This window comes from Doryrhamphus excisus, linkage group LG8 (assembly GCF_037039965.1).
Source record: "Doryrhamphus excisus strain RoL-2023G ecotype Guam linkage group LG8, RoL_Dexc_Guam_v1.1, whole genome shotgun sequence".
Lineage (NCBI taxonomy): Eukaryota > Metazoa > Chordata > Actinopteri > Syngnathiformes > Syngnathidae > Doryrhamphus > Doryrhamphus excisus.
Genome location: NC_136364.1, coordinates 13,629,854 through 14,202,284, shown reverse-complemented (window position 1 = coordinate 14,202,284; position 572,431 = coordinate 13,629,854). Strand labels below are relative to the sequence as shown.

The 572,431-nt window shown below is 44.6% G+C and overlaps 13 protein-coding genes and 1 long non-coding RNA gene across 27 annotated transcripts; 6 read left to right on the top strand and 8 right to left on the bottom strand.

The window, feature by feature from the left end:
* The first annotated feature begins 378 nt into the window (after window positions 1–378).
* paf1 (PAF1 homolog, Paf1/RNA polymerase II complex component) lies at window positions 379–5,442 on the top strand. The gene is made up of 14 exons (XM_058079218.2): window positions 379–617; window positions 1,075–1,104; window positions 1,171–1,263; window positions 1,362–1,483; window positions 1,923–1,989; window positions 2,079–2,180; window positions 2,273–2,378; window positions 2,485–2,553; window positions 3,529–3,632; window positions 3,722–3,838; window positions 3,897–4,025; window positions 4,512–4,617; window positions 4,691–4,769; window positions 4,840–5,442. Exons 1-14 carry the CDS (start codon window positions 571–573, stop codon window positions 5,244–5,246), a joined length of 1,578 nt encoding a protein of 525 aa, XP_057935201.2. The 5' UTR covers window positions 379–570; the 3' UTR covers window positions 5,247–5,442.
* A 1,367-nt stretch (window positions 5,443–6,809) lies between these two features.
* On the bottom strand, window positions 6,810–11,383 carry LOC131134205 (glia maturation factor beta-like). Its single transcript, XM_078792582.1, has 8 exons — window positions 11,364–11,383; window positions 9,609–9,637; window positions 8,543–8,633; window positions 8,424–8,473; window positions 8,309–8,358; window positions 7,233–7,306; window positions 7,071–7,144; window positions 6,810–6,946 (listed from the first exon to the last, which is right to left on the bottom strand). Exons 2-8 carry the CDS (start codon window positions 9,609–9,611, stop codon window positions 6,884–6,886), a joined length of 405 nt encoding a protein of 134 aa, XP_078648708.1. The 5' UTR covers window positions 9,612–9,637; window positions 11,364–11,383; the 3' UTR covers window positions 6,810–6,883.
* A 194,217-nt stretch (window positions 11,384–205,600) lies between these two features.
* Window positions 205,601–207,887, bottom strand: LOC144899630 (glia maturation factor gamma-like). Its single transcript, XM_078792581.1, has 8 exons — window positions 207,873–207,887; window positions 207,014–207,041; window positions 206,721–206,811; window positions 206,589–206,638; window positions 206,471–206,520; window positions 206,315–206,394; window positions 205,812–205,885; window positions 205,601–205,734 (listed from the first exon to the last, which is right to left on the bottom strand). Exons 2-8 carry the CDS (start codon window positions 207,014–207,016, stop codon window positions 205,666–205,668), a joined length of 417 nt encoding a protein of 138 aa, XP_078648707.1. The 5' UTR covers window positions 207,017–207,041; window positions 207,873–207,887; the 3' UTR covers window positions 205,601–205,665.
* A 1,980-nt stretch (window positions 207,888–209,867) lies between these two features.
* Window positions 209,868–212,752, bottom strand: LOC144899659 (glia maturation factor gamma-like). The gene is made up of 8 exons (XM_078792875.1): window positions 212,736–212,752; window positions 212,004–212,031; window positions 211,739–211,829; window positions 211,607–211,656; window positions 210,596–210,645; window positions 210,423–210,502; window positions 210,060–210,133; window positions 209,868–209,982 (listed from the first exon to the last, which is right to left on the bottom strand). The coding sequence occupies exons 2-8, from the start codon at window positions 212,004–212,006 to the stop codon at window positions 209,908–209,910; spliced, it is 423 nt and encodes a 140-aa protein (XP_078649001.1). The 5' UTR covers window positions 212,007–212,031; window positions 212,736–212,752; the 3' UTR covers window positions 209,868–209,907.
* Window positions 212,753–214,987: 2,235 nt separating this feature from the next.
* On the top strand, window positions 214,988–230,280 carry samd4b (sterile alpha motif domain containing 4B). Of its 2 annotated transcripts, none has more exons than XM_058079216.2 (13): window positions 214,988–215,284; window positions 216,352–216,859; window positions 216,966–217,442; window positions 218,795–219,037; window positions 219,106–219,215; window positions 221,161–221,247; window positions 222,336–222,612; window positions 223,032–223,117; window positions 223,197–223,312; window positions 223,422–223,620; window positions 223,756–223,882; window positions 226,670–226,753; window positions 228,292–230,280. In XM_058079216.2, exons 2-13 carry the CDS (start codon window positions 216,664–216,666, stop codon window positions 228,318–228,320), a joined length of 2,031 nt encoding a protein of 676 aa, XP_057935199.2. In that variant the 5' UTR covers window positions 214,988–215,284; window positions 216,352–216,663; the 3' UTR covers window positions 228,321–230,280. The 2 variants fall into 2 exon arrangements, with proteins under 2 accessions (XP_057935199.2, XP_057935196.2); XM_058079213.2 differs by having other exon boundaries at window positions 218,777–219,037.
* A 919-nt stretch (window positions 230,281–231,199) lies between these two features.
* On the top strand, window positions 231,200–233,821 carry socs9 (suppressor of cytokine signaling 9). The gene is made up of 2 exons (XM_058079884.2): window positions 231,200–231,381; window positions 232,027–233,821. The coding sequence occupies exon 2, from the start codon at window positions 232,056–232,058 to the stop codon at window positions 233,652–233,654; it is 1,599 nt and encodes a 532-aa protein (XP_057935867.2). The 5' UTR covers window positions 231,200–231,381; window positions 232,027–232,055; the 3' UTR covers window positions 233,655–233,821.
* A 15,671-nt stretch (window positions 233,822–249,492) lies between these two features.
* On the top strand, window positions 249,493–430,004 carry lrfn1 (leucine rich repeat and fibronectin type III domain containing 1). 3 transcript variants are annotated; one of them, XM_058079188.2, is made up of 8 exons: window positions 249,493–249,657; window positions 257,695–257,791; window positions 298,432–298,595; window positions 298,702–299,171; window positions 371,212–371,274; window positions 401,479–401,589; window positions 423,132–424,527; window positions 427,969–430,004. In XM_058079188.2, exons 7-8 carry the CDS (start codon window positions 423,152–423,154, stop codon window positions 428,870–428,872), a joined length of 2,280 nt encoding a protein of 759 aa, XP_057935171.2. In that variant the 5' UTR covers window positions 249,493–249,657; window positions 257,695–257,791; window positions 298,432–298,595; window positions 298,702–299,171; window positions 371,212–371,274; window positions 401,479–401,589; window positions 423,132–423,151; the 3' UTR covers window positions 428,873–430,004. The 3 variants fall into 3 exon arrangements, with proteins under 3 accessions (XP_057935171.2, XP_057935172.2, XP_078648997.1); XM_058079189.2 differs by having other exon boundaries at window positions 298,432–299,171; XM_078792871.1 differs by lacking the exons at window positions 249,493–249,657; window positions 257,695–257,791; window positions 298,432–298,595; window positions 298,702–299,171; window positions 371,212–371,274 and adding an exon at window positions 396,016–396,035.
* Window positions 430,005–435,531: 5,527 nt separating this feature from the next.
* On the bottom strand, window positions 435,532–439,552 carry nkapd1 (NKAP domain containing 1). Its single transcript, XM_058080158.2, has 6 exons — window positions 439,395–439,552; window positions 439,151–439,224; window positions 437,836–437,909; window positions 437,638–437,757; window positions 437,514–437,567; window positions 435,532–436,047 (listed from the first exon to the last, which is right to left on the bottom strand). Exons 2-6 carry the CDS (start codon window positions 439,217–439,219, stop codon window positions 435,642–435,644), a joined length of 723 nt encoding a protein of 240 aa, XP_057936141.2. The 5' UTR covers window positions 439,220–439,224; window positions 439,395–439,552; the 3' UTR covers window positions 435,532–435,641.
* On the top strand, window positions 439,136–451,608 carry dixdc1a (DIX domain containing 1a). 2 transcript variants are annotated; one of them, XM_058080153.2, is made up of 16 exons: window positions 439,136–439,241; window positions 442,955–443,250; window positions 446,345–446,511; window positions 446,585–446,730; window positions 447,304–447,393; window positions 447,692–447,745; window positions 447,837–447,887; window positions 448,255–448,359; window positions 448,468–448,521; window positions 448,599–448,685; window positions 448,882–448,944; window positions 449,706–449,867; window positions 449,952–450,018; window positions 450,113–450,221; window positions 450,869–450,977; window positions 451,241–451,608. In XM_058080153.2, exons 2-16 carry the CDS (start codon window positions 443,228–443,230, stop codon window positions 451,322–451,324), a joined length of 1,371 nt encoding a protein of 456 aa, XP_057936136.2. In that variant the 5' UTR covers window positions 439,136–439,241; window positions 442,955–443,227; the 3' UTR covers window positions 451,325–451,608. The 2 variants fall into 2 exon arrangements, with proteins under 2 accessions (XP_057936136.2, XP_078648999.1); XM_078792873.1 differs by lacking the exon at window positions 439,136–439,241 and having other exon boundaries at window positions 442,836–443,250; window positions 448,602–448,685.
* Window positions 450,710–454,689, bottom strand: pih1d2 (PIH1 domain containing 2). Its single transcript, XM_078792874.1, has 5 exons — window positions 454,144–454,689; window positions 452,877–452,994; window positions 452,493–452,735; window positions 452,123–452,379; window positions 450,710–451,940 (listed from the first exon to the last, which is right to left on the bottom strand). Exons 1-5 carry the CDS (start codon window positions 454,318–454,320, stop codon window positions 451,806–451,808), a joined length of 930 nt encoding a protein of 309 aa, XP_078649000.1. The 5' UTR covers window positions 454,321–454,689; the 3' UTR covers window positions 450,710–451,805.
* Window positions 454,092–476,888, top strand: LOC131134656 (uncharacterized). 4 transcript variants are annotated; one of them, XR_013627987.1, is made up of 4 exons: window positions 454,092–454,230; window positions 455,007–455,222; window positions 455,374–455,529; window positions 476,370–476,888. It is a non-coding gene; the product is annotated as an uncharacterized LOC131134656 (long non-coding RNA). The 4 variants fall into 4 exon arrangements; XR_013627988.1 differs by lacking the exon at window positions 476,370–476,888 and adding an exon at window positions 457,505–458,555; XR_013627986.1 differs by lacking the exon at window positions 476,370–476,888 and adding an exon at window positions 456,891–458,555.
* tmprss5 (transmembrane serine protease 5) lies at window positions 454,743–462,349 on the bottom strand. Its single transcript, XM_078792872.1, has 13 exons — window positions 461,762–462,349; window positions 461,206–461,344; window positions 460,908–460,988; window positions 459,583–459,696; window positions 459,090–459,225; window positions 457,482–457,595; window positions 457,357–457,400; window positions 457,125–457,287; window positions 456,811–456,995; window positions 455,476–455,574; window positions 455,248–455,390; window positions 454,991–455,140; window positions 454,743–454,885 (listed from the first exon to the last, which is right to left on the bottom strand). The coding sequence occupies exons 1-13, from the start codon at window positions 461,762–461,764 to the stop codon at window positions 454,877–454,879; spliced, it is 1,380 nt and encodes a 459-aa protein (XP_078648998.1). The 5' UTR covers window positions 461,765–462,349; the 3' UTR covers window positions 454,743–454,876.
* Window positions 469,482–492,517, bottom strand: zbtb16b (zinc finger and BTB domain containing 16b). Its single transcript, XM_058080150.2, has 7 exons — window positions 491,882–492,517; window positions 489,915–491,135; window positions 487,064–487,161; window positions 485,031–485,117; window positions 475,398–475,568; window positions 472,735–472,902; window positions 469,482–471,799 (listed from the first exon to the last, which is right to left on the bottom strand). Exons 2-7 carry the CDS (start codon window positions 491,051–491,053, stop codon window positions 471,570–471,572), a joined length of 1,893 nt encoding a protein of 630 aa, XP_057936133.2. The 5' UTR covers window positions 491,054–491,135; window positions 491,882–492,517; the 3' UTR covers window positions 469,482–471,569.
* Window positions 492,518–493,951: 1,434 nt separating this feature from the next.
* On the bottom strand, window positions 493,952–557,692 carry ncam1b (neural cell adhesion molecule 1b). 7 transcript variants are annotated; one of them, XM_058080146.2, is made up of 21 exons: window positions 557,420–557,692; window positions 534,478–534,552; window positions 533,494–533,703; window positions 532,186–532,329; window positions 530,865–531,002; window positions 530,470–530,587; window positions 528,708–528,868; window positions 527,187–527,329; window positions 525,004–525,027; window positions 518,049–518,078; window positions 513,835–513,985; window positions 511,988–512,175; window positions 511,713–511,809; window positions 511,462–511,632; window positions 510,266–510,394; window positions 505,174–505,298; window positions 504,723–504,903; window positions 502,990–503,188; window positions 502,166–502,282; window positions 500,513–501,481; window positions 493,952–497,952 (listed from the first exon to the last, which is right to left on the bottom strand). In XM_058080146.2, exons 1-20 carry the CDS (start codon window positions 557,469–557,471, stop codon window positions 500,515–500,517), a joined length of 3,420 nt encoding a protein of 1,139 aa, XP_057936129.2. In that variant the 5' UTR covers window positions 557,472–557,692; the 3' UTR covers window positions 493,952–497,952; window positions 500,513–500,514. The 7 variants fall into 7 exon arrangements, with proteins under 7 accessions (XP_057936129.2, XP_057936126.2, XP_057936127.2 ...); XM_058080143.2 differs by having other exon boundaries at window positions 500,531–501,481; XM_058080144.2 differs by lacking the exon at window positions 525,004–525,027 and having other exon boundaries at window positions 500,531–501,481.
* Between the last annotated feature and the right edge of the window lie 14,739 nt (window positions 557,693–572,431).

The following is a 572,431-nucleotide window of genomic DNA, read 5'->3' as shown; positions in this document are numbered from 1 at the left end:
TGTATCTTTCTGTACTGTATAAAACAGTCAAAATGTATGTTTCACATCGTTTCATGCGTGTATTAGCCACTTCATCCTCCCGAGGCTCGCGGGTTGTACTGGAGCCTATCCCGGATGAGTATGGGCGAGAGGTGGGGTCCACCCTGGACCGGTAGCCAGCCAATCGCAGGGCACATATAGACAAATGATCATTCACACCCATACAATCGTGATCAATTCATTTATAAAGATACATTTTCATCATTTGACAGCCTTAATTTAAATGATTAATTCCTGAAAGTAAAGGACAATTCGATGCAAATTTGAAGCCTTGCGTTGCACATGCCGAGACACCAGGGGGCGCTCACATAAATAGTAAATACAGTTTTAGTCTGTTCAAAATGCAGGCCACCGCTTTGCAGTCAAGTTCTTCCGGGTCTCAAAGCTAATGTTCCGCGATTGGAGAATCTACTTGAGCACTGTGTGCATGGATACTTTTTATTTGTAGGTGTCCATCATTATTGACTGTTTCATTGGAACCGATAAGCTCACTCGTTGTGAGTTGACTTGAGTGTTCTGTGACAAGGAAAAATGGCGCCGACGGTCCAGTCGCAAGCACAACGGGAGGACGGCCACAGGTAAACGAGTGTTCATTTTGTCTGTCCACTGGCGCTCTAGTTGATATATAATTCCAATTACACATTTGCCAATATACTATTAGTTAGCTAAAATGTGCGGGGTGCATAACTACGTCAGTGTTAGAACTGCGTTCTTCTGCCCTACGAGGTCGAATCGGCACACAACTTAATACCGAACATTTTCACGTCACTGCCGTTCAGTTTCAGTTTTTACGTTTTCAACCCAATTTTATTTTGAACTATTTAGGTTTTAACTATATAGTTCACCCTTTACGAATGCATACATCTTCATTTGTTTACCCTGTAAGCTACATGCCAGGGTCAAACTATTGCAAACAGCAAAACTACAAACACATTGTTGTACAAAAATGTATATTTCCCCTGCATTGTTTGACCTCTACAAATTTACCCGAGTATCTAATTTTGATCAACTGACATGACTTCTCCCCTGTTCCAGGCCGTCCTCTCACAGAACTGTTCCTGAGAGGTAAGACCTTAAATAAGATATCATCTTGTAAGTGGTGAGGAAAATAACCATGTCTGTGCCCAACAGGTCTGGGGTAGTCTGCCGAGTCAAGTACTGCAACAGCCTGCCTGATATTCCCTTTGACCCCAAATTCATCACATATCCATTTGATCAGCACAGGTACTGAATATGCCCTCTTCTACATGACAAGCTGCTTTCCGCCGAAGAGAACCTAAAGCACACTTAAGACACTTTGCTTCTTGTTGCCGCGGCGACAGGTTTGTGCAGTACAAAGCTACGTCTCTGGAGAAGCAGCACAAGCACGAACTACTGACCGAGCCAGACCTCGGCGTCACCATTGATCTCATCAACCCGGACACGTACCGCATCGACCCCAACAGTAAACGCTTCATTTGTGGACACACGATTACAGTGAAATGCACCTACAATTGAGCGGAATGTTCAGGGAACATATGCATGTCATGTAAAACCGAGGACGCAGACCAGAGTTCAGTGCAAAACGGATGTTTTTTTGTTTGCTAGTGTTGTCTCCTAAAACGGGGGAGAACACACCTTCACTTCTTCCCAGTAAACACTTGTAGTGTTTTGACAAAGTGGCACGAGTTCATCTGGTAGGACATCCAAGCAACGTGGGATGCAAGCGTCGCTAATGCGAGGCCAGTTTTTAATCCTAATAGGACCGTTTCTCCTGGAGACCGCCCCTCTTACATCTATATATAGCATCTCATACTGTACCTGCTAGTCTTCATTGTGGGTGAAAGTTGCCCATACAACACAGAGTGAGCATTTGTTTAATAGCGTGTTTTCTTTTCCTTCAGTATACTTGGATCCCGCCGATGAAAAACTGTTGGAAGAGGACATCCAGGCGCCATCCAGTTCAAAGAGGTCAAACTCCAAGATGTCCCATCCACCTCATCCGCTGATGCCTTTGGATGGTTTGAATTCAGGCTTTTTTTCTGACCCCACCTTCGTAGATCCCAGCAGCACGCCAAGGTGGTGCCGTGGATGAGAAAGACAGAATATATTTCCACCGAGTTTAACAGATACGGTGTCTCCAATGAGAAAGTGGAAGTCAAGTGAGTTGTTTTCTCGGTCTTCTTTTCCTTTGACCATCAAGTGGAGATGGTATAGTGAGTGCACTCTTCTGAACCTGCTTCACCCGCCACAGGATCGGAGTGTCTGTCAAACAGCAGTTTACAGAAGAGGAAATCTACAAGGATAGAGACAGCCAAATCTCCGCCATTGAGAAAACATTTGAGGATGCACAGAAGCCGGTGAGGGATTACCATTACCAACAATAGTGAACACACGGCCTTGTTAAATGAGCGACATCCTCCTCATTGGATCAGACACGCTTACACTTAATTGTCTCCTCCTTAGATTGCTCAGCATTACAGCAAACCCAGAGTGACTCCTGTGGAGGTTTTGCCTGTGTTCCCAGACTTCAAGGTGAGCTAACCTATGAAGCGGTTCATTGGCTCCAGACTTGCAATGAGTAGGAGTCACTATTAATAAATTCAATTATTTCTCATAATTATGACATAGAAAACCGGTTTAGGACTTTCTGAATACGTTTAACATTATTCGAGCCCTCTAGACATAAAGTAACACCCCTAGAGTCACATTTGCTCTCCTATTACCAATATAGTCGGAGGAAATAAGACGGCGACATAAGATGGCATACTGTAGACTTACATGAGGTGGCTATTGTCTCATCAGGGTGTTGCAATAAGACTAAAACCCCCCTAGTGGTGGGTGGTCAAATGGTCAAATGTGTGGAAGACAGACAGGAAGTGACATGGGAGGTTCAGAGTTGAGTTTTAGCTTTTTGCTGGTTATGGCTCCAACAGTAGCTCTTATAATTCTGATGATTCTGTTATTGCGCTTGTTGATTATCATTTAAACTGGCCCTTTCTAACAATGGCACCGACTTACTTTGAAGTGTGGAAGCTACAATGCAACCTACTGAGGTGGCGGGGGGACCAGATATCACCGTGGAGGAAAAATGAACAACAATGGAAATGTTGATTTGCCTCCAATAGGGCTGTTACATTACAATAAATCAATATCTGTCGCGATAGCGTGCAGTGTTGCCCCCCTCTAAACTGAATTAATAACAGCAAACCCTCCCTCGAACTTCCCACACGTCAACAAAAGTAAACAAGTGGAACTGCTCGATCCCTCATGACACCAAAGACCCACAGTTTTCCACCCAATGTCCCCAGAATCCACACAAGCACTGTAAGGCCATGCCGTATATAGTTATACATAACATAACACTTCCACGGGGGAAATGGCATCCAGTCAGAAACAAACGTTAGCTCCTAGAAGGTTGGACCCGCTGGCGAGATCCCAGGTCGGCGTGTAATGTCACCCGGCACCTTGCCTTGCATCCCATAATAATGTCTGTCCTCTTTTGCCTAGATGTGGATCAACCCGTGCGCTCAGGTCATTTTTGACTCTGATCCGGCCCCCAAAGACATGTCGGGACCAGCAGGAGTGGAAATGATGTCACAGGCCATGATCAGGTCATCCTCACGTCGCGCCGACTTTGTCTGGGGCTGAAAAACGCAAGCGTTCAGGCATGAACACTTCCTTTCTCTTTTATGCACGCCAGAGGTATGATGGACGAGGAAGGAAACCAGTTTGTGGCCTACTTCCTGCCCAACGAGGAAACGCTTCGCAAGCGTAAGAGGGACTTTGAAGAGGGGCTGGATTACATGCCAGAAGATCTGTAAGGACGCTTGGTCATGCATGAGGCAGGACTCTGGTCTAATCCCTCTCCCCTGCAGGTACGACTACAAGATCGCCAGGGAGTACAACTGGAACGTGAAGAACAAAGCCAGCAAAGGTTACGAAGAGAACTACTTCTTCATCTTCAGAGACGGGGATGGGGTTTATTACAATGAGCTGGAAACAAGGTAACGAAACAAGGCGCTTCTCTGCAGGTCATGAACTTGCACAGAGCCACGAAGGACTGGGGCGGGGTGGGCAGGGCTTCAGCACAGGGTGCCATTTTATTGGCTCTTGCCGCACTGTAAAAAGTGAATGAGGTTTATTATTAGATATTGCTTCGTCACCTATAACACAAAGCTAAGATGTTGATGCTTTGGCGGACGCTTAGCATGGGGTTGTCCCCATTGAGGCTTGGTTACCATTTTGGGGGGGTTAAGCTTGGTGTTTACCTATTTTGGGGGGGTTAAGCTTGGTGTTTACCTCTTGGAGTGGGGTTAAGCTTGGTGTTTACCATTTTGGGGGGGGTTAAGCTTGGTGTTTACCTTTTTGGGGGATTAAGATTGGTGTTTACCATTTTTGGGGGGGTTAAGATTGGTGTTTACCATTTTGGGGGGGTTAAGATTGGTGTTTACCATTTTGGGGGTTGCTAAGCTTACCATTGTGGCCTGCAGGGTGCGTCTGAGCAAGAGGAGAGCCAAGGCCGGGGCGCAGTCCACCACCAACGCTGTGCTGGTGTGCAAGCACAGAGACATGAATGAGAAGGAGCTCGAAGCACAGGTGACTCTTGAACCTTTCCCTTCCCTCTTCTTGTCCAAGAGCCCTGATGGCTAATCGCTACATTTACTTGCAGGAAGCCCGTAAAGCTCAGCTTGAGAACCACGAGCCAGAGGATGAAGAGGAAGACCTGGATAAAGACATGCAGGACTCCGGTCGGTGTTCTTTCATTCCCAACAAGACCCACCCACCCCCACCCCCTCTGATTTCTGTCGTCCCTTTCAGGTGACGAGAAAGAGAAAGGCAGCGGCAGCGAGGCTGAAAACTCTGGGAGCGAATCCGACAGGGAGGACCACGTGGGAGAGGATGAAGAGGAGGATGAGGATCATGCAAAGAGGAGGAGGAGATCGAGCGGCAGCGGAAGCGAGAGCGGTGAGGACAGGGCGAGGGAGATGCGAGACGAGGAGGAGATCTTCGGTAGCGACGACGACAGCGATGACAACGAAGCCAAGAACGCGGCCAGGAGCAGCGGTGATGAGGGCAGCGAGGACGAGGACGGAGGAGGCCGCAGGAGTCGCAGCGCCTCTCCAGCCCACAGCGACCACAGCAGCGAACACTCGGAATCTCGGCCTCACAGCGGAAGTGGGAGCGACAGGGCTTCTGACTCCAGCGATGCCAGCGACAGTGAATGACCGCCCCGATGGTCGTTCGCTACTGGCTGGCGGTCTCCTCATCGCCACCAATAAAAACCTGCTTGTTGTTACTTTTGGACTGGCTCCTCCTCACCTTCATCAGTCATTTCATTTGTTGACGCGCCTGTTGCTATGCCAACACATCAGTAGCTGCTTATTATCTATTGTTACCAATAAAATGGAGGCTCATTTTTAACTGCAGGACTTCATTACTAGCTAACCTAGCCCAAATCTACACTAAGATGAAGATTGGTTCCATCGTAGGAGGTTGGTTCCATCGTAGGAGATACCGTAGGAGATTGGTTCCATCGTAGGAGATACCGTAGGAGGTTGGTTCCATCGTAGGAGATACCGTAGGAGGTTGGTTCCATCGTAGGAGATACCTTAGGAGATTGGTTCCATTGTAGGAGATACCGTAGGTGGTTGGTTCCGTCGTAGGAGCTACCATATGAGATTGAACTAGACTATTATCTATAATCTATAAAACTTTTGACATTTTCAAAAAATGAAAAGTATGAATTTACCTGAGCATAATTGTGGTGATGTTTGCAATATTTCTAAAGTATCAACAACAAAATCGAGGCTACCCTCGGTACGGAGGGTGGAATCAAACTCAGGTCTCCTAGCTGTGAGGCCTGCGTGCTAACCACTTGAAACCACTGAAATATGAAATAAAGATATTAATTCCAGTTGTAGTAATATGAAGGGAAACTGAAGGAAATGTACGTTGAGGCCACGCACAGGGAGAACATGCAAACTCCACACGGAGATGGCCGAGCCGTGGTCCTCCCCATCTCCAGAATGTGTGGCCAACACACTACCCGCTCGTCCACCGTGCAGACCTCTCTAAATAATTCAAGTTGTGATGACTGTGGCTGAAGTCCAGTGTTTTGCTAGCATTAGCCATTTAGCATGGAGCTAGCTAGGGAAGATTTCCAACATCTGGTCAAACATCGGCATATTGTCGTCACGTGATCGATTCCATTTATGATCTATTGGACAAAATAGTTCTCACTCACATTTTTGTATTTGCTGAACGTTTGTGGACGAGCGTATGAGCTAACATGCTAATAATAAAGACAATAATAAAGTCATACAACTGACTGTATGGTTTTCAATAATGGCCCATAGTTCCCAAATTGACAACCTTTTCCATAACATTTGATGTCATTATTGTTGAAGTTGCACAGGCAACCGTTTCCCACAAAGAGATGTCTCCTACTTCTTATAGATAAAAACTTATTTCTATCTGCGATGAAATGTGATTAATTCCGAGTTAACCATTGATGAGATGTGATGAATCACGATCAAATATTCATGGCTTGACAGCCCTAGCTTAACATTGGAACGGATCAATTGGATTTATATTATTTTCTATCATAGTTTTGGTTAGAGTGGAACCTTCTGGAATGGATTAATGACGTCCGGCAAGTTCATATTGAATCCTACTTTGCTGAACTCCACTTGTTACAGTTGGGGGTGGAGCCAATCCAGCACGATGGCCGACTGTAGGAATATTGCCCATGAGCATCTCGACTTTACACAAACATGAAGGACAACTTGGGGAGATGGAGACGCCTTTATTAGGTCTCTTAGGTCCAACCGCTGGATAGAACCACAAATGGAGAGAAAGAGCACTAAATGTACTGCTCTTTCAGCCACTCTTCAGATAACTCATCTATGTTTTCGGCCAAGATTGCCTGTGAGAAGCAGAAAAAGAATTGCTCATGATTCATGATTCACAATTCATGATTCACGATTCATGAGTCATGATTCAAGTTTCATGGTTGTTGCTGCTGGCATTTGAGACCATTTCCAAGTTACCTCGAAGGCCCTGGTGGCTTGCCCAAGAGAATGCAGGCAGCTAATGTATCTCATCATCGTCATGACGTTGTATCCTAGCAAAGAAAGTTTCACTGTCATAGTACTGTCCGTGGGAAGATATCACTTTGGTGAGTACTGCACGTGTGACTGAGAAATACTCACCAGCGCGAGGCTTACAGCAAATCAACCACACAGGGCAGGTCGAGTTTAGCTGAGAGGAGTAGTAGAGGATGAACGTGCGGGACAGTCAAGGAATGGTCCGGGGGTTTAGAGAGAGAGAACTATCAACCAGAGCAAACATATCCAAAGTCTAAATATGAAGATGAAAGATGTCATCCAACGGGAAAAAGAATCAACAAAAAACATCTAAAAACATATCATCGTAAAATGATGGGAATTGAACTAGCATTCACAGTAACTGGCTTGGAGTTGACACAGTAAAGACAAAATACTTTTAAAAAGTATTTTTTAAAGTAATATAGTTGTAATATTCGGAAAATTAGGAAAGAAAAAAGAAAAAGGGGAAAAAAGAGAAAAACGTTCTAATATTATGGAAAAATATGTCAACTTAAAGTCATAATTACGAGAAGTATATTTACAAGACGAAAAGCAGAAATAGTACTTTTTTTGGAAATAAAGCATTAAGAGAACAAATTGATATTCTAACAAACAAAATGTCGCAATTTTACAAGAATAAACTCTGGAGTGAAGATATAAAAATAAACATATCATAACATCTGGAGGATAAATATAAATATATAATAACATTTGGAGAATAAATATAAATATATAATATATAACAACATCTGGAGGATAAATATAAATATATAATGTATAATAACATCTGGAGGATAAATATAAATATATAATGTATAGTAACATCTGGAGGATAAATATAAATTTGTAATATATCATAACATCTGGAGGATAAATATATAATATATAATAACATCTGGAGGATAAATATAAATATATAATATATAATAGCATCTGGAGGATAAATATATAATATATAATAACATTTGGATGATAAATATAAATATAAAATATATAATAACATCTGGAGGATAAATATAAATATATAATATATCATAACATCTGGAGGATAAATATAACTATATAATGTATAATAACATCTGGAGGATAAATATAAATATATAATATATCATAACATCTGGAGGATAAATATAACTATATAATGTATAATAACATCTGGAGGATAAACATAAAGAGGATATCTGGGCTCCTTCGCTGGTACATGGTCTTTGATGTCCTTCAAGGATTTGTTCTGGAGACAAAGAAGAGGCTGTGAAGGGGACGTTCCAACAACATCATGTCTTCATTTCCACTTGCCTCAAAGGTCCGATCCAGGACCGCCAGGTTTTTGAAACGGTCCAGCTTCACTGTGGGAGATATTTTTCAGGCTTTTGCTTTCCTGATGGATATCGATAACGGTCAGATGTCATACTCACTCATTATCCCACCATCGATGCCTTCTTGGTAGAACTCATGGACCTTACCCTCGAGGGCTTTATCCATCTCAGTGGCTGTGGCGGAGATTGACTGCAATGTGATACACAAACAGCTGACCTTGACCGTGGCGCACCCATCGCGTTATGCCGACACCTATTTCTCACCTATTGGTGTTGTATTTTTGTGTTAAACGATGGAGCTTTAAGTTCTAACACTGAGATTCCTTCTACGGACATGCCCTGTAGGCCAGATACGCTCTACAAGACACAGCCCTGCTTCGCTGTCCACGGCTGTTAGCTAACGCTCCGGGGAAATCTTTCACCAGGCAAGCTCAGGCAGACGTGGTTGGAGTTGGTGGACTCACGGCAGGAGACAACTATCTCCAACGGCATTCCACGCCAGACCTTTTTTGGGAACATGAACAGCAAATACACGCAAACTGTTGCTGAAGCCAGAAGCAGCGCTCTCTCGCTGCCAAAGGTTTGTTCCTGTGGGACACACAATGGCGGCCTGCGTCCACAGAGAACCACCGTGTTGGTAGGAGAAGCTGTGGGTCTACCTAAGTTATTCTGCCGGAGTTATTCTGCCGGAGTTATTCTGCCTGAGTCATCCACATTTTCCCCGCCGATGTCAAGATTGTCTGCACTTAGTCAACACGGACCTACTTTAGCCCTCTTTTGACTTCATACACGCTAAGTCGGGGGTCTCCAACCAGTAGATCCTGAGCTCCCAGTTGCTCCTCAGCACTTTTCAAGTCGTTCTCCAAAGGCTTCATTCATTCATTTATGATCAACTCCTATTCCCACAAAATGAGAAAGTGGGGTTCGGCAGTAGCCTGCAAGTCATCGGTAAAGCTTGGGAGTGTGACCAATCACAGCAGAGTGGGCATGCCTGGAGGCGGGCCGTGGGTGATATAAATTCAAACAGATCGTTTTGGAAATCCAAGGAAATACAGCTGGAAGAATGTTATGGAGTTATGGAGAATGGAGTTATGGAATTATGGAGTTGTTGAGAATGGAGTTATAGAATTATGGAGAATGGAGTTATGGAGTTTCCTCTACCTACCATTTTGCAGATATTTGTCCTTGGGCTTCCTGAAAGTAAAAATGCAAGCTGTCATTGAAGTCATTCGGTCCAGTTGTGTTAGTGTGCATGGTGTGTTGCCTCCAGATATGAAATAATTGAACAGGAGTCATGTTCCGACACGTCGATTGGCGTTCTTACACCAAATCAGTCTGCATCAGTTTAGCTGCATTGTTTGGCGTGTGAGCGCCAAAGCCACGCCCCTGTGTTTCTTAGCCAGATTTGTGTTTTCTACTATTCCGGGGGGGGGGGGGGGGGAAATCACAGAATCTAATTTTCTCCTCCACCAGTTTCAGCATCCTCTGGCTCAGGGGTGGGCAAACTACGGCCCGGGGGCCACATCCGGCCCGCCAAGTGTTTGAATACGGCCCGCCCAATCGTTCCAAAGTATTTCATTTAAACTCAACATACAACCTGGCATCATGGCCTGAGCCAACCTTTTGATGGTTTTATCAATTTCGTTTTTTGACATGGTCTGTTGTTTACAAAGTGCTCCTGAAAAAAGGGACACAAGCACATAATAATAATAATAATAACAATTATTATTATTATATTATAATATTATTATAATTATTAGAACTATTATGATTATTATAATTATTATATTAATGCTAATTATTATATTAATTATATATAATATTATTGTTATATTTGCATATTCTACATAATAATAATATAATAATTATTATTTTAATTTTATTGTAATTATAATATTTTATTATTTTTCAAATATTTAAATATAAATATAAAATAATAAATAATAATAGCAGATTGCATGACAATTTTACAGATACAATAATACCAGGTGGACTGTTACGTGTAAAATATATAGTCTGCCCCCCCCCCCCCCCCCGTAAATTTTGTCATATCAATGCGGCCCGCGAGTCAAAAAGTTTGCCCACCCCTGCTCTGGCTGGTTCGGTGACGACACATCCGTTGTCACTGAAACCTAGGAAATAGTCTACACTGGTGATGTATGGATCCAACGTCAAATATCCATTTTATAGTAATACTTCATCAGTCATCATTTATTTCAATATTGCATTAAATATCTGTGTTGGATTGCTATAATCGAAACCGGCCTGAATTATGCTCATTGCTATATTGCTATATTACTTGCTTCGTTTTTTATTATTATTACTTATTGCTATTATATTACTATACACTATATACACTATATACACAATATATATATATATATATATATATATATATATATATATATATATATATATATATATATATATATATATATATTACACGTACTCTACACTATATTTATTAAGACCACACCCACACAAGCCGAGCCTTTGTTACGAAATGTAAAGTAAAACCGGCCAGGGCGGTCTACCCGGTCGCAGCCTGCAGCCCTTGCAGATCAGGTTGAGCAGGAAAAAGAAGACAAAGAAGTTCAGTGTTTGAAAACGGAAAAAAAAACACTTATTTTGGGTTCTGTTCGCACCTTTTTCGCATTCCATTCCATCTATTATATATTTTAATTTTTTTGTCTTCTTCTGCACACTTAAAACAAATTGATGATGTTCAAGTTTTCCTCTGCAAAAAAACGGATGCAAAAGTGTGAAGTTCCAAAGCACGAGAGTTAAACAGCACATAAAGTATCTGTTTGCTGGAAATCTTTTAAAACGTAGAAAAATATCCCCGGTTTTGCAAGGTCTACATTCATAGAATCAAATCTTACATTCATCGTTCAACATTCAGAATTGCTAGTTGCTTTACCTGTCAACGAGGCAGACCAGTGTCGGATCAGGTAACCAAACCTGCGTTACGGGCGGTTTTATACCGAGGTGTAGCGATGGATGAGTCATCAACAACCGCTTCCAAGTTTTGACTTCAGGTTTTTTAATTGGAATCGGGACTCACAAAACAGGAACCCTGATGCGAACTTTGTGGCCAGCGTACGCACTTTTTGGAGACGTGGCAAAAAGGCGGAAGCCCTTCAATGTTTACCAGTCATTGCATTTAGCCGTTTTCCACCAAACGTAGTCAACCACATCCCGGGTGCTCGTCAAAGGTTTGAGTGTCACAGACTCCCAGGTGCTTCACTTGACAAAGACTCAAAGAGGACCAATTATGCTCACTTTGGACCCTTTGTATTGAGCCGTGGACTCGTATAGAGCAGCTACATGCAATAACCAGCACAGAAAGCTTTCTAGATCTTCCAGAATCTGCACCTATTCCAACTGTATTTCCTTGGATTTCCAAAACGGTCTGTTTTTCCTAACAGTGGTACTTGCACCACAGTTTGAGAATCAGTGGTGTGCAGTGAATAGGTGGGGCTATTAAGTACTTCCCCCATACCCATAGAATATCAATTACTTGACCTCTCCAATCTGATGCTCCCGTTCTCACCGCTGTACCCGGAATACCCAGAATAGCAGCCAATGATGAATGCACACCACAGTCAAGGACGGCAACAGATGCCATTTGGAGAAGAACTGATCTGGTTGAGGATATCTCGGCTCTTGCGTTGGTAGTCTGTACCTTCAACAAGCCAATATGGCGTCAATGTCGTTCTTCATCCAATACGTCAGTACTCATTCAGCTACTTGTATCTACAAGTATTTACTGGAATACAAAATATTGGGTTTTGTGTGTAAAAAGTACAAGTCATAAAGATACTGTAGGGGTTGATGTTCTAGCGTTTGGGCCCCCATTCAATTATTTTTGATATGGTGTATGATATGATGTATATGGTGTATGATATCATGTATATACTGTGATATGGTGTATGATATCATGTATATGGTGTATGATATCATGTATATGGTGTATGATATGGTGTATGATGTGGTGTATATCATAAATGATATGGTGTATGATGTGGTGTATGATATCATGTATATGCTGTGTGATATGGTGTATGATATCATGTATATGGTGTATGATGTGGTGTATGGTATCATGTATATTGTTTATGATATTGAGTTGTTTAAATGACACCTTCCTGGTCCGGGAAGTGGACAAAACCCACCACACATTAATCAGGGGTCCCGGTAGGACCTAAAGAGGGCAAAAAATCCCACTTTTCTGACGCTTCGTTTTTTGCCCGTTTTTCAGGTCCGCGGCTGTCGAATTTTTGCCTTTGTTTGAGTTGTTCAAATGACACCTTCCTGGTCCGGGAAGTGGACAAAACCCACCACACATTAATCAGGGGTCCTGGTAGGACCTAAAGAAGGCAAAAAATCCCACTTTTCTGACGCTTCGTTTTTTTCCCATTTTTCAGGTCCGCGGCTGTCGATTTTTCGCCTTTGTTTGAGTTGTTTAAATGACACCTTCCTGGTCCGGGAAGTGGACAAAACCCACCACACATTAATCAGGGGTCCCGGCAGGACCTAAAGAAGGCAAAAAATCCCACTTTTCTGACGCTTCGTTTTTTGCCCGTTTTTCAGGTCCGCGGCTGTCGATTTTTCTTCATTTTTAAAAGTTGTTTAAATGACACCTTCCTGGTTCGGGAAGTGGACAAGACTCACCACACATTAATCAGGGGTCCCGGCAGGACCTAAACAAGGCAAAAAATCCCACTTTTCTGACGCTTCGTTTTTTGCCCGTTTTTTAGGTCCGCAGCTGTTGATTTTTTGCCTTTTTTTAAAGTTGTTTAAATGACACCTTCCTGGTTCGGGAAGTGGACAAAACCCACCACACATTAATCAGGGGTCCCGGCAGGACCTAAACAAGGCAAAAAATCCCACTTTTCTGACGCTTCGTTTTTTGCCCGTTTTTCAGGTCCGCGGCTGTCCATTTTTCGCCTTTTTTTTAAGTTGTTTAAATGACACCTTCCTGGTCTGGGAAGTGGACAAAACCCACCACACATTAATCAAGGGTCCCGGCATGACCTAAAGAAGGTAAAAAATCCCACTTTTCTGACGCTTCGTTTTTTGCCCGTTTTTCAGGTCCGCGGCTGTCGATTTTTTGCCTTTTTTAAAAGTTGTTTAAATGACACCTTCCTGGTCCGGGAAGTGGACAAAACCCACCACACATTAATCAGGGGTCCCGGCAGGACCTAAACAAGGCAAAAAATCCCACTTTTCTGACGCTTCGTTTTTTGCCCGTTTTTCAGGTCCGCGGCTGTCGATTTTTCGCCTTTTTTTAAAGTTGTTTAAATGACACCTTCCTGGTCCGGGAAGTGGACAAAATCCACCACACATTAATCAGGGGTCCCAGCATGACCTAAAGAAGGTAAAAAATCCCACTTTTCTGACGCTTTGTTTTTTGCCCATTTTTCAGGTCCGCGGCTGTCGATTTTTTGCCTTTTTTTAAAAGTTGTTTAAATGACACCTTCCTGGTCCGGGAAGTGGACAAAAGCCACCACACATTAATCAGGGGTCCCGGCAGGACCTAAAGAAGGCAAAAAATCCCACTTTTCTGACGCTTCGTTTTTTGCCCGTTTTTCAGGTCCGCGGCTGTCGATTTTTCGCCTTTTTTTAAAGTTGTTTAAATGACACCTTCCTGGTCCGGGAAGTGGACAAAACCCACCACACATTAATCAGGGGTCCCGGCAGGACCTAAAGAAGGTAAAAAATCCCACTTTTCTGACGCTTTGTTTTTTGCCCGTTTTTCAGGTCCGCGGCTGTCGATTTTTTGCCTTTTTTTTTAAGTTGTTTAAATGACACCTTCCTGGTCCGGGAAGTGGACAAAAGCCACCACACATTAATCAGGGGTCCCGGCAGGACCTAAAGAAGGCAAAAAATCCCACTTTTCTGACTCTTCGTTTTTTGCCCGTTTTTCAGGTCCGCGGCTGTCGATATTTCGCCTTTGTTTGAGTTGTTTAAATGACACCTTCCTGGTCCGGGAAGTGGACAAAACCCACCACACATTAATCAGGGGGCCCGGCAGGACCTAAAGAAGGCAAAAAAATCCCACTTTTCTGACGCTTCGTTTTTTGCCTGTTTTTCAGGTCCGCGGCTGTCGATTTTTTGCCTTTTTTTAAAGTTGTTTAAATGACACCTTCCTGGTCCGGGAAGTGGACAAAACCCACCACACATTAATCAGGGGTCCCAGCATGACCTAAAGAAGGTAAAAAATCCCACTTTTCTGACGCTTTGTTTTTTGCCCGTTTTTCAGGTCCGCGGCTGTCGATTTTTTGCCTTTTTTTTAAAGTTGTTTAAATGACACCTTCCTGGTCCGGGAAGTGGACAAAAGCCACCACACATTAATCAGGGGTCCCGGCAGGACCTAAAGAAGGCAAAAAATCCCACTTTTTTGACTCTTCGTTTTTTGCCCGTTTTTCAGGTCCGCGGCTGTCGATTTTTCGCCTTTGTTTGAGTTGTTTAAATGACACCTTCCTGGTTCGGGAAGTGGACAAAACCCACCACACATTAATCAGGGGTCCCGGCAGGACCTAAACAAGGCAAAAAATCCCACTTTTCTGACGCTTCGTTTTTTGCCCGTTTTTCAGGTCCGCGGCTGTCGATTTTTCACCTTTTTTAAAAGTTGTTTAAATGACACCTTCCAGGTCCGGGAAGTGGACAAAACCCACCACACATTAATCAGGGGTCCCAGCAGGACCTAAACAAGGCAAAAAATCCCACTTTTCTGATGCTTCGTTTTTTGCCCGTTTTTCAGGTCCGCGGCTGTCGATTTTTCGCCTTTTTTAAAAGTTGTTTAAATGACACCTTCCTGGTCCGGGAAGTGGACAAAACCCACCACACATTAATCAGGGGTCCCGGCAGGACCTAAAGAAGGCAAAAAATCCCACTTTTCTGACGCTTCGTTTTTTGCCCGTTTTTCAGGTCCGCGGCTGTCGATTTTCACCTTTTTTTTAAGTTGTTTAAATGACACCTTCCTGGTCCGGGAAGTGGACAAAACCCACCACACATTAATCAGGGGTCCCGGCAGGACCTAAAGAAAGCAAAAAATCCCACTTTTCTGACGCTTCGTTTTTTGCCCGATTTTCAGGTCCGCGGCTGTCGATTTTTTCGCCTTTTTTTAAAGTTGTTTAAATGACACCTTCCTGGTTCGGGAAGTGGACAAAACCCACCAGACATTAATCAGGGGTCCCGGCAGGACCTAAACAAGGCAAAAAATCCCGCTTTTCTGACGCTTCGTTTTTTGCCCGTTTTTCAGGTCCACGGTTGTCGATTTTTCGCCTTTTTTTAAAGTTGTTTAAATGACACCTTCCTGGTCCGGGAAGTGGACAAAACCCACCACACATTAATCAGGGGTCCCGGCAGGACCTAAAGAAGGCAAAAAATCCCACTTTTCTGACGCTTCGTTTTTTGCCCGTTTTTCAGGTCCACGGCTGTCGATTTTCGCCTTTTTTAAAAGTTGTTTAAATGACACCTTCCAGGTCCAGGAAGTGGACAAAACCCACCACACATTAATCAGGGGTCCCGGCAGGACCTAAACAAGGCAAAAAATCCCACTTTTCTGATGCTTCGTTTTTTGCCCGTTTTTCAGGTCCGCGGCTGTCGATTTTTCGCCTTTTTTAAAAGTTGTTTAAATGACACCTTCCTGGTCCGGGAAGTGGACAAAACCCACAACACATTAATCAGGGGTCCCGGCAGGACCTAAAGAAGGCAAAAAATCCCACTTTTCTGACGCTTCGTTTTTTGCCCGTTTTTCAGGTCCGCGGCTGTCGATTTTTTGCCTTTGTTTGAGTTGTTTAAATGACACCTTCCTGGTTCGGGAAGTGGACAAAACCCACCACACATTAATCAGGGGTCCCGGCAGGACCTAAACAAGGCAAAAAATCCCACTTTTCTGACGCTTCGTTTTTTGCCCGTTTTTCAGGTCCGCGGCTGTCGATTTTTCACCTTTTTTAAAAGTTGTTTAAATGACACCTTCCTGGTCCGGGAAGTGGACAAAACCCACCACACATTAATCAGGGGTCCCGGCAGGACCTAAAGAAGGCAAAAAATCCCACTTTTCTGACGCTTCGTTTTTTGCCCGTTTTTCAGGTCCGCGGCTGTCGATTTTTTGCCTTTTTTTAAAGTTGTTTAAATGACACCTTCCTGGTCCGGGAAGTGGACAAAACCCACCACACATTAATCAGGGGTCCCAGCATGACCTAAAGAAGGTAAAAAATCCCACTTTTCTGACGCTTTGTTTTTTGCCCGTTTTTCAGGTCCGCGGCTGTCGATTTTTTGCCTTTTTTTTAAAGTTGTTTAAATGACACCTTCCTGGTCCGGGAAGTGGACAAAAGCCACCACACATTAATCAGGGGTCCCGGCAGGACCTAAAGAAGGCAAAAAATCCCACTTTTCTGACTCTTCGTTTTTTGCCCGTTTTTCAGGTCTGCGGCTGTCGATTTTTTGCCTTTGTTTGAGTTGTTTAAATGACACCTTCCTGGTTCGGGAAGTGGACAAAACCCACCACACATTAATCAGGGGTCCCGGCAGGACCTAAACAAGGCAAAAAATCCCACTTTTCTGACGCTTCGTTTTTTGCCCGTTTTTCAGGTCCGCGGCTGTCGATTTTTCACCTTTTTTAAAAGTTGTTTAAATGACACCTTCCTGGTCCGGGAAGTGGACAAAACCCACCACACATTAATCAGGGGTCCCGGCAGGACCTAAAGAAGGCAAAAAATCCCACTTTTCTGACGCTTCGTTTTTTGCCCGTTTTTCAGGTCCGCGGCTGTCGATTTTTCGCCTTTTTTTAAAGTTGTTTAAATGACACCTTCCTGGTCCGGGAAGTGGACAAAACCCACCACACATTAATCAGGGGTCCCAGCATGACCTAAAGAAGGTAAAAAATCCCACTTTTCTGACGCTTTGTTTTTTGCCCGTTTTTCAGGTCCGCGGCTGTCGATTTTTTGCCTTTTTTTTAAAGTTGTTTAAATGACACCTTCCTGGTCCGGGAAGTGGACAAAAGCCACCACACATTAATCAGGGGTCCCGGCAGGACCTAAAGAAGGCAAAAAATCCCACTTTTCTGACTCTTCGTTTTTTGCCCGTTTTTCAGGTCTGCGGCTGTCGATATTTCGCCTTTGTTTGAGTTGTTTAAATGACACCTTCCTGGTCCGGGAAGTGGACAAAACCCACCACACATTAATCAGGGGGCCCGGCAGGACCTAAAGAAGGCAAAAAATCCCACTTTTCTGACGCTTCATTTTTTGCCCTTTTTTCAGGTCCGCGGCTTTCGATTTTTTGCCTTTTTTAAAGTTGTTTAAATGACACCTTCCTGGTCCGGTAAGTGGACAAAACCCACCACACATTAATCAGGGGTCCCGGCAGGACCTAAAGAAGGAAAAAAATCCCACTTTTCTGACTCTTCGTTTTTTGCCCGTTTTTCAGGTCCGCGGCTGTCGATTTTTCGCCTTTTTAAAAGTTGTTTAAATGACACCTTCCTGGTTCGGGAAGTGGACAAAACCCACCACACATTAATCAGGGGTCCCGGCAGGACCTAAAGAAGGCAAAAAATCCCACTTTTCTGACGCTTCGTTTTTTGCCTGTTTTTCAGGTCCGCGGCTGTCGATTTTTTGCCTTTTTTTAAAGTTGTTTAAAAGACACCTTCCTGGTTCGGGAAGTGGACAAAACCCACCACACATTAATCAGGGGTCCCGGCAGGACCTAAACAAGGCAAAAAATCCCACTTTTCTGACGCTTCGTTTTTTGCCCGTTTTTCAGGTCCGCGGCTGTCGATTTTTTGCCTTTTTTTTAAGTTGTTTAAATGACACCTTCCTGGTCCGGGAAGTGGACAAAACCCACCACACATTAATCAGGGGTCCCGGCAGGACCTAAAGAAGGCAAAAAATCCCACTTTTCTGACGCTTCGTTTTTTGCCCGTTTTTCAGGTCCGCGGCTGTCGATTTTTTGCCTTTGTTTGAGTTGTTTAAATGACACCTTCCTGGTTCGGGAAGTGGACAAAACCCACCACACATTAATCAGGGGTCCCGGCAGGACCTAAACAAGGCAAAAAATCCCACTTTTCTGACGCTTCGTTTTTTGCCCGTTTTTCAGGTCCGCGGCTGTCGATTTTTTGCCTTTTTTAAAAGTTGTTTAAATGACACCTTCCTGGTCCGGGAAGTGGACAAAACCCACCACACATTAATCAGGGGTCCCGGCAGGACCTAAAGAAGGCAAAAAATCCCACTTTTCTGACGCTTCGTTTTTTGCCCGTTTTTCAGGTCCGCGGCTGTCGATTTTTCGCCTTTTTTTAAGTTGTTTAAATGACACCTTCCTGGTCCGGGAAGTGGACAAAACCCACCACACATTAATCAGGGGTCCCGGCAGGACCTAAAGAAGGCAAAAAATCCCACTTTTCTGACGCTTCGTTTTTTGCCCGTTTTTCAGATCCGCGGCTGTCGATTTTTGCCTTTGTTTGAGTTGTTTAAATGACACCTTCCTGGTTCGGGAAGTGGACAAAACCCACCACACATTAATCAGGGGTCCCGGCAGGACCTAAACAAGGCAAAAAATCCCACTTTTCTGACGCTTCGTTTTTTGCCCGTTTTTCAGGTCCGCGGCTGTCGATTTTTCGCCTTTTTTAAAAGTTGTTTAAATGACACCTTCCTGGTCCGGGAAGTGGACAAAACCCACCACACATTAATCAGGGGTCCCGGCAGGACCTAAAGAAGGCAAAAAATCCCACTTTTCTGACGCTTCGTTTTTTTCCCGTTTTTCAGGTCCGCGGCTGTCGATTTTTTGCCTTTTTTTAAAGTTGTTTAAATGACACCTTCCTGGCCCGGGAAGTGGACAAAACCCACCACACATTAATCAGGGGTCCCGGCAGAACCTAAAGAAGGCAAAAAATCCCACTTTTCTGACGCTTCGTTTTTTGCCCATTTTTCAGGTCCGCGGCTGTCGATTTTTCGCCATTTTTTAAAGTTGTTTAAATGACACCTTCCTGGTCCGGGAAGTGGACAAAACCCACCACACATTAATCAGGGGTCCCGGCAGGACCTAAAGAAGGCAAAAAATCCCACTTTTCTGACGCTTTGTTTTTTGCCCGTTTTTCAGGTCCGCGGCTGTCGATTTTTCGCCTTTTTTTTAAGTTGTTTAAATGACACCTTCCTGGTTCGGGAAGTGGACAAAACCCACCACACATTAATCAGGGGTCCCGGCAGGACCTAAAGAAGGCAAAAAATCCCACTTTTCTGACGCTTCGTTTTTTGCCCGTTTTTCAGGTCCGCGGCTGTCGATTTTTTTGCCTTTTTTCAAAGTTGTTTAAATGACACCTTCCTTGTTCGGGAAGTGGACAAAACCCACCACACATTAATCAGGGGTCCCGGCAGGACCTAAAGAAGGAAAAAAATCCCACTTTTCTGACGCTTTGTTTTTTGCCCGTTTTTCAGGTCCGCGGCTGTCGATTTTTCGCCTTTTTTTTAAGTTGTTTAAATGACACCTTCCTGGTTCGGGAAGTGGACAAAACCCACCACACATTAATCAGGGGTCCCGGCAGGACCTAAACAAGGCAAAAAATCCCACTTTTCTGACGCTTCGTTTTTTGCCCATTTTTCAGGTCCGCGGCTGTTGATTTTTCGCCATTTATTTAAGTTGTTTAAATGACACCTTCCTGGTCCGGGAAGTGGACAAAACCCACCACACATTAATCAGGGGTCCCGGCAGGACCTAAAGAAGGCAAAAAAATCCCACTTTTCTGACGCTTCGTTTTTTGCCCGTTTTTCAGGTCCGCGGCTGTCGATTTTTTTGCCTTTTTTCAAAGTTGTTTAAATGACACCTTCCTTGTTCGGGAAGTGGACAAAACCCACCACACATTAATCAGGGGTCCCGGCAGGACCTAAAGAAGGCAAAAAATCCCACTTTTCTGACGCTTCGTTTTTTGCCCGTTTTTCAGGTCCGCGGCTGTCGATTTTTTTGCCTTTGTTTAAGTTGTTTAAATGACACCTTCCTGGTCCGGGAAGTGGACAAAACCCACCACACATTAATCAGGGGTCCCGGCAGGACCTAAAGAAGGCAAAAAATCCCACTTTTCTGACGCTTCGTTTTTTGCCCGTTTTTCAGGTCCGCGGCTGTCGATTTTTTTGCCTTTTTTCAAAGTTGTTTAAATGACACCTTCCTGGTCCGGGAAGTGGACAAAACCCACCACACATTAATCAGGGGTCCCGGCAGGACCTAAAGAAGGCAAAAAATCCCACTTTTCTGACGCTTCGTTTTTTGCCCGTTTTTCAGGTCCGCGGCTGTCGATTTTTTTGCCTTTTTTCAAAGTTGTTTAAATGACACCTTCCTTGTTCGGGAAGTGGACAAAACCCACCACACATTAATCAGGGGTCCCGGCAGGAACTAAAGAAGGCAAAAAATCCCACTTTTCTGACGCTTTGTTTTTTGCCCGTTTTTCAGGTCCGCGGCTGTCGATTTTTTGCCTTTTTTTAAAGTTGTTTAAATGACACCTTCCTGGCCCGGGAAGTGGACAAAACCCACCACACATTAATCAGGGGTCCCGGCAGGACCTAAAGAAGGCAAAAAATCCCACTTTTCTGACGCTTCGTTTTTTGCCCATTTTTCAGGTCCGCGGCTGTCGATTTTTCGCCATTTTTTTAAGTTGTTTAAATGACACCTTCCTGGTCCGGGAAGTGGACAAAACCCACCACACATTAATCAGGGGTCCCGGCAGGACCTAAAGAAGGCAAAAAATCCCACTTTTCTGACGCTTCGTTTTTTGCCCGTTTTTCAGGTCCGCGGCTGTCGATTTTTTTGCCTTTTTTCAAAGTTGTTTAAATGACACCTTCCTGGTCCGGGAAGTGGACAAAACCCACCACACATTAATCAGGGGTCCCGGCAGGACCTAAAGAAGGCAAAAAATCCCACTTTTCTGACGCTTCGTTTTTTGCCCGTTTTTCAGGTCCGCGGCTGTCGATTTTTTTGCCTTTTTTCAAAGTTGTTTAAATGACACCTTCCTTGTTCGGGAAGTGGACAAAACCCACCACACATTAATCAGGGGTCCCGGCAGGAACTAAAGAAGGCAAAAAATCCCACTTTTCTGACGCTTTGTTTTTTGCCCGTTTTTCAGGTCCGCGGCTGTCGATTTTTTGCCTTTTTTAAAAGTTGTTTAAATGACACCTTCCTGGCCCGGGAAGTGGACAAAACCCACCACACATTAATCAGGGGTCCCGGCAGGACCTAAAGAAGGCAAAAAATCCCACTTTTCTGACGCTTCGTTTTTTGCCCATTTTTCAGGTCCGCGGCTGTCGATTTTTCGCCATTTTTTTAAGTTGTTTAGATGACACCTTCCTGGTCCGGGAAGTGGACAAAACCCACCACACATTAATCAGGGGTCCCGGCAGGACCTAAAGAAGGCAAAAAATCCCACTTTTCTGACGCTTCGTTTTTTGCCCGTTTTTCAGGTCCGCGGCTGTCGATTTTTCGCCTTTTTTTAAAGTTGTTTAAATGACACCTTCCTGGTCCGGGAAGTGGACAAAACCCACCACACATTAATCAGGGGTCCCGGCAGGACCTAAAGAAGGCAAAAAATCCCACTTTTCTGACGCTTCGTTTTTTGCCCGTTTTTCAGGTCCGCGGCTGTCGATTTTTCGCCATTTTTTAAAGTTGTTTAAATGACACCTTCCTGGTCCGGGAAGTGGACAAAACCCACCACACATTAATCAGGGGTCCCGGCAGGACCTAAAGAAGGCAAAAAATCCCACTTTTCTGACGCTTTGTTTTTTGCCCGTTTTTCAGGTCTGCGGCTGTCGATTTTTCGCCTTTTTTTTAAGTTGTTTAAATGACACCTTCCTGGTTCGGGAAGTGGACAAAACCCACCACACATTAATCAGGGGTCCCGGCAGGACCTAAAGAAGGCAAAAAATCCCACTTTTCTGACGCTTCGTTTTTTGCCCTTTTTTCAGGTCCGCGGCTTTCGATTTTTTGCCTTTTTTAAAGTTGTTTAAATGACACCTTCCTGGTCCGGTAAGTGGACAAAACCCACCACACATTAATCAGGGGTCCCGGCAGGACCTAAAGAAGGCAAAAAATCCCACTTTTCTGACTCTTCGTTTTTTGCCCGTTTTTCAGGTCCGCGGCTGTCGATTTTTCGCCTTTTTTAAAGTTGTTTAAATGACACCTTCCTGGTTCGGGAAGTGGACAAAACCCACCACACATTAATCAGGGGTCCCGGCAGGACCTAAACAAGGCAAAAAATCCCACTTTTCTGACGCTTCGTTTTTTGCCCATTTTTCAGGTCCGCGGCTGTCGATTTTTTGCCTTTTTTTTAAGTTGTTTAAATGACACCTTCCTGGTCCGGGAAGTGGACAAAACCCACCACACATTAATCAGGGGTCCCGGCAGGACCTAAAGAAGGCAAAAAATCCCACTTTTCTGACGCTTCGTTTTTTGCCCGTTTTTCAGGTCCGCGGCTGTCGATTTTTTGCCTTTGTTTGAGTTGTTTAAATGACACCTTCCTGGTTCGGGAAGTGGACAAAACCCACCACACATTAATCAGGGGTCCCGGCAGGACCTAAAGAAGGCAAAAAATCCCACTTTTCTGACGCTTTGTTTTTTGCCCGTTTTTCAGGTCCGCGGCTGTCGATTTTTCGCCTTTTTTTAAAGTTGTTTAAATGACACCTTCCTGGTTCGGGAAGTGGACAAAACCCACCACACATTAATCAGGGGTCCCGGCAGGACCTAAACAAGGCAAAAAATCCCACTTTTCTGACGCTTCGTTTTTTGCCCGTTTTTCAGGTCCGCGGCTGTCGATTTTTCGCCTTTTTTTAAAGTTGTTTAAATGACACCTTCCTGGTCCGGGAAGTGGACAAAACCCACCACACATTAATCAGGGGTCCCAGCATGACCTAAAGAAGGTAAAAAATCCCACTTTTCTGACGCTTTGTTTTTTGCCCGTTTTTCAGGTCCGCGGCTGTCGATTTTTTGCCTTTTTTTAAGTTGTTTAAATGACACCTTCCTGGTCCGGGAAGTGGACAAAAGCCACCACACATTAATCAGGGGTCCCGGCAGGACCTAAAGAAGGCAAAAAATCCCACTTTTCTGACTCTTCGTTTTTTGCCCGTTTTTCAGGTCCGCGGCTGTCGATTTTTCGCCTTTTTTTTAAGTTGTTTAAATGACACCTTCCTGGTTCGGGAAGTGGACAAAACCCACCACACATTAATCAGGGGTCCCGGCAGGACCTAAACAAGGCAAAAAATCCCACTTTTCTGACGCTTCGTTTTTTGCCCATTTTTCAGGTCCGCGGCTGTTGATTTTTCGCCATTTTTTTAAGTTGTTTAAATGACACCTTCCTGGTCCGGGAAGTGGACAAAACCCACCACACATTAATCAGGGGTCCCGGCAGGACCTAAAGAAGGCAAAAAATCCCACTTGTCTGACGCTTCGTTTTTTGCCCGTTTTTCAGGTCCGCGGCTGTCGATTTTTTTGCCTTTTTTCAAAGTTGTTTAAATGACACCTTCCTTGTTCGGGAAGTGGACAAAACCCACCACACATTAATCAGGGGTCCCGGCAGGACCTAAAGAAGGCAAAAAATCCCACTTTTCTGACGCTTCGTTTTTTGCCCGTTTTTCAGGTCCGCGGCTGTCGATTTTTTGCCTTTTTTTTAAAGTTGTTTAAATGACACCTTCCTGGTCCGGGAAGTGGACAAAACCCACCACACATTAAATAGGGGTCCCGGCAGGACCTAAACAAGGCAAAAAATCCCACTTTTCTGACGCTTCGTTTTTTGCCCGTTTTTCAGGTCCGCGGCTGTCGATTTTTTTGCCTTTGTTTAAGTTGTTTAAATGACACCTTCCTGGTCCGGGAAGTGGACAAAACCCACCACACATTAATCAGGGGTCCCGGCAGGACCTAAAGAAGGCAAAAAATCCCACTTTTCTGACGCTTTGTTTTTTGCCCGTTTTTCAGGTCCGCGGCTGTCGATTTTTTGCCTTTTTTTAAAGTTGTTTAAATGACACCTTCCTGGTCCGGGAAGTGGACAAAACCCACCACACATTAATCAGGGCCCGGCAGGACCTAAAGAAGGCAAAAAATCCCACTTTTCTGACGCTTTGTTTTTTGCCCGTTTTTCAGGTCCGCGGCTGTCGATTTTTCGCCTTTTTTTTAAGTTGTTTAAATGACACCTTCCTTGTTCGGGAAGTGGACAAAACCCACCACACATTAATCAGGGGTCCCGGCAGGACCTAAAGAAGGCAAAAAATCCCACTTTTCTGACGCTTCGTTTTTTGCCCGTTTTTCAGGTCCGCGGCTGTCGATTTTTTTGCCTTTTTTCAAAGTTGTTTAAATGACACCTTCCTTGTTCGGGAAGTGGACAAAACCCACCACACATTAATCAGGGGTCCCGGCAGGACCTAAAGAAGGCAAAAAATCCCACTTTTCTGACGCTTCGTTTTTTGCCCGTTTTTCAGGTCCGCGGCTGTCGATTTTTCGCCTTTTTTTTAAGTTGTTTAAATGACACCTTCCTGGTTCGGGAAGTGGACAAAACCCACCACACATTAATCAGGGGTCCCGGCAGGACCTAAACAAGGCAAAAAATCCCACTTTTCTGACGCTTCGTTTTTTGCCCATTTTTCAGGTCCGCGGCTGTTGATTTTTCGCCATTTTTTTAAGTTGTTTAAATGACACCTTCCTGGTCCGGGAAGTGGACAAAACCCACCACACATTAATCAGGGGTCCCGGCAGGACCTAAAGAAGGCAAAAAATCCCACTTGTCTGACGCTTCGTTTTTTGCCCGTTTTTCAGGTCCGCGGCTGTCGATTTTTTGCCTTTGTTTGAGTTGTTTAAATGACACCTTCCTGGTTCGGGAAGTGGACAAAACCCACCACACATTAATCAGGGGTCCCGGCAGGACCTAAAGAAGGCAAAAAATCCCACTTTTCTGACGCTTTGTTTTTTGCCCGTTTTTCAGGTCCGCGGCTGTCGATTTTTCGCCTTTTTTTAAAGTTGTTTAAATGACACCTTCCTGGTTCGGGAAGTGGACAAAACCCACCACACATTAATCAGGGGTCCCGGCAGGACCTAAACAAGGCAAAAAATCCCAATTTTCTGACGCTTCGTTTTTTGCCCATTTTTCAGGTCCGCGGCTGTTGATTTTTCGCCATTTATTTAAGTTGTTTAAATGACACCTTCCTGGTCCGGGAAGTGGACAAAACCCACCACACATTAATCAGGGGTCCCGGCAGGACCTAAAGAAGGCAAAAAATCCCACTTTTCTGACGCTTCGTTTTTTGCCCGTTTTTCAGGTCCGCGGCTGTCGATTTTTTTGCCTTTTTTCAAAGTTGTTTAAATGACACCTTCCTTGTTCGGGAAGTGGACAAAACCCACCACACATTAATCAGGGGTCCCGGCAGGACCTAAAGAAGGCAAAAAATCCCACTTTTCTGACGCTTCGTTTTTTGCCCGTTTTTCAGGTCCGCGGCTGTCGATTTTTTTGCCTTTGTTTAAGTTGTTTAAATGACACCTTCCTGGTCCGGGAAGTGGACAAAACCCACCACACATTAATCAGGGGTCCCGGCAGGACCTAAAGAAGGCAAAAAATCCCACTTTTCTGACGCTTTGTTTTTTGCCCGTTTTTCAGGTCCGCGGCTGTCGATTTTTTGCCTTTTTTTAAAGTTGTTTAAATGACACCTTCCTGGTTCGGGAAGTGGACAAAACCCACCACACATTAATCAGGGGTCCCGGCAGGACCTAAAGAAGGCAAAAAATCCCACTTTTCTGACGCTTCGTTTTTTGCCCGTTTTTCAGGTCCGCGGCTGTCGATTTTTTTGCCTTTTTTCAAAGTTGTTTAAATGACACCTTCCTTGTTCGGGAAGTGGACAAAACCCACCACACATTAATCAGGGGTCCCGGCAGGAACTAAAGAAGGCAAAAAATCCCACTTTTCTGACGCTTTGTTTTTTGCCCGTTTTTCAGGTCCGCGGCTGTCGATTTTTTGCCTTTTTTTAAAGTTGTTTAAATGACACCTTCCTGGCCCGGGAAGTGGACAAAACCCACCACACATTAATCAGGGGTCCCGGCAGGACCTAAAGAAGGCAAAAAATCCCACTTTTCTGACGCTTCGTTTTTTGCCCATTTTTCAGGTCCGCGGCTGTCGATTTTTCGCCATTTTTTTAAGTTGTTTAAATGACACCTTCCTGGTCCGGGAAGTGGACAAAACCCACCACACATTAATCAGGGGTCCCGGCAGGACCTAAAGAAGGCAAAAAATCCCACTTTTCTGACGCTTCGTTTTTTGCCCGTTTTTCAGGTCCGCGGCTGTCGATTTTTCGCCTTTTTTTAAAGTTGTTTAAATGACACCTTCCTGGTCCGGGAAGTGGACAAAACCCACCACACATTAATCAGGGGTCCCGGCAGGACCTAAAGAAGGCAAAAAATCCCACTTTTCTGACGCTTCGTTTTTTGCCCGTTTTTCAGGTCCGCGGCTGTCGATTTTTCGCCATTTTTTAAAGTTGTTTAAATGACACCTTCGTGGTCCGGGAAGTGGACAAAACCCACCACACATTAATCAGGGGTCCCGGCAGGACCTAAAGAAGGCAAAAAATCCCACTTTTCTGACGCTTTGTTTTTTGCCCGTTTTTCAGGTCCGCGGCTGTCGATTTTTCGCCTTTTTTTTAAGTTGTTTAAATGACACCTTCCTGGTTCGGGAAGTGGACAAAACCCACCACACATTAATCAGGGGTCCCGGCAGGACCTAAAGAAGGCAAAAAATCCCACTTTTCTGACGCTTCGTTTTTTGCCCTTTTTTCAGGTCCGCGGCTTTCGATTTTTTGCCTTTTTTAAAGTTGTTTAAATGACACCTTCCTGGTCCGGTAAGTGGACAAAACCCACCACACATTAATCAGGGGTCCCGGCAGGACCTAAAGAAGGCAAAAAATCCCACTTTTCTGACTCTTCGTTTTTTGCCCGTTTTTCAGGTCCGCGGCTGTCGATTTTTCGCCTTTTTTAAAGTTGTTTAAATGACACCTTCCTGGTTCGGGAAGTGGACAAAACCCACCACACATTAATCAGGGGTCCCGGCAGGACCTAAACAAGGCAAAAAATCCCACTTTTCTGACGCTTCGTTTTTTGCCCGTTTTTCAGGTCCGCGGCTGTCGATTTTTTGCCTTTTTTTTAAGTTGTTTAAATGACACCTTCCTGGTCCGGGAAGTGGACAAAACCCACCACACATTAATCAGGGGTCCCGGCAGGACCTAAAGAAGGCAAAAAATCCCACTTTTCTGACGCTTCGTTTTTTGCCCGTTTTTCAGGTCCGCGGCTGTCGATTTTTTGCCTTTGTTTGAGTTGTTTAAATGACACCTTCCTGGTTCGGGAAGTGGACAAAACCCACCACACATTAATCAGGGGTCCCGGCAGGACCTAAAGAAGGCAAAAAATCCCACTTTTCTGACGCTTCGTTTTTTGCCCGTTTTTCAGGTCCGCGGCTGTCGATTTTTCGCCTTTTTTTAAAGTTGTTTAAATGACACCTTCCTGGTCCGGGAAGTGGACAAAACCCACCACACATTAATCAGGGGTCCCAGCATGACCTAAAGAAGGTAAAAAATCCCACTTTTCTGACGCTTTGTTTTTTGCCCGTTTTTCAGGTCCGCGGCTGTCGATTTTTTGCCTTTTTTTAAGTTGTTTAAATGACACCTTCCTGGTCCGGGAAGTGGACAAAAGCCACCACACATTAATCAGGGGTCCCGGCAGGACCTAAAGAAGGCAAAAAATCCCACTTTTCTGACTCTTCGTTTTTTGCCCGTTTTTCAGGTCCGCGGCTGTCGATTTTTCGCCTTTTTTTTAAGTTGTTTAAATGACACCTTCCTGGTTCGGGAAGTGGACAAAACCCACCACACATTAATCAGGGGTCCCGGCAGGACCTAAACAAGGCAAAAAATCCCACTTTTCTGACGCTTCGTTTTTTGCCCATTTTTCAGGTCCGCGGCTGTTGATTTTTCGCCATTTTTTTAAGTTGTTTAAATGACACCTTCCTGGTCCGGGAAGTGGACAAAACCCACCACACATTAATCAGGGGTCCCGGCAGGACCTAAAGAAGGCAAAAAATCCCACTTGTCTGACGCTTCGTTTTTTGCCCGTTTTTCAGGTCCGCGGCTGTCGATTTTTTTGCCTTTTTTCAAAGTTGTTTAAATGACACCTTCCTTGTTCGGGAAGTGGACAAAACCCACCACACATTAATCAGGGGTCCCGGCAGGACCTAAAGAAGGCAAAAAATCCCACTTTTCTGACGCTTCGTTTTTTGCCTGTTTTTCAGGTCCGCGGCTGTCGATTTTTTGCCTTTTTTTTAAAGTTGTTTAAATGACACCTTCCTGGTCCGGGAAGTGGACAAAACCCACCACACATTAAATAGGGGTCCCGGCAGGACCTAAACAAGGCAAAAAATCCCACTTTTCTGACGCTTCGTTTTTTGCCCGTTTTTCAGGTCCGCGGCTGTCGATTTTTTTGCCTTTGTTTAAGTTGTTTAAATGACACCTTCCTGGTCCGGGAAGTGGACAAAACCCACCACACATTAATCAGGGGTCCCGGCAGGACCTAAAGAAGGCAAAAAATCCCACTTTTCTGACGCTTTGTTTTTTGCCCGTTTTTCAGGTCCGCGGCTGTCGATTTTTTGCCTTTTTTTAAAGTTGTTTAAATGACACCTTCCTGGTCCGGGAAGTGGACAAAACCCACCACACATTAATCAGGGCCCGGCAGGACCTAAAGAAGGCAAAAAATCCCACTTTTCTGACGCTTTGTTTTTTGCCCGTTTTTCAGGTCCGCGGCTGTCGATTTTTCGCCTTTTTTTTAAGTTGTTTAAATGACACCTTCCTTGTTCGGGAAGTGGACAAAACCCACCACACATTAATCAGGGGTCCCGGCAGGACCTAAAGAAGGCAAAAAATCCCACTTTTCTGACGCTTCGTTTTTTGCCCGTTTTTCAGGTCCGCGGCTGTCGATTTTTTTGCCTTTTTTCAAAGTTGTTTAAATGACACCTTCCTTGTTCGGGAAGTGGACAAAACCCACCACACATTAATCAGGGGTCCCGGCAGGACCTAAAGAAGGCAAAAAATCCCACTTTTCTGACGCTTCGTTTTTTGCCCGTTTTTCAGGTCCGCGGCTGTCGATTTTTCGCCTTTTTTTTAAGTTGTTTAAATGACACCTTCCTGGTTCGGGAAGTGGACAAAACCCACCACACATTAATCAGGGGTCCCGGCAGGACCTAAACAAGGCAAAAAATCCCACTTTTCTGACGCTTCGTTTTTTGCCCATTTTTCAGGTCCGCGGCTGTTGATTTTTCGCCATTTTTTTAAGTTGTTTAAATGACACCTTCCTGGTCCGGGAAGTGGACAAAACCCACCACACATTAATCAGGGGTCCCGGCAGGACCTAAAGAAGGCAAAAAATCCCACTTGTCTGACGCTTCGTTTTTTGCCCGTTTTTCAGGTCCGCGGCTGTCGATTTTTTTGCCTTTTTTCAAAGTTGTTTAAATGACACCTTCCTTGTTCGGGAAGTGGACAAAACCCACCACACATTAATCAGGGGTCCCGGCAGGACCTAAAGAAGGCAAAAAATCCCACTTTTCTGATGCTTCGTTTTTTGCCCGTTTTTCAGGTCCGCGGCTGTCGATTTTTTGCCTTTTTTTTAAAGTTGTTTAAATGACACCTTCCTGGTCCGGGAAGTGGACAAAACCCACCACACATTAAATAGGGGTCCCGGCAGGACCTAAACAAGGCAAAAAATCCCACTTTTCTGACGCTTCGTTTTTTGCCCGTTTTTCAGGTCCGCGGCTGTCGATTTTTTTGCCTTTGTTTAAGTTGTTTAAATGACACCTTCCTGGTCCGGGAAGTGGACAAAACCCACCACACATTAATCAGGGGTCCCGGCAGGACCTAAAGAAGGCAAAAAATCCCACTTTTCTGACGCTTTGTTTTTTGCCCGTTTTTCAGGTCCGCGGCTGTCGATTTTTTGCCTTTTTTTAAAGTTGTTTAAATGACACCTTCCTGGTTCGGGAAGTGGACAAAACCCACCACACATTAATCAGGGGTCCCGGCAGGACCTAAAGAAGGCAAAAAATCCCACTTTTCTGACGCTTCGTTTTTTGCCCGTTTTTCAGGTCCGCGGCTGTCGATTTTTCGCCTTTTTTTTAAGTTGTTTAAATGACACCTTCCTGGTTCGGGAAGTGGACAAAACCCACCACACATTAATCAGGGGTCCCGGCAGGACCTAAAGAAGGCAAAAAATCCCACTTTTCTGACGCTTCGTTTTTTGCCCGTTTTTCAGGTCCGCGGCTGTCGATTTTTTTGCCTTTTTTCAAAGTTGTTTAAATGACACCTTCCTTGTTCGGGAAGTGGACAAAACCCACCACACATTAATCAGGGGTCCCGGCAGGACCTAAAGAAGGCAAAAAATCCCACTTTTCTGACGCTTCGTTTTTTGCCCGTTTTTCAGGTCCGCGGCTGTCGATTTTTCGCCTTTTTTTTAAGTTGTTTAAATGACACCTTCCTGGTTCGGGAAGTGGACAAAACCCACCACACATTAATCAGGGGTCCCGGCAGGACCTAAACAAGGCAAAAAATCCCACTTTTCTGACGCTTCGTTTTTTGCCCATTTTTCAGGTCCGCGGCTGTTGATTTTTCTCCATTTTTTTAAGTTGTTTAAATGACACCTTCCTGGTCCGGGAAGTGGACAAAACCCACCACACATTAATCAGGGGTCCTGGCAGGACCTAAAGAAGGCAAAAAATCCCACTTTTCTGACGCTTCGTTTTTTGCCCGTTTTTCAGGTCCGCGGCTGTCGATTTTTTTGCCTTTTTTCAAAGTTGTTTAAATGACACCTTCCTTGTTCGGGAAGTGGACAAAACCCACCACACATTAATCAGGGGTCCCGGCAGGACCTAAAGAAGGCAAAAAATCCCACTTTTCTGACGCTTCGTTTTTTGCCCGTTTTTCAGGTCCGCGGCTGTCGATTTTTTGCCTTTTTTTAAAGTTGTTTAAATGACACCTTCCTGGTCCGGGAAGTGGACAAAACCCACCACACATTAAATAGGGGTCCCGGCAGGACCTAAACAAGGCAAAAAATCCCACTTTTCTGACGCTTCGTTTTTTGCCCGTTTTTCAGGTCCGCGGCTGTCGATTTTTTTGCCTTTGTTTAAGTTGTTTAAATGACACCTTCCTGGTCCGGGAAGTGGACAAAACCCACCACACATTAATCAGGGGTCCCGGCAGGACCTAAAGAAGGCAAAAAATCCCACTTTTCTGACGCTTTGTTTTTTGCCCGTTTTTCAGGTCCGCGGCTGTCGATTTTTTGCCTTTTTTTAAAGTTGTTTAAATGACACCTTCCTGGTTCGGGAAGTGGACAAAACCCACCACACATTAATCAGGGGTCCCGGCAGGACCTAAAGAAGGCAAAAAATCCCACTTTTCTGACGCTTCGTTTTTTGCCCGTTTTTCAGGTCCGCGGCTGTCGATTTTCCGCCTTTTTTTTAAGTTGTTTAAATGACACCTTCCTGGTCCGGGAAGTGGACAAAACCCACCACACATTAATCAGGGGTCCCGGCAGGACCTAAAGAAGGCAAAAAATCCCACTTTTCTGACGCTTCGTTTTTTGCCCGTTTTTCAGGTCCGCGGCTGTCGATTTTTTTGCCTTTTTTCAAAGTTGTTTAAATGACACCTTCCTGGTCCGGGAAGTGGACAAAACCCACCACACATTAATCAGGGGTCCCGGCAGGACCTAAAGAAGGCAAAAAATCCCACTTTTCTGACGCTTCGTTTTTTGCCCGTTTTTCAGGTCCGCGGCTGTCGATTTTTTTGCCTTTTTTCAAAGTTGTTTAAATGACACCTTCCTTGTTCGGGAAGTGGACAAAACCCACCACACATTAATCAGGGGTCCCGGCAGGACCTAAAGAAGGCAAAAAATCCCACTTTTCTGACGCTTCGTTTTTTGCCCATTTTTCAGGTCCGCGGCTGTCGATTTTTCGCCATTTTTTAAAGTTGTTTAAATGACACCTTTCTGGTCCGGGAAGTGGACAAAACCCACCACACATTAATCAGGGGTCCCGGCAGGACCTAAAGAAGGCAAGAAATCCCACTTTTCTGACGCTTCGTTTTTTGCCCGTTTTTCAGGTCCGCGGCTGTCGATTTTTTGCCTTTTTTCAAAGTTGTTTAAATGACACCTTCCTGGTTCGGGAAGTGGACAAAACCCACCACACATTAATCAGGGGTCCCGGCAGGACCTAAACAAGGCAAAAAATCCCACTTTTCTGACGCTTCGTTTTTTGCCCGTTTTTCAGGTCCGCGGCTGTCGATTTTTTTGCCTTTTTTCAAAGTTGTTTAAATGACACCTTCCTTGTTCGGGAAGTGGACAAAACCCACCACACATTAATCAGGGGTCCCGGCAGGACCTAAAGAAGGCAAAAAATCCCACTTTTCTGACGCTTCGTTTTTTGCCCGTTTTTCAGGTCCGCGGCTGTCGATTTTTTTGCCTTTGTTTAAGTTGTTTAAATGACACCTTCCTGGTCCGGGAAGTGGACAAAACCCACCACACATTAATCAGGGGTCCCGGCAGGACCTAAAGAAGGCAAAAAATCCCACTTTTCTGACGCTTTGTTTTTTGCCCGTTTTTCAGGTCCGCGGCTGTCGATTTTTTGCCTTTTTTTAAAGTTGTTTAAATGACACCTTCCTGGTTCGGGAAGTGGACAAAACCCACCACACATTAATCAGGGGTCCCGGCAGGACCTAAAGAAGGCAAAAAATCCCACTTTTCTGACGCTTCGTTTTTTGCCCGTTTTTCAGGTCCGCGGCTGTCGATTTTCCGCCTTTTTTTTAAGTTGTTTAAATGACACCTTCCTGGTCCGGGAAGTGGACAAAACCCACCACACATTAATCAGGGGTCCCGGCAGGACCTAAAGAAGGCAAAAAATCCCACTTTTCTGACGCTTCGTTTTTTGCCCGTTTTTCAGGTCCGCGGCTGTCGATTTTTTTGCCTTTTTTCAAAGTTGTTTAAATGACACCTTCCTGGTCCGGGAAGTGGACAAAACCCACCACACATTAATCAGGGGTCCCGGCAGGACCTAAAGAAGGCAAAAAATCCCACTTTTCTGACGCTTCGTTTTTTGCCCGTTTTTCAGGTCCGCGGCTGTCGATTTTTTTGCCTTTTTTCAAAGTTGTTTAAATGACACCTTCCTTGTTCGGGAAGTGGACAAAACCCACCACACATTAATCAGGGGTCCCGGCAGGACCTAAAGAAGGCAAAAAATCCCACTTTTCTGACGCTTCGTTTTTTGCCCATTTTTCAGGTCCGCGGCTGTCGATTTTTCGCCATTTTTTAAAGTTGTTTAAATGACACCTTTCTGGTCCGGGAAGTGGACAAAACCCACCACACATTAATCAGGGGTCCCGGCAGGACCTAAAGAAGGCAAGAAATCCCACTTTTCTGACGCTTCGTTTTTTGCCCGTTTTTCAGGTCCGCGGCTGTCGATTTTTTGCCTTTTTTCAAAGTTGTTTAAATGACACCTTCCTGGTTCGGGAAGTGGACAAAACCCACCACACATTAATCAGGGGTCCCGGCAGGACCTAAACAAGGCAAAAAATCCCACTTTTCTGACGCTTCGTTTTTTGCCCGTTTTTCAGGTCCGCGGCTGTCGATTTTTTTGCCTTTTTTCAAAGTTGTTTAAATGACACCTTCCTTGTTCGGGAAGTGGACAAAACCCACCACACATTAATCAGGGGTCCCGGCAGGACCTAAAGAAGGCAAAAAATCCCACTTTTCTGACGCTTCGTTTTTTGCCCGTTTTTCAGGTCCGCGGCTGTCGATTTTTTGCCTTTTTTTAAAGTTGTTTAAATGACACCTTCCTGGCCCGGGAAGTGGACAAAACCCACCACACATTAATCAGGGGTCCCGGCAGGACCTAAAGAAGGCAAAAAATCCCACTTTTCTGACGCTTCGTTTTTTGCCCATTTTTCAGGTCCGCGGCTGTCGATTTTTCGCCATTTTTTAAAGTTGTTTAAATGACACCTTCCTGGTCCGGGAAGTGGACAAAACCCACCACACATTAATCAGGGGTCCCGGCAGGACCTAAAGAAGGCAAAAAATCCCACTTTTCTGACGCTTCGTTTTTTGCCCGTTTTTCAGGTCCGCGGCTGTCGATTTTTCGCCTTTTTTTAAAGTTGTTTAAATGACACCTTCCTGGTCCGGGAAGTGGACAAAACCCACCACACATTAATCAGGGGTCCCGGCAGGACCTAAAGAAGGCAAAAAATCCCACTTTTCTGACGCTTCGTTTTTTTCCCGTTTTTCAGGTCCGCGGCTGTCGATTTTTTGCCTTTTTTAAAGTTGTTTAAATGACACCTTCCTGGCCCGGGAAGTGGACAAAACCCACCACACATTAATCAGGGGTCCCGGCAGGACCTAAAGAAGGCAAAAAATCCCACTTTTCTGACGCTTCGTTTTTTGCCCGTTTTTCAGGTCCGCGGCTGTCGATTTTTTTGCCTTTTTTCAAAGTTGTTTAAATGACACCTTCCTTGTTCGGGAAGTGGACAAAACCCACCACACATTAATCAGGGGTCCCGGCAGGACCTAAAGAAGGCAAAAAATCCCACTTTTCTGACGCTTTGTTTTTTGCCCGTTTTTCAGGTCCGCGGCTGTCGATTTTTTTGCCTTTTTTCAAAGTTGTTTAAATGACACCTTCCTTGTTCGGGAAGTGGACAAAACCCACCACACATTAATCAGGGGTCCCGGCAGGACCTAAAGAAGGCAAAAAATCCCACTTTTCTGACGCTTCGTTTTTTGCCCGTTTTTCAGGTCCGCGGCTGTCGATTTTTCGCCTTTTTTTTAAGTTGTTTAAATGACACCTTCCTGGTTCGGGAAGTGGACAAAACCCACCACACATTAATCAGGGGTCCCGGCAGGACCTAAACAAGGCAAAAAATCCCACTTTTCTGACGCTTCGTTTTTTGCCCGTTTTTCAGGTCCGCGGCTGTCGATTTTTCGCCTTTTTTTAAAGTTGTTTAAATGACACCTTCCTGGTCCGGGAAGTGGACAAAACCCACCACACATTAATCAGGGGTCCCGGCAGGACCTAAAGAAGGCAAAAAATCCCACTTTTCTGACGCTTCGTTTTTTGCCCGTTTTTCAGGTCCGCGGCTGTCGATTTTTTTGCCTTTTTTCAAAGTTGTTTAAATGACACCTTCCTGGTCCGGGAAGTGGACAAAACCCACCACACATTAATCAGGGGTCCGGGCAGGACCTAAAGAAGGCAAAAAATCCCACTTTTCTGACGCTTCGTTTTTTGCCCGTTTTTCAGGTCCGCGGCTGTCGATTTTTTTGCCTTTTTTCAAAGTTGTTTAAATGACACCTTCCTTGTTCGGGAAGTGGACAAAACCCACCACACATTAATCAGGGGTCCCGGCAGGACCTAAAGAAGGCAAAAAATCCCACTTTTCTGACGCTTCGTTTTTTGCCCGTTTTTCAGGTCCGCGGCTGTCGATATTTTGCCTTTTTTCAAAGTTGTTTAAATGACACCTTCCTGGTTCGGGAAGTGGACAAAACCCACCACACATTAATCAGGGGTCCCGGCAGGACCTAAACAAGGCAAAAAATCCCACTTTTCTGACGCTTCGTTTTTTGCCCGTTTTTCAGGTCCGCGGCTGTCGATTTTTTGCCTTTTTTTAAAGTTGTTTAAATGACACGTTCCTGGCCCGGGAAGTGGACAAAACCCACCACACATTAATCAGGGGTCCCGGCAGGACCTAAAGAAGGCAAAAAATCCCACTTTTCTGACGCTTCGGTTTTTGCCCATTTTTCAGGTCCGGCTGTCGATTTTTCGCCATTTTTTAAAGTTGTTTAAATGACACCTTCCTGGTCCGGGAAGTGGACAAAACCCACCACACATTAATCAGGGGTCTCGGCAGGACCTAAAGAAGGCAAAAAATCCCACTTTTCTGACGCTTCGTTTTTTGCCCGTTTTTCAGGTCCGCGGCTGTCGATTTTTTTGCCTTTTTTCAAAGTTGTTTAAATGACACCTTCCTTGTTCGGGAAGTGGACAAAACCCACCACACATTAATCAGGGGTCCCGGCAGGACCTAAAGAAGGCAAAAAATCCCACTTTTCTGACGCTTCGTTTTTTGCCCGTTTTTCAGGTCCGCGGCTGTCGATATTTTGCCTTTTTTCAAAGTTGTTTAAATGACACCTTCCTGGTTCGGGAAGTGGACAAAACCCACCACACATTAATCAGGGGTCCCGGCAGGACCTAAACAAGGCAAAAAATCCCACTTTTCTGACGCTTCGTTTTTTGCCCGTTTTTCAGGTCCGCGGCTGTCGATTTTTTGCCTTTTTTTAAAGTTGTTTAAATGACACCTTCCTGGCCCGGGAAGTGGACAAAACCCACCACACATTAATCAGGGGTCCCGGCAGGACCTAAAGAAGGCAAAAAATCCCACTTTTCTGACGCTTCGTTTTTTGCCCATTTTTCAGGTCCGGCTGTCGATTTTTCGCCATTTTTTAAAGTTGTTTAAATGACACCTTCCTGGTCCGGGAAGTGGACAAAACCCACCACACATTAATCAGGGGTCTCGGCAGGACCTAAAGAAGGCAAAAAATCCCACTTTTCTGACGCTTCGTTTTTTGCCCGTTATTCAGGTCCGCGGCTGTCGATTTTTTGCCTTTTTTCAAAGTTGTTTAAATGACACCTTCCTGGTTCGGGAAGTGGACAAAACCCACCACACATTAATCAGGGGTCCCGGCAGGACCTAAAGAAGGCAAAAAATCCCACTTTTCTGACGCTTCGTTTTTTGCCCGTTTTTCAGGTCCGCGGCTGTCGATTTTTTGCCTTTTTTTAAAGTTGTTTAAATGACACCTTCCTGGCCCGGGAAGTGGACAAAACCCACCACACATTAATCAGGGGTCCCGGCAGGACCTAAAGAAGGCAAAAAATCCCACTTTTCTGACGCTTCGTTTTTTGCCCATTTTTCAGGTCCGCGGCTGTCGATTTTTCGCCATTTTTTAAAGTTGTTTAAATGACACCTTCCTGGTCCGGGAAGTGGACAAAACCCACCACACATTAATCAGGGGTCCCGGCAGGACCTAAAGAAGGCAAAAAATCCCACTTTTCTGACGCTTCGTTTTTTGCCCGTTTTTCAGGTCCGCGGCTGTCGATTTTTCGCCTTTTTTTAAAGTTGTTTAAATGACACCTTCCTGGTCCGGGAAGTGGACAAAACCCACCACACATTAATCAGGGGTCCCGGCAGGACCTAAAGAAGGCAAAAAATCCCACTTTTCTGACGCTTCGTTTTTTTCCCGTTTTTCAGGTCCGCGGCTGTCGATTTTTTGCCTTTTTTTAAAGTTGTTTAAATGACACCTTCCTGGCCCGGGAAGTGGACAAAACCCACCACACATTAATCAGGGGTCCCGGCAGGACCTAAAGAAGGCAAAAAATCCCACTTTTCTGACGCTTTGTTTTTTGCCCGTTTTTCAGGTCCGCGGCTGTCGATTTTTTGCCTTTTTTTAAAATTGTTTAAATGACACCTTCCTGGTTCGGGAAGTGGACAAAACCCACCACACATTAATCAGGGGTCCCGGCAGGACCTAAAGAAGGCAAAAAATCCCACTTTTCTGACGCTTCGTTTTTTGCCCGTTTTTCAGGTCCGCGGCTGTCGATTTTTCGCCTTTTTTTTAAGTTGTTTAAATGACACCTTCCTGGTCCGGGAAGTGGACAAAACCCACCACACATTAATCAGGGGTCCCGGCAGGACCTAAAGAAGGCAAAAAATCCCACTTTTCTGACGCTTCGTTTTTTGCCCGTTTTTCAGGTCCGCGGCTGTCGATTTTTTTGCCTTTTTTCAAAGTTGTTTAAATGACACCTTCCTGGTCCGGGAAGTGGACAAAACCCACCACACATTAATCAGGGGTCCCGGCAGGACCTAAAGAAGGCAAAAAATCCCACTTTTCTGACGCTTCGTTTTTTGCCCGTTTTTCAGGTCCGCGGCTGTCGATTTTTTTGCCTTTTTTCAAAGTTGTTTAAATGACACCTTCCTTGTTCGGGAAGTGGACAAAACCCACCACACATTAATCAGGGGTCCCGGCAGGACCTAAAGAAGGCAAAAAATCCCACTTTTCTGACGCTTAGTTTTTTGCCCGTTTTTCAGGTCCGCGGCTGTCGATTTTTTGCCTTTTTTTAAAGTTGTTTAAATGACACCTTCCTGGCCCGGGAAGTGGACAAAACCCACCACACATTAATCAGGGGTCCCGGCAGGACCTAAAGAAGGCAAAAAATCCCACTTTTCTGACGCTTCGTTTTTTGCCCATTTTTCAGGTCCGCGGCTGTCGATTTTTCGCCATTTTTTAAAGTTGTTTAAATGACACCTTCCTGGTCCGGGAAGTGGACAAAACCCACCACACATTAATCAGGGGTCCCGGCAGGACCTAAAGAAGGCAAAAAATCCCACTTTTCTGACGCTTCGTTTTTTGCCCGTTTTTCAGGTCCGCGGCTGTCGATTTTTCGCCTTTTTTTAAAGTTGTTTAAATGACACCTTCCTGGTCCGGGAAGTGGACAAAACCCACCACACATTAATCAGGGGTCCCGGCAGGACCTAAAGAAGGCAAAAAATCCCACTTTTCTGACGCTTCGTTTTTTGCCCGTTTTTCAGGTCCGCGGCTGTCAATTTTTTGCCTTTTTTTAAAGTTGTTTAAATGACACCTTCCTGGCCCGGGAAGTGGACAAAACCCACCACACATTAATCAGGGGTCCCGGCAGGACCTAAAGAAGGCAAAAAATCCCACTTTTCTGACGCTTCGTTTTTTGCCCATTTTTCAGGTCCGCGGCTGTCGATTTTTCGCCTTTTTTTTAAGTTGTTTAAATGACACCTTCCTGGTTCGGGAAGTGGACAAAACCCACCACACATTAATCAGGGGTCCCGGCAGGACCTAAAGAAGGCAAAAAATCCCACTTTTCTGACGCTTCGTTTTTTGCCCGTTTTTCAGGTCCGCGGCTGTCGATTTTTTTGCCTTTTTTCAAAGTTGTTTAAATGACACCTTCCTTGTTCGGGAAGTGGACAAAACCCACCACACATTAATCAGGGGTCCCGGCAGGACCTAAAGAAGGCAAAAAATCCCACTTTTCTGACGCTTCGTTTTTTGCCCGTTTTTCAGGTCCGCGGCTGTCGATTTTTTTGCCTTTTTTCAAAGTTGTTTAAATGACACCTTCCTTGTTCGGGAAGTGGACAAAACCCACCACACATTAATCAGGGGTCCCGGCAGGACCTAAAGAAGGCAAAAAATCCCACTTTTCTGACGCTTCGTTTTTTGCCCGTTTTTCAGGTCCGCGGCTGTCGATTTTTTTGCCTTTTTTCAAAGTTGTTTAAATGACACCTTCCTGGTCCGGGAAGTGGACAAAACCCACCACACATTAATCAGGGGTCCGGGCAGGACCTAAAGAAGGCAAAAAATCCCACTTTTCTGACGCTTCGTTTTTTGCCCGTTTTTCAGGTCCGCGGCTGTCGATTTTTTTGCCTTTTTTCAAAGTTGTTTAAATGACACCTTCCTTGTTCGGGAAGTGGACAAAACCCACCACACATTAATCAGGGGTCCCGGCAGGACCTAAAGAAGGCAAAAAATCCCACTTTTCTGACGCTTCGTTTTTTGCCCGTTTTTCAGGTCCGCGGCTGTCGATTTTTTGCCTTTTTTCAAAGTTGTTTAAATGACACCTTCCTGGTTCGGGAAGTGGACAAAACCCACCACACATTAATCAGGGGTCCCGGCAGGACCTAAAGAAGGCAAAAAATCCCACTTTTCTGACGCTTCGTTTTTTGCCCGTTTTTCAGGTCCGCGGCTGTCGATTTTTTGCCTTTTTTAAAAGTTGTTTAAATGACACCTTCCTGGCCCGGGAAGTGGACAAAACCCACCACACATTAATCAGGGGTCCCGGCAGGACCTAAAGAAGGCAAAAAATCCCACTTTTCTGACGCTTCGTTTTTTGCCCATTTTTCAGGTCCGCGGCTGTCGATTTTTCGCAATTTTTTAAAGTTGTTTAAATGACACCTTCCTGGTCCGGGAAGTGGACAAAACCCACCACACATTAATCAGGGGTCCCGGCAGGACCTAAAGAAGGCAAAAAATCCCACTTTTCTGACGCTTCGTTTTTTGCCCGTTTTTCAGGTCCGCGGCTGTCGATTTTTTGCCTTTTTTCAAAGTTGTTTAAATGACACCTTCCTGGTTCGGGAAGTGGACAAAACCCATCACACATTAATCAGGGGTCCCGGCAGGACCTAAACAAGGCAAAAAATCCCACTTTTCTGACGCTTCGTTTTTTGCCCGTTTTTCAGGTCCGCGGCTGTCGATTTTTTTGCCTTTTTTCAAAGTTGTTTAAATGACACCTTCCTTGTTCGGGAAGTGGACAAAACCCACCACACATTAATCAGGGGTCCCGGCAGGACCTAAAGAAGGCAAAAAATCCCACTTTTCTGACGCTTCGTTTTTTGCCCGTTTTTCAGGTCCGCGGCTGTCGATTTTTTGCCTTTTTTTAAAGTTGTTTAAATGACACCTTCCTGGCCCGGGAAGTGGACAAAACCCACCACACATTAATCAGGGGTCCCGGCAGGACCTAAAGAAGGCAAAAAATCCCACTTTTCTGACGCTTCGTTTTTTGCCCATTTTTCAGGTCCGCGGCTGTCGATTTTTCGCCATTTTTTAAAGTTGTTTAAATGACACCTTCCTGGTCCGGGAAGTGGACAAAACCCACCACACATTAATCAGGGGTCCCGGCAGGACCTAAAGAAGGCAAAAAATCCCACTTTTCTGACACTTCGTTTTTTGCCCGTTTTTCAGGTCCGCGGCTGTCGATTTTTCGCCTTTTTTTAAAGTTGTTTAAATGACACCTTCCTGGTCCGGGAAGTGGACAAAACCCACCACACATTAATCAGGGGTCCCGGCAGGACCTAAAGAAGGCAAAAAATCCCACTTTTCTGACGCTTCGTTTTTTTCCCGTTTTTCAGGTCCCGCGGCTGTCGATTTTTTGCCTTTTTTTAAAGTTGTTTAAATGACACCTTCCTGGCCCGGGAAGTGGACAAAACCCACCACACATTAATCAGGGGTCCCGGCAGGACCTAAAGAAGGCAAAAAATCCCACTTTTCTGACGCTTCGTTTTTTGCCCATTTTTCAGGTCCGCGGCTGTCGATTTTTCGCCTTTTTTTTAAGTTGTTTAAATGACACCTTCCTGGTTCGGGAAGTGGACAAAACCCACCACACATTAATCAGGGGTCCCGGCAGGACCTAAAGAAGGCAAAAAATCCCACTTTTCTGACGCTTCGTTTTTTGCCCGTTTTTCAGGTCCGCGGCTGTCGATTTTTTTGCCTTTTTTCAAAGTTGTTTAAATGACACCTTCCTTGTTCGGGAAGTGGACAAAACCCACCACACATTAATCAGGGGTCCCGGCAGGACCTAAAGAAGGCAAAAAATCCCACTTTTCTGACGCTTCGTTTTTTGCCCGTTTTTCAGGTCCGCGGCTGTCGATTTTTTTGCCTTTTTTCAAAGTTGTTTAAATGACACCTTCCTTGTTCGGGAAGTGGACAAAACCCACCACACATTAATCAGGGGTCCCGGCAGGACCTAAAGAAGGCAAAAAATCCCACTTTTCTGACGCTTCGTTTTTTGCCCGTTTTTCAGGTCCGCGGCTGTCGATTTTTTTGCCTTTTTTCAAAGTTGTTTAAATGACACCTTCCTGGTCCGGGAAGTGGACAAAACCCACCACACATTAATCAGGGGTCCGGGCAGGACCTAAAGAAGGCAAAAAATCCCACTTTTCTGACGCTTCGTTTTTTGCCCGTTTTTCAGGTCCGCGGCTGTCGATTTTTTTGCCTTTTTTCAAAGTTGTTTAAATGACACCTTCCTTGTTCGGGAAGTGGACAAAACCCACCACACATTAATCAGGGGTCCCGGCAGGACCTAAAGAAGGCAAAAAATCCCACTTTTCTGACGCTTCGTTTTTTGCCCGTTTTTCAGGTCCGCGGCTGTCGATTTTTTGCCTTTTTTCAAAGTTGTTTAAATGACACCTTCCTGGTTCGGGAAGTGGACAAAACCCACCACACATTAATCAGGGGTCCCGGCAGGACCTAAAGAAGGCAAAAAATCCCACTTTTCTGACGCTTCGTTTTTTGCCCGTTTTTCAGGTCCGCGGCTGTCGATTTTTTGCCTTTTTTTAAAGTTGTTTAAATGACACCTTCCTGGCCCGGGAAGTGGACAAAACCCACCACACATTAATCAGGGGTCCCGGCAGGACCTAAAGAAGGCAAAAAATCCCACTTTTCTGACGCTTCGTTTTTTGCCCATTTTTCAGGTCCGCGGCTGTCGATTTTTTGCCTTTTTTCAAAGTTGTTTAAATGACACCTTCCTGGTTCGGGAAGTGGACAAAACCCATCACACATTAATCAGGGGTCCCGGCAGGACCTAAACAAGGCAAAAAATCCCACTTTTCTGACGCTTCGTTTTTTGCCCGTTTTTCAGGTCCGCGGCTGTCGATTTTTTTGCCTTTTTTCAAAGTTGTTTAAATGACACCTTCCTTGTTCGGGAAGTGGACAAAACCCACCACACATTAATCAGGGGTCCCGGCAGGACCTAAAGAAGGCAAAAAATCCCACTTTTCTGACGCTTCGTTTTTTGCCCGTTTTTCAGGTCCGCGGCTGTCGATTTTTTGCCTTTTTTTAAAGTTGTTTAAATGACACCTTCCTGGCCCGGGAAGTGGACAAAACCCACCACACATTAATCAGGGGTCCCGGCAGGACCTAAAGAAGGCAAAAAATCCCACTTTTCTGACGCTTCGTTTTTTGCCCATTTTTCAGGTCCGCGGCTGTCGATTTTTCGCCATTTTTTAAAGTTGTTTAAATGACACCTTCCTGGTCCGGGAAGTGGACAAAACCCACCACACATTAATCAGGGGTCCCGGCAGGACCTAAAGAAGGCAAAAAATCCCACTTTTCTGACGCTTCGTTTTTTGCCCGTTTTTCAGGTCCGCGGCTGTCGATTTTTCGCCTTTTTTTAAAGTTGTTTAAATGACACCTTCCTGGTCCGGGAAGTGGACAAAACCCACCACACATTAATCAGGGGTCCCGGCAGGACCTAAAGAAGGCAAAAAATCCCACTTTTCTGACGCTTCGTTTTTTTCCCGTTTTTCAGGTCCCGCGGCTGTCGATTTTTTGCCTTTTTTTAAAGTTGTTTAAATGACACCTTCCTGGCCCGGGAAGTGGACAAAACCCACCACACATTAATCAGGGGTCCCGGCAGGACCTAAAGAAGGCAAAAAATCCCACTTTTCTGACGCTTCGTTTTTTGCCCGTTTTTCAGGTCCGCGGCTGTCGATTTTTTTGCCTTTTTTCAAAGTTGTTTAAATGACACCTTCCTTGTTCGGGAAGTGGACAAAACCCACCACACATTAATCAGGGGTCCCGGCAGGACCTAAAGAAGGCAAAAAATCCCACTTTTCTGACGCTTTGTTTTTTGCCCGTTTTTCAGGTCCGCGGCTGTCGATTTTTTTGCCTTTTTTCAAAGTTGTTTAAATGACACCTTCCTTGTTCGGGAAGTGGACAAAACCCACCACACATTAATCAGGGGTCCCGGCAGGACCTAAAGAAGGCAAAAAATCCCACTTTTCTGACGCTTCGTTTTTTGCCCGTTTTTCAGGTCCGCGGCTGTCGATTTTTCGCCTTTTTTTTAAGTTGTTTAAATGACACCTTCCTGGTTCGGGAAGTGGACAAAACCCACCACACATTAATCAGGGGTCCCGGCAGCACCTAAAGAAGGCAAAAAATCCCACTTTTCTGACGCTTCGTTTTTTTCCAGTTTTTCAGGTCCGCGGCTGTCGATTTTTTGCCTTTTTTTAAAGTTGTTTAAATGACACCTTCCTGGCCCGGGAAGTGGACAAAACCCACCACACATTAATCAGGGGTCCCGGCAGGACCTAAAGAAGGCAAAAAATCCCACTTTTCTGACGCTTCGTTTTTTGCCCGTTTTTCAGGTCCGCGGCTGTCGATTTTTTTGCCTTTTTTCAAAGTTGTTTAAATGACACCTTCCTTGTTCGGGAAGTGGACAAAACCCACCACACATTAATCAGGGGTCCCGGCAGGACCTAAAGAAGGCAAAAAATCCCACTTTTCTGACGCTTCGTTTTTTGCCCGTTTTTCAGGTCCGCGGCTGTCGATTTTTTGCCTTTTTTTAAAGTCGTTTAAATGACACCTTCCTGGCCCGGGAAGTGGACAAAACCCACCACACATTAATCAGGGGTCCCGGCAGGACCTAAAGAAGGCAAAAAATCCCACTTTTCTGACGCTTCGTTTTTTGCCCGTTTTTCAGGTCCGCGGCTGTCGATTTTTTGCCTTTTTTTAAAGTTGTTTAAATGACACCTTCCTGGCCCGGGAAGTGGACAAAACCCACCACACATTAATCAGGGGTCCCGGCAGGACCTAAAGAAGGCAAAAAATCCCACTTTTCTGACGCTTCGTTTTTTGCCCGTTTTTCAGGTCCGCGGCTGTCGATTTTTTTGCCTTTTTTCAAAGTTGTTTAAATGACACCTTCCTTGTTCGGGAAGTGGACAAAACCCACCACACATTAATCAGGGGTCCCGGCAGGACCTAAAGAAGGCAAAAAATCCCACTTTTCTGACGCTTTGTTTTTTGCCCGTTTTTCAGGTCCGCGGCTGTCGATTTTTTTGCCTTTTTTCAAAGTTGTTTAAATGACACCTTCCTTGTTCGGGAAGTGGACAAAACCCACCACACATTAATCAGGGGTCCCGGCAGGACCTAAAGAAGGCAAAAAATCCCACTTTTCTGACGCTTCGTTTTTTGCCCGTTTTTCAGGTCCGCGGCTGTCGATTTTTCGCCTTTTTTTTAAGTTGTTTAAATGACACCTTCCTGGTTCGGGAAGTGGACAAAACCCACCACACATTAATCAGGGGTCCCGGCAGGACCTAAACAAGGCAAAAAATCCCACTTTTCTGACGCTTCGTTTTTTGCCCGTTTTTCAGGTCCGCGGCTGTCGATTTTTCGCCTTTTTTTAAAGTTGTTTAAATGACACCTTCCTGGTCCGGGAAGTGGACAAAACCCACCACACATTAATCAGGGGTCCCGGCAGGACCTAAAGAAGGCAAAAAATCCCACTTTTCTGACGCTTCGTTTTTTGCCCGTTTTTCAGGTCCGCGGCTGTCGATTTTTTTGCCTTTTTTCAAAGTTGTTTAAATGACACCTTCCTGGTCCGGGAAGTGGACAAAACCCACCACACATTAATCAGGGGTCCGGGCAGGACCTAAAGAAGGCAAAAAATCCCACTTTTCTGACGCTTCGTTTTTTGCCCGTTTTTCAGGTCCGCGGCTGTCGATTTTTTTGCCTTTTTTCAAAGTTGTTTAAATGACACCTTCCTTGTTCGGGAAGTGGACAAAACCCACCACACATTAATCAGGGGTCCCGGCAGGACCTAAAGAAGGCAAAAAATCCTACTTTTCTGATGCTTCGTTTTTTGCCCGTTTTTCAGGTCCGCGGCTGTCGATTTTTTGCCTTTTTTTTAAAGTTGTTTAAATGACACCTTCCTGGCCCGGGAAGTGGACAAAACCCACCACACATTAATCAGGGGTCCCGGCAGGACCTAAAGAAGGCAAAAAATCCCACTTTTCTGACGCTTCGTTTTTTGCCCATTTTTCAGGTCCGGCTGTCGATTTTTCGCCATTTTTTAAAGTTGTTTAAATGACACCTTCCTGGTCCGGGAAGTGGACAAAACCCACCACACATTAATCAGGGGTCTCGGCAGGACCTAAAGAAGGCAAAAAATCCCACTTTTCTGACGCTTCGTTTTTTGCCCGTTTTTCAGGTCCGCGGCTGTCGATTTTTTGCCTTTTTTCAAAGTTGTTTAAATGACACCTTCCTGGTTCGGGAAGTGGACAAAACCCACCACACATTAATCAGGGGTCCCGGCAGGACCTAAACAAGGCAAAAAATCCCACTTTTCTGACGCTTCGTTTTTTGCCCGTTTTTCAGGTCCGCGGCTGTCGATTTTTTTGCCTTTTTTCAAAGTTGTTTAAATGACACTTTCCTTGTTCGGGAAGTGGACAAAACCCACCACACATTAATCAGGGGTCCCGGCAGGACCTAAAGAAGGCAAAAAATCCCACTTTTCTGACGCTTCGTTTTTTGCCCGTTTTTCAGGTCCGCGGCTGTCGATTTTTCGCCTTTTTTTAAAGTTGTTTAAATGACACCTTCCTGGTCCGGGAAGTGGACAAAACCCACCACACATTAATCAGGGGTCCCGGCAGGACCTAAAGAAGGCAAAAAATCCCACTTTTCTGACGCTTCGTTTTTTTCCCGTTTTTCAGGTCCGCGGCTGTCGATTTTTTGCCTTTTTTTAAAGTTGTTTAAATGACACCTTCCTGGTCCGGGAAGTGGACAAAACCCACCACACATTAATCAGGGGTCCCGGCAGGACCTAAAGAAGGCAAAAAATCCCACTTTTCTGACGCTTCGTTTTTTGCCCGTTTTTCAGGTCCGCGGCTGTCAATTTTTTGCCTTTTTTTAAAGTTGTTTAAATGACACCTTCCTGGCCCGGGAAGTGGACAAAACCCACCACACATTAATCAGGGGTCCCGGCAGGACCTAAAGAAGGCAAAAAATCCCACTTTTCTGACGCTTCGTTTTTTGCCCATTTTTCAGGTCCGCGGCTGTCGATTTTTCGCCTTTTTTTTAAGTTGTTTAAATGACACCTTCCTGGTTCGGGAAGTGGACAAAACCCACCACACATTAATCAGGGGTCCCGGCAGGACCTAAAGAAGGCAAAAAATCCCACTTTTCTGACGCTTCGTTTTTTGCCCGTTTTTCAGGTCCGCGGCTGTCGATTTTTTTGCCTTTTTTCAAAGTTGTTTAAATGACACCTTCCTTGTTCGGGAAGTGGACAAAACCCACCACACATTAATCAGGGGTCCCGGCAGGACCTAAAGAAGGCAAAAAATCCCACTTTTCTGACGCTTCGTTTTTTGCCCGTTTTTCAGGTCCGCGGCTGTCGATTTTTTGCCTTTTTTCAAAGTTGTTTAAATGACACCTTCCTGGTTCGGGAAGTGGACAAAACCCACCACACATTAATCAGGGGTCCCGGCAGGACCTAAACAAGGCAAAAAATCCCACTTTTCTGACGCTTCGTTTTTTGCCCGTTTTTCAGGTCCGCGGCTGTCGATTTTTTTGCCTTTTTTCAAAGTTGTTTAAATGACACCTTCCTTGTTCGGGAAGTGGACAAAACCCACCACACATTAATCAGGGGTCCCGGCAGGACCTAAAGAAGGCAAAAAATCCCACTTTTCTGACGCTTCGTTTTTTGCCCGTTTTTCAGGTCCGCGGCTGTCGATTTTTTGCCTTTTTTTAAAGTTGTTTAAATGACACCTTCCTGGCCCGGGAAGTGGACAAAACCCACCACACATTAATCAGGGGTCCCGGCAGGACCTAAAGAAGGCAAAAAATCCCACTTTTCTGACGCTTCGTTTTTTGCCCATTTTTCAGGTCCGCGGCTGTCGATTTTTTGCCATTTTTTAAAGTTGTTTAAATGACACCTTCCTGGTCCGGGAAGTGGACAAAACCCACCACACATTAATCAGGGGTCCCGGCAGGACCTAAAGAAGGCAAAAAATCCCACTTTTCTGACGCTTCGTTTTTTTCCCGTTTTTCAGGTCCGCGGCTGTCGATTTTTTGCCTTTTTTTAAAGTTGTTTAAATGACACCTTCCTGGCCCGGGAAGTGGACAAAACCCACCACACATTAATCAGGGGTCCCGGCAGGACCTAAAGAAGGCAAAAAATCCCACTTTTCTGACGCTTCGTTTTTTGCCCGTTTTTCAGGTCCGCGGCTGTCGATTTTTTTGCCTTTTTTCAAAGTTGTTTAAATGACACCTTCCTTGTTCGGGAAGTGGACAAAACCCACCACACATTAATCAGGGGTCCCGGCAGGACCTAAAGAAGGCAAAAAATCCCACTTTTCTGACGCTTTGTTTTTTGCCCGTTTTTCAGGTCCGCGGCTGTCGATTTTTTTGCCTTTTTTCAAAGTTGTTTAAATGACACCTTCCTTGTTCGGGAAGTGGACAAAACCCACCACACATTAATCAGGGGTCCCGGCAGGACCTAAAGAAGGCAAAAAATCCCACTTTTCTGACGCTTCGTTTTTTGCCCGTTTTTCAGGTCCGCGGCTGTCGATTTTTTGCCTTTTTTTAAAGTTGTTTAAATGACACCTTCCTGGTCCGGGAAGTGGACAAAACCCACCACACATTAATCAGGGGTCCCGGCAGGACCTAAAGAAGGCAAAAAATCCCACTTTTCTGACGCTTCGTTTTTTGCCCGTTTTTCAGGTCCGCGGCTGTCAATTTTTTGCCTTTTTTTAAAGTTGTTTAAATGACACCTTCCTGGCCCGGGAAGTGGACAAAACCCACCACACATTAATCAGGGGTCCCGGCAGGACCTAAAGAAGGCAAAAAATCCCACTTTTCTGACGCTTCGTTTTTTGCCCATTTTTCAGGTCCGCGGCTGTCGATTTTTCGCCTTTTTTTTAAGTTGTTTAAATGACACCTTCCTGGTTCGGGAAGTGGACAAAACCCACCACACATTAATCAGGGGTCCCGGCAGGACCTAAAGAAGGCAAAAAATCCCACTTTTCTGACGCTTCGTTTTTTGCCCGTTTTTCAGGTCCGCGGCTGTCGATTTTTTTGCCTTTTTTCAAAGTTGTTTAAATGACACCTTCCTTGTTCGGGAAGTGGACAAAACCCACCACACATTAATCAGGGGTCCCGGCAGGACCTAAAGAAGGCAAAAAATCCCACTTTTCTGACGCTTCGTTTTTTGCCCGTTTTTCAGGTCCGCGGCTGTCGATTTTTTGCCTTTTTTCAAAGTTGTTTAAATGACACCTTCCTGGTTCGGGAAGTGGACAAAACCCACCACACATTAATCAGGGGTCCCGGCAGGACCTAAACAAGGCAAAAAATCCCACTTTTCTGACGCTTCGTTTTTTGCCCGTTTTTCAGGTCCGCGGCTGTCGATTTTTTTGCCTTTTTTCAAAGTTGTTTAAATGACACCTTCCTTGTTCGGGAAGTGGACAAAACCCACCACACATTAATCAGGGGTCCCGGCAGGACCTAAAGAAGGCAAAAAATCCCACTTTTCTGACGCTTCGTTTTTTGCCCGTTTTTCAGGTCCGCGGCTGTCGATTTTTTGCCTTTTTTTAAAGTTGTTTAAATGACACCTTCCTGGCCCGGGAAGTGGACAAAACCCACCACACATTAATCAGGGGTCCCGGCAGGACCTAAAGAAGGCAAAAAATCCCACTTTTCTGACGCTTCGTTTTTTGCCCATTTTTCAGGTCCGCGGCTGTCGATTTTTTGCCATTTTTTAAAGTTGTTTAAATGACACCTTCCTGGTCCGGGAAGTGGACAAAACCCACCACACATTAATCAGGGGTCCCGGCAGGACCTAAAGAAGGCAAAAAATCCCACTTTTCTGACGCTTCGTTTTTTTCCCGTTTTTCAGGTCCGCGGCTGTCGATTTTTTGCCTTTTTTTAAAGTTGTTTAAATGACACCTTCCTGGCCCGGGAAGTGGACAAAACCCACCACACATTAATCAGGGGTCCCGGCAGGACCTAAAGAAGGCAAAAAATCCCACTTTTCTGACGCTTCGTTTTTTGCCCGTTTTTCAGGTCCGCGGCTGTCGATTTTTTTGCCTTTTTTCAAAGTTGTTTAAATGACACCTTCCTTGTTCGGGAAGTGGACAAAACCCACCACACATTAATCAGGGGTCCCGGCAGGACCTAAAGAAGGCAAAAAATCCCACTTTTCTGACGCTTTGTTTTTTGCCCGTTTTTCAGGTCCGCGGCTGTCGATTTTTTTGCCTTTTTTCAAAGTTGTTTAAATGACACCTTCCTTGTTCGGGAAGTGGACAAAACCCACCACACATTAATCAGGGGTCCCGGCAGGACCTAAAGAAGGCAAAAAATCCCACTTTTCTGACGCTTCGTTTTTTGCCCGTTTTTCAGGTCCGCGGCTGTCGATTTTTCGCCTTTTTTTAAGTTGTTTAAATGACACCTTCCTGGTTCGGGAAGTGGACAAAACCCACCACACATTAATCAGGGGTCCCGGCAGGACCTAAACAAGGCAAAAAATCCCACTTTTCTGACGCTTCGTTTTTTGCCCGTTTTTCAGGTCCGCGGCTGTCGATTTTTCGCCTTTTTTAAAAGTTGTTTAAATGACACCTTCCTGGTCCGGGAAGTGGACAAAACCCACCACACATTAATCAGGGGTCCCGGCAGGACCTAAAGAAGGCAAAAAATCCCACTTTTCTGACGCTTCGTTTTTTGCCCGTTTTTCAGGTCCGCGGCTGTCGATTTTTTTGCCTTTTTTCAAAGTTGTTTAAATGACACCTTCCTGGTCCGGGAAGTGGACAAAACCCACCACACATTAATCAGGGGTCCCGGCAGGACCTAAAGAAGGCAAAAAATCCCACTTTTCTGACGCTTCGTTTTTTGCCCGTTTTTCAGGTCCGCGGCTGTCGATTTTTTGCCTTTTTTCAAAGTTGTTTAAATGACACCTTCCTGGTTCGGGAAGTGGACAAAACCCACCACACATTAATCAGGGGTCCCGGCAGGACCTAAACAAGGCAAAAAATCCCACTTTTCTGACGCTTCGTTTTTTGCCCGTTTTTCAGGTCCGCGGCTGTCGATTTTTTTGCCTTTTTTCAAAGTTGTTTAAATGACACCTTCCTTGTTCGGGAAGTGGACAAAACCCACCACACATTAATCAGGGGTCCCGGCAGGACCTAAAGAAGGCAAAAAATCCCACTTTTCTGACGCTTCGTTTTTTGCCCGTTTTTCAGGTCCGCGGCTGTCGATTTTTTGCCTTTTTTTAAAGTTGTTTAAATGACACCTTCCTGGCCCGGGAAGTGGACAAAACCCACCACACATTAATCAGGGGTCCCGGCAGGACCTAAAGAAGGCAAAAAATCCCACTTTTCTGACGCTTCGTTTTTTGCCCATTTTTCAGGTCCGCGGCTGTCGATTTTTCGCCATTTTTTAAAGTTGTTTAAATGACACCTTCCTGGTCCGGGAAGTGGACAAAACCCACCACACATTAATCAGGGGTCTCGGCAGAACCTAAAGAAGGCAAAAAATCCCACTTTTCTGACGCTTCGTTTTTTGCCCGTTTTTCAGGTCCGCGGCTGTCGATTTTTTGCCTTTTTTCAAAGTTGTTTAAATGACACCTTCCTGGTTCGGGAAGTGGACAAAACCCACCACACATTAATCAGGGGTCCCGGCAGGACCTAAACAAGGCAAAAAATCCCACTTTTCTGACGCTTCGTTTTTTGCCCGTTTTTCAGGTCCACGGCTGTCGATTTTTTTGCCTTTTTTCAAAGTTGTTTAAATGACACCTTCCTTGTTCGGGAAGTGGACAAAACCCACCACACATTAATCAGGGGTCCCGGCAGGACCTAAAGAAGGCAAAAAATCCCACTTTTCTGACGCTTCGTTTTTTGCCCGTTTTTCAGGTCCGCGGCTGTCGATTTTTCGCCTTTTTTTTAAGTTGTTTAAATGACACCTTCCTGGTTCGGGAAGTGGACAAAACCCACCACACATTAATCAGGGGTCCCGGCAGGACCTAAACAAGGCAAAAAATCCCACTTTTCTGACGCTTCGTTTTTTGCCCGTTTTTCAGGTCCGCGGCTGTCGATTTTTCGCCTTTTTTTAAAGTTGTTTAAATGACACCTTCCTGGTCCGGGAAGTGGACAAAACCCACCACACATTAATCAGGGGTCCCGGCAGGACCTAAAGAAGGCAAAAAATCCCACTTTTCTGACGCTTCGTTTTTTGCCCGTTTTTCAGGTCCGCGGCTGTCGATTTTTTTGCCTTTTTTCAAAGTTGTTTAAATGACACCTTCCTGGTCCGGGAAGTGGACAAAACCCACCACACATTAATCAGGGGTCCCGGCAGGACCTAAAGAAGGCAAAAAATCCCACTTTTCTGACGCTTCGTTTTTTGCCCGTTTTTCAGGTCCGCGGCTGTCGATTTTTTGCCTTTTTTCAAAGTTGTTTAAATGACACCTTCCTGGTTCGGGAAGTGGACAAAACCCACCACACATTAATCAGGGGTCCCGGCAGGACCTAAACAAGGCAAAAAATCCCACTTTTCTGACGCTTCGTTTTTTGCCCGTTTTTCAGGTCCGCGGCTGTCGATTTTTTTGCCTTTTTTCAAAGTTGTTTAAATGACACCTTCCTTGTTCGGGAAGTGGACAAAACCCACCACACATTAATCAGGGGTCCCGGCAGGACCTAAAGAAGGCAAAAAATCCCACTTTTCTGACGCTTCGTTTTTTGCCCGTTTTTCAGGTCCGCGGCTGTCGATTTTTTGCCTTTTTTTAAAGTTGTTTAAATGACACCTTCCTGGCCCGGGAAGTGGACAAAACCCACCACACATTAATCAGGGGTCCCGGCAGGACCTAAAGAAGGCAAAAAATCCCACTTTTCTGACGCTTCGTTTTTTGCCCATTTTTCAGGTCCGCGGCTGTCGATTTTTCGCCATTTTTTAAAGTTGTTTAAATGACACCTTCCTGGTCCGGGAAGTGGACAAAACCCACCACACATTAATCAGGGGTCTCGGCAGGACCTAAAGAAGGCAAAAAATCCCACTTTTCTGACGCTTCGTTTTTTGCCCGTTTTTCAGGTCCGCGGCTGTCGATTTTTTGCCTTTTTTCAAAGTTGTTTAAATGACACCTTCCTGGTTCGGGAAGTGGACAAAACCCACCACACATTAATCAGGGGTCCCGGCAGGACCTAAACAAGGCAAAAAATCCCACTTTTCTGACGCTTCGTTTTTTGCCCGTTTTTCAGGTCCACGGCTGTCGATTTTTTTGCCTTTTTTCAAAGTTGTTTAAATGACACCTTCCTTGTTCGGGAAGTGGACAAAACCCACCACACATTAATCAGGGGTCCCGGCAGGACCTAAAGAAGGCAAAAAATCCCACTTTTCTGACGCTTCGTTTTTTGCCCGTTTTTCAGGTCCGCGGCTGTCGATTTTTTGCCTTTTTTTAAAGTTGTTTAAATGACACCTTCCTGGCCCGGGAAGTGGACAAAAGCCACCACACATTAATCAGGGGTCCCGGCAGGACCTAAAGAAGGCAAAAAATCCCACTTTTCTGACGCTTCGTTTTTTGCCCATTTTTCAGGTCCGCGGCTGTCGATTTTTCGCCATTTTTTAAAGTTGTTTAAATGACACCTTCCTGGTCCGGGAAGTGGACAAAACCCACCACACATTAATCAGGGGTCCCGGCAGGACCTAAAGAAGGCAAAAAATCCCACTTTTCTGACGCTTCGTTTTTTGCCCGTTTTTCAGGTCCGCGGCTGTCGATTTTTCGCCTTTTTTTAAAGTTGTTTAAATGACACCTTCCTGGTCCGGGAAGTGGACAAAACCCACCACACATTAATCAGGGGTCCCGGCAGGACCTAAAGAAGGCAAAAAATCCCACTTTTCTGACGCTTCGTTTTTTGCCCGTTTTTCAGGTCCGCGGCTGTCGATTTTTTGCCTTTTTTAAAGTTGTTTAAATGACACCTTCCTGGCCCGGGAAGTGGACAAAACCCACCACACATTAATCAGGGGTCCCGGCAGGACCTAAAGAAGGCAAAAAATCCCACTTTTCTGACGCTTCGTTTTTTGCCCGTTTTTCAGGTCCGCGGCTGTCGATTTTTTGCCTTTTTTCAAAGTTGTTTAAATGACACCTTCCTGGTTCGGGAAGTGAACAAAACCCACCACACATTAATCAGGGGTCCCGGCAGGACCTAAACAAGGCAAAAAATCCCACTTTTCTGACGCTTCGTTTTTTGCCCGTTTTTCAGGTCCGCGGCTGTCGATTTTTTTGCCTTTTTTCAAAGTTGTTTAAATGACACCTTCCTTGTTCGGGAAGTGGACAAAACCCACCACACATTAATCAGGGGTCCCGGCAGGACCTAAAGAAGGCAAAAAATCCCACTTTTCTGACGCTTCGTTTTTTGCCCGTTTTTCAGGTCCGCGGCTGTCGATTTTTTGCCTTTTTTTAAAGTTGTTTAAATGACACCTTCCTGGCCCGGGAAGTGGACAAAACCCACCACACATTAATCAGGGGTCCCGGCAGGACCTAAAGAAGGCAAAAAATCCCACTTTTCTGACGCTTCGTTTTTTGCCCATTTTTCAGGTCCGCGGCTGTCGATTTTTCGCCATTTTTTAAAGTTGTTTAAATGACACCTTCCTGGTCCGGGAAGTGGACAAAACCCACCACACATTAATCAGGGGTCCCGGCAGGACCTAAAGAAGGCAAAAAATCCCACTTTTCTGACGCTTCGTTTTTTGCCCGTTTTTCAGGTCCGCGGCTGTCGATTTTTCGCCTTTTTTTAAAGTTGTTTAAATGACACCTTCCTGGTCCGGGAAGTGGACAAAACCCACCACACATTAATCAGGGGTCCCGGCAGGACCTAAAGAAGGCAAAAAATCCCACTTTTCTGACGCTTCGTTTTTTTCCCGTTTTTCAGGTCCGCGGCTGTCGATTTTTTGCCTTTTTTTAAAGTTGTTTAAATGACACCTTCCTGGCCCGGGAAGTGGACAAAACCCACCACACATTAATCAGGGGTCCCGGCAGGACCTAAAGAAGGCAAAAAATCCCACTTTTCTGACGCTTCGTTTTTTGCCCGTTTTTCAGGTCCGCGGCTGTCGATTTTTTTGCCTTTTTTCAAAGTTGTTTAAATGACACCTTCCTTGTTCGGGAAGTGGACAAAACCCACCACACATTAATCAGGGGTCCCGGCAGGACCTAAAGAAGGCAAAAAATCCCACTTTTCTGACGCTTTGTTTTTTGCCCGTTTTTCAGGTCCGCGGCTGTCGATTTTTTTGCCTTTTTTCAAAGTTGTTTAAATGACACCTTCCTTGTTCGGGAAGTGGACAAAACCCACCACACATTAATCAGGGGTCCCGGCAGGACCTAAAGAAGGCAAAAAATCCCACTTTTCTGACGCTTCGTTTTTTGCCCGTTTTTCAGGTCCGCGGCTGTCGATTTTTCGCCTTTTTTTTAAGTTGTTTAAATGACACCTTCCTGGTTCGGGAAGTGGACAAAACCCACCACACATTAATCAGGGGTCCCGGCAGGACCTAAACAAGGCAAAAAATCCCACTTTTCTGACGCTTCGTTTTTTGCCCGTTTTTCAGGTCCGCGGCTGTCGAATTTTCGCCTTTTTTTAAAGTTGTTTAAATGACACCTTCCTGGTCCGGGAAGTGGACAAAACCCACCACACATTAATCAGGGGTCCCGGCAGGACCTAAAGAAGGCAAAAAATCCCACTTTTCTGACGCTTCGTTTTTTGCCCGTTTTTCAGGTCCGCGGCTGTCGATTTTTTTGCCTTTTTTCAAAGTTGTTTAAATGACACCTTCCTGGTCCGGGAAGTGGACAAAACCCACCACACATTAATCAGGGGTCCGGGCAGGACCTAAAGAAGGCAAAAAATCCCACTTTTCTGACGCTTCGTTTTTTGCCCGTTTTTCAGGTCCGCGGCTGTCGATTTTTTTGCCTTTTTTCAAAGTTGTTTAAATGACACCTTCCTTGTTCGGGAAGTGGACAAAACCCACCACACATTAATCAGGGGTCCCGGCAGGACCTAAAGAAGGCAAAAAATCCCACTTTTCTGACGCTTCGTTTTTTGCCCGTTTTTCAGGTCCGCGGCTGTCGATTTTTTGCCTTTTTTTAAAGTTGTTTAAATGACACCTTCCTGGCCCGGGAAGTGGACAAAACCCACCACACATTAATCAGGGGTCCCGGCAGGACCTAAAGAAGGCAAAAAATCCCACTTTTCTGACGCTTCGTTTTTTGCCCATTTTTCAGGTCCGCGGCTGTCGATTTTTCGCCATTTTTTAAAGTTGTTTAAATGACACCTTCCTGGTCCGGGAAGTGGACAAAACCCACCACACATTAATCAGGGGTCCCGGCAGGACCTAAAGAAGGCAAAAAATCCCACTTTTCTGACGCTTCGTTTTTTGCCCGTTTTTCAGGTCCGCGGCTGTCGATTTTTCGCCTTTTTTTAAAGTTGTTTAAATGACACCTTCCTGGTCCGGGAAGTGGACAAAACCCACCACACATTAATCAGGGGTCCCGGCAGGACCTAAAGAAGGCAAAAAATCCCACTTTTCTGACGCTTCGTTTTTTTCCCGTTTTTCAGGTCCGCGGCTGTCGATTTTTTGCCTTTTTTAAAAGTTGTTTAAATGACACCTTCCTGGCCCGGGAAGTGGACAAAACCCACCACACATTAATCAGGGGTCCCGGCAGGACCTAAAGAAGGCAAAAAATCCCACTTTTCTGACGCTTCGTTTTTTGCCCGTTTTTCAGGTCCGCGGCTGTCGATTTTTTTGCCTTTTTTCAAAGTTGTTTAAATGACACCTTCCTTGTTCGGGAAGTGGACAAAACCCACCACACATTAATCAGGGGTCCCGGCAGGACCTAAAGAAGGCAAAAAATCCCACTTTTCTGACGCTTCGTTTTTTGCCCGTTTTTCAGGTCTGCGGCTGTCGATTTTTCGCCTTTTTTTTAAGTTGTTTAAATGACACCTTCCTGGTTCGGGAAGTGGACAAAACCCACCACACATTAATCAGGGGTCTCGGCAGGACCTAAAGAAGGCAAAAAATCCCACTTTTCTGACGCTTCGTTTTTTGCCCGTTTTTCAGGTCCGCGGCTGTCGATTTTTTGCCTTTTTTCAAAGTTGTTTAAATGACACCTTCCTGGTTCGGGAAGTGGACAAAACCCACCACACATTAATCAGGGGTCCCGGCAGGACCTAAACAAGGCAAAAAATCCCACTTTTCTGACGCTTCGTTTTTTGCCCGTTTTTCAGGTCCACGGCTGTCGATTTTTTTGCCTTTTTTCAAAGTTGTTTAAATGACACCTTCCTTGTTCGGGAAGTGGACAAAACCCACCACACATTAATCAGGGGTCCCGGCAGGACCTAAAGAAGGCAAAAAATCCCACTTTTCTGACGCTTCGTTTTTTGCCCGTTTTTCAGGTCCGCGGCTGTCGATTTTTTGCCTTTTTTTAAAGTTGTTTAAATGACACCTTCCTGGCCCGGGAAGTGGACAAAACCCACCACACATTAATCAGGGGTCCCGGCAGGACCTAAAGAAGGCAAAAAATCCCACTTTTCTGACGCTTCGTTTTTTGCCCATTTTTCAGGTCCGCGGCTGTCGATTTTTCGCCATTTTTTAAAGTTGTTTAAATGACACCTTCCTGGTCCGGGAAGTGGACAAAACCCACCACACATTAATCAGGGGTCCCGGCAGGACCTAAAGAAGGCAAAAAATCCCACTTTTCTGACGCTTCGTTTTTTGCCCGTTTTTCAGGTCCGCGGCTGTCGATTTTTCGCCTTTTTTTAAAGTTGTTTAAATGACACCTTCCTGGTCCGGGAAGTGGACAAAACCCACCACACATTAATCAGGGGTCCCGGCAGGACCTAAAGAAGGCAAAAAATCCCACTTTTCTGACGCTTCGTTTTTTTCCCGTTTTTCAGGTCCGCGGCTGTCGATTTTTTGCCTTTTTTAAAAGTTGTTTAAATGACACCTTCCTGGCCCGGGAAGTGGACAAAACCCACCACACATTAATCAGGGGTCCCGGCAGGACCTAAAGAAGGCAAAAAATCCCACTTTTCTGACGCTTCGTTTTTTGCCCGTTTTTCAGGTCCGCGGCTGTCGATTTTTTTGCCTTTTTTCAAAGTTGTTTAAATGACACCTTCCTTGTTCGGGAAGTGGACAAAACCCACCACACATTAATCAGGGGTCCCGGCAGGACCTAAAGAAGGCAAAAAATCCCACTTTTCTGACGCTTTGTTTTTTGCCCGTTTTTCAGGTCCGCGGCTGTCGATTTTTTTGCCTTTTTTCAAAGTTGTTTAAATGACACCTTCCTTGTTCGGGAAGTGGACAAAACCCACCACACATTAATCAGGGGTCCCGGCAGGACCTAAAGAAGGCAAAAAATCCCACTTTTCTGACGCTTGGTTTTTTGCCCGTTTTTCAGGTCCGCGGCTGTCGATTTTTCGCCTTTTTTTAAAGTTGTTTAAATGACACCTTCCTGGTTCGGGAAGTGGACAAAACCCACCACACATTAATCAGGGGTCCCGGCAGGACCTAAACAAGGCAAAAAATCCCACTTTTCTGACGCTTCGTTTTTTGCCCGTTTTTCAGGTCCGCGGCTGTCGATTTTTTGCCTTTTTTCAAAGTTGTTTAAATGACACCTTCCTGGTTCGGGAAGTGGACAAAACCCACCACACATTAATCAGGGGTCCCGGCAGGACCTAAACAAGGCAAAAAATCCCACTTTTCTGACGCTTCGTTTTTTGCCCGTTTTTCAGGTCCACGGCTGTCGATTTTTTTGCCTTTTTTCAAAGTTGTTTAAATGACACCTTCCTTGTTCGGGAAGTGGACAAAACCCACCACACATTAATCAGGGGTCCCGGCAGGACCTAAAGAAGGCAAAAAATCCCACTTTTCTGACGCTTCGTTTTTTGCCCGTTTTTCAGGTCCGCGGCTGTCGATTTTTTGCCTTTTTTTAAAGTTGTTTAAATGACACCTTCCTGGCCCGGGAAGTGGACAAAAGCCACCACACATTAATCAGGGGTCCCGGCAGGACCTAAAGAAGGCAAAAAATCCCACTTTTCTGACGCTTCGTTTTTTGCCCATTTTTCAGGTCCGCGGCTGTCGATTTTTCGCCATTTTTTAAAGTTGTTTAAATGACACCTTCCTGGTCCGGGAAGTGGACAAAACCCACCACACATTAATCAGGGGTCCCGGCAGGACCTAAAGAAGGCAAAAAATCCCACTTTTCTGACGCTTCGTTTTTTGCCCGTTTTTCAGGTCCGCGGCTGTCGATTTTTCGCCTTTTTTTAAAGTTGTTTAAATGACACCTTCCTGGTCCGGGAAGTGGACAAAACCCACCACACATTAATCAGGGGTCCCGGCAGGACCTAAAGAAGGCAAAAAATCCCACTTTTCTGACGCTTCGTTTTTTGCCCGTTTTTCAGGTCCGCGGCTGTCGATTTTTTGCCTTTTTTTAAAGTTGTTTAAATGACACCTTCCTGGCCCGGGAAGTGGACAAAACCCACCACACATTAATCAGGGGTCCCGGCAGGACCTAAAGAAGGCAAAAAATCCCACTTTTCTGACGCTTCGTTTTTTGCCCATTTTTCAGGTCCGCGGCTGTCGATTTTTCGCCTTTTTTTTAAGTTGTTTAAATGACACCTTCCTGGTTCGGGAAGTGGACAAAACCCACCACACATTAATCAGGGGTCCCGGCAGGACCTAAAGAAGGCAAAAAATCCCACTTTTCTGACGCTTCGTTTTTTGCCCGTTTTTCAGGTCCGCGGCTGTCGATTTTTTTGCCTTTTTTCAAAGTTGTTTAAATGACACCTTCCTTGTTCGGGAAGTGGACAAAACCCACCACACATTAATCAGGGGTCCCGGCAGGACCTAAACAAGGCAAAAAATCCCACTTTTCTGACGCTTCGTTTTTTGCCCGTTTTTCAGGTCCGCGGCTGTCGATTTTTCGCCTTTTTTTAAAGTTGTTTAAATGACACCTTCCTGGTCCGGGAAGTGGACAAAACCCACCACACATTAATCAGGGGTCCCGGCAGGACCTAAAGAAGGCAAAAAATCCCACTTTTCTGACGCTTCGTTTTTTGCCCGTTTTTCAGGTCCGCGGCTGTCGATTTTTTTGCCTTTTTTCAAAGTTGTTTAAATGACACCTTCCTGGTCCGGGAAGTGGACAAAACCCACCACACATTAATCAGGGGTCCGGGCAGGACCTAAAGAAGGCAAAAAATCCCACTTTTCTGACGCTTCGTTTTTTGCCCGTTTTTCAGGTCCGCGGCTGTCGATTTTTTTGCCTTTTTTCAAAGTTGTTTAAATGACACCTTCCTTGTTCGGGAAGTGGACAAAACCCACCACACATTAATCAGGGGTCCCGGCAGGACCTAAAGAAGGCAAAAAATCCCACTTTTCTGACGCTTCGTTTTTTGCCCGTTTTTCAGGTCCGCGGCTGTCGATTTTTTGCCTTTTTTCAAAGTTGTTTAAATGACACCTTCCTGGTTCGGGAAGTGGACAAAACCCACCACACATTAATCAGGGGTCCCGGCAGGACCTAAACAAGGCAAAAAATCCCACTTTTCTGACGCTTCGTTTTTTGCCCGTTTTTCAGGTCCGCGGCTGTCGATTTTTTTGCCTTTTTTCAAAGTTGTTTAAATGACACCTTCCTTGTTCGGGAAGTGGACAAAACCCACCACACATTAATCAGGGGTCCCGGCAGGACCTAAAGAAGGCAAAAAATCCCACTTTTCTGACGCTTCGTTTTTTGCCCGTTTTTCAGGTCCGCGGCTGTCGATTTTTTGCCTTTTTTTAAAGTTGTTTAAATGACACCTTCCTGGCCCGGGAAGTGGACAAAACCCACCACACATTAATCAGGGGTCCCGGCAGGACCTAAAGAAGGCAAAAAATCCCACTTTTCTGACGCTTCGTTTTTTGCCCATTTTTCAGGTCCGCGGCTGTCGATTTTTCGCCATTTTTTAAAGTTGTTTAAATGACACCTTCCTGGTCCGGGAAGTGGACAAAACCCACCACACATTAATCAGGGGTCTCGGCAGGACCTAAAGAAGGCAAAAAATCCCACTTTTCTGACGCTTCGTTTTTTGCCCGTTTTTCAGGTCCGCGGCTGTCGATTTTTTGCCTTTTTTCAAAGTTGTTTAAATGACACCTTCCTGGTTCGGGAAGTGGACAAAACCCACCACACATTAATCAGGGGTCCCGGCAGGACCTAAACAAGGCAAAAAATCCCACTTTTCTGACGCTTCGTTTTTTGCCCGTTTTTCAGGTCCACGGCTGTCGATTTTTTTGCCTTTTTTCAAAGTTGTTTAAATGACACCTTCCTTGTTCGGGAAGTGGACAAAACCCACCACACATTAATCAGGGGTCCCGGCAGGACCTAAAGAAGGCAAAAAATCCCACTTTTCTGACGCTTCGTTTTTTGCCCGTTTTTCAGGTCCGCGGCTGTCGATTTTTTGCCTTTTTTTAAAGTTGTTTAAATGACACCTTCCTGGCCCGGGAAGTGGACAAAACCCACCACACATTAATCAGGGGTCCCGGCAGGACCTAAAGAAGGCAAAAAATCCCACTTTTCTGACGCTTCGTTTTTTGCCCATTTTTCAGGTCCGCGGCTGTCGATTTTTCGCCATTTTTTAAAGTTGTTTAAATGACACCTTCCTGGTCCGGGAAGTGGACAAAACCCACCACACATTAATCAGGGGTCCCGGCAGGACCTAAAGAAGGCAAAAAATCCCACTTTTCTGACGCTTCGTTTTTTGCCCGTTTTTCAGGTCCGCGGCTGTCGATTTTTTGCCTTTTTTTAAAGTTGTTTAAATGACACCTTCCTGGTCCGGGAAGTGGACAAAACCCACCACACATTAAATAGGGGTCCCGGCAGGACCTAAACAAGGCAAAAAATCCCACTTTTCTGACGCTTCGTTTTTTGCCCGTTTTTCAGGTCCGCGGCTGTCGATTTTTTCGCCTTTGTTTAAGTTGTTTAAATGACACCTTCCTGGTCCGGGAAGTGGACAAAACCCACCACACATTAATCAGGGGTCCCGGCAGGACCTAAAGAAGGCAAAAAATCCCACTTTTCTGACGCTTCGTTTTTTGCCCGTTTTTCAGGTCCGCGGCTGTCGATTTTTCGCCTTTTTTTTAAGTTGTTTAAATGACACCTTCCTGGTCCGGGAAGTGGACAAAACCCACCACACATTAATCAGGGGTCCCGGCAGGACCTAAAGAAGGCAAAAAATCCCACTTTTCTGACGCTTCGTTTTTTGCCCGTTTTTCAGGTCCGCGGCTGTCGATTTTTTCGCCTTTGTTTAAGTTGTTTAAATGACACCTTCCTGGTCCGGGAAGTGGACAAAACCCACCACACATTAATCAGGGGTCCCGGCAGGACCTAAAGAAGGCAAAAAATCCCACTTTTCTGACGCTTTGTTTTTTGCCCGTTTTTCAGGTCCGCGGCTGTCGATTTTTTGCCTTTTTTTAAAGTTGTTTAAATGACACCTTCCTGGTTCGGGAAGTGGACAAAACCCACCACACATTAATCAGGGGTCCCGGCAGGACCTAAAGAAGGCAAAAAATCCCACTTTTCTGACGCTTCGTTTTTTGCCCGTTTTTCAGGTCCGCGGCTGTCGATTTTTCGCCTTTTTTTTAAGTTGTTTAAATGACACCTTCCTGGTCCGGGAAGTGGACAAAACCCACCACACATTAATCAGGGGTCCCGGCAGGACCTAAAGAAGGCAAAAAATCCCACTTTTCTGACGCTTCGTTTTTTGCCCGTTTTTCAGGTCCGCGGCTGTCGATTTTTTTGCCTTTTTTCAAAGTTGTTTAAATGACACCTTCCTTGTTCGGGAAGTGGACAAAACCCACCACACATTAAATAGGGGTCCCGGCAGGACCTAAACAAGGCAAAAAATCCCACTTTTCTGACGCTTCGTTTTTTGCCCGTTTTTCAGGTCCGCGGCTGTCGATTTTTTCGCCTTTGTTTAAGTTGTTTAAATGACACCTTCCTGGTCCGGGAAGTGGACAAAACCCACCACACATTAATCAGGGGTCCCGGCAGGACCTAAAGAAGGCAAAAAATCCCACTTTTCTGACGCTTCGTTTTTTGCCCGTTTTTCAGGTCCGCGGCTGTTGATTTTTTGCCTTTTTTTAAAGTTGTTTAAATGACACCTTCCTGGCCCGGGAAGTGGACAAAACCCACCACACATTAATCAGGGGTCCCGGCAGGACCTAAAGAAGGCAAAAAATCCCACTTTTCTGACGCTTCGTTTTTTGCCCGTTTTTCAGGTCCGCGGCTGTCGATTTTTCGCCTTTTTTTAAGTTGTTTAAATGACACCTTCCTGGTCCGGGAAGTGGACAAAACCCACCACACATTAATCAGGGGTCCCGGCAGGACCTAAAGAAGGCAAAAAATCCCACTTTTCTGACGCTTCGTTTTTTGCCCGTTTTTCAGGTCCGCGGCTGTCGATTTTTTCGCCTTTGTTTAAGTTGTTTAAATGACACCTTCCTGGTCCGGGAAGTGGACAAAACCCACCACACATTAATCAGGGGTCCCGGCAGGACCTAAAGAAGGCAAAAAATCCCACTTTTCTGACGCTTCGTTTTTTGCCCGTTTTTCAGGTCCGCGGCTGTCGATTTTTTGCCTTTTTTTAAAGTTGTTTAAATGACACCTTCCTGGTTCGGGAAGTGGACAAAACCTACCACACATTAATCAGGGGTCCCGGCAGGACCTAAAGAAGGCAAAAAATCCCACTTTTCTGACGCTTCGTTTTTTGCCCGTTTTTCAGGTCCGCGGCTGTCGATTTTTCGCCTTTTTTTAAGTTGTTTAAATGACACCTTCCTGGTCCGGGAAGTGGACAAAACCCACCACACATTAATCAGGGGTCCCGGCAGGACCTAAAGAAGGCAAAAAATCCCACTTTTCTGACGCTTCGTTTTTTGCCCGTTTTTCAGGTCCGCGGCTGGTCGATTTTTTTGCCTTTTTTCAAAGTTGTTTAAATGACACCTTCCTTGTTCGGGAAGTGGACAAAACCCACCACACATTAATCAGGGGTCCCGGCAGGACCTAAAGAAGGCAAAAAATCCCACTTTTCTGACGCTTCGTTTTTTGCCCGTTTTTCAGGTCCGCGGTTGTCGATTTTTTGCCTTTTTTTAAAGTTGTTTAAATGACACCTTCCTGGTCCGGGAAGTGGACAAAACCCACCACACATTAATCAGGGGTCCCGGCAGGACCTAAAGAAGGCAAAAAATCCCACTTTTCTGACGCTTCGTTTTTTTCCCGTTTTTCAGGTCCGCGGCTGTCGATTTTTTGCCTTTTTTTAAAGTTGTTTAAATGACACCTTCCTGGCCCGGGAAGTGGACAAAACCCACCACACATTAATCAGGGGTCCCGGCAGGACCTAAAGAAGGCAAAAAATCCCACTTTTCTGACGCTTCGTTTTTTGCCCGTTTTTCAGGTCCGCGGCTGTCGATTTTTTTGCCTTTTTTCAAAGTTGTTTAAATGACACCTTCCTTGTTCGGGAAGTGGACAAAACCCACCACACATTAATCAGGGGTCCCGGCAGGACCTAAAGAAGGCAAAAAATCCCACTTTTCTGACGCTTCGTTTTTTGCCCGTTTTTCAGGTCCGCGGCTGTCGATTTTTTGCCTTTTTTTAAAGTTGTTTAAATGACACCTTCCTGGTCCGGGAAGTGGACAAAACCCACCACACATTAAATAGGGGTCCCGGCAGGACCTAAACAAGGCAAAAAATCCCACTTTTCTGACGCTTCGTTTTTTGCCCGTTTTTCAGGTCCGCGGCTGTCGATTTTTTCGCCTTTGTTTAAGTTGTTTAAATGACACCTTCCTGGTCCGGGAAGTGGACAAAACCCACCACACATTAATCAGGGGTCCCGGCAGGACCTAAAGAAGGCAAAAAATCCCACTTTTCTGACGCTTCGTTTTTTGCCCGTTTTTCAGGTCCGCGGCTGTCGATTTTTCGCCTTTTTTTTAAGTTGTTTAAATGACACCTTCCTGGTCCGGGAAGTGGACAAAACCCACCACACATTAATCAGGGGTCCCGGCAGGACCTAAAGAAGGCAAAAAATCCCACTTTTCTGACGCTTCGTTTTTTGCCCGTTTTTCAGGTCCGCGGCTGTCGATTTTTTCGCCTTTGTTTAAGTTGTTTAAATGACACCTTCCTGGTCCGGGAAGTGGACAAAACCCACCACACATTAATCAGGGGTCCCGGCAGGACCTAAAGAAGGCAAAAAATCCCACTTTTCTGACGCTTTGTTTTTTGCCCGTTTTTCAGGTCCGCGGCTGTCGATTTTTTGCCTTTTTTTAAAGTTGTTTAAATGACACCTTCCTGGTTCGGGAAGTGGACAAAACCCACCACACATTAATCAGGGGTCCCGGCAGGACCTAAAGAAGGCAAAAAATCCCACTTTTCTGACGCTTCGTTTTTTGCCCGTTTTTCAGGTCCGCGGCTGTCGATTTTTCGCCTTTTTTTTAAGTTGTTTAAATGACACCTTCCTGGTCCGGGAAGTGGACAAAACCCACCACACATTAATCAGGGGTCCCGGCAGGACCTAAAGAAGGCAAAAAATCCCACTTTTCTGACGCTTCGTTTTTTGCCCGTTTTTCAGGTCCGCGGCTGTCGATTTTTTTGCCTTTTTTCAAAGTTGTTTAAATGACACCTTCCTTGTTCGGGAAGTGGACAAAACCCACCACACATTAAATAGGGGTCCCGGCAGGACCTAAACAAGGCAAAAAATCCCACTTTTCTGACGCTTCGTTTTTTGCCCGTTTTTCAGGTCCGCGGCTGTCGATTTTTTCGCCTTTGTTTAAGTTGTTTAAATGACACCTTCCTGGTCCGGGAAGTGGACAAAACCCACCACACATTAATCAGGGGTCCCGGCAGGACCTAAAGAAGGCAAAAAATCCCACTTTTCTGACGCTTCGTTTTTTGCCCGTTTTTCAGGTCCGCGGCTGTCGATTTTTTGCCTTTTTTTAAAGTTGTTTAAATGACACCTTCCTGGTTCGGGAAGTGGACAAAACCTACCACACATTAATCAGGGGTCCCGGCAGGACCTAAAGAAGGCAAAAAATCCCACTTTTCTGACGCTTCGTTTTTTGCCCGTTTTTCAGGTCCGCGGCTGTCGATTTTTCGCCTTTTTTTAAGTTGTTTAAATGACACCTTCCTGGTCCGGGAAGTGGACAAAACCCACCACACATTAATCAGGGGTCCCGGCAGGACCTAAAGAAGGCAAAAAATCCCACTTTTCTGACGCTTCGTTTTTTGCCCGTTTTTCAGGTCCGCGGCTGTCGATTTTTTGCCTTTTTTTAAAGTTGTTTAAATGACACCTTCCTGGTTCGGGAAGTGGACAAAACCCACCACACATTAATCAGGGGTCCCGGCAGGACCTAAACAAGGCAAAAAATCCCACTTTTCTGACGCTTCGTTTTTTGCCCGTTTTTCAGGTCCGCGGCTGTCGATTTTTTGCCTTTTTTTAAAGTTGTTTAAATGACACCTTCCTGGTTCGGGAAGTGGACAAAACCCACCACACATTAATCAGGGGTCCCGGCAGGACCTAAAGAAGGCAAAAAATCCCACTTTTCTGACGCTTCGTTCTTTGCCCGTTTTTCAGGTCCGCGGCTGTCGATTTTTCGCCTTTTTTTTAAGTTGTTTAAATGACACCTTCCTGGTCCGGGAAGTGGACAAAACCCACCACACATTAATCAGGGGTCCCGGCAGGACCTAAAGAAGGCAAAAAATCCCACTTTTCTGACGCTTCGTTTTTTGCCCGTTTTTCAGGTCCGCGGCTGTCGATTTTTCGCCTTTTTTTTAAGTTGTTTAAATGACACCTTCCTGGTCCGGGAAGTGGACAAAACCCACCACACATTAATCAGGGGTCCCGGCAGGACCTAAAGAAGGCAAAAAATCCCACTTTTCTGACGCTTCGTTTTTGCCCGTTTTTCAGGTCCGCGGCTGTCGATTTTTTGCCTTTTTTTAAAGTTGTTTAAATGACACCTTCCTGGTCCGGGAAGTGGACAAAACCCACCACACATTAAATAGGGGTCCCGGCAGGACCTAAACAAGGCAAAAAATCCCACTTTTCTGACGCTTCGTTTTTTGCCCGTTTTTCAGGTCCGCGGCTGTCGATTTTTTCACCTTTGTTTAAGTTGTTTAAATGACACCTTCCTGGTCCGGGAAGTGGACAAAACCCACCACACATTAATCAGGGGTCCCGGCAGGACCTAAAGAAGGCAAAAAATCCCACTTTTCTGACGCTTCGTTTTTTGCCCGTTTTTCAGGTCCGCGGCTGTCGATTTTTTGCCTTTTTTTAAAGTTGTTTAAATGACACCTTCCTGGTTCGGGAAGTGGACAAAACCCACCACACATTAATCAGGGGTCCCGGCAGGACCTAAAGAAGGCAAAAAATCCCACTTTTCTGACGCTTCGTTTTTTGCCCGTTTTTCAGGTCCGCGGCTGTCGATTTTTCGCCTTTTTTTAAGTTGTTTAAATGACACCTTCCTGGTCCGGGAAGTGGACAAAACCCACCACACATTAATCAGGGGTCCCGGCAGGACCTAAAGAAGGCAAAAAATCCCACTTTTCTGACGCTTCGTTTTTTGCCCGTTTTTCAGGTCCGCGGCTGTCGATTTTTTGCCTTTTTTTTAAAGTTGTTTAAATGACACCTTCCTGGTCCGGGAAGTGGACAAAACCCACCACACATTAATCAGGGGTCCCGGCAGGACCTAAAGAAGGCAAAAAATCCCACTTTTCTGACGTTTCGTTTTTTGCCCGTTTTTCAGGTCCGCGGCTGTCGATTTTTCGCCTTTTTTTAAGTTGTTTAAATGACACCTTCCTGGTCCGGGAAGTGGACAAAACCCACCACACATTAATCAGGGGTCCCGGCAGGACCTAAAGAAGGCAAAAAATCCCACTTTTCTGACGCTTCGTTTTTTGCCCGTTTTTCAGGTCTTTAGGTCCTGCCGGGACCCTGTCGAATTTTTGCCTTTTTTTAAAGTTGTTTAAATGACACCTTCCTGGTCCGGGAAGTGGACAAAACCCACCACACATTATCAGGGGTCCCGGCAGGACCTAAAGAAGGCAAAAAATCCTACTTTTCTGACGCTTCGTTTTTTGCCCGTTTTTCAGGTCCGCGGCTGTCGATTTTTTGCCTTTTTTTTAAAGTTGTTTAAATGACACCTTCCTGGTCCGGGAAGTGGACAAAACCCACCACACATTAATCAGGGGTCCCGGCAGGACCTAAACAAGGCAAAAAATCCCACTTTTCTGACGCTTCGTTTTTTGCCCGTTTTTCAGGTCCGCGGCTGTCGATTTTTCGCCTTTTTTTTAAGTTGTTTAAATGACACCTTCCTGGTCCGGGAAGTGGACAAAACCCACCACACATTAATCAGGGGTCCCGGCAGGACCTAAAGAAGGCAAAAAATCCCACTTTTCTGACGCTTCGTTTTTTGCCCGTTTTTCAGGTCCGCGGCTGTCGATTTTTCACCTTTTTTTTAAGTTGTTTAAATGACACCTTCCTGGTCCGGGAAGTGGACAAAACCCACCACACATTAATCAGGGGTCCCGGCAGGACCTAAAGAAGGCAAAAAATCCCACTTTTCTGACGCTTCGTTTTTTGCCCGTTTTTCAGGTCCGCGGCTGTCGATTTTTTTGCCTTTTTTCAAAGTTGTTTAAATGACACCTTCCTTGTTCGGGAAGTGGACAAAACCCACCACACATTAATCAGGGGTCCCGGCAGGACCTAAAGAAGGCAAAAAATCCCACTTTTCTGACGCTTCGTTTTTTGCCCGTTTTTCAGGTCCGCGGCTGTCGATTTTTTGCCTTTTTTAAAAGTTGTTTAAATGACACCTTCCTGGTCCGGGAAGTGGACAAAACCCACCACACATTAAATAGGGGTCCCGGCAGGACCTAAACAAGGCAAAAAATCCCACTTTTCTGACGCTTCGTTTTTTGCCCGTTTTTCAGGTCCGCGGCTGTCGATTTTTTCGCCTTTGTTTAAGTTGTTTAAATGACACCTTCCTGGTTCGGGAAGTGGACAAAACTCACCACACATTAATCAGGGGTCCCGGCAGGACCTAAAGAAGGCAAAAAATCCCACTTTTCTGACGCTTCGTTTTTTGCCCGTTTTTCAGGTCCGCGGCTGTCGATTTTTTGCCTTTTTTAAAAGTTGTTTAAATGACACCTTCCTGGTCCGGGAAGTGGACAAAACCCACCACACATTAAATAGGGGTCCCGGCAGGACCTAAACAAGGCAAAAAATCCCACTTTTCTGACGCTTCGTTTTTTGCCCGTTTTTCAGGTCCGCGGCTGTCGATTTTTTCACCTTTGTTTAAGTTGTTTAAATGACACCTTCCTGGTCCGGGAAGTGGACAAAACCCACCACACATTAATCAGGGGTCCCGGCAGGACCTAAAGAAGGCAAAAAATCCCACTTTTCTGACGCTTCGTTTTTTGCCCGTTTTTCAGGTCCGCGGCTGTCGATTTTTTGCCTTTTTTTAAAGTTGTTTAAATGACACCTTCCTGGTTCGGGAAGTGGACAAAACTCACCACACATTAATCAGGGGTCCCGGCAGGACCTAAACAAGGCAAAAAATCCCACTTTTCTGACGCTTCGTTTTTTGCCCGTTTTTCAGGTCCGCGGCTGTCGATTTTTTTGCCTTTTTTCAAAGTTGTTTAAATGACACCTTCCTTGTTCGGGAAGTGGACAAAACCCACCACACATTAATCAGGGGTCCCGGCAGGACCTAAAGAAGGCAAAAAATCCCACTTTTCTGACGCTTCGTTTTTTGCCCGTTTTTCAGGTCCGCGGCTGTCGATTTTTTGCCTTTTTTTAAAGTTGTTTAAATGACACCTTCCTGGTCCGGGAAGTGGACAAAACCCACCACACATTAAATAGGGGCCCCGGCAGGATCTAAACAAGGCAAAAAATCCCACTTTTCTGACGCTTCGTTTTTTGCCCGTTTTTCAGGTCCGCGGCTGTCGATTTTTTCGCCTTTGTTTAAGTTGTTTAAATGACACCTTCCTGGTCCGGGAAGTGGACAAAACCCACCACACATTAATCAGGGGTCCCGGCAGGACCTAAAGAAGGCAAAAAATCCCACTTTTCTGACGCTTCGTTTTTTGCCCGTTTTTCAGGTCCGCGGCTGTCGATTTTTTGCCTTTTTTTAAAGTTGTTTAAATGACACCTTCCTGGTTCGGGAAGTGGACAAAACTCACCACACATTAATCAGGGGTCCCGGCAGGACCTAAAGAAGGCAAAAAATCCCACTTTTCTGACGCTTCGTTTTTTGCCCGTTTTTCAGGTCCGCGGCTGTCGATTTTTCGCCTTTTTTTAAGTTGTTTAAATGACACCTTCCTGGTCCGGGAAGTGGACAAAACCCACCACACATTAATCAGGGGTCCCGGCAGGACCTAAAGAAGGCAAAAAATCCCACTTTTCTGACGCTTCGTTTTTTGCCCGTTTTTCAGGTCCGCGGCTGTCGATTTTTTGCCTTTTTTTTAAGTTGTTTAAATGACACCTTCCTGGTCCGGGAAGTGGACAAAACCCACCACACATTAATCAGGGGTCCCGGCAGGACCTAAACAAGGCAAAAAATCCCACTTTTCTGACGCTTCGTTTTTTGCCCGTTTTTCAGGTCCGCGGCTGTCGATTTTTTGCCTTTTTTTAAAGTTGTTTAAATGACACCTTCCTGGTCCGGGAAGTGGACAAAACCCACCACACATTAATCAGGGGTCCCGGCAGGACCTAAAGAAGGCGAAAATCCCACTTTTCTGACGCTTCGTTTTTTGCCCGTTTTTCAGGTCCGCGGCTGTCGATTTTTTCGCCTTTGTTTAAGTTGTTTAAATGACACCTTCCTGGTCCGGGAAGTGGACAAAACCCACCACACATTAAATAGGGGTCCCGGCAGGACCTAAACAAGGCAAAAAATCCCACTTTTCTGACGCTTCGTTTTTTGCCCGTTTTTCAGGTCCGCGGCTGTCGATTTTTTCGCCTTTGTTTAAGTTGTTTAAATGACACCTTCCTGGTCCGGGAAGTGGACAAAACCCACCACACATTAATCAGGGGTCCCGGCAGGACCTAAAGAAGGCAAAAAATCCCACTTTTCTGACGCTTCGTTTTTTGCCCGTTTTTCAGGTCCGCGGCTGTCGATTTTTTGCCTTTTTTTAAAGTTGTTTAAATGACACCTTCCTGGTTCGGGAAGTGGACAAAACCCACCACACATTAATCAGGGGTCCCGGCAGGACCTAAAGAAGGCAAAAAATCCCACTTTTCTGACGCTTCGTTTTTTGCCCGTTTTTCAGGTCCGCGGCTGTCGATTTTTCGCCTTTTTTTAAGTTGTTTAAATGACACCTTCCTGGTCCGGGAAGTGGACAAAACCCACCACACATTAATCAGGGGTCCCGGCAGGACCTAAAGAAGGCAAAAAATCCTACTTTTCTGACGCTTCGTTTTTTGCCCGTTTTTCAGGTCCGCGGCTGTCGATTTTTTGCCTTTTTTTTAAAGTTGTTTAAATGACACCTTCCTGGTCCGGGAAGTGGACAAAACCCACCACACATTAATCAGGGGTCCCGGCAGGACCTAAACAAGGCAAAAAATCCCACTTTTCTGACGCTTCGTTTTTTGCCCGTTTTTCAGGTCCGCGGCTGTCGATTTTTCGCCTTTTTTTTAAGTTGTTTAAATGACACCTTCCTGGTCCGGGAAGTGGACAAAACCCACCACACATTAATCAGGGGTCCCGGCAGGACCTAAAGAAGGCAAAAAATCCCACTTTTCTGACGCTTCGTTTTTTGCCCGTTTTTCAGGTCCGCGGCTGTCGATTTTTCACCTTTTTTTTAAGTTGTTTAAATGACACCTTCCTGGTCCGGGAAGTGGACAAAACCCACCACACATTAATCAGGGGTCCCGGCAGGACCTAAAGAAGGCAAAAAATCCCACTTTTCTGACGCTTCGTTTTTTGCCCGTTTTTCAGGTCCGCGGCTGTCGATTTTTTTGCCTTTTTTCAAAGTTGTTTAAATGACACCTTCCTTGTTCGGGAAGTGGACAAAACCCACCACACATTAATCAGGGGTCCCGGCAGGACCTAAAGAAGGCAAAAAATCCCACTTTTCTGACGCTTCGTTTTTTGCCCGTTTTTCAGGTCCGCGGCTGTCGATTTTTTGCCTTTTTTAAAAGTTGTTTAAATGACACCTTCCTGGTCCGGGAAGTGGACAAAACCCACCACACATTAAATAGGGGTCCCGGCAGGACCTAAACAAGGCAAAAAATCCCACTTTTCTGACGCTTCGTTTTTTGCCCGTTTTTCAGGTCCGCGGCTGTCGATTTTTTCGCCTTTGTTTAAGTTGTTTAAATGACACCTTCCTGGTTCGGGAAGTGGACAAAACTCACCACACATTAATCAGGGGTCCCGGCAGGACCTAAAGAAGGCAAAAAATCCCACTTTTCTGACGCTTCGTTTTTTGCCCGTTTTTCAGGTCCGCGGCTGTCGATTTTTTGCCTTTTTTAAAAGTTGTTTAAATGACACCTTCCTGGTCCGGGAAGTGGACAAAACCCACCACACATTAAATAGGGGTCCCGGCAGGACCTAAACAAGGCAAAAAATCCCACTTTTCTGACGCTTCGTTTTTTGCCCGTTTTTCAGGTCCGCGGCTGTCGATTTTTTCACCTTTGTTTAAGTTGTTTAAATGACACCTTCCTGGTCCGGGAAGTGGACAAAACCCACCACACATTAATCAGGGGTCCCGGCAGGACCTAAAGAAGGCAAAAAATCCCACTTTTCTGACGCTTCGTTTTTTGCCCGTTTTTCAGGTCCGCGGCTGTCGATTTTTTGCCTTTTTTTAAAGTTGTTTAAATGACACCTTCCTGGTTCGGGAAGTGGACAAAACTCACCACACATTAATCAGGGGTCCCGGCAGGACCTAAACAAGGCAAAAAATCCCACTTTTCTGACGCTTCGTTTTTTGCCCGTTTTTCAGGTCCGCGGCTGTCGATTTTTTTGCCTTTTTTCAAAGTTGTTTAAATGACACCTTCCTTGTTCGGGAAGTGGACAAAACCCACCACACATTAATCAGGGGTCCCGGCAGGACCTAAAGAAGGCAAAAAATCCCACTTTTCTGACGCTTCGTTTTTTGCCCGTTTTTCAGGTCCGCGGCTGTCGATTTTTTGCCTTTTTTTAAAGTTGTTTAAATGACACCTTCCTGGTCCGGGAAGTGGACAAAACCCACCACACATTAAATAGGGGCCCCGGCAGGATCTAAACAAGGCAAAAAATCCCACTTTTCTGACGCTTCGTTTTTTGCCCGTTTTTCAGGTCCGCGGCTGTCGATTTTTTCGCCTTTGTTTAAGTTGTTTAAATGACACCTTCCTGGTCCGGGAAGTGGACAAAACCCACCACACATTAATCAGGGGTCCCGGCAGGACCTAAAGAAGGCAAAAAATCCCACTTTTCTGACGCTTCGTTTTTTGCCCGTTTTTCAGGTCCGCGGCTGTCGATTTTTTGCCTTTTTTTAAAGTTGTTTAAATGACACCTTCCTGGTTCGGGAAGTGGACAAAACTCACCACACATTAATCAGGGGTCCCGGCAGGACCTAAAGAAGGCAAAAAATCCCACTTTTCTGACGCTTCGTTTTTTGCCCGTTTTTCAGGTCCGCGGCTGTCGATTTTTCGCCTTTTTTTAAGTTGTTTAAATGACACCTTCCTGGTCCGGGAAGTGGACAAAACCCACCACACATTAATCAGGGGTCCCGGCAGGACCTAAAGAAGGCAAAAAATCCCACTTTTCTGACGCTTCGTTTTTTGCCCGTTTTTCAGGTCCGCGGCTGTCGATTTTTTTGCCTTTTTTCAAAGTTGTTTAAATGACACCTTCCTTGTTCGGGAAGTGGACAAAACCCACCACACATTAATCAGGGGTCCCGGCAGGACCTAAAGAAGGCAAAAAATCCCACTTTTCTGACGCTTCGTTTTTTGCCCGTTTTTCAGGTCCGCGGCTGTCGATTTTTTGCCTTTTTTTAAAGTTGTTTAAATGACACCTTCCTGGTTCGGGAAGTGGACAAAACTCACCACACATTAATCAGGGGTCCCGGCAGGACCTAAAGAAAGCAAAAAATCCCACTTTTCTGACGCTTCGTTTTTTGCCCGTTTTTCAGGTCCGCGGCTGTCGATTTTTTGCTTTTTTGTAAAGTTGTTTAAATGACACCTTCCTGGTCCGGGAAGTGGACAAAACCCACCACACATTAATCAGGGGTCCCGGCAGGACCTAAAGAAGGCAAAAAATCCCACTTTTCTGACGCTTCGTTTTTTGCCCGTTTTTCAGGTCCGCGGCTGTCGATTTTTCACCTTTTTTTAAAGTTGTTTAAATGACACCTTCCTGGTTCGGGAAGTGGACAAAACCCACCACACATTAATCAGGGGTCCCGGCAGGACCTAAAGAAGGCAAAAAATCCCACTTTTCTGACGCTTCGTTTTTTGCCCGTTTTTCAGGTCCGCGGCTGTCGATTTTTTCGCCTTTGTTTAAGTTGTTTAAATGACACCTTGCTGGTCCGGGAAGTGGACAAAACCAACCACACATTAATCAGGGGTCCCGGCAGGACCTAAAGAAGGCAAAAAATCCCACTTTTCTGACGCTTCGTTTTTTGCCCGTTTTTCAGGTCCGCGGCTGTCGATTTTTCGCCTTTTTTAAGTTGTTTAAATGACACCTTCCTGGTCCGGGAAGTGGACAAAACCCACCACACATTAATCAGGGGTCCCGGCAGGACCTAAAGAAGGCAAAAAATCCCACTTTTCTGACGCTTCGTTTTTTGCCCGTTTTTCAGGTCCGCGGCTGTCGATTTTTTGCCTTTTTTTTAAGTTATTTAAATGACACATTCCTGGTCCGGGAAGTGGACAAAACCCACCACACATTAATCAAGGGTCCCGGCAGGACCTAAAGAAGGCAAAAAATCCCACTTTTCTGACGCTTCGTTTTTTGCCCGTTTTTCAGGTCCGCGGCTGACGATTTTTCGCCTTTTTTTTAAGTGTTTTAAATGACACCTTCCTGGTCCGGGAAGTGGACAAAACCCACCACACATTAATCAGGGGTCCCGGCAGGACCTAAAGAAGGCAAAAAATCCCACTTTTCTGACGCTTCGTTTTTTGCCCGTCTTTCAGGTCCGCGGCTGTCGATTTTTTTGCCTTTTTTCAAAGTTGTTTAAATGACACCTTCCTGGTCCGGGAAGTGGACAAAACCCACCACACATTAATCAGGGGTCCCGGCAGGACCTAAAGAAGGCAAAAAATCCCACTTTTCTGACGCTTCGTTTTTTGCCCGTTTTTCAGGTCCGCGGCTGTCGATTTTTTTGCCTTTTTTTAAAGTTGTTTAAATGACACCTTCCTGGTCCGGGAAGTGGACAAAACCCACCATACATTAAATAGGGGTCCCGGCAGGACCTAAACAAGGCAAAAAATCCCACTTTTCTGACGCTTCGTTTTTTGCCCGTTTTTCAGGTCCGCGGCTGTCGATTTTTTCGCCTTTGTTTAAGTTGTTTAAATGACACCTTCCTGGTCCGGGAAGTGGACAAAACCCACCACACATTAATCAGGGGTCCCGGCAGGACCTAAAGAAGGCAAAAAATCCCACTTTTCTGACGCTTCGTTTTTTGCCCGTTTTTCAGGTCCGCGGCTGTCGATTTTTTGCCTTTTTTTTAAAGTTGTTTAAATGACACCTTCCTGGTTCGGGAAGTGGACAAAACCCACCACACATTAATCAGGGGTCCCGGCAGGACCTAAAGAAGGCAAAAAATCCCACTTTTCTGACGCTTCGTTTTTTGCCCGTTTTTCAGGTCCGCGGCTGTCTATTTTTCGCCTTTTTTTAAGTTGTTTAAATGACACCTTCCTGGTCCGGGAAGTGGACAAAACCCACCACACATTAATCAGGGGTCCCGGCAGGACCTAAAGAAGGCAAAAAATCCCACTTTTCTGACGCTTTGTTTTTTGCCCGTTTTTCAGGTCCGCGGCTGTCGATTTTTTGCCTTTTTTTTTAAGTTGTTTAAATGACACCTTCCTGGTCCGGGAAGTGGACAAAACCCACCACACATTAATCAGGGGTCCCGGCAGGACCTAAACAAGGCAAAAAATCCCACTTTTCTGACGCTTCGTTTTTTGCCCGTTTTTCAGGTCCGCGGCTGTCGATTTTTCGCCTTTTTTTTAAGTTGTTTAAATGACACCTTCCTGGTCCGGGAAGTGGACAAAACCCACCACACATTAATCAGGGGTCCCGGCAGGACCTAAAGAAGGCAAAAAATCCCACTTTTCTGACGCTTCGTTTTTTGCCCGTTTTTCAGGTCCGCGGCTGTCGATTTTTCGCCTTTTTTTAAAGTTGTTTAAATGACACCTTCCTGGTCCGGGAAGTGGACAAAACCCACCACACATTAATCAGGGGTCCCGGCAGGACCTAAAGAAGGCAAAAAATCCCACTTTTCTGACGCTTCGTTTTTTGCCCGTTTTTCAGGTCCGCGGCTGTCGATTTTTTTGCCTTTTTTAAAGTTGTTTAAATGACACCTTCCTTGTTCGGGAAGTGGACAAAACCCACCACACATTAATCAGGGGTCCCGGCAGGACCTAAAGAAGGCAAAAAATCCCACTTTTCTGACGCTTCGTTTTTTGCCCGTTTTTCAGGTCCGCGGCTGTCGATTTTTTGCCTTTTTTTAAAGTTGCTTAAATGACACCTTTCCTGGTCCGTGAAGTGGACAAAACCCACCACACATTAAATAGGGGTCCCGGCAGGACCTAAACAAGGCAAAAAATCCCACTTTTCTGACGCTTCGTTTTTTGCCCGTTTTTCAGGTCCGCGGCTGTCGATTTTTTCGCCTTTGTTTAAGTTGTTTAAATGACACCTTCCTGGTCCGGGAAGTGGACAAAACCCACCACACATTAATCAGGGGTCCCGGCAGGACCTAAAGAAGGCAAAAAATCCCACTTTTCTGACGCTTCGTTTTTTGCCCGTTTTTCAGGTCCGCGGCTGTCGATTTTTTGCCTTTTTTTAAAGTTGTTTAAATGACACCTTCCTGGTTCGGGAAGTGGACAAAACCCACCACACATTAATCAGGGGTCCCGGCAGGACCTAAAGAAGGCAAAAAATCCCACTTTTCTGACGCTTCGTTTTTTGCCCGTTTTTCAGGTCCGCGGCTGTCGATTTTTTTGCCTTTTTTCAAAGTTGTTTAAATGACACCTTCCTTGTTCGGGAAGTGGACAAAACCCACCACACATTAATCAGGGGTCCCGGCAGGACCTAAAGAAGGCAAAAAATCCCACTTTTCTGACGCTTCGTTTTTTGCCCGTTTTTCAGGTCCGCGGCTGTCGATTTTTTGCCTTTTTTAAAAGTTGTTTAAATGACACCTTCCTGGTCCGGGAAGTGGACAAAACCCACCACACATTAAATAGGGGTCCCGGCAGGACCTAAACAAGGCAAAATATCCCACTTTTCTGACGCTTCGTTTTTTGCCCGTTTTTCAGGTCCGCGGCTGTCGATTTTTTCGCCTTTGTTTAAGTTGTTTAAATGACACCTTCCTGGTTCGGGAAGTGGACAAAACTCACCACACATTAATCAGGGGTCCCGGCAGGACCTAAAGAAGGCAAAAAATCCCACTTTTCTGACGCTTCGTTTTTTGCCCATTTTTCAGGTCCGCGGCTGTCGATTTTTCACCTTTTTTTGAAGTTGTTTAAATGACACCTTCCTGGTCCGGGAAGTGGACAAAACCCACCACACATTAATCAGGGGTCCCGGCAGGACCTAAAGAAGGCAAAAAATCCCACTTTTCTGACGCTTCGTTTTTTGCCCGTTTTTCAGGTCCGCGGCTGTCGATTTTTCGCCTTTTTTTTAAGTTGTTTAAATGACACATTCCTGGTCCGGGAAGTGGACAAAACCCACCACACATTAATCAGGGGTCCCGGCAGGACCTAAAGAAGGCAAAAAATCCCACTTTTCTGACGCTTCGTTTTTTGCCCGTTTTTCAGGTCCGCGGCTGTCGATTTTTTTGCCTTTTTTCAAAGTTGTTTAAATGACACCTTCCTTGTTCGGGAAGTGGACAAAACCCACCACACATTAATCAGGGGTCCCGGCAGGACCTAAAGAAGGCAAAAAATCCCACTTTTCTGACGCTTCGTTTTTTGCCCGTTTTTCAGGTCCGCGGCTGTCGATTTTTTGCCTTTTTTAAAAGTTGTTTAAATGACACCTTCCTGGTCCGGGAAGTGGACAAAACCCACCACACATTAAATAGGGGTCCCGGCAGGACCTAAACAAGGCAAAAAATTCCACTTTTCTGACGCTTCGTTTTTTGCCCGTTTTTCAGGTCCGCGGCTGTCGATTTTTTCGCCTTTGTTTAAGTTGTTTAAATGACACCTTCCTGGTTCGGGAAGTGGACAAAACTCACCACACATTAATCAGGGGTCCCGGCAGGACGGGTCCCGGCAGGACCTAAACAAGGCAAAAAATCCCACTTTTCTGACGCTTCGTTTTTTGCCCGTTTTTCAGGTCCGCGGCTGTCGATTTTTCGCCTTTTTTTTTAAGTTGTTTAAATGACACCTTCCTGGTCCGGGAAGTGGACAAAACCCACCACACATTAATCAGGGGTCCCGGCAGGACCTAAAGAAGGCAAAAAATCCCACTTTTCTGACGCTTCGTTTTTTTGCCCGTTTTTCAGGTCCGCGGCTGTCGATTTTTCGCCTTTTTTTTAAGTTGTTTAAATGACACATTCCTGGTCCGGGAAGTGGACAAAACCCACCACACATTAATCAGGGGTCCCGGCAGGACCTAAAGAAGGCAAAAAATCCCACTTTTCTGACGCTTCGTTTTTTGCCCGTTTTTCAGGTCCGCGGCTGTCGATTTTTTGCCTTTTTTTTAAAGTTGTTTAAATGACACCTTCCTGGTCCGGGAAGTGGACAAAACCCACCACACATTAATCAGGGGTCCCGGCAGGACCTAAAGAAGGCAAAAAATCCCACTTTTCTGACGCTTCGTTTTTTTCCCGTTTTTCAGGTCCGCGGCTGTCGATTTTTTTGCCTTTTTTAAAAGTTGTTTAAATGACACCTTCCTGGTCCGGGAAGTGGACAAAACCCACCACACATTAAATAGGGGTCCCGGCAGGACCTAAACAAGGCAAAAAATCCCACTTTTCTGACGCTTCGTTTTTTGCCCGTTTTTCAGGTCCGCGGCTGTCGATTTTTTTGCCTTTTTTCAAAGTTGTTTAAATGACACCTTCCTGGTCCGGGAAGTGGACAAAACCCACCACACATTAATCAGGGGTCCCGGCAGGACCTAAAGAAGGCAAAAAATCCCACTTTTCTGACGCTTCGTTTTTTGCCCGTTTTTCAGGTCCGCGGCTGTCGATTTTTTTGCCTTTTTTCAAAGTTGTTTAAATGACACCTTCCTTGTTCGGGAAGTGGACAAAACCCACCACACATTAATCAGGGGTCCCGGCAGGACCTAAAGAAGGCAAAAAATCCCACTTTTCTGACGCTTCGTTTTTTGCCCGTTTTTCAGGTCCGCGGCTGTCGATTTTTTGCCTTTTTTTAAAGTTGTTTAAATGACACCTTCCTGGTCCGGGAAGTGGACAAAACCCACCACACATTAAATAGGGGTCCCGGCAGGACCTAAACAAGGCAAAAAATCCCACTTTTCTGACGCTTCGTTTTTTGCCCGTTTTTCAGGTCCGCGGCTGTTGATTTTTTCGACTTTGTTTAAGTTGTTTAAATGACACCTTCCTGGTCCGGGAAGTGGACAAAACCCACCACACATTAATCAGGGGTCCCGGCAGGACCTAAAGAAGGCAAAAAATCCCACTTTTCTGACGCTTCGTTTTTTGCCCGTTTTTCAGGTCCGCGGCTGTCGATTTTTTGCCTTTTTTTTAAAGTTGTTTAAATGACACCTTCCTGGTTCGGGAAGTGGACAAAACCCACCACACATTAATCAGGGGTCCCGGCAGGACCTAAAGAAGGCAAAAAATCCCACTTTTCTGACGCTTCGTTTTTTGCCCGTTTTTCAGGTCCGCGGCTGTCGATTTTTTGCCTTTTTTAAAAGTTGTTTAAATGACACCTTCCTGGTCCGGGAAGTGGACAAAACCCACCACACATTAAATAGGGGTCCCGGCAGGACCTAAACAAGGCAAAAAATTCCACTTTTCTGACGCTTCGTTTTTTGCCCATTTTTCAGGTCCGCGGCTGTCGATTTTTTCGCCTTTGTTTAAGTTGTTTAAATGACACCTTCCTGGTTCGGGAAGTGGACAAAACTCACCACACATTAATCAGGGGTCCCGGCAGGACGGGTCCCGGCAGGACCTAAACAAGGCAAAAAATCCCACTTTTCTGACGCTTCGTTTTTTGCCCGTTTTTCAGGTCCGCGGCTGTCGATTTTTCGCCTTTTTTTTTAAGTTGTTTAAATGACACCTTCCTGGTCCGGGAAGTGGACAAAACCCACCACACATTAATCAGGGGTCCCGGCAGGACCTAAAGAAGGCAAAAAATCCCACTTTTCTGACGCTTCGTTTTTTTGCCCGTTTTTCAGGTCCGCGGCTGTCGATTTTTCGCCTTTTTTTAAAGTTGTTTAAATGACACATTCCTGGTCCGGGAAGTGGACAAAACCCACCACACATTAATCAGGGGTCCCGGCAGGACCTAAAGAAGGCAAAAAATCCCACTTTTCTGACGCTTCGTTTTTTGCCCGTTTTTCAGGTCCGCGGCTGTCGATTTTTTGCCTTTTTTTTAAAGTTGTTTAAATGACACCTTCCTGGTCCGGGAAGTGGACAAAACCCACCACACATTAATCAGGGGTCCCGGCAGGACCTAAAGAAGGCAAAAAATCCCACTTTTCTGACGCTTCGTTTTTTTCCCGTTTTTCAGGTCCGCGGCTGTCGATTTTTTTGCCTTTTTTCAAAGTTGTTTAAATGACACCTTCCTTGTTCGGGAAGTGGACAAAACCCACCACACATTAATCAGGGGTCCCGGCAGGACCTAAAGAAGGCAAAAAATCCCACTTTTCTGACGCTTCGTTTTTTGCCCATTTTTCAGGTCCGCGGCTGTCGATTTTTTTGCCTTTTTTCAAAGTTGTTTAAATGACACCTTCCTTGTTCGGGAAGTGGACAAAACCCACCACACATTAATCAGGGGTCCCGGCAGGACCTAAAGAAGGCAAAAAATCCCACTTTTCTGACGCTTCGTTTTTTGCCCGTTTTTCAGGTCCGCGGCTGTCGATTTTTTGCCTTTTTTTAAAGTTGTTTAAATGACACCTTCCTGGTCCGGGAAGTGGACAAAACCCACCACACATTAAATAGGGGTCCCGGCAGGACCTAAACAAGGCAAAAAATTCCACTTTTCTGACGCTTCGTTTTTTGCCCGTTTTTCAGGTCCGCGGCTGTCGATTTTTTCGCCTTTGTTTAAGTTGTTTAAATGACACCTTCCTGGTCCGGGAAGTGGACAAAACCCACCACACATTAATCAGGGGTCCCGGCAGGACCTAAACAAGGCAAAAAATCCCACTTTTCTGACGCTTCGTTTTTTGCCCGTTTTTCAGGTCCGCGGCTGTCGATTTTTTGCCTTTTTTTAAAAGTTGTTTAAATGACACCTTCCTGGTTCGGGAAGTGGACAAAACCCACCACACATTAATCAGGGGTCCCGGCAGGACCTAAAGAAGGCAAAAAATCCCACTTTTCTGACGCTTCGTTTTTTGCCCGTTTTTCAGGTCCGCGGCTGTCGATTTTTTGCCTTTTTTTAAGTTGTTTAAATGACACCTTCCTGGTCCGGGAAGTGGACAAAACCCACCACACATTAATCAGGGGTCCCGGCAGGACCTAAAGAAGGCAAAAAATCCCACTTTTCTGACGCTTTGTTTTTTGCCCGTTTTTCAGGTCCGCGGCTGTCGATTTTTTGCCTTTTTTTTAAAGTTGTTTAAATGACACCTTCCTGGTCCGGGAAGTGGACAAAACCCACCACACATTAATCAGGGGTCCCGGCAGGACCTAAAGAAGGCAAAAAATCCCACTTTTCTGACGCTTCGTTTTTTGCCCGTTTTTCAGGTCCGCGGCTGTCGATTTTTCGCCTTTTTTTTTAAGTTGTTTAAATGACACCTTCCTGGTCCGGGAAGTGGACAAAACCCACCACACATTAATCAGGGGTCCCGGCAGGACCTAAAGAAGGCAAAAAATCCCACTTTTCTGACGCTTCGTTTTTTGCCCGTTTTTCAGGTCCGCGGCTGTCGATTTTTTTGCCTTTTTTAAAGTTGTTTAAATGACACCTTCCTTGTTCGGGAAGTGGACAAAACCCACCACACATTAATCAGGGGTCCCGGCAGGACCTAAAGAAGGCAAAAAATCCCACTTTTCTGACGCTTCGTTTTTTGCCCGTTTTTCAGGTCCGCGGCTGTCGATTTTTTGCCTTTTTTTAAAGTTGTTTAAATGACACCTTCCTGGTCCGGGAAGTGGACAAAACCCACCACACATTAAATAGGGGTCCCGGCAGGACCTAAACAAGGCAAAAAATCCCACTTTTCTGACGCTTCGTTTTTTGCCCGTTTTTCAGGTCCGCGGCTGTCGATTTTTTCGCCTTTGTTTAAGTTGTTTAAATGACACCTTCCTGGTCCGGGAAGTGGACAAAACCCACCACACATTAATCAGGGGTCCCGGCAGGACCTAAAGAAGGCAAAAAATCCCACTTTTCTGACGCTTCGTTTTTTGCCCGTTTTTCAGGTCCGCGGCTGTTGATTTTTCGCCTTTTTTTAAGTTGTTTAAATGACACCTTCCTGGTCCGGGAAGTGGACAAAACCCACCACACATTAATCAGGGGTCCCGGCAGGACCTAAAGAAGGCAAAAAAATCCCACTTTTCTGACGCTTCGTTTTTTGCCCGTTTTTCAGGTCCGCGGCTGTCGATTTTTTTGCCTTTTTTCAAAGTTGTTTAAATGACACCTTCCTTGTTCGGGAAGTGGACAAAACCCACCACACATTAATCAGGGGTCCCGGCAGGACCTAAAGAAGGCAAAAAATCCCACTTTTCTGACGCTTCGATTTTTTGCTCGTTTTTCAGGTCCGCGGCTGTCGATTTTTTGCCTTTTTTAAAAGTTGTTTAAATGACACCTTCCTGGTCCGGGAAGTGGACAAAACCCACCACACATTAAATAGGGGTCCCGGCAGGACCTAAACAAGGCAAAAAATCCCACTTTTCTGACGCTTCGTTTTTTGCCCGTTTTTCAGGTCCGCGGCTGTCGATTTTTTCGCCTTTGTTTAAGTTGTTTAAATGACACCTTCCTGGTTCGGGAAGTGGACAAAACTCACCACACATTAATGAGGGGTCCCGGCAGGACCTAAAGAAGGCAAAAAATCCCACTTTTCTGACGCTTCGTTTTTTTCCCGTTTTTCAGGTCCGCGGCTGTCAATTTTTTTGCCTTTTTTCAAAGTTGTTTAAATGACACCTTCCTTGTTCGGGAAGTGGACAAAACTCACCACACATTAATCAGGGGTCCCGGCAGGACCTAAAGAAGGCAAAAAATCCCACTTTTCTGACGCTTCGTTTTTTGCCCGTTTTTCAGGTCCGCGGCTGTCGATTTTTTGCCTTTTTTTAAAGTTGTTTAAATGACACCTTCCTGGTCCGGGAAGTGGACAAAACCCACCACACATTAAATAGGGGTCCCGGCAGGACCTAAACAAGGCAAAAAATCCCACTTTTCTGACGCTTCGTTTTTTGCCCGTTTTTCAGGTCCGCGGCTGTCGATTTTTTCGCCTTTGTTTAAGTTGTTTAAATGACACCTTCCTGGTCCGGGAAGTGGACAAAACCCACCACACATTAATCAGGGGTCCCGGCAGGACCTAAACAAGGCAAAAAATCCCACTTTTCTGACGCTTCGTTTTTTGCCCGTTTTTCAGGTCCGCGGCTGTCGATTTTTTGCCTTTTTTTTAAAGTTGTTTAAATGACACCTTCCTGGTTCGGGAAGTGGACAAAACCCACCACACATTAATCAGGGGTCCCGGCAGGACCTAAAGAAGGCAAAAAATCCCACTTTTCTGACGCTTCGTTTTTTGCCCGTTTTTCAGGTCCGCGGCTGTCGATTTTTCGCCTTTTTTTAAGTTGTTTAAATGACACCTTCCTGGTCCGGGAAGTGGACAAAACCCACCACACATTAATCAGGGGTCCCGGCAGGACCTAAAGAAGGCAAAAAATCCCACTTTTCTGACGCTTTGTTTTTTGCCCGTTTTTCAGGTCCGCGGCTGTCGATTTTTTGCCTTTTTTTTAAAGTTGTTTAAATGACACCTTCCTGGTCCGGGAAGTGGACAAAACCCACCACACATTAATCAGGGGTCCCGGCAGGACCTAAAGAAGGCAAAAAATCCCACTTTTCTGACGCTTCGTTTTTTGCCCGTTTTTCAGGTCCGCGGCTGTCGATTTTTCGCCTTTTTTTTAAGTTGTTTAAATGACACCTTCCTGGTCCGGGAAGTGGACAAAACCCACCACACATTAATCAGGGGTCCCGGCAGGACCTAAAGAAGGCAAAAAATCCCACTTTTCTGACGCTTCGTTTTTTGCCCGTTTTTCAGGTCCGCGGCTGTCGATTTTTTTGCCTTTTTTAAAGTTGTTTAAATGACACCTTCCTTGTTCGGGAAGTGGACAAAACCCACCACACATTAATCAGGGGTCCCGGCAGGACCTAAAGAAGGCAAAAAATCCCACTTTTCTGACGCTTCGTTTTTTGCCCGTTTTTCAGGTCCGCGGCTGTCGATTTTTTGCCTTTTTTTAAAGTTGTTTAAATGACACCTTCCTGGTCCGGGAAGTGGACAAAACCCACCACACATTAAATAGGGGTCCCGGCAGGACCTAAACAAGGCAAAAAATCCCACTTTTCTGACGCTTCGTTTTTTGCCCGTTTTTCAGGTCCGCGGCTGTCGATTTTTTCGCCTTTGTTTAAGTTGTTTAAATGACACCTTCCTGGTCCGGGAAGTGGACAAAACCCACCACACATTAATCAGGGGTCCCGGCAGGACCTAAAGAAGGCAAAAAATCCCACTTTTCTGACGCTTCGTTTTTTGCCCGTTTTTCAGGTCCGCGGCTGTCGATTTTTCGCCTTTTTTAAAGTTGTTTAAATGACACCTTCCTGGTCCGGGAAGTGGACAAAACCCACCACACATTAATCAGGGGTCCCGGCAGGACCTAAAGAAGGCAAAAAAATCCCACTTTTCTGACGCTTCGTTTTTTGCCCGTTTTTCAGGTCCGCGGCTGTCGATTTTTTTGCCTTTTTTCAAAGTTGTTTAAATGACACCTTCCTTGTTCGGGAAGTGGACAAAACCCACCACACATTAATCAGGGGTCCCGGCAGGACCTAAAGAAGGCAAAAAATCCCACTTTTCTGACGCTTCGATTTTTTGCCCGTTTTTCAGGTCCGCGGCTGTCGATTTTTTGCCTTTTTTAAAAGTTGTTTAAATGACACCTTCCTGGTCCGGGAAGTGGACAAAACCCACCACACATTAAATAGGGGTCCCGGCAGGACCTAAACAAGGCAAAAAATCCCACTTTTCTGACGCTTCGTTTTTTGCCCGTTTTTCAGGTCCGCGGCTGTCGATTTTTTCGCCTTTGTTTAAGTTGTTTAAATGACACCTTCCTGGTTCGGGAAGTGGACAAAACTCACCACACATTAATCAGGGGTCCCGGCAGGACCTAAAGAAGGCAAAAAATCCCACTTTTCTGACGCTTCGTTTTTTGCCCATTTTTCAGGTCCGCGGCTGTCGATTTTTCGCCTTTTTTTTAAAGTTGTTTAAATGACACCTTCCTGGTCCGGGAAGTGGACAAAACCCACCACACATTAATCAGGGGTCCCGGCAGGACCTAAACAAGGAAAAAAATCCCACTTTTCTGACGCTTCGTTTTTTGCCCGTTTTTCAGGTCCGCGGCTGTCGATTTTTTGCCTTTTTTTTAAGTTGTTTAAATGACACCTTCCTGGTCCGGGAAGTGGACAAAACCCACCACACATTAATCAGGGGTTCCGGCAGGACCTAAAGAAGGCAAAAAATCCCACTTTTCTGACGCTTCGTTTTTTGCCCGTTTTTCAGGTCCGCGGCTGTCGATTTTTCACCTTTTTTTTAAGTTGTTTAAATGACACATTCCTGGTCCGGGAAGTGGACAAAACCCACCACACATTAATCAGGGGTCCCGGCAGGACCTAAAGAAGGCAAAAAATCCCACTTTTCTGACGCTTCGTTTTTTGCCCGTTTTTCAGGTCCGCGGCTGTCGATTTTTTGCCTTTTTTTTAAAGTTGTTTAAATGACACCTTCCTGGTCCGGGAAGTGGACAAAACCCACCACACATTAATCAGGGGTCCCGGCAGGACCTAAACAAAGCAAAAAATCCCACTTTTCTGACGCTTCGTTTTTTGCCCGTTTTTCAGGTCCGCGGCTGTCGATTTTTCACCTTTTTTTTAAGTTGTTTAAATGACACCTTCCTGGTCCGGGAAGTGGACAAAACCCACCACACATTAATCAGGGGTCCCGGCAGGACCTAAAGAAGGCAAAAAATCCCACTTTTCTGACGCTTCGTTTTTTTCCCGTTTTTCAGGTCCGCGGCTGTCAATTTTTTTGCCTTTTTTCAAAGTTGTTTAAATGACACCTTCCTGGTCCGGGAAGTGGACAAAACCCACCACACATTAATCAGGGGTCCCGGCAGGACCTAAACAAGGAAAAAAATCCCACTTTTCTGACGCTTCGTTTTTTGCCCGTTTTTCAGGTCCGCGGCTGTCGATTTTTCGCCTTTTTTTTAAGTTGTTTAAATGACACCTTCCTGGTCCGGGAAGTGGACAAAACCCACCACACATTAATCAGGGGTCCCGGCAGGACCTAAAGAAGGCAAAAAATCCCACTTTTCTGACGCTTCGTTTTTTGCTCGTTTTTCAGGTCCGCGGCTGTCGATTTTTCGCCTTTTTTTAAGTTGTTTAAATGACACATTCCTGGTCCGGGAAGTGGACAAAACCCACCACACATTAATCAGGGGTCCCAGCAGGACCTAAAGAAGGCAAAAAATCCCACTTTTCTGACGCTTCGTTTTTTGCCCGTTTTTCAGGTCCGCGGCTGTCGATTTTTTGCCTTTTTTTTAAAGTTGTTTAAATGACACCTTCCTGGTCCGGGAAGTGGACAAAACCCACCACACATTAATCAGGGGTCCCGGCAGGACCTAAACAAAGCAAAAAATCCCACTTTTCTGACGCTTCGTTTTTTGCCCGTTTTTCAGGTCCGCGGCTGTCGATTTTTCACCTTTTTTTTAAGTTGTTTAAATGACACCTTCCTGGTCCGGGAAGTGGACAAAACCCACCACACATTAATCAGGGGTCCCGGCAGGACCTAAAGAAGGCAAAAAATCCCACTTTTCTGACGCTTCGTTTTTTTCCCGTTTTTCAGGTCCGCGGCTGTCAATTTTTTTGCCTTTTTTCAAAGTTGTTTAAATGACACCTTCCTTGTTCGGGAAGTGGACAAAACTCACCACACATTAATCAGGGGTCCCGGCAGGACCTAAAGAAGGCAAAAAATCCCACTTTTCTGACGCTTCGTTTTTTGCCCGTTTTTCAGGTCCGCGGCTGTCGATTTTTCACCTTTTTTTAAGTTGTTTAAATGACACCTTCCTGGTCCGGGAAGTGGACAAAACCCACCACACATTAATCAGGGGTCCCGGCAGGACCTAAACAAGGCAAAAAATCCCACTTTTCTGACGCTTCGTTTTTTGCCCGTTTTTCAGGTCCGCGGCTGTCGATTTTTCGCCTTTTTTTTAAGTTGTTTAAATGACACCTTCCTGGTCCGGGAAGTGGACAAAACCCACCACACATTAATCAGGGGTCCCGGCAGGACCTAAAGAAGGCAAAAAATCCCACTTTTCTGACGCTTCATTTTTTGCCCGTTTTTCAGGTCCGCGGCTGTCGATTTTTTGCCTTTTTTTTTAAAGTTGTTTAAATGACACCTTCCTGGTCCGGGAAGTGGACAAAACCCACCACACATTAATCAGGGGTCCCGGCAGGACCTAAACAAGGCAAAAAATCCCACTTTTCTGACGCTTCGTTTTTTGCCCGTTTTTCAGGTCCGCGGCTGTCGATTTTTCGCCTTTTTTTAAAGTTGTTTAAATGACACCTTGCTGGTCCGGGAAGTGGACAAAACCCACCACACATTAATCAGGGGTCCCGGCAGGACCTAAACAAGGCAAAAAATCCCACTTTTCTGACGCTTCGTTTTTTGCCCGTTTTTCAGGTCCGCGGCTGTCGATTTTTCGTTTTTTTTTTAAGTTGTTTAAATGACACCTTCCTGGTCCGGGAAGTGGACAAAACCCACCACACATTAATCAGGGGTCCCGGCAGGACCTAAAGAAGGCAAAAAATCCCACTTTTCTGACGCTTCGTTTTTTGCCCGTTTTTCAGGTCCGCGGCTGTCATTTTTTCGCCTTTTTTAAAGTTGTTTAAATGACACCTTCCTGGTCCGGGAAGTGGACAAAACCCACCACACATTAATCAGGGGTCCCGGCAGGACCTAAACAAGGCAAAAAATCCCACTTTTCTGACGCTTCGTTTTTTGCCCGTTTTTCAGGTCCGTGGCTGTCGATTTTTCGCCTTTTTTTAAGTTGTTTAAATGACACCTTCCTGGTCCGGGAAGTGGACAAAACCCACCACACATTAATCAGGGGTCCCGGCAGGACCTAAAGAAGGCAAAAAATCCCACTTTTGTGATGCTTCGTTTTTTTCCCGTTTTTCAGGTCCGCGGCTGTCGATTTTTTGCCTTTTTTTAAAGTTGTTTAAATGACACCTTCCTGGTCCGGGAAGTGGACAAAACCCACCACACATTAATCAGGGGTCCCGGCAGGACCTAAAGAAGGCAAAAAATCCCACTTTTCTGACGCCTCGTTTTTTGCCCGTTTTTCAGGTCCGCGGCTGTCGATTTTTTGCCTTTTTTTAAAGTTGTTTAAATGACACCTTCCTGGTCCGGGAAGTGGACAAAACCCACCACACATTAATCAGGGGTCCCGGCAGGACCTAAAGAAGGCAAAAAATCCCACTTTTCTGACGCTTCGTTTTTTGCCCGTTTTTCAGGTCCGCGGCTGTCGATTTTTCGCCTTTTTTTTAAGTTGTTTAAATGACACCTTCCTGGTCCGGGAAGTGGACAAAACCCACCACACATTAATCAGGGGTCCCGGCAGGACCTAAAGAAGGCAAAAAATCCCACTTTTCTGACGCTTTGTTTTTTGCCCGTTTTTCAGGTCCGCGGCTGTCGATTTTTCGCCTTTTTTTTAAGTTGTTTAAATGACACATTCCTGGTCCGGGAAGTGGACAAAACTCACCACACATTAATCAAGGGTCCCGGCAGGACCTAAAGAAGGCAAAAATTCCCACTTTTCTGACGCTTCGTTTTTTGCCCGTTTTTCAGGTCCGCGGCTGTCGATTTTTTGCCTTTTTTTTAAAGTTGTTTAAATGACACCTTCCTGGTCCGGGAAGTGGACAAAACCCACCACACATTAATCAGGGGTCCCGGCAGGACCTAAACAAGGCAAAAAATCCCACTTTTCTGACGCTTCGTTTTTTGCCCGTTTTTCAGGTCCGCGGCTGTCGATTTTTCGCCTTTTTTTAAGTTGTTTAAATGACACCTTCCTGGCCCGGGAAGTGGACAAAACCCACCACACATTAATCAGGGGTCCCGGCAGGACCTAAAGAAGGCAAAAAATCCCACTTTTCGGACGCTTCGTTTTTTGCCCATTTTTCAGGTCCGCGGCTGTCGATTTTTCGCCATTTTTTTAAGTTGTTTAAATGACACCTTCCTGGTCCGGGAAGTGGACAAAACCCACCACACATTAATCAGGGGTCCCGGCAGGACCTAAAGAAGGCAAAAAATCCCACTTTTCTGACGCTTCGTTTTTTGCCCGTTTTTCAGGTCCGCGGCTGTCGATTTTTTGCCTTTTTTTTTAAAGTTGTTTAAATGACACCTTCCTGGTCCGGGAAGTGGACAAAACCCACCACACATTAATCAGGGGTCCCGGCAGGACCTAAACAAGGCAAAAAATCCCACTTTTCTGACGCTTCGTTTTTTGCCCGTTTTTCAGGTCCGCGGCTGTCGATTTTTCGCCTTTTTTTAAAGTTGTTTAAATGACACCTTGCTGGTCCGGGAAGTGGACAAAACCCACCACACATTAATCAGGGGTCCCGGCAGGACCTAAACAAGGCAAAAAATCCCACTTTTCTGACGCTTCGTTTTTTGCCCGTTTTTCAGGTCCGCGGCTGTCGATTTTTCGTTTTTTTTTTAAGTTGTTTAAATGACACCTTCCTGGTCCGGGAAGTGGACAAAACCCACCACACATTAATCAGGGGTCCCGGCAGGACCTAAACAAGGCAAAAAATCCCACTTTTCTGACGCTTCGTTTTTTGCCCGTTTTTCAGGTCCGCGGCTGTCATTTTTTCGCCTTTTTTAAAGTTGTTTAAATGACACCTTCCTGGTCCGGGAAGTGGACAAAACCCACCACACATTAATCAGGGGTCCCGGCAGGACCTAAAGAAGGCAAAAAATCCCACTTTTCTGACGCTTCGTTTTTTGCCCGTTTTTCAGGTCCGCGGCTGTCGATTTTTTGCCTTTTTTTTTAAAGTTGTTTAAATGACACCTTCCTGGTCCGGGAAGTGGACAAAACCCACCACACATTAATCAGGGGTCCCGGCAGGACCTAAACAAGGCAAAAAATCCCACTTTTCTGACGCTTCGTTTTTTGCCCGTTTTTCAGGTCCGCGGCTGTCGATTTTTCGCCTTTTTTTAAAGTTGTTTAAATGACACCTTGCTGGTCCGGGAAGTGGACAAAACCCACCACACATTAATCAGGGGTCCCGGCAGGACCTAAACAAGGCAAAAAATCCCACTTTTCTGACGCTTCGTTTTTTGCCCGTTTTTCAGGTCCGCGGCTGTCGATTTTTCGTTTTTTTTTTAAGTTGTTTAAATGACACCTTCCTGGTCCGGGAAGTGGACAAAACCCACCACACATTAATCAGGGGTCCCGGCAGGACCTAAAGAAGGCAAAAAATCCCACTTTTCTGACGCTTCGTTTTTTGCCCGTTTTTCAGGTCCGCGGCTGTCATTTTTTCGCCTTTTTTAAAGTTGTTTAAATGACACCTTCCTGGTCCGGGAAGTGGACAAAACCCACCACACATTAATCAAGGGTCCCGGCAGGACCTAAAGAAGGCAAAAAATCCCACTTTTCTGACGCTTCGTTTTTTGCCCGTTTTTCAGGTCCGTGGCTGTCGATTTTTCGCCTTTTTTTTAAGTTGTTTAAATGACACCTTCCTGGTCCGGGAAGTGGACAAAACCCACCACACATTAATCAGGGGTCCCGGCAGGACCTAAAGAAGGCAAAAAATCCCACTTTTGTGATGCTTCGTTTTTTGCCCGTTTTTCAGGTCCGCGGCTGTCGATTTTTTGCCTTTTTTTAAAGTTGTTTAAATGACACCTTCCTGGTCCGGGAAGTGGACAAAACCCACCACACATTAATCAGGGGTCCCGGCAGGACCTAAAGAAGGCAAAAAATCCCACTTTTCTGACGCTTTGTTTTTTGCCCGTTTTTCAGGTCCGCGGCTGTCGATTTTTCGCCTTTTTTTTAAGTTGTTTAAATGACACATTCCTGGTCCGGGAAGTGGACAAAACTCACCACACATTAATCAAGGGTCCCGGCAGGACCTAAAGAAGGCAAAAATTCCCACTTTTCTGACGCTTCGTTTTTTGCCCGTTTTTCAGGTCCGCGGCTGTCGATTTTTTGCCTTTTTTTTAAAGTTGTTTAAATGACACCTTCCTGGTCCGGGAAGTGGACAAAACCCACCACACATTAATCAGGGGTCCCGGCAGGACCTAAACAAGGCAAAAAATCCCACTTTTCTGACGCTTCGTTTTTTGCCCGTTTTTCAGGTCCGCGGCTGTCGATTTTTCGCCTTTTTTTAAGTTGTTTAAATGACACCTTCCTGGCCCGGGAAGTGGACAAAACCCACCACACATTAATCAGGGGTCCCGGCAGGACCTAAAGAAGGCAAAAAATCCCACTTTTCGGACGCTTCGTTTTTTGCCCATTTTTCAGGTCCGCGGCTGTCGATTTTTCGCCATTTTTTTAAGTTGTTTAAATGACACCTTCCTGGTCCGGGAAGTGGACAAAACCCACCACACATTAATCAGGGGTCCCGGCAGGACCTAAAGAAGGCAAAAAATCCCACTTTTCTGACGCTTCGTTTTTTGCCCGTTTTTCAGGTCCGCGGCTGTCGATTTTTCGCCTTTTTTTAAAGTTGTTTAAATGACACCTTCCTGGTCCGGGAAGTGGACAAAACCCACCACACATTAATCAGGGGTCCCGGCAGGACCTAAAGAAGGCAAAAAATCCCACTTTTCTGACGCTTCGTTTTTTGCCCGTTTTTCAGGTCCGCGGCTGTCGATTTTTTGCCTTTTTTTTTAAAGTTGTTTAAATGACACCTTCCTGGTCCGGGAAGTGGACAAAACCCACCACACATTAATCAGGGGTCCCGGCAGGACCTAAACAAGGCAAAAAATCCCACTTTTCTGACGCTTCGTTTTTTGCCCGTTTTTCAGGTCCGCGGCTGTCGATTTTTCGCCTTTTTTTAAAGTTGTTTAAATGACACCTTGCTGGTCCGGGAAGTGGACAAAACCCACCACACATTAATCAGGGGTCCCGGCAGGACCTAAACAAGGCAAAAAATCCCACTTTTCTGACGCTTCGTTTTTTGCCCGTTTTTCAGGTCCGCGGCTGTCGATTTTTCGTTTTTTTTTTAAGTTGTTTAAATGACACCTTCCTGGTCCGGGAAGTGGACAAAACCCACCACACATTAATCAGGGGTCCCGGCAGGACCTAAAGAAGGCAAAAAATCCCACTTTTCTGACGCTTCGTTTTTTGCCCGTTTTTCAGGTCCGCGGCTGTCATTTTTTCGCCTTTTTTAAAGTTGTTTAAATGACACCTTCCTGGTCCGGGAAGTGGACAAAACCCACCACACATTAATCAAGGGTCCCGGCAGGACCTAAAGAAGGCAAAAAATCCCACTTTTCTGACGCTTCGTTTTTTGCCCGTTTTTCAGGTCCGCGGCTGTCGATTTTTTGCCTTTTTTTTAAAGTTGTTTAAATGACACCTTCCTGGTCCGGGAAGTGGACAAAACCCACCACACATTAATCAGGGGTCCCGGCAGGACCTAAACAAGGCAAAAAATCCCACTTTTCTGACGCTTCGTTTTTTGCCCGTTTTTCAGGTCCGTGGCTGTCGATTTTTCGCCTTTTTTTAAGTTGTTTAAATGACACCTTCCTGGTCCGGGAAGTGGACAAAACCCACCACACATTAATCAGGGGTCCCGGCAGGACCTAAAGAAGGCAAAAAATCCCACTTTTGTGATGCTTCGTTTTTTGCCCGTTTTTCAGGTCCGCGGCTGTCGATTTTTTGCCTTTTTTTAAAGTTGTTTAAATGACACCTTCCTGGTCCGGGAAGTGGACAAAACCCACCACACATTAATCAGGGGTCCCGGCAGGACCTAAAGAAGGCAAAAAATCCCACTTTTCTGACGCTTCGTTTTTTGCCCGTTTTTCAGGTCCGCGGCTGTCGATTTTTTGCCTTTTTTTAAAGTTGTTTAAATGACACCTTCCTGGTCCGGGAAGTGGACAAAACCCACCACACATTAATCAGGGGTCCCGGCAGGACCTAAAGAAGGCAAAAAATCCCACTTTTCTGACGCTTCGTTTTTTGCCCGTTTTTCAGGTCCGCGGCTGTCGATTTTTCGCCTTTTTTTTAAGTTGTTTAAATGACACCTTCCTGGTCCGGGAAGTGGACAAAACCCACCACACATTAATCAGGGGTCCCGGCAGGACCTAAAGAAGGCAAAAAATCCCACTTTTCTGACGCTTTGTTTTTTGCCCGTTTTTCAGGTCCGCGGCTGTCGATTTTTCGCCTTTTTTTAAAGTTGTTTAAATGACACATTCCTGGTCCGGGAAGTGGACAAAACTCACCACACATTAATCAAGGGTCCCGGCAGGACCTAAAGAAGGCAAAAATTCCCACTTTTCTGACGCTTCGTTTTTTGCCCGTTTTTCAGGTCCGCGGCTGTCGATTTTTTGCCTTTTTTTTAAAGTTGTTTAAATGACACCTTCCTGGTCCGGGAAGTGGACAAAACCCACCACACATTAATCAGGGGTCCCGGCAGGACCTAAACAAGGCAAAAAATCCCACTTTTCTGACGCTTCGTTTTTTGCCCGTTTTTCAGGTCCGCGGCTGTCGATTTTTCGCCTTTTTTTAAGTTGTTTAAATGACACCTTCCTGGCCCGGGAAGTGGACAAAACCCACCACACATTAATCAGGGGTCCCGGCAGGACCTAAAGAAGGCAAAAAATCCCACTTTTCGGACGCTTCGTTTTTTGCCCATTTTTCAGGTCCGCGGCTGTCGATTTTTCGCCATTTTTTTAAGTTGTTTAAATGACACCTTCCTGGTCCGGGAAGTGGACAAAACCCACCACACATTAATCAGGGGTCCCGGCAGGACCTAAAGAAGGCAAAAAATCCCACTTTTCTGACGCTTCGTTTTTTGCCCGTTTTTCAGGTCCGCGGCTGTCGATTTTTCGCCTTTTTTTAAAGTTGTTTAAATGACACCTTCCTGGTCCGGGAAGTGGACAAAACCCACCACACATTAATCAGGGGTCCCGGCAGGACCTAAAGAAGGCAAAAAATCCCACTTTTCTGACGCTTCGTTTTTTGCCCGTTTTTCAGGTCCGCGGCTGTCGATTTTTTGCCTTTTTTTAAAGTTGTTTAAATGACACCTTCCTGGTCCGGGAAGTGGACAAAACCCACCACACATTAATCAGGGGTCCCGGCAGGACCTAAACAAGGCAAAAAATCCCACTTTTCTGACGCTTCGTTTTTTGCCCGTTTTTCAGGTCCGCGGCTGTCGATTTTTTGCCTTTTTTTAAAGTTGTTTAAATGACACCTTCCTGGTCCGGGAAGTGGACAAAACCCACCACACATTAATCAGGGGTCCCGGCAGGACCTAAACAAGGCAAAAAATCCCACTTTTCTGACGCTTCGTTTTTTGCCCGTTTTTCAGGTCCGCGGCTGTCGATTTTTTGCCTTTTTTTAAAGTTGTTTAAATGACACCTTCCTGGTTCGGGAAGTGGACAAAACTCACCACACATTAATCAGGGGTCCCGGCAGGACCTAAAGAAGGCAAAAAATCCCACTTTTCTGACGCTTCGTTTTTTGCCCGTTTTTCAGGTCCGCGGCTGTCGATTTTTCGCCTTTTTTTAAGTTGTTTAAATGACACCTTCCTGGTCCGGGAAGTGGACAAAACCCACCACACATTAATCAGGGGTCCCGGCAGGACCTAAAGAAGGCAAAAAATCCCACTTTTCTGACGCTTTGTTTTTTGCCCGTTTTTCAGGTCCGCGGCTGTCGATTTTTTGCCTTTTTTTTAAAGTTGTTTAAATGACACCTTCCTGGTCCGGGAAGTGGACAAAACCCACCACACATTAATCAGGGGTCCCGGCAGGACCTAAACAAGGCAAAAAATCCCACTTTTCTGACGCTTCGTTTTTTGCCCGTTTTTCAGGTCCGCGGCTGTCGATTTTTTTGCCTTTTTTAAAGTTGTTTAAATGACACCTTCCTTGTTCGGGAAGTGGACAAAACCCACCACACATTAATCAGGGGTCCCGGCAGGACCTAAAGAAGGCAAAAAATCCCACTTTTCTGACGCTTCGTTTTTTGCCCGTTTTTCAGGTCCGCGGCTGTCGATTTTTTGCCTTTTTTTAAAGTTGTTTAAATGACACCTTCCTGGTCCGGGAAGTGGACAAAACCCACCACACATTAAATAGGGGTCCCGGCAGGACCTAAACAAGGCAAAAAATCCCACTTTTCTGACGCTTCGTTTTTTGCCCGTTTTTCAGGTCCGCGGCTGTCGATTTTTTCGCCTTTGTTTAAGTTGTTTAAATGACACCTTCCTGGTCCGGGAAGTGGACAAAACCCACCACACATTAATCAGGGGTCCCGGCAGGACCTAAAGAAGGCAAAAAATCCCACTTTTCTGACGCTTCGTTTTTTGCCCGTTTTTCAGGTCCGCGGCTGTCGATTTTTTGCCTTTTTTTAAAGTTGTTTAAATGACACCTTCCTGGTTCGGGAAGTGGGCAAAACCCACCACACATTAATCAGGGGTCCCGGCAGGACCTAAAGAAGGCAAAAAATCCCACTTTTCTGACGCTTCGTTTTTTGCCCGTTTTTCAGGTCCGCGGCTGTCGATTTTTTGCCTTTTTTTAAGTTGTTTAAATGACACCTTCCTGGTCCGGGAAGTGGACAAAACCCACCACACATTAATCAGGGGTCCCGGCAGGACCTAAAGAAGGCAAAAAAATCCCACTTTTCTGACGCTTCGTTTTTTGCCCGTTTTTCAGGTCCGCGGCTGTCGATTTTTTTGCCTTTTTTCAAAGTTGTTTAAATGACACCTTCCTTGTTCGGGAAGTGGACAAAACCCACCACACATTAAATAGGGGTCCCGGCAGGACCTAAACAAGGCAAAAAATCCCACTTTTCTGACGCTTCGTTTTTTGCCCGTTTTTCAGGTCCGCGGCTGTCGATTTTTTCGCCTTTGTTTAAGTTGTTTAAATGACACCTTCCTGGTTCGGGAAGTGGACAAAACTCACCACACATTAATCAGGGGTCCCGGCAGGACCTAAAGAAGGCAAAAAATCCCACTTTTCTGACGCTTCGTTTTTTGCCCATTTTTCAGGTCCGCGGCTGTCGATTTTTCGCCTTTTTTTAAGTTGTTTAAATGACACCTTCCTGGTCCAGGAAGTGGACAAAACCCACCACACATTAATCAGGGGTCCCGGCAGGACCTAAAGAAGGCAAAAAATCCCACTTTTCTGACGCTTCGTTTTTTGCCCGTTTTTCAGGTCCGCGGCTGTCGATTTTTTGCCTTTTTTTTAAAGTTGTTTAAATGACACCTTCCTGGTCCGGGAAGTGGACAAAACCCACCACACATTAATCAGGGGTCCCGGCAGGACCTAAACAAGGAAAAAAATCCCACTTTTCTGACGCTTCGTTTTTTGCCCGTTTTTCAGGTCCGCGGCTGTCGATTTTTCGCCTTTTTTTTAAGTTGTTTAAATGACACCTTCCTGGTCCGGGAAGTGGACAAAACCCACCACACATTAATCAGGGGTCCCGGCAGGACCTAAACAAAGCAAAAAATCCCACTTTTCTGACGCTTCGTTTTTTGCCCGTTTTTCAGGTCCGCGGCTGTCGATTTTTCACCTTTTTTTAAGTTGTTTAAATGACACCTTCCTGGTCCGGGAAGTGGACAAAACCCACCACACATTAATCAGGGGTCCCGGCAGGACCTAAAGAAGGCAAAAAATCCCACTTTTCTGACGCTTCGTTTTTTTCCCGTTTTTCAGGTCCGCGGCTGTCAATTTTTTTGCCTTTTTTCAAAGTTGTTTAAATGACACCTTCCTTGTTCGGGAAGTGGACAAAACTCACCACACATTAATCAGGGGTCCCGGCAGGACCTAAAGAAGGCAAAAAATCCCACTTTTCTGACGCTTCGTTTTTTGCCCGTTTTTCAGGTCCGCGGCTGTCGATTTTTCGCCTTTTTTTTAAGTTGTTTAAATGACACATTCCTGGTCCGGGAAGTGGACAAAACTCACCACACATTAATCAAGGGTCCCGGCAGGACCTAAAGAAGGCAAAAATTCCCACTTTTCTGACGCTTCGTTTTTTGCCCGTTTTTCAGGTCCGCGGCTGTCGATTTTTTGCCTTTTTTTTAAAGTTGTTTAAATGACACCTTCCTGGTCCGGGAAGTGGACAAAACCCACCACACATTAATCAGGGGTCCCGGCAGGACCTAAACAAGGCAAAAAATCCCACTTTTCTGACGCTTCGTTTTTTGCCCGTTTTTCAGGTCCGCGGCTGTCGATTTTTCGCCTTTTTTTAAGTTGTTTAAATGACACCTTCCTGGCCCGGGAAGTGGACAAAACCCACCACACATTAATCAGGGGTCCCGGCAGGACCTAAAGAAGGCAAAAAATCCCACTTTTCGGACGCTTCGTTTTTTGCCCATTTTTCAGGTCCGCGGCTGTCGATTTTTCGCCATTTTTTTAAGTTGTTTAAATGACACCTTCCTGGTCCGGGAAGTGGACAAAACCCACCACACATTAATCAGGGGTCCCGGCAGGACCTAAAGAAGGCAAAAAATCCCACTTTTCTGACGCTTCGTTTTTTGCCCGTTTTTCAGGTCCGCGGCTGTCGATTTTTCGCCTTTTTTTAAAGTTGTTTAAATGACACCTTCCTGGTCCGGGAAGTGGACAAAACCCACCACACATTAATCAGGGGTCCCGGCAGGACCTAAACAAGGCAAAAAATCCCACTTTTCTGACGCTTCGTTTTTTGCCCGTTTTTCAGGTCCGCGGCTGTCGATTTTTTGCCTTTTTTTTTAAAGTTGTTTAAATGACACCTTCCTGGTCCGGGAAGTGGACAAAACCCACCACACATTAATCAGGGGTCCCGGCAGGACCTAAACAAGGCAAAAAATCCCACTTTTCTGACGCTTCGTTTTTTGCCCGTTTTTCAGGTCCGCGGCTGTCGATTTTTCGCCTTTTTTTAAAGTTGTTTAAATGACACCTTGCTGGTCCGGGAAGTGGACAAAACCCACCACACATTAATCAGGGGTCCCGGCAGGACCTAAACAAGGCAAAAAATCCCACTTTTCTGACGCTTCGTTTTTTGCCCGTTTTTCAGGTCCGCGGCTGTCGATTTTTCGTTTTTTTAAGTTGTTTAAATGACACCTTCCTGGTCCGGGAAGTGGACAAAACCCACCACACATTAATCAGGGGTCCCGGCAGGACCTAAAGAAGGCAAAAAATCCCACTTTTCTGACGCTTCGTTTTTTGCCCGTTTTTCAGGTCCGCGGCTGTCATTTTTTCGCCTTTTTTAAAGTTGTTTAAATGACACCTTCCTGGTCCGGGAAGTGGACAAAACCCACCACACATTAATCAAGGGTCCCGGCAGGACCTAAAGAAGGCAAAAAATCCCACTTTTCTGACGCTTCGTTTTTTGCCCGTTTTTCAGGTCCGCGGCTGTCGATTTTTTGCCTTTTTTTTAAAGTTGTTTAAATGACACCTTCCTGGTCCGGGAAGTGGACAAAACCCACCACACATTAATCAGGGGTCCCGGCAGGACCTAAACAAGGCAAAAAATCCCACTTTTCTGACGCTTCGTTTTTTGCCCGTTTTTCAGGTCCGCGGCTGTCAATTTTTTTGCCTTTTTTCAAAGTTGTTTAAATGACACCTTCCTTGTTCGGGAAGTGGACAAAACTCACCACACATTAATCAGGGGTCCCGGCAGGACCTAAAGAAGGCAAAAAATCCCACTTTTCTGACGCTTCGTTTTTTGCCCGTTTTTCAGGTCCGCGGCTGTCGATTTTTCGCCTTTTTTTTAAGTTGTTTAAATGACACATTCCTGGTCCGGGAAGTGGACAAAACTCACCACACATTAATCAAGGGTCCCGGCAGGACCTAAAGAAGGCAAAAATTCCCACTTTTCTGACGCTTCGTTTTTTGCCCGTTTTTCAGGTCCGCGGCTGTCGATTTTTTGCCTTTTTTTTAAAGTTGTTTAAATGACACCTTCCTGGTCCGGGAAGTGGACAAAACCCACCACACATTAATCAGGGGTCCCGGCAGGACCTAAACAAGGCAAAAAATCCCACTTTTCTGACGCTTCGTTTTTTGCCCGTTTTTCAGGTCCGCGGCTGTCGATTTTTCGCCTTTTTTTAAGTTGTTTAAATGACACCTTCCTGGCCCGGGAAGTGGACAAAACCCACCACACATTAATCAGGGGTCCCGGCAGGACCTAAAGAAGGCAAAAAATCCCACTTTTCGGACGCTTCGTTTTTTGCCCATTTTTCAGGTCCGCGGCTGTCGATTTTTCGCCATTTTTTTAAGTTGTTTAAATGACACCTTCCTGGTCCGGGAAGTGGACAAAACCCACCACACATTAATCAGGGGTCCCGGCAGGACCTAAAGAAGGCAAAAAATCCCACTTTTCTGACGCTTCGTTTTTTGCCCGTTTTTCAGGTCCGCGGCTGTCGATTTTTCGCCTTTTTTTAAAGTTGTTTAAATGACACCTTCCTGGTCCGGGAAGTGGACAAAACCCACCACACATTAATCAGGGGTCCCGGCAGGACCTAAACAAGGCAAAAAATCCCACTTTTCTGACGCTTCGTTTTTTGCCCGTTTTTCAGGTCCGCGGCTGTCGATTTTTTGCCTTTTTTTTTAAAGTTGTTTAAATGACACCTTCCTGGTCCGGGAAGTGGACAAAACCCACCACACATTAATCAGGGGTCCCGGCAGGACCTAAACAAGGCAAAAAATCCCACTTTTCTGACGCTTCGTTTTTTGCCCGTTTTTCAGGTCCGCGGCTGTCGATTTTTCGCCTTTTTTTAAAGTTGTTTAAATGACACCTTGCTGGTCCGGGAAGTGGACAAAACCCACCACACATTAATCAGGGGTCCCGGCAGGACCTAAACAAGGCAAAAAATCCCACTTTTCTGACGCTTCGTTTTTTGCCCGTTTTTCAGGTCCGCGGCTGTCGATTTTTCGTTTTTTTAAGTTGTTTAAATGACACCTTCCTGGTCCGGGAAGTGGACAAAACCCACCACACATTAATCAGGGGTCCCGGCAGGACCTAAAGAAGGCAAAAAATCCCACTTTTCTGACGCTTCGTTTTTTGCCCGTTTTTCAGGTCCGCGGCTGTCATTTTTTCGCCTTTTTTAAAGTTGTTTAAATGACACCTTCCTGGTCCGGGAAGTGGACAAAACCCACCACACATTAATCAAGGGTCCCGGCAGGACCTAAAGAAGGCAAAAAATCCCACTTTTCTGACGCTTCGTTTTTTGCCCGTTTTTCAGGTCCGCGGCTGTCGATTTTTTGCCTTTTTTTTAAAGTTGTTTAAATGACACCTTCCTGGTCCGGGAAGTGGACAAAACCCACCACACATTAATCAGGGGTCCCGGCAGGACCTAAACAAGGCAAAAAATCCCACTTTTCTGACGCTTCGTTTTTTGCCCGTTTTTCAGGTCCATGGCTGTCGATTTTTCGCCTTTTTTTTAAGTTGTTTAAATGACACCTTCCTGGTCCGGGAAGTGGACAAAACCCACCACACATTAATCAGGGGTCCCGGCAGGACCTAAAGAAGGCAAAAAATCCCACTTTTGTGATGCTTCGTTTTTTTCCCGTTTTTCAGGTCCGCGGCTGTCGATTTTTTGCCTTTTTTTAAAGTTGTTTAAATGACACCTTCCTGGTCCGGGAAGTGGACAAAACCCACCACACATTAATCAGGGGTCCCGGCAGGACCTAAAGAAGGCAAAAAATCCCACTTTTCTGACGCTTCGTTTTTTGCCCGTTTTTCAGGTCCGCGGCTGTCGATTTTTTGCCTTTTTTTAAAGTTGTTTAAATGACACCTTCCTGGTCCGGGAAGTGGACAAAACCCACCACACATTAATCAGGGGTCCCGGCAGGACCTAAAGAAGGCAAAAAATCCCACTTTTCTGACGCTTCGTTTTTTGCCCGTTTTTCAGGTCCGCGGCTGTCGATTTTTTGCCTTTTTTTTAAGTTGTTTAAATGACACCTTCCTGGTCCGGGAAGTGGACAAAACCCACCACACATTAATCAGGGGTCCCGGCAGGACCTAAAGAAGGCAAAAAATCCCACTTTTCTGACGCTTTGTTTTTTGCCCGTTTTTCAGGTCCGCGGCTGTCGATTTTTCGCCTTTTTTTTAAGTTGTTTAAATGACACATTCCTGGTCCGGGAAGTGGACAAAACTCACCACACATTAATCAAGGGTCCCGGCAGGACCTAAAGAAGGCAAAAATTCCCACTTTTCTGACGCTTCGTTTTTTGCCCGTTTTTCAGGTCCGCGGCTGTCGATTTTTTGCCTTTTTTTTTAAGTTGTTTAAATGACACCTTCCTGGTCCGGGAAGTGGACAAAACCCACCACACATTAATCAGGGGTCCCGGCAGGACCTAAACAAGGCAAAAAATCCCACTTTTCTGACGCTTCGTTTTTTGCCCGTTTTTCAGGTCCGCGGCTGTCGATTTTTCGCCTTTTTTTAAGTTGTTTAAATGACACCTTCCTGGCCCGGGAAGTGGACAAAACCCACCACACATTAATCAGGGGTCCCGGCAGGACCTAAAGAAGGCAAAAAATCCCACTTTTCGGACGCTTCGTTTTTTGCCCATTTTTCAGGTCCGCGGCTGTCGATTTTTCGCCATTTTTTTAAGTTGTTTAAATGACACCTTCCTGGTCCGGGAAGTGGACAAAACCCACCACACATTAATCAGGGGTCCCGGCAGGACCTAAAGAAGGCAAAAAATCCCACTTTTCTGACGCTTCGTTTTTTGCCCGTTTTTCAGGTCCGCGGCTGTCATTTTTTCGCCTTTTTTAAAGTTGTTTAAATGACACCTTCCTGGTCCGGGAAGTGGACAAAACCCACCACACATTAATCAAGGGTCCCGGCAGGACCTAAAGAAGGCAAAAAATCCCACTTTTCTGACGCTTTGTTTTTTGCCCGTTTTTCAGGTCCGCGGCTGTCGATTTTTTGCCTTTTTTTTAAAGTTGTTTAAATGACACCTTCCTGGTCCGGGAAGTGGACAAAACCCACCACACATTAATCAGGGGTCCCGGCAGGACCTAAAGAAGGCAAAAAATCCCACTTTTCTGACGCTTCGTTTTTTGCCCGTTTTTCAGGTCCGCGGCTGTCGATTTTTCGCCTTTTTTTAAAGTTGTTTAAATGACACCTTCCTGGTCCGGGAAGTGGACAAAACCCACCACACATTAATCAGGGGTCCCGGCAGGACCTAAAGAAGGCAAAAAATCCCACTTTTCTGACGCTTTGTTTTTTGCCCATTTTCAGGTCCGCGGCTGTCGATTTTTCGCCTTTTTTTTAAGTTGTTTAAATGACACATTCCTGGTCCGGGAAGTGGACAAAACTCACCACACATTAATCAAGGGTCCCGGCAGGACCTAAAGAAGGCAAAAATTCCCACTTTTCTGACGCTTCGTTTTTTGCCCGTTTTTCAGGTCCGCGGCTGTCGATTTTTTGCCTTTTTTTTAAAGTTGTTTAAATGACACCTTCCTGGTCCGGGAAGTGGACAAAACCCACCACACATTAATCAGGGGTCCCGGCAGGACCTAAACAAGGCAAAAAATCCCACTTTTCTGACGCTTCGTTTTTTGCCCGTTTTTCAGGTCCGCGGCTGTCGATTTTTCGCCTTTTTTTAAGTTGTTTAAATGACACCTTCCTGGCCCGGGAAGTGGACAAAACCCACCACACATTAATCAGGGGTCCCGGCAGGACCTAAAGAAGGCAAAAAATCCCACTTTTCGGACGCTTCGTTTTTTGCCCATTTTTCAGGTCCGCGGCTGTCGATTTTTCGCCATTTTTTTAAGTTGTTTAAATGACACCTTCCTGGTCCGGGAAGTGGACAAAACCCACCACACATTAATCAGGGGTCCCGGCAGGACCTAAAGAAGGCAAAAAATCCCACTTTTCTGACGCTTCGTTTTTTGCCCGTTTTTCAGGTCCGCGGCTGTCGATTTTTCGCCTTTTTTTAAAGTTGTTTAAATGACACCTTCCTGGTCCGGGAAGTGGACAAAACCCACCACACATTAATCAGGGGTCCCGGCAGGACCTAAAGAAGGCAAAAAATCCCACTTTTCTGACGCTTCGTTTTTTGCCCGTTTTTCAGGTCCGCGGCTGTCGATTTTTTGCCTTTTTTTAAAGTTGTTTAAATGACACCTTCCTGGTCCGGGAAGTGGACAAAACCCACCACACATTAAATAGGGGTCCCGGCAGGACCTAAACAAGGCAAAAAATCCCACTTTTCTGACGCTTCGTTTTTTGCCCGTTTTTCAGGTCCGCGGCTGTCGATTTTTTCGCCTTTGTTTAAGTTGTTTAAATGACACCTTCCTGGTCCGGGAAGTGGACAAAACCCACCACACATTAATCAGGGGTCCCGGCAGGACCTAAAGAAGGCAAAAAATCCCACTTTTCTGACGCTTCGTTTTTTGCCCGTTTTTCAGGTCCGCGGCTGTCGATTTTTTGCCTTTTTTTAAAGTTGTTTAAATGACACCTTCCTGGTTCGGGAAGTGGACAAAACTCACCACACATTAATCAGGGGTCCCGGCAGGACCTAAAGAAGGCAAAAAATCCCACTTTTCTGACGCTTCGTTTTTTGCCCGTTTTTCAGGTCCGCGGCTGTCGATTTTTCGCCTTTTTTTAAGTTGTTTAAATGACACCTTCCTGGTCCGGGAAGTGGACAAAACCCACCACACATTAATCAGGGGTCCCGGCAGGACCTAAAGAAGGCAAAAAATCCCACTTTTCTGACGCTTTGTTTTTTGCCCGTTTTTCAGGTCCGCGGATTTCGATTTTTTGCCTTTTTTTTAAAGTTGTTTAAATGACACCTTCCTGGTCCGGGAAGTGGACAAAACCCACCACACATTAATCAGGGGTCCCGGCAGGACCTAAACAAGGCAAAAAATCCCACTTTTCTGACGCTTCGTTTTTTGCCCGTTTTTCAGGTCCGCGGCTGTCGATTTTTCGCCTTTTTTTTAAGTTGTTTAAATGACACCTTCCTGGTCCGGGAAGTGGACAAAACCCACCACACATTAATCAGGGGTCCCGGCAGGACCTAAAGAAGGCAAAAAATCCCACTTTTCTGACGCTTCGTTTTTTGCCCGTTTTTCAGGTCCGCGGCTGTCGATTTTTTTGCCTTTTTTAAAGTTGTTTAAATGACACCTTCCTTGTTCGGGAAGTGGACAAAACCCACCACACATTAATCAGGGGTCCCGGCAGGACCTAAAGAAGGCAAAAAATCCCACTTTTCTGACGCTTCGTTTTTTGCCCGTTTTTCAGGTCCGCGGCTGTCGATTTTTTGCCTTTTTTTAAAGTTGTTTAAATGACACCTTCCTGGTCCGGGAAGTGGACAAAACCCACCACACATTAAATAGGGGTCCCGGCAGGACCTAAACAAGGCAAAAAATCCCACTTTTCTGACGCTTCGTTTTTTGCCCGTTTTTCAGGTCCGCGGCTGTCGATTTTTTCGCCTTTGTTTAAGTTGTTTAAATGACACCTTCCTGGTCCGGGAAGTGGACAAAACCCACCACACATTAATCAGGGGTCCCGGCAGGACCTAAAGAAGGCAAAAAATCCCACTTTTCTGACGCTTCGTTTTTTGCCCGTTTTTCAGGTCCGCGGCTGTCGATTTTTTGCCTTTTTTTAAGTTGTTTAAATGACACCTTCCTGGTCCGGGAAGTGGACAAAACCCACCACACATTAATCAGGGGTCCCGGCAGGACCTAAAGAAGGCAAAAAAATCCCACTTTTCTGACGCTTCGTTTTTTGCCCGTTTTTCAGGTCCGCGGCTGTCGATTTTTTTGCCTTTTTTCAAAGTTGTTTAAATGACACCTTCCTTGTTCGGGAAGTGGACAAAACCCACCACACATTAAATAGGGGTCCCGGCAGGACCTAAACAAGGCAAAAAATCCCACTTTTCTGACGCTTCGTTTTTTGCCCGTTTTTCAGGTCCGCGGCTGTCGATTTTTTCGCCTTTGTTTAAGTTGTTTAAATGACACCTTCCTGGTCCGGGAAGTGGACAAAACCCACCACACATTAATCAGGGGTCCCGGCAGGACCTAAAGAAGGCAAAAAATCCCACTTTTCTGACGCTTCGTTTTTTTCCCGTTTTTCAGGTCCGCGGCTGTCGATTTTTTTGCCTTTTTTCAAAGTTGTTTAAATGACACCTTCCTTGTTCGGGAAGTGGACAAAACCCACCACACATTAATCAGGGGTCCCGGCAGGACCTAAAGAAGGCAAAAAATCCCACTTTTCTGACGCTTCGTTTTTTGCCCGTTTTTCAGGTCCGCGGCTGTCGATTTTTTGCCTTTTTTTAAAGTTGTTTAAATGACACCTTCCTGGTCCGGGAAGTGGACAAAACCCACCACACATTAATCAGGGGTCCCGGCAGGACCTAAAGAAGGCAAAAAATCCCACTTTTCTGACGCTTCGTTTTTTGCCCGTTTTTCAGGTCCGCGGCTGTCGATTTTTCGCCTTTTTTTTAAGTTGTTTAAATGACACCTTCCTGGTCCGGGAAGTGGACAAAACCCACCACACATTAATCAGGGGTCCCGGCAGGACCTAAAGAAGGCAAAAAATCCCACTTTTCTGACGCTTTGTTTTTTGCCCGTTTTTCAGGTCCGCGGCTGTCGATTTTTCGCCTTTTTTTTAAGTTGTTTAAATGACACATTCCTGGTCCGGGAAGTGGACAAAACTCACCACACATTAATCAAGGGTCCCGGCAGGACCTAAAGAAGGCAAAAATTCCCACTTTTCTGACGCTTCGTTTTTTGCCCGTTTTTCAGGTCCGCGGCTGTCGATTTTTTGCCTTTTTTTTAAAGTTGTTTAAATGACACCTTCCTGGTCCGGGAAGTGGACAAAACCCACCACACTATAATCAGGGGTCCCGGCAGGACCTAAACAAGGCAAAAAATCCCACTTTTCTGACGCTTCGTTTTTTGCCCGTTTTTCAGGTCCGCGGCTGTCGATTTTTCGCCTTTTTTTAAGTTGTTTAAATGACACCTTCCTGGCCCGGGAAGTGGACAAAACCCACCACACATTAATCAGGGGTCCCGGCAGGACCTAAAGAAGGCAAAAAATCCCACTTTTCGGACGCTTCGTTTTTTGCCCATTTTTCAGGTCCGCGGCTGTCGATTTTTCGCCATTTTTTTAAGTTGTTTAAATGACACCTTCCTGGTCCGGGAAGTGGACAAAACCCACCACACATTAATCAGGGGTCCCGGCAGGACCTAAAGAAGGCAAAAAATCCCACTTTTCTGACGCTTCGTTTTTTGCCCGTTTTTCAGGTCCGCGGCTGTCGATTTTTCGCCTTTTTTTAAAGTTGTTTAAATGACACCTTCCTGGTCCGGGAAGTGGACAAAACCCACCACACATTAATCAGGGGTCCCGGCAGGACCTAAAGAAGGCAAAAAATCCCACTTTTCTGACGCTTCGTTTTTTGCCCGTTTTTCAGGTCCGCGGCTGTCGATTTTTTGCCTTTTTTTTTAAAGTTGTTTAAATGACACCTTCCTGGTCCGGGAAGTGGACAAAACCCACCACACATTAATCAGGGGTCCCGGCAGGACCTAAACAAGGCAAAAAATCCCACTTTTCTGACGCTTCGTTTTTTGCCCGTTTTTCAGGTCCGCGGCTGTCGATTTTTCGCCTTTTTTTAAAGTTGTTTAAATGACACCTTGCTGGTCCGGGAAGTGGACAAAACCCACCACACATTAATCAGGGGTCCCGGCAGGACCTAAACAAGGCAAAAAATCCCACTTTTCTGACGCTTCGTTTTTTGCCCGTTTTTCAGGTCCGCGGCTGTCGATTTTTCGTTTTTTTTTTAAGTTGTTTAAATGACACCTTCCTGGTCTGGGAAGTGGACAAAACCCACCACACATTAATCAGGGGTCCCGGCAGGACCTAAAGAAGGCAAAAAATCCCACTTTTTTGACGCTTCGTTTTTTGCCCGTTTTTCAGGTCCGCGGCTGTCATTTTTTCGCCTTTTTTAAAGTTGTTTAAATGACACCTTCCTGGTCCGGGAAGTGGACAAAACCCACCACACATTAATCAGGGGTCCCGGCAGGACCTAAAGAAGGCAAAAAATCCCACTTTTCTGACGCTTCGTTTTTTGCCCGTTTTTCAGGTCCGCGGCTGTCGATTTTTCGCCTTTTTTTAAAGTTGTTTAAATGACACCTTGCTGGTCCGGGAAGTGGACAAAACCCACCACACATTAATCAGGGGTCCCGGCAGGACCTAAAGAAGGCAAAAAATCCCACTTTTCTGACGCTTCGTTTTTTGCCCGTTTTTCAGGTCCGCGGCTGTCGATTTTTCGTTTTTTTTTTAAGTTGTTTAAATGACACCTTCCTGGTCCGGGAAGTGGACAAAACCCACCACACATTAAATAGGGGTCCCGGCAGGACCTAAACAAGGCAAAAAATCCCACTTTTCTGACGCTTCGTTTTTTGCCCGTTTTTCAGGTCCGTGGCTGTCGATTTTTCGCCTTTTTTTTAAGTTGTTTAAATGACACCTTCCTGGTCCGGGAAGTGGACAAAACCCACCACACATTAATCAGGGGTCCCGGCAGGACCTAAAGAAGGCAAAAAATCCCACTTTTGTGATGCTTCGTTTTTTGCCCGTTTTTCAGGTCCGCGGCTGTCGATTTTTTGCCTTTTTTTAAAGTTGTTTAAATGACACCTTCCTGGTCCGGGAAGTGGACAAAACCCACCACACATTAATCAGGGGTCCCGGCAGGACCTAAAGAAGGCAAAAAATCCCACTTTTCTGACGCTTCGTTTTTTGCCCGTTTTTCAGGTCCGCGGCTGTCGATTTTTTGCCTTTTTTTAAAGTTGTTTAAATGACACCTTCCTGGTTCGGGAAGTGGACAAAACTCACCACACATTAATCAGGGGTCCCGGCAGGACCTAAAGAAGGCAAAAAATCCCACTTTTCTGACGCTTCGTTTTTTGCCCGTTTTTCAGGTCCGCGGCTGTCGATTTTTCACCTTTTTTTAAGTTGTTTAAATGACACCTTCCTGGTCCGGGAAGTGGACAAAACCCACCACACATTAATCAGGGGTCCCGGCAGGACCTAAACAAGGCAAAAAATCCCACTTTTCTGACGCTTCGTTTTTTGCCCGTTTTTCAGGTCCGCGGCTGTCGATTTTTCACCTTTTTTTTAAGTTGTTTAAATGACACCTTCCTGGCCCGGGAAGTGGACAAAACCCACCACACATTAATCAGGGGTCCCGGCAGGACCTAAAGAAGGCAAAAAATCCCACTTTTCGGACGCTTCGTTTTTTGCCCATTTTTCAGGTCCGCGGCTGTCGATTTTTCGCCATTTTTTTAAGTTGTTTAAATGACACCTTCCTGGTCCGGGAAGTGGACAAAACCCACCACACATTAATCAGGGGTCCCGGCAGGACCTAAAGAAGGCAAAAAATCCCACTTTTCTGACGCTTCGTTTTTTGCCCGTTTTTCAGGTCCGCGGCTGTCGATTTTTCGCCTTTTTTTAAAGTTGTTTAAATGACACCTTCCTGGTCCGGGAAGTGGACAAAACCCACCACACATTAATCAGGGGTCCCGGCAGGACCTAAAGAAGGCAAAAAATCCCACTTTTCTGACGCTTCGTTTTTTTCCCGTTTTTCAGGTCCGCGGCTGTCGATTTTTTGCCTTTTTTTAAAGTTGTTTAAATGACACCTTCCTGGCCCGGGAAGTGGACAAAACCCACCACACATTAATCAGGGGTCCCGGCAGGACCTAAAGAAGGCAAAAAATCCCACTTTTCTGACGCTTCGTTTTTTGCCCATTTTTCAGGTCCGCGGCTGTCGATTTTTCGCCATTTTTTAAAGTTGTTTAAATGACACCTTCCTGGTCCGGGAAGTGGACAAAACCCACCACACATTAATCAGGGGTCCCGGCAGGACCTAAACAAGGCAAAAAATCCCACTTTTCTGACGCTTCGTTTTTTGCCCGTTTTTCAGGTCCGCGGCTGTCGATTTTTTGCCTTTTTTTAAAGTTGTTTAAATGACACCTTCCTGGTCCGGGAAGTGGACAAAACCCACCACACATTAATCAGGGGTCCCGGCAGGACCTAAAGAAGGCAAAAAATCCCACTTTTCTGACGCTTCGTTTTTTGCCCGTTTTTCAGGTCCGCGGCTGTCGATTTTTTGCCTTTTTTTAAAGTTGTTTAAATGACACCTTCCTGGTTCGGGAAGTGGACAAAACTCACCACACATTAATCAGGGGTCCCGGCAGGACCTAAAGAAGGCAAAAAATCCCACTTTTCTGACGCTTCGTTTTTTGCCCGTTTTTCAGGTCCGCGGCTGTCGATTTTTTGCCTTTTTTTTAAAGTTGTTTAAATGACACCTTCCTGGTCCGGGAAGAGGACAAAACCCACCACACATTAATCAGGGGTCCCGGCAGGACCTAAACAAGGCAAAAAATCCCACTTTTCTGACGCTTCGTTTTTTGCCCGTTTTTCAGGTCCGCGGCTGTCGATTTTTTGCCTTTTTTTTAAGTTGTTTAAATGACACCTTCCTGGTCCGGGAAGTGGACAAAACCCACCACACATTAATCAGGGGTCCCGGCAGGACCTAAAGAAGGCAAAAAATCCCACTTTTCTGACGCTTCGTTTTTTGCCCGTTTTTCAGGTCCGCGGCTGTCGATTTTTTGCCTTTTTTTTTAAAGTTGTTTAAATGACACCTTGCTGGTCCGGGAAGTGGACAAAACCCACCACACATTAATCAGGGGTCCCGGCAGGACCTAAACAAGGCAAAAAATCCCACTTTTCTGACGCTTCGTTTTTTGCCCGTTTTTCAGGTCCGCGGCTGTCGATTTTTTTGCCTTTTTGCAAAGTTGTTTAAATGACACCTTCCTTGTTCGGGAAGTGGACAAAACCCACCACACATTAATCAGGGGTCCCGGCAGGACCTAAAGAAGGCAAAAAATCCCACTTTTCTGACGCTTCGTTTTTTGCCCGTTTTTCAGGTCCGCGGCTGTCGATTTTTTGCCTTTTTTTAAAGTTGTTTAAATGACACCTTCCTGGTCCGGGAAGTGGACAAAACCCACCACACATTAAATAGGGGTCCCGGCAGGACCTAAACAAGGCAAAAAATCCCACTTTTCTGACGCTTCGTTTTTTGCCCGTTTTTCAGGTCCGCGGCTGTCGATTTTTTCGCCTTTGTTTAAGTTGTTTAAATGACACCTTCCTGGTCCGGGAAGTGGACAAAACCCACCACACATTAATCAGGGGTCCCGGCAGGACCTAAAGAAGGCAAAAAATCCCACTTTTCTGACGCTTCGTTTTTTGCCCGTTTTTCAGGTCCGCGGCTGTCGATTTTTTGCCTTTTTTTAAAGTTGTTTAAATGACACCTTCCTGGTTCGGGAAGTGGGCAAAACCCACCACACATTAATCAGGGGTCCCGGCAGGACCTAAAGAAGGCAAAAAATCCCACTTTTCTGACGCTTCGTTTTTTGCCCGTTTTTCAGGTCCGCGGCTGTCGATTTTTTGCCTTTTTTTAAGTTGTTTAAATGACACCTTCCTGGTCCGGGAAGTGGACAAAACCCACCACACATTAATCAGGGGTCCCGGCAGGACCTAAAGAAGGCAAAAAAATCCCACTTTTCTGACGCTTCGTTTTTTGCCCGTTTTTCAGGTCCGCGGCTGTCGATTTTTTTGCCTTTTTTCAAAGTTGTTTAAATGACACCTTCCTTGTTCGGGAAGTGGACAAAACCCACCACACATTAAATAGGGGTCCCGGCAGGACCTAAACAAGGCAAAAAATCCCACTTTTCTGACGCTTCGTTTTTTGCCCGTTTTTCAGGTCCGCGGCTGTCGATTTTTTCGCCTTTGTTTAAGTTGTTTAAATGACACCTTCCTGGTTCGGGAAGTGGACAAAACTCACCACACATTAATCAGGGGTCCCGGCAGGACCTAAAGAAGGCAAAAAATCCCACTTTTCTGACGCTTCGTTTTTTGCCCGTTTTTCAGGTCCGCGGCTGTCGATTTTTCGCCTTTTTTTAAGTTGTTTAAATGACACCTTCCTGGTCCGGGAAGTGGACATAACCCACCACACATTAATCAGGGGTCCCGGCAGGACCTAAAGAAGGCAAAAAATCCCACTTTTCTGACGCTTCGTTTTTTGCCCGTTTTTCAGGTCCGCGGCTGTCGATTTTTTGCCTTTTTTTTAAAGTTGTTTAAATGACACCTTCCTGGTCCGGGAAGTGGACAAAACCCACCACACATTAATCAGGGGTCCCGGCAGGACCTAAACAAGGAAAAAAAATCCCACTTTTCTGACGCTTCGTTTTTTGCCCGTTTTTCAGGTCCGCGGCTGTCGATTTTTCGCCTTTTTTTTAAGTTGTTTAAATGACACCTTCCTGGTCCGGGAAGTGGACAAAACCCACCACACATTAATCAGGGGTCCCGGCAGGACCTAAACAAAGCAAAAAATCCCACTTTTCTGACGCTTCGTTTTTTTCCCGTTTTTCAGGTCCGCGGCTGTCGATTTTTTTGCCTTTTTTCAAAGTTGTTTAAATGACACCTTCCTTGTTCGGGAAGTGGACAAAACCCACCACACATTAATCAGGGGTCCCGGCAGGACCTAAAGAAGGCAAAAAATCCCACTTTTCTGACGCTTCGTTTTTTGCCCGTTTTTCAGGTCCGCGGCTGTCGATTTTTTGCCTTTTTTTAAAGTTGTTTAAATGACACCTTCCTGGTCCGGGAAGTGGACAAAACCCACCACACATTAAATAGGGGTCCCGGCAGGACCTAAACAAGGCAAAAAATCCCACTTTTCTGACGCTTCGTTTTTTGCCCGTTTTTCAGGTCCGTGGCTGTCGATTTTTCGCCTTTTTTTTAAGTTGTTTAAATGACACCTTCCTGGTCCGGGAAGTGGACAAAACCCACCACACATTAATCAGGGGTCCCGGCAGGACCTAAAGAAGGCAAAAAATCCCACTTTTGTGATGCTTCGTTTTTTGCCCGTTTTTCAGGTCCGCGGCTGTCGATTTTTTGCCTTTTTTTAAAGTTGTTTAAATGACACCTTCCTGGTCCGGGAAGTGGACAAAACCCACCACACATTAATCAGGGGTCCCGGCAGGACCTAAAGAAGGCAAAAAATCCCACTTTTCTGACGCTTCGTTTTTTGCCCGTTTTTCAGGTCCGCGGCTGTCGATTTTTTGCCTTTTTTTTAAAGTTGTTTAAATGACACCTTCCTGGTCCGGGAAGTGGACAAAACCCACCACACATTAATCAGGGGTCCCGGCAGGACCTAAACAAGGAAAAAAAATCCCACTTTTCTGACGCTTCGTTTTTTGCCCGTTTTTCAGGTCCGCGGCTGTCGATTTTTCGCCTTTTTTTTAAAGTTGTTTAAATGACACCTTCCTGGTCCGGGAAGTGGACAAAACCCACCACACATTAATCAGGGGTCCCGGCAGGACCTAAACAAAGCAAAAAATCCCACTTTTCTGACGCTTCGTTTTTTGCCCGTTTTTCAGGTCCGCGGCTGTCGATTTTTCACCTTTTTTTAAGTTGTTTAAATGACACCTTCCTGGTCCGGGAAGTGGACAAAACCCACCACACATTAATCAGGGGTCCCGGCAGGACCTAAAGAAGGCAAAAAATCCCACTTTTCTGACGCTTCGTTTTTTTCCCGTTTTTCAGGTCCGCGGCTGTCGATTTTTTTGCCTTTTTTCAAAGTTGTTTAAATGACACCTTCCTTGTTCGGGAAGTGGACAAAACCCACCACACATTAATCAGGGGTCCCGGCAGGACCTAAAGAAGGCAAAAAATCCCACTTTTCTGACGCTTCGTTTTTTGCCCGTTTTTCAGGTCCGCGGCTGTCGATTTTTTGCCTTTTTTTAAAGTTGTTTAAATGACACCTTCCTGGTCCGGGAAGTGGACAAAACCCACCACACATTAAATAGGGGTCCCGGCAGGACCTAAACAAGGCAAAAAATCCCACTTTTCTGACGCTTCGTTTTTTGCCCGTTTTTCAGGTCCGTGGCTGTCGATTTTTCGCCTTTTTTTTAAGTTGTTTAAATGACACCTTCCTGGTCCGGGAAGTGGACAAAACCCACCACACATTAATCAGGGGTCCCGGCAGGACCTAAAGAAGGCAAAAAATCCCACTTTTGTGATGCTTCGTTTTTTGCCCGTTTTTCAGGTCCGCGGCTGTCGATTTTTTGCCTTTTTTTAAAGTTGTTTAAATGACACCTTCCTGGTCCGGGAAGTGGACAAAACCCACCACACATTAATCAGGGGTCCCGGCAGGACCTAAAGAAGGCAAAAAATCCCACTTTTCTGACGCTTCGTTTTTTGCCCGTTTTTCAGGTCCGCGGCTGTCGATTTTTTGCCTTTTTTTAAAGTTGTTTAAATGACACCTTCCTGGTTCGGGAAGTGGACAAAACTCACCACACATTAATCAGGGGTCCCGGCAGGACCTAAAGAAGGCAAAAAATCCCACTTTTCTGACGCTTCGTTTTTTGCCCGTTTTTCAGGTCCGCGGCTGTCGATTTTTCACCTTTTTTTAAGTTGTTTAAATGACACCTTCCTGGTCCGGGAAGTGGACAAAACCCACCACACATTAATCAGGGGTCCCGGCAGGACCTAAAGAAGGCAAAAAATCCCACTTTTCGGACGCTTCGTTTTTTGCCCATTTTTCAGGTCCGCGGCTGTCGATTTTTCGCCATTTTTTTAAGTTGTTTAAATGACACCTTCCTGGTCCGGGAAGTGGACAAAACCCACCACACATTAATCAGGGGTCCCGGCAGGACCTAAAGAAGGCAAAAAATCCCACTTTTCTGACGCTTCGTTTTTTGCCCGTTTTTCAGGTCCGCGGCTGTCGATTTTTCGCCTTTTTTTAAAGTTGTTTAAATGACACCTTCCTGGTCCGGGAAGTGGACAAAACCCACCACACATTAATCAGGGGTCCCGGCAGGACCTAAAGAAGGCAAAAAATCCCACTTTTCTGACGCTTCGTTTTTTTCCCGTTTTTCAGGTCCGCGGCTGTCGATTTTTTGCCTTTTTTTAAAGTTGTTTAAATGACACCTTCCTGGCCCGGGAAGTGGACAAAACCCACCACACATTAATCAGGGGTCCCGGCAGGACCTAAAGAAGGCAAAAAATCCCACTTTTCTGACGCTTCGTTTTTTGCCCATTTTTCAGGTCCGCGGCTGTCGATTTTTCGCCATTTTTTAAAGTTGTTTAAATGACACCTTCCTGGTCCGGGAAGTGGACAAAACCCACCACACATTAATCAGGGGTCCCGGCAGGACCTAAAGAAGGCAAAAAATCCCACTTTTCTGACGCTTCGTTTTTTGCCCGTTTTTCAGGTCCGCGGCTGTCGATTTTTTGCCTTTTTTTAAAGTTGTTTAAATGACACCTTCCTGGTTCGGGAAGTGGACAAAACTCACCACACATTAATCAGGGGTCCCGGCAGGACCTAAAGAAGGCAAAAAATCCCACTTTTCTGACGCTTCGTTTTTTGCCCGTTTTTCAGGTCCGCGGCTGTCGATTTTTCACCTTTTTTTAAGTTGTTTAAATGACACCTTCCTGGTCCGGGAAGTGGACAAAACCCACCACACATTAATCAGGGGTCCCGGCAGGACCTAAAGAAGGCAAAAAATCCCACTTTTCTGACGCTTCGTTTTTTGCCCGTTTTTCAGGTCCGCGGCTGTCGATTTTTTGCCTTTTTTTTAAAGTTGTTTAAATGACACCTTCCTGGTCCGGGAAGTGGACAAAACCCACCACACATTAATCAGGGGTCCCGGCAGGACCTAAACAAGGCAAAAAATCCCACTTTTCTGACGCTTCGTTTTTTGCCCGTTTTTCAGGTCCGCGGCTGTCGATTTTTCGCCTTTTTTTTAAGTTGTTTAAATGACACCTTCCTGGTCCGGGAAGTGGACAAAACCCACCACACATTAATCAGGGGTCCCGGCAGGACCTAAAGAAGGCAAAAAATCCCACTTTTCTGACGCTTCGTTTTTTGCCCGTTTTTCAGGTCCGCGGCTGTCGATTTTTTGCCTTTTTTTTTAAAGTTGTTTAAATGACACCTTGCTGGTCCGGGAAGTGGACAAAACCCACCACACATTAATCAGGGGTCCCGGCAGGACCTAAACAAGGCAAAAAATCCCACTTTTCTGACGCTTCGTTTTTTGCCCGTTTTTCAGGTCCGCGGCTGTCGATTTTTCGTTTTTTTTTTAAGTTGTTTAAATGACACCTTCCTGGTCCGGGAAGTGGACAAAACCCACCACATATTAATCAGGGGTCCCGGCAGGACCTAAAGAAGGCAAAAAATCCCACTTTTCTGACGCTTCGTTTTTTGCCCGTTTTTCAGGTCCGCGGCTGTCATTTTTTCGCCTTTTTTTAAGTTGTTTAAATGACACCTTCCTGGTCCGGGAAGTGGACAAAACCCACCACACATTAATCAAGGGTCCCGGCAGGACCTAAAGAAGGCAAAAAATCCCACTTTTCTGACGCTTCGTTTTTTGCCCGTTTTTCAGGTCCGCGGCTGTCGATTTTTTGCCTTTTTTTAAAGTTGTTTAAATGACACCTTCCTGGTCCGGGAAGTGGACAAAACCCACCACACATTAAATAGGGGTCCCGGCAGGACCTAAACAAGGCAAAAAATCCCACTTTTCTGACGCTTCGTTTTTTGCCCGTTTTTCAGGTCCGCGGCTGTCGATTTTTTCGCCTTTGTTTAAGTTGTTTAAATGACACCTTCCTGGTCCGGGAAGTGGACAAAACCCACCACACATTAATCAGGGGTCCCGGCAGGACCTAAAGAAGGCAAAAAATCCCACTTTTCTGACGCTTCGTTTTTTGCCCGTTTTTCAGGTCCGCGGCTGTCGATTTTTTGCCTTTTTTTAAAGTTGTTTAAATGACACCTTCCTGGTTCGGGAAGTGGACAAAACTCACCACACATTAATCAGGGGTCCCGGCAGGACCTAAAGAAGGCAAAAAATCCCACTTTTCTGACGCTTCGTTTTTTTGCCCGTTTTTCAGGTCCGCGGCTGTCGATTTTTCACCTTTTTTTAAGTTGTTTAAATGACACCTTCCTGGTCCGGGAAGTGGACAAAACCCACCACACATTAATCAGGGGTCCCGGCAGGACCTAAAGAAGGCAAAAAATCCCACTTTTCTGACGCTTCGTTTTTTGCCCGTTTTTCAGGTCCGCGGCTGTCGATTTTTTGCCTTTTTTTTAAAGTTGTTTAAATGACACCTTCCTGGTCCGGGAAGTGGACAAAACCCACCACACATTAATCAGGGGTCCCGGCAGGACCTAAACAAGGCAAAAAATCCCACTTTTCTGACGCTTCGTTTTTTGCCCGTTTTTCAGGTCCGCGGCTGTCGATTTTTTGCCTTTTTTTTAAGTTGTTTAAATGACACCTTCCTGGTCCGGGAAGTGGACAAAACCCACCACACATTAATCAGGGGTCCCGGCAGGACCTAAAGAAGGCAAAAAATCCCACTTTTCTGACGCTTCGTTTTTTTGCCCGTTTTTCAGGTCCGCGGCTGTCGATTTTTTGCCTTTTTTTTTAAAGTTGTTTAAATGACACCTTGCTGGTCCGGGAAGTGGACAAAACCCACCACACATTAATCAGGGGTCCCGGCAGGACCTAAACAAGGCAAAAAATCCCACTTTTCTGACGCTTCGTTTTTTGCCCGTTTTTCAGGTCCGCGGCTGTCGATTTTTCGTTTTTTTTTTAAGTTGTTTAAATGACACCTTCCTGGTCCGGGAAGTGGACAAAACCCACCACACATTAATCAGGGGTCCCGGCAGGACCTAAAGAAGGCAAAAAATCCCACTTTTCTGACGCTTCGTTTTTTGCCCGTTTTTCAGGTCCGCGGCTGTCATTTTTTCGCCTTTTTTTAAGTTGTTTAAATGACACCTTCCTGGTCCGGGAAGTGGACAAAACCCACCACACATTAATCAAGGGTCCCGGCAGGACCTAAAGAAGGCAAAAAATCCCACTTTTCTGACGCTTCGTTTTTTGCCCGTTTTTCAGGTCCGCGGCTGTCGATTTTTTGCCTTTTTTTTAAAGTTGTTTAAATGACACCTTCCTGGTCCGGGAAGTGGACAAAACTCACCACACATTAATCAAGGGTCCCGGCAGGACCTAAAGAAGGCAAAAATTCCCACTTTTCTGACGCTTCGTTTTTTGCCCGTTTTTCAGGTCCGCGGCTGTCGATTTTTTGCCTTTTTTTTAAAGTTGTTTAAATGACACCTTCCTGGTCCGGGAAGTGGACAAAACCCACCACACATTAATCAGGGGTCCCGGCAGGACCTAAACAAGGCAAAAAATCCCACTTTTCTGACGCTTCGTTTTTTGCCCGTTTTTCAGGTCCGCGGCTGTCGATTTTTTCGCCTTTGTTTAAGTTGTTTAAATGACACCTTCCTGGTCCGGGAAGTGGACAAAACCCACCACACATTAATCAAGGGTCCCGGCAGGACCTAAAGAAGGCAAAAAATCCCACTTTTCTGACGCTTCGTTTTTTGCCCGTTTTTCAGGTCCGCGGCTGTCGATTTTTTGCCTTTTTTTAAAGTTGTTTAAATGACACCTTCCTGGTTCGGGAAGTGGACAAAACTCACCACACATTAATCAGGGGTCCCGGCAGGACCTAAAGAAGGCAAAAAATCCCACTTTTCTGACGCTTCGTTTTTTGCCCGTTTTTCAGGTCCGCGGCTGTCGATTTTTCACCTTTTTTTAAGTTGTTTAAATGACACCTTCCTGGTCCGGGAAGTGGACAAAACCCACCACACATTAATCAGGGGTCCCGGCAGGACCTAAACAAGGCAAAAAATCCCACTTTTCTGACGCTTCGTTTTTTGCCCGTTTTTCAGGTCCGCGGCTGTCGATTTTTCACCTTTTTTTTAAGTTGTTTAAATGACACCTTCCTGGCCCGGGAAGTGGACAAAACCCACCACACATTAATCAGGGGTCCCGGCAGGACCTAAAGAAGGCAAAAAATCCCACTTTTCGGACGCTTCGTTTTTTGCCCATTTTTCAGGTCCGCGGCTGTCGATTTTTCGCCATTTTTTTAAGTTGTTTAAATGACACCTTCCTGGTCCGGGAAGTGGACAAAACCCACCACACATTAATCAGGGGTCCCGGCAGGACCTAAAGAAGGCAAAAAATCCCACTTTTCTGACGCTTCGTTTTTTGCCCGTTTTTCAGGTCCGCGGCTGTCGATTTTTCGCCTTTTTTTAAAGTTGTTTAAATGACACCTTCCTGGTCCGGGAAGTGGACAAAACCCACCACACATTAATCAGGGGTCCCGGCAGGACCTAAAGAAGGCAAAAAATCCCACTTTTCTGACGCTTCGTTTTTTTCCCGTTTTTCAGGTCCGCGGCTGTCGATTTTTTGCCTTTTTTAAAAGTTGTTTAAATGACACCTTCCTGGCCCGGGAAGTGGACAAAACCCACCACACATTAATCAGGGGTCCCGGCAGGACCTAAAGAAGGCAAAAAATCCCACTTTTCTGACGCTTCGTTTTTTGCCCATTTTTCAGGTCCGCGGCTGTCGATTTTTCGCCATTTTTTAAAGTTGTTTAAATGACACCTTCCTGGTCCGGGAAGTGGACAAAACCCACCACACATTAATCAGGGGTCCCGGCAGGACCTAAACAAGGCAAAAAATCCCACTTTTCTGACGCTTCGTTTTTTGCCCGTTTTTCAGGTCCGCGGCTGTCGATTTTTCGCCATTTTTTTAAGTTGTTTAAATGACACCTTCCTGGTCCGGGAAGTGGACAAAACCCACCATACATTAATCAGGGGTCCCGGCAGGACCTAACGAAGGCAAAAAATCCCACTTTTCTGATGCTTCGTTTTTTGCCCGTTTTTCAGGTCCGCGGCTGTCGATTTTTTGCCTTTTTTTTAAAGTTGTTTAAATGACACCTTCCTGGTCCGGGAAGTGGACAAAACCCACCACACATTAATCAGGGGTCCCGGCAGGACCTAAAGAAGGCAAAAAATCCCACTTTTCTGACGCTTCGTTTTTTGCCCGTTTTTCAGGTCCGCGGCTGTCGATTTTTCGCCATTTTTTTAAGTTGTTTAAATGACACCTTCCTGGTTCGGGAAGTGGACAAAACCAACCACACATTAATCAGGGGTCCCGGCAGGACCTAAACAAGGCAAAAAATCCCACTTTTCTGACGCTTCGTTTTTTGCCCGTTTTTCAGGTCCGCGGCTGTCGATTTTTCGCCTTTTTTTTAAGTTGTTTAAATGACACCTTCCTGGTCCGGGAAGTGGACAAAACCCACCACACATTAATCAGGGGTCCCGGCAGGACCTAAACAAGGCAAAAAATCCCACTTTTCTGATGCTTCGTTTTTTGCCCGTTTTTCAGGTCCGCGGCTGTCGATTTTTTGCCTTTTTTAAAGTTGTTTAAATGACACCTTCCTGGTCCGGGAAGTGGACAAAACCCACCACACATTAATCAGGGGTCCCGGCAGGACCTAAAGAAGGCAAAAAATCCCACTTTTCTGACGCTTCGTTTTTTGCCCGTTTTTCAGGTCCGCGGCTGTCGATTTTTTGCCTTTTTTTAAAGTTGTTTAAATGACACCTTCCTGGTCCGGGAAGTGGACAAAACCCACCACACATTAATCAGGGGTCCCGGCAGGACCTAAACAAGGCAAAAAATCCCACTTTTCTGACACTTCGTTTTTTGCCCGTTTTTCAGGTCCGCGGCTGTCGATTTTTTGCCTTTTTTTAAAGTTGTTTAAATGACACCTTCCTGGCCCGGGAAGTGGACAAAACCCACCACACATTAATCAGGGGTCCCGGCAGGACCTAAAGAAGGCAAAAAATCCCACTTTTCTGACGCTTCGTTTTTTGCCCATTTTTCAGGTCCGCGGCTGTCGATTTTTCGCCATTTTTTTAAGTTGTTTAAATGACACCTTCCTGGTCCGGGAAGTGGACAAAACCCACCACACATTAATCAGGGGTCCCGGCAGGACCTAAAGAAGGCAAAAAATCCCACTTTTCTGACGCTTCGTTTTTTGCCCGTTTTTCAGGTCCGCGGCTGTCGATTTTTCGCCTTTTTTAAAAGTTGTTTAAATGACACCTTCCTGGTCCGGGAAGTGGACAAAACCCACCACACATTAATCAGGGGTCCCGGCAGGACCTAAAGAAGGCAAAAAATCCCACTTTTCTGACGCTTCGTTTTTTTCCCGTTTTTCAGGTCCGCGGCTGTCGATTTTTTGCCTTTTTTTAAAGTTGTTTAAATGACACCTTCCTGGCCCGGGAAGTGGACAAAACCCACCACACATTAATCAGGGGTCCCGGCAGGACCTAAAGAAGGCAAAAAATCCCACTTTTCTGACGCTTCGTTTTTTGCCCGTTTTTCAGGTCCGCGGCTGTCGATTTTTTGCCTTTTTTTAAAGTTGTTTAAATGACACCTTCCTGGCCCGGGAAGTGGACAAAACCCACCACACATTAATCAGGGGTCCCGGCAGGACCTAAAGAAGGCAAAAAATCCCACTTTTCTGACGCTTCGTTTTTTGCCCATTTTTCAGGTCCGCGGCTGTCGATTTTTCACCATTTTTTAAAGTTGTTTAAATGACACCTTCCTGGTCCGGGAAGTGGACAAAACCCACCACACATTAATCAGGGGTCCCGGCAGGACCTAAAGAAGGCAAAAAATCCCACTTTTCTGACGCTTCGTTTTTTGCCCGTTTTTCAGGTCCGCGGCTGTCGATTTTTTGCCTTTTTTTAAAGTTGTTTAAATGACACCTTCCTGGTCCGGGAAGTGGACAAAACCCACCACACATTAATCAGGGGTCCCGGCAGGACCTAAAGAAGGCAAAAAATCCCACTTTTCTGACGCTTCGTTTTTTTCCCGTTTTTCAGGTCGGCGGCTGTCGATTTTTTGCCTTTTTTTAAAGTTGTTTAAATGACACCTTCCTGGCCCGGGAAGTGGACAAAACCCACCACACATTAATCAGGGGTCCCGGCAGGACCTAAAGAAGGCAAAAAATCCCACTTTTCTGACGCTTCGTTTTTTTCCCGTTTTTCAGGTCGGCGGCTGTCGATTTTTTGCCTTTTTTCAAAGTTGTTTAAATGACACCTTCCTTGTTCGGGAAGTGGACAAAACCCACCACACATTAATCAGGGGTCCCGGCAGGACCTAAAGAAGGCAAAAAATCCCACTTTTCTGACGCTTTGTTTTTTGCCCGTTTTTCAGGTCCGCGGCTGTCGATTTTTTGCCTTTTTTTAAAGTTGTTTAAATGACACCTTCCTGGTTCGGGAAGTGGACAAAACCCACCACACATTAATCAGGGGTCCCGGCAGGACCTAAAGAAGGCAAAAAATCCCACTTTTCTGACGCTTCGTTTTTTGCCCGTTTTTCAGGTCCGCGGCTGTCGATTTTTTTGCCTTTTTTCAAAGTTGTTTAAATGACACCTTCCTGGTCCGGGAAGTGGACAAAACCCACCACACATTAATCAGGGGTCCCGGCAGGACCTAAAGAAGGCAAAAAATCCCACTTTTCTGACGCTTCGTTTTTTGCCCGTTTTTCAGGTCCGCGGCTGTCGATTTTTTGCCTTTTTTTTAAAGTTGTTTAAATGACACCTTCCTGGTCCGGGAAGTGGACAAAACCCACCACACATTAATCAGGGGTCCCGGCAGGACCTAAAAAAGGCAAAAAATCCCACTTTTCTGACGCTTCGTTTTTTGCCCGTTTTTCAGGTCCGCGGCTGTCGATTTTTCGCCTTTTTTTTAAGTTGTTTAAATGACACCTTCCTGGCCCGGGAAGTGGACAAAACCCACCACACATTAATCAGGGGTCCCGGCAGGACCTAAAGAAGGCAAAAAATCCCACTTTTCTGACGCTTCGTTTTTTGCCCATTTTTCAGGTCCGCGGCTGTCGATTTTTCGCCATTTTTTAAAGTTGTTTAAATGACACCTTCCTGGTCCGGGAAGTGGACAAAACCCACCACACATTAATCAGGGGTCCCGGCAGGACCTAAAGAAGGCAAAAAATCCCACTTTTCTGACGCTTCGTTTTTTGCCCGTTTTTCAGGTCCGCGGCTGTCGATTTTTTTGCCTTTTTTTAAAGTTGTTTAAATGACACCTTCCTGGTTCGGGAAGTGGACAAAACCCACCACACATTAATCAGGGGTCCCGGCAGGACCTAAAGAAGGCAAAAAATCCCACTTTTCTGACGCTTCGTTTTTTGCCCGTTTTTCAGGTCCGCGGCTGTCGATTTTTCGCATTTTTTTTAAAGTTGTTTAAATGACACCTTCCTGGTCCGGGAAGTGGACAAAACCCACCATACATTAATCAGGGGTCCCGGCAGGACCTAACGAAGGCAAAAAATCCCACTTTTCTGACGCTTCGTTTTTTGCCCGTTTTTCAGGTCCGCGGCTGTCGATTTTTTGCCTTTTTTTTTCAAGTTGTTTAAATGACACCTTCCTGGTCCGGGAAGTGGACAAAACCCACCACACATTAATCAGGGGTCCCGGCAGGACCTAAACAAGGCAAAAAATCCCACTTTTCTGACGCTTCGTTTTTTTCCCGTTTTTCAGGTCCGCGGCTGTCGATTTTTTGCCTTTTTTTAAAGTTGTTTAAATGACACCTTCCTGGCCCGTGAAGTGGACAAAACCCACCACACATTAATCAGGGGTCCCGGCAGGACCTAAAGAAGGCAAAAAATCCCACTTTTCTGACGCTTTGTTTTTTGCCCATTTTTCAGGTCCGCGGCTGTCGATTTTTCACCATTTTTTAAAGTTGTTTAAATGACACCTTCCTGGTCCGGGAAGTGGACAAAACCCACCACACATTAATCAGGGGTCCCGGCAGGACCTAAAGAAGGCAAAAAATCCCACTTTTCTGACGCTTCGTTTTTTGCCCGTTTTTCAGGTCCGCGGCTGTCGATTTTTTTGCCTTTTTTCAAAGTTGTTTAAATGACACCTTCCTTGTTCGGGAAGTGGACAAAACCCACCACACATTAATCAGGGGTCCCGGCAGGACCTAAAGAAGGCAAAAAATCCCACTTTTCTGACGCTTCGTTTTTTGCCCGTTTTTCAGGTCCGCGGCTGTCGATTTTTCGCCTTTTTTTAAGTTGTTTAAATGACACCTTCCTGGTTCGGGAAGTGGACAAAACCCACCACACATTAATCAGGGGTCCCGGCAGGACCTAAAGAAGGCAAAAAATCCCACTTTTCTGACGCTTCGTTTTTTGCCCGTTTTTCAGGTCCGCGGCTGTCGATTTTTTTGCCTTTTTTCAAAGTTGTTTAAATGACACCTTCCTTGTTCGGGAAGTGGACAAAACCCACCACACATTAATCAGGGGTCCCGGCAGGACCTAAAGAAGGCAAAAAATCCCACTTTTCTGACGCTTCGTTTTTTGCCCGTTTTTCAGGTCCGCGGCTGTCGATTTTTCGCCTTTTTTTTAAGTTGTTTAAATGACACTTTCCTGGTTCGGGAAGTGGACAAAACCCACCACACATTAATCAGGGGTCCCGGCAGGACCTAAACAAGGCAAAAAATCCCACTTTTCTGACGCTTCGTTTTTTGCCCATTTTTCAGGTCCGCGGCTGTCGATTTTTCGCCATTTTTTTAAGTTGTTTAAATGACACCTTCCTGGTCCGGGAAGTGGACAAAACCCACCACACATTAATCAGGGGTCCCGGCAGGACCTAAAGAAGGCAAAAAATCCCACTTTTCTGACGCTTCGTTTTTTGCCCGTTTTTCAGGTCCGCGGCTGTCGATTTTTTTGCCTTTTTTCAAAGTTGTTTAAATGACACCTTCCTGGTCCGGGAAGTGGACAAAACCCACCATACATTAATCAGGGGTCCCGGCAGGACCTAACGAAGGCAAAAAATCCCACTTTTCTGATGCTTTGTTTTTTGCCCGTTTTTCAGGTCCGCGGCTGTCGATTTTTTGCCTTTTTTTTAAAGTTGTTTAAATGACACCTTCCTGGTCCGGGAAGTGGACAAAACCCACCACACATTAATCAGGGGTCCCGGCAGGACCTAAACAAGGCAAAAAATCCCACTTTTCTGACGCTTCGTTTTTTTCCTGTTTTTCAGGTCCGCGGCTGTCGATTTTTTGCCTTTTTTTAAAGTTGTTTAAATGACACCTTCCTGGCCCGTGAAGTGGACAAAACCCACCACACATTAATCAGGGGTCCCGGTAGGACCTAAAGAAGGCAAAAAATCCCACTTTTCTGACGCTTCGTTTTTTGCCCATTTTTCAGGTCCGCGGCTGTCGATTTTTCACCATTTTTTAAAGTTGTTTAAATGACACCTTCCTGGTCCGGGAAGTGGACAAAACCCACCACACATTAATCAGGGGTCCCGGCAGGACCTAAAGAAGGCAAAAAATCCCACTTTTCTGACGCTTCGTTTTTTGCCCGTTTTTCAGGTCCGCGGCTGTCGATTTTTCGCCTTTTTTAAAGTTGTTTAAATGACACCTTCCTGGTTCGGGAAGTGGACAAAACCCACCACACATTAATCAGGGGTCCCGGCAGGACCTAAACAAGGCAAAAAATCCCACTTTTCTGACGCTTCGTTTTTTGCCCGTTTTTCAGGTCCGCGGCTGTCGATTTTTTTGCCTTTTTTCAAAGTTGTTTAAATGACACCTTCCTTGTTCGGGAAGTGGACAAAACCCACCACACATTAATCAGGGGTCCCGGCAGGACCTAAAGAAGGCAAAAAATCCCACTTTTCTGACGCTTCGTTTTTTGCCCGTTTTTCAGGTCCGCGGCTGTCGATTTTTTGCCTTTTTTTTAAGTTGTTTAAATGACACCTTCCTGGTTCGGGAAGTGGACAAAACCCACCACACATTAATCAGGGGTCCCGGCAGGACCTAAACAAGGCAAAAAATCCCACTTTTCTGACGCTTCGTTTTTTGCCCATTTTTCAGGTCCGCGGCTGTCGATTTTTCGCCATTTTTTTAAGTTGTTTAAATGACACCTTCCTGGTCCGGGAAGTGGACAAAACCCACCACACATTAATCAGGGGTCCCGGCAGGACCTAAAGAAGGCAAAAAATCCCACTTTTCTGACGCTTTGTTTTTTGCCCGTTTTTCAGGTCCGCGGCTGTCGATTTTTTGCCTTTTTTTAAAGTTGTTTAAATGACACCTTCCTGGTTCGGGAAGTGGACAAAACCCACCACACATTAATCAGGGGTCCCGGCAGGACCTAAAGAAGGCAAAAAATCCCACTTTTCTGACGCTTCGTTTTTTGCCCGTTTTTCAGGTCCGCGGCTGTCGATTTTTTTGCCTTTTTTCAAAGTTGTTTAAATGACACCTTCCTGGTCCGGGAAGTGGACAAAACCCACCACACATTAATCAGGGGTCCCGGCAGGACCTAAAGAAGGCAAAAAATCCCACTTTTCTGACGCTTCGTTTTTTGCCCGTTTTTCAGGTCCGCGGCTGTCGATTTTTTGCCTTTTTTTTAAAGTTGTTTAAATGACACCTTCCTGGTCCGGGAAGTGGACAAAACCCACCACACATTAATCAGGGGTCCCGGCAGGACCTAAAAAAGGCAAAAAATCCCACTTTTCTGACGCTTCGTTTTTTGCCCGTTTTTCAGGTCCGCGGCTGTCGATTTTTCGCCTTTTTTTTAAGTTGTTTAAATGACACCTTCCTGGTCCGGGAAGTGGACAAAACCCACCACACATTAATCAGGGGTCCCGGCAGGACCTAAACAAGGCAAAAAATCCCACTTTTCTGATGCTTCGTTTTTTGCCCGTTTTTCAGGTCCGCGGCTGTCGATTTTTTGCCTTTTTTTAAAGTTGTTTAAATGACACCTTCCTGGCCCGGGAAGTGGACAAAACCCACCACACATTAATCAGGGGTCCCGGCAGGACCTAAATAACGCAAAAAATCCCACTTTTCTGACGCTTCGTTTTTTTCCCGTTTTTCAGGTCCGCGGCTGTCGATTTTTTGCCTTTTTTTTAAGTTGTTTAAATGACACCTTCCTGGTTCGGGAAGTGGACAAAACCCACCACACATTAATCAGGGGTCCCGGCAGGACCTAAACAAGGCAAAAAATCCCACTTTTCTGACGCTTCGTTTTTTGCCCATTTTTCAGGTCCGCGGCTGTCGATTTTTCGCCATTTTTTTAAGTTGTTTAAATGACACCTTCCTGGTCCGGGAAGTGGACAAAACCCACCACACATTAATCAGGGGTCCCGGCAGGACCTAAAGAAGGCAAAAAATCCCACTTTTCTGACGCTTTGTTTTTTGCCCGTTTTTCAGGTCCGCGGCTGTCGATTTTTTGCCTTTTTTTAAAGTTGTTTAAATGACACCTTCCTGGTTCGGGAAGTGGACAAAACCCACCACACATTAATCAGGGGTCCCGGCAGGACCTAAAGAAGGCAAAAAATCCCACTTTTCTGACGCTTCGTTTTTTGCCCGTTTTTCAGGTCCGCGGCTGTCGATTTTTTTGCCTTTTTTCAAAGTTGTTTAAATGACACCTTCCTGGTCCGGGAAGTGGACAAAACCCACCACACATTAATCAGGGGTCCCGGCAGGACCTAAAGAAGGCAAAAAATCCCACTTTTCTGACGCTTCGTTTTTTGCCCGTTTTTCAGGTCCGCGGCTGTCGATTTTTTGCCTTTTTTTTAAAGTTGTTTAAATGACACCTTCCTGGTCCGGGAAGTGGACAAAACCCACCACACATTAATCAGGGGTCCCGGCAGGACCTAAAAAAGGCAAAAAATCCCACTTTTCTGACGCTTCGTTTTTTGCCCGTTTTTCAGGTCCGCGGCTGTCGATTTTTCGCCTTTTTTTTAAGTTGTTTAAATGACACCTTCCTGGTCCGGGAAGTGGACAAAACCCACCACACATTAATCAGGGGTCCCGGCAGGACCTAAACAAGGCAAAAAATCCCACTTTTCTGATGCTTCGTTTTTTGCCCGTTTTTCAGGTCCGCGGCTGTCGATTTTTTGCCTTTTTTTAAAGTTGTTTAAATGACACCTTCCTGGCCCGGGAAGTGGACAAAACCCACCACACATTAATCAGGGGTCCCGGCAGGACCTAAATAACGCAAAAAATCCCACTTTTCTGACGCTTCGTTTTTTTCCCGTTTTTCAGGTCCGCGGCTGTCGATTTTTTGCCTTTTTTTTAAGTTGTTTAAATGACACCTTCCTGGCCCGGGAAGTGGACAAAACCCACCACACATTAATCAGGGGTCCCGGCAGGACCTAAAGAAGGCAAAAAATCCCACTTTTCTGACGCTTCGTTTTTTGCCCATTTTTCAGGTCCGCGGCTGTCGATTTTTCGCCATTTTTTAAAGTTGTTTAAATGACACCTTCCTGGTCCGGGAAGTGGACAAAACCCACCACACATTAATCAGGGGTCCCGGCAGGACCTAAAGAAGGCAAAAAATCCCACTTTTCTGACGCTTTGTTTTTTGCCCGTTTTTCAGGTCCGCGGCTGTCGATTTTTCGCCTTCTTTTTTAAGTTGTTTAAATGACACCTTCCTGGTTTGGGAAGTGGACAAAACCCACCACACATTAATCAGGGGTCCCGGCAGGACCTAAACAAGGCAAAAAATCCCACTTTTCTGACGCTTCGTTTTTTGCCCGTTTTTCAGGTCCGCGGCTGTCGATTTTTTTGCCTTTTTTCAAAGTTGTTTAAATGACACCTTCCTTGTTCGGGAAGTGGACAAAACCCACCACACATTAATCAGGGGTCCCGGCAGGACCTAAAGAAGGCAAAAAATCCCACTTTTCTGACGCTTCGTTTTTTGCCCGTTTTTCAGGTCCGCGGCTGTCGATTTTTCGCCATTTTTTTAAGTTGTTTAAATGACACCTTCCTGGTTCGGGAAGTGGACAAAACCCACCACACATTAATCAGGGGTCCCGGCAGGACCTAAACAAGGCAAAAAATCCCACTTTTCTGACGCTTCGTTTTTTGCCCATTTTTCAGGTCCGCGGCTGTTGATTTTTCGCCATTTTTTTAAGTTGTTTAAATGACACCTTCCTGGTCCGGGAAGTGGACAAAACCCACCACACATTAATCAGGGGTCCCGGCAGGACCTAAAGAAGGCAAAAAATCCCACTTTTCTGACGCTTCGTTTTTTGCCCGTTTTTCAGGTCCGCGGCTGTCGATTTTTTTGCCTTTGTTTAAGTTGTTTAAATGACACCTTCCTGGTCCGGGAAGTGGACAAAACCCACCACACATTAATCAGGGGTCCCAGCAGGACCTAAAGAAGGCAAAAAATCCCACTTTTCTGACGCTTCGTTTTTTGCCCGTTTTTCAGGTCCGCGGCTGTCGATTTTTCGCCTTTTTTTTAAGTTGTTTAAATGACACCTTCCTGGTTCGGGAAGTGGACAAAACCCACCACACATTAATCAGGGGTCCCGGCAGGACCTAAACAAGGCAAAAAATCCCACTTTTCTGACGCTTCGTTTTTTGCCCATTTTTCAGGTCCGCGGCTGTCGATTTTTCGCCATTTTTTTAAGTTGTTTAAATGACACCTTCCTGGTCCGGGAAGTGGACAAAACCCACCACACATTAATCAGGGGTCCCGGCAGGACCTAAAGAAGGCAAAAAATCCCACTTTTCTGACGCTTCGTTTTTTGCCCGTTTTTCAGGTCCGCGGCTGTCGATTTTTTTGCCTTTTTTCAAAGTTGTTTAAATGACACCTTCCTGGTCCGGGAAGTGGACAAAACCCACCATACATTAATCAGGGGTCCCGGCAGGACCTAACGAAGGCAAAAAATCCCACTTTTCTGACGCTTCGTTTTTTGCCCGTTTTTCAGGTCCGCGGCTGTCGATTTTTTGCCTTTTTTTTAAAGTTGTTTAAATGACACCTTCCTGGTCCGGGAAGTGGACAAAACCCACCACACATTAATCAGGGGTCCCGGCAGGACCTAAACAAGGCAAAAAATCCCACTTTTCTGACGCTTCCTTTTTTTCCCGTTTTTCAGGTCCGCGGCTGTCGATTTTTCGCCTTTTTTTTAAGTTGTTTAAATGACACCTTCCTGGTCCGGGAAGTGGACAAAACCCACCACACATTAATCAGGGGTCCCGGCAGGACCTAAAGAAGGCAAAAAATCCCACTTTTCTGACGCTTCGTTTTTTGCCCGTTTTTCAGGTCCGCGGCTGTCGATTTTTTTGCCTTTTTTCAAAGTTGTTTAAATGACACCTTCCTGGTCCGGGAAGTGGACAAAACCCACCATACATTAATCAGGGGTCCCGGCAGGACCTAACGAAGGCAAAAATTCCCACTTTTCTGACGCTTCGTTTTTTGCCCGTTTTTCAGGTCCGCGGCTGTCGATTTTTTGCCTTTTTTTTAAAGTTGTTTAAATGACACCTTCCTGGTCCGGGAAGTGGACAAAACCCACCACACATTAATCAGGGGTCCCGGCAGGACCTAAACAAGGCAAAAAATCCCACTTTTCTGACGCTTCCTTTTTTTCCCGTTTTTCAGGTCCGCGGCTGTCGATTTTTTGCCTTTTTTTAAAGTTGTTTAAATGACACCTTCCTGGCCCGTGAAGTGGACAAAACCCACCACACATTAATCAGGGGTCCCGGCAGGACCTAAAGAAGGCAAAAAATCCCACTTTTCTGACGCGTCGTTTTTTGCCCATTTTTCAGGTCCGCGGCTGTCGATTTTTCACCATTTTTTAAAGTTGTTTAAATGACACCTTCCTGGTCCGGGAAGTGGACAAAACCCACCACACATTAATCAGGGGTCCCGGCAGGACCTAAAGAAGGCAAAAAATCCCACTTTTCTGACGCTTTGTTTTTTGCCCGTTTTTCAGGTCCGCGGCTGTCGATTTTTTGCCTTTTTTTAAAGTTGTTTAAATGACACCTTCCTGGTTCGGGAAGTGGACAAAACCCACCACACATTAATCAGGGGTCCCGGCAGGAACTAAAGAAGGCAAAAAATCCCACTTTTCTGACGCTTCGTTTTTTGCCCGTTTTTCAGGTCCGCGGCTGTCGATTTTTTTGCCTTTTTTCAAAGTTGTTTAAATGACACCTTCCTGGTCCGGGAAGTGGACAAAACCCACCACACATTAATCAGGGGTCCCGGCAGGACCTAACGAAGGCAAAAAATCCCACTTTTCTGACGCTTCGTTTTTTGCCCGTTTTTCAGGTCCGCGGCTGTCGCTTTTTTGCCTTTTTTTTAAAGTTGTTTAAATGACACCTTCCTGGTCCGGGAAGTGGACAAAACCCACCACACATTAATCAGGGGTCCCGGCAGGACCTAAACAAGGCAAAAAATCCCACTTTTCTGACGCTTCCTTTTTTTCCCGTTTTTCAGGTCCGCGGCTGTCGATTTTTTGCCTTTTTTTAAAGTTGTTTAAATGACACCTTCCTGGCCCGTGAAGTGGACAAAACCCACCACACATTAATCAGGGGTCCCGGCAGGACCTAAAGAAGGCAAAAAATCCCACTTTTCTGACGCTTCGTTTTTTGCCCATTTTTCAGGTCCGCGGCTGTCGATTTTTCACCATTTTTTAAAGTTGTTTAAATGACACCTTCCTGGTCCGGGAAGTGGACAAAACCCACCACACATTAATCAGGGGTCCCGGCAGGACCTAAAGAAGGCAAAAAATCCCACTTTTCTGACGCTTCGTTTTTTGCCCGTTTTTCAGGTCCGCGGCTGTCGATTTTTTTGCCTTTTTTCAAAGTTGTTTAAATGACACCTTCCTTGTTCGGGAAGTGGACAAAACCCACCACACATTAATCAGGGGTCCCGGCAGGACCTAAAGAAGGCAAAAAATCCCACTTTTCTGACGCTTCGTTTTTTGCCCGTTTTTCAGGTCCGCGGCTGTCGATTTTTCGCCTTTTTTTAAGTTGTTTAAATGACACCTTCCTGGTTCGGGAAGTGGACAAAACCCACCACACATTAATCAGGGGTCCCGGCAGGACCTAAAGAAGGCAAAAAATCCCACTTTTCTGACGCTTCGTTTTTTGCCCGTTTTTCAGGTCCGCGGCTGTCGATTTTTTTGCCTTTTTTCAAAGTTGTTTAAATGACACCTTCCTTGTTCGGGAAGTGGACAAAACCCACCACACATTAATCAGGGGTCCCGGCAGGACCTAAACAAGGCAAAAAATCCCACTTTTCTGACGCTTCGTTTTTTGCCCATTTTTCAGGTCCGCGGCTGTCGATTTTTCGCCATTTTTTTAAGTTGTTTAAATGACACCTTCCTGGTCCGGGAAGTGGACAAAACCCACCACACATTAATCAGGGGTCCCGGCAGGACCTAAAGAAGGCAAAAAATCCCACTTTTCTGACGCTTCGTTTTTTGCCCGTTTTTCAGGTCCGCGGCTGTCGATTTTTTGCCTTTTTTTTTAAAGTTGTTTAAATGACACCTTCCTGGTCCGGGAAGTGGACAAAACCCACCACACATTAATCAGGGGTCCCGGCAGGACCTAAACAAGGCAAAAAATCCCACTTTTCTGACGCTTCGTTTTTTGCCCATTTTTCAGGTCCGCGGCTGTTGATTTTTCGCCATTTTTTTAAGTTGTTTAAATGACACCTTCCTGGTCCGGGAAGTGGACAAAACCCACCACACATTAATCAGGGGTCCCGGCAGGACCTAAAGAAGGCAAAAAATCCCACTTTTCTGACGCTTCGTTTTTTGCCCGTTTTTCAGGTCCGCGGCTGTCGATTTTTTTGCCTTTTTTCAAAGTTGTTTAAATGACACCTTCCTTGTTCGGGAAGTGGACAAAACCCACCACACATTAATCAGGGGTCCCGGCAGGACCTAAAGAAGGCAAAAAATCCCACTTTTCTGACGCTTCGTTTTTTGCCCGTTTTTCAGGTCCGCGGCTGTCGATTTTTTGCCTTTTTTTAAAGTTGTTTAAATGACACCTTCCTGGTCCGGGAAGTGGACAAAACCCACCACACATTAAATAGGGGTCCCGGCAGGACCTAAACAAGGCAAAAAATCCCACTTTTCTGACGCTTCGTTTTTTGCCCGTTTTTCAGGTCCGCGGCTGTCGATTTTTCGCCTTTTTTTAAGTTGTTTAAATGACACCTTCCTGGTCCGGGAAGTGGACAAAACCCACCACACATTAATCAGGGGTCCCGGCAGGACCTAAAGAAGGCAAAAAATCCCACTTTTCTGACGCTTTGTTTTTTGCCCGTTTTTCAGGTCCGCGGCTGTCGATTTTTTTGCCTTTTTTCAAAGTTGTTTAAATGACACCTTCCTTGTTCGGGAAGTGGACAAAACCCACCACACATTAATCAGGGGTCCCGGCAGGACCTAAAGAAGGCAAAAAATCCCACTTTTCTGACGCTTCGTTTTTTGCCCGTTTTTCAGGTCCGCGGCTGTCGATTTTTCGCCTTTTTTTAAAGTTGTTTAAATGACACCTTCCTGGTTCGGGAAGTGGACAAAACCCACCACACATTAATCAGGGGTCCCGGCAGGACCTAAACAAGGCAAAAAATCCCACTTTTCTGACGCTTCGTTTTTTGCCCATTTTTCAGGTCCGCGGCTGCTGATTTTTCGCCATTTTTTAAAGTTGTTTAAATGACACCTTCCTGGTCCGGGAAGTGGACAAAACCCACCACACATTAATCAGGGGTCCCGGCAGGACCTAAAGAAGGCAAAAAATCCCACTTTTCTGACGCTTCGTTTTTTGCCCGTTTTTCAGGTCCGCGGCTGTCGATTTTTTTGCCTTTTTTCAAAGTTGTTTAAATGACACCTTCCTTGTTCGGGAAGTGGACAAAACCCACCACACATTAATCAGGGGTCCCGGCAGGACCTAAAGAAGGCAAAAAATCCCACTTTTCTGACGCTTCGTTTTTTGCCCGTTTTTCAGGTCCGCGGCTGTCGATTTTTCGCCTTTTTTTTAAGTTGTTTAAATGACACCTTCCTGGTTCGGGAAGTGGACAAAACCCACCACACATTAATCAGGGGTCCCGGCAGGACCTAAACAAGGCAAAAAATCCCACTTTTCTGACACTTCGTTTTTTACCCGTTTTTCAGGTCCGCGGCTGTCGATTTTTTGCCTTTTTTTAAAGTTGTTTAAATGACACCTTCCTGGCCCGGGAAGTGGACAAAACCCACCACACATTAATCAGGGGTCCCGGCAGGACCTAAAGAAGGCAAAAAATCCCACTTTTCTGACGCTTCGTTTTTTGCCCATTTTTCAGGTCCGCGGCTGTCGATTTTTCGCCATTTTTTTAAGTTGTTTAAATGACACCTTCCTGGTCCGGGAAGTGGACAAAACCCACCACACATTAATCAGGGGTCCCGGCAGGACCTAAAGAAGGCAAAAAATCCCACTTTTCTGACGCTTCGTTTTTTGCCCATTTTTCAGGTCCGCGGCTGTCGATTTTTCGCCATTTTTTAAAGTTGTTTAAATGACACCTTCCTGGTCCGGGAAGTGGACAAAACCCACCACACATTAATCAGGGGTCCCGGCAGGACCTAAAGAAGGCAAAAAATCCCACTTTTCTGACGCTTTGTTTTTTGCCCGTTTTTCAGGTCCGCGGCTGTCGATTTTTCGCCTTTTTTTTAAGTTGTTTAAATGACACCTTCCTGGTTCGGGAAGTGGACAAAACCCACCACACATTAATCAGGGGTCTCGGCAGGACCTAAAGAAGGCAAAAAATCCCACTTTTCTGACGCTTCGTTTTTTGCCCGTTTTTCAGGTCCGCGGCTGTCGATTTTTTTGCCTTTTTTCAAAGTTGTTTAAATGACACCTTCCTTGTTTGGGAAGTGGACAAAACCCACCACACATTAATCAGGGGTCCCGGCAGGACCTAAAGAAGGCAAAAAATCCCACTTTTCTGACGCTTCGTTTTTTGCCCGTTTTTCAGGTCCGCGGCTGTCGATTTTTCGCCTTTTTTTTAAGTTGTTTAAATGACACCTTCCTGGTTCGGGAAGTGGACAAAACCCACCACACATTAATCAGGGGTCCCGGCAGGACCTAAACAAGGCAAAAAATCCCACTTTTCTGACGCTTCGTTTTTTGCCCGTTTTTCAGGTCCGCGGCTGTCGATTTTTTCGCCTTTGTTTAAGTTGTTTAAATGACCCCTTCCTGGTCCGGGAAGTGGACAAAACCCACCACACATTAATCAGGGGTCCCGGCAGGACCTAAAGAAGGCAAAAAATCCCACTTTTCTGACGCTTTGTTTTTTGCCTGTTTTTCAGGTCCGCGGCTGTCGATTTTTTGCCTTTTTTTAAAGTTGTTTAAATGACACCTTCCTGGTTCGGGAAGTGGACAAAACCCACCACACATTAATCAGGGGTCCCGGCAGGACCTAAAGAAGGCAAAAAATCCCACTTTTCTGACGCTTCGTTTTTTGCCCGTTTTTCAGGTCCGCGGCTGTCGATTTTTTCGCCTTTGTTTAAGTTGTTTAAATGACACCTTCCTGGTCCGGGAAGTGGACAAAACCCACCATACATTAATCAGGGGTCCCGGCAGGACCTAAAGAAGGCAAAAAATCCCACTTTTCTGACGCTTCGTTTTTTGCCCGTTTTTCAGGTCCGCGGCTGTCGATTTTTTGCCTTTTTTAAAGTTGTTTAAATGACACCTTCCTGGCCCGGGAAGTGGACAAAACCCACCACACATTAATCAGGGGTCCCGGCAGGACCTAAAGAAGGCAAAAAATCCCACTTTTCTGACGCTTCGTTTTTTGCCCATTTTTCAGGTCCGCGGCTGTCGATTTTTCGCCATTTTTTAAAGTTGTTTAAATGACACCTTCCTGGTCCGGGAAGTGGACAAAACCCACCACACATTAATCAGGGGTCCCGGCAGGACCTAAAGAAGGCAAAAAATCCCACTTTTCTGACGCTTCGTTTTTTGCCCGTTTTTCAGGTCCGCGGCTGTCGATTTTTTGCCTTTTTTTAAAGTTGTTTAAATGACACCTTCCTGGTCCGGGAAGTGGACAAAATCCACCACACATTAAATAGGGGTCCCGGCAGGACCTAAAGAAGGCAAAAAATCCCACTTTTCTGACGCTTCGTTTTTTACCCGTTTTTCAGGTCCGCGGGTGTCGATTTTTTCGCCTTTGTTTAAGTTGTTTAAATGACACCTTCCTGGTCCGGGAAGTGGACAAAACCCACCACACATTAATCAGGGGTCCCGGCAGGACCTAAAGAAGGCAAAAAATCCCACTTTTCTGACGCTTCGTTTTTTGCCCGTTTTTCAGGTCCGCGGCTGTCGATTTTTTGCCTTTTTTTTAAAGTTGTTTAAATGACACCTTCCTGGTCCGGGAAGTGGACAAAACCCACCACACATTAATCAGGGGTCCCGGCAGGACCTAAAGAAGGCAAAAAATCCCACTTTTCTGGCGCTTCGTTTTTTGCCCGTTTTTCAGGTCCGCGGCTGTCGATTTTTTGCCTTTTTTTAAAGTTGTTTAAATGACACCTTCCTGGTCCGGGAAGTGGACAAAACCCACCACACATTAAATAGGGGTCCCGGCAGGACCTAAACAAGGCAAAAAATCCCACTTTTCTGACGCTTCGTTTTTTGCCCGTTTTTCAGGTCCGCGGCTGTCGATTTTTTCGCCTTTGTTTAAGTTGTTTAAACTACACCTTCCTGGTCCGGGAAGTGGACAAAACCCACCACACATTAATCAGGGGTCCCGGCAGGACCTAAAGAAGGCAAAAAATCCCACTTTTCTGACGCTTCGTTTTTTGCCCGTTTTTCAGGTCCGCGGCTGTCGATTTTTCGCCTTTTTTTAAGTTGTTTAAATGACACCTTCCTGGTTCGGGAAGTGGACAAAACCCACCACACATTAATCAGGGGTCCCGGCAGGACCTAAACAAGGCAAAAAATCCCACTTTTCTGACGCTTCGTTTTTTGCCCATTTTTCAGGTCCGCGGCTGTTGATTTTTCGCCATTTTTTTAAGTTGTTTAAATGACACCTTCCTGGTCCGGGAAGTGGACAAAACCCACCACACATTAATCAGGGGTCCCGGCAGGACCTAAAGAAGGCAAAAAATCCCACTTTTCTGACGCTTCGTTTTTTGCCCGTTTTTCAGGTCCGCGGCTGTCGATTTTTTTGCCTTTTTTCAAAGTTGTTTAAATGACACCTTCCTTGTTCGGGAAGTGGACAAAACCCACCACACATTAATCAGGGGTCCCGGCAGGACCTAAAGAAGGCAAAAAATCCCACTTTTCTGACGCTTCGTTTTTTGCCCGTTTTTCAGGTCCGCGGCTGTCGATTTTTTGCCTTTTTTTAAAGTTGTTTAAATGACACCTTCCTGGTCCGGGAAGTGGACAAAACCCACCACACATTAAATAGGGGTCCCGGCAGGACCTAAACAAGGCAAAAAATCCCACTTTTCTGACGCTTCGTTTTTTGCCCGTTTTTCAGGTCCGCGGCTGTCGATTTTTTCGCCTTTGTTTAAGTTGTTTAAATGACACCTTCCTGGTCCGGGAAGTGGACAAAACCCACCACACATTAATCAGGGGTCCCAGCAGGACCTAAAGAAGGCAAAAAATCCCACTTTTCTGACGCTTTGTTTTTTGCCCGTTTTTCAGGTCCGCGGCTGTCGATTTTTTGCCTTTTTTTAAAGTTGTTTAAATGACACCTTCCTGGTTCGGGAAGTGGACAAAACCCACCACACATTAATCAGGGGTCCCGGCAGGACCTAAAGAAGGCAAAAAATCCCACTTTTCTGACGCTTCGTTTTTTGCCCGTTTTTCAGGTCCGCGGCTGTCGATTTTTCGCCTTTTTTAAAAGTTGTTTAAATGACACCTTCCTGGTCCGGGAAGTGGACAAAACCCACCACACATTAATCAGGGGTCCCGGCAGGACCTAAAGAAGGCAAAAAATCCCACTTTTCTGACGCTTCGTTTTTTGCCCGTTTTTCAGGTCCGCGGCTGTCGATTTTTTTGCCTTTTTTCAAAGTTGTTTAAATGACACCTTCCTGGTCCGGGAAGTGGACAAAACCCACCACACATTAATCAGGGGTCCCGGCAGGACCTAAAGAAGGCAAAAAATCCCACTTTTCTGACGCTTCGTTTTTTGCCCGTTTTTCAGGTCCGCGGCTGTCGATTTTTTGCTTTTTTTTTAAGTTGTTTAAATGACACCTTCCTGGTCCGGGAAGTGGACAAAACCCACCACACATTAATCAGGGGTCCCGGCAGGACCTAAAGAAGGCAAAAAATCCCACTTTTCTGACGCTTCGTTTTTTGCCCGTTTTTCAGGTCCGCGGCTGTCGATTTTTTGCCTTTTTTTTAAAGTTGTTTAAATGACACCTTCCTGGTCCGGGAAGTGGACAAAACCCACCACACATTAATCAGGGGTCCCGGCAGGACCTAAACAAGGCAAAAAATCCCACTTTTCTGACGCTTCGTTTTTTTCCCGTTTTTCAGGGCCGCGGCTGTCGATTTTTTGCCTTTTTTTTAAAGTTGTTTAAATGACACCTTCCTGGTCCGGGAAGTGGACAAAACCCACCACACATTAATCAGGGGTCCCGGCAGGACCTAAAGAAGGCAAAAAATCCCACTTTTCTGGCGCTTCGTTTTTTGCCCGTTTTTCAGGTCCGCGGCTGTCGATTTTTTGCCTTTTTTTAAAGTTGTTTAAATGACACCTTCCTGGTCCGGGAAGTGGACAAAACCCACCACACATTAAATAGGGGTCCCGGCAGGACCTAAACAAGGCAAAAAATCCCACTTTTCTGACGCTTCGTTTTTTGCCCGTTTTTCAGGTCCGCGGCTGTCGATTTTTTCGCCTTTGTTTAAGTTGTTTAAATGACACCTTCCTGGTCCGGGAAGTGGACAAAACCCACCACACATTAATCAGGGGTCCCAGCAGGACCTAAAGAAGGCAAAAAATCCCACTTTTCTGACGCTTTGTTTTTTGCCCGTTTTTCAGGTCCGCGGCTGTCGATTTTTTGCCTTTTTTTAAAGTTGTTTAAATGACACCTTCCTGGTTCGGGAAGTGGACAAAACCCACCACACATTAATCAGGGGTCCCGGCAGGACCTAAAGAAGGCAAAAAATCCCACTTTTCTGACGCTTCGTTTTTTGCCCGTTTTTCAGGTCCGCGGCTGTCGATTTTTCGCCTTTTTTAAAAGTTGTTTAAATGACACCTTCCTGGTCCGGGAAGTGGACAAAACCCACCACACATTAATCAGGGGTCCCGGCAGGACCTAAAGAAGGCAAAAAATCCCACTTTTCTGACGCTTCGTTTTTTGCCCGTTTTTCAGGTCCGCGGCTGTCGATTTTTTTGCCTTTTTTCAAAGTTGTTTAAATGACACCTTCCTGGTCCGGGAAGTGGACAAAACCCACCACACATTAATCAGGGGTCCCGGCAGGACCTAAAGAAGGCAAAAAATCCCACTTTTCTGACGCTTCGTTTTTTGCCCGTTTTTCAGGTCCGCGGCTGTCGATTTTTTGCTTTTTTTTTTAAGTTGTTTAAATGACACCTTCCTGGTCCGGGAAGTGGACAAAACCCACCACACATTAATCAGGGGTCCCGGCAGGACCTAAAGAAGGCAAAAAATCCCACTTTTCTGACGCTTCGTTTTTTGCCCGTTTTTCAGGTCCGCGGCTGTCGATTTTTTGCCTTTTTTTTAAAGTTGTTTAAATGACACCTTCCTGGTCCGGGAAGTGGACAAAACCCACCACACATTAATCAGGGGTCCCGGCAGGACCTAAACAAGGCAAAAAATCCCACTTTTCTGACGCTTCGTTTTTTTCCCGTTTTTCAGGGCCGCGGCTGTCGATTTTTTGCCTTTTTTTTAAAGTTGTTTAAATGACACCTTCCTGGCCCGGGAAGTGGACAAAACCCACCACACATTAATCAGGGGTCCCGGCAGGACCTAAAGAAGGCAAAAAATCCCACTTTTCTGACGCTTCGTTTTTTGCCCATTTTTCAGGTCCGCGGCTGTCGATTTTTCGCCATTTTTTAAAGTTGTTTTAATGACACCTTCCTGGTCCGGGAAGTGGACAAAACCCACCACACATTAATCAGGGGTCCCGGCAGGACCTAAAGAAGGCAAAAAATCCCACTTTTCTGACGCTTCGTTTTTTGCCCGTTTTTCAGGTCCGCGGCTGTCGATTTTTCGCCTTTTTTTTAAGTTGTTTAAATGACACCTTCCTGGTCCGGGAAGTGGACAAAACCCACCACACATTAATCAGGGGTCCCGGCAGGACCTAAAGAAGGCAAAAAATCCCACTTTTCTGACGCTTCGTTTTTTGCCCGTTTTTCAGGTCCGCGGCTGTCGATTTTTTTGCCTTTTGTCAAAGTTGTTTAAATGACACCTTCCTTGTTCGGGAAGTGGACAAAACCCACCACACATTAATCAGGGGTCCCGGCAGGACCTAAAGAAGGCAAAAAATCCCACTTTTCTGACGCTTCGTTTTTTGCCCGTTTTTCAGGTAGGCGGCTGTCGATTTTTTGCCTTTTTTTAAAGTTGTTTAAATGACACCTTCCTGGTCCGGGAAGTGGACAAAATCCCCCACACATTAAATAGGGGTCCCGGCAGGACCTAAAGAAGGCAAAAAATCCCACTTTTCTGACGCTTCGTTTTTTGCCCGTTTTTCAGGTCCGCGGCTGTCGATTTTTTGCCTTTTTTTAAAGTTGTTTAAATGACACCTTCCTGGTTCGGGAAGTGGACAAAACCCACCACACATTAATCAGGGGTCCCGGCAGGACCTAAAGAAGGCAAAAAATCCCACTTTTCTGACGCTTCGTTTTTTGCCCGTTTTTCAGGTCCGCGGCTGTCGATTTTTCGCCTTTTTTTTAAGTTGTTTAAATGACACCTTCCTGGTCCGGGAAGTGGACAAAACCCACCACACATTAATCAGGGGTCCCGGCAGGACCTAAAGAAGGCAAAAAATCCCACTTTTCTGACGCTTCGTTTTTTGCCCGTTTTTCAGGTCCGCGGCTGTCGATTTTTCGCCTTTTTTTTAAGTTGTTTAAATGACACCTTCCTGGTCCGGGAAGTGGACAAAACCCACCACACATTAATCAGGGGTCCCGGCAGGACCTAAAGAAGGCAAAAAATCCCACTTTTCTGACGCTTCGTTTTTTGCCCGTTTTTCAGGTCCGCGGCTGTCGATTTTTTTGCCTTTTTTCAAAGTTGTTTAAATGACACCTTCCTGGTCCGGGAAGTGGACAAAACCCACCATACATTAATCAGGGGTCCCGGCAGGACCTAACGAAGGCAAAAAATCCCACTTTTCTGACGCTTCGTTTTTTGCCCGTTTTTCAGGTCCGCGGCTGTCGATTTTTTGCCTTTTTTTTAAAGTTGTTTAAATGACACCTTCCTGGTCCGGGAAGTGGACAAAACCCACCACACATTAATCAGGGGTCCCGGCAGGACCTAAACAAGGCAAAAAATCCCACTTTTCTGACGCTTCCTTTTTTTCCCGTTTTTCAGGTCCGCGGCTGTCGATTTTTTGCCTTTTTTTAAAGTTGTTTAAATGACACCTTCCTGGCCCGTGAAGTGGACAAAACCCACCACACATTAATCAGGGGTCCCGGCAGGACCTAAAGAAGGCAAAAAATCCCACTTTTCTGACGCTTCGTTTTTTGCCCATTTTTCAGGTCCGCGGCTGTCGATTTTTCACCATTTTTTAAAGTTGTTTAAATGACACCTTCCTGGTCCGGGAAGTGGACAAAACCCACCACACATTAATCAGGGGTCCCGGCAGGACCTAAAGAAGGCAAAAAATCCCACTTTTCTGACGCTTTGTTTTTTGCCCGTTTTTCAGGTCCGCGGCTGTCGATTTTTTGCCTTTTTTTAAAGTTGTTTAAATGACACCTTCCTGGTTCGGGAAGTGGACAAAACCCACCACACATTAATCAGGGGTCCCGGCAGGAACTAAAGAAGGCAAAAAATCCCACTTTTCTGACGCTTCGTTTTTTGCCCGTTTTTCAGGTCCGCGGCTGTCGATTTTTTTGCCTTTTTTCAAAGTTGTTTAAATGACACCTTCCTGGTCCGGGAAGTGGACAAAACCCACCACACATTAATCAGGGGTCCCGGCAGGACCTAAAGAAGGCAAAAAATCCCACTTTTCTGACGCTTCGTTTTTTGCCCGTTTTTCAGGTCCGCGGCTGTCGATTTTTTGCTTTTTTTTTAAGTTGTTTAAATGACACCTTCCTGGTCCGGGAAGTGGACAAAACCCACCACACATTAATCAGGGGTCCCGGCAGGACCTAAAGAAGGCAAAAAATCCCACTTTTCTGACGCTTCGTTTTTTGCCCGTTTTTCAGGTCCGCGGCTGTCGATTTTTTGCCTTTTTTTTAAAGTTGTTTAAATGACACCTTCCTGGTCCGGGAAGTGGACAAAACCCACCACACATTAATCAGGGGTCCCGGCAGGACCTAAACAAGGCAAAAAATCCCACTTTTCTGACGCTTCGTTTTTTTCCCGTTTTTCAGGGCCGCGGCTGTCGATTTTTTGCCTTTTTTTTAAAGTTGTTTAAATGACACCTTCCTGGCCCGGGAAGTGGACAAAACCCACCACACATTAATCAGGGGTCCCGGCAGGACCTAAAGAAGGCAAAAAATCCCACTTTTCTGACGCTTCGTTTTTTGCCCATTTTTCAGGTCCGCGGCTGTCGATTTTTCGCCATTTTTTAAAGTTGTTTTAATGACACCTTCCTGGTCCGGGAAGTGGACAAAACCCACCACACATTAATCAGGGGTCCCGGCAGGACCTAAAGAAGGCAAAAAATCCCACTTTTCTGACGCTTCGTTTTTTGCCCGTTTTTCAGGTCCGCGGCTGTCGATTTTTCGCCTTTTTTTTAAGTTGTTTAAATGACACCTTCCTGGTCCGGGAAGTGGACAAAACCCACCACACATTAATCAGGGGTCCCGGCAGGACCTAAAGAAGGCAAAAAATCCCACTTTTCTGACGCTTCGTTTTTTGCCCGTTTTTCAGGTCCGCGGCTGTCGATTTTTTTGCCTTTTGTCAAAGTTGTTTAAATGACACCTTCCTTGTTCGGGAAGTGGACAAAACCCACCACACATTAATCAGGGGTCCCGGCAGGACCTAAAGAAGGCAAAAAATCCCACTTTTCTGACGCTTCGTTTTTTGCCCGTTTTTCAGGTAGGCGGCTGTCGATTTTTTGCCTTTTTTTAAAGTTGTTTAAATGACACCTTCCTGGTCCGGGAAGTGGACAAAATCCCCCACACATTAAATAGGGGTCCCGGCAGGACCTAAAGAAGGCAAAAAATCCCACTTTTCTGACGCTTCGTTTTTTGCCCGTTTTTCAGGTCCGCGGCTGTCGATTTTTTGCCTTTTTTTAAAGTTGTTTAAATGACACCTTCCTGGTTCGGGAAGTGGACAAAACCCACCACACATTAATCAGGGGTCCCGGCAGGACCTAAAGAAGGCAAAAAATCCCACTTTTCTGACGCTTCGTTTTTTGCCCGTTTTTCAGGTCCGCGGCTGTCGATTTTTCGCCTTTTTTTTAAGTTGTTTAAATGACACCTTCCTGGTCCGGGAAGTGGACAAAACCCACCACACATTAATCAGGGGTCCCGGCAGGACCTAAAGAAGGCAAAAAATCCCACTTTTCTGACGCTTCGTTTTTTGCCCGTTTTTCAGGTCCGCGGCTGTCGATTTTTCGCCTTTTTTTTAAGTTGTTTAAATGACACCTTCCTGGTCCGGGAAGTGGACAAAACCCACCACACATTAATCAGGGGTCCCGGCAGGACCTAAAGAAGGCAAAAAATCCCACTTTTCTGACGCTTCGTTTTTTGCCCGTTTTTCAGGTCCGCGGCTGTCGATTTTTTTGCCTTTTTTCAAAGTTGTTTAAATGACACCTTCCTGGTCCGGGAAGTGGACAAAACCCACCATACATTAATCAGGGGTCCCGGCAGGACCTAACGAAGGCAAAAAATCCCACTTTTCTGACGCTTCGTTTTTTGCCCGTTTTTCAGGTCCGCGGCTGTCGATTTTTTGCCTTTTTTTTAAAGTTGTTTAAATGACACCTTCCTGGTCCGGGAAGTGGACAAAACCCACCACACATTAATCAGGGGTCCCGGCAGGACCTAAACAAGGCAAAAAATCCCACTTTTCTGACGCTTCCTTTTTTTCCCGTTTTTCAGGTCCGCGGCTGTCGATTTTTTGCCTTTTTTTAAAGTTGTTTAAATGACACCTTCCTGGCCCGTGAAGTGGACAAAACCCACCACACATTAATCAGGGGTCCCGGCAGGACCTAAAGAAGGCAAAAAATCCCACTTTTCTGACGCTTCGTTTTTTGCCCATTTTTCAGGTCCGCGGCTGTCGATTTTTCACCATTTTTTAAAGTTGTTTAAATGACACCTTCCTGGTCCGGGAAGTGGACAAAACCCACCACACATTAATCAGGGGTCCCGGCAGGACCTAAAGAAGGCAAAAAATCCCACTTTTCTGACGCTTTGTTTTTTGCCCGTTTTTCAGGTCCGCGGCTGTCGATTTTTTGCCTTTTTTTAAAGTTGTTTAAATGACACCTTCCTGGTTCGGGAAGTGGACAAAACCCACCACACATTAATCAGGGGTCCCGGCAGGAACTAAAGAAGGCAAAAAATCCCACTTTTCTGACGCTTCGTTTTTTGCCCGTTTTTCAGGTCCGCGGCTGTCGATTTTTTTGCCTTTTTTCAAAGTTGTTTAAATGACACCTTCCTGGTCCGGGAAGTGGACAAAACCCACCACACATTAATCAGGGGTCCCGGCAGGACCTAAAGAAGGCAAAAAATCCCACTTTTCTGACGCTTCGTTTTTTGCCCGTTTTTCAGGTCCGCGGCTGTCGATTTTTTGCCTTTTTTTTAAAGTTGTTTAAATGACACCTTCCTGGTCCGGGAAGTGGACAAAACCCACCACACATTAATCAGGGGTCCCGGCAGGACCTAAAAAAGGCAAAAAATCCCACTTTTCTGACGCTTCGTTTTTTGCCCGTTTTTCAGGTCCGCGGCTGTCGATTTTTCGCCTTTTTTTTAAGTTGTTTAAATGACACCTTCCTGGTCCGGGAAGTGGACAAAACCCACCACACATTAATCAGGGGTCCCGGCAGGACCTAAACAAGGCAAAAAATCCCACTTTTCTGATGCTTCGTTTTTTGCCCGTTTTTCAGGTCCGCGGCTGTCGATTTTTTGCCTTTTTTTAAAGTTGTTTAAATGACACCTTCCTGGCCCGGGAAGTGGACAAAACCCACCACACATTAATCAGGGGTCCCGGCAGGACCTAAATAACGCAAAAAATCCCACTTTTCTGACGCTTCGTTTTTTTCCCGTTTTTCAGGTCCGCGGCTGTCGATTTTTTGCCTTTTTTTAAGTTGTTTAAATGACACCTTCCTGGCCCGGGAAGTGGACAAAACCCACCACACATTAATCAGGGGTCCCGGCAGGACCTAAAGAAGGCAAAAAATCCCACTTTTCTGACGCTTCGTTTTTTGCCCATTTTTCAGGTCCGCGGCTGTCGATTTTTCGCCATTTTTTAAAGTTGTTTAAATGACACCTTCCTGGTCCGGGAAGTGGACAAAACCCACCACACATTAATCAGGGGTCCCGGCAGGACCTAAAGAAGGCAAAAAATCCCACTTTTCTGACGCTTTGTTTTTTGCCCGTTTTTCAGGTCCGCGGCTGTCGATTTTTCGCCTTCTTTTTTAAGTTGTTTAAATGACACCTTCCTGGTTTGGGAAGTGGACAAAACCCACCACACATTAATCAGGGGTCCCGGCAGGACCTAAAGAAGGCAAAAAATCCCACTTTTCTGACGCTTCGTTTTTTGCCCGTTTTTCAGGTCCGCGGCTGTCGATTTTTTTGCCTTTTTTCAAAGTTGTTTAAATGACACCTTCCTTGTTCGGGAAGTGGACAAAACCCACCACACATTAATCAGGGGTCCCGGCAGGACCTAAAGAAGGCAAAAAATCCCACTTTTCTGACGCTTCGTTTTTTGCCCGTTTTTCAGGTCCGCGGCTGTCGATTTTTCGCCATTTTTTTAAGTTGTTTAAATGACACCTTCCTGGTTCGGGAAGTGGACAAAACCCACCACACATTAATCAGGGGTCCCGGCAGGACCTAAACAAGGCAAAAAATCCCACTTTTCTGACGCTTCGTTTTTTGCCCATTTTTCAGGTCCGCGGCTGTTGATTTTTCGCCATTTTTTTAAGTTGTTTAAATGACACCTTCCTGGTCCGGGAAGTGGACAAAACCCACCACACATTAATCAGGGGTCCCGGCAGGACCTAAAGAAGGCAAAAAATCCCACTTTTCTGACGCTTCGTTTTTTGCCCGTTTTTCAGGTCCGCGGCTGTCGATTTTTTTGCCTTTGTTTAAGTTGTTTAAATGACACCTTCCTGGTCCGGGAAGTGGACAAAACCCACCACACATTAATCAGGGGTCCCAGCAGGACCTAAAGAAGGCAAAAAATCCCACTTTTCTGACGCTTCGTTTTTTGCCCGTTTTTCAGGTCCGCGGCTGTCGATTTTTCGCCTTTTTTTTAAGTTGTTTAAATGACACCTTCCTGGTTCGGGAAGTGGACAAAACCCACCACACATTAATCAGGGGTCCCGGCAGGACCTAAACAAGGCAAAAAATCCCACTTTTCTGACGCTTCGTTTTTTGCCCATTTTTCAGGTCCGCGGCTGTCGATTTTTCGCCATTTTTTTAAGTTGTTTAAATGACACCTTCCTGGTCCGGGAAGTGGACAAAACCCACCACACATTAATCAGGGGTCCCGGCAGGACCTAAAGAAGGCAAAAAATCCCACTTTTCTGACGCTTCGTTTTTTGCCCGTTTTTCAGGTCCGCGGCTGTCGATTTTTTTGCCTTTTTTCAAAGTTGTTTAAATGACACCTTCCTGGTCCGGGAAGTGGACAAAACCCACCATACATTAATCAGGGGTCCCGGCAGGACCTAACGAAGGCAAAAAATCCCACTTTTCTGACGCTTCGTTTTTTGCCCGTTTTTCAGGTCCGCGGCTGTCGATTTTTTGCCTTTTTTTTAAAGTTGTTTAAATGACACCTTCCTGGTCCGGGAAGTGGACAAAACCCACCACACATTAATCAGGGGTCCCGGCAGGACCTAAACAAGGCAAAAAATCCCACTTTTCTGACGCTTCCTTTTTTTCCCGTTTTTCAGGTCCGCGGCTGTCGATTTTTTGCCTTTTTTTAAAGTTGTTTAAATGACACCTTCCTGGCCCGTGAAGTGGACAAAACCCACCACACATTAATCAGGGGTCCCGGCAGGACCTAAAGAAGGCAAAAAATCCCACTTTTCTGACGCTTCGTTTTTTGCCCATTTTTCAGGTCCGCGGCTGTCGATTTTTCACCATTTTTTAAAGTTGTTTAAATGACACCTTCCTGGTCCGGGAAGTGGACAAAACCCACCACACATTAATCAGGGGTCCCGGCAGGACCTAAAGAAGGCAAAAAATCCCACTTTTCTGACGCTTCGTTTTTTGCCCGTTTTTCAGGTCCGCGGCTGTCGATTTTTTTGCCTTTTTTCAAAGTTGTTTAAATGACACCTTCCTTGTTCGGGAAGTGGACAAAACCCACCACACATTAATCAGGGGTCCCGGCAGGACCTAAAGAAGGCAAAAAATCCCACTTTTCTGACGCTTCGTTTTTTGCCCGTTTTTCAGGTCCGCGGCTGTCGATTTTTCGCCTTTTTTTAAGTTGTTTAAATGACACCTTCCTGGTTCGGGAAGTGGACAAAACCCACCACACATTAATCAGGGGTCCCGGCAGGACCTAAAGAAGGCAAAAAATCCCACTTTTCTGACGCTTCGTTTTTTGCCCGTTTTTCAGGTCCGCGGCTGTCGATTTTTTTGCCTTTTTTCAAAGTTGTTTAAATGACACCTTCCTTGTTCGGGAAGTGGACAAAACCCACCACACATTAATCAGGGGTCCCGGCAGGACCTAAACAAGGCAAAAAATCCCACTTTTCTGACGCTTCGTTTTTTGCCCATTTTTCAGGTCCGCGGCTGTCGATTTTTCGCCATTTTTTTAAGTTGTTTAAATGACACCTTCCTGGTCCGGGAAGTGGACAAAACCCACCACACATTAATCAGGGGTCCCGGCAGGACCTAAAGAAGGCAAAAAATCCCACTTTTCTGACGCTTTGTTTTTTGCCCGTTTTTCAGGTCCGCGGCTGTCGATTTTTTGTCTTTTTTTAAAGTTGTTTAAATGACACCTTCCTGGTTCGGGAAGTGGACAAAACCCACCACACATTAATCAGGGGTCCCGGCAGGACCTAAAGAAGGCAAAAAATCCCACTTTTCTGACGCTTCGTTTTTTGCCCGTTTTTCAGGTCCGCGGCTGTCGATTTTTTGCCTTTTTTTTTAAAGTTGTTTAAATGACACCTTCCTGGTCCGGGAAGTGGACAAAACCCACCACACATTAATCAGGGGTCCCGGCAGGACCTAAACAAGGCAAAAAATCCCACTTTTCTGACGCTTCGTTTTTTGCCCATTTTTCAGGTCCGCGGCTGTTGATTTTTCGCCATTTTTTTAAGTTGTTTAAATGACACCTTCCTGGTCCGGGAAGTGGACAAAACCCACCACACATTAATCAGGGGTCCCGGCAGGACCTAAAGAAGGCAAAAAATCCCACTTTTCTGACGCTTCGTTTTTTGCCCGTTTTTCAGGTCCGCGGCTGTCGATTTTTTTGCCTTTTTTCAAAGTTGTTTAAATGACACCTTCCTTGTTCGGGAAGTGGACAAAACCCACCACACATTAATCAGGGGTCCCGGCAGGACCTAAAGAACGCAAAAAATCCCACTTTTCTGACGCTTCGTTTTTTGCCCGTTTTTCAGGTCCGCGGCTGTCGATTTTTTGCCTTTTTTTAAAGTTGTTTAAATGACACCTTCCTGGTCCGGGAAGTGGACAAAACCCACCACACATTAAATAGGGGTCCCGGCAGGACCTAAACAAGGCAAAAAATCCCACTTTTCTGACGCTTCGTTTTTTGCCCGTTTTTCAGGTCCGCGGCTGTCGATTTTTCGCCTTTTTTTAAGTTGTTTAAATGACACCTTCCTGGTCCGGGAAGTGGACAAAACCCACCACACATTAATCAGGGGTCCCGGCAGGACCTAAAGAAGGCAAAAAATCCCACTTTTCTGACGCTTTGTTTTTTGCCCGTTTTTCAGGTCCGCGGCTGTCGATTTTTCGCCTTTTTTTTAAGTTGTTTAAATGACACCTTCCTGGTTCGGGAAGTGGACAAAACCCACCACACATTAATCAGGGGTCTCGGCAGGACCTAAAGAAGGCAAAAAATCCCACTTTTCTGCCGCTTCGTTTTTTGCCCGTTTTTCAGGTCCGCGGCTGTCGATTTTTTTGCCTTTTTTCAAAGTTGTTTAAATGACACCTTCCTTGTTCGGGAAGTGGACAAAACCCACCACACATTAATCAGGGGTCCCGGCAGGACCTAAAGAAGGCAAAAAATCCCACTTTTCTGACGCTTCGTTTTTTGCCCGTTTTTCAGGTCCGCGGCTGTCGATTTTTCGCCTTTTTTTAAAGTTGTTTAAATGACACCTTCCTGGTTCGGGAAGTGGACAAAACCCACCACACATTAATCAGGGGTCCCGGCAGGACCTAAACAAGGCAAAAAATCCCACTTTTCTGACGCTTCGTTTTTTGCCCATTTTTCAGGTCCGCGGCTGCTGATTTTTCGCCATTTTTTAAAGTTGTTTAAATGACACCTTCCTGGTCCGGGAAGTGGACAAAACCCACCACACATTAATCAGGGGTCCCGGCAGGACCTAAAGAAGGCAAAAAATCCCACTTTTCTGACGCTTCGTTTTTTGCCCGTTTTTCAGGTCCGCGGCTGTCGATTTTTTTGCCTTTTTTCAAAGTTGTTTAAATGACACCTTCCTTGTTCGGGAAGTGGACAAAACCCACCACACATTAATCAGGGGTCCCGGCAGGACCTAAAGAAGGCAAAAAATCCCACTTTTCTGACGCTTCGTTTTTTGCCCGTTTTTCAGGTCCGCGGCTGTCGATTTTTCGCCTTTTTTTTAAGTTGTTTAAATGACACCTTCCTGGTTCGGGAAGTGGACAAAACCCACCACACATTAATCAGGGGTCCCGGCAGGACCTAAACAAGGCAAAAAATCCCACTTTTCTGACACTTCGTTTTTTACCCGTTTTTCAGGTCCGCGGCTGTCGATTTTTTGCCTTTTTTTAAAGTTGTTTAAATGACACCTTCCTGGCCCGGGAAGTGGACAAAACCCACCACACATTAATCAGGGGTCCCGGCAGGACCTAAAGAAGGCAAAAAATCCCACTTTTCTGACGCTTCGTTTTTTGCCCATTTTTCAGGTCCGCGGCTGTCGATTTTTCGCCATTTTTTTAAGTTGTTTAAATGACACCTTCCTGGTCCGGGAAGTGGACAAAACCCACCACACATTAATCAGGGGTCCCGGCAGGACCTAAAGAAGGCAAAAAATCCCACTTTTCTGACGCTTCGTTTTTTGCCCATTTTTCAGGTCCGCGGCTGTCGATTTTTCGCCATTTTTTAAAGTTGTTTAAATGACACCTTCCTGGTCCGGGAAGTGGACAAAACCCACCACACATTAATCAGGGGTCCCGGCAGGACCTAAAGAAGGCAAAAAATCCCACTTTTCTGACGCTTTGTTTTTTGCCCGTTTTTCAGGTCCGCGGCTGTCGATTTTTCGCCTTTTTTTTAAGTTGTTTAAATGACACCTTCCTGGTTCGGGAAGTGGACAAAACCCACCACACATTAATCAGGGGTCTCGGCAGGACCTAAAGAAGGCAAAAAATCCCACTTTTCTGACGCTTCGTTTTTTGCCCGTTTTTCAGGTCCGCGGCTGTCGATTTTTTTGCCTTTTTTCAAAGTTGTTTAAATGACACCTTCCTTGTTTGGGAAGTGGACAAAACCCACCACACATTAATCAGGGGTCCCGGCAGGACCTAAAGAAGGCAAAAAATCCCACTTTTCTGACGCTTCGTTTTTTGCCCGTTTTTCAGGTCCGCGGCTGTCGATTTTTCGCCTTTTTTTTAAGTTGTTTAAATGACACCTTCCTGGTTCGGGAAGTGGACAAAACCCACCACACATTAATCAGGGGTCCCGGCAGGACCTAAACAAGGCAAAAAATCCCACTTTTCTGACGCTTCGTTTTTTGCCCGTTTTTCAGGTCCGCGGCTGTCGATTTTTTCGCCTTTGTTTAAGTTGTTTAAATGACCCCTTCCTGGTCCGGGAAGTGGACAAAACCCACCACACATTAATCAGGGGTCCCGGCAGGACCTAAAGAAGGCAAAAAATCCCACTTTTCTGACGCTTTGTTTTTTGCCTGTTTTTCAGGTCCGCGGCTGTCGATTTTTTGCCTTTTTTTAAAGTTGTTTAAATGACACCTTCCTGGTTCGGGAAGTGGACAAAACCCACCACACATTAATCAGGGGTCCCGGCAGGACCTAAAGAAGGCAAAAAATCCCACTTTTCTGACGCTTCGTTTTTTGCCCGTTTTTCAGGTCCGCGGCTGTCGATTTTTTCGCCTTTGTTTAAGTTGTTTAAATGACACCTTCCTGGTCCGGGAAGTGGACAAAACCCACCATACATTAATCAGGGGTCCCGGCAGGACCTAAAGAAGGCAAAAAATCCCACTTTTCTGACGCTTCGTTTTTTGCCCGTTTTTCAGGTCCGCGGCTGTCGATTTTTTGCCTTTTTTAAAGTTGTTTAAATGACACCTTCCTGGCCCGGGAAGTGGACAAAACCCACCACACATTAATCAGGGGTCCCGGCAGGACCTAAAGAAGGCAAAAAATCCCACTTTTCTGACGCTTCGTTTTTTGCCCATTTTTCAGGTCCGCGGCTGTCGATTTTTCGCCATTTTTTAAAGTTGTTTAAATGACACCTTCCTGGTCCGGGAAGTGGACAAAACCCACCACACATTAATCAGGGGTCCCGGCAGGACCTAAAGAAGGCAAAAAATCCCACTTTTCTGACGCTTCGTTTTTTGCCCGTTTTTCAGGTCCGCGGCTGTCGATTTTTTGCCTTTTTTTAAAGTTGTTTAAATGACACCTTCCTGGTCCGGGAAGTGGACAAAATCCACCACACATTAAATAGGGGTCCCGGCAGGACCTAAAGAAGGCAAAAAATCCCACTTTTCTGACGCTTCGTTTTTTACCCGTTTTTCAGGTCCGCGGGTGTCGATTTTTTCGCCTTTGTTTAAGTTGTTTAAATGACACCTTCCTGGTCCGGGAAGTGGACAAAACCCACCACACATTAATCAGGGGTCCCGGCAGGACCTAAAGAAGGCAAAAAATCCCACTTTTCTGACGCTTCGTTTTTTGCCCGTTTTTCAGGTCCGCGGCTGTCGATTTTTTGCCTTTTTTTTAAAGTTGTTTAAATGACACCTTCCTGGTCCGGGAAGTGGACAAAACCCACCACACATTAATCAGGGGTCCCGGCAGGACCTAAAGAAGGCAAAAAATCCCACTTTTCTGGCGCTTCGTTTTTTGCCCGTTTTTCAGGTCCGCGGCTGTCGATTTTTTGCCTTTTTTTAAAGTTGTTTAAATGACACCTTCCTGGTCCGGGAAGTGGACAAAACCCACCACACATTAAATAGGGGTCCCGGCAGGACCTAAACAAGGCAAAAAATCCCACTTTTCTGACGCTTCGTTTTTTGCCCGTTTTTCAGGTCCGCGGCTGTCGATTTTTTCGCCTTTGTTTAAGTTGTTTAAACTACACCTTCCTGGTCCGGGAAGTGGACAAAACCCACCACACATTAATCAGGGGTCCCGGCAGGACCTAAAGAAGGCAAAAAATCCCACTTTTCTGACGCTTCGTTTTTTGCCCGTTTTTCAGGTCCGCGGCTGTCGATTTTTCGCCTTTTTTTAAGTTGTTTAAATGACACCTTCCTGGTTCGGGAAGTGGACAAAACCCACCACACATTAATCAGGGGTCCCGGCAGGACCTAAACAAGGCAAAAAATCCCACTTTTCTGACGCTTCGTTTTTTGCCCATTTTTCAGGTCCGCGGCTGTTGATTTTTCGCCATTTTTTTAAGTTGTTTAAATGACACCTTCCTGGTCCGGGAAGTGGACAAAACCCACCACACATTAATCAGGGGTCCCGGCAGGACCTAAAGAAGGCAAAAAATCCCACTTTTCTGACGCTTCGTTTTTTGCCCGTTTTTCAGGTCCGCGGCTGTCGATTTTTTTGCCTTTTTTCAAAGTTGTTTAAATGACACCTTCCTTGTTCGGGAAGTGGACAAAACCCACCACACATTAATCAGGGGTCCCGGCAGGACCTAAAGAAGGCAAAAAATCCCACTTTTCTGACGCTTCGTTTTTTGCCCGTTTTTCAGGTCCGCGGCTGTCGATTTTTTGCCTTTTTTTAAAGTTGTTTAAATGACACCTTCCTGGTCCGGGAAGTGGACAAAACCCACCACACATTAAATAGGGGTCCCGGCAGGACCTAAACAAGGCAAAAAATCCCACTTTTCTGACGCTTCGTTTTTTGCCCGTTTTTCAGGTCCGCGGCTGTCGATTTTTTCGCCTTTGTTTAAGTTGTTTAAATGACACCTTCCTGGTCCGGGAAGTGGACAAAACCCACCACACATTAATCAGGGGTCCCAGCAGGACCTAAAGAAGGCAAAAAATCCCACTTTTCTGACGCTTTGTTTTTTGCCCGTTTTTCAGGTCCGCGGCTGTCGATTTTTTGCCTTTTTTTAAAGTTGTTTAAATGACACCTTCCTGGTTCGGGAAGTGGACAAAACCCACCACACATTAATCAGGGGTCCCGGCAGGACCTAAAGAAGGCAAAAAATCCCACTTTTCTGGCGCTTCGTTTTTTGCCCGTTTTTCAGGTCCGCGGCTGTCGATTTTTTGCCTTTTTTTAAAGTTGTTTAAATGACACCTTCCTGGTCCGGGAAGTGGACAAAACCCACCACACATTAAATAGGGGTCCCGGCAGGACCTAAACAAGGCAAAAAATCCCACTTTTCTGACGCTTCGTTTTTTGCCCGTTTTTCAGGTCCGCGGCTGTCGATTTTTTCGCCTTTGTTTAAGTTGTTTAAATGACACCTTCCTGGTCCGGGAAGTGGACAAAACCCACCACACATTAATCAGGGGTCCCAGCAGGACCTAAAGAAGGCAAAAAATCCCACTTTTCTGACGCTTTGTTTTTTGCCCGTTTTTCAGGTCCGCGGCTGTCGATTTTTTGCCTTTTTTTAAAGTTGTTTAAATGACACCTTCCTGGTTCGGGAAGTGGACAAAACCCACCACACATTAATCAGGGGTCCCGGCAGGACCTAAAGAAGGCAAAAAATCCCACTTTTCTGACGCTTCGTTTTTTGCCCGTTTTTCAGGTCCGCGGCTGTCGATTTTTCGCCTTTTTTAAAAGTTGTTTAAATGACACCTTCCTGGTCCGGGAAGTGGACAAAACCCACCACACATTAATCAGGGGTCCCGGCAGGACCTAAAGAAGGCAAAAAATCCCACTTTTCTGACGCTTCGTTTTTTGCCCGTTTTTCAGGTCCGCGGCTGTCGATTTTTTTGCCTTTTTTCAAAGTTGTTTAAATGACACCTTCCTGGTCCGGGAAGTGGACAAAACCCACCACACATTAATCAGGGGTCCCGGCAGGACCTAAAGAAGGCAAAAAATCCCACTTTTCTGACGCTTCGTTTTTTGCCCGTTTTTCAGGTCCGCGGCTGTCGATTTTTTGCTTTTTTTTTAAGTTGTTTAAATGACACCTTCCTGGTCCGGGAAGTGGACAAAACCCACCACACATTAATCAGGGGTCCCGGCAGGACCTAAAGAAGGCAAAAAATCCCACTTTTCTGACGCTTCGTTTTTTGCCCGTTTTTCAGGTCCGCGGCTGTCGATTTTTTGCCTTTTTTTTAAAGTTGTTTAAATGACACCTTCCTGGTCCGGGAAGTGGACAAAACCCACCACACATTAATCAGGGGTCCCGGCAGGACCTAAACAAGGCAAAAAATCCCACTTTTCTGACGCTTCGTTTTTTTCCCGTTTTTCAGGGCCGCGGCTGTCGATTTTTTGCCTTTTTTTTAAAGTTGTTTAAATGACACCTTCCTGGCCCGGGAAGTGGACAAAACCCACCACACATTAATCAGGGGTCCCGGCAGGACCTAAAGAAGGCAAAAAATCCCACTTTTCTGACGCTTCGTTTTTTGCCCATTTTTCAGGTCCGCGGCTGTCGATTTTTCGCCATTTTTTAAAGTTGTTTTAATGACACCTTCCTGGTCCGGGAAGTGGACAAAACCCACCACACATTAATCAGGGGTCCCGGCAGGACCTAAAGAAGGCAAAAAATCCCACTTTTCTGACGCTTCGTTTTTTGCCCGTTTTTCAGGTCCGCGGCTGTCGATTTTTCGCCTTTTTTTTAAGTTGTTTAAATGACACCTTCCTGGTCCGGGAAGTGGACAAAACCCACCACACATTAATCAGGGGTCCCGGCAGGACCTAAAGAAGGCAAAAAATCCCACTTTTCTGACGCTTCGTTTTTTGCCCGTTTTTCAGGTCCGCGGCTGTCGATTTTTTTGCCTTTTGTCAAAGTTGTTTAAATGACACCTTCCTTGTTCGGGAAGTGGACAAAACCCACCACACATTAATCAGGGGTCCCGGCAGGACCTAAAGAAGGCAAAAAATCCCACTTTTCTGACGCTTCGTTTTTTGCCCGTTTTTCAGGTAGGCGGCTGTCGATTTTTTGCCTTTTTTTAAAGTTGTTTAAATGACACCTTCCTGGTCCGGGAAGTGGACAAAATCCCCCACACATTAAATAGGGGTCCCGGCAGGACCTAAAGAAGGCAAAAAATCCCACTTTTCTGACGCTTCGTTTTTTGCCCGTTTTTCAGGTCCGCGGCTGTCGATTTTTTGCCTTTTTTTAAAGTTGTTTAAATGACACCTTCCTGGTTCGGGAAGTGGACAAAACCCACCACACATTAATCAGGGGTCCCGGCAGGACCTAAAGAAGGCAAAAAATCCCACTTTTCTGACGCTTCGTTTTTTGCCCGTTTTTCAGGTCCGCGGCTGTCGATTTTTCGCCTTTTTTTTAAGTTGTTTAAATGACACCTTCCTGGTCCGGGAAGTGGACAAAACCCACCACACATTAATCAGGGGTCCCGGCAGGACCTAAAGAAGGCAAAAAATCCCACTTTTCTGACGCTTCGTTTTTTGCCCGTTTTTCAGGTCCGCGGCTGTCGATTTTTTTGCCTTTTTTCAAAGTTGTTTAAATGACACCTTCCTTGTTCGGGAAGTGGACAAAACCCACCACACATTAATCAGGGGTCCCGGCAGGACCTAAAGAAGGCAAAAAATCCCACTTTTCTGACGCTTCGTTTTTTGCCCGTTTTTCAGGTACGCGGCTGTCGATTTTTTGCCTTTTTTTAAAGTTGTTTAAATGACACCTTCCTGGTCCGGGAAGTGGACAAAATCCACCACACATTAAATAGGGGTCCCGGCAGGACCTAAAGAAGGCAAAAAATCCCACTTTTCTGACGCTTCGTTTTTTGCCCCTTTTTTAAGGTCCGCGGCTGTCGATTTTTCGCCTTTTTTAAAAGTTGTTTAAATGACACCTTCCTGGTCCGGGAAGTGGACAAAACCCACCACACATTAATCAGGGGTCCCGGCAGGACCTAAAGAAGGCAAAAAATCCCACTTTTCTGACGCTTCGTTTTTTGCCCGTTTTTCAGGTCCGCGGCTATCGATTTTTTGCCTTTTTTTTAAAGTTGTTTAAATGACACCTTCCTGGTCCGGGAAGTGGACAAAACCCACCACACATTAAATAGGGGTCCCGGCAGGACCTAAACAAGGCAAAAAATCCCACTTTTCTGACGCTTCGTTTTTTGCCCGTTTTTCAGGTCCGCGGCTGTCGATTTTTTCGCCTTTGTTTAAGTTGTTTAAATGACACCTTCCTGGTCCGGGAAGTGGACAAAACCCACCACACATTAATCAGGGGTCCCGGCAGGACCTAAAGAAGGCAAAAAATCCCACTTTTCTGACGCTTCGTTTTTTGCCCGTTTTTCAGGTCCGCGGCTGTCGATTTTTCGCCTTTTTTTAAAGTTGTTTAAATGACACCTTCCTGGTTCGGGAAGTGGACAAAACCCACCACACATTAATCAGGGGTCCCGGCAGGACCTAAAGAAGGCAAAAAATCCCACTTTTCTGACGCTTCGTTTTTTGCCCGTTTTTCAGGTCCGCGGCTGTCGATTTTTTGCCTTTTTTTAAAGTTGTTTAAATGACACCTTCCTGGTCCGGGAAGTGGACAAAACCCACCACACATTAAATAGGGGTCCCGGCAGGACCTAAACAAGGCAAAAAATCCCACTTTTCTGACGCTTCGTTTTTTGCCCGTTTTTCAGGTCCGCGGCTGTCGATTTTTTCGCCTTTGTTTAAGTTGTTTAAATGACACCTTCCTGGTCCGGGAAGTGGACAAAACCCACCACACATTAATCAGGGGTCCCGGCAGGACCTAAAGAAGGCAAAAAATCCCACTTTTCTGACGCTTCGTTTTTTGCCCGTTTTTCAGGTCCGCGGCTGTCGATTTTTTGCCTTTTTTTAAAGTTGTTTAAATGACACCTTCCTGGTTCGGGAAGTGGACAAAACCCACCACACATTAATCAGGGGTCCCGGCAGGACCTAAAGAAGGCAAAAAATCCCACTTTTCTGACGCTTCGTTTTTTGCCCGTTTTTCAGGTCCGCGGCTGTCGATTTTTCGCCTTTTTTTAAGTTGTTTAAATGACACCTTCCTGGTCCGGGAAGTGGACAAAACCCACCATACATTAATCAGGGGTCCCGGCAGGACCTAAAGAAGGCAAAAAATCCCACTTTTCTGACGCTTCGTTTTTTGCCCGTTTTTCAGGTCCGCGGCTGTCGATTTTTTGCCTTTTTTTTAAAGTTGTTTAAATGACACCTTCCTGGTCCGGGAAGTGGACAAAACCCACCACACATTAATCAGGGGTCCCGGCAGGACCTAAAGAAGGCAAAAAATCCCACTTTTCTGACGCTTCGTTTTTTGCCCGTTTTTCAGGTCCGCGGCTGTCGATTTTTCGCCTTTTTTTAAGTTGTTTAAATGACACCTTCCTGGTCCGGGAAGTGGACAAAACCCACCATACATTAATCAGGGGTCCCGGCAGGACCTAAAGAAGGCAAAAAATCCCACTTTTCTGACGCTTCGTTTTTTGCCCGTTTTTCAGGTCCGCGGCTGTCGATTTTTTGCCTTTTTTTAAAAGTTGTTTAAATGACACCTTCCTGGTCCGGGAAGTGGACAAAACCCACCACACATTAATCAGGGGTCCCGGCAGGACCTAAACAAGGCAAAAAATCCCACTTTTCTGACGCTTCGTTTTTTTCCCGTTTTTCAGGTCCGCGGCTGTCGATTTTTTGCCTTTTTTTAAAGTTGTTTAAATGACACCTTCCTGGCCCGGGAAGTGGACAAAACCCACCACACATTAATCAGGGGTCCCGGCAGGACCTAAAGAAGGCAAAAAATCCCACTTTTCTGACGCTTCGTTTTTTGCCCATTTTTCAGGTCCGCGGCTGTCGATTTTTCGCCATTTTTTAAAGTTGTTTTAATGACACCTTCCTGGTCCGGGAAGTGGACAAAACCCACCACACATTAATCAGGGGTCCCGGCAGGACCTAAAGAAGGCAAAAAATCCCACTTTTCTGACGCTTCGTTTTTTGCCCGTTTTTCAGGTCCGCGGCTGTCGATTTTTTTCGCCTTTGTTTAAGTTGTTTAAATGACACCTTCCTGGTCCGGGAAGTGGACAAAACCCACCACACATTAATCAGGGGTCCCGGCAGGACCTAAAGAAGGCAAAAAATCCCACTTTTCTGACGCTTCGTTTTTTGCCCATTTTTCAGGTCCGCGGCTGTCGATTTTTCGCCATTTTTTAAAGTTGTTTTAATGACACCTTCCTGGTCCGGGAAGTGGACAAAACCCACCACACATTAATCAGGGGTCCCGGCAGGACCTAAAGAAGGCAAAAAATCCCACTTTTCTGACGCTTCGTTTTTTGCCCGTTTTTCAGGTCCGCGGCTGTCGATTTTTTTGCCTTTTTTCAAAGTTGTTTAAATGACACCTTCCTTGTTCGGGAAGTGGACAAAACCCACCACACATTAATCAGGGGTCCCGGCAGGACCTAAAGAAGGCAAAAAATCCCACTTTTCTGACGCTTCGTTTTTTGCCCGTTTTTCAGGTACGCGGCTGTCGATTTTTTGCCTTTTTTTAAAGTTGTTTAAATGACACCTTCCTGGTCCGGGAAGTGGACAAAATCCACCACACATTAAATAGGGGTCCCGGCAGGACCTAAAGAAGGCAAAAAATCCCACTTTTCTGACGCTTCGTTTTTTGCCCGTTTTTCAGGTCCGCGGCTGTCGATTTTTTTGCCTTTTTTCAAAGTTGTTTAAATGACACCTTCCTTGTTCGGGAAGTGGACAAAACCCACCACACATTAATCAGGGGTCCCGGCAGGACCTAAAGAAGGCAAAAAAATCCCACTTTTCTGACGCTTCGTTTTTTGCCCGTTTTTCAGGTCCGCGGCTGTCGATTTTTTGCCTTTTTAAAGTTGTTTAAATGACACCTTGCTGGTCCGGGAAGTGGACAAAACCCACCACACATTAAATAGGGGTCCCGGCAGGACCTAAACAAGGCAAAAAATCCCACTTTTCTGACGCTTCGTTTTTTGCCCGTTTTTCAGGTCCGCGGCTGTCGATTTTTTCGCCTTTGTTTAAGTTGTTTAAATGACACCTTCCTGGTCCGGGAAGTGGACAAAACCCACCACACATTAATCAGGGGTCCCGGCAGGACCTAAAGAAGGCAAAAAATCCCACTTTTCTGACGCTTCGTTTTTTGCCCGTTTTTCAGGTCCGCGGCTGTCGATTTTTTGCCTTTTTTTAAAGTTGTTTAAATGACACCTTCCTGGTTCAGGAAGTGGACAAAACCCACCACACATTAATCAGGGGTCCCGGCAGGACCTAAAGAAGGCAAAAAATCCCACTTTTCTGACGCTTCGTTTTTTGCCCGTTTTTCAGGTCCGCGGCTGTCGATTTTTCGCCTTTTTTTAAGTTGTTTAAATGACACCTTCCTGGTCCGGGAAGTGGACAAAACCCACCATACATTAATCAGGGGTCCCGGCAGGACCTAAAGAAGGCAAAAAATCCCACTTTTCTGACGCTTCGTTTTTTGCCCGTTTTTCAGGTCCGCGGCTGTCGATTTTTTGCCTTTTTTTTAAAGTTGTTTAAATGACACCTTCCTGGTCCGGGAAGTGGACAAAACCCACCACACATTAATCAGGGGTCCCGGCAGGACCTAAACAAGGCAAAAAATCCCACTTTTCTGACGCTTCGTTTTTTTCCCATTTTTCAGGTCCGCGGCTGTCGATTTTTTGCCTTTTTTTAAAGTTGTTTAAATGACACCTTCCTGGCCCGGGAAGTGGACAAAACCCACCACACATTAATCAGGGGTCCCGGCAGGACCTAAAGAAGGCAAAAAATCCCACTTTTCTGACGCTTCGTTTTTTGCCCATTTTTCAGGTCCGCGGCTGTCGATTTTTCGCCATTTTTAAAGTTGTTTTAATGACACCTTCCTGGTCCGGGAAGTGGACAAAACCCACCACACATTAATCAGGGGTCCCGGCAGGACCTAAAGAAGGCAAAAAATCCCACTTTTCTGACGCTTCGTTTTTTGCCCGTTTTTCAGGTCGGCGGCTGTCGATTTTTTGCCTTTTTTTAAAGTTGTTTAAATGACACCTTCCTGGCCCGGGAAGTGGACAAAACCCACCACACATTAATCAGGGGTCCCGGCAGGACCTAAAGAAGGCAAAAAATCCCACTTTTCTGACGCTTCGTTTTTTTCCCGTTTTTCAGGTCCGCGGCTGTCGATTTTTTGCCTTTTTTTAAAGTTGTTTAAATGACACCTTCCTGGCCCGGGAAGTGGACAAAACCCACCACACATTAATCAGGGGTCCCGGCAGGACCTAAAGAAGGCAAAAAATCCCACTTTTCTGACGCTTCGTTTTTTGCCCGTTTTTCAGGTCCGCGGCTGTCGATTTTTCGCCTTTTTTTTAAGTTGTTTAAATGACACCTTCCTGGTCCGGGAAGTGGACAAAACCCACCACACATTAATCAGGGGTCCCGGCAGGACCTAAAGAAGGCAAAAAATCCCACTTTTCTGACGCTTCGTTTTTTGCCCGTTTTTCAGGTCCGCGGCTGTCGATTTTTTTGCCTTTTTTCAAAGTTGTTTAAATGACACCTTCCTTGTTCGGGAAGTGGACAAAACCCACCACACATTAATCAGGGGTCCCGGCAGGACCTAAAGAAGGCAAAAAATCCCACTTTTCTGACGCTTCGTTTTTTGCCCGTTTTTCAGGTACGCGGCTGTCGATTTTTTGCCTTTTTTTAAAGTTGTTTAAATGACACCTTCCTGGTCCGGGAAGTGGACAAAATCCACCACACATTAAATAGGGGTCCCGGCAGGACCTAAAGAAGGCAAAAAATCCCACTTTTCTGACGCTTCGTTTTTTGCCCGTTTTTCAGGTCCGCGGCTGTCGATTTTTTTGCCTTTTTTCAAAGTTGTTTAAATGACACCTTCCTTGTTCGGGAAGTGGACAAAACCCACCACACATTAATCAGGGGTCCCGGCAGGACCTAAAGAAGGCAAAAAAATCCCACTTTTCTGACGCTTCGTTTTTTGCCCGTTTTTCAGGTCCGCGGCTGTCGATTTTTTGCCTTTTTTAAAGTTGTTTAAATGACACCTTCCTGGTCCGGGAAGTGGACAAAACCCACCACACATTAAATAGGGGTCCCGGCAGGACCTAAACAAGGCAAAAAATCCCACTTTTCTGACGCTTCATTTTTTGCCCGTTTTTCAGGTCCGCGGCTGTCGATTTTTTCGCCTTTGTTTAAGTTGTTTAAATGACACCTTCCTGGTCCGGGAAGTGGACAAAACCCACCACACATTAATCAGGGGTCCCGGCAGGACCTAAAGAAGGCAAAAAATCCCACTTTTCTGACGCTTCGTTTTTTGCCCGTTTTTCAGGTCCGCGGCTGTCGATTTTTTGCCTTTTTTTAAAGTTGTTTAAATGACACCTTCCTGGTTCGGGAAGTGGACAAAACCCACCACACATTAATCAGGGGTCCCGGCAGGACCTAAAGAAGGCAAAAAATCCCACTTTTCTGACGCTTCGTTTTTTGCCCGTTTTTCAGGTCCGCGGCTGTCGATTTTTCGCCTTTTTTTAAGTTGTTTAAATGACACCTTCCTGGTCCGGGAAGTGGACAAAACCCACCATACATTAATCAGGGGTCCCGGCAGGACCTAAAGAAGGCAAAAAATCCCACTTTTCTGACGCTTCGTTTTTTGCCCGTTTTTCAGGTCCGCGGCTGTCGATTTTTTGCCTTTTTTTTAAAGTTGTTTAAATGACACCTTCCTGGTCCGGGAAGTGGACAAAACCCACCACACATTAATCAGGGGTCCCGGCAGGACCTAAACAAGGCAAAAAATCCCACTTTTCTGACGCTTCGTTTTTTTCCCATTTTTCAGGTCCGCGGCTGTCGATTTTTTGCCTTTTTTTAAAGTTGTTTAAATGACACCTTCCTGGCCCGGGAAGTGGACAAAACCCACCACACATTAATCAGGGGTCCCGGCAGGACCTAAAGAAGGCAAAAAATCCCACTTTTCTGACGCTTCGTTTTTTGCCCATTTTTCAGGTCCGCGGCTGTCGATTTTTCGCCATTTTTTAAAGTTGTTTTAATGACACCTTCCTGGTCCGGGAAGTGGACAAAACCCACCACACATTAATCAGGGGTCCCGGCAGGACCTAAAGAAGGCAAAAAATCCCACTTTTCTGACGCTTCGTTTTTTGCCCGTTTTTCAGGTCCGCGGCTGTCGATTTTTTTGCCTTTTTTCAAAGTTGTTTAAATGACACCTTCCTTGTTCGGGAAGTGGACAAAACCCACCACACATTAATCAGGGGTCCCGGCAGGACCTAAAGAAGGCAAAAAATCCCACTTTTCTGACGCTTCGTTTTTTGCCCGTTTTTCAGGTCCGCGGCTGTCGATTTTTTTGCCTTTTTTCAAAGTTGTTTAAATGACACCTTCCTTGTTCGGGAAGTGGACTAAACCCACCACACATTAATCAGGGGTCCCGGCAGGACCTAAAGAAGGCAAAAAAATCCCACTTTTCTGACGCTTCGTTTTTTGCCCGTTTTTCAGGTCCGCGGCTGTCGATTTTTTGCCTTTTTTTAAAGTTGTTTAAATGACACCTTCCTGGTCCGGGAAGTGGACAAAACCCACCACACATTAAATAGGGGTCCCGGCAGGACCTAAAGAAGGCAAAAAATCCCACTTTTCTGACGCTTCGTTTTTTGCCCGTTTTTCAGGTCCGCGGCTGTCGATTTTTTCGCCTTTGTTGAAGTTGTTTAAATGACACCTTCCTGGTCCGGGAAGTGGACAAAACCCACCACACATTAATCAGGGGTCCCGGCAGGACCTAAAGAAGGCAAAAAATCCCACTTTTCTGACGCTTCGTTTTTTGCCCGTTTTTCAGGTCCGCGGCTGTCGATTTTTTGCCTTTTTTTAAAGTTGTTTAAATGACACCTTCCTGGTTCGGGAAGTGGACAAAACCCACCACACATTAATCAGGGGTCCCGGCAGGACCTAAAGAAGGCAAAAAAATCCCACTTTTCTGACGCTTCGTTTTTTGCCCGTTTTTCAGGTCCGCGGCTGTCGATTTTTCGCCTTTTTTTAAGTTGTTTAAATGACACCTTCCTGGTCCGGGAAGTGGACAAAACCCACCATACATTAATCAGGGGTCCCGGCAGGACCTAAAGAAGGCAAAAAATCCCACTTTTCTGACGCTTCGTTTTTTGCCCGTTTTTCAGGTCCGCGGCTGTCGATTTTTTGCCTTTTTTTTAAAGTTGTTTAAATGACACCTTCCTGGTCCGGGAAGTGGACAAAACCCACCACACATTAATCAGGGGTCCCGGCAGGACCTAAACAAGGCAAAAAATCCCACTTTTCTGACGCTTCGTTTTTTTCCCATTTTTCAGGTCCGCGGCTGTCGATTTTTTGCCTTTTTTTAAAGTTGTTTAAATGACACCTTCCTGGCCCGGGAAGTGGACAAAACCCACCACACATTAATCAGGGGTCCCGGCAGGACCTAAAGAAGGCAAAAAATCCCACTTTTCTGACGCTTCGTTTTTTGCCCATTTTTCCGGTCCGCGGCTGTCGTTTTTTCACCATTTTTTAAAGTTGTTTTAATGACACCTTCCTGGTCCGGGAAGTGGACAAAACCCACCACACATTAATCAGGGGTCCCGGCAGGACCTAAAGAAGGCAAAAAATCCCACTTTTCTGACGCTTTGTTTTTTGCCCGTTTTTCAGGTCCGCGGCTGTCGATTTTTCGCCTTTGTTTAAGTTGTTTAAATGACACCTTCCTGGTCCGGGAAGTGGACAAAACCCACCACACATTAATCAGGGGTCCCGGCAGGACCTAAAGAAGGCAAAAAATCCCACTTTTCTGACGCTTCGTTTTTTGCCCGTTTTTCAGGTCCGCGGCTGTCGATTTTTTGCCTTTTTTTAAAGTTGTTTAAATGACACCTTCCTGGTTCGGGAAGTGGACAAAACCCACCACACATTAATCAGGGGTCCCGGCAGGACCTAAAGAAGGCAAAAAATCCCACTTCTCTGACGCTTCGTTTTTTGCCCCTTTTTTAAGGTCCGCGGCTGTCGATTTTTCGCCTTTTTTTAAAGTTGTTTAAATGACACCTTCCTGGTCCGGGAAGTGGACAAAACCCACCACACATTAATCAGGGGTCCCGGCAGGACCTAAAGAAGGCAAAAAATCCCACTTTTCTGACGCTTCGTTTTTTGCCCGTTTTTCAGGTCCGCGGCTGTCGATTTTTTTGCCTTTTTTCAAAGTTGTTTAAATGACACCTTCCTTGTTCGGGAAGTGGACAAAACCCACCACACATTAATCAGGGGTCCCGGCAGGACCTAAAGAAGGCAAAAAATCCCACTTTTCTGACGCTTCGTTTTTTGCCCGTTTTTCAGGTCCGCGGCTGTCGATTTTTTTGCCTTTTTTCAAAGTTGTTTAAATGACACCTTCCTTGTTCGGGAAGTGGACTAAACCCACCACACATTAATCAGGGGTCCTGGCAGGACCTAAAGAAGGCAAAAAAATCCCACTTTTCTGACGCTTCGTTTTTTGCCCGTTTTTCAGGTCCGCGGCTGTCGATTTTTTGCCTTTTTTTTTAAAGTTGTTTAAATGACACCTTCCTGGTCCGGGAAGTGGACAAAACCCACCACACATTAAATAGGGGTCCCGGCAGGACCTAAACAAGGCAAAAAATCCCACTTTTCTGACGCTTCGTTTTTTGCCCGTTTTTCAGGTCCGCGGCTGTCGATTTTTTCGCCCTTGTTTAAGTTGTTTAAATGACACCTTCCTGGTCCGGGAAGTGGACAAAACCCACCACACATTAATCAGGGGTCCCGGCAGGACCTAAAGAAGGCAAAAAATCCCACTTTTCTGACGCTTCGTTTTTTGCCCGTTTTTCAGGTCCGCGGCTGTCGATTTTTTGCCTTTTTTTAAAGTTGTTTAAATGACACCTTCCTGGTTCGGGAAGTGGACAAAACCCACCACACATTAATCAGGGGTCCCGGCAGGACCTAAAGAAGGCAAAAAATCCCACTTTTCTGACGCTTCGTTTTTTGCCCGTTTTTCAGGTCCGCGGCTGTCGATTTTTTGCCTTTTTTTAAGTTGTTTAAATGACACCTTCCTGGTCCGGGAAGTGGACAAAACCCACCATACATTAATCAGGGGTCCCGGCAGGACCTAAAGAAGGCAAAAAATCCCACTTTTCTGACGCTTCGTTTTTTGCCCGTTTTTCAGGTCCGCGGCTGTCGATTTTTTGCCTTTTTTTTAAAGTTGTTTAAATGACACCTTCCTGGTCCGGGAAGTGGACAAAACCCACCACACATTAATCAGGGGTCCCGGCAGGACCTAAACAAGGCAAAAAATCCCACTTTTCTGACGCTTCGTTTTTTTCCCATTTTTCAGGTCCGCGGCTGTCGATTTTTTGCCTTTTTTTAAAGTTGTTTAAATGACACCTTCCTGGCCCGGGAAGTGGACAAAACCCACCACACATTAATCAGGGGTCCCGGCAGGACCTAAAGAAGGCAAAAAATCCCACTTTTCTGACGCTTCGTTTTTTGCCCATTTTTCCGGTCCGCGACTGTCGTTTTTTCGCCATTTTTTAAAGTTGTTTTAATGACACCTTCCTGGTCCGGGAAGTGGACAAAACCCACCACACATTAATCAGGGGTCCCGGCAGGACCTAAAGAAGGCAAAAAATCCCACTTTTCTGACGCTTCGTTTTTTGCCCGTTTTTCAGGTCCGCGGCTGTCGATTTTTTGCCTTTTTTTTAAGTTGTTTAAATGACACCTTCCTGGTCCGGGAAGTGGACAAAACCCACCACACATTAATCAGGGGTCCCGGCAGGACCTAAAGAAGGCAAAAAATCCCACTTTTCTGACGCTTCGTTTTTTGCCCGTTTTTCAGGTCCGCGGCTGTCGATTTTTTGCCTTTTTTCAAAGTTGTTTAAATGACACCTTCCTTGTTCGGGAAGTGGACAAAACCCACCACACATTAATCAGGGGTCCCGGCAGGACCTAAAGAAGGCAAAAAATCCCACTTTTCTGACGCTTCGTTTTTTGCCCGTTTTTCAGGTACGCGGCTGTCGATTTTTTGCCTTTTTTTAAAGTTGTTTAAATGACACCTTCCTGGTCCGGGAAGTGGACAAAATCCACCACACATTAAATAGGGGTCCCGGCAGGACCTAAAGAAGGCAAAAAATCCCACTTTTCTGACGCTTCGTTTTTTGCCCGTTTTTCAGGTCCGCGGCTGTTGATTTTTTCTCCTTTTTTCAAAGTTGTTTAAATGACACCTTCCTTGTTCGGGAAGTGGACAAAACCCACCACACATTAATCAGGGGTCCCGGCAGGACCTAAAGAAGGCAAAAAATCCCACTTTTCTGACGCTTCATTTTTTGCCCGTTTTTCAGGTCCGCGGCTGTCGATTTTTTTGCCTTTTTTCAAAGTTGTTTAAATGACACCTTCCTTGTTCGGGAAGTGGACAAAACCCACCACACATTAATCAGGGGTCCCGGCAGGACCTAAAGAAGGCAAAAAATCCCACTTTTCTGACGCTTCGTTTTTTGCCCGTTTTTCAGGTACGCGGCTGTCGATTTTTTGCCTTTTTTTAAAGTTGTTTAAATGACACCTTCCTGGTCCGGGAAGTGGACAAAATCCACCACACATTAAATAGGGGTCCCGGCAGGACCTAAAGAAGGCAAAAAAATCCCACTTTTCTGACGCTTCGTTTTTTGCCCGTTTTTCAGGTCCGCGGCTGTCGATTTTTTCGCCTTTGTTTAAGTTGTTTAAATGACACCTTCCTGGTCCGGGAAGTGGACAAAACCCACCACACATTAATCAGGGGTCCCGGCAGGACCTAAAGAAGGCAAAAAATCCCACTTTTCTGACGCTTCGTTTTTTGCCCGTTTTTCAGGTCCGCGGCTGTCGATTTTTTGCCTTTTTTTAAAGTTGTTTAAATGACACCTTCCTGGTTCGGGAAGTGGACAAAACCCACCACACATTAATCAGGGGTCCCGGCAGGACCTAAAGAAGGCAAAAAATCCCACTTTTCTGACGCTTCGTTTTTTGCCCCTTTTTTAAGGTCCGCGGCTGTCGATTTTTCGCCTTTTTTTAAAGTTGTTTAAATGACACCTTCCTGGTCCGGGAAGTGGACAAAACCCACCACACATTAATCAGGGGTCCCGGCAGGACCTAAAGAAGGCAAAAAATCCCACTTTTCTGACGCTTCGTTTTTTGCCCGTTTTTCAGGTCCGCGGCTGTCGATTTTTTGCCTTTTTTTTAAAGTTGTTTAAATGACACCTTCCTGGTCCGGGAAGTGGACAAAACCCACCACACATTAAATAGGGGTCCCGGCAGGACCTAAACAAGGCAAAAAATCCCACTTTTCTGACGCTTCGTTTTTTGCCCGTTTTTCAGGTCCGCGGCTGTCGATTTTTTCGCCTTTGTTTAAGTTGTTTAAATGACACCTTCCTGGTCCGGGAAGTGGACAAAACCCACCACACATTAATCAGGGGTCCCGGCAGGACCTAAAGAAGGCAAAAAATCCCACTTTTCTGACGCTTCGTTTTTTGCCCGTTTTTCAGGTCCGCGGCTGTCGATTTTTTGCCTTTTTTAAAAGTTGTTTAAATGACACCTTCCTGGTCCGGGAAGTGGACAAAACCCACCACACATTAAATAGGGGTCCCGGCAGGACCTAAAGAAGGCAAAAAATCCCACTTTTCTGACGCTTCGTTTTTTGCCCGTTTTTCAGGTCCGCGGCTGTCGATTTTTTCGCCTTTGTTTAAGTTGTTTAAATGACACCTTCCTGGTCCGGGAAGTGGACAAAACCCACCACACATTAATCAGGGGTCCCGGCAGGACCTAAAGAAGGCAAAAAATCCCACTTTTCTGACGCTTCGTTTTTTGCCCGTTTTTCAGGTCCGCGGCTGTCGATTTTTTGCCTTTTTTTAAAGTTGTTTAAATGACACCTTCCTGGTTCGGGAAGTGGACAAAACCCACCACACATTAATCAGGGGTCCCGGCAGGACCTAAAGAAGGCAAAAAATCCCACTTTTCTGACGCTTCGTTTTTTGCCCGTTTTTCAGGTCCGCGGCTGTCGATTTTTCGCCTTTTTTTAAGTTGTTTAAATGACACCTTCCTGGTCCGGGAAGTGGACAAAACCCACCATACATTAATCAGGGGTCCCGGCAGGACCTAAAGAAGGCAAAAAATCCCACTTTTCTGACGCTTCGTTTTTTGCCCGTTTTTCAGGTCCGCGGCTGTCGATTTTTTGCCTTTTTTTTAAAGTTGTTTAAATGACACCTTCCTGGTCCGGGAAGTGGACAAAACCCACCACACATTAATCAGGGGTCCCGGCAGGACCTAAACAAGGCAAAAAATCCCACTTTTCTGACGCTTCGTTTTTTTCCCGTTTTTCAGGTCCGCGGCTGTCGATTTTTTGCCTTTTTTTAAAGTTGTTTAAATGACACCTTCCTGGTCCGGGAAGTGGACAAAATCCACCACACATTAAATAGGGGTCCCGGCAGGACCTAAAGAAGGCAAAAAATCCCACTTTTCTGACGCTTCGTTTTTTGCCCGTTTTTCAGGTCCGCGGCTGTCGATTTTTTCGCCTTTGTTTAAGTTGTTTAAATGACACCTTCCTGGTCCGGGAAGTGGACAAAACCCACCACACATTAATCAGGGGTCCCGGCAGGACCTAAAGAAGGCAAAAAATCCCACTTTTCTGACGCTTCGTTTTTTGCCCGTTTTTCAGGTCCGCGGCTGTCGATTTTTTGCCTTTTTTTAAAGTTGTTTAAATGACACCTTCCTGGTTCGGGAAGTGGACGAAACCCACCACACATTAATCAGGGGTCCCGGCAGGACCTAAAGAAGGCAAAAAATCCCACTTTTCTGACGCTTCGTTTTTTGCCCGTTTTTCAGGTCCGCGGCTGTCGATTTTTTGCCTTTTTTTAAAGTTGTTTAAATGACACCTTCCTGGTTCGGGAAGTGGACAAAACCCACCACACATTAATCAGGGGTCCCGGCAGGACCTAAAGAAGGCAAAAAATCCCACTTTTCTGACGCTTCGTTTTTTGCCCGTTTTTCAGGTCCGCGGCTGTCGATTTTTCGCCTTTTTTTAAGTTGTTTAAATGACACCTTCCTGGTCCGGGAAGTGGACAAAACCCACCACACATTAATCAGGGGTCCCGGCAGGACCTAAACAAGGCAAAAAATCCCACTTTTCTGACGCTTCGTTTTTTGCCCATTTTTCAGGTCCGCGGCTGTCGATTTTTCGCCTTTTTTTTAAGTTGTTTAAATGACACCTTGCTGGTCCGGGAAGTGGACAAAACCCACCACACATTAATCAGGGGTCCCGGCAGGACCTAAAGAAGGCAAAAAATCCCACTTTTCTGACGCTTCGTTTTTTGCCCGTTTTTCAGGTCCGCGGCTGTCGATTTTTCGGCTTTTTTTTATGTTGTTTGAATGACACCTTCCTGGTCCGGGAAGTGGACAAAACCCACCACACATTAATCAGGGGTCCCGGCAGGACCTAAAGAAGGCAAAAAATCCCACTTTTCTGACGCTTTGTTTTTTGCCCATTTTTCAGGTCCGCGGCTGTCGATTTTTTTGCCTTTTTTCAAAGTTGTTTAAATGACAGCTTCCTGGTCCGGGAAGTGGACAAAACCCACCACACATTAATCAGGGGTCCCGGCAGGACCTAAAGAAGGCAAAAAATCCCACTTTTCTGACGCTTCGTTTTTTGCCCGTTTTTCAGGTCCGCGGCTGTTGATTTTTTGCCTTTTTTCAAAGTTGTTTAAATGACACCTTCCTTGTTCGGGAAGTGGACAAAACCCACCACACATTAATCAGGGGTCCCGGCAGGACCTAAAGAAGGCAAAAAATCCCACTTTTCTGACGCTTCGTTTTTTGCCCGTTTTTCAGGTCCGCGGCTGTCGATTTTTTGCCTTTTTTTAAAGTTGTTTAAATGACACCTTCCTGGTCCGGGAAGTGGACAAAATCCACCACACATTAAATAGGGGTCCCGGCACGACCTAAAGAAGGCAAAAAATCCCACTTTTCTGACGCTTCGTTTTTTGCCCGTTTTTCAGGTCCGCGGCTGTCGATTTTTTCGCCTTTGTTTAAGTTGTTTAAATGACACCTTCCTGGTCCGGGAAGTGGACAAAACCCACCACACATTAATCAGGGGTCCCGGCAGGACCTAAAGAAGGCAAAAAATCCCACTTTTCTGACGCTTCGTTTTTTGCCCGTTTTTCAGGTCCGCGGCTGTCGATTTTTTGCCTTTTTATAAAGTTGTTTAAATGACACCTTCCTGGTTCGGGAAGTGGACAAAACCCACCACACATTAATCAGGGGTCCCGGCAGGACCTAAAGAAGGCAAAAAATCCCACTTTTCTGACGCTTCGTTTTTTGCCCGTTTTTCAGGTCCGCGGCTGTCGATTTTTTGCCTTTTTTTAAAGTTGTTTAAATGACACCTTCCTGGTCCGGGAAGTGGACAAAACCCACCACACATTAATCAGGGGTCCCGGCAGGACCTAAAGAATGCAAAAAATCCCACTTTTCTGACGCTTTGTTTTTTGCCCGTTTTTCAGGTCCGCGGCTGTCAATTTTTTTGCCTTTTTTCAAAGTTGTTTAAATGACACCTTCCTTGTTCGGGAAGTGGACAAAACCCACCACACATTAATCAGGGGTCCCGGCAGGACCTAAAGAAGGCAAAAAAATCCCACTTTTCTGACGCTTCGTTTTTTGCCCGTTTTTCAGGTCCGCGGCTGTCGATTTTTTGCCTTTTTTTAAAGTTGTTTAAATGACACCTTCCTGGTCCGGGAAGTGGACAAAACCCACCACACATTAAATAGGGGTCCCGGCAGGACCTAAAGAAGGCAAAAAATCCCACTTTTCTGACGCTTCGTTTTTTGCCCGTTTTTCAGGTCCGCGGCTGTCGATTTTTTCGCCTTTGTTTAAGTTGTTTAAATGACACCTTCCTGGTCCGGGAAGTGGACAAAACCCACCACACATTAATCAGGGGTCCCGGCAGGACCTAAAGAAGGCAAAAAATCCCACTTTTCTGACGCTTCGTTTTTTGCCCGTTTTTCAGGTCCGCGGCTGTCGATTTTTTGCCTTTTTTTAAAGTTGTTTAAATGACACCTTCCTGGTTCGGGAAGTGGACAAAACCCACCACACATTAATCAGGGGTCCCGGCAGGACCTAAAGAAGGCAAAAAATCCCACTTTTCTGACGCTTCGTTTTTTGCCCCTTTTTTAAGGTCCGCGGCTGTCGATTTTTCGCCTTTTTTTAAAGTTGTTTAAATGACACCTTCCTGGTCCGGGAAGTGGACAAAACCCACCACACATTAATCAGGGGTCCCGGCAGGACCTAAAGAAGGCAAAAAATCCCACTTTTCTGACGCTTCGTTTTTTGCCCGTTTTTCAGGTCCGCGGCTGTCGATTTTTTGCCTTTTTTTTAAAGTTGTTTAAATGACACCTTCCTGGTCCGGGAAGTGGACAAAACCCACCACACATTAAATAGGGGTCCCGGCAGGACCTAAACAAGGCAAAAAATCCCACTTTTCTGACGCTTCGTTTTTTGCCCGTTTTTCAGGTCCGCGGCTGTCGATTTTTTCGCCTTTGTTTAAGTTGTTTAAATGACACCTTCCTGGTCCGGGAAGTGGACAAAACCCACCACACATTAATCAGGGGTCCCGGCAGGACCTAAAGAAGGCAAAAAATCCCACTTTTCTGACGCTTCGTTTTTTGCCCGTTTTTCAGGTCCGCGGCTGTCGATTTTTTGCCTTTTTTTAAAGTTGTTTAAATGACACCTTCCTGGTCCGGGAAGTGGACAAAACCCACCACACATTAAATAGGGGTCCCGGCAGGACCTAAACAAGGCAAAAAATCCCACTTTTCTGACGCTTCGTTTTTTGCCCGTTTTTCAGGTCCGCGGCTGTCGATTTTTTCGCCTTTGTTTAAGTTGTTTAAATGACACCTTCCTGGTCCGGGAAGTGGACAAAACCCACCACACATTAATCAGGGGTCCCGGCAGGACCTAAAGAAGGCAAAAAATCCCACTTTTCTGACGCTTCGTTTTTTGCCCGTTTTTCAGGTCCGCGGCTGTCGATTTTTTGCCTTTTTTTAAAGTTGTTTAAATGACACCTTCCTGGTTCGGGAAGTGGACAAAACCCACCACACATTAATCAGGGGTCCCGGCAGGACCTAAAGAAGGCAAAAAATCCCACTTTTCTGACGCTTCGTTTTTTGCCCGTTTTTCAGGTCCGCGGCTGTCGATTTTTCGCCTTTTTTTAAGTTGTTTAAATGACACCTTCCTGGTCCGGGAAGTGGACAAAACCCACCATACATTAATCAGGGGTCCCGGCAGGACCTAAAGAAGGCAAAAAATCCCACTTTTCTGACGCTTCATTTTTTGCCCGTTTTTCAGGTCCGCGGCTGTCGATTTTTTGCCTTTTTTTTAAAGTTGTTTAAATGACACCTTCCTGGTCCGGGAAGTGGACAAAACCCACCACACATTAATCAGGGGTCCCGGCAGGACCTAAACAAGGCAAAAAATCCCACTTTTCTGACGCTTCGTTTTTTTCCCGTTTTTCAGGTCCGCGGCTGTCGATTTTTTGCCTTTTTTTAAAGTTGTTTAAATGACACCTTCCTGGCCCGGGAAGTGGACAAAACCCACCACACATTAATCAGGGGTCCCGGCAGGACCTAAAGAAGGCAAAAAATCCCACTTTTCTGACGCTTCGTTTTTTGCCCATTTTTCAGGTCCGCGGCTGTCGATTTTTCGCCATTTTTTAAAGTTGTTTTAATGACACCTTCCTGGTCCGGGAAGTGGACAAAACCCACCACACATTAATCAGGGGTCCCGGCAGGACCTAAAGAATGCAAAAAATCCCACTTTTCTGACGCTTTGTTTTTTGCCCGTTTTTCAGGTCCGCGGCTGTCAATTTTTTTGCCTTTTTTCAAAGTTGTTTAAATGACACCTTCCTTGTTCGGGAAGTGGACAAAACCCACCACACATTAATCAGGGGTCCCGGCAGGACCTAAAGAAGGCAAAAAAATCCCACTTTTCTGACGCTTCGTTTTTTGCCCGTTTTTCAGGTCCGCGGCTGTCGATTTTTTGCCTTTTTTTAAAGTTGTTTAAATGACACCTTCCTGGTCCGGGAAGTGGACAAAACCCACCACACATTAAATAGGGGTCCCGGCAGGACCTAAAGAAGGCAAAAAATCCCACTTTTCTGACGCTTCGTTTTTTGCCCGTTTTTCAGGTCCGCGGCTGTTGATTTTTTCGCCTTTGTTTAAGTTGTTTAAATGACACCTTCCTGGTCCGGGAAGTGGACAAAACCCACCACACATTAATCAGGGGTCCCGGCAGGACCTAAAGAAGGCAAAAAATCCCACTTTTCTGACGCTTCGTTTTTTGCCCGTTTTTCAGGTCCGCGGCTGTCGATTTTTTGCCTTTTTTTAAAGTTGTTTAAATGACACCTTCCTGGTTCGGGAAGTGGACAAAACCCACCACACATTAATCAGGGGTCCCGGCAGGACCTAAAGAAGGCAAAAAATCCCACTTTTCTGACGCTTCGTTTTTTGCCCCTTTTTTAAGGTCCGCGGCTGTCGATTTTTCGCCTTTTTTTAAAGTTGTTTAAATGACACCTTCCTGGTCCGGGAAGTGGACAAAACCCACCACACATTAATCAGGGGTCCCGGCAGGACCTAAAGAAGGCAAAAAATCCCACTTTTCTGACGCTTCGTTTTTTGCCCGTTTTTCAGGTCCGCGGCTGTCGATTTTTTGCCTTTTTTTTAAAGTTGTTTAAATGACACCTTCCTGGTCCGGGAAGTGGACAAAACCCACCACACATTAAATAGGGGTCCCGGCAGGACCTAAACAAGGCAAAAAATCCCACTTTTCTGACGCTTCGTTTTTTGCCCGTTTTTCAGGTCCGCGGCTGTCGATTTTTTCGCCTTTGTTTAAGTTGTTTAAATGACACCTTCCTGGTCCGGGAAGTGGACAAAACCCACCACACATTAATCAGGGGTCCCGGCAGGACCTAAAGAAGGCAAAAAATCCCACTTTTCTGACGCTTCGTTTTTTGCCCGTTTTTCAGGTCCGCGGCTGTCGATTTTTTGCCTTTTTTTAAAGTTGTTTAAATGACACCTTCCTGGTCCGGGAAGTGGACAAAACCCACCACACATTTAATAGGGGTCCCGGCAGGACCTAAACAAGGCAAAAAATCCCACTTTTCTGACGCTTCGTTTTTTGCCCGTTTTTCAGGTCCGCGGCTGTCGATTTTTTCGCCTTTGTTTAAGTTGTTTAAATGACACCTTCCTGGTCCGGGAAGTGGACAAAACCCACCACACATTAATCAGGGGTCCCGGCAGGACCTAAAGAAGGCAAAAAATCCCACTTTTCTGACGCTTCGTTTTTTGCCCGTTTTTCAGGTCCGCGGCTGTCGATTTTTTGCCTTTTTTTAAAGTTGTTTAAATGACACCTTCCTGGTTCGGGAAGTGGACAAAACCCACCACACATTAATCAGGGGTCCCGGCAGGACCTAAAGAAGGCAAAAAATCCCACTTTTCTGACGCTTCGTTTTTTGCCCGTTTTTCAGGTCCGCGGCTGTCGATTTTTCGCCTTTTTTTAAGTTGTTTAAATGACACCTTCCTGGTCCGGGAAGTGGACAAAACCCACCATACATTAATCAGGGGTCCCGGCAGGACCTAAAGAAGGCAAAAAATCCCACTTTTCTGACGCTTTATTTTTTGCCCGTTTTTCAGGTCCGCGGCTGTCGATTTTTTGCCTTTTTTTTAAAGTTGTTTAAATGACACCTTCCTGGTCCGGGAAGTGGACAAAACCCACCACACATTAATCAGGGGTCCCGGCAGGACCTAAACAAGGCAAAAAATCCCACTTTTCTGACGCTTCGTTTTTTGCCCGTTTTTCAGGTCCGCGGCTGTCGATTTTTCGGCTTTTTTTTATGTTGTTTGAATGACACCTTCCTGGTCCGGGAAGTGGACAAAACCCACCACACATTAATCAGGGGTCCCGGCAGGACCTAAAGAAGGCAAAAAATCCCACTTTTCTGACGCTTTGTTTTTTGCCCGTTTTTCAGGTCCGCGGCTGTCGATTTTTTTGCCTTTTTTCAAAGTTGTTTAAATGACAGCTTCCTGGTCCGGGAAGTGGACAAAACCCACCACACATTAATCAGGGGTCCCGGCAGGACCTAAAGAAGGCAAAAAATCCCACTTTTCTGACGCTTCGTTTTTTGCCCGTTTTTCAGGTCCGCGGCTGTCGATTTTTTGCCTTTTTTCAAAGTTGTTTAAATGACACCTTCCTGGTCCGGGAAGTGGACAAAATCCACCACACATTAAATAGGGGTCCCGGCACGACCTAAAGAAGGCAAAAAATCCCACTTTTCTGACGCTTCGTTTTTTGCCTGTTTTTCAGGTCCGCGGCTGTCGATTTTTTCGCCTTTGTTTAAGTTGTTTAAATGACACCTTCCTGGTCCGGGAAGTGGACAAAACCCACCACACATTAATCAGGGGTCCCGGCAGGACCTAAAGAAGGCAAAAAATCCCACTTTTCTGACGCTTCGTTTTTTGCCCGTTTTTCAGGTCCGCGGCTGTCGATTTTTTGCCTTTTTATAAAGTTGTTTAAATGACACCTTCCTGGTTCGGGAAGTGGACAAAACCCACCACACATTAATCAGGGGTCCCGGCAGGACCTAAAGAAGGCAAAAAATCCCACTTTTCTGACGCTTCGTTTTTTGCCCGTTTTTCAGGTCCGCGGCTGTCGATTTTTCGCCTTTTTTTAAAGTTGTTTAAATGACACCTTCCTGGTCCGGGAAGTGGACAAAACCCACCACACATTAATCAGGGGTCCCGGCAGGACCTAAAGAATGCAAAAAATCCCACTTTTCTGACGCTTTGTTTTTTGCCCGTTTTTCAGGTCCGCGGCTGTCAATTTTTTTGCCTTTTTTCAAAGTTGTTTAAATGACACCTTCCTTGTTCGGGAAGTGGACAAAACCCACCACACATTAATCAGGGGTCCCGGCAGGACCTAAAGAAGGCAAAAAAATCCCACTTTTCTGACGCTTCGTTTTTTGCCCGTTTTTCAGGTCCGCGGCTGTCGATTTTTTGCCTTTTTTTAAAGTTGTTTAAATGACACCTTCCTGGTCCGGGAAGTGGACAAAACCCACCACACATTAAATAGGGGTCCCGGCAGGACCTAAAGAAGGCAAAAAATCCCACTTTTCTGACGCTTCGTTTTTTGCCCGTTTTTCAGGTCCGCGGCTGTCGATTTTTTCGCCTTTGTTTAAGTTGTTTAAATGACACCTTCCTGGTCCGGGAAGTGGACAAAACCCACCACACATTAATCAGGGGTCCCGGCAGGACCTAAAGAAGGCAAAAAATCCCACTTTTCTGACGCTTCGTTTTTTGCCCGTTATTCAGGTCCGCGGCTGTCGATTTTTTGCCTTTTTTTAAAGTTGTTTAAATGACACCTTCCTGGTTCGGGAAGTGGACAAAACCCACCACACATTAATCAGGGGTCCCGGCAGGACCTAAAGAAGGCAAAAAATCCCACTTTTCTGACGCTTCGTTTTTTGCCCCTTTTTTAAGGTCCGCGGCTGTCGATTTTTCGCCTTTTTTTAAAGTTGTTTAAATGACACCTTCCTGGTCCGGGAAGTGGACAAAATCCACCACACATTAAATAGGGGTCCCGGCAGGACCTAAAGAAGGCAAAAAATCCCACTTTTCTGACGCTTCGTTTTTTGCCCGTTTTTCAGGTCCGCGGCTGTTGATTTTTTGCCTTTTTTTAAAGTTGTTTAAATGACACCTTCCTGGTCCGGGAAGTGGACAAAACCCACCACACATTAAATAGGGGTCCCGGCAGGACCTAAACAAGGCAAAAAATCCCACTTTTCTGACGCTTCGTTTTTTGCCCGTTTTTCAGGTCCGCGGCTGTCGATTTTTTCGCCTTTGTTTAAGTTGTTTAAATGACACCTTCCTGGTCCGGGAAGTGGACAAAACCCACCACACATTAATCAGGGGTCCCGGCAGGACCTAAAGAAGGCAAAAAATCCCACTTTTCTGACGCTTCGTTTTTTGCCCGTTTTTCAGGTCCGCGGCTGTCGATTTTTTGCCTTTTTTAAAAGTTGTTTAAATGACACCTTCCTGGTTCGGGAAGTGGACAAAACCCACCACACATTAATCAGGGGTCCCGGCAGGACCTAAAGAAGGCAAAAAATCCCACTTTTCTGACGATTCGTCTTTTGCCCGTTTTTCAGGTCCGCGGCTGTCGATTTTTCGCCTTTTTTTAAGTTGTTTAAATGACACCTTCCTGGTCCGGGAAGTGGACAAAACCCACCACACATTAATCAGGGGTCCCGGCAGGACCTAAAGAAGGCAAAAAATCCCACTTTTCTGACGCTTCATTTTTTGCCCGTTTTTCAGGTCCGCGGCTGTCGATTTTTTTGCCTTTTTTCAAAGTTGTTTAAATGACACCTTCCTTGTTCGGGAAGTGGACAAAACCCACCACACATTAATCAGGGGTCCCGGCAGGACCTAAAGAAGGCAAAAAATCCCACTTTTCTGACGCTTCGTTTTTTGCCCGTTTTTCAGGTACGCGGCTGTCGATTTTTTGCCTTTTTTTAAAGTTGTTTAAATGACACCTTCCTGGTCCGGGAAGTGGACAAAATCCACCACACATTAAATAGGGGTCCCGGCAGGACCTAAAGAAGGCAAAAAATCCCACTTTTCTGACGCTTCGTTTTTTGCCCGTTTTTCAGGTCCGCGGCTGTCGATTTTTTCGCCTTTGTTTAAGTTGTTTAAATGACACCTTCCTGGTCCGGGAAGTGGACAAAACCCACCACACATTAATCAGGGGTCCCGGCAGGACCTAAAGAAGGCAAAAAATCCCACTTTTCTGACGCTTCGTTTTTTGCCCGTTTTTCAGGTCCGCGGCTGTCGATTTTTTGCCTTTTTTTAAAGTTGTTTAAATGACACCTTCCTGGTTCGGGAAGTGGACAAAACCCACCACACATTAATCAGGGGTCCCGGCAGGACCTAAAGAAGGCAAAAAATCCCACTTTTCTGACGCTTCGTTTTTTGCCCCTTTTTTAAGGTCCGCGGCTGTCGATTTTTCGCCTTTTTTTAAAGTTGTTTAAATGACACCTTCCTGGTCCGGGAAGTGGACAAAACCCACCACACATTAATCAGGGGTCCCGGCAGGACCTAAAGAAGGCAAAAAATCCCACTTTTCTGACGCTTCGTTTTTTGCCCGTTTTTCAGGTCCGCGGCTGTCGATTTTTTGCCTTTTTTTTAAAGTTGTTTAAATGACACCTTCCTGGTCCGGGAAGTGGACAAAACCCACCACACATTAAATAGGGGTCCCGGCAGGACCTAAACAAGGCAAAAAATCCCACTTTTCTGACGCTTCGTTTTTTGCCCGTTTTTCAGGTCCGCGGCTGTCGATTTTTTCGCCTTTGTTTAAGTTGTTTAAATGACACCTTCCTGGTCCGGGAAGTGGACAAAACCCACCACACATTAATCAGGGGTCCCGGCAGGACCTAAAGAAGGCAAAAAATCCCACTTTTCTGACGCTTCGTTTTTTGCCCGTTTTTCAGGTCCGCGGCTGTCGATTTTTTGCCTTTTTTTAAAGTTGTTTAAATGACACCTTCCTGGTTCGGGAAGTGGACAAAACCCACCACACATTAATCAGGGGTCCCGGCAGGACCTAAAGAAGGCAAAAAATCCCACTTTTCTGACGCTTCGTTTTTTGCCCGTTTTTCAGGTCCGCGGCTGTCGATTTTTTGCCTTTTTTAAAAGTTGTTTAAATGACACCTTCCTGGTCCGGGAAGTGGACAAAACCCACCACACATTAAATAGGGGTCCCGGCAGGACCTAAACAAGGCAAAAAATCCCACTTTTCTGACGCTTCGTTTTTTGCCCGTTTTTCAGGTCCGCGGCTGTCGATTTTTTCGCCTTTGTTTAAGTTGTTTAAATGACACCTTCCTGGTCCGGGAAGTGGACAAAACCCACCACACATTAATCAGGGGTCCCGGCAGGACCTAAAGAAGGCAAAAAATCCCACTTTTCTGACGCTTCGTTTTTTGCCCATTTTTCAGGTCCGCGGCTGTCGATTTTTCGCCATTTTTTAAAGTTGTTTTAATGACACCTTCCTGGTCCGGGAAGTGGACAAAACCCACCACACATTAATCAGGGGTCCCGGCAGGACCTAAAGAATGCAAAAAATCCCACTTTTCTGACGCTTTGTTTTTTGCCCGTTTTTCAGGTCCGCGGCTGTCAATTTTTTTGCCTTTTTTCAAAGTTGTTTAAATGACACCTTCCTTGTTCGGGAAGTGGACAAAACCCACCACACATTAATCAGGGGTCCCGGCAGGACCTAAAGAAGGCAAAAAAATCCCACTTTTCTGACGCTTCGTTTTTTGCCCGTTTTTCAGGTCCGCGGCTGTCGATTTTTTGCCTTTTTTTAAAGTTGTTTAAATGACACCTTCCTGGTCCGGGAAGTGGACAAAACCCACCACACATTAAATAGGGGTCCCGGCAGGACCTAAAGAAGGCAAAAAATCCCACTTTTCTGACGCTTCGTTTTTTGCCCGTTTTTCAGGTCCGCGGCTGTCGATTTTTTCGCCTTTGTTTAAGTTGTTTAAATGACACCTTCCTGGTCCGGGAAGTGGACAAAACCCACCACACATTAATCAGGGGTCCCGGCAGGACCTAAAGAAGGCAAAAAATCCCACTTTTCTGACGCTTCGTTTTTTGCCCGTTTTTCAGGTCCGCGGCTGTCGATTTTTTGCCTTTTTTTAAAGTTGTTTAAATGACACCTTCCTGGTTCGGGAAGTGGACAAAACCCACCACACATTAATCAGGGGTCCCGGCAGGACCTAAAGAAGGCAAAAAATCCCACTTTTCTGACGCTTCGTTTTTTGCCCCTTTTTTAAGGTCCGCGGCTGTCGATTTTTCGCCTTTTTTTAAAGTTGTTTAAATGACACCTTCCTGGTCCGGGAAGTGGACAAAACCCACCACACATTAATCAGGGGTCCCGGCAGGACCTAAAGAAGGCAAAAAATCCCACTTTTCTGACGCTTCGTTTTTTGCCCGTTTTTCAGGTCCGCGGCTGTCGATTTTTTGCCTTTTTTTTAAAGTTGTTTAAATGACACCTTCCTGGTCCGGGAAGTGGACAAAACCCACCACACATTAAATAGGGGTCCCGGCAGGACCTAAACAAGGCAAAAAATCCCACTTTTCTGACGCTTCGTTTTTTGCCCGTTTTTCAGGTCCGCGGCTGTCGATTTTTTCGCCTTTGTTTAAGTTGTTTAAATGACACCTTCCTGGTCCGGGAAGTGGACAAAACCCACCACACATTAATCAGGGGTCCCGGCAGGACCTAAAGAAGGCAAAAAATCCCACTTTTCTGACGCTTCGTTTTTTGCCCGTTTTTCAGGTCCGCGGCTGTCGATTTTTTGCCTTTTTTTAAAGTTGTTTAAATGACACCTTCCTGGTCCGGGAAGTGGACAAAACCCACCACACATTTAATAGGGGTCCCGGCAGGACCTAAACAAGGCAAAAAATCCCACTTTTCTGACGCTTCGTTTTTTGCCCGTTTTTCAGGTCCGCGGCTGTCGATTTTTTGCCTTTTTTTAAAGTTGTTTAAATGACACCTTCCTGGTTCGGGAAGTGGACAAAACCCACCACACATTAATCAGGGGTCCCGGCAGGACCTAAAGAAGGCAAAAAATCCCACTTTTCTGACGCTTCGTTTTTTGCCCGTTTTTCAGGTCCGCGGCTGTCGATTTTTCGCCTTTTTTTAAGTTGTTTAAATGACACCTTCCTGGTCCGGGAAGTGGACAAAACCCACCATACATTAATCAGGGGTCCCGGCAGGACCTAAAGAAGGCAAAAAATCCCACTTTTCTGACGCTTTATTTTTTGCCCGTTTTTCAGGTCCGCGGCTGTCGATTTTTTGCCTTTTTTTTAAAGTTGTTTAAATGACACCTTCCTGGTCCGGGAAGTGGACAAAACCCACCACACATTAATCAGGGGTCCCGGCAGGACCTAAACAAGGCAAAAAATCCCACTTTTCTGACGCTTCGTTTTTTGCCCGTTTTTCAGGTCCGCGGCTGTCGATTTTTCGGCTTTTTTTTATGTTGTTTGAATGACACCTTCCTGGTCCGGGAAGTGGACAAAACCCACCACACATTAATCAGGGGTCCCGGCAGGACCTAAAGAAGGCAAAAAATCCCACTTTTCTGACGCTTTGTTTTTTGCCCGTTTTTCAGGTCCGCGGCTGTCGATTTTTTTGCCTTTTTTCAAAGTTGTTTAAATGACAGCTTCCTGGTCCGGGAAGTGGACAAAACCCACCACACATTAATCAGGGGTCCCGGCAGGACCTAAAGAAGGCAAAAAATCCCACTTTTCTGACGCTTCGTTTTTTGCCCGTTTTTCAGGTCCGCGGCTGTCGATTTTTTGCCTTTTTTCAAAGTTGTTTAAATGACACCTTCCTGGTCCGGGAAGTGGACAAAATCCACCACACATTAAATAGGGGTCCCGGCACGACCTAAAGAAGGCAAAAAATCCCACTTTTCTGACGCTTCGTTTTTTGCCCGTTTTTCAGGTCCGCGGCTGTCGATTTTTTCGCCTTTGTTTAAGTTGTTTAAATGACACCTTCCTGGTCCGGGAAGTGGACAAAACCCACCACACATTAATCAGGGGTCCCGGCAGGACCTAAAGAAGGCAAAAAATCCCACTTTTCTGACGCTTCGTTTTTTGCCCGTTTTTCAGGTCCGCGGCTGTCGATTTTTTGCCTTTTTATAAAGTTGTTTAAATGACACCTTCCTGGTTCGGGAAGTGGACAAAACCCACCACACATTAATCAGGGGTCCCGGCAGGACCTAAAGAAGGCAAAAAATCCCACTTTTCTGACGCTTCGTTTTTTGCCCGTTTTTCAGGTCCGCGGCTGTCGATTTTTCGCCTTTTTTTAAAGTTGTTTAAATGACACCTTCCTGGTCCGGGAAGTGGACAAAACCCACCACACATTAATCAGGGGTCCCGGCAGGACCTAAAGAATGCAAAAAATCCCACTTTTCTGACGCTTTGTTTTTTGCCCGTTTTTCAGGTCCGCGGCTGTCAATTTTTTTGCCTTTTTTCAAAGTTGTTTAAATGACACCTTCCTTGTTCGGGAAGTGGACAAAACCCACCACACATTAATCAGGGGTCCCGGCAGGACCTAAAGAAGGCAAAAAAATCCCACTTTTCTGACGCTTCGTTTTTTGCCCGTTTTTCAGGTCCGCGGCTGTCGATTTTTTGCCTTTTTTTAAAGTTGTTTAAATGACACCTTCCTGGTCCGGGAAGTGGACAAAACCCACCACACATTAAATAGGGGTCCCGGCAGGACCTAAAGAAGGCAAAAAATCCCACTTTTCTGACGCTTCGTTTTTTGCCCGTTTTTCAGGTCCGCGGCTGTCGATTTTTTCGCCTTTGTTTAAGTTGTTTAAATGACACCTTCCTGGTCCGGGAAGTGGACAAAACCCACCACACATTAATCAGGGGTCCCGGCAGGACCTAAAGAAGGCAAAAAATCCCACTTTTCTGACGCTTCGTTTTTTGCCCGTTATTCAGGTCCGCGGCTGTCGATTTTTTGCCTTTTTTTAAAGTTGTTTAAATGACACCTTCCTGGTTCGGGAAGTGGACAAAACCCACCACACATTAATCAGGGGTCCCGGCAGGACCTAAAGAAGGCAAAAAATCCCACTTTTCTGACGCTTCGTTTTTTGCCCCTTTTTTAAGGTCCGCGGCTGTCGATTTTTCGCCTTTTTTTAAAGTTGTTTAAATGACACCTTCCTGGTCCGGGAAGTGGACAAAATCCACCACACATTAAATAGGGGTCCCGGCAGGACCTAAAGAAGGCAAAAAATCCCACTTTTCTGACGCTTCGTTTTTTGCCCGTTTTTCAGGTCCGCGGCTGTTGATTTTTTGCCTTTTTTTAAAGTTGTTTAAATGACACCTTCCTGGTCCGGGAAGTGGACAAAACCCACCACACATTAAATAGGGGTCCCGGCAGGACCTAAACAAGGCAAAAAATCCCACTTTTCTGACGCTTCGTTTTTTGCCCGTTTTTCAGGTCCGCGGCTGTCGATTTTTTCGCCTTTGTTTAAGTTGTTTAAATGACACCTTCCTGGTCCGGGAAGTGGACAAAACCCACCACACATTAATCAGGGGTCCCGGCAGGACCTAAAGAAGGCAAAAAATCCCACTTTTCTGACGCTTCGTTTTTTGCCCGTTTTTCAGGTCCGCGGCTGTCGATTTTTTGCCTTTTTTAAAAGTTGTTTAAATGACACCTTCCTGGTTCGGGAAGTGGACAAAACCCACCACACATTAATCAGGGGTCCCGGCAGGACCTAAAGAAGGCAAAAAATCCCACTTTTCTGACGCTTCGTCTTTTGCCCGTTTTTCAGGTCCGCGGCTGTCGATTTTTCGCCTTTTTTTAAGTTGTTTAAATGACACCTTCCTGGTCCGGGAAGTGGACAAAACCCACCACACATTAATCAGGGGTCCCGGCAGGACCTAAAGAAGGCAAAAAATCCCACTTTTCTGACGCTTCATTTTTTGCCCGTTTTTCAGGTCCGCGGCTGTCGATTTTTTTGCCTTTTTTCAAAGTTGTTTAAATGACACCTTCCTTGTTCGGGAAGTGGACAAAACCCACCACACATTAATCAGGGGTCCCGGCAGGACCTAAAGAAGGCAAAAAATCCCACTTTTCTGACGCTTCGTTTTTTGCCCGTTTTTCAGGTACGCGGCTGTCGATTTTTTGCCTTTTTTTAAAGTTGTTTAAATGACACCTTCCTGGTCCGGGAAGTGGACAAAATCCACCACACATTAAATAGGGGTCCCGGCAGGACCTAAAGAAGGCAAAAAATCCCACTTTTCTGACGCTTCGTTTTTTGCCCGTTTTTCAGGTCCGCGGCTGTCGATTTTTTCGCCTTTGTTTAAGTTGTTTAAATGACACCTTCCTGGTCCGGGAAGTGGACAAAACCCACCACACATTAATCAGGGGTCCCGGCAGGACCTAAAGAAGGCAAAAAATCCCACTTTTCTGACGCTTCGTTTTTTGCCCGTTTTTCAGGTCCGCGGCTGTCGATTTTTTGCCTTTTTTTAAAGTTGTTTAAATGACACCTTCCTGGTTCGGGAAGTGGACAAAACCCACCACACATTAATCAGGGGTCCCGGCAGGACCTAAAGAAGGCAAAAAATCCCACTTTTCTGACGCTTCGTTTTTTGCCCCTTTTTTAAGGTCCGCGGCTGTCGATTTTTCGCCTTTTTTTAAAGTTGTTTAAATGACACCTTCCTGGTCCGGGAAGTGGACAAAACCCACCACACATTAATCAGGGGTCCCGGCAGGACCTAAAGAAGGCAAAAAATCCCACTTTTCTGACGCTTCGTTTTTTGCCCGTTTTTCAGGTCCGCGGCTGTCGATTTTTTGCCTTTTTTTTAAAGTTGTTTAAATGACACCTTCCTGGTCCGGGAAGTGGACAAAACCCACCACACATTAAATAGGGGTCCCGGCAGGACCTAAACAAGGCAAAAAATCCCACTTTTCTGACGCTTCGTTTTTTGCCCGTTTTTCAGGTCCGCGGCTGTCGATTTTTTCGCCTTTGTTTAAGTTGTTTAAATGACACCTTCCTGGTCCGGGAAGTGGACAAAACCCACCACACATTAATCAGGGGTCCCGGCAGGACCTAAAGAAGGCAAAAAATCCCACTTTTCTGACGCTTCGTTTTTTGCCCGTTTTTCAGGTCCGCGGCTGTCGATTTTTTGCCTTTTTTTAAAGTTGTTTAAATGACACCTTCCTGGTTCGGGAAGTGGACAAAACCCACCACACATTAATCAGGGGTCCCGGCAGGACCTAAAGAAGGCAAAAAATCCCACTTTTCTGACGCTTCGTTTTTTGCCCGTTTTTCAGGTCCGCGGCTGTCGATTTTTTGCCTTTTTTAAAAGTTGTTTAAATGACACCTTCCTGGTCCGGGAAGTGGACAAAACCCACCACACATTAAATAGGGGTCCCGGCAGGACCTAAACAAGGCAAAAAATCCCACTTTTCTGACGCTTCGTTTTTTGCCCGTTTTTCAGGTCCGCGGCTGTCGATTTTTTCGCCTTTGTTTAAGTTGTTTAAATGACACCTTCCTGGTCCGGGAAGTGGACAAAACCCACCACACATTAATCAGGGGTCCCGGCAGGACCTAAACAAGGCAAAAAATCCCACTTTTCTGACGCTTCGTTTTTTTCCCGTTTTTCAGGTCCGCGGCTGTCGATTTTTTGCCTTTTTTTAAAGTTGTTTAAATGACACCTTCCTGGTTCGGGAAGTGGACAAAACCCACCACACATTAATCAGGGGTCCCGGCAGGACCTAAAGAAGGCAAAAAATCCCACTTTTCTGACGCTTCGTTTTTTGCCCTTTTTTCAGGTCCGCGGCTGTCGATTTTTCGCCATTTTTTAAAGTTGTTTTAATGACACCTTCCTGGTCCGGGAAGTGGACAAAACCCACCACACATTAATCAGGGGTCCCGGCAGGACCTAAAGAAGGCAAAAAATCCCACTTTTCTGACGCTTCGTTTTTTGCCCGTTTTTCAGGTCCGCGGCTGTCGATTTTTTTGCCTTTTTTCAAAGTTGTTTAAATGACACCTTCCTTGTTCGGGAAGTGGACAAAACCCACCACACATTAATCAGGGGTCCCGGCAGGACCTAAAGAAGGCAAAAAATCCCACTTTTCTGACGCTTCGTTTTTTGCCCGTTTTTCAGGTACGCGGCTGTCGATTTTTTGCCTTTTTTTAAAGTTGTTTAAATGACACCTTCCTGGTCCGGGAAGTGGACAAAATCCACCACACATTAAATAGGGGTCCCGGCAGGACCTAAAGAAGGCAAAAAATCCCACTTTTCTGACGCTTCGTTTTTTGCCCGTTTTTCAGGTCCGCGGCTGTCGATTTTTTCGCCTTTGTTTGAGTTGTTTAAATGACACCTTCCTGGTCCTGGAAGTGGACAAAACCCACCACACATTAATCAGGGGTCCCGGCAGGACCTAAACAAGGCAAAAAATCCCACTTTTCTGACGCTTCGTTTTTTTCCCGTTTTTCAGGTCCGCGGCTGTCGATTTTTTGCCTTTTTTTAAAGTTGTTTAAATGACACCTTCCTGGTTCGGGAAGTGGACAAAACCCACCACACATTAATCAGGGGTCCCGGCAGGACCTAAAGAAGGCAAAAAATCCCACTTTTCTGACGCTTCGTTTTTTGCCCATTTTTCAGGTCCGCGGCTGTCGATTTTTCGCCATTTTTTAAAGTTGTTTTAATGACACCTTCCTGGTCCGGGAAGTGGACAAAACCCACCACACATTAATCAGGGGTCCCGGCAGGACCTAAAGAAGGCAAAAAATCCCACTTTTCTGACGCTTCGTTTTTTGCCCGTTTTTCAGGTCCGCGGCTGTCGATTTTTTTGCCTTTTTTCAAAGTTGTTTAAATGACACCTTCCTTGTTCGGGAAGTGGACAAAACCCACCACACATTAATCAGGGGTCCCGGCAGGACCTAAAGAAGGCAAAAAATCCCACTTTTCTGACGCTTCGTTTTTTGCCCGTTTTTCAGGTACGCGGCTGTCGATTTTTTGCCTTTTTTTAAAGTTGTTTAAATGACACCTTCCTGGTCCGGGAAGTGGACAAAATCTACCACACATTAAATAGGGGTCCCGGCAGGACCTAAAGAAGGCAAAAAATCCCACTTTTCTGACGCTTCGTTTTTTGCCCGTTTTTCAGGTCCGCGGCTGTCGATTTTTTCGCCTTTGTTTAAGTTGTTTAAATGACACCTTCCTGGTCCGGGAAGTGGACAAAACCCACCACACATTAATCAGTGGTCCCGGCAGGACCTAAAGAAGGCAAAAAATCCCACTTTTCTGACGCTTCGTTTTTTGCCCGTTTTTCAGGTCCGCGGCTGTCGATTTTTTGCCTTTTTTTAAAGTTGTTTAAATGACACCTTCCTGGTTCGGGAAGTGGACAAAACCCACCACACATTAATCAGGGGTCCCGGCAGGACCTAAAGAAGGCAAAAAATCCCACTTTTCTGACGCTTCGTTTTTTGCCCGTTTTTCAGGTCCGCGGCTGTCGATTTTTTGCCTTTTTTTAAAGTTGTTTAAATGACACCTTCCTGGTCCGGGAAGTGGACAAAACCCACCACACATTAAATAGGGGTCCCGGCAGGACCTAAACAAGGCAAAAAATCCCACTTTTCTGACGCTTCGTTTTTTGCCCGTTTTTCAGGTCCGCGGCTGTCGATTTTTTCGCCTTTGTTTAAGTTGTTTAAATGACACCTTCCTGGTCCGGGAAGTGGACAAAACCCACCACACATTAATCAGGGGTCCCGGCAGGACCTAAAGAAGGCAAAAAATCCCACTTTTCTGACGCTTCGTTTTTTGCCCGTTTTTCAGGTCCGCGGCTGTCGATTTTTTGCCTTTTTTTAAAGTTGTTTAAATGACACCTTCCTGGTTCGGGAAGTGGACAAAACCCACCACACATTAATCAGGGGTCCCGGCAGGACCTAAAGAAGGCAAAAAATCCCACTTTTCTGACGCTTCGTTTTTTGCCCGTTTTTCAGGTCCGCGGCTGTCGATTTTTCGCCTTTTTTTAAGTTGTTTAAATGACACCTTCCTGGTCCGGGAAGTGGACAAAACCCACCACACATTAATCAGGGGTCCCGGCAGGACCTAAACAAGGCAAAAAATCCCACTTTTCTGACGCTTCGTTTTTTGCCCGTTTTTCAGGTCCGCGGCTGTCGATTTTTCGCCTTTTTTTTAAGTTGTTTAAATGACACCTTGCTGGTCCGGGAAGTGGACAAAACCCACCACACATTAATCAGGGGTCCCGGCAGGACCTAAAGAAGGCAAAAAATCCCACTTTTCTGACGCTTCGTTTTTTGTCCGTTTTTCAGGTCCGCGGCTGTCGATTTTTCGCCTTTTTTTTATGTTGTTTAAATGACACCTTCCTGGTCCGGGAAGTGGACAAAACCCACCACACATTAATCAGGGGTCCCGGCAGGACCTAAAGAAGGCAAAAAATCCCACTTTTCTGACGCTTTGTTTTTTGCCCGTTTTTCAGGTCCGCGGCTGTCGATTTTTTTGCCTTTTTTCAAAGTTGTTTAAATGACAGCTTCCTGGTCCGGGAAGTGGACAAAACCCACCACACATTAATCAGGGGTCCCGGCAGGACCTAAAGAAGGCAAAAAAGCCCACTTTTCTGACGCTTCGTTTTTTGCCCGTTTTTCAGGTCCGCGGCTGTCGATTTTTTGCCTTTTTTCAAAGTTGTTTAAATGACACCTTCCTTGTTCGGGAAGTGGACAAAACCCACCACACATTAATCAGGGGTCCCGGCAGGACCTAAACAAGGCAAAAAATCCCACTTTTCTGACGCTTCGTTTTTTGCCCGTTTTTCAGGTCTGCGGCTGTCGATTTTTCGCCTTTTTTTTAAGTTGTTTAAATGACACCTTGCTGGTCCGGGAAGTGGACAAAACCCACCACACATTAATCAGGGGTCCCGGCAGGACCTAAAGAAGGCAAAAAATCCCACTTTTCTGACGCTTCGTTTTTTGCCCGTTTTTCAGGTCCGCGGCTGTCGATTTTTCGCCTTTTTTTTATGTTGTTTAAATGACACCTTCCTGGTCCGGGAAGTGGACAAAACCCACCACACATTAATCAGGGGTCCCGGCAGGACCTAAAGAAGGCAAAAAATCCCACTTTTCTGACGCTTTGTTTTTTGCCCGTTTTTCAGGTCCGCGGCTGTCGATTTTTTTGCCTTTTTTCAAAGTTGTTTAAATGACAGCTTCCTGGTCCGGGAAGTGGACAAAACCCACCACACATTAATCAGGGGTCCCGGCAGGACCTAAAGAAGGCAAAAAAGCCCACTTTTCTGACGCTTCGTTTTTTGCCCGTTTTTCAGGTCCGCGGCTGTCGATTTTTTGCCTTTTTTCAAAGTTGTTTAAATGACACCTTCCTGGTTCGGGAAGTGGACAAAACCCACCACACATTAATCAGGGGTCCCGGCAGGACCTAAAGAAGGCAAAAAATCCCACTTTTCTGACGCTTCGTTTTTTGCCCCTTTTTTAAGGTCCGCGGCTGTCGATTTTTCGCCTTTTTTTAAAGTTGTTTAAATGACACCTTCCTGGTCCGGGAAGTGGACAAAATCCACCACACATTAAATAGGGGTCCCGGCAGGACCTAAAGAAGGCAAAAAATCCCACTTTTCTGACGCTTCGTTTTTTGCCCGTTTTTCAGGTCCGCGGCTGTCGATTTTTTCGCCTTTGTTTAAGTTGTTTAAATGACACCTTCCTGGTCCGGGAAGTGGACAAAACCCACCACACATTAATCAGGGGTCCCGGCAGGACCTAAAGAAGGCAAAAAATCCCACTTTTCTGACGCTTCGTTTTTTGCCCGTTTTTCAGGTCCGCGGCTGTCGATTTTTTGCCTTTTTTTAAAGTTGTTTAAATGACACCTTCCTGGTTCGGGAAGTGGACAAAACCCACCACACATTAATCAGGGGTCCCGGCAGGACCTAAAGAAGGCAAAAAATCCCACTTTTCTGACGCTTCGTTTTTTGCCCGTTTTTCAGGTCCGCGGCTGTCGATTTTTTGCCTTTTTTTAAAGTTGTTTAAATGACACCTTCCTGGTCCGGGAAGTGGACAAAACCCACCACACATTAAATAGGGGTCCCGGCAGGACCTAAACAAGGCAAAAAATCCCACTTTTCTGACGCTTCGTTTTTTGCCCGTTTTTCAGGTCCGCGGCTGTCGATTTTTTCGCCTTTGTTTAAGTTGTTTAAATGACACCTTCCTGGTCCGGGAAGTGGACAAAACCCACCACACATTAATCAGGGGTCCCGGCAGGACCTAAAGAAGGCAAAAAATCCCACTTTTCTGACGCTTCGTTTTTTGCCCGTTTTTCAGGTCCGCGGCTGTCGATTTTTTGCCTTTTTTTAAAGTTGTTTAAATGACACCTTCCTGGTTCGGGAAGTGGACAAAACCCACCACACATTAATCAGGGGTCCCGGCAGGACCTAAAGAAGGCAAAAAATCCCACTTTTCTGACGCTTCGTTTTTTGCCCCTTTTTTAAGGTCCGCGGCTGTCGATTTTTCGCCTTTTTTTTAAGTTGTTTAAATGACACCTTCCTGGTCCGGGAAGTGGACAAAACCCACCACACATTAATCAGGGGTCCCGGCAGGACCTAAAGAAGGCAAAAAATCCCACTTTTCTGACGCTTCGTTTTTTGCCCGTTTTTCAGGTCCGCGGCTGTCGATTTTTTTGCCTTTTTTCAAAGTTGTTTAAATGACACCTTCCTTGTTCGGGAAGTGGACAAAACCCACCACACATTAATCAGGGGTCCCGGCAGGACCTAAAGAAGGCAAAAAATCCCACTTTTCTGACGCTTCGTTTTTTGCCCGTTTTTCAGGTCCGCGGCTGTCGATTTTTTTGCCTTTTTTCAAAGTTGTTTAAATGACACCTTCCTTGTTTGGGAAGTGGACTAAACCCACCACACATTAATCAGGGGTCCCGGCAGGACCTAAAGAAGGCAAAAAATCCCACTTTTCTGACGCTTCGTTTTTTGCCCGTTTTTCAGGTCCGCGGCTGTCGATTTTTCGCCTTTTTTTAAGTTGTTTAAATGACACCTTCCTGGTCCGGGAAGTGGACAAAACCCACCACACATTAATCAGGGGTCCCGGCAGGACCTAAAGAAGGCAAAAAATCCCACTTTTCTGACGCTTCGTTTTTTGCCCGTTTTTCAGGTCCGCGGCTGTTGATTTTTTGCCTTTTTTTTAAAGTTGTTTAAATGACACCTTCCTGGTCCGGGAAGTGGACAAAACCCACCACACATTAATCAGGGGTCCCGGCAGGACCTAAAGAAGGCAAAAAATCCCACTTTTCTGACGCTTCGTTTTTTGCCCGTTTTTCAGGTCCGCGGCTGTCGATTTTTTTGCCTTTTTTCAAAGTTGTTTAAATGACACCTTCCTTGTTCGGGAAGTGGACAAAACCCACCACACATTAATCAGGGGTCCCGGCAGGACCTAAACAAGGCAAAAAATCCCACTTTTCTGACGCTTCGTTTTTTGCCCGTTTTTCAGGTCCGCGGCTGTCGATTTTTTGCCTTTTTTAAAGTTGTTTAAATGACACCTTCCTGGTCCGGGAAGTGGACAAAACCCACCACACATTAAATAGGGGTCCCGGCAGGACCTAAACAAGGCAAAAAATCCCACTTTTCTGACGCTTCGTTTTTTGCCCGTTTTTCAGGTCCGCGGCTGTCGATTTTTTCGCCTTTGTTTAAGTTGTTTAAATGACACCTTCCTGGTCCGGGAAGTGGACAAAACCCACCACACATTAATCAGGGGTCCCGGCAGGACCTAAAGAAGGCAAAAAATCCCACTTTTCTGACGCTTTGTTTTTTGCCCGTTTTTCAGGTCCGCGGCTGTCGATTTTTCGCCTTTTTTTAAGTTGTTTAAATGACACATTCCTGGTCCGGGAAGTGGACAAAACCCACCACACATTAATCAAGGGTCCCGGCAGGACCTAAAGAAGGCAAAAAATCCCACTTTTCTGCCGCTTCGTTTTTTGCCCGTTTTTCAGGTCCCGCGGCTGTCGATTTTTTGCCTTTTTTTAAAGTTGTTTAAATGACACCTTCCTGGTCCGGGAAGTGGACAAAACCCACCACACATTAATCAGGGGTCCCGGCAGGACCTAAACAAGGCAAAAAATCCCACTTTTCTGACGCTTCGTTTTTTGCCCGTTTTTCAGGTCCACGGCTGTCGATTTTTCGCCTTTTTTTTAAGTTGTTTAAATGACACCTTGCTGGTCCGGGAAGTGGACAAAACCCACCACACATTAATCAGGGGTCCCGGCAGGACCTAAACAAGGCAAAAAATCCCACTTTTCTGACGCTTCGTTTTTTGCCCGTTTTTCAGGTCCGCGGCTGTCGATTTTTCGCCTTTTTTTTAAGTTGTTTAAATGACACCTTCCTGGTCCGGGAAGTGGACAAAACCCACCACACATTAATCAGGGGTCCCGGCAGGACCTAAAGAAGGCAAAAAATCCCACTTTTCTGACGCTTCGTTTTTTGCCCGTTTTTCAGGTCCGCGGCTGTCGATTTTTTGCCTTTTTTTAAGTTGTTTAAATGACACCTTCCTGGTCCGGGAAGTGGACAAAACCCACCACACATTAATCAGGGGTCCCGGCAGGACCTAAAGAAGGCAAAAAATCCCACTTTTCTGACGCTTCGTTTTTTGCCCGTTTTTCAGGTCCGCGGCTGTCGATTTTTCGCCTTTTTTTTAAGTTGTTTAAATGACACCTTCCTGGTCCGGGAAGTGGACAAAACCCACCACACATTAATCAGGGGTCCCGGCAGGACCTAAAGAAAGCAAAAAATCCCACTTTTCTGACGCTTCGTTTTTTGCCCGTTTTTCAGGTCCGCGGCTGTCGATTTTTCGCCTTTTTTTTAAGTTGTTTAAATGACACATTCCTGGTCCGGGAAGTGGACAAAACCCACCACACATTAATCAGGGGTCCCGGCAGGACCTAAAGAAGGCAAAAAATCCCACTTTTCTGACGCTTCGTTTTTTGCCCGTTTTTCAGGTCCGCGGCTGTCGATTTTTTGCCTTTTTTTTTAAGTTGTTTAAATGACACCTTCCTGGTCCGGGAAGTGGACAAAACCCACCACACATTAATCAGGGGTCCCGGCAGGACCTAAACAAGGCAAAAAATCCCACTTTTCTGACGCTTCGTTTTTTGCCCGTTTTTCAGGTCCGCGGCTGTCGATTTTTCGCCTTTTTTTTAAGTTGTTTAAATGACACCTTCCTGGTCCGGGAAGTGGACAAAACCCACCACACATTAATCAGGGGTCCCGGCAGGACCTAAAGAAGGCAAAAAATCCCACTTCTCTGACGCTTAGTTTTTTGCCCGTTTTTCAGGTCCGCGGCTGTCGATTTTTTGCCTTTTTTTAAGTTGTTTAAATGACACCTTCCTGGTCCGGGAAGTGGACAAAACCCACCACACATTAATCAGGGGTCCCGGCAGGACCTAAAGAAGGCAAAAAATCCCACTTTTCTGACGCTTCGTTTTTTGCCCGTTTTTCAGGTCCGCGGCTATCGATTTTTCGCCTTTTTTTAAAGTTGTTTAAATGACACCTTCCTGGTCCGTTTTTCAGGTCCGGGGCTGTCGATTTTTTGCCTTTTTTAAAAGTTGTTTAAATGACACCTTCCTGGTTCGGGAAGTGGACAAAACCCACCACACATTAATCAGGGGTCCCGGCAGGACCTAAAGAAGGCAAAAAATCCCACTTTTCTGACGCTTCGTTTTTTGCCCGTTTTTCAGGTCCGCGGCTGTCGATTTTTTGCCTTTTTTTAAAGTTGTTTAAATGACACCTTCCTGGTCCGGGAAGTGGACAAAACCCACCACACATTAATCAGGGGTCCCGGCAGGACCTAAAGAAGGCAAAAAATCCCACTTTTCTGACGCTTCTTTTTTGCCCGTTTTTCAGGTCCGCGGCTGTCGATTTTTTTTCTTTTTTTAAAGTTGTTTAAATGACACCTTCCTGGTCCGTTTTTCAGGTCCGCGGCTGTTGATTTTTTGCCTTTTTTAAAAGTTGTTTAAATGACACATTCCTGGTCCGGGAAGTGGACAAAACCCACCACACATTAATCAGGGGTCCCGGCAGGACCTAAAGAAGGCAAAAAATCCCACTTTTCTGACGCTTCGTTTTTTGCCCGTTTTTCAGGTCCGCGGCTGTCGATTTTTTGCCTTTTTTTTAAGTTGTTTAAATGACACCTTCCTGGTCCGTTTTTCAAGTCCGCGGCTGTCGATTTTTTGCCTTTTTTAAAAGTTGTTTAAATGACACCTTCCTGGTTCGGGAAGTGGACAAAACCCACCACACATTAATCAGGGGTCCCGGCAGGACCTAAAGAAGGCAAAAAATCCCACTTTTCTGACGCTTCGTTTTTTGCCCGTTTTTCAGGTCCGCGGCTGTCGATTTTTTGCCTTTTTTTAAAGTTGTTTAAATGACACCTTCCTGGTCCGGGAAGTGGACAAAACCCACCACACATTAATCAGGGGTCCCGGCAGGACCTAAACAAGGCAAGAAATCCCACTTTTCTGACGCTTCGTTTTTTGCCCGTTTTTCAGGTCCGCGGCTGTCGATTTTTTGCCTTTTTTTTAAGTTGTTTAAATGACACCTTCCTGGTCCGGGAAGTGGACAAAACCCACCACACATTAATCAGGAGTCCCGGCAGGACCTAAAGAAGGCAAAAAATCCCACTTTTCTGACGCTTCGTTTTTTGCCCGTTTTTCAGGTCCGCGGCTGTCGATTTTTTGCCTTTTTTTAAAGTTGTTTAAATGACACCTTCCTGGTCCGGGAAGTGGACAAAACCCACCACACATTAATCAGGGGTCCCGGCAGGACCTAAACAAGGCAAAAAATCCCACTTTTCTGACGCTTCGTTTTTTGCCCGTTTTTCAGGTCCGCGGCTGTCGATTTTTCGCCTTTTTTTTAAGTTGTTTAAATGACACCTTCCTGGCCCGGGAAGTGGACAAAACCCACCACACATTAATCAGGGGTCCCGGCAGGACCTAAAGAAGGCAAAAAATCCCACTTTTCTGACGCTTGGTTTTTTGCCCGTTTTTCAGGTCCGCGGCTGTCGATTTTTTGCCTTTTTTTAAAGTTGTTTAAATGACACCTTCCTGGTCCAGGAAGTGGACAAAACCCACCACACATTAATCAGGGGTCCCGGCAGGACCTAAAGAAGGCAAAAAATCCCACTTTTCTGACGCTTCGTTTTTTGCCCGTTTTTCAGGTCCGCGGCTGTCGATTTTTTGCCTTTTTTTAAAGTTGTTTAAATGACACCTTCCTGGTCGGGGAAGTGGACAAAACCCACCACACATTAATCAGGGGTCCCGGCAGGACCTAAAGAAGGCAAAAAATCCCACTTTTCTCACGCTTCGTTTTTTGCCCGTTTTTCAGGTCCACGGCTGTTGATTTTTTGCCTTTTTTTAAAGTTGTTTAAATGACACCTTCCTGGTTCGGGAAGTGGACAAAACCCACCACACATTAATCAGGGGTCCCGGCAGGACCTAAACAAGGCAAAAAGTCCCACTTTTCTGACGCTTTGTTTTTTGCCCGTTTTTCAGGTCCGCGGCTGTCGATTTTTCGCCTTTTTTTAAAGTTGTTTAAATGACACCTTCCTGGTCCAGGAAGTGGACAAAACCCACCACACATTAATCAGGGGTCCCGGCAGGACCTAAAGAAGGCAAAAAATCCCACTTTTCTGACGCTTCGTTTTTTGCCCGTTTTTCAGGTCCGCGGCTGTCGATTTTTTGCCTTTGTTTGAGTTGTTTAAATGACACCTTCCTGGTTCGGGAAGTGGACAAAACCCACCACACATTAATCAGGGGTCCCGGCAGGACCTAAACAAGGCAAAAAATCCCACTTTTCTGACGCTTCGTTTTTTGCCCGTTTTTCAGGTCCGCGGCTGTCGATTTTTCGCCTTTTTTTAAAGTTGTTTAAATGACACCTTCCTGGTCCAGGAAGTGGACAAAACCCACCACACATTAATAAGGGGTCCCGGCAGGACCTAAAGAAGGCAAAAAATCCCACTTTTCTGACGCTTCGTTTTTTGCCCGTTTTTCAGGTCCGCGGCTGTCGATTTTTTGTCTTTTTTTAAAGTTGTTTAAATGACACCTTCCTGGTCCGGGAAGTGGACAAAACCCACCACACATTAATCAGGGTTCCCGGCAGGACCTAAAGAAGGCAAAAAATCCCACTTTTCTGACGCTTCGTTTTTTGCCCGTTTTTCAGGTCCGCGGCTGTCGATTTTTTGCCTTTTTTTAAAGTTGTTTAAAAGACACCTTCCTGGTTCGGGAAGTGGACAAAACCCACCACACATTAATCAGGGGTCCCGGCAGGACCTAAAGAAGGCAAAAAATCCCACTTTTCTGACGCTTCGTTTTTTGCCCGTTTTTCAGGTCCGCGGCTGTCGATTTTTTGTCTTTTTTTAAAGTTGTTTAAATGACATCTTCCTGGTCCGTTTTTCAGGTCCGCGGCTGTCGATTTTTTGCCTTTTTTAAAAGTTGTTTAAATGACACCTTCCTGGTCCGGGAAGTGGACAAAACCCACCACACATTAATCAGGGGTCCCGGCAGGACCTAAACAAGGCAAAAAATCCCACTTTTCTGACGCTTCGTTTTTTGCCCGTTTTTCAGGTCCGCGGCTGTCGATTTTTCCCCCTTTTTTTAAGTTGTTTAAATGACACCTTCCTGGTCCGGGAAGTGGACAAAACCCACCACACATTAATCAGGGGTCCCGGCAGGACCTAAACAAGGCAAAAAATCCCACTTTTCTGACGCTTCGTTTTTTGCCCGTTTTTCAGGTCCGCGGCTGTCGATTTTTTGCCTTTTTTAAAGTTGTTTAAATGACACCTTCCTGGTTCGGGAAGTGGAGAAAACCCACCACACATTAATCAGGGGTCCCGGCAGGACCTAAACAAGGCAAAAAATCCCACTTTTCTGACGCTTCGTTTTTTGCCCGTTTTTCAGGTCCGCGGCTGTCGATTTTTTGCCTTTTTTTAAAGTTGTTTAAATGACACCTTCCTGGCCCGGGAAGTGGACAAAACCCACCACACATTAATCAGGGGTCCCGGCAGGACCTAAAGAAGGCAAAAAATCCCACTTTTCTGACGCTTCGTTTTTTGCCCGTTTTTCAGGTCCGCGGCTGTCGATTTTTCACCTTTGTTTGAGTTGTTTAAATGACACCTTCCTGGTTCGGGAAGTGGACAAAACCCACCACACATTAATCAGGGGTCCCGGCAGGACCTAAAGAAGGCAAAAAATCCGACTTTTCTGACGCTTCGTTTTTTGCCCGTTTTTCAGGTCCGCGGCTGTCGATTTTTTGCCTTTTTTTAAAGTTGTTTAAATGACACCTTCCTGGCCCGGGAAGTGGACAAAACCCACCACACATTAATCAGGGGTCCCGGCAGGACCTAAAGAAGGCAAAAAATCCCACTTTTCTGACGCTTCGTTTTTTTGCCCGTTTTTCAGGTCCGCGGCTGTCGATTTTTTGCCTTTGTTTGAGTTGTTTAAATGACACCTTCCTGGTTCGGGAAGTGGACAAAACCCACCACACATTAATCAGGGGTCCCGGCAGGACCTAAAGAAGGCAAAAAATCCGACTTTTCTGACGCTTCCTTTTTTGCCCGTTTTTCAGGTCCGCGGCTGTCGATTTTTTGCCTTTTTTTAAAGTTGTTTAAATGACACCTTCCTGGCCCGGGAAGTGGACAAAACCCACCACACATTAATCAGGGGTCCCGGCAGGACCTAAAGAAGGCAAAAAATCCCACTTTTCTGACGCTTCGTTTTTTGCCCGTTTTTCAGGTCCGCGGCTGTCGATTTTTTGCCTTTGTTTGAGTTGTTTAAATGACACCTTCCTGATTCGGGAAGTGGACGAAACCCACTACACATTAATCAGGGGTCCCGGCAGGACCTAAAGAAGGCAAAAAATCCCACTTTTCTGACGCTTCGTTTTTTGCCCGTTTTTTTAAGGTCCGCGGCTGTCGATTTTTTGCCTTTGTTTGAGTTGTTTAAATGACACCTTCCTGGTCGGGAAAGTGGACAAAACCCATCACACATTAATCGGGGGTCCCGGCAGGACCTAAACAAGGCAAAAAATCCCACTTTTCTGACGCTTCGTTTTTTGCCCGTTTTTCAGGTCCGCGGCTGTCGATTTTTCGCCTTTTTTTAAAGTTGTTTAAATGACACCTTCCTGGTCCGGGAAGTGGACAAAACCCACCACACATTAATCAGGGGTCCCGGCAGGACCTAAAGAAGGCAAAAAATCCCACTTTTCTGACGCTTCGTTTTTTGCCCGTTTTTCAGGTCCGCGGCTGTCGATTTTTTGCCTTTGTTTGAGTTGTTTAAATGACACCTTCCTGGTTCGGGAAGTGGACGAAACCCACTACACATTAATCAGGGGTCCCGGCAGGACCTAAAGAAGGCAAAAAATCCCACTTTTCTGACGCTTCGTTTTTTGCCCGTTTTTCAGGTCCGCGGCTGTCGATTTTTCGCCTTTTTTTTAAAGTTGTTTAAATGACACCTTCCTGGTCCAGGAAGTGGACAAAACCCACCACACATTAATCAGGGGTCCCGACAGGACCCAAAGAAGGCAAAAAATCCCACTTTTCTGACGCTTCGTTTTTTGCCCGTTTTTCAGGTCCGCGGCTGTCGATTTTTTGCCTTTTTTTAAAGTTGTTTAAATGACACCTTCCTGGTCCGGGAAGTGGACAAAACCCACCACACATTAATCAGGGTTCCCGGCAGGACCTAAACAAGGCAAAAAATCCCACTTTTCTGACGCTTCGTTTTTTGGCCGTTTTTCAGGTCCGCGGCTGTCGATTTTTCGCCTTTTTTTAAAGTTGTTTAAATGACACCTTCCTGGTCCGTGAAGTGGACAAAACCTACCACACATTAATCAGGCGTCCCGGCAGGACCTAAACAAGGCAAAAAATCCCACTTTTCTGACGCTTCGTTTTTTGCCCGTTTTTCAGGTCCGCGGCTGTCGATTTTTCGCCTTTTTTTAAAGTTGTTTAAATGACACCTTCCTGGTCCGTTTTTCAGGTCCGCGGCTGTCGATTTTTCGCCATTTTTTAAGTTGTTTAAATGACACCTTCCTGGTCCGGGAAGTGGACAAAACCCACCACACATTAATCAGGGGTCCCGGCAGGACCTAAAGAAGGCAAAAAATCCCACTTTTCTGACGCTTCGTTTTTTGCCCGTTTTTCAGGTCCGCGGCTGTCGATTTTTTGCCTTTGTTTGAGTTGTTTAAATGACACCTTCCTGGTTCGGGAAGTGGACAAAACCCACCACACATTAATCAGGGGTCCCGGCAGGACCTAAAGAAGGCAAAAAATCCCACTTTTCTGACGCTTCGTTTTTTGCCCGTTTTTCAGGTCCGCGGCTGTCGATTTTTCGCCTTTTTTTAAAGTTGTTTAAATGACACCTTCCTGGTCCGGGAAGTGGACAAAACCCACCACACATTAATCAGGGGTCCCGGCAGGACCTAAACAAGGCAAAAAATCCCACTTTTCTGACGCTTCGTTTTTTGCCCGTTTTTCAGGTCCGCGGCTGTCGATTTTTTGCCTTTGTTTGAGTTGTTTAAATGACACCTTCCTGGTTCGGGAAGTGGACGAAACCCACTACACATTAATCAGGGGTCCCGGCAGGACCTAAAGAAGGCAAAAAATCCCACTTTTCTGATGCTTCGTTTTTTGCCCGTTTTTCAGGTCCGCGGCTGTCGATTTTTCGCCTTTTTTTTAAAGTTGTTTAAATGACACCTTCCTGGTCCAGGAAGTGGACAAAACCCACCACACATTAATCAGGGGTCCCGACAGGACCCAAAGAAGGCAAAAAATCCCACTTTTCTGACGCTTCGTTTTTTGCCCGTTTTTCAGGTCCGCGGCTGTCGATTTTTTGCCTTTTTTTAAAGTTGTTTAAATGACACCTTCCTGGTCCGGGAAGTGGACAAAACCCACCACACATTAATCAGGGTTCCCGGCAGGACCTAAACAAGGCAAAAAATCCCACTTTTCTGACGCTTCGTTTTTTGGCCGTTTTTCAGGTCCGCGGCTGTCGATTTTTCGCCTTTTTTTAAAGTTGTTTAAATGACACCTTCCTGGTCCGTGAAGTGGACAAAACCTACCACACATTAATCAGGCGTCCCGGCAGGACCTAAACAAGGCAAAAAATCCCACTTTTCTGACGCTTCGTTTTTTGCCCGTTTTTCAGGTCCGCGGCTGTCGATTTTTCGCCTTTTTTTAAAGTTGTTTAAATGACACCTTCCTGGTCCGTTTTTCAGGTCCGCGGCTGTCGATTTTTCGCCATTTTTTAAGTTGTTTAAATGACACCTTCCTGGTCCGGGAAGTGGACAAAACCCACCACACATTAATCAGGGGTCCCGGCAGGACCTAAAGAAGGCAAAAAATCCCACTTTTCTGACGCTTCGTTTTTTGCCCGTTTTTCAGGTCCGCGGCTGTCGATTTTTTGCCTTTGTTTGAGTTGTTTAAATGACACCTTCCTGGTTCGGGAAGTGGACAAAACCCACCACACATTAATCAGGGGTCCCGGCAGGACATAAAGAAGGCAAAAAATCCCACTTTTCTGACGCTTCGTTTTTTGCCCGTTTTTCAGGTCCGCGGCTGTCGATTTTTCGCCCTTTTTTAAAGTTGTTTAAATGACACCTTCCTGGTCCGGGAAGTGGACAAAACCCACCACACATTAATCAGGGGTCCCGGCAGGACCTAAACAAGGCAAAAAATCCCACTTTTCTGACGCTTCGTTTTTTGCCCGTTTTTCAGGTCCGCGGCTGTCGATTTTTTGCCTTTGTTTGAGTTGTTTAAATGACACCTTCCTGGTTCGGGAAGTGGACAAAACCCACCACACATTAATCAGGGGTCCCGGCAGGACCTAAAGAAGGCAAAAAATCCCACTTTTCTGACGCTTCGTTTTTTGCCCGTTTTTCAGGTCCGCGGCTGTTGATTTTTCGCCTTTGTTTGAGTTGTTTAAATGACACCTTCCTGGTCCGGGAAGTGGACAAAACCCACCACACATTAATCAGGGGTCCCGGCATGACCTAAAGAAGGTAAAAAAATCCCACTTTTCTGACGCTTTGTTTTTTGCCCGTTTTTCAGGTCCGCGGCTGTCGATTTTTTGCCTTTTTTTAAAGTTGTTTAAATGACACCTTCCTGGTCCGGGAAGTGGACAAAACCCACCACACATTAATCAGGGGTCCCGGCAGGACCTAAAGAAGGCAAAAAATCCCACTTTTCTGACGCTTCGTTTTTTGCCCGTTTTTCAGATCCGCGGCTGTCGATTTTTCGCCTTTTTTTTAAGTTGTTTAAATGACACCTTCCTGGTCCGGGAAGTGGACAAAACCCACCACACATTAATCAGGGGTCCCGGCAGGACCTAAACAAGGCAAAAAATCCCACTTTTCTGACGCTTCGTTTTTTGCCCATTTTTCAGGTCCGCGGCTGTCGATTTTTCGCCTTTTTTTAAAGTTGTTTAAATGACACCTTCCTGGTTCGGGAAGTGGACAAAACCCACCACACATTAATCAGGGGTCCCGGCAGGACCTAAACAAGGCAAAAAATCCCACTTTTCTGACGCTTCGTTTTTTGCCCGTTTTTCAGGTCCGCGGCTGTCGATTTTTTGCCTTTTTTTTAAGTTGTTTAAATGACACCTTCCTGGTCCGGGAAGTGGACAAAACCCACCACACATTAATCAGGGGTCCCGGCAGGACCTAAAGAAGGCAAAAAATCCCACTTTTCTGACGCTTCGTTTTTTGCCCGTTTTTCAGGTCCGCGGCTGTTGATTTTTCGCCTTTGTTTGAGTTGTTTAAATGACACCTTCCTGGTCCGGGAAGTGGACAAAACCCACCACACATTAATCAGGGGTCCCGGCATGACCTAAAGAAGGTAAAAAAATCCCACTTTTCTGACGCTTTGTTTTTTGCCCGTTTTTCAGGTCCGCGGCTGTCGATTTTTTGCCTTTTTTTAAAGTTGTTTATATGACACCTTCCTGGTTCGGGAAGTGGACAAAACCCACCACACATTAATCAGGGGTCCCGGCAGGACCTAAAAAAGGCAAAAAATCCCACTTTTCTGGCGCTTCGTTTTTTGCCCGTTTTTCAGGTCCGCGGCTGTAGATTTTTTGCCTTTTTTTAAAGTTGTTTAAATGACACCTTCCTGGTTCGGGAAGTGGACAAAACCCACCACACATTAATCAGGGGTCCCGGCAGGACCTAAACAAGCCAAAAAATCCCACTTTTCTGACGCTTCGTTTTTTGCCCGTTTTTCAGGTCCGCAGCTGTCGATTTTTTGCCCTTTTTTTAAAGTTGTTTAAATGACACCTTCCTGGTTCGGGAAGTGGACAAAACCCACCACACATTAATCAGGGGTCCCGGCAGGACCTAAAGAAGGCAAAAAATCCCACTTTTCTGACGCTTCGTTTTTTGCCCGTTTTTCAGGTCCGCGGCTGTCGATTTTTTGCCTTTTTTTAAAGTTGTTTAAATGACACCTTCCTGGTTCGGGAAGTGGACAAAACCCACCACACATTAATCAGGGGTCCCGGCAGGACCTAAAGAAGGCAAAAAATCCCACTTTTCTGACGCTTCGTTTTTTGCCCGTTTTTCAGGTCCACGGCTGTCGATTTTTTGCCTTTTTTTAAAGTTGTTTAAATGACACCTTCCTGGTCCGGGAAGTGGACAAAACCCACCACACATTAAATAGGGGTCCTGGCAGGACCTAAACAAGGCAAAAAATCCCACTTTTCTGACGCTTCGTTTTTTGCCCGTTTTTCAGGTCCGCGGCTGTCGATTTTTCGCCTTTTTAAAAAGGTGTTTAAATGACACCTTCCTGGTCCGGGAAGTGGACAAAACCCACCACACATTAATCAGGGGTCCCGGCAGGACCTAAAGAAGGCAAAAAATCCCACTTTTCTGACGCTTCGTTTTTTGCCCGTTTTTCAGGTCCGCGGCTGTCGATTTTTTGCCTTTTTTTTAAAGTTGTTTAAATGACACCTTCCTGGTTCAGGAAGTGGACAAAACCCACCACACATTAAATAGGGGTCCCGGCAGGACCTAAACAAGGCAAAAAATCCCACTTTTCTGATGCTTCGTTTTTTGCCCGTTTTTCAGGTCCGCGGCTGTCGATTTTTCGCCTTTTTTAAAAGTTGTTTAAATGACACCTTCCTGGTCTGGGAAGTGGACAAAACCCACCACACATTAAGCAGGGGTCCCGGCAGGACCTAAACAAGTCAAAAAATCCCACTTTTCTGACGCTTCGTTTTTTGCCCATTTTTCAGGTCCGCGGCTGTCGATTTTTCGCCATTTTTTTAAGTTGTTTAAATGACACCTTCCTGGTCCGGGAAGTGGACAAAACCCACCACACATTAATCAGGGGTCCCGGCAGGACCTAAAGAAGGCAAAAAATCCCACTTTTCGGACGCTTCGTTTTTTGCCCGTTTTTCAGGTCCGCGGCTGTCGATTTTTCGCCTTTTTTTAAAGTTGTTTAAATGACACCTTCCTGGTTCGGGAAGTGGACAAAACCCACCACACATTAATCAGGGGTCCCGGCAGGACCTAAACAAGGCAAAAAATCCCACTTTTCTGACGCTTCGTTTTTTGCCCGTTTTTCAGGTCCGCGCCTTTCGATTTTTTGCCTTTTTTTAAAGTTGTTTAAATGACACCTTCCTGGTCCGAGAAGTGGACAAAACCCACCACACATTAATCAGGGGTCCCGGCAGGACCTAAACAAGGCAAAAAATCCCACTTTTCTGACGCTTCGTTTTTTGCCCGTTTTTCAGGTCCGCGGCTGTCGATTTTTTGCCTTTTTTTAAGTTGTTTAAATGACACCTTCCTGGTCCGGGAAGTGGACAAAACCCACCACACATTAATCAGGGGTCCCGGCAGGACCTAAAGAAGGCAAAAAATCCCACTTTTCTGACGCTTCGTTTTTTGCCCGTTTTTCAGGTCCGCGGCTGTTGATTTTTCGCCTTTGTTTGAGTTGTTTAAATGACACCTTCCTGGTCCGGGAAGTGGACAAAACCCACCACACATTAATCAGGGGTCCCGGCATGACCTAAAGAAGGTAAAAAAATCCCACTTTTCGGACGCTTCGTTTTTTGCCCGTTTTTCAGGTCCGCGGCTGTCGATTTTTCGCCTTTTTTTAAAGTTGTTTAAATGACACCTTCCTGGTTCGGGAAGTGGACAAAACCCACCACACATTAATCAGGGGTCCCGGCAGGACCTAAAGAAGGAAAAAAATCCCACTTTTCTGACGCTTCGTTTTTTGCCCGTTTTTCAGGTCCGCGGCTGTCGATTTTTCGCCTTTTTTTTAAGTTGTTTAAATGACACCTTCCTGGTCCGGGAAGTGGACAAAACCCACCACACATTAATCAGGGGTCCCGGCAGGACCTAAAGAAGGCAAAAAATCCCACTTTTCGGACGCTTCGTTTTTTGCCCGTTTTTCAGGTCCGCGGCTGTCGATTTTTCGCCTTTTTTTTAAGTTGTTTAAATGACACCTTCCTGGTCCGGGAAGTGGACAAAACCCACCACACATTAATCAGGGGTCCCGGCAGGACCTAAAGAAGGCAAAAAATCCCACTTTTCGGACGCTTCGTTTTTTGCCCATTTTTCAGGTCCGCGGCTGTCGATTTTTCGCCTTTTTTAAAAGTTGTTTAAATGACACCTTCCTGGTTCGGGAAGTGGACAAAACCCACCACACATTAATCAGGGGTCCCGGCAGGACCTAAACAAGGCAAAAAATCCCACTTTTCTGACGCTTCGTTTTTTGCCCGTTTTTCAGGTCCGCGGCTGTCGATTTTTTGCCTTTTTTTTAAGTTGTTTAAATGACACCTTCCTGGTCCGGGAAGTGGACAAAACCCACCACACATTAATCAGGGGTCCCGGCAGGACCTAAAGAAGGCAAAAAATCCCACTTTTCTGACGCTTTGTTTTTTGCCCGTTTTTCAGGTCCGCGGCTGTCGATTTTTCGCCTTTTTTAAGTTGTTTAAATGACACCTTCCTGGTCCAGGAAGTGGACAAAACCCATCACACATTAATCCGGGGTCCCGGCAGAACCTAAAGAAGGCAAAAAATCCCACTTTTCTGACGCTTCGTTTTTTGCCCGTTTTTCAGGTCCGCGGCTGTCGATTTTTCGCCTTTTTTTTAAGTTGTTTAAATGACACCTTCCTGGTCCGGGAAGTGGACAAAACCCACCACACATTAATCAGGGGTCCCGGCAGGACCTAAAGAAGGCAAAAAATCCCACTTTTCTGACGCTTTGGTTTTTGCCCGTTTTTCAGGTCCGCGGCTGTCAATTTTTCGCCTTTTTTTGAGTTGTTCAAATGACACCTTCCTGGTCCGGGAAGTGGACATGGTGCATGATATGGTGTATGGTATGTATATGGTGTATGATATGGTGTATGATATGGTGTATGATATCATGTATGTATATGGTGTATGATATGGTGTATGATATGTATATGGTGTATGATATGGTGTATGATGTCATGTATATGGTGTATGATATGGTGCATGATATCATGCATATGGTGTATGATATCATGTATGATATGTATGATATCATGCATATGGTGTATGATATGGTGCATGATATCATGCATATGGTGTATGATATCATGTATGATATGTATAATATCGTGTATGATAACGTGTATGATATGGTGTATGATATGGTGTATGATATCATGTATGATATGGTGTATGATCATCATGACTCCCCCAAATGAATGTGTTGGTTAATGGCTCTGAATGGCTTTGGTTTGAGTGGAGCAGAAGAGTGAAGACACCCTGAGTCGTTTTGTCCAGCCGTTTAATAGCACAGGTAAGTGGACACAATGATGAGCTGCTTGGTCTCAACACTGTTTTATTCATGAGCCATCTTGCTTTTCAGCCACTCGTTGGATAAGTCATCCACACTGTCAAAGCTGAAGGCCTGAGAGAAGCAGAAAGAGACTTCTTCACGATTCAACTTGCCGCTGAGATTTGGAAGGGGGATTCCAGCGTCCTTACCTTCGTGGCACCTGCAGCCTTAACTAGGGGCTGGATGCTGGCCACGTACTCCATCTGCTCTCGGGAGTCGTCCTCTATCAAAGAAGGTTTGGTTCATATGCTGGAGAAGATGCGGTCTAATACAATATAAACTTTTGTATTTGTGCTTGGTTGGTTTATGTAACCATCTTGGATCATAGATGAATTAGATTTACATGATTTTCTGTGGGAAGTTGTCTTGGTTACAGTTTGCTTTGGTTTGAGTTGAATCTTCTGGAACAAATTAAGGATGCTAACCAAGGCACCACTGTATTATATTGGGTATGTAATGTAATGTAATGATAATTATTTGTTTTAAACTACTGTTTAAAAAAACATACGCAGGTTTTGCTCCACCAAGGGAAATATTATGTTTCTAAATAAGGAATTCTACTTTGTTGAAATTCACTTATGACCGGCAGGTCTGGAAGACATTAACCGTGATGAACGAGGGATTACTGTACTAACCTTTACCAAAGACTTACTTGGTTCGGTGAATAGGAAACACACATGGTCCGTGTGGCCCCCATCACAAGCAGTGTCGTGATAATAGTAGAGGATGAAAGTACAAGACAGTCAAGGAAAAATACTACAATGTGGCGGCTGTGAGTAAAATGGATGTGTTCATGGACTGAGGATATTTGGGCTGCCCTGCTGGTAGTTTGCCTTTCAGATTCTCCAGTGAGATGTTCTGGAAGACAGAAGACAGAAGTTGTGAGTGGGAGATTCTAACAGCATCATGTCTTCGTTTCCACTTGCCTCAAAGTCCTGCTCCAGCACTGCAACTTTTTTGTCCATGTCCAGCTTGACTGTGGGAGAGATGCCATTCAGGCTTTTGCTTCCATGATGGATATCAATGACAGTGATTGGTCACAGAGCTCTGGTACTCACCGATGATGCCACAGTTGGTTGTTTTACCATGGAACTCGGTGCCTTTAGCCTTGAGGCTTTCATCCATCTCACTGACAATCTTTAAGGGTGCCTGCACAGCGACACAGAATGTACTTTGACAGTGAACAGAACACATGGAAGCATGGCACATTCATCATGCCGTGCCGCATCTTGGGGGCAGGCCATGTCTTCAGTGCAACATCCAAACATGTCATCTCTGCTGTCAGGCAACATGAAACAAAAACACCCAACATAAAAATATATCCTGCTACTATTGGGTTGGTTCCACCTACCATTTTGCAGATCTCCTTCTTTGGTTTCCTGGAAAGGATGAAAACGAACATATCACCCCAGGAACCATAGCTTTCGGCAAGTACATTAAATTGTCTTCAAAATAAACATCCAAGTTAATATAAAAAGGTATCAAAGGTACTTTTGTATACAATTCTTAAAATGTCATTTAAAATTGGGCTTGAATAGTTTTAAAAAAACATTGTTTTGTTTCTCATGATTTATAACTTTTCCAAAATAATATAGTTATGTCTATTTTTTTTTTTCATATTTGAGAAGCACGTAGGAATCGGCACTGGCGCAGCAATATTTTCCGGGCGTTCCCTCGGCAATAGTGTTGGAATTTTTACAATGTTTAAAGGCTGGAGAAGAAAGGAGACAAAAATGGGGCGAAATATCTCATTAGCATATTTCTATGAACACAATTAGCCCAGCTTTTATTTTTCATTTTAACAAGAAACTAAAAACCAGTTTAACCGGACGTAATGTCTCAAACCCTGCAGATCAGGTTGAGCAGGAAAACCTGGTGACAAAGAATTCTTTGTTGGTGAAAGACAATCAATAAATAGATTTCATTTATATTCCGTATCCACTTAGTAAAACCTATACCCCCTAAAAACTAAAGAAATACGTTTTAACGGTGAAATTACAATGCACCTTTGCATCAGTTCAGTTAAGCAACACATCCTCTTTTAAAATTGTGAAAAAGACACTGCAACAATTTTGCAAGCTCAATTCATTGAGTTAAATCTTTACATTTATTTCTGAGCTTCCGGAATGAATCCCTGATGTTAAAAGTCTGAAATGTAACTTTAACGTATACATTCTGATGCCATCTGAATCAAAGTATAGCTGGTTTACCTGCTAACGAGGCGGCCAAGGTAGCAACAGGGAATTAAACCTGCGGTACGGGTGCTTTTATACTGTGGCGTAGAGACATGTGCGTCATGAACGAGTCGTTAAAACTTTCAAGTTCAAGGTTTTGAGGAATCTGGAGTCACGGGTACCTGGTTGATAGCCAGGTTTGGTATTCAGGAGAGGAACGCAGAAGAACACATGGTGGTGGACTTTGCCAAAAGGATGGAAATGGCTGTAGTAAATACGTTCTTCCAGAAGAGAGAGGAACATAGGGTGACCTATAAGAGTGGAGGTAGGAGTCCACAGGTAGACTACATCTGGCGTACACGCTGTCATCTGAAGGAGATCAGTGGTAGGTGAAATTGTAGCAGACAGCATAGGATGGGAGGGTTGTAGAAGGACCCTCATGGTGAGGAAGATAAAGAGGACCAAATGGTGGAAGCTGACACAAGAAGAGTGTTGTAGGACTTGAGGACAGGAGTTGATACAGGCTCTGGATGGTCAGGAGGTGCTTCCAGATGACTGGACAACTACAGCAAATGTGATGAGGGATCAGGTGGGAGAGTACTTGGTGTGTCATTTGGAAAGAAAGCAGACTTGGTGGTGGAATGAGGAGGTGCAGGAGTGTATACAGCCAAAAAGGTTAGCTAAGAAGAAGTGGGACATGAGGAGGACTGAAGAGAGTAGACAGGAGTACACCGAGATGAATACTAAGGTGTGCTGGAGGTAGGACTGCATCAGGGATCAGCTCTGCGCCCCTTCCTGTTTGCTGTGGTGATGGACAGGCTGACAGATGAGCTGAGACCAGAATCTCCAGGGACTATGATGTTTGCAGATGACATTGGGATTTGTGGTGAGAGGAGATGCTGGAAGAACTGAGGTTTGCCCTGGAAAGGATGGATAGGATCAGGAAGGACTACATCAGAGGGACATTACATGTTAGAGGCCTTGAAGATAAAGTCCTTTAGGCCAGACTGAGATGGTTGGGACGTATCCAGAGGAGAGATAGTGAATATATTATTAGAAGGATGCTGCCAGGTAGGAGGCGTGGAGGAAGACCAAGGAGGTGGTTTATGGATGTAGTGAAGGAGGACATGAGGGTAGTTGGTGTGAGAGGACGGATGTAGAAGATGGAGGAGATTGGTTTGCTCTGGGACCCCTGGAGGGAAATGCCCAAAGAGGAAGAAGAAGTGAAGGTGTGGGTAGGAATGTAGATCGACTGGTAAATTAAGAGCTTTGCTGTACCCTGGCAGTACGGCTCCACCCTGAAAATCACACATAACAACCATTCCCACCCTAGAATTTGGGGGGGGGAATGAAGCTAGCATGTTTTTGCAATGTGGAAGGAAACCGGAGTACCCAGTTAAAAAGCCACGCATGCACGGGGAGAACATGCAAACTCCACACAGATATGGCCGATGGTGGAATCAAACTTGGGTCTCCTAGCTCTGTGGCCTGCTTGCTAACCACTTGTCCCACTTGAAAATCAGATTTCTCCAATTGATGGTTTATCTTCTGGATGACAGTGATACCCAAGTTATCTGTCCCAGAGAGACCCAGCCACCCTTGGCTTGTAGTCCCTTAGGTGACAAGCCAAAGCTGATGATCATAGGTGAGGTTCGGAATGTAGATTGTCAGGTAAATGGTACGGTTACACCCTGTACATCATTGTTCCCAAATCTGGGAACGATGAATCTCTGCATGAATGTGAATGTGGATCAACGGGTCCATTGGGAGTTTTGCCATCCACCCTGGATTTCATCTTTCCCAAATGCATGCTATGTCTTCCAGGCCCCGGGGGGGCTGAAGCTGACCAAATACACATTCAATTATTTTTAATAGTGAAAGATCATCATGACTTTCCATGGAGGAATGTTGTTGGAGGCTATGAGCTGCTTTGGTTTCAGCGGAGATAGACTAGGACACCTTTGGTCGCTAGGTCCAGCCATTTAATAGCACAGGAAAATGGACGTATACTGGATGTATATAATCACATGTGCTGTTTAAATGCTGTTTTATTTTTGGAGCCGCCATCTTTTCAGACGCCCATCTCAGCGATATTATTTTTCAGAAACTCATTTGATAAGTTGTCCACGCTGTCAATGATCAACTCCTGAGAGAAACAGAAAAAGAGTTTAGCGTTTCACTCCATTTCAGAAAATGTATCAATGAGGATTTTAGCGTTGTTACCATTGTGGCGTTTACAGCGTTACGCAGTGGCACCATGCTGGATGCATACTCCATCTTGTCCCTGTTTGACGTCACTGTCAAACAAAATGTCATTCTTAAAATGACATTTTAATGTGGTCGAATAAATTAAAATGTGATTACTGTCCAGTCATCCCTCGTCATATTGTGTTTCAAATTCCACGGCTTCACTCTCTCACATTTGTCAGACGTATATTACGTCATACATCTCTGCTGCTGTGTGGGTGAATGCAGCCTATTAGCTTTATGAAGCGCAGACTGGTATTTAGCATCTGGAATCCAGTGGCAAACAATGGTAACGTGATAAACGAGGGATTACTGTACTCACTTTTGACTAACAGTTACCTGTAGGTGGAGCCCATAACAGGAAACACACATGGAAAAAGTTCTCATTAAGACCAACGTTGTAATAGTAGAGAATTAACGTACAGACAGTCAAGGAAGCATGCTGTCAAAATGGGGGGGGGGGGGGGGGGCTGGCTGTGTGAACAATGAGTGTGGTTATAGACTGAGGATATCTGGGCTGCTCTGCTGGTAGTTTGCCTTTCAGATCCTCCAATGAGATGTTCTGGAAGACAAAGTTGAGACTGTGAATGGGAGATTCTAATAACATAATGGGCTCTAATTTTGTAGACCAGATGCTGGCGCGGCGCACCCACGCCTCCATCTCTCCCACCGGCACAGTGGCAAAGAGGGAGGAGAGAATGAGAGGTGAGAGGTGAGATGGTCTGACACAGCCGAGTGTAACCTTAACCCATCAACCCCTTAACTTTAACCCCCTCTTGTTGCCTTTAAATGCCGGACTGGACTGGACTGCCATCGGAGGCACCATACATCATTCACCAGATACGCCCCCTGGTGGACACGTCATCTGTTCCTGACAGTTACATTAAACACAGCAGCAGGCTAATCCAAGCACCAATTTATCAATCCAAGAACCTTTGATGGTATAATGTGCTCCTCCTCTCCTCCTCATCCTCATTCTGGGGGAAACATGAACAGTTAAAAATAGATCCTACAGACAGATTTTAACTACCAACCTACCGGTCGGCATCATACTTTCGGCTGCCGTCAGGTTGAGTTGGTGCGTGACGTCCCAGATGTGATGACACAATAGATACAAAAATGTCCATGCAGGTTCAGACGCCTCCATGAAATAGCGGTTGCTGTCATTGGGAGGTTTTGGAGTCTGCATGGTGCGCCTATCAGCCAATTTACCATTACGCATGCTGCGCTTCGCCTGCACCAAGAATAGACCAGGTCCAAGCTGGTGAGCTTTGTCAGTTTTGTCAAGAAATTGTCACTGCGCCAAGCTGAAAATGTGGACTCCTTCCCCAGTGTGCTGCAACACCCATCTCGGCGAAGTCCAGTCTACCAAATTACAAATTGAATGCGCACAGTGGTGCACTGGACCAAATTCCCACCGCGTGGGCTGCACCTCGCTGCGCCACCCTGCACCAACCTTGCCCTGCGCCACAAAATTAGAGCCTTCATTTGTCTTCATTTGAAATGATTTCGTTTCCACTTGCCTCCAAGGCCTGCTCCAGCACTGCAACTTTTTTGTCCATGTCCAGCTTGACTGTGGGAGAGATGCCATTCAGGCTTTTGCTTCCATGATGGATATCAATGACAGTGATTGGTCACAGAGCTCTGGTACTCACTGATTATGCCACAGTTGGTTGTTTTACTATACAACTCGTCGGCTTTAGCCTTGAGGCTTTCATCCATCTCAGTCACATCCCCCCAAAATGCCTGCACAGCGACACAGAATATACTTTGACAGTGAACAGATCACATGGAAGCATGGCACATTCATCATTGGGGCTGGCCATGTCTTCAGCGCAACATCTCTGCTATCAGGCAACATGAAACAAAAACACCCAACATAAAAATATATCCTGCTACTATTGGGTTGGTTCCACCTACCATTTTGCAGATCTCCTTCGTTGGCTTCCTGGATGGGATGGAAAAAGACAAACCATTTGCCCCAGTTTTATGAGTGTGCATGGTGTGTTGCATGGAGACATGTGATCCAGTGTTCCCTGGTTTATGGCAGAGGATAAGTGCAAACCTTGCAGATCAGGTTTAGCAACAAAACCCGTTCTTGTCTTTTTTGTTTGACGCTGTACAAAAGCAAACAATAGCTAATTCACTTGTCGTCACGGGAGTTCCGAATTAGGCTAATTCAATGGTTCGCTGCTCAGAAGGACTATCATGGCTCGCACAAAGATTACACTGGATGTATGAGAGCATGCATGGATGGAAATTCCTTTGAAGAACTACGCCCCACCAGAACTAGGTCCTAGCGTACCGTGCTAAGATCCGGTCCGGTCAGCTCATAAATTGCAGCTGCTCGTTTAAGCCTACCGAAGGAAACAAAATCCTCCTGATTTTGCTGTTCTAGTAAGTTAATTATTGGCACGAGGGTTGCTAGCCCTTCTACTGAGAGCGCCCTTGAGCAGTGCAGTAGAGGTGTCCTAAAGCATCAAGACCCATAACAGGTGATCACGGGGTGATCAGCACCGATGAAATACCCCCACTACCCTGTAATACTATCTCTACTACCCCATACCGCGTAACAAAGACGTTCAATATTAATGTTGGTAAAGAAAACGTATGCATTTTGATGCTCTTAGAATCAAAGTGTAGCTGGTTTACCTGTTAACGAGGCAGGACAGGTAGGAACGAGTAAATAAACCTGTGTTACAGGTGCTCATATACTGTGGTGTAGAGATGTGCGAGTCATGAATGAGTTGGTAAAACGTTCAAGTTCAAGGTTTTACAGAATCGAGACTCACCTACTCCAAAACTTACTCAACTGTGCTGGGAGGTGGGAGTAAGTCACTCAAATGTAAGTCTGAAGTCGTAACCTCATAGACCAGGCAGGGTGTGGCCAGCACCTTTATTCAGGGGGCAACGCCCCAGAAAGTAGAGCCCTACATGTCAGGATCCCGCCTCCCCATTTCCCCTCCCCTACCAATCATCCCCTTATTGCAGTGTCCTGATGTACCGCCAAGAAGGGCGGAGGGGTGGCCCTGTATGTGGAGAAACAACAACATTACAAAGTGATCAAGATTGTGTAGACTGCCATTGACAATATTTTAGAATTTATTACTATTGATATCTGGAAAGAAAAAACAAAACGGGTTCATCAGTTTTCATAAATGGAGACTTCAATAGGGCTGCACGGTGTAAAGTGGTTATAGCGCAGGTCACACAGCTAGGAGACCCGAGGTCGCTTCCCCCCTCTCTCTGTGGAGTTTGCATGTTTTCCCTGTGCATGTGTGGCTTTTTTCCGGGTACTCCAGTTTCCTCCCCCATTCCAAAAACATGTTAGCTTCATTGAAATCAGAGAAACGAATATTAGAAATGAATCAACCATGAATATTAATATAGAATGTAATAATATAGAATGTAATATTATGAAAATGAAGTCCAAATATAAAGACCAAAACGTTGTGTTTTTAGTCATAAAAAACTTGTAATACTACAAGGAGAAAAGGTCATTTTAGTTGCACACAGCTTAAATATTAAAGCACCACACCCACACAAGTCGAACTTTGTTATTCATTTGAAGTCCAAAATAAAAACCGGTCTAAGCGGTCTAAGCAGTCTACCCGGTCGCAGCCTGCAAACCTTGCAGATTGGGTTTAGCAGGAAAAGTTGCTGACAAAGACGTTCAATGAAAATGCAAATGTAGAAGTTTAAAAAAAATGAAACATCCCGCTCATCACTGTGTTCATACTGTTGTGTCATTTTTTCATGAAAATATATATTTTAATACACCATGTTCAATTTTTCCAAAGTGTGCAACTACGATCTACATGAGTTAAGCAACACATAATGTACTATATTTCAAAACGTGGAAACATTTCACACTGCTTTTCCAAGGTCTCCATTCATGGAATCAAACCTTTACATTCATTTCTCAGCATTCGGAACTGAAGTAAAAATTGGCATGTTGATTCATTCATTCATGATCAAAAAAATGTTTTTTTAATTTTGGAGTTCAGTCCCTGACCCCAAACCCTGAGGCCAAGTCTCAAGCCACCAAGCGAGGAAGTCAAAGTCAAGTTATACAAAAATCTGATGAGCTCCATTTAAATCACATCATCGATGAGTTTTATTTCAACATTAACAGTAACTTATATCTCCACGGAATAAGCCCTTTTCCATTAATATTCAAAGATGATTATACAATACTTTGGGGTCTTTTGGGTAAGTCCAAATAAAATACTGACAATGGCATTTTAAAAAGGAAAATATTGTGAATGTCCTTCAGAAATATTGATTTAGGATACATCTATTATGTTAACAAAATTGGTATTTGTCACTGCTTTTCTTTGAGGCAAAAAATGATAAGGGCATGAATGAAATGAAATGAAAATTCACCAAAAATGTTTGAAAACAATAATAGAAAAATTCTAATGCTCTTTTGTCATTCTGCTGAAATGAAGTTGTGATTTCATATGCCCCAACCAGGGGACAGTCCCTCTTCTTAGAATTTTGGCAAACATAATTTTGGTTGCAATTCTTTTTTTTTTTTATTGCAAAACATTTTTTTTGCTTTCAAATCACAATTTGTTTGCAACTGCTTTTAAAATTGCATTTTTTCTTCCAAATAAATGTGATTTGACGGTATAAAAAGGCCAATTTATTTCCTTGGCCAAACGTCTTCTTCGTCATTGCTTCATCGTAAGCGTAGTGCGCCCCCTGTTGATTCCACCCAACTTAAGCACAATTGACAATCCCATATCTGTATGCATGTATACGGAGACCCATTTTTTTAACACAAATAATAAAAAAATATTCTATATTTAGTTATGAAGAGTTGGATATGTCATTTATGTTGTCTAGTAAATATTTAGTACTTTTTGTTTGACAACATTACGTACCGTCCAGACGTATGACGTTCGCTGACGTCACACGGCAACTCAAAAATCGAAGTACATTTCTCCAAGGCGGATACTCTTGTATTGTAATAAACATATTTACATGCATTATTCCACTCTGTATGCCCAGACCGCCGCAGTAATTGGAATATCTTTTCATGGACACTACGTTTGGGATCGAAATCTCCGCCTTTTCCACCTAAGGCAACATTCTTACATCTGTTAGCAAAACTTGCTAGCTAGCAGGCTAGCGTCGTGCTAGCTATGCATTAGCACGATAGCCTAGCTTGCTAACCAGTGTCAACTGTCTAAAAGGTAAACAGACAATTTTGAGGCCGTTTCTTGTATGTGTGTGTTCTCGTAACATTATCGGGTTGTCTCTGCAGATTTTTTACGTCGGATAAAATGTCGGCTTTGCAGAAGAGTTGAGGGCAGCAACAGCGTCAACGAAAAACAATACAAATCCCGAATCTCCCACCCCCCCGTCACTAGCAAGGCCGACTTAGCTAGCGCTGCACAGTCTGTACCTAATTATTGCGTTTTGCGTTTCATATAAGTCTCTTCTCACGATGTCAACTTTGCATGAGTATTCCCAGGCGTTCGATAATGATCAGAGGTAATAGTCTGACACGTTGTTTGTGCTTTTTATCCGGATAGTAGCTCCTCATGTTACAGGTGCTACCGATGTATTGGTGGGAGTTTGCAACATGCTCCCCGAGTCTTGCCGGTCACAGCTCGGCCGTTTTGTATGGTTTTATGGGCGCAATGTATAGTACCTTTATTAGATACACAGTCAACTATGCGGGATGTAGACAATCGTTTTTATGTTGAAAAAATGGGCTGGCACTATTGACAGCGCCTTGTTTTGACAACTGCTGCATTTGGTGCCCTGTCGCATGGCCATATCATAATTGACTAAACAGGCATTTTCAAGCATAAATAGTTGTCCAGTTTATAATCTCTATGTACAAGCGCTTTAATTATATTATTACTGTATGGTTTTGTTTCTAAATGTGTAATTGACACAGAGTTCAACAGGAATAACAAGGGTGCCAACTAAATAAACAGTTTAATTGTGGCAACAGGGTGGGAAGACCTGACTGCCTACTGCGGTGAACTGTGTGATTTTACTGGCATGCTTTTATTTTGAAGGCCAATATTATAACAGCAGACCGAAAGCTGTGCTGCTTCATTGACAGGAACAGAAAATGAATTTTGTCATGAAATTTCACATAGGGGAAGCCGAAATTAAAACGTGAGGGCCCTGGTAAAGAAGGGATGGTTAGACTGTGACCCTCATGAGGATGATGGATAGTTTGAGTCATAAGCTGCCCTCATTTAAAATACTAACACAATTTTTCTTGTTTTTGTTGTTTGTTTAGATAACCAATGTGATCCCGAGCATGCAGGAGTGAAAAACGTTCGCTGTGGGTCTGCGATTCTTTTGGACCCCGTCACTGTACAAGGCACCCCCCATATTGTCCACACGGCGACCTGTCAGGATTTTCTGTCAGGTTTTATGGAAACCTAAACCATGTGAGGGTCGCCGAGTTGTGCCCATCGCAGGACTGTTGCAGAAACGACCCCGCTGTGCGGGGGGATAGACTGACCCTGCCTCTGAAAAGTGTGCTCCTGTGGCCCCTTCACCCCCATCTGCACATTTCTGCTCTCCTTTTTGTAAAAGGAGGCGCGCCATGATGTTCCGAGACCAGGTGGGTATCCTCACAGACTGGTTCAAGGGCTGGAACGAGTGCGAACAGACGGTGGCACTGTTGTCCCTCCTGAAGAGGGTGTCCCGCACCCAGGCTCGCTTTTTACACATATGCCTTGAACACTGGCTGGCGGACTGCACCGAGATCCACATCCTGGAAGCGGAGGCCAACAACGCAGGTAGGTGAACGTATATTTTTCACGGTGGAACCTCTTTGTTCCAGGACGATGATCCGCCTCCCATCTGATTTTTAAATCATTTCCTCTGCCTGCCGTTCATCCTCAGCCGTTGTCAACCAGTGGCACCAGGAGCCAAAGGAAAAAGTGGTATCCTTGCTCCTCTCCCATCTGCCTTTGCTGCAGCCGCGCAACAGCGAGGCCAAATGTGAGTACATGAAGCTGCTGCAGAAGGTGTTGAGTCACACCATCGAGAGCAGCTTGTTTGTGGAGGAGAGCAGACAGCTACTGTCCTACGCACTCATCCACCCCGCCACCACGCTGGAAGACCGCACATCTTTAGCCATGTGGCTCAATCATCTGGAGGAGCACCTATCCACTGGGTACATGCCCTCTACCCGGGCTCCTCCTAGCCCGTACCACCCGCGCCAGGGCTCGGATGAGTGGGCCAGCTCTGCTGATGCCCCAGAGCCTGGCCAGGCCTGGCACGACAAGTCCCCATCATCCAGCACGTCTCCTGCAGGCCAGAACGGGCACATGGCTTTTCCGGGCGGCTTGTCCTCTCCTGTCAACAGCAATAACACAGGTTGATTTTTCATCTTTTATATACACTATGAATGTCATTTTGAGCTTTTTGACACAGACATACATTTAATTTGGTGCCTGTTTTAGAGTAATATTAACACATGGGAAATGAATGGATTTTTTTTACTTCAAAACAACACAATGCAGTTATTTACCTATTCTAAAATGTGTCCTGTATAAAAGTATAAATCTGGCGTTACTATAGTTTAGGCGTATCCAAGTCGCAGCACTATTAAAACTACTTCGACAAAAAAAAAGGACAGGCGAGCCATTTGTGTTTTATGTGAATGCCAGCATTTTAATCGTACGTTACTTACAAAACACATTTCCCTCAGTGTGCTCATTTGTCATTAAACACAGGCATCCCGTTTGAATAGAACACTGATAAAAATACTAAGAGGTGAAGCCAATATTCTGTGGTGAAGTACTCAACATCAGCTGTTGGGCTACAGCTAGCTTACGAGCCACCTGTTGGAGACTCTATCTTCAAGCACTTAGAACACATCTCGTGTTTTGAAGACAAGCCATAAGTATTAGAATGATAACAACAGCAAGATAGTTCAGTGACACTTTCAAAAAGTAAGTTAGCATGAACGTGGTAGCCCAAAAACGAGCGAGCTAGCTGATATGGCCATGAATACAATGATGATTGTTTTCCGTATGGGGCAGTGTGAGTCACTAGCGGTCATAAAAGTCCATTGTTACGATACAGAGACAGTAGATTTGCATGTTCATCCTGATCCAGTCAAAACCAAACTAAACCTCAACATTTCTAGCCTGTGCACACCCAGCCTCACTTTCAATAAAACACACGCACATTCTATTATTGAGATCAGTAAAATATGGCCTCCCTCGCTCTATTGGTTGGCAGTTCTAATCTTTTTGAACTCCTCATAAGGGTCCATAACAATGACGTGCACAACAGTCGGCATGGCTTCTTTTTTGTGCCAAAATAGAACAAGACGTCGTCGAACGTCCACTTTTATGTGAACGCGCACTGAGCACAAAGCCAAGAACCGCACTTGCCAAGGTTTTGTTGACTGTTTCTATAATTGCCATAATAAGGAAAGTGAACTTCTTTCTGGTCACATGTGCACCAACAGGGCAGATGGTCGATTCCGGAGCATGTTTGTCAAAACAAAAACATTTTAATGATATTTTGAATTGTGTTCAAACTAATTGTGGTCCATATCTGTATAAAAAAATAAGCTATATAGCCGCTCACTCAATATATTACATTACATCACATTTTTTAAGGTGTGGCGGTTTTTATTTTGTAGTGTAATCTTGTACAAGTACCAAGCAAATAACGCAAGCATGCCTCATATTTTACAGACCTCTCCACATTCCCAGGTCTCGGTGGGCAGATGCAACCTAGCCCTCTGAAGAAGCCCATGGCCCTCATGGCCTCCAGTCCCCAGGCTTGTGGCTCAGAGTGGGGCAGCCAGGACGACACGGGGAGCCGGCAGAACTTCCTACCGTCGGATCACGCACCCCTCTCGCCGCAGAGCAGCGTGGCCTCCTCAGGTAGCGAGCAGACGGAAGAGCAGGGCTCGGCACGCAACACCTTCCAGGAGGATGGCAGTGGCATGAAAGGTTAGAGACAGACTCTCTCTGCTCTCCAACTCGTCACTTTGTCTCACTGAGTTTGTTTTTGTTTGTAGACGTTCCTGCGTGGTTGAAAAGTCTCCGTCTTCACAAATACGCATCACTTTTCTCCCAAATGACCTACGAGGAAATGATGATACTTACAGAGCAGCACCTGGAGTCACAGGTTTGTAAGACTTGTTCTCAGTCACACCAACCTTGAAATTGGAACAGTCTTGCATGCTACACAGTGAGGCAGCAAGTCATCTTAGGGCATGGGTCACCAAAGTGTGGGGTGCATTTTCAGGCCGCAGTATGTTCTTCATCTCGTCATATTGCAAAAATGAGCAGCAGTATGGTTTCATGCCAACAAAGAGTACTACAGATGCAGTATTTGCTTTAAGGATGTTCATAGAGAATACAGAGAAGGTCAGAGGGAGCTGCATTGTGTCTTTGTAGATCTGGAGAAAGCCTATGACAGAGTCCTATAGAGGAACTGTGGTATTGTATGAGGAAGTCTGGAGTAACAGAAGTATGTCCAAGTGGTGCAGGACATGCATGAGGACTGTAAGATGGGTAAGATGTGCTTGAACTGCAGACTCGATGCCCAACCCTCGTCTTATATGAGATCATGGTGTGGACATGTGGGTTAACTCTTGCAACTGTTGTGGGTTAACTCTTGCATCTGTCTTTGTCCGTCTCACAGCGATGCAACTTAAAAAACATTAAAACTAGAATGTTCTCCTTGACGGACCCTGATACCGCGTTATTCTCACGGGGTACGAAAGTGTAGTCCTATATTGTTTTACAAAGTCACAGCTTACCATACTGTAAAAAATGTACTTTCTTTTGCCGTTTCTCTCTGCATCTTCTCTGCTGCACCCGAGTGAACGAGAATGAACGTTTGTGGAAGGGCTAGGTACTTGGCAGGGTGCAGCACAGAGACACAGAAACCGAGCAAAATAAGTTAATACATCAGTTACATATTCACCCATGTTGATGATGCATCATAATCAGGCTGCACCGCGGCCTAGTGGTTAGCATGTCAGGAGTTCTACAGTACAACATCTGCATGTTCTCCCCGTGCGCTTCCTCCCACATTCCCAAAACCTTGTTGCATTGTTAATTGGCAACTCTAAATTGTTCACAAGTATGGCTGTGAGTGTGAATGGTTGTTTGTCTATTATATATCCTGCTGGCTGGTGACCTGTCCAGGGTGTACCCCACCTCTTGCTCATTGTCAGCTGGTATAGGCTCCAGCAGACCCTGTGACGCTAGTGAAGACAAACGGCATGATGGATGGATGGACGGACGGCTGATGGGTGTCATAATCGGTTGGGCTCTACTGCACACCAACAGCTTCCATTGTTTGTGATCTCTGTTTTGTTCACACCTTTACCCCTCATGCAACATTAGCTTCCTTGATGACGTCTTTCTTCGCCACGAATTTGCTGTTGATGCAGGCAAACAGACTAGTCTGGATAACATTCTCTTTTGCTCTTTTGGGAGGAATCTGGCCACATCTTTACCACCAGTTCAAAGTGCCAAAGGGTAAAATACAAGTTTGTTCTGTGCAATATTGTACGACAAATGAGGCAGTATGCGAGAAGGCAAATCTGAGTAGCACGAAAACAGAGGCGTTTGAAAGCTGAGATTTAACTGTTAGATATTACACTAAAAAAAGCTAAAGTGTGGTTGTTTTCTTTAGATATCTTAAGATCATGTATGAAATGTATAAAAAGCGGCCCCCGCATCCTTTGCTTTTTTGTAGTGGAAGAGAATGCTTCTGTCTCCATTATTTCCTATTGGATCACATGTTTCAAAATTCAAGCAAATTTGTTATTGTCCTGCGTCCCTGAAGGGAATGTGGTCAACCTTGAGGTTTCCCAGTGTATCCTTCCTCTCTCATCTATGGTAAACTCCAGCAGCCATAAACATGACAGTACGTCACCTGTCAATGAGGCGTGAAATGAAACAATGTACCCAGCAGTGGTAGGCAGCCAGTCACACATAACAGTTGCACGATCTCCTCGTTGCCCCCTGGCTTTAATGAAACAGATGGTGGTGATTACGTTTGTTATGCCGTGACACACTGCTTCTTGACATGCACTCTTGTTGTCTCTCCTTTTTAGAACGTCACTAAGGGAGCACGCCATAAAATTGCCCTGAGCATCCAAAAACTGCGTGAGCGGCAGAGTGTGCTCAAGTCTTTAGAAAAGGTAAGACACTGTCAACGCTGTAAAAAGATAGCGTACAAGATAGATGGTCATGCTTGGTCATGGTTTCTTTTCATTTGAACATGCATCAGGTTACAATGGAATGCATCCCATCATCAGTCCACAGTTCCACATGTCCAAAAGGAGTAGGAAGAAGCAAAGCTTATTAAATCCTACCCCTCCACCCCCATCTGTTACTGTTACATTTAGTCACTTCCTGCCTTCCTGGTATGATTTGTTTTTACACAGACAGAAGTATTAGGTGATGTAACCATATAGTGACATAATGGTGACGTCTTTACAACCGTGATAAATAACGATCATAGATATAGCCATCCATATAGTGACATAATGGTGACGTCTTTACAACCATGATAAATAACAATCATAGATATAGCCATCCACATAGTGACATAATGGTGATGTCTTTACAACCATGATAAATAACGATCATAGATATAGCCATCCAAATAGTGATATATAATAACAATACAGACAACATGACAAGTTTTAGTATTAGTGATCTAGGGAGTTAGGATGTTCTCTATAGGCGGCAATGTGGATTATCCTTACGGATCTTTTTTGCGACATTTAGCCAGTGAAGATTGCTTTTATAGTTAGTATCCCAAGTCTCCACACAATAAGTTAGATATGGTAGAACCAGAGAGCAATAAAGAGTTTGGAGGGATTTCTGATTGAGAACAAATTTAGCTTTGTTCAATATTGAAATGTTTCTGGCCACCTTATGATGTATATTTGTAATATGAGGTTTTCCCTTTCCAACTCATTTTTCCATCTATTACCATCCCCACAAATGTATTTTCCCTCCCCCTTTCAATGCACCGTCTATTTGTATTTGCTGGTACGTGTCCTTTCTCCTGCTACCAAACAGCTTGATTTTAGATTTACTTAGGTTCAAGGACAATCTGTTTTTATCAAACCATGGTTTTAATATCACCATTTCATCTCTGAACTTTTTCATGATTTCTTCACTGCTTACCCCGGGACAAAAAGCAGTGGTATCATCCAGGGTGCACCCCGCCGTCTTTGTCCTGGATCATTACAGCAGACTAATCTCCATTTCTTTGCAGGACATTTTGGAAGGAGGAAACCTGCGCAATGCCCTGCAGGAGTTGCAGCAGATCATCATCACACCCATCAAGGCCTACAGCACACAGAGTGCCCCACCGACGACCCCCCAGGAGTTGCCCAGTTCTCCTTCAGAAGCCACAAAGTCGGTGGCGGATAAGGAAGCAGCTCCAGAGGGTTTTCATTCCCACAACACGCCTCCTTGTGATGGAGACTCTTCGGCAACGCCCATTTCAGATGGCGACATTGCTGGACAGTTCACCCGAGTCATGGGCAAGGGTAAGGTGCACCAAAATGCAACACCAAACATTTAGGATATCACAAAGTGGAAGCAGGAAGTGGCACACAAACCAACCTCTTTAGTGGCACCAAAACAAATGCAGTAAGTCTCGCTCCACTCCATGAGTTGTCAACTCCCATGTCCTAGTCTCACTCAATACAAAACGTCACCATGGCAACTCCATTTCAAATAACATGCTGATTGGGCCTCTTCCCCCATCTCTGCGGTATAGCACATGACTGGCAGCTCTTTCTATTTTAGCTCCTTGTGTGAAAGTCGTTGAGTAATAAGATGGAGTTCACATGTTCCTCTCACTAATGGAGCCTCTTCTCATTTATTTTCTCTTGTATACTTCATGAGAGATACCTATCAAACTTTAGGCCATGATGTTTGTGCACATCCTCTATCTTCGTTACAGTGTGCACGCAGCTGCTGGTGTCCCGGCCAGATGAGGAGAATATCAGCTGTTACCTTCAGCTCATTGAGAAGTGTCTAACACATGAGGTGAGAAGGAACAAAGTGACTGTCATCAGTTTCACCTCCGAATGAGTGAAAGAGTGGAATTTTCCTGTCTCGCTGAAAGGCTTTCACAGAAACCCACAAGAAGCGTCTGGTATCCTGGAAGCAGCAGGTCCACAAACTGCTCCGCCTCGTCCCCCGGAAAGCAATGTTGGACATGCCCGTGTACCGACAGAAAGGGTGAGCTGAAAAACTCAATCATCCACCCTTTCACCCGAATACGTCATTCCAGACGTGGCACAGACTCCTTGTGTATTTTCTTTAGTCTTGTTGTCTGTTCTTGCTCCAGCTGGGCCTACGGATCCAACTCCCTCCCCACAGCAGGCTCTGTGAGTGGAGGTGTGGGCAGACGGGGTCAGAGACAGTTCCAAATAACTCCTCGAGGACTTCAGGCCGGGCGTATTGGCCTGCTGAGTCCCGGCGGGATCGGGGGCGCCTCTCCTCGCCACACACTCACTAACCCCACGCTGGCAGGCCAGGGTCGACAAGTCAGTATCGTACACGCGGTGCCGTGTGTCATTTGTTTCCATTTTCATTCTGATCACAGACAATTTCAACGACTTCTGTTTAGTGACTGACCCGAATGAATGAGGTGACTCATTTGTGAATTTGTCCCCATTTAGAGTCTGTGGTTTGCCAACCCCGGGGGCAGTAACAGCATGCCAAGTCAAAGTCGCAGCTCTGTGCAGCGGACCCACTCACTTCCTGTCCACACCTCCCCGCAGACCATGCTCATGTTCCAGCAGCAAGGTATCGTGTGAAAAAGCCCCTCCCACTCATTGTTGACATAGAGAGGTCTCATTTTTTCTTGAAATAACTTAATAGCCTATATCTTCTTGGCAACCGCTTCATGTTGTTTTTCTGAACTCCACAAGGTGGCAGTAGTTGCATTTGCAGTATAACGAGTGGTCTGCATCCAGTATGAAGGTTCATTTGTTTCTTTGGTAGCAAATCCTGTTTTAGTCACTGGATTTAGTTTCTTAACAGGATTTTATCCCGAAAATTTAATAAATGTCATTGGAAACCAAATGCACGTTTTTGAAATTTGATTAGTTAAAATACAGACTTTGAACATTAATTTTGCGAAAACTCAGTCCTTTACAGCTGAGTTTATAAAATTCAGAGAAAATAAGTTTGATAAAAATCCACATATGTGAATCCTCATGAGGCATGATCTCACAAAAACTTGGATGTGTGTGTGTGTTTTGAAAAATTGAAATGATTTGCACTGAATTAGCTTTTTTTAATTTTATAAACACTGCTTTGAATGTGTGTCTCCTTTATGGAATGTACACCATTGTTCTTCAAGCAGCCGTTATTGATGCAGATGGGGTTAATTCATCGGTCAACTTTTCACTTTACTTCCTCTTTATGTTTGTCCGAGTGGTTAGCGCGCAGGCCACACGGCTAGGAGGGTTCGATTCCCTGCACGGGCATCTCTGTGCGGAGTTTGCATGTTCTCCGTGTGGCCAACGCCACAAAATTCGAACCACAAATTGGCAAGGGACAACATTAATATTAATGAAATATTTTTTTTTATGTAAACTTCTCAAATACATGATTTATTGAATAAATCACATTTGTTACATTTGCGATTGCGGCCACACAGTCAGGAGATGGGAAGACCTGGGTTGGAATCCCCCTGTGTGAAGTTTGCATGTTCTCCCCGTGCATGTGTGGCTTTTCTCCTGGTACTCCACTTTCCTCCCACATTCCAAAAACATGCTAGGGCAATTGGCCACTCCAAATTGTCCATAGGTATGAATGTGGGTGGGAATGGTTGTTTGTCTATATGTGCCCTGGGATTGGCTGCCACCAGTCCAGGGTGGACCCCGCCTCTTGCCCCAGCTGGGATAGGCTCCAGCCTACCCCACCCTATTGAGGATAAGCGGAATAGAAAACTGATGGATATTAAGACGCATTTCAATTGTCTAGTCTTTTATTTTTCTTTCACAGGCTACTAGTTATTTAGAGCGTGAAAAGGCGACCCAACATTTCCGTGCTAGACATGCTGGACAACAAAAAAAGTTATTGGTCCAACTCCAAAAAAAGCGAGCTGCTCTTCCTCTGTGCTGGAGACACCATAACAAGACAGGCGAGCAGTGTGTCGCTGTAAACAATCTGTCACGTTGTGCAAGACACACACACACAAGCCCTCGCTGTCCTCGGCTCATTTGCCAGATGCCACACACACGCAGTGTTGCAGATTTCTCTTGTAATGGTCCTGTCATGTTCAGACAGTGTCAATGTTGACCTCTTTCATAACAAGACTTGCCTGTAGAAGATGCAAATACATGTGGGTGCTTGCTACTCGTATTGCAATACTCAGGTTTTTGTATTTCCCACTGAGAGTACCATTGCAGGAGATGGATGTTACCGCTGACGGTCATCATTACATACATTTACTTATGTGTAAAGCATCATTCCCATAATATTATAATGGGGAATAAGGTCCAAATATTATGGGGACAAGGTCTCAATATTCCAAGATTCATTTATGAAGAAACAGGGTTTCCCCTGGGATTTTTTCCCCCTGGGTGGGCTGCGTGGGACGGCCTGCGATGTTACGTGCCGCTGCTTTGTCTACAATTGTTTTTTTTTATTATGTCAAATGGCAATTTTTAATAACTTTATTCATAAAAAAATTTTCAACAATCAGCAGAAAATGAACACCGCAAAAATAACATGACTGTCTAAGGCTGGCCACAACAAGGGCTCTAATTCCGTGGCGCAGCCCACACAGTGGTAATTTGGTCCAGCGCCAGCAATTTGGTCATTTGGTAGACTGGACTGTACCGAGATGGGCGTCACGGTGCACCAGGGGAGGTGTCCACATTTTCAGCTTAGCACAGTGACAATTTCGTGACAAAACAGCACACCAAAGGTACACTGAAAGCTCGCCAGCTCCGACCTGGTCTATTCTTGGTGCAGGCGAAGCGCAGCCTGCACAGCTGTAAATTGGTTGATAAGCGCACAGTGCTGACACTTCACCAAAACCTCACAGGCAGTTTTTTAAGAGTGTCAGGCACATTTCAATGCAACCAGCAACCACTATTTAATGTAAGCGTCTGAACCAGCATGTACATGTTTGTATTCACTGTGCCATCACATCTGATGTCCGATCAAAGACGTCACACATAATGGGAAGTCAACCCGACAGCAGATTCATATTTCTACCATGTGAACTAAATTTTGAACGAGTTCATGAGAACTATGAACTTGCACAACACTAAAAGCCAAACAATATTGTTGGGCATACTGCGTCATGAAAAAGTCATGTCAGCAATACTTGCATTATTGCATTATTTTTAATGCTTTACAAAGCTATTTTCATAACAATATTCAAACCCACAATACATGTTTGTAATAAAAGCTTATTAGTAAAAACAAAACAGGAGCCATGTCGGATCGGCAAGACTGCCAAAAACTCTGATACGTAGGATGGAAAGCTACATGATGGGGCCAGCCTTACTAATCAATACTTTGAATGCTGATTCCTCCTGTGGGCTGTGACCACTTTTCCTCTCCTCCTGTTAGATTGCCAAGTTCCAGGAGCTGACCTGGAGATTAACCCTACGCTGGAGTCGCTGTGCCTCAGTATGACAGAGCACGCCTTGGGGGGTGAGTGTCCTCATCTGTGTCACGCATAAAGCTCTCTAAAGTGTGAATGTTCCATACTATTGGCCAGGAGGGGATGAAAAAGACAGAGATAATGATTAATATTACCATGGTTGTAGTGCCCATAATGATATGAGCGCGCGAGTGATGTCGTGCTCCATACGTCTGCAATATTTTCCATGTTTCGCCTTGGGATTGTAAATATGCAATTTGCAATGATTGTAAGGCGCTGCGGTGGGTGCTAAGGTGTCTGACTTTAATGCTTCTTATCTAATATCACACCACACTCACACGCAGCTCGCCTTCATGCGGCAATAATCACATTTTTTACTTGACTATCGGTCACGATCTGCCAGCTTCATTCTAGCACGGGGTTTCAAACATATATTAATAAATAATGCTGTTAAATGCCGTTTTCTGGTTGAATATGGCCAGTTGATTAAAATAAATGCATATTTAATAGGCATGCTTCTGTATAGAACTGTTCCATAGAGGGGTCTCGGATTGGTACGCATGTCTATCGAACATCATCATCACCGTGGCTGGCGTGCAGAGTGACTCAAACTACTGCAGATTCCATGGCAACCATCCACCCAGCGGCGAGTCAAACGTTCGTCCAATCGTGCAGCCTCGCCAGTAGTCCCATTCCAAAGCATATCCAGCTAACTGCTGATTTAGCAGTTACAAACATAGTCGGCATGACCCATTGAATGGCAGTGAGTTTATATTGCAGCCCAGCATGTTGCTAATGCTAGGAGTCCACTGGGCCAGCGCCAGTTGGTGCCAGTTGGCGCCAGTTGCCGCCAAAGGTTATGTGATTGGGGCACAGTGGCTCGCTGTGGCGCCGAATAACGGCAACATGTCGAGCTACATTCATTTGGCAACAAGCCACTATGCGTCAATCACATAATCTTTGACACCAACTGGCGGCGGCCCAGTGGACTCCTAGCATAAACGACATAGAGTTAAGATAACCTTTGTTTGTTACTTCTTCCTCTACTATGGTGCTGTTATGTTACTTTTTTGACCAATGTAGTTTGGAATTGGCTTTGTAACCGAGCAAGATTGAATTGAAACGTGGGTAATTATGCCTCAGGGTTTATTAAAGTGCACTGGCAAACTTAAAGGTGAATTTGTGATCTTGGTCATATTGACTCATATTGAATACATTCATATTGATAATGCTGCACAGAGTGTAGCATGAATCATTTCATGGACGTATTTCATCGCACTAACAAAAGTATTATTGACTCAAGAGTCAAATTACATTTTGAATAGTATACATTTGTACATGTTGGCACATCTTCAACCTAAATGTTTGTTTGACTTTTTATTCATTATTTGAACCACAAAAGCGTGTTTGTGTTCACATGTTTTTGGAATGTTTTCAGGAACAGATTAATTGGATTTGCATGGATCTGGTTAATGTCCATTCCGGTTAGAGTGGGACCATCTGGAATGAATCAATGATGCTAACCAAGGTTCCACTCTTCTCTGCATTGTATTTGTCTTGACATGTTTTCTTCTCATTCCCACAACAGACGGAAGCGATCGGACATCGACAATATGAAAAGGAGAATAAAGGAGAGGGGAAAAGATACTGGAGGGCTGCTCAGTTCCTCATCACCCAGCACAAAGATTTACGTACGCTCAAGAAAACCAGGCAAAGCAGTCACTACATAATGACAAAAAAACTGTGTATATGTTCAAATATTTTTGTACTTTATTATATACAACTAAGTTTATTACAGAAGAAACAGAATACAGATAATTATTATATTGCAGGGCAGTGAGGAAGGTGAACAGCCGTGTCACTTGCGGGACTGTGACATGGCATAACCCGAGAGAAAAGGATCGGTGCTGTCTTAAAGCGGCCGCCATGATTTCTTCTTTTCTTGTTCCCCAAAACAAACAGCAACAAACACGGCCACCTCGCATCATGCTAAATTCAACCCGATGTAAGGCACTTTCTCCAGCCCTTTGGCGCTCGACTGTAATTGGCTGAAAAGTACAATTCCTGAACTAACGTTTTCATGCGTCGTGGCATCCCAACTAAAAGTGCAGGAGGACGAGCACGTAACCTGGCAGCAGGTGTGTTTTGGACATTGAGAGGAAGTCGCTCCCCTCCTCAACTTCTGCAAAGCCAAAGAGAAGGTTCATTTGGGAGGGGTATCCATGAATGCAACAAGAATGGGTTAACTTAAAAAAATGCAGTACGCGGGCTGCCGTTTGTCTTCTTATTTTAACTCCCTACTGCGCAAATGATGAGGAATCGTGCCGAGGAGGGTGGTACTACTATTGCACAAGAGCTGCTTTGGCTCAAGCTTGATCAAAGCTCGAGTCCTCGTACTTACAGAACAGCTCTTTTTTTCCACGCCCTCATCCTCAGTGCGGCCGCCGTGACGATTTGATGAATCATGCGTTTCAAGGTGCTCGAAGATGTCCATATTTTCTGTTTGTGTCTGTTTCCGTAAAGCCTCGACATTATCACGTGCTATCAGTGTTGAAAAAAAGATAAGAAAAAAGCCGTCTTCTCCCAACCTCTGTCTTGGAATGTGGCAGGGTGGAGGTGCATGTACGTTGAATATGGTCTTTATGGGTCACTTCTTTTGTTTTTGGTTGCATCATGAGGCAGGGATAACCATTGACAATTTCTTTCAACAGAAGGTCACATGCAGACAGACAGCTGTATTTTTTACTTGCCCTTGATATTGATAACTTATGCTTATTTTCTATAATCGCATGTTTTTGCCACACTAATACAGCACTGTTGTAGAAAAGAGGACATGGCGAGCGGACATCTTGCAACTAAAGTTGTGTTATAACGTACTGTTTACATCTCTAAGATAACGGCCACTTCATATGTGATGTCATGATTTGGAGAAAAAAAAATGCTTTACCCCTTTTTTTCTATGGACTCCCGATGTTGAAATTTTTGACCGTCACGTCCCGATAAGATGTTCCTGTGGTGCCTGAAACCGCACAACATGTTAATTCCCTGGTCTTGAGTCATGGTTTTCTTCAGAGCAGGCTCTTAGGATAGATCTGACTTGCTAAAAAAAAAAAAAAAAAACAGCATCACACTCGTGCCCAGCAAGGACCTCACCAGAGCTGACTCATTGTCATCAGCTGTGGCTTGTTACGTATGGCTCAGATGCTCCTTCTCATAGCCTAGTCCATGCAAGGCTGCACACGGGCAGAACGGCACTTTATAGCGCAGAATCAAGATGCAGCAGGGTATGACGACGCTTTTCTGAGCCACCGTCGAAATCAAAAACACTACACAACAACTGGCCAAGGAATATGTTTACTCCATGTTTACATTCCAGTGATGCATAAAAACGTGTGAGAAAGTATACTTTTTCTGCACAGGAAATAAACATCTGCTCAGATGAACGGTCACATTGAGGTCATTGCTGTCCCTGCCAAGCTTTATTGATGACTCAACAGCAACGCACTCGCCATGCTTTGTCTTTACACTTTCTATTCCATTCTGATACATTTGCAGGCATTTTCTAATGTTTCATGAGATCCTGATTGCTTACTCTTTTGTAAGTCATATTTGTGAATGGTCTGAAGTGCAGCATCTGTCGGATCTTTTTGACAGTCCAAATAAAGAGGTTCAGTTTTTTTTTTTTGCAAAGGAATTTGTTGTTTTTCTTAATGTAACATTGTACGTGACTTCATTATACAGGACTTTTGGGATTTCATGTTTCAGAAAAAGCCACAATAATCTGAGAATAAACTCATTTTAATGTCAAAATAGTAATTTGTACGTCGTATACTACAGGTATCAGATATTTAGGTAATATCAACTTGTAAACATCATTACACTATATTGTAATATTACATTATGTCTAAAATTCCATGATGACATTAATGATGAAATTTCAAAATGACATTCTTCAATGTAATTTCCCCCCGAATTCCGACATTCAACATTTTTGGAACACTGATGGAATTCTGATGTAAAATATGTGTTACTATTATTGTAACAATAATTTGATTGTGCATTTTTCTCTGGCGTTGAGAACAGAGCGCAGGGACGGTCTACAAATATCAATAACGAAAAAAAATATTAGTCAGTGATAACCCAACCCCTCATAATTACAATTTGGTGGCACCAAACTTCACTAAAGTGTCATTTTTGACGATTGTTTATTGTTCATTTTCGGAATAGACATTTGTAGAGTCGCTGCCCAATGGAAGTTATCCTACAAAGGACGGCTCGTTTTGATTAAAAAGGTTTGTAGCGTTGTCAGTGTTGGCAAGAGCCAGAGTTTGCAGTCTAACGTTCGCTTGGGAGTTATCGGTCCTGGAAGCCCGAATTTGTGAATGAAGTATTTATTTTTGCTTTACTATATTTTCACAAAAGTTCAACATTAACGTAAAATTACCACTACGTCGTGTAATTCGGTGAGAATATGATACCACCCCTCACATCAGTTCGTGACATCATCGAGCAGTAAGTACTTCCGGGTTGAAGGTGTTTAGCGGTTCTGTTTATCTAGCTAGCAAGAGCTAGCCGCCTGTTGGCCAATGTTACTAGTTTCCACAAGATGAAACCAAAGTCCTATCTGTGGTGAAGTGTATGAGGTCAACGCAGGGTACGTTCCCAACGTCGTGCTTTAGTAAGTTTGTTTTTGTATACGGACATATCGACGTTTAAAGTGTTCCAAGTTAGCAAGTAGCTTCCTGTCAGCCGTGTGCTGACCACAAACAGCTGTTTGCTGAGTTAACCTCACCACAGCTAGAGTTTATTTACCATACGTTTGTGTTGTGTTATTGACAGTGTGGCATTTAAGGGCATCTTATTTAATCACTTAAGTCACATAGTGACGGTTTGATGCCAGAAGAGACTCCGCAGTTAGTACTTCCACCAAACTAAGACTACCGGCTGTTTATGGGTTATGATTAAATGTACTGATTAGTTTTCCCTTCACAATGCTTGCATTGACCAAGATTTGTTTGAATTATACTCGGTTTACTCCTGTATATTGCAATCCTACTTTACAGGAATCCTTGAATTCTTATGGCAAGAAGTGTTGACTGAACTAGCAAAAAAGAAAACAATTAAAACGGAAGACAATATATTTGCTATAGATCCTAGTCTTATGTTTTTACAAATTGGAGTCCACATCATCTTGTCCATCCTGTATTTATGTACTGTATTGCCTTCATGGCTTTTGCATAAGCCTGTATTGGATAAAGTGTTGTTTATATTTTATATTTTATTTTTGCCGGCAGCAGTTCATGTTTAATTGTTTCCTTTGCAGATTGCTTTGAGTAACCATTGCAATCCAGCATGGCGTCACCAAATGAGTCTGGGGCTCGTAGAAAACAGCATGAAAGGGCAGCCCGGCCCAAGGTAAGACTGAGTCGTTCCGAAGAGAGACAGGACCCAGGGTGCGGGCAGAGGGGCGCAAAGGGCAAGTGGAAAGGCTTTGCCGCCCATCAGCCGGCTGTTGAGCGACCCGTCAGTGATGGCTTTGAGTATGGGGATTTTTTAAATGACCTTGAAAGCAAGGACAATGCCGCTGCTGCCTCCTCTCCCCAGAGAGCAAGCTGGAGATGTCATGGCGGGGATGCTGTGGCCTTATTGCTGCCCGAACCAGCGGTATCCACTGCAGGCTTGGCAACCGTCAGCTCTTGTGCCGAGTCATCTACGCCCAGTGAAGGAGACTGCAGAGGATCAAACGGCAGTCGGACATTCCGGCAAAAAATCCAAGATGCAATGGGGCAGTGTTTCCCTATTAAGACGCACAGCGCAGAGAGCACGCCCCCACTTCCTCACGCCTTCTTCTTGTCAGCAGGCTGCAACCCCTCTCGACGGAAGATCCATCTAAGTGAGCTGATGTTGGACGACTGCCCTTTCCCTGTGGGGTCAGAGCTGGCTCACAAATGGCATCTCATAAAGCAACACACAGCCCCCATCACTCACCTCCCGGTGCTCGACCCCACTGCGGCGTGCAGTGCTCTGGCTTCCACCGTGGCGTTGCCGACTGAGGATGTGGATGACAGGCTGAGGGAGCGCAGGCGCATCAGCATCGAGCAAGGCGTGGAGCCGCCACCCCATGCGGAGATCCACACGTTGGAGGTGACGTCCCAAATGAACTCGCTCCACAGGCGCGGCCCCAAAGTGGCTCATGGCTCAAACGAGTTGGCAGGAGGCGAGCGAGCTCCTGCAGCTCATCAGCAGAAGCAGCTTCTCTTGCAGAGGCAGAAGCAGCATCAGCTTCTTCTGCAGAGTTGTTTGGACACCCTGGATGAGGTGGTGGCCTCCTCTTCCTCTTCCTCTTCGGCTGCGAGTGACGTTAGCACCCCGTCTGTGGTCCACCCACAGGAGACCAGCTCGCCCCAGAGAGCTGGCCCACACATTCACACTCAGATTGACTACATTCATTGTTTAGTTCCTGACCTGCTGCAGATCACCAACCTGCCTTGTTACTGGGGTGTCATGGACCGCTATGAGGCAGAGACGCTTCTGGAGGGGAAACCCGAGGGCACCTTCCTCCTGCGCGACTCGGCCCAGGAAGACTACCTCTTCTCAGTCAGCTTCCGCCGCTACGGTCGCTCTCTGCACGCCCGCGTCGACCAATGGAACCACAATTTCAGCTTTGACGTGCGGGATCCTAGCGTCTTCCACGCGACCACCGTCACGGGCCTGGTGGAGCACTACAAGGACCCCAACTCGTGCATGTTCTTCGAGCCGCTGCTGTCCATCCCCATGCCTCGCACGCAGCCCTTCAGCTTGCAGCAAATCTGTCGTGCCGTCATCAGCAGCCGCACCACCTACGACGGCATCAACACGCTGCCCATCCCCAACACCTTGAAGAAGCACCTGAAAGAATACCACTATAAGCAGAGGGTACATGTTCGCAGGTTGGACGCATGGTGGGAGTGACCATCAACCACTGAAATCACTTCCAGCAGCCTGTTTCCACCGTACAAGTGGCCAAATTACTTATTTATTGTGCTGTACCTCCTGCTGCGTCCCACACTGGCACGACAAGATGTAAACTCACTGGTCTCGAACCTGCTTTCTGCTAGAATAAACCTACTGGATTTTTATCCCTGGTTTTCTCAGGTGTGTGTGGTCATGTTATGTATATAATATGGGTTCTGGTGACCAGAGGCAAAATGGATGCCATGTGGGAGTTTTTTTTTATAGCGCAATCAGCAATATGTAAACTCAAAAACTAAACACAAATATGGTATTATGTTAGAAAATGATGCCTTGGAGAGGTATACAAATGACTTCTCACCGTGCTTTTCTTCCTCCCACTCACTTGTATACACTTACTGTAAATGGGGCCATTTCAAGTGTCGTCTTGTGCTCTGAAAGAATGATGTAATCACATGGCAATATCGGAAACCTATTTGTCTGGCTTTTAAAGGGGACGTATTGTATTGAGTTGTGGTCTCCTATAGAGCAGCGACACGCAATAACCTGTACTGATTTCTAGATCATCTACAGTGAAGAAAATAAGTATTTGAACACCCTGCTATTTTGCTATTTCTCCCACTTAGAAATCATGGAGGGGTCTGAAATTTTCATCGTAGGTGCATGTCCACTGTGAGAGAGATAAACTAAAAAGAAAAATCCAGAAATCACAATGCATGATTTTTTAACAATTTATTTGTGTGATACAGCTGCAAATAAGTATTTGAACACCTGTGTATCATCTAGAATTCTGACCCTGAAAGACCTGTTAGTCTGCCCATTAGAAGTCCACCTGCACTCCATGTATCATCCTGAATCAGATGCACCTGTTTGAGGTCGTTAGCTGCATAAAGACACCTGTCCACCCCATACAATCAGTAAGACTTTAACTTGTAACATGGCGAAGACCAAAGAGCTGTCCAAAGACACCAGAGACAAAATTGTACACCTCCACAAGGCTGGAAAGGGCTACGGAGCAATTACCAAGCAGCTTGGTGAAAAAAGGTCCACTGTTGGAGCTATCATTAGAAAATGGAAGAAGCTAAACATGACGGTCAATCTCAATCGGAGTGGAGCCCCATGCAAGATATCACCTCGTGGGGTCTCAATGATTCTAAGAAAGGTGAGGAATCAGCCCAGAACTACACGACAGGACTTGGTCAATGACCTGAAAAGAGCTGGGACCACCGTTTCCAAGGTTACTGTAGGTAATACACTAAGACGTCATGATGTGAAATCATGCATGGCACGAAAGGTTCCCCTGCTTAAACCAGCACATGTCAAGGCCCGTCTTAAGTTTGCATATGACCATTTGGATGATACAGAGGAGTCATGGGAGAAAGTTTTATGGTCAGATGAGACCAAAATAGAACTTTTTGGTCATAATTCCAATAAGCGTGTTTGGAGGAAGAAGAATGAAGAGTACAATCCGAAGAACACCATCCCTACTGTGAAGCATGGGGGTGGTAGCATCATGCTTTGGGGGTGTTTTTCTGCACATGGGACAGGACGAGTGCACTGCATTAAAGAGAGGATGACTGGGGCCGTGTATTGTGAGATTTTGGGGAACAACCTCCTTCCCTCTGTCAGAGCATTGAAGATGGGTCGTGGCTGGGTCTTCCAACACGACAACGACCCGAAGCACACAGCCAGGAAAACCAAGGAGTGGCTCCGTAAGAAGCATATCAAGGTTCTAGCATGGCCCAGCCAGTCTCCAGACCTGAACCCAATCGAAAATCTTTGGAGGGAGCTCAAACTCCGTGTTTCTCAGCGACAGCCCAGAAACCTGACTGATCTAGAGAAGATCTGTGTGGAGGAGTGGGCCAAGATCCCTCCTGCAGTGTGTGCAAACCTGGTGAAAAACTACAGGAAACGTTTGACCTCTGTAATAGCAAACAAAGGCTACTGTACCAAATATTAACATTCATTTTCTCAGGTGTTCAAATACTTATTTGCAGCTGTATCACACAAATAAATTGTTAAAAAATCATGCATTGTGATTTCTGGATTTTTCTTTTTAGTTTATCTCTCTCACAGTGGACATGCACCTACGATGAAAATTTCAGACCCCTCCATGATTTCTAAGTGGGAGAAATAGCAAAATAGCAGGGTGTTCAAATACTTATTTTCTTCACTGTATATAAGGAAGTCCGCCCCTCTGTGACATCACAAAAGGGGTGGTTTTAGCACGCCTTTTCTTTCAGACTCGCTACCTAATGCATGAGGCTCATGATATGACACTTTGGCATGGTTTAACATTCTAACTCTATTCTTCGGTCAAAATGTGGAAAAAGCGTCATGGCATCCCACCTGTAACATTAATGCTACCTCCGTCTCGATTTGCATGCACATGCAACATTAGATAGACCCCCACAATATAATGAACCCCCTCCACCCTAGCATCTCAAAAAGCCTCATCCAGCCCCCCTGCTGTGTTTACTACAGTGTACCCTCAAGCAAAGAAACATTCTCAATATTCACTCTGCTGACAGGATATCCTCTCCAGGCTCCCGGGAGTGAATAAGATGGAAGCACACGGCGGCAGGGGAAATACCTGAGGCAGGAGGCAGGAACATGCATACTTAACATGTTCCACTCGCCACACACTTTGAGGTACTATATTGTCATCCATTTCACTTCCTCTGGTTTCCAGCGGGGGGGTCATTTAGTTTGATGCGCTTAACAACTAAATGAATACCGTCAAGTCTTCATTTAAGTCATTTTACGAATAATCACAGCATGTCTTATCAAAGCAGACTGTCCATATCTTCAGTATGTGGCCCTCGGTGGAAAAAGCGAATACCCTGAGCTAACGATACATTGAAAAGGGCAACCTGGAGGTGATACAAACAGCGATACATACTAATGATGCTCCATCTACTCCTGATTCCTCATAGATGATGTATTAGGGCTTCTCCGTAAGATGAAGCCGGTATTCGTGGTTAATCATTATCACATACTAGATACAGTATATATCCCAGTCTGACACCCCGGGTGTAGGCACCTTGCTGTGATACAATGCACTGTAATGCAGTATTTGCAATTCAACCAAAAATAGCTGAAAGACATCCTCAAATGTCCAAGAATACAAAAGGGCCAGCGGTAAAGCTGTAGGGAATTCTATGGAACTCACTGGGATGTAGCGGGTCTGGCTGTCTCGGACCGCTTTAGATGCATCTCAAGACCTGAGTCCCAAGCAGTACAAGAAGATGCCATCATGTGACCATCAGGTGACCACCAGGTGACCATCGCACGCTATAAACGCCTTCCTGTTGGACTTTATGGTGGCTTTATTGGGTTTAATAACAGTGATTGGTATCACTTCCCTGTGATTGGCTGGCGACCAGTCCAGGGTGTACCCCGCCTCTCACCCAAAGACAGCTGGGATAGGCTCCAGCACCCCCCGCTACCCTCGTGAGGAAAAAGCGGTAGAAAATGAATGAATGAATGAATGAATGGTATCACTTCCAGCGCTGCATACTACAACCATCATAAACACATCGTTCAGTGCAACGCTATTTTAGCACAGGCAGATAATTTCCTCCAGCTCCTCCTCATGCCTGTATCCGATTCCATGTTTTGGCCAATCGGTGGTGTGTTTGGAGAGCTAATGGCTGTACTGCACTCAGCACAGCAGGGGGCTGTATGGTGCCGTGATGGGCTGGGGTGTATTGCTGCAGCTGTCAGCACTGTGGCACTAGTCCTGCAGGTATTATAACCCCCAGGGAGGAGGGGGGGGTGGTGGGCCTCCAGGGGACAACAGCACTCACAGGGAGGGACTGAAGCTGATTAGCTACACGTGTATTCTTCCTGTGTCTCGACTTTTTTTCGACTTCTTTTCCCCCATTGAAGGAACGTCTAATCCCCACTGCTGAGCATCACGGAGTGGGGAATTAAGCTTGGAAACCGGGTGGGGTTCAAATATAACAATTGCTGTAGAAGGATGGTGTGGAAGTGGTCCGTCTTGCCTGACTGTGATTGATGTACACGTACACACACACTTAACACCTCCAAATCTAACAGTACACCTGGAATCCTCTGTCTTATTTTAGCTGTAAATTTCTCATGCCATCTGCTGTATATTGGGTCCTTTAAACCAATGGTCCCCAACCACCGGCCTGCGGCCTGGTACTGTATGTGGACGGGGCCAAACGGACTGAAAAAAAAGCACAACCTCGTAGGAGAGACAAAAGAGTAAACACCCGAATCACCTTTAGAAGTACAAATAATCATTTTATAAACATAAAAGAAGTACATTTTGCTTCAACATGCATTTCTTTGACTAATAATGGACTGGACTCTTCTTATAGTTATGACTGGATTTTGAAGCACCACGATAAGTGAAGCCATGAAATCAGAAGCCAAACGCAGCATTTTTATATTCTCTGTAGGATTAGAGCCCTGAAGTATTAAAGGTACGCTTTGATACTTGAAACCAAAAAAGTTAAGATCACCGCCGCTGGCGAGTGTATGTTACCCACAGGGCTTTGCAAAAAATGGCTTTGAGAGATTTGTAACAATTACTAATCTGGAAGCAGACAACCCTGGACTCTAATGAATAACATATTATTAATTATTATTAATCGCTGTTGCTGTGGGCACTCTGGGCAAGCTCTTGATGAATTATTAACGAACAAGATGGTAGCTGACCAGCGGGAGGCATCACCGCCTTTATCTACCGCACTGTGTGCTTTAAATGTCCTCCTCAGCCTTTAGTGTGAAATGTAGGCGTTGCTCTTGCATACTTTGTTTACCATGAACTTGTTCATGCCGGTTGAGCAGTGGGCACCTTAGCGCCATACCAAGCGGTCTTGGGTGCTATGCTAGTACATAAAATACGGAGGTCAAAGAGCGCTACGTTGTCTTTTGTACTCTTTCATGCCCTGCAAGCATGACTTAAGTTAGGAATAATGGCTGTACGTTAGTTGCTGACATATGAGAAGTCAACCCCATTCTTCCTGGCTGTGCTTCCTTTGACCCTCCTTTCCCCAAACGGCGTGCAGCCTTCTTCGTGTTGACGAGTCGTTGATGGAATAATGACTGAGCCACCCGAGCAGGCGTGTGAATTCCCACACATTCTGAATGGATTTGGGTAAATAAGGAGGTGACCCTCATCCCATGGCTTAGCCCGTGAAGTCATTACCACAGCTTGACAGGAGTCGTGGCGATGGACCATGGCCAAGACGATAATTACCAGCAGCTCTGGCGAGGCTTTTCCAAACCGCCATATCCGTGTTCTTTTTACATAATGGGGCCTCAGATAGCAGATAGAACCACCAAAGACTCATAGATGCTGTTTTTTATATACTTGATGAGAAAACATGAACACTAATGTACGTGTGGCCATGCTAGACCGAAGAAGACAAATGGACAAAGATGCACGTTGCCACTCTGTGACATTTCCAGGTGAACAAATGGGGAGGGGTCTTGTTGTTGGTGCCTTATTAGACAAATTGCTGCCTGATATCAGTAGAATTGACTGTGACATTTCCCCGGTAACGAGGACTGTTAGCAAGTTCACACTGGGGGTTCGATTTTTGGGGCTGATATTGGGGCTGATATTCGACGCACTTGGACAAGCATGTACATCAAGTTAAGGCGTGTTTTTCCCGGTATTTATGTCGTACTCTGGCAGATGAAATGTGTATTTTATTTGTAGTGAAGCCCCCAAAGAGCAATGTGGGAGTAAAGGTGACCCCAAAGGTAAAATATCTCATAGAAATGAATTTTTTAAAACGTTTTGATCAAACAGTATCTCCTTACAACCCACAATGAAGATCAGCTTTACAGATGCCGTGCCTATTCTGCAGGCTCTGTGTCCGGTCATGACTCAGTTCAGGCTAGAAAGTGTTATTCTAAACGTGCCTACATAGTTGACATCATTTTAACCAGACCTTGGGGTGCATGCAAATGAGTGGGCGTGGCATCCACTAAATCACTCCCTTGTATGATTGGACGAGGCCGCTAGGATTTATTGGGATGTGGCTGCACTGCAGACCATGTGATTTAGTTTCTTCACTTGGCGGTGACAAATCAGTCTGCTTGACGTCCGAGAAGGTCATCGTGTTTTGGGTTTTTGAATATTTATATATATGTATATATATGTATATATATATTGGATATAGACTACAAGTCTACAAGTTCTCACCTGGAGTATCTTCAGCTGAGTCTATGCTCTGTGATTTCTGTCAGGCACACCCCCCGGGTGGAGTCCCCCGGGTGAATATTTAGAAAAGAAAGATTTTTGGTTTTGAATGATACTTGATATGATTTGATGTTCGTTTAATGTGTCCATATTATCTATATCTATATGCATATCTAAATATTCATTCATTCATTCATTCATTTTCTACCGCTAACCTATCCCAGCTGTCTTCGGGCGAGAGGCGGGGTACACCCTGGACTGGTCGCCAGCCAATCACAGGGCACATATAAACAAACAATCATTCACACTCACATTCATACCTATGGACAATTTGGAGTCGCCAATTAACCTAGCATGTTTTTGGAATGTGGGAGGAAATCGGAGTACCCGGAGAAAACCCACGCATGCATGGGGAGAACATGCAAACTCCACACAGAGATGGCCGAGGGTGGAATTGAACCCTGGTCTCCGAGCTGTGAGATCTGCGCGCTAACCACTCGTCTGCCGTGCAGCCCCATATCTATATATATTATATTGTATATATCCGTATTCTGGCTGCCATTATGTGTTCATTATGTGACTGACAAGAAGTAGAATGGGAGCCAATGAGTCCAGTCGACTTTCAAGTCAAGTTTATTTATTATTATTTATTTAGCCCCCCAATGACCTTGCTAATGTGGACGAGTACAAGAAAAGACTCCATTTATAAATATTATATGTGTGTATATATATGTATTATATGGATGGATACATTCCAGGAAAGATAGAATGGAATCTTTTCTTGGCTGTTTGCCGGCTGTTTGCAGGCTGTTTGCCTCCCAGCATCTTGCTGGTATAGGCCAAATTGCCGGCAGTACTCCCGTGGACTCCCTTTCCATGCAGTACTTCTAAGTGCAGCTTTGTACTATTTTGTGAAAGGATTCCTTGAACGTGACGGTATATTCCGTGTGAACTGCGCTGTAGCAAAACGCTTGCTTTGCATTGTTGTTGTGAGGAAACACAGCATGCCTCACTTCCTTTTTCTCTAGCAGGCTGAATCTGAAGTATTCAGACTGAAATGATTATCTATCAAGGAGTAGATGATTGACAGCAGGAAGGTGGTCCGCCACCAGTTTTTTTTTACATCTTTGTGATGATGCATGTGCGTGTGTCTCCGTGCGTGCACGTGCCGGCTGTGCACAGAGGAGAAAAAAAATCCTCTCCAGGCGTCCATGTTAAGCTGGAACACAGACGACCCGCGGCGCTATGTCGGCGCTTTTTGCCCCCAATTAAAACTCTAAGTATTTATTTGGAAATGCCAGTAGTTGAATAGACGTCTTCCTGTCTGAGACGACCCGGAATGCGAGTTCCAAACCAATCTACTGGATGAAGCCTGTATGGACGTTGTCCCTGATACGATGGTGTTTCTGAGGTCCGTCATACAATGGCATCAGGCTTAACATGAAATCCTACATCACGGAAATTCCTTTACCGTGGTGGGGGGTGAGACCGGTCCACTAAATGAAGGAGGGCTGTACCATTTTGGCTTTGCTACTGCAAAGCCAACTTGGAGTCAAGTCGAAATGCACACGTTGTAATGTGCATGACTGCCACCAACAGGACTGGGGTGGGACTGCATCACCTGGCAGGCTTGGTACCACGTGTAGGGTGCTGGAGCCTTGGCGGAGGTTTGCACTCCTCTGATTTGCTTTGTGCTGAGTCGCTATGCAGACCCCCTCCCACGCTCTGGCCCAGTAATTAGCGAGGGGGGTTGGGGGGGTTGTGTTTAACCTTGACTTTCCCTTGTTGTTGTTGAAGTGTATCTCCTGCACAACGTGAGCTTTGTTATGCAAGTCCAGCTTTCCTGTGCATGGTTCAAATGTTTGGTTGGAACGATGATGTCCTCCGTATCACAACAAAGGATTTGTCTTCTTCCAGGATTCGTCTTCATCGTGCTTATCAGGACGACTTGTTTAATGACTTGTAAGGCCTTATCTCCGTATTAATGCCAAGGCTAATTTTCTATGCCAGCGGGGAATACTTGGCTCGCTGCCCCTTGACGTGCACGTTGGGGGAATCCCAAATTCCTGTCGTAAAAGATCCTGCAGAAGATTGGCTCTGCTATGCTAGCTGCATCTCGGCCATGGCCGGGACTCCATGGCGACTCTAACGCTTCCCTGCGTTATGTGTGGTCGCCATAGTACCAATGTAGTATTCTGGTGATAAACCATTCTGACCTACGACTGTAGTACCAATGTAGTATTCTCGTGTTAAACCATTCTGACCAATAACTGTACTTTTCTGGAAGATCTAGAAAGTTTTCTGTGCCGGTTATTGTATGTCGCTGCTCTATAGGAGCCCACGAGTCAATACAAAGGGTGGAGAATAAACATAGTAGGTCTCCTTTAAGGTTGTAGTTTCTATAGTTTTAGAGTTAAAATAATTACGACCCACTTGAGGAGAAGCGGTACAGGAAATGGATGGATGGATTTATTTATTTTTTTGAGCCAAAATAAAAAATGATGTTTTGAGAATAAAGTCACCCTGTTATGGAATGATGTCATACATGCAAAGAGGAAGTTGAAATAGTTGGACAATAAAAAAAAGAAAACGAGCAGAAATGGAAAAAAGTAGCTGTAATTTTACAAAAACAAAATGAAATTATTACGGAAAAATGTTTGTATTCTCTAAGAGAAGAAATGTTACTCAAATAAGATGATATGACAAGGAAAAATAACTGGAAAATTAGTTTCCAGGAAAAGTTCTGATGTTCAGGGAATAAAGTAAAACTATCATGGGAGTCAAGTTTTATTAGGAAAAAAACATTTGCAAAGGTGACATAGGAAGAAAGCATGGCCGCATTGCCTTCACCATCATGGTGACGACTGCATGCTGAATGAAGGTCATTAATCACATGCAACTCATCAGGAGCATCTCCCATATGAGTCGTCTAATTAGCTCCTGATTAAATGCAGCAAATGTCTGGATTAGTTGATTTCCTTCCTCGTTGGTGGCGAAGCCTCGAAAACTAGTCTAGAGGAGGAACATCCTTCCAGCACCTTCATCGGGAGGGTCCGAGGGCCCATAGCCACGTTTGTCCAGTCAGAAGGCGCCATATGAATGGGCTTTCATTTTAGGTTCAACTCATAAGCATGCTGATATTAATGGTACAATGTATGGTGACCTTTGAAAGGCGCCAACAAATCAAATGGATTATGATTATGATGAGTATTATTATGATGATGATTATTGTTATTATTATGGTGATGATAATTATTATTATGATTATTAGTACGATGATGATTAGGATTATTATAGAATTTACAGCCATGCAGGCCTCTTAAACTAAAATATTGAAGCATAAAAAGCATTTTGCCCCCATAACATAATTTCCACATCTTTTCAACTTACTGCTAAATTCCTAGTATGTAACCATGGTTAACAAAAACAAAGATTGCAAGCCCCACCCACTTCTTTTTAAACCTCCCAATCTTGTTCTCACACAATCAGGATGGCAGAGTCATCTCTAGCCTCAGTCCTGGTCAACCTATGTCAACCAGAGAACAGGATGTCGGCTGGTCTTTTTGTGGCAGGGCTGAAATGCAGTGGAAATGGATTTTGGGATTGAGTTAATTTTCACTATTTAGTGAGAAATTTACTGAAAAAAGAAGGTCAACTCTGTAGGAACCCTGAGTCTGGATCAGATCCATTTTGCCCCCATAACATAATTTCCACATCTTTTCAACTTACTGCTAAATTGAGTTGTTGCAAATGAAGAAATATGTATATATATTTATATGTATGTTTTTCCCCTGAAAGGAAGGCAGCATGTCTAATCAAAGATGCTCCGGGGCTGCCAGCGTCTTGCTGAGATGACAGTTGGACTTTGATCTGTCTGATAGCGTTTGACGTGCACATTATGCCGTATTGGTCGTGCGTATTCGTGCTCCAGAGAAAAGCTGATTTGGACCTGGTGTGTCTCAGAAATGAAGAGGCGGCCATGGCGCTGCTGTGGTTGCATACCAAGTCCCTGTGTGATGTAACATGAGCAGGAGAGGCGTTGGTTCATTATTGCATTACGGCGAAAGATGAATTGAGCGGTGCAATCATTCAGTGAGCTTGATGAATAAACAAACTAATAGGCCGGCATCTTCAGAAGGGAGGCCATCTCCAAGGTCGGATATGTCACGTTTCTGTGTTTGGCATGCGTCGGCCAGGATGGATAAGTGTCACAGCGAATATTCATCTTGGTTACTCCCCATGAAACGGTAGCCCCTCCCCTTTTTGTGTGCAGAGGTGATGCCGCTAAACGGAAATTGTGTGACTTGGAGAGAATGAAGAGCGGCCTCTTTGTTCCGCTTGCCTTCCGGAGCAAGGAATTTAATAACGGCACTGCGGTATGCATTAATCCATAATCAGAAAGCCCCCCCCTCCTCTCCACAGCCCCTTTGTGGTATAAATAATTGTGTTCATGCATGCAAGGTAAGGACACACTCCATCACAGGCAGCCTGCAGAAAAGTGCCGGATGAAATTCCCCAACGGGCCTTAAAGTCAGCCTGGCAGAACACCGGAAGACGTTTCACGTGCCAAATTTGGCAACGTGCACGTGGGTTTGATGGCGGTGCAGTTGAAGACGCCTAAGGATGCCCTTGATGGATTTATTTGAAGGTTGGCCATATTTTGAGGATCAGATGAGAAACATCTTAAATGAGGTGTTCCGTGTTGCTCTGACATCGCCGCTTCTGTGCTGCCACTGGGGGGGGCTGTCGTTGGCTGGGGGGAACAGGAGGCGGGGGCATCCAGTCACCCGAGTTCATGACCTCGCTCAATCCCAGACGTGTTTCTAAAGCCGGCCTTCTGGGGAGAAAAAGGTTTTTTCTACCTTTTTGCATTCTTTAGAAAGCAGCAGTAGAACATCGGTAGCTAAATATCGGTAGCTAAATTTCAGCTAAATATTACTTCATATTTATATTTAAAAACATTTATTTATATATATATATTTATATACATATTTATATTTTATCTATAAGACAAATTTTAGATCTATACATACATAATACTGTTCATATGAATATGTCTTTGGGAGCCAATGATTAATGAATCGATAGAAAATCCCAAGTCGACCCACTGCTACCCTTAAAGGAGAAAAATGTAACTAGAAGCTGAGGAAAACAACAACCCAGCAACGAGGACACCAGGTGACCCGGGAACGAGGACACCAGGTGACCCAGGAATGAGGACACCCGGTATCCCAGGAACGAGGACACCCGGTGACCCAACCCAGGAACGAAGACACCGGGTGACCCAGGAACGAGCACACCCGGTGACCCAGGAACAAGGACACCGGTGACACAGGAACAAGGACAACCTGTGACCCAGGAACAATGACACCCGGTGACCCAACCCAGAAACGAGGACACCGGGTGACCCAGGAACAAGGACACCCGGTGACCCAACCCAGAAACGAGGACACCCGGTGACCCAGGAACGAGGACACCCGGTGACCCAGGAACGAGGACACCCGGTGACCGAGGAACGAGCACACGTGGTGACCCAGGAACGAGGACACCGGGTGACCCAGGAACGAGCACACCCAGTGACCCAGGAACAAGAACACCGGTGACACAGGAACAAGGACAACCTGTGACCCAGGAACGAGGACACCCGGTGACCCAACCCAGAAATGAGGACACCGGGTGACCCAGGAACAAGGACACTGCTAACCCAGAAATGAGGACACCCGGTGACCCAGGAACGAGGACACCCGGTGAACCAGGACAAACAAGAAACTAGAAAGTCGTGCAAGAAAAACCCAGGCTACTCAGCATCACGCCAGCTGCCATCAAGAAGCAGCTGAGTGGTCCAGGAGCGATGGGGAGCTAGAGACCGGCCTGCAGCAAGAGCAGAGCACACCTGCCCACACGATATTGCAACGCTGTTGTGTTCTTTTTAAAGAGCAGCGCTCACGGTGATCCAGACAAATGAAAGGATGTCATTTGTGAATTTTCCTCCTAATAGAACGCAGGAGGTGTGCAACAAGCGTAACTTCATTTATTTACTGACGCAGACCACGAGATGAACAAACCTCTGGATCCAATGACGCTGACTGCTGTTGGGTCGTGTGAATAAACCTTTCAAAATACTTCGGATGATTTTGTAGTTCCATGATGAGGCAGCGAGTCGATGCCGACAGTCGTCTCGGCGCTCTAAGCTAGCACTCACGTCGGCACTAATGCGGTGGCTGATTTTATTGGCGTGTGGTAAGTTTCGGAGTAGCCGAAGCTTTGAGAATGACACCAGTACTGGTTTTCCTAAGCCATGCTTTATTGATGGCTGCGTTGTAGAGGAGCCGGCTTCCTTGGCCGGGGGGGCAACCCTAATCCACATCCACATCGCCTGCTTCAATTCCTGAAGTGCTGCACACTGGCGCTGCTCCGTCCCTGGAACTAAATCCACTTGGACACAGTCCAGGCTCTAGATGCTTGCTGGACTGAAGTTCTTACTAGTGTGATAAACAGTTGGTTTAGGTGCCATCCAACAAGCCACTATATACTTGCCTTTTCATGCTAAACAAAGAAGGCTGTTTCCTAGTATGTAACCATGGTTAACAGAGGAAATACAAAGATTGCAAGCTCCGCCCACTCCTTTTTAAAGCTTCCAATCTTGTTCTCACACAATCAGGATGGCAGAGTCATCTCAGTCCTGGTCAACGTATGTCAACCAGAGAACAGCATGTCGGCTGGTCTTTTTGTGGCAGGGCTGAAATGCAGCGGAAATGGATATTGGGATTGAGTTCATTTTCACTATTTACTGAGAAATTTACTGAAAAAAGAAGGTCAACTCTGTAGGAACCCTGAGTCTGGATCAGATCCAAATCAGAGTTCCTGAACCTGCGAAGACATGAAGACATTGCACAAGATTTGGTATCCATCTTCTCACATCAGATGAACCACCAAAGGTACAATCTAGATCCCATCCAGATATCGTACTTTACTTTACTTACTATCGTCATAAAAGCTGCATGTGACATTTCCTTTGAATGATGTTATAAAACATGTTGGTACTTCCTAAAATACATACATGTACTGCTGGTAATATTGATTCATGAGTACTGGATGCACAGTTCAATTCCACCCTCGGCCATCTCTGTGTGGAGTTTGCATGTTCTCCCCGTGCATGCGTGGGTTTTCTCCGGGGACTCCGGTTTCCTCCCACATTCCAAAAACATGCTAGGTTAATTGGTGACTCCAAATTGTCCATAGGTATGAATGTGAGTGTGAATGGTTGTTTGTCTATATGTGCCCTGTGATTGGCTGGCGACCAGTCCAGGGTGTACCCTGCCTCTCGCCCGAAGACAGCTGGGATAGGCTCCAGCACCCCCACGACCCTTGTGAGGATAAGTGGTAGAAAATGAATGAATGAGTACTGGATGAACCTCAACATCTGTACCATAAAACCACACTGTGGTGGTCCAGAGGTGGCTGAATGGTGGCGGCATCCCGGGAGATGGAGGAAGGATAATGTAGAGATGAGGTCGTTCATCCTTGTCTCAGCATTTTTTATTGTCCAGGTGACATGAAGTTGGAATAACCATTTTGTAATAATCTGAGGGGCCCTCGACTCCAAACGTTAGCATTAGCCTCCATGCTGAGACCTTGAGGTGGGGAGCGACGGGGCGCGATGCTCTTTTTCTGTGTCCGGATTGTTTTTGGTCCAAGCAGCAAGTGAAGGAAAACAGAAGCAATCAGGCTGGTGATTCCCTGCACTAATGAGAAGCATGGAAATGCCCTGGAAAATAAGAATGCATGATTTATTGAAGTGATGAATTCTCCATAAGGTTCAAGAAGGAGGTCCGTCCCAGACTGAAAATGTGTTCATTTTTATTCATGTTTTGACTTTGATCAGCTTGTCTTTCAGTGGGGAATCATTTATGAGTGCATGCCAGCAAGCCCCCAAATTGTCTTGGTAGCGGTTAGTGTTATCATCATGCTATTTAGCAGACAAATTAAAATACTTTTCAATTCAACACCATTCCTACTACTTCGGCATGTTGCTGTTTATTTCATCCATCCCTCTACAGCAGGGGTGTCCAAACGTTCTCCAGTGATGGCCGCAGAGTGAAAATAAAAGAATACATACATATACTGTGTATATATATAAATATATAGTGGCGGTGGTATGGGATTTTCCCTTTATAAATGACTGGTTGTTTTTCAATTATTGCTGCCGGGGCACTGCATTGATGTTAGCCTCCCTCTGGTGGACAGAGGCAGCAGTGCAGCACCTCGCCATCCATCTATCAATTTTCTATGCCGCTTGTCCTCCAATGAAATGCTTTACAATAGTTATTGGTATTCCAACTGCCTTTTGAGTGTTAAGCTGCAGTATGATGAGTTGAGTGTTGGTGACACCATGAGTCAGACGATTCAGTCAGTTGAAAAATGTTTGCCTTGTCCAGTTTGCAGCATCCATCCATCCATTTTCTATGCCTCACTAGGGTGGGGGTATGCTGGAGCCTATCCCGGAGAGGCGGGGTCCACCCTGGACTGGTGGCCAGCCAATCCCAGGGCACATATAGACAAACAACCATTACCCCCACATTCATACCTATGGACAATTAAGCTAACATGTTTTTGGAATGGGGGAGGAATCCGGAGTCCCCGTAGAAAAACTCCACACTGAGATTCCCAAGCGGTGACTCCAACCCATGTCTTCCCATTTCTTGCCTGTGCGGCCTACATGCTAACCACTCGTACACTGTGCGGCCCAGTTTGCAGCATGTCAGCTCATTTCCCAGAGGTGGCACATCAGGAAACCCAATTAGTACGACGCGTGTGTGACGTGAAGTGTTCACTTCACAGACCAGCCACGCCATCATGGATGGTGGCGGCCATGTTCCCTTGTGAGGTGTGTGTGTGTGTGGTGTGTGTGTGTGTGTGTGTGTGGTAATACAGTCCAACCTCACTTTCATGTCCACTTAGGTGCTTAGGTGAGCAGTACCTTAAGTATTGATGGCGTTCTAACGAGGTTTGCTGCTCACGTCTTTGCACCAGCGGAAGTCTGCACGCTGAGTTTGAACCCGGCTTAATCAGTCGGTGAGTCCAACCAAGGTGGGCATTGGCAGTCAGGTGGGCAACATTCTTGGTTGCTCTTCTCGCTCTTCTCCAGAGGTTTTAAGAGGATTTTAAGCATAAATACTTCCCTCTGTTAGCATTGACATTATGCTAAAATCAACTTCCACAAAGTCAAGAACAAATCTGTTTTAACTCATTTCATTTGATCTCATTCACCGCCAAAGATGTATTTATGCGTCTTTTACGTTTTTTTTACGCAAGAGCCACAAAGCGGTGCTGATGCAACCGCACAATAGAGGAGAGGTTGTTTGGTGCAGTTTTAAGCCCCAAAACGGCCACAAGGTGGCAGACGTACATTTGATAAGAACTTGGCATGCATCTCTGCCCCATCCGCCCCAGCAACCCGGAAGTGGAAAGGCATCTCGGCGTGGTCCCAAATCGTGTACACCATGTCGACATATGACAGGAACAAACCAGTCCAAATCATCCAAAATGGGGGCACCCTGGGCGGGGGGGTTGTTTTCGGTAATTGGCTGGGATTGGACGAATGAACACATTCAAGCTCCCGTGTCTGGTGTCACATGGGACTGCTGCTGAAGCGCCAGCACCTCCTTTGGTCCAGCCGAGTACTGCACTTCCGGTTTGCCAGCTGTTTAAGAAGCTTGAATCAGCCATTGATTCCACACAATGAAGAGAAGTCTTAAAGTGAACTAAAGACTATGGACAACTGAGATGCAGAGCTGTGCACAGGAGCAGGAAATGAGGGTAAGCAAATCTAGATCTTCACTTTGCGTGATTTCCTGGCTGTAGTTCATTGGTGAAGGACACCAGCACAGGTCTCAAAGTAGTAGGCCTGGGATAGAAAGTGGAACAGGAAGACTATGACACAGGTTCCTTCATTCCCTCTCACGTTGATGCTCTCTTACAGTATGATGTTAATCTTCTGCAGTTCCTTTGAAGCTTCATAGCACCATCACAAGCATTTCCCCCCTCCTCCCTCGGCCATTTTCCTACCTGTAAATGCTGCTGTGCCAGCTAAACGTCCCCGGGGGATCAATAAGGTGCCGAAGAGATTTGACACCACCGCAAAGTAGTCACTTGCTACAGATTTGAAAAGCCTGGCAGTGCTCGTTATGCTGGTGGCTGAAAAAGCTGCTTGTTTTTACTCTGGTAATTACTGTCGTTATTGTAAGAATCAGACGTGTCAGTCATTGTTTGCTGATGTGTCTGGAAGGAAATGTGTTCATGGTGTTGCGGCTGCTTGCTTGTGTTGGAGGGGAACCAGCCATTACTGTCCAATAGCTGGTAGGGCCAGGGAGTAGTCACGTAATTGGACCTTGCTGCAGTCAGGCTTTGGTGCTGGTGGTTCCATGGCCTGGGCCTGGGGCGGGGGCTGGGGAGCAATGTATGATACACTCCCTCGGGAAGCTGGGTTTTCCAAACACACATACAAGATGCCTCCAAGTGCCTTGCCGATGGAGTACCACCACTTAGTGAGCACCAGTGAAGCGTCCTCAGGTGGGAGGAAATAAGGTGGAGGAGCGCAAGGTGTCTTAGCATCCACCAGCTGTCATGCAGGAGTGGAAGTGGATTCTAGTAATGACTCGTGCAGCCCTGGGGCATTCCATGTCCAAGAGGATGAAAGGAGAACTGGCCTTTTTGGAATGTTGCCCATCATTCCCAAAGCTGTATCTTGCCCTATTTGGATGATTTAAAACGCCACTGAAATGTCTTTCCTTGGTGCATTGATACACATACTTATGCTAGCTCTGTCCCCAACAGCAGCAGCGACAACACTTCCGATGTCGGCTCTCTTTGGGGTGGCCGTGTCTTCCAGCACAAGACGTGTGCACCAGTCCCGACGCTGGCGGCAAACCAGCATCTTTGTAGCGAGTCTTTGTAGAGTCTTGGTAGCCGAATGGAGAGCTTGGTTTCCACTCTGTGAATGAAGCTGAGACTAGCGATTAGCAAGGCGTCGTGTTAGCTAGTATCAATGCACCCCAGGAAAGAAGCTAAAAATAGGGCAGGATACTGCAACTAGGACCTGTTATCATCAGTGTTGATGCATGATCACAGCAGGGGTATCAAACCATGCAACCTTGTTGGAGGTTTTTTCATAGTGGAAATAGGTGTATCCCAATGACAGCATTGTAAGCTAGCTCATATTAACTGAATTAATATGGGTTCATGTTCCACATCAGGATTGGGAATAATGGGCAAAATTCCCCAAAATAGTGCCAAATAACAATGATGCTCACTGGGGTGGGGGTGGGGGGGGTCAAGATACACTGGTGATGCTCCACAATATTGGGTTCATGAGACGGATGGCTCCAATGTAAGGTACGTCCAAGGTACGTTCCACACGGCAGACATGATGCTTTCGGCTTCGGCCTGCTGCAGCATGTGAAGGAACGTGGGTGGCCATGCTAAACTGCACACGAGGATCTTGAAAGGCTGCCATGATAGGAGCCAGAGGTGGTGGGCTTTTGGGATGCTGTGAAAATGCCGATCATGTGCCAATATTGATGGTTGGCCGATTGATCGGAGCATCCCTATTCAAATAGTATTGTCCATGGCGAAGATGGAATACAATGACTGCGTCAGATAGTTGAAGGTAGACGTTGACAGAAATCGGGGGCGGCCATCCAAGTGAAAGCTCATCTGTTGTCCATCAGCCAAAAACCTAAAGTGTAGATGGACGTCCATCCTCCTTGAGAGCCCAAACAGCTGCAGGCGTTCCAACCAACCTGCAACCTGGTGAGTCAGGCACCTTAGCCTCCGGTTCCAGACTTCACGTCATTCCCATTTCATATTTTCATTCAAATGGAAACACACGGGACTCCCTTCCAGCGATGTTGCTATGATAAAATGAAACTTAACTTGGTGCCTTCAGGAGCTTTACAGGGTCATGTTAAGTTCGGGTGCAATGATGATAAATCCTAAATCTTGCTCCTACTGGCTCTCGGCTCTCAAGTGTAGGTGCAGGGCTGCTCTTTGTGGTCCCATGTGGGACCATTGAGTCCATTCATGTCAGGGTTCCGTTTAGGGGAGGATTTTTGGCTTTTGTGCTTTAATTGTGCTTCATTTTGTGGCTTCATTCAACCTTTTGTTTTGTTTGAAGCATCTGACTTCCAATGAATTTATGGTAACCAGTCACCCAACAGCTCTGTGGTGTTCATCGCCATTATTCAAAGCTGAAAGTTTATTATTCAAATGATGCTGCCCTGCCATTATCTCATAAAATGTCCTTTTGTTCTTTTTCCCCCGACTGAATTTTGTGGTGAAAACCTGTAATCAATTATCCCTGCTCATTATGTTGGATGGTCATAGCACATTTTAAAATCCATTTTTCAGTGGTAGCATCCATTTCCTGCTAATTACTGTTGAGTTGCAGTGTGGACGTCAACTAATAAAACAATGAATATTCATTAACCAATCGCACATTGATTAGCACGAGCCTTTGAGCAAGGCTGGCCATGTGGGTGTTAGATAAATGGGTATGCATGGGTTCGAGATTCTCCTTCATTATTCAGTGTGTATATGAAATGTACACCTGGGCCATGAAAGATCATTTGGGTAGAACATAAGCATATTTTACCACATATGAACGGTTGCCTTTACGAAGATAGAAATATGAAAATTCAAAGGTTTGACAACTACTGGTTCCAGACCCGACTGTGTCACATGGAAGTCGGACTCCTAATTTAGAAATCATAAATATTTTCATAGTTGGGGCATAGAAAACCTGTTTATGACCTTTATGACCAAGATGGTGGGGATTGAATGAGTTAAAATGGTGGCATGTCTCCGTACTTTGTCAAAAACATTCCATTCCTAACAATCCCCTCATTGAGGTGTCCTTGAGTCCCTTCACCCAGTCCTCACGTCTTGCCGCAAAACACAATTTTCAGGGCACCAAGGCTGGATGAAAAAGTGTTACTATGGCTCTATGTGCAGAGCATGCATATATCAGCTGTCCTATATGTGAGTATCTTATACGTATGGTAACATGCTTAGCTACCACAGAGAGGAAAATATTCAATTCCAAACATAGTACAGTACTACACTCAAAAGTATATATATACGTATATATATATATAACAGCGAAAAAGCGTGTATTGACTGATGTGTGACATGTAAAACATTGCGACGCCCACTTGTCAAGCTCCGGGCTACAAACAGGAAGCTGGATGACAGAGGAAGATGAAGATAGATGGAAAGAAAGATGAAGATCTATCGCAACAGCGTCTCATCTTCACACCCGCTGCAGGCCATGTTGTCACTGCCCGAGTGAAAGACCATGCAACACCCACCCCCCCTCAATATGATAGACTTCCAAAACAGAATAAAAAAAAAAGCATCCCAATGAGAATAAGAGGAAGATGTGCCGCTGTGTATGCCAACTGACCCTGACGACACGGATCATAACAGCTTTTCTCCTTTCATCCCCTGCTCATCCCTTTTCCTAAAAGCTGTGAATGATTTGCAGGCCGGAGCTTATCCAGAGCGGCATCAAGCAAATGGGCTTACGGGGATAGTCAAGGGTCCTGGTGGACTAAAACCACCCGGACTATTCTTATCAGGCGCTGCAGACGCTCCAGCAAATGCTGTAATTCTTTCTTTGGTTCTTTATCTTCATAGAGCATTTCCAATGTGGGCGTAGTGATGACGAGCTGTACTGGAAGTGAATGCTTTATTGTGCAGGCTACATGCGCTAGTCGTGCTAGCCTACTGGAGTGAGTCAGACTGGACTGCATGCGTTCTAAATGTAGCGGAGTGATATTATAAACGGCTCTCAGTATGATTCACTGCAATAATACACCACAATAAGAAACATAGTACAGCGTATACATCATCAACATTTGCACATTCTTGTGCTCTGAAACGTCACCATAAGTCTGTAATCGGTCATGACGGTGGTGTGCACAAGCCCGGACTATTTATCACTTCATCCATCCATTTTCTACCGCTTATCCTCACCAGGGTGGCGATGCTGGAGCCTATCCCAGCTGTCTTTGGGTGAGAGGCGGGGGCCAGGGGGCCAGCCAATCCCAGGGTACATATCGACAAACAACCATTCCCACCCACATTCATACCTATGGACATTTTGGGGGGCCAATGAAGCTAACATGTTTTTGGAATAGGGGGGGAGCGGAGAATACATACAGTGTGTGTGTGGAGATATATATATATATATATATATATATATATATATATATATATATATATATATATATATATATATATATATATATATATATATATATATATATATATATATATATATATATATATATATATATATATGACTGGTTGTTTTTCAATTATTGCTGCCGGGGCACTGCATTGATGTTAGCCTCCCTCTGGTGGACAGAGGCAGCAGTGCAGCACCTCACCAGACATCCATCCATCCATCCATTTTCTATGCCGCTTGTCCTCCAATGAAATGCTTTACAATAGTTATTGGTACTCGTGTTAGATATTTCCAACTGCCTTTTGAGTGTTAAGCTGCAGTATGATGAGTTAAGTGTTCTTTGTCGGTGACACCATGAGTCAGACGATTCAGTCAGTTGATCCATCCATCCATCCATTTTCTATGCCTCACTAGGGTGGGGGTATGCTGGAGCCTATCCCAGAGAGGTGTGGGGGTGGCCAGCCGATCCCAGGGCACATATAGACAACCATTCCCACCCACATTCATACCTATGGACAATTTGGGGGGGGCAATGAAGCTAACATATTTTTGGAGTACCCGGGATCACTTATGGAGCCTAGACCGGATGCCGAAGCTAGACTTGATGCCAGACAAGACCGGGTGCCAGACTAGACCGGATGCGGTCCCCTGAGATCCCACTACAAAGGTGATGAACAAAGGCATTCAAAGACTAATTACCAAGCTGTCACGAGGAACTTGACTCAAAAACAGTATGCACCGCCACACTATTTTTGCACGTGCCATTTTGAAAGGTTGATGGGTATACGACACTTGGTGACGCATTAGGAGAAAGACTTGAAAGAGATTTGAAGAGACAGACGACAGCATAAATCTTGCGTCCGTGTTTGTGTATTTGTTGCCGTCGTCCTGTCACGCAGCTTAAAGTAAGATTTATCTAGCCGCCACAGTCGGACAGAAAAGTCTACGTCTACAAAACAAATATGTCTGTGGTTTCAGTGCGAATAGGATAACAAGAAAATAGCCTGCTTTATGAAGGCAATGCGTCTGCTTAAGTGAAAAAGCAGCCTTTTGTTAATGGCTTGAATTGAGTCATTCCATTTGGACAGGCACAAATCAAGCTTGCAGATGCTGATGCTGGCCTCTTCCTGTTAAAAGATGAATGGGAGTGGCTGCTGTGCTGTTGCCTGCCATCGGCAGCCGTTCGAAGCGCCGTACGGCCACACGTTTTGGCTGCTAATCACAGGTTCTTTCATGTACTGCCGTGTCGCTCCTTCCCGTCCACTGATGTTGTTAAAAACGTCTTGGATAAGTCCTACCTCCCTCCCCCAGGCAAAACCTTTGAGTTGAGCTTCTTCAGCGTCTCTGGGGGCCGGAAACCGCCGCGTGTCACCACAAAGCCTTCCAAGCATTGTTTATTCATTTTCACAAGGTGAATGCCGTATTTCCACATGGAGTGGGTGGAGATTACCAGGAATGTATCTCGGTAGGAGGGGGCTTGCATTGGTAAAAGGCCATTTTAAGACGAATAACAACAGATAGTACAACAATAGCAAATATTCTTCAAACTACGCTTTATATTTCAATACATTATGTAATATATTGTTGTTATTCGTGCACGGCATGGGGCTAACTGTGTTCTTCATGTATTTTTAGCACAAAACTAGGAAAGAAGCTAGCTTGCCGAGTTACAAAACGACAACCGGAGCTGGGAGTCCGCTATGTCGCCCGTCTGTGATGTCATCAGCGGTGGACTCTCAAATAGATTAACTCGACACTCGTTTTACATTTTACACTCGCACACAAGAATTGTGATGAATGGAAGGGATGAACATTTAATAATAATAATAATAATAATAAATTTTATTTGTATAGCGCTTTTCAAAATACTCAGACACTTTACAGAAAAATGGAGTCGAATAAAAGCAAGTAAAGAGAGTAAAAGATACGTTAAAATACAACATTCATTCGTTTATACACAGTTAAAACACGAGTAAAAGCGGGGCGGGTATAAAAGGTTAGACATTAAAAACAGATTTAAAGAGGTGGGTTTTAGTTGTTTTTTGAAACTGGGAAGGTCAGGGCAAGCACGGAATGAATGGGGCAAAGAGTTCCAGAGGGTGGGGGCAGCGATGGAGAAGGCTCTGTCACCCCAGGTTCGGCGCTTGGTCTTACAGGGGAGTGCCAGGAGGTTTGAGTCTGAGGAGCGAAGGGGACGCCGGGGATTGTGTGGATGGAGCAGGTCTGTGAGATATGGGGGGGTTTAATTACTTTTCACTTTTAGCTTATAATCTGCACCTTCTCATCAGGTTTGCCTTCGAAAGTACGGCCTGTTTGTGAATGTGGACTGAATGGTGCATCACCGAAAACACTAAACCTCCGCCTCCCGAACCAAACAGGTTGACACCGGCTGGTTGGCGGCACCTCGGAGCCGGTGGTTCTTTTTGTGTGAGCTGTTTGCTAATCATTGGAGCCATCCGAAAATGTCATGTTGAATGAACACCCCCCTCGATTGTCAGAATCGATGCACCTCTTGACCTCTGAAGATAGTGCTGATGTACCAAAGAAAACCTTGAGAAACATCCGTTCCGGTGCTACACTTTGCAGGTTAGCCAGCTCTGATCTGGAACATTCTAGTCATGACCTTCTACTATGTCCACACGTCTACAGGGGATAGGTGGCATTTCAAAACTGGCCTCGCCAAACTGAACTTTTTGCTAGTGCGCTTCTCCCTGTTGGTGTGGACTCTGTGAGAGCAATGCTTATTTTTATTCGTAAAATGACACCTTTACCCTTTAGCGATGTGGTGTAAACAAAGACTAATAGGAGTGTATTGGTGACGGTACTATGCCTGGGCAATATGGACGGGTATCCATACAGATTGTATCCATACATTTCCATACTGATTATCCTCGTGGGCGTGCTGGAGTCTATCCCAGCTGTCTTGGGGTGAGAGGCCAGGTACATCAGCCAATCACAGCCAATCACCTGTTGGAATGGGGGAGGAAACTGGAGTACCCAGAGAGAGCCAACGCACAGGAGAACACGCCCGAGTGGGGAATCGAACCCAGGACTCCTAGCAGTGGCCTGCACACTAACCACTCATCCACCGTGTAGCCTTTCCACAAACTCAATTTGTAAAAAAGTCAAAGCCAAATATGAGTTTTATTAAAATGTAAACAATCTTAAACAGAAATAGCCGCTGAAATAAAATGGCCACCTTCATACGGTCCGCAGGGATCTCCGATCAGCAAAGGGGTACTCAAGGCTAACGGCTATTAACGTAACAAGATGACCATTCATAGCTGCACACCCCCAGGCGGGGTCCACCTTGGACTGGTGGCCAGCCAATCCCAGGGCACATATAGACAAACAACCATTCCCACCCACATTCATACCTATGGACTTTTTGGGAGTGGCCATTGAAGCTAGCATGTTTTTGGAATGTGGGGGGGGAGAATACATACATATACTGTGTGGGGGGGGGGGGGGTGAAGTACCTGGAGAAAAGAAAACATGCCAACTCCGCATGAGATGGCCGAGGCTGAGATTCTTTAACATGCCCAAGGATATTGTAAAACCTGACATCCTTATCTGTACTGTGAATGAGTTTTCCAAATTTCCCGCAGGCTGTGAACGTGACAGCTGGCCGAGTCCCGACTTTCCGCTTGGTGGTGTTGGAGCATGAGTCCAGGATGGGAGGAGGACCCGGAGGGCAGGTAAAAGGTACGTTTCATCATCATAGGACGCCAACATTGACATTTCCAATTCTCTGAAAGAACGACGCCAGCAGCCGCACTAAATGAAGGGAAACGTAAATTGGCGGCAGGTGCATGTAATCGGGGAAGTCAAAGCAGCACACAGGAAACACTCCAAAATACGTAAAGGCATGGACAGAAACAGAGGCTTAACAATGGAAAATAGGCCAATGAGACATGGGGGTGGCAGGAAGAGTTGACTTTGCTGATGTTGTTTTGGAGTGGTTACGGCTGACTGCAGCATGCATGAGCAATGAAGAGATGGACCACCTGTGCAACCCTGTTCCAAATCCGTTCTCATCTTCAGCAATGGCTGCCAGTCGAGTGTTGACAGGCGAATCTATCTAGCATTTGATCCGAGAATCCAATCAACTCTGATCAGCGGGCACGGGAAGAAGTCATATTTCCATGCTTGATGAACATGGAAATACATGCAAATGTGTCGCCGGCGCACCTTGGCTGCGCTGCCGGAATTTGTTGTGACCTTGTTGACTGGAGATGACTCCAATGGGACGTGTGTTGTAGATCACATGAAACTGGAGACAGGAAGTGTAGAAGATTGAGGGGGAGGTCCCGGGGAGGTGGAGTGAGGACGAGTTCCTTTTTGATCTCCATCTTCTTGAACGAGCGCCGGCATAAATTGCCGCGTTGGCTATCAGCAGGGAAAATCAAATGAGATCTGTGAAGTGTGGACCCGGTTGAGATATGGCGTTCTCACTTATTGGCAGCGCCGGGACGTGATTAACATCACAGTAGTGGGCGGGGACAGATAAGAGTGACAGCTCGGCTGCACGGACCAGATAGGCCATTATTTACACGCCTCATCCTTTTCTGCTTTTTATCGCATCTTTTTTTCCAAACTTTCCCGACGTGTGTTTTAGCGAGGACAAAGGACGAGGCAGAACATGTTACAGCCTGTCGCTGTTCAAGCATCCCTACCTGTGAGTGCATCATTGCAATTTGTGTGAATGGTTTGTGTTTGTAACGAGCAACAGTGCTTTTTTAATTGCAACATCTGCTAACCTGTTGGTCTTCTAAATGATTCAGCAAGGCGCCGTTCCCTGTAGCTCTGATTTGTCACTCTGACAGAGTCCTTGAAGTGGGCCAACAAGCTCTCGGCAACAAATGAACGCCGTCTGGCGGATTGTGGAAGGAGTTAATAGTGTCTGGGCCCAAATTGAAATCGGGCCCTGTAAAAGACTCCAATGTGGAGTGGAAAGATAACGTGCTCCGTCCTAATCTGCCTGAATGTGTGAAGCAGGTGTTGGCTGTAAAACGAGGACAAGACGCATCAAAGCACGTTGCTTCGTACATTCCATCATTTCATCCTCTGAAATGACCTCCAACCTATTTGCCGTTACCGTTACTCTTTGGGGGGGGGCATGTACAGATGTGTCAAGCGTTCTCCAGTTTAATTTGGATGTCATTTAGATTGGATTAGATTTATTATTATTATTTTAGATTTATTTAGACGGGTTGCCAACAGCCGTTGCCCGATCAGTGGGTCTACCTGAGACTGAGATGCTACAGCTACTCACCATTCTTCACTACTTGCGACTTAAACACTGGTAGTCCTGCAACTGAAATACTACAGCTACTCACCCTTTTTCAGAACTTGGGACGGTCCAGTCGGTATTTTGAAGGTCGTAATCAGGTTCCTCTGCTTTAATATTATTGGTTCTATCTTGTCTTCACTTGACACTTGACTTGGACTTTTTGGTACGTCTGTACCTGAGATTTGACTTCCTCCCACCTCTTGTGTACGACCCCCCATCCTCCCCGTCCTCGTTTCCTTGGCTTGGCTGTTAAGGGTGATTGCGTGTTGAGTTCAATTGCAAGGCGTTTCATCCAAACTCTGCTTTGTCCCGAGAAGAAAGTGTTTTCAACCTAATAACCATGAAGTTATTGTGTTATTTCAGCCGTTGTTGCTGTGCTGTGGAGAAAAATACCAAGTCCTATTTCCTTGGCTACATAATCACTTTAAGGCTGCTATCCATAAAGTCGAAAGTCAGAGAACTTGTATTCATATCTTTGTGGTTATGCATGAGCGTTCTTCTCTCGTGGCGATGCTATAATGAGAAATAGATTTGATTCCACTAGAAATCCTGCAGCGTCTTCCCGAACAAATAAAAGCACATCTTTGTGTTCCACAAGTAAAACCCGACGAGCGAAACGGTTGTTGTTGTTGTTGTTGTCGCTGCAGTTTCCATAAATGGAGGGCGGCACTTTCAAAAGTCAGATGATATCCCAGCAGACATCTGAAATTGGCAACCGTATGATGCGGTCTGTAGTCATTACATAGGGCTTGTTCAACCTTTACGTTGGCTAATAGGTTGGCCAGTAGGTTGGCCAGTAGGTTGGCTAATAGGTTGGCTAATACGTTGAGTAACGAGGGGGGTCGTCTCGTAGGTTGGCCAATACGTTGAGTAACGAGGGGGGTCGTCTCTTAGGTTGGCTAATAGGTTGGCTAATACGTTGAGTAACGAGAGGGGTCGTCTCTTAGGTTGACTAATACGTTGAGTAACGAGAGGGGTCGTCTCATAGGTTGGCTAATAGGTTGGCTAATACGTTGAGTAACGAGGGGGGTCGTCTCTTAGGTTGGCTAATAGGTTGGCTAATACGTAATACGCTTTATGTATTGTTGACGGGGGGAGGGGGGGCACGGAGTGTATCTGTGTGTGCATTGACCACAACATTAGGTACACCTGCAATGTCTAATGCAGTGTTTCGCAACATTAATTGAACCAAAGCACGTATGCTTTATAGAAAAGACAAGGTAAACCACCAAATATGAGGAAGTACGCAGGATCACGACATAGCACCTAGTGCCATCTAGTGGAAGTGCATTTCCTTGTTCTGCCTATCACGATACATCACTGGCCTAGACAGGTGAACAAAGAAACAATAAATGTGGATTGTATGGATTACGGCTTCCATCCATGGGAGGCAACAATGAAATGCCCCTTTTAATGCCTAATAATCACCAGTCACCAAGACAACAAACTTCTACTGTGTGGAAAACGGTGACGGTGAAAGTGAGGCATCAATTTCATGGGATTATTGATCCCATGTACTCTAATCGGGTTATCAAACAATTTGGCTTCTCAGGGCAAACAAGCAGTGGGGCGGTATTGCACCATCATACTAGGAAGTGCCTACAATACGGGGGTCACCTTATTTGGCCGCATGAGAGGCACCAAATGGCTTTCAGTGTGAAGCCTTCCTGAAACGCAATAATAAAGTCATTAAAGTTATTGAATGAACTCACTGCAGATCTGGCTGGGGGGGGGGGAGTACAGGATTCCTAGCTAAAGTACACATTACTCACCGTGACCTTTCAGACATCCATCTCACTTCCTTCTGAAGGAGCTTCTCCACGCGCAGTGACCCTGAAGGGGGGGTGCGTTTGTGTGTGTGTCACAGCCAGCATGACTAAAAGCAGGCTATTTGTGTGGAAGCGTGGCCTTGGAGGCTGGCCTGTCCACTGAGAAGCCTGTCAGACATTCCCTGGTGGTGGAGTCGTGCTCGCTTCTGTCTTCCATGGCAGAGGGCAAGGGTTCAAATCCTGGCCAAAGTTGCATCAGGAGGGACATGTGGTGTAAAAACTATGAAAGCACCCTTCCTGTGATTGGCTCCCTGTGGCGACCCCTGACCTGGAAAGCTGAAACTTAAAAAAAACAACCCACAAAAAAAAACACTGTCACACGACACACCAGTGGCTCAGGGGCTCTCCAGCTCTGCAGGCTGCATTGCCAACACACTTTCACTGGCGCTGCCCAACCTGGCCATTTGCATAATATAATACCCATCCATGATGAGATTCATATTTGCATATTTGACAGAAAGATCTGTCAGCCACTGCTCTGGCTGGCCGATGTACACAATGTAGTACTTTTATACTTGCGATGCACAGCACTCCCATCATGCCTGCCGTGTGACCTGGCTGCGTGCACAAAATAATGTATGGGTACACACATACCTATATACAGGTATATGTGTGTGTGTGTGTGTATATATTTATAGCGTATTTTCCAGACTATAAGTTACACTTTTTTTCATAGGTTGGCTGTTCCTGCGACTTATACTCCAGAGCGACTTATAAATGTCTTTTGTGTTCATGTTTATATTTTGTGTAGCTGAATAAGCATTGTGTTAGCATATCTTACAGCCTGTTCTCTATTCTTTTGTTAGAACTTGCCTTCCAAGAGGACGTAATGTCTGTTTTGGTCAAGTAGTTTGGAAAATAAATTACCCGCAAATATGCGACTTATACACCAGTGTGACTTATGTATGTTTTTTTCTACCTAAGTATGCATTTTTGGCCTTGTGCAACTTATACTCCGGAGTGACTTATATTCCAGAAAATACGGTATATATGTGTGTATAGCATAACGCACTTTCGTTTTACTGATTTTCCGATGTCGGCTGATATCCCCTCATGGCAATATCGGCGATCTCTAGCCTAGCACTTCATACGCTGCATCAATCATAAGAGAAAATTTAGTATGATCGCCAAAACCAACTTTTTCAAATTTTTCTTCATTCATTCATTCATTTTCTACTGCTTTTCCTCACAAGGGTCGCGGGGAGTGCTGGAGCCTATCCCAGCTGTCTTCGGGCGAGAGGCGGGGTACACCCTGGACTGGTCGCCAGCCAATCCCAGGGCACATATAGACAAACAACCATTCACACTCACATTCATACCTATGGTACAATTTGGAGTCGCCAATTAACCTAGCATGTTTTTGGAATGTGGGAGGAAACCGGAGTACCCGGAGAAAACCCACGCATGCACAGGGAGAACATGCAAACTCCACACAGAGATGGCCGAGGGTGGAATTGAACCCTGGTCTCCTAGCTGTGAGGTCTGCGCGCTAACCACTCGACCACTCGCCATGCAGCCCCAGATTTTTCTTCTTGGGGAAAAAAATAGTGTCTTGTTTTCAGAAGGGTATGTTCATTTAATTGTCAAGACAGCTGCGATAGGCTCCAGCATGCCCGAGACCCCCGTGAGGATAACCGGTATTGAAATGACCCCAATGACCCCCAAAACACATAAAGCAATGCCTCGCCTCCGGTGGGTGCCCCCCCCAAATAAAGACCCGGAGGAGAGGAAACAAGGCCACTGTTGGAGGAACTCAAATGAAGAGTTTGGGATGGAAATTAAAAAGGCAAATTTATAAAAGCCGTTTTTGCTTCCCTTGACCGATGTCGATATCCTGCTGGGCTGAGAAAGCAGAAAAGAGAAATTAATCTTTTTCCACGGCACATAAATTGGCAGAGAAGACAAACTGGCTTTGTAAAAAAAAAAGAAAGGAACTTCAAGTCTACTGCAGACTGTTGGACGAAACTCAGGCTCGGGCACACGGGGTCAAGTGTTGCCTCCTAAGAACACAACCGCTACCTGCCAATGACATAAGAAACGGCGTGTTGATGTTCGCTTTTGGCTGCGTTTTCCCCGTGGCACCAAGCTAGCCTTTATTGGCGGCGTCCAGGCAGGCCCGCATTATTCCACGGTGCCGTGTTTGTGTCACATTGCAGTTTTAGGCCTTGGTTATGGATTTCTGTGCAGAGCGTAAGATGTCTGGCAGATGGCCGTGCTCTCATTACTCTCGCTGCTCCGGAACGTCGATGTGACGCGACGCCAGTGGCCATTATTTGTAATGTCATACAGTGAGGTATGTGTTGATGTGATTTGTAGCTTCCATTGAAGAAGATAAGGAATAGAATATGAGGAGCATCAGACACCCGTGTACTATTCTGGTTGTATCGTTCTTAAAGAAACATATTTTGTCTATTGTGGTTATGGTTTCATGTATTTCCAAAATGCATAGACATTAAAGGTTTACAATTTGATCCGCTTGAGTTCTTCCGAATGATGAATACCGATGATGCTTACTAGTGGAGATTCCAACCCGAGGCGTCCGCTCCACAGTTAGAACGCTAACCACTAATAGATGAACAAAGAGGCTCAGTGACTACTTCTGGTTACCTGGACTGGCTCAGGCAGGTCAGGGCATCCATAACGACCCAAGATGACTTGGCAGGTGTTGGTTTCATAATCCATGACCCCCCCCCCCCCCTCTCCCCCCCCCCAACACACACATACACATAGCAATGTTTACAATACATCCCGTTTTTCCTGAGCCAACATTTGATTTGGTCCGCTTAAATGCTGCTAGGTTGGAGAGAATGGGCGTAAACAGGGTGGCGAGTCCATCGTTACCGTACTCTTTCATCATAGACTCTGGACATTTGCAGGATTCATGTCAGTGGTGGTCAAGCAAGGGTCTTACGTTGACCTGGAGTCTGCAGCACCATTGGACCCTGACTAAGTATTTATTCTGTATTTGGAAGGATAAAGAGTTGTAGTCCACCCTCGGCCGTCTCTGTGTGGAGTTTGCATGTTCTCCCCATGCATGTGTGGGTTTTCTCCGGGTACTCCGGTTTCCTCCCACATTCCAAAAACATGCTAGGTTAATTGGCGACTCCAAATTCTCCATAGGTATGAATGTGAGTGTGAATGGTCTATATGTGCCCTGTGATTGGCTGGCGACCAGTCCAGGGTGTACCCCGCCTCACGCCCGAAGACAGCTGGGATAGGCTCCAGCACCCCCGACCCATGTGAGGAAAAGCGGTAGAAAATGAATGAATGAAAGAGTTGTAGTATCGTTTATTCATTTTTCCAACTTCCGAGGTTGAAACTGTTGAAACTTCATATTCATATCGCTTCATATTCTGTGCTTACCGCAACATCTTTCAATGCTTGCTTTGTTTGCTAAAATCCCGTCTGCGGGATGGGGATCCACGCGAGGTGAGACATGATGAAGAACGCCCTCGGCTCTCATCACCAGCAGCAAATGAATGACCTGACAAATGGAGATGATTCATCACCTCAACTCACACACGGCGGGCTGTTCGTCAGGACTACAAATTAGTTGTATGCCGCCTATTCATTTGCCAAAATTCTCTCAATTCCCCAAACAAAGGGCTGTGATTGGGATTTATTTCATTGGTTAGGCGATCCATCTGACCTAGCCCAGTACAGAAGCACCAATTGTGTTATGTGATCTGGTCTTAGAACCAAGTTAAGTTTACTCGCGGCCCTCCTATGGTACCTCAGTGTGCCCTGCCGGAGGTCCGCCCCACTCTTTGAGGCACACTGGTTTAAATAAATCAAACGTATAATTACAGCAATTGTTGTATGGTGTGTTCACAACACAAACACAGAACAGTAACAGTAATGTAACAGTAATATTACAACTAACTAATAAGTAATATAGAGTATTTACAAACAGCCACTGTTATTTGGAATGTGTAAAAATGTTTTTCTGGATTATGGAGCATTTTTTCACGAGAAATTAGATGTGCAGGTGACTCATGCACGGCCAGCATCAAGTTTCTGCAGGCAGCAAGCCCAGCAAAATACTCCATATCTCCTTTAAACAGCATTCATCCCCTCTCTGGTGCTTAGAGACTTAGTTGTCATATTCAAGGCCTTCCTATCCGAGTGTGTGTGTGTGTGTGTGTGTGTGTGTGTGTTAAATGCTAATAGTTTGCGCTGGATGTGACAGCACAGGAGACATGCAAAGTGCAAATTGTTGATTAGGAAGCACCTCGTTCCTTCATCTCCACACTGGGCTACAGCCGTAACAATCCACAGAGACATCATTTGATAATCCATAGTGCGTCATTAGAGTAACACTGTACATGGACGCCATTGTTTATGGACTCCCCCCTCTCACCACTGTCACGGAAGGCACGGTAGAATCAATTAGCAGCACTTTGCAGCAAACTGCCATGGTCGCTGATTGCAACCACAACAACCAATGAAACACTTTGAAGACACTGTGGGGAAAAAAAAACAAAGTGAGAGATGTGTTGTATCGTCAGGACTTATAATTACATTTTAAAGCAGCAGTAAATTGTATGTGTGTGCGCTATTGACCAAAAAATCCGAATGAAATATTAGCATTGCAGCTGCAGCCCGAGAAGATGCTTGTTTCAGCAAGTTGTACATGACACCCATCCTCCCAACCCGCCCCGATCAATGATGCCTTCAGAAATCTCCCCTTGAGTAGGAGTCAGGTTTTCCAGCCAGGGAAGGCCATTGGCTCCCGCTACACAACACCTCTCCAACCCGACACCCCTCCAAATCCCCAGTGACCTGCCCGGATTCACACGTCCAACCTTTAGCATGTGGTGACTTCCATTCTGCAGCAGTATGGGTCCCCAAGCTGTCAGACTCTGCCAACCAGAATAGCACCCCCCAGATGATAACATTAAGGTCTCGATGCTGTGCCGTGTGCTTTTCTGCATCTAATATATGTTTTATATTCATAAGCCATATGAACACCAGAAACCTGGGTGTGCAAGATTTAACATTCTAGGTCCAATCAGACCTCGGCTTTCGAACGCCGTGGTTTTTGTATGATTTGCTTGTAGACCAAAATCTTGCCTGGCTTTTATTTACCAGGGGACTCATGCTTTTTCAGTCTGCGATAGGGATAAGCAGGTTCCTGGTTATAACACATTTAATATAAGTCTATATAATAAGTATATAAGTATGACACGAGGATATTTCAAGTATGAAGGACATGATACGCGTTGATACATGTATTAAATTGCACAAAAAAAAAAAGAAAAAGGGAATGGTGACGTAGCAAGGGAACTACATTTGGTTGACATTTGTTATCAAACATTAAAACAACACAAGAAATGAAAATTATTATGCAAAAGACAATGCAGTCGGAGTCAAGGCAACATATGAAAAATGTTTGTGCAATGAGCACATTTTTTTAAATAAAATGAAAGTGTATAAAACACATTTCTATAGCGGCGTTCAGGACGTGAAGCGTAGCCATCAAACAATTAACATTTTTCTATATACGTAGCTGCTACAAGTCAACGTATAACTTTTGTTATAGTTCTTTTAGTTATTTATTGTTCTCGTTAGTTTATCTGTAATCTGAATAATAAAGATGAAAGTTGCCTTTCTGTAACACTGGGGGCATCTGTTCGCCACTTTGTTTGGCACTCAGCTGACCGATGTCATATGACAACGTGACGTTTTCATATGCAATCCATCCACATATTCTGCCATCGACTGGTTGGACTGAATTTTGCAAACAAAGTGTGTCGGTGCAATCAATGCAGCCTTTTAGTTCAGAGTTCCCTTGACTTTCTTCTTTTACAAGAATTGTTGTAATTCAGCCGCGTTGGAGGGTTTGACCATGAAGCTTCCCTTTGAGGTCGTGCCTCAGCGTCTCAATAGGATTTAGGTCAGGACCAGGCCTTCATTTTGGGTTTTCTTCAGACCTTGCTGCTGTGTTTTGGATCATTGTCCTGCTGGAGAACCCAAGTTGCTTTCAGCTTGGGTTCTCCAACAGATGGCCAGACATTTTATTTTGGATTTAGTTTTTGTTGCTTACTAATAGAACGTTTCACTGAAACAAACATTGTGTTGTTATTTGAATTAGTTTGGTGATTTGAAACATTTACGTGCAACCATATCTTACTTATTGTGTGGAAATATGGGGTAATAACTATAAAAGCAATCTTCACTCGCTAAATGTACTGCAAAAAAGGTCAGTAAGGATAATTCATAATGCCGCCTACAGAGAACATACTAACTCCTTATTTCTAAAATCACAAATACTTCAACTTGCTGATATAGTTCATCTTCAAACAGCTAAAATAATGCATAAGGCTAAAAATAACCAATTACCTAAAAATGTCATCCAATACTTCTCTACAAGAGAGGTGAAATATGATCTCAGGGAAGAACTAAATTTGAAACACTTATATGCTAGGACTACGTTAAAAAGCCATAGCATTTCAGTATGTGGAATCAAACTATGGAATGGATTGAGTAAGGAACTCAAACAATGCACAACGATGAGCCAATTCAAGAAACAATACAAGCAGTTGTTTGCTAAATACAAGGATGAAGAGTCTTGAACCAGTCATGATGTGCTATATATATCACTATATTGATACTTACTATGGTACCCATTATGTCATTGGATGGTCATATCAAAGTACGTGACAAAAACAAACTTAAACTATATTCGGAAAGCAGGAAGTGAACAAATGACAATTGAACAAATGAACAAAATTACTGATTGTAAAAGTACCAGGTGGAGGGGTAGGATTTAATAAGCTTTGCTTCTTCCTACTCTTTTTGGACATGTGGAACTGTGAACTGATTATAGGATGCACTCAATTGTAATCTGATGCATGTTCAAATGAAATAAAACCATTACCATTACCAAAAACCACTTTTTCACAGCACTCTGTATTGTGCATGGCTCCCTATCAGGAAGTCCTTCCAACGTGGGCTGCATTGCAAGTCCACGTAATAATTAGTCCTGAGTTGTGATGAAGAATTAGACTTGCCAGCGCCATTCGTTTTCAACGTTTCAATCAATAATACATTAGCCACTTTCCACTCCAGTCAGTTTGAGTTTATGTCTGATCAGCATTTATCACACGCAGTACGAGTTGCATGCATGCCGGCAAGGTGCTGTTGCAGACCACATCCACTTTGTGACAATTGAATGTCCCGTTAAAGCATGTAAACAGTCAGTGTATCTGTTGAAGCAGAAATCCCATTTCAGATCCAATTGCCGTTCCACACAAACTACACGCCAAGAAATGTCTGTTTTAGTCAGATTCCCTTTTATTGCTTCCCATGCTACAGAGAAACGCAAAATGTCAACATCATGAGTCGGGTTGACTTGAAATTTCTCATACGCCTCAATCCACTCAGCAAGCCATCCACTTCAACTTCCGGGTGAAATTGACTACACACCTTTTGTGGGCTGACAAGCACATATTTGTCACATTTGGGCAAGATCGTTTGAAAAACATGTTTGCAGGGGAATTGGTGGTACTTTGGAGCAGTTTGTCACCTGGATGCCTGTATTACGTTTATGCTAGCATGTATGCAAATCATTTTCCCAGCAAGAGAAAAATATTTTCATCTGTCAGTGTGAGTGGAATAAATTAAAAGAGGCAGTTTTGGTAGGAAGCACAAATCCAAGGAAATACAGCTGGAATAGGTGCAGATTCTGGAAGTTCTGTGCGGTTTATTGTGTGTAGCTGCTCAACAGGAGCCCACAATTCAATACAAAGGGTTCAAAAAATTAGCATAATAGGTCCCCTTTGATATTTTGAGTGTACTTATGTAAAACCTGCAGATCTTTGAATTTTTCTGTTGTGTTAAATTATATTGTTCAAAAGTGTTGGGCCAATACAAATAAAAGGCCACCACGGGCCACACTTGGGCCACCCGTTTTAGGGTCTTTACTCACAAGGTTTCAGTCATCAACTGCTGTTCTACGTCTGATACTTTGTTTCCTTCTTCCTCCTGACACTCCCAATGGTCGCCCTGGCTCCGACCAATGTCTGTTCTGATTTTCCATGCTTGCCCCCCACCCAGTAGACAGCTTTCTGGTTTTCATTTCCACCCTACATTAAATAATAGAATATGGAATTCAGTGCCATTTATTGACTGACAGGTGTCAGTCACATGTTCAATATACTAAGAAACGTTGGTATCTTCCGAGTTGTGCATCCCATCCAGTTGTAAATACCAGGGAATAAAAGCTGGAATGTCACTTTCTGGTCTCATATTCATTTTTGATGTCAACGTATGTTATAAAAGACGTTAAAATCATATGTTGCTAATGTGCAGCCAAGTGAACACGACATTGTTCATTTTAATTCAAAGCTGATGCACATGGACAGCCTCAGTACCTTCAGTTTTAATTACATGGGGGGGTCAATGAAATCTTCAACTTCCAAAAGCTTGATCTGAAAGAGTCGCAGTGACACAGCGGCTCACCTTGAGGAGTCATTTAGGAGTAGACCCTGCAAACGTCCTGTTGAAATACAGTGCTGCCAGTTGTTGAAATGGGAATAAATGCCAGGTATTGGTGACCCGCGAGGAAGTGGATGTGAGCAAAAACCCTTAAATCAGAGCGCTAAATCCTTGTTAGCTTGTGAAAATGATGGGCGGCAGCTACATGCAAATGAAAACATCTAGGCTGCCAACACGGCTCTCCAACTTTCAAGGTGATACCTAATTCTTTGCATCAGCGGCGGCGGCGGCAGTGGAGCGTTGCCGGGGCGACAGAATTACTTGTCTTTTGATAAAGAATGTCAGGCAATCAAGAGGGAGCTGGGGGCGTTTGGAGCACATTCTGATAGGTGACGGGCGCCTACACGGCTTCTTCTCTTCAAGCGGAGCATGTGGGAAGGCTCACGAGTCCCAGAGTCTCTCTATGGATACGGGATATGCGTGCTGTTTCATTGTCATCATCATGTGAGCGGATGTGGCCACTGCAGCATAGGAAGCAATGTATAGTCAAGCCAGAACAAGGTGGCCTGCAAATGTCAGCCAATATGTGGTCTGATAAAAACGCACACAAGAACTCTTCATTATTTTGGACTATGAATTTGTTCCGCATTGTTTTTTTCTTATCTACTCATCTCTCCTATTTTGCTTTGTTTTTAAATGTAGTTTATCATTACGTTTTTGCAGAGCTGCTGGAAAGGGGAATCTATCTATCAATCAATATGCATGCGATGCTGCTGCAGCATACATATGCCACCGATACATCAATGAAAGTCGTCGCCGCCCAGACTAGGATAAAGGCACTCACCGACACACTTTGTGGCATCTGAAAATGATTTTTAAAAAGTGTCATTAAGAGGCTCACTGCAATGCCCTAACTTCGACATCCACCCACATGCGTCTCCAGACGTCGCAGCAAGTTCTCCACGAACTGCCGTAACCCAAATTGTTGCCCTCCTCCTTTTTAATCTGCTGCCCAGGATCATTAGCTTCAGAAAATATTGACTCCTGTTGTAGAAAATCCTTAAACGCATCAAGGCGACACACGTTGCAGCAATCTTTACTTTTGTGAACACAAGGCGTGGGATGCTTTCAGTGCACGCCATCACATGCGTGAAAGTCGCAATTTTTACTCATGTGAACGATGACCTGACAGAGAATCCAAATTGGGTGTCATACCCTACAGTGTTTGGCCCAATGTGGCCCGAGTTGAAGAAATCAGAAAGTTGGATCCCAATTGAATGAAAATTAATTCATTAATTTTCTACTGCTTTTTCTTCACGAGGGTCGCGGGGGTGCTGGAGCCTATCCCAGCAGTTTTCGGGCGAGAGGCGGGGTACACCCTGGACTGGTCGCCAGCCAATCACAGGGCACATATAGACAAACAACCATTCACACTCACATTCATACCTATGGACAATTTGGAGTCGGCAATTAACCTAGCATGTTTTTGGAATGTGGGAGGAAACCGGAGTACCCGGAGAAAACCCACGCATGAACAATGAGAACATGCAAACTCCACACAGAGATGGCCGAGGGTGGAATTGAACACCGGTCTCCAAGCTGTGAGGTCTGCGCGCTAACCACTAGAACGCCGTGCAGCCTTGAATTAAAATGTCATCGCAAATTGATTTGCAATTGATTGCGCTCGAACTTGAACAGCGAGCCCCAAGTTGCGCCAGGACACACATCCTCATGTGTGGTGGCTGAGCGCGCCCCCCCCCCCCCCCACCCACCCTCCATAGACATGTTGTGCAGTCAGGGATTCATGTGTTCCAAAATGAATGTTCCCGGTGCTGAAATGTGTGTCAGAGTACTCCTTAGTCTTCATGAATGCCAGTCTTTATTTGCTTGATACATGGTCATTATACTTGTGTATAATCATGAGTTTTAGGGAGAGGCCAAATGCATCAGTGGAGGGGTGCTTCATCCCCCTTTTTAATCTCTCACGCAAAAAACCTTAAAACATGTGTAAATACGTGGTTGGGATGGTGTGTTTGGGATAGTACACGCACGACTTCCTTTTTGGTATTGAATGATCTAAGGGCGGTTCACGAAGGAGGTCCACTATCTACTTTTGTCAGGCAATCACACCTGCTGGGTTGTAAGCAGGCAGAAAGCAGGTTAAAACTGTCAAATGTTCTACATTGATCTGAAAATATTATCAAGAAAACCATTTCTCTGTCCTCCGTGTGTGTAATATTACAAATTAGGAATCTTCTCTTTGTTCCTGTAAACCTTTCATGATCTTCCAGTCTTTGATGGAACTTGAAAAGACGGGCCTGTTAAGTTTTAATGTCAGTGGACTAATGGAACACAAGCCCAGTAACGATGAGTACGAGGTATTCACTTATACTGCAATTCATGAAGTACACTTGCACAATCTAGTATTCTAGAGAATACTGCATTAGCATATTGTATCAGCTGTCACCACATCCTTCGGGACCCTAACTGGCTCTAACTGGGGCCCTCTTTTTGACTTTGAAGGTATTTGCTAAATTTTGCTAGCTAAAGATAAAAACTAAAACAAACACACAGTCTCACAAATACAGACGAAAGATACTTATACACGCACCCACACAAAAAAAGGACTAACGTGACAACTGACAGTTAAGGTGGAAACATTGAGTACGCATATGATTGCTTGCTTTGCAACAAATGAAAAGCAGAATGTTCCAGTCGCCGGATGCCCCTGCAAAGGAAAAGATGCCTTGATGCCCCTGCGAACAAACAAAAGCAGAAACAGAAACACGGTTCAAGCAAGGGCAGTGGCGAAAGCTGATTGGTCCAGGACTCCAGCCTCTTACACAATCTTGAGTGTATAAAAGGCCGGGCAGGGAAAGTAAGGGTGTTTTTTTGCAGCTGCGCTGTAGTAAGACCCACTTACTTGTAGGCATACAGTGACTGCAGATAAGCCCGGATGTCTGTATTAGGTATTGTTGTCAGGAATAAACAATCTGGTTCTCATGATTCCCTTATCCTCTATTCGAAACCCACTTAGAGTCCTCAGGGGGAGGATTTCTACAACTTGAACCTGACTTCAGTAAGATGCATGTTGCAGTAATACATAGAAAATACATACATATACGTACAAACACATGGAAAATAAAAAATAAATGGAAATTGGTAACTACAACCTCTGTCTTAAAAGGCGGCAGTTGTACCATTACACCACCGGGGTATGACATCAATGCCAGATCAGTCATCTCTTTTTTTTTTGTGCCGTGCCTCACGGGAGCAATGGACATCCTTTGCGCACTTGCAGAGAATGCGCTCCCTTGTGGATTGTGGGCCCCCATTGTGGCCGTGTTTTGGGACATGCACCAGAGGTTTAGTCCCAGTCCCGACTTCTGTAGGGAGAAGCAGCTGTGCATGGAAGAGAAAGCAGCAGAGTGTGAGAGCTCACTTCTTCTGACTTCTCAGCCCATAAAGTAATTATTCGAAGCTAAAAACTAAAGTGTAACTACAAATGTACCGCATAGCAAGGCGACCTGCGCTTATTTCGGGCCACCGTGACATTGTACACGTCAGATCTTTGTTGCCGGAGGGATGGAAGACTTTCCTGGGTTGGGATAAGATACCTCCACTTTACCACAAAAGCCATGAAATTAATAACCTGTAGTGAATGAAAGTTGCTCAAATTTGAAGGTTCATGATTTTTAGCACTGTACAGGAATTAAATTACTGGGAACTAATGGATGCTTCGACGAGGGGGGGATCTTTTTGTGAGGTTATTTCTTCAAAATGGCTTTTAGCTCCACATCGTGCTTTCACTTTCAATTTTCTAATGACATACTCTAATGTCTCCAGTCCAAGTCCGCCAAAAAAAGGCATTGCATAGCTATTCCATTGTGGAGGTACGGACTTTATGAATGAGCTTTACCAATTCCAACATGGATATTTAGTGTCTAACTCAGGGGTTCACATCTTTTGGAGATGAAATTACGATCAGAAATTACCCCCCCCCCCCCACGATATATAGTCGTCCCTCTCCATTCATTCATTCATTTTCTACCGCTTTTCCTCACAAGGGTCGCAGGGGGTGCTGGAGCCTATCCCAGCAGTCTTCGGGCGAGAGGCGGGGTACACCCTGGACTGGTCGCCAGCTAATCACAGGGCACATATAGACAAACAACCATTCACACTCACGTTCATACCTATGGACAATTTGGAGTCGCCAATTAACCTAGCATGTTTTTGGAATGTGGGAGGAAACCGGAGTACCCGGAGAAAACCCACACATGCACGGGGAGAACATGCAAACTCCATAAAATTACGATCAGAAACAACCACACAGAGATGGCCGAGGGTGGAATTGAACCCTGGTCTCCTAGCTGTGAGGTCTGCACGCTAACCACTCGACCCCCGTGCAGCCCGTCCCTCTCCAATGTGTTTTTATTCTTTAGTGTTTCAAACTTCAAACATGGAGGAAGGACAAGGAAGCCCAAAACAGTTTTTCCTGCTTGACCTCAATCATGGCATGTCCTCCTCATCCATGGCTTGTCTGCTCAGCCCTGCTGGCTCGGTAGCTCATCTCCATGCGGTGTCAACGGTAATGCAATGTAATTAGTCATGTCTTATAACATTAGTGATTAGTGACCACAATACATAACAGGCCATGCTCAACCACAAATGAACAACAATATATGAATGTATATTGGGACAGTGATATAGTGAGGGACTGTACATGAAAAGCATCACTGTCTTTATTCCAGTGGATGCGGGCTCACCAACCTGTCCATCTCTGGGACTTCCTGCCTTGAGAGATCTTGCCATGGTTGATGACGAGCGTCAGACATCATTGATGTCATTGTATTGAATTGTAATTCATGGAAGCCTCAGCTTTAATGGTCTGTTTGCTTTCCAGCACCTGCTGTTATTATTGCCTCTAATTGGAAACACTCATTTTCCCCTCATATTTGACCTGTGGTGATACACCATTCCTATTCCGGCTCGCGTGTTGCCCATTTTGTTTATTCAGTCGCTTTCTCTTCCCGACTGTGGGGCTTGTTTGTTTGCCAGCCTAATTAAATAGTTCCACTCGGGAATCTCATGAGGCCACGTCGTTCCTCGTTCCGCACTCTCCGTTTTATCCATTTTAGAATTTTAGCTACAGCAATTTGATTTGTGGCGGTAATAGTCATCTTCATATTTCCTCAATTATTTCATGGCAGCATGTTTGCTGTGCTGTGTTAAATGGCGCCGGGCGGTAATGCTACTCAGTCTTTACCAACAAACCGGTTTTGAAAGCAATTGAACCACTTTAGGTGGGCGGCACAGTCCAACACCACGGTGGGGTTGTTGTCTGTGATCAAATCTAATAAACACATTGTTCATTAAATAATTAATCAAAGTTATGAAATATGACCTTTATTATAAGGAAATAACCACTATCTTTTCTCATCTTTAATTTTTATATTTTATAGCTTCATTTCTCAAGCAGTTTTTTTTTTATTTAAGCAAAGATTCACTGAAACTTTCTCTTCATCCGCCACTCGACAATGAACCGTGAGTGCAGGCGACATATTAGGATGCTATAGCATGTAGCGGTAGCGGGTGGCGTCACATTTATAATTGGTGAACGATTATTCCCCGGTGCTGTGGTAAAGAACGATCCTATGGAAAACTTTTATTCCCCGGTGTTGTGGTAAAGTACGATCCTATGGAAAACTTTTATTCCCTGGTGCTGTGGTAAAGTACGATCCTATGGAAAACTTTTATTCCCTGGTGCTGTGGTAAAGTACGATCCTATGGAAAACTTTTATTCCCTGGTGCTGTGGTAAAGTACGATCCTATGGAAAACTTTTATTCCCCGGTGCTGTGGTAAAGTACGATCCTATGGAAAACTTTTATTCCCCGGTGTTGTGGTAAAGTACGATCCTATAGAAAACTTTTATTCCCTGGTGCTGTGGTAAAGTACGATCCTATGGAAAACTTTTATTCCCCGGTGTTGTGGTAAAGTACGATCCTATGGAAAACTTTTATTCCCTGGTGTTGTGGTAAAGTACGATCCTATGGAAAACTTTTATTCCCCGGTGTTGTGGTAAAGTACGATCCTATGGAAAACTTTTATTCCCTGGTGCTGTGGTAAAGTATTGTCTTCCAGTTCTGATCTGATTTTGTCCATCATATTTCCCGTGTCTGATTTACTAAAATAATATCATAACTGCAGTAACAGGAATCTGTTATTTACTTAATTAGGGTTTTTCAAGGTCTTTCATTTGTTCTTAAGTTAAAAATATTTTTTTTTTCTTTCTTATTTAAGTTACTTTTAATTATGGTTTGACTTGACACTCATGCATCAACTTGTCAACTGGTCAACCGAGTGTAGAAATAAGGAATACTATTTTGAGGAAATTCTCAGATAATGAATATTAGTGGATGGAGCAGGTGAACCTGATCTTGTGGTGAGTTTGTGGAGTATTTTAACTTCAAGCTGATATGCCTAAACTGTTCAATTATTAACGTGACAAAAGCTCTGACAGGTACATTTCATGATGTCACGGTGGCTGCAACTCCTTTTCAGTATTAAACTCCACTTCGGTTGGAACTGTCAAACTTTCAAAAATCCCCCTCACTCGCTGACACACACACACACACACACACACACACACACACACACACACACTCTGTTAACAGGTACATCTGACAACTTCCTCACTTTCTGCTCTTTGATATCACCAGCTTGGGCCGACAAACTTTTTTCTTTGTGACTGAAAGCAAAAGAAAGCCATTTGTTCCAGCCAGACTCCACCTCGGTTCTTGGAGATGAATTGTGTTTGTGATGATTGCACCGCACGAGCCGGTTCTGGAGCATCAGTTGAGCCCACAGCACGCGGAGAACAAAGTGCGACATGCTTGCCGTAATGCTAACTTAGCTCCTCTCAGGTGTCCCTTTAATAAATAAACCTGCATGCTTGGCGGTGTGGCCCAACGTAGCTGTTGCATTATAAACAATCAATTAATTGTGAATGCAAATGGCTCCTGCTGTGTTTGCAGCTTGCTAAATAGACTGATAGAATTAAATGGGCTTTTCCTCCTGCCTATGCAATGGAGAGAAAAAAACCCCAACAACAAACAAGACCTGTGTAATCTCAAAAGTCAACAAGCCATTAAGCAACAGAATAATCCGTCACTGCCGTCGGAACCAAAAGAAAGCAGCGCAACTTTGTGTCCTGCGATAATATCCTTTCATTTGGGAAAACCACACTGCATTATTTATTCGTGTAAGGAAGCGTCCTTCCTGTCGGCTGGACAGCACACGTTAATTCCTCTTTGATGGAAGGCTTCAATGGACCGGAATATTTCAACGCTAACACAATTAGCATCTCATCTGACTTCATTTGCATTCGTTCATTGGAAGCGGGAACAATTATTACGTTGTTTACCCAACACATTTTCCAAATGTCCTAATTCAATAAGTTTGTTCTTGTGATTGAAATAGCCCAAGGTCACATTTTCATTTCATTTCTTCGAACTTTTCACATCAAATTCCAGAACGTTGAAAGAGGATTGTTTGACTTTCCACATGCAGAGTGCTGACGCTGTCGTCTGCCCTTTGAGCTCAACTCCAAGTTCCTCAGCTCGCTGATCGCTCATGATTGCCTCCTGCCTCACTGACTCTCCAGCGGCACAGTATTTAAACAATTAGCAGTAGTTCTGAAGTCAAGGAGAAGTCAGGAGATTAGAATTTTGTCATAAATGAGCTGCACTGCTGTATAAGCCACAGAGTGGAAAGTTTAAGAAAAAAGTAGCGGTTTAAAGCCGGAATTTATGGCATATACTCACATCAGTCATAGTCGAAACAGAAACATTTGAGATCATAATCATATTTTTTTTGCTTATTGCTCGCACATCTCCGCCAAAATGTCCATAAACGTTCCATACTGGCTAGGGATGAGCTCGATACCCGTTATGAAGGAGTATCCCACACGGATTATGCATTTTTGCTGGATACAAGTGTGTGTATATATATATATATGTGTGTGTGTGTGTGTGTGTGTGTGTGTGTGTGTGTATGTATGTGTATATGTATATATATATATATATGTATATATATATATATATATATGTATGCATGTAAATATGTATGTTTTTATATAATGTATGTGTATGTATATGTGTATGTACATATATGTATATATGTGTGTGTATGTATATATGTGTGTGTATGTACATATGTATGTATGTATGTGTATATATGTGTGTGTATGTACATATGTATGTATGTATGTACATATATGTGTGTATGTATGTATGTGTGTATGTATGTACGTATGTACATATGTGTGTATGTACGTACGTACGTACGTCATCACAACACAGCAGCAACACAAGCAATGTTGTCATAGCGGTGATAGCGGTTCCAACATTGCTGGAACGGAGTTCCACACCATGAGTATGTGTGTTTGCGGACACATGAGAGCTGCCACGGTATTTAAAAGGAGATTTCACACCGTCTCAACTATCATTAGCTGAGTTCATTGCTCCAAAGAATGAATGTGAAGTCAAAGCAAAGCAGGATTAAACAGCGGTTGATCTTCCTCGTCATGCTCTTCTTCTCTGATTTGAACAATAAAAGTAGTCCCAGGGAAAATGTCCTTAGTGCTATTAAACACCTTTTTTGACTTGTGAAGGTGGAGATTTTTCATCTATTTAGATTGTTTCCCCTTCTATTGAGTCAGAAGTGTTTGAAACGCTTTTTAGTCCTCCACTATTCTAATTCGGGGGGAGCAGGGGCATTGAGTGTTCTTCATGTTCAAAACCTCTCTGCATGTTTTCACCAATGTTGGATCTCTGCATATTTTTACCAGTGTTGCACCCGATCTTAAGTGTGTGAGTATTATACTTTGTTCTCCACAACCCACACACACCCACCAATGCTTTTCAAATATTTGGACGGCCCCGTCAGGGAGAGTTTTGGATGTAATGCAGACCTAGTACTAGTAGTACTAGTTCTAGTACTCAACATGCAATTTGACTCCTAAATACGCTTGTATGCTCTTGTTGTGTTTTCCTGCTTTCAGTCTCCAATTCAGTGTTTGCTGTACAGATACACCGATACATATTAGCACGTTCTCCAGGATTTCAAATCCAGGTGCCGATAAAAAAATTATGTTCCTTGGGGTGGCATGACAGAAAATAATTGAGAAACACTGCTTTACACCAATGTCCAGCGCTTGGACTTCTTTTGTTGATCTTCCTGGAATGATGGCAAGCTCCCAGTTCGTTTGCTTTTGCACACACGCTACACTTCAGCTTCTCTGTGTGGCCACATCAAGCTAATCAGCCCAGGGCCTTCACAATCAGTACTGCTGGCCTATGTCAGTTAGATTCTATTAGCAATGACGCTGTTTCTTTGACCACCAGCTAGCCATCTCACAACATTGTCAGCATTCCAAGACCATATCACAACATTTAGAACATATTTTCTTGAGCTTCCAGTGTGAAAACAAGATTCTTTTTCCTTGTCTGATCTCCTCATGGCCTAACAGCAGTTGTTTTCCAGGTCTCATGACATCGGCCTGAGAGAACAGTGGGTTCCCAACAGAGGCTACTGAGTATTGCCTGATCATCCCCAGGGGAAACAAACGGGGTATCAGAGCAACATGACAGCAGCAGGAAGGAGTAGAACAGTCAAAGAGGCCGCCAGCCAAACCTCTGTGGCTGCTTTGTGTTATCTGTTGAAGTTGCAGAGCTGCCTGAGCCCAAGGGGGGGGGGGACTCCGCCTCCATCCCTCTCATCCTGTGTACACTTGACTCTTGTGTGGGTTTTGGTGGTGGGGGGGTTGGTAGAAACAACGACAGCTGTCTAACCTGCAGCACTGTTGTCAAACTAGAGGATTTATGGATAAAGGGATGTGACTCCAGCGATCACAGTCATCCCAGCTCATTTTTGGGGGGGGCTGGCACCACATTCACCATTCCAATTAGGAGCGGCACGGGGAACAGCTGCTCCCAAGCTTAACTTGCAAGCTCGCAGACAAAACAACCCCAGCAGCGAGATGGAATTATTAGTTAGTATTAGACCGGGTGTCACATGCTGGAAGATGTGAACGCGGTACTGAAGAGACTGCTGAGACCGATGGAAGGCAGCATATCGAATCATTCATTCATTTTCAACCGCTTTTTCCTCACAAGGGTCGCGGGGGGTGCTGGAGCCTATCCCAGCTGTCTTCGGGCGAGAGGCGGTGTACACCCTGGACTGGTCGCCAGCCAATCACAGGGCACATATAGACAAACAACCATTCACACTCATATTCATACCTATGGACAATTTGGAGTCGTCAATTTAACCTAGCATGTTTTTGGAATGTGGGAGGAAACCGGAGTACCCGGAGAAAACCCACGCATGCACGGGGAGAACATGCAAATTCCACACAGAGATGGCCGAGGGTGGAATTGAACCCTGGTCTCCTAGCTGTGAGGTCTGCGCGCTAACCACTCGACCGCCGTGCCGCCCCCATATCGAATCAGAACTCGTTTTTTCTCTTAAACCGCCAAAGGCTACAAAGGACAATAACCTTAACTGCATCAGAACAGAGCTATTCTGTTGATGTTCTTTTCATTGGTTTTATCGCTTTCAGTGTAAGCTCCTTCATCAGAGATTAGAGCCAACGATATGTTCTTCCATCAATAACTCCATCAAGATGGAGAACCCCTGCTTGACCCATCCAGAGCAAATCTACCGTAAGTCCACATAAACAGAGAGATTGCTGCAGATTTCACTCCGGCCATCAAGCGCTCAGTTTGATTCCGTGTTGCACCACTGGGCACGCGTAATGCACAAGTCAGCTTCCGCCATCAAGGGTCGATTCAGCCTCCGCCCCCCAGGAGTGTTCCCCTGTGATTGGATCCGCTGTGACATTCACCTACATGCCCTCATGGACGACGCGGCCGACCAGTAGCGCTAACCTTTCAGTCGGCGGTGATTTAAGCCGGCCTGTCTGGCCTCTCCGTACTGATAACACACTTTGTCAGAGTCAGCCTGGAAAAGAGAAGGCGGGCGGCTCACATTGGACCTTTCGTCACCGCCGCCGCCCGTGCGCCGCTGTCCCACTTATCGCTCATCTTTTCTACTCCACAAAGCCGTTCAGCCCTGAAATACCCCTACATCACGGCAGGCGGTGGCAACCTAGCAATTCACTTCACCTGCCAGGCTTCTCTGGGATTGGAGGCTGTCGGCTTGATGAGATTACATCTTGAATTCATGTCTATATACTTCATGCTTGCATGAATAACTCATCTCCCCTCTGGTGGTCTCTTTCTGGTCCACAAATGTCATGATTATATCTCATGTATAACACTCTTCAACTTATTACACAAGCAAAATATTGTATTATTTATATTGTATTATTGTATCATCTTGTACTATTTTTCAACAATATTGAATATCTAATAATATTGAGGTTGGATATGATGCATATTTCAGCAAATGATGCTTATTTTCTGGCCAAATTAAGCATTTCCAACCCCAAAGGGCGAAATAAAAAGTCTTCAGATGATGGATACAGTTGTAGTATTCTACACCAGCACGAGGGTGGGGTAATTGACGTTACTGTCATGTTTGGTGAGACAAACAAGCACCAGACTCGATCTCCACAACAACAGGCATTTATTGCAGCTCTGAAGTTGAAGGTGTTTTATTTAATGATCAGTTCTGCACAACTAAAATAACATTATTTTTCCATTATTTTATTCTCATAAAATTGCAACTTAATTCTTGTTGGAATACAAGTGACTTTATTTTTTTAAATTCCAACAGTTTTCATTTTTGCTTTGTTTTATTTGAAATTCATTCTTCCAGTAAAATTTTTCTATTTTATTTTTCTAATTATGATTATATTTAGGGGCTGCACGGCGGTCGAGTGGTTAGCGCGCAGACCTCATAGCTAGGAGACCAGAGTTCAATTCCACCCTCAGCCATCTCTGTGTGGCATTTGCATGTTCTCCCCGTGCATGCGTGGGTTTTCTCCGGGTACTCCGGTTTCCTCCCACATTCCAAAAACATGCTAGGTTAATTGGTGACTCCAAATTGTCCATAGGTATGAATGTGAGTGTGAATGGTTGTTTGTCTATATGTGCCCCGTGATTGGCTGGCGACCAGTCCAGGGTGTACCCCCGCCTCTCGCCCGAAGACAGCTGGGATGGGCTCCAGCACCCCCGCGACCCTTGTGAGGAAAAGCGGTAGAAAATGAATGATTGAATGAATTAATGAATGAATAGATAAGATATTAGATATTGTGCACTAAGTAGAGAATGAAGCTGCCAGGTAGGAGGCGTAGAGGAAGACCAAGGAGGAGGTTTCTGAATGTGGTGAAGGAGGACATGAGGGGAGTTGGTGGGAGAGAGACAGATGCAGAAGACTGGGGGTTGGATGGAGGAGATTGGTTTGCTGTGGCGACCCCTGGAGGGAAAAGCCCAAAAAGAAAGGCTCACGTAAAAACATTGTAACGCTAACCAAGGTTCCAGTGTTTGACTGGTAGAACATAAGGAGTTGAAACTGACGTAATTCCGATGTGAAGGTGAAGCTGCCCGTCAACATATGGAACTTGATGTGATGGGTTGCTTGGAAAAGTCATTCAATGCTGAAAGGATGCACATTTGGACATTTCTGCATCTGATGGTTGGGGTAGGAGAAACAATCTCAGGAAGGATGCTAACTGGGAACATCGATCCATTGATTTGGATGTTAGCTAATTTAGCCATCTTTGGTCTTCATTCATTCATTCATTCATTCATTTTCTACCGCTTTTCCTCACAAGGGTCGCAGGGGTGTTGGAGCCTATCCCAGCTGTCTTTGGGCGAGAGGCGGGGACTGGTCGCCAGCCAATCACAGGGCACATATAGACAAACAACCATTCACACTCACATTCATACCTATGAACAATTTGGAATAGCCAATTAACCTAGCATGTTTTTGGAATATGGGAGGAAACCGGAGTACCCGGAGAAAACCCACACATGCACGGGGAGAACATGCAAATTCCACACAGAGATGGCCGAGGGTGGAATTGAACTCTGGTCTCCTAACTGTGAGGTCTGCGTGCTAACCACTCGAATCTTTGGTACTATATTCTTTAAAATCTACAGTATGGTTTTCATAAGTTCATCTGATCTCCTGATGCCTGTACCAGTTGAGTTTTCATATCTTTAACGAAGTTGACAAGTGATTTCCAGATGAATACAGATAACTTGCATCTGTCTACTGATCTCATCGTTACATCATAAGCTAGCCTTGGTGGGACGGGGCTAAAGTCAATTGGCTTTTTGCTGTCATTGAAAAATGACGCCTGGTAATGAGAAATCCTTCGGAAAATACATGTTGCAGCAGACGAGCATGTCAATCATTGACATGCAGTAGCTTCCAAAAGCTTTTTAGATTCAGTCGTGTCTTGTGTTGATGATTGGAGTGAGCAACAAAAGGCTAGCAGCGCCACCTATTTGGCGATTTGACATCATCTTGTGTGAGATATGATGAAAGATGAACAGTGTTCATCAACAATCATATCAAAGACTAAAAGCTGATAGAAAACCTTTATGGATGCAGTGGAGCAGGGCCAAATCCGATGTAATCCTTTTGGCTTCACAGGGATTAGAATAAATGTTTTTTGTGCTCTATCAACAATCCAATCTTAAGTGAAATTAGCATCAGTTATTATCCGCTATTATCGTTATGTTTGCTGAGTTGCTAACAAGCTTTTAACAAGCTTTGATCTTTTGCTGAACAGTCGTCCAAAGCCAACGTAAGAGTAGTACAAGGTGTTGAACCACAAGTGAGTCAATGCATTGTGAACATTTCCCACCGCCGTCGGCCACTCTTCCAACGTGCGCCACGAGTGATGAGGTTTCAGGGCGGCGGCGTGTTTGCCGAGCACCAGAGAGTGAGATTGCCAAGCGTGAGTCGCTCCGCCCGAGAGAGTGAGAGACAGCTGTAGCAGCACATGATGATTGCCACTTGATTGCCACGCGTGCAAAATCGAAATTGAACCGGGGGGGGGGGGGTTAAGGGGACAGAGTGTCTGCCCACTGATTGTCAACACAATCCTAAAGCTGTGTCCACTTGGCATTGCGGTGACAACGATCCGACAGCTGAATTAGCCTTAGAGCTACAGAACCCTCCAGTATCTCAAGATGGCGTTGTTCCTCTGCGGAGCCCTCCGAGCGAAGGCCATATTTGCACAAGCGACTACATAATGCCCGTGTTCGCAATCAGACTGTGTGGTTGCTCTTCCAATTGCAGTAACAAATTGTCTCCCTTGTAATCAGACTCACGTTCCCTGCTGTTCTCATCAAAATTTCTGTTGCCATGGCACCTTGAAAAATGGGCTGTGAGGGAATATAAAGGTCAAATATTTTCACGTTACCACATAATACACTCCATAAAGTGAAAATATTGATTGCTTTTTCCCACCGCTTCTGCATGCCAGCTATTGTAAGAGACTTGCCCCCTGCTGGTTTTAAACCTAGTCCACCAAGGACCATCTGGTCACGCACAATGCGGTCAACTGTACCACTCGGATGTTAATGCACAGATCGGAGATACAGGAAGTAACATGACTTTTAATAGCGGAACAGGATGTACTGCCCAGAGGGGGGGGCTCCAAGCGGAACCCCCACCGATCAAAGCTTGGTGAGATCAACACGTGGAAGCTATGATGTGCCAATAAAACTCATCTTCGAATGCGAAGTTGATAGCTGCTTAGTGAATCTTTGTTAGACATAAATGAACAACCTAGACGGGTGATGCCGGGCCTTCCAGGATCATGTTTCCCCCTTCAGTTGCCGACGGTGATGTGTGGCTGGGGAGGCAGCGGAGGCAGTGGAGGTAGCGGAGGCAGCGACTAAGCTGAGAGGAGGCTGAGCGAGTCGAGCAACATCCATCCAATATCATCCATCATCGTCTTCCGCTTATCCAAGGTCGTGTGGTCATGGGGGCCGCGGCCTGGGCGGCTAAGCCCAGACTTCTATCTCCCCAAAATGTTTTGTCCAGGTCTGCCAGCAGATCCTGAGGCGGATCCTGAGGCATTGCCAGGCCGGTTGAGAGACTTAGTCCCTCCAACTTGTCCTGAGTCTCCCACAGGCCGGATGTGCCCTGAACACCTCACTGGGGAAGCATCTGGGAGACAGCCTGACCACAGCAAGGTTGATAGTCAAATCAGTCTCCTCGGGATCGAATAGTCAAATATTCCATGACTCCTTTAGTGCTCGCGGCAACATTTTGTTGCATTCAGTTGTCATGCTTGAATAAGAAATTTGCACACAACCACACTTCAATCGGACAGTAGGGGGACTCTGACTTCGGCCACCCCTGCTATGAATTAATGATGTTCACCAATAAAGGACCATTGGTACCTCTGATAAACACATGCTTGCAAGCTCTGTGTTAGCATCTCCCCCATCCTAAAAAACATTGTGTAATTATTCTGTATAAGGACCCTGTTAGGTGATAGTTGCCAAAGCAAAACATTGTCTGAAACCAGCACTTGAAAGCAGAGACAATACATTTTATTTTTAGCAAACAAACCTTGTGACTCCTCATATTTCTGCTCACAGCAGGCCAAAACCCAACTGACAAAGTTAGTGTCTTGGTGGCGTCGTCTCCTGATCCAAAATAGAACACCAAGACCCACTTCTGCTGTAATCGTATGCACATGTACACAAATGAATGTAGCTCAGCATCTACGGGATACGAGAAGCCTGGTGCTTAAAAGGCTGAGAGGAAATAGAAAAATAACTACTGGTTTTTAATTGCAGTGACATTTCAGGAAGATTGATGTTGCATGATGTACGGTACTTGCACATTAGCACATAACAAATTAGTGCTCCGTTACAGTACGTTTCTCCAGCCTGAAGAACACAGCATTGGATGCTTTGAGAAAACAATGACCTGGATGAATGAGAAGATCCACACTGGCATCTGCCCTCGTGTTCAAAAGATGGAAAAGAACGCTGGAAACAATCTGGCTGCAGCTGCGTTCATGATCAAAAGGAGAATAGGAAAATGAAACATTAGTCGGAGCTTTAATGTCAGAAAAGAATCCCTCTAGCGTGCACAGTAATTTGATGTCACGAGTATCTTGGACAATATCATCTTCTTTGTGTCACAATTGGGGGAAAAAGGAAGTTTGCAGCCGCCTGCATGCAGATTCATTAAGTGTAAAACAACAGCCGTGATGGATGATTTCATACCCACGTGAAATGTGAGCCAGAGCGTCTCATTACTCACCGCGGGAGCTCCATGAAGAGGAATCAGGATCTCAAACATATCTTCGTAATCTACTTTAAAGCAGCACGGCATGCCTAGTGTACCGTTTTTTTCATTTTATCGCTAGTGAAAAAGATGTCTTTTCGTCCTGAAAGGAGCCATTTAACTTTCATTTGCAAAGGTACAGAGCGACCTCAGATCCTTTTCTTCCTAGACGCCTTAGCTGGTGACAAGAAAATGACCCACTTTTTGCCCTATATTGTCAGTCACGGCATGGGATCAATTTTATTCCTCTTTAAATTGCAACTTAGTTACCTTGGTGGCAGTTTAATGTAATGCAAGGATGTTTTGTGCATTGAGGCAAACTGTATTTTTGTGATCACTTGGCTTGGTTTGGCTCCAAAATCGGGACAATCATTCCACCCTCGGCCATCTCTGTGTGGAGTTTGCATGTTCTCCTCGTGCATGCGTGGGTTTTCTCCGGGTACTCCGGTTTTCCTCCCACATTCCAAAAACATGCTAGTTTAATTGGCGACTCCAAATTGTCCATAGGTATAAATGTGAGTGTGAATGGTTGTTTGTCTATATGTGCCCTGTGATTGGCTGGCGACCAGTCCAGGGTGTACCCCGCCTCTCGGCCGAAGACAGCTGGGATAGGCTCCAGCACCCCCCGCGGCCCTTGTGAGGAAAAGCGGTAGAAAATTAATGAAAGAATGAAGGAAAACAGTGTCCATAAAATGTTGTGGACTGATGTTGTCTGCACCAGCGGTTTGCAAATGAGTAATAGACATAGACATAGATATAGACTTTCTTTATTGTCATTGCATAATAACACAGCAGTGAAATTGCCAACAAAATGTCATTGCCTGGCTCCCGTGTAATAATAAATAATAATGTGGCGAATAAATAGATTGCATAAATTTAAACAACAGTGTACAGCGTAAACAGTAATTTGTACAAATAATTTAGAATAAATAACAATAATTTAAACTTTTGGTTGTGCGTGTGGTCAGGTAGAGGGGCTTATTTGGCATTGAGCAGTCTGATGGCCAGGGGGAAGTAGCTGTCTCTAAACCGGGTTGTTCTACAGCGGTTGCTGCAGAGCCTTCTCCCCGACGCCAGGTGAGAAAACAGTCCATGCTGGGTGTATGTGGGGACAGAGTAGATCCGACGGGCTCTTGATGCGCAGCGGGTGTTTGCTATGTCCTTAATGGGGGGGGGGGGCGGGGTCCCAATGATCTTCTCCGCTGTCCTCACCACTCTCTGCAGTAACATCCAGTCCGAGGCCTTGCAGCTCCCAGACCAGACGGAGATGCAGCTGGTCAGCAGGCTCTCGATGGTTCCTCTGTAGAAAGTGGTCAGGATAGGAGGGGAGAGTAGCATATTGCATGTTGTGATTTAATTTTTGACTTGCTGACTGCCCACCCAGATTGTATGCCTGTTCCACTTTTGGGTCCTGACCCCTACTTGAGAAGCACTGCTTTATATGAAGGAAGGTATATTATATTTGGGTGAAGGGCCTACAAATGTCTGTCACCTTTTTTTGCTTTGAGTCACTGTGGGATGTCAGGGAATTAAATCATTAGGCTGTGGTCCAGAAAAGTCCAGCGCGAGGCTGCCATATTTCACTGGAACGTAACCGACGATGTCACACGGTATTTGATTTTGTATTTGATGTCGAGATCTGTTGGAAATGCAGCGGCGGTCTTGCATGGACACCATATACTTCTGCCTTGTTTGACCGACTGAACGACTCACCTGTCTGCTTCGTCCACGATCAGGCTCTTATTGAGGCTGCACGAGAGCATCCAGTGTTTACCTGCCTCGCTCCCTGAGGGCGTTTAGAACTTTACTAAAAGGAAAACGGTGGGCATCGCGTTTGGCTAAAGGCTTCTGTTACAACCCGTTGGATCTTTCAGCAGCCGTCGATGATCTCCAGCGACGGAAAAATAATAGGAGCAATAATAACCGCTGCGTATTCTTTGGAGTGTACATCATCTACAAGCGATCTCCCACTGGTCCTTCATCTCCTTAGAGTGAGGAAACTGTGAATAATATACTGTATTTTATTTGCAACTATGCTCATTTATTGTGTTACTAGGTATCTATTCTTGATGCACTTTAATCAAAATGTTAAGACCAGTTGAAAAATGGCAATAGTTGACATTTTGCACTGTTCTGCTCTTGGACGTAGAGCTTCAACATGCAGGACCAAATGGGAGTGAGGCAAAAACATTTTGAGTAGCAATGTATTGCAAAGAGGCGGCACGGCGGTCGAGTGGTTAGCGCACAGACCTCACAGCTAGGAGACCAGGGTTCAATTCCACCCTCAGCCATCTCTGTGTGGAGTTTGCATGTTCTCCCTGTGCATGCGTGGGTTTTCTTCGGGTACTCCGGTTTCCTCCCACATTCCAAAAAGGTTAATTGGCCACTCCAAATTGTCCATAGGTATGAATGTGAGTGTGAATGGTTGTTTGTCTATATGTGCCTTGTGATTGGCTGGCCACCAGTCCAGGGTGTACCCCGCCTCTCACCCAAAGACAGCTGGAATAGGCTCCAGCACCCCCGCGACCCTCGCGATGAATGTAAGAATGTATTGCAAAGAATCTTTAAAGTGAGCAAGGCTGTTCATCAGCTGATCACGAGTATAAGACCACAGCCCAAAAACCCAGAAACCCCCCGAAATAGAAAGTAACAAGTAGCTGCCGTTGTTGTCAATCAGCCCAAACATTGGTTTCGGCATGCTGTTTGATGCCAGTGTCCCCAAGAGGCGAGTGTTACTGCTGCTCCCCTCTCCATTTTGTAACGTCCATTGCTATCCATCCTCAAATGTTCTCACCTGGATTCCGATCAGGATAACAGGCAGTCCATTGTCCGATGGCCACTGTGGACTTCAGTTTGGACGCAGCAAGACATAATTTTGTCAAATTCTTCAAACATCCCGAGGGTTACGAAGCAACAATGTCACGTGATGAGATCCCACTGGAACCATCTGCGACCCAAAGGAAGGTTGGTACTGGCGCCAAGTGCCGTCCGATGATCATCAAATGGAATCTACGAAACACGTCTTCAAAAGCCTCAACTCCTTCCAGTCATCACCACACAAATGAGGGCTTTCAGTCACGACTGCATCATCTCCACATAGCCAACGGCCGGTTGACGCCCCTGCACAACACGGCTTTTTATGGCTTCCCCTTCACTGCAGTGCGGAAAACATCTCAAGTGGGATCTCCTTGTGATGCCAGTCATGCTGGAAGCCATCAGGACTGTCCAGGTTCCATGTTTTCTCTTTTAGAATATTCTTCCACTTTTCAGTGTCCCATGTTGGTGCTCTCATGCCAATCCTAATTTTGTGATGTTGAAGGAGTCGAGGTTTTGAAGACTTTTTTTCATAGATTCCATTTGACTTGGCACCAGTACCAACCTTACTTTGGGTCACAGATGGTTCCAGTGGGATCCTATCATGTGACATTGTTGCTCCATAACGCTCGGGATGTTTGGCTCCAAACATCCCGAATTTGAAGAAATTATGTCTTGCTGCGTCCAAACTGACACAAAATCCCATTCAATCCAATTTTTCCAAGATTTGCTTTTAAATTCTGATTCAGCCGATTCGACTTGAATGCTTCTTTGCAATAAATGACTTTTGTCTCACTCCCCATTTTTCTTCTTTTTGGATTTATTTTCACTTTCATTGGAATAAAACATGTTTCCATTCTTCAACAGCATCAGCACCCCCCACCCCAAAAAAAACCCCACCAATACTTTATTTTTGAACGACAGACTTAAGAGCCCGCATTGTCTTGCTATGGCGACCATGGCTGTGTATCGATGGCGTCACAGACGGCATCGCTATGAGTTATGGTCTGTGCTGCCCAAACTGCATTTGCAACACTTCAGAAGTCATATGCTCGCAACCCTTCCTCAAGATAGCGATCCGTGTTTTTCATCATTTCTTTTGCTTTCACAAGCAATAAATCAAAGTGGTGGCTCGTATAAACACGGAATGAAAACAGATAAATGAACTCCAAACAGTCTGACCTCGGCAAATGTGGAAGAAGCCTCGCACTTCCCCGTGTTGGAAAAGCAGAGCTGATGAGCCAATTAGGAGATGCGTTGACATCAACAGCACACCTGCGCTGGATGGTAAACATGGAGGCTTTAATGCATATTTAAAGCCGCGCGCTAACGGAGGTTGCTAATGTGCGGCAGGGTGCCGTGATATAAACAATAGCCCACTAATCCTCTGCAGGGCTTTGCTTTGCCCTGTAATTATCATGCTGGTCCTCAAACGTTGTATTTTTCTTCTTCTTATGTTTCTGGAAGCTCTTGCCTGCGGTGTTGGATCTTTTATATCCTCCTGCCTTACGACCACAGCATCTCCAGGACATCTTGAGGGAATTTATCTGCTTCTTCTTGGACTTGAGAAAGGGAGGTTGTGTAGGTCGTGTGGGCTGTGTGTGCTTTTATTTTGTACTATGGTTTTTTTTTCAACATCTTGTGTGTCTCCGTTAATGCAGACCCCCGAGGTTCCATTTCAAAAATCATGATCAGGTTTTTCGAAATATGTGAATGAATAAATCATTGTGTTTGGTGAGGTTGGATATGATGCATATTTCAGCAAATGATGCTTATTTTCTAGCCAAATGAAGCATTTCCAACCCCGAAGGGCGAAATGAAGTCGAATGCAAGTATAAAGCCTTCAGATGACGGATACAGTTGTAGTATTCTACACCGGCACTAGGGTGGGGTCATTGACGTTACTGTCATGTTTGGTGAGACAAACAAGCACCAGACTCGATCGCCACAACAACAGTCTTTTATTGCAGCTCTGAAGTTGAAGTTGTTTTATTTAATGATCAATTCTGCAAGACTAAAATAACATTATTTTTCCTCATAATATTACGAGTTTCTTTTCATAAAATTGCAACTTGATTCTTGTTGGAATACAAGTGACTTTATTCTTTTAAAATTCCAACAGTTTTCATTTTTGCTTTGTTTTATTTGAAATTTATTCTTCTAGTAAAATATATTTTTCTAATTATGATTATATTTAGGGGCTGCACGAGTGGTTAGCAGGCAGACCTCACAGCAAGGAGACCAGGGTTCAATTCCACCCTCGGCCATCTCTGTGTGGAGTTTGCATGTTCTCCCCGTGCATGCGTGGGTTTTCTCCGGGTACTCCGGTTTCCTCCCACATTCCAAAAACACGCTAGGTTAATTGGCGACTCCAAATTGTCCATAGGTATGAATGTGAGTGTGAATGGTTGTTTGTCTATATGTGCCCTGTGATTGGCTGGCTACCAGTCCAGGGTGTACCCCGCCTCTCGTCCGAAGACAGCTGGGATAGGCTCCAGCACCCCCTGCGACCCTCGTGAGGATAAGTGGTAGAAAATGAATGAATATATTTTGACTTTATTCTCATAAGATAACTTATTCCGTAATCTATCGTTATGACTTGTTTGTTTCTCATAATGTCTCATTATGACTTTTTCTTTAATATTATATAGAATATTATTCTTTAATATTTATTTAAATTTTTTTTTTTTACAATTTTGCTGTTTTTAAAATAGTTTTCTTGTTACATTTTTAGAGTGGCCCAAAAAGACCCCCGGGTTGCACCTTGCACACCCCTGGCTTATAACATGATTAGACCGCCAGCAGGGTTAGCTTCTTGTATACCGACTCTAAACAACACGGTGACCGTTCGGCGTCCATTCCATCGTACGATTGTATGTGGATCACTTTAAGGTATTTTGTGTTTGTAGCAGTAAACGTGAAAGTAAAGTAAAAGTGAAGTGCTAGCATGTTTTGTCGTACCTTCCCTGCTTGTCAATTTGCTGACCTTTTTTTTTAACTGGCTCTACTTTTATGCTATCATAAAGAGCTGGCCGATGCCCAGGGGGATGCATTATGGTGCTGCATGACCAGGCATTTTCTACTTCATTATTTTACTGATTAAATAACCACGAGTTAGGTTTTTTATTTTTTATGTGGCGCGTTATTCATTACCGCAAATAGCCCAAATGTTCATGTAGCTGCTCACCTGAGGTGCAGTGAAGTGGACAGGCGAGAATCCAAAGTGCGGCAAGTCTGGTTGGCTCAGGCCAGCAAGCCTCGGGCGCAAACGTGCTCTCGTGCTTTTGTTGTTGTTTTCAAGTCAGTGTCGAATCCTTTGGCTCGTGTTTGTGCCGCACGCCATCCAAGCGACTCAGAGCGTTTGGATATGTAAACTTTATTTATCTGCTGTAGCTGATGGCATCCAGCATCAATATTGATTAGGAGAATAACGTTATGATTACATCACCATAAGACTTGTTGGATGAAAGCAAGAATTGTGTCTCCATTTCTTTATTTGGGTTTCTTGTCATCATCTCCTCACGGCATCTCTGTGCATTCATGCATAAAAGACACCTGTGCATGGTGGGGGGGGGTTATGGTATGGCCGGGTCTATATTATGGACGACGAGCACAGGTGCATTTTAGTGATGGCATTTTTTTGCATAAAGACACCGTGACACAATCTGGAGGCCCATTATGGTGTCAATCATTCACAAGCATCCCCATTATCCTGTCAATCATCCACAAGCATCCCCTCATGTTGCAGCATCATAATGCATGGCTGGTGTCCCCCATGCATCATCATGTTGTCTAATCAGCATCTTGGTATGCCACACCAGGCACAATAACCACGACCTGGGAATCATCATCAACATCATCATAACAGCTGTAACCCAAGTCTGAACCGCTGACGTCACTTCCTGCCCGCCACACATTGGGACCACATTTATTGCACCACACATGAGCACAAGCCCGATTTAGTCAATGGCTTATTTTCTCTGATCATATCTACTATATTACATAATTGTCAAATTAGATTGGATTTGATTATTAGCAGCAGCTCCAATGTGTAGGGTTAGCTTACGGTGCTGCCAGCGAAGGAAGCTAGGTGATGCTAGTTGCTAGCTTGCTCGTAGGTAGCCGTCGTGAACGTAGGATGTCAAGAACTACGTCAGGAACGTAGTTCTTCAGCATAACAATGTTAATAACAATCATAAAAACAAATTAAATGGAGCATTTTTGCTGCTTTTTTGAGTTTTTTTTCAGAATGCCTTATAAGCGGAATAGGTGTGCAATCTCTTTTTATTTGTTTTTATATCTTTAGAACGTTTTATGTCTTACATAATCCATCCACAATGTTCTTATTTCCACTCTTGTTGACATTATGTTTGATTTTTCAACATTTAGCTTCTCTTGTCTGTGAATAATTTTACTGTCGGAATTCCCTTGTTACTCCATTCTAGTTGTTACGGTGTTTACTTTAATGCAGCAGTACTTTATGTGGGACCTACAGCGTACTGATGATAACACAGCTTTCAGAAAAGAAATATTACAGTAAGTGGGTGTGGAAGTCACGCCCACGTTGCAGGCTGGACTCCCCAGCTCAGCCACGAGGCAGACATTCTGCTAATCTGCACGCTCGTACCCCCCCCCAATTCACACCAGAGCGTTCGCTGACACACTGAACTGATGGAACATCCCGTTATTAGTCCGCTGGGCCTGGCCACTGAGAAGAAATTGGGAATTTCAGCTTCCTCAGTGGAAATTGATTTGCACAATTTGTTAAAACTGTGACAAGGGCAAGTGTGTTGGGTCAGAAATGTCACTTGGAGGCAGATAGACACAAACCTCCGGCTGAGCAACCTGGGTGTGTGCAATATGTTCCGGGTCATTAAACACACCCTCTGGGGGGTTTAGTGCCCGTATAGATGGAAGGCACGACGCCTCCTGTTGGCGCTGCTCACTTTCAGGTGGGACAGCAAGTTTCTTCATCAGAGTGGAAAGATCACAGCGACCGAAGCGCCAAATCAGCCCGTTATGCTTCAGAGACGCATACGGCCTGTCTTTTTAGCACTTTGGAGACGGCCATCTCTCAATGTGGCGCATATCAATCACTTTTACAGTGCATTACCGGGAGAGTGCATGCTGATATAAATAGCTTTCCCTTCTCCATCAGTATTCATCGCAGGCGTGCACACACTCGGCCCAAAGAAATCATGTCAGACATGCAAGTCGACCCCACCCTGGTTCTAATGCAACTAAATCCCCTTGGACACAAATGATATACAGTAGATGCATGGATGGTGGTAGAGCTGTAATAAACATCATTTCCTTGTGTGATTCATTCAACTGCAGAGAGTACATGGCCTTGAGGGTATTAATTAAAGTGGACAAATCATCTATTATGATGTTAATTATAATTGTTTTACAATTGATTTACAAATATGACTCAAATTTACATTTGGCACGTAAGCGTGTTAACACGTGTTTGCATTGCTGTATCATGCTAACCTTGAGCACGCTACCCGCCTCCATGCTTTTCGACTTTCTGCTTGCTGTGGAGTTCATTACACTTTATTACAGTTATTACATTTCCCTCCTTTATGGGGGTCTACTTGAAGTGTGGTGTGGATTTATTACAGTTGATGGTGTACACTGGATGGTATACACTGGATGGTATGCAGTGGATGGTTTACAGTGGTTGGTGTACAGTGGATGTATACACTGGATGGTATACAGTGGATGGTTTATAGTGGTTGGTGTACAGTGGATGGTATACACTGGATGGTATACCGTGGATGGTGTATACTGGATGGTGTACAGTGGAAGGTGTACACTGGATGGTGTATACTGGATGGTGTACAGTGGAAGGTGTACACTGGATGGTATACAGGGGATGGTGTACACTGGATGGTATACACTGCATGGTAGACAGTGGATGGTGTACACTGGATGGTAGACAGTGGATGGTGTACCCTGGATAATATACACTGGATGGTGTACAGCGGATGGTGTACAGTGGATGGCATACACTGGATGGTGTACAGCGGATGGTGTACAGTGGATGGCATACACTGGATGGTATACAGCGGATGGTATACACTGGATAGTATACACTGGTTGGTGTACCCTGGATAATATACAGTGGATGGTGTACACTGGATGGTGTAAACTGGATGGTGTACATAACAATGGATGGTATACACTGGATGGTGTACAGTCTGTAAGAAAGGGTAAATAGTAGCATAACAAGGATTCCTACAATGGGTGCCAAATGACATTTCAATATGGGGTCCATGTGGAGTGACTACATGCATTCATGCCCCCCGCGTCCCGCCCCCCCCATTGAAAAAGTGACTTGTCCACGGCAGGGCCGTGCCTCTCAAATCCCCAGGAGGTGCTTGTCCCATTAAGAAGGCTGCTCCACGTCAGATGATTGCGACACCTGCTAGGCTGTAATGACACAGAGATAACTGCGGCTACCTTGGAATTCATAACAAATGCACCAGGCCTCAGGAAAAGACATATTGCCATAAATGTTTACTGTGTCTACAGTTGTCCTGCTTAAAGACGTAAAGTGTACCTTGCGGAGTGCTGTAACGAGCAGTAACACCGTAACTGATGGTGCTTTTATTTGCCAGCTTTCTCACTTTATTGGAGCCTTACATTTGGGAACTCTTATGCATCATAATTTTATTACAGTCACCTTTTCATGTGTTGTTGGCACACTCTTCAATCAGACAGGGAGAAGACTTCATAATTAAGGTGGAGAGCCAAGTCTTGATTTCTCGTATTTCTTTATTTCTACTACACTGCATGTCTTTAAATAAATGGCCTGCGGACAGGCAAATTTGTGGACTGTACACCCTGATTAGGTGTACTTCATTACAAAGGTGTACTTTTGTGTGTTTGTACCTGAGATCTGAAATGGGTCTATCGTCATTTCTAGATCATCTGTCTATCACCGTAACCCATTTCGTAACGCTTGTCCTCACTTATCCCCCCCGTTCATTGGCTCAAAACCTGACTGCCAAAACTCCATTTCCAAGCAGTAAAATTCCTTGTTAAATTCCTTTGTAAATGGAATATTTTAGTGGTTAGAGCATAGAAAACATGTTTAAGCTTATTATTCAAGCCTGCCAGACATGAAGTAACACTCCCATAGTCCCATCTACTTACGTATTACCTTATACATTATATTACCTTATAACATTATATAATGGCCACTCCATATAGTTAACATTATCATAGAACATATGCTGACGTGTGGATGACGTAAATTAAATAAACCCACCCGTTGCAACGACAGCGTACTTGCTGGTTATTGTGTCGATGTAACCTTCCTGACACCAGTCTAGCAGAATACTACTAGCGGCTAATTTAACGGCTAGTTAAACTGCAGACTACTAGAAAACACTGAGCATTGAACAGCCTCATAATTTGTTCATCACAGACCAGAATCATCATAGTAAGAATCTCAATAATAATAGGAGATACTGTTGTGGCTGTAATCCACTCCAGCTAAACTTTGAACCCATGATGTCACTTCCTGTCCTTCACATGTCCAGAACACGTTTACTGCAACGCACGAGTATGACTGTGTCTACCATGCTGGGTAACAGGAGGGCAAAGTGGGTGCTATTTCATGTCTACGGGGCTCTAATAATGTTTAAAAGAGGTTTTCTTTGCTTAAAGTACAAAAAACATTTCATTTATACGTGGAAATTCACTTATCACCAATTAATTGGGATAAAAGAGGGATTAGTCCAATACTAATATCAGAATTTAAAAAGACTGTGCAGGGCAGGGATCAAACGTGTTCCCCCTGCCTGAGCAGGTAGCAGCTGTACCGTTACACCACCAGGGCCTGACAGGTGAGCAGGTGATTCTCTTGCTATCAATCGGTAGCAACAACCGTGCTGTCAGAACCCTGATCTGTTTTTTCTCTCCTTCCTTGGGCTGACTCGGCGCTCTATGCCTCCTTGCGGAAAATGGGCCCCCACCCCCATGGATGGTGGGGCCCGATGCACAGTGTGGGCGGACGTGGAGATACTGTTGGATTTAATGAGATTGTGCAAATGTGCCTAATGAAGTGCACTGTGATCTCCGGTGCAGGGCTTTCCATACCCATTTCCGGATGCAGATTCCCAGATTCCTTGGGAATGTTATCTCTCTCTTTGAGGCATTTGAACAGCAGCGGCTGTCACATCCTTTTCTTCTGCAAATCTTGAAAAAAGGATTATGCACGCTTGTGGTTGTTGTTGTTATTCTTCCAGTGGGTGGATATTCATGTCTCCGTCTCCGCAAGCTGAGTATCCAGTTTCCATTGATCGGGGCCAAGAGCAGAAGCGCTTGGCCCGAAGCAAAGCGACGCATGAGGTGATCCGTGAAAAGATGTGGGAGGTCAGCTTTCCCATGGTGGCCCTTCATGATGCCATAAGAAAAACCCCTCCCTTCATCCCTTACAGTACTTTATCCGCCTGTGTCGGACCCCCCCGCCCCCAGTCCTCCACCCCAAATATACTGCAGTTGGGCCTCAAAATGTATCCTCATGTTTACAGGGACTCAGAAGTCGAGCAAAAACTGAGATGCCATTAAAGCTCTACCAGCTTTTTATTTTATATCATTAGAAATACATTTCGGCAGTTTTTAATTACATGCCATGAGTGGCTCACTTCTTTTAACACTTGTGTGAACCGAAGGCTAAGAGGCACATCGGCGACGGCGCTTCCTTCATTCACTGAGCCGTCAAGTAGGGAAGTGGTGTTTTATTCAAATGTCTTTACATTAAGTGGTTAACTGATGTTTACGCTTGGGTGGCGGACAACCTTTTGCAGATGCTTGTCGTCATTTGCGTCAATCTCCACTTACTTTTGTATCGTCTCTCGCCACATGGCAGTTTCAATCACATGAATTCATAAATCACGGCCTGTTATCACTGGTGAAATATTCATATTTAAGCAGATTGTTTGCATTAGTTGCTTGAAATGAAGCCTTTTCAAGCATAAAAATGGTGAAATTAACTATAATTCTACTTGAAGCCATTAAGCGTGTGAGTGCAGTGTTCTTCATTGGTCACTAGGTGTCAGTCATTGTTTTGGGGAGACAACCGAGAGACTTGATCGCCAGAACAACAGCTTTTTATTTAAATATACAGGCACAATAATTATAGTAGTACGAGGAAAAGAACGGCAGCAAGTCCATCCATCCATCCATTTTGTGTGCCGCTTATCCTCACCATGGTGGGGGTGCTGGAGCCTATCCCAGCTGTACACCCTGGGCTGGTGGCCAGCCAATCACAGAGCACATATAGACAAACAACCATTCACACTCACATTCATACCTAAAGACAATTTGGAGTGGCTGGCTGGTTCACTTCTTTTTACACTTGTATGGCAGCCTAGCAAATTAAAAGATGTCTCTAGTCAGTCCGGTAATAAGGGGTTATAACGCTGATGCTTTGGATTTCCATCATTTTCTATGGGAAATAGTCTAAAATAATTTTTTAATGGATTCCAAATTGCATTTGCAGTACTTTGGTGCACTGCTGCACTGCAAAAAAGACTCCTGTCTCTGTGTCCAGCGGCCACTTGGCTGCTACCCACCACGCTCCCCACTAACCCCCCCACCCTACCCCCCCCACCACCCCTTCCTCCCCCTGCAGGCATCATGGCGTGACAGCAGCTTCTCATTTTCGCAGGTGCTCATGAGGCGCATTCTCCAAGATTGTGCCGGCATTGCTCTGCTCGGAGACGGTGTGGCATTCACGGTGCTCGTCAGCCTCCTCCTCCTCCTCCTCTTCCTCATCGTCCTCATCATCCCGCACGGTTGTCAACTCGGTGCGCGCACGTCCACGCGTAAGAGGTAGGAAAAAAACACACGGTGTCACCAAATCCTTGGGCGGGATTCCATCATCGCTGCGCACCAAGCGAGGGAACTAATTGGCTCTTTTTTTCCCTCTTCCCGCCAGCGCTTCTCTCCACGTCCGTGTATCGGCACCGCGGTCCTCGAACACGCGTGGGGTTTATTGGAAATACTGTTTCTAGGAAGCCAAACCTCATGCTTAGGGACGAATAGGATGCGCATTGGTCCTTGAACGCACCTCGGACGCAAATCCCTCTCGAAAGGACTCTCCGGAGCTTTTGGGGTCTGATTTCTCCAAATCGTGGAGAGGGTCGTTGTTGGATTGTAAGGTGTTTTTTCTTCTCATCCAACAGAACATCACTGGGACTTTAGCGGGGACACTCCAGCTCGTTTTTGGATCTTTCAGCAGCTTCACGAAGCAACCTTTTTGTGGTTTTTCTTTTTCTTTTTTTTACCCCTCCTGCCGCCACCACTGCGTGAATTTGGAATAAATTAGCGCTAAGATTGGACAAAGTGAGACGGGACGCCGAGGAATCCTGCATAGCCAACCTGAACTCGGCATTCGTCTGACTTTTGGTAAGTACAGCCCTGCAAACGCATCATGGGTTGATGACTGCTTCTCTAAACGAGCTGGCACAGCCTGCGTGGCTTCCATGCAGCTTGGCTGTGCTGCCTGGATGGAGATGACTGGAAATGGAGTCTCCTGCTGGCCTTGAGATGTGAAGTCATGGATTGATGCTATGGATGGTCTGGTTGTGGTCCGATAGCACGTAGACAGTCCTGCATCTTGAACAAGCACATGGCTCCCCCCCTGAATGAATGATGTGATGAAAATGTTCCCGGGCGTGTCTGCATCAGCACATAGCATTGAGCCGGACTTTTCCTAAATGAGCGGAAAGCAGGGATCATCCAAAGTGCAGTGGTTAAAGGGGAGTGCCTGGGAACTTGCTAAGATGTCCCAAGGAGGTTTTGTGCTGTTTTGGTTTTTCGAGGCCTGTGTGAGAAGACGCTCCTGTTTTGACAATCAGCAGTGCAGCTTTGCCGATGATGCAGAATGACAATGATCACCTGCAGCCGGGCGGATGTCTTCTTTTGGAAGTTTTTCCCTACTAATTCCCGTGTACGCACAAAAAGGCGTCTCAGGGACGAGAGGTCAGCGTCTGGTCTCCGCAAATATCTCTTCATCACCCAGAGAACATCAGCAACAACAGATGCCTGCGTGGAGGCGGCGGGGTTGTAAATCTATAAGAGGGAGGCGGGGTTAGATGTCAATAAGCTTACACTAACGCCACCCCCCACCCCACCCCCCCGCCAGCCTTCCTGCACACAGAGAGTTTGGATTTACCCGCATCCAAGACATCCCAGGGGACAGGATGTAGCGTCTGTGTTGGCCACATCCGGGCGGGCGAGGAGAGGAGACTAGAGGAGAGGAGAGGAAAAGAGAGGTGAGGAGTGGAGAGGAGAGGACAGAAGAGGAGACAAGAGGAGAGGAGACGTGAGGAGAGGAGAGGTGAGGTGAGGAGAGGAGAGGAGAGGAAGAAAGGAGACGTGAGGAGAGGAGAGGGAAGGAGAGGAGAGGAGATCTGTGCTGCAGTTCAGAGTGACGGAGAGGAGAAAGAAGGAAAACATGACAGCCAGCCTCCTGTGGTGAAAGCAAGCCCCCCTGTACCTCCAGTCAGCCTTAGGACGGCATGTTCCTGTACGGCGGCGAGACCACCTTTCCACCCCTGAGCCCCCACAGCTGTCGCCTGAAATTAGACGGGAAGATGAAAAATGAAAGATGTCACAATGTGCTTGGCTAGCCTCCGTATTTTGACACATGTCTCTTTGGGCTCGGAGCTGGAAAACATACATTAGACATGAAACTACAACAAGAGTGGATGAAGAGGATGAAGAGTGGGAAGGCACTTGGTCTGGAGGTATGGATGTGTCTCGTGTCTCCAGGGACTATGATGTTTGCAGATGACATTGAGATTTGTAGTGAGAGTAGCGAACAGGTGGAGGAGATGCTAGAAGAGTGGAGGTTTGCCCTGGAGAGGAGAGGAATGAAGATTAGCCACAGCAAGACAGAGTACATGTGTGGGAATGAGAGGGACTCGAGTGGAAGAGTGAGGTTACAGGGAGAAGAGATACAGAAGGTGGAGAATTTTAGGTACCTGGGGTCAACAGTTGACAAGAATGGAGAAAAGTGAAAAGGAGGTGAAGAAGCGTGTGCAGGATGGAACAGGTGGAGAAAAGTGTCACGCGTGATGTGTGATAGAAGAGTTTCAGCTAAAATGAAAGGAAAGGTATACAAAACTGTGGTGAGACCAGCCATGTTCTTTGGTCTAGAGACAGGAAGCAGAACTGTAGGTAGCAGAGATGAGGATGCTGAGGTTCTCATTGGGAGTGACCAGGATGGATAGGATCAGGAAGGACTATATACATGGTAGAGGCCTTGGAGATGACTGAGATGGTTGGGACATGTCCAGAGGAGAGATGATAAATATATTAGTAGAAGGATGCTGCCAGGTAGGAGGCGTAGAGGAACACCTAGGAGGAGGTTTACGGATGTCGCGAAGGAAGGCCATGAGGGTAGTTGGTGTGAGAGAGACAGATGTAGAAAACAGGGTTGGATGGAGGACACTGGTTTGCTGTGGGACCCCTGGAGGGAAAGGCCCAAAGAGAAAGAAGAAGAAGAAGCATGTGTTGGTTTTTGTGGACGCTAAAATGGAACTAAAGTACCCGTGTCAGAATTTATCCAATACAGCCATCTAGGGGTCCGATGGTTACTCGACTAATTGGAGTACCTCCATTACAAAACTAGTAAGATTTTTTTCTGCCTGGAGGAATCGCGTACGTCTTCCACGTACTTCTGTCATCCACATACTTTCAAAAAGATATAGACAAAAGATATAGAAAACAAAATATAAAAAAGAGGTGAATGGCATGAGGCGTATCCGTGGTAACGCAGCACTTACATAGCGCAACAGCACGTCTTCTGGGTTGCATCATCTCCTCTGGAATGGAGCGGAAGGTCAGCGACGAGGTCCATTTCATCCGTGAGATGAAGGTTAATGTACCTTACCAACATAACCTCTAACGTTCTCTTAATTATGACGACTGTCGAATGTGTGGCAGTTTATTAGGAAGGCAACGTGACCTCATTCAGGGTTTATTTTGGCGACAGGGACGGAGAATGAGTGAAAAACAAACTCCACACATGAGCTCTTAGGACTAACTGTTGTAACGCAGCCCCTCAACCACCGTCGCCCACCTACGCAGCCCCTCAACCAGCATGGCCACCAAATCAATCTCCTCCATCCAACCCTGTCAAAGACTCAACATCTGATCAGGAATATTCCTTAAACATCTAGTTAGCCTGTCTAAGTTGAGGATTTATGAAAGCAGAGCCGTCAACATAATGTAATATAGTCTTAGCAATGTAATGATGATGTCTCTGTTCCAGTCTGGGATGGATACATGGGTCTACAAAAGCCCCATCACGTAGTCCATCAGACCCAAGACAATACATCGTGTTCCTGCTGTCAATTTCATCTGAAGAATTCAACCAAGCAGTCAATCATGTTGAAGTGAAATGTCTTATTTTCTCTTGTGTATTTAGAAAAGTATATTTTATCCCATTACTCCATTCACCAGAGGAATATTCGGTAGAATGACTGAAATGTTGGACAGCTTCAGCTCAGCAACCAGCAAATGTTATGTACCTATGATTTATTTTTTATACTTTTTTTCCAGCATGGGTCTTAAGTTGTTTTCATTCTGGTCTTCTAAATTCTTGATTTTGACTTGACTTGAACCTCTGTTTCACACTAGCCTTGAAACCGGAGTGCAGCGAGATTGAAAAGATCCAAATCTATTCATGAATCAGTGCTTTCCTCCGCTTGTATTTGATTCCCCTGTAATGTGTTTAAACGTGACGCACGTCGGCCATGCTGGAAGTGGCCTTGGGTGCCGGGTGGTACTGCAATCCTGGAGCCTTCCAGTGTATTTGCAATCAGAATCTTCCATGCTAAGACGTCCTTGTAGTGAATTGCAGCAAGTGGCTGATGTCATCCCTTCCATGCGTTGCAGGATGTTACAGCAGAGGCTCCCAGCACTTGCTGTCATATGTCGGCCTAATGCAATCAGGCAGGAGGGTCGTTATCATTTCCATGCATTATTGCTAAACGCTTACACGTTCGGCATTGGGAGCAGTGAAGCAAGCATAGTTTAGGGCTGGAAAAACAAGAAGGTATATGTACCGTATGTGCACGGTGTGTTAGCTGTCTGCTTTCCAGGTTGGCTTTATCGGGCCGGGGGGGTGGGGGGGCGAGATGAATGGCTTCTCTCACTTGCCATTCTGTTGCATTGTGTTGCAGCTGCTGCACATGGCGCTGGTGTCATGTGTTGGCATTATGAAATCGGGACCAGATGAGAGTTATCAGACACTGCAGGAATGAGCGTGCAGCGGCGAGCCCTGGCTATTGATCTGCACGTATAATAGAAAAATATGTTTTTGTTCTCATTGTAGCGCCGTAGAATCGCAGACAGACTGAACACATTTTTTTACAAGCATATTTTCGGGATATTTTAAACCATCTGCAGCTTTTACTGGGCTTAGTCAGGACTGTGTCGTTACCACAGGGCCGTAATCTCTTTCTCAGCTCCGGCACTTTGCAACGTACGATTACCAAGTCACTGTCAAAGCCTTGGCCGTGACGTGCTGTTCTGGTTTGGTTATTCCTGACGTTACATATGCACCTCATGTCATGTATACCGTTACACAACCACTTAGCATGAATATACAACCGTTAATAATCCCTCGTTTGTCGCCATGAATTGGTCCCACACCCAACCGCTTTTCCTTACGAGGGTCGCGGGGTGCTGATCCCAGCTGTCCTCGGGCGAGAGGCGGGGCACACCCTGGACTGGTCGCCAGCCAATCACAGGGCACACACAGACAAACAACCATTCACACTCACATTCATACCTATGGACAATTTGGAGTCACCAATTAACCTAGCATGTTTTTGGAATGTGGGAGGAACCGGAGTACCCGGAGAAAACCCACACATGCATGGGGAGAACATGCAAACTCCACAAAGAGATGGCGAGGGTGGAATTGAACCCTGGTCTCCTAGCTGTGAGGTCTGCGCGCTAACCACTCGACCGCCGTGCCGCCCTGAATTAGGAGTCCTTAAAAGATAAATAGGATATTTTTGTAGTTAGAGCACAAAACAAGCTGTTTATGACCTTCTAAATATGTATTGTTAACATGACTAAAGCCCTCTAAAACACAAAGACATTTTACGTGAATATGGCTCGTACTGGCGATCAAGTCTGCTGCTTGTGTGTCTCACCGAAGATGACATTGGAATAACGACTTTGTCTTCTGAATGCCTTATATTTGGATTTTTCATCATTTTCTTCAAAACGGTTATAATATGCCAATTTTATACATGCATATTCTCTGCATATTAAGCTGTAGTCAGCCATGAAACTGCATCATTTATTAATCAATATATTTTTGAAAAAACTAATGAAGCTGCAAAGTTCGAGCCTCGCAGTGGCGAGGAATTACTGAATAATCGTCCCTCACCGTGCTCTGGATTTCCAAGTAACGGCGTCAATCATGGCGGTATTGTAGTCAGGTCTATAGGTGTCAGTAATGTTACTGTCATGCTCGGTGAGACATGCATGATCAGACCTGAGCACCAGAAGAGCAGGCTTTTATCATTTTAATGATTCCATAACAGGCCCAATCATCTCCAATAAAAACCTCTTCATAAGACCACGGGCTACTGTTGCAGCTCTAACCCATAAGCCAAGCTGAAACTCGACTCTGAACTCTTGAGGTTCCTTCTTGTCCACCCACCACTCATTTCGTTGTGACTTATTTACTCATATTGTGTCTTGTATGTTATATGTATGTAATATAAGTGTAAGGCTGACTAAAGGTATTTCATTTCTAGCTTGGTCTCAAGGTATTTCTTGGTTCTAGCTTGAGAAGGAACGTTTGTGTGGGGGAGTATTTACTCGGCGGACGAAGCAGGTTGAAATGGTGAATAGAAGCTAGCAGGAGTTAGCTTATTTTCGGATGCCAAGTAGTTGTGTTAATTCTTTCATGTAAGGAATGTTTGTTCGATGAAGATGTGCAGATTCCGAGCGAAAGAAAAATATAAGAAGCACCTTTATTTTGAACGCAGACGTAAAAATACATTCTTCAAATTGCCTTTCAAAATAAGAGCACCGTCTGTCCCAATATCTGTGTAAACAAAGTGAGCGTGTCATAAAATTCTCTGCCATATGCAGTTGGAATTTCATGGGTGACTACATTTTCCTTCATGACAAGCACAGGCATTACCGTTGGTTGGAGATTTGATAGCAATGTGTGCAAAGGCTGTCATCCCTTTAGAACATTTAGCCAGATTGTTGCCAATAAATACACGTGCTTTACCATTTGAGACAAGTCTATTTCATGATATGGCTTACGGTTTGTAGCTTTTTCTACAAGACTCTGCTCTATTTAAATTTTATATTTCATTATGTCGTCATCTGGTGAAAAATATCGTGTTAAGGTCCGTATGGCCCAACCTTCATGGAAAGTAAAACTTTCCTTGGCTACTACTTCTGGATTCAATTAATGGTTAGTCTCCGAGTCGACTCGATGGTGAACAGAATGGAGGCATGAATTGGAGCATTACAGCAGGCTGATTTAGAGAAGTGAGAGAAGTAGAGAAGTGGCATAAAAAGTTCTGGAGGTCATTGGCCTTGTTATGGAAGCTTGAAACTCCCCCAGCTAGTTTGCAAGACTGGCTGTTTTGCATTCATGCTAAGTGGAGACACGGCAATACAGGATTAATGAACACTATGCTGCACATACGGCCTTGGTGTTGTGCTCTTTAAGCTAGAAAAGGAAAACAGGAAAATAGGTCCCAATTAGGTAATCAGGAGTCCACATGATTGGATAACTGCTTGTCCCGTATTTGATGTGCCACTTGCATGATCACAGCTCAAGAAACAGTCTAATTACTCATCCGGCCATCAAAAAGAAGTAGAAACTACCAGCTGTGGTAAAAGTGCCAACAATAAATGAAAAAGAGCAAGGTCTAAGGGGTGTGGCGAACACTGGAATGGAATCCAGGCCTTAAGGGGTAACAACAGGAAGCTCAACTGGAAGAAAAGATAAAAAAAAGACGAAAAATAAATAATAATATATATTTGATAAATAAATAATATATATAAATAAATAAAATGTATACAATTTTAAATGAATAAAATAAATAAAATAAAATTGATAAATAAAATTGTATGAATAAATAGTACCATAATAAGACTCTTTCAGGATTTCCCACTGGACTTCAGTGTATTTGCGGAGGGGTGGGGTGTCTTCCATTTTACATAATTGGACACAATGTATGTGCATGTCATTTTTAAAAAAAAACAGGAAAAGCAAAAACAAATATGTTTAGAAAGACTGTTCTTAGTTTTTTTTAACGTCACAGGCACAACCCTTTTCGTTGGGGGGTGTCAAACTCTTTCCACCGAGGGCCGCATACTGAAAATCTAAGTTTATGTTTAAGTTATCTAAGTCTATGTTTTTTTTCATTTAGTAAAAAGACTTAAAAAAAACTTTTTAGTACATTTTAACACTGATCCCTCCTGCTATGTCTTTTTCTCTGGCAGAGCAGGTGCGTTTGGGTTACTTTGCCATCACCCAAGAGGGGGGGTTTTGGAGGTGTGTTCAACTCTTGGAAAGGGGAATAAAACCAAGTTGATTATTCCACCTTTCCAAGCAGAATGAATCATCTTTTAGTTCTGCAATAGACCGTAGTCAACCCCTGGAAGATGGCTGACTGAGGGAAGTGTGGACATAAACTACTTGGAAAGCCCCCCACCCTACCCAACACTGAAGCACCAACATTGTTTGAAATGTTTTTTTGATGCTAGCAGGTGTGAACTGTATTTGGTAACCTCGCTACGATTACAAAGTGTAGCGACTAGAGTCACTATAGCCCATAGATCAAGCACACAAGGGCCGGATATGTTTGCAAATGTTCAGTCGATTAAACAATGATGGGAGAGACGCGACATAAAGCTCTCCAGAAGCACTCCACTCACAGTATAATGTTCCCTGCGTTCAAGCACGTCGGAATGAAAGTGTCGTTTACCGCCATGGGAGCGTGAACATGCACTATTTCAGCCAATGACTGATAAAGCAGGTGAGCGGCCGGCGCTCCGAAAACGAGCGGCTCAGTGCTGCATGACGAGTGTCACATGTCAAACGGAGCCGTAGGGTGTGACCGGAATGGAGGGCGGCTGGAGGGGGAAGGGGGACGGGGATGGTTCCTGAAGGACGTTCAGGGAGAGGCAAGCTGTCTGCCCGAGGGATGTGGATTGACGTTAAGTTGTGTAAGGAGGCGACTGAGCTAATGCTGTGAGATGAAATTGAGCACCAAGCTGAGCTCAGTAAGCAGCCGTCATAATCCCAACATATAATATCATTAAAGCTGTCCACTGCTGCTGGAGACTTGACTTGGATATTCAATTTACAGCATGAGGCAGAACTTACGACATGGAGGGGAGTCCAATAGTTCATCCTCCGCATAAAGGTTGGTGGTACTGGGACACAATACATTTTTGGTGAATTGGCATTAAGGTTTGTTCTTTTCTTGAGGAAAATGGTTAATGAACCAATTATGACATTTCATAAACATACATCCTTGGAAAATCAGCACCTCAAAGTCCAAGTCCATGGTTCTTGCTTGGAAAAGGGTCGTGGATGAGATCCTACCTCACGATGAGGACTTGGGGTTTTGTTCACGACTGAGGGAAGTATGAATCACGAGATCGACGGGCAGATTGTTGCGGTGGCTGCAGTGACGCAGACGTTCCTACTTTCACCTGTGGTCACGAGCTTTGGATGGAGAGAGGCGGGGTCCACTCTGGACTGGTGGCCAGCCAATCACAGGGCACATATAGACAAACAACCATTCCCACCCACATTCATACCTATGGAAAATTTGGAGTGGCCAATGAAGCATGTTTTTTGGAATGGGGGGGGAGTACACATAGAAAAGCCACGCATGCACAGGGAGAACATGCAAACTCCACACAGAGATGAGCTGTGTGGCCTGCGTGCAAACCACTCCCCACCGTGCAGAACAATGGCAGTGCGTTTCCAATATATGAACTTGCCAGCAGCCTCAGCGGACAATGATTTGACATGAGACACTATCTCCTATCAGAGAAGCTTTTCCCTTTTGTCCGTCTTGAGGAAGCCAATTAAGCTCTCATAAAGAATTGGAGATGCATGCAAACACCGTCTCCCCCACTGTACGATTAAATAATGCATAAGGACAATAAATATGATGGTGTAGCGCTTCTACGAGTGCAGGTCATACTAGTTGTAATCTCCGAGCCATTGGACAAATGTGGAGCGTGTAATGCAGTAGTCATTGCAGCCGAAGGGCATTAGGATGGCGATAATGCCTCTCAGTGAGTTCTCTAGACTTCATATGGCCTCTGTGATGAGCTATCATTGGGCCCTCACATATTGATTGACTTGCCACAGAGACGTACCGTATGTTCTCTTCATCAGACCTCTTCCTCGGTCTGATTAGAGATGTCGAACTATGCGGCCTATTAAAAAGCTGCCAGACGGCACAAGCACTTAACTATTCCAGTGAAGTGAAGCATACCGAGCATCGGCTTTCTAAGTGTGCTTTAATACAGACACATGCATAACGGAGCACTGCCTCGTAAAAGTCCCAAAAAAAGTCCTGCAGTGTCTCACGACTGACTTTTATTTTCAGCCTCTCAGCATCGACGCACGTTTACGGCTGTGGCAAGTGGGATCTGCTGAACTTGAAGGCATCGTCACCACAGTAAGGTGTTCTTGGATTTGTGAAGATGAGTCACGGTGACGTGGTTCTGAAAAGAGATGAAACATGCTCTAACAAGCTTGTTTTGGGTTTCCTGTCAGATGTGATGTGCCGTCTCTTTAAGGGGCAAGCACCAGCACTGCCCTGTGCTCCTAACCAAGGTGCGGAACCCCCACAGGAACAGCAGTACAGTCATTCATTCATTTTCTACCGCTTTTTCCTCACGGGGGTCGGGGGGGGGGGGGCTGGAGCCTATCCCAGCTGTCTTCGGTACACCCTGGACTGGTCGCCAGCCAATCACAGACCACACATACTAGACGAACAACCATTCACACTCACAATTTGGAGTCGCCAATTAGCATGTTTTTTTGGAATGTGGGAGGAAACCGGAGTACCCGGAGAAAACCCATGCATGCACGGGGAGAACATGCAAACTCCACACAGAGATGGCCGAGGGTGGAATTGAATCCTGGTCTCCTAGCTGTGAGGTCCGCTTGCTAACTGACAAAGCTCTCCTCTTGATTGGTTGTCCTTCCCCGACTGGGAATCCCTGCTGATGTGGGGGCAGCAGACCGCATCTCAAGCCGCATACAACACGGCATTTTCCATCTTTGTTTGCCAAATTCCGGATGTACCTAGAAGTAAAGTTTTGTAGCGGCTAGTTGCGTGTGAAACCGTCAAAAATACATTAAATTAAAAAACTGTACTTTTGAGTGGAAACTGCACGTTAAAGGTATGAAAACGTATTGTTTGAATGGAAAAAATATGGAACCTTGACATTAAAGTATTACAGTACTATACACTAAAGTACTATAGTAGCGATCGCACCCTCACGACCAATCTACTGTGAAATATGATGTGATGTGATGATGTGTGACAAGGTGTGCATCCAACAGCACTGCAGCTCCTTGTAGTTTTTGTCTTTGACGTGGATGACCATGGTTCTGTGTGATGACTTGCTAGAAAATAATCCTACTTCACAGTCACAGTCAAGGCAAAATATGAAGGGCTTGTTAAAAGACACATTTATAAACAGTATCTAACATGGACTGGTAACCTAAAAAGGACACGGTTGTGTAATTACACACTTTTGGGCGGGCGCTCCAGAAACCTGGAAATGTAAAGACCGGCAATTGAAAAGTCTGTTCTCTTCATCTTTTTGTCCTGAAATGAAATGACAAATAAAGAACACAAACGGCAACGATTGCTGAATGGAACAAAAGGGCAAATTAGTTGCGTCTGCACCAATCTTTTTTCTTAACCATCTAACAAAGAAAGACACTGAAATGGAAAGATGACTTCCTCGGACCAGACGGTGTGATAGCTTTCACATCCACTTGCTTTTTCGTCAACAATGAAAATAGCCTGTGGCTTCTTGTCAGATGGATATTAACCTACGTTTGCCGCTTCTCATTCCGTTGTTCTTAGCACTATTATGGATCGGGACTAGAATGTCATGAACTTGAATTGACTCCTTTTAGCAGGTAAAGATGAAACATCACCATCGGCCAAGTGTGTGAAAGCCAACACTGGCGGGAACGGCTTCACTGGAACTAATTTCATTAAGCGTTTGAGTATGTCGGGATTACATGTGCGCAGGCGTCGCTCGTATTGACTTATTGACCGAAGAAATGTGTTCAATCCAATGGTGCGGCTTGGCGACAAATGTCTGTCTGGAGTGACATAAAAGTGACAGTAATGTGGAGGAGACGCTGCGCTGGTGTCGGTTAAGTCAGACCTGCCGCTGACACGGATGGAGGTGGTCCAAAATTGAAAAGATGAAGCTCGATGGGGTTTCTGACACTCACACTGTTAGTTGAAAACACATCTGAGTCACTGATGAGCAAAGACTTTGGACACTTTTCCTGATTGTCTTCTGAATATTTGCTTCCAAGATTTCAGCTGGATGTTCTTCATAAATTCTACAATCGTTCATCATCCTTTTGTTTGTTTTGGACTGTTATCACTAGCGGCCGTGTAGCTGACCTTGTTACCTGGGCCTTCAGTGGGCCAGACACAATGTTTTTAGCCAGTATGAAAAAACTAAGCAATAATAATAGTAGTAAATATTTACCATAACGGGATTCATACCGGGGTTGCCCGTGCAGAGTCCCACAATTTCCCCCAAAGTGTGTTTTCCTTGTAGTAAAATTACCGTGATACTTTGAATGGAACAGTTTAAAATGTAGGTCTCTCCTTGCGGTCATGGATAGGCCTTGCAGGCCCTGACTGCACAGCATTGCGTCCATCCATTCTCCTATGCTCACCAGGGCGGAGGTGCTGGAGCCTATCCCAGCTGTCTTTGGAAAGAGGTGGGGTCCACCCTGGACTGGTCGCCAGCCAATCACAGGGCACATATAGACAAACAACCATTCACACTCACATTCATACCTATGGACAATTTGGAGTGGCCAATGAAGCTATGAAGCATGTTTTTGGAATGGGGGGTAAGCGGAGTCCCTGGAGAAAAGCCCCCCCACGCACGGGGAGAACATGCAAACTCCACACAGAGATGCCAAGCGGATGCAATGCGGCCATCATGTAAGATTATTTTGGTATTAAACTTCGAGAGAAAGTCAAATGTGCTTATTTAAGGACAAGCGTGACTGAAGTGACTGAATTGTCCCGTGAAGCTGGGAGGGAGAATGGCCAGCTATTCAGCACGTCTGCACTTTTCTTAGCAAAAGGGCACTAGAGCAGGTTTCTTCCTCGCTGACAGGAAAGTCCAGCCATCCGACCATTGACTCGACATTTCTATCTAACTGTTGGTGCTTTCGCTCCTACACAAGCGATGTTATTACTAGCCGGATCCCTGCCTGTAAAGTCGTCTACTGGCTCCAAGTCAGCAGCAAAGACACGTTCTCGTGTTGCATGGAGTCAGAGCCTCTTCTCGCTCATTAGTATGCCATAGCGATAGCCGCTTGCCAGAGCGGGTCAGCGACTGGCCTCTTTGAGAGCGTATCGATGTAAAGTCCATCCATCCATGTTTAACCCAAGCTATGAGCCAATTAAAGTCCATTTACGAGTACTTGGACCACTTGGCTGTGTCTCGGTTCCATGTGGGGCTCACCAACTACTGGGGGGGTACATGTGGGTCCGTTTAGGGTCTGTTTATGCACAATTCATATGATGGTCTGGTTTGACAGCGTCTTTAGCGTAGAAACACACTGGGGCGATAGGAGAGACCTAGCATCATATCGACACTAAGATGAATAGTATAGTAGAGAATAGTAGTATCATATCGACAGTAAGATGAACAGTATAGTAGAGAATAGTAGTATCATATCGACAGTAAGATGAACAGTATAGTAGAGAATAGTAGTATCATATCGACAGTAAGATGAACAGTATAGTATAGAATAGTAGTATCATATCGACACTAAGATGAATAGTATAGTAGTATATCGACAGTAAGATGAACAGTATAATAGAAATAGTAGTATCATATCGACAGTAAGATTAATAGTATAGTACGAATAGTAGTATTATCGACAGTAAGATAAACAGTATAGTAGAGAATAGTAGTATCATATCGACAGTAAGATGAATAGTATAGTAGAGAATAGTAGTATCACATCGACACTAAGATGAATAGTATAGTAGAGAATAGTAGTATCACATCGACACTAAGATGAATAGTATAGTAGAGAATAGTATATCGACAGTAAAATGAACAGTATAATAGAGAATAGTAGTATCATATCGACAGTAAGATGAACAGTATAGTAGAGAATAGTAGTATCATATCGACAGTAAGATGAACAGTATAGTAGAGAATAGTAGTATCATATCGACAGTAAGATGAAAGTATAGTAGAGAATAGTAGTATCATATCAACACTAAGATGAAAGTATAGTAGAGAATAGTAGTATCATATCGACAGTAAGATGAATAGTATAGTAGAGAATAGTCGTATCATATCGACACAAAGATGAAGAGTATAGCAGAGAATAGTAGTATCATATCGACAGTAAGATGAACAGTATAGTAGAGAATAGTAGTATCATATCGACAGTAAGAATGTAGAGAATATGTAAAATATGCATATTTGTTGACTAATAATAGGCCGCAATCGATCATGTAACAGCAGCAATTTTAGAATGAAGTGGCGGGAGATGACGGATCCCAACTACGTCAAACGAAACGGTGGCTTGGAAGGTGGACTGCAGGGTTAAAGTATCGCCAGTAATCTTTGCAGACAGCCCAGCCCACAAGTTGCCATTTGATGTAAAACTCATTTTCTTACAAGGTTTGTCTGTTCTGGCAGACGTTTGTATTGTTGACCAACTTTTCAGCCTATTTTCCTATAATTCTTAGCTTAGCCGCACTTTGTACTGTATTGGCATTAACAGCATGGAGGAATGTTATGTTTATCGGCAGACTTGGCATTATAATGGAGAGACATTTACTTGACATTTAAGTCTGGTTTTTCAGCACATGTTTTCTGACTTTGTGTAGCAGTACATGCTGGTTTCACTTCAGCTTTACACCGCATTGTGCTGATTCATTTGGGACTTGCAGTACCGTTTGAAAAATAACGTTGGTGGTTCATGTACCTTTTTGTCTTGCTTGTTTGTTGGAAGGTATGTGTGACTGTCCTCAGAATCCCACGGACTTTTGGTATTTGGGTGTTAAATGGTTGGAACCTGGCGTTTGGTCTAGCACAGATGAGACGGGTCTAGAATGAAGCTGACATTCATTCATTCATTTTCTACCGCTTATCCTCACGAGGGTCGCGGGGGTGCTGGAGCCTATCCCAGCTGTCTTCGGGCGAGAGGCGGGGTACACACTGGACTGGTTGCCAGCCAATCACCGGGCACATATAGACAAACAACCATTCACACTCACATTCATACCTATGGACAATTTGGAGTCGCCAATTAACCTAGCATGTTTTTGGAATGTGGGAGGAAACCGGAGTACCCGGAGAAAACACACGCATGCACGGGGAGAACATGCAAACTCCACACAGAGATGGCCGAGGGTGGAATTGAACCCGGGTGAAGCTGACATTTTCTCGTATATTGTTTGTAATTATGTTCTATGTTGTTTAATGATTAAAAGCCAACGGTAAATTCACAACAATTTAATTCATAGACTGGCTCGCTCTTGCAGTTCAACCTCATTTCCGCAAGTGAAGTCATCGGGGAAGTGAGGATAAGCGGCATCGAAAATGGATGGATGGAAGTCATCGGGGAAGACACATTGCGTTTAGAGTGTCAATCTTTTTTGAGTGACTTATTTTAGTCTGACTTATTGGTTTCTGATATTCAAAATGTACTTAGTGTTACTGTATGTGCCTACACATTAGTTTGATAGCTGCAAAGCCATGTGAAATACACACTAAATCGCTACATGACGCCAAACTCTACGAGGGCACGCGCCTTGCCACGCCTTGATGCCAACGAGGCAGCTAACATCTGCTGTATTTTGAAAATGGAATAATATTGGCGGCTGCATGGCGGTCGAGTGGTTAGCGTGCAGAACTCACAGCTAGGAGACCAGGGTTCAATTCTATCCTTGATCATCTCTGTGTGGAGTTTGCATGTTCTCCCCGTTCATGCGTGGGTTTTGCGTGGGTCCGGGTACTACGGTTTCCTCCCACATTCCAAAAAACATGCTAGGTTAATTGGTATGAATGTGAGTGTGAATGGTTGTTTGTCTATATGTGCCCTGTGATTGGCTGGCCACCAGTCCAGGGTGTACCCCGCCTCTCCCGAAGACAGCTGGGATAGGCTCCAGCACCCCTGTGACCCTTGTGAGGATAAGCGGTAGAAAATGAATGAGTGAATGAATGAATTGGCGCCACGAGATTGGGCCGACCCGCTTGGCGTATGGCGTCACATACACATGCACACACATGTGTTTCCACGTTTCCACAGTGTTGTGTTTTACGGTAATGTGGGGACCGTTTTACCACGTAAGGACCATTTTACAATGCCCACTGCAACATACAGCTTCTGAGTGAAAAAAGTCAAGGCACATTTATTATTCAAAGTTGCACCAGCTTGCACCAACATCACATTTCTGCCTTTCAAAGTAAGAGCACGCTTGTCACATAATAAAGTAAGGGTGTCATAAAAATATCTTACATGAATAAAGTGCTGGGAATTACATCTGTGACCAAATGGTCCTTCATCACAAGCATTGCAGTTTGTTGAAGCTTTAGTAGCAATATGTAGGAAGCTTGCATCACATTAAAAAGTTCTTTTCTGTAACCATATTCAATTCCACAAATTCGTCTGGAATTCCAATTCGTCTGATGTAGGTGCTGCAGTCCAGTTATCTTCTCCAGTGCACACAGTTTACCCTCACTCTCCAAAAAGCTGTTTGGAAATCACCCCAGATTTGTGCTAAAAGCGTCTTTCTTACCGGACTTTCCCATTTTGCTTTTTGAGATACAAATCTACTGCCCGGAGGAGCATCTAAGTTAGTTTGATTAGTTTTTGCTGAGGTGAAGTTTTTTGGGTGCTTACTCATTCTTTCCCAATCTACGTCAGTCCTCTACAAGAGGGCGGGTGGGCGACATTGACTTACACGAGATGCGATCAGACCAAACGGATGCTGCATCATCTCAGATTTCACGGTTGAAAGAAAAAAACAGCAGCGGTGGGCCCTCAACGCACCTTCCTGTCGTGACGCATGGAAGCACATCATATTGTCTCGCACAAAAGCTCGCTCTGATGGACGTCAGCCAGTTGAAGGTCAATTGTGTTTCACGACACGACGTGTGAGCAGTGCAGAGATGTGAAACTATGTGAAAGCTTCATGGCTTCATAGCATCAATGGGCTGGTGGGCAGTCAGACCGTCTAACGTCCACTGGTCTCTTTAACTTCTTCCTTTTCCTATTCTGCTCATGCTGCTTATTGCTAAGTTCAGCCATCCAATCTCTCTTTCTTTTGGTTGGAGTGTTTTGCTGTCATTCAACCTGTGTTTCCATGGACTATAGCTTCTTTATGGAAAAATGCTAAAATACTCTTTTTGCCTGCACCTAGCAACATGTCCTTGATTTCTGGTGTAGCGCACCACACTTGTAGAGACATTCTAGACACATACACGGACCCAAATATTGCAATTCCATTCGGGTTCTTTGCTCAAATGGAAATAATCTAATCTTTGTATAGACCTCATTTCGAAAGAAAAGTGCCAATCCGAATGAATATATAATCGGATTCACAGGGGTGGAATATTCCTTTCCCCAATCTGAGTATCTTGTACCCGCTCAAACGGAAAGTTGTCAGACTGTGTTCTTCTTCGTGGTGTTTTTCTTCTTCTGTTGTTTATTGGCGCTTGGCAAGCAGCTTTCGTGTGCATTACCGCCATCTGTGGAACAGAAACTAAAACCTTCTATACGCCATTCACAAGTCCAGTTTTATTAAAAAAGAAAATACATATCTATATTAAACATGTGCCGAGCTTAATTATAAAATATTAGCAAGATTGAACTTTATCTTTTCCTGTTCCTGGGTGCGTTCTTTCAGCGAATGCTGAGGTATGACGTAACACGCAGCTCGAGACGTTCTTCGATTAAAAAAAAAAATAGAGGCGAGCAATCGGCACTGGACTGCTGCGGAAAGTTTGTTTTTGATCTAAACTAAATTTCAAGACTGGACGAAGGAAAAACTGGCAATACGGAGTTATTCCAACAAGTGAAAGAAAAACTCAAGGAAGTCGGTATCACGTGATGTTGATGTTTACGCCTTACTGCGCATGCCCCCATTGACTATTCTGGTTGATTATAGCGGCGCATGTAGACACGCGATTGGAATATTCATTTCCATGTATACCATTGCTGTCGGAAAGGTCATTCGGAAAGATTCCATTCGGAAATAGAAAAACTCCTAATGTAAACGTGGCTAATGACACAAAGTAAGGGTCTAAAATTTGTTCAGATTCGATTCCATTTTTGATTCTGCCTTATGAATCTCATTTGGGAAAAAAGACAACAAACCGGCCGATTAGCTTGGACCTTGCTGAGCTACCAACCCAAAAGTGAGGTCCAAAGAGGCCCACAGCCTAGGGCTCCTCGATGGGATTCTGTAGAAATGAAGAAAATACAACATGAATTATTCTGTGGTAATTACTCAGAAATGTCCAACAGCTTTTTTCTAACAAATTAAAATGAGCCTTTGTAAAACGGCAGAGCATCGAAAGCTCATAACCGTAGTGGAGATAGGGACTTACATTGACGGCTAAATCATCAGCTTTGCAGAGTCATTGCAGTCGGTATCATGGAGGAACATTGCTTGGGTTCTTCTAGAACATGTTGAACATTCATTTAGCTTTTTTAGCTTTGGGCCATGACTTTGTCAATGAACCACTTCCCCTCATCACCGTCTGTCCGTATTTAGCGCTTTAGTTGGCCTTTTAATTACAGTTGGGCATAGCAGGGCTTCCCACTGCTATACTTTCAAGCGTGATGATGTGCTCCCTTGAAAAGTGATTATCTTCTCAAAGACAAACAATGTGTGTTCTTTTGGAGCCATTGCATTTATTGACACCACTGCTGCTGCTCCGACGAGATCAGATCATTAGAAAGAGAACTACTTTCTCCTTGGAGAGACGCTTGGTCGTTGACAGCTGAAAGTTGTCTTTCTATTGACTAAAATGGCTCTGGTTTACAGTGGCAGGGATTCGTTACAGTATGGAGGACATTGATCATGCATGTCACACGACTTCCTGGAAGTCAGATGTTTATTGAGAAAGGGCCGCGTGTGTCATATTACTCAGCAGCCATGGACAGTAAAACGTGTTTGTGTGCAAGGCTTGCTGTTACTCTCTCACTGTTTCTACACCTTTTGTTGGACTCATACCTAAATGGAGCCCCCCAGTTTGGCCGCCCTGAAGGCCGTGCTGCACTATGAGGACTTTTTTAGATCGGATAAAGTCCATTTAACTGCTTTTCACATCATCTGTTTTACCATCGCTATTGCTTGGGATTGAATGTCAGGGTCGCTACTTTGGTTTTGATGAACAAGCACCCTCTGCCCCCAAAATTGGTTAAAGCCTTCCTCAGAGTGATTTACTGTATGAGTGTCAGTGCTGGTCCTGGAAATATGTTACTGTACAAAAAACTGGACTGGGAGGTGGAAGGGTGCCTGGCATGGACGGCATACTCACCAACATTCCGGATTTTACCGCACTCCCCCGGCGTCTTCTTTGTGTCACATTGTCCCTTGTCCGTTGGGAGGGGTTACCAACTTGTTTTGATTTAACAAAGACATATCATCCAAAGTTTGAATAAAAAAAGGAATTAAAACCCAGGCATGGTTTGGTCATTCCGTGTCAAGAAGTAAGCACTGCTTATGTGATGTGTCGGCCCTTTAATATGGAACGACTACAGGAAGGATAATGAAGGAACATTTGCTGAGAGAACTTGGCGGGGTAAAATGACCACCCACAAAACAACAGCCCTTGTGTTATTTTGAAAACCGAGGGCAAAAACGGATTAGCACCGCCAAGTCAAGGCTCCACAGACCTCAGCCCCAACGAGAGCAGCAACAAACAATCACAACATCCTTTGGGGCTGTGAGGTGATCTGAACATCTGAACACCCACCAACACTGCAGCTCTGCTAAGCTTCTCCACGTGGGGACGTTTTCTGGTCTGCAACAGAGTCTCGAGCTGAGACAACAAATGAGAGGAAATTAGCATGGCTGAGGGCGGAGGAGAAGAGACTTTTGATGGAGCGGTAGTGGAGCAAGATACCACAGTATGCAACGTTTGTAAAAAGGTGGTATCTTGACATATTTGTCCGACCATCTCAAGCGCTCAGTTGATGAGGAAACGTGTGTCATGAAGCGTGAGACGGAGTCTTCACTTACCCCATCACAAAATACTTTGGCTCATGGCTTTCCTTACGACAACAAAACTAAACGATGGCAGGCAGTCGGTCGGTGTCGGCTATTTAGCCAAAGACATGCTGCCTTTGTACGGAAAAAAAAGAAGAATATTTGGTCATTCGCAGTCGCTACTAAACTGTACACTGGAATTCTGACGACTTTGCAGCGATCTAGTTTGCCTTGCACAAAGTACTTGCTTTTTGTTACCAGTACATCAATACACGTTTGAGACGTTTGAGTGTATTTTCTATATGGTACTATAAGGACTCAACCTCCTTCAATGATATGCTCATACCCTGATACATCCCCAAAATGCATAGCGTACATGATGCTGAGGTCCATATCTAATATCCTACATCATATCTTATGTGACTTTGCTCTCCTACCAGACAATGAAAGCCCAACACGAACTGACATGATTGTGTTGCATTCCATTTGTACTAAAACACAGCGGAGGCGGTGTTCTCTGAGCGGTGACATTGTTGAAAAGGGGAATTGCTCTGTCGGGAAAAGAAGTTAAGCATTCCTTAAAGGGGATTTATTGGGGCAGTGATAATATAAACTTCTGTTACATCTGTGGGAAGAGTCCTTCATATGTTGTTAATCAAGTTAGTGCTGTAGCCCATAATGGAGTGTAATGGTGCAAATGTCTGAACCTTTACATGTGCTTCAAGCCTGTTGGCGTATTTATGGCAGCCATGCTCGGAGTGCTCCTTTACGATTCATTGCAGAGGAAGTGCGATGGCCGGCCCACAGTTACACCATCCTGTATTTATGGATGAAATGAAAGGTCTATGGCAAGTCGTCAAAGTGACAGAGAGCCTCCGTGAGCTCACGGCCACTTTGTCATACGTCTTGTTAATGCAGTCTATCGTTAAATCCAACATATAAAGATGGTTGATTTTTGCAACTTGAGGTGCAGGAATACTGAAATAAACCTTGCTGTCTCTTTATGTGACGCAGTAGATTAGCTTTATGATGATTGCTTCGTAATCTGTGTGTTGACTCTACGGCGAGACAAACAATGCTGTCACTTTGTGGGTTAGCCGTCACATGATGCGTTAGCATTGGTTCACGAATGGGGGAGGGGGGGGGTTCTTTTATTGGTTGGCCGGAGAGTAAAACACGACACATAATAGTTGGATTACGTTTGTGGTGGGTCAATTGTCCTCAACATGAGTAATGCATATAATACATGTAAAACATGTAATACAGTACATGTAATACAGATAAATTAACGTTGTATCATCAATCGTTAAACAAACGGACATTTGTTCTTACATTTGTGATTGACCCTGTAAAAGACCACTGGGTGTCTTAGAATTGTCGACTATTGGACAATTTGATTCCGAGGAGTCTGATTGGGGTGGCATGGTGGTCGAGTGGTTAGTGTGCAGACCTCACAGTTAGCAGACCAGGGTTCAATTCCCCCCCTCGGCCATCTCTGTATGGAGTTTGCATGTTCTCCCCGTGCATGCGTGTGTTTTCTCCGGGTACTCCGCTTTCCTCCCACGTTCCAAAAACATGCTAGGTTAATTGGCGACTCCAAATTGTATGAATGTGAGTGTGAATGGTTGTTTGTCTATATGTGCCCTGTGATTGGCTGGCGACCAGTCCAGGGTGTCCCCTGCCTCTCGCCCGAAGACAGCTGGGATAGGCTCCAGCACCCCCGCGACCCTCGTGAGGAAAAAGCGGTAGAAAATGAATGAATGAGTCCGATTGGCCGATCAGTCTTACTGTGGCATAATTTGTGCTAATGAAGAATGGAAAATGACGTTTGTGTACAACAGAGCACGTATACTTGCCACGCATTTGGGAAATCACAGAGTTGAGCGCTAGCTTTGAACGGTAGGAAAACCGTAGACATCGGCGGACTAAAAAAATCATCCAAAGCGTGGAAGTATTTTTACAAGGTTACAGACGATCTTCTCACGTCACATGACAACCAAAGTGACGTATTATTTAACATCAGGTTAAGCCGTTACGTGCACGACATCAAAACACCGGTTTTGTTGTCACAACATAAGTCAAAATATTGTTGTCACACCGTGTTTATTCGTGTTGCCTGTTTGAGGTGGGAAAAGCCACAATTGAGATCTGTTTATCAGCTGGGATTGCAATTAGCTCTGTTCTTAAAAAAACACGAGCCGGCTATGACAAAATGGAGCGAATGAGATTTTGGTTGAAGGCCTAAAGACTGTACGGACTTAGAGTCCCTAAATTGGGTTTCAATCCCAAACAATTTGGGAAACCTAGCGGTACATAACAATCACCACTCCTTTTCTCAATGTGATAGTGAAGGTTATGGTTGGTTAGACATCAATAGTGCAAGATTTGGATCCATAAAAGCTAAATAACAACCCCTCAGGCTCATCCACCCCCGTTCTTCTGCAGAGGGATTATTTTTGGTGGGTGGAGAGATGTATTCGGGAGTGTTTCACGCTGCGTCTGCTGTGTAGTTGGCATTCCAGGAGGACGAGTGCTCCTCTCCCGACGGAATGCATCTCAGTACTGCTTCTCATACCAAAACAATGTTCATCGCTCCTTCTGACAAAATCAAACTGATAGGAATGGCTTGTTCTTGGAGGCAAGCAATGGAGATGAAAGTGCAGAAAACAAAATGGGAAGTTGTTCAAATTCTTACTTTGTGATGCCACTGAAACTTCCCTCAGTAACGACGCCATGCTTTGTCTCACTTCTGGTATTTCAGTCATGGGAACATCTTTATGTATGCAAATTACAACACGAGAGCGTCGGATTATGTGGCAAAGATGTTTGACGCTAATTAAGAGGGCACTGAGTATCTTTAATTACCTCCGGCTTTTTACAAGCTCACTTGAGGGCATTTTCCAGGGAAGAACCTGGTTGTTGGAACATTTTCATTAGTCCAAAAACATCCACCTTCGGTTAACGGGACGCTCTGTATCAGGGTCCCCGACCAGTGAAGTACTGTAACTACATGGAATTTTATGTAAATACATGTCATATTATTTATTGGTATACTTTATTGTAACTTGATACACATTGGAATTAAATGTAACCATTACCATTACCTTGCTGTTTAATATAGAAAATGAAAAAAAAAAAAGAATGCAACTTTTTGTTTAGTCTTTAGACCTTATTTTTGTAATTTTCATAGGTCGGCTGTTCCTGCAACTTATAAATGAAAAAACTGTTTATGTCACATAAACACTGGACACCTTTTCTGTTTCTGTTTATTTTTTGTGTAGCTGAATAAGCATTGTGTTAGCATATCTTACACCTATTCAGCCTGTTCTCTATTCTTTTATTGTTAGAACTTGCCTTCCAAGAGGATGTAATGTCTGTTTTGGTCAAGTAGTTTATAAAATAAATACTCGCAAAAAATGCAACTTATACTCCAGTGCAACTTATGTATTTTTTTTTTCTTTTACCTAATTATGCATTTTTGGCCTTGTACGACTTATACTCCGGAGCAACTTGTAGTCCAGAAACTATGGTATAACTTTGTTTTTTTAATTTTGTTTTTGGTAATGTTCTTTAATATTTGAACTCTATGCCGCTAAAACGATTTTACTTTCTTTGCATAACATTATTGACTTCCTTCTCAAGAAAATAAAAATAAAAGAAAAAGGAAGGCAAGGAGAACAAAGAGAGAGAAAAATAATAATAATAAAAAAAATAATAATATAGAAAATGGAAAACAACAACAACAGCTTTTAACCGAAGAATGCACTAACTAGGGCGGATGTTACCCAAGTAACGCATGGCTACTTGACAATATTAGTGAAAATGCATTGCAATCAGTCCTTTGAGAGCTGCACGAGTGCTTCCAAATGTAGTAATCCTCTCAAAGTGACTTGGATCCTTGTTTAAGGCAAAAAAGGGTCAACTTGACCTGCCTCAGCAGAGGTTTTCTGTCTGGTTATTAATTATCCAGCCAAAGGCAGCATGGATTTATCCATTTTTTACACCCGGATAATGAAGTAACAAGATTTATTGAGCAAGCCCGGTAGCTCTCACCTTCTGTACGGCGCTGGTAGGCAGTACAGATGCCATCCAATTAGTAAAGTCGTGCATGTCAACATGTCGTCAGGCAGTGGTGTTTTTTTCCGCCTCTCGTGTAAATGAGTTTGTTTTGCTGGCTGATTAGGTGCTGCTTTGCGAGTGCACCTCTCTGAGGAAATAAAGCTCCACTCGGGGATGAAAAGGAGATAACGTCTGAGAAATCTTCCGGTTGAGCGCACGTGGGGCATTAGCGGCGTAATAGCAGATGGATTCCCTGTTTGATCCACAGTTGAGGGAGGAGAAGTTGATTTGAGTGACTGCGATAAGATGCTCAGCAGCTAAGCGCTTCCATTGTGTCTCGGTTCCGGCGTATTTTGACAACAACGGTTTTAAGGACACTTTTTATTCTCATCGGGAGGATTGGAATTGCCAAACAACATGCTGCATAATTACGTACAAGCGGCGGTGTACGTTGATGTCACTTGACTGGAAGACGCTTGACAGGCGCATCTGAAATATGGAGTGTTGCCGCCTCAAGTGTCAAATTAATCATGAAATTAAATAATTCCCAGTGAATGTCTTTACAGCTGCGGTGGTGTCACTCCATTTTTTGGATGAGAGAGCTGAGCAAGCAAGAGGCAGCTGGCTGTCACTTGTCTGGCTTTGGGGGGGGGCTTCATCTTATTAGACAGCCAAATCCATCGTGCGTTACCATCCTCAGTCGTCTTTTCCTCTGGACATTACATTTAGCGGATCACACCCCCCTTTCCCCCCCTCTGCCTGATGTTGTTGACAGCGTATTAGCACGCCGGCATCGGGTGATGCATGGAGACCCAATTGGGAGGTTGTACATAGTTAAGCTTTGAGCCGGGAGACGGAAACACATTCCACAAAAAAGCAAATGTTCTTTTAATGGAAGGATGCGGACTGAGTGGATTTCACTTCTGCTCCTATCATGTTAGAGTCTGTCTGTCTGATGGAATTAGGCCCACAAGCCTCTGTGCGGTATTGTGGCGCTTGGCTTGTCTTTGCTTTGCAGGCTTTTACACATCAGAGTTACGGCATTTGGTGTGGCGCCATGGTGATGAAACACCCCTCAAACACGTTTGTGGCAGCGCGGCGTCTCATCTGGAAGACGCAGCTGGCGTGTAATTGTGATATCTTTTTCTATATACGGGAATACCTCTGATATGTTCATTAATCTGATCCAAAAGGTCAGATGAAAACTGAAATTATGAAAACAAAAGCAAAATAATCCTTATATACAAAATAATGACAACTTGATTTGGCAGCCATGAAATGAACGCGAAGGAGATAAGAAATGAACACCACAAGAAGGAACGTTCGTGTGGGGAAGTATTTACTCGGCTAACCAAGGTTCTCCTGTCATATAAAGCATATATATTTAAACACTGAAGTTGGCCCCTGGAATGGGTGTCTTGCGGTGCGGTCCTGACTGCCATTGACGAGGAACTGGCCTTCGACACAAGCGAAAATAACCATGGGGAGATGTTTGAAAATGGCATCAAACGTGTGCATTCTGAAAATCAAGGCCCTCCGCCTTTGGACTAAATCACATTTTCAACATGGTTGTTCCTCTCACTGCGACGCCACTCTGAATTTTACTGTCCCGTCTTTTACTGTTCATTTGATCTAACTTCCTGCCTTCTCCCCGGACCATTTCTTGACTTTTCTGCAAAGCCTAATAAATTGCCTCACTTTTGAAAGGTGCTGCACAAACAAAAGCCACTTCCCCGGAGCTAAGGGAAAAATGACAAACTCACACGGGAAGGCCATTTTAAGATGAATACCAATTAACAGAATGAGTCGGCTTGAAATCTTTGGGACAAAAGCTGGCCTAGAACTGGAGACTAGAAACAAAACCAGAGCCAGTTGCTGACTTCCCGCTCGAATTAAAAAGATCAAGATATCAAAGCTACAAGCTTCGTGAGCCGAGGTAGCAACACGGAATGAAAATGACAAAAGACATGATGGAAGTGTCGGAATAATGAGCCTGTAAATGAGAGCAGCTGCATTTGTAGCCAAAAGCAGGATAAACGTCCCTTCATGGCTTGTGAAATCGGTAATTAAAGCGTTTCTTTTTCACGACCGAGGTGTTCACGCATGGCTCTTCTCCCTTCGATGGAGGCCGTCCGTGAATAATTACCTCAGTTGGGGCTTTACTCCTTAAGAAGCTTAGAAGTGCTACGAGCTAAAGTATAAGCCAGCTTAGCCAGCTAACGTCATGTACGCCGACCGTTGACCACAAGCTTGGGGAGCCAAAGGATATTTTCACAAATCTTCATTTTTCTCAGGCCGTTTTCAATTAATGTCTTCTTAGCCCCCAATTCCATTGCGGTTGGGGGAGGGTGCCCTACGCGTCCGGCCACCAAATGAAAACTCGATGATCCTGTTGCCTTCTGAGCAAGTAATAAGCTGTTGACCCCTTATGTCATCCTGTCGATCCGTGATGGGGGGGTCGGGATCGAGAAGATTTGTATAACGGCCTTGTTGCCTTTTAAAGACATCTAGATTTAACGCACCATTAAATTTGAGAGATGACCACCGGTAAAGTAGAAATATACCCCCCCACACCACTCGTACAATAAATTGAGGGAGAGCTGGTGTGTATTTCTCCATTATTTAGCTGAAGCAATGGCATCCATGTCTTGATTAAAAAGCCTGGGGGGTAATTCAAGCACAACTACCAAACCACCAGGACAAGAATTGGGGGACATTTTACACTTGCTGGAGTAAACGGTGCATTCACTTCCAGTGTGTGACTTTCAGCATCCAGCTAAGCGCTGATGAATGTAGCCTTTTGTGCTTCACAAGGAGGTTTCTTCATCCATCACTTCCCTTTGAAAATGACATATTTTTGGTAATTACACGCACTAAAGCTCCATCTGGTTGGTATTTTGCAGTTTTCTAGATGTGGATTACAGTACATAAAAAAAAGAAGTGAAACCCTTGGAGCCGTCATCACGTCGTCATAACATCAATCGTTTCAAAATGGGCACTTTTTTGTGAGTTGAAATTTGAAGGTTTAATATTTAGTCAGATGGAGATCACATGGTTCATTTCATTTTGGAGTCGGCGTAACAGCACCATGTTCACACCTGCTGTGTCGGAAAGACGATATACGTGCAAATGTGACCACTTCCTGTCCAAACAGCGACCACGGTTTTGATTGGCTGTCAGATTTCTATCAGAGTAGTTCAGAGGAGAAACAGTGTTCGGTGTTGCTAGGACGGGAACTTGCTAGTAATGGAGGTAAATGTACTACATAATCGCCTGACTGGGTGGGTAGCGTGCTAACCACCAGGTCACCGTGCAGCCAGACCTTTGCACAATGTTATTGTGATAAAACATTGTCTTTTTTTAGGTTCCATACGAATAGTACATACTGAACATTTTCATTATCATTTTCATCGGAAAGCAGTACTTCACTTAGTCGACTTACTTTGTGTGGTCGTTTTGTTTTAGCTCATCCTAGCTACTCCTATTTGACAGCTAATTAACATACTTGTACATGCTGTACTTTTGGAGAATATCTCTACTTTTCGTCCAACAAAGCTGCATAATGAAGTTGTCTTTGTTGGCCGTGAGGCTCAATTGGTCCCATCAACGTTGCCAAGGATTTGCCTCGTGTTCGAGTTCTGCCGCAGTTGGATCATGACTCAGAACCTTTTACGGTTCATATTAAATGTTTTCCACCTCCTGTTCTTCCAGTACCTTGTGATCCAAATCACCTGGAATGGGATGAAAATGGCTTTGTCGTCTTGGCCGTGGTTGTCGTTTCCTGCAATGACTTCAAGTTGAAAGCCAGCCTTCCTGTTTTTGGGTTTATCAAACCAAAGTTTAGTGATTTTTGTAACAGTGCGCTTTTTCAGCCCAGATAGTATTTTTTTAAAAGTGTTTCCATGATGCTCATTACCGAAGTTTAACTTTCTTATTTCACTGACTTTGTTGACTTGGGAATAGCCTCAAGCTAATCAGCTTACAGATGGCTAATTTATTTGTTCCCCACGTGGTGCATATAGTATACAACATTGGCTAAGTACTATTGTACTGCAGATTGACTGTGTCAGGACACAAAAAGCATCACCAGTTGTGTCTAACAGAGGACAACACAGATGCTAAACGATATAGTTGAGAGATATAGATGAGAGACTTCCAAAAATTGAGAGAACAATAATTACTTTGATGGAATATCTTGACTAACTTATGGACAATTCATGTGGCAAGAATATAAAATATAAAATTAGGATCAGAATTTGGATATCTGATGATACCATTCTGATACCAGAACTTACCAGCTTTACTTTTATATTATGATCATTATTGTTGACTTTGTTATGAGGTTGGAATAAACCTTCTCTACAGGCAAGTATGGTACATAGTACTGATGGTATGATAGATAGTAGTACTGATGGTATGATACATAGTACTGATGGTAAATGCCAACTCAAGTTTTGATGACTAACTCCCTGAAGTGAATCGGGTATTTGATTCACTAGAGTCAGTTGTCAAGAGTACAATAACCGTGCAGCCATAGACGTAGACCCCCATAGACACCCATGGACACCCATGGACACCCATAGACACTCACGGACACCCATGGACACCCACAGTCAATTTGAGTCATAAAACTTCAGTCTGCTCAGCAACGACACTGAGGTTGGAACACGAGTTGAGAACATTCTCCATCCTATGAAGAATACTGTAATCCCTCGTTTATGGTTGGATTGTCAATTGGTAGGATTCCCTCTTTATACGTGGAATATCTTCGTAGTTATGGCTTAGAAAATCTGTGTATGAGCTTTCCCCATTGTTTAACATTATTGAAGTCATTTAGACATGAAATACACGCATAAAGCCATCTTTACGTTGGTATTTCCCAATATAGTACAGATAAGGCGGACAGGAAGTGACGTTGGAGGTTCAGAGTTGAGTTTTAGCTTGGACACAACAGCAATCCATGTTATTATTATGATTACTATTAGGATTGTTCTGTTACGATTATTATGCCTGTTGGGGGATCATTTATTAGGATTGTTCTGTTATGATTATTGGGGGGATCATTTAAACTTGCAATAAAAGCCTGTTGTTTAAGGCCGGTTCTTAGTAGGTGGTTTCATTGAACAATTACCGACATCTTGTGGCCAATGTAGACATCTACATTCACAAGTTGTGGTCGTAATTTCTTATAAATTGAAACAATATTATACGTACTATATATCAAGCTCCCAACCATCTTCCCAGCAAACATCTTCCGCAACTCCCAACAATCTTAATTAGGGTGGCAGATTTCCTGCGCTTTAATTACACACCACAGCCTGAAAGGTAAGGTGTCTCTAAAAAATGCACTGCCCTCTAGTTTGACAATTACTTTGTTCAACAAAAACTGCGTGGTTCAGGATTCATTAGGGCAGTTATTGAATTGTTTTGGGAATGTGGCTCCCTCTTAATGATTTATGTCTTCGTTAGAGGCGAGGCTTATTGACGTAGGGCACAAACACAGCAGCCAGATTAGTCATCTCTACTGGCCAATTTTGGGTCCTTAAATAAATGAGAATGAATGGAATTGTAAAACAAAGACAAAAGGTGGGAAGCACCAATCCTGCAGCAGTGTCTGTGTCCGTCACGCATTGCAAACACTGCAAAGCCTGATCCGTTGGGTGAAATCCCTGCGGCCATATTCTTCGCTGAAAGATATGGCCACCTTTATAGAAGAAAGGTCAAAATTCAGTTCTTCTACTTCATTCTGGAGTCAGGTGTGGTAAGTGATCTCGGCGCTCGCTGCATACTAATTTATGCAGACGTCGTCCTTGAGACGAAGTGATTAATAATAGATAGTGTGGCTGTAAGGCAATAGGGAGACTAAGCTGGGGAGCGCTGAACTGTAACACTGCTTTAGAACATCTCCACATCTCCAATGTGGCAGGAGGAAATGAACGGAGGCAATTCACAGTAACGTTTAACCACCTTGAATTGAGCCTCTTGTGTGGCTCCGGAGCAGGAAGTCACTGACGCATCGCCATACTTCATCCTGCAAGTGTCTGCAGCGAGCATGGCTCAGACATCCTGATGTTTTTTTACATAATTTGGGTCCAGACAACAAACAGCATGGCCTAGCAGGATCTGACTTGAGACATTATGTAGTGATCAAACCTTCGTGTAAGCGTCCATTCATCATGTTGATGCTGCAATGGTCGACCGATCTACGACAGCATTTCCTAAACTTTGAAGTAAGGCTAATTCGGTTTTTATTGAGCCACAGAAAAAAGGCTGGGAGTTCTTTTATGGCTGTCAAGCAGGCATGCATTTTCTTCCCCAAGGAAGCTTTGATGAAAATGACTTGTAGCGACACATGTCCATTGGCCGTACATTTGGGAACATGCATGTTTTGGGCTGTGGCAGCCACACGCCATTCTTAGCCTCGGGCTCCAACTGAATCCTTCGCGGCTCCATTTCCCACAACGGAAAGGATCCGTTTAGGGTCTAACTTTTTGGGGATGCCGACCACTCTCTGGACAAACTGTTGTTCCCGCAGCCAGAGCAGAGCTCACCACTGCCCGAGTCAGCCGGATTGGGTCAGGACCGGAGCCGCAACGGATCCAGTGCGAGACCGGGTTTACTCATTCAATCCCCGCCATTTTTCAAACGGCGTCCATTTCGGTACCTGGCTTTTTTGATGGTTTTGACTGATTTTTCCAAGCACACGGAATATTGTGTTCTTGGCCTATATAGACAGGTTATATCCCAAAATAAAGATGACTCACATTTAGCGATATATATTTAGCCAACATATTTCAATAAATATAAACAACACAATGAATGTGAGTGTGAATGGTTGTTTGTCGAAATGTGCCCTGTGATTGGCTGGCGACCAGTCCAGGGTGTACACCGCCTCTTGCCCGTAGACAGCTGGGATAGGCTCCAGCACCCCCGCAACCCTTGTGAGGATAAGCGGTAGAAAATGAATGAATGAATGAATAAACAACACAATAAAATGGTTGTTCTACATGGAAATAACACTTTTTACAAATATGACACCATTAACTATTTACAATTTCCACATTTAGGACTCAACTGTGTGCTCATGCATTTGGCCGTAATCGCTTCAATGCTGCAAGACTCTGACGTTTCACTTCCTGGTTGCTGTGGCGTATCACTATTACTACGGGAAAATGGTTATAAAACAGCACCAAACATGCTGGCTTTTACTGTAGAGCTGAGCCATTATGTCTTTTTGCCTTTAGCACAAAAAATACGTCTTTGGGAGCGAATAAGTTAATCGAGCCATCCCTTGCTAAATCACGCTTCAAACATCACCCCCTCAATCTAATGCGTCTTTTCAAACATGAACTGATTAATAAACAATTTATGCTTTGTGTTGCATTATAGTATATTATTAGTGAAAACATTTGTATATTCAAAGGAATTGTACATGAAATGAAACATTTTCAAGCATAAAAATGTTTTACTAAAATACAAATACAGTATAAGCCAAGGGTGTCAAACCCGATCGCACAGGCGGCCAAAAACTCAAAGCCGACTTTAGCTTGCGAGCCAAACTGAAGGTTACCCCTCTGTTTCATCATCATCATCATCCTCATCATCACGCAGATGCTGGTTTTCAGTTGCCAACATGACAGGGCATGCCCCCCTAATTCGGGCTTAGACATAGTAGTTGGTCTGGTCAAACTTTGATATCCCAGCTCCTGTTGTGGAGTGTGGGATGGATGGACTCATTGGAGGCTGCGTTACAAAGGACATTTGACATTTTGGTTTAGGTTTCTGGTCAGAAGGCCCCGCATATGGGCGTCAGCAGCAACATTAGGACATGTCAGTTAGGGGTGTCCGATGCACCTTTTCTTCATGCTTGATGGAATGATATTACATCAACAAAGAAAGTCAGCAGCAGTAGGAACAGGGAAAGCAGAGCCATTTACATCTTGATGCATGTGTGAAATGCAAAATGCAGCGAGGCTCCAGGTGCTCAATGACGCTTTTAAACCCGGCATTACTCACGGCTGACGGGCTGGCTCTCTTCTGTTCCGTCCAATGGCTTTTTGCAACACAAATGGTACGCCACCTGAGGAGCACCTGTGCTGGAGATATGAGTTAGTCATCATGGCATTTTTAATAGCCAAAGCAAACGTCTAATCAGAACGATGAAATATTTCTTATTGGAAAGTCGGCCAAAGAATGCGACTGAAGGCTTTTCTTGATAGAAATGTTTGTGCTATCTTGTTTGCTGTTTTAGCCAACCACATCGATTCATTGATCGTTCAGTTTCTCATTTTGGATCAACAAAGTGTGGTCAAATGCCCTCCCTGGGCAAGATAACCAGTGCTTGTAGATTTTACAATCAGTGCCTAATTGCACCTTTTTTTTTTGCTATTCCTGTTAGAAAATAATGACACTCAAAGAATCGCTTTCCAGGGGGCAAAAGGCTGTGATGATTTTCCAGTTGAAATATTTTATGAAAATAGTGAAAGCTATAATAAGTATTGGAATTACACTGCAGTTGATTGCAGTCCAACAAAAGCTCTCCTTCATATGGCCAACTGGTTAGAAAGGCCGTCACCACACGTTGCTGGTTGACATTCCGCTAATGAGCCAGGCTGCAGTGCATTCGTCCTCCCCACTGGTTCTAGGAGTGGGTCACTCCTCGTGCGACAGGATTTATCCCCCTTGCCCCCTCCCATCAGGGGAGACAACTGCAGACATGTTAGTCGCTACACCTTCGCCAATCAACAGCAGCTATACCAATAAGCGTGTATTTACTTAGATGAAGCGGTGCATGCTAGTACAGCTCTATAGATTCACTTTCCATGCAGCAGTTGTTGTCTGAGTAGATGGCAAAACATGAGAGGACATCTCACAGTGAACATGCCAATAATTTGGGCGCCATCGTTGTCTAGCACAGCCGTAACTCTTGGAATCCACTATAGATGCATCCTCTTCCACTTCTCCATAATAACACCGGTGGAGCTGGTGTTCGAGTCTGGAGGAGACACACTTGGCCACTCAGCTTCTTCGGCAGGTGTGATTGTCCACCATATCGTGTTTGAACACGGCCCAGTTTCCCAATTCATGGTCTGCTTCACAATGTCACAGTACGTGTATTTCCCCTCTATGAACCGCAGCTCCCCACTGCTGGCAGCAATCATGCGGCCGTTCCTGCCGTCCCTCCTTTATTGCGGTTGATTAGTTCCAGACCCAACTGTGATAAGTGAATTCCGGTGAAGTAGGATTCAATGCTAATAAACAGAACATGTTCAAAGTTGGAGAGTAACTATGAATGAATCCCACTTTTAATGTAGTGGGTATAGGAGGTGATTATAAATGAAGTCTGAATAAAGTTGCTATTTTTGGAACAAACACTACATAGTGAGGGGAGCGATAAGCGAGGGATGACTGTTTTGTGAGAGGTGTACTCACTTTTGATGTACTGCATTTAATATTGACATCGGCCTTGGCTCTCTTGCCAGCGACCAAGAGTCAGGTAGGGAATTTAGGATTTTTTAGCCTGGATTTACTTTTCTAGTGGAGCTTCACCTTTGTGCCACTAAAAGGAAGCAATGAACCCGCGGAGCATTGCACAAAAACAGCAGTTTTGCTGTGCCTGGGATTACTATCAGACCTTTACTGGGCCTTTAGAGTATAAAAAAAGCGGCGGCATGCGACCTCTCGGCCCTTAAATGCGTTGCACTGAGTGCATGGATGTGCCAGGGGAACGTGTCCTTTACTTGGCCTGCCTCTACAATGCAGGGAGGGAAAACTTTTAACTTTTAACCAGATAAGAGATCATTTAGTGTAGTAAATGGAGCCATCTGTCTGAGGTGCCTGTTGTGGCTCAAAGAGGGGCCAGGGAATACCGTGGTGCCAGCTCATGGAGGCCCACCACTCGCTGGGATGTCTCTGATCCCAGCCACTTTATTAGCTCGGCCAAGCATGGCAGCATGGCAGCGCTGTGGCGAGAGGGATTGTTTGCTCCGGAGGTGATTTGTTGGTGAGTTAGCAGTATTTTGCAAAGGATTCACAACTGAAGCAATTTGCATGAAACTTCATGGACAGATGGTACGCTTACTGATGAAGAACTTTGGTTAAGGTGTTGCTACAGAACTTTATTGTCAATTTTGGCTGTTTTGAGGGGCAAACAAAGATCGGACCACCATCTGCCCGTTCACTTCTTCCAAACCATCACACACAATCACCTGGCTCTCCTGCCACATTCCATTTTCTACACGTCTTTGCAAAGAGGGCAGCGTGCCGCAGGAGAGTTAGTGAGTTTGTCCGATGATTGGAGGACTTCACTTCCAATTTTTTTTTTGTCGCAGTAGCTGCGTCCTCAGGCGAGACTCTTCGCCGGCTTTGCCTTCAGGGTTGACCCGCACAGGGACGTTTCTCTGACAAAAATGCTGACCTGTGCCTCGTTTTGCAAGGCATGCAAAGTTAAGGTTCTCACGGAGCAACTAGCAGGTGTCCCACGCTGCGAAGGGCTAAATATGCGACCTGATGAAGCACATGGGAAACATGAGGAGAACATCAGGTGATGATGGCATTGTCAAAGGAAGAACCTTGTTTCCAGTATTGTATTCCAGTCTTCACACATTAAGACCAGCAAGTTGTACTGTCTTAGACTTCTCCACTGAGGCGACTGTCACGGCTGACAACATTTCTGACTTGCCGGGAGTCCATCCAGCTGTCATTCTATCGGCCCTCAGCTGCCACTTGTCTACCACGCGCCAGGGAACTTGAAAGTAAGACTCGGTAGCGAGCTGAAAAAGCGGTTTCATGGCTGCTAGCTTGAAGCCGAATGTTTTGCCATCTTTGCTTTGTCTCCCCGCTGGCATTGGCTCCCGTCCCCACTGCCGTCATCTAGCTGGCGTGGCGTTGGAGATGAGATGGTTCGACACCAAGGCCCCACTCAGCCCCCTGGGGCCGTCAGGTCCTTCGGTGCAAGACACGTCACCTGGCCAGCTAATGGGCCATGTTAATGAGTCCATATGCTGCTCATCGGGGGCCAGCAGAGATCAGCTTTCATCCAAAGCAGCACATTTCAGCCCACAAAGGAAGTGAAGGTCATCAATGCAATGGAGTCAGTCCATTTCATGCCTGGAGAGTGATATCATCATTAAATCTATTACATCAAGTGCTTTTCAACACTGTAAAGATTTAGAACCGTGATGGTATCCTTTAAACTGCGCTAGGCTGTGGAATAGTCCAATAAAGTGACTTCTTTTCTTTTACCTTGGGGAGTTAAGCTCTTCTCACCTCCAGTAAAGCAGACTTAGTTCATAATCTTGAAGATCCCTGTGACATTAAGTATTTTCTAATATTCTACAGCAGCAGCAGCACCTTCTTTCCAATCACATTGTCAATTTAAAGAAGACCCCATATGCTGCCAACTTCCCTTTTTCTGCTGACACACCGTAATAGCGGTACACATCCTATTGATTCCACATGATTTTCAGCCTGGTGGAGCCCATAGGGATGGTACGCTGTCACTTTCATAGCTTCTAACTTATTCCAACAATAAACACGACTCCATTTTCACGACAAAGACACAAACGTTTGCCCTCCTTCCAGCAGTCCAACTCCTTCCTACACGTCTAACACGGTAGGGCCACGTGGTGGACCAGTGGTTAGTTTGTTGGCCACACAGTCAAAAGATCGGGAAGACCTGGGGCCATCTCTGTGTGAAGTTCCTAGCTCCTAGTGCTGTACAGTCCTAATTCCTGGTGCTGTATAGTCCTAGTTTCTAGTTCCTAGTTCCTAGTGCTGTACAGTCCTAGTTCATAGTGCTGTATAGTCCTAGTTCCTAGCTCCTCGTGCTGCATAGTCCTAGTTCCTAGCCTCTAGTGCTGTATAGTCCTAGTTCCTGGTGCTGTATAGTCCTAGTTTCTAGTTCCTAGTTCCTAGTGCTGTGTAGTCCTGGTTCCTAGTGCTGTATAGTCCTAGTTCCGAGTACAGCACAGTCCTAATTCCTAGGACTGTATAGTCCTAGTTCCTAGTGATGTATAGTCGTAGTTCCTAGCTCCTAGTGCTGTGTAGTCCTAGTTCCTAGCTCCTAGTGCTGTATAGTCCTAGTTCCTAGTGCTGTATAGTCCTAGTTCCTGGTGCTGTATAGTCCTAGTTTTTAGTTCCTAGTTCCTAGTGCTGTATAGTCCGAGTTCCTAGTGCTGTATAGTCCGAGTTCCTAGTGCTGTATAGTCCTAGTTCCTAGCTCCTAGTGCTGTATAGTCCGAGTTCCTAGTGCTGTATAGTCCTAGTTCCAAGCTCCAAGTGCTGTATAGTTCTAGTTCCTAGCTTCTAGTGCTGTATAGTCCTAGTACCTGGTGCTGTATAGTCCTAGTTTCTAGTCCCTAGTTCCTAGTGCTGTATAGTCCTAGTTCCGAGTGCTGCACAGTCCTAGTTCCTAGTACTGTATAGTCCTAGTTCCTAGTGTTGTATAGTCCTAGTTCCTAGCTCCTAGTGCTGTGTAGTCCTAGTTCCTAGTGCTGTATAGTCCTAGTTCCTAGTGCTGTATAGTCCTAGTTCCTAGCTCCTAGAGCTGTATAGTCCTAGTTCCTAGCTCCTAGTGCTGTATAGTCCTAGTTCCAGGTGCTGTATAGTCCTAGTTTTTAGTCCTAGTTCCTAGTTCCTAGTTCCTAGTGCTGTACAGTCCTAGTTCCTAGACATTCCTTTTGACACTTTATGAAGATATCCTAACAAGATCTTGGGTGTTTGGTTGCCATGCTGCTCTCATGGAAGATTTCCAGTCATGTCATCGGATGCCGATAGCTCTGTGGCTGCAGTGGACCGACTCTGCAGCCATCAAAGGCTCAGACAGTTGTCCAAATAAGTCATCACCATCTTTGTACTGCCAGTTATTAGAGCAATAGATGTGACCAGTGATAAAAAAGACTGGGAGCTCAATTGTCTCCTGCTTTGGTCAGGACTCTTTCCTTTTTTTTCTTTACCAGTGGAGGGATAATAAGATGGAGGAAAGCCAAAGGTTAGTGTACCGGACCATCACCATGCTCTAATCCCACACAGTGTGCGAACATGCGGGTGAAAGAGGTGAATGATGAGGAATGTCACCCCCACCCCCACGGACCATACAAAAGGTACCACTGAGCACCAGCGGAGGAGGTGGGGGGGAACCACTGCTGAATATGTATCAAGTAGCTTACAAGTCCACTTTTGTATCGCTCATCTTTGGTGTGGCTTCATTACAGCTTATACACAGCATGTGTGTGTGTGTGTGTGTACACTACTCACAATACGTCAATAAGTTTGGCATATTGTTATTTACATCAGTGCTTTCATGAAATAAGCAATAGTTTCCTTTAATATTATAATAAATACATGAAGTGCAATCTGTTTATGGCAACAATCCACAAAGTGACTAGTAGGTCTTTCCACCATTTCCTGTCATGGCAGCTTGACAGGGACGTCTCAAGCTCATCGGGAGCTTCTTGATGTTGTTTTGAGGGAAGGCCTTCCACTCCTCCACAAATGCTACGTGGTCTGCCAGGTCATTCGGTCGCTGCTTCCGCTGGTCCCAGACGTGCCCAATGGGGTTTGGGTAAGGGGACACTGCTGGCCATACCGCATGAGGAACTTCAACTTCCTGACAATTTTGGCATGATGTGCTTCACCATCCATGACCAGAAAGTTGGCTTTGTTCTTGGCGAAGGGTTCCATGATGTCTCTGAGGTAACAACGTGCAGTGACCGAGCCGTCGACAATCACAAAATCTCTTTTGCGCTGACTGGTGATGCCTTCCCAGGCTGTTGCACCTCCGCCGCCACTTTTCCTCTGTCAGGGGTCGCCACGGCAAGTCAATCGCATGACCGCTTTTGGGGTGGTGGTTGCCCTTCCTGATGCAAGCCTGGCCAGGAACTTGAACCCTTTCCGTCTGCCGTGTCAGACAGAAGCGTGTTCCGTTACGTCAGCAAGCATCGGGCTTGGCGGATGAATAACAGCTCAAAAAAGGTTTTGAAGAAGCAGCGACAATATCTTTTTCTCAGAAATATTGTTGTTTGATTCATTATAGAAAAATGCCCTCAGCGGTTCGACTTCTTTGTTGAAATGTTTACACTTGAGCAGCCTACTGCGTTTCTAATCCCTTGCTGATATCATTCTTCCATAAACACAATGCATGCAGTGTAAATAGGTATTTCCTTCTAAGCTCATGGACGCCGCACAGAAGACGGTGACAATGGTCCCTGCGTACTTACTAGACTCTCTCCCAAACCTGCTCTTAAGGAGAAACACAGCGTGCGTTCGTCCATGTTGCTCCGGTGGCCACTAAACGCTCAGTGTTGCTATTAAGTCACAAGCGGACGTGCGTGTTGTTGGCGCATTACCTCGTTCGGAAGCAAATGTGGCGGCAAGCGGTTGCTGTTAATGATGTGAGGGCTCCATCATATTTGGATGAATAAAAAAAGCCCGGCTGCGGCCTAATGGGATGCTAGCGACCTATTTGAACACTCTAATGAAGTCCCAGCGGCGGCCGGAGTCTTTCTTACAGTCTAAGGAAATGACCCGAGCCTATAGAGTTATATGAACCAACGGCTGTAATGAAGGACTGCTTTTTAGGAGAAGAACTGCTCAAGTAGCATCACGTTCCTCTCAAAGAGGAATGCAAAGGAGAATTAACGTCAACTCTTAAAGGGACAGGATGAGATAATGCCGATCTCAAGGAGACATCATCCAAGAAAACAAACAAACAAAAGAACTGTGGAGGTATTCAAACTTGGGTTGCAGTGTCTTGTCTTTGTCTTAGCATTTGTATTTTTAAAATAAATTACAAATAAACAATCATTTTATAAAATACAGTTGTTTACAATTCCAATTTTGGGGGTTTTCAAAAATACTTGAATTAATAAATAATGCTGTTTATGTGGTTGAATTAAAACTATGAAACGATTATTAGTCAAAAATATGCATCTTGAAGCAAATTTATTTTTTGCCTAAATGAAGAATTTTAAAGCATAAAAGTAGCGAAATGAGCTAAAATATTCAAAAGACACAATCAAAGACTTGGTATTCCACACTAGACACACAAGCACCAGACTTGATCCCAGAAAGTCCTGGATTTCACCACTAATACGAGCACGAGCTACCGTTAGGACCGGTACCCAAAGCCCGACGCTTCTTCCTGTCTGCCGCTCTGTCAGGTCCTCCAGCTCAGTGGTTCTCAACTGGTGGGTTTGGACCCATTGGTGGGTCACAGGCCGTTGTCAGTGTCTTTGCCTGGGAAAAGGACCCAGGGTCTGCCAATGCCCTTCGCCCAGCGAGATGCATGCCATTTTTCTGGCCAACTTTGTCAAGCTTGAGTGGGAGAGGGTGGACATTGAGCTGGAGAATGAACGTGCCGTGTGTCAGGCGTTTTTGGAGAAGGTAAAGCGACCCGGTCTCTGTGCCGAAGCTGTAGTCTTCTGTGTTCTCAAAGCAAGAATATCAGCAAGAAAAAGTCTGGCAATTTGGGTCACTACTTGTGGTGGTTCCTCAGCCAAAGAGAACCACTTCCCTCAGGAACACATTTATAGTAACACTCACAACTACAAGTCTCACTGAAGTCTTAAATGGCTGTTACTCCTATTCTTTCTACTATATTGGGTAATAGGAGTGTAAGGTGACTATAGGGGTGTTATTTCATGTCTACAGGGCTCTAATAGTGTTAAAACACGAGAAGCTTGTAAATATTTTTTTATGCTCTACCTACTTATAAATAAAAATAGAAATTCACTTATCGTAGTCGGATCTGGGAGGATTTATCTGCGTTAAACAGGGATTACTGTAGAAATACTAAGTCAAAATAATATACAGTACAGAATATAATACTGAATTTGTAATGTAATTTTGGCATTTATGCTTTCCAATGATTACTAGTATTGGCGAAAACTTGCAACTTTTGTGTTAAAAGAAATATACATATATAATATACGTATACTTACGTAAGGTTTCATGTAACATCAGTATAATAGCTTTATTCCCCTCACTCTAGTACCTCTTGTTCTCGTTATTATGCCTTTTTCTTTAGTGTGGAGCTATTTTTGTCATATAATAGCAGTGTTATTCTCCTCATGTTCACTTTGTTATTTGTATTTTTTGAGTGTGACTCGGATATTATTATATTTGATAGCAGTTCAATTAGGTTTATAACATTTGTTTCTCTATTTTATTTTATTATTCTTCTTTATATGGGCCAATTGGAACAGAATAGGAACTAGAATTGGCTTTTTGCAATCAATGCAGAGTAGTAGCTCCATAGTAAAACCAATGGCCACTATTTAGCCAATCAAACAGCCACATGCTATGAATGGGCAGAGAAGATGTTTTCATGAGATCGTGGGGCAGTTCTGATGGATACCTGTGAATTCTGCCTAGTAACAAGTGGTAGCTTAAATAATCCAAATAGAAAGGAGAAGAACAGAATACTGTGGTTTTTCTAAAGTGGGGAAGTGGGCGGTACGCCACCTTTTCTTGTCATAAAAACACATCTGCTAATAACAAGTAGTATTACATTTGACAAAATGCCCCATAGTCACCTGTCCATCATCTCCTCAGTGTCCATTCATGTTGTATACTCTCTGCATCATGTCCACATTCCTCATGCAAATGCCTTGGTTTGTCCCAGCACCCCGATATCAGCTCCTGCCTCCACAGTGGGACTGGCCACAGACGGAATATCAAAAATCCCAAGGTTTTTCTGGGTCAAGTGCTAAATGGAATTCAGCGAGACTAGTCAGGGATGCACCAGCGCTTGTTTCTATGGTAACTGGAGGGCTGTATTTAGTGCAGTTGTTTCTCTGAGTCTGGCTCTCCTCTCCGTGTGTTCCCAACCAGCCAGGCGAGGAAGGGGAAGAGTGAGAGGACCTTTCCCGAAGGGCCTAAGCTGAAAAGTGGGGCAGCGTCGCCCATCACCGTAAAACAAAATCTTTCAGCCGGAGAGGGGATGGTGTCGTGAATTCCTTACCTTGCTCAGTAGAGGAGGCGGTGCACGGCACACAAGCAACGCCAACCGCACACGAAAGCTGGTGACCTTTCCTGTCGCCTTCCTTTGGGAATAGACGACTGGAAACGCCACACGGCGACCTGGTGCAGCCGATAGTGGACAACTTCAAAGTGGCCTCCCAGAGGTGGAGGGGGGTGCCTTCATGATCGGGCTGCTTTTCCTTCAATAAAACAATGGAGCTTCAGGTTGTGCAGGGGTGTCAAACGGTGGATGGTTGTGTGGAGATGCTGCAGTGGGCATCCCTCAGATGTGGTAATGATTGACTTTTTCAACACTGCAGTTCACAAAGAACCTCTCCCAGAGGAATGACGATCATCCTGTGTGTTCCCCTGATGTTAATCAAATTTTGGGAAAGGATGAAAAGGGAAGCCATCTTTGCCACCCGGAGCCTCCTGGGAACCGGCATAAGGCATGCCCAAACCAGACTCCAGGGTGTAAGACAGCTGGGATAGGCTCCAGTGAGCATAAGCGACATAGAAAAGGGATTGATGGGTGCAGCTTTTATTCCAGTTGGGGGGAGCTCATGTTTTTTTTCTGTGTTATGGTCTTAAACTTCGATTGCCTGTTCAGACTATTTTTTATTTTCTCACTCAAACTTCCATATTTTGCGTTTAGAAGCTCTCCTTAGTGTAAAAAAGGTCTTTCAATTTTTTAAGTGGCCATAAAGTTTGGATCAGGAGGGGCGTGTTGAACGTTGAACAACCCGAACGTAGGGAAATGACAGCTGGGATAGGCTCCAGCATACCCCCTGACCCAAGTGAGCATAAGCGACACAGAAAAGGGATCGATGGGTGCAGCTTTTATTCCAGTTGGGGCGGGGTTATGTTTTTTGTGTGTTGGTCTTAAACTTCGATCGCCTGTTCTGACTATTTTTTATTTTCTCACTCAAACTTTGATTCAATTCGATTTGATTACAATGTAAACCGTGGGACACACCTCCTAATTATTTAATCAGGAATTGGGTTTGACACCCCCCAAGCCTGTGCCCTTCTGAGCACAAAGGCATGCTTGGGTGCTTTCGGTGTGGAAGAACAGGCACATACGACCCCCCCGGGGGCCACCAGAGCAGAGATGTGAGCCAGCAGGGCAGGTGTTTCATGTTTTTGGAGGCCAGCTAAGGAAACATCCAAAAACCTAATTATTGCAAAGCCTCAAGGACACATTGGAGTACCAGGCGAGGACAGGATGAGGCACCGGGGGTTAGAGGTCAGAGCAGCAGCACCGGGGAGGTGAAAAATGCTGCAGCGGTTTTAAATAGAAAGGGTGGCCACGTTTCCGATGATGGTGTTAATTCCGAGCTTTCCCTCTGCAGAGGAATATTTGACTAATATACTTCCTGAAATGAAATACTCCATGAATTATGCAAAGATGGCAGCACGGGGGTAAAAATGCAGTTGGTGGAAGTGTGGAATCTAACGGATGCACATATGGGACGCGGATGCAACGCAAACATCCACAGTCACTGTCCTGGGGGTGGGGGGTGGCGGGGTGTGGGGGGGTCGTTCAAAGACAGAGCCAGGAAATGTGTTGCCTCTCCAAAAAAAAAACCCAGTTAGGGGTTTTCTCTCCCACCCTGCTGCATCCAGGGGTGGGGCTCTATTTGCATGTCCACTGCTGGCCATCATTGTGGGTTCTGATGGTGCCGGAGGTCATTAGTTCCTTACAAATGGCATCATCAGTGACAGTGACTCTGCTCTGTAATTCTGTAATTGTGTTCGCTGCAGTGACTTCATTAAAGCGACACTGACACCCACTGCATGTTTTTACATTTGCTTAATTTCTAGGCAGCGGGAGGCTTTTAATGTGAAGAAACATAAGAAGAGCGGTGAGGTTGTTATGGAGTGGAAAAACACTTCAGACAAATTGGGTCAATGAAGGCTGATGTTTTCTTAAGTGGAGCTATGGAGCAGGTGAAAATGTTGGAGGAATACTCGCTAGAATGTAGTCGGCAAAAACAAAACGTGAAGCAGTAGATTTAACGTTGAACGACTCATCCCAGAGGCTTCACGCTCAGCTGGATACCGTCCCGGTACACACTGAAGGTCATCGACAAGTTTTCGGTTCAACAAAGGCACTGGTGGTCCAGTTTTTGGAGTTTTGGAGTTTCGTGTGTGCGCCCATGAATCAATACCTTTATTCCGGCCATGAATGCTGGACTTGTTCGAGAGCTAGTTTTCTCGCCTGGTATTGGGCGGAAGGCTCTGCAACATCCGCTGCAGAACAACCAGGTTTAGGAACATCTACTTCCCCCTGGCCCTCAGACTGCTGCATGCCGAATAACCCCCACCATGGACCTCATGGACAACACATATCTCAGGACGTATTTCCATTTGGAAAAACATCTCAATTAGATGACACAGCAGCTTTTATGAACATGAATCCGCACGCTGCTTGCTCTTTGAAGGTTTGCACACAAAAGCAACATACGCATCAATTCAACGTCTTCCTCAGATGCTAAATCCGAGGAATGATTTCTCTGCATCCCAGTCCTAGAAGGAGTGCTATTTCCGGGAGTTTATGTCTCTGATTTGATTTATAACGAGTGAGTTTGTCGGGCCGGTCCCAAAGGAGAGCTGAAGGACTGCAAAACCAAAGCACCTTCTTTCTAGACTGCAGAGCTGCCATTACTCAGGGCGGGGGCCGACAGTACGGTGCACGCTGCCTCACTACCCGAGGTACCATATTCATGTCGACTGGTGTTGTCGTTCCTCTCACAACGTTTTTCTGTCCTGTCATCAAGTACGACCAAACGCTCTTTCAGCGCTTAGCCTTCCAAAAATGACACTTGACTGGGGGGGGTTGCACCTTTTTGTACTGGAAATTCTACATGTAGGGGTTGTATGAAATGAACTCCGTACTCAATTCATAGAGTGGATATTATGGAAACATATAGTACAGTACTTGACTACGACTACCAGAGGTACTGTTAGTCCAGAGCAATGTCGCATATTGAAATAATATTGTATCATACAGTAAAATAAACCAAATAAAAGCATACCATCTATAACACGAGTTAGGTTAGCATTTAGCATATGTATTTATGATGACCCATGGAGACCCGAACCCAAATGTTCCAGATCCCCCGACTGTGGCTAACATGCTAACCGCTAACCACCGTGCAGCCTGGTGTTTGGCAAGGGATGCTAGAATATCATGGCAAGAAAAAACATTCCTACTTTTTATTTGTGTTTTCAGCATTTATATCCAACCAATAATAATCGGAGTGCAGAAGGTACGACCAAAGGTTTCATGCAGCCAATCTTTAAACAACTGGATTGATTCTGTGAGTAAAAGTCAGACTGTTTCGGCTTCAACAGGCGATTAGGGCTGCAACGGTTATTTGAATAATTCAAGCACCTCGGTTACATGAACAATTGTTGAAATCTACTTTGAAGAATCACTTACGTGACCAACGTCACCCACGCAGACGACGAAGAAGGAAGCGGTTGTTTCAGGACGCGGGTAGATTTAAGAGGCAAGTAACAAGGCAATGAGGAGAAATAAAAAAGACAGAACAGACAGAAAATGTGGCTAAAGTCTGTGACGTGTATCCGTTGGAACGCGCCACTTACATCCCACAATAGCAGTCCCCTCCTGATTCGCTGTCGACAATGGCCACCAACAATCAAATCTCAGCGCTTGCTATTGATTATCTAAAAAAAACAAAACAACAACAATTCATCTAAATGTTTTTCTTGTATCGGCGGCACGGCGGTCGAATGGTTAGCGCGCAGACCTCACAGCTAGGAGACCAGGGTTTTCTCCGGGTACTCCGGTTTCCTCCTCCCACATTCCAAAAACATGCTAGGTTAATTGGCGACTCCAAATTGTCCATAGGTATGAATGTGAGTGTGAATGGTTGTTTGTCTATATGTGCCCTGTGATTGGCTCGCGACCAACCCTTGTGAGGAAAAAGCGGTACAAAATGAACCAATGAAAGAATGTTTTTCTTGTAAATGTATTATTGCTCTTTAACCAAGCAAAAATATGCTTTTCCCGTTTACTCGATGAATCGACCAAAATGCGGGTAGAATAATGGATGAGTAAAACATTGGATAGCTGCAGCCCTAAAGACGATGCAGTTCCTTTCATAAGATGACTAATGTGTCTGTCAGAAGAGTGTTCCATTAGTTCTACGCCCACATTGCTCTCTGTTGCAGACGCTCACTTCTTCTATGGATTAGTTGTGTGGAATATCCAGCAGAAGTAGTCAAACATGTTGAATGTCAGTCCTTGTTGGTATTTTTTTTTTAACTCCGCTGAGATTTTGGCAGCGAATCCTAACTCCATAGCAGGCAGATGCCAACTTTCATCTCATATTAGTTTCCATCGGCAGGCCTCTTCTGGCTGGGAAGCATAGATTCAAAGGGAGCCTCAAAGTCAGTCTCATGGGGGGGTTGGAATGCTGACTATCCAGGCCGGTCTTTGATCAACACTATCGATTAATGTCAGTATTTGCATTTTCTTCCACCTAATGAGGTGCCACTCACAATTTTGTAAAAGGGTTTGAACCCCTTGGCTTTTTTTCCAACTTATTTTAAGAGTTATGGAAATTTGTTTTAGTTAGTTTATTACACTAAATGGACAAGAGCTCGAATAGAGAATAGCTTTAAATCAGAAAAGCGTAACAGAAACGCACCTGAGACTGAGGCAGCGACTTCACTTCCTGCACATACGAACGCACAAGAGTGCTATACCAAAGTAAAGGCACCATGTCTTCCCGACTGTTTAGTCAGACTTTTTTCATAGCTTGGCTGATCTTGTGACTTAGTCAGGTGGGACTTACGTATCAAAATATGTACAGTGGAACCTCGACTTTGGATATCACTTATCACTTAGCATCTTTTTTACCATTTCTGTCGAAACTGTCCAACTGTGTTTTTAACATATTTTCATCACAAATTTGCTGACGGGTAGCCAGCGTATGACGTCATCAGCGAGTGACGCTCAAAAATATAATAATGTTGAATCTGGGATGAGTTCACATGCTGAGCCAATTCGGAGTCTCTAACCGTTTTGGTTGTCAAATTTGGACAGAATTTTTGGGGTATCAAAGTAGTTCAGGTAAGAAAAGACCAGTTGATGGAGTACTCTTGCTAGTATTGGAGATAAACTTACATAAATGTATGTGTCAATGACTGTAAAGTACCTGATTTGTTTACTGTGGCGCAACCAAGTTCCCATCCCGCTGCTTTTTAAATGATCTAATTTATGGTAATGGTAATGATTTTATTCAATTTGAACATGCATCAGATTACAATTGAATGCATCACATAATCAGTTCCCAGTTCCACATGTCCAAAAGGAGTAGGAAGAAGCAAAGCCTATTAAATCCTACCCCTCCATCTGGTATTTTTACAATCAGTAACTGTTACATTTGTTCACTTCCTGCTTTCCATAATACAGTTTTTTTAAATAATGTACCTCTTACCTAAGTACGAGGTGATATGACCATCCAATGACATAATGGGTACCATAGTAAGTGTCAATATAGTGATATAGTATATAGCACATCATGGCTGGTTCAAGACTCTTCATCCTTGTATTTAGCAAACATCAACTGCTTGTATTGTTTCTTGAATTGGCTCATCGTTGTGCATTGTTTGAGTTCCTTACTCAATCCATTCCATAGTTTGATTCCACATACTGAAATGCTATGGCTTTTTAACGTAGTCCTAGCATATAAGTGTTTCAAATGTAGTTCTTCCCTGAGATCATATTTCTCCTCTCTTGTAGAGAAGTATTGGATGACATTTTTAGGTAATTGGTTATTTTTAGCCTTATGCATTATTTTAGCTGTTTGAAGATGAACTATATCAGCAAGTTGAAGTATTTGTGATTTTAGAAATAAGGCGTTAGTATGTTCTCTGTAGGCAGCATTATGAATTATCCTTACTACCCTTTTTTGCAGTACATTTAGCGAGTGAAGATTGCTTTTATAGTTATTTCCCCATATTTCCACACAATAACTTATTTTTTAGAAACGTCAAATAGCTCTGGGAAAGTATGTCCTATTTTCTTCCTTGTTTACCTGTGTGAGAGAGAACTGAATGGCTCGTACTTGTTCTCGTCCAATCAGCAGTCAGAACTCAGCCAGGGTGCATTCATGGTTGCACACAAGGTTGTTTTTTTTTTATTATAAGGACGTGCATTTTTCCGACTCTGGTATTAAAAACATATTCGAGCATTGCAAAGGGAGCCACAACAAAGAGGCCGTGGGTTGCTGACCCCTGGGTTAGAGCTTAGATGTATGTGAAGTATGCTAATACATTTGTATTTTAAATAGTTCTAGATAGAGTAATAGAGTTACTACGACAGCCCATTTGTGCTGACGTCTTATTTAGGCAGGAACTAATTGCTGGTAGTTGCCGAGTGGTGAAATCTGTCACAGCAACGCAGCTTCAAGATGTCTCCAGGTACCACAGGTACATCTAAGCTAACCCTTTTCAATCACATTATTGTGTTGCCGTCATTTAGTTTTGTCCGAAAAGTTACTGTCTTCTTATTTCGATTGGTATGGCAGCCTATTCAGGCAGAAAACCAGGCCTGGATGAATTGCACCGAGGATTCCGAGATGCCTTCAGGACAGAGCAGCTACACAGCACAACATGCTCATTGATAGAAATGTTTCCAGATGACTGAAAAAATTCTAGTCAATAAAAAAGAAAACAGTACATGAATTTCTCCTCCATCTGTGGTCCATATTGTGTACTTGAAAGTAGCTTTCACATGAGCCACAGAGGCTGTGTTGTGCCTGTCTATGTGGGCGCTGTACTGTCGTGGGTGGAGGATGTTTGCCCTCAGGCTGAGCATGGCTGTCATCTAACAAAACACACTATATGATCGTGGAGGGCTGTTCTCCACCAGTTTGGAGGACATTATGTGGAAGGGAATATACTCGTGGTCTCCAGAAAGCACCCAATTTCTGAGAGGATGCTTTGGATTCATGAAGTATTGACTGCCCGGAGTAACGTACGGTATATGTATTGTATGTGTGAGGCAGAGGCAGCAGGCCCGCTAAATAATACAGCGACCTGCTCAGGTGGTCTCACGGGTCAGACAGCGGCGTTGGTGCTTTCCACCACTCATGCATTCTTCACTTCACTCAACAAACAATAAATGCAACACTTTTGTTTTGCTCCCATCTTTCATGAGTTCACATCTATCATATATAACGTTTTCCATGTACACAAAAAGGGCCATTGTCTAAATCTGTGCCTCTCTTTTGCAGAGCTAATCCATCTGAGTACACAGCATGACTTTTGCACAGGTTTGCCTCAGGCTGGCTAGAATAAAAGGCCATTGCCAAATATGCAGCTTAACTGTATGAAAGTCTGGTGTAGCACCAGCGTCCTAACTGCCATTTGCCTCTCGCAGTGTAACACATCTGTGAATTGGTCAGGTTTCTGATTGGGGAATGTTGGTCCATTACTTGTAAATGGCTTAGCAAAGTGGTTGGACATTAGCAGGAACTGGAAACTCCTGCCATATATGGCCGTCTGGGGCATTCCAAACATGACCAATGTGTGACATGCCCGGTGGGTATGATGGCCATGCAGGATGTTTCCAGGATTTCAGAACATGGGACTGTGCCTTAGGTGTCTGTAGCACATCAATGAACCTCAGGATGTCGTCATGGTACCTTTATGCATTCCAAATGCCATCAGTAAAATCAGCCTGTGTTTGTTGCCCCAACGCGGGCCACCACTTGGGCAAACTTCTCACCCACACAATGCTGTCTGATATTTCCCCTGACCAGTGAAAACTAGGATTCCCTTGAATAGAACCATGAATAGACTGTTACAACCATGAACTGAAGTCAGGTCAAACCCCACTGAGGACGACACGCATGCGGATGAGCTTCCCTCCGTTGGCTTCTGACAATCTGTGCAGACATTCTTTGGTAATGCAAAGCCATTGTTGCAGGAGATGTCTGGGTGGGTGGTCTCAGACAATCCTGGACTTGAAGATGCTGGATGTGGAGGTTCTGGTCATGTGTGGTTACATTTGGTCTGCTGCTGAGATCCTGGGAAACACTTTTGGAGATGGCTTATTGGATGGGAATGAACCGTCAATTCTAGGGTAAGAGTTCAAGTGGACATCCATTTTAAAGTGGTTCTATGTTGTGGCTAAATCCCCTTCCTCTGATGTATAGTCATCAAGCTGCTGAAGTAAGCATATTTCTGCAGAATAATGAAGTATCTCTCAAAGATGGCTTCCTCATCCGTACCCGTCACAGACTCTATTTCTAATGAAAATGAACGCTGTGGCATTCCTCATGAAGACGTTGTAGCTGTCAACAGTTCTACCTCTACAAACACACAACACAATAGTTTTTTCTTTGGGTGCATTACTACAGTTGAGGTGTTCAATGCTGTTGGTAATTCTGGCTATCGAGGTGACAGTTGAACCCATGAATTCTAGCACTTTACCACTCTAGCTACTACATTGATGTCCTGCTGCATGTTTTTCATTATTATTCTTATGTAACGCCTCCAAAGTCATTCCTTCTTATCAGAATGTCCATCCTGGACCTTTCCCAGTCTGGTTTTAGGCTGGGACATAGTGCTGCGTCAGCAACCATGAAGGTCATGACTGGCATAGCACGTGTGTGCTTTGTATAACTTGACTGTGTCGCCATTTTTTATTGATTTTTCTAAAACCGCTTGACCATGCTGTACCTCTAGAGCTCATGTGTCGACAGACGGCCGAAGAACTGCAGCTTTTTTTCCAAGCAATTTCACATCTTTACATGTTTTCCACAAAAAATGGATTATTGATCTCTTTCATACTTTTTAAATAACGCAATAACTACAAATGCACTTTTATTTGATAAAAAAAAGAACAAAACAAACCCATATTTCCCTCTGGGAATTAAAGTGCCGGCTGTTTTCGTGATTGAAAAAATACACTTTGTAGTTTTGAAGCAGATGGACATGGTTACGTGCACATTAAATGGTGAACCATTTTCAAAAACAATAATGAGAAATTATTTTGTTACTAAATATGAAGAAAAAAATGCAATGTAATTTTTCATGATCTGCAGCTTCAAACAATGTCTGAATGCGTCAGAATGCGATGCATCTGGTGTACATGACTTTGTTCCATGTTTGTTCTTTCAAATTCGAAGCAGTTCCTGACCACTGGCCAGACTTTTCCTTTCTTGGGAACACATTTTGTGCTCTTCCCAGGGCAGCGTCAGCCGTGCTCCTGCTGTGCGTGCATCTCTGTAGAAGGAAAACTGAATTTAAAAAAGGCCTTTCATCTGCAATCCTTATGGAAAACATGAATACACGTCTTTTTCTTTTATGGGCATTCTAAAAATGTAAAAAAAAAATGGGTGGGGGGGGGCGCTGCGCCTACAGTTTGTACTCACTGCCAGCACACTGACATCACAAAGAGCCAGTTCATTCATTATTCCCTTTTAAGAATACTTCACTCGCAAGATCATGCTGGTGGACCAGTATCATGGTTGGGACCTTGATGGTGCTGGTCCACCAGCATAGACCAGTATGGTCCACCATCTAAACCAGCATAGACCAGCAAAGACCAACATAGACCAGCATGGTCCACCAGCATAGACCAACATAGACCAGGATGGTCCACCAGCATAGACCAGCATAGACCAGCATGGTCCACCAGCAAACCCAAAATAGACCAGCATCATTTCCATGCTGGTCTATGCTGTTTTTTCAGCAGGCTGGCAAGATGCCAAACGGCAATCAAGTATTTCTTCAGCTTAACAATGCTAATCATATTAAAAAATAACTATGTTTCTGTAGCTTGGTTAATATGACCTCATATTATATTTAAATGGAGCCCTGTTGGTGCTTTTTAGAGTTTTATTCCATTATTAAGTCTTTATATGCGGAATAGGTGATTCCCATCATTCCATCACATTTCCTTCCTCTGCATTCTGATGAGAGAGAGCAAGTTAGCATGAGTCTGCTAACAATTGACTTCATTAGGACCAAGCTAAAACCATGTCTGAACACCCAATGTCACTTCCTGTCCATTCGCCACTTTGCACCCCGGGGGGGACACATTTATAGCAACACGCTGAGTAATTTTTATTTTTTATAATGGCTTGTTTACTCTTATTATGTCGACTATATTGGCTAACATGAGGTGTTAGCCAAAGGTGAGTATAGATGTTTTAGTTAGTTTTAGTTCATGTTTTAGTTCATGTCTCCAGGGCTTTAATGATGTTAAAAAATTTTAATCATCTAACTATGAACATATTTGATGTATTATTTGATGTATTAATGAACCACCATACGATGGAAGACCATATCGCCCAGGCCTACTTTTATCAACCGGAGCTTTTAGATCTTTGTGGTCGGCTCATCACTTTGATTTGGTTCCGATTTTCTACAAGAAAAGCTCTGATAAAACATTCCACTGTTCTCAAATATCTTAATTTTTATTTTTCTGCACAAAATAAGATGAAAAATAAATAAACAAATCAAGAATAAAGAAAATCAATCAATCAGTAATAAATAAATATAATAATAATAATAAAACGGCAAATAATAAAAACTTGAGAAACCACATATAGTTGTTGGGTAGACAAATTATTTTTTTCAGATTAAAATTAACAAAGCATTATTAGAGCCCTGTAGACATGACAAAACACGACTATAGTCACATTGAAACTTTTTTTTATTTACAACATATTGCGCAACTGCAGGGTCTTGAGACACATGCTAACTCGCAAACTAAAGAGCTAGCGACCTAAACGGTAGCCTTCAAGTTATTTCCTTTAAACTTAAATAGCCAAAAACTTACCACTTCCACATGGATAGGGAGGATAACTATTAACAGTTATTTAACCTTTAACATGAACATTAATCAAACGTAATAATTTTTTCTGGGTACATGATACCATACAGCATCCATATCAAACTTGCGCGGGCCGCACTAACATTAAACTTTCATATCAAGGCGGGGGGCTCAAACTAGTGTCCTGTGGGCCACATTTGGCCCGCGGGCCGCGTGTTTGAGACCCCTGGTCTAACGTATTTGCCGCCAGTGCTAACGCTTTCCACGGCAGTGTTTTATGACATTGTGAGGAAGCGTAGCTGGGTTCGTAGCTGAGAGCGGCCACGAGTGTCCTATTCCATAAAAGGCAGTGTCAAATGCGTTGTTTGTTTCTAATGATGCTGCGTTGCCGTTATGTTGCAGTGCAGAGGAAATGTGTCTGTTTGTTGACTCCAAAGGATCCAAGATAAAGAGATTCCGTGTTTTCAGCCAAATCCTCAGTGGAGCCTATGAAGGCACACGAACAGAGATGTGCACGTGCCATTGTCATGTAATGTCGCCAGTCAGTCATTACGGCTTCCTGCTGGGAGTTTCTTCAGTGTTGTTCTTATTTAGCACATCAGGTAGCGGTGCCGCTATTAATGGCTCAAAAGACAAAAAGAATTCATGTCATTGTTTTCTCCTGTGATGGTGAGAGTTTACAGCTTTTGGTTGCTGCCACATGAGCGTCTCCGATTAACCTAACATGCACGTTTTTGGACCGTAGGCGGAAACCCCAGTACATGTGAACACCACATGCAAGCAAGAGAACATGAAAACGCCACACCGAGAGGTCAGAGCCCGCATTTGAACCCCCCGGCAGTGAGGCAGATGTGCCAACCACTGCTCCCCCGTATTTTTTTTATTTAACCTTTATTTCTTGAAGTCACTTGTTTCTCACCTCAATGACTGAAAATGGAGCCACTTTCATAACGAAGGTGAATTTTTTTTTTCAATAAGCCAAAATGGAGCCAAAGACTGAGAAGGTTAGAAACACTATCGAATTCAAGCAATTGAACTCTAACTCTAATAAAAATCGACATGTGTTTTTGAGAGTCAAACACTGACACTGACGGCGTCGCTAACTTACGGTTCTGGTTGCCGTTTTGTAAAGTTAAGCGTCGTAAATTCCAGACATCTGCTAACATGGCTGTAAGTTGTAACGCTCAGGCCGTTACATGGTCTGCACTTCCTGTAACAGTCCTTCCCTAACAGATTGCCTTTTCTGCATGTTTGGGTTCATTTACGATAAATGACATTTGCTTCCCATTACTGCAGGCTCTTCCCCTCATGGCTGCTTTTTCTCCCGTTCATCTCATTTGAAATGAATGGCCGTCCATCACATGGTGTCGTGTCTACCCTTTCCTTTTTAGCACTAATCGTCTTTTAATTCAACCGAGGGGCGGGGGGTGATTTGAAGAAGATGTTTATGGATGTTTTACGCTAGGGAATCATCGCTTGTATTAGCCGTAATGTCAGAGATGTGGACTGCAGTCAGGCTCCAGACTTCTATTATAAGTCATCAATATTATTAAAGGGGCTGCACGGCGCTCGAGTGGTTAGCGCACAGACCTCACAGCTAGGAGACCAGGGTTCAATTCCACCTTTGGCCATCTGTGTGTGGAGTTTGCATGTTCTCCTTGTGCATGCATGGGTTTTCTCCGGGTACTCCGGTTTCTTCCCACATTCCAAAAACATGCTAGGTTAATTGATGACTCCAAATTGTCCATAGGTATGAATGTGAGTGTGAATGGTTGTTTGTCTATATGTGCCCTGTGATTGGCTGGCGACCAGTCCAGGGTGTACCCCGCCTCTTGCCCGAATACAGCTGGGATAGGCTCCAGCAATCCCAGCGACCCTCGTGAGGAAAAACGGTAGAAAATGAATGACTGAATGAATATTATTAAAGACTTTGGACTTGGCTTAGACTTTAGTTTGATGACTTGGAATCACACAACACCACCTTTTCCCATACAATCTGCCTCATTGAATGCATCTATTAGTGTCCAGTCAGCTTGAAGAACAAAGCACAAATGGCTGGATTACATTTCTGGGTAGCAACTAAAGCCTGAATGCTGAATGCTGGTTTTATTTATTTTAATTTATTTTATTTTATTTACAAGATAAAAAGTCAAAATGCATGAATTGTATTTTAGGTTTTGACGGTTAAAATTGCATATTATTTGAGATGCCTTAAATTTTTGACTTGTAAAGACTAAAAATCTCAAGCCTGTTACTTGACTTGGATTTGCAAGTCTTCCTGAGACTTGCCACACAGTGACCTGCTCCAAAGGGCAAACATGGATCTCTCCGACACGGGTCTCTCCAGATTGCACTCATCACTGCCGATAAAAAGGATATCTTTCACGTCATCTATGCAAAAACATATTGACATAGCATAAAAATAATATTTCCAAGAGATGCTCTCGTTGCTTTCGGAGATAAAGCTGCATAAATCAAGGTTCAACCAGGCAAGTGAAGGCTCTTCCTTGACAGGAGGCAGACATGCAACTCTATTTTAGTAGCCATGAAATGTTGGAGAAGAACAAAACAATCAGAGATGCTTTCTGTAGATTTTATGCTAATAAGTTGTTTTTCTATTTTCATACATGCATAGCCCTGCCTTTGTAATGTTGGCTTTGCAAAGGAGATAGCCTTTCTGCAAATTCCTGACATGACAGAGTGGATGAGTGGACTGTAATGAATGGGAAAGTCTTCTACTTCTTCTTATACTTTACACATCGGCATATGTCCATTTCTATTCCACGAGGAACGTCATCGGTCATGGTCGGGTGCCATGTGTTGGCACACCTCACCCAAAACGTCCATCTGTCTGAAAGTTGGCGAGTTGTGCCTAGCAGATAAGTACCAACAAAGATGCAAATAAGGAAGTACCTGACTGACTATTATGTGCCAATGACGGGAGAGAGAGAACGTCTGACTCTATAAATACTCGACAAGAGGGATTTTTTAGACTGAGACACCAATGGAACTTATAATCTAATGTACATTTTTCTTCAACACAAATTGTAGCTATGAAAAATGTTGTGTTCTATGACACGGATAAAGTACGGCTGGGAATCCGGGATTCGGTTCTTGACGTAAACTATAGCTAAAAGGTTCCTAGTTAACACGGATTGCAGGAGGAACAGATTCATGGAGACGCATATCAGTGTAATTACGACTGTTTACCATGATAGTATACAAGTATACGCATCTAACCCTAATTAGTTTGTGATGAACTAGAAAGGCTTTTGGGCTCCGTGAAGTGTTAAAGGTCATCTGGGGTCATGTCTCGGAACATTACTCTTGCCTCAAGACCACAACCATAGTCAACCACCAAACGGATATCATTTACCATTCATTCATTTTCTCCTGCTTTTTCTCACGAGGGTCGTGGGGGTGCTGGAGCCTATCCCAGCTGTCTTTGGGCGAGAGGCGGGGTATACCCTGGACTGGTGGCCAGCCAATCACAGGGCACATATAGACAAACAACCATTCACACTCACATTCATACCTATGGACAATTTGGAGTGGCCAATTAACCTAGCATGTTTTTGGAATGTGGGAGGAAACCGGAGTACCCAGAGAAAACCCACGCATGCACGGGGAGAACCTGCAAACTCCACACAGAGATGGCCGAGGGTGGAATTGAACCCTGGTCTGCACGCTAACCACTCCGCCGTGCCGCCCATATAATTTACCAATTCATCAATTTACAGTGAGGGAGTGATTTAATCTGCGATATAGCGAGGGATGACTGGAGTTCACATTTGAACTATATTACTTCTATGTACTATATTACGGAGTATTACAGTATATTACTCTTCTCTTCAACAAAAATAAGAATGCATTGATTAGTATTCAACATGTCCACAAGACCCAACCTGATTGACAAGGAGTTCTTCTCTCTCGTAGAAACCAGAAGTTCTTCCCGTATCCAGCTCTCACAGGTTGTGGGGGAGCGTCTTCCTTTCTCGCTTTATCAGTCCGAGACAGACCCGCTGCTCCGTGATGACGCCTGCCATCATATGAGCGTGCATCACACACTTGTCACGGCGCCTCTCCTCCGTCCACCCCCCTTCCGCTCCAAGTCCACGCCACATCCAACGCACGCATCCGTGCACGCTAGCACATGCAGCCACTCGTGCACAGCCGGCCTTGATGGTGACAAATCCTTCCATCTGTGAGTCACGGCGTGTCGTACGAGCCGAACTCCCCCGTCATCTGCCTCGCGCACATGAAGTTGCGGGGGTGTCGGAGGCCGTGTCTGGTGGCCTCTGTTTGGATGCTTAGGGCCCGGCGTCGGGACGTTTAATCTATGAAATAATATGTTCATCTCTGAACCCATTCAGGCTCCGTACAGTCATATTTTTACCCATTCATGCTAATGGGATTCACCAGTTTGTAATGTTTGCTCTTTGTTATTCCAACCATTCACACTCACATTCATACCTATGGACAATTTGGAGTGGAATGTGGGAGGAAACTGGAGTACCCGGAGAAAACCCACGGGGAGAACATGCAAACTCCACACAGAGATGGCCGAGGGTGGGATTAAACTCGGGTTTCCTAGCTGTGAGGTCTGCTCGCTAACCACTCGAACACCGTGCAGCCTCCCACAGCAGTCATCATCAATAAATGTAAACATGATCATGAATCCATGCGGTTGATTTCACTCGTGGATCATCGATATCAGAATCGCAGCATAGAAGCCTGATGGGCGCATCCCTAATATTTTTGCTTTATTCTTCTCATTAAAGATGAAATTTCACGTATTTATGTACAGTCCATCTCCAACGTTCATAGTGCCGCTGTTAATGAGGCATATTATTGCACAATTAAAATCCAAATGAAATGAATGGCTGCTTGTTGACCTCGCAGGAGAAGCAAAAACACACAAAAAAGCTTTTTTCCCTTTGCTGTTTCTCTTCAACAACCAACGGCCTTTTTCATTTGCTGTTCATCATTTCCTACATGCGCTGTTGTCAGAGGGATCGCGGGAGGGCCGGGGTGCAAACCCGGAATGTGCAGGAATACACGAGTTGATGATGATTACCCGTGGGGGTGGTGGTGAACCGTTGCAAAGCACTCTTGACCTCATTTATTTAAAAAGACATCCACTTTTCTTTTTCAGTGACTTTCAACAATGTTTTGGTCTCAGAGGGGGGAGCACTATTTCATGTTTGGTAGAATCATGCAAATTTCGTTCCACGCTCCTCGCATGCACATGGATTTAAAAACACCTCGAATTCGAGCAACTTGGGTCACCCTGATGGAGTCATGCTTTTGTTTGTCGTGTCTTGAAATAAATAAGAGAGCAGAGAGCTTTTCAAAGAGTGTGATGTGTCTAGCGGACGCTAATGGTGGCCATGCAGCTATTTAGCAAGCCCGTACATTAACAAAGTGGAGTGCTGAAGACAAATGCATTATTGAGACGTGTCTCCATAATAATGGTAGACGCAGACTTCCCATTAGTCCTCAACAGAACAGAATGGAATATATTGAAATATGTTCATAAGGACCTTTTGTGCAGCCACATTCTCACATATGAAAAGGCCAGTTTCAATATTTTGTAATATGAAGCTAAAAAAAAAGTAGTTATATATAATGGGAATAACGTCTCTCTCCGTTTGTCGGCTGCCCTCTTTGTGATTTAGGTATGAAAAGACCTGGGCAGTACACATATTTGATACTGCTGCTTTATTTGGATCATAAAGATGAAAGTAGCCCCGCCCATTCCCATTCCATCTTGCAGGGCCGGCCAATAATCCCAGGAATGTACGCGGCCATCTATCGTGTTTTCTTGCTGTTGTTGGAGGTGCTGCCACTTTTTGGCTCAGATTGACACTTTTTTAAAGCAATCTATTAAAAAAACTCCACCCCTGGCGAGCAGATTTTACTGATGGTGCTTTAAAACCCTACCCTAAACAGATGGAACAAACATTTCTTCAAGCTGAATCCGATGATGATCGTTGACTTTCACTCGCCGCTGTTTGTGAGGTTTATTTTATGAATGGAGGTATTCGGACTCAACACAATAACACAATAGATAACACAATACTTTTTAGATAACACAATACTTTTTAGATAACACAATACTTTTTAGATAACACAATACTTTTTCAAGATCTTGCTTAATACCTCTCTGGAAAGAGAAGTGCAAATGCTGAAGATCTGTGCTATGTGGGGTCGGGGGGGGTGGGATCCTGTTTCAACCAGGTATGATCCGGTTTCAACCAAGTGTGATCCGGTTTCAACTAGGTGTGATCCGGTTTCAACCGAGTGTGATCCGGTTTCAACCAGGTGTGATCCGGTTTCAACCAGGTATGATCTGGTTTCAACCAAGTGTGATCCGGTTTCAACCAGGTATGATCCGGTTTCAACCAAGTGTGATCCGGTTTCAACCAGGTGTGATCCGGTTTCAACCAGGTGTGATCCGGTTTCAACCAGGTGTGATCCGGTTTCAACCAGGTGTGAGCTTGTTTCAACCAAGTGTGAGCTTGTTTCAACCAAGTGTGAGCTTGTTTCAACCAAGTGTGATCCGGTTTCAACCAAGTGTGATCCGGTTTCAACCAAGTGTGATCCGGTTTCAACCAGGTGTTATCCGGTTTCAACCAAGTGTGATCCGGTTTCAACCAAGTGTGATCCGGTTTCAACCAAGTGTGATCCGGTTTCAACCAAGTGTGATCCGGTTTCAACCAGGTGTTATCCGGTTTCAACCAAGTGTGATCCGGTTTCAACCAAGTGTGATCCGGTTTCAACCAAGTGTGATCCGGTTTCAACCAAGTGTGATCCGGTTTCAACCAGGTGTGATCTGGTTTCAACCAGGTGTGATCCGGTTTCAACCAGGTATGATCCGGTGTCAACCAAGTGTGATCCAGTTTCAACCAGGTGTATAGTGTAGTAGATACATGATCCAGATACTTGTGTAGCAGATACATGTTTCAGTACCCCTCTAGAACGTTGGCAAATATTCCATTCCTAGCGGAGCACACGTGATCTGTTGGACTTTGGAATTGGACTGAATTAGTTGCAATGTTCTCCACCTCTTGGGAATCCTGGGGAATGCACATGGTTGGCATCGTTGGCATCACAACGACTTCATTACTGCACGCTGATGGCATGGATCCACATTTAACATAGCTTATGGTATTTGCATAATTCAACATGACACACAACGCAGCATTTGTGCGTGTAATGACGAGCCATTCATTCACATCATCATAATAGGAACATGAGCGCCAAATCTTAATTTGCCGGTCAATTTTTATGATGCCGCAGATAAAAGAACATATGGGAAAACCCGCATTGTGTTGGCCACAACAGGCCCACGACGTGTGCCTCGAGGGGTATTGTCTGGATGAAAGATGACCGTTCTTTTCCATAGCTTCCATTTCCAAGTGTGTCATTCAGCACCATGGACAGCAAATATGCCCCAAATATGCCCCCCCCCAGTGACTAAGGGGGCCGTAAGACTGGAAGACACCTCCGTGATGTGCAGTGCACACAGTGGACGTCATGAGGACATCTAAAGTGGGTGTGGTTGTCATGACGATGGCTTGGGAAGCTGATCAGCCACTCCATCGCCTCCGTTGTTATTTGGAGGTTTGTTTGGGCCCCTTGTCATGAAAAACCAACATCACAACTGGGAAAGAAGTTGTACACTGACTACTCTAAAGTTAAATAATAGTCGCTGATCGCTGGTTAGTTGTTTCCAGACATGACTGTGGTATGTCAATTTCTGCCAATCAGCATTCCTTAATAAATGGAATATTGATGTAGTTAGAACATCGAAAACCCTGATAGGATATCAGCCAATATAATATAGTCAATATAATATAGTCAGTATAATATATATATAATATCTCAATATAATATATATAATATCTTGCCGTCTTGTTAAATTCAGTTATGTCAAGTGTCACAATTTAGCAACTTTGCGCTTGAAGGGTTAAGACATAAACACAACTTGTGCTTGTCTGTGTGACTATGTGTTGCTTACGGACCTGAAAGAAGCGGACAGGAAGTGAGGTCAGGGGTTCAGAGTTGGTTATGGCAAGAGTAGCCCACGTTTAGTTTAGTTTTTCGGGACTTTTGGTCGAGATTATTGTGCTTGTTGTGAGATGATTGAGACCTACCATCAAAGCCTGTTTGGCATTACAGAACGTTGGCGACATCGAGAGACTAAATGTCGTCAACGCTCTCATCACTTTTCATCTCAGCCACCGTGATCGGTGTTTCCTGCGTGTCCTCGGTTTGTGAATGGAGCATCCACGGTGGCTAATTGTCATTCATGGATTTGTTGCCTTCATGTTATGGATGTTAAGCATTAAAGGTCTTCTTCACAGGATTATGTGCAAAGGAGGTCTGCATTCAATAGCGACTGACTGGCGCAGCAGGAGTCGCCTGCATCCAAGTAGAGCAGTTCTCCAGGCACGTGGCGTCCAAAAATAGTGGCCGTCAGCAAAAGATGTCAATACATACGGATGACGTACAGGCTGACATTATTAGCCATTGTTTGTGATCGTCAGCGTCCATGATGATAAAACACGTTTGTAACGTTTTGTGAAAAGCCGTCTGGTGTCATAAAATATCATCCAGGGGATGATTTTTTTTTTTTTCAAAGCGCTGCTCTGTCAGCGTGACTAAGCCAGGACAGCAAGTCAGGCTTGCTGCAGGTGTTGGGGAGCAAACGTGGCCTTTTCAGAACGGCCGCATCCCCAACTGTTTAGGGAGTAGACGCTTGGAGGATGAAGGCAACGTGTTTGTGGAGGTCTAATTAGGCCAGCAGTTGGCTCCTGGAAGCCATGAATGGTTCATCATGGCTGCAGCTTGTCATTCTGCACATTCTCACTGAATTAGCTTTTTCATTTGCATGACTTTTAGTTCCTTCTACGCCTTAGTTCCTGTTTCCATGCCCTTATTTTGTAGCCACTTCTTTTGTTGTTCCTTCCCGTTCGCTCACACCTTTACTCGTTTTACGCACCTGCCTCCGATTTTCAGTTCCTATTTAGTTCAGGTGTGTGCTCCTTCCTTCGTCAGTCCATTATCTATCGTTTGTTTGGTCGGCCTTCTTGCCAGTTAGCCACGAACAACAAATAATCTTCTGAAAATTAAGTCTTTTAAAAATGAGCTTACATAAAACTAATTTATCCTTTCAATCCTTTGATTTGACTGGTGTGCATAGTGAGCGAAGAAGCCAAGTATTACTGGAATTAGCGGGGTGCTACATAATCATAATGTGCAGAATGAGTAGCCATTAATTTGAGGCGACGTGCTGCATGTTTTAGAGCGAAATGTCAAAGTAACTTTAAATCACGATGGCGGCCTTGATGAAGGCCTTCAATCATCATCATCATCATCACCACTACAGTGGTAGGACAGAAAAGGACCAACTCATCACTCTTATTATTACTCTTAATATTATTAATAATATTTATCCAATAAACATCATATATGTATAATATTTGTCCAATATACATTATATATAATATTAATCCAATAGACATCATATATAATAATCATCCAATAAACATCATATATAATATTAATCCAATAGACATCATATATAATAATCATCCAATAAACATCATATATAATATTAATCCAATAAACATCTTGTATAATATTCACCCAATAAACATCATATATAATAATCACCCAATAAACATCATATATAATATTTATCCAATAAACATCATATGTAATATTTGTCCAATAAACATCATGTATAATATTTATCAAATAAACATCATGAATTATATTCATCCAATAAACATCGTATATAATATTCATCCAATAAACATCATCCAATAATCATATCCATCTCCCTCTGGCCAGATGATGCCCTAGAAAGGAACAAAGCCACCAGCTACGATCAAGCGTTGTTTTGTGGCGGTCTTCACACCAGCACCCATTTTCCTCTCCGCTGTGTTGTCGTTCTTGGAGCGTTTCATTCATCTTCATCTTCATGCGCTGCTAGCTTTTTATTAATTAGTCGACAATCCCAATACGGTCAATATTTGTCAAACCACAGACCTGTAAATCTATTTACTAGAGCATATTAATGAGGTCCAAAGCTGATAAATCATGGCTGGCTGTTCTTATTGATCCAACTAAATGTTATATGATCATTATCAATATTTGCTCTAATATTGCTGCCACTAGAGAAATTGTTATTTGACTATTGTTCCCCCCTCCAAGACAGGATAAGAAGGTCAAATGAAGTCATAGACGAGGTTATAGGCTGTGTGAGACCTTTATCAATACTGTCCAGCCCAGTCGATAGAACCATTAAAGGAGCCTTTAATGGAGGAGGTCCCTTGTGTGGAAGTGGTTTAATCAGGAAACACCAGTGCTCTGCTTTAAGCGTGGGTTGGGCCAAGATGAAGAGAGGTGCTGAATTAAAGCAAACTCATTCTTCTTCATGATTCTCTGCCATTGATTACCTCCACCAAGGCAACTAATCTTTGCCATTCATTGACTCTATAAATAAAGAGGGGTTTTTTTTACTATTACCTATATTATTTCCGATGCTTTTTCCACTTTTCCGACCTATAAATGTAGAATGTTAGAATAATTCTGGTTTTATGTCATTCCAAAGTTCCTCATGATGAGGTTTGTGATTTGGAAGTCAGCCCTGAATGAAGTTTGGGATGATTCAAAACACTCAGTGCTGCGGCACGGCCATGCCTTGTTTATGGTGGGTAATCGGTTGCAGGGTAATTGGTTGCAGACCAGACCACGGTAAGTAGAATTCAAGATTTATAAACTGCATATTTTCATAGTTAGATCATAGAATCCTGCTTACAACTTTCTCAATACAGGTTTTAACATTATTAGAGCCCCGTAGACATGAACTAACACCCCTAGTCACATCTACATATGACATTGCACAGGCCACGAGTTCACTGTAGGGACATAACAGCAAACTAGCGAGCGAGCTCTCGAACTTACTTACTAAACTGTGTCAAATGGGGCGGGGAAGAAGGACAAAGAAGACAAAAACTTACCATTTCCACACAGAATGAGAGGAGAAGCTTTTGTCCACTATTGTCCACACAGCCATAGTCAACCATGAAACAGCCATTATTAATGAATTCATAATTTGTATATAGTGAGGGAGCGATATGGACTCGAGTAGACCGTACCGTACCGTACCATGCCTGTCATCTTCCAGCTATCTTCTATGCATGCCTCAAGCTGTGAGCTGCCTCAAGCTGCTTTGGTCCTGGGGGGGGGGGGGGGGGGGGGGTCAGTCTTCTATTGAGTGCTGGTAGTTATTTATGGCTCAGTGTCGGCCTCACAGGCCTCGTACACGGGAACATACAATGTAATCTGACTCACCAGCCATGCAGGGTCTTAGAGGTTTTGGGTTTTGGGCACACCCGAACTTGAAAATAAAACCTTCTAAAAAAAAAACCCACAGCATTTATTAGAGCGTAGATTATTTGATGTGATTCTCTCAGGCAACTTGTGTTATTGCTCACCACGGTCACTGTCAGTGCCGCCCCCCGCTTCCTGTTTTAGCGAAGGAGTCCCGACATCCCGGTCATGGTAAATACCGAATTACAACGTAGTAAAAAAACATTTTATTCCTCGTTCTATTCACTCCTCCGCCCTGGCCATTATCTTTGTACTGTGCGCCCACGTTGCCGGCCCCTACTTCACCTCGGGGGCCTGTCTTGTCTAGAGCGCTCTCATCTGTGGGGGTAGCAGGGGTCGCCCTGTGGGGACTGGTGATGGCCAGCATGCCAAGTCAGTGGGCAGGCTAAAACAAGCATATGTAGTCTGTGAAGTCACTCAGCAAAATGTTGGTCTTTTTGGTTTATTTGCTGCACAAAAGGAAAAGGGTCCCGCCGTCAGATGTGCTGCAGGCGAGCTCAAGCAGGTTTTTCTCCCAACCTTCACGCCACGGCGGTGCCTTGTTTTGTATTCCGTCCACAGTCATTGCCTCCAAAGAGAGTGATTAAACAAAAAAAACAAGCCTCGCTTAGACTTCATAGCCTCTTGCCACTAGTGGCATTTCATCCCACTGGCCCGTCATCAAATGTGTGCTGCTTTATTTGTTTTTTTCTGAGGGCTTTATAATAGCAAGGGGGGCAGTGGCCACAAATGTTTTTGTCTTGCCTAGTAGTGCTTTAATATACTTTTATACACACCTTTAGAGCAGCCTCGTCCCACACTGGGTAGCAGTTCAGTTGTGGGGCCGAGTGGCACGGTAGCGCTATAAGCTTTATTGATCATCAAGCAGACATGCTCTTTCTTGGGAAAGGGCTTTTTCTCTCATTTTGTTGCTGTGGATTCAAGTTATGACCCAAAGGATAAGATCACGGGGACATGCGGACGAAATGAGTTTCCTTTGGAGGGGGGCTGCGCTCTCCCTTCGAGGTAAGTAGAACCGCCGCTCGTTTGCATCGGGAGGCGCCAGATGAGGTCACTCGGGCGTCTGGTCTGGATGCCTCCTGGACGCATACCGTGTTCGGGACACGTCCGACCGGGAGGAGACCTAGGACACGTTGGGGGGACTATGTTTCACATCTTGCCTGGGAAAGCCTCAGGATCCGATGGATGGATGGATGGGTGGATGGATGGATGGACGGACGGATGGACGGATGGATGGATGGACGGATGGATGAAATCCAAGTATGGTCTCTGGCAGTGACATCTTGTAAAGTTGGGTTCCAGGGAGAGACCGGATTTCTGATTTGGAAGTAGTGATGTGTGATACCACTGATTCCGCCCAATCCGCACATCGCCAGTTAGAAATACCATTGCCTCTCTGTTGCTAAGTAAAACAGAGTCAAACCTTGGTTTGTGATCGCCTCAGTTTACGTATAATTCAGTTTGTTGCCTTTCTTCCTGTAGAAGGTAGGTTATCTCACACCTAACACCAAATTTCTCGGTACTCTGCCCTGTCCACAGGGGAACATATTGCCTGAAAAACATTTGCGTAAACACAGTGTCAGATCTGTAAATAGTCACGGCCCTACAGAGCTAAATGACAAACACATGCCCATAAGGTCTGGAATTACTTCTGCAAGACACATTGGAATAAAAGACGAAACATATTAGCAGAACATCGCTGGGAATCATGCCAGTCGAAATATTTGATCGGCTTTTTAGCTTGTTGGCTGTGGTGGTTGGCAGGGCGGGACGTCATCCTTCTGAGAAAGTAATGTTTGGCTTGTTTATACGGCAACAAAAAGGCGCCATTGTCAGAAAAAAATACCGTTCTTGTGTGAATGAAAAGCTTGGCTTTTTGTAGCTTTCAAACTTTTGGAACAAATTCCTAAAGACAATACAATGCAGGGCCGTGCATAGACCTTTGGAGGGGCAGGTGCTCAAAGTTCAAAGGGGGGCACATGGACCCCCACTCACACACACACACTTTGACTAAAAGGGGCGGGACTATCCACCCAAATGGAGAGCTGTGACAGACACAAGCATATTGATGAGTCAAATTGCACGTTGAGTAGAATCATTTGTTGAGTCTGCACCAACATGGCCGATACTCCCTGCCTTCCCCGCCCCTTGACAACGTAACCTTGCTGACGCCTGATGAACAGAAGTCTACATCTGACTTGTCCTTCAATATTTTTGAACTAATAACAGGCCATAGTCTACCAGGAATCAGCACTAATTGATCAATTACATTTTTCCACACCGCAATCATAGCGAGGTTAGAACCCGATGTCGTGAGGGATAACATATACAACGTAAACGATGCCATTAGCGAAGGATGTTGCCAAGTTAAGCTTTGATTTTCACTCCTCACTGGCAATTGTGGAGGTGCTAATGTTTTGGGGCGTCCCCGGCCTCGGGCGTTAAGCGGGGCATCGCCAACAGGAGGCTGGTGCTCTTGTTTAGTGCTCACATGCAGAACGGTGCATTTTGTCGTCATGTGGAGAGACATCATGGCAAAAGGCTCAGTGCCCTTCGAGCGTCGGCGTGCTTGCTGTGAAGCGGCGAACAAAAGTGCTGTTTGTCCTTGCAGATGTGAAGCGTGGCTCTGCAGAATGCAAACAGACCACCCTGACAGCCGCAGTTGGGGAGTCCTTCATCAATCATGGCTTCGCTCGTCTGTTTGTGTGTGTGGACGTCATGGTTACCGCTGACCCTTTTCCTCAACTCAAATTCCTAAACGATTGCAGCATTTTCTGGATGAGTTGCTTGTCTGTGTTGTACAGTGGAACCCGTTTATGATGATGACCCTCGGATGGACTGACTGACTTCAACATAAGCAGTTGTCAACATAACAGATGGACCATAATAGAGGATTTCGTAACCAAGGCAGTTTGTTGACATCGTTTTCCTCCATTTGTGCTCATATTTCATAGACAAATAAAAATGGTTAAACATAAGCAGGCACTTTTTAGTGCAAGAAGAAGATGGTGGGACTCCATGAGTTGGTCAACCATGACAATTAGCAATTAGCATGATGGCAATAAATACAAAACCAACGTCCACCAAACTGCAGAGGGGTGGCACATGGAAGAAGGAAGGTTTACTGTTTGTTGCCGATCTGGGTAAAGGTTCGATACAGGAATTTATTCTTGCAGGTTGAACCACTACGACATCAAAAATAATGGCATCCTCATATGGGACCTCGCTCCCCATCAATAGAGTTTAGTTAATGAGGTGATGTTTCAAAAACATGAACTTGCTGATTATTATTTGGATTGATAACGTTCATGTTCTTACTTTATCACATTGGAACTACTAAGACCAACCCATTGATTCCATCGGTCTGCAAAGTGGGATCACCCGAGGCTCAGTATATACTGTACATATTTGCTGTACTGTTACTGTAAATAGCTGCTAAGTTACATGTTTACAGCTCACAGAGTCAATGGTTATTATTATTGGTTGGTTGTGTCTTGCCTCTTGTCTTCTTCCTTTTCTGTGTGATGCTTTTTTTAAAGCTCTTTCCCTGAGTAGGAGCGGTAGATTTCTATAAATCTACCTGGGGAAGTACTGGGAAGTACATACTTTGTCAGCTCTGTTATTACACTACTTGATAAGTAAAGTAAGTAAACTTCCTCACAGACTGTGCAGCAATTTGTCCCATGCCTCAGCAATGAAAGCTCAATATCGGCTGACATTGTTGATCGAAAGCAATACCGATGTTGGCCGATATCACCTTTTGAATGCCAATATCAGGTCGATGACTATCAGCGCCTGATAATATCGGACATTTGTAATATTGTTTTAAGAATTAATTTCATACTGTAGTTCATCATTAATCAATTCAATAATTAAAAAGAATTAAATACTAATTTAACAGGGGAATAATTGACATGCATGATTAGTAATGCCAGCTTTTATTTCAAAGGGGTCTTCATGTTTATTAATACTGTGAGGGCTAGCTTATATTTCAGTGTCCATCTTGTGCACGTGCAGGTTGGCACCACTTCAAATTAGAACGTCACTATTAAAATATGTCAGCTTTGTCAATAATTTGGTCATACTTCTTTCTTCAGATTGTCTGCAAAATCTCTGTCTCTGGCAGGGATTCCACTGAAGACGTTTTAGCAGCACAAACATGGGTAGACGTTCCACTGAGGGATTTCTTCATGGAGTCACATGTTTGCGTTTGAGCGACCCGTTTTTGATGTGTGTGTGTGTGGAGGGGGGGGGGTTTGATGAGCAGATGAAGGAGCAGTTAGCATGCGGTCACACTCTGTAAGATTACAGCCCAAGCCGCGAGTCGCTGTGTGTGTGTGTATTCATCAATTCCTTTAGCATGGCTTGCTTCACAGAACATAGGATGGACACGACAGCCACAGAGCCATGCGTGAAATTGTAATTCTCAAATCACACCTCGTCCGAGGAAGACGGTGGCGATTGGTTGCCTGCATGATGACATTTGGAGAATAAAGGTGTTAAACGGCATCAAAAACCTGGTAAAGTGGTAGAGACAGGAGGGACTTTCACTGTTTGTGCTCGCCGCACTGGAAAGGGAGACGTCTACTGACTGACTCACCTTGGAAGCCATGCTCAAAGTCAGCCTCTTTTGTTCCGGACTACCCTGTTTACAATTAGTGGCCGTGGTTTGGTTGCACAAATAGAGTATGGACATTATGGATGTTATGGCCGTTATGGACATTATGGACGTTATGGTCATTATGGACGTTATGGTCATTATGGACGTTATGGACGTTATGGACGTTATGGCCGTTATGGCCGTTTTGAACATTTTGGACGTTATGGCCGTTATGGACGTTATGGCCGTTATGGACATTATGGTCATTATGGATGTTATGGACATTATGGACATTATAGCCGTTATGGACATTATGACCATTATGGCCGTTATGGAGGTTATGGACATTATGGCCGTTATGGACACTATGGACACTATGGACATTATAGCCGTTATGGACATTATGACCATTATGGCTGTTATGGAGGTTATGGACTTTATGGACGTTATGGCAGTTATGGCCATTATGGAGGTTATGGACTTTATGGCCATTATGGCCATTATGGACATTATGGACATTATGGACGTTATGGACTGGTGCGCCGCCATGCCCACCTCAGCACAGTCCAGTCTACCAAATTGGCAGCGTACAGTGGTGCACTGGACCAAATCACCACTGTGTAGGCAGCGCCACGCTGCGCCACGTATTTTGCTGCCAATTCTGATTAAACGTGAGTGAAATCGGACGCTAACCAAAGCAACCACACAGATTAGCTGTAATTCTTAAAATTCCTTCCTCAAGAACTACTGCAATTTTGTGTACCTTGTAGTAAAGTGTTACTGAAAACACACTAGTAGTCTCTTTAGTAAAGAGCACAACACTTGACGCACTTTAACCGCGTTATTATGAGCGATAGAGTGTTGCGTTCAAACACACCATGTACTGTAATTCACAGTACTCGGCAAGGTGGAAATAAGGGTGAAGGTAGAAATAAGTTGTGCGTGGGTCATTTGGTGCTAATGCACACCAGTTCATATGTAAACAGAAGGCAAAGACAGCATGAAAGAATTGTCTTCCTGCTTTTCAGGCGTGCCCTAAATCAGTTACACACCACGGTCTTGTCACAATGGTCTTATTTCCTTTAAATTCAAATGTCATGAAATGTAATAGGTTGTTGCATGATCAAAATTGCCTTTTATTCGGGGAGATACAGTAAAAATGGCTATGACTTCCGACTTGTGTCTTGTTGTGACTTGAGACCCGACTTCAACTCAAGACTTGAGATTAAGACCTCTAGACCCACCAAACACCGTCTCGTGTTGTCCTGTGCTTTTGAGATTGTATTTAATAGAAAGAATGACAGCTCCTTTCTTTCGTCAACAATTGTTTAGCTTTCCTGCATCACCCTGCCGGTGATGCATCCAGATGCTTCTCTTTTAGTGCCGCACGGGGGACACAATGAAGAAAATACTAGTCGTGAATGTGTCTGTATCCAAGCTTAAATAAGATGCATTGTGCGTGTTCACGCCACTGTGACCCAGGTGTACCATAAGCAAGTGCACCAACGTCGCTTTTAAATGAGGCATTCAGATACTTGCTACATGGATAAATATGCATAGGGTGCTCTTCAGTGTGGAGATGAGCACAAATGACTGAAGTGAGCCACTTATATCACTGTTGCTGATTTTTCTTGGTGCCAAAAAGTCTTAAAGTAGGTCACAGAGTTGACTTATTCCCCCAGAGAATCGGATATAGCGTTTGTCTTTCATTTAGAGGGATATAATTGACCTCAAAATGGCTTTCATGGTTTTCTAGCATAATTCCCTAAATATACATTGCAAAGAGTGCTTAGCTCTCCCGAAATATGAATTCTTCATCATGGCAAGGCGTTTGAGGGAATTACAGCAGCAAAAGGGGGACAGACTCCTTAATTACTTCTATTCTTACTTCCTGTTGGTTGGTGTGAATACAGGAAATCCACCTTTTTTCATTCATTCATTCATTTTCTACCGCTTTTTCCTCACAAGGGTCGCGGGGGTGCTGGAGCCTATCCCAGCTGTCTTTGGGCAAGAGGCGGGGTACACCCTGGACTGGTCGCCAGCCCCACCTTTTTTCACTGACAGTCAATTACATTAGTGGCGCCCCCAGTGGATTGTGTTGGAAATGCTACCATGCGTGTAATTGTATGACTTCGATTGGTTTGTATATAACCAATTGTATATAATGATCGGACACACGCGATGGCCAGTTCATTGCTACTGTTCATTGTTTTGACCGCGTTCCTGCAAAAAACTGCACCTGTTCATGTCTGACATCGGGATTCCTGGAATAGCAGCCTTGTTTTCCAAGCACTGTTATGTGAGAAATTTCAAGTCAGTGTATTTGGCAGAAAGGCGACACAGTCGGGGTGTTTTGCTAAATGTTTTGTGCAGCCGTTCCAAAACAGAAGAGTTAAGTTTCGCTGCATCAACAGCGCTTTTGCTGGTTGGACCCAAATCGTATACTCAATTTTGCCTTGATTGCTTTGAGACGCAATTTATCACCAATTAGTTCCACGCAATTGATGGTGTACTTAATGATCAATTAATTGACTAAACAGTTATTAAGCACATCTGCAGCTGCAGCTGTCGACTTAAGGTGCTATTAGGGCGGTCTTAGGGAAGCCCCCCCCCCTCCTTTTGTTCACTCTGAACTCCCCTGACATTACTCGGTTACTCTCTCTTCGACGCAATATCACTTATTGACGATAGCCGGCATAAGCCACCAGCTGCTAGAGCAGCACTTCCTGTGCGAGTTCACGGCCTTATGGCACAAGGATCTGGGCACAGTGAGGGGTAACTACCGCTGTGGCTAAAAGGAAACAAACTCCACCAGTCTACTCCACGGACATGTCTCCATGGTTGTGTTTTGTTTTCTTCTTCTTACGGGTGGTGGGAGTCGACTGGAAAACTGCTTTGAGGCGCATTACCGCCCCTAATGTCAGGAAAGGGGAGTGGCTTAGTGTTACGAATGTGATACGGCAACCGGATCAGGACGATGTTGTTAAAAAATACAAAAAAATACAGCGGATCAGAAGCCGATCCCAATCCTGAAGATTAGTTGGGGACATCTCTACTATGTACGAAAATATAGTATTTATGAATAAGAAAATATACTTTACTGGGATCAGTGAACCACAACAAGGAATGCCCCCACCCATTCAAAAGGATGGCCATTGTGTAGCCTGTTTATTGTTGGCATGGAATGTTGAAGAAATAAAATCAAAGACTAAAAAAACAGAAATTAAAAATCGAACAAAAAGCGCCCAATGTAGAGAAAAAGCTGAAATGAAATAGACTTATTTTAAGCTTTGTACAAAATAAACCAAATCTACAAATATCAAATTCTTTGCATGCGGTCCTCGCTGGATCACATTGATTAGATATCAGATATTAGATATGAGATATTTCTCTGCGGTAAGGATGACGTCTGACCTCGGGCCAGGATGATGCGGTCAACACGATAGTTGGCTGGAGGTCTCAGGCACCAGGACGGGACTGTTTGGTTCCGTCGCCCACCTGTGAAAGCTGTCATGGTCTTTTTAGCTCCATGGTGATAAACGGCAATAATGGTCAGCAGCGGGGTGAGGATCATTTGAGTTAATGATCTGTGATAGATTGCTTGTGTACTTTGTGTACTTGTGTACTCATGGCCACTGAGGAGACCAGAAATTGACACATTAGATGGAAAATGATTTGATTTGTGTATCTTTAGCACTAGAATGCCTGACTACCATTTCAATAATTCAAGCACACCGCCTCATCCAAGCTATAAAGACATAGATTATATGAAAGGTCGTGTTCCTGCCTGTCATTATTGCAAATGACTACACTGGCTAAACATAAACATTTGTCAGAGTGTAAAGATGCCAACGGTCTTTAAAGAGACAGTCTGGTGAAAAACACGTGTCCCGCCTTTAAAGGATCAGCTTTAAGCGTCAGGCTTATGGAAAAGAACAGAAAGAAAAATACTAAGAATAATATCTCGGGTGTCACAAGACAAAAGTTCTGGTGGGTTGCTACAATGAATGGTAAATAAACATCCTATCGAAGTGGCAGGATTGGAAGTGCTTCCAACCTGAAGCCTAATTCAACCTACCTGGGGGGTCCAGGCATCAGAGGATGTTTCCCAGTTGAACAGCTGCTGTGCCGAGTTATAGAGGACTTCTTATGCTTATTTTTCCATCTTTGGTATGAGACTGTGGTCTCCTATAGAGCAGCTACACATCATATGATATTTGATATTTGATCTTTTCCTGTTTAAATTCATCCCGGATGCGTTCCTTCAGCGCATGCTGAGATATGACATAACACGCAGCTAGAGACGTTCCCCAGTTTTCAAAATGGACGCCAGCAATCGGCACTGGACTTTTGTGGAAAGTTCGTTTCTGATCCTAACTCATTCCAAGACTGGACGGACAAAAAACTGGCAATACAGAATTCTTCCAACAAGTGGAAGAAAAGCTCAGGGCAGTCGGTATCACGTGATGTTGATGTTCACGTCTTACTGGGCATGCCCCTATTGACTATTATGTTTGATTGTAGCAGCGCATGTAGACTGGAGATTGGAATATTCCTTTCCATGGATACCGCTGTTTTTGGAAAGTCATTCGGAAAGACACAAAGGCGAAAGAGACATAACGCTCGTTGGGATGGCAGTAAAAGCATGTGAGGGAATTGAATATTGTTATTATTATGATTATGTATTAGTCTTGGTTAGTGTGATGGATTTGCTTGAACTGCTGTGTTTGTCAAAGAGGACAGAATAAAAGTTGCATTTTGAAAGGCTTGCATCTTCTCATACTTTGTGTCATACAGTGTGTGTGTGTGTCTGTGTGTAAAAATGATCATTTAAGGTACATTCATTTGAGATTACAAATAGTTTAAGCTGTGATTAATTGTGATTAATTATGATTTAACTATGGAAAACATATAATTAATCGTGAATAAATGTGATATCATACGTGATATTTTGTTATATTAAATAAAAATAAAATCATGCAAAATGCATGTTAGCGTCTGGTCTCGTGAGTTGGGTGTCTAGTGACACCCCCAGTAATAAAATGAGTAAAAGTACGTTTTCCATGCTTGATGCAAGTTAACCCCTGACCTCCGTCTGTTCCTCCACAGGCTCCCTTCAAGTCAAGCGGCAGGAGGAGCATCCGGAGCACCGCCATTGTGGTGATTGTGTGGGTGAGTTCTGACTTGGACTTAAATACGTCCTCTCATTGTCCTCTCAGTGCCTGGCGACCGGGACGGAATGAATGGCCTCTTGTCAGATGTCATATGCGTGACCTCACGTTACTTCTTCTCATTCAAGTATTATCAATAAAAACATAAATCTGTGGGGATCCCTTGTATCGGCCCACGGGGAGATATGCCGCAGTCAGAACTGCGTCACCCACTTCTCCTTGCCTCTCAGTCGCATTAGGCGTGCCGTGTTCCCACATAGGTGCTCACCCGGGGGGACACTGATAGCTCTGGGCTGGCCTCGGGGGCTGTGCCAGTGGGAGTGGTCTCCATTATCAGAGCTGCTGCTTTGCCACCCGGAAGCTACACTAGCATCTTCATCTCCTCCTCCTTCTCCTTCTCTCCTGCAGATTTCATTTCTTGCCCCAACAGGGAAATTCTCCCTCCGAGGAGCGACGGCTGCTCTGTGAACACAGATGGAGGATTCATCTGAGAGATGCTTTGATAAAGCTGTGAATTTCAGGATGATTTTCTTGTCTCCTTCCCAAAGCTCCCTTCCATATGAACCCGGAGCCGAGGCATGGTTCAAGGAGATACAGGATTTGAGGTCTCCATGCAGCTCCGGTCTTGGTGCCCAGCACATAGCAACCCCTGAGAGAACACCATGGTTTTACATACCTTTGTACTGCAAAACGCAATGCACACGTGGTACCTTATGTTTCAGCGTTTATTCTTTTTGTCCAGATGTTGTCATTTCCGAGCCAACTTGAAACTTCCTGGCCATTTTGTATGAAGCTAGGTGATGGGGTTTGTAACCCTGATGTTGATCTTGCCTTCTTAGGTTATATGGCTTTTATTACGGAATCGGGTCATTTATTATAATCCGTGAGGATCGCCCATGTCCACATTTATTTTTATAGGTCATTATATCCGCATATTTTATGATATTAGCATGTATAACAGACAAATGGCCAATTACTAAGTCCTGTCCATGCCTTTTGCTTTGTCCAAGCCGCTTTGCTTGGTAGGAGCCATGATTTTGAAAGGTGGGCACCAAATTTCATGGTGGTCCATCCACTCTAAGGTGGGGCTATCAAAGGGCGGCCTGCTGCTGTCTTTGTTGACCCACATGAAGACCAACATGCCGTGTCTGAGATCGAGTGAAAACATGTTTTTTCCTCCGATTCCGTGTGGAAGTGGTACGTTTTTGGCTTTTTTGTCCTCCTTCCTCACAGTTTGGAACACTTTCTTAATTCAATTAATTAAGTCAATTGGTGAGGTTAACTATTTATGCTAGCAGAGGGGGTGTCTATTATGTCCCTGCAGGTATCCCATAGCCTGTGCAAAAGTGATGTAAACGATGAGTGACTACTGTGGTGTTAGTTCATGCCTACAGGGCTTTAATAATATTACCACCCCATAGGTTTTCTATGCTCTAAGTACTAAAATATTCTGTTTATTAATATGTCTGGAACCAACTAACCGCGTCAAAACTAGGGGAAAATACGATGAGAATAAAGTCATAATCACAAGAAGACAATTCACAAGGGGAAAGCTGAAATACAGCAGTTGGAAAATGACACACTGCCCCCATGAGAGCCTGTGCTTAATGGAAGCAGAGGTTTCCATGTTAGTGTGCAGCGTCTCCAATAAGCATAAAGCCGTGTGTTTACTTCACGTTGACTTGACACGGGAGGCAGGTTATAGTTGATATATCTAAAATGGTCCCCTTTTGTTCTGCTGATACACGCCACGCCACGTCACGGCCACAGAGACCCTGCCGCTAAATGTAGCCGCTATTGAACCAGATTGTTTTCCTAGGGCTGAGGTTTACGTAGCGAGGCACCATGAGAGGAAATTGATCGCGGAGTTGACAGGCTGGCAGGATGCTTTTATGCACAGTGGGAGTGTCTGCCTGCAGCACTGAAACAGGCTGCATCAGCTAATTCGGCGTGGTTTAAAATAGAAAGTTAATGGTCCGCAATATGAGCAATAAAGAAACATTGGCTTGCGTTGTTTTTTACCTGGATATAAGACGTACAACGTTTCTTAATGAACTCAACAGAGCATCCAATTAGGATTGGATTTTCTTCAATGCATCTCCCCTGAGATTATTTAGCCCAAAATGTTGTCTTGTACTTCTAAAAGCATTTTAGAGTTTGGAAATAGGTGATGCAGTCACTGCTTTAACTTCCACTTTGTCTTTGTGAAGAGTTTTTAGTCTGTGAGGAGTGTTCATTAGCTTGAATCAAGCTACTTAAAATGACAGCGTGAGCCCGGGTTTGTTGTTGAATCATTCAGCTCAGTATGGCAGCATGCAGGGAAAGGCAGACGCTGATTTAGGGAACAGTTCTTTTCTCAATAGCAGAGCAATAGCAGACGATACCCCTTCCAGCTCCTTCCAACATCAAGCACATTTCTTGTTGTGCTTCTGATCCTCGAACTGAATCCGAGTTGTTCAACTGAGCTGTGGAAATGTCAACGTTCTTTTGACAGCCACAGTGTCCAGCAGCCGTACCTTGGCCTCCGTTATTAACTCATTGACTGCCAGTCACTTCCAAAGTAGAGAGCTCCACACTGCTGAACTTTAAAGACCCTCAAGTCAAGTCAAGCCAAGTCAAATTTATTTTATTTATACAGTCCTTAATCACAAAAAAAGCCTCAAAGTTGTCGGAATTCATACTGTAAACATGGAAACTATGTAAAGAAACTTTAGACGAGGGGTCTCGAACTCGCGGCCCGCGGGCCAAATACGGCCCGCAGGGTGCTAGTTTGAGGCCCCCGCCTTAATAGTTTGATATGGATGCTGTATGGTTTCATGAACCCAGAAATAACAGTTTAAAGCGTGCACACCGGACACAATTGACGCGATTTTGCCCCGCTCATACGCAAGTGAACGAGCCCGCCTGTTTTGCTTTTTCACTCATCATCCATGACTGAGATCAAAACACTGAAAAGGTGTTTGTTTTTTTAAAACCTGACGCGGCCCAGCCTCACCCAGACCCTAGCTCCAGTGGCCCCCAAGTAAATTGACTTTGAGATCCCTGCTTTAGACCTCTTTGCTTTTCGCCTCTTTGGGTCTTTAATAAACTGGCAGTAGAACAGAGCGTAGTTTCAGTGAAACCTGATTTTGACCAAAAAAGCAGAGAAAATTTGCTTTTTCAGTAGAGAAGCAAATTCAAGCAGAACGGTTACTGTCGCCCATATCGTCGTTTAATGATACCTCAGCTGTTTACTTCCATCAAACAACAAAAAACGCAGGAAAAACGATTTTGATGCCAAAATAAGCACATTCAGGCAGAGATTTAGAAGCTCATACAAAACAACACAACATAATCATGTACTGTATTTACAGATGTGTTTGAACTATTTACAGATGTGTGCAAACGGTTTATAGACGACTAACAACAACAATGACATCACCTACGTATTCCCCTATCCTTCGCGATCCCGACGGGTCCACAAACTGCCAACGTTAGCTGCCTGTATTTCTTTCCCATATACGTCGCCATGTTACTCTCTGTGCCGATACACCAACTTCTGTCTTCTTCAGATGTAAGCTGTCGCAGCTGATTGGAGGAAAATAGAAATGTACAGCTTGTACCGGGGTATGCCCCTATAAAGAAGTCTGGCTCACTGTGATGTCACAGGGAGCCAGTGTTCGAAAATCTCTCTGAAACCGAGCATTCAGAGGCTTTCAAGATTCACTTTCACTTTGGCACGGTTCAACACAAGAATACAATATTTATAGGTCAGAAAAGTGGAACAGCATCATAGGTTGCCTTTCAGAAAGAATTAGTACACTGGAATTTAGGGTAATACCACAAGATTCAACACACAAAACAGTAAAATACCAACATTTATAAAGAAAACTGGCACTGGTTTACATGTACTCATACTTGGTTGATGGTTGATGTTAAACTTCCAGCTGGAGATATGTAGAATAAGGACAACAGAAATTTAACATAATGGCCCACCCAAAGCCAAACAATGCCTAATGTCTTTGGAAATTGCCACTAAGCCACTAAGCCCCCCCCCCCCCCCCCCCCCAACACACACACACACAGCAAAACTTCCATTTCTGACTTGAGTTTGAGTTCATGCAAATAGCTGTTTTGATGTCTTTTGTTGGCATCTGGCACTTCTCAGGGAGCTATAATTAAACGCGAGGGGGGGGGGGCAACTCTCCTTCATTGGATGTCATAGTGAGGAATGGCTGTTGCAAAGCACATGATGTTAATGCAAACAGCTACATCTCACACACAACACACAACAATGGTTGGCGTGAGAATTGGGATTCATCTACATTACCGCCATGAAAAAAAAGACAATTTGTATCAATCCAATCCACTTTATTCATATAGCGTATTGTATAAACACAGTTTCCAAAGTGCTGCACAGTGTAGTAAAACAATAAATGATAAAAAGTAAAGGTACAAATTAGCAATAAATATAATACATTGGAAAATTGGAAAATACATTGGGCGGCACGGCGGTCGAGTGGTTAGCGCGCAGACCTCACAGCTAGGAGACCAGGGTTCAATCCCACCCACGGCCATCTCTGTGTGGAGTTTGCATGTTCTCCCCGTGTTCTCCGAGTACCCTCATTCCAAAAACATGCTAGGTTAATTGGCGACTCCAAGTTGTCCATAGGCATGAATGTGAGTGTGAATGGTTGTTTGTCTATATGTGCCCTGTGATAGGCTGGGGACCAGTCCAGGGTGTACCCTGCCTCTTGCCCGAAGACAGCTGGGATAGGCTCCAGCACCCCCCGCGACCCTCGTGGGGAAAAAGCGGTAGAAAATGAATGAATGAAAAAACACAATCAAATAACTAAAAAGAAAACAACAAATGACACAGAAGACATTGGGGAGGGGTTGGGATGGATTCCACAGCTTGGGCCAGAGTACAGAAAGTCCTGGTTTCCCCTGGACTTGGACCCCGCTAGTTGGAGCTGGCCTTCCGACCTCAATGTGTGAGGAGCTGGAGCGTAAATTTGGCTGAGGTTCGAGATGCAGTGTGGGGCCAGCCCTTTCAAAGCCCAAAAGCAAACAATCAAATCTTAACATCGATTCTAAAACCAACAGGCAGCACATGGAGAATATGTCCTGTGTTCGCTGGTCTTCATTTCTTTATCTTGTCATGTTTTCTCTCTCGCGGCCTGCAAGCACCAGTTGAAGATAGGTGCGTAAAAGCCTTGGCGCTGCCAAGTCCAATATGGAATAGCTCCAATAGTCGAGTGGAAGATGTTAAACACATCGGGAAGAGACGCTGGGCTTCACTCTGTTGACATTTTAAAATACATTGTAATAATTCATAATTGATTGTTAACTCCATTCATTCATTCATTCATTTTCTACCGCTTTTTCCTCACGAGGGACGCGGGGGGGTGCTGGAGCTATCCCAGCTGTCTTCGGGCGAGAGGCGGGGTACACCCTGGACTGGTGGCCAGCCAATCACAGGGCACATATAGACAAACAACCATTCACACTCACATTCATACCTATGGACAATTTGGAGTCACCAATTAACTTAGCATGTTTTTGGAATGTGGGAGGAAACCGGAGTACCCGGAGAAAACCCACACATGCACGGGGAGAACATGCAAACTCCACACAGAGATGGCCAAGGGTGGGAATTGAACCCTGGTCTCCTAGCTGTGAGGTCTGCGTGCTTTGTTAACACCAGTAATGCTAAATTTATATAAAAATAGACTATTTCATTTATTTCATGACATTTTCAGATGATTCAACTGAAAAGATTATTGTTGAATCAGACCCCGCTCAAATGGAGTCATTGGGTGCGAGTATGCTAACCTACCCAGTAACGCTGCTTGAACCCCAGGACACCCCAAATCATGTACATGGGTGGAATTGGAAAATTGGAGATCGCATTTGTCATTGCCCATCATACTAATCATCATCATATCATCATAAAATCATCATACTAATTCCATGACATCAAGTCAGATGTGTCATATACATGCTGGAAATGCCCAGCTTGGTTAGATTATGATACATGCTAATTGTTTGTTTGGCTGGCGTTGTTCCGTAATACACACTGTAGTATGGAGTTCTGTGCCTCTGTATGCAATTCCAAAATTGATTTCAAGTTATGATAAAAACTACAATGCACGGTGTGTGCTAATGTTTTACTGTAGCAGATGGGCAACATCAAATCGATTATCTATGGTATCTTTCTATGGATCTGTCCGTCCGTCCGACCGACTGACCGTCCATCTACCGTGCGGTGCAAGATGGTTGCCAGCGTGTGTTTCTGCAGCGACTACTTTCCTATTCAGTCTACTTTCTTCAAATTCTGCTTGAAAATTGGTAGCGTGGTAAACACAAGTTAATATATTGTAAATCATTCCCGGAACTACGCCATGCAGGCAGTGTTAATTATGGAATTGTGGAGGAATGTCTTTCTGACAACTATCCAGGATGACCCAGCCGGCAGCATACGGTTGTACTCAAGGCCTGGACCGGGACTCTGATTCCATCTGTTGGATGGTTCATCTTACATTACCATTCATTTATGGCGAGTACCTATACATGTTTTACTTAAAAATGTGTTTAGCGTGGGCGGCACGGCGGTCTAGTGGTTAGCGCGCAGACCTCACAGCTAGGAGACCAGGGTTCAATTCCGCCATCTCTGTGCGGAGTTTGCATGTTCAGTTTGCACGTGCATGTGTGGGTTTTCTCCGGGTACTCCGGTTTCCTCCCACATTCCAAAAACATGCTAGGTTAATTGCCGACTCCAAATTGTCCATAGGTATGAATGTGAGTGTGAATGGTTGTTTGTCTATATGTGCCCTGGGATTGGCTGGCCACCAGTCCAGGGTGTACCCCGCCTCTCGCCCAAAGACAGCCGGGATAGGCTCCAGCACCCCACGCGACCCTTGTGAGGAAAAGCGGTAGAAAATGAATGAATGTGTTTAATGTGCATGTGAGGCATATTTAGGGTTGAACCCGGGATTGTGCTGCTATGCATTAAGTTCATTGGCAACTTGAGAGAGAGGGAAACTTCTGGATAGGGTTCGCCATTCCAATTCTCGTTGGAAAATCGTTCATTTTCCAACTTCCGGGGCCTACGTAGAAAGAAGCGTGATTGGCCAGCGGCATCACATGTCAAACACATTTTAATTACTCAGGTGGTCTCATAAGCAATGAATGAATGTTTACGCTTTATTTTGATATTTGGTCTGGCTAAAGATCTAAAGATGATGTTGCTTTTCTTGTAAGTATTTCATGTTTGGTTGGAGTATTTCAACCAAGACATCCATTTCAAAAGCTCACCATCTATCACCCTTGAAAGATTTTGAGCGCTGCACTCCATCCCTACAATAAATATTTGATGCTGTATTTCATTTATTCACTCAGCAGGTGTCAACCCCCAGCTTTGCACCCACAGCAAATCCCCCAATCTGACAGCATCCTCGGGCTAATTCTCGTATGTCATCATTAAAGAGCGGCTACTCTGGCAGAGTTTGCAGTCCGGTTGGGGCTGAGGGGGGGTGGATACACATCTTTGATGACCAACAGATTATGATGAAGAGGTGAGCAAACGACGCCGCAGCAGGAAGACTTAGCACCTCGCTTGGCGGCAAAATGGCTGTCTGATCTGAGAAACGAGCTTCAAGTGGGTCCTAATCCGCTTCAATCCGTGTTCGCCTGCTGTGAAGTACAGCTCTCGATTTAAAAATAACATAAAAGGCAAATCACATGTAGATGGTGATGTGCCAATATACTGTATTTTATCTGCATGTATTAGTTTTGTAACCCAGTTGTGAATGTAACCCAGATGCTGCGTTCACTGACACACAGCATAATGAGATCCAGTGGGATTACTATCTTTACATTTTGTCCGATGGTGGTGCTGATGCTTAAAAGGGGCTTGAAACGCTACTTTCCGAAAACATATCAGGGATTTTATTGTTGTTTTTATTCTTGTGGAATTTTGTGACCTGCAAGTTGAACAGAATAGTAATTTCAATACTTCAGTAATATCGATGAAATGATAACTAAGTTATACCTTCGCCAATATGAAATTGAATCCACAGCAATGCACGGCACCTCGCTCACCGTGACTGTGATTGGTGGATCATGAGGACGTCACCTTGCCGTTGTGGAGAGACCCATCGCGACCATAGTGTTGCCGTGCCGGAATTGAGCGTCAAGCCTCCCAAATATGTTCCTAGTTCGTACTACATACTCTCTCCACATTCATTTAGCAACAAAATAATTTAAATCATTTTAATCAAGATTAACCTGAGCCTGCTAAAACATCCACCCATCTTCTATGCCCCTTATCCTCACTAGGGTCGTGGGTATGCTGGAGCCTATCCCAGCTGACTCCGGATATATTTTTGTAAAGATGTGTCTGGCTCTGCACCCCTCTAAAATTCTGGTCCTGCTACTCAGCACTTTCTGTGTTCAATAAGTAAAAAGGATGTGATGAAAAGTCAACTAAGTGTTGATTTATTTATTTCCTTGGTCATTTATTATGATTTTGGATTGTTGTGTATTTTTTGTATCTGGAGCGGATTCACCCGATTTACGTGATTCCTGTGGGACAAATTGTTTTGGTTTTAGTTAAACCTAAACAAAAAACGAGATATTGTAATGGTAATGGTTTTATTTCATTTGAACATGCATCAGATTACAATTGAATGCATCACATAATTAGTTCACAGTTCCACATGTCCAAAAGAAGTAGGAAGAAGCAAAGCTTATTAAATCCTACCCCTCCATCTGGTACTTTTACAATTAGTAACTGTTACATTTGTTCACTTCCTGCTTTCCTAATGTGGTTTAAGGGTTTTTTTGTGACAAAAAGGCAGAAGTAGTTTAGCAATTATCACCTGCCTCCGATTTAACACCCGGTAAAGGCCCCCGAGTACGACTCATTTCCTTCATAAAGGCCTTGAACAGGTTAGCGAGTGCGGTGGACTTCGTGGCTTTGGTGATTTCCTGTTCGTGTTGTAAACAGCAGCTCTTCTTGTTACACTTTATGGGGGCCCTGTCAGCTGTCACTCATTTGGTGTTCAACTGTATGTAAGCCTCAGCCACATCCCATTCCATGTACAGCCAACTATGAATAAAATCATAAATACATAACCAACAGAATGAATTGGGTTGAAGGATACTCTTATTAAGCAACGCTCTTAATGGGCACATGAGCAATATGGGACATGCTGTACAGTAGCAGCCATATAAGAGTGTTACCGTGGCAACCACAGCCTTGAACATCTCCAAGCAACAAACACTTGGTGGCGAGGTGACAGGAAATGAGTGAGCCGCTAATGTTAGCTCCAGTATTCGTACAGCGGCGGGGGTCTTTTTCATCTTGCCTCTAAATGCCACCATAGCCGCTTAAAAAGCATCAAGATGTAACGTTTTATTTTCAGGGGCACAGGGAAGTGGACAAATGACATCGTTGTAAGGGTAGTAATTTTTTAAAACGTTCGGCTGACAATGCTTTTATTCAGCGGAGCATAAACATGCATGTGATACCCGAGTCACACTCGAGGTACAAGGAGCCAGAATGCTGGCGGAATGAACACATGTGGTTCATTCCAAGTGCATTCGGAAAATTCTGCCCGCATTCTGATTGCATCCCAAATTTTAGGGCCCATTCTGGTGGCCCAGACTTTTGGCATGGAAGAAACCTTCAAGGTGGATTAGGTGACTGATATTGAAATAGTCTTACGTTATTCCAACAGCATTCCCAACATTCTGATGGCATTTGAAAAATAAAAAGACGCAGCCAGCTGCCACTGAAACGTCACTACCAAGCATCGCCTAATACAAGGTCACTCCGCCCTTGGCTGCCGTGTGGACAGTGCAGAGGTGTGAAACCCAAGATGGCGGCTGAAACGTCACGGCCGATGCACATCATGGCCCAAGGAAAAAAGGAGCCAAGCTTATAAATTCCAACCCCCCTCCTGAATGTGGCACACATTTTAAAACTGCTCGTCTTTCTTGATTTGCGCAGACTCGTGCTTAGCGTGAGGGGGGGGCTGAAAGTGTCTCTAACATGACTCGTCAACTTTGCTTAAATACGCTGTGCATTGTTCTCCATTGCTTCAATTTTGAAAGGGAATGGTAAATATGGCGGACGAGTGGTTCGCGCGCAGACCTCACAGCTAGGAGACCAAGGTTCAATTCCACCCTTGGCCATCGCTGTGTGGAGTTTGCATGTTCTCCCCGTGCATGCGTGGGTTTTCTCCGGGTACTCCGGTTTCCTCCCACATTCCAAAAACATGCTAGGTTAATTGGCGACTCCAAATTAGGTATGAATGTGAGTGTGAATGGTTGTTTGTTTATATGTGCCCTGTGATTGGCTGGCGACCAGTCCAGGGTGTACTCCGCCTCTTGCCTGAAAACAGCTGGGATAGGCTCCAGCACCCCCCGTAACCCTCGTGAGGAAAAGCGGCAGAAAATGAATGAATGAATGTTAAATAGGCTAAAACGAGTTTATGCTGTTTATGTAGTTTATGCTGCCAGCCGTGACGAACTAGCTCCAGCAGTTCGGCCTCATTTCTGGAGGTGACGTCATCGGGGTAAGAGCGGGTCAATAAACATGGCGGTGTCGGTGTTTAGAGTGCTTGGCGCAAACATTTGAGCAATGTGTCAATAGTTTGAGGAGGGTGAAACATTTGGAAATGAAAAAGAGACAGCAAAGTGGTCGGCAACCCCGCAACTCCAGAGCCGCATATGGCACCTTTTGCAATGTGCAAATATTTTGAAAAGAATAAAAAAAATAGTCGACTTTTGATAATGTATCCTAGCAGAGTTGTCACTGGTGACGTCACTGGTTTGTTGAGACCTGAGAGGCGTCCTTTCCCCTTTTCTGTTTAGCTAGCATCCTATCACAAAACTACTTGTAACTACTTGGCTCTTTGGATAGTAAAGGTTGCTGACCCCCAAGCATAGCAACAGCACGAATATTGATTGTTCATTACATCTCTGCTTGTGTGTGTGTGTGTGTGTGTGTGCATGCCACACATGTACGTGAGTGACAATCACGACCTTAATTGGCTGCCGGACCAGCTAATGTGCACTGGGCTAGCATTAGCGATTAGTGGCATACAACTGCAGTGCCTTGAATGCAGCACACTAGCGACATCCTTGCTTTTCCATTTCTATTCATGTGTCTTAAACCATTGGCATGCATTGGATACACAATAGCCCTGGAACTGATGGAGAAGGCGTATTGCTAGCTAGGAGTGACAGAAGCACGCACCTCGCTGTTGTAGTTCCATGAAGCAAGCATTCTCACAGTAGTGCCTTTTTGGGGTATTTTAATGGAGACTTGTCATCCAGACCTTGTGTCTTCCTTGCTCTTTGTTCAGCAGACCTCAGAATAACAAAGTGTCAACATTTGATAGATGATGCTGAAATGGAGCACCGTTACAATATGAGATGAAATGTGTGACAGACAGCATGTTCACATTTGAAATAAGCCCCCCCTCCCTCATTTTGCGGCACAACACGAGGTGCTATAAATTATTCAGGCGCTCCCCAATGACGGGACCATTTAAAGCGGCTCACTTGCATCTGACTGGGACGTATTCCTCTGCTGTATAGTTCCATATTACAGCACGGATGGGCTGTAAAACAGCAGCCACTGTAGACCCATGTGACCTCTGAGTAGCATTTGTACTTCCTTTATTCCTTCCCTGTACGGCGCCGCACAGCTTCTAATCGTAAACATGCAGGATAACAAAATGAGTGTGAAGGGGGAAGGGATGCAGAGGATTTGATGTGAATAACGTAGTATGGTTCTACTTGATGTAAATAACGAGGTGTAGCGTGGTTCTACTTGATGGAGTAAATAACGAGGTGAAGTATGGTTCTATTTTTAATTTAAATAACATAGTATGGTTCTATTTGATGTGAATAACGAGGTGAAGTGTGGTTCTATTTGATGTAAATAACGAGGTGAAGTGTGGTTCTGTTTGATGTAAATAACGAAGTGTAGTGTGGTTCTGTTTGATGTAAATAATGAGGTGAACTATGGTTCTATTTGATGTAAATAACGAAGTGTAGTGTGGTTCTATTTGATGTAAATAACGAGGTGAAGTGCGGTTCTATTTGATGCAAATAATGAGGTGAACTATGGTTCTATTTGATGTAAATAACGAGGTGAAGTGTGGTTCTATTTGATGTAAATAACATAGTATGGTTCTATTTGATGTAAATAACGAGGTGAAGTGTGGTTCTATTTGATGTAAATAACAAGGTGTAGTGTGGTTCTATTTGATGTAAATAACAAGGTGTAGTGTGGTTCTATTTGATGTAAATAACAAGGTGTAGTGTGGTTCTATTTGATGTAAATAACAAGGTGTAGTGTGGTTCTGTTTAATGTAAATAACAAGGTATAGCGTGGTTCTATTTGATGTACTAAATAACAAGGTGTAGTGTGGTTCTATTTGATGTAAATAATGAGGTGAACTATGGTTCTATTTGATGTAAATAACAAGGTGTAGTGTGGTTCTATTTGATGTAAATAACAAGGTGAAGTGTGGTTCTATTTGATGCAAATAACAAGGTGAAGTGCGGTTCTATTTGATGCAAATAATGAGGTGAACTATGGTTCTATTCGATGTAAATAACATAGTATGGTTCTATTTGATGTAAATAACAAGGTGTAGTGTGGTTCTATTTGATGTAAATAATGAGGTGAACTATGGTTCTATTTGATGTAAATAACAAGGTGTAGTGTGGTTCTATTTGATGTAAATAACAAGGTGTAGTGTGGTTCTGTTTGATGTAAATAACAAGGTATAGTGTGGTTCTATTTGATGTAAATAACAAGGTGTAGTGTGGTTCTATTTGATGTAAATAACGAGGTGAAGTGTGGTTCTATTTGATGTCAATAACATAGTATGGTTCTATTTGATGTAAATAACGAGGTGAAGTGTGGTTCTATTTGATGTCAATAACAAGGTGTAGTGTGGTTCTATTTGATGTAAATAACGCAGTGTGGTTCTATTTGCTGTAAATAACGAGGTGTAGTGTGGTTCTATTTGATGTAGTAAATAATGAGGTGAAGAATGGTTCTATTTGATGGAGTAAATAACGAGGTGAAGTATGGTTCTATTTGATGCAAATAACGAGGTGAAGTATGGTTCTATTTCATGTAAATAACGAGGTAAAGAATGGTTCTATTTGATGGAGTAAATAACGAGGTGAAGTATGGTTCTATTTGATGGAGTAAATAACGAGGTGAAGTATGGTTCTATTTGATGCAAATAACAAGGTGAAGTGCGGTTCTATTTGATGTAAACAACGAGGTGAAGTGGATTGATGGATTTTCTTGGCATGAGAGCGATGCCCAAAGAGTCTGGATGGTATTATGTCTCTAATGAACCAAACCTTAATGCCCCGCCCAGCCATAAACATAATGTATAACTCGTGTACTATAACCAAGTACATCTAAGCGTATGGCAGACAGACTTCAGCAGTTTTATTTGTACTTTGGTGGAATGGCTGTGAGTGCATGCGGCCATCAGGGGAGATACAAAGTGAGGTGAAGTCCACTCACTTTTAACAAAGACATTGGCTAAATAAATGGATCAATGAAGCCTCTGATGACTTTCTCACTTTGATACCATCTGACAGCCTCAATTCTTCGCCCTGAATCCAAATTGAGGACTTCTGTCGGCATTTGTGTGTGTGTGTGTGCCCAAGTGTGAATTCACCAGCTATGTTTTATTTATAATAATGTGTCTGTGAGGTTTCTTCAATCGTGTCATATCCATGAAGGTTGATTCAGGAATAACCTGACATATCGCTAGCTATCTAAACGGCTTCCTAGTGAGGGTCCAGGTTATGTCGCTAGTTTCCCAGTATGAGTGTGGAGGGCGGACAGTGGCCTCGTACACCGAGTGCCCCCTTGAGTGGTGGCTGTTCCACTTTGACATAGATGACCCATTTCAATGTGGCTGCATTTCTACCGCAGGCTTCCCTGGACAATTAGGACGTGCAGAAGGTCCGAGGTCTACACGGCAGTTGTGTTCCCGACAACTGTATCCGAGGTCCAGTTGTGTGTGAGTAAACTAAATAGCATCCAAATGTACTCCTAATTCACTCCCGCAGTACACAGAACACAAGAAGGACATAAAAGCAGTAAACAACTGAAACTGAAACGTCTAACTCAACATGGAGGCAAAACAGTAAATCTACAGAAATGTCTTTCTTCTGGAGTGTGTAGGAAGGCTCCATCACCTTCAGCTGTTTTTGATGATATCTAGCTTATATATTTGCCTCTGCCTTTATAATAGATCATTTACACATCTCGGTGTTATCTTCACTTTGCCAAATTGAATGTTTGCCCTCCATAGCATAGCAAGGGTATGCAAGGTGATCTAAAGAGCAGGAAGTAAAAGGTAGAACACTAACGAGAAACACCAAACTCAAACACAACACTGGCTTGAGTACCGACAACACCAATACACGTACAGTACTTTGGGAAATAAATACATACAAACAATACCATACACTAATTGCCAAACTAAACACATGAAATACTTCTGTTACACGATACCAGATGATCATCGTTACGATGGAACCCTGCCGTATCATGGCTCGATCCTCGCTCCCTCGCTGTATCACGTTCAGAAAATGTGGAGAACCAGAAATTGGAACACCGTGACGTGTATCATCTTCAACGCCACACTTTGTTGTCGCCTCGCTTCGTTGTCGCCGCTGTACGTCAACAATGAAATCCCAGTGGTTGATGATGTGGTTGATGGATAAAACAACTCAGCAACTCAACCATTGCCACTCGTCGTATTTGAAGCTGCTGTGCTGTGTGGAAAAGTGACTTGTTGGGTTGTGCCGTTCGTACCATGAACGCCATTGTACTATGTACTATGTCTATTTAAGACATATAGTATATTTAGCCCTAAAAATACGTTTTTTCCAATGACTCGATTACTCAAGAAAAATTCCGATAGAATACTGTGACTAAGATATTCCATAGCTGCAGCCCTACTGAATATTTTAGTCAGTTAGTTAGTCAATATGTTGTGGTGTCCATGGAAGTGGAGGAGGTCTTTCTTACTGAGACTGCTGGCCCCGCAACCCGGCCCTGCAACCCGGACCCGCATTAGTGGAAGACAATGGAAGGGAATGGAAGACAATGGAAGGGAATAGAAGACATTGGAAGGGAATGGAAGACAATGGAAGGGAATGGAAGACAATGGAAGGGAATAGAAGACATTGGAAGGGAATGGAAGACAATGGAAGGGAATGGAAGACAATGGAAGACAATGGAAGGGAATAGAAGGGAATGGAAGACAATGGAAAGGAATGGAAAGGAATGGAAAGGAATGGAAGACAATGTAAAGGAATGGAAGACAATGGAAGGGAATAGAAGGGAATGGAAGACAATGGAAAGGAATGGAAAGGAATGGAAGACAATGTAAAGGAATGGAAGACAATGGAAGGGAATGGAAGACAATGGAAAGGAATAGAAGGGAATGGAAGACAATGGAAGGGAATTGAAGGGAATGGAAGACAATGGAAGGGAATGGAAGCAGCATTGTTGGAGTTTTTAACCGCTTTTAGAAGGTTGTCGTGTTCATGTGCAGACGGACCGGGACTAGAGACTTCCAGTTGGAACGATAGATCCAGGGATGGAGAAGGCTCAGTCCCCCCAAGAAGAGACAAATGTCAGGGTAATCGACCTATTCTTTGGCTGGCCCGCTGTTCCCTTACTCAAATTAGAATTAAGATCTGTACACAACGATGCCCATATTTGCTCCCTAATCGTCTTTTTCAATGACTTCCCTGTCATCCAGTTTCAGCACAGGTAAATGAATGAGTCGCCCGAGTGTAGGGCTATCTGTTCCACCGACGGACTCTAAATAAGCTTTTCATTATAGCGTGATCGTAGCGTCTTGGCTTCGAATGGTTAGCTATGGTTGCTTACGTGTTATTCAAATGTGAGGCCCGGCTGCTTGGAGAGCAGAACTGAACTCCACTTCAATCTGATTAAGCTGTGTTTCTTTCCCGGCATCTTCTCCTTCTGGCAAGCAAATTGAAGCAAGCTGACCTTTCATCAGCTACAAATAGCAAACTGGAGTGTTTAAGCCTCAAGTGGTACACCCGTTAAATTCAATTAATGAGGTGAAGAGCGTTAGTGCAGGTGACGTTGTCATCGTCACTGCCAGGCGCTAGCTGGCATTTTTTTTCTTTCCACTGACGTGCGTTGATGACATTTGAGTGTGTCATACAGGGACGTGGGGGCTTAAATGTTTTCAACTTTGGGCTCCCGTCAGCACACAGTCAAAACAAAGTATCCCATCGGAATCTTTGAAAGGGAATTCAAAGAGAAAACTTCTACTGTCTTTATTATAATACTTTTATAGATTGTGCAAGTGATCATATAAGAATAAAGATGCTAACCTTGTGTATAATGCAGTAAACCCAAGTGAAGTAAAAATACTTATACTATGAAAACAGATGCACATGAGCGAGGGAAAGGAAGTAATAGTTAATTGGATGCCGGCCCGATCCGAGGAATATTGACGTCACACAAATAAATACAATAACATAAACAAATAGCAGAGAGTTTTCGGTATTGAATGAGTTAAGTTTATAAATATTATTTGTTTATTGCTATATACCCACAATTGTTCTTTTTCCTGAAATGACTCTCTTCAGCCTTCTGATTGGCCATTTTAGTTTGGAGATCATGACTGCTTGCACATCCCGTTTTATAATTTTATCAATACAGGACAAGATGGTCAACGTGTGACAATTTGGGTTTCATTTGCTGACTCTTCAGTCTGTATCAACAGACCCATTCCTCTAAAAATGTTTCTTCACGAGCAGACAAAGATGGGAACGTGATTCACAGCCTCCAGCAGCAAGAATTCTCCGTCTTTCAACACGTTTGAGGCTAAATCGTCTGAAGGCCAGTAGCTGTGACACGCACCCGTTTTCCAGGCTTCCAAGCATGATGACCCGGTCATCGTGGTCAGAGCGTAGTGTCAGCTGCTCCCGCTGACATCAACATGGATTCAAACAGAGCAATCACGCACAAAAACATCAAGAAGGTCAGCGCAAGGAAAACACAGCACAGAAATGTCGAAATCCCAAGTTAAACCTTGCCACAGAAGCCGCAGTATTGCACGCAGATCTCCAACGACACGTTTGCATATTGCATCAAGTGACATTTTGTCAGTGTAATTTCTGGCTGGAAAAGGATAGATTTGTAGAAGGCGATGTTAACTTTTCATGGAGTCCCAGTATCCCACAAGAGGTGACTTGCTCCACTCCACACGACTTCATATCCATTATAGATGGCAAAGGGAGCCGTGCCAGCAGTCTTGGTATGTTTACAACTGTCAGATGCACCAGGAGGAGTCACTGAGAAGCCTGCAAAATAACAAAATAAGCCTTTCTTACAAGAGCTGGAAGACTGAGAGGCGCGTGCTGGGGCGTTATTTACCAAGGTCCACCAATAATACATGAAGTGATACGTACACGTGCGGACATGGGATCACACCTTGCATATGACGGCAAGGCCGTGGTGGGCATTCTCTCGTCATTTCACACAGCGCATTCATTATGAAATGTGAATATTAAACTGGAAGTTTTTGTTGGTCATTAACAGGAGTTCTGTGAGATGAAATACATTTAGTATGCGCATATGATTAAAGACGGTGTTTGTGTATTGCATATCTTCAGCAGTACTTCATTTGTACGAGTGTCCATGTTTGCAGTGAATTATATGCAACATGGGTATTTTTCTTCATCAATGGTATCACTACCTGGGTGGTAGCGATGGATTGCAGTGGTTGATGGACACATTGTTGTCCATCAACCACTGCAATGTACTGCACAGTACTTCAATCAGTACTGGTACTCGAGATCTTCAAAAATGAAGAAGTAGAAGTCGAATTAAGGGGTGAGTTTACTGCCGTTTTGCTGATTAGGGTGGTTAAATGAGATTACATAGCGATGCCCCATATTGGCTTTCCCTCCGACATTTGGTATTGGTCACCGCATCTCATCATCAACCGCTATCAATGTGTAATGGACACACACACAAACAGGAAAAAAGACAAATACGGCAATATGCAATACAAATGATGGGAAAAGTGCCAGATGCTACATGTGACTCCAATCGATAGGTGGGTACCCAGTCAGGGTACCATACAGTTCATGTCTTCTTGCTGATGTAGTTTTATCACCACACGTCCCTGACCACAGTTGTCTTTCCAAAATGTAGCTGAGAAATTCAGTATTACGTAGTACGTTTGCAGTAGGCACATTTTATTAAGTTTGTGGGAAATTTATTACATTTGCGGGATTATTACATTCAAAGCTGCAGATTTGTATTACGTTTGTGTGCAGTTATTACGTTTGCGGGTGTAATAGTGCCCCCCCCCCAAAAAAAAAAAACATTTTCTGGTGGATTTACACCCCTGATTAAAATCTGAAGTCAGTTTCAGTGATTTTGATGAGTTTTGGTTTATTAAAAGTGAGGATTTTTGTTGTTTAGTTTTGTGAGCCCCGACACAAACATCACGAGACAGACCTCCATCGTAAAAGGGAAGTAAAGTGCTGAGGAACAAACGCGACCAACAGCTAATTCCCTACTCGCTATCTGATTGAACTAAAAGAAAAGCCAATAAGGCAAATAAAATTACATTGATTCAAAAATCACTGAAAAAATAAAGAGGCAGCTGTGAAAATCAGATAAAGTCTTTATATTCCTCCTTCGGCCCCTCAGAAACCGTCTTATTAAACCTCGCTTCCCCTTCTTGCTGTCCTTATCCTGACAGGCATGCTTTTAAAGTTGGACATCGTTGCCAGAAGGAAGCACAAATGACCGACTATTTGCAGGACAGGAAGTGAAAGGAGTTTGCTTTTCAATGTGACACGATGACAGCTCTTGGCTGTGCAGAAGCATAAGGCCCGATTGGATGGGGGGGGGTCACAGTTGGTATTACCTCCTCCCGTCAGAAATGGCCAGACCAAGATGGAGGAATTTGGGAAACCTGTCATTCAATCGTTCATCATTCATCGAATCACTCAGTATCAAGTGTGTACAATTACGCAAACCTCCACTCGTCCGTCCATTTTCTGCTGCTTGTCGGGTCTGCGTTGTGGGGGCAGCAGTCTCAGTAAGGAAGTCCAGACTTCCCGGTTTCCAGCCACCTCTTCCAGTTCCACGGTGGGACGCCATGGCGATCCCAAGACAACGGCCAGACATAATCCCTCCAGCGTGTCCTGGGTCTACCCGGGCACCTTCTCCTGTATGGGCATGCCCAGAACACCTCACCAGGAAGGTGTCCAGGATAACCATTGATCGTATAGGAGTACAGGGATCCCAAGGTCCCCAAGGCAAACAGGTTCTTGGTGACGGACTAGACCGAGAGTGATTCAGAAGACCCTATGAACAAGCACCAGAGGAGGGCAACCCTGGTGGGCAAGCCCAGCTGAAGCCTGGGGAGGTGGTCAGGAAACGTCCCATGTTGCAGGATAGGCTTATAGCTGCCACTCATCAGCGTGGTTTCATTTTCTCTGTGAATATTATTGACACAATCTTTCCAGAAGGGGCTCAAATTGTTTCTTTTTGTGTTGAATCGTCTGGAGTTCTGGTTGAAGGTAGCCATGATCCTTCTGCAGGGATGTACTGTACTCGACTTTCCGGGCAGACTGCAGAACTTATGCTTATGCATCAGCCCAGCCAAGCATGAAATGACTCAGTTTGCATGACGCTCATTTGCATTCCCAGGTTACAGCCCAGTGGGGCACCGTGTGGAAAGTCGGGGCAACTCAATATCGTGGATCAGATCCGTCTTTTCACACAACGATGTGACGTTTTTAGACAGCTTGTTCCTCATGCATACTTTGTTTTTTTTTTGTTGTTGGGTGGGGATGGTCATGGCTTTATTTAGACTAGGGGTGTCCAAACTTTTTCCACCAGAGATGAACGGTCCACTTTGATATTTTCTGGAGTAAATATGCTTTTATTTATATAACAGCATTCCGCTGTTCTGCTGCCTCGTAGCGTTGGATGAAATGCTGCATCAACTCGTGCTTTCCATTCCAAGGAATTGCACCATGCAGGGCGGCGATGGTGCCAAATCCTGCACACAATATATTCATAAGATTTATAGATCCACCTGTGGAAGGATTACGCACGTAATTAGCAAAGCCACACTGCAAATCTACTCCTCTGGAATTAGGCGAAGGCCTAATCCTCCTGTGTGATTCATTCATTTTCTTGTAATGAAATGAGACACTGTTTCATCAGCCACACGGGCTGCAAATCATCAATCTAGAGCGGACAGTATTTGTGCAGTTAAAGCCTTCCCACCATGTTTTTCCCTGTCTCTTCCCTTTCAACCATTTCTCATGTTTTCCATCAGCAGATGGAGTTTGCCGAGTCGCCATGGAGATGAATGGATCTGTCTGCATTTGTAATCTAGTGCTTAACTTTAAGCCAACAAGGATGAGAAGTCCTATTAGAGCCGTAGATGTAGTTACAGCTCTTTACTTTGCATGAGAAAAAAAGTGGGCCAATGAGGACTGTACGGGTCCATTTGGAAATGCTACAAAAGGACGCAGTTTAAAAATGGCCGTGCAAAATAACAATTAACCTACATCAAAGCTCATGAACAAAGTAGATATTAACTGGGAAAAGGTTTTGTTGTAGTTAAAGTTGAACGTCCTCAGAGGAAGGTGACTGTATTATTTATACTATACGCCGGCTTGCTGTATTTGCTGCTATTTGCTGCCATGATTTATCCCATGCCATTTGGATTAATATCACATGATCCTGTTTGATGTTGAGAAAGCTCTGACCTTCTCCGAGGTTTTGGGGCACTTTGGCTAATGATAAATCTAATGTGCGCTTCAAACATCTCTACTCGGCCCGGAACTCCGGCGGTCTTATGGACAGCTAAAGCTGGACCTCCACTCTGCTCATTTCACCAGTTCCCAGACCTATCTTGGTGCAATCCAGACCTATCTTGGTGCAATCCAGACCTATCTTGGTGCTATCCAGACCTATCTTGGTGCTATCCAGACTTATCTTGGTGCAATCCAGACCTATCTTGGCGTTATCCAGACCCATCTTGGTGCTATCCAGACCTATCTTGGTGCTATCCAGACTTATCTTGGTGCAATCCAGACCTATCTTGGTGCAATCCAGACCTATCTTGGTGCTATCCAGACCTATCTTGGTGCTATCCAGACTTATCTTGGTGCAATCCAGACCTATCTTGGTGCTATCCAGACTTATCATGGTGCAATCCAGACCTATCTTGGTGCTATCCAGACCTATCTTGGTGCTATCCAGACTTATCTTGGTGCTATCCAGACTTATCTTGGTGCTATCCAGACTTATTTCAGTGCTATCCAGACCTATCTTGGTGCTATCCAGACCTATCTTGGTGCTATCCAGACCTATCTTGGTGCTATCCAGACCTATCTTGGTGCTATCCAGACCTATCTTGGTGCTATCCAGACCTATCTTGGTGCAACCCAGATCTCTCTTGGTGCTATCCAGACTTAGCTCAGTGCTATCGGACTTATTTCAGTGGTATCCAGACCTATCTCGGTGCTATCCAGACTTATCTCGGTGCTATCCAGACCTACATATCTTGGTGCTATCTCTGTTCTCTGTTTTCTTTGGGGAAAAATTGCAATTTTCAGAGAATACACATTTTAAATCTGCAATATTGCAGTGGTACAAATATTGCAGAGATCTATGTAAACATTACTCAATATTGCTAAGTATGCTGGATGAAATATGCAATTGGAAAGAGTGTCTACTGTACAGAGCACCACTCCAGACAACAATTGTAAACAATAGCTGCCGTTGAGTGGTCAGTTTCTATCAACCTAATCTCATTTGGCTTGTCAACCACCTTTACGCTCACTTTTATGAACAATGTTGTAGCTTAATAGGTAATTACATTTCATTACGGCAGGTCCAGCCCTGCAGCAATAAAAAAGAAAACAATTATTCCTTGCCTTCTTTGCTCATGAAAACACGTGCGATATACAAAATAGTTTGCAGCACGTCAATGCGACAAGAATTTCAATCCCATTGCAAACAGTGTAAGCAAAGTAGCCCAGCACACGGAGAACAGAGTCGTACTGACATGGCTAGGATGAAAGGTCTTGAAACTTTCACCTCCAACAGCCCAAAGAAGCCCAGCATGCCTTAAATGTAGCTGCAGGCTTACCTGCTGTAGAGACCTGTACCTTCAGGTCCAGGCCCGCCCCTGATGACCTTGCCCCGCAGCAATACCAATACCGCAGCAATTCATGAGTATTGATTAGCAAAGACATGCTCGCTCATACTATTAATCTTTTTCCTGACCTCTAGCGACAAAGGTTGTAGAAATCGAAAATAAAGGTGATCGCTCGATCACGGTGATCCCATCAGCAGCTTTCGTTGAAACCAAAGTCCTTGGAGTCTGATGCCAGTGGATTTGATTTAAGGCACATCCTTAACACGGTCGGTCTAAGGGGGTACGATACGTTTGCCCAACACGATTGGTCTACGGGGGGACGATACGCTTGCCCATCCCATGACCCCCAGGGGTCTCCAAACATTTTCCACTGAGGGACACGTAGTGAAAAATGAACATGTGTAGATATGCTAATAGGTTATTAGGTTATCATTGGCTCTTTATTTTCCAAATGTTTCAGCGTTCTTCTTTAATAATAATAATACATTAAAAATAATAAATGTCCATGTTTTAACTTTTGACCAAAATTTAGCTTATTTTTTGTTTGTTTCTAATGTGATTTTAAATCAATATTTCATCTTTATGATACTAAAAAGACAACATTCTCTTCATTTCATTCTCGTGAAATAACAGCACTTTTTTGAAGTAGTTGAAGTAGTTGTTTTGAGTAGTTTTTATTCACATTTCTCAGCATTATGAGTTTAATCCCATAATATTTTGACTTCATTTCAAAAATTGCAGCTTTGTTTCTTTCTCATAATGACTAGGTTGCCATTCGGTTGCCATTCAGTTGCCATTCGGTTGCCATTTGCTTCTCCACGATTCTTATAAAAGGCTTTTACCTGCACTTGTTCCTGCGTTCTGCATCCTGGGGTCATCAAATTATTCGACCTATTCGTCTTAATATTTTCACTTCATATTTAACCACACTCGAGACAACCCCGCCCTCGCCTTGGGCCACTCCATCTGCAACACAAGCGTGCGGTGCTGATGGCATTTTGAATGCACAGAGGTACCATGACGGGATCCCGAGGCCCATTGTTGAACCATTTATCCACGAGCATCAGCTGCTTGGTCAAAGATCTGTACACAATTCCTGGAAGCTAAAACATCTCAGTTCTTGCAGTTGGCAGCATACTCCCAGACAAGTCACCCATTGAGTTGTGGGACGTTTGGGATGCTACAAGGTGTTTGAGGCCAGCGAATCCCATGAATACATGCGGTATTGTTGTGGCTACATACAGTACAGTAAGATCCAGCTAAGAAGGATTGCACGCCACAGTAGCGCCCACTAGAAAGAAGAATAGCCTGCCATGGCATTTAGTTTCAGGTATGTGCTGAGATAGAGTTTGACCTCACGCATGCTGTTTCCTGAGCAAGCGTCTCTGTCTGTCCACTGCTGAGTCATGGTGACTTTGAGAATGACCTTGAAAAGCTTATTACAACTGTCTGCTTTAGGACTGACTATTTGTAATCCTGGTAGTAAGGCGGCCATTCCTGCAAATGGAAGCCTGGAGAGAAATAAGGTAAAAGCTGCTAATGTTAGTTGATTTCCTACATCGACGCAGCCTTACATTTCCCTTGGAGTTCACTGGAGTGGTATCTCAGGAATCGGCATTACAAAGGTCGATATCTGCTCAAATGAAGCGCAAAGAAAGGTGACGTGCTCCAGTCGGCATGCTTTCACTCAAATCTATAATTGATTGAAGCTGAAGGTTGTTTTTGGTCTCTGGAGTTGAAGAACGTCTGAGTTACCTGGTGCAATCTCAGTTTCTGTGACAGCCAAGAGTTCATATAGGGGATGGAATATGAATGGCTGGGTAGATGGATAGACTAACAATTGAACAGATGCATGGACTTTGTAACCTAAGGGCCACTTAAAATATGTATGGGGCCACTCAAGCCCCCTGTTCCCTGTTGGGATGGTCACGGCCTCTGTTTCTACTCCTGCTTCAGTCGCCGCTGGCTATCACACAAGCAACTGGAATGGGGGGGTTATTTTAACTCTATGTTCTAAATGTCGACTCACCTGTCTTCTGAAAGTCACTGGCTGCGGCAGACATCAGTGTAGTGTCCCGTCTACACTGCTACACTGCACGGTCTTAAACGATGGTGGCGTAGTCGTATTTGGGGCCTCTTTTTGGATTGTCCCACCACTGCTTTCTCCGTGTTTACATCCTATTATTCATACGTCTGCTGGCCTCTGTGAGGAGACACAGCAGGAAAACAGATCATAGTAGCAGAATGGAGACTGTGGACCAAATACTGCAAATCTGTTGGACCACTGCGTGACCGGTATTGGTTAGTCCATGGCGAGTACAGTGTCAGTGGAAAAGGGCTTTTATGCTCCAACAATTGGAGTAAATGGCAAATTGAATTTGACTAATATGGCGCTTTTCTACATTCAAGGTACTCAAAGTGCTTTGACGCTGTTAGCGCATTGCTCTACCGATGACGCAGCATCAGGAGCAGCCAGGGTTTCAGCACCTTTCCCAAGGATAGGAGGGCAGAGGATGGAACCAGCAACCTCCAGGTTCGGGACGACCACTCCACTATCTGAGCCAAGCACATACTATACAATATTTCCACAGATTAAAACTAAAATATGCTGCGACCCTAAGGACCCCGAGGATCAAGGGCTCTCGGTCCAGCGGAGAATAGATGACAAACTCCTATTTACACACCTTTAAGGCCGTACACAACCTCAGGCCTCTGTACCTGACTGGCCTCCTCCACATTGCCACTCCAGCTGGCTCCCTCAGATCCTCCTCCTCCATTCACCTCACCGTGCCCTCTGCCCGCCTCAGCACCACGGGGGGGCAGAGCTTTCAGGCGCTTTCAGGCTCCCAGACTCTGGAACTCATTACCATCCGACATCCGAAGTATTGACTCATTCCCATCTTCATTTCCAGACTCAAAACTTATCTCTTCAAAATGGCATCATCCGTCTGACTTGTTGAGGTTCTTTTTATCATTTTATCCTTCATCTGTGTTATGTGCAGTGTCCTTGGGTTTACAGAAAGGTGCTTATTAATTCAATGTATTATTATTATTATCATCATCATTAATTACAGCACACCTAAAAACGGTCTTAACAGGCCCGTTCAGACCTTCTCACCCTGCCCCCTCCCCTCACCCGGTGGTCCTAAGCATGCTGCAAGGCCCTATAACGGGGGAGCAATGAGTGAGGGATGGCTCTGCTCAGAGAGAAGGAGGGTTCGTCACGTTTGGATTAGATTCCATGCTGCAAAAAAGCTTCACCTCACAAAAAAACAGCACTTTTGTTTTGTACACTGGAGGGAAATGTGGGGATTAGACATAATAGAGCAGCAGACAGACATCCTCGGAGGTCTGAACCCCAACAGGAATGTCCTGTGGCTGGGCGGTGTGCCGTACTTTGACAGTCAAAGTGCCCAACAAGACCGTAGCTCTTTGGCTTTAAGGCGATCGGGGTTCTGTGTAATGGCTTGCCCTGAAAGAATGGTGGATGTTAGCGTAGGGAGCTTACACGTCATGGGTGGAGAAATTCATATAGGCATGAAAACATATCTGGCTGTGTAATTTCACACTTGATGGTTGGGTAGGCACTGCGGAGACACAAATTTGTGTATACAAGAAATGAAAATGTCTGTTTTACATAATGGCGGCATCAGTCTAAGCAGTGGTGACCGGACTTCCTGTCTGTGGCCGCTTCCTGGGGTTCCACGGGTGGGTAGGTGTCCTGAGCAGTGATACGTTCACTCAAGCGTGACTTGTGTTGACCAAAGCAGAAGCTTGAAATTGTTTTGCAATCAAGCCAAACGCAAAGTCTTTGGCGTCATCTTCGTTCTTTTCCGTTTTTTCCTTCGTTCTTGTACCTGTACCAAATCAAAGCAGTGTTCCTCGTCTCAGCGGGCCAATAAAATGGCCTTATAAAAACCGCAAGAGTCCAATCTAATTGTGAATCTGGAGAGCCGTGACGCCCTTAATGTCCAAGTACCTAAAGACATTGAGTTTCTGCCACATGACTAATTGGCTAATTAGAGGTTTGCTTTATTGAGTAGTCGAGCGGGTGCCAGGCTAATCCAGTAACTATGGAATGAAGAATAAACATTCTTTCCATTATGCAATATGCAGCATTCTCTTCAAGGTGTAATTACATCACACTGTCTGCTAAGTTGTCTGGCATGGAGCCCATACTTATCCCTTTATATGGCACTCACTGAAATACTTGGAAATTAAAAAAAACAATCCTTCAGTGTTATTGGGGGCTATAAGAAGACATTTACATTTTACTTTTTAAAAAAGTTTCAGGTTTTGTGTGCAGATCAAGATCAAAGAAGTTACCATATACGGTTCCTTGCCCATTTAGGGTATGGAAAAGGGACAGTTCAAACTGCACAAGGTGACATCAACAGAGGTACTGTAGTTAGAGTGACTGTGATCAACTTATCATGGTTAGTTTTTATGTTTGGGGCCCCAAGCGTCAGAAAATTACAATTTCCGACTTCTGAATGAAGAAGGAAGTTTGATACTCTCTGGCTCACTCCTGATTGATCACAGCCCATGATGTCACTTCCTGTGACATTGTCTGATCTTGGCTGATTGGCATGAGAAAGTCACATGACTCTGTTGCCTTGCTGAGACATGGGGAAACCCTGTTTTTTTAAGTTACCATATGTGGCTACTTGCCCTATAAAGGGTTATGGGACATCAGTGAACCTCTTTTTAAGCATGAAAACTAGCGAAATGTTGACTTGTGTCATTTTAAGCGTTTGATGTCATGTATGCATGCGTCTCAGATAATGTATGCCTTTCGGCCGTATCCAAAACAAAATTTTAAAATGATCTCAGATCGTATTTTGTCATGAAGACAAGTGGTATTTGGGAGCTGAGGTGAAAGGCGAAACTCTGAATTTACTGGTGGATATATGTTCGTACGCTTTCCTATGATCATGAGCTTTGGGTCGTGACCCAAAGGACAAGACTGGCTAAATGTGGCCAAATGAGGGGGCTTTTGGTCAGGATGATTTGCGGGCGCCTCCCTGGGAACGTGTTCATGCACGGATAAGCAGAAGAAGATGTCTGAATGGATGGATAATTTTGGTGCCAGATGTATACTTATCACCTACAGCACCTCCTGCTGGTAGTAAGGTTGCTGAAGAAGTTTTTAAATTTGTTTGTAGCATGAAGATAATCCTGTAGCCTTGCCAACTCCAGTTAAGGAGAGAGGGAACTGTGATGTCATCGTTTCACAAAATAAGCCAATTGTTCTGACCATTTTTTGTGAAGTTTACGCCCAAAAATCGAAAACGGACCGATTTCGCAATGTTAATGAATCCTTCCTGGATCCAGACGGTGAGCCGGTCACACCTCCAAATTTAATCAGTTTTTCCATATCCATTCCATTCCATATTTCCGACAATCCCTGAAAATGTAATCCAAATCCATTCCGATATTTCCAACTTATTTTGACCCAAACAGACAGATAAACGCTGGCAAAGCATAACCTCCTTGGCAGAGGTAGCTATTGCAAATTTGACACAACGTTTCCATGTGGACTGGAACAAGTGGATTGGACCACGGACAAGCCACTTGCTGAAATGATCACACCGGGTCGGATCCCCGTATTGTGGATCCATTCATCCATCCATTGTGGATTGGTGAAGGACCTCTTGCTCAAAACCACTCCTAAGTCTTAGTGGCTGTATCTGGTGGCTACGTGGTCCTGTGGACTTGCCGCACACACGCACACGCACACACACACATAGGTATAGAGGCATCATGTCAGGCTATGAAATAAGCGTGACATTTGTGACGCCTCCGCTATTACTTCCTGTCCCCCTTCCTTCCTGACATGCCAGCTCCGACTGCCCGAGGTGAAGTGCAGAGGATGGCAATGACGTATAAAAAAAAAAAAAAAAAAAGCAAAACCGTGCATCATGAATTCTTCATCGGCTTTTTGAAAGCGGCAGGTGACAATGCCCCCCCGCCCCCTGAATACAAACGGATGTACAGTAGGGATGGTGGAATCCTCCATTTTGCTTTTCATGCATGAAAGCTCTGCAGACAAACGCGAGGGTTTGGTAATCGCTGTCGGATGCTGTGCAGCCGTACTGCATGCCGAGCTGTGACACGCCGTTTGAGCTTGTAGCCCGATTCAGATTTCAGAACGGGTGAGAAAGTAAAGGTCGTTGACTTTGGCACTCCCCAGTTTCCAGCTGGGGGGGAGATTTTCAGGAGGATTACAGACCGCACGCTTTCATCCGATAGTGGCGCTACATTCGTAGCCTTTTGTTAAAGCCGCGTTGTCTGGCCGCCCTTCTTTGGTTTTGCATGGATCTGTTCCAAAGCTGTCACAATATGATGCATTTTTCATCCCACCCCCCTCCTCCTTCGTTTTGTTCTCCTTTAGCTATGATAATGCAGTGAAATATTAATGACAGTACACACATTTATAGTCATGGTATCCCCCAATGCTCTTTTTCTGTTCCCTTCTGTGCTTACAATTCCTTCCCGTTATTTGGTAATCAGATCATCGTTCATATGGCGGCCAAAAGCTGCCAGTGGAAGAAGGAGGGGGCTCAGTCAATGAGATTACGGCTGTGTGACTGTTGAAGAATGTCGGCTGCCTCTCCCCCAACGTCGTCAAGGACGACATAATGAATGTTAAAGCAAACCCACCTGTTGGGGGTTCTTCGCCAAAGCACCTTTAGCCAGGCTCTTTTATAAGCACCAGAGGACGTACACTGACCAACGGCAAAAGGACTTAGCTCCCTCTGATTTTTTGTGTCAAAAAGTAATATATAACAAATATTTTTCAAATTGTGCATTAATTAAAGTAAAATTTATTTTCTCACTGCTTTATGTGTTTCTTCTTTAGAAATGTAATATTTTTGTGGCTAGAGCATAGCAAACCTGCTCATGATCATCTTAAATACTCAAAATAATGTTTTTAACATTGCTAGAGCTCCTAGCACCCCTATAGTCACCTTTACACTCATATTATAGCACTTAATGCCAAATAAGCTTCTACCTTCCCTTTACTTTAAATTATTATTTATTGTTATTTATTCTAAATTATTTAAATTATTTGTACAAATTACTGTTTACGCTGTACATTGTTGTTCATATTTGATGTCACCTATTTATTCTCCACATTATTATTTATTATTACACAGGAGCCAGGCAACGACATTTCGTTGGCAATTTCAATGCTGTGTTATTGTGCAATGACAATAAAGAAAGTCTATGTCTATTTATAACAGACATCATAAGAGAAAATAAGCCGTTTAAGACATAAACAAACAAACAACTTCATTGTTAGTTTATTAGTTTAGTTGACTTAGTCCTGAAAAAAAGTTTCAACCCTGAAGCAATCAATGATGGAACTGCCGTTTCAGCCACGCCCACATCGTTAAATATATAAATTGGTCATGAAATAAGTGATTAAGAAAAGCTTTCCGTAGAATGATTTCATTACATTCAATTCATGGTACATAGAAATAAATTTCATATTTGAATGATTTATTTCATATTTTGACCATCTACTTACCTGGCATTATACTCCATTTATGGCTTCTGGCACACACACAAAAAGTATCGAAAAGTCTGATTGGCACTGTCTTGTAACCTGGACCTCGTAGCTGGTCGGAGCATCTGATTGGTCGTGAAGGAGAGATGATAGCGATACTGTAATAATACAGAGAGTGGTAAAATACCTAAAACCGTCCATCAACTGGAAGCAGGTAAAACCAACATGGTGTGGTGGACTAATACCTGCATCGGACTGGAAAGCCCGGGTTTGCTGAGACAAAAGCATGAATCACTCCTTCAAAGTCTGAGAATTTGCTCGCAGGAAGTGCTTGACCTTTCAGAGGCGCTGAAAGAAGTCAGCACTGACAGCAGTCCTTGCGTTTTGACACTATGTCGTCTTTTAGTCTGGTGCTGTTGAAGAAGGAAGAAGACAACTAACCATCTCATCTCCTGTCCTCTAGGTGGTGCTTTTTCGTGGCACGCCACTAGTACTTCCTGGGGAGTAGTCGGCATCCACCTGAAGGAGACGGAGATCTGAGACCCGCAATGGAGACCACAGCTTGATATTTGTGGTGAGTTGACTCCAGCAGCCGCTGTCTCACCTTCAGCGAGGGCAGAAGTGCGGCGTTAGCAGCCGGTGCGTCAGCACATTCCAGTCGCAGGATATGCAGATCAGAGACGGCAATTTGTTACGGGGAAGGAACCGCAGGTGGGAGCAGAACTGGGTCAGAATGGTTGCTTCATTCACGCTGCTTCGTCACCCTAACCGTATTTGTCCTCCGTTCTGGAAAATTGAAGAAAATATAACAAATTTCAACTTTGTACAATGAACAAACAGAAACCGAAGCAAAAGGAAATATCTGTTTTGTTTTCTTACAACGTTACAGCAATTTGGTTATCTTCATATGTACTAAAGTTTGAGATGTATTACAGTATTTTTCGGACTATAGGTTGCTAGAAGTTTTTTTTTTTAATGTGTCATGAAGAAAAATACAGCATCGAACTATACATCACATTTTTATGATCAAGTGATCATCAGATGGCACCTGGAGCTGAAATCAGTCAAAAAGAAAATAATAATAATAAGTACAGTGGAACCTTGGCTAGCGTCCGCCCCAGTTAGCATGTTTTTCAGTAATTTGCCTCGGTTAGCATCCAATATGTTGTCATCTTGCTAATTAATCAACACCCTGCATGAGTCCAACTGTGTTCTTAATGTATTTTTTTAATCTGTCCTTGAGAGCATCCAACCAGCTAGCTAAAGAAAATGGCAAACTAAATCGTTACTCGACTCTCAAAAATGTTAACAGTCTTATAATTTTAATTTTTTTATGTTACACGAATAAAACTATTCTAAATGCATATCAATAAGAAATGAAAGGGACAAAGAACAAGTTTTGCCGTTCCCAAAGACACGATGGGATTTATAGAAGAAATGGATTTGGTTCAAATTCAGTACGTAAAGCACCAAAATAATTTATAATTATAATATAATAATATGTGCATGATAAAGTGGAAGAGAAAACATTTTACCACATGGTCATTTAGTAACAGAAAGGTATGAGTTGTAATTTATTGAGGAAAAACTCAGATTTTTTTGAAAATTGGAATAGATTTTGAGGAAAATGTTAAAAAATAGAGTATTAATAAGCCATGATATTATGAACAATAAACAACCCTACATATAAACCAATTATCCACTAGGGTGGGGGTATGCTGGAGCCTATCCCAGCAGTCTTTGGGTGAGGGGGGGCAATGGCAGGGCTAATCTACTTTTATTTTTTGGTAAATTAGGTTGCGGAAAATGTTATATTTTGGGAATAAAGTAAAAATAATCACGTAATTGCCTATATCACAAAGATGAAATGCAGTTTTTCTTCTTGGCATATCTTTCCAAAATACAAAGTTTAATTTTCATAACGTAGCCTAGCTACAAGCTATCCCACAAAACCTTTACTGAAGAACGGTCTTCCAAATAGCAGCTGTTTGCCGTGACCTGACTTGATTATTCATCTGGAAGTGTGGCGCCGCGAGCCCCCCTTAGGGATCTCACTATTTGGCAGGAGCGTCCCTTACTCCCACTAAAACAGATTTCTTTGCGTACATTTTGTGGCGCTTTCTGCTCAGCCCAGACTCAGTGTACTCTCTCACTGTCAGAACTCGAGAAAAGTCACTTTACTTTGCTTTGAAATATAACGGAAGTAGCTCAGCAGGTGTGAAGGAGATGTTTTTCACTATTTTTTTTCAAGCTCCCCTGGGAGCCTTCAAAGTAAAAGCGAAGCCGTGAAGACCTGTGCTGCCAAGTACGTGACCCATGTCGCTTTCGGAGCCTCTCGAAACATGAAATGGACAACTCAGCTCCCAAGCCCAATGCTTGGACCTCATGTCTTAGAGCATGAAACTATTCATTAGCGGGCGGCACATGAGAGGGAGGGGGTTCATCGTGTGTGCTGTGTCTTCAGAGAGCAGTCAGCCGTGAATAATTGCACGGATCTGGAGTGCAGCGGGTACCTGTATCCCCGAAGCATCTGTCTGCATCATGCCAATGTACGTAGCTCACACGTCCACACTCTAGTCTATTCTTAGGGAGCATTTGCTCCGAGTAAAAATGCTTGTACCTTGTGGGAGTCGGCTGCTCTGCCTACCTCCGAACCTCTGCGGTTGTAGCCTCTGTGGCCTGCTGCAGCCAAGAGGAAATTGCACAGTAATAGGAACAAAGAAGTAGAATGGCTCCCGCTTGTCCTCTGCTGGTTCAAAGCGAACAGCCCGGCAATGCTAATTAGCCAGCCTGTGTTATTGAGTTGAACGGGTTATTTTTCCACTCTCAGCAAACCTTTAACAAGGAGCATCTAAAACAATCACACTCATCCAGCATAATCCAAGGAGTGGTGCTTCTCAAATATTTTGGTGGAGCAACCTTAAACTACGTGGGGCGGCACGGCAGTCTAGTGGTTAGCGCGCAGACCTCACAGCTAGGAGACCAGGGTTCAATTCCACCCTCGGCCATCTCTGTGTGGAGTTTGCATGTTCTTCCCGTGCATGCGTGGTTTTTCTCCGGGTACTCCGGTTTCCTCCCACATTCCAAAAACATGCTAGGTTAATTGGCGACTTCAAATTGTCCAGAGGTTTGTCCATATGTGCGCTGTGATTAGCTGGCAACCAGCCCGAAGACAGCTGGGATAGGCTCCAGCACCCCCGCGACCCTTGTGAGGAAAAAGCGGTAGAAAATGAATCAATGAATGAACCTTAAACTCCTCAAGGCAGGCTCGCCATGCAACCCATGCAGATGAGCACCGACTGTAAAGTTGCAGGCTTGAATTATGAACTCATTCATTCATTTCTACTGTTTATCCTCGCCAGGGTCGCGGGGGTGCTGGAGCCTATCCCAGCTGTCCACCCTGGACTGGTGGCCGGCCAATCACAGGGCACAACCATTCACACTCACATTCATACCTATGGACAATTTGGAGTGACCAATGAAGCTAGTATGTTTTTGGAATGTGGGGGGAAAGCGGAGTACCCGGAGAAAAGCCACACAGGGGAGAACATGCAAACAGAGATGCCGAGCCGAGAAACAAATCCAGGTCTCCTAGCTGTGTGCTAACCACTCAACCACTGTGCGGCCCATGTATGACTCTCTTGACCCCAAATATAAGATCAACGGTTACACTTTTTTCTACTACAGTTGTCATCACTCTATCATGTTTTTTGAAAAATGTATTGATTAATAAATCCTTTTTATAATACATCCTATTGTGCATCAAAAATAGGCATGTTCAAGCAACTTTTACGTATTAAATAAGACATTCAGAAGACGCTGATAATTACTAGTCAATACTGGTCACTAGGCATCAGTTATGTTACATTAGCAAATGCAAGGGGTGTTATTTAATTTCTAGATGGCTCTAATAGTGTTAAAATCGTATTTGGAATTTGTAAACAGTTTTTTTGTGCTCTAAAAGTCAAAATATTCCTTTTCTAAATGAGGAATGCCACTTTGTGGAAATTCACTTTTAAAGGTTGAGTCTGGAACCAATGAACCACGATATACGTGTGACGACTGTACTTATATTCAGGTCAATATGCTTCTTTGTTTGTTACGGACCTGCCAGGGCACACGCCAAGTCATGTTCTGTAGGAAGATTGCTGCATGTTAAAATCACCCATTTCTACATCAGGACACAACATCAACACTTACTAGATGGTAGGTTAAATTACATTTAATGAGATGATGTCAAAAAGGAACTTTGGAGGATCTTTAAATATGTGCATATATTTACTTTGAGTCACTATTTGCTCTCAACTTTTCATCATCCTGAAAATAACATGCCTATGAACAGATGGCCCCGCTAACACAAATACGGTGCTACACGTGATGTTTGCTCTCTGAGCGAGATTCTAGTTAAAGTTTTTCTATGTTGACAAAAGGCCCGTCTTCATGAACAAGGGACATCGATGCGTTTAATGGACGGCATTCTGAATGCCAGAGATACCGTGACAAGGTCCTGAGAGCATCGCTATTCATCCACGACCATCACTTCATGTCACAGCATGATAAGGCGCTGCCCCGTGTGGCCAGGATCGTAACACACAAAAACAGACATGAAACAAGACCCAATTATTTTTAAATGTGACTTTGTATTTCACGCCAATTGGGCTAATTTCTTTGGATAGATATTTTCCTTGTGACTTTTAAGAGTCAGGTGTGTTTGTAAAATGCTGTTATTATAAGGTAATTATTGAGGTTAAATTTGCTTTTTGAGGCTAGATTTAAGCAAAATATTTCCCCATAGAAAAAACAACCATTCGTCGGATTGTGGGCCAACATGCTAACCACTGAGACAAGGTTTAATTCTGGCGCCATGTTACCATATTTGGTTCCATGAAACATATTTCGAATTATATGGATGGGACTTTCCGATTTAAAATAATGTGTGATCGTGTCTAAAATTTCACATGTTTTTAGATGTATTAACTAGATATAAAAAGTCATCTGTGGTTTATTGTTGTTAATTGGTTTCAGACCCGAATTTCCCTAAACTAGGACTCAATAGACTAATACTAATAAATAGAATTAAAAAAAGGACAAAGAAGCCAAAAACAAACCACTTCCACACAGAATGAGAGGAGAACCTTTTTCACTGAAACTCAGCTGCGGCATGTCAGCTCAGTAGCCGGTCTCCATGCGGTGTGAAAGGTCGTGTCACTGATAGCGGTTAACTGGTTCCACACCCGATAAACGAACTAGTTGATTAAGAGCAATTTGTTTTGTTTTCTTACACCTAGCCGCCCTTTCAAGTGTACCTTAATCCAGGCTGTCAGGTTTAAGGAGGCAGTCGGCGCAGCGACACGACTCCCCTCCACTTCACGGCTGCGTGCACAAAATGATGCTAGCCTTCAGCTTGGAAATGCCGTGCTCTCAGAAGATAGCGAAGCAAGGTTTTCAGGATGGCGGCCCAGACAGAGGAGGAGGGATCAAGTTATTAGCCTTCTGTATTCAGCATTCCGCCGGTGCCGCTGTTCCCATAAGTCTGCCTTCTTCTGCCTCGTGTTCTGTGGCCTGCTCCTCTTGTCAACGTCATCTCGCAGCCTCACAGCTTGTGTGTCCCGGAATATCAAGTGTTGGAGACGAGCAGCGCCTGGTGATGTTCTCGGGGGTTAACGGCGCTCGTCTCCATGCTCTGCATCTCTGCAGCTAACCACGAAGGTAGCCTTCCATTCCACTACATCCCGTCTACTTTTGATCATTTTGTCTAACAGGCCGACACTCTGAAGGAACACAAGAGGAAATATGGTAAAAATCAATACAAGCATAAGTCAGATATAATATATTTGTAGCTCAAACGGAACATTATCTCTTATTTGTTTCCACTTTGAAGACTATGTCTTATACATCATGGTCTTCTTTTCTGCTGGGTTATTACCTACAGTATGCAGAAAAGCATTGTTTCTACCGGCTGTGATTTGCAATGTGAAATGATGCAATGCGGACGCAAAGAAGCTCACCACGTGCACACTCGTTCTCCTTCTCATTAGCCGCAGTTGAGTCTAAGAATCCATTTACATTAATATCCAAAAATAGCATCATCCGGTTTTTGCTTCAGCGTAAACAAGCCTCTCTCCCAGAGCGGGAAACGTTGAGAACCTCTCACACGGGTGTCAAGCCTCGAGTTCAGGCAATAACAAGAGCTGTTACATTTACTTATGAGATGCACGCTTGTTCTACTGCGGTGCCTTAGTTAAAAAAAAAAGTTGTGTCCCAGTACTCACCGTGTTGTGCATGTCAGAGCACCGCTGGAGGCATTCACAGGCATCTTTTACCGTGCAAAGCAGGACTCAAGATACAGCTAGCCCACATCAGATTTATTGGTTTGGTGATGAAACGTCTCAAGACTGCTGCCCTTTCTTCAAACAGTCAATCTCCCGTCAATCGCATTATCATTAGGGATGTGCAGTGAGTTTCATGGCTGGTGCTCTTGCCTTTTAGTCAAGTATGTGGGCAAATTTTTACCGCTGCAGTACAGATTTGGGAGCATGCCGACACGATGTAGCACCTTTAATGCAGGAGGAACTTTCGTGGTGCAACCACCTCTGACTTTGCATCAGGCATGCGGTGGGCACCCGTCAGTCTCGGCGCTTCGCTGGTTCGGCTGTCCAATGAGCACACACGGCTTGCCTGGACCGTGTCAAGCTGAGGGACGAATCCGGCACTTTGGCTCCTCTCCGGGATGCCGAGGGCACAGAAGAGGGGGTCGGCTACATTGGTCATTGGTCCATCAATGAAACTCTCTGATTGGTCCTCATCTGGGCCAAGAAAAGTAGAACATTTTTCAACTTTCTGAGATCGCGTCTGGACGCCTCCATGGAGAGGTGTTCCGGGCATGCCCAGCCTGGAAAAGGCCCCGGGGCAGGCCTAGGACACGCTGGTGGGATTATGTCTCACAGCTGGCCTGGGAACGGCCTGGTGTCCTCCCGGTGGAGCTGGAGGAGGTGGCCGGGGACCAGGAAGTCTCGGCTTCCCTACTGAGACTGCTGCCCCACTGAGACTGCTGCCCCCGCGACCCGGACCCGGATAAGCGGAGGAAGATGGATGGATGGAATGGAGATCACGTCGCAAGTTTTATTAATTGTGATTAAATGCGATTAGGAATCGCAGTCAGTTGACGACAGACAAAATGTGATTAATTGTAATGAAATACGTAAATAGACAGTCCTGATGCATATACTATATACACACATGTACAGTATATACCATATATACTGTAGTATATATATATATATACTGTATATGAACACCACTGATCTATGGTTATATACCCTCCCGTTGTCGTACAGTTGCAGGGGGCATTCCACATGGGAGGCAACCATCCCATTTTGCCGTGAATGAGTGAATAATCCTGTTTTTGATGACTGAAGTCGTGTCTGGAGCTTCTCACGATGAGCCCGGGGAATATGTGCTCTGGTGGCCAAATGAAACATTCTCTCAATTCAGGTCTTTCATGGGAATGGAGTATGCTGCGCATTTAAGGGTCTATTTATAAACATCAGCTCCATGGAATACGCCTCTCCCACCTCCAGCAAGGTAGTCCGTGTGCTCTGATTGGCTTTCATCACCAAGCGTTTGGGTCTGAGCAAGCTTGCGCTCGGCAATGTGTGATGTGCTGTATCGCTGTCCGTCTGTCCGTCAAGGCCCTCACAGAGGATCCATGTTGTTTGCTGCTAGCCGGACCGGACCTAGCCGGGACCACAGCTCCTGCAATTGTCTAGAAAGCGATCTCCCCAAAAGAGACCTGGCAGGGTCCTCGCTCCCATCTGCCCGCCCCGCCACAGATCCCAGTCCGCCCGCCTGAGATTACACTAGCGTCCAATCTGTTACTGTAATTCACTTTGGCTCACGGGCGGGAGGAAAGCGAGGAGGAGGCGGAGCTGCACATGAGGCAGAGATGTTCTAAGTGCTCCTGGCAGCACAATGAGCTGGCTTGGATGGAGCATTATGGACAAGTCGCCTGGGCAGAGCTACTCTAAAGTGCAGTAATAGCGCGGAGTGGCATGGACGGCATTGGCGGTGTGTGTTAGCGGATGGCGGGAATAGAAAGCCATTTTCAAACGTCATGTGTTCTGCTTTATGGATGCATTATTGTCATTTGGCTTCCATCAGTCAGAATACCTGAAACAAATCATCCAAGCGTGTATTATTCATCAACCTGCTTGTGGTGGCCGCTCATTAGCTGCTGATACCTTCATTTTGGCGTTTGTCATCCGTGGAAACATCACACGCCTGCACATGCCGAGAAATGAATATCTGAATTCAAATGACTTCTTGATTTGAAAACGGTTTCAAATGTGTGTCCTCATTTCAACCAAGACGTGTCCAGGTTGCCAGCTACTGAAAAACTCTGAACTAACAAGACATGAAGAAAGCATGTGGAACAACCCTCACAGTACCATACCATGTGGGTTGAATATGAATATTAAATATGCAGTAATACCTTGTTTATGGCAGACCCGACCATGATAAGTGAATTTCTGGTATGGCTGTTTATTTACACAGTGCTCCCTCATTTGTCGTGGGGCAGAGGTTCCCAAAATAGCCTGCAATAAATGTGATTGAATTTTAATGATAAACATCTTGGACACAAGAAATCATGAAGCGTCCCACCATATTCACTCCTCCGACGTGCCTCATCCCGGCGCCATTCCGCTCTCACGTTTTTGTATCCTTGTTACATCATATTGCTCCTGCTGTCGCAGTTTACTCCTCCTCGTAGTCCTCCATGAACTGAAGATCCTTTTAGTATTCCATAATGGCGCAGCTAGCAGAGAGCAAACATGGCAGTGGTGCTTGAACAAGATTGACAATGGTCTACAGCCAATCAGAACACAGAACACAATGGGCAGGTTCTCCCTAGCCAATCAGGAGTGTTGTGGGCAGGTCTTCCACTCTCACATGAGTACAACGCCCTCTATTGGTGAGCAGTGGTAAATGAAATAAAATAACAGACACAGATAGGTCGTTCTAATACACCATAAGGACGTAGAACGCAATTTATCTTCACACGCTGTTAAAAAATAAGCTAATTGCGCTTTAAGAAAATACAAAGCAGCGAATCGGAGAAAGGTGAACTGTGATGTAGCGAGGGAACGCTGTTAAGGTAATATTTTCATAGAGCATAGAAAACGTGTTGATGACCTTTTCAACTTGTTTTTATGATATTGATGATGATATTGGAGCCCTCCAGACATGAACTAACACCGTAGTCACCTTTACGTTCACATATCAGCCAAGAAAGTAGATGCAGGAAAAGTAACGCCATTTCACGGAGATAAATAAGACTCATGATTGTGTGTGTGTCGCTATAAATATCTTCCCTTCAGGAATACCTGAGGCAGGCAGGAAGTGGCGACAGCGGTTCAAAGTTAGGTTTTGTCCTGCCGGGGTCATGGCCGCAGCAGCAGTCCATGTTTTTACAAGGGATTATTTTGACTCTTACTCTGGCGATCTAGTCTGGTTATCGTTCGTCTCAACGAACTGTTGGGTCCTGGCCCGTTTCCAGGGTAACGTCCCCTCCGATTATCTCCTTCTAAGACTTGGGAAATGAGTCTAGTCTACAATTTAATTCAATTCCCTCAAGTAGATACAAGCAATTGCAATGAGTCTTGTTTATGTCTTTGTCTTATTTTCTGTTATAGTTATTGTCTACAATGTTGGATAATTTCAGTGTAAGGGGGTGTTATTTTATGTCTACAGGCTCCAACAGTGTTACGATCATATTTACAATGTCATAAGCAGGTTTTCTATGCTTTGACTATGAAAATATTCCTTTTGTAAATAAGGAATTCTCCTTAATTGAGGAGAGCAGATGAGCAACAGCTTGAAATGTCCAGAATTACTGAAATGATCCGTTCCAAGCTGTCAGGGAAATAATGAATGTTGGTGTGCTACACCATCCAAGAGTGTGTCAGGGCCCTAAGGGGGCAGTTATGGATCCAAAAGGGAAATGGGGCAAACAGTGCTTGAAACGTACAAATTCATGTCTGCTAAGACAATAAAACCAGCAAGAGGCCAGCTGGAGAGGAGTTCAAAAGGAGTTCAGGCGATTCGCGTTTATGGTGTGTTATGACATGTTGTGGTACAAACATTAGAAACTTCGCTTCACTCGCTGGAGAACTACTTGCAGCATGAAAGCAGCGTGTGCCCCAGCTATACCTCGTTAGGAAAGCTTAGGGAGTAATAATAAATGCTAATGTAGTGAACGTCAAATCATCACTTCGATGATGAGCACGAGAACTTTGATTGTGGGACTAATTTGTCAGGGTGCAGACAGTTGACATATATATTTCTTTAATGAACACATCTTCTCATCCAAACTGAAGCTGCTTTCACAAACCCATCTCTTCTACGAACCGAGACTCTGAAAGCTTGAAGGAATCACTTCATGGTGGCTCTCCAATCAGACGTCCTAAGGGACTTTTCTGATAAAGCCGTTTCCATCCAATTATTGATTGTCCAGCCAGGGGGGCAACGGTAACTTTAAAATGAACTTGCTCCATTTCATCTGTGGCGCACACATACTATGTCCACTATTACGTCCACTATTATGTCCACAACTACGTCCACTACTATGTCCACAACTAAGTCCACGACTATGTCTACAACTATGTCCACGACTATGTTCACGACTATGTCCCGACTATGTCCACGACTACGTCCATGACTATGTTCACGACTATGTCCACAACTACGTCCACAACTAAGTCCATGACTATGTCCATGACTACGTCCACGACTAAGTCCATGACTATGTCCATGACTACGTCCACGACTATGTCCACGACTATGCCTATGACTGTCCACGACTACGTCCACAACTACGTCCACGACTATGTCCATGACTACGTCCACAACTATGTCCACGAGTATGTCTACGACTATGCCTATGACTATGTCCACGACTATGTCCCGACTATGTTCACGACTATGTCCCGACTATGTTCACGACTATGTCCACGACTACGTCCATGACTATGTTCACGACTATGTCCACGACTACGTCCACAACGAAGTCCATGACTATGTCCATGACTACGTCCACGACTATGTACGTGACTACTTCCACGACTACGTCTACAACTATGTCCACGACTATGCTTATGACTGTCCATGACTACGTCCATGACTACGTCCATGACTATGTCCGCGACTACGTCCACAACTAAGTCCACGACTATGTCCATGACTACGTCCGCGACTATGTCCACGAGTATGTCTACGACTATGCCTATGACTATGTCCACGACTATGTCCACGACTACGTCCCACAACAGAAGCAGCCTGACAAGGTTTTGTTGAAGACATAATGTTATCAAAGCCATTAGTGCCGTTTGCATGAATATGTATCCTACAGTACTGTACTTCTTTAGCACTTTAGTTTACCATTGTCTATTTGTAGACTGCATTAGTGACTTAAAATGACATGATACATCATAACAGTAAGTCATGGTTTCATTTTATTTGAACATGCATCAGATTACAATTGACTGCATCATCATTATCAATAATCACAGTTCCACATGTCCAAAAGGAGTAGGAAGAAGCAAAGCTTATTGAATCCTAGCCTTCCATCTGGTACTTTTACAATCTGTAAAATAGTAACATTACATGACATAACACTACAGACACCCTGGGGGAGGAGCCAGATGAGGTGGCTGAGGCGTCTCGTCCGGCTGCCTGCCTGATGCGGCGAGCCAGGCATGCCCTTCAGAGACGTAGGACACCTTGGTGTACTCCCGGTACAGCTGGGCTTCTGGATGGGTGGATGGAGTAGAATCCTACATATAACATTCTGGAATGCGTCTTCTGAAAGTGCCCAGGTATTATTTGGATTTGAATTGGTTTTAAAATAAAACTCCCTGTTTTGTTTCACCAATTTTAAATTAGAGAGACAGCTAACACCGTCTGTTTGTCATCATGAAAAGTCAGCCTGATAAGCTCGTACACGTGTTGCACCATGTTACGTCTTTAGCGCTACGGATGCAGAATGGTTCCGTGTCAGAGGTCTGACAGCGCCGTCATGAGCTACACAATGACAAAGTGCTATGTGAGCTGTGCTTATTCTAAATATTTCATCCGCACAACTGCACCTCAGATTGATGTGTCGCCCCGCCGTCATTTCCTTAGGAAATTGTACCGTATTACCGTATGTGGTGGCAGAAATAGAAAACCATCATCTCGTTTTTAACGGCTGCCTTGAAAACAGCTCAGCATGGCAGAAATGCTAACTAGCTCTGCTGTCAACGACCTCACGTTATAATCCAAATATTGATGGGCATGTTAGACACATCTAGCAGGAGATAAATTCCCACTGCCCGGTCTCGTGTCCCAGTCTGAGTCAGAGTTTATAATGGCATTGGCAAGAGTCGATGGATGGAGGGGAAGCTGCCACGCGTTACACTGTAAAGACTCCGTAATGGTAATAGCCATGCTGCCATAGCCATGCTACTCCATGCTACTCCATGCTACTCCATAACAGGACCGTAACACGGTCCTGTTATGGAGTATGTGAGCTTATTATCCGCGTGCAAAGACTCCGAGGCTGACGGGACAAGGGCCCGCTGTCCTCGTGGGTCAATTAGACATTCTTTTTTATTGTAAAGATAGATTTACTGGTGTGGATCCCACACTGGCGATCAATCTCAGTTCTTGTGAGTTGTTGGAGCTACTGTATATATTGGATGTTTACTCTATGTTTGACACAAGAAATCAAATGATGTATTAGGACCTAGACCATGTCCGGTTTGGTCCCTAATGGAAACAAATGACCACGGAGTTCATGTGAGTCCTGTTTTGTGGCATAAAAACGGGTCTCTCATTTCTCTAGTGAGATAAAACAAGCAGCACCGTATATCACCAGCTGCACGGTGTATGAGTGGTTAGCAAGGAGACCTGGGTTCAATTCCCCGCTCAGGCATCTCTGTGGTGTTTGCATTCCAAAACATTCCAAAACCATGTTAGGCTAATTGGCGACTTCAAATTGTCCATAGGTATGAATGTGAGTGTGAATGGTTGTTTGTCTATATGTGCCCTGTGATTGGCTGGCGACCAGTCCAGGGTGTACCCCGCCTCTTGCCCGAAGACAGCTGGGATAGGCTCCAGCACCCCCTGCGACCCTCATGAGGAAAAAGCGGTAGAAAATGAATGAATGAATGCTAGCTTCATTGGCCACTCAAAATTGTCCATCCATCCATAGGCTCCAGCACCCCCCGCGACCCTCTGGAGGTTAAGCGGTATAAAATGAATGAATGAATGAATGAACATCCCACATGTATTTACTAGACCCCGCCTCTCCCCAAGACAGCTGGGACCCTTGTGAGGATAAGCAGAATGGAAAATGAATGAATGAATAATAAGACTTAACTGATGAGCTAATTAGCCAACGGTATGCTTCCGGTGTGTAGCGAAGGTGAAGGTCATAAAGGCATGCTTGGGGAGGCTTGCTGACTTCATTAGGATGAACTAGAAAGTGTCGAGCCAGCAACATTCCACAATCTTCTACATTCTCCTACAAAGAAAAGTGGATGTTGGATGTTGCAGTGTTGAGGTTTTGGGAGACGGAGAGGAAACATATATCTCTCAGCATCACAGCGGCAAAAACAGATATCATACGGCACCGCTTGCAGGATGCAGTCAGTTTGCAAATCCAGCCAGGGTCAAAATTATACAATTAATCAACAAGGACTGACATACTGTATTTGGTATCACTCTTTCCATCCTTGCTAGCAGCTGCTGCTGTTATCGCCATTTTATTGCCCCCCCCCCCTTCATATATAATATGCACTCTGTACTCTTCAGCAGTGGATGTGGTGTGTGAGTGAGATTGAGCTGCATTGCGCCCCATCAAGAGATGTTATGTCAGGACATGCTAGCTCCCACATTTGGAAAAGCTTGCAGAGACGCTACAATCTCATGCAGCGTGGAAACCAAAACCGTTTGGGGGAGAAAGACACACCGTAACTCGGAAGTCAAACTGCAGGCCAGAAACCCAAAGCTATTCATTTGAAGAAATATACATCCCACATGGGCTGCACGGCGGTCGAGTGGTTAGCGCGCAGACCTCACAGCTCGGAGACCCGAGTTCAATTCCACCCTCTGCCATCTCTGTGTGGAGTTTGCATGTTCTCCCCGTGTATGCGTGGGTTTTCCCCCGGTACTCCGGTTTTCTCCCACATTCCAAAAACATGATAGGTTAATTGGTGACTCCAAATTGTCCATAGGTATGAATGTGAGTGTGAATGGTTGTTTGTCTATATGTGCCCTGTGATTGGCTGGCGACCAGTCCAGGGTGTACCCCGCCTCTCGCCCGAAGACAGCTGGGATAGGCTCCAGCACCCCCCACGACCCTCTTGGTAGTGATATGCCAGTCCACCGATGTCTTAGCCATCCAATATTTCATTGAATGAAATCAATGTTTTGTTAAACAGTAGCCTACCATAAAAGCCATTCATCGCTGTCTCTATCTTCCTCCTGCGTCTTCTTCCACGTCGGAATTGAACAGCCTCATCATTCTTTCGTCACACACTTTGTCAGTCTCGCTCTCCTTTTTGCTGTTGAAGTTGGGAAATTTGAACTTCCAATTTGAATCTCAAATCTCAAAAATAAATCAAATCTGAGCCTTCCGAATGGATTGTGTTCCACATTTGAGTCTATACATGCGGTATTCAAAAAAGTCCACCTTGGTTTATTGTTTTTTTATTTGGAGATCATGTTCCTTTTCATAACCTCTGCCAGTAAACAATTGAGTCCATGTTACTGGTAATTGCTTGTTGCCTTTCAAAGCCCAGCTTTAATAGGAAAGCTGCCCACGTGCACGATAGGTCGTTGCTTTGTCTCCTTTATCTATTCATCATGACATCTAACAGATGGAAAAGCCACTATTTTATTTATGCTTTTGCCTCAGTGGGAAAGACAATTTGCGGATAAAATGGAGCGGCCGACTGGAACAACAGCATATCTAATCATCGATTTTGCTTCATATGGTGCTTGTGATTCATGAGGCCCGTGTGAGCAGAATCAGAATTCAGAGACGTATTGGCACCGCCATCATTATGCAAATCAGGATTATTTCCACTTTCAGCATGATTACATGTGAATACCGTGCAAAGAGATTCCAAAATAAATGAGCGGACAGGTAAGCGCGAACAACATAGTTGAATAATCCCACTGCAGAAAAGATCATTCTAATTCATTTACTGCTTCATGAACATATTTCAAGGCTTCATTCCCATTTCCCTCTCAATACGACCTGGTTTTGGACTGTTGGTGCACACAATAGGGTATTATGTGTGTTATGACAATTTATGTATTCATATTCCATCATTATTCCCACACATGAAGCAGAAAAGCCTTTTTCCCCCTTGTTTTGCTGCAATTAGTAAGCAGGGCTTTAATGAGTTACTGTAGTTAATCGTGAGTCGTATGCAAATGAATAATAATTCAATAACAATAATAATATTATCTTCCTTATTTTAGCAGATCCAATTAGGATAAGGCATGTCGTGTACATTGACCTAACTGGAATATGCAAATGCTCATCCTATTTCCGCCAAAATACTTATTATTTTTATTTTGAAGCAAATGTCTCGGGGCTGCAGAGTTCTCATGCAGGCGTCCGCTGGTGTCGACGGAGCCGAGTCCCGTGTAGTGGAGCTGTCAATAATTAGGGCCTCCAACCTGACAGGGGTCACACCTGGGGAGGCAGTTCAGCACCCGCACCATCTAATTGGTGTTTATGCTTTCCTGACAATGTCATGTCCGGGAAGCATCCTTAGCGGGATGCTTCTCTGCAGCAAGCCGCTCTCTTCCCAAAGTCCATCCCAATGTCTTTAACGAGACTGAAAAGATGGTAGAAGAGATAGAAGAGATGGTGTTTAGTTTTGTTTTAGACGTTAAAACGGCCATAAGAACACGGAACCAGCTCTGCCTTCCCTTCAAAGCAAGCGGCTAGCTACCATGTTTACATAGCCAAAGAACACAATATCGGATGTGATCGGTCCCAATCCTCAACAATGGCCGGTACTGGAATGGTACTGGAAAGGATGACTTTTCAAACAGCAGCCGGGATGGAATGAGTGAAGTCCTAATTATACAATGTATTATTAATCAATGCGGGGCTGCACGGCGGACAAGTGGTTAGCGCGTAGACCTCACAGCTAGGAGACCAGGGTTCAATTCCAACCTCGGCCATCTCTGTGTGGAGTTTGCATGTTATCCCCGTGCATGCGTTGTTTTTCTCCGGGTACTCCGGTTTCCTCCCCCACTCCAAAAACATGCTAGGTTAATTGGCGACTCCAAATTGTCCATAGGTATGAATGTGAGTGTGAATGGTTGTTTGTCTGTATGTGCCCTGTGATTGGCTGGTGACCAGTCCAGGGTGTACCCCACCTGTCTCACCCGAAGACAGCTGGGATAGGCTCCAGCACCCCCGAGACCCTTGTGAGGAAAAGCGGTAGAAAATGAATGAATGAATTATGAATCAATGCATCCACGGATGTGACCTCTAGGTGTCAGTAATATTACTGCAATGTTTGGTGAGACGTGCAAACATCAGACTTTTACGTCTGTCATCAGTTCTACACTCACTTTGGTCAGAAATGAAGCCGTTTGGCAAAGAAAGAGTCGTCTCTCTCTCGGCAAAAGAACCGGTTCTTTCCAAAGATCTGAAATTCCCATCGCTATTTGGTTCATAATTAATTACAAAATTAATGCATTGCACTTCTTCTACACGCGCACATCTGTAATGGTGTGAAAGGCGTAAACATGTGATCAGGCTTCAGCGCGGCCGCCCACAAGGTAAACGTGTACGGGGAAGCAGTGGGTGCTGGGAAGTACTAAAAGCGAGCCAGAAACAAAGAGGATAAATGAAGTGTGCATGTTTGTGTCTTTTTCTGCTGGGTTGGCTAAGATACGCCGCTGGAAGTGTTTGTGCTCTTAAACACGCTGGCAGCAAACACGCATTCGGTGTCAGATGATACACGCTCGCCGCCTTGTTATCTGTGTCTTTGTGCTTCGCACATTCATATTTAAAGAACGACCCAGCAGGTAGACGACGCGCCGTCAATTTAAATACGACTCAGAAGCCACAATTCCGAGAATGTCATGAAGGGAACATAATCAATCAGGAAAGATGGATTTCTTCCCAAACGCAACAGGGCCCAATTTGGGTAACACATTCCTGGTGCTGCATTTGGTAGACATGCACTTTGCACTTTAATGCACGCCGAGCAGATGTCAGGTTGGAAATGGGAGAGCAAAAAAAATAAACCATCAGTCAATCTTTCTGCAGAAGAAAAGGTGTTTTTATTTCCGGCTGCTCGGTTTCTCCCACGTGTTCTCTAACCCTGAGCATATATTCTAATGAAGACATCAATGTTTGTAGAATATATGCTATCAAAAGCAAACAATAAACGCAGCCAACAAATCAAAAAAGAGTCTTATGATTAATAAAGTTCAGTGTGATGAGACCCAAAACAAAGGCTGCATCCTAAATGCTGCCTGAATTGGTTTTCGTTATTACTGGCCAATTTATGAATAATTCACTCTATTATAATCATCATGGGAAGTTTTAGTGTCCGTAGTTACACACGTGTATAAGCATAAGCGACTATAAGCATACTAGTCTCTAATACAGCAATCCCTCATTTATTGCTGATAATAATAATAATTATTATTATTATTCCGCAAAGTAGGATTCAATATTAACTGATTCAATCCCAGACATTTTTCAAAAGCTGTCCCTCTTGGTACTGGCCATTTCTGACAAGGCACACAGAATATTGTGTTCTTGGGCTGTACACACATGGTACATTCCAAAAGGAAGAGTAAACTCGCATCTTTGGGGATCATCCATCCATCCATTTTATATGCCGCTTATCCTCACTAGTGCTAGAGCCTATCCCAGCTGGACTGGTGACCAGCCATTCCCAGGGCACATATAGACAAACAACCATTCCCCCACACTATCATACCTATGGACAATTTGGAGTGGCCAATGAAGTTAGCATGTTTTTGGGATGGGGGAGGAAAGCGAAGTAACCGGAGAAAAGCCACGCATGCACGGGGAGAACATGCAAACTCCACACAGAGATGCCTGAGGGTGATTCCCATCTCCTGACTGCGTGGCCTGCATGCCAACCACTCGCCCACTGTGCAGCACGTACGCACGCACACATAAACACATACATATATATATATACATATATATATACACAGTACATATATGTAAATACTGCTATAAGGTATATCCAAGTTTAATTTCTATAGTATTGTCCTTTGAGAAGATATAATCAAATGTGCTTATGTAAGTGTGACACACACACACGACCTTGGTTTGCCCTTGTTCAATTCAAACAGTTCCTGTCACCTCTTTTACACATTGATTGGGTGAAACAAAGTCTTTGTCATGCGTCACTTTGTCAATGTCATCCTGGTCCAGAACTTCACGTGCAAACGGAGTCCACCTCCTCCATGCCGGGTTGGTAAATAGTTCACATTTTACAAATGAAATATTCTCACTCTTCCAATCCTTTGGAAATGAACGGCTGATCAAACAGTGTAAGTGTCAACAGGCTTCGTTAAATAGATCAGTCAGCAAACACGTGGGGGGGGGGGCTCTGAGGATTTTTACGCCTGTGAATTTTGAAAGATTTTAGCATGTTGTCAAGCATCAGGTTCACTGGCTGGCTTGGGGGGAACATCTTCATCTCCGCAGCACACACCATAAACGAGTTGGCTCTGAATGTGTGTGGGGGGGGGGGGGGACTTATGGTGGACCTGTGCTGGACCTGTGCTGGACCTGCGGTGGACCTGTGCTGGACCTGTGCTGGACCTGCGGTGGACCTGTGGTGGACCTGTCAACTTGATGTCCGCACAATAGAGTAGCATAATAAGGATGGCCCAGCTGCCCTTTCCGCCTCATTTCCTTGCAAATTCACCCGTCTGCTTTCCCTTCCCCGTTAAGATTGAAGCTCAACGGCGTCTTAATTGAATTCAAAGACCTACATTCGACACCCAGAGTTGCCGTGGCAACAAAAACCTCCCTCCCTGAAATCCTGAAAGATCAATACGCGTATCCTCAGCGGCGTAGCAGGCAATACTGCAGGCACAGATGTTCCACGGAGAAAAGGCTAGCTTTTTTTTGTCCTAGTTATGGTCTGAATGCTAACACGGCGCAGCAAGGTCACGCCGACACTGCAAAGTAACAAGCGTGTGGGCGGCAATTTCATATGAACAAAGTCTCTCCGCATAGCTTCCCTCCGCTGCCTAATTGAGGGAATTTGGAGAATTAATTTTCTCCAAGGCGAAGCCAACAATGGAGCTTAGCTACATAAATAAACTCTCTCTCGGGGGTTGGGAACGTTCTTGTGCGGTGTACCACCTACTGTGTGCTTTGGCATGCAGAAGTGCTTTCAGGTCAGGAAATATTTGAATGACAGCTGAAAATAACGCTATGCACGTTGCGCTTTTTGCTCTTATGTTTCACTTTCAATAAATGGCGCCGATGCGTAAGTTGCTCTTTCATGCTTGGATTTCCTCCCAGTATCGGTTCACAGAGGAGCCAGAGCACGTGGAAAGGAAGTCGAATAGAGCGGAACTTCCGCTGACATTCTTGGGGGTCTACCACTTGCTTTTTTCTTCCATAACCTTCAGGATCTTTGAAGAGGTCAAATGACAGCAATGGCGCGTCGCGACAATCCCAGCACGTTCAAACAGAGATAGCCTTTCCCTTTGCCATCCAGGGAGGGCCAGTGGGGATACCCAGGCTATACAAATCCAATGTATTATTATTATTATTAGTAGTAGTAGTAGTAGTAGTAGTAGTAGTATTACCTGACACTAAACTACATGGAAACCACATTTTAGCCCAAATGTTGGCTTTTCAAGGCTGTGCTCGTCATGTTTTGATCAACTGATGAACAGCAATGAGTAGCTTACTCAGGATGTTTTTTATTCCACTCCCATTTCTTCTTTTGGCGTTTTAAAGCTCTGCTTAGAACCTCCTTAAAGATAAACATTATAACAAACAATCCCTACACTCATTTGTGTACATAGTTTGCACACTGCGGTTTTTACACAGTGTGTGTGGTATATACACACAGTGTGTGGTGTGGTGTATACACATTGTGTGGTATATACACATTGTGTGGGGTGTATATATACATAGCGTGTGGTATATACACATTGTGTGGGGTATATACACACAGTGTGTGGTATATACACATAGTGTGTAGTGTATACACAGTGTATGGTGTGGTATATACACATTGTGTGTGGTATATACACATCGTGTGTGGTATATACACATTGTGTGGGGTATAGACAGTGTGGTGTGTACACATAGGGTGTGGTATATACACATCGCGTGTGGTATATACGTGCACATAGTGTGGTATATACACACCATGTGGGGTATAGACACATAGTGTGTGTTGTGGTACATACACATAATGTGTGGTATATACACATTGTGGGGGGTATAGTCACATAGTGTGTGGTATAGACACATCGTGTGGTGCATAGACACATAGTGTGTGGTGTGGTATATACACATAGTGTGTGGTATATACATAGTGTGTGGTATATACACATAGTGTGTGGTATATACACATTATGTGGGGTATAGACACATAGTGTGTGGTGTGGTATATACACAGTGTGTTTGGTATATACACATAGTGTGTGGTCTAAACACATCATGTGGGGTATAGACACATAGTGTGTGGTGTGGTATATACATAGTGTGTGGTATATAAACATAGTGTGTGGTATATACACATCATGTGGGGTATAGACACATAGTGTGTGGTATATACACATAGTGTGTGGTATTGACAGTGTGTGGTGTGGTATATACATATAGTGTGTGGTGTGGTATATACACAGTGTATGGTATATACACATTGTGTGGGGTATAGTCACATTGTGTGGGGTATATACACATAGTGTGTGGTTATTGAAATTGATGATGTTAATTCTTGCATTGTAATGTATTGCTATTCAGTGACTAATTTGTTTAGCATATAAAATCGGGTGACTCAAATCGAAGACAAAAGTAAAAAATAATGCCATTAGTTTCCTTTTGTAAGCGTGTGTCAATCACCAATGGAGGGTGCCATGTATAAAACCTCGCCAGGGCCAACGTCCCAATGTATTATGGACAGTCAGATTAAAATTAGCCCCAACAAATGCCCTAACGTGATGGTTAACAGTGGGCCATTCATTCAGGTACAGACGTGAGATGGAACAAAGGTCAGTTTGTGTATAGAGATAGTGAAAGTGAAAGGAAAAAGCCACGTTAAAGTCCTTTCCCTGGACCACAAATGAAAAGTCACTTTCCATCTCCTTATTTGATTGATGTTAACGGGCTCTCCTCATCTTCAGTGAAGCTTTAGGCGCTTTCCGTCAAGATGGATGCCAAGGCGGGTGAAATCTCTGGCAACAACATCGACGCTCGTCTGCCACTGGGGCTTCCTGTGTTTGCTTCCGCCAAGGATCGCATTTTACGCCTGTCACCACAGGCGTGTTCTCCTCCAGACTAAAATCGATAACTCTAAATAGAAATCAGAGCATCAGAACTTCCTCCAAAAAAATCAGCCGATAAAACATTTTTTGGCTGTGGGTTTGTTTTTGTTTTTGTTTTTTTTTGCTGCACCACAGGTTCCTGTCCAATTTAGGGTCAGGAGTATTTCAGACGCATCACAGAGCAGGGAGCATTAAAAGGTCATCAAAATTTCTTGAGCGCTGCAGACCAGCGACCTTTATTCTTTTCTTGGAAAGCATGTTGTATGATGAAGATGTTTGCCCTGAGGGAGGTGCTGTGTGATCAGCCAATAAATGATACGCTTCAGCCCACATGGCCCAAAAGCATCCTATCGTTTGCCTTAAAAGGCTACACAGATATAACTCAACGACCTTTCATCATTTCAGAAAAGCTGTGTTCCATTTTTGGGATCGATACATGGCTGGCAATGTCAGCTATCTCGCTCAGGTTTCTTATATCGTATCATGCAATTTATTTATTCAAAGATGCTTTTTCATTCTCTTCGTCTGTCCGCCCTACAGGACTGGGGACCCAATCAAGAATGGAGCGGCTGGTTCTGTGTGTGCTGCTGTGTGCCGCCTTGGTGAAGGGCTACAGTTGTCCGGGCCGCTGCATCTGCCAGCATCTGTCACCAACGCTGACGCTCCTCTGCGCCAAGGCTGGCCTCCTGTTCGTACCGCCCACCATCGACCGCAAGACGGTGGAGCTGCGCCTCACTGACAACTTCATCACGGTCATCCGCAGGAAGGACTTTTTCAACATGACCAGTTTGGTTCATCTCACGTTGTCCCGCAACACCATCAGCCAGATCACGCCCCACGCCTTCTTAGGCCTGCGCTCGCTCCGGGCGCTGCACATGGACGGGAACCGCCTCAGCATTATCAAGTCCGACCATTTCAAAGGTCTGAACAATCTGCGGCACCTCATTCTTGGGAACAACCAGATCCACCAAGTGGCTCCCAGCTCTTTTGACGAGTTTGTGTCCACCATCGAGGACTTGGATCTGTCCAACAACAACCTGCGCAGCCTACCCTGGGAAGCCATTGCCCGGATGACCAATATTAACACTCTCACCCTGGACCACAACCTGATCGACCACATCGTCACCGGCACCTTTACCCTTCTCACCAAGCTGGTCCGCCTGGACATGACCTCCAACAGGCTGCAGAAGCTGCCCCCCGACAGCTTGTTCCAGCACGCTCAGGTTCTGTCCGACGCCAAGGGCTCCAGCCCCTCCACCCTGGCAGTCAGCTTCGGAGGAAACCCGCTTCACTGTAACTGTGAGCTGCTGTGGCTCCGCAGGCTCACCAGAGAAGATGATCTGGAGACCTGCGCCTCACCGGAACATCTCATGGATAAGTACTTCTGGTCCATACAAGAGGAGGAGTTCATCTGTGAGCCGCCGTTGATCACCAAACACCTCTCCACGAAGCCCTACGTGATGGAAGGACAGGGGGTCACGCTTAAATGCAAAGCGGTGGGCGATCCTGACCCGGAGATCCACTGGCGCTCACCTGACGGGAAGCTGGTTCACAATAACTCCCGCACCATCCTGTATGAAAATGGCACCCTTGATATTCTTATCACCACCCTGAAGGACAGCGGGGCGTTCAACTGCGTGGCGTCCAACGCCGCAGGCATCGCCACGGCCGCCGTGGAGATCAACATGATCCCCTTGCCTTTGTTTGTTAACAACACGGGTCACATGCGGGAAGACCCGGGCCTCTCTGACATCACCACCTCCTCCAAGTCGGGCAATGACACCAAGGGCTACGACAAGCATGACAGGCGAGTAGTGGTCACCGAGCTCACCTCCTCCTCGGCCGTCATCCGATGGCCGTCCGAGCGCCACATCCCCGGCATCCGGATGTACCAGATCCAGTATAACAGCACGGCTGATGACACGCTGGTGTACAGGTGAGTCGTTGGAGCTTGGCGGGTAGAGACACGAGTCACCATCTGCCGCGTGACACGGTGGCGTAACGACTAATCCCGCCGAGTAATTACATAGATTTTCATCAAGGGAATACACAGAAGGAATATTTTTCCATACATTAAAATCCACCAATGCTGACTTGACTTCAGGTAAATGGCGTTCCGTTTAACAACTAGCATGGTCGCAGTTTGCTGAGTGTGTTTACGGACTGCAGCAGCGTGACGGCGTAGACGGCCTTTTCAGCGTTGTTAAAGCACAATAAATAACAAGACAAGGACCAGCCTATCTCACGACATGCACTTAGCTAATGGCGTTAAGTCTTCATTAGGCTGTTGCAACACGGCGTGATTACATGTGCTCCACTAATTAAAGGCTCGGTTGCAGCGCTGAAAGACGTATCGTGTACTACCCACCGTGATTGAATTATTTTAGCATTATTTTGTCCCCCATTTATTTACAATGACAGTGCGGGTTAATAAACATCTGTCAATATGCCAGAATGAGTCAAAAGGTAATTTTTCATCTGTAGCCCCTGGTCCTAATCCCTTTTACGAAAAGCATATGTAATCTAATCATTGGAAGACAATGCGCCAACAATCCCTCAACTGATTAAATGATGTCAATTATGATTATTTTGACTGATGCATGCGCGTATGAAAGGTATCATGAAGTGGTGACAGCTGACCTTGCAATGGAGCCTAGGTCAAAAAAGATTTTGCTTAATTGTAATCTGAATTTAAAATTAAAGTTTACATTATACTGTATGTGTTATGTATTGAGCTCTGATTGGTTTATTACGTAGTTATTTATTATTTATACGTACGTATTACGTCCCTGTGTCAGGGAAATGATCTGACAGTCAATCAAGCCAAGTGCAGATTTTGGAACTCAGTGCACACAGAAGGCGTATCGTCTATTTTTGGAAAATATCAGTTCCAAATTATTATCTTATACATAATGTAATGTCACATAAAATATTCATTCATTCATTCATTTTCTACCGCTTATCCTCACGAGGGTCGCGGGGGTGTTGGAGCCTATCCCAGCTGTCTTCGGGTGAGAGGCGGGGTACACCCTGGACTGGTGGCCAGCCATTCACAGGGCACATATAGACAAACAACCATTCACACTCACATTCATACCTATGGACAATTTGGATTCGCCAATTAACCTAGCATGTTTTTGGAATGTGGGAGGAAATCGGAGTACCCGGAGAAAACCCACACATGCACGGGGAGAACATGCAAACTCCACTCCATATAATATTATTAATATTAATTATTAATATTTAAATGAATGATATCCATCCAAATAAATACTAAACTGTGCTGCCTAATCAGTGAATTCTTGTAACAAGTAGAGCAGCATATGCAGGAGTTCTTAAAACGCTCTTTTAAAGACGTGATTCCACCGGATGGAGGAGACTGGGAAGTATTCCAGGGTTCGTGTACTCATGCAGCGAATTCATTAAGTGGTGCCGACTTTGAGATTTCTTCAGATTTAATGACTTGTTCTCCTGTATAATTTTCTCATCCAGTCCACGGCATTAAGTTGAGTATTGTTTTTGTCTTTAGGTGCTAAAAAATACCTACAAACCATGAGCATGAAAGTCCACCTTGGAGGCAGAAGTGTTCCTAATTATATTCAGGCCAAGACTTCCACCATTCGGTTGGAACTGCTGTACAAACAAATACTCGTTTGAAGATGAATACGCCCCTGAACGCCTCTATTCAATATTGCTGAGTAGCAGCAGTTAAAAAAATATCAGCACGGCCTGCTGTGGCTGTAGGCACCCTCAAGCCTGAGTGCTTCACAAGCCATACGGGACAATAACACTTATGATAAGCAGTGGAAACAATAAATAAATCCAGCAGGGCAGTGGTTCCCAAACTCTTTACAGTCGCGTACCCCTGCCAACATTTGACCTGAAGCCGTGCCCCCCCCCCCCCCGACCCCCCATCCTACACACTTGGAAAACATCTCTCTCAATTTGACCACTCCAAATTGTCCATAGGTATGAATGTGAGTGTGAATGGTTGTTTGTCTATATGTGCCCTGGGATTGGCTGGCCACCAGTCCAGGGTGTACCCCGCCTCTCCCCAAGACAGCTGGGATAGGCTCCAGCAGGCCCCCACCCTGGTGTGGCATAGAAGTGGATGGATGGAAGATAAAATATTGAAGATAATTCAATGTTTCACTTCTTTTCTTAGTAATTGCGGGTGAAAAATGTGAATGTTGCATGGTGACTTTAGCATAAAGTTGCCGTTTGACGCCCCCGCACAACCTGAAGCTTCATTATTCCATTGATGGATTATGATGCCGCCCCCTCGTCTGTGCCATGTGTACCTTGGAAGCCATCAGGGCCATCAAGGTTTTTCTCATCAGAGATAAAACTTTTTTCCACCCTTCAATGTCCCACGTTTGGTGTTCTCTCGTCCAAATTTCAAGCGGGCCATTTTGTGGTGTTCAGGACGATTTGTCTTCTTAAAAGCCTTCTCCCAGATGGTGTTTGATGCATATTGGACCGGAGTCAGCACCAGTAACAACCTTCATGGTCCCATGTCTTGGTGGACAGCCAATGGGATCCTCTGGCTCTGGGCTGGTGGCATTTTATTGGGTCTGCTTTACTTTACTTTTTCTATTTTTTATAAAGCTTGGGATCTTTGAAGACGTTTGAAATGACTGCCTCAGTCTGTCCGACCTTAAGGTCTTAAACCTTCCACCAGCTGATGAAGCCTCGATGCTTCACTGCTTCCCAGCAATAGATTGCTTCCTAGGAAATGCTTTTGACTCCCAATTCTTCTTTTTAAGCTCAACTTAGAACCTCCTTAAGACCCAAACGGTGTAACATGTAAATTATCTTCGTGATGCTGATCAGGGGGCGGCACGGCGGTCGAGTCGTTAGCGCGCAGACCTCACAGCTAGGAGACCAGGGTTCAATTCCACCCTCGGCCATCTCTGTGTGGAGTTTGCATGTTCTCCCCGTGCATACGTGGGTTTTCTCCAGGTACTCCGGTTTCCTCCCACATTCCAAAAACATGCTAGGTTAATTGGCGACTTCAAATTGTCCATAGGTATGAATGTGAGTGTGAATGGTTGTTTGTCTATATGTGCCCTGTGATTGGCTGGCGACCAGTCCAGGGTGTACCCCGCCTCTCGCCTGAAGACAGCTGGGATAGGCTCCAGGACCCCCGCGACCCTCGTGAGGAAAAAGCGGTAGAAAATGAATGAATGAATGAATGAATGTTGATCAGGAGTGTATTTCTTCGACATTGTCCTTGTCGTGTACAATGCACCAATCTTAATGACATAATGAAGGCATGTGACGGACGTGTCCAATTTCCTGCTGATCCAAATGAAGATTGCTGATGTTTTGCAGATATCCGATTAGTTGTGAATTCTCCCCATCTCTGCTCTTCCAGGATGATCCCTTCCACCAGCAAGAACTTCCTGATCAACGACCTGGCAGCGGGGCGCGAGTACGATCTGTGCGTGCTGGCGGTCTACGACGACGGCGTCACGTCGCTGACAGCCACACGTGTGGTCGGGTGCATCCAGTTCCACACGGCCAGCGAGGTCAGCCAGTGCCGCTTCATGCACAGCCAGTTCCTGGGCGGCACCATGATCATCATCATCGGCGGCATCATTGTGGCGTCGGTGCTGGTCTTCATCGTCATCCTGATGATCCGTTACAAAGCCTACAGCGGCCCCGAGGACAGCAAAGCCAAGGCGGGCTCCTGCACGCCCTCCCAGGCGGTTAACGGCAGCCACCAGCGGCTCCATCGCTCGGCTTCCAAGCAGCCTTCAGAGGAGGCTCAGCAAGAGGCCCAGCTCCCGAAAGAGTGCATGGCGCTGGTGCTGAAGGTGGACAATGACAAGAAGGAGGACGCCACAGCTCCCTCTGCTGTCCTGGAGGTGGAGCCGCCTCTGCCGGCAGCCACCAAGATGAAGCGGAGGACCAGCCTGGATGCACCGCGTTTTGCCCTGCCGTTCGAGGACACGCAGACCGACAGCAGCCTCACAGGCTCCACCATGTCGCTGTGCCTCATCGGCCCCAACGGAGGCCCCACCGAAGCCCCGCGTCTCAAAGACAAAAAGGGGGCCCTAGCCAACGTGGGGCTGCTCCCGAGCGAGCTGGCACGAACTCGGCACAGATTCTCCTTCGACGGGGGGGACTACTCCATATTTCAGAGTCACAGCTACCCCCGGCGGGCGAGGACGAGGTGGCACCGCTCCACCAACCAGCTGGACACCGAGTCGTCGCCCCTCGCCAACCGCAGGGTGACATTTAGCAGCACTGAGTGGATGCTGGAGAGCACGGTGTAGGACCGCACTGTCAAAATAAGTCCGGCGCGCTTATTTTAGTCGCCAAACTCTCTGTGAGCCTGCTGGAAGGAAGCACGCGAGAAGAAACACACATGACCCCTCATGTCCGCCATGTCCTTTCTTCTTTAACGCAGCGGTGCCTTAATTCTCGGAATAGAGGATGCTGCTCACTGTCGTCACAAACCTGCCTCTCTGTCGCTTCCTTTTGTTTGTTTTAGCGTCTTTGTGACCCGCCCAGCCGTGGGGTGTTTCTACGTGTTTTTCTCAAAAAAAAAAGATAAAAGAAAAAAAGAAAAAGTTTTTCAAGTGAAAAGAGCCAGGCGTCTTGTTATGTCCATCATATTTTGGGTTCTCTGACAAACTTGTGCACAGAAGACACGAAGATACAAGGACTTGTATCAACTCCAGTCTATACAGTCATCATTTCAAGAGAAAAAAGAAGAGCAGTATTTTACACGTGCTGATTTCTAACAATGCCATCGGACTGGATGACGTTATGTCGCTCTTGTTCCAGATATGACTGCATATTATCTGGCTGGTCTAGAGCAAAAGACAAGAAAAAAAAGTCCTATATAAGTATATTCAAACATTGGTGTATGTGTACTAACTATGTAAAGACAGGAAGTCATATGTCACATGACTTTTTACAAAGCATTTGAGTGTTGGCTGCAAGTTTTTACATTAAAAACCTGTGTCATCACACCTCTGTCTGTCTAATGCTGGGCCGTTTATGCATGGCTGGTGTGTGGGTGATCCCTTGCATCAAAAAGGAGGGCGGCGGGGCTGGTGGGGGGCACATAAAGTTGAGCTGATGAATATTTAATCGGCGGGAACTATTTATATAGATGGCACTTGTGTGAAAAGCTGCAGCGTTGAGCAGAGAGCGGGAATGTGGAACGACGGGGGACATGATAACTGGATGTTAAGTGGATGAGCCAGGGTGACTAACGAGATGGAGGTGCTGATTGCCGCCGCTAGGGGGAGACAAAGCCGTGGCAGGACACGACGCTAATTATTGGTTTGCTTTGATTTTAATTGGCATGGTCACGGAGTTATTAATAATATTATTATTGTGTCTCGCAGGGGGCAGCCCTGTGTCATACTCAGGCCTGCCTAGTTAGCTCCATGCAAAAATATGATCTAGTCAGCATGCTGCACCACAATAAAACCACAAGAGTATACAGGGGTGTCCAAAGTGCAGCCCGGGGGCCATATACGACTCACTGCTATTTTTTATTGACCTGCAGCACATTCTAAAATGATATACAAATAATAATTTAACACAGCCTCACTTATGGTCATAAGTTTTGGGTCATAACCAAGAGGACAAGATTGTGCATACAAGCGGCCAAAATGAGTTTTCTCCTTCGGGTGGCTGGGCTTGTTGTTACATCCTGTAGTGTGTGGGATGCTTTTGTGTGTTTTTTTTCTCTGTAGAGTGGTGGCACCCAGGTGTGTCTGATTGCCAATCAGGTGGAGCCTCCATTTAGGAGGCAGACAGCAAGCAGGGCTCTCTGGCTTCTCTTCTATCATGAAAAACAAAGTCACGTTTTCTTTAATTAGGTTTCAGAAAAAAAGTGAAGTTATCATCTTATGAGAATAAAGTCAAAATATGAATGGGAGTAAAATCCTAATTACCAGAATTACGTACCAGAAGAAACTTGGAACAGCAGATAAGAAAAAATATCCGTTAGCTGTAATGTTAGGACAATAAAGTCAAAATATGAAGCCAAAATAACCTCAACATATTCTCAGAAAAATAATGTCATTTTAGAAGAGTTGAAATATTCAAGGGGGAAAAAAGTAGTAATATGACTTGTAATAATTGTATGGGAATAAATTCAAAATATTATGGGAATTTGTTTCTTTCGGCTTTTTCCCTGACTACGAGGTCGCCACAGCGGATCGTTTTGATCTGGAATATAAAGGGCGAAAGCCAAACATCAGTATGCGAATCAAAATATTATGGGAATTAAGTCATAATATTAGGGATGTCTGATATCCGATATATGCCAAAAACCGATATGATGATATTTTCCAAATCTCAATTTCTGATAGCGATATCAGCCGATATCGATACGGAAATGTGTAAGACGACATCTCCTGTGGTGGAATGCACACTGTACAGAATACAGCATTTTTTTATAAAAAAAAAATATGATACCGATATCAGCCGATATCCCTACATGATATTACAAGATGTGAAATTGCAAAGATAATTTAAGAGGAAATCTGAAATACAAAGTCGATACCGACAATAGGCTTTTTCACTTCCTGTAGAAGACAAAGCTGAAATAGATCAACTCTGTGCTGCATTACAAAATATCCAATTTTCCATTTTTCACTCTGAACAATATGAGCATTATGTTGATCTTTGTGAGGACAGATTGTTTGATCCAGCTCCGATCAGGTGTATCTAATCATATGAACATCTCAGGGACACCTTTGGAGATTTATGCTCTCCAACGACTGATGGCCGCCGTGTGGAAAGGCGCCGCTGACTGTTTGTCATGTAGGGGAGATAATTCTGTCTGCGTTCCTATCTGGGGCCATTATTCATCGGGAACAGCATCCAATCTGCTTAGCCGAGGAGGCGCTGCAGGAGGCAGGAGGCATTTGCAGGACAGCCGAGCTTCCCAATAAAGTGGAGCTTTGTGTCTCATCAGCACTTCCGACTTGGGGAGGCTGCGGAAATGTGCCTTGACCCGGGGGAGGGGCTGAGGATCTTGTTAAATCTTTAATGCATGGTAATGTGTTTGAGGAGGCCAATGAGGAGGCGCTTTAAGATGCATTAAATCCAAAGTCATGGGCTCACATTGGGCTGCCCTTTTTACCTTCTCTGGAGACGCTCGTTGGTGGAGTGGACATAATCGGCTGCAACGTGTTTGCATTTGACTCATCAACTCGTGACTCATCATTTCATTATTTATTTTCATGAACTGTTCTGAACTCCTGTTTGTTCAGATTGGCCTTCTTCAGACAAAAAAATTGTTCAAACCGAAGCAACAGCGCCTCTGCTGGTTGCAGCCAGGCGGTGCCTTCACATGTCTCAAGTCCGGCCCGGCAGCCACTGGTTTTACATCGGCAAAGTAAATACAATAGCGCAAAATGGTGCGCCTTCGCAGAAAGTGTTGTTTGCCACACGGCTGCTCTTTAATACAGTTAATGAGCCAGCATTTCTTGAAATGCTCCAAACGTTTGACAGACACCAATGCATTGTTTTGTGACTCGGGTAAATAAAAAGCTTTTTTTGGTCCGGTCATATTATGTTGTACTTTTCTTAAAACGAACACTTCAAAATGTGCAGCTCAACTTTATCAGTGGGACCCAAAACGGTATCCAGTGGGACTACATTTCCGGATTTTGTGCCCTTTTGTTTATGTATTTTACCATTTACTTTACTCATTGGCTTCTTAAAATCTCATAGTTTTGTATTTTATGCCCAAGAGGTCACGGTTTTCAGTGGGTCGTGGGTTTGGCCACCAGTCCAGGGTGGACCCCGCCTTTCACCCAAAGACAGCTGGGATAGGCTCCAGCACTCCCATGACCCTCGTGAGGGTAAGCGGTAGAAAATGAATGAATGAATGTTCTACTTGTGTTTATGACTTTATTCCCATAATATTTTGACTTTCTCACTGTTCCCCAACCTAATTTTCCTAAAATGTATCCAAAATTAATTTGCTGTTTGTATATATTCGTATTTCAACTTTATGATGCTAATGTCCTTTTTTTCCTCACAATATTAAGTTATTCTCCTAAAGTTGCTACTTTTTTCTCATAATTTTTACTTCTGATTTTTCAATTTTTGCTGTTTTTGTTTCTTGATTAATTGTATTTTTTAATGTGCTGCGGGCCAATGAAAAAAATGGCAGCACTTTTTTTATTTCAACATTTGGTGCCTTTTATTTATGTGGTTTTGTATTTAGTATTTGTTATTATTTCTTCTGTTTTTATTGAATATCATGGTAAATATAGCATACATTGAACCGGCCAGTTAGTGTTGATACCAGCCAGTTTTTGTCTGCTGAAGAACGTTCTCATCCTATTTTGGTTTGGCTCCACTTATTTCACTGCCAGTCGGTTTGGATCTTCCACTTCCAAAAGAGACTTTAATTCATGCAGCCTCCACACTTGGCTTTAAAATGTTTGTCTTTTTGCTCCTGTTAACTTCCCTGTTTGCACCTTGCCGCCATCTGTCAATAGCAGTTTGAATCGCATTGAACTTTTTGCATGTCCAAGGCGTAAACAAGCCATCCTTCATCTGTGGAGAGACAACACTTCGCCTTGGGGTTCGCTCTCTGGGCTTCGCTTGTGCTTGCAACTCATTCTTCCTTTGTGCTGGCACTGATGGACTTTAAGCCAGACAACTCCTCGCCCACGTCTCCTGACCAGTGCTCCATTGTGCCATATGCCCGCGGGTGGAGAAGTGACCCCTGCATGGCAATCAGCCCTCAATGGCTCCAGGGGTTGGAGCTACCGTCCACTGTCTTCAATGTGTAGGTTCAGGCCTGTTGGTGGTGTCCTTTACTCCTCAGATATGAAGTAGCAGTGTGCCATCACGGGGAGGAGGGGCACATGGGGGACAGAGTGCTGCACAACATGGACACAAGTATTGGGACACGTTTACTCGCGGTGTGGAAAATAATCGATATTAAACCATACGCATCGGCTCATCACCGGATATGGATGCAATTGACGGGTGAATTCATGATTCATCTCGATGCGTTTGTGGGTATCAGTAAAATCCGTTTTATTAATGTTCAACTTCGCCCCTTATGCTGTTCCCCAGGTGCCATGAATGCACCATGGTTATTTGGCATTTAGTATTGAACCCTGACGGAAGGCGTGAGGCACATACAACTACTAGTAAAACAGCATGGACGTTCGTAGCAAGCAGCAGTCAGGAAGTTTCTATATTTACCCCCCGGGCAACGTTTAAATGGTATGTTCGGAAACACTACAGATTCGCCAGGAACTGCGAAAAGCTCGACAAAACGTGCGTCATTTGCAAATGCCCTGTTAAGAAAAAAAAAGGGGACACCCCAACACGGACAAGTCTACCGCCACCCCCCGTCTGGTTCCTGGTCGGACACCGGGGAAGAACCAAGCAAATCAGGTCAGTGGATCTTCCTGCTTTCCAAATTGTCCAGGAGCTATTTGTCCTCCCCAACAAGTGCCCCCCCCAAAAAAAAACAGCAGAGCAGTTGGCTTGGACCCGTTTTTAAAAGGGTAGAAGTTGTTTTCCTTTCTGCTCCTCACTACTGTATTAGCCTAGCTGCTAGCTCATTCATATTAGCAGTATGTTTAGCAGACAGGAATATAAACAAACATTGATTCCACTGTTGAAAGTGTCACTTTAACTTTGCTGGCTGTACTGTATTTTTTACAGTAGTAATTATTATAATTACTGAACCACTGCTATTGGAATTGCATAGCTGATGTGAAAGTGGGAGGAAAGTTGTTGCTCTTTTAAGATGGCAAAATGATGAAGAAATGGTGCATAGTAAAAAAGACAAACAGCACTTTAGTTGGATTTACTGCCAAATCTTTTTTGTAGGACCATACTGAATTCAATGTTTTCCTTTGCTTATTTGCATCATGTTGAATTGCACCATATCGTATTGGATCACTTTGATTTGAACTAAATGATTATCCTATCGCCATAAAAATTCCATGTATCGTTAAAGTATGCTATCACTGGCAGTCCATGGAGACGTGTATGGAATTGTCCTCAGTGCCCTAATGTTTACACTTCATGAACTTGCACCTCTCCAGAGTAAAGGACAATAATTGACTTGTGTTAAAATGTAGTCCCATTTACTTATCTATGTTATGAACAGACAAACATCTATTTGAATATGAGGTCCGTGCACCATCCACCACCAGATGTTAATGTCTAAGCAACTCCTGGCGAGCTTGCGTAAATATCATAAATAAATCATTCATACCACTTGCTGCTGTTAATACGGTGACTCTATCTTCCATTTCTGCTGTTTATTTTCTACTTGATTTTAAGTAACATTTTGTCCTCATAAGTATGATTTTATGACCTTAATATCTTGACAACCCAAATTTCCACAAATAACTTTATTAGCCGTTTTGTTTCTCATATTAGTCCTCTTTTGACTGGATTTCAACTCTATGCTACCAAAATGACATTTTCTCATCATATTAGACCATTTTCTTATATTTTTTTGCAGTTGCATTTCTTTTCTTTATTGTGACTATTCCCACAATATTTTGATTTGACATATTTTCACTCCCCCGCACCCCCAATTTTCCAAAAATGACTTTTTTGTCTTGGATTATGGTTTTAAAAAAAAAATCACGAATTTTTCTTTATGCTAACCGTATTTTTCTCAGCTGATTTTAACATGTTTAATATATATTTTACGGAAGTGCCAATAAAAAGTGGATAATAAAATATGGATTTGTTACCATTTCCATTTTTATTTACTTTGACTTAAAAATGATCAGGAAAACATCTCTTTGCCACGCAACCTATTCCTGTGTAAGGAAAAGCTCTGCTACCTCGTTGGAAAAGTGCCGTCACCTCCGTGGGTATTTATCCTGATGTCCTTGCTCTCCACTTCAACCAACCACAGGATGTGGACAAGCATTCACACCCAAGGACAATGTCACACATGCACACATTTCTTAAAAAAGTGTTTTATTTTGTAACACCAATGATGGCATTGTACGTTAAAAAAACAGCTGGTTTAAAAAGACCTGAGGTGAGAATATTTCCTGCAAGGTGCACTTGTGCGCCTCACTCTCCGGAACTTTCCTCCGAGCTCTCCTCGCCCGTGGCTCGCCAGTCTTTCCTCCGCTTCTTGCTGGAGTCAGAGCGTTTGTGAGAGTCCTGATTTTTCCTCTTGTGACCGTGCGCCCGTCTTCCCCGTCCTTCGTCATCGCCATCCTCGTTCCTCCTGTCCTTTGTTTTGTCTCTCTTCTTATTCTTGTGTCGACTTTTGGTTTCCCTCCGCTTGTCTTTGTCCGTGTTGCTGTCATCACTGCTGCGATCGCAGGACGACCACTCCGACCTTCTGCGCTTCGCCTCCTGCGCCTCTTTCTTCCTCTTTTTCTTCTTTTTATGGGAGGACTTCTTGGAGTGCTTTGACTTGGACGCTTCGCTTCTGTGGTGCCCAGTCTTCTTTGTTGTGCTGCTTTTGTCACTAAAATAGAAATGTGGAAGGTAGCAGTCACTTTTATGAGCAAAGTCACACATTCTACGTGCACTAATGTAATGAGATCCAATAAAGCGCTGCCACTAGTGGTCTGCCTTCGCCTCGATGATCATGTTTGCTTTGGTTGAGGGCAAGGTGATGATTGAAAGTGTGTGTAGTCCTCTATTAGGCATGGATCCATATTTAGTTGTTTGATAATGGAGAACATTGCTCCTGGTCATGTTAAGATCAGCTGATAAATTACAGGAATACACACTGTTGGGCCTCAAGGAGGTTCCAAGTCGAGATTCAAACTTCAAAAACAAGAGAGGAGGAGGAACCAAACCAAGCATGAAAGTGGCCGCTCATCAGCTGATCAAAGGTTTCAGACCACAGCCTGTAAAAGACAACATGTTGGTGAAAATGGGAGTGAATGAGATTTAGTGTCAGCTATTCACATCTCTGGATGGCAAAGGCTAAAAGCTTTCCCTCTTTGTTGAGAATAAGCAAGGCCTCTGGCAGCACCATTGCTGCTGGGGTTGTTGTTAGGGCATTTGAAACTTCTTCAAACATCCTAAGGGATAAAAACCTTGAGCGATACCAAAACAGCGTTAGCAGCACTGAGCCAAAGGATCCCATTGGCCGCCAGGACAGGACCATCCTTGGCTCAGATGGGGGTGGTTACTGGTGTCGAATGCAGTCCAAGAACCATCAGACACCATCTGCCAGAAGGCTTTCAAGAAGAAAAAACATCTTCAAAGCCACAAATTGCTCATTTGGACTTTGCATGGGAGCACCAAACAAGGGACATTGAAAGGTGGAAGGTTTAATTCCCAGATGAGACAAAATGTCATCTTAATGATTCTGATGGCTTCCAACGTTACTAGTATGACAAGGAGATCCACCTGACATGTTTACCACACAGTGGAGGGGTCACCACCATGGTCTTTCAATGGAACAATGGAGCTTCAGGTTGTGCAGGGGCGTCAAACGGCAACCAGCTATGTGGAGATTTTACAGGGGGCATCCCTCATGACTGAAGGCCCTCATCTGTCTGACTGGCTTGCTCAACAGGACAACACTGCTCTTCACCTAGGACCTCTTCCAGAAGAGTGAGCTCACTCTTGGGGACAGATGACAAATGGACACCAGTTCCAGACAGTGGCGTTATTGTTGAGTGCTCAAAATGCCTTAAGGATCAAGAAGAGGTGCATATATTCCAAAAAGCCCTGATCACGAGGCAGAAGAGTTCTACGGCACTGCACCCATGAACATGAACATCTGCGTGGACACCATGAGATAGTGCAGCTGCATCTAATGAAGTGCCTGGCGTGTGTAGTTAACTCATCAGGAGGGGGTTCTCCTTTTGGTCGTGCCAAAGTGAGATTCATTCATTTGGATAAAAGAACCCCCGGTGATGCAATCAATGCCACCGCGAGCAGGCATGAGTGGGTGACAAAGTGTTGGCAGGTTACCTGTCACTCTCAAACTCCTCAGGATAAAGCTCCTTGAAGCCACTGTGTCCCCATCTGCAGAGGGAAGACTTTTTAAAAAAAAAAACTAATCCCAACAACATTCCACAATCCTCTCCTTCCATACCTGTCTGGATCGTTGTCCTCAAACTCATAGAGCTTCCGTGACCAGTACCGCGCCTCTCTGTCGTCGTGATCCGAGGAGACTCTGGACTGATAGGATATTCGATCACAGTGCATGTGACCCCTGGAAGAAACAATGAAATATATTCACCGATGAATGTCTGGCCGAAGAGCCATTGTTTCCAAGTGAAGCTGCTCCTACCTGATTGGCTTGGTAGCGCTCACATGATTGACCTCCAGGTCTCGCATCTTCCACATCTCTGTCTCCTCCTGGATCTACAGTGACCACACGGCGATGGAGGCTACTTCATTAGGTACAGCTGCACAATGTACTGCTTATGGATATTGTCTCAGTATATTATAGTGGTTGTAGTGTCTACTGTAGGGATGGGCATCTGGGTAATAAATGCATCCATTCGTTGTCATACTGCATCAACAGTGCCTCTGCTGCTTGCACTGCAGTTTGCTTCAGTGCTTCAACACTAACAATATAACATTATGAATGATCAGAGGAGGAAACGGCCGATGGTAGAAGAAGTGGCTGTACTGCCAGCCTTTCACTCGCGTGTCCGCCTGAAAATTTATTGTGCGAGTGGAAAAAACAAAAACAGAGCACACGTGCGACTGCATTTTTCGAGATGGTCATATGGCTACAAGATGTGAGGTCCTTTTTCACTGTGTAAATGATGGTTATCCATCCAGTGTCTAAAGCCAGCATGAAGCACACATACAGGCAAATAACATGACAAAGGAATGTCTGGTATTGAATAGAATACCTGATGTCAGTCATGTTATGTGAGTGTATGTGTAGCATAGTACATATGTGTACAGGATGCAGTATGACAGAGTATTATGTAAATGGGTATTGTTGCATTTCTGAAGTATATTTTTTTATTTGGAATTCAAAATATTTTGAAAATATACTTTTGCATCTTATGCCATTGTATGTATACAAATATAAAGTATTTTATTGCTTTCCTCTTAACATTGTGCTTTGAAATACACTTTGCACTTGTAATTAAGTGTGTTTCTATTTCAAAAGATGACATGCCTGGGTTTTATAGACCATTTTTATATTAAAGTAAATAAACATGCTTTAACTCTATAAAGAAGGTCACACTTAATGGATGAGCCCAGGATGAACTCCTGCTCTGGTCAAAAAACGGTGCATTCGAGGGCATCAGCTCCAGCAGAAGCACTATTTGCTGCTGCGTTCACCTAACCTCGGAAATAACAACAAATACACTCAAACGTGCATATGCAGCCCAAATCACGTGGTGTCTTCGAACTCAACCTCTTGTTGGCCATAACAGTGAAAGCGTGCTACTAGTAACTAACACATCGGTCAAACTCCACACTATGAGCATGTCAAATATAACTCTACTATAGGCTGTAGTGGAGGAAGGTGTTTTTGTGTGAACACTTTATCATCACATAATCAAGAGGTTCTTCATTTTTGATGTTAGTCCTGTTCCCATGTGTTTTAGCGTCCGGAAGTGTGCAACGCCAGTTCTCACCTTGTTGTGTGCATCGGTGTGGCGGATTACATTTCTTAGCAAGGTCTTCCCAAGAGTCTGCTTCGACATGATACCTTCCATGGAACAAAAGGTAACTTTAGTCATACAAACTGATTACAAATAAGTGGAAAAAGGCTCCCCTTAGACCATAACCTATTCTAAAAACTAAAAGCAAGTATGCCTGGATACCCGAGCTAAGACGGTGAGCTAAACATGTCGGAAATGACAAAATTATAGTACTTACGTTGGATTGACGACAGGGCTGGTCAGCTAAGATCGATATGTTTGTCCAAAGCGTGGAGTTTTAATTTGCAGAGATGGAAAGCTTTGGGTAAATCACATCGTTTCGGAATTTCGCGTTTACTTCCGTTTTCGTCATTACGTTGTATTCGTAAGAGTAAAACCATGTCGTCTATTGGTTCAGTAATCCGTCAGTCTCAATGTAAACCAATGAGTGAAGAGGAGGTTTTGGGCGGTTCTTTGGATTAAAGTCAACTCACCCCCGAACGTCAGCTAAACGCTGATTGGTCAGTACACGTAAATGAGGCGTTCCATCTGGTGTGATGTCAAATATTTGAAGGGGCTTTATTGGAGAGCGGTCAGAAAACAGACGCATTAAAAAAGGATGTGTTAAAAACAGGATATTTTCATATTTATTTATTTATATATATAGCTCACTTATATCAATAAAATACAAAGTTTTTTGTCTGAGGATAGAATTTAACAGCAAAATAAAACGTAATTAATAAACAATTATTTATCATTATATAAATATTTTTAAAAACATGAATTACATGCCTATTTTTATTTAAATCCTATACATTGATTATACTACATCATTAATAATGATATTAATAATATTAATTATAATGTGGTTAAGCAGTGTATCTTCAAATGTGAGTATGTGCCTGCACTTGTGATAGCCTCATTTTCACCTCCAGGCTCCCCAGGTGGTGGGATGACTTTGGCACCACACTTTGAACAGCAAGGTCACTCACGGCAGGAAGCATTTGTTTTTTTTTCCAGACTTCCACGCTGTCTGTTCATTTTGTACCGCAATGTGCCTTCTCAGCCTAGCATAATAATCATCACAGAAAGCCACATCAGAAAAAGGATACAAATGCATGTTATCATACTGATGGCGTCCATATGCTCGACATCTGTGCTTTTGTTTTTTGGGAGAACCGCCCTCATCTTTCTGTACTCCGATTCCCTGAATTGTGTTTTTAAAACATGCCAGGTATTTCCCCCAGGCGGAGCGGTCGGTACGTTTGAGAACCCCAACATGTTTTGGATGGCCTAGCTTGATGTTGCAATGAGGGTTCAAACTAAAACTGCATGAATTATGTGGCTCATTCAAAATTCACTCCTTTTTTCTTTTTACATTCAGACTGGTGACATGAGCAACCTTTCTAAAGTTTTAATTTTTAATAGAAAAGTGCTTAACTAAAACAGCTATTTTAAATCAGCTTTTTTATTTTTTTAGTGCGTTCTGCATCTCCCGACAGGAAGTTGCCTCAGGTCACTTTGGCTGTTAGTTTATCTGACAAGCAGCACTGAAAGCCCAAAACATTCCACAACATTCCTATTGCATGGGAATCCTTCATTCACATAATCCCTCGTTTATCGCTGTGAAATGGTCGCAGACCGGACTGTGATAAGTGAATCTCTATGCACGGAATATGTCAAATTGACTGAAATATGCATACTTTTTTGTTTACTAATAGCCCGTATTCAACTACAAACCAGCATGGTTTATTAGTAGGGATGTACCATAATTATCGGAACTGACAATCATTGGCCTGATATCAGCATAAAAATGCGATATCGGTTGATATCAGGATCAGATTTTTTCCAATCATGAAAACTGATATTAAAAAAATACTGTATGCAACACAGACAGTATATGTTCATTCCATCACAGGAAATATGTCATGTTACACATGTCGGAATTGGAATTGGCTGATATCGGTATTGGTAATTGAGAGTTGGACAATATCGGCATGTTGTTTTTTGGCAAAAACTCAATATCGGTTATCCCTTATTAGTATATTAATTAGTATGTATATAAAGTATATTAGTATATAAATCTTGTGACATCACAAAATCTGGACCCCAGTGTGGCGAGAGGCGACTGTACTGCTCTAAATGAAGGAATAAATATGCTAAATATATACTAAATATTATATTATACTGTGTCTCACACAAGTGAATGCATCCTTCACATTTGAGCAGCCATTTTTATCATTCTATATCTCGGGATCTCATCGCCGCTCTTCGCTGACATGGTCCTGATGTCCTCATCGGGCTGTGACTTTCAGCATTTGCAAGCCAGTGGGAAGCTTCTCGAAATGAGACCCTTCACATCTGAGGCCATGGTTCTCAGCCAGGAAAGGGTTGCACCCTCTGGGTTGGGAATGAGGCCTTGACCCAGGGTCTTGTTCCAGGTGGAGGGGTTCAAGTATCTCGGGAGGGAAGGTTGGAGCGTGAGGTCGACAGGCGGAGCATCGACAGACGAGCATCTCTGCAGTAATACGCTTGTCGTGGTGAAGAGCGAGCTGAGCCGGAAGGCAAAACTGTCACATTACTGACCCATCTGTGTTGCTAACCTCACCTTTATGGTCATGAGCTTTGGGTCGTGACTGAAAGCATGACAACGTCGATACAAGCGGCTGAAATGAATTTCAAATCAACTTAGGGGGCAGGCTCTTCCTTTGGAGGGGTACGTCTGAGTGGAGGGGCGGTGCTAAGTGTCATTTCACTCTTCTACCACTAGGCTGCATGTGTCCGCATGGTAAGAGTTTTGCATTAATGTACACATTTTCCAATGCATAAGGACCAGTGAATGAATACCATACTTTTTTACGAGAATGTTCCTCTGCATGCTCCATCTCTGCAGTGGTTTGCTCTGCAAGATATCAGAAAGAGGCAGAATTGTGGCTTGCTCAAAGCTGTTGTGTGCGACTATCTTGGTGAGCCTGAAACAGAAAGCAATTAAGTCTGCTTTCATGGATGGCTAAGGACGAGAAAGCGTACTTGCATTTGAGGGGCTGAAATCAGGACATTGCCATACATTTGAAAAAGAAAGGAATCATGGCTGACCAAAATAGTTGTTGATTGACCGTATCATCCATTAACTGTTGTAATGAATACTAATGTAAAAAGTCCAAATCCAGTTTAAGGAAACCAACTACTGGCCTGGCACCACATTACAGCGTTTCTGCAAGTTCAGTCGTTTGTATTGAAACCCAAAGAAGAAACTCCCCTTTGAGTAGATTGTTTAAAATGATGCAGCTGCTTACGTTCATCCTCGAGATTAAAGTTTGTTTTTTTTTTTTTTAGTCTAAAAGCGAGGCCATAATTGCAGACTGGTAAGCAGATTCCATAAAACAACAAGCTTCGGCTTCTGGCTCTGACCCATGCAGCCATTCATGCTATGTTTAGCCTCTGCAAATATAGCCTAGCCTTAACCTCCAAGCCTCCCAGTTTGCTTTCACCTCATAGACGCAAGGAATCTGTGGAAAAATCACATTGCAAAAAGGGCCAATTCCCCTTCCCCATGGAAGGGGAGGAGGGAAGAGGAATGGAGACAAGGGGGGAGGGGGCGAACACACCCCCACCGAGCCATGACTGAAAGATGGAAGGAATAACACAAAGCAGCACAGCACAGTGGAAGAAAGGGGGCTGGGGATGAGCCGCATCCCTATTTGTCCACTAGGAAGACAAAAAAACATTGTTAGGATGGAATGAGAGCGACTGGTGCTGCTGAACTCCAATCTCTGCTATCTGCCTTCCCTCCCGCAGCCTGGCACCATCCAGGGAGGGGGCAGGAGAGGGTGGCGGCTTTCAGGGCTTTGTGATTCAAGACCTGTACCAAGATGAGAGCATTGGGACCACACTGGTGGGGCTCTTCTCCTCCCTGACCGAGGCGCCGTGCGTGTGGAGGCGGAGAGTCATCCGTATTGCTAGCCCCCCTCCCCGTCGTGTGTGCGGGCTATGGTCCCGACCGAGAAGCAGGGCATCACCCGGATGCGCGGCTCTGACCGCATGGGAGGATAAAAGCATTGCTCACGAGCCATGGGCGCCAAACAGATGAAATGGTAAGCATCGCTCTTGTCTGTTTTCCTTTATCACCAAACGGGCTGCATGACGATCTCGCCATCGTCCATCCTTTGTCCTGCCTGACTGACATGATGTTTCAGTCATCATGGTATGCCAAGACGGCAGTGACACAACGTCGGAAGCGTATTGTCCACGGTTTACATGCCACTAGGTGTGGGTGTGTCTGTCTGATCCAGGCAAGATGCTATTGCCTAGCAACCACCGCTCTTGCCTCCATTACTCCCTTGATCATCCATTTCAAGATGGCATACGTCTGCTCATGTTGTCCGTGATCGTACTGTTGAATATCTTATTGAAGTATTTTATCTTGCAAAAGACATGTTCAGCTAGCATGCATGCATTGTGGTGATAATTGTGATGATGATGATGATCATTGCAAACACGCTGACACGAAGAACTCTACCTATACCTACCATATATTTAAAAATAATATTTCATATTATCATTTTGTTGCCCTGCAATTGGCTGGCACCCAGTCCAAATATGATATATGCATTAACTGTGATTAATTAATTACAGTCATTTTTCATGCATTAATTTCATTGACAGTTTCCCTCTTTTTGTACATGAGTTGTCTTTATCTGTTTTTATAGAGCACCAGACATCACATGACCATTTCTGTTTCCAGCACCACATTGGCAGGCCAAAAGCTAAAATCAATCAAGGACATTGAAAACACATTTACATTTTTATACGTTTACTCAGGACAATCTTTGAAATCCTATAAACGTCTGGATTTGTTTATGAGCTTTCCGCTTTGGTGTCTACCAAAGCAATGGTCACATTGGTCAGTCATATTGGCCGCCATTGTTTTATGCTTGTTTCGCATCAGCTGATTTGGGAGGGCAAGGTGAGGAGCATCGAGGAGACATGAACATAGCTTGTGTGAGAGGTCAGCCAAATGAAAAAGGGAAATTTACATTTGAAAAACGTTTCCATGGTACCGTTGATTGTTTTCTTTTTTACCATCAAAACAACTCAACACATCAACACACAACACCCATCATGAATGCAGCCATAGCCAAGGTTAGCAGCCAAGACATTAGCAACTTAGCGAGCCACAGCGAAGCACTTCGTCCAACTGCGCTGGAGGAGAAAACGTCGGGTATGAGCAAATCTGTGACTGACGCGCTGACGAATGTTTTTGCCAAGCGAGGCAATGCCATGCCAATGGAAGACCAGGCTTAACAGAGGCGATGCAAGCCACCATGCAGGACTACAGTGACCACCAAAACCAGCAAGAGCAAGACTTTGGGGAGGATTGGCCCAACCAAAGATTATTAGGGACTGATATTTGATTTAATTTTTATTTTCTAATTATTATTCTTATAATTATTTGGAGGTTGGCAAATGAACACAGCAATAATCCCCAATTATTTCAATATCATAAAATCAGTATGCAGATCAAAAAGATCCGCTGTGGCGACCCCGTAATCAGGGAAAAAGATGAAAGAAACCAACAAAGTGAATGAAAATGATGGTTAAATACGCAATAATCAAAGACAAAACCGTAAAACATGGTCATACTGGACATGTCCATTGAATGTACGAGGACAGATAGATGCTAGAGTGCTGATGTTAATCTGGTGTTAATCTCAGCTAAATCCCAGAGCCCAATCTGACGTTTAAAGTCCAAAAGTATCCACATTGATGCACACCTCAGCCCTGTCAGCAAATAGTATTCATTGATTCATTCATTCGTTTTCTACCGCTTTTCCTCACGAGGGTCGTGGGGGGTGCTGGAGCCTATCCCAGCTGTCTTCGGGCGAGAGACTGGGTACACCCTGGACTGGTCGCCAGCCAATCACAGGGCACATATAGACAAACAACCATGCACACCACACTAACATTCATATCACCAATTAACCTAGCATGTTTTTGGAATGTGGGAGGAAACCGGAGTACCGGAGAAAACCCATGCATGCACGGGGAGAACATGCAAACTCCACACAGAGATGGCCGTGGGTGAAATTGAAACCTGGTCTCCGAGCTCTGAGGTCTGCACGCTAACCACTCGTGCAGCCCCAAATAGCAAATAGCATGGGCTAAAGTTTGTTTACTGAGTGGCTGCAGCCAGCGGGAGGAGACGCTTGGTGATGGAAGCTATCTTAATGGTGTCATCATATCATCAGCTCAGACTAGATTAGGTGGAAGCTGCTGCTCTGATCCCCCCTGGAGAAACACTTGGGGATCATCATCTGATAAGACACTCACTTCACAGTTTTGTGTGTGGGGGTTGACCAGGAAGTTACTCTACCTGGGTAGATGGGCGGATCATCCATCCATCCATCCATCCATGCTGGAGCCTATCCCAGCTGTCTCCGGGTGGCAGGTGCTGATACGGACATGCAGATAAAGCATCATGATCGCTATGCAGCAGTCACATGATACCAGTTTGCACTGGGAAACACCACAAGCCAAGCCCCCCTTCCAAAACATCTCTTCAGCTCCAATCCAGATCATGAAACATGCTTTAGCTCACTAATGCGATGCCTGCGGATACTCTGCTTTCATCCTACACTACACTTAAGCCCACAGTTTTGTACCACTCTCACCGCTTAGCCTCAGGAGAAGCAGAGTTTTTGTGGTTTTTTTTCCCTTTTATCCCCCATCACACACAGTGTTGTTTTCCCACAAGGACAGCGTGTGGGGGGGCAGGTCATAGGCCACGGGAGCTGCATCTTATTTCTATCCAAACAAAGCAGAGTGAAGATGACAGCATTCCTCGTCCTCAGGCTGCCTCCGATGCTCTCCAAGCACACGCGACATAACGTGCATCAGAGGCCGCCATCGCAAACCTCAAGGAGCATTACGGCTGGTCAGGTCGCCAATATGGCCGCTCTTAGTGATGGTGTTTCAGCCTGTCAGTCACAGCCACAATACCGCAGCAGCGTATTTAAATTCCAATGGAAAGCCTTTAGACCGACCAACCCAGATGGGCTTGATTCATAATTTGGTGATCCTTTGAGAGCTGTTAAAAGTGATATGAACATTTTATGGCTTTATTTATCGCCATTCATCTGGCAGGAAGTGCAAACAGTCATCGCTGCCTGTGCACGCCATCTGTTTCAGTCTCAGCTCAGCCAGCCCTGCTCACTCCCCCAAAGAGGAGTATGTTGTTACCCGCTCCAGCGACACCGCTCAACAGGAAACCATCCGCGATCAGCCAGAGGACCGCAAGGGGGCCGGAGCTGAGCCGACAGACACACCCGAGCCGACAGACAGGAAACGTGTCACAGGTTGCTGGGGCTTCACATCAGGACGCTGTGCAATGAGAAGATGCTGTTCCTTTATCTCTGTCTCTTCTTCCAGAGGAGGTGTCTCTCTGTGGCTGGTGCCCCTCGCTTGGTCATGACGTGCCCCAGGAAGAGAAGTCCTGGGAGGAGCAGCTGGACGCCCACCAGGAGCAGCTGGAGAAGGAGATGCAGGAGGCCAGGAGGATGGTTTTCCGCCTACAGGTAGCCAAAACCCGAATACTCAAAGAAAATAGCAGATGGCCACAACATTAGGCCCGCCTGAACAGTCTGTTTCAATAAGGAGAACAATAACAACACTATTACTATTTCTTATTATTACATTCTTTTTCTTTTTTTCTAATTCTAATGATTATTACCTTCATTTCACAACCACGGACATTAAACACTAATATGATAAAAAAATGTTATTATTATTATTAATAAGAATGAGGGTTTGGGTAATAGGGTAATAGGTATTAAAATAGGTATTAAATATATAATAGGTATTAAAATAATAATAATAATTATTGTTATAAAAATATTATATATAATATAATATACATAATATTATTGTATATAATATAAAAATATATAATAATTTTATTATTGTTGTAATTATTATTTTTTTATGTTATTACTTTCTTTTTACAAAAAGAATTGTTATTTATATTATTATTTTAATATTTCAACAACATGCATTAAGATTTCTAAAATAAATTAAATTTCTAAAATATATATTAAATAAATATAAAATATTTCTATACTGTATTTATTTCCATGTGTGACTGTTCACAGGCTTTGCTCCTCAATGGCTCCCTCCCAGAGGAGGACCAAGATGCATCCGTGAGCTTCGGAGACAACCGGGCTAACGCCGAGCAGCAGCTGGTACGGCGCCGTCTCTGTATCTCTGCCAACCTGTGAAAACCCACAACAACGCTATCCATGTGGCGGCCAACCCTTGCTCCTTCTGTCGGCTTGTTGCTCTTGCCTTGAGAGCGCATATTCATCTAACTGATCTCCAAGCGGCTGCACGCCGACTGAGTGGTTAGCGTGCAGGCCACACAGCTAGGAGACCCAAATTTGATTCCACCCTCGACCCTCTCTGTGTAGAGTTTGCATGTTCTTCTCAGCATGTTCTTCTTCCTTTGTCTGATGAGGACGCTCTTTCTGTTTCCCCCCGAAGGTTCTCATCCGTAGCCGCCTGGACCAAAGCACGGAGGAAGCCCTTGATCTCAAGGTGTATGAAGTTCAATGAGCAGAGTTAAATGATGCTTTTTGATTATATAGTGCAACTGAAATGACACGTTTTTTCCTTCCTTGGTGCTTAGCGGGAACTCCTGAGACACAAACAAGAGGCACGCCAAATCCAGGCCATCAAGGTCAGTGGACTTTGTCGACACTGTGTCAGGGATATGGATTCTAGTGTAGGAAATAGACTCATCTACTCAATCTAAAAGCCACTTATATGTATTTATATATACATATATGTATATATATTTATATGTATGTATTTATTCCTTATTTATTCATCATTACTTTTGTTGGAGATCCAAATCCCAGAAGATGCAAATAGCATGGCCGCCTAAATTAGCAGCACTTCAGTCACAGGTGCTCATTCTTGTGCGGTTTTTCATAAAATGTAGATTTTTGAAAGAGAAAAAAAAGATGCAGCGAGGGAGGCGGATGCCGTACCCGCATGCTGATGTCCTTCGGACATCCTTTTGATACAACTCTCTGGCTCATCAGGATGCTCTGCAGCAGCGCCTGTCTGTGCAGGAGGATGCGCTGCTGCAGCTCAAGCAGGAGCTGCTGAGGAGCAACATGGCCAAAGACCAGCTGGAAGGGGAAAATGTAAGTGTGATGGCTTTTACTCCAGGCGCGTGTTTGACGTAGGAACCACATCATCACAGCGCTGCGCCAACACGGTCTGTGATATGCCTTATCTGCTGGACTGTGCAGGGGGTGCTCAAAGACAAGCTGAGTGAGAGGAACAAATTGCTAAGTGAATATGAGGTATTGTCCCACACGTATCTTCAGGTCCATGCACACTGTACCGTAGATGTGAGTCTTCCCTTCTGTTGTTGCCATAGCAGCAACTCGGGAGGAAGGACAGAATGATGCAGCAGCAAAAGCTGGATGAGGCTCTGCACAAAGCACCCCAAGTTAGCCACGGGCGGGTAAGGAAAAATTAATTTATTTATGATAATCAATCACACTTGCCAGCCACAACATTAGGTACAAGGTACAGTGTTATACTGCCTTGCTCAACGACTGATCATAATGTATGCCTCCAAGCTAGATGTAACAATAATGAGAGAGGAACATTTGGTAAGATGAAAAATGACCCATCCAGCGTCATGTTACGTCTTTCAGTCATTCCGGAGTGAGGGTGGCGGTTACAGTAGCTCTCCTCCAGCATTCCAGCACAGTGCACCCGTGAGTACCTTTCATTTTTTATCAGTATACTGTCCTGGTTTGTTATTTTTATACATGTACGTCACAGATCATCAAACAACCTCAATAATTAGTCACAATATTAGTCACTGGCAACACAACTGAACACAAAATGCACTTTTTATTATTAAGAGAGGAAGAAAATTCCAACCGACATGGCCCTGTGTGGAAACATACCTGAGCTTAATCAAGATCTATCAGTCTGGAAAAGGTTATAAAGCCGTTTGTAAAGCTTTGGGACTCCAGCCAACCACAGTGAGAGCCATTATCCACAAATTGTGAAAACATGGAACAGTGGTGAACCTTCCTGGGAGTGGCCGGCCAACCAAAAAGACCCCAAGAGCACGGTGACGACTCATCCCAGAGGTCACAAAAGACCCCACAACAAAATCTAAACCACTGGGCAAAAACAGCCTGCAAATGTGTTGAGCACATTTTAGTTGAAAAACAATGACAGCAGTCACTATTTCATGGAAGCGTCTGAGCCAGCATGTCCATTTTTGGATTCATAGTCCCGTCACATCTGAGACGTGCAAAGTATGAAACTCGGGACTCTGACCCGAGCCATTGACAAGAGGTCTCATTCCATTGTTCGATGGAGCGCTGTTGTTCTATGAGGCGTCTAAGCGCTGAATCGGTGCCCAGAGTGAACTCTCTTTTGTGCAGTTGAAGGGCTTGCCAGATTGTGAGCATGTTATGTTAAACAGCGACAGAAACGGTCACCATGATGCTGAATGTCACAGGGAGAGGAGCTCCAGCTGGTGAGGGAGGCCCTGCGTAGTTTGAGGGACAGCTTCTCAGGCCACGACCCCCAGCATCATACCCTGGACACCTTGGAGCAGGGCGTGTCCAGTCTCATGGACCGCCTGCACACCATGGACACCCAGCGGCGACAGACCAGAGGGGTAAGTGGGTCCAAGGCGGTAGCCAGCACACATACGGGGAATGCCGTCCGAGCGCTCATCATGGATGACGCCTTCTTCTTCCAGGAGGAATTTAAATCACCGGGACGCAGAGCCAACTCTACAGATCGAGACTCATGGCCACCGAGTTCAAGTCAGTCCGTCTCATCCTTTTTCTCTGCCGTGTAGGACAACGCAGTCTGGCATGCCGCCACTAATAACGCTCTCTCTTTTGCAAATCATTCCAGAGATGGCACATTCCCACAGCAGCCCTGGCCTGGATGCCTCCGTGTCCACCAAAGTGCTCTACTTCACCGATCGCTCGCTCACGCCGTTTCTCATCAGCATCCCCAAAAGGTGCGCTCTGCTTTCTACAGCAAATGGTTTGGTCGTGTATTTCTCAGTATTTGTGTGCACAACCTGATCACAAGGGCCGCACGGTGTCCTAGCGGTTAGCTTGTTGGCCTCACAGTCGGAAGGTGGAGGGTTGGATGCCGGTGTTTTGTTGCTCTGGACTCCTCCCACATTCTAAAAACATGCATGTTAGCTTCATTGGAGACACTAACTCAGGGGGGCCCTCGGCCCACACTTTGGAGACCACTGCTCTAAGTTGTCCATTAGTGGTTGTCAAAACTTGACAGATGAATGGTAGAACTCCAGTATTTATTTACTGGACTTATTTTACTTAACAAGAAAACTCAACAAACAGCAAAAATGGAAAAATCATAATTACATTTACAAGAAAAAAGTTTAAATCTAACAAGGTCCCAAAAAAAGAAAGAAAACAATAAAACATGTTTTTTTTAAATACATGTGCACATCATCCTTTGGTGTGGGATCATGCCGGCCATCCGCAGCCGTCCTTCTTATCTGGATCCGTGACTCAGACATGGATATTTAGTGACCCCGCATATCAAACGTGCGCCCCAGAAGAACTGCATGCCTGCATGGGTTCATGCATGCATAAGTGTACCCCAATCATGACTGGCGGCGTGCTCCTGCAGGTTAGGCCAAGTGACACTGCGAGACTTCAAGGCCGCTGTGGACAGACAAGGCAGCTTCAGATACCACTTCAAAGCCCTCGACCCGGAGTTTGGCACCGTCAAAGAGGAGGTAGGCGTCAGGAGCGACATGGGAGCCGCCACACGCTTTCCACATCATCTTCAGCAAATATGAAAGACGGCAGCAATACTGTCATATGCTAATAATAGCACAGCCTGCACGCTAGCTTCAAAACACCGCAGGACTCGTCTCCCTTTTTCCGAGAATTTGGTAACACTGAGCCGTCATCTTTGCTTTCTTTCATGGATCTTCGTGAATCATACATGACTTTTTTTCTTGGATATGTAAATTCTGGCGGTGGCTTGTATCTGCAGGTTTTCCAGGATGGCGCCGTGGTGCCCGGCTGGGAAGGGAAGATTGTAGCGTGGGTGGAGGAGGATCATGGCGAGAGGAGGTAGAGGACAAAAAATGTAAAATAACATCCCCCCACCGCTCGTCGTGGTGTCTACTGGAGCAGGACTTGACTAAAACACTTGGGACCAACGGACTGAAATAAAAGCTTGAATGTTTCATGTAAAGGAATGCTCAGTAGACAGTTGACGCCTCATCAACACCAAGTCCTTCATGATAAAAACATAATGGATGTTCACTGCCTTCTTTCCAGGTTCCCCGTTGCCAAATCCTGATGTTTGCCATGGATTTCCTACAATGTTGAAATAAAGGTGAATTACTGCATGGATCATTTTGCTGTCAGTCATTCTGGAGATGGGAGCTGATGGGAGGGGCCGGCAGCTCTGAGCCATTACCCTCCCTTTAACATTCTTATGTCCTTGTTGGGATTGAGACACACTTTCAGGGGTGATAACGCACACACACACACACACACACGTTTGCTTTTTCAGTGGGACAAGTTTCTTCCATCTGGAACAACGGCTGGCATCACAAAATATCAGCGGTCACAGTAAGCCTTCGATTCTTCTTGTTAAAGATGGCCACCGTGCTGTTTTCATTGACAGCGTTTGGGAAGTCCAGAAGCAGAAGATAGATGTCCTCCACCTCCAACAAGACGTCCTCCTGTAGAGAAAGGCATGCAGGTATCAGTCCTGGCATCCACCATAAATAGTGTTACACGGCTATCTGATACGTGTCTAATACATGAGGAACGAGTCCCTGGACTTTTGGTGGCTTCAGATCGGCGCTTCAGGAGAAGAACTGCTAACTGTTGACAATCGCCAGCAGACTGCCCTTGGACTGACCTTTGACATCTTGAGCTGCCACTCGGACATAGAAGTGATCTTGGGCAGCTCCACCGTCAGCTCCAGCTTGCAGGGAAATCCCTCGGCGCCAGCCTTCACCTCCAGCTTGTGCTCGGGCTTCTCAGGCTGCTTGAATGTGGTCGAGGAGATGACCTCGATCAATCCCTTTTTGCGCACCACGGGCCGGCCCACGATGTTTTCTTTGTCCAGACGCAGCGAGGTGATCTTCTGTAGCAGGGAGTCCGGGCTCTGACCGGCTGTAAAAGGTTGTAAGAGAAAAAAGGCTCGATTGTTATCGATAGTGGCGGCAAGTGATAGACGAGCTCAACCAAAACGCTTGGCAGGACTCGGCCTTGTTACGGTACTCTACCTGCGTCTGACTGCTTGTCTGGGTTCACCTGCTGCTGCTGGAAGCCGAGGCGGCGGTGCAAGTCCTCTGGGCTATTTCGGGGGGAAGAGCTGACTATCGTGTACCACGAAGCCAGTTGGATCCCATAGTGTTGCTGGGCGAAGCTCTGAGCCAGCATGTAGACCTGAGTCATCTCTGCCTTGTTTTTCCTACATTTCTTCAGCACTTCAGGGTTGAATGCTATATCCACTACACTGGGGCCCCCTGCAAAACCATTTGGAAGCAGGTTGTACTCCTTTATCCCAATGACATCTTTATATGCGTTATGTGACAATAGTATGTACTAATACTAATACTAATACTAATACTAATACTAATACTCATACTAATGTCTCGATCTCTGACCTTCCTTTGTGTCCGCTTCCAGGCTTCCAGCGTACACTGGTAATGGCTTACTGGAGTCCTGGAGAGCTGGCACACGCTTCCAGCTGCATATGTTGATGTACAGCGGGCCTTGTGGCTCCTGGGGGGGCACAGGATGTGTCATTCAAATCTAACAACGCCTCTAGAAACACCCTGTCAATATAAACCGAGGGGTGTGACCAGTGCAACACAATAATTGACTAAATTGTCAAATTGGATCGTATTAAAAATGTTGACTCTTTTAACCCCACCACGAGACCGTCAAACAGGCTATTAGTCATGTCGTTCATGAAATGTAAACTTTTATTCGATTATGATTCCTGTCACTACTTGGTAGTCACCTACAGCCATTTTTAATAGGCTGCACACAACTTGCTCTGTTTTTTTGTTTGTTTCTAGGTTTTTCCACCAAATTGATATAAACACCTCCCTCTAGATAATTCAGGTATCAACTTATATGTGTAGTGGTTTTGCCGTGGCCACCCCAATTCCAGGTTCTGGCTCCGTCACGCCATGGTTTTGATGGAGACTAAAATTCTACGTTTTGACAATAAAATAACAACATACTCATTTCTATACATTCAAATGTGACGGCCAGACTTTGCATGCCAAAACACACCAACCACATCCACAGATGAGGCCATATGTAAGCGGTACACGTAGACCTACTTCTGGATTGGGCTAGCTCTTGGAAGTCAACAATGGGAGCCGGATCTTTAAAGTGAACAAGCCGTCTTCTTTTGCCTCCTATATTTTCTATTATTGGTGATAGATAGTTGCCAGGAAACTCGGCCAACACGGAGGCCTGTGTTTCTGAATGCTAATCATGACTAGCAAAAAGTGGATGCTTTAATTTTGCACATTTTCGTTTATATTTTGCTGTGTGATGGTTTTGTTGATGTGTTGCAAATTTACTAATAATACACAGATTGGACCTTTTGTCGGCTTCAGATGAGTCTTTGCGTTTGTGTATTGTCATTAGTTTTTGTTGCACGCCGAGTGTATAAATAAGGCCATATAAACATTAACCATTTGATATAATTATATTTATACATACAAATTAATTTCACCCGTATTATGGTAAGAAATCACAATCCACAAAGAAATCAAAGGAGCCGTTTGGGAGATCAAAGATCCGACTCGTTGTAGTGAATCGAGCCCAAAGAGTGAAACTTTCCATCTGTTGGCCCAGCAAATGGGAAGGCGGTCATTCTTGATGAGCTACACCTGTGCTGGGATGGAACCTTACCAGTATGTCTGTGCATATACACGACTCCATTCGAGGCGGCTCGTAGTACTCCATTCCAGATTTCATCTGTTTCTCAACGAAGCTTCGGTAGGCCTCCGGGTCCCACTGGCACAGCCCGTTCAACATGGACCACAGCTGGCTGGCCCGCTGGACCACCACGTCGCGATCGCTAGACATTTCTCTCGCAAAAATCCCCCCAAAATCCTCGGTTTCTTAGAGCTAGCCAAGCATTAACGGCGAATGTGGAACTATTAACTGTTTCAAAGGCAGACACGTCAAGAGTGTAGGTTCTAGCTAAGCTAACGTAAATTAGGTCACGCTAACAGTTTGGAACAAGTTTGCGTTAACAGGAGAGCAAATGCGCCGAATGTTCATTAAATCTAGATGTGTTGTTACCAAGGCACACTAAAACCCCGAAATGAATAATACAGAAGTCGTTAAAATTGTACTAACGAGCCACATTAAACTCATCTGTAGCTGAACTGCAGTCAACGCTGGGTTACGAGGTTGCAAGTTGCTATGGAAACTACTTTTAGCGACGCGTTACACAAGTGACATCTGGTGGTGAAGAGGGGAGCTACAACTCAGATGACGAGACTTTTTATTTGGTACATTTAAAGGAAGGGACAACGTAACACGAGTCGCGATGCGTTCAGGCTGATCTGAAAATTGACATGAAATATGCTGTAAAAATGTGGACTGCTGAATTGCCTCCCAGCTTGCATTTCTTGTCTCAGTGGTTCTGTAAAATATTGCATTAGAAAGCAGGTCAAATGAGTGTTTTAACATGTGACCCTGAAATGTAATGTACACAAATGATAACTGATAAACTGATATGTGACTCTACCTCCATCATCTCATAGATCCAGCCAAGAAATTCAGCCACTTTGGTGTAAACTCCAGGGTGGTTGGGCTCGGCGCAGCCATTGCCCCAGCTGACGACCCCCATTAACCTCCACACGTCATCCTGGCACACCAGAGGACCGCCACTGTCCCCCTACACCGGTGTTGAATACCAATGTTGACTGACGGCTCCAGTCTTCATTCTGACCAACAACATTCCAAAACGTTTTTGCAAGGTATAGTCAGACCCGCACATCTCACCTGACACGCATCCACTTTCCCCTCCGTGTATCCGGCGCACAGCATCCTCGGTGTGATCTGTCCATTGTACATGCAGGAGCTGTTGCATTTGTTGGTGCTGATGATGGGAACGGGGGCCTCTTTCAGGATATCTGATGAGTGAACTAAGAGAGACAACACACGCCATGGCTGCTCTGCCGGTATGCTCGGAACGCAGGAACACAAGATGTGTGCAATCGCCAGTCGTACCGCCGTCAGGTTGTGTGTATCCCCAGCCAGAGATCCAGCACTGTGTACCTCCAGGTGGGTCGTAGTCGTACTTGGGCAAACAAACGGGCCTAACGGTGTCTAATGCAGGCGGGGAAGGGGGTACAGGAGGTTAAAATTTAGCAGAAAAGTGTCACGTCAACGCCCATACAGTACGGGTCATTTTCATTGTTTCAAACAATTTCATTGTTTCATTATTGTCCATTCTTTTACTACGCGTGGCAAGCATTGGAGGTTGAAGCAAGTATTTACACTGTAAAAGTAATTCAGAGTATCTGTTGACACTACTTGATTTAATACATAAATGCAATGTAAAAAATGTAATTAATTGATTTAGATAAACTTTCTAAGTTGCTAACTTTATTTTTTAAGTTATGTTCAAATAATAATGTTGGCTATTACATGAACTTAATTTAGCATGTCATATACACTCAAATTTTATTGCTGGTAAGCTTAAAACAAAATTCAAGTTGCCATGACTTAATAAAATTAGCTTGGTAACATAATATACACACACACATATATATATAAAGTTACTGCTACTTAAAAATCTGTGTGCATTGTTATTATAATTAAGTAGACAACAAATTAAACTACTTTGAATAAAATGATTAAGTCAGTTGACTTAACATATTTCTTAGTTACGAACTTAAAAACTTGTCCCTATGACAACAATTATTCAGTAAGCATTACTTAAAATGAGCTTTGAGTGAAGAGGAAAAGCTAATTTGTGCAATGCAATATTGTTTGTTGGTTCAAAGCAATTTCAAATTAAGTTGTCATAACCAAGAAAGACTAATGGAAATTGTTGCGTTTATGTTTTTTGTTGAGGCTAAACATTTATTTTTTGAGTGTAGACGAGGATGAACCATTACTTCTTAAACATCACATTGGCGTTACTTTGTTGTCATTTTGCACCCACAAATCCATAAAAGTATCTTGGAGGTGGAAAACTTCATCATAATATTACATTATTCTCATAAAATGACAACTTTTTCCTCTTAATATTTTGACTTTATTCTTTAAATTGCTGTGGGTTTTTTTTTTAGAATGTACCAAAAAAACAACAACTTCAGGCCACAACTGGCCCCCGGGCTGCACTTTCGACACCCTTGTATAGAATATTTCTATTGAATTGTGTGCAATGAGCTGTTAACTAATCTGCACGGCGAACGCAAGGATGGTTTTTTAAGTTGCTTACATTTTAGCACTCAAGTTTATAGTACATTGATTTTGCATCTAAGCCTTGCGCGCAGGTGCAACTCCCTCCTGACCATTGTTTTTTTCCACGGCTAAGAGCTCATAGGAGGTTGCTACCTGAGAAATGAAGTGGTGTCCGCAGCTTCATCAAGGCGATGTCACTGTCGTGGCTCACGTGGTTGTAGTTCTTGTTGTAGATGATCTTGTCCACGGCATGCCCCGTGTGCTCCGTCATGTTTGCCGAGTTTCGCATGACGAGACCGGTGTAGACCGCCCAGCTGGATACCTGAGGCAGCCTGTAGCTGACATTTCAAGAAATGAGCAGGAGTCAGAGCCTGAAAGGAACAATTGTCATCTGTGCTGTGTGGCGTGACTTTTTTCCAGCCCGCTGCAGACTGACTCTGACCTTTTGGTGCTGCTAAAGTTCTTACTTGTGCACACAATGAGCAGCTGTTACTATCCATTGACTGGCGATGATGGAGCCTCCGCAGGTGTGGCGGTTGCCATAGGAGAGGCTGACCTGCCAGGGCCACCTACCCGGCGTGGCCTCGACTCCCCCAATTATCCTGGGCAGCTTGGCCCGTGTGCCGCACTCTGCAAGCGCAGCCATTCATTAGCGGGGATCACGTCGCACACGAATGACGTCGAGTTGAAAGTTCTCACCGAAACACTGCAAAGCGATAACCTTATCAGTGTTGCAGCTCCGCCTAAATGAAAGGGAACTAACTGATGATGGATAGTCCACGTTTCCATGCCGCAACTTTATCGTCATCGCTGTGAGACGTTACCTGAATTGCCACATGTTTTCCAGACTCCCCCCGTGTCCTGGGCTTATCTGGAAAAAGCCATCCGTATAATTAGGCCCGATGTCCGTCAGATTGACTCCTTTATGCTTGGTCAGCCTGAAATTACAGCAAATACAAATGCACAGTGACAACAACATCCTCATATTGTAGGCTGTTATTCAATCAACCTTACATTTACAGATGCATTTCAATGTATGCTTAAACTTTGTAACCATGACAGAATTCTGGATGATTTTGGCCTTTTTTAGTGGATCGGAGGATAAGGAATCGAGTTTAGTGGGCTAGTGAGGTGTGTCGAGTCTAAAGCCAAGCTTGAGATCAGTAGAATATGACATATTTCAAAGATGAAAAGAGACAGTAGTTGCTGCAGGTGATTTTTTTAAAATAGATAGGCTTGATATCGAAAAGTTGCATAATGTTGAGCTTGCAGAAATGAAAACACTAAGGATGTAGAATAATAATCAGTGTTAACTTACAAATGTACACACTCAGCACATTTCTGCCAGCAGTTCTCTCTTCCCCATTGGCGGTGGAAATGTTGGTTTTGGCAATGATAATATTTTTAAACGCATAACGCTCCATAACAATTACATGCTCTTCTTGTGTGAACTACACTTTTGCCCAAAAGCAGAATAATATGATGTGAAACGCCCCCTTTGAGGGCTTTGTTTTTGCAGCAGCAAACTAGTCCTACAGCTATAGCTAAATCTGCTCTAAGTCATCCCTCCTTTTTGTACAGATGAATGTGGTTGCACATTCTCCCTTTTTTGACCGATAAATGTAGTTTGAATGTTGTATTGTGGTGTTAAACATTGCCAAGGTTTCAGATCATGACGTTTGGGCATTTGGAAGTGAGCCCTGAAAGAAGTTTGGGATGTCTCTTAACGCCAGCTTTCAGAAGGCGTGGTAAAACTGTCCCTTTGTGATGTCACAGAGGGGTGGACTTCCAGAGGGGCGTCTCTGCCTTCCCCCAAGCTCTGCCTCCTTCCTTCCTTCCTCCTCATGTCCGCCTTGGATATGACTTGCTAGCAAAGCCACATTTGTTTCCAATTCCTAAAGACAAGTGGTTGGAGTTCCTGATTCCCTACCAAAAAAAAATGCATCTTCATCTGTCGAGGGCATTTTCACACTGGACTGACCACTATATATATATATATATATATATATATATATATATATATATATAAAATGAGCCTAATAGGTCCCCTTTCAATACATAATAAATGAAAAAAGGTCAACCAGGCCGGATAGATGGAGCTGTGATGTTTGCCAAATGTCATTACAATACTGCATCGAGTCCACATGACGAAGACCAAGTTTTCTTCCCTATTGGGGACAGTGAATGGCTGCTTTTTGGGTCAAATGTATGACAGACTGGGTGATTGAGGCACTGCGTGCATTAAGAGTGGAGGTCTAATGCTTCACTTTCTTGTTAGATGTTTCTACGTTCTCATTTTAACACGAACTGTGAGCCCATAATGAAGCCTCCAGGCAATTTGAAGCTTGAAAGGTAGGCTTGTGAGGCCGCGCATGACTGTCTTAAGAGCGGCGAGTTCAGTAATGAGATGGCACCGACAGGAGCAGACGTACCTCAGATAACCCAGCTGCCTGCACACCAGCGTTCCCAGAGAAGAGTTCCACCTTTCATAGCACACTGGCAACCAGCTGGGCAGCGTTCCCAGCTGGATCTCCAGCAGGGAGTTCTCTGGACTGATCCTGTAAAACACTGAACCTGATTGATTGAAAATCCCCCCCTTTGCAGGCCGACATGTGATGAACCCTCCACCAGTGTAAATTGATTGAAGACAGCAGTAAAAGTGCTATATGCTAATGTGGTCAAGTAAGCACAGATAATTATGGCATGTTTCCATGCCCGTCAATGGCCAAGTCTCCTGAGTCAAAAGGAAAAAAATCAGCTTTTGAATGGTAATTTTCTACTCAAATTCACTTCAGAGCTGAAGCGTGACCCGCTTTGATGAAGAACCCTGGCTGCCCTTTTCTGCAGCTTCCTCTTTCTTCCTTATTAACAATGAAACAGAATCTTGCCTCCAATGACTAGCGTAAAAAGGGAGGTAACACAGACCTTTCCTGGGGTCGGAGATGGAAGTGTCCTCTGTCATGTTGCAAAATGGCGTCTCCTTTGTGTCCCCGAGTCCCACTGGACGATGAGAGGACGACGGCCTCAGGAGAAGCTTGACTATGTGTTGGGAGACATAGCTGGGTAGTCAGTAATGGACCCATGGTCATTAAAGGTTTCTTACACAAGGACAAAATGGCTAGTCAATTCTGCAATTCAATTACCGTAGATCGTAGGGTTGGGCGATACGGACCTGTACCCGATATTTTTAGGATGTATCACAATATGACCATATAAAACGATATAAAATTTAGATTCAGCAGAGTCTTGTATAAAAAGCTACAAACCTGAAGCCATATCATGAAATAGACTTGTCTGAAATAGTAAAGCACATGTACTTATTGGTAACAATCTGGCTACCTGTTGTAATGGGATGTCAGCCTCTGCACACGTTGCTACCAAACCTCCAACAAACCGTCATGCCTGTGCTTGTCATGAAGGAATATGTAGTCACCCCTGAAATGCCACCTGATATTTTACATGACACTCTTGCTTTGTTTAGGCAGAAATAGGGCAAACGGCGCTCTTATTTTGAAGGACGATCACAGATCTAGCTTCCACTTATGCTCTCTAAGATGAGGCTCGGCCAACTTTCGCTGGCGTTTATCGCCAATTCGACCTGTTTTGGCTGGGAGGGGATTGTGCGGTGTTTACAATGGGTTTTGTGCCACGAATGAGTGGTCTGCGGAGTAAATAATTCCATGCACGAACGTTCCTTTTCCTCACGACGACAGCATCTCCTTCATTGTAGATATCCGCCACAGCATGCAGTCCGCGACTCGGCTTATTTACGTATTTTCATGATACCGGTACGAGTCATTTTCTTACCATGGCAAGTATCTATACCAGTATACCGGTACATAGAAAATATCATCCAACCCTAGTAGATCAAATTTACAAACAGTCAGCAACAAACATTATTGATTAACTATTATTGATCGGTATTCGTATGCTCCAGGTTTTGTTGTCTTTGGTTTTTGCCAAATATGAACCTAACATGCTAGTCGAGTGCACAAAGAAAGCGTCTACGCATTGGTGACTCAGTCTCCGTCAAGAATGGATAACGATGTTTAGGATTGGGACAGTAGGGACAGATTCCGGTTATCGTCATCATCCTTATGCGAGTGCGTAGGTGGTTTATTTGTTCACAGAATGCACACATAATGATGAACAGCTCAGTTTCCCTCCTTTCATATATATACGTATATACATATATTTTTTTGTACAATTACACTCCTTGAAAAGCTGATTTCTTATTCAGTTCCACTCACCTAAAAACCAGACACCAACAGCCAAGCCTCCCAGGAGTCCAACTGCACACACGGCTGCCAGCAGCCTCACCAACCTCTGAGCTAGAGTAACTGATTAATATTGCATAGCAGCTTAGAGATATTTCATGAGAAAACATCCATGTCATTCCGGTTGGTAAGGCCTTTTTTTAAGGCAAAGATATTAGGTACTCCTGCACCAATCGCTACATTGTCAGTACGCCATCAAAGTTGGCGCCCCATTAACTTTTAGCTGCTCCAGGTTGTTGGGTGGTGATCAGGCGTCGTGACAGGCACTTACTGTGAGGTGTGTTCTGAAAGCCTTTCAAGCAGCTCTGCACTCCCTGGCTTTGTTCCACCGTTGCTGCCGCCTCTGAGCGGAAGGGCTGGCTGATGGCAGCCGTGTTCTCAATCACTGATGATGTGTCTCCATCAGGACTCTGTCACAACGTCAGTCAGGCCATTATCATTAGCCCCTGTTCTTAAGGATTTTATTGTTATTCAGGTGGCAGCGTGAATATTTTTTATCGTGTCGCAGGCCTACCGCTCCTTTGTAGCAGATGTTTTCTGTGATAAGCACATTGCCAGTATGAAGATGCTTGGAATGAAAGTAGCTCTATGTGCGAGGCAAACAATTTGATTCCCATTTCCATCGCCACCACCTGCTCTCTTGTGTAATTACAGCACTTAAGTGGAGCTAGTATGTTATTGTCGCCACTGGAACCAGCGTGGAACTCAAAACAATAGAGTGCAGGTTTGGTCATTCCACATGCACTTCCAATAGCAAGCATGCAAAATGTTTATCCTGATGCTGACAGCAGTGGAATGGAAAGGCGTGAGCAAGTCTATTTTCTTACCATTTTGTTTGCGTGCGCTGTCGCAAGTGAGTGCCCCCAATGTGCGCGCTCATCTGGAGTCCCGTGGCCGGGCGAGAGTGGACTGTGAGGCGGTTGTCCGGAGTTGGACCATTTAACAGAATGCAACTCTGGATTTTCCCTTCACAAAGAGACAATGAGGTCAGCAGAGGTGCAGTGAATGAGGCTGTTGTTGTCCATAGGAGGTGGGGTCATGAGGCCTCGGAGACCAAACTGAACCTGGTCTTTGTCAGGTACGGCGAGATTGGGGCATCTCCAGAGATGCCTGCTAGCTGGATGTGTGAATGACACCGGCTTGCTTTGACAGGCAAGATGGCCGAGACGGCCTGACAGTTTGTAGGCTCAGAGGAAAGGTCGTGATGGGAAGTTGTTGAAAAGTCTTGTACCGCATCTGTGTCCGATCATTTGGCATCCAAAGCAATCGTCTCTCAGCACCCGACAACAAATAAAGTCTGCCAGGTGACAGATGAGACTTTCTGTGTGCTTTCAAACAGACTGTACCAAACTATTCCTTGTTTCAAATAACATTTCAAAGAGGGACCGTTGAGAATGATTACCGGCTGAGATGAGTAAGACTGGTACTTTGAAATGATGCAGAGATCAAAGCTAGTCTTTATGTTTCTGAGGAGATTGCACTTTTACTGGAAAGAAATTGGGCTGTGTTTGTGGTGCGTGTGGGCGGAGTCAGGACCTTCAGGTGACCACCATCATTGCTTAAAAAAACATTCCACTCATTCACTTGTTTTTTTTTGGATAGAATTACCTTTAGTTGCAGAATTACCAAACAAGAAGCTGCAAGGCAGTACGGACTAAGACGACCTTTCTTTGTAATGAGGGCCTGTTTATTTTTCAAATATGCCTCCAACCAATAAACAAGCCCCAGGGCCAGACATTGGACTCCTGGCCTCAGTAGTGAGATGTGTTCCCTGTTCCTGTTCCCTGTTCCTGGCATGAAACCAAAGGGTGACCCATGCCACCCTCACTGAAGTCTTTGTCAGATGGGTCAGATAGATCAGATCAGATAGATGTCAGATACTTGGTCTTAAATACCGAGAGGCTATCTGCCCCTTCAGATTGAATCTGTAAGATGGTTCACAAGAGAGGAGCCTGAAAGGTGAAGGCTCTGCCTTCAGGGAATCTCCAGTAGGTCTGAATCGTGGGTTTAGGTAGTTCTAGTGGGCTGATAAGGCACTGCGAGTGCTTTCAGATACAATGGCGCTCGAACGGTTGGAGCTTTGGTGAGCGACAATTTTAATTTCCATTCTAGATTTTATAGATAGCGGTTTGCAACCGGGATATAAATCTTCCATGTATTCACTATACAGACCATTTTATTCTCACATGAATGGCACAAAACCTCAATTCTGCATTTGATCAACCTGAGCTGTGAGTATACCTACACCAATCCCTCCAGGAGCACCGCTGCTGCTAGCTGCAAACTCTTCAGATATCGGAATCTGAAGTTCATTGTGTGTACGATGGACGCTCGGTTACGTAAGACTTCATATGTGGTGTGATATCTGGGGCTTGTTGTGTGAGCCTTTAAGGAGCGGGGTCTGGGACCGGATGTGGGTGATGTCAGCTTACTGAGTGTCAGCAGTCTAGAGAGCGGCGTGAGTTGTGGCCGACAACAGCTCCTGTGTCCATGCATGTTCTCTTTTTGTTAATAAAGTGACTGTCTCTCCTTAACCACAAATGCCATTACAGTAGTATTGGTCACTAGGTGTTATGTTACACTGATGAGACAACAGCCACCACAGGAAGTGTGCTGTCAATGCTAACGTGTGAGTCTGTTACGTCTTATTTATGTCTAAAATGTCATATTTCATTCATATTTCATATTTCTACTAGCATATCTACTACATTGGGTAAAACACATTTAAAAGGGACTATAGGGGTGCTATTTCATGGCTAGCGGACTCTTATAATGCTAAAAACAGTATTTTGAAGGTCGTAAATTGATTTTCTATGCTCCAACTACAAAACCATTCCACATTCCTACTTTGCAGAAATTCTCTTATCACAGTCGGGTATGGAACGAATTCACCACGCTAAACAAGGGTTTATCCAACCAAGCACATCTCTGGTTTGTTCAACAAGCAGTACAACTACTCAACAAACTGTGGCCTTGCCTCCCATGACCAAATATGTCAAGGGTACACACTGCATTGCTGCATTTGAAGTCATTAAAACAACGCTATGTGTGCCCGTAAGTGACCGTATGTATGGCTTTGTGATTTTCCAATCAAAGATTGAACCCCCCCAGGTGACCAGCAAAACAGCCAGCAAGCTCACACGGACACCCTGACACTCTGACTGCGAGTTCCATCCATTTACGTAGCTCCCTCCCAGTACACTGTGAGCTGGCTGGCTGCAGACCAATTTGGCGCCACATCAGGCCCACTCAGAGGAAGGAAGTATTCCCCCCCTTGGTGTACTGAGATTTGATCTGCTGCGCTTCTCATCTCAAACATTACTGCACGGGCCTTTTTCGGCATCCAAACTTTAGAACATCAGTACAGTCTCAAGGTTCCCTTGCTCGCAAATCCCCCACGCCAGACTCTGACACACAGGAATGAGGAAAGCTGCTTTCAAGGCTGCTTGGAAGACGTACAGCTGGATTTTTTTTGGTGACAGTCCATTGAGGCCACCAAGGCATTCAGAACACATTCACTGTTGAGGAGGTTGTGTTCAAGCTGAGCAAATATTACAACATCAGTCTGCACTTCATCCGAGATTCTAAAAAGTCATAAATATTGGTCATAACGTGAAGAAGACAAAGCCTAAAATGAAAGTGCCTCCATTGGCAGCCTTTACGGAAACACCTGATACATTTAATGTGGAAAACCTCCCAAACTCAGCTGATTTCCAATGGAATCAGTTGGTCAATAACTGCCACATCTGCTACATTTCAGACGGTAATCAATTAGAGAATGGACTTTTCATTTCCTAAAAGTGTAGCTCAGCTTTGTAGTGTAAGGATGCCATCATGTGTTCATCATGTGGAGAGGAGGTTGGGATTGTACAGCATGTCTTCATCCTATGCCTACACTGCCACCTTGTGGTGCTTGGGAAAACAACCAGTGAGCTATGATGTCCGAGCGACTTTGCTGTTGAAGCTTCAAGTGACTGAAATAGTGAATGTTTTGATATTGTGTCAAGTACCACCTTTTAGTTGTCATACCCGATTGAACATGTTAGGCAAACATCTTCACTCTGGCATCTGACCGTGCGGTTCGAGGGCTCTGCTTACCAGCAACAGTGACCAGTCCAAGTGCGACCGTGCCCTCGTCACGGCTAACATAAGCGGCTGTGTCTGTATCGAATGTGGCAGGTTGCATAAATTGCTGTCATGTTCAGACTTGAGTCAGGCTAATGACTGCGAGACCGGGGAGGAGCAGGCCTTCTCCCTACCAGATGGTGGGTATAATGTGTTTTTCCCCACTTTAGCTGCCCACCACGCTTGCTCTAATTAAACATAGGAAGATTACGCTAAACGCTGGCTCCTGCTCCAATCTGTTCTTGCACCCAGCGTGTCCTTGGAGGGCTGACGGAGGTGAATGAGCAGCAGAGGTGATTGTCTTCTTGGTCAAAGTCGGCAAATAAAAACCTGTATATCGGATTCGTCTTTGGCCGCTGATACTTCCATCCTCTAGGCTTGTGGTTTCGGGACGAGAAAAGGAGCCTTTCAATCCGCACCCATCACTGCCTTCCATTAAGATCAAGCGGTCACATTTCAGCAAACATCATCTCCATGGACAATACTGGAGACTTTTTAAAATACTTTTTTTATTCTGCATTTTTGATTTTCTTGTGAAAAACACGTCTCATTCAGCCTACCTTCGTAGTAATTCAGAAATACATGATATGTACCACTGTTAAAAAAGCCTCCCAATGTATTTCACATATTTTTACATTCATTCATTCATTTTCTACCGCTTTTCTTCGCAAGGGTCGTGGGGGTGCTGGAGCCTATCCCAGCTGTCTTCGGGCGAGAGGCGGAGTACACCCTGGACTGGTCGCCAGCCAATCACAGGGCACATATAGACAAACAACCATTCACACTCACATTCATACCTATGGACAATTTGGAGTCGTCAATTAACCTAGCATGTTTTTTGGAATGTGGGAGGAAACCGGAGTACCTGGAGAAAACCCATGCATGCACGGGGAGAACATGCAAACTCCACACAGAGATGGCCGAGGGTGGAATTGAAACCTGGTCTCCTAGCTGTGAGGTCTGCGCGCAAACCGCTGGACCGCCCATTATTTTTACATATAATTAGAAAAATATAAGAATAAGATATATATATATATATATATTGATCAGGGATGCTGTGTAAGGAGGAAAAGGCAGCACAATTCCAAGGTCCCCTAATTACCAAAAAATGGGTAATTACTCATGATATTTTGAATTAATTACTTAAAAAGTTTTTTTTTCTTCATTGGGCCCAGAATTTCTGGCTATTGGCTGATATAAAAAAATGACTTAAACATGTTTGACTTAGTAATCATATCTTACTTAACATATCTCTCGTGCCGCCATCCTGAGCAGACTTTGGTGGCTTCCAAGTGAGAGAACAGCCGTCTAACCCGGCGTCTTTCACTGCTGACGAAGGCTGGTCGTCTCCTTGATGAATTCAATTAACTGGGGGGGTTACTGGCTCAGCCTTCTGACTGCCACGCTCGTATGGGCAGGTGCTGTCTAGCGTTTTGGCCACGTTAGCTGCCGTTTGACTGAGGATCACACTGCAAGCCTCAAACTCACCTGTCAAGTGTTTGTTCTTCAAATGGTGTATGCCCCCAATGCCCCCACTCCTTCACATTTAAAAAACATCAACCTTATTATGTTCATGAACTTGGAATATTGGCCATCTCTCTGTGGAGTTTGCATGTTCTCCCCATGCGTGGGAGGGCTTTTCTCCGGGTACTCCGCTTTCCTCCCCGATTCCAAAAACATGTTAGCTTCATTGGCCACTCCAAATTGTCCATATGTATGAATGTGAGTGTGAATGCTTGTTTGTCTATATGTGCCCTGTGATTAGCTGGCCACCAGTCCAGGGTGTACCCCGCCTCTGTACCCCAAAGACAGCTGGGATAGGCTCCAGCACCTCCCCAACCCTTGTGAGGATAAGCAGTAGAAAATTAAAGAATGAACGGTTGAATTGCACAAGGAGTACTTCACAAACTTACTCTGCTATTAGCGGGTAACTTTTACACACATTTTACTTTTTGTCACGGAGCACAGACGCGCGGGGGGGGTTGTGTAAAATGTACCTTGAAATGACCCCCCCGGGTGAAACCTATATCATAGCAATATAAAACAGACTGCAAACGGGGCAGCCTGGGTTGTCTGTGCTGTATATCGAGAAAAGACATTTTGCAATAAGTGCACCCCCAACCCGGAGGCTACTTTTATGAGAGCCTGAAGTGATGGAGAAGGTGACCCAAGGACATGGCAACAGTCTTAAAGTCTCAGAGTGTCCGTCTGAAAAACATCGAGGAGATGCTGCCAGCGCTTGTAATTAAGAGGCCTGACTGAGCTTCATTCCCTGTTGGAGCTCGCCGTGCCGCACATGGAGCTTTGGGAGTCCCGCTAGACAAATATGAGCTCCTTCCACATCTGGATTAAGACACAGACCAGCTGTGGCCCCGGCACGGCGCCATAAGGGGTCAGCACGGAGCCTGGAGTGACTCCAGCTGTTTGCACGTGGGTCACATGACACAAATAAGCTACTGGGAAGGTTGGTGTCTGGAGCCAATAAAGCGTCAAGGGGATCAGCGGAATAGTCTGCTGGGATGATGGAGGAGAAGTATAAACCCAGGGGTGGGCCTCGCTTAGTCCTGGTGCAGTTGGGACTGGTTCCTCTTTTTCACTCGTAAAAGTAGCCCCTCTTTTCATGTTTTTCTCATGAGCAATTATACTATCAATAATAACTATTCTGGTTCATCTAGCGACACCATGTACAGTGGGTGTCTACTCAACTGCAGTGTGTGCCAGGCCTGTGAATGCAAGGGATGCAAATTCTGATAAAATCTTAATTGTGCTTCATTAGCATATTTATTACAGCCGCTGTTGCTTTGTTGCTTTGTTTTTGGGCCATTGTTGAACAATTAAGCAGCTTTACATCGTCCTGCATCACATGCATCACGACATTATGGGACATCCCTTGTGCCCACCACGCTGATAGCCCCACGTCAGAAACGTCACTCTGTAGACCAGGGGTCTCAAACACGCGGCCCGCGGGCCAAATGTGGCCTGCAGGACACTAGTTTGAGGCCCCCGCCTTGATATGAAAGTTTAATGTTAGTGCGGCCCGCACAAGTTTGATATGGATGCTGTATGGTATCATGTACACAGAAAAAATAATTACATTTGATTAATGTTCATGTTAAAGGTTAAATAACTGTTAATAGTTATCCTCCCTAGCCGTGTGGAAGTGGTAAGTTTTTGGCTATTTAAGTTTAAAGAAATAAGAAATAACTTGAAGGCTACCGTTTAGGTCACTAGCTCTCTAGTTTGCGAGTTAGCATGTGTCTCAAGACCCTGCAGTTGCGCAATATGTTGTAAATAAAAAGAGTATAAATGTGACTATAGTCGTGTTTTGTCATGTCTACAGGGCTCTAATAATGCTTTGTTCATTTTAATCAGAAAAAAAAATATGTCTACCCACCAACTGTATGTGGTTTCTTAAGTTTTTATTATTTGCCGTTTTATTATTATTATTATTGTTATATTTATTTATTACTGATTGATTGATTTTCTTTATTCTTGATTTGTTTATTTATTTTTCATCTTATTTTGTGTAGTAAAATAAAAATTAAGATATTTGAGAACAGTGGAATGTTTTATCAGAGCTTTTCTTATAGAAAATCGGAACCAAAGCAAGGTTTATTCATTTTTCTGTTTTTAATAAATGTGTTTTGTTTTGTTTTTTTTGGAAAACCTGATGCGGCCCAGTCTCACCCAGACCGTAGCTCCAGTGGCCCCCAGGTAAATTGAGTTTGAGACCCCTGCTGTAAACATACAACATCAGACGGACATCAGACATTAGGCTCCCTTCCTGATTCACTGTTGGCCATCCCAGCAAAGTAAAGCTTGGTTTGCACTATTTTATTACCACGCCTCTCCGTGCGCGTCCGCACAGCCCACATGTCTCACACCGCGCACCTAGGACATTTTCTAACTATGTGGACGGCCTTTCCCAAGATGCAATAGTTTTTGAGATCGGTGTTGAAAGGCATTTATTGGCATATGCCAATAACACGTTTTTTATGGGAATCGTCGATACCGGTGGGTGCATCTCTAGGATTTACCATAGTTGAATATGTAGCGGTTAGATTTTGTATATACGGGTTATCAGATCATTTGACTTGTAACTTTCATGCTGGTAAAGTCTGTGCACCCCTGATATACAGTACATGTACATAATTACTCATATTTATAAATATCAACTGGTAATAATAATAAATCGCTATGTTTACAGTAGGAGGGACTTTGAGACTTGGTCATTTTTGAAGGCAGCTGACTGAAAAAGTGTTTGGGACAGTAGATAGTGGATCTAAAATGGTCTGGAAATGGTCGGAAGTGTCAGAAGCCGAGTTCAGCAGGTTAGAGACGTGTAGACGTTGTGCCGTAGCTGGAGGTGGTCTTGACATGGCACCACGTTTATTGATCAAACAGCAGACAGAAGAGACAGAGTGCATAGAATAGTCAATTGTTTTAATTCTTTGTCTTTTTTTTTGACCATGCCATCAAACACTGACGTGTACGAGTTGTGCCTGAATCCACACTGAGAGAACACTTTCACACACTGTGTTAAAAAGCTGCAATGAGGAGGGATTTTACCGCACACATGGCAAGAAGAACAACCCTGATTGGACACCAGCTCCAGCTTTGACCTGGCCCTGAGGTAGACAGACATCGACATATCTAAACGATGCGAATGACAGCCTTCTAGGACACGTGAAATAAAAGGACATCTGCATTATCACCACATAGAAAGATTAAAAAAAAACAACAACAGTTCAAACAAAAGTGCTCTATTTCTTTTGGTCCACGACTATATCTGGTTATAGTGCACGTAGATGTATAGAACAGGTACAGTGATGCGTGTTGCCATGGCACCAAGTGGCCATAATGTGCTATACAAACACCTCAGTCTGACGGGAGCAGACTTGAGACGAGCGTTTTTACTCGGCAGTTGCTTGCAACTTGCATCAGAGCGTCAGCGTCACAGTACGTTGCTTCCAGTTGCAATGCTGGAGACGTGGATGGACGCGGCAGCTCATCTCGAGTTTGGACAGGAAACAAACACCAACAGCACAGACCCACGTACTCAAAGCATGTCAATGCTCTACTTAGAAAAGGAGGCACGCAAATCGGAGACGTAGAAAAAACTCACACATTGAAGATGCTTGTCAAATCATAGCAAATGTAAACAAGACAGCAAATGACTGCGATACAAAAATACAACATGTTTATTCTATAAGGCCTGTGTTAGGCTCACACAGGGAACAACAACGCGGGACGGCCTGTACATGACACATACACTAGCACTGACACCGACTTTCACAATTCTGTGTCAGATTTTTCTTTTTTCACATTTTATTTCAAAAAAACACACGGCGTCTTTTCGTCTTCTAGTTGTATCTTTTTTAAAAAATCATCTTCTGTGGTTTGTAAGACATCTAATTATTAAAGAAAGAAACGACACAAAAAGCCAACTTGAGGCTTTTGACATTTTTTTCTTTACACTGTGACCATTTCAACTGTGACGGCAATCAGAAGGAAATGAAAACCACGGACGGATGAACACTTTTGCTAACGAACGGGAAAATAATGTCGAGGTAGAGCTTGCTCTACTTGAAACTATCCCGGGGATATCGCCGGCCCGCGTGGTGATAACCAGCATATATTTGGTAACAACATACAGTATAAATAGCACAAAAAACCATTACACTGAAATAGAAGCCTGCTACCTCGGAACCAGTGACACCCGCCGCAAAAGAGATCACGCTTCATGAGGTCAGAAACGTGGCGGCGCTTTCAAGTAAAACATGCACATGAACATACTGGAACTCCAAATGTAAAAACTAAATAGTCACAGGAATCCAGAGGAGAAGGTTTTCACGGCCGATCGAGCTGTCGAGGAATTGCTTTCCACGTTTTGCGGCACGATCAGGCGAGATGACTCTATCTCCACTCAGGCAGTCAACAAGCCCAACAGGTCCACCGCGGACGAACGACGTTGTTATCCAGCTCAACGCTAGTTTAGTCATTGACCTTACAGCTGACCTTCTAGCTGTCCAACCACCGCAGACAAGCGGTTTATACGACATTCCAGGCTCGCTTTAGCTCACAACATGGCATCCCTGCAAAAGTGCCACCATATTTTCAGCAGCCATCGACGGCCTGACAAACACCTTCATTGTCATCTAACTGCTACTTCCGTGTGGAACCTGAAACGTACGTGTAAGGACATGGAATATGACTTCAGCTGCCAATTCCTGTGCAAAATGTCAGGATGCCTATCGGCTATCTAGCAAATGGACTTTTTTTTAGCAAATATTATTAGAGACTCCTGTGGTATATTTATCATAAATGGCACAAATCGTGACCCAAATCAAAGGAACTTATTTGTTTCACTACTAGCATGTTTGAAGATCCCACAATGACGACTTTCTACTTTTCAGTATTTTTTGTATTCACCCAGCTAGCATCACGGCAAAGGTTTTCACCCATTTTGTGTGTGTGTGTGTGTGTGTGTGCACCGGGTCCAAGACCTGCTCAGACGTAACAGACGTACAGATAAGTCTTTTCTATCCTCCAGTCGGCCGGCACCTCCTCCGGTTTGTGGCCCTTCATGTGCTTCTGCATGGCGGCCAGGCTCGGACAGAAGTCCTGGCAGATGGTGCACTGGTACGGAGACGCTCCGTTGTGAGTGCGCAGGTGCTTGATCATGGCCGAGTAGTCTCTGGACCGTTGGTGACACAGCTTACACTCAAATGGCTTCTCACCTGGAGGGGGGGGGGGGGGGGGCAAAGCCACAGCGTTAGGCTCGTACAGGACAACCTGAGGCCAACAAGAAGGTTTTATGGTTTTTCATACTTTTCATATGCAGTGTTGAACATTTGCGGTTAAGTAATAAAGATACAAAGGTGGGAGCTAGGACGGGAGGTCATTTTTGTTTTGGACCCCTGTACGAATGAGTTTGACACCCCTGATCTATTACAAAGATATTTAGAACAAACTAATGTAAATACTACATTTCACCAATGCCTGAATGCATCTTTTCATATTTGTATTTTAGCTGACTTAGCCCTTTTTACACTTGAAAAAGCTTCCATTAGGCCAGTGATTTTCAACCACTGTGACGCTGCACACTAGTGTGCCTTGAGAAACAGTCAGGTGTGCCGTGAGGAATTATCCAATATCACTTTTTATAATTAACATTTATTAATCATCATTTGCAAATATTATGTCAATAGCCATTATGTCAATAGTATACATGGACCCAAATATTCCAATTGCATTTGGTTTATTTGCTCAAACGGAAAGAATTGAACATGGATGGAATATTCCTTTAACATTTTTGGTTAGTGGTGTGCCACAAATTTTTCCAATGTAAAAAACGTGCCGTGGCTCAAAAAAGGTTGAAAAACACTGCATTAGGCAAACAACATACTTAGATATGCATATTTCTGACTAACAATAGGCCAAGAAGGAGTCTGCTCCACGACCTTGAGGTGTTTAAAGGAGCGAACCATCAGTGAAGGGTGGCTGACGCCCCTAATAGTAGAGTGACACTGTGGAGTTGACATGCAGTAGACATCCAACCATCAGCCCGTCATCTCGTGCAGGAGTCTTTAAGACTCACTGCTGTAAGAAGTCGTGTGGCATGGTGGTGAGATCACCAAGGTCACTAAGATCACCAAGATCCACACATCCTCACCCGTGTGCACACGGTAGTGCGTCTCTAGCTGGTGTTTGAGGCTGAAGCGCTTCCCGCAGCTGTTGCACTCGTAAGGCTTCTCTCCCGTGTGGATGCGTTTGTGGCCCCTCAGGGTGCCGTCGTCTCGGAAGCAGCTCCCGCAGAACTCGCACTCGAATGGGTGATCGCCTGAAAAAGAAAACAACACAAAAACAGTCAAGAGGATGATGAAGAGCATGGATGTCACGTCACCGCCACGGCACATTATCTTGTGAGGCGAGCTCTATCCTTGGCACGAAACGGAGCTGTGGCCAAATGGTGTGCCGTCGCATGTTGCTAATGTTGTGACACGGGGACACTCCCCTCGGCTGTCGGCTAATGGCTAATAAAAGTCCTCCAGACATGTGCTGCTCTCCTCTATACTGTAGTTCATCTATTTGTCTCCTCGGCCGATGCCTTGACTCATCTCCAATGACCTATGTGCCTCATTATCTCAGTGTCCACAGCAACGGCCAAGGCCCAGGATGCATGGCTCTCCTCATTACAGGCCAATTCTTCCCAAATCCCCCCCCCACCCCCTACGCCATGGAGCAGATGACATTTACAAAATGTTACTTCCAAGCAGAATGGCATACAAACAAGATACGCTGCCATGGCCAAAACTCCCCTCACTTCTGTCTCTTCACATCAATGATGTATTTCTCCCGTCTAGACGTCAAGTCGTCCTGACAGCTGTGAGTGTTATTTAAGGTAAAGGAAGAAAGGGGGACATCTCCTCTGCAAATATCTCTCCGTCTCTGGCGGCACTAAAACTCACCCTCGGTAGAACACACAGACAAGTCATTTCCATTTGCTTTTCCTTCAATATTTATTTGGGTTTCCTCTATCGCCTCGCATGAACCACACTGCAACTGACAGCCGTGAATTTGCCCAAGCCCCCGAAGGCTGTCTAAGAACCCAAAAATATAAACAGGATGAAATTGCCCAAAATAAGCACCGGCCATAACTGTACACTCGCTGTCATAGCAGAGGTGAGTCATCTGATGCCGAAGCAGGCCAGGGATGATGCGTGCTAATCAATTAGCGGGAAATTGAGTCACTCGCAAAAAAAAAAAGTGCAGCCGTCTCGGCCTCAAAATGCACAAGACCAGCGATTTTTTACTGGTGTGTCTTTCTTTCGCTCTAGCTGTCAAGGGATTTTTTTCTGTAAATGTAGTAGTCCTAGTAGTTCTAGAAGAAGGTCAGAAGGTTTGTTTGGGCTAGCAAGGTCTACAGCCACTAAGATGTGGAATGAGCCATTCTGTCTCTTGTTGAGCCTTAGAAAGTGTTTGACTCTATTTTACGCTGATGATATACTGGACAGGCCAAAAGCTCATTCAAAGTGTTTCTATATTTTCTATTTTATCTTGTAGATGCCCAAAACAATGAAATGATGTACTTAACAAACACATAGGAAGTAACTCTAAACGTATATAGTAGTTTGGACTCCTCAAAGTAGCTAACCGTTGCTTTTTTGATCACGCTGCAAACCCTTGCTGTTCTCTCAATGGGTTCCATGTAGTATTGTCACCTGAACTGCTTGTCAGTGATTGGAACCATCAGTCGTGTTGTGTGCCTCCAAACCATTGGCCTGCACTGTACACATGCACTGATACAGTGGATAAGTGGAATGAGCATATTATGATCTATTGATCATATGATCTATTTCATTGTCATATTTGGAGGTGTTGCAAATTGCCATGTCAAATCGTTCAAGGTAATATGCTACCTGCTAGCTTGTACAATATGCTAAATACTAGCGGGTATAATATGCTAAATGCTGGCGGGTACAATATGCTAAATGCAGGCGGGTACAATATGCTAAATGCTAGCGGGTACAATATGCTAAATACTGACGGGTACAATATGCTAAATGCTGGCGGGTACAATATGCTAAATGCAGGCGGGTACAATATTCTAAATGCATGCGGGTACAATATGCTAAATGCTAGCTTGTACAATATGCTAAATGCGAGTGGGTACAATATACTAAATACTAGCTTGTACAATATGCTAAATGCGAGTGGGTATAACATGCTAAATACTAGCTTGTACAATATGCTAAATGCTAGCGGGTACAATATGCTAAATGCTAGCCTGTACAATATGCTAAATGCTAGCTTGTACAATATGCTAAATACGAGTGGGTACAATATGCTAAATACTAGCTTATACAATATGCTAAATGCTAGCGGGTACAATATGCTAAATGCTAGCCTGTACAATATGCTAAATACTAGCTTGTACAATATGCTAAATACTAGCTTGTACAATATGCTAAATGCTAGCGGGTACAATATGCTAGATGCTAGCCTGTACAATATGCTAAATGCTAGCTTGTACAATATGCTAAATGCTAGCGGGTACAGTATATGAATGTAATATAACACACCTTTGTACTTGCATCATAAAGCTGAGATGCAGTTTGTTCTTTAAATACTGTTTGTTTGTGTGTGTATATATATATATATATATATATAGTATATATATATAGTTATTAGAATACGCTCTATAAAGCGGCCCTCGCATTCCTTTCACCGTGTGGCCCTTGGTGGAAAAAGTTTGGACACCCCGGCTTTTGACACAGCACAAGTGACCTTTTGATGAGTTGTATAACAAGAGCTATAGATAGATTCCTTTCTTACCCGAGTGTGAGCGCAAGTGTCGTTTGAGGGTGGTGTGGCTGGGGAAGGGGCGCTCGCAGTGGCTACAGATGTAGCTGTGCATGCCGGCGTGGACCTCCATGTGCTGCTGCAGGGCCTTCTGGGTCTGGAAGCGCTTTGCACACAGCAGACAGAACACCGCCATGTCAGTCCCTAGAGATGGCACAAAAGACGGAGACGCAGTTATTTCAGTACGCCGCCGCATGCAGACGCAGGGCCTTAAGTGGGGAAACTGGGTCACTTCAACTTTGTGTGAGTCCTCGGAGGGAAAAGCTTCTTTCAAAGAGCAAGTGTCTCTACCTAAACCAACTCTCCTAAAAGCCCACGGGCGCTTTCAGCTGTGAACCTTTTATACGCTCTATTTTCAACCATCAAAGTCATTGTTTTCCTGAAGAATTTCCCACCCGACGCACAGCATGCCAATCACACAATCAATGGCTCCTTGCTAGTATGTTAGATGTGTAATTATTCTCGTCATTCCCCACCAGGAGTCAGCCACAGCCTGTGAAGTCCTCCATGCTCAAAGAGCGCCTGATAGTGGCTCCGCCCTAAATGATGCCTACCCCGTGTGCTCTGTGCAGAATGTTAAGTAGTGATATCAAGCCATTAAAGGCAGGACTGCAGGAAAAAAAAACACAATCCAGTTTAATCCTGTGTGTGACCTGGCATCTCTTTGGGGCTGCCTTCCTGTTGCACCGACTGTGGGGTGTGGGGAGGAATACAGATAGGCAATCGCTGGCGAGCTTGTTGAAGTCAAAAAGGCTACGAGACGTGGATCCTTTTGGCTGTCATCTACGGGCTCAGGATGCCGCCACTCAAATAGCCACCCTGGCCGTTCACACCAGTGCAAAATGACACGTGCCATGTGCGGCTTCATGGACTCGAACGTGCCTGCTGAGACACTGAGGCATTCATATGAGATTATGAGGCTCCTTATTTGTCTTGTCTGCTCAGGTTGCAGATTGTCTCCAGCGCTCACAGCTCCCATCGCTCCTGACTGAGATTCAATCAGACGTCTCCAGCGGAGGATCATTAGTAAACACGGGACTGTGCCAGCACTTCATTGGAATTCAAGTGGGGTTGCTGTGTCACATTTAAAATGCAGTCTGATGAGGTCCACTAAATCAAATCATTTGTTACTGTTATTGAAGTGCCTTGAGGCAACTGGCAATTAAATTGGAATTAACGCAGGGAAAAGGGATACGGCGTGCTCATACTAAAAGGGGAGAGTGTCAGCCACCCGCTTTTAGGTTCAATCAAGTTAACGGACAAGCCCGGTTTGGCGGCGGCAGACAAAGAAACGCATCACGTGGGTTCAATCGAAAGAATTTGCCGCGCAATGTTTCCTAATTTCTTTTATTTGCTCAAACATTGGCATGTTTTTTTTTTCATTTTGAGGCACTCAAGCAAACAGACGCACAAAGCCTCCGCTGTGAAGAAGATGGATGTCCGCTTGATTTTATTGTGTAAGAAAATCCTAATAGCGATCATCTGTAATCATTAACAGCCAGAGGACAGGATGAAAGACATTCCCTGGCCTTAACAGTCCGCCACTGGGATGGACTGCACCTGGTCCGGGGTTGGGGCTTGGGGCTGCACAAAGAGGACACAATGAGGTTCAGGCCCTCATTGACCCGGCCCATTAGTCAGGCTCCACACGGACCCCCTGCGCCCCCGCTGTCTTTATGTGTCTTCTAATGACCAGGGCCCTTTCTCACCACGGATCACAATATTTGAGTTGAAAGACAAGAGACCCACCGCTCTCAAAGCCCCCCCCTCCCCCTCCCCCTGCCGCCGCCACCTTATCCGCTGACCATACAGGAAATCCTTTCACTCTTTAACCAGCTTTACTTTCTGCATGACTCGTGTTTCAATAATGCCTTGCCTGCGCACCGCGCCGTGCTGCCCAGCTTCAGGAGCCATTCTGAAGCTGGGTTAGTGATTCACTGAAACCCCGTGGGGATATCTGAAGCAGCGCCATGGGAAGATTTGTTTCTTCATAGTATTGGCTTTGGCCAGCAGGGGGCGTGCTTTCTGTTCCAATGGTCTGACTGTCTTAGTGGTATGGACCGCCTGGTCAGTTGAACACAAAATAAAACACAAAAAGCACTTTAATTACAGACTGACTGTTTTTTATCTTATTTTTATGTTTTACTAAAGCACAGTTGGTCAAACCTTTTCCAGCAAGAGCCACTTTGATCTTTTGTAAAGCAATATGATAAAAACTTATACATTTTTTTAAAAATGCATCTCATTGTCATATTGGTAGAAAAAACTTTGGTCTTTGCTTTTTTTTACCACCTCTTGTAATACTTTGATATATTATTATCATTATTATAGTGTTATTCTCATAATGTTTTCACTTAATTAGTAACTTTATTCTTCTAACATAAATTTGTCTGCAACCAAATTACAATTTTATTAATTTTTGTTTCTCATGAAATTACTATTTAAAATATGTATTTTTTCTTAAAAATGTTAACTTTATGCTACTAAATTATGTTTCTAATATTACAATTAAATTCTCACAAAAGTATGACTTTTTCTCATTAAATTACTCTTCTTTTATCTTAATATTTTGACTCTATTCTTGTAACTACTATTTTTTTGCAGTTCTTGTTAAATGACATTTTTAGATCCGCGGGCCACACTTTGTGAGGCTTGAAGCTTGTGAGCTGTGTCCCATCTGCCGGGACACTTCCCCATTTCCAGCCCGATGCCGCTGCCAAACTGGCATAGAAGAAAATATGAGAAATATCCCGTCATTCGTGAAACCTGGTGACAACATCTCAGCAGGTCTTCAGTTTAGTCTACGCTGAAAATAAAAACAACAAATACGCCAGGAACAAAGTTAACGTTCCCAGGCAGGGAGGCGGGGGCTGTGTGTTAGTGGTGGCATTTTGTCGCGCTGCGCTCTGTTAACTTCCCAAACAAAAAGGATTTGCCATTGTAGGTTTTTTTTCTTCCAGTAAGTAATAAGCAGAGCAGCTTCTTTAGGAGAGAATAAGCCCTAAAGTTGGCTGTCATTGCCCCCTGCTTTCTCACCCTTAACCAGACAATGGGCTCGGGATTTGGTTTTAAGGCCCAGAATGACCCCCTGACCCCAGCCCTCAATGGGGTAAATGGCATCTAATCAGCGGTATTCCTCTAAGGCAGGAGCTGACTGAGCATTGTGTCCTCGGGGAGCAGGAATGGTTTAGTCCAAAGCCTACCCGCCGCACACGTTTACTGTGCTGCACCGCACAAGTACGTCAATAATTGAGAATAGTTTGAGGCGGGTATGCTATTTCGGAACACGCTCCGCCAGGCTGACATACGCTCACGTGACCAAACAGGGTCCATCCGTCTTCATACATCTTCTACTCGGCCGGTGCGAGCAGGCGGGGGCGTGGCCCGGGGCTCTCACGCTGCCTGGGAGACAAACCCGTGTGTCCAGGCAACCAGATAAGATCATGCTCCTTGTTGGGGTGAAGTGTTGGAGCTAATCCCTTCATTCACAAATAAGCGCAGCCTGTTTCTTTTCACACAGCAAACAAAAGTTTTCCCAGCCTGAGAATCTGCGAGTAAATCCACCGCCAATTGAAGAAGAGATTGCACCCACGGATGAGTCTTACGTAGATGAATGACTGCAGAATCTTCTGTAACTTGATGTGGGCGGCCACACTGACAAATTGAAGGGTCTCCAGTATTACATCACGGACAGCAGCGAGTGACGAGCTGCCCCCGGGCTCTTCTTACTGTATACACGAGTAGACGCCACACAACAGACCTCGCATGACCCCGTACTGTGTGTACGTTTGCACACAGCTCCCCTTAGAGGTAGCCGCATTACATGCACATGCACACAAAGCCTACCGTACCTTAAACAACCTCCGGCTCTCATCAGTAGACGGCTAATCTACCCGACTGAGGAACAACTGACTCAATAATTCATGCAACAAGGGCTTTGTGGCTCCTGTCTTAACCACCACTCCGTGGAGCGGTTCACTCAGGTCACGGCTTCGTGCACGCCGCCACCTCTATTCCTAGAATGGGTCCGCTATTCTCTCCATCGAAAACGTTTTCACGTAATAGAAATCGACTGGGCCAGGCGGTGCTTTGTGTATCATAGCAGCACAAATACATTCCGGGCCAAAGGGGGCACAGTTCAGGCCCCGCCAATTCCAAGCGGTCATTTAGGGGTATGTGGGTGCACGGCCTGATGACTGACGCACCGTGTCAGAAGGTAGAAGGTAATATTATTCACTTGATGTGTGGACACAGTGCAGCTGCTGTGAGCACAAAGCCGCCACTCATTTGGCCTGTGCCTGGAAGGGAAGGTGGCGACACGGTTTCAAGCATGTACGGTCCATTTGGCCACAGATACGATACAATCTCAGCTTTTCCTAATGAAAAAAATGAAGCAAGCCCCAGAGCCGTTTTAGCCATTCCCATGGAACAAACGCCTTTTGTTGTGAGAGAGATTCGGAGACAGATCCATTCTTTTATTTTGGGCTCTGACAAGTAGGTCAGGATACTATGACAGTGCTGTGCTGAGGAGTAAACAGCAGCACATGATGTTGTTTTCCTCTCACTGCTGGCACCCAACACCAGCAGCAATCCCCCCCCCCCATTGGAGGTCCTCACATAGTCCCTCTATCCTCGTCCCTTCCCACAGTCCGCTCCCTCCCTCGCTCTTTGATCGCAGCACACCCTCGGCCGTTCACCTCTGACATATCAAACGGCTGTAACTGGTCTTCCATGCAGTGCCGTAATGTGCGGCCAGGGGAGGCACGTGAGGCAGAGCCTCAATAACAACACCAAAATAAATATGATGTAATATGCGTCCATGGAACTGTTCTTCTCTGTATGATTTGGCAGCATTTTCGTCTTTAAAAATGAATTGGCATCAAATACAAGGCAGAAACCTGACATGGTTGTGCTGAACTAAGCTAACCTCCATAAACTGGGATGGGTGGGGCATGCCCCATTCGTTCCCATTTGTCAGACCTGGCCGATATGTAGAAATACTTACGATCTCTCTACGGCTTCTTTTATGTAAGTCTGACATAGTTATTTTTGCTCATCGGACAAATCATGAGATACCTGACCGTGATGGACCGGGGGTGGGGGCGGGGGGTGCTATAGTGCCGTCGTTTTACGGAGAGGAAACGTGTTGATTTGAACTACTGAAATATGGTACAATACTGTGCAATACTGCAATACAGTGTTATTTAGTACATTGGTGCTTGACTGAATGAATCTGACCGCTAAGATGGAGGATATTACAATCCTGATTAAAACATCTTAAACAGCTAGCATGTAGGTGCTAACAATGCACATAATGCAACACACCTATTTCGACTATGAAGCCCTAAAAAAAATAAACCTCGGAAAACACCAACAATGCAGTATTTCCATAAGTGACCTGCATATGAACCAAGCTACAGTACACTACAGTACATTGTTATTGTAGCCGCGAACAAGAAGAACTATTTTCCTGGTGTAGTGACACAGCACTTCAGGCCACTACAGAAAGGAAGCCGGCCCACTCCAAAACAAAGCGATAGGACCCAGTCTGTACTGGTAGGAAACGAGAACACGTATATGGACCACAACAAAAAAAAAGTATAAGCGAATCAGTTAGCTTTGTTCATGTATCAGAGTCAACATCATGGTTTCTTACTCGATGGACAGTCTGTCTGGTCCATTTGGTCTGGAGCGTTTTTTCCAGTTTATTTTGGTAGGTGACAAAAGGTCTGTTTGTTAGCATGTTAGCACTAACAATTTTTCATTGTGATGAAATCTCTTGGAGCAATATCCAGACTGCCCCCCCCCATCTGCTAGAAAGTTTCACTCTCTCTTCTTGAGGGCTAAGCTTCTAAAACCTGCAGCTCATCCTCCGTATACTCAAGCTCAAAAAGATAAGGTTCGGGACCCGCATTTGTCCAGAAGTAGTCATTGGCGGCTTTTCCAAAGTCTGCCATGAACCATAGTAGTAGCCAAAAATGAATGAATGACTGACTGTGGATGACGGACAAAATTTCCTGCCAAAAATGTCGAAATAAAAGTCATATTGCAAACAAGCATAAACGGAAATAGGCTGTCATCAGCCGATATATAAAGTTTGTATCTCTGTAACAAGTAGCTGTGAACCATCAGAAAGATGGTTGGAAATGCTTGATGCCAGGGGGCTAGTGGGAATGTTGCTCCAGGAGGTGAAGATGGCTTCACGGAGGACAGCCTTTTTGTCAATTTAACCTTTTCTGTGATCTTACTGCATCCCACCTCAGCAGCCATGGTGCGCCATCAAGAGATCCTGACAGTGTGAATACCTGACAGGAAATGACATCCAATCCACATTTGATGACACCTGATTTTGCCTTTTAAACGCTGAGCTCTTAAACTTTTAATCAGAGGATGAACAGCCTATTTCACTTGAATACTTGTTTGCAATAAATTGCTCAGTCACAAAAATGCTCTACTTAGGAACCAGCAGCGCAAATGGTCAAGTCTTGCAATTTTTCAACTGGTCTTGAAAGTTTGATCAGGATTCTCCAAACTGGACTTTCAGACAAAAGACAAGGTCTTTCACAACAAAGATTTCCTTGGAAAAGGACAGCGTTCCTGTGCTTCATATTCAACCAAAATGTACACCTCCTTTTTAAAGGAATAAGACGTGAATTACTCTCTTCTACCTTAGCAATGTACTGTTCCGCTGTGACCCCACAGCCCCCTACAGTCATATCGGCCCCCACCTTGGTCGAGGGGGAGGTGGGCAGCAGCTGCCAAGAGTGTTAATCTACTAAGACCGGACTCATTTGGCCACACGGCAAATGAAAGTCACGTCGGCAGCATCGGCATTGAGCACTGACGGCCCACTGCCTGTTTTTCAAGTATTTACTGAATGCAACACCCCCCCCCCACGGGTGATTAGATTACCTGTAGTTTGTGTCAAAACACAAAATAGGGTCGTGCGTCACAGCGGGCCGAGCTGAGATGATGACAAAATGAGAGAGTAATGCCCTCCTGTACTCTGCTCTCGGTAGCTCGCCAAGCTTGTAACCCGGCTCTGCATGTTTACAACTCGGCGAGGGTGACGAGGGTAGGAAGTTCTGGGCAAGGCCGACACCCCCGTCTGCATGAAGTATTCATACGGCGTGTGCCACCTGGAGTTACGGTTACCTGCCAGAGGGTTATCACCTTTCTCTGATGGTGTCAACGCAATGTGTGGGTACACACATTAGGGCGTTTTCAGCAAGTCTGGCAGTAATGTTAGCACCTATGCTAATGCTAACACATGAGAGGCTGCTATTTTCCTTATTACAAGAAAGCGTGCCAACAATGTCCAGCTGCCTCTGCGTACTTGACTTGATTGCTTTGGTGGATATCAGGTTAGCTACCCCGCAAATAATTATGTCACATGAATTTGCTGCCACCTTATTTTGTCCGTAGGATGGCAAAGTGAAACAAAAAGGAAGGCTCCAGCGACAGAAACTCTAATATTTAATTATGGTTGTCCTTGTTTTCGGGTTGAGTTGCCTGCAGGAGCTTTTTGTTTTGCTTTGAGATCCTGTGTGCCGCGTGACTTTTTATTTATCCAGATGAAAAGATGCTGAATTTAGAAGCCTTTTGTCGGGAAACCCTTCTTTGTCTCAAGAAATGACTGACTGTACGTACACCCCGATATCAGCTGTAACAGAATTGCTTTGACTGGTGATATGCTGTAGACAATATGAGTGTGCGTACATATACTGTCTCTGATGTAAATGTGCATAAGACCTATAATATGTTAATATCAGTCCACATGGAATTCGTTGTCATGTTAACCGCAAAAGGTGCTGTTAATCTGATATCGTTAGGGATGTCTGATAATATGGATATTATTGGCCCATATCAGAATAAAAAATGTGATAATGGTTCTTATTTTCCGGTTCTTATGGTTAATGGTTCTTATGGTTCTTGTTTCCGATGATAATAACGGCACATGAGTGAGAACGTGCTCCACATTTACTTCTTCAAATACTTGTAATCAGATATGTTTCATTCATGCTGCATTCATGAATGGCGTGTAAAATTGGAATCAGGCGTTCAGGTTTGGGAAAAAGTGTAAATATGTCTTTGGTTGCGAATGAGTTAAGCATTCTCCAGCTTGGTGATGATGAAACTTTTACCGAATAAGTACCGTATTTTCTGGACTATAAGTCACTCCGGAGTATAAGTCGCACAAGGCCGAAAATGCATAATCAGGTAGAAAAAAAACATACATAAGTCACTCTGGAGTATAAGTCGCACAAGGCCAAAAATGCATAATCAGGTAGAAAAAAACATACATAAGTCACTCTGGAGTATAAGTCGCACAAGGCCAAAAATGCATAATCAGGTAGAAAAAAACATACATAAGTCACTCTGGAGTATAAGTCGCACAAGGCCAAAAATGCATAATCATGTAGAAAAAAACATACATAAGTCACTCCGGAGTATAAGTCGCACAAGGCCAAAAATGCATAATCAGGTAGAAAAAAACATACATAAGTCACTCCGGAGTTTAAGTCGCACAAGGCCAAAAATGCATAATCAGGTAGAAAAAAAAACATACATAAGTCGCACTGGAGTATAAGTCGCATTTTTTGCAGGTAATTTATTTTAACTACTTTACCAAAACAGACATTACGTCTGGCAAGTTCTAACAATAAAAGAATAGAGAACAGGCTGAATAGGTGTAAGATATGCTAACACAACGCTTATTCAGCTACACAAAACATAAACATGAACACAAAAGGTGTCCAGTGTTTATGTAACAAATTTTTTTTCATTTATAAGTCGCTCTGGAGTATAAGTCACAGGAACAGCCAACCTATGAAAAAAAGTGCGACTTATAGTCTGGAAAATACGGTAATAGAGCATTTGGGATTTACAGTACAAAGTACTTCCTTGCCAAGCTCCTCCGCTTTAACACCCCAAATGTTGAATAAAATATCCCTTTTCCACACAACTTTGTGTAAAAATCTTAATTCCTTTTGTGTCTCGCTCCGTCACACGCAAACCCCCCCATCCTCTGTGCTTGGCATCATCGCCTTGTCTTCCTGGAACTGCTGGGATACGGTCCTTGAATGATGGATGATTACCGTGATGGCCACTATGTCATGAAAAGCCTCGACTCTCGTGCTTCGGAAACCACTGGAATCATTTTGCCAGTTGATGTCATTTCGTAGTAATTTAAAAATAGTGTTGCAAACCAATTACTGTATACAGCTTGGATGTTAAACATTGGAAATACATATTTAATGGGCCAGATATGGATGACGTACACTGACGTGAGATGACGTGAGAGTACACTTCTCCCATTTAAGTAACCTTCCTATTCCAGAACACCGTCTGAGGGACCGCACCGTGGTGTAGTGGGGAGGTGTGTGTTGTGTGTTGTGTTCTGAGAATGGTGTGGAAGTGGCACGTGGTGTGTCTGGACACTGAAAGAGATTAGAGGCTGATATGTGAGAGGGCCTCCCACCTCCCGCTTGATGAATTATGGAGCATCATGACAGGAACAGTTTAACCCGGCCAGCATGACAGTCAACTTCCAAACCAGCCATGAAGTAACATGGACGCGCCCGTGTGTGTGTGTGTGGAACATACCTGTGTGCGTTAGCCTGTGGGCGTCCAAAGCCTCCTCCGAGGAGAAGGTCGCTCCACACTGGTCACACACCAGCGCCTCTGCAGGAGCTGTGGGCACATGTTAAAAAAAACCAAAAAGATGGCGTAGTGGTCAGACAGATTTGCACCGTGAGTTACTTCATCTTGCATTTTAGAGACGGGATGAGTGTGTTTTGTCGCAGGTGGAACAGAGGGAGCCACCATAGAAACACTAGTCAGACAAACAAAAGCAGCGAGACAGGGAGCAACGGCCCTTCTTCCTCACAGAACGAGCCAAGCTGAAGAGTTTTATTTACCATGCCCCGTTATCAGCCTCTGAACAGTGAGCAGACTGTCTGCCTGAGAGGCCACGGAAGGACTGGCTGTTCTCTCCACAGCAGACACTTACCGCCTGCGGCACATCCCTTTTTATACCAAAAATAAAGAAATAAATCAAATAAACACACTTCAGAGTCGACACCCCAAATCCCATCGCACGCACGTAACCACACTTCCCAGTTCACCTTTGGAATGCCCTTGTCTGGTGCATTAAAAGAGATGTGTGCATGTACAGTTGGAAAGAAATGCTCAATCCATGTCATGCACTCACCTCACACCTGCACACACACACACACACACACACACACGGCTGTCTGGATGGGGGCTGGCTCTCACAGAGATGTAAATCGGTTGCAGATCCATACTGGCCCAGGGCTCATTCACTGATCTATTTTCTGCTCAGCTGGCTTTAAATGAAGTTAAAATGACTCATTAAAACACCCACAAGCTTTGGGAACTCTGGGCGCTGCAGCCTAAATGTGGTCCTCTTTCAACTTTCACCATGCCTCCGTGCACAGACAGACAACGGTGCCACCATTCCGTGAACACCAAACGGCGACCGCAAACAAAACCGCTCCAATCTGTTCATTTCTCCGAATAAAACCAGCGTCTTCTTGGGGTAAAAAACAAACCCTGCCGCTCAGCCTCGTGTTCCACTAGCAGCACTAGCGCCGCTGTAGAGCCTAATGTTGTGTGACGCTGTCCAGTGCGGTGTGTTGTGTTGTGTGCGATTGTGTGATAAGGGAAGAAGAGAACATAGTGCATTGTCTTGTGCAGTCAAAGGCACGGCGTGTGCTCTCATCCATAAACCATCAAACTGTCTCCAGACACGACTGCAATCGTCCTCCATCAAAACACTTTGTCTGGCATACCAAAATAAGAGCCAGCATTGAGCTGAATACCAAATCAGCCCATTAGAGCGACGGAGCGCGTGCTCCTTAGCAACCAGAGGGATCTAAGGCTGCTATACCCAAATACGCGACAACAAAGAAATGAGACTTGTGTGCCTTGTTGGTTCCAGGTTACTGTTACAGGTCGACGTGCTCCAAGGGGGTGGGGGGGTAGGCGAAACAAAGCATGTTAGGTGCGTGTGTGTGTTTAGAAGAAATAAAAAAAAAAAAAGGGGCAGACTCAGGGAAAGTTTAAAGACGCTCGCTCATCTGTCAGCAGGTTGTCACTCCTAACCAATAACCCGGCTCGTCTTGTGTGTACACTCGCCATGCTGAGGCTGGCGTTTAAGTTGCATTTTGACTTCCTGATTACAAGCCCCCCCCCCCCCCCCCCCCCCCCACTGCTCTGCTCCTCGTTCTCTATTTTGGATAAAGTAGCTGGGAGAGCAGTCAGGTCTGATTAAGTCTGCATTTGGGTACAGTGTGTTCCTGGACACACATCTGCGAGCGAGCCATCACACACGCTTCGGAACACTGGCAGAACACCCAGGCCTGCCGGCAGCTGATGATGTCATCACTCAGAAAGAGGGGCGGCACTGGCAAGCGGCCAGAGCCTCTCTAAAAAAAAAAAAAAAAAAAAGAAAGGATTCGGCCGCGAGTGAGTAGGGATGGGAGGGGGCGCACGGCAGACCTGAAGCACGGAAAAGAAGGCGGGATCCAGGCGAGAGGAGGAGGGGCTTGAGGGTGAACAGGTGCAGCTGAAAGGCAGCGAGCAGAGACTTGATCAGTCTGGAGTCACTTAAGTACCTGTGTGAGACAACATGTGCATCCGGAGCCTCATGCTGTCCTGGAAGTGTTTGCCACAGTATTCGCAGCCGTGGCCCTTCTCGTCGTCGTGCAGCCTCCTGTGGAACACACACACACGGACTGTAAGGAAGAGCAGCACAAAAGGCCACACACTCATATTAGCACGAGTGTTTTGTTTCTGTCCCTTTGCCCCCCATAAGTCTCTCAAACGCTGCCATGTCATTGTGCTCCTGACAAGAGCAGCCATATTTTAATTCCGGCAAGAGTCCCCGGCATGAATGTGGCATCATTAGCAGAAGAGGCCCCTCGGAGTTGTGAATCACAACGCATGAATGCTGGGAGAACACAGACAATGGGATATCTGGCTAATTTCAGAGCGCAGACGTACACGTGCCTCCACCCGCCGGCGCTGCAAGACACCAAGCACGCACGAAAACACACACACACACACTTCTTGGAGCTGCAACGAAAAGGAGAAAAGAAGACGATTGGCTGATGCTCTGCCTGCAGCCAAAGCCATCGTATCCTATCCCAAACATCCAACATGCAAGACATCTGTACTTTCATCCTCGCGTCCAAGACCCTCGCGTGCGCATTTGGCATACACAGCAGCCATTTTGCCGCTCTCCGTGCAGAGCGCCTCCAAAGACCAACGCTGCTGTAACCCGGACCTGTCTTGGACTACTTTACAGTATTTCCTGTCACTCATTCGGAGAGGGGGTGGTCTCTTTAATTACCAATGTTTGCTCGCTACGTGGGAAGCTGACAAGCTAACTCGTCGGCGAAAGAGGTCCTGGTTGCTCATGAAGTTGACGTCACACCATTAGTTCAACCGGGGGGGGGGGGGGGGGGGGTGTCCAAAGCCTGGCTTGTTTCTTATTGGCCAACAAAAAAAGCAAAAATGCAAAAGAAGACCAAAAACCATAATGTAAAAATTACTAATTTTAAAAACTATTGACGCAAAGCGTTGTATTGAAATAATAAAAATACTACAATCGTCAACTTTCACAGCTTCACAAAATCACAGTTTTTCTTAACTAGTTTATTTTATCTGATTATATCCATTATATTGGGTAATAGAAATATAAAGGTGATTATAGGGGTTATTTCATGTCTAGAGGGCTCTAATAATGGAACGTTGGAATCAGGTTTTGTATGCCATAACCACAAATAGATACTAATTCTAAATAATTGCAGAAATCACGGTCAGGTCTGGAACAAATGATCTGTGATGAAGGAGGGATTACTGTATATTAAATAATATTCCATACACTAAAACATATTCCAGAGGCAGACAGTGGGTTGTGGAGGAGTGCCCATGAAATGTACTGATGGTTCAAAGACGGTGGCACAGCCTGTGCCCTCAGACAAAACAATAGGACTGAATTTCTTGAATATATATCTAGTGGGGGGTTTCTGCCCACGTCAGACTCCGCTTATTCTCTCTCTCACCATCGGAACTAAAAATGCCATTAACTGAACTAAAATATATTTCAGCATAGACACTGTAATATGCACTTGCCCGCCTCACACTGAATACTACCGCTAAAACTATGCTGAACGTTGTTGACCTGATAAACTATTAAAAAGCATTTTGTTTGTTTTTTTGCAATTCTGGTCGTCTGGTCCATGGTAATAATCATATTTAAAAGGTTGGGAAAAGGTTTTCAATCCTCGAAGATATTTTGCATTCTATAAATATTCTACAAGGACCCATACTACTAGTACATACTACATTACATACTACTAGGAACCATACCACACGGGAATTCACTGTGGGGTCAATGAACTCTGCACTAAGCGAACGTCTGTATTTCAGACAGGAAGGAGGAAGTGAGCCAGTGTGGAGGAGTATAGTGCGCAAAAGGTTGGGTCTTTTTGTCTTTTTTAGCATTTAGTTCCTGTCAAATCTTCCTAACAAAACCATCCGTCCTCAAATCCACAAAATGCCCTAATTCCTTCGCGCACAAAGAGTTAACTCTCTTTGAGAGCTGAAATGTAGGAGATTTGTCCAGTTTAAAGTCGCTCCTGGAGAAATTCCGTCAGCAGGCACTACCAAATGTCAATCTGCAGACCAGGTGCATGCTCAGTGACCTGGTTACGGACCTACTGCAACTTCACTACGTCCTCAAGCAGAACCACCACCACAGCATCGCTCTCTCTCGCTCAGCGGCCCGCAGACATGCGCACGTCCGTCTCCATGAGTAACCCCGCACATCACTAAATATCCCACAGGATGTCAGGATGGCACGATGTTGAAATGTCAGTCACACGGGTCCGGAGGTTGGTGCCGTCCAGGATGCTGATTGCGATTTGGAGTGCGTGTCAGGGGATTGTGTTGCTTTCTTTAATGAATCAAGTGCCAATTATGAATCCCTGCAGTCCAACTAATAGGAGATGGCATGGCGCTAAATGCTAACTTTTAGCGCATAAAGACCAAATGGGAAGTGACAAGCTTGTCAATACGGGAAGGATCAACACAAGGAAGCTTGAAGGTATCCTACCCTGTGCCTTGCATGTCATCATCAGTCCCTGTAAGGCTTCACAACTTCCCAAGATGTCTCCTTGGGTCCGAACTAGTGCCGGTGTTCTGAGTCTTGGCTCGCTTAAAGTATAAGCATAGGCACACCTGCTTAGAGGGTTCTTTTGGGGTTTTTGGTAATCATGACTTCCACCAATGATGTGTACATCAGTAGAAATGACTATTTTCGGTTTCTTTGTGCAGATCCACGATTCTAGAGTCTAGGTGCTTCAACGTTGTGCTTGTGTGGCCTTGGCAGGCGTCTGTGCAGTGCCGAGTACTGGCCTATCAAGTGCTAGCAAAACAAACGGTGTCAGTGTGTGTCTTTACCTGTGCTGCTCCATGGCCTGCCTGCTGTGCAGCTGCAGCCCGCATTCGCCACAGCACTGCGGCCCCGGAGGGGACCCCTCGTGCCGCATTCCTGCCGCAAACTGGCCCAGCCTGGTGAGGAGCTCCCTGTGCAGCAGGCCCTGGTGCAGAAGGCTGCCATAGGCCCTCGGGTCCAGTGGGACACCCAGGGACGGGGCCACCGAAAGGGAGACCTGTGTCATGGCCTCCCCTGTGCGGCTGGGGGTGACGGAGTACAGAGGGCCCAGATGTTTCTCGGCTATCCCCGGGAAATAGTCCAGGGAGCTCCCCACCACCGGCGCGCCGTCTTCGGGACTGCTGTGCAGCTCTCGGGTGCTTGTGATCACGCTGCTCCTCAGCGGTGTCCCCGGGCCCTCATCCCTGCTCGGATGGGATGGGGAGCATCCATCTCCTGCGCTTGAGGAGCGGCCCACACAGCTGTCTGCTTCATCCACCTGCATGTTCTCCGACTTGATATTCCCAACGGGCTCAAGTGTCGGGGCCTCGGCGTTTCCCTGCTGAGGCTGGTGGGTCATGTCCATGTCCATGTCCAGTTTGGGGCTCAATTCGGGAGGTGCGGCGGACTCTGTACCCTGTGGGCTCCTCTCTGTCATGTGATAGAACGCCAGGTGGTGTAGAGCAGTTGGAGTGGTGCAGGTGGGTCCGTCTGGGATGGAATGCTTCTTGGACATCATGTGTCTCCAGTGTCGGGCCCGGTCACCGTGGTTGCCCACCACCGCGTCCTCGCTCTCCTCCGCCTGGATGGTCTCCAGCACTTTCAGGCACTGCTCCTCCAGGAACTCAATCTCCAGGATCTCTGCGGCGTACAGCAGATCGTCGAGATCCTCGGCCGTGGCCTGCAGCGAGGCCGTGTAAGCGTACTCCAGGATCTGCTGGAAGGTCTTGGGGGACAGAAAGTCCAGTGCGTAGCGCAGGCTGCTGCGGTGGAACAGGATCTCAAACATCTTGCTGGTACACGCCAGGACGGTGCGGTGCGCCGGGAACTCGTGGCCGTCCACAGTGATGATGACGTCACACAGGGTTCCCGTCAAGCGCATCTGGTTGGCCCGCTGCAGGAGCGTGCTGGGGTGAGCGGGGTTGTGGAGCTGGAGCACGCCCATGTTTGGTCAGACCCGTATCCGCTCGGACCTCGGCTGTGCCGCGCATGAGGCGTTTGCCCTGCTTCAGCTGGGGGTCTGTGAGCTGGGGGGAAGAGCATCGTTAGTGGATGTAACGATTCAAAGGCCAGAATGTTTGAAGACTATAATATAATGTTGCTGTTCCTGCGTCCCGTGTTAAGTTTTGGTTGGCCAAGCATCCAATTAGCAGACAGCAGGTCGATAGAGGCACGGCAACAGTTTGCCTCGCAGATGATTAGTCTGCCGGCGGTCACGTCGCGGGCATAACGTCTGCATACTGAGAGGTGTCGCTGCCGTTTATCAAGCCACACACGCACGCAGACGCCCTCAACAGGTAGACAAACGCTGATTATTTCATTAAGGCGGCGCACGTCCGTAATTAGAGAGCTTGAGACAATTTGGCCGCCCAATCAATAAGTTATCAAACTATTAGATGGATGAAAGCCCGGAGATAGCCGCCGGATCGCGTCTTTATTGTGGGCTCGCGACAACAAAAAGATGTATTTATTTGTCGTGGCACCTTCCGGTGATGCCGAGCGCATCAGGTGCACTGTCTGCGCGCAAATCCTCGCACGCACATTGCGACGCATTTCATACAAGCTTCACTCTGCATGTCATCGAAAATAGAATTGAACCGCAAGGAATAAACGATACGACCCGACACCCAAGTTCTTAAGGTCCAAAGATAAGCTTTCTGGGGAACTTGGAAGACGTCTGTTGTACAAAGAGGGATCATACGCGTCGAGCGGGTCCCGTTTGATTGTCACATTTCACAGGAAAAGTCCCAGCGGGCCGAAGTCGGCGTCTTACCTTCCGGTCTACAGCTGTCCTCTCGGCCCCTGTTTATCCAGGCAGCATCATGCTTGCACATTTCACATGTGCCCGCTCCAAAGTCGCTCCTGCTCCAAGTAGACGGATTAGTCGAGCGCCCGGTCGCACAGGGATCTCTTCCGGCGACGGACTGTCAAAATAAAACGCCACTTGAAACAGCGTGGCGCTGTTGAGATGATGTTTCCCGAAACCCGGTTTAAAATACGGTTGGTGTATCTATTTAGGACACGGTTGTTAAAACGTGGCGCTATAATCATGATTGGAAGTGGCTGGCCTCCTGCATTGCACCTTTTTGACACATGTCATGCGTTAATTACGTCTTCCGGGTCTTGCACTTAACGTTTCATGCTTTCAAAAGAATAATAAAGATTCTAAACATGAAGTAATAGGATAGGAAGCGCCGGAAAATATCTTACTTTGAAAGTCCTCTCGCCTCACAGTCGCCGTGAAAGTGGCTGCCTGATGCTAACTTGCTAGCTTGTCTCCATTCTCCTGACCCGACACCCCAAACAAGACGCATCAACTCCAAATATAATCTATGGATTCGGCAAAGAGGCAAGTGTGGTTTGTCTTGAGGGAAGTCTTGGACTGTTGACACACCGCAGCAATTAGCTGAAACACACCCCAGTGTCAGGAGCTCATACACGGCATTACGCAACAAGTGTTTACCCGGCTGCCATCCATCTGAACATCAAGTACATTACAACCCCCCCCCCCCCCCCCCCCCCCCCCCAGTGCAACCTGTTTGCACTGTAAGCAAGCTACGTGCAAACACTCTCCATCCATGACCCAGCAAAAAAAGTAAGACTAGGCGGGCTCCCGGCTCTTGAATCTACTGCCATCTTGTGGCCAATATTGGGCATTGCACATGAGGACAAGTGGCAGCAGGCCGATTATGATTAATGTTAGTGTACAACATCGCTAAAAACAACACAACTCTTAAAAACAGCGTAGCGTTCCTGTCATAGAGGATATTTGACTGTAACACTCCTGTTATATACACCATCTTTGACAAGTTTGGGTTGTTTTTTTTTTGCTGCAAGCAGAGCATCTACCATTTAAAGGATCTTTGACTAGCATTCCTTTGTATTAGGGCCTTAAAAACAGCTGAGCACTCATGACATTTCCCCCCAGAAGGTTTCATAAAAACAGAGAACCTCTGTCAGTTACAGGATCTTTGACTATTTTACTTTTGCAGTAGGTCCTAAAAAACAAGCTAAATCGCAGCTATTTACAGGATCTTTGAGTCATGTTCAGCAATAGTGGTTAAAACAGCAGCATGCCCCTGTAATATAGAGGATCTTTGAGAAGCGCTTTTTTCATTAGGTCCTTAAAAATACCAAAGTGCTCTTGTAATGGAGATGATCTTTGACTAAGTTTTTTTTTTCATTGGGTCTGTAAAAAAGCAACCTGCTTCAGTCATATAGAGGATCATTGACAATCGCTTTGTTTCATTAGGTCTTTAAAAACAGCAAAGTGCTCCTGTAATGGAAATGATCTTTGACTAAGTTTTTTTCATTAGGTCCTTAAAAACAGCACAGCTTACCTTTTATATCTTCAGTACGTCCTTAAAAACTAAAGAGCACTCCTTCAATAAAGGTTCTTGGACAATATGTTTTTTTAACAGTAGGTACTTAAAACAGCAGAAGGCTCCTGTTATATTGAGGATCTTTGAGGAGCTTTATTACAATGGGTCCTTAAAACTAGGAACCCTCCTGTTGTATAGACGATCTTTGGCACGTTAACAGTTCCTTAAAACAAGCAGAGCATCGTTAAATTTAGATCTTTGACTAGGGTTTTTTCGCATCAGGGCCTTAAAAGCTGCAGAGCGCTCCTGTCAAATAAATGATCTTTGACTTTTTTTTACAGCGCTTCCTTAAAACAAGCGGAGAGTCTCTGTCTTTTGGCGGATCTTTGAGTCATTAGGTCGTGTTGATCCTTGAATCCTTGATACTTGACTCTACAGCCATGTGGTCAAACGGGGACAGTGAAGCCCCCCCCCCCCCCTAACAACTATAGCACTGGAATACAAATAGGGCCAGCCACAGATTGAGATTGAGAAACCATGTTTTATTTTGAAAATGGGTTAGCACTCCAGACTGTACACGGCAGAGTTTGTGAGTGAATAAAAAGAGGAAGCAAGGTGGTCTGTGGGAGTGCAGTATGTGTACTCTACTCTATGATGTGTACTCTGTGTACTGCATATCAGGGCAGTACAGCCTTTAGTTTTCACAGTGACCACCCTGCTTCCTGACAGAAGTCCAAGACTCGGGTGTAAAAAAAAAAAACAAGGAGAACCACCCACACGTTACAAAACACCTGAAGGAGAACACAAGGTGGATACGTGGGAACATCAGCCCAAGAAAGCAGGAGGAGCAAAGGCAGGGAGGGTGTGTCCACCTGCTGGTAGGTAAGGAGGGATTCATGCCGACACCCTCCTTCCTGAGCCACCACGGAGAGACCGGATAGCGCTGTGTCACGTGTTGTTATGGTTGTCCATTTAGCACACCTTCTAATATTACATGGTAATATACAGTAGATATTTATACATATATATATTTATATATATATATAAAAACAAAGACGCTAGATCTCTCACAACAAAGCTATGCAGATTATCATAGAAACCCATGACGAGACAATCCACCGACACAGGCACAGTGCACAAGCTTGCAGGCAGGAATGGGAACGCTGGATCATAAATCGTACAAAAAAAATCGAAAACTCCCTATGGCATTTCTGTTTCATCTCTGCGGCGTCCTTTCATTGTGGAGTCAAACGACAACAGTGACTGACATTGGATCGATTGAGCCATAGAATTTCGAAAGCGTCAACAAATCTGGTTGTCATAGCGACGGAACATTTGCACGCGTGCGACAGATGAGACGAGACCGCAAAGCTGAGAGCGTTTGCAGGTCAAACATGCACAATCCAGCCGAACACAACAGCACACGCATGGAGAGTACCGTAAATGACCCCATTAACGCCCCCACGCGGTCGCCGGACGCACCCTCTCGAATGGCATTCATGACTCTCTCCGATGGCAGTAGCTACATCTTGCTATCCAGCAGCTTTTACCAAGCTCTGCGTGCACTTTAAACCTCGACATGTTTACAATAATGCTTCTGTTGCTGCAGTGGGGTGCAACATTGGGGGCGAGCAGGGCGGGGTGGTCCCTCGTTCTCGCCACCAGGGGGGCGCTGTCTCCCAGTCTGTGGAATTTGGAATGTCTTCTCTGGTGTCCGAGCGTTGAACTTCATTTGTCAAACAGTAAATATTCAGCCTTCATTATTCGTCTTGGCTTTGTGACAAAACACATGTCATCCTTAAACGTGTGGAGGGGAAGGCAGTCTTTTATGTTCCAACCATGAGGTTACCCAGCATGCCTTGCAGGTTGTAAATGCATGTGTTATTTTCATACCCTCACAGTCCCGGGCGGTGCAGTTGCATTTGAACTTCCTTAAAGTAAGAGCAGTGTCGCCCCATTCAGGAGGATTAACAGATGACCACAGCATAAAAAGCACCCCTTCAGAATAAGAGCATGCCACCCCCACCCCCCAGTCGATGGTCACGACCCATCACTGGTTTAGATCATGTGTGGCCAAAGTGTTCCCACCAGTGGATGATAGCATGTAGGCTGTTTTATGGCAAATGTTTGGGCATTTCTTTTACCAAATGAAAAATAAACACGGGCCTCCACATTTTATTTTAGGATGTGGCCCTCGATGGAACATTCGTTTTAGCTAACGAGGCTAGCACTTTACAATACAATATACAAGATTACAGTCGTTAATGAGGAACAAAACTACATAAGCCCAAGCCCTACTCATGACTTCCTCACTAACTACTCCAACTACTCATCAGTAACTACTCTAGAACCTTACTTCCTCAGTAACTACTCTCCTTGTGGCTTCCTACTACTCTAGATCTATGTGCCTTAGTTCCTCAGTAACTACAGTATTTTGTGTAAAGTGAGACCCGTCATGATAATCGATAAATCGAACGCTAAAAGAAAAAAATTAAGTCGACGATATTGCCGTCTTCGGTAAACAGACACGTGCATGCCACGTGTTGGATTCCCTCGGCTCTCTGTGCCACACAGGCTTGATGACAAGAGGGTTCACTCTGCATGTCCGTGTGCTCCTGTCAGCTTTTTGTCCAGTACGAGTTGTCCAGTACGTATTGTCCAGTACGAGTTGTCCAGTACGTGTTGTCCAGTACGTATTGTCCAGTACGAGTTGTCCAGTATGTGTTGTCCAGTACGTATGGTCCAGTACGTGTTGTCCAGTACGTGTTGTCCTGTACGAGGACACGTGATTGGATACACAGAAAGTGCTAGCACGTAGCAAGTTAGCAAGAAATGCTAATCAATAAGAGAGCCATGGTTTCTGAGTGGAATGCTAAGCCCCGGTGCGTGGGGGGGGTAGCAGAGCCTGACTGAGGCGTTAGTGGGCAAAGTAAATATTGACGAGACGGCGCCAAACGATGCGCGGTCACAGACGGCGTCGCTTGCTGCGTTGCCAAAGAAATGTAACCTTTCGACGCAGCCCAAACGCTAACGAGGTTTGACAGACGTGTCGGACGGCAATTCCTGAAGCGTATAGGCGAGTGAAGGAAGACATCAGAAACATTTATTCCGCTACTCCAACAATACACGAATACACCACATAATACAGTAACAATACACTCCACTGTTTTCTTAACAGAGACGGGATATTTTGGCCATGATTGTGACTTTTATTGAAGTATGATTTTTACTGAACGGAATTTATTTTCCTGTTTAATTTTTGATGTTGTTTCCTTGATTCCAAAGCCCTTGACATTCCAGTGACGAGAAAGGAAATTTGATTGCTTTTGATATGATGTAGTCTTATTATGCCATAAAATGCCATAGAAGAAGAAGAAATTGTCCCCAAAAATGTCGGCAATTTTATGGATCATGGACAATCATTTGTGGGACGGTTTCATGCAGCAAAATTGGTTATCGTGACAGGCCTGGATGCATTGGAGCTCAGATTGCGTTATAATGCATGAGGCATCAGGCGTGTCCAAAGTGCGGCCCACGCCTATTTTGTTTTTATTGGTCCAGTGTTAGATTCCTTCAACTAGAAAACGACAGCAAAAAAACAGTCATTTAACAAGAATAAATTAGAAATATAAGTCAGAATTTCACCAGTCAGTCATAAGATAAGGAAAACAAAGTCAATGAATGAAGAAATTTGGGAAAATTATTTTTGGAAAAAGTGATAATACTACGAATAAAGTCAAAATATTACTGGAATAAATACTACAAAAAAATGTAAATGTTGAAGTATTTGAAAAAGACCAATAAAAGTGGAAATACGAGCAAAAAAACAAATAACTCATAATTTCCAATAATAACTTTATAGTTGATACTAATAATGAACTTATTAGTTGTGAAAAAGTTTGGGCACCCTTGCATGAAATCATCTATTTTTCCCAGTGAAAATAAACTCATCGTGTGGGATGGATGTAAAAGTCTGACATCGAACCGTGTTCACCCTGACAGGTTACTTGATGGCCATCTTTCCCATTCTACTTTCTCATGCACTCCAAATGATTATTATTCCTGTTGCTATGACATTTGCTATGTCGGGAATAAGATCCTGTCCCCAAGTGCGGTGTCGGTAAATAACGGGATCATTTACGGTATCGAACTGTTCCCATTTCTCATGATAATCTAATGCTTGTGTGAGACTGCCAGTACGGTAAAGGTGACGTACTTACACGATATATTTTACACACATCTTGACTGCTTGAATCAAATAATTAAAAAAATAAACTAAATCTGAGTCCTCGGGTGCAAAGTCAAAGTGCATGCTAGACAAATGTGTGTTGGTGAATGTGTGTACTTAAGGGCACTGGAAATGAAAACTCCCGTCGTTGCAAAAGGTTTTGGCCGAGGTCATCATGCTTTGCTCTGCGTGCCTTTCGTCTGTATGACGCTGTTGTGTTGCTCTGCTGCCATCTCCGTCAGGGCGTTTGATAATTCTTCCTCCAGCTTGCCTTTCCCGTCTGGAAAAATCTTCCTGAAATGGAAAAGAGGTGGGGTTTGGGGGAGGGTGGCGGGGGCGGGGGGAGTGAAATTAGGAATATTGAAAAGATCCAGCCGACATTGGTTCACACTGAATCTCAATGACGTGGTCACCTTCTATGTAAGAGGACGCTGTGTCTGCCACAGTCCCTTACATATTTCTTCACCACCATTACAACAGTCAGGGGATTGCAAAACAACGACACGCCATCAGTCACCTCTCCCTCGGCCAGAAGCAGGAAAACGCCAGAAAAACCGCCTTAGTCCGAGACTCCACATCCTGTCTCCTTTCAGCTCAGGAACAATATTTATTCGTACAAACGCCGCTGTGTGGGTTAGCTTCACTGCCTCCGTTTCTCCTATCGCTACCTCTCGCTTCACTTAACAGAGAAAACCAGCGTGAGTGCCTGACCGCCATAGACGAACACCGTACTGACCCAAATATGCAGGAAGTCCACCCCAGAAAACGGTCTCAATTAGACAAGGTCGTCCAGAGATTGACACCGAATGACCAAAGCGAGTTAGAGCTTTTCTCCCTGTCACTCACACACACTGCAGCGACTTGACATAGAAGCCCATTGGACACTCGTCTAAGAGGAGGAGCTATGAAGTCATTTTAAGATCAATCAAACTCGATTGGTTGCTTCCTTTGGCCAGACTAACCGAGGCATCCATACCTCCATACATCCATCCATCATTTTCTATGCCGCTTATCCTCACAAGGGCAAAACTGAGACATCTTTGTTTTCATCCAAAACTGTACAATGTACCAAAACCACTGTACTTGTTAGCTCGGCTAGTCTGGGTTAACTTCTAACTAACCAATATAACCTCAACCTTTTGTCCGGAGGGTTGCAAACATCTCTCTAAATTTTCTGAACTTCTGTTTCCATGCCAGTGTTGCACTGAGCAGAATAATGCTTCTTTGACAAGTTGCCCCAGAGTCGAAAGTGTGGACTGGAGTCACAAGAACTGTACTCGAGTCAGACATGACTCATACTTTGGATGACTTTGGACACCAACGATATCGATGACTTGCAACTCGACTTTGTCTTTGACATCAATGACTCAAATCACAATTTTGTTGATTTAGGATTCAACTCGACAATAACACAACATCTCGGTAGCCGCTAGTCTCGGCGTCACTCAGATGTATGCGTTTCCTTAAGCACAAGTGGACAAAATCCCAGACCTTACGTGGGAATATTCTTCATGCACGCATCTCTGCAGTGGTTTGCTCTGCAAGGTATCAGAAAGACGCAGAAATGGCGATTGGTCCTTTCTAAAGATAATGGTCTGCTGTCATGGATGACTAAGGGACTTTAAAAATCAGGATAGATACAGAAATTATTAATCAATTACCAAAATAGTTATCGATTAATTGGATAATCGATTAATCATCAATTAACCAATGCAGCTCAACTGCAATTTTGACATTCACTGACTTGAGTCACAATTTTGATGACTTTGGACTCAACTTGTCAATATTAGCAAAGACTCGACTTGGACTTGGGACTGACTGGAATCACAATTTTGTCGACCTTGGAATCGAATCGACAAGGTCAAAGACATGCTTCTCAACTTAGACTTCAACATCAGTGACTCAAGTCGCAATTGTGATGACTTTGGACTCGACAGTCTCAAAGACGGTTCGAACTGTTGACTTGACTTTCAGGGAGTATGTTGAGTAAAATGTGTCCTCATTCAAAGTCTTCTACTAACGTGATCGTTATGTCCTTTCTAGCAAGACAGCATATTTTCCCACGGAATCTGCGTCTTTGAATTCATCTATTAACATCCAATCAGGCTTCAGACCAAACAATGCATGCATGGATTACATTTCTTGTACTTGTCAAACATTATTGTTATATGAATATTTGATTTGGGAGACACTATACAGTGCTTACGACTTGTAAGGACTCAAACATTCAAGCCTATGACTTGGGACTTGACTTGCACGTCTTTACTTGAATCTAGACTCAAGACTTTAGATTAAACACTTGAGACGTGCAAAACCTGTCTCAAGGTGCCAGAGTTGTCATGTTGTTGTTTTTTACATCACGGACAAGTTAAGACCAGAACCACAGTGCCCCTGCAGATTGCAGCCATGCAGTGCGCTAACGTTTGCTTCTAATCACAAGTGTAACACTGGATCTGTAACAAGTGTAACAAGTGTGCCGCAGGGTTCGCCCGGTTCCACAGTGTTGTGCTGCCTATGACGTCCCTCTGTTTACCCAGCAGATGCAGACTTTGCATCAAAACAACACAGAACAGGTTTTACCATCCAGAGACCTACCAAGACCTGTTGCACCAAACTGTGCAGGTTTTGGACCGATTGGTCCAAAACGCTCAGCTTCCCTCATCACACAAAACCTCCTCCTGACTGCCGGTGTCACAACTGGGACGGTTGGCTGAGAGTCCACAGCAGCGCGGTGAAGTCATTCTTATTCTTATTATTCTTATTTCCACCCTAGTGTGGCGAATGGCAACAAGTGGTGGTGAATGAATGAAGGCACAAGTTACTCACTCACACGTACACGCACACACAGATAAACCTCTAGAGGGAGCCGTACTCATCGTTGACAGGAGGACCGGTCTTGGCCAGAGTCTCTGATGCGTCCTGAACTGGGCCTGGGGGGGGGAGGTCTGCTCCGTCGCCATTGGGCAGAGAAGGGGCAGAGGGCGGGCTCTCTAAGCTAATAAGGTCGGCGGGGATCTCCGAGGGTCTTTCTGTCCCGTTACTGAGCTCCAAGTCGAAACCTGCGTTTTTGAGGCCCATGTCGTGGGCCAGAAAGTCGTACATGTCTGGTGGTGATGCGAGGAGGTCACTAGCAGGCGGGGGGGAAACACGGGTGGCAGGCAGGGGAGAAGGGACGTCTTCAACTATAGGAGAGGGTTTTTCAGCATCTAGTGCTTGAGGAACACTATGGATGGCTGAAGGTGGGGCTGGGGGAGTGTTAGGAACGGCGGTCGGCTTGTCAAACCCGCTGCTGTTTGAATCAGGGTCTGCTTTTGGAGGCGGGGGGGCACTTTGTGCTGCTGAGACCGGTGGGCTGGGAGCAGGCTTCTTGGTGTCTGGAGTAAAAGCGAGCGGGGACACGGGAGGACTACCTTTAGCCTTCAGGGCGTTAAGTTTAGGAGAGTGTCTTCGCTTCGGTGGAATGGGCGTGCCGGATTTTGGAGATTTATTCCAATCTGGGGTGCTCGGCGGCGACTCGGGCTTCGCCTCCTCCCCTGACCACTCGCTTCTTCTTTGCTCGACTAACGGTGCGATCTTAGCCTCGACAGCGGACCTGGAGATGGGGGGTGTGGGCGGGGCCACGCTCATCTCCGGGCTCGGCGCCGGTGCCGAGATGGGCGTGGGCGAGGGGTCGTTGGCCGGGGTGGACAGGCTACACGTGAGGGTAGTGGTCTCGCTAGAGGGGCTGTCCTGGGCGGGGTCAAGGGTGGCCGTGGCCGTGTCGGAGTTGGTGGCTATGGAGGAGAGCGTGTCCAGAGCCAGAGCAGCAGTGAAAGCCGCCAGCCTGAGAGAGCAGGGAGAGAACAGAGACACACAGACTAGACACCAGGGTGACTGTGACAAGGAAGGGGGAGCTCGGAGCGGCATGCCAGAGGATTAGTCGGCCTCACAAACAGACAAGCAACTGAAATCAAGAAGAAAAAAAAGCCACTATTAAGCCTAAAAGGAGACACGGAACCAAAGTCATGCTGTGAGTGGACATTTAAAGGGTTACATCCCATACACACACCGACATGGAGAGTACTGACTGGGGGGTTGGGGGGGGCTAGTCCAGCAGAGAACTACACGGCACCACGGAACCACCTAGACGGGGTTAAACAGTACCAGTGACATGTCATGTAATCTTGCTGAGGTCGTCCAATGACCACGCTGGGGAGGACAAAGGCTTCCTGTGTCTTTAACTGGTATTGCTTCAACCTTCATATCATCACACAAAGGCTGCAGAGGTCAAAAGAAAGAAAGAAAGAAACCAAAGTACGGTACTTCCCAATCATATGGGATCAAAACAGAAAGCCACAAACTCTCAGTGGACTCCACTCAAGAATAACCAGAACTTGTCCAAAGGTGCCTTGCTAAAATTGAAACATTCTTGGAAGTGGAGTGCAAAGTAAAACGGCTGATAGAGATTGCTTGAACAGCAAAAAAAAGAAAGAAAAAAGTCGGCATTGTGGCGGTCAGCGCTACTCACTCTGGCTCTGTGAGGGGCGTGGTTTCGTTTGGCTCTGTTGGTCCTGCTGCGTTGTGATTGGCTGTGCACTCGTCCTCCGTTCTGACTTCAACGATGGGCTCTTTGGATTCGTCTTTCCTGCGGGACGGACAAACATTATATCCTGTAATATAGAAATATGATCACACCCAAGAAGTGAACGACTCACTGATTCAGTTGCGTCCAACCCAACAAACATACATACGCATGTTTATATCGCCATGTTTGTTGACTTGCCAGATTACAGTCATACCTGGCTTTTCCAAGGGGAACAATTTCCCATGGAAAATAACATCAATCGAATCAGTTCCATTTACGAGTGTACCTGAATGCCTCACAGCCATGTGCCATAACAGCAGGAAGGAGACACTGCATCAGGTTCTTCATTGCTCTTTCCAATTCTGCTGCATTTTGTAACAATTTCTTTGTGAATACTGTATAATAAATGGTAATCCTCCACAAGATGGAGGAGGGGATGAGGAGGTGATGCCTTCTTGAAAGGTTCTCAATGCATGTTGACGAAAAGCATTCTTCCAAACACTTCTAGTCGGACATTGTTGCCCTTGGAAATGATAGTTGAACCAGACTAAGGCTACACTTAAGTATAACTTTTGATACCAAAATACTACATTTACACTATTTCATAACCTGTCCACTTGAGGGCAGCACGGTAACATCAAAAATAGGACATCTACCGAGTGTCTACCAAGAAGAAGCTTTCGGCGTCCCCATAAAGAATGCATCTTTGACACATGCTAAAACTGTAAAAGAGTCCTTCAATTTGGTTCCGTTTGTTGATGACTTACATGAAGGCGGCCTTGCCCTCCTCCAAGTCTTTGCCTTTGGTCCCGGAGCCTGACTTGCCGCAGAGGCACATGATGAGGCCACATTTGTTGACAAAGTAGCAGGTGACGTCCACGGCCAGAAGCAGGAGCACAAATGCCACTACCAGGATCCCCACCCAGAGCATGATGCCCACGGGGAACCCCGCATCCTCATCCAGGTCTGACACAGAAACACACACATGCAAAAACTGTTTAACACATGCAAATAACTGCTAAGGGCTAAGGGCTGCAACTACAACTCAGTAGAATAGGAAAACAACTCACCTCCTCTCCAAGTCTAAGGGAGTGGACAGACGCAGAAGAGCCCTGATATTAACGTACGTACATGGCTATTTATTTAGTGTTAGTTGTCAGAGCAAGCCAAAGCTCACAGCAAATATCCTGGACTTAGCTTCTCAGTTATGCAAAATATTCTGTTTCTCCATAAACTACACTCTTTATGATCAGAAAAAAACAGAATCTGAATCACCAAAAAAAGCACCCATCAATTAGAAATGTAAAAAAAACCCTGTTATGTATTGAGACATGTATGAGAAATGGATGGCATAAACCTACTCCAGTGAAGTGGCATCCTTCCTGTTAGATGTTGGTCATATCAGTGACATAAAGGCTAGCTAGTGTTCATATTTATGGAATAATAAGATCCACACTTCCGTGTGGAGCCATCGCTCTATTTGCTCTATTTCTGTACAATTCCACCACACTGGCCCTCATTTGCTGTATGTCTTCTACCGCCACACTGACGGGTCTGTGAGGCTTTGGGGGTGGGGGGGGGGGGTCCTCCTCTGCATTTGGTTCGGTTCTGGTGCAAAAGCTGCTCATCACGCTTTCCCACGCATCTGTCACAGTCTGTTTTAAGAAGTGAAAGCGTGTATAGCAGAGACGGCCAGGTCAAGGAATGGCAAGCGTCCGTGAGCGGGCCCGCCGAACTACGAGAGCAGGAATGCGGTGATGGCAGACAGGATGAGTGACACCACACAGCACGTCATGGATGAACAGCCCAGAGTGGCTGGATGCCGCACATATCCCCGACACACACCGCAAGCACAATGTCCAGAACCGGGGCCACCGATCGGGAACATTGGAAGAAAGGGGTAATGAAGAGGGAAGGGGGGGTAGAAGGGCATGGGGAGGGTAGGGGGGAACAGAGGAAGAGAGAAGTTGAAAATATGTCGTCTGAAAAACACAAGGATGAAATCAAAGCAAAAAAAACAAAACAGCACAAAGTCAAATCCCAAAGGAGGAAACGGTGCGAATGCTTGAAATGGGGAAAATGAATTAGGAAGTGAAAGTGAGAGGACATGATGGCACGGGGGGCGGGGGGGCAACATGACCAGACAAGTTTCGGTGAGGACGTGCATGCAGGTTAGTCATCTGTTATAAGGAGCAGGGAGATATGCACGCTTCGGTTATTGGAAACGTTGCACTGAAGAAAATGACAATTCTTCACGGGGGAACATTTCATCCTCCATGGAAGTAGTCGCTGGCCCAGTTCTGCAGGAGCAGACTCAAGCTCATTTGGTGACGGCTGTCAAAAACTGTCAAGTCTGAGAAACCCCCCCTCCCCCAAGTCATCTACCTTTCCAGCCAAACTACGTGATGCTGAGAGCTTTGAGTGGAGCTCCTCAGTGTTCTGGTGTTTATTAGTCGCAGCAGGAGAAACGGAGACGGAGTTGGGGGAGGGGGTTCTGTACCTGGGATGACGGCTGGCTGCATGGACGTCTTGATGGACATGGTCGCTGGCTGGGATTTGCCCTTCTGGTTCTCTGCCACCACATAGACATTGTACTCAGTGTCCCACTCCAGCCCGCTAAGAACCACGTAGTCGCTGTCGCTGGGCATCCGGATTTCTGGTTTCCACTGCGTCGATTTAATCTGACAGGAGCACAAAGGCATCGAATAAAAATGGATCTACAGTATCTCAGCAACGACAGTTTCTCAGCCGATCCTCCCAAGGGACAATACTGTAGAAATTCAGGGAACACTTCCACCTTTCATGGCAGACGACAGGGAATAGAATCCTGGTCTGGCATAACAAAAAACCTAGACCAAGTGTGTCCAAACCTTTTCCAGTGAGGGCCGTGCATATTCTAAGAAGTTATGAAGGTTATATTTCAAGAAAAAAACTATCTAATCAATACTCACAGGTTTGTAGCGGACCAGGTAATGGAAGATGGGCGATCCACCGTCGTCCTGCTTGATCCAGCTGACTTTCAAGGAGTTGCCGATTGGCTGAAGCACTCCTTCCAGCTTGGGAGGATTGGGATTCCCTGCAGGCAAGCAGGAATGCTGCTATTATTCCCGGTGTGATGGTTTTTCGGACTGAGGTGGGGTATTTAGTAAGCAAAGCAGCCTATCTTTAAGTTTAGTTTGAGGTAAAACGTAAAACAGACTGGAAAAGTGGCTTCTATCTTTGTCGTTGTCATCCTTCCAGGTCACTGGCCCCTTCCTCAGTCGCTCGCCTCCAGATGGTGGAGTCACACATTACTAAATGGCACACAGGCGTGTGCTCATCTGATTCAGTCTGAGTGGCACTCAAACGGAATCCAAATTGCTGCCTGATATTCCCGTATACCAAGCCTCAGGAGTCAAGAGGGTTTTCTCTCTCTTATTGACTGAAATGTTTACAGCACAACAAATTAGCACCGGATGAAATGTTTATGCAGAACGACCCATTTATCATGCACCAAAATGTTTGACCTACTTGCTTGTTGAGATTTGCATAATCGATGTTGAATTTAGCACGTATGACACTAAACGGGTATGCAAAATCTTCATTAGCAGGGTCAAAAGACAATTGACAGGAGGCACTCTGGTTAGACTGTTCAGATTTGTGCATAACGATAACTGGCTTCGCATAAAAGCTCAAAAACGCCTAGATTCAGTGAAGTGTCCCGTCTCTTATACGGTAGGCTAATAGGGGTGTCCAAAGTGTGGTTCATTTATTGGCACTCAGCATGTTCTAAAATGAAACAGGAAGACTAAAAAACAAAAGAAAACAGCTACATTTTAAAAAGAGCAGTAATTTTACAAGCATAAAAATGAACTACAGTGGAACCTTGGTTAGCGTCATTAATTCATTCCATAAGGTCCCATTCTAACCAAAATGAACAAATCATCAAATCATAATTTGTTCCAGAAAGCAAAAAATGTTGACACAAAATATGTTTTTATATTTTTACCATGAGTTTTACATGCAGAAAACATTTGCAAATACTGTAAACGCTAAACAAATGGGGAATGAAAAGGACACATGAACATTTAAGGTTACATTTACTTTGACATGATTCTTGGTGTGACCGTTCCCAGCGAGAAACCACACAGACACCATCCTCCTGTTTGGTGGTGTCTGTGTAGTGTCTCGCTGCCACATGGTGTCTTTGGTAACAGTCATGTCTTCAATGAAGGAAAAGTAACCTTAAAAGTTCATTCATCCCTTTCATACAATTGTTATATGCATGTAAAACTAGAATTGTAAAAGTATAAAAATATTTTTGTAATCAAAACTAAATGAAAAAAGTTGGACTCACGCAGTGTGTTTATGAATAACATCACATTGTACGCTCATTGGGGAATGCATGCAAACTAGGCAAAATTGTAGCATAAATGTTAACCAAAACATACTCTAACCAGGGCTCCACTGCCTACCTGTATGAAGGAAAAAATGAAAAGGAAGAGAAGTAAGAATAACAAAACAAAAAATAAAGTTGTAATTCTTAAAACATTAGGTTGGCAAAAGTTAAATTGCAGTAATAAAGTACAAATATTATAAGAATAAAGGCATAACATTACAAAACAAACATAGAAGGAGAAAGTTGAAATGTCGAAAAACTAAAAAAAATATCCAAAAAGTGTAGCGTGGGTTGTTTTAAAAAATGTAAATCTGGCCACCACATCCTTTCCTCGCTGGAAAACGTTTGGACACCCCTATGTAATCAAATAAGTCTTTTAGGGTACTCTAGGTGTTCTAGGGTATTCTAGGTCTTTTCGGTGTTCTAGGTCTTTATGGTATTCTAGGGTATTCTAGGTGTACTAGGTCTTCCAGGTATTCTAGGGTGCAGGTGAGTGTGAGGAAACAAAACAAAACACATAAGCAATGAGTCGGTTAGCAAAGCATGAATCTTAAAAGTTGATGATCGAGAACCAGAGCAAACGGCGGCAAAAGGCTGTGTTTTGAGGGGAGGGGATAGATATTGATTACAGTTCTCTCACGATTAGAGGGATCATGCTTCACTGCGGACTAGATTCATAGGTGCATCCCACAGGTAATCCAATTGGAGCGATGCTGATATACATCACCACTGAAGAGGCTCTGGCTCTCATTAATGTTGCTGAGGCGGACACCTACACACTTGATTAATCCCTCCAACTTTGTGTCCGCGTGTGAGCAATTAATGTGGCGTTTAATGTGGAGGGACCCTCCGGTTAAAGCAATCAGTCGTCTTTCAAAGGTCTCAAACAGTACAAGTTTACCTTCTGCAGAGCCGAGTGGATCGTCATGGTGCCATGCAAGCAGAATAACAGTCATATGAATTGCACTTTGGGAGGGGGGGTTACAGGATTAAAGAATATACACACAAACAGACAACATAGGACAAATTATGTAACTGAAGACGTCCAACAATTTAAAGGAAAACTGAACTTTTGATGGAATTTTGCCCGTCATCATGAACACTCGTCCTCGTTTTTTTCCGTGTTTTGTCAAGAAAAAAATGTTCTATTTACAGAATGCGACCTGAATATTAACCCAGCTACAGCGACATCATGACTGCAACCGCTAACAGTGAAGAACTACTTTCCTGGCGTAGTAACACAGATCTCAGCTTAACCCCTAGAACTCGCTAGCGAGTCTCTGTATTTTTTTTTTACTTGAGAGCCATGTTGAATTTACCAGCTCAACCAGGAGCACAAGTCGCGTGCTGGAAGATACGGCCATTGTATGCTCTTACTGTAAATGATCCATGAAACATTTAGCACTAGCGCTACATGATAAGGCTATAAGAATGCCTGAGTGTTTCACTATAACGGGATCTGGAAGCGTCCATTGCTATGGGTTGTCTGAAATCAAAGTGCCCCTGAATGCTTCAAATGACTAAAATATGGTAAGTACTGCATGTTGTCACGAATGTCCCTGTTACTACACGGTCGTAGCATGTACTACAGATAACACGATGAAATGTTGTTGGAGAGTTTTTAGGAATAGGCCAACCCCACTACATGCATTATTAGCTGCCTTCATCCAGTTGTCCTCATTTTGCAAGCAGAAAAAGGAAAGACATGTTCAAGTGTCATAAGGATTGTGGGTGATTTCCCCCCAAAATTCCAAAAATGGGGGGCTGTGTTTACCAGTGATTCTCAACTGGTGGGTATATAGTATAGTATATAGTAAGAATAAAATGTATGAATTATTAATTAGATATATTATTAGATATGACACTTTGTCATCTGTAATAGAGATAAGATGTTGGTGTTTTGTTTTGGGTTCTTTCATTTTCTGTATGTGACTCTCATTACACCCCTGACCTAGTGCATACTACCAAGTGCATGCTACATGCTACAGCTTCACTACACTGCTGAATTTTAAGACCAAAAGTGGGTTGCAGATCCATTCTGGATGAGTCGCAGACCACTGGTCCAATATGATATCAAAATATGTGTTAGACAACTGATTGGGCAATATTTGAGTCATCTTCCTCCTTGTTATGTAACCACTGCACAGTTAATATCTGCCAATTAACATTAACAAATGCCAATTAGCAAGTGTTGCTTTTTTTTAAACAAAGTTATGTCAAACTTTGCAGCCACTTCTTCTTCTTTGGTGTTCTTCCGTGTTCAAAATTAAAACATTTGAACGATCCCGAGAGAATGGGAATGTTAGTCCCGGTTGTCATTGATGTTTGAGACTTGATGCCCAACCCCACTCTACTTACTACATCACTGTGAAATGCGCTTTGGACATATTATTATGGCTGTTGATGAGCAAGGTCAGAAGATGGCTAACTCACGTGACATTGGGTCCACACGAACGAGATGAGACATTCATTTTAAGAAAAGTACAGCAAAAACAATGCAGGTGCGTTTTGAAATGTCTATCATTCCACAAATTGATGCTCAAAGATGATTGTCAAACAGCAACACGCTGGGAACACGGAGGCAGGCTGGTTTGTCTCACACCCGGCCACTTCCATATTACTGTATTATCATTCATAGTAGCCATGTCATGGTTCAGTCTGGCTTCTGGTCACCCTGTTCTCGCTATACAGCTTTTTTCCAAACCAGAAACCCTGCCGCATTTTAACCCTGGAGTAAATGATCATTCACCCATAGTATTCATCTTTAAAAGATGACAACACATTTGCATCTTTTAGATTTCAATGGAAATGGGTCGGGAATTAAGGGAAATATGGGTCCCAGGTCCAAAGCAAATCTTTGAAATGCAAAGATTCGCTTTGCTTTGTGAATCTGCAGTCAGGACAGTTCAATGGCTAAGCTACTAGCTAATGTTCTATTATTATGACGTCTCTTGGGGCTGGGGGGGCTGGAGTGGGGGGGTGAAATTACAAACACATGATGATGATCAGGCCATTCCAGGTCACCACGTCTACCAACACACCACTAGATTGTAATTAGAGAGGCTACTAATCTGTGGAAGCTACGCTCAGGCTAACGTCCTTCCAACAGAACAAACCTGCGTCTCCTGAGAACAAACCCAAAACGTCGTCTTAGGACACAAAGAAAAAAGGTACTGTAAGGTGATTAGTTGCAAATAACCTCCTTTATCCAAACACAGCAAGGGCTCAGAAACATGTTCCAGATCCTGAAATGGCCATTTCCTGCCAACAGAGGGTGCTAAAAGCTAAAGAATATTCACATTTGTGTTGGACTCAAGCTGGTTCACAAATGTCATGTCAGCCATTCAGAGCCAACGGACCACAATGATTATGTACAGAGTAGGTGTGGAGATGAGACGTGGGAGTTGGAACACGTGTTGCGGTCCAGCAGTTGATTGGCGCTGCTGTTGACTTCAGGCAACAACAACACGGTTTCTAATGACCTTTAGCGCTCATATAATCTGCCATGCTGTGTTGTCAAACCAGGTAACACAAACACAAGGAACGGTTGTTTTAGCTTTTGTTCTCCATCCAACAGTAATTCATTTGGGCGAGGTCGTGTTTCGGTCATCGGGTACAATACGACGACAATCAAGCTGATGTAGTGAAATGGTTGAGAAACTTACGAACTGGCTGCGTCCGGAAGAACTCCACCGGGCAGCTTTCACCTTCACCCTTGCCGTTGATGGCAAACATCTTCACTTCGTAGTTGGTCTCCGGCTTCAGGTGTGTGACGGTCACCTCGCCGATGGAGCCTGCCATCAATGGGAAGTACATGGTCACGTTTGAGGAGCAATGTTGGTCTATCTATATGTTGAAGTCAACCTATTCAACTTCTCATTCTTCATTTTTTTGGCTTCAGGCTGACGACTGCAAGATGTTGACTATTTGAAACCAAACATTTGGTTGTTTGGTTAGGATGTCTCAAAATGCAGCATCAATCCAACTAAGAACATTCGGGGATGGATAGGAGGACATCAGTCCCAGACAGTGGAAGCCATCTTCACCACCCGGAGCAACATTCCCACCAGCCTCCTGGGAAGACCGGCACCAAGCGTGCCCAAACCAACTTTTGAGGTGACGACCAAGAATGACGGTACTACTCATTACTGACTTTTCATTTGATCTCCATTTTAGGGGGGGCTTGGAGTTTTTTGGAGCCATGGTCTTTGAGTTTTTATTTCAATGGAAAACTTTCATGCAATGGAGCAGTGTTTTTCAACCCTTTTTGAGCCACAGCACGTTTTTTACGTTGGAAAAATTTTGCGGCACACCAATAACCAACATTATTTGCTTCTTTCAGCTTTTTCCTGATTACGGACTCGCCACAGCAGATCCTTTTGATCCGCATACTAATTTAACCAACAATGTTACAAAATGTCACCACTACCTCTCACGTGCATCACTAAGTCTATTAGAGGAACGAGGCAATCAGCTACGTGTTGCCACACGGACGAATATTACATTGCTCTGCCAGTCTTTACACCAATGACACGCGACAATGACATAATATTTGCAGAAAATTATTAATACATGTTAATTTAAAAAGTAATATTGAATAATTCCTCACGGCACACTTGTTGTTGTTGACTCCAAAATGTTTTAGAGTCCGATTGGTAAATTCTTGCAATTTCTCCACTCATGTTAAAAGTCTTGATCTGGAGTGTAATCTTGAGGGCTTACGGTATTGACGAAGGGTGCGGCTTGACATGATGATATTAGGATAATAACAATAAGGGTGTGTGTATGAAATTCATCATGTATACTGTTGAACTGCCAGTAGTTACAGCTACGTCCATGATCAGTTATTCCATCTTCATACCTTCTTTAAGCTCATAGATCCTCTGTGACCAGCTGCCCCTGCCCTGCGTCCTCCATGCGGCTTTGTACATTAACACGGGCACGCCTCCAGTGGACTCGGGCCCCTCAAACTGAACGAGTGCGGTAGTGGAGAAAGGTGTCACCTCATTGATGAAAGGAGATGATGGCACCTCTAAGAAAAAGGTGAGGAAAAAGAGCCAGTGCTTGTTAGACTGTTGTGGATTGGACTCTTTGTTTTTTTTTTAGACTGACCCGCCTGAATGAGGAGGAACTCTTTGGACTCTGTGCCCATCTCATTAGAAGCGGAGCAGTTGTAGCTCCCAAAGTCATTCTCAGACAACGGTGTGACCTGAAAAAAGGCAAATTAAAGCATTGTGATATTTGTATTTGTTGCCGTGGGTTTCCAGCCTGAGTTATTCACTGCAGAGCTGAAAGAAAACATGTTGGCTCATGAAATGTTGATGACGCAAAGAAGCGCATTGTTGTGTATGTATTTTTTTTACAGATTGCAAAAATCACGTGCACACCTGAAGGTAGCTCGCTGATGCAGAGCGGAAGATTTTAATATTGCTGGTGTTTTCGTTTGGCAGCGTCAGACCATCTCTCAGCCAGGTGATGGTGACATCGCCCGGGTGAGCCTGCACTTGGCAGCTGATGTTGACAGCGTTTCCCTCCCAGGTGTACATGGCGACTTCGCCGCTGATCTTTGGGGTATCTTAGGGGAAAGAGAACAAATCATCACCAAGATTGAATTTTGATAAAATGAGCTAAAGTGTTGTATTGTTGCACCCATGTTAAGCTATCACGGTGGCATCGTGGCCGTAGCAATAGAAACTGGAGATAAAAATGTCTTGGGTTATTACAGACAAAATATGTTGTCTGATACCAACGTCCATGGCATCGTGTTTGTATTAGAGTAATACATCACGCCATTTAGGGAGAGATGTCAGTGCTATGTGTGTGTGAAACAAACACGCTGCATCCATCCATTTTTTAAAGCATTTGCTGGCGCCAAAAGCGGCGTGTTTGATGCTTTAAAGTCGAGTTAATTACAGCTGGCAGTGTCTCGTGCGCAGATGCAAATGTGTGAGGGCGTGAGAAATCGCTGCTACTAAACAAGCCAGGGGGTCTGGTTATGGGGGGCACGTCTTTATTTCATGTCACTGAGAACACGCCGCCATTTTTTTAATATTTTTTTTTGACAGTAGCATCAGTTAGAAAAATTTCAGGCAGTAAAGTAACCAAGGATCCGCCAACAGTGAGCTGTCAGATGAAGCGCTGGCGGCGACAGGTTGCATATCTCCAGCCCGCCGCCAGGTTACCGTACCGCAGGACTGTGCTCGGCTGATTTTTGGAGAATTGTGTCGTGCAGAGCCGTAAAATCTGATCAAGCAGATCACAAACGATGGGTTGTCAGAAGTTGCTACTGGCGTGGATCCCCTCCTTACTCTCTCTCCCTTTCAGTAAAGGTCAAAGAAATCCATTTCAATTGTCATTAATCATTAACTTCTACAAAATGTGATTTTTGTTCATATTTTTAGGTCTCGACCAGTCCAGGGTATACCCCGCCTGGGAATACACCTGGGATGGGCTCCAGCATACCCCTGAGACCCTAGTGAGGCATAGAAAATAGATGGATGGAGTTTTAGGTGTCTGGATGGGATAAATTTCATTCATTCGTCTGCTGCCTCAATTTTTAAGATTGAAATTTCTCCAGAATGTGAAGCAGAGTGCTAAGATAAATGGCAAATAATTGCAGAGTCCCTCTTTGTCGTGAAAATGAAATGAAAAACATTTAGCTATTTGCTAGGGTAGGAGGGAGCATTAACAAGGATAAAGACTCAATGACTGAGCATGACAGACTGGAAGCTTTAAAAAAGTGGGTGGTGATTGCAATCTTTGTTTTTCATCTGTTAAACACTTTGCTTAACACAAAAAAGGCTTCAAAGGCCAGGATATTGCTGCAAGTACCGTTGACGCTAAACCAAATATTCATCAAATCATCAGGAACTTCAAGAAGAAAGGTTGGATTGTTGAAAAGAAGGCTTCAGAGGGCCCAAGAAAGTCTTCATGGGTGGCACCACCAGTGTGGTGCTGTCTCAGGAACGGTAGCAGGCAGATGTGAGTACAGTAAAGAACGGTACCAAAACAGCTTCTGCCAATATTTGGCCATGACTGTACTACTGTCCTTAGTTGCAGTAAAGTCGCTCATGTCATTTTTCATCTTTGCCATCACTGATGCCATCTTGTGCAGTTACTTCCAGTCCTCTAAAATGTATTGACATTTTTTTTCAAATTCCCGCTAGATCAATCAGAGGAGCAGCTCGGAGGTTCCACTGTCTACTTCTACAAAGAACAGAACTGTAATACTCACAGCGGACCTCCAGATATGCTATCTGATCATCCTCCCCAATGGCGCTGCGTGCTGAGCAGAGGTACTGGCCGGCGTCGGTATACTTGACGTACTTTAGCGTCAGCGACGAGACGCGGGCATCGCTCCTCACCACCACACTTCCATCCTGATTCTAAACACAAGCATAAAGCGGTCTGGTCAGTGATAATATGCGTTACTCTTATGGCTATAATGCTGTTTTACATAATGCAAAGGAGTCAAGTAAAAAATATGGAAGGAAAAAATATGCCTTTTAATGAGCAGAGAAGACATTTGATTACAGAGAAGGCGACAGTGCACTCAGTAGAGATGTGGAAAGAAAAGCGGCCATAACAGCAGCAGGGAGCTGATCAATAATTCAAGGCAGGAGGACCCATGTAGAGCTTTCCATTCGGAGTGCTTAGCAACTTGTGACGGCACCGCTTTACCTTGAGCCAGCTTGGCACTTTTACATTCCTGCTTCTTAAGGCTTATGTCAGGGTGTATTTTTATTTTTTTTTTACTCCATTGCTTGTTTATTCCCAGCCTGATTTGGCTGTTATGCTTTCCAAATGTGTGAGGAAGAGCAATGTTGCACTTGGAGGCAGGGGAATGACAACAAGCAGCTGGCTAATGAGTTATGCTTCACCAATACCTGATTTTAAGTAGATTCCTCACCTTTGGCGTCAACAGGTGACACTTCAACTGTGGTGCATTTAAAAAAAAAAATCATTGTTGCTAATACTGCATCCTCAAGGCGTGTCATTTTCTCCCAAACCAATGATTTCGATGGCATTAATGCATGAAGCACGTGTTTCATGTGTCATTGACTCCTGCAAGTGCTCATAATGCTTTTATGAAATGTTCCACATGCACCATTTGATTGTTTGGAAATGGAAGGAACTAAAAATTGTCTTTGAGATGTTTTTCCTTATGAAGGCATTTAGCACACACAAATGTTTTGAAATAGTTGCTTTAGTTTAGTGGATTTAGTGAAGTGGCTCACTTCACAAGGTGCAACGGAAGTAAAGTAGAGCGCTTTTTGCATGGCTTTGGTCCAGCCTGCAGCCAAAACAACGCCATGGAGGTTTTACACATACTGATTGAGCAGCCATGTAGAGAGAGAAACCTTGCTTGGTTTGTATTCAAATTCAACAGGCCAAGCATTCATTATGCATCGTTGGTAGAGGGACTGGAGCAACGCTTATATAACACAATGGCCTTTTATTCTGACCCCTGTGCGCAAAACATTCTCCGTTAGACTCTGCATCTTGGCAACAAATCCCCCCCCCCCCCCCCCACGTACACCATGAAGTCTACATTTGTTCATAATTTAGTCAATAAAGACTCTTTCAACTAAATCGCCTTCATTTTCCTGTCAGCTGCAGCTGGCTACTCTCTACCAAACCAAATTGTCACCCTCTTCCTTCTATGACGGCAGGGAGTGTCTTCATTCCTCTGCCGAGGTTAGCAGGTGTCTATTAGGAGTAAAGCGTCCATTTGTTTGTACTGTTCAATTGTATTTGTATAGTTTTTCTACACAGAAATAATCATTATTCCATAATAGATGGTCACCTCTATTTGGACCTCAGGGGTCCAAATACATCGATATTACCATCTATGGCTGTATGGAAGCTCAACACCACAAGATGGCAGTAGCTGCATGTGACTGGTCAGCTTCATGCACCTCTGCATGCGCTTTAAAGCGCTGACTGGGCATTTACTGCTTAACACCATTACAACATTGGTTGTGTCGCTGCTGTGTTGTATATTGGAATGTTAAGACATAAATGAGCTAATGAGTTAACTGAGTTAACCACTAACTTTCAGCAACACTGGCCCAGCATATACAGAAGGAAAGACCAAAGCACATTTGGCAGTGACATGCTTGGCACGCACACACGCCCCTGTGCATATAACTGGTCTCCCCTCCGCCTGCTCTATTATGGGATGTCTCCAGACACACGGCCTCGGTGCGGTGAAACACCGTGTCCGTGTGCACCATCCGAGGATGATGACCATGAATGAACTGAGTCGGACTGAAAACCAGGTTGCTGCCATCATCTTTGAAACACCTTTCCTTCATAACACAAACAACATGTCCTCCATGGGTCCACTTAGTCGGTCTGCTGATACCAGTCCTGTAATTGTTATCCTGTCCCGTGATAACATTTGTAGTCCCCTCCTCGCCTCCAGTCAATTTTCCATTCAAGTGCTCTTTTGTCCTAATGAATGAATTTTACCCCGGCTACTTAAGGAACCAGCCATTCAAAAACACACCCACCTTTTGTTGTGCTAGCAAGTATAAATAAATGTAATATTTCATATCCATGTTAGAATAGCGGTCAGTTTATCATCACTGGCTTGCCATTTGGGTAAACATTAAACACAATTGGAGTGTGATTTCTCCTTATCGGATGAGTTCGCTTCTATTTACTAAACATGCAGAAGATACAAGACAAAATGGAGAAAAGCTGGCATCTCCTTCTTTTTCACAAACAGTCGCTGGCCGTGATGCAGGTCTTCTTGCAAAGAGGCAAGAATAACGCCATCAAAAACTGGAGGGGAGTGCTGGCTCAACACTGAGTGAGATATAAACACTAAGGGTGTGGAAAATGATCGATATTAATCATGCATCCATTCGCATGTGCGAGATAAGCGGTAGAAAATGAATGAATGATTCATGAATGAATAAATGAATGAATGAATGGATGGGTGAAATCAAGATTCTCGATGCGTTTGTGGGTATCGGTAAAATCCGATACAAGCGCCGTTTTATTAATGTTAAACTTCGCCCCATACGCTGTTCCCCAGGTGCCATGAACGCACCATCGTTATTTGGCATTTAGTATTGAATACGGACGGAAGCCGTGAGGCACATCCAACAACAAGTAAAACAGCATGGACGTTCGTAGCAAGCACTAGCGAGGAAGTTTCTATATTTAACCCCCCCCCCCGCAACGTTTAAATGGTATGTTCGGAAACACTACGGATTCGCAAAGAACGGCAGAAAGCGCGACAAAACAAAACGTCCGTCATTTGCAAAGAATGCCGCGTTAAGAAGCCCTCCCCCCGAAAGGGGGACACCTCAACACGGACAAGTCTACCGCCGCCACCCCCGTCTGGTTCCTGGTCGGACACCGGGGAAGAACCAAGCAAATCAGGTCAGTGGATCTTCCTGCTTTCCAAATTGTCCAGGACCTATTTGTCCTCCCCAACAGGTGCCCCCCCCACGAGTGTTCAGCACAGCAGGTGACATTAGAACAGCAAAGCAGTTGGCTTCTTCCTGAATTTGGAACCGATTTTAAAAGGGTAGAAGTTGTTTTCCTTTCTGCTCCTCACTACTGTATTAGCCTAGCTGCTAGCTCATTCATATTAGCAGACAGGAATAAAAACAAACATTGATTCCACTGTGGAAAGTGTCACTTTAACTATGCTGTTGCTGTACTGTATTTTTTACAGCAGTAATTATTGTAATTGTTTTACTCCACCACTGAACCACTGCTATTGTAATTGCATAGCTGATGTGATCGTGGGAGGAAAGTTGTTGCTGTTTTAAGATGGCAAAAAGAATGATCAAGAAATGGTGCATATAAAAAAAGACGAATAGCACTTTAGTTGAATTTACTGCCAAGTGCCTAGAAGGAATAAAGCCAAATCCTTTTTGTAGGACCATACTGAATTCCTTTGCTTATTTGCATTCGTTGAATTGCATTATATTGCAAGAAATTGCACCATATCATATCGGATCGCATTGATTTGAAGTAAATGATTATCGCATATCGCCATAAAATTCCATGTATTGTGAAAGTATGGTATCGCTGGCGGTGCATGGAGACGTGTATGGAATCGTCTTCAGTGCTGAGATTGACACCCCTAAAGTTGTGTTTTTCTTCCCCAACTAAACGCGACTGGACGATTTGATCAATGCTGTCAACTGTAGAGCCACAAATCTAGTAGGAGGAGATCTAGCCAGGCAAACACTTAAGACACATCTTGCTTTAAGATGACCACGGGCTAATGCAAGTGATGGAATGTGTTTATATGAAGAACAAGCAAAAGCAAAACAGCAAGAGACCTCCACTGCTCTGTTAGGCTACAGTGTTTATACTCTACTTCTTTGAAGGATTTGGATCTGCATCCATCCACAAATGCATTGGACTCCCTGACATGGGGAGATGGATGATTGTAGAAAAAAAGTCATGCATTTGGAATACCTTGTGTTGCTCGGGACGAGTCCACGATGCCTGTAGAGGACAGAGAGAGAACAACAAACAAACAAACAAAAAAGGCAGAGCAATTCTTAGAAGGCAAAAGCAGGGGTGCTGCAAATTGCATCAACATGAAGTGTCGTGGTTTCTTGGTTTTGGATGTAGAATACCTACGCTGGAAGTAGGATTAAGTCATAGGAGTCTTTGGATGCATGCGATGGGCTGTGCTGTTATTATGTTTAGTCGAGGCGTCCATTGGTGACAACAAAGGCTTTGATTTCAGAGGGAAATCTTTTTCCAAATCCCTGGCGTGTCCTTTTCTCCACAGCACGTTGGAACAACACTGCCTCTATAAGTACGTCTACCGGTGCCGTGATAGCCTAAATGCTTACAAAGGTGAGATAAAGTCTTTGGTTTATCAGAAGGCGACGGAAGAGAGAAAAAAAAAAAAACTCCTTTTAAGATTACCACCATTCCCAATCCCTTTTCTCGGAGCTTTAGCTATTAGACTTAAAGACACAATGATAGTCCTAAGACAAAGAAGGATGCACTACATTTGCTTTTTGGCTGTTTGCAAGTATGTGCAATCAGTGGGGAAAATACAAATATGCACAAGTCCTCAGGCCTTTTGATAAATGTTATGTTTTAATGAATTCATTTCTTCAGTAGAATACAGCTATGATTGAATGTATCGCCTATCGTAACAACATCATTTTAGTTCATTGTGTCTTTTAAACCACCAGTGGTAACACATGCAAGCCTGTGGTCGTGTTCTTGTGTTTTTTGGTTTGAAAAACAAACATTATTCTGAGCCAGTGACATACAGCAGCTTTAAAGCTCCCATATTGGACTATTTTTCAACTATTTCCCCAAAGTCCCAAAGGTCCCAAAGAGTGTATTAGAAGTGTTTTGGCCAAAATCTAGCCTTGATGCTGGAATGTAGGCGGTCTAACAGTCCTTAGTAAGGAGCTACTGGCAACGGGTCTGTCGCTTTAAAGGGGACGTGCAACCTTTTGTGGAATTTTGCCCATCATTCCCTGTCCTTATGTGAAACATGAACACACATTTTGTTCCCTTTTCTGTGCATTCTAGCGTGAGAAAATAAGTTCATATGAGTTAGCTAACAATGGCTGTCTGGGGAAATAGCTATTTTGATGGTTATGCCCTCACTAAAACAGCAACAATGTTCCACTAACATAACAGACTTCTGTATTCACCAAGCTACAGATATATTGTTATTGCGGCAGCTAACATGAAAAGTTATGTTTATCTGGCGGACTAGCACGACGCCCCGCTAGCTGTTCGTGTCAACGTCACGAGTGGACAAGTGGATTTTTCATCATCGGGGGCGTTTAGATTAGGTTGTATTTCATGTTTCATGGATGATGCAAAAATTTGTATCGGTAACAAAACCACTATTTTCCTTCCTGTGGAGATGTTTACACACAAACTCCCTACGCTGCTGTGAGCGGAGCATTGTTATGCAATGTTATGTTGCTATTTAATGGGCCTGCATGCAATAGCATAATGCCACATTTCATGTTTGTATGATATTTCATTTACACAACAAGATGGATATTGTATTTGCATTTTACCCAAGTCAAATAGTTACTGAATGCACACATTTACCATGCGTCACAGAAGAAAGCCTTTCAAGCTACTTGGGACAGCATGCTATGTCCGACACAGAAATAAGCCCAACTCAGCATGACGGGGAGTTTGACAGGAGGCATGCTCGGAGGAGAAAACTTTCAAGCGTGACAGTGAGATGCGGTGAGTTGTGTAACAAGTAAAATGGTCAGACAGCTCCAGTATTTCATCAGGTGAAACAGCGAGAGACTTTGGAGTAAGTGAAGGCGATCGGCTGGAATAATTATCAGGCAAAACAGTGAATGAAACCATCAGTAGAACCGCAGGTCGAGTCAGTCTTTCATTAGCCTCACATTGTAAATGCAGTCCACCTATGTAGGGCCACTGCAGAAAAACCGCTGCTATGTAATCATTAGTCATGTGCAACAGGAACCACATGAAAGCATTTTCCCTACGATAGAGATCTGGATTCTATGGCCATACGGCACCTTGATGACAACTGCAAAGCATCGTCAATGTAATACCTGAGAAGAAAAAGGCATCCATCCATCCAACATCCGTCATTTGGACTCGGTTCGTATTTAATCAACCATCTGCAGAAAATATACTCGTGGGGAAACACATTCTCGTGACGCACATTCTTCTACATTACACATTGACATATTTCTAAATATATGTTCTATGTTTAGAATAGGAGGAAGATCTAGGGGACTTGGTTATTACCTCCGCCAAGCGCAGCACAAAGCCAGCGTTTATCTGTCTGGATTCCAAGTTCTAAGTTCTGAATGGATTGAAAGGATTCTTGAACATCGGGTGTGTCGTGAGTCTCTCCACTTGGTCTTTTCTCACCACATTTTCTATTTTTTATTCCCTGCTGCCAACTAGTTTACTACTTTAGTATATCAAAGACCAAAAAGACAAAAAAAACAGGATTATTATTAATATGGGGGCCTCAATCGAAGAATAGACTTCGTGGATCAACACCCCAGGGGCATAAATATTAGGCAGCTTCTTTTCCTCAAGAAAAGTGGGCCAAATAAGACATTTAACCGACATAAAAAATGAACAAATGTCATGGCCCCCTTACGTGACCTAAACCTAAACCCTATTTAGAACGTGTCTGCCCTTCTTTAAGGGGAGAGTTATGATAAAAACTGTCAGTGATGCTGTGCCATTTCCTGTTTGACAAAAAGTTGAGGGTCAGCAGATCCCGAAGTCATGGGCCTTTAGGCCTGACGATTGATGTCCTACAAATTATTGTCCATAATCAATACTATTGAGAGCATTTGTAGGGACAATTTGGTCATTAATTACAGTCTATAGCATAATAATGTGAGTACATCGTATCAAAAGCACTTTCCATTCTTGAGTAGTGTCATAATAATTGGAACACTCATATATAAACAATAAAATAATAAATAAAATGGAGACTCAAGTGTCTGTAAAGACAGTTGCACTTGATTAAATGATAATGAATACTGGATATTGTTCCTTAACAGAAAGGTTTAACATGTAGCGAGCGACACCAAAGGCCTCAGTATGCATTGGCTGTGAGGACCAATGCTGTGCCACATTGTTGAAAAGATGAAAATATGCATAAATGAACAAATATGAAAGACTGACTTGCCGTCTAATTGTGCACACAGTGCATGATTGTTGTGGCAGCAAGCACACTTGGTGGTGTAATGTGTCGGTGTACTGGAAACGGCGGTTAGCTGCGTGTCATCACGGTGCTCCAGAAGAGCTATGCCCCTAATCGAGAAAGCGACCTAATAGCGTGGAACATCGGCACCTCGTCCGCACACGAGTCTTCGACTCTACTCTGTGGAAGCACTGCATCACTGTCACATGTGCAATGTGTGTTGCTTAAAAGAAAAGATTGCAGATGCAAGCCCGCAAAACAATGGGAAGAAACACGATCAATTCCCCAAACAAAGCTGCGGAACAATCCTTGTGACAGTTCCATTGGGGCTCATTTTTGCACTCATTGTTATTCCCCCCGCTGGTCTCTCTTCACTGTTGTGACGTGAAGTGGAACACAAGACGACGACCGTGCTGACAAAGGACATCCCTAAATAAACACTCATAAATGTGCAAAACCCCGACAGCGTTGTAAGGCCCCCCTGTCTGACACAGACCTTGTCATTTAGTACTAAGCCAAAGACCAACAACCTTGCATCATCACCATTAGCAGGCATGCATGACTGCTATTTTGTTTAGAGAGAAAATAATAATTAAACAACTCTAACTTGTCCCTGAATTCTAAAGTCAAAACATTGACTTTTTGTCTTTAATTAAACAACTGGATTTCTATTTCCCAAGTACGGGTGTATATTGTATACGATTAGCAATCTGGACGTAAGACAGAACACTTAGGATATGTTATTAGGTCTCTATGAGACAAAACACTGATACTAATTTCCATCACAATAGTCATCATAAGGTCTGCTACACAAATACAGTCACCCACCACTCGCCCAAAGACAGCTGGGATAGGCTCCAGCATAGCCGTGACCCTAGTGAGGATAAGCGGCATAGAAGCTGGATGGATGTATGAATGGAGGATATTAACACTGTTTGATCTCCTGATGGCAAAGACAGAAATGCTTTCTCTCTTTGAAGGTGGTGGGATTGTTGAGCTGCATAAGCGAGGCCTCTCACAGCCTGCCATTGCTGAGGTTGGACGGACTATTGGATGCAGAGTGCAGTCCAATAACCATCAGATGGCATCTGTGAGAGAAGGCTTTTAACAACAAAAAAAACTTGAAAGGCATTGTCTCCTTCAACGCCACAACATTGCCCGTTTGGAATTCGTAGGAGAGCACCAAACATGGGACATTGAAAGGTGGAAGAAGATATCCAAGAAGATGGCCTCCAACGTTACTGGCATGACAAGGACATCCCACTTTCATGAATCTGGGGTGGTTTTTTTTTCTTCAATGGAAGAATGGAGCTTCAGGTTGTGCAGGGGCGTCAAACGGCATAGATCCGTGGAGAAGTTGCAGGGGGCATCCCTCATGACTGAAGGCCCTGGTCTGTGTGGTCATGACTGGCTCTTCCAACAGGATGACCTGCACTTCACAATGCCGACCTGACTTCTTCTAGAGGAATGAGCTGACTCTCTTGGACCATCCTTCGTGTTCCTCGCATCTCCCGGTAAATCCAATGGAGAACATTTGGGATGGATGGCAAGGGATGTCCTTTCCGCGTCCTCATGTGGGTCACATGACCAACGCATTATTTAAGGAAACTAATCCACTGAAGAAAAAAAGACTATTATTGTTTGGAATTGCTTGGTATAATTATACCATTACGTCTGGTTAAATACACCTGTCTTTGTGATGGAATCATTCTAAAGAGGAATACTGAAGCCCATTGGGAGAGGCTGGGTATTTATAAAGAGAGCTTTTCAGGGAAGTTAGTCGTCTACCAGACGTCCCACTGCAGGTCACATGGTCTCTGGCTCTTCCTGTGATCCCACCGATCGACTTTGAAGGTGTTTATTTCAGTGTGCATGTATGTACTGCCGACATTTTTGTAAATAGTTTTTGCACCTATGTGTGCTGCTCTTACACGTTGGACTGTGGCAACAAACATCATCTGAGCATTCAATTCTGAGCGGAGCCCGCCCCAGCCGACCCTGATTGTCATGTCTGAGCTTTCCACAGTGAGAACAGTTGCACAAAGACGTCTTTAAGCACAAGAAACAATGAATCTGTCACAGAACAGCAGCTGTAACTCGACTTGCTTTAGTTTTTGTGTCCTGCAACAAAAGCTGCATTACAAGCAGCGCCACTGGGGGTGGGGGGGGGGACTTCCTGTCTACTAACTGGGAATGTTGTCTTCACTACACTCAAATGAATTAAGGATATATGAATGAATAAAGGCCCGTTTTTATGCCACTTGTATGTGTATAATGTGCCCACTGAGCAAGATGTACCGCTGAGAGACAAACAAAAGCTGGAAGTCTACAACAGCCCGCACTTGTCTGTCTGAGAAATACTATTTTTGAATCGATATGCTTGCAAGATGAGCGGCCAACTCAGGGCCGGTCTCTTATTCCTCCCCTACGTCATGCCACTCAAACTCCCTCTGTTACGGTCGCACCTTCATCCCACGGATGCCGTTTCATTGGACACACTCGTCCTCGATGAAATACAGCTGTTATGATGAATACAGATGGTGTGACAGACGGATATCGTAGCAACTCAATAAGACAGTTAAGCAATTAGCAGCCATTTCTCCATGCATTTTTTTTTGGAATGGGAAATGCAGGAGTCTTGACAACACAGCCGTTCATTGGACTGCTAATCGCTTCTTTGAGGCCAGCTGTGCACGGCCGGTCAAAGGTCACCACACCATACTGGAGATGAGCAAAACACACTGTCACCACTGTGCAGGAATTGTTGCACGTCCACTCAACTGGTCGTCGTCCGTTTATTCTTTTTTTGTGAGTGTTGAGAAGCACTCTGTCAAAGTCATTTCCTCAGCGGCCGCATGCAGACTTAATCTCTGCAGTCGCGATTGAGCTCGCCAGTGAATGTTTTTATGTGTTCCAGCAGCTTGGGTTGCTCGTGCCGTATGAAACTCTGGTCACTTTGACTGGACTAAATCAGAGGTGTGAACACTTGGAGAGTTACAGTGCGCCTCTGCATCGTGGGCGCGTTGGGCTTGCACAAGAAAAACAGAGATGTCGTGACGTGCGTCATGTGGCGGCAGTGTTTTTTGCGTTTCAAGTGGTGCTCTGCTCGCAATCTATTTATGATGATCAAACACTCGGCCCTGCCAACCTGACGGGTGGCTGAAAAACATCATACTTCTGTTCTGTCCACGCAGCGCGGCGGCTGCGCTCTACTTGAAAGTCAATTCAAACGTTGACCAGCTGGAAAAAAATGTGTCCAAAACGAAGCTAAAAGACGCTCCTGCAGCATCTTCACAGGCCACCACGTCGAGAATTCCATTTGAGTGGGCGAGTGTTTGACTCTCAAGAAGCAGATTGGAAGGGGAGCGACACTTTATGTGGTCCAATGAGGACCACCACAATACTGTTAGACCATCTAGACAACTAGCGTATGGAGATGGATGTGGATCAGGCAACCTCATGCTACGATGCAAAGTGTGACAGTGACAAATGGTTTCACTTCTGTTACGTGACGACAAAACCACATTTTCACCCAATGTCATGCCCCCTACACACCATCTATCCCAAGCTCGATGACTACTATACACACTACACTTGGACCGCATGCAGCAATCCACTCAGTTTTATGAAACTCGGAAACGTCCAGCAAAAATGGGATTATGTGATTTCGGCGGAAATCTGGAGGAGCAGTTTGCTACAGTACATTTCTGTGCCACGTCGATGTCATACCTGATAGATCCTGTTTAGGTGTGCCTGTAGGGAGAAAATGTAGTGCATGTAATGGACTCACTCCACAATAGCTCCGTGAAGTACACCATATCTCACAAGGTTTTCCCCCTCATTACCCAACCATAGCCGGGCTACATGAGGGATTGTGAGGATACGGTAGGCAGGTGTTCAATGTTTTTATAGTTTCCCCATAAAATCTTATGGGGAAATATTACCAGACAAGCATACAGTTGTGTCAAGGATGTCATGGAAAACAAAAAGCTATCTTTTCACAACAGTAGTGCAAGGGCATTTTAAAAACATATCTGCAGTACAGTAGATCCCCGTTTTACAGGAGTTTTCACACCCTGCGACTGGCCGAAAAATTAGTCACTGAAACGCCCGTGAATCTGTTTGGACACTCTAGTAGTTACTCTGTAGTGACGCCTGAAACATCTGAACAGTTGTTTACTTCTATGAATCAACAAAACAACACAGGAAAATAGATTGTGATGACAAAATAATTACATTTATTGACAGATTTAGAACATAATAATATTAATCTAAAATACTGTTGTTTTGCATGTATATTAGTGAGTAAGCGTCTATTTGATACTGATGTATGTAGTCCGTGGTGCAGCTTCATCGTGTATTCCACGTGTGTTACTGTTTTTGGACGTGAAGTTGACATCTGGGTTTATAACCTCCTTCATTGCACATGAAGAACCTTCTCAAGCAAGTTTAAGTTTGCCTCGGACTTCTTTCTGTGCACGCCAAGCAAATGAGATGACTTTTCTACCAATGAATAAGCAAATTAGCAAATTACACAATGACGTGTTTTCTTACAAAGAGCGATTCAAGGGCCATTTTTTCTGTTGACCACCTCTCTGTCCCCTCCCGTTAAGTAGCAAGCAAATAGCAGAGACAAGAACACAAGGTGCATTCGCGGCCATCGGGTCTTCACGACAAAGACCTGGGCCACACTGAAAACCAATCCGTGACCTACCAATTTGTTTTCCACAAATAAAGCATTACGTTATGATCAAAAATGCAGAATGACGAATACGCGGGGATCCACTGTATACCCAGAAGTAAGAAGTAGGATGAAGATGAGAGGACATACTTCAGCATAAAATGTAAGATACTTTCAATCACAAACATGAGCAGAGCGATGGTGAATGTGATTGAAAAATGAACACTTGAGCAATCAAGTGTTCATTTTGGCAAAAACACGCTAAGAAGCAGACGGCAGTTTAATAATGGCCTCTGTATTGTCTCGGGAGAGAGGAATTTGGGTCGGGATGTTGTTTTTATTGACATTTGGGAACATTTCATTGGAATTTAATCCCAACGATGCCAGTTGAATGCAGTATTGTCGGGCTACCTCCGTGAGATCCGCCAGGCCATCTCCAGAGCTGCTAATTTAGGGGGAATTCATCGGCAATGCACAAACCTTGCAGAGTGCTGTGCCAACAAAATACCTGCAGATGATGAATACAACTCTTGAATATGTAGGTTCAAGGTACTCCATCCATATCGCTCCTTAAGACCTGACTTTTGCACATTTTGCTTTTCTCGGGGTAATTAATCAGTCAGGGTGTCCCAATTCTGTCTTGGGGGGTGTTGCTTTCTTTGTTGCTTGCTTATACGTATTTCTTTCCGTAGGTTGAAGCGTAAAAAAATCATATTGCAATGTGTAAGACATTTTAACATCACCAATCTCCAACATGGCTCCGAAAATGATTGAACCTTACCTTCCTAGTTGACTTTAGCTGGTGCTAATGCATTGTCATTCCATGAAGAATGCAAATCAGACCACCAGAGTTTTTATGAAGAAAATGACCGAGGTAAAACAATGTAAAACGACACGTCCATACTGTCTGCTGTGGCCTCCTTCTACCTGTAGTGACTCCCTTAACATTGATGCTAAACTCCAGAAAGCTGGACTGATTTATGGCTTGTTACCAGGGTTGCAACCTGAGGACATAAAAGTGTGATGGCACAGTATGTAGCGTGTATCGTAGCGTGGAGACATACTGTCAACAAAAATATGTCTTCCAAGCCTTTCCGCTTCTCTTCTTACCCGGTGTGGGCCCTTTATAGCACCCACCTGCTAAGGACCACGTGACCACGCCCTCCACGCCTCTGAAAGCTGTCTCCTACACTACATATCGAGGTTTGTGACAGTTGTGTGTTCGTGTTACCTGCTCGCCATCTGTGAAGACACGGTCACCGTAACTCCAGCTGATGGTGGGCGTCGGATCCCCTGAAGCCTCGCAAGTTAGGGTTACCTGCTCCTCCATCTCGGAGGTGCTTTGGTTCACTATGTAGGTGATCTTAGGTTTTGCTGAAAAAAAAACCAAAACAAAGTCATCACGGCCGTGCAAGTGGCGTGACAAGCACACGGAAGGCCGGAAGCTGGATTTGACGGGGGTTCAAAGACGGGATGAGGATCAGCAGTTTGACGTGCAGCTAAACTCCAATAAGCTTCCTCGTCCCGGCAGTTGCAGAAGCAAATGTATGATAACCAAGTGAGGATGCAAACATGAATGCATATGACAATTAGGCTTGCATAAGAGCTCTTGGCCTCCGTTTTATGTTTACATTGGAACTCACCGTCAAGAAGGCGCTTCGAGGGCGACACGAGCAGAGCAAAGTCAATTAAAGCGCTGCTTCTCAAGCGTGAAGTTGTTTTCCTTCCATTCTACAGAGGCTGAACACGTTTGGAATGTGATGCATTCCTACTACGTCTAATCCTGCCATTAAAATTGCATGACTGTCCACCAATAATGACTTGATGAACAAAGGTACGGCGATTTTTGTTGGGGGGTCATTACATAAATCACACATGGCACGCAATCACTTAGAAATTCAAGTCATCGCATTAAAGCAGTCTGGGCAATAGCGTACTGGGAGATCATCTGATTCTTTTGTAATGACTGGAATATGAAACACTAGAATACTATTGGGTGCTAAATCTGATGCTGAGTGGGAGAGGACAATACGGGTAGAATATTGGCGCTAGAGAAGCAATACTTTGAAGAGCTTGTGGCCGACATTGTGTTTGAATCTTGAGGATATTTGTAGGCTGGAGAAGAGAGGAGGCCAAACATTCCAGCCAAACGGCTGTGCCGTAGAATTCCTCTGAATACTCATTTCAACTGAGGAAAAAAGCGGTATTATATTTTCTACATGAGAAATACTCAAATAATATCTACCCACATCAACGTCTGTCTATCCCGACAATACGACTGTCTCTCCTCACCCACAGTACATCTCTACTACGGCTACTTTGGGTCACTTTACATACATGTACCCAACATACACTCCTGATCAGAATTTGCAAGAATTGACATTTTGCACTGTTGGATCTAGGTAGGTCCAAGGAGGTTCTAAGTATCCATCCATCCATTTTCTACACCGCTTATCCTCACTAGGGTGGGGGTATGCTGGAGCCTATCCCAGCTGACTTTGGACTGGTGGCCAGCCAGACCGGACTATGAAGGGGAGATCCTGCAGCGTTGATGATGATGTTTCTTCTTAAAACATTATTACTGAAGCCACATTTGGCCGTGCTCTTCAACTTTTCAACTTCAACATTTTTAAAAAGTGCAGTTTTCCTTTAAGATCCAACTGTGCAAAATGTCAATTCTTGCAATGTTTCGACTCATCTTAAAATGTTGATCGGGGGGGGGGGGGTATAGTAAAGAAACATTGCTGCTCACCAAATACTCTCAGACTGAGTTCCTGTTCAGTTTCACCAGCCTTGTTTTTGGCGATGCAGGTGTACTCGCCCTCATCCAGCTTGGTGACATCCATGATGGACATCTCCGAGCCGTCCTCGTTGAAGCTGTACTTCTCTCCTGCCTCAAGAACCATTTGGTTCCTGAAGGACAAACATGAAAACACACTCAAATGTCCATCATGGTGGTTCCAAGTACCTTTTATAAGAGACCAAAATGACAAGATAAAACACCGTCATCACTCAATCATTTAGTGCCGGTGGTCCATTCCTGGAAATATCATATTCCTTCCACTTTAGGAGCAGGTGTTCATCCTGAAAGAGGCATATTTTTTGTGTGTACAAATGCTGATGGACTGAGAAATGTTACTTCCACGTTACAATGAAAATGTGCAAGCGGCTCACATTAGCGGTTTCTATTCACCTGTCCTTTTATTCCTGGTTGCTATCAATAATGCAGCACAGCTGGAGGCGGAACAAATTGCTTCCAACATCTCACAATACAAAGTGCTTGGTCGGAGCAGACAAACATTCTGGCCAACGTAGGTCAAAGCAACTTTTCATTTGTTTCATGGCAGTAAGAGCAGCTGATAGTAAAGTCCCTTACTTAGTGTAGACTACAACGGATGTTTTACCATCCAACAATGATTTAATGGACCTACAATACTCTGGACAAAAGCCAGTAAGATTCTGTGTTGTGTAAAAGTCGCACAGTAGAAGGAAACCGCTACCATGGAAACGCAAGGAAACACAAGGCCTGCCTTAACAAAGGAGGAGCCTATCGGTGGCGTGCAGAACAATGTGGCTTTTGACGACACCGATCTTCAGGTTTCACTGTTTGAATGCACCTTTTGGTATAACGCCATGGAGTCTCCGTTTGCAAAGAATTAACCGTGATATATTTGATTAATAAATTACTTTAGGCTAGTGGCGGCAGGGGTTAAATGGCGTGTGTTTACATCGGTATGGGCAGCATAAAACGCTGATGCAACATCCCTAATACATATACGTGTGTGTATGTAGAGATATTTTTCATACAATAAGCTTTCAAAAAGAGGTTCCTGCACACTGTGTTGCTCTCATTCATCAGTTTATTCAGGTAATGTTTCGGTCCGTTTGTCCGTCAGACATATTAAAATATGTTTTAATATGTTTAAAACATATATCAATGTTTTTATGGTTTCCGCATAAAATATGTTTTACAAATGACTTTGTATCATATCACCTCGTACTTCGGTATGAGGTACATTATTTAAAAAAAAAACATAATAAAAAGAAATTAAAAAAACCTTAAACTGTATTATGGAAAGCAGGAAGTGAACAAATGTAACAGTTACTGATTGTAAAAGTACCAGATGGAGGGGTAGGATTTAATAAGCTTTGCTTCTTCCTACTCCTTTTGGACATGTGGAACTGTGAACTGATTATGAGATGCACTCAATTGTAATCTTATGCATGTTCAAATGAAATTACCATTACCATTACCAAAATATGTTTTAATATTTCTGATGATGGTCAAACGGAACGAAATGTTACCTGAATAAACTGATGAATGAGAGCGACACAGCGTGCGGGAACCTCTTTTTGAACGCTTCCTATGCGCCTGTGAATCTTCAGGTGTGCTGAGACTCTGCATTCACTCTTGATATAATAAGCTATATAAGCTGCAGGACAAGCCAAACCGTGGAAGACAGTGTAATACATACATAGAAGTACAGAATCAACAGTAAGGTTTGTAGGAGTACCTTGTCCAGGTCACCATGGGTTCAGGGTAGCCATCAACTGCACAAGTCAACATGGCGGACTGGCTCACATCTGCGGTTGCATTCACCTCTGACTGCCACACTCTGATGGTCGGGAGCACTGAGGCACACACGGATAGATAAATGATGTCATGAAAGTAGGTTGGAAATAAGAAGTCTTATTTTCGGCACACCCGGCCCCCCCAGCTCAGCAGACAACACGTCTTTGCATTGGCCCCTCGTGCTACACACTTGCTGCAGGCAATTGGTTGCACATACGTAGATGCTGCGCCTCTGAGGACGAGCACATTGCCTTCATCACCATCATCATCCACACCTGTCACGTCCAAACACGTGCACAAAAGACACAAACAGGAAGTAGCGAAAGGGATCCTCACCATTCACAACGACTTTGATAACCCGCAAATCAATCTCGCCACGGGCCATCAAGCGTCCCTCGCAGGTGTACGAGCCCTCATCGGTCTTTTTTATGCCGCGGATTTGAAGGTGGTTGTTGCTCAGCACCCTAAAGCGAACTGATGGGAGAGATAAAAGCGTTGGTGAGGCTGGTGAAGTAAACATCAAACATCATGAATACCGCTGTCAGCTTTATGCTGCACATCAACTGCTTTCATATCTGAAGCCTTTTTGGGGGGCATTACAATCGTTGCCTAACCAGATATATGCACACGTTAAAAAGACAGAAAACCGTGGCCCACAAAACATCTTGAATTTGATGAAATGTTGACCAAATAAGTTCAGTCGTGTCATCGAAAACATGCTTGTTACCACCCCATGCGGCTTTGGGTTATTGTTCTGCAGCGGCAATACAATACAACAGGCGCTGTGATATTGCTCGGGGTCTGAGGTGAATAACAGAGTCAATTATATTTTCACATTCAAAATCTATTTCACAACCCCCCCCACCCCCCTACCCCCACACCCTTTTTTGAGAGAGTAAAAGTGAGACTGCGTGAGGGCACAGTCAGTCACCAATTCCTGGTACATTTGCATACGAAACTGTCAGGGGGAGTTCTTGTCCACTTTCGAAATGCTACATCAAGACACTATCACTAATATGTGCAATATTAAGGACTCTAAATGCAATATACTAAGTTATATGTGAAGTATTTCTATAATGCATATTAACTCACTAGCAAGATCTCAGTGTATAGACCGGTCACATCTCGTTTCATATTATCTACATACTGTATTGTATATAACTCTGGGATTTTGTTAATACTTGGGTTGTTTATAGTGTTTATTTTTCTATATTGTGTATTTTGTACTGCTTAACTGATTCTGTACTCTTGCTGCTGTGCAATGCAAATTTCCCCACTGAGGGGCGAATAAAGGCATATCTTATCTTATCTTATCTTATCTTATCTTATCATTTACAAATCGGTACAACTCTGTACATCTTGGTTACATATACTAGTACATATCGTATTGCATGCATTGGAAATAGTGGCTTTGTGCTCGCCCTGTCACCCCCTGCTGTTACGATATATTTCTGTTTTACCGTCACATGGTGTCTTTCGAGATGGTATGCGTAACATTTGCTTCCAGGCATAAGATCCTGTTAGACCAAATAGTCTTTTCTCAAACCTGTGCTTTCCAAATGGAGTCATTCCCCAGCCTGACAGTCAAACACCAAGCTGAGTTTCATTCCTTCTGTTAGCAGTGTGTCTGTCTACGCAGCCGCATCGAAAAGCTTACCATCTTTTTCAAACTGTATTTTGGCCCCCTTGTACTTCCAGAGGACGGTGGGCGGGGGCGAGCTGATGACATCACATACGATTACGGCCATGTCTCCTTCGGTGAACTCCTGAGGCGACGGCGCATTTGTGAAGGTAATTCTCTCTAAAATAATAATAAAAAGACAATGCCAAAACTGTTAAACAGCCTTTCACTTTCACTTGAGTGCATCAAGAAGCTTATCAACATCTGTCCCTGAGTGTGTATGTTGAAGAATGTACAATTCATTCGCTAAACATCTTAAACTAAAGTCTGTCCATCTATAAAAACTGCTTCTTGGAGGCACACAAAGCTCATTAGCATTAAAGCTACAGACACAAAGCGCTGTCAAGCGACTACAAACACTTTTTAATGCTCTGAATTCCGATTTTGGGAAACAATATTCTTGGTTGCTGAAAAATAGCATCAATGGGATCTTTAGATGAGGTCATGTTGAACACATTTAGAGCTGAAGTGAAGTTTCCTTTGGAGGATTTCTTCCACCTAAAGCTAATTTTGGTAGCTTCATTCTGCCATGTAATTTAATCAATTTCCTCCAACTCACTAAATTTACTAGAGTGGACGCTACAGTAAAGAAACTAACACGCTGATTGATGGAGTTTGCTGGTGGCACTGAGGCGGCACGGCGACCTTAAAACACTCGACTCGGGTCAAATGTTGCACACTCGCATTGAGCTGTAATCTTATCTCATGACGGGCAGTAGATTAAAAAGATGGAACTGCCTTGTAACAGCCAGCGCCTACAGGTGGAAATAATAATTGGCGTTGGAGAAGATAGTGTTTCGGTACCCACAGGCCGTGACATTGCGGGGAGGAGAGCGTCTGACAACGTCAGTCGCTTTTGTCATGCCCGACAACAACAACAACAGCAGTTTGAATATTGAACTTTTTAAGCAGCAGACTATGTAAATAGATTCTTCGCTGTTATAGGCACGGCTGCATGGCCACCTCCGTGAAATCTAAAACAAGCAGAAAGAAAAGTTGTACTTGGAGTTTTGTCTGATGGACATTTACTAATGCACGGTATTCATGGAAAATAAAAGACATTCATCACAGGAGCCGCAAAACAGACAGGATCATTAAGCAGCCTTCTAATGGTCTTCCGACCATCTATCGAAGTGATGAAAAATCCATTGTCTAGCGAAAACGAGAGTAATGTGTTGCCCTAGAGCAGTCAATAAAATACTACAAGTTTAATAAACAACATATTCATGTTTCCATATATATATATTTTATATACGCTGCGTTGTTTGTGTGGAAAATACTTACGGAATATTTTGACGTTAACTGTTGACTCCCCTTGCTGATCGCCGTTGGTGGCAACGCACTTGTACGTCCCCGCGTTCTCCGTGCCGGCTCTGTACAGTGTGAGCGTGGACGACGACTCATCGTTTCGGGTCACTGTGACGTCGGGTCTGTTGGCTTCTATCCGGTCCCCACTCGGTCCGAACCAGTCTATGTGCTTCGCCACACCGGTAACTGAGAGCAGAGTGGGGGGAGAGAGAAAAACAAAAACCCAAAAACACTTATCTATAATGTATGTAGAAAGTAGTAAAGCAGAGCCAATCAGTTCCCCCAGACTGGATCTTGCTGACGTTGGCGTCTCCTTTATGCATGAAACCCTGCGGTTGATGGGCCCCCCCAAACTCAGGGCCCACCAGCGCTGGCGGTGTGACTCAGCAACAGAAAATGATAATTACATAACTTTGCACACAACGATTGAATTACAGTTGTTTCTGGTGATTACATTTGTTTACTGAAAATAGATTTGTTGGAATTACGTATGTTTCGGATTTCAGATACGGTGGGCTGATTTACTTCACCCTTTTCTGTGCTGGTGATGTGTGCAGAGTGAACAGCAGGAATTTGATCCTTAACAAAACACGGTTAATGTTTCAAGTGTACTGGGTCCTCGGGTTACAAACAAATTCTGTTGCTACGATGCGTTGTGGGTCAAATTTTGGTGTTGGAACTCATACCTAAATTTACGCTTTAATACATAGCTGTATGGCAGCTGAGTGCAAAACTACAAACCACAACAGACTGAGTCTTGACTGTATTTTAGTGGGTGCGGCAGGAGAACAAATGCGAGTCCAATGTCGAGAGCGGTGTGGCTGGTGTGAGCCGCAGCGTCTTCTTCTTCCGCTCTAACTCATTCTTGAGCAAGTCTCGCATTCATTCATAACCACGAAACACCAGAAACCCAGGACCACCGGTATTGTTGTGTGGTCTGTAATGTCAGAGCAAACTTACCTTCACACATGAAGAATTTGGACTCCCCGAGGCTAATCTCACCATGGCTGGGTGTGATCTGCACATCCAACGAAACTAGAGAAGAACACAGACAAACATGTCAACATTAAATAAAACCAGTTCTCATAGAAACATCTTCCACCAACAGGAACAGTAGGTTCCACCAAAGTCTACGCTTCCTGAGACTTGGAACACTAATTAAAGATTAAGTCAACCCGTGTGCTTTTTCTTCGACTTTTCTGTGAGGTCCACACAAAAGGGTATCACTTTTACTGGGTGAATGTCCCTCCATAGTCTTTTATTCTAACAGCTGTGAAATCAGTCCTGGAGTCTCAAATACAGTTTAGAATTGAGTTTAAACTGGACAAAGATTGCAATGCTAGCACTTACACTATGTACTATGTCCATTTAAAACATATAGTATATAGACATAACCACCACCTACACTATGTACTATGTCCATTTAAGACATATAGTATATAAACATAACCACCACCTACACTATGTACTATGTCCATTTAAGACATATAGTATATATAGTATATAGACATAACCACCACCTACACTATGTACTATGTCCATTTAAGACATATAGTATATATAGCCCTAAAAATAACCACCACTATTTGGATGTATTGTGTCCATTTAAGACATATAGTATATAAACATAACCACCACTATGTACTATGTACTATGTCCATTTAAGACATATAGTATATATAGTATATAAACATAACCACCACTTACACTATGCAGGTTTTAATAGGGTTACAGTTTGATTATTTCCACCCTTTACTATCTTTACTGCTTTATTACTACTATTATTACTACTCCAGATGTACGTTGGTCCACTTGACTGACTGAAAAACTCAAATAGCCAATATCTTTGAAATGTACAAATGTAAACTTGCCGTCCCACTGATGTTTGTCCATGATTGAAGGTTTTGTTTAGTTTGAAAAAGCAGTAAAAGACATACCGTATGTGACTCCAAAAAACAATCACTTTCATAGCTGAGCTTTTCTGCCCTTCCAATAGAAACCACAAGATGATGCTTGGAAACTAATGCAGAGAGGCAAGGTGCACATTGGTAAATGCCAACAATGCATCACTGTCTAGATAGAAAAAGAGCGATTTCTCCATCTCAGGGAGAGGTCTGGTTTGAACCCTTTGGAGCTAAATTAGAACAAAGCTTCACTTGTTTCCCAAGGGGAGCAGTTAGGGTTTCCCGTGGTTAAGAAATGTAACTAAATGGGCCTGAAATCCGGCTCTATATCGTTGGGTGTCAGGGCAAGAGCGAGGGATGTTACAAAGGGCAGGAAGTTGTAAAGACAAACAGAGTCAGTGAGACGACCGAGGAACGTCATGTGGATAGATCCTTCATATGAACTTGATTTTACAAGACTATTTTAGTGTTTTAATCACAGACATGAAGCCCGACAACAGAAAGGCCCTCATCCAAGCGTCATTTAATTGTAAAAGCTGGTGAATTACTTAAAACATGAGCCAGTATCAAACTGCGTTATTTGAAACTGGTTGATTCCAGAACCTACAGTATTTTTCCTGAAGTGAGAACATCATGCAAACGCTCCAGTATTTGGTTTGGTCACATTTGATGTATAAACAGAATCCGTCTTTCTTTTAAAGCTGACATTAGACTGTCACGCTGCCAACAGAGTGTCGACTCCTACTCATCACAAACATGCCGATTCCTTATCGCCGCATGCTGACTCTATCCAGACATCCACATCCACTTGGATGTCAAATATCTGGCCTATAAGGTTCAGGGACTCTAGTTTCCCTATACAATCTACAATTGCCCTGAAACCCAGAGCAGGTCCATGGCTCAATCGCTTTATGAAGTTATGAATCAGACAGTAATTGCTCTTGCACCAAACACTCCCGTCCCATACGTTGATAAGGCTAAAGATCCACAGAAGCTTCATTCGGTCTTGTTAAAGGGCACAGACTCATTCAAAGGGGACGGGGGGAGCTAAATGACATGAAGTAACCGCCTGTCCTACAAATTTCATCTGAATGTGAATCCCCCAGAGACCCATCCATCTGAAGCCCAAGCCTGCGAGTAGACATCACATAAATGGTTAAGGAGCGAGCCCCAAGGATGTGAGCAGCCCAAATTAAAATGCCAATATTGCAGTGGAGAACATATTTATATTACTTCTAATTGGTTTTCCACCCCAATGTTCATGCTTTATGATGTTTTACAATTCCTACTGTATCCCAAAACCAAAGGGTACAGTTGTAAGGGTGTTGATGATGGCATCCGGAAGCATTGCTGGGGGGGGGGGGGGGGCAAAGACCACACCCCAGGTTTGTTAGGAACCTGTTTTCAAAAGCTGCCGTACCATTGAGTGGTAGCACGGATGTTAAGTAAAAGTAAAGTACAAAAAAAGTAAAATCATCTACTGTTTACAGTTTCCTACCTGTGTGACCTGCGACTAACCACTCGTCCAACGAGCAGCCAACTGATAAACTCATTCATTCATTCATTTTCTACCGCTTTTTCCTCACGGGGGTCGCGGTGGGTGCTGGAGCCTATCCCAGCTGTCACAGGGCACATATAGACAAACAACCATTCACACTCACATTCATACCTATGGACAATTTGGAGTCGCCAATTAACCTAGCATATTTTTGGAATGTGGGAGGAAACCGGAGTACCCGGAGAAAACCCACGCATGCACGGGGAGAACATGCAAACTCCACACAGAGATGGCAGAGGGTGGAATCGAACCCTGTTCTCCTAGCTGTGAGGTCTGCGCGCTAACCACTGGACTACCGTGCCGCCCAACTGATAAACTGTTAAATTAAAATAGACTAAAATGAACATTGTTCGCTGCATATGATGTTTTACAATAAAAGGATCAACTATCAACCAAGTAGAACCACACCCTGATGGGTGTTGTGTTTTCATGTTAAGTGCTACAATGACAATATCGCTGTAGCTAGGTTAATATGCAGGTCCATTATGTAATGGAACACTAGCACTGTAGCACGGTGTAGAACACTGGGAATGATGGGCAAAATTCCCCAAAAAGTGCACTTCCCCTTTAAGGGGTTAGGTATGTGTAGGTTAGTAACCTATCATATATAGGTTACGTTAGTATTTGCACCAAAAATCAAGGACAAAATTGGCTTTAATCTGCCAGGCTACAAAGCACGAGCAAACAAAGTAGTTGAAGTAGAAAACCCTCCAGTTTGATTACACTCCACTAAAGAGCTAGTGGGAAAGCAACCTTGGTAATTATGGATGCAGAATGTTTTATCATCATTTCAAGCTCCTAAAGCCAACCAAATGATCAATCAACCTCGGGATGCGGGCCATCATCATTTCAACCAGATTTGAAAGACTTTGTGTGTCGTTGTTGCTGGAGCTCCAGAAGGAAATGGAACATCTGACATTTGGAATTCTTCTGTGATTTAACATTTACCGTGGCTGTGGGCAATGTCATATTTGTATGCAGCATGATCATTTACCACACGGAGACAGCTTGCAGTGTCAATAATTTATGTTTGTGTTTGTCACTGTGGCGTCAGATTTAGGGCAGCACACCCACCCATCCATCCATCGTCTAAGCCGCTTATCCTCGGGCAGCATACAGTAAAGGTATATTCCTAGTAGCACGGCCAGCGAGCCACTTCCTCGTATGAAAGCCACACTGGAGGGCTTGCTCACAGTTTATGATCCTGATCCTGTCTATGGCACCGATCCTGATCTAAATATTGACACCAGTTAGTAAGTTGTAAAAATGTATCTTTTGTCCATTTGGATCTTCAGGACATTCTAAGTAGAGCTTCAAAATGCAAAAAGAAAAAATGGCAGTAAGGCCAAAATATGTTTGGGTAAGCAATTTATTGCAAACAATCTGAAATTGGCTGTTGGTCAGCTGATGAAAAGTTGGAGAAAACTCTGACACTTAAATGGTTGGTTGCAATGCTTACTCACCCCATTTCTTCATTTTCATGCTCTACGTCAGGGGTCTCAAACTCAATTTACCTGGGGGCCACTGGAGCTAGGGTCTGGGCGAGGCTGGGCCGCATTAGATTTTCCAAAAAAAAAAAAAACGCATTTATTACAAACAGAAAAATATACAAACCTTTTCAGTGCTTTGGTTCCGATTTTCTACAATAAAAGCTCTGATAAAACATTCCACTGTTCTCAAATATCTTAATTTTTATTTTTCTGCACAAAATAAGTTGAAAAATAAATAAACAAATCAAGAATAAAGAAAATCAATCAATCAGTAATAAATAAATATAATAATAATAATAAAACGGCAAATAATAAAAACTTAAGAAACCACATACTATAGTTGGTGGGTAGACAAATTATTTTTTCAGATTAAAATTAACAAAGCATTATTAGAGCCCTGTAGACATGACAAAACACGACTATAGTCACATTTATACTTTTTTTATTTACAACATATTGCGCAACTGCAGGGTCTTGAGACACATGCTAACTCGCAAACTAGAGAGCTAGCAACCTAAACGGTAGCCTTCAAGTTATTTCCTTTAAACTTAAATAGCCAAAAACTTACCACTTCCACACGGATAGGGAGGATAACTATTAACAGTTATTTAACCTTTAACATGAACATTAATCAAACGTAATAATTTTTTCTGGGTACATGATACCATACAGCATCCATATCAAACTTGCGTGGGCCGCACTAACATTAAACTTTCATATTAAGGCGGGGGCCTCAAACTGTGTCGTGCGGGCCACATTTGGGCCACGGGCCGCGTGTTTGAGACCCCTGCTCTACGTACAACGTACTTAGGTGTGTGTTAGGTGTGTGTTACATGATGTGAGACTGGAGGTTTACTTCATCCATCAAAATGGATGGTCTGAGTGACAGCAATCGGCAGGTGGTTCTTAAATATTCACAAATAGTGTCTCAACCTATCCTTTCTGGCTGGTATCTTGAAATTCAGGTTCCCCACAGGAAAGCACTGACTTTTCTTCTGTCACGTTGAAGGTAAGCGATAAGAGCAAGTGCACCCTAGCTTACATTGGGATGCCTTTCAGGGATGCGGGGCGGCCCTGTTCTGCACTGTCTACACTTATCTTAGAAGGAACACCTCAGGTGCTGCAGTCTTAGCTGTAGCACCACCAGACTTTGTTTTTCATATGAGATTATGCTCATTTTCTATTCCGCCGGCGTACGGCACACACACACGCTTGATCTTCAAGGCCAGCAAGATGACAGGAACAGTTAAACTATCATTAACTGGGTAAAAAAGAGAAGGATCAAAATGGCCATCAGATGATGCTGGGCTAGCTGCAAAGAATACATCAATGCTACTAAATTTGCATTGTCATTTTCCAGAGACGACTTCATTGTATCCAAAATAAATGCTTATTTTGGGGGGGTGGTGGACATTCTTTTAATACCCTTTGAAATGATTCATCTGTGCGTGTTTGCTTCGCCGCTTTGCTCTGCGACAGAAGCTTGACTAATAAATGCTTTTTTATTTTTCATGAAAAATGTAGCAGTTCTGTAAAAATTGATGTTTTTGTACATCACTGCCATGTAATAATCTCTTGGAAGACTTGTCGGCTGAGCCGTGAGAAGAAAATACACACCTGATAGAGCGACGTCTATGTCTTCTTTGTATCACTAATTACGGCTTTGGAATCATTTCATCGTAAAAAGGGAAACATGTCAAGGAAGTACCACAGCTAAACAGCAGGGATTTCATATTTCATTGTGCACAGACAAACATCGGACGTTGACCCTCTCAGTAATTGTATGGAGGCCAGAAGAGAGCACCGTTGTTTAAAAGACAATCAATTATCAAACAGCTTGTTTTTGTCATTTGCTGGCTCCAAGGAATTAGGCTTGTATTTGCTTGCTACTCATGCCTCTCAACCGCAGTTATACTCACATCTACCAGTTGCTATGGAAACCACTTTCTCTCTCTCTCTCTCTCTCTCTGCTTCTCTCACCCATTCCCTTGGTGGTCCTAAGCGATGTGGCGGTGTGATGGTTCAACATCCACACAGGTTGCCCACTACATTTTCCAAACAAATGATTCAAGGCCAGTTCCATTATGCCAAGAAAGCTCAGGATGCCCAAATTGAACATCAACCATTCGTGTCAGCGTCAGCATGCGCAATCGCCTGCTAGGCTGCATCCATAGCGTCCTATAGCCCCCCGAGATAAGGATGGCACCCCCGGGTCGTGAAATACCTCTTTTACAATTCAACAGTACAAAATGCAAACAAATATATTCCCGTATATATCCAAATCACAATAGGCTAACATATATGGTGGGGTGAAAAGTATATGCCCCTTCCTGGTTTTGTTTTTGTAAATGTTTCACATCATCAAACAGGTGTAAAAAAAAAATAATCAGGGAGGAGGCAACACTATTTCACGCCACCATATACGTATATAAATACACATATGTATTTAGGCTGGATACTGGAGCTCATCCTCAGTCGTCACCTCAATACGACTGGGACCGGCATGTCCACACCTTGAAAGGATGCAATGGCCGCTTTCATATTTGATAAAGATATGCTAACAAGCTAACGATGTATTTCCATAAAATAATTCCTCTGTTTTGTTATGTAGCTGAACAGCTGAACAAGCCAATTATTAATATGCAGTTTGCTCTTTTTCTCCTCTTTTTTGCAGTTTTTTTTCTAATATTTAAACTTTGTTCTTAAATAACTTTTCGGAATGTTATGACTTACAAATAACATATTTGTCTTTAATATTTAATGTACGCAAGCTATTTTTCCTCTTAAAATTACAAGTCTGTCGTCTTAAAATCTGTATGTCTTTTTTCTTGTTAGAATACAATAATAACAATTACAATGACAATAATAATAATAATAATATATATATACTAATACTAATATAATACTTATACTAATATAATAATAATAATTTATCATTTTTCTTCTCATAATTATGAATCTCACAATTCACACAACATTTCGACTTTCTCCGAAAATTAAAGCAGGTTTTTTTTCCATTTCAGTTTTTTTTTATACATTTTCAAACAATTTAGATATACTTGATTTAACTTAACTAACAAAATGATTTCTGATATGATGTTGTTTTCTTTTGGAATGGGCTGCTGGGCAGGCTGGGAGATTGGAACATCTCTGTGTGGAGTTTGCACATTCTCCCTGAGCGTGCGTAGGATCTTCTCTTCTTCGGGTACTCCGGCTTTCTCACACATTCCCAAAATATGCATACTACGTTAGCTGGAGACTCTATGCTATCCATACTGTGGGTGTGGAAGCGAGTGTGAGTTTGTCTATATGTGCTCTGCAATTGGCTGGCTACCAGTCCACAGTGGACCTGCATCTCCCCCCAAGACAAAAACCCCTGTCAATCAAGCAGAGATTTCAACCTGACAAACAAGCTATTCAGGATTCCTTATTAATAAAGTATATCAAATATTTTTGTAGTCAGAGCATAGAAAACCTGTCAAGTCCTTCTAAATAAAGTTTTTATCATTATTAGAGCCCTCTAAATAAGTGAAAACCCTTCTAGTCAAGAGTCAAGAAGCCATTTACTCTTGCTTGTGTGTTACGGCGTTTTATTAGGGATTATTATATGAAATGACCTCGTATTGCAGTAACATGACTGACACCCAGTGACTAGTGTAGAATGTTATGTCATTCACAAAGTCTTTCAAGGCCCTATATTCGTACTTGAGTTCATTTAGCCGTTTTATGTTTCACTTTAAGCAAAAAGTATATCCACTTTGCTTCAACAGGCACTAATAGGCCATAATACCACATAACCGTGTACTAATATTACCATAGAACAGAAAACCCTGAGAATGAACTAGTATGTAGCACATTTACTTCCATACGTAAGCCGCCAGACCAAGGTGTACTGTAGAGAGTAGAAGTACTGCCAACCAGTCCTATCTTGGTGGAAGCCTTTCCGGGCTTCTCTGTGAACACGTGACGTGTCAAACAACATTGCACTCCACTTCGGCTGTGGAGAAGACTTCCCTCCCTTCCTCCCTCCCTCATTGAAGCCATTTCATGTAAATGCCCCCCCCCCCAGCGTGTGCCTCAGCCGTGTATCACAGCACCAGAGGCCCAGAAGATGGAAGCACGGCGTCTGCGGCCCATCATGCTGTGTCCTCCTGTAATGACCCCGTCAGGGGATGGAGGGGGGGATAAAAGACCACATTAAAAAACGGAATTAGCACACCTTCGCAAAAGGCAAAATAAAAGTGCAGAAGCATAAGGAGTGATTACTTGTGGAAATGCTATCTCTGCTAACACCGGCCACCATCACCACCATTACATTTGCCATTCTTCCCAGTGCTGCCGTAAAACAGCACAACATTTGCAACATTTGCAGCCTGAAAATGACGTGCATGTGCAGTCAAATGGAAAAATTGCAGGAGGTGCAATTAGGGTTGCGGCAACGACTTAAAAACAAGAATGGGGGGGTCTGTGTGGCCTGAACAATGACTGAAATGTCAACATCTTTGCTAACACAATGAAGCACTACAGACACACTCGGGAGGTAAAAAAAAGCAAAATCTTCCAGACTAATCGTGATGAAGGATCCCTCGTGGTTCCCCTTCCCAGCTCGTCACGACACGTTCCCACAGAAAAGCAAAGCCTGTCCTGCTTGGCTGCTGCGGGATAAAGCCGTGCAGGGCTTGATAGGACTAACACACGTCCACTTGCTACACGGGGGGGGGGACTTTATGGGGGTAATAACTACTAGAATAACAAAGAGGCAAAACAGGGGGGGGGGCGTGAGGGAGTGGCAGAGGCGGGGGGGGGGCAATAACCACTCAAACACAAGTAGACCAAGACAAGACATCACCAAGGTCTGGCCCATGGACACACAGAGAGCTGTGTCTCTCTGTGTCCATGGGCCAGGCAGACAAGCTGGGACGAGCCGGATAAGGCAGGGGGGGGCTATGTGAGGGAATGCACCATTGCAGATAGAGCCAGACAGACAGAAATATGGGGGGGCATCACTTGAGTGCTCATCATGGTGTGTGTGTGTGCGGGGTGGGCAGCAACTGGTGGGGCTACCACCCCTGAATGGAGGAGTATGGCGCTGACCCGCTAGAGATTAGGGTGCACTGTAATTGGTGCTGACCCGCCAGAGATTAGGGTGCACTGTAATTGGATTGGAGTGTGAATGAAAATATAATCTGTCTCAGCAAGGTTAGCGCCGGGGACAATTAGCACGTGTGCATGACAATGGCGGTTCGACAAGCTGTGCTCCTGGAGCCCATCACGGACAGGTACACAATAGCCAGCATTCTTATGTTATTTATATTATATATATGGATTATGTACATGTTGCTTCATATATATATATATATATATATATATATATATATATATATGGATTATATACACGTTTCTTTATATATATGGATTATATACACGTTTCTTTATATATATGGGCTATGTACACGTTGCTAGGGGCTCTGGACAATCCATGTATCCAGGAAGGAAGTTCCGCTAATGCTTGAAATGACCAGAATACACCACAATACTGCATTATAGTATGTTATCATGAATGTGCCTCTTACTACATGGGCAGAGCATACTGTATAAATACTCTACGAATGCTGTATAAATACTCTACGAATGCTGTACAAATACTGTATATACTGTATAAATACTGTATGTACTGTATAAATACTGTAAAAATGACTAGAAGGCTTTATAGGCCAAATAGGTGTATCCCATTATATTGCATATTTAGCCACCTCATGCTAGCAGTTTGTCAATATTTAAAACAAACTGAAAAGAGACACGAGTTGCATTTTATTCCCTTCCTCAAATTGCTGTTTTTATTTGTGGAGAATATAATTGTATTTTTTTCATTAGATGACAATTTTTTTCTCTTATATTTGTCTTGACGACACAAAACACAAAACTCACTAAGGTCGTGGGGGTATGCTGGAGCCGCGAGAGGCGGGGGGGGCAGCCAACGGCAAGCCTTCTGAAAACATTCCAAAAATCAATAATCAAGTTTTAAATCAAAGCCTTTATGCCCTCATCTCCGAGCTGTGCGTTTTACAACATAATAGCGCTGGATACAAGTCGGGTGTTTTTATGGCTTGGTGTCTCCCAGCAGATGTGCTATAATACAGCAACAGCAATAATGCTAGCGGCAGTATCGCAGACCGAAAAAGCTTCATTGTTCCGTACATTTACAGTGTCCGCATCGTTCAAAACCTCATTGTTGAATTACTAATGTGAAGGATAGCCAGAGTACTTCTACTTCCAAAGTGGCATTCTGTCTTCTGGTTCACCAAGGCATGAATACTGACACTGATACTGAAGGGTTGCTCCTCCTCTAAATAATCTCCAATACTGAAGGCTTGCTCCTCCTCTAAATAATCTCCAAGACAAGGATCTTTAGCTACCCAACCATGCAATTGCTTCAGTGTTGCTGTCACCTGGATTTACTGTTTCCTTTTCATGTGGACGTGCAATAAATCTCCTCGTTGGCAAATCGGCCTCTTGCAGTCCATTTCCAAATAAATCTCTTTGACCATAGCACAGGAGTAATCCGCTCCGCTAAGAAGCTAATTTGCTATAGCATCAGTCCCTCTAGGATTTGGTGAGCTTTTATTGTGATTGTTGCCGCCTTAAATGTCTGATTTCTGCGTCAACTTCTTCAAAAAGTTGCAGCAAAAGTTGTGATGGTTTGAGGCTTAGCATCTTTCCAAGAACACGGAACCAGGTTGTTTATTTGTTATTGACGTTTGAAGGTCATGCCTTTCTTATGTTAGTTTCCTTTGTCGGACGGGGAGGGTTCTGGAGTCATCTCATCACTTATGAACCCTATTTCAACTATGAAATCTACAGCCACTCACCACTTGTGACTGAAAAGTAAAATGATGGTTAAGAGATGGAATCTCTGGCACAGCCACACTGGAGCTGTGGCATTCGGCATACAGAGAGCACAGATGTGCATACATACATCCATTCATCCATGCACCCATCTTCTATGCCACTTATCCTCACTAGGGTCGTGGGGGAGAGGCGGGGTCCACCCTGGACTGTTGGCCAGCCAATCACAGTCAGTCAGCTGGGATAAGCTCCAGCTGCCCACAACAGGAATGATCCCGACAGCCGAAACCTCCTAAACAGGAGTCTAGATGAATAAGTAAGTCGATAATCAGAGAGCGGAGAGTTCAAACCATGCAAAAATTAATTCCATGTCCGAAGCGGTTCTTAAAGGGAAGGCAAATCTTAATGTTAATATGAAAAGGGATCACAGGACACATCGTGGTTGCTAATTCTTAGCCTAAGTGAAGCTCAGTGTGATGAACCATATCTTTTAATCATCAGATGAGGTCTAATCTCGTTCAGCAATGGAGTATTACTATTGCTTGCAAGTGTTTTTGTGTCTTTGAATAGTGCTAGGAATATTAGACTTTTTTTTTTCATAATTGTATCACTGCCTTGATACATACGTATACGTATATTAGCATTCCCCTCAACCAATTTACAGTTGTGGTGGAGCGGACACCACAAAAATGATCCAAGTTTATAATAGCACTTATTGTTGGACATTATTAGCTTGACTACCTTGATTGGAACAACACAATCAAAGTAGACTCATTCGAAGACTTATTCGAGATCAAAGCTACTAACTCATTAGGAAGGCTAATGCTACTTTTCTCCTCCCAAGGTTGTACTTTGCATTCTGCGGGACAGACTGACTTGGCTCGGACTGTCTTCGCAACAGCTCCTTTGAGAACAACAGATGGCACAGAGGCACCTTATAACACAACACAAGCTTACACACACACACACACACATATCCTGTTGGCCAATCAGAGTCATTACAGTAAAAATAGACTCAAGGGTAGGGCTAACCTCCCGAGATCTGAAGTCTCTTCCTTGGGGCTCGACTGTCTAGAGACATCAACAGCAAAGCAAGACTGTCACTGATCATCTGTATGCGTACGCCTGCACCGGACTACCTAATCAATATCAATATGGAAGCGTGCATAGATATCGTATATTGACATACTATGTTGCAGCAGGACAAACTACCAGGCGCCAAACACTCAAGTGTGGATCATGTCAAACACTCCCATTGAGCGGCAATGACTGCTATCTTCTCGTCAAAAGGAAAGCTGACCCTGTTTCCTTCAGACACGTGTTATCGTAGCATAGCCAATAGCTCGATGCTACTGCTTCCCTTCTGGCCTCCCATAATGGGGGCTCTTTTGAAGTGATTTCCAGAGGGAGCGGTTGCTCGGGTCCCCCGGTATGCCATTGAGAATACAGTGGATGATTGCAGTTTGCTCGCAGCGTAACAGCTGCTTCCCCTTTATCACGGTGCGGCGCCTTTGTCGGTATGATGAAGGATGCTACTGTTTATGCCGCTGCAAGGTCAATGAAAGGTTAGACGCCTTGATTCAATGGGGTGGAACTGAACAGGAATAAGGCGGTGTTCCAGTCTGGGTTACGTGTGGATGGTTATTACCTGAACTCGCAATGGTAATTCGATTAAACTTCCTTCATTGAGCGATGATCGATTTATTTATTATCTGTCATTAAAAAGTAAAGCCAAACCTCGGTTTTCGAAAGCTCTGGTTTTCGCATGATCCAGTTTTCGAAGTTGTATTCCTCTGTTTACCGACACTGTCTGGGTTATCTTCCATTTACTCTCGTCCAAAGTGTGAACATCCAAGAGACTTGACAAAGAAACTCTGATATTACACCGACATCATTTGTGCAGGGTCCGGGGTACCCACATGGAGCGGGTCATCATGGCGAGTGAGGAGAGCTTGTTTATTCTGTTTCTCCATGCCTGTCATCTGCTTTTACACTTTATGGCATTCATGAAAAAGATGCGCGATGGGGTTCATGACATATCCGGCGTCTACTGGCAGCAACAGTAAGACAGCCCCCAGGCAGCAGAAGCCAATGACTCACACTGTGTGGAGATTGTTAAAGGGGGGAGGCGAGAGACCAAAGGGAGAAGAAGAAGGGAGCGAGAGGCCAAACATACAATAAGCACACATCTTGTGGCATTTAAACCCAGGGAACTAGCATGTTATACCATATTTTGATTCACGATGTGCTAGTTGAAAATTGTCATGGGCTCACCAGGTACATTAAAGCTTCGGACCCTGCTGTCTTGTGTCTTTCATAGGTTGGAGCCATAACCACCCACATCATCCTATTTTCTTCCTCGCCTCCATTATGTCCCATCTTAACACAGAATACTGTAATGTTTCAGTCAACAGTAGTGCGGCACGGAAAAACAAGGACTTTATCCACAGAATTAGCACCACTGGCTTTAATCCATGCAATCTAAGATTTAAGACCTGCACATTCAATTAAGAAGGGTATCTTATATCAGCTGTCTGGGGGCTGAAAAACTATTCATCACCAGTTATCCACACTTTTCCTATCGCCCGTCTTTTGGAATTCATTTACATTGAGTGCATTCAACATGGAGGCTTTTTGCTGTCTTAGAAAGGTGAACATGTAATATTCAGTAATTAATTAATGACACATTTATTATTCATGAGGGCTCACTTTTTGCTAAGAGTGTGTACCTTAATAAGATTAGATTAACTGTGATCTTTTGTTGAGATGGGGGAGGGGCGTGGTTTCAGAAAAATCCTTGCACACAGGATGGCTATTTCTATTATTCATACCTACTGACGATGGGAAAGCCGACATTTTAATATTAACTATCATTTGACTTTAACTGCTTTGAATGCACAGCGACGTATATTACTGGATCTGAAGATTTTTGCACCAATGGATTTGAAGCTAGAAATCACGATGCAGTGTTACTCAGTCAGCTATGACCACCAAAGATGAGGCAAGCTACTACGTCATTACATTCAGAGGTCTGCAGTCACCCTGCAGAGAATAATGGTCAATATCTGGCCCGGATCCTAACGTTGACAGCTTTGAATATTGTAGCAATGCAGAGAAGCCAACCTCCACAGCCGATGCTCGTCAACCTACAATTCCTGCCATGGCTGGGATGCATATCCAGGTGTAAGGTAGTCGTAAAGAGGCGTCAAGTGAAACCATGGTGAACATCGTGCATACATGCGTTCTTTGGAAAAGTTACTAAAGAGATCCCAAAACAGTCCGTTATGAATGGAAACTATGTCAAGAAACAAGCAAAAATGGCTGCTAAATTTGTCCTCTCGTCGTGGTGCCGAGCATGAACGCACTCGAGTTTGCAGTCACCAGCAACATGCTGATGAAGAATTGCCTCTCAACCCCTGAACTGAAACCCTGTTTATACAACTGGAGAAAATGCTTGTCAGCAACAGAGCAACCAAAGACTTCAACATCTCTGCAAATACTAACAACCAACTCATCTTGCACTAAAAATCGAGGCAAAACATTTGCTTGTCAGCTACAAAATCTGAACAAAACATTGCTGGACAACAGGGAAGCAACTGAAAAATCCAAATAAACATTGACTTCATGCCATTAAAACAACTGCAGACGTCAAATGACAGAAGATGACCAAATATTTGAGAAGAATATGGGAAAATATAACAGAAACCATGTCTTGATAAACAAAGATCTGATGGCATGCAGCCATCAACATAGTACAGTGCCTGCATGTCCTAAAGAGGGCCTTACAACCTCCATACATTGGAGTGTAGAAGGAAGTCTGGGCCACCAGGTTCTTTGAAATGCTGACTTCGATGATGAGGGCAACAAACATTCAACATTCAACTAAGCGTTTCCTTGTTAAAGGTAAAAACCCGAGGCTCTGGAGATCTTTGGACAGGATTCTGAGCCTGCTAAATTGAAGTGGGTACTAAACAGAGAATGTATAGCCACTATCTAATACTTTATATGGCCTGTACCAATGCATACAACATATATTCCACACCATCACCCTGCCACAGATGAGCTCACTGTAGCGGTCCAGTGACCTCCGACTCAAAGGAGGAGTCTAATCTCTGCAAATCTTCCAGCCACACCTCCTGCTCAGTGGCTTTGTAAGCAGTGTGGGCCAGCTCTCGGTGATATTACTACTGGCTGCTATGAAGCACTCTCAATGGAGTGCATTGTCCTTTTTGGAGTACACAGCCAGACGAATATAAGATGGGTTCTGGAGGGCATCCTGGAAAACTGAATGAGTTGGTTAATGGTTGTGTAGTCAGCATTTAAAGAAAATACTCCCATGAACTTAAAAGAAGCCAACGGCGAGATGACGTGCATTTTGAGAGCACGGGCGAGAGGAGAATTGAGCAACCACTCCAGGAGTTCAGGCAGCGCTGATGGTGTAATGGCCATTCAACAGTCATGCATTATTCATTAGGATCAATCAGCAGCAAACTTGCAGAAAAGGTCAAGGTGAACATGACCAGCTCATATTGCAGCGAGTTAAAAATATCACATTTGACTGATAGAAAGCAAAGTGCTGGTGAGATATTAGGGAGCATTGTAATGCTGATGCGTGACAATGTGCACGGATAACAGCTGTCTGCAATTCCCGGCGGACAACAGTTGCTTTCCATTCATGTCCATACTGTGCAGGTGCTCCTAAAATACTCCTTAGAATTACACAGCTGGGTCGTATTACTCGTATCGCATTATTGTATTACTTACTATCGTAGTCTGAGAGTACCTTTAAAACGCTGCACATGCCTGTAAATACATTTTTATTAAAAAGGGAGTCCATTCCTTCTCGTGTCCCTAAAACTGCTGTGCAACGTTACACAATATATACTCCAACTAGAGTGTAATGCATTAAAGTATACGATTCACAGAAATACAGTGGAATCGACAAAGGTGGCAAATGTCAAATGGGTGAAAATGTATTTGAGGCATTTATCAGCGAGAATAAATGACATCATTATGAAGTGGATCACATACGGTAGCGCTGCTACAGTTCCCCTGGAGATAGCGCCTTCTTAGTGTGATCTAATTAGAGATTAAAAAGAGCAGCGTCCTACTACTACCGCGTGTCCCGTCACTACTTTAAATTGGATTCTTCTTTCCCCCTCCCGTAATAACATTAATACTTGGTGCGATGTCTCAGCTGCAAAGCAATGATGAGTCCGCCTATAAAGGAGCATAATGTTAGTGTGTGTGGGGGGGGGACACGCTATGGTGACTGCATGAAAAGACAGCCTGAGGCACAACCTGCTCTGAGCATAGCGATGCATCTTATAGTTTTTCAATAACACACGTGGAACGATACGCACGGATGCATGAGAAGACGCACAAAAGAAGAGGAGAGATAAATTCTAGCCACCAGCGTGTTGCTTTATCGTGGCCAAGATGATGCGTGCGGCGTATTTCTCCCCAATCAGACACACTGTGAGCTTCTTTTCAAGGTTTACTTATGAAGACTCATCTGCATCTCTTTTCAAACTGGGACACAATTCCCTCTAGCGTGGACAGCGTGCCATGATGGGTGAGCGACATGCAGGGCTCTGATCGCTTTGCTGAAGTTGAAGTGGTATTTACTTATTACTTATATGGAGGCGTGCATTAAAGCACTGCTTTAGTTCCTAGCGTCGATTCAATCGATTGATTACCTTTTTAAACAATGTTCGATCGATATACGCCGTCCGCAAAGAAAAACTTGTTAAACATTCATTCATTTTCTACCACTTATCCTCACGAGGGTCGCGGGGGTGCTGGAGCCTATCCCAGCTGTCTTCGGGCAAGAGGCAGGGTACACCCTGGACTGGTCGCCAGCCAATCACAGGGCACTTGTTAAACAAATTATGTAATTATGTAATTTGATGCAGGGAGGTAGTGAATCGTTCCTCCCCTACTTATATGACAAGGGGGGAAGGTGTATCTGTTCTCTCTTATTCTTTATGGAACAGTCTCTAAAAAAACAGCAAATACTAATTTTATAATCCATTCTATGCCACAAGTGCCTTGCATAACCGATGCATCAGACCACACCTCACATACCCCAGCAAAGAAGGTCAAAGTTTGTTCCGGTGTTAGTCAAGCGTTGGTGGATGGTAGAGTCACCACCACCAACGGGGGCTGGTCCTTGTAGGAGGTTCCCACGTAACGCTGCTTTTCCCATGTAACGCTGCTTTTCCCTTGTAACGCTGCTTTCCCATGTAATGCTGCTTTTCCCATGTAATGCTGCTTTTCCCATGTAATGCTGCTTTTCCCACGTAACGCTGCTTTTCCCACGTAACGCTGCTTTTCCCACGTAACGCTGCTTTTCCCGAGTAACGCTGCTTTTCCCGAGTAACGCTGCTTTTCCCATGTAACGCTGCTTTTCCCATGTAATGCTGCTTTTCCCACTTCCTACCTAACGCTACTTTTCCCACTTCCTACCGAATGCTACTTTTCCCACTTCCTACCTAACGCTACTTTTCCCACATAACGCTGCTTTCCCACGTAACGCTGCTTTTCCCACGTAAAGCTGCTTTTCCCACATAACGCTGCTTTTCCCACGTAACACTGCTTTTCCCACGTAACGCTGCTTTTCCCACGTAACGCTGCTTTTCCCATGTAACGCTGCTTCAAGGCACCATGACTTTGGTGGTGTTAAACCTTTCAGGTTGTGTGCCACCACTCCTACTCCATGTGACGTCACTCCTACTCCATGCTTAAAGGCTTAAATATATTCTTTGTAATTCTCTTCTACATTTTACATTTTTTTGAAAGCAAATGTTCATTTAGTAAAAATGACATTTGAAGTTTGTGGCAGGAAGTTTTTGTGATCTCCACCCTGAATAGGGGGCGTTTCCCATGTGTCAGCATAGGGGCCTGAGCAACGGCAAAGGTGGCAAATAAAGGAAAGTATGGGAAACTCAGACATAGTTTGTATAGTTTGATTGACTTTGACTGGAGCACATCAATCTGACTCAGTTCAGTGAAAAACACCCTTGGTGTCAACCGTATGATCAAAACATAACCTCCGTTATCAAAGCTTGTTTTTTTCTCTCCACCGTCAAGTCACTTTGATTCATGGAGCGTTGAGTCAGAATGTACTGCAAGTTATCCCAAGGTACTTTACACATGCAGCGGTTCTGGAACCAAGCTCCTACTAGGGTTGGGACAACGTGTCGACGTCATCCATGATGTCTAAAATGTGTCAAGGCAAGAACTGAATGTTGATGCGTCAGCACTTAAATAGCGGGGGAGAAGAAAAGATCTGGCAATAGGATGTCAAAAGTATGTGAGTACTTTAAACTTTAAGGTAACGACTGGGTGGTCTTGGGCTGTGCAAAATGGAGATGGCGTACCATAAAAGCACGACCACGATGCACCAGCACCTGGCAGCTGCTTGGTGGAGAAGACACCATATGTTTTCAACTTTTATGAAAACATTTACTCAAACATGTTCAAACTTTCCCGCACGCGTAGCGCCAAAGCTATCATTTGTGGAATAGCTTGAGGAATAGAAATAGCTTGCTTAAGCGTAAAACATGCAAAGGCAAAAGAAAAGACAGCAAAGGTATATATAGGTATGTAAAATGAAGCAAAGCCTGGAAAGCAGGCATGGCCCTGGTAATAAAAGATAAACTATTTTTATGCCTAAAGCCAAAGTCAGGCGCTTAATCAGTGTGCCGAGCGCATTCTGACAAACTTTGATGGCCTTCTTCCTCAAGCTCCACAAAGCTGAGGCCACAGAGTGCCTCAAGCTTTTGACAAACCAATGTTACGTGTCCGCGGGGAACCTACGCTCGACGTGCCGGCCTCGTTTTAATTTAATGAGTGACAAGGACGCACTGTTCTCATTTCCTGGTAGAGCTGACATCTATGCATCTTTTGGATTTTTAGAACAGCATGCTAGTAAAATGAATTCTTGATTTTAAAAGCAGTGGGCCAGACAAGGCCGTGCTCAATCAGTGCAGCGTTTAACCTGATTTATGTGAACTCTCACAGGAATTAAGAGATGCGGCTCGCCCCGCAAAAGACGAAGAGTACTGACGCTGCATTTTTGTGAGCCAATCCCCAAAGAAGTGTGTGTTTATGGTCCTCTCACAAAGCTACGCCGAGTCACGTGAACACGAAATGTCATCTTTTTTGCGTCCCTAGGCAGCGCTTCTCCTCTCAAAGCCTCTCAGACCTGGATCTGTCTCATCCACTCCCCGTCACCCGACCGGTCGAGTGGTCCTGACTGGAGCAAAATTACACCCGCTGTGTCAGGAGCCTCTTATTCTCCCTATACTTCATTTAAAAGCTGTGATTTTTATAATGGTGTCATGTAAGATAGCAGGTTTTACAATAAGTCCACAGAGTATGAGGGTAATGCTTGATTTATCACGTACGCCGTTCAATTATTCAGTGCATGAATATTTTTCAGCCTAAAACTAAAGCTGAAAAGACAATGGCTTTTCTAGCAAGGTAGTATAGTATAAATTCATACTTTATACTAATATGTAGTTATCCTAGACAATGCTATAAAAATCTGATAAACTGGGTCTTGCATTTCTCCTGCTTTTAGTTTGTAATTCTCCTAATAGCGTCCCTAATAGCCCCCCCAAAGGTGTTTGTGTCTGTCATCAATGTTGCTTTGGCAGCACTGCCAGACACGGCCCAAGGGTCTGTTTGGAAAATATTCACAAACGCCCAAAAGAGGTGGATGGCTGTTCCAACTGATCACAAATGGGATTCATTCTGGCCCGTTTGTATTTTTGTCTTTTCTATGAATAATGGAGACTCATTCTCACGAATTAGCAAAGCGTGAGTGGCTTTACTGAAATGGATGGATGACAGCTGGAATAAATTGTAAATATATCAAACCCCACTGACATCTTTTGGCAGTCCATCCTCCCGGAGTGAAAGACTGACATTAGGAAGTCTGCAGCCTTTGCAAGTCTGCATGCAAACATCCATGCTTCCATCTTGTGTTGGGAACGGAGCAGCATGGGACGGGGCTACGTCATTATCATGATGATGTAACACAGACTAAGGGATCCAATCGCACTGTAAACAACTGATGATCTTTCAGATAGACGTATGTACACCAGGATAGCTTAGGTTCTTTCATTTTCATTGTTAAGGTAGGGTAGATGGACGGATATAGTATTTATTGCTCTGAGTTTTATTCTATCATACTGCATTTCCATATGAAGGAAGCTGAAAGTAACCAAACCCATGTCATACTTTACTTGCTGAGTCTCATATTTCTGGGGTTTTCGATGTGTGTAGTCCACATCAAGCCTCCTAATCAGAGAACATAGAATGCCTCCCGACCCCCCTGCCTGATTGTCTGGAGCATATTTTTCTGTTTGCCTCAGACTCTGTTTACCCTGTCACTGCAGCAACTACAAATTCATTCATTTTGCTTTCGACGTAACCGAAGTTGAAAGGTTTGGACAATATTTTCCTTTATTTGACTAAGCTGCTGTCCCTCCCCTGAAGTCCTCTAACTCACGCGTTGTAAAATGGTCTCAACCTGGGGCCTACATTATCCAGTGTTATAAAATGATATCAAATCTCAGTTAAAAAAAAACATTGAATATATATATATTTGTATTAGTATTATTATTTTCTTACACTAGTTTATTATTATTTACACCTTCATTTAAGTCATGTGTATTTATTTATATTATTTTGTACAATTAAGTCATGTTTAATGGCATTTATTTTTATTACTTAGTATATATAGTGTATAGTATATAGTATATTACAGTCTTTTTCTTTTATTTGTTAAGAGTCTTCATTTTTAGATGTACTGTATTTATTTATTTATACCTTCATTAATCTATTCCATTCATTTATATTTTTTTATTCTTTTATTCAAGTCAAATATATTTGCTTTTTAAACTCTCATGTCATCTTTTGAAACATTAACACAGATAATTACATGTCCAAAGTGCATATTTTTGTATTTATGTTTACCACGCCTCGAACCTGCCTGACGCTGTGAAAGCACCCTTAAGATGGCCCTTAAGGATGGTATTACTATCCTGTTGACGGTTAAGATAAACTGGGTGTAGAATCATCGTTTTTTCACTCATTGTAAAAGGCTCATTTGCATTAACAAGCGGAAAAACACAACACAGTGTCAACCAGCCGCATTAGCATGCTCTGCTAAACTAAACTAACCCTGCTAGCATCCATTCCCGCAGTGTAAGAGAGAAATTTTTTCGCTGCTTCGTCACGTTTGTGATGAGAGTCCGACATGATTGAGCAGTCCGCCGAGGAAATACTTCCCCATACAAACATCCCATCTCCTCAAGATGACAGGATTTCCTTCATGTAGTCATTCTGCGTTCAACAGTAGATTCCGTTTTTATCGGCCAGTTCTGCAATCGATACCATAGACACTGGTCACATACCAGCTGTGCTGGCTTTTTCAGGAGTCTGATTGGCCAAAATGTGCATGACAGCTGGTAAATGGGGTTTTATATTTTTCTAGTGCGGATGGAGATTCCCCCCCGGCGTGGTGGAAATGTGCGTTTTTCCAAAATAACTGCATTTGTTTGGAAATTGATCAAATCTGACGTGAGCAAAAAACGCCACAAAATATGCTCCAGAAAATGCATTTTCGGGGAGAGTAGGGAGGGCCCAGTGTTATTATATTCCCTGAGGGGAGGCTCACTGCTTTTCCTATTAACAAAAATAAAGTGGAGCAGGCATACATTTCCAAAATAACAGAATTTAGAAGTGCAGTATGGGTAGAACCTGTAGCACCAGGAACACAGGAAACACGGGAACACACCTCATGTGAATATTGGACAGTAACATTCATCAATCCTTCTGCTAGTGTTCTATGAAAGGTAACAGTACTGTTATTCCCAACCATGCCTAGTATTCTAGCATTCCTTTAACATGTTTAACGTGCACACATTGCAGTGTGTGCTGTAACAAAGCACAGTCGTGACGGTCTTGCACAGTAAATATGAGCGGAGGAGCCACTGCTGCCCCCCGGCTGCCTGAGGAACACCCCTTGACATATCCAATTGTACGAGGAGGATTAAAAGGCTATCCCACACCAAGTGTCCGAGACCTGCCGAGAGCGCCACCCAATACATGTAAATGTAGCATCTTTATTTTGTATTTAAATCTCCATGATAAGGTCATCACCAATGTAATCTGACAAAGAACCCCCCCACCCCCCCCACCCCTGTTGCACTTATGTAACAACACATTTCACCAACTTAGAGCATCTCATTTCAAAGCCTTTATCAGGGAATCGGGTTACATAACAGATGATTCAGAGTAGGAGTTGTGCTTGAGCGCCAGGGAGCAAACGGAGCGGCACCCTCCCTGACAGACTCTTGATGGGCTCCATGCATCCCAGCATCACCTGCCAAGGGCTCCCCCCCATCACACCCCACCCTGAACGTCATGGCTGTACACAACAGGCGGATTGCAAGTGTGTGCCTTTAACCGTGGGACCGTGACTCGCTCGCTCACTCACTCACTCACTCACTCACTCACTCACTCACTCACTCACTCTCCCTCTGATTGTGCGTGTGCGTGTGTTAAAGGAGAACCCAACATCACCCCCCATCCATAATAAACAGGTTCCATACAAGAGTAGCGACAGCAACAACACAGCAGTGCAAGAGTGGAGGCAGGCTAGCATAAATCCCCATGACACATTACCCCCATATTATCCACGCCCTACCCCCACAACGCTAGGACTGCCCCTTCTGCAGGACCACATTTTATGGCATGCAAAATAATGCTAAGTCAGCGGCCAGACTCGTCACGCCAAAGGATGGCTAGCATTTTCCGCCTATTCTCGGTGCTCAAAGTGACTCAAATTATGCACAGCAATCCGGCTTTATTGATAGCAGAGAAAAAAATAGTGCGCGCTGTAAGCTAATTAACATGAGCCGCAGCACCACTACTAATGCACCTGCCTGACGGAGCGCCTGGGGGGGTAGTGGGGGAGAAGGGAGACCCAAGGATGGCGACCGCCGTCCTAACAGCTGTGAATACAATCATCACTATAATGGCGAGTAATGCAGCACACACTTTTAAGTGACTTAATGAGAAAGTCCTACCCGCACAGCCCACAAGGAGCAAGGTTATAAAGATGTCCCCGGACCGGACCATGGCAAAGTCCCCCCACCTCGAAAAGCGAAGCAAAACGGTCTGCTCTCCCCCCCTCCCACAACGTCGCCCTCGGCTGTGTTAGCGTCCTCCTCGGCAAGCGTTCATCCTGAGCTCCTTAGCTGTCCGTGTGGCTCATTCGGCGGTCAACGGGAGGAGGCAGACTCGCTGGTTGGTCGATGATGACGATGAGCGCCACAGAGCCGTTCAAAGTGTGACTGACAAGCCAAGCCTGCTCACACGTGCAATCAATGCGCACGACGGGGACGGTGCACCGCCCATTAAATAGTGCCCCTCCGATACAGGCATGGACGTCAGAGACGTAGAAAGTCATGCATGCCCGGTGGCGTTTATTTTATTATTCATTATTATATTATTACATTCCCTCATGTAGTGTCTTTTATTTATGTTTATATTTATGAACCAGTTTAATGCACATTCGCCATCAAGAGTGAGTTACTATGAATGTTAGTCATAAGAATATTCACATACTGTTTGTCTTTCTGTTCACTTACTCCACACATATTGAAGCATAATAAAGATAAAGATAAATATTACAATATATAATATCATCATAAGCCCTTTATTATAACAATAATACAATAAATATGTTGTTATTATTGATTTATAAACTGTAGCATAGACTAATGGAAGCGTGCCTGCCTAATTCCCGCTAACCAATTCATACACCAGGCTGGCACTGGAGGTTGGAGGGGCTTGCCCAAGGGCACAGCAGTGACTGGAATGGCGAAAGCTAAATTCAAACCACCAACCCTCTGGTTACGGGAGGGCCTGCTCTACCCACTAAACCACTTCTGCCACCACATAAGATTCATTGCACATTTGTTTTAAAACTTAACTTTGTTTTGTGTTGAAAGCGGCTATGTCCTGAGGATAGAAACTATATGTTTGTCTGATTGTTTGGTTTTCCTGTCGCTTGTATCGTCTGCCTGGAGGCAGAAGTTTAAAGATGTAATGTCTCGGGTGTGTTGGGTCCTTGAGAATGCCTTGTGCTTTATTGCTGTGATTTGGACAGGTCATCCAGGGAGCCGTCAATTTTCTGGGCTGTGGTGGCGACCCTCTGAAATGTCCTTGTCTCGGCCACTGTACAGCTGACATGCCACAAACACATCTCTACAGAGCAGTGGTAAAACGCCAACAGCAGTGTTTGAGGTAAATTGTTCTTCCCGAGGAGTCTCGGGAAGTAACTACCAACCACTCTCTCAAAGCGCTTCATGAGGAACGAGGTATGTACCGCAGGACCGCAGGCATATGTCAACGTTAGCTGCGGTTGCACTCGCGACTGGATGCTCTGTGTTGATGTGGTAGGCTAAAGTTGAGCTGTTTTGGTGCCAAGCAAACGCGGCTTGTCACCTTGGATGTCGATCATATTCATATTGCTGATGACAGCCGATTAATGTCCACTTCAGGGTGCGTCTGACCATTGTTTTCCACCCACAACAACACATGCTTTTATAAGAAGGCAACTTCCATACAGAATAACAAGACTAATGTGATTGTTAAATATCAAAGTCCTTCAGAATGCATACACATTCATGCACTTTTGAGGCACATTTTTAATCCTAGCTCTCCAAATGCTGGAGCCTATCCCAGATGACTTCGGGGTCCACACTGGACTGGTGGCCAGCCAATCTCAGGGCACATATAGACAAACAACCATTCCCACCCACATTCATACGTATGGACAATTTGGAGTGGCATATGAAGCTAACATGTTTTTGCAATGAGGGAGGGAAGCGGAGTACCCGCAGAAGAGCCACACAGGGGGAGAACATGCCAACTCCACATGAGATGCCCAAGTGTAGAATCCAGTCCAGGTCTCCTATGCTAATATATCATAAGAGTATATAAAGCCTTACACCTTAACTGTATCGAAGCACCAACAGCCAATGTAGTCCAGTGATGCAAGAGGACGTTGTTTACTTGCTCAGCATTTGGGTTGGTGAGAGAGCAGTTTGCCTTTGATTTGTGCTGTTGGCCGGCAGAGTGGAGCAATGAGCCAAAATTTAATAAAAGCCAAATCAACCTGCAAGCCGGCTGGAAAAGCATCACAGCAGAGACCGGAACATTTTTCTCCAACCCATTCTTCTCGCCGCAACTTCTTCTGGACATACCTATGTGGCAAATGTGTGACCTCAAAAAAGAATGCCTGTCCTCTCTTTAGCTGCTAGGAGGATAGTTATAGTGACAACGCTGCAGGGGTGGTGGGCACAACAGGAGCAGGGGGCGGGGGGGTCTGGCTCGGTAGATTTAGGCCATGCTGAAAGGAAAAAGGATGCGATGATTTGACCAAGCTTGTTTGAGTTAGCTGATGACTCATGAATGCCCTCCAAAAATAGTCCACTGTTGTGTTTTTGTCAGGACAGCTGAGGCAGTTTGTTTTACATATCGGCTCATCCTGTTTACATGGAGAAGAACCTTTTGCATTGAAACTAGCTTTCACTTTCCGAGGAGCCTGTGTGAAAAGTAGCCTGCATGATAAATCAAACATGCATCTATTTTGGCTAGATTGGAGGCTGTTTGAAGGTATTTCCTCTGCCATGCATTCATAACGCCTGCCTTGTAGCTTGTAGCGGCTATACAATGTCAACAAACTGTTGTTAAAGGTTCTGATAGTAGTATTTTTACCACCAATAACTTATTGGATGCGTTGGCCAAAAGCTAGACTTCACATCATTTTGGTTGTCTGCAGGCTCATTCCCACCTGGGCTTTTTGTGTCTTTTTCCTCTTGGAGGGTAGAGGTGAGGTGACATTGGCCGGCCTGTTCACCTCAGGTTCACCACCTTTTTCTTTGTTTTATAATTTTTTTTGTTTTATCAGTAAACTTTGGTGACTTGGTTTGTTTCCGCCTCCTGTGTCCGCATTGATACACTAGTCACAAAAAGTTGTGGTTATAAATGCAATATAGCATTTGTTAGTGCACTTAATTTGACCTCTAAACCTTTGCATGAACAAGTCAAACTGTTGAACATTTCAGTACTTTTTGCCTTGTCAGAGAACAACAAGATCTGCCAAAAGAACTGAAATGTAGAACAGAAAAACGCAAATTATTTACTTAACCTGTAAAGGTCATTCTGCATTTTAGCTTCATCTTGATATTTAATCTGGAATCCCAACATCTTTGTCTTTTTGAAGTGCAAATGCTAAATTATAAAGATTGTAGATACACAAAAGCAAGTCATTGTCCATCCCCAATCTATATTTCTAAATAAAAATGTTACTGCAATGTAAAACTGTGTGATTTATTGAGAAAATGACTTGATTTCTACAGTATTTTTATTATTCTATTATGTGTACAGAATTACAGTAATTTCAAGAGGAACACAGGAACAGATTGTCTTATCCTAAAGTATTTTCATGTTAAATAACTGGTAAAATCCGGTTCATTGCCATGTTAAAAAATATATTTTTTTACAGTTAAATTTCGTAACAAATATCAGTCTTTTTCGTAAAATAAACGGTAACAAAAATGTAAATGAAAATGCATGAACACCGTTATTTTCACAGTAAAATTCTGGACAGCTTTTTACTGTAAAATTTACAGTTGTTTTTACAGTGTATTCCTGTAAATGGAAAAGCGGTAAAATTCTGGCAACACAGCTGCCAGTTTTTTAGCGTAAAATCTACCTTTTTTTTTTACAGTGTAATGTTATGTTCCCTGGAACTTCAGAGCTGACCATTTGATATCCGCTTCTGTCAAAGTGGAGCAAACATAACCTTTAGGACATCATTTACGATATCATGTAGGACATCATTAAAAAGCCAGAGAACTTTGTTGAATATGGTGATGCAGTACTTTTGGTGATAGTGTTGTTATTGCGCCACCAATAGTCTATTATACGTGTATTATACGTGTCAGTGTCTTGTCCCATGCAGTAGATTCTAAAATAGCTGGCTCCACCTCCACTACTATTACTAGTACTACTACTAGTACAACTCCTACTGTAGCAGAAGGCATGCATGGCGGTATGAACACATTAGTTTCCAGGTCATTGGCGTAAACAGGAGGCTGTCTAAGATGGCAGAGCTGCTGGCGTCCATGTTCAGGAGATAACAGTTTGGCTGATGGTTGTGTGTGTTTAGAACGCCCTCTTCCTTCACCTGACTCTTTGCTCTGCATTATGTAACACATTATTGTCCACATGCAACAAAGAGCCACTGTGGAATATTTGTGGATTAACTTTCCTGCTTATTTTATTTCACTTTTCAGTGAACGATACGTCTTTCCTGATGAGGATCGTTATTGGCATTGCAGCCACATGCTTCACATGTGAGAATAGCAACCTGCAACGTCAATGAGAGGCCCACTGCCATACTTTGGATCAGTGTAAGTGCAGAAACACATACGTATAAATTCTTCTCATCTGGGCTGGGCAAGTGGCTTAGCTTGAGAAGCAGCAAGGGTGATCACACAGTGGATTCATTGTTCTACGGAAGAACACAGCGTGTCTTTGTGGAGGGCAGATATTCATTTGTGTAGGCACAGGTCTGGAGTCTGTCTAAACTCACATCCAACCACACACATGAAGAGCGGTGTGCATATTCATTATGTAACGGCCGAGGGGAGAGAGAGTGCAGAGTCCAGATGTGCAGAGGCTATTCTTCTTTAGAGACGCATCCACACGGATGGAACGCTAGATTGACAATTGTTGGTGACCACCAATTGGTGGTGAAGAGGGAGCTGAGCCAAAAGGCAAAGTTCTCAATTTATGGGTGGGTCCACATTTCTACCCTCACCTGTGGTCATGAGCTGCGAGTGCTGACCAAACCCAAAAAACAAGATCGCCAGTACAATCATCCAAAATGACTTTTTTCCATAGGGTGGCTGGGTTCTTCCTTCGAGATGAGGTGAGAAGCACTGTCATCCGGGAGAGACTCGGAGTAGAACCATGGAGCCAGATGGGGGGCTCGGGCATCTGGTCAGGAGGTCTGGTCTGGATGAAGTCGTCATGCAGGGAGGGGGAAGTCTGGGCCTCCCTGCTTAGGCTGCTGCCCCATGGACCCGACCCCGGATAAGTGATAGAAGATGGATGGGTGGATAAGGTGGGGGCGTTACACACTCAACTTGAAGGTGTTGTAGGTCATTCTTTGCGGGGTTGTTCTGCTCACATCTTGTGTGCAGGGGGTTGGGGGGCGTTCGGGGGCGGGAGGTGGAGTGGCGCGGAGGCCAGCTGGGGTCGGGAACCGTTTTATCTGCCAAGTTGTAGTTCAGCACGGGATGCTTTACCATTTTTTTTGACCAGAGTGGAGACTCTAGTGCCATGTAGAGGTGAAGGAAGGTTTTTTTTTTACTCACACTCAATTGCACAGCGGGCCAAAAGTTAAAGCTTACTTTACGTTGTAGGCCCCACCCACATTAGAATGGAATAAATGGAGAACAACTTTATTGCATTTCATTCATTCATTCATTTTCTACCGCTTATCCTCACGAGGGTCGCGGGGGTGCTGGAGCCTATCCCAGCCGTCTTGGGGAGAGGCGGGGTCCACCCTGGACTGGTGGCCAGCCAATCACAGGGCACATATAGACAAACAATCAATCCCACCCACATTTATACCTATGGACAATTTGAGGGGACCAATGAAGCTAACATGTTTTTGAAATGGGGGTGGCGGAGTACCCAGAGAAAAGCCCACCCACGCACGTGGACAACATGCAAACTCCACACAGAGATGGCCGAGGGTGGACATTATTGCACACCATGGTATCTATTTCTCCTCAATATGTTTTAATTACCTTTTTTCCTTTTTTGGTACTCCTTGTTGCTGTGATACAACTTGCATAAGAAATCGCTCAGGTGCCATGACAGCTTACAAATAACATTGTTATTTTATTTACAGTTTAATGACTTATCTACATAGCTTTTGGCTTATTTAACGTTCCATTTCCATTGTGAAGGAAATCAGACCAACTGAGGAGGGTGTGACTATGATGCTGCATATCTGCTGCCACCTAGCGTTTGAAGACGTCCTATCAAGAAGCCAAAGAAGAAGACGCCGTTATGACGTAATGCCGAGGTTTGTAAGGGTGTAATGTGCAATGGTAAACACGCGAGGGCAGTGTTACATGGGGTAGTGTATCCTTGTCACGTGATTGTGGTGTTTACCAATTGTTTTAAGTGGAGACCTGTCAGTAAAGCCGGGTTAGTCTACTTCACACTCACTCAGGGGCAACATTAGGTCTCCCTGCCCCGTTCCAACCCAAAAGCTGACATTTATATAGCCTTATTACAGCTACAGGACTCACATTTGAACCCCCCCCCCAACCTGCTTCTTAAACGTCTGGAAGCCGCTCATGCACTGGCAGCTCATATCTGATCGTCCATCCTTCTGGAAGCCCGTCACACTCAATACGCTGACAACCTCTACTAAAAACTTCTTGCTATCCATCTCCAAACACGCAGAAGAAGATTCATGGGGAGCCAGATCAACACAAAGAAAGACAACATAATTATTGCTGTACTATTGCTTATGGGTTCCCACTTGGGGGGGGGGGGGGGGAGTTTTTTCATAGACTATGTTGGTGCTGGACTGGTGTTATGGCTGAAGCCAACCCCCAGAGCCCTGCAAGGCTTTTATTCTACATGCCAACCTGTTAGCAAGTTACTGCTATGGCTCGGTGCCACGGCTCACCGGCTGCTGCAGCCACTCCGTGAATCCACACGGCTTCTGATTGCACCCTCAGCCTGGCGCCCAAACACCAGGACTGCTACACACAGCAGACGCAGACACAAATACAGCTCAGGCAGCACCGAAACACAACAAGATGGCTACGGGACTGGAGTAGGGGTCCTGCTGGTCTTGCTATAGTAGGGGTTTTGCTGTAGTAGGGGTCTTGCTGGTCTTGCTGTAGCAGGGGTCTTGCTAGTCTTGCTGTCATAGTGGTCTTGCTGTAGTGAGGTCTTGCTGGTCTTGCTGTAGTAGGGGTCCTGCTGGTCTTGCTGTAGCAGGGGTCTTGCTAGTCTTGCTGTCATAGGGGTCTTGCTGTAGTGAGGTCTTGCTGGTCTTGCTGTAGTAGGGGTCCTGCTGGTCTTGCTGTATTAGGGGTCCTGCTGGTCTTGCTGTAGTACGGGTCCTGCTGGTCTTGCTGAAGTAGGGGTCTTGCTGGTCTTGCTGTAGTAGGGATCTTGCTGTATTAGGGGTCTTGCTGGTCTTGTTGTAGTAGGGGTCCTGCTGGTCTTGCTGTAGTCGGGGTCTTGCTGGTCTTGCTGTAGTAGGGATCTTGCTGTATTAGGGGTCTTGCTGGTCTTGCTGTAGTAGGGGTCCTGCTGGTCTTGCTGTAGTCGGGGTCTTGCTGGTCTTGCTGTTGTATGGGTCTTGCTGTAGTAGGGCTCTTGCTGGTCTTGCTAGTCTTGCTGAAGTAGGGGAGTGTTTGCTGGTCTAAAAAACTAAACAAAAAACATACACAGAGCAAAAACAACAACAGAAAAACGGGTGTGCCGTGAGGAATCATCGGGTGTGCCGTGAGGAATCATCGGGTGTGCCGTGAGGAATTATCCAAATCAACATTCATGAATCATTTTCTGCAAATATTCTGCCATGGTAGAGCATCTGTGGTGTAAAGTGGCAGAACAAAGTAACATTGGTCCGTGTGGCAACACGTAGCCCATTGCCTCGTTCCTCCAGTAGACTTATTGATGCAGTGAGTAGTCAGTGCAATAATATTGATATGTAAATATATTGTATTTAATAGCCAAAAGGCTTCCTATGGCGCCGTACTTTTGCACCACACGGGTATCAACCCAGTTTGGCCGTAGTCTGAATTGGTAGAGCTTTTGTTGAACTCCAGTTGTGTTGCTGTGTATCATTTCCACACGTGGGGCATTGGACTGTGGCGGCCAAGCGGCCATAAGCTACATTGCTACTTGTTCTATAGCCGCAATGTGAATGGTATGGCTTTGTAAGGCCTTCCTTGTTTAATCATGCAATAGCGGTGCGTAACAATGGCAGCCGTCTGCTTTGATACGCTTGTCTTCATATCCATTTCACACTGCAAAATGCCCTCATCTTATGCTCTCTTTTGTGAAGTCCATCATTTGGCAGAGACAAAGAAGACGAGGAAACGTGTGGCGCTAATTAGTTCAACTGTCTTGGCGGCTCAGCTGTGGCAGGATGTCCACCTGGCCCATTAGGTCTCCGATCCAGAGCGTGAATTTTCTACAGCTAAAACAGTCTGGACTTGTCAATTAATTCTTCTGACAATTCTTGGAAATTGATTACCCCCATCAAACCATAAAATTGCCTTAGAAGAAAATATGATGAAAATACCAAATGACTCCTGCAGCTGCGTGCCGATACGGAACTCTTGTTCTAAACTCATTTATATTGGCTGTTGATATTCAATTCCCATGTGCCGTATCACATAAAAGCGTTTCTGTTGCATGCAGTATATCTTCTCAGGGGGTAACACAGGATGCGTTCAAACACCTCCAACAGGGTTTGATAGTTTTATAGTTTTATGCAACCATGCTGTGACCATGTAGCAAGCACACTCATTAGCGCAGGTAATACTTGCAGGGTTTTGTCATTATTAACAATAATTCTGTCTTTTCTCAAACATGTCAAACATGGTAGTGGTAGCGTCATCTGATAAGCAACATAAAATTATGCAGGTGTTTTGCATTGTCGTCTGCATATAAAACTATAATTATTTTCACCAAAATGTATTTTATGGGTGTCTGCAACAGGTAAAACGGCTGGTCTGACCTTTTTTGGAAAAAGGTACCACTCTACTTAGTAATGTACGGAATCGGCATTTGTTGCTGTCTGTCCAATGACACATACCTTCAGTAAGAGGTGTCCAAAGTGCTGCCCGAGGGCCATTTACAGCCTGCCGTTTTTTTTTATTGGCCTGCATCACATTTAAAAAATATAATTTAACAAGAAAACAAACACAAACCCCTCCCCGGAAAAAAATGAAATAATTTTGCAAGAATAAACGTCAGAATATTAAGAAAAAACTTTTCACAAACGTGAAAAGTGGAAAATATATGTGTATAATGTCACATTATGAGGGAAAATCACATCATTTTAGTAGTGTAGCGTAATTTTTAAGAAAAATTTGTAGTATTTTGAGAAATAAAGTTGAAAATTATGGAAAATTAGGTTGCAAAAAAAAGTCCTTATTTGAAACACATATTTCATTCCCTTTTCTGTGCATTCTAACAGGAGAAAAACCTTTGTATGAGCTAGCTAAGAATGCACGTCATGGGGACATGCCTATTTGGACTACGAAGCGGCTGGCGAGGCATCGTGTTAGTCTGACAGATAAATCGAGTTTTTGTGTTAGCCGTTACAATAATAATATCGCTGTAGCTGTTTTTTTGTTGGAGCTTTAGTGTCAAAATATGTACTTCCCATGACGTCCATTGTTAGGTAGCTCATATTAACTTGTTTTTTCAAGCAAGAATGCATGGAGAAGGGAAAGAAATATGCGTTGATGTTTCACATGAGGATTGGCAATGATGGACAAAATCCCCTTAAAGGCTAATTTACTAGAGCAATACATATTCAATGCCACTAGGGGCCAGTATGGCTCTGCACACAACAATTTGCACGGTGCCATCATGGGCCCTCTAAGTGTGAATAGTTTGACTTTATGTAGTTTTTCTCATATTATCATCTCCCCCTAGGTGTGTGACAGCTAAAATATTACTGTAAAAGATGAGGTTTGCGTGAAGTGAAGGTTTTGTGGTGGCCATGTTTGTGTAAAATGGGCAAGGTGACGGAACACAAACCCTGAAAGTTGGTATCCCGCACGGTCGTCAAGCACAGTGACGCTAAGCTTACTCTAACGTCTTCATTCCGTTCAATCCTTCAGCCTCCAGCCTCAGGACTTGACGTCTTGTGAGTCATTTATATTGTTCAGACTATAAAACAGTAATAAGTGGAATAAAAGAAGACAGTTCATCCCATAATCGTCCTGCCTGTGCATGAGTAGCCATCTATGCCCAGGGCTGCGCACCGTGACTGGCAGCGCTATGCAAGCATGGGCATCTTCTTCATACATTTTTTATGATTAATACAGACTGCTTATAATCTGTGAAAGGATCCTGGCATGAAGGATGAGGATTATATATTTTTTCATCTCAGAAACTAATTGAAAAGGGCCGCAATGGTGCTGTTATCGCTCATGTCCTCGGCTGAGTTATGGCCAGGCTGAGATATGACTGACAGGGGAAGAAGGGATATTTTAATGAACAAGCGTGTGACTGTAGAATAGGCGCACGCTGGACTTTGGACCCGGGCCTGGTTTAATAAAGATGTCTGATATTAGTTGGCCTTCATGCAACCAGATAAGTCATAATACCTGCCGTGTGTTGCTTCTTTTTTTGGAATATGGCGCTATTATATTTGTCCGCTCACTGGCTACCTGCACAATCTAATGAAATCCATGCAGGCCGGCTAACAATACCTTTTTTATTCACGGCTAGTCTGTGGGAAGTTTCCCAGGAGTGTTTGGAATAGAGGTGGGATTGGCAGCATTGTGTTAAACCATGCCGCCAATTTGCTCCTAATCCAATTGGGGTCGTCTCACTGGTGGTTATTTCACTGACCTAATAAACCGGAGCAGGTCAACATACCAGGTCAATGCGCACTTGCGGCACAATCATGGATGGGGGGTGGGGGGTGTCTTTCTGGAGAAGCACTTTCACCAATACTACATTAGTATTCGTGTTAGTATTAGTATCAGTATCAGTATCGGTACCGGTAATGGTATCAGTAATAGTATCTGTATCTGTATCTGTATCTGTATCTGTATCTGTATCTGTATCTGTATCTGTATCTGTATCTGTATTAGTATCAGTACAGTCATCCCTCGTTTATGAATTGGTCTCAGAATTTTCCTGATGTAGCATTTCTTATGTATAATAGAATATTTTCATAGTTAGAGCATAAAAAAACATTTTTATAAAATTTTTAGAGCCATAAAATAATATGAAATAACATAAAGCTCATTTGTGCTCATAATGCTCATTTGTGGCCCTTTGTATTGAGTTGTGGACTCCTATAGAGCAGCTACACACAATAACCCGCACAGAACGCTTTCTAGATCTTTCAGAATGTGCGCCTATTCCAGCTGTATTTTTTGGCTTTGCAAAATGGCTTCACGGTGGAGTGGGCATGCCCACTCTTCTGTGATTGGCCACATTCCCAAGCGCTCCGGAGGACCTCTGGACTACTTCCGAACCCCACTTTCTAATTGAGTTGGCATAAAAGTTGATAATATATGAATAAACCTTTTGGAGAGCTCCTAGAAAATCAGTTAGCAGCTACTGGTTGGCGTCGCCTGACTTACCGTGCATGAACTCAAATAGCGGTAACGTAGGGTCGTGTTTATTGAGTGCAGATAACATCAGTAGTGGAAATGTGGTCGTTACTCATTTTTTGCGGGACTTCAACATTCTGCAACACTTTGGTGGCGAGCCCAGCTTCACCGGTGTTCACTAAACATTCCCGTATTTTCTCTTTCTGGTCGGGAATCTTGCAACTCCAACCACTTCTGCCAATTGAGCATGATAAACGAGAGATTACTGTATTGATAAACGTAAATCTGACGTCATTCATATTTCAGCCGTCATACCGTAGAGCGGCAGACATTGATCAGGTGTTCGATTCCATCAACTGGGCTGAATGAAGATGTTTCTCAGTCGTTACTGATGTTGTTCCAGCTACCCTCCACGGGCATTCAGGCCCTCGAAGGACATTGCGTGTCATGGACAACGGTGGCTACAACAGAGGAGGAAAAGCCACATTTTTTTCCGATGTGTTGATGAAGGCCGCAAGCTGGATGAATGCAAACTTATACAGATGAAAAACGGAAAAAGGAGTAGCAAACATTGTGGTGGGGAAAGTGAAAAATGAACATGTTTTGATGTTTTGAACATCTTACAGGCTAATTATGCGTGTCCAATAGGATTCTCCGATAAATGCTACAGCACATGCCCTGTCAAGGTTGCAGGATTGTATTTTGTCTTGCTGCGTGTGCACTGTAAAAAATGCCGCTTGCTAGACACGGTGATATTGGAGGGCAGCGATGGATGATGAAATGATGACTTTATTGACTTCAAGAACATAAAGTGACATGTTTTATTGTCTCTATATCGATATTGTACAGTAGCGCTCACTTTTCCAAGCATCAAAATACACCGTTTGCCCCAGTGGTGCATTTAATCTGGATGTGGGAGATGAAAGCTTAGTTTATGTGATTTTTCTGTCTAATTATATGCAAATGTGTCCTGTTCCATCGGGGATTTCATGCTATTTAGGGGGATTCTGCTTGTTCGTATCTTCATTCTGACTGGACACAGGCTGATTCTAAATGCAGTCTGCCTGTACAACCTGTCAGCCTAAAACACATTTCAGATGTTTCCTTCCTAGGGATGAATCAATGCATTGTTGTGCTATTGTTAGAAATCATATCGCAAATGTCATTTTACACTTATTTAGTTTGGTGTTATGGATCCTGGAGCTGAATTAATGCTTCAGTCTATTCCAAGTAAACGTTGGCGCTGTGCTAATTATTCTGGTAATGCACGGCCATAATGTGCAATATAATACATTAGTAGTTGCTATGCCAACCCATGACCAGGGAGCTTTGTTGCCACTCTTTACCCCCTCCCACCCCACCGTATCCATTGGCTTGCTTGGAAAATAATCATTGTTTTGCTACATACTTGTGGTGTTATTTTTTTTCATTAGGTTTGTTCTTAGCTGTGTTTACAAGCACAAAGCTCACATTTCCCATGCAGTCAAAAGCAGGACGTTTGCAGCAATATAATCACACATAATATCATATAATTCTCACATAAACACATTGGCTTTGTGTTTAAAAGCTAAATATCATGAAAATGTGGAGAGCAAATTATTGTAATTTAACAATAAAAGGCTGCATAGAGTATTTATGAGAGTAAAATAGAAATATTCAAGAAAATGTTTTTTTTTTACAGTTGTAATATTATGAGAAACAAAGCAAACCAAATGATTTGGGGAAAAAGTAGGGATCTTGGCGTTTTTGCGAATATTGTCTCTCAAATTGATTGGATATGTGTAACTATGACATTTCTCCTGCGGTGTATACAGCATTTTTTTTTTAATATTGTTTTTCATGATGGGGAAAAGATCAGGCCCATAATTATAATTAATTATAAGTACCGATAATTATCGGACACCTCGAGGAAAAAGGTCAAATGTTATTGGAATAACGTCATAACACTAAAAGAAGAAAATGTGTTTTTTGACAAAACAATAAAAAAACAAAAATGAGAAAAGAGCAGAGCCCTTTTCAGGAAATAGACAAACCTATGACTCTTGGATGTGAGTGATGGGACAAACCTTCCAGCAAAGTAGTGAAAAATGAAATGATGCAACTTTGATATTTTGGAGAGCGACACGTGGAAGTTATATGCATTTCAAGAAGAACACTGAACCTCAGCTTGGCCATACGCGCTAGATGAAAAATGAAAATATCAACTTCCGTCTTTGATTCTTTCCCATTTTTGCTGCTGTTGCTTTCTTTTTAATTTTAAATTTCTTCTTAAATAATTGTTGTCAACTTTACTTTTGTAATATCATGATTTTATTGCTATAATACGTATTTTCACTGAATACTGAATATTCTTCCTACTAATACAACATGAAATTACTTTATGCAACTGGCAACTTAAAAAATACTTGTTTTCTTTAATATTGTAAGATTTTTCTCCATAAAGTCATATTTTGACTTTATTGTTGTAAAATTGCAGCTATTTCTGCTCTTTTAAAATTTCCAACCATTTCAAAGTTCTTCTCACACTTATGACATTATTCCCATAATATTTTGACTTTATTTTCATTATATCATAACTTTTTACACAAGCTAATTTTGCAAACATTATAGTTATTCTTTGTTTGGTTTGTTTATCATGTTATTGCCACTGCTATTATCGCTGCTATTTTTAAAAATTTATTCTATTTTTATTTTTCCTCAACATACGACAACATTAAATTAAACCTTCAATTATTTCAAGTTTTTCTCTGAAAATCACTTTTTATATTATATTATATTATATGACATTACATTACATTACATTACATTACATTACATTACATTACATTACATTACATTATATTATATTATATTATATCATCAATGCAATCTGTGAGGCTAGGTAGACCGTCAAAGCTCGTGCTTACGGAACCAAACTTTTGCACCTGAGAGCACTCGACGATGGTGCATTGAGGGACCTAACCAAAACGTAGTACAATGGCAGCAGGAAGCGACATGTTTGGCCCGTCCCCACCAAATCTAAAAATAATTTACAGCTACGTCATTTCCCTGCAGACATTCTGCAGGTTCTGTACCTGTGACGGGTGCACACATTTCATGCACTCAGCAGCATTAAGAATTGATGGCCTGTGGTTTTATTTCTGGAGTATCATTTCCTGTAATCATTGAGTGGGCTGGGATTGGATGAGATCTTACACAAAATGAAAGGGCAATACTTCAATCATGTATTTCACTCCAATCCTTTGTCTATTCTGACAGATGGACCTAGAGTAGTCCGTGGACAGCGGGGGTGTCCAAAGCCATTGGGCTGCACCCATGCCTGTTTCTTAATTGACTCACGACTATTTCTATGATATTCACCGATTTGCACTGCCTTAATCCTCTTGGGCGTGGAATTCACCCGTTCTGCCCAGCTCGTTCCCGGAATCTCGAGTCGACACCTTGCACTCTTCCATCCTTCCTTGTACCTCCACAGGTGCTCAATTAGGTTGAAGTCTACCGGTCCACCACCTTCACCTTCCTTGGCAAGGCATGTGTCATCTTGGAGTGGCCTTTGGCCTCGTTATCATGTTGGAAAACTAGCATGTGGCCACTTCAGAATGTCACAGGACGTGCCGGCAGCACTCGTGCAGCCCCACGCCATGATGCTTGACTGCAGGAAAGACGCTATCTGTG

What these genes read in the sequence shown, in the direction of transcription:
- tmprss5 (XM_078792872.1), bottom strand. An exon ending in GACACCACTTCATTTCTCAG is followed by an intron (nt 455,575 to 456,810) that starts GTAGCAACCTCC and finishes CGCCTGCATTAG; the next exon opens with ACACCGTTAGGCCCGTTTGT. An exon ending in ATACACACAACCTGACGGCG is followed by an intron (nt 455,391 to 455,475) that starts GTACGACTGGCG and finishes TGTCTCTCTTAG; the next exon opens with TTCACTCATCAGATATCCTG.
- nkapd1 (XM_058080158.2), bottom strand. Translation starts at nt 439,219, where the DNA reads ATGTCGAAGCAGACTCTTGGGAAGACCTTGCTAAGAAATGTAATCCGC. An exon ending in ACACCGATGCACACAACAAG is followed by an intron (nt 437,910 to 439,150) that starts GTGAGAACTGGC and finishes TGGTCACTGTAG; the next exon opens with ATCCAGGAGGAGACAGAGAT. An exon ending in GAGGAGTTTGAGAGTGACAG is followed by an intron (nt 436,048 to 437,513) that starts GTAACCTGCCAA and finishes TTTCTATTTTAG; the next exon opens with TGACAAAAGCAGCACAACAA.
- paf1 (XM_058079218.2), top strand. Translation starts at nt 571, where the DNA reads ATGGCGCCGACGGTCCAGTCGCAAGCACAACGGGAGGACGGCCACAG. An exon ending in CACAGAACTGTTCCTGAGAG is followed by an intron (nt 1,105 to 1,170) that starts GTAAGACCTTAA and finishes TGTGCCCAACAG; the next exon opens with GTCTGGGGTAGTCTGCCGAG. An exon ending in TTGAGGATGCACAGAAGCCG is followed by an intron (nt 2,379 to 2,484) that starts GTGAGGGATTAC and finishes TCTCCTCCTTAG; the next exon opens with ATTGCTCAGCATTACAGCAA.
- LOC144899630 (XM_078792581.1), bottom strand. An exon ending in TGCTGGAGCAGGACTTTGAG is followed by an intron (nt 206,521 to 206,588) that starts GCAAGTGGAAAC and finishes TCTGTCTTCCAG; the next exon opens with AACATCTCACTGGAGAATCT. An exon ending in AGGCTGCAGGTGCCACGAAG is followed by an intron (nt 205,735 to 205,811) that starts GTAAGGACGCTG and finishes TGCTTCTCTCAG; the next exon opens with GCCTTCAGCTTTGACAGTGT.
- lrfn1 (XM_058079188.2), top strand. Translation starts at nt 423,152, where the DNA reads ATGGAGCGGCTGGTTCTGTGTGTGCTGCTGTGTGCCGCCTTGGTGAAG. An exon ending in GATGACACGCTGGTGTACAG is followed by an intron (nt 424,528 to 427,968) that starts GTGAGTCGTTGG and finishes CTGCTCTTCCAG; the next exon opens with GATGATCCCTTCCACCAGCA.
- zbtb16b (XM_058080150.2), bottom strand. Translation starts at nt 491,053, where the DNA reads ATGGGCGTGCTCCAGCTCCACAACCCCGCTCACCCCAGCACGCTCCTG. An exon ending in CAGGCCATGGAGCAGCACAG is followed by an intron (nt 487,162 to 489,914) that starts GTAAAGACACAC and finishes TGTGTTCCACAG; the next exon opens with GAGGCTGCACGACGACGAGA. An exon ending in GCACATGTTGTCTCACACAG is followed by an intron (nt 485,118 to 487,063) that starts GTACTTAAGTGA and finishes ATGTGCCCACAG; the next exon opens with CTCCTGCAGAGGCGCTGGTG.
- samd4b (XM_058079213.2), top strand. Translation starts at nt 216,664, where the DNA reads ATGATGTTCCGAGACCAGGTGGGTATCCTCACAGACTGGTTCAAGGGC. An exon ending in GCTCATGTTCCAGCAGCAAG is followed by an intron (nt 223,883 to 226,669) that starts GTATCGTGTGAA and finishes TCCTCCTGTTAG; the next exon opens with ATTGCCAAGTTCCAGGAGCT. An exon ending in GACAGAGCACGCCTTGGGGG is followed by an intron (nt 226,754 to 228,291) that starts GTGAGTGTCCTC and finishes TTCCCACAACAG; the next exon opens with ACGGAAGCGATCGGACATCG.
- ncam1b (XM_058080143.2), bottom strand. Translation starts at nt 557,471, where the DNA reads ATGGTCCGGTCCGGGGACATCTTTATAACCTTGCTCCTTGTGGGCTGT. An exon ending in AGCATATCTGGAGGTCCGCT is followed by an intron (nt 512,176 to 513,834) that starts GTGAGTATTACA and finishes CTTTCCCCTAAG; the next exon opens with ATACCCCAAAGATCAGCGGC. An exon ending in ACGCCCCTCACAGAGCCAGA is followed by an intron (nt 501,482 to 502,165) that starts GTGAGTAGCGCT and finishes CTGCTCTCTCAG; the next exon opens with GCTGGCGGCTTTCACTGCTG.
- LOC131134205 (XM_078792582.1), bottom strand. An exon ending in CATCGATGGTGGGATAATGA is followed by an intron (nt 8,474 to 8,542) that starts GTGAGTATGACA and finishes TATCTCCCACAG; the next exon opens with TGAAGCTGGACCGTTTCAAA. An exon ending in TCCTGGATCGGACCTTTGAG is followed by an intron (nt 8,359 to 8,423) that starts GCAAGTGGAAAT and finishes CTTTGTCTCCAG; the next exon opens with AACAAATCCTTGAAGGACAT.
- socs9 (XM_058079884.2), top strand. Translation starts at nt 232,056, where the DNA reads ATGGCGTCACCAAATGAGTCTGGGGCTCGTAGAAAACAGCATGAAAGG.
- LOC144899659 (XM_078792875.1), bottom strand. An exon ending in TGCTGGAGCAGGCCTTGGAG is followed by an intron (nt 210,646 to 211,606) that starts GCAAGTGGAAAC and finishes TTTGTCTTCCAG; the next exon opens with AACATCTCATTGGAGGATCT. An exon ending in GTTATGGGCTCCACCTACAG is followed by an intron (nt 210,134 to 210,422) that starts GTAACTGTTAGT and finishes TTTGTTTGACAG; the next exon opens with TGACGTCAAACAGGGACAAG.
- dixdc1a (XM_058080153.2), top strand. Translation starts at nt 443,228, where the DNA reads ATGGGCGCCAAACAGATGAAATG. An exon ending in CATTCCAGCACAGTGCACCC is followed by an intron (nt 448,945 to 449,705) that starts GTGAGTACCTTT and finishes TGAATGTCACAG; the next exon opens with GGAGAGGAGCTCCAGCTGGT. An exon ending in CTCATGGCCACCGAGTTCAA is followed by an intron (nt 450,019 to 450,112) that starts GTCAGTCCGTCT and finishes AAATCATTCCAG; the next exon opens with AGATGGCACATTCCCACAGC.
- pih1d2 (XM_078792874.1), bottom strand. Translation starts at nt 454,320, where the DNA reads ATGTCTAGCGATCGCGACGTGGTGGTCCAGCGGGCCAGCCAGCTGTGG. An exon ending in AGACAAGCAGTCAGACGCAG is followed by an intron (nt 452,380 to 452,492) that starts GTAGAGTACCGT and finishes AACCTTTTACAG; the next exon opens with CCGGTCAGAGCCCGGACTCC. An exon ending in GGCAGCTCAAGATGTCAAAG is followed by an intron (nt 451,941 to 452,122) that starts GTCAGTCCAAGG and finishes CTTTCTCTACAG; the next exon opens with GAGGACGTCTTGTTGGAGGT.